The sequence below is a fragment of the Carcharodon carcharias genome, chromosome 6, assembly GCF_017639515.1.
Source record: "Carcharodon carcharias isolate sCarCar2 chromosome 6, sCarCar2.pri, whole genome shotgun sequence".
Classification (NCBI taxonomy): Eukaryota; Metazoa; Chordata; class Chondrichthyes; order Lamniformes; family Lamnidae; genus Carcharodon; species Carcharodon carcharias.
Window position 1 is genome coordinate 46,773,045 of NC_054472.1, and position 525,737 is coordinate 47,298,781.

The 525,737-nt window shown below is 42.4% G+C and overlaps 3 protein-coding genes across 32 annotated transcripts; 2 read left to right on the forward strand and 1 right to left on the reverse strand.

Annotated features, from left to right (window-relative positions):
• Positions 1–12,278: 12,278 nt before the first annotated feature.
• On the forward strand, positions 12,279–222,471 carry lrrfip2 (leucine rich repeat (in FLII) interacting protein 2). 26 transcript variants are annotated; one of them, XM_041189812.1, is made up of 30 exons: positions 12,279–12,524; positions 14,531–14,721; positions 14,817–14,994; positions 75,143–75,229; positions 90,184–90,231; positions 104,124–104,174; positions 104,270–104,317; positions 108,480–108,539; positions 127,922–127,975; positions 128,342–128,407; positions 128,626–128,697; positions 132,680–132,727; positions 132,824–132,868; positions 137,597–137,653; positions 137,752–137,805; positions 140,517–140,585; positions 142,529–142,642; positions 166,312–166,341; positions 176,606–176,737; positions 176,927–176,998; positions 179,600–179,770; positions 182,734–182,826; positions 183,881–183,973; positions 184,441–184,533; positions 187,928–188,060; positions 192,690–192,739; positions 204,694–204,814; positions 212,686–212,765; positions 218,655–218,759; positions 221,364–222,471. In XM_041189812.1, exons 3-30 carry the CDS (start codon positions 14,905–14,907, stop codon positions 221,472–221,474), a joined length of 2,247 nt encoding a protein of 748 aa, XP_041045746.1. In that variant the 5' UTR covers positions 12,279–12,524; positions 14,531–14,721; positions 14,817–14,904; the 3' UTR covers positions 221,475–222,471. The 26 variants fall into 26 exon arrangements, with proteins under 26 accessions (XP_041045746.1, XP_041045767.1, XP_041045745.1 ...); XM_041189811.1 differs by lacking the exon at positions 14,531–14,721 and having other exon boundaries at positions 12,311–12,524; XM_041189816.1 differs by lacking the exons at positions 14,531–14,721; positions 183,881–183,973 and having other exon boundaries at positions 12,311–12,524.
• A 7,220-nt stretch (positions 222,472–229,691) lies between these two features.
• Positions 229,692–320,490, reverse strand: mlh1 (mutL homolog 1, colon cancer, nonpolyposis type 2 (E. coli)). Of its 3 annotated transcripts, none has more exons than XM_041190293.1 (20): positions 320,253–320,490; positions 315,383–315,473; positions 313,154–313,252; positions 307,656–307,729; positions 306,929–307,001; positions 305,901–305,992; positions 304,141–304,183; positions 301,693–301,781; positions 296,505–296,617; positions 270,465–270,558; positions 270,231–270,384; positions 260,989–261,314; positions 256,067–256,215; positions 255,705–255,813; positions 250,416–250,479; positions 250,168–250,332; positions 249,850–249,942; positions 244,210–244,335; positions 231,337–231,515; positions 229,692–231,235 (listed from the first exon to the last, which is right to left on the reverse strand). In XM_041190293.1, the coding sequence occupies exons 1-19, from the start codon at positions 320,363–320,365 to the stop codon at positions 231,351–231,353; spliced, it is 2,232 nt and encodes a 743-aa protein (XP_041046227.1). In that variant the 5' UTR covers positions 320,366–320,490; the 3' UTR covers positions 229,692–231,235; positions 231,337–231,350. The 3 variants fall into 3 exon arrangements, with proteins under 3 accessions (XP_041046227.1, XP_041046229.1, XP_041046228.1); XM_041190295.1 differs by having other exon boundaries at positions 320,380–320,443; XM_041190294.1 differs by lacking the exons at positions 307,656–307,729; positions 313,154–313,252; positions 315,383–315,473; positions 320,253–320,490 and adding an exon at positions 307,413–307,518.
• Positions 320,491–344,345: 23,855 nt separating this feature from the next.
• On the forward strand, positions 344,346–492,287 carry LOC121278747 (TPR and ankyrin repeat-containing protein 1-like). Of its 3 annotated transcripts, XM_041189136.1 has the most exons (28): positions 344,346–344,489; positions 347,287–347,614; positions 361,028–361,209; positions 366,092–366,373; positions 377,626–377,765; positions 390,389–390,503; positions 390,855–391,008; positions 392,736–392,836; positions 395,818–395,925; positions 396,017–396,103; positions 405,881–406,013; positions 406,908–407,048; positions 410,024–410,191; positions 410,288–410,458; positions 419,001–419,246; positions 419,413–419,586; positions 431,379–434,219; positions 438,125–438,324; positions 444,827–444,964; positions 446,534–446,674; positions 454,956–455,112; positions 455,811–455,899; positions 465,954–466,057; positions 467,010–467,142; positions 467,794–467,939; positions 479,137–482,180; positions 487,367–487,462; positions 490,299–492,287. In XM_041189136.1, the coding sequence occupies exons 4-28, from the start codon at positions 366,332–366,334 to the stop codon at positions 490,418–490,420; spliced, it is 8,991 nt and encodes a 2,996-aa protein (XP_041045070.1). In that variant the 5' UTR covers positions 344,346–344,489; positions 347,287–347,614; positions 361,028–361,209; positions 366,092–366,331; the 3' UTR covers positions 490,421–492,287. The 3 variants fall into 3 exon arrangements, with proteins under 3 accessions (XP_041045070.1, XP_041045071.1, XP_041045073.1); XM_041189137.1 differs by lacking the exons at positions 344,346–344,489; positions 347,287–347,614; positions 395,818–395,925 and having other exon boundaries at positions 360,430–361,209; XM_041189139.1 differs by lacking the exons at positions 344,346–344,489; positions 347,287–347,614; positions 361,028–361,209; ... (5 more) ...; positions 395,818–395,925; positions 396,017–396,103 and having other exon boundaries at positions 410,056–410,191.
• The last annotated feature ends 33,450 nt before the right edge of the window (positions 492,288–525,737 follow it).

Below are 525,737 nucleotides of genomic sequence, written 5' to 3' on the forward strand. Positions count from 1 at the left end.
ACAAGGTATCAGAGAACTCCTGTCCAGAATGAGGTGAGACAACAGCAAGCTCCTGTCTAGAATGAGATGAGACCACTGCGAGCTCTTGTCCTGATGAGACAAGAGAGCAGCGAGCTCCTGTCCAGAATGAGACAAGATATCAGCAAGCTACTGTCCAGAATGATATGAGATATCAGCTAGCTCCTGTCTAGAAGGAGAAAAGGTATCAGTGAGCTCCTGTCCAGAATGAGACAAGATATCAGTGGGCTCCATTCCAGAATGTGACGAGATATCAGCGAGCTCTTGTCTAGAATGGGAAAATGTATTAGTGAGCTCCTGTCCAGAATGTGAGAAAATAGAAACGAGTCCGTCCAGAATGAGACAAGATATCAGTGATCTCTTGTCCAGAATGCGACGAGATATCAGTGAACTCCTATTCAGAATGAGACGAGATATCAGTGAACTACGGTCCAGAGTGAGATGAGATTTGTGAACTTCTGTACAGAATGAGATGAATTGTGAGTGAACTCCTATCCAGAAAGTGGTGAGACAATAGCAAGCTCCTGTCAAGAATGAGACAAGGCCACTGCGAGCTCCTGTCCATAATGGGATAAGATTTAAGTGAGCTCCTGTCCAGAATGAGACAGGATATCAGTAAGCTACTGTCCAGAATGAGATGAGATAGCAGCTAGCTCCTTTCTAGAAGGAGAAAAGGTATCAGTGAGCTCCTGTCCAGAATGAGATGAGATTTCAGTGAACTCCTTTCCAGCATGAGATGAGATAGCAGCGAGCTCCTGTCTAGAATGGGAAAATGTATTAGTGAGCTCCTGCCCAGAATGTGAGAAAATAGAAACGAGTCCATCCAGAATGAGACAAGATATCAGTGAGCTGCTGGCCAGAAAGTGGTGAGACAAGATATCAGTGATCTCCTGTCCAGAATGTGACGAGATATCAGTGAACTCCCATCAAAAATTAGATGAGATTTCAGTGAACTCCTGTCCAGAATGAGATGAGATTTCAGTGAACTCCTTTCCAGCATGAGATGAGATATCAGCGAGCTCCTGTCTAGAATGGGAAAATGTATTAGTGAGCTCCTGCCCAGAATGTGAGAAAATAGAAACGAGTCCATCCAGAATGAGACAAGATATCAGTGAGCTCCTGTCCAGAAAGTGGTGAGACAAGATATCAGTGATCTCCTGTCCAGAATGTGACGAGATATCAGTGAACTCCCGTCAAAAATTAGATGAGATTTCAGTGAACTCCTGTCCAGAATGAGATGAGATTTCAGTGAACTCCTTTCCAGCATGAGATGAGATATCAGTGAACTAGTGTCAAGAGTGAGATGAGATTTCAATGAACTTCTGTACAGAATGAGATGAATTGTCAGTGAACTCAAGTCCAGAAAGTGGTGAGACAACAGCATGCTCCTGTGTATAATGAGATGAGACCACTGCGAGTTCCTGTCCAGAATGTGACAAGATTCAAGTGAGTTCCTTGCCAGAATGAGATAAGATAGCAACAACCTCCTGTCCAGAATGAGATAAGATATCAGTGAAGTCCTGTCCAGAATGAGACGAGACAGCAGCGAGCTCCTGTCCAGAGTGAGACAAAATAGCAATGAGCTCCATCCAGCATGAGACATATCAGTGAGATCCTGTCCAGAATGAGGCAAGATATCAGTGAGCTCCTGTCCAGAAAGTGGTGAGACAAGATATCAGTGATCTCCTGTCCAGAATGTGACGAGATATCAGTGAACTCCTGTCAAAAATTAGATGAGATTTCAGTGAACTCCTGTCCAGAATGAGATGAGATTTCAGTGAACTCCTTTCCAGCATGAGATGAGATATCAGTGAACTAATGTCGAGAGTGAGATGAGATTTCAATGAACTTCTGTACAGAATGAGATGAATTGTCAGTGAACTCAAGTCCAGAAAGTGGTGAGACAACAGCATGCTCCTGTGTATAATGAGATGAGACCACTGCGAGTTCCTGTACAGAATGTGACAAGGTTCAAGTGAGTTCCTTGCCAGAATGAGACAAGATAGCAACAACCTCCTGTCCAGAATGAGATAAGATATCAGTGAAGTCCTGTCCAGAATGAGACGAGACAGCAGCGAGCTCCTGTCCAGAGTAAGACAAAATAGCAATGAGCTCCATCCAGAATGAGACATGATATCAGTGAGATCCTGTCCTGAATGAAACAATGTATCAGTTAGTTTCAGTCCAGAATGAGAAACAGCATCAGTTAACTCCTGTCCAGAATGAGTTGAGATAGCAACAAGCTCCTGTCGAGAATGAGACAAGGCCACTGCGAGCTCCTGTCCATAATGGGACAAGATTTAAGTGAGCTCCTGTCCAGAATGAGACGAGACCACTGCAAGCTCCTGTCCTGATGAGACAAGAGAGCAGCGAGCTCCTGTCCAGAATGAGACATGATATCAGCAAGCTTCTGTCCAGAGTGGGATGAGATATCAGCGAGCTCCTGTCCAGAAGGAGAAAAGATATCAGTGAGCTCCTGTCCAGGATGAAACAAGATGACAGTGAGCTCCTGTTGAGAAAGAAATGAGATATCAGAGAGCTCACGGCTGGAATGAGACTAGATTTCTGTGAGCTCCTGTCCAAAATGAGACAAGAGAGCAGTGAGCACCTGTCCAGAATGAGACGAGATTTCAGCAAGCTACTGTCCAGAATGAGTTGAGATATCAGCTAGCTCCTGTCCAGAAGGAGAAATGGTATCAGTGACCTCCTGTCCAGAATGAGACAAGATATCAGCGGGCTCCATTCCAGAATGTGACGAGAAATCAGCGAGCTCCTGTCTAGAATGCGAAAATGTATCAGTGAGCTCCTGTCCAGAATGAGACAAAATTGAAATGAGTCCATCCAGAATGAGACAAGATATCAGTGATCTCCTGTCCAGAATGCAACGAGATATCAGTGAACTCCCGTCAAAAATTAGATGAGATTTCAGTGAACTCCTATCCAGCATGAGATGAGATATCAGTGAACTAATGTCAAAAGTGAGATGAGATTTCAGTGAACCTCTGTCCACAATGAGACAAGATATCAGTGAGCTCCTGTCCAGAAAGTGGTGAGACAAGATATCAGTGATCTCCTGTCCAGAATGTGACGAGATATCAGTGAACTCCCGCCAAAAATTAGATGAGATTTCAGTGAACTCCTGTCCAGAATGAGATGAGATTTCAGTGAACTAATGTCGAGAGTGAGATGAGATTTCAATGAACTTCTGTACAAAATGAGATGAATTGTCAGTGAACTCAAGTCCAGAAAGTGGTGAGACAACAGCATGCTCCTGTGTATAATGAGATGAGACCACTGCGAGTTCCTGTCCAGAATGTGACAAGATTCAAGTGAGTTCCTTGCCAGAATGAGATAAGATAGCAACAACCTCCTGTCCAGAATGAGATAAGATATCAGTGAAGTCCTGTCCAGAATGAGACGAGACAGCAGCGAGCTCCTGTCCAGAGTGAGACAAAATAGCAATGAGCTCCATCCAGCATGAGACATATCAGTGAGATCCTGTCCAGAATGAGGCAAGATATCAGTGAGCTCCTGTCTAGAATGAGACAAGACATCAGTGAGCTGCTGTTCTGCATGAAAGAAAATAGCAACAAACACCTGTCCAGGATGAAACAAGCTGACAGTGAGCTCCTGTTGAGAAAGTGATGAGATATCAGAGAGCTCATGTCTAGAATGAGACATGATATCAGGAAGCTTCTGTCCAGAATGAGATGAGATATCAGCGAGCTCCTGTCTAGAATGGGAAAACGTATCAGTGAGCTCCTGTCCAGAATGAGACAAAATAGAAACGAGTGCATCCAGAATGAGACAAGATATCAGTGATCTCCTGTCCAGAATACGTCGAGATATCTGTGAACTCCTGCCAAAAATTAGATGAGATTTCAGTGAATGCCTGTCCAGAATGAGATGAGATTTCAGTGAACTACTGTCTAGAGTGAGATGAAATTTCAGTGAACCTCTGTACAGAATGCAATGAATTGTCGGTGAGCTCCTGTCCAGAAAGTGCTGAGACAACAGAAAGGTCCTGTCTATAATGAGTCGAGACCACTGCGAGTTCCTGTCTTGAATGTGACAAGATTCAAGTGAGTTCCTTGCCAGAATGAGACAAGACAGCAGCGACCTCCTGTCCAGAATGAGATAAGATATCAGTGAAGTTCTGTCCAGAATGAGACAAGACAGCAGTGAGCTCCTGTCCAGAATGAGACCAAATAGCAATGAGCTCCATCCAGAATGAGACATGATATCAGTGAGATCCTGTCCAGAATGAGACCACGTATCAGTCAGTTCCTGTCCACAATGAGAAAAGGTATCAGTGAACTCCTGTCCAGAATGAGTCGAGATAGCAGCAAGCTCCTGTCAAGAATGAGACAAGGCCACTGCGAGCTCCTGTCCATAATGGGACAAGATTTAAATGAGCTCCTGTCCATAATGAAATGAGACAGCAGTGAGCACCTGTCCAGAATGAGACAAGATATCAATGAGCTCCATCTGGAATAAGACATGATATGAGTGAGATCCTGTCCAGAATGAGGCAAGACATCAGTGAGCTCCTGTCTAGAATAAGAAAAGACAACTGTGAGCTGCTGTCCCGCATGAAAGAAAATCCCAACAAACCCCAGTCCAGGATGAAACAAGTTGACAGTGAGTTACTATTGAGAAAGAGATGAGATATCAGAGAGCTCCTGTCCAGAAGGGGAAAAGGTATCAGTGAGCTCCTGTCCAAAATGAGACAAGATATCAGCTGGCTCCATTCCAGAAAGTGACGAGATATCAGCCAGCTCCTGTCTAGAATGAGAAAATGTATCAGTGAGCTCCTGTCCAGAATGAGATGTGATATCAGTGAAGTCCTGTCCAGAATGAGGTGAGACAGCAGCGAGCTCCTGTCCAGAATAAGACAAAATAGCAGTGAGCTCCATCCAGAATGAGACATGATATCAGTGAGATCCTGTGCAGAATGAAAAAAAACTATCAGTCAATTCCTGTCCAGAATGAGAAAAGGTATCAGTGAACTCCTTCCAGAGTGAGGTGAGATAGCAGCAAACTCCTGTCTAGAATGGGAAAACGTATCAGTGAGCTCCTGTCCAGAATGCGACGAGATATCAGTGAACTCCTGTCAAAAAATGGATGTTATTTCAGTGAAACGTTCTGAATGAGATGAGATTTCAGTGAACCCTGTCCAGAATGTGATGTGATATCAGTGAACTACTGTCCAGAGTGAGATGAGAATTCAGTGAACTTCTGTACAGAATAAGACAAATTGTCAGTGAACATATGTCCAGAAAATGCTGAGACAACAGAAAGCTCCTGTCTATAATGAGACAAGACCACTGCAAGTTCCTGTCCAGATAGTGAGAAGATTCAAGTGAGCTCCTTTCCAGATGAGACAAGACAGCAATGACTTCCTGTCCAGAATGAGATAAGATATCAGTGAAGTCCTGTCCAGAATGAGATGAGACAGCAGCTAGCTCCTGTCCAGAATGAGACAAAATAGCAATGGGCTCCATCCAGAATGAGACATGATATCAGTGAGCTACATCCAGAATGAGACAAGGTATCAGAGAACACCTATCCAGAATGAGGTAAGACAACAGCAACCTTCTGTCTAGAATGAGATGTGACCACTGCAAGCTCCTATCCTGATGAGACAATACAGCAGCAAGCTGCACTCCAGAATGAGACAAGATATCAGTGAGCTCCTGTCCAGAATGAGACAAGATATCAGAAAGCTACTGTCAAGAATGAGATATCAGCGAGCTCCTGTCCAGAAGGAGAAAAGGTATTAGTGAGCTCCTGTCCAGAATGAGACACAATAGAAACGAGTCCATCCAGAATTAGATGAGATATCAGTGAGCTCTTAACCAGAATGAGACAAGACAGCAGCAAAGTCTTGTCCAGAATGAGACAAGATAGTCGCATGCTCCTGTCTAGAATGAGGGGAGACTACTGTGAGCTTCTGTCCTGAATGAGACAAGATTAAAGTGAGCTCCTGTCCAGAATGAGACAAGGCAACAGAGAGCTGCGGTTCAGAATGAAATAAAATATTAGTGTACACCTGTCTAGAATGAGATGGGACAGCAGCAAGCTCCTGTCTGGAATTAGACGAGAGCACTGCGAGCTCCTGTCCAGAATGAGACAAGATTTAAGTGATCTCCTGTCAGAATTAGACAAGACAGCAGCAAGCTCCTGAGCAGAATGATACAAGATATCAGTGAACCTTGTCCAGAATGAGACGTGACAGCCGCGAGCTCTTGTCTGCAATGAGAGGAGACAGCAGCAAACACCTGTCCAGAATGAGATGAGATATCAATGAGATCCTGTCCAGAATGAGACAAAAGATGAATGAGCTCCATCCAGAATGAGACAAGATTTCGGTTAACTCCTGTCCATAATGAGACGAGATATCAGTGAACTCCTGTCAAGAATGAGAAGAGATTTTAGTGAATTCCTGTTCAGAATGCAATGAGATTTCAGTGAACTCCTGTCAAGAATGAGATATCAGTGAGCTTCTGTCCAGAATGAGACAAGACATTAGTGAGCTCCTGTCCAGAATGAGACAAGATTTAAGTGAGCTCCTGTCCAGAATGAGACAAGGCAACAGCGAGCTCCTGTTCAGACTGAGACAAGATATCACTGATCTCCTGACCAGAATAGGTGAGATTGCAGCGAGCTCCTGTCTAGAATGAGACGAGAACACTGCGAGCTCCTGTCCAGAATGAGATGAGTCAGCAGCAAGAGCTTGTCTAGAATGAGACAAAAGCACTGTGAGCTCATGTCCAGAATGAGACAATGTTTAAGTGAGCTCCTCTCCAGAATGAGACAAGACAACAGCGAGCTCCTGTCCAGAATGAGACAAGGTATCAGTGAATCCCTGTCCAGAATGAGACGAGACAGTAGCGTGCTCTTGTCCACAATCAGACGAGACAGCAGCAATCTCCTGTCCAGAATATGAGATATCAATGAGATCCTGTCCTGAATGAGACAAGATATTAGTGAGCTCCTGTCCAGAATGAGACAAGATTTAAGTGAGCTCCTGTGCAGAATGAGAAAAGGAATCAGTGAGCTCATGTCCAGAATCAGACAAGGCAACAGCGAGCTCCTGTATAGAATAAAACAAGATACCAGTGAGCTCCTGACCAGAATGATATGAGAAGCAGCGAGCTCCTGTCTAGAATGAGATGAGGGCACTGCGAGCTCCTGTCTAGAATGAAGCAATATTTAGGTGAGCTTCTCTCCAGAATGAGACAAGACAGCAGTGAGCTCCTGTCCAGAATGAGACAAGGTATCACTGAACTCCTGTCCAGAATGAGACGAGACAGCAGTGAGCTCTTGTCCGCAATGAGACGAGACAGCAGCGATCTCCTGTCCAGAATGAGACAAGATATCAATGAGATCCTGTCCTGAATGAGATAAGATACCAGTGAGCTCCCGTCCAGAATGAGACAAGATTTCAGTGAGCTCTTGTCCAGAATGAGATAAAATAGCAACCAGCTTTGTCAGAATGAGACAATACAAAAGTGAGCTCCTGTGCAGAATGAGATAAGTCAGCAGTGAGCTCCTGTTTAGAATCACAGAATCTCACAGTGCAGAAGAGGACCTTTGGCCTGTCAAGTCTGCACCGACACATGAGAAACACCTGAGCTACCTACCTGATCCCATTTACCAGCACTTAGCCCGTAGTCTTGAATGTATGACATGCCAAGTGCTCATCCAGGTACTTTTTAAAGGATGTGAGGCAACCTGCCTCCACCACCCTTCCAGGCAGCGCATTCCAGACCGTCAGCACCCTCTGGATAAAAAGGTTTTTCCTCACATCCCCTCTAAACCTCCTGCCCCTCACCTTGAACTTGTGTCCCCTCGTGACTAATCCTTCAACTAAGGGGAACAGCTGCTCCCTATCCACTCTGTCCATGCCCCTCATAATCTTGTACACCTCGATTAGGTCGCCCCTCAGTCTTCTCTGCTGCAACAAAAACAACCCAAGTCTATCCAACCTCTCTTCATAACTTAAATGTTTCATCCCAGGCAACATCCTGGTGAATCTCCACTGCAACCCCTCCAGTGCAATCACATCCTTCCTATAATGTGGCGGCGAGAACTGCACACAGTACTCCAGCTGTAGCCTCACCAAGGTTCTATACAACACCAACATGACCTCCCTACTTTTGTAATCTATGCCTCGATTGATAAAGGCAAGAGTCCCATATGCCTTTTTCACCACCCCACTAACATGCCCGTTTTCAGAGATCTCTGGACACACACGCCAAGGTCCCTTTGTTCCTCAGAACTTCCTCGTGTCATGCCTTTCACTGAATACTTCCTTGTCAAATTACTCCTTCCAATGTGTATCACCTCACACTTTCCAGGGTTAACTTCCATCTGCCACTTATCTGCCCATTTGACCATCCCATCTATATCTTCCTGTAGCCCAAGACACTCAACCTCACTGTTAACCATCCGGCCAATCTTTGTATCATCCGCAAACTTACTAATCCTACCCCCCACTTGGTCATCTATGTCATTTATATAAATGACAAATCATAGGGCACCCAGCACGGATCTCTGTGATAGGCCACTGGACACGGACTTCCAGTCACTAAAGCATCCTTCTGTCATCACCCTCTGTCTCCTGCAACTAAGCCAATTTTGAATCCACCTTATCAAATTACCCTGTATCCCACGTGCATTTGCCTTCTTTATAAGTCTTCCATGTGGGACCTTGTCAAAGGCTTTGCTGAAATCCATATAAACTACATCAACTGCACGACCCTCATCTACACATCTGGTCACCTCCTCAACAAACTCAATCAAATTTGTTAGGCATGACCTCCCTCTGACAAAACCATGCTGACTATTTCTGATCAAACCTTGCCTCTCCAAGTGGAGATAGATTCTTTCCTTCAGAATTTTCTCCAACAGTTTCCCTACAACTGACGTGAGACTCACTGGTCTGTAGTTCCCTGGCTTGTCCCTACAGCCCTCCTCAAATAACGGAACCATCCATAGAATGAGACAAGACAACAGCAAGGCCCTGTCTGGAATGAAAGAAGACAGCAACAAGCTCCTGTCCAGAATAAGCCAAGATATCAGTGAGCTCCTGTCCAGAATGAGGCAAGATGTCAGCAAGCTCGGGCACAGAATGAGGCAAGATAGCAACGAGTTCCCATATAGAATTAGGCAAGTTATCGGTGAGCTCCTGTCCCGAATGAGACAAAAGAGCAGCAAGCACCTGTGCAAATACTAGTGCACTCCTGCCCAGATAGCAATGAGGTCCAGTCTGGATATGGATGACGTTTCAGTGAACAGAAGAAATAGGTGCTGGACTAGATAAGTTGTGGGAGTTGTTCCCTCTGGCTGGAGAATGAAGACTATGGGGACATGGTCTCAAGATAAGAGATTGATCATTTCAGACTGAGATGGGGAGAAACATCTTCACTCAGAAGTTGTGAATTTTTGTAATTGTCTATCGCAGTGAATGCTCCATCACTGTGTATTTTCAAGACTTAGATCAATAGATTTTTGGTCTCTCAGGGTATGAAGGGATATGAGGAGCAGGCAGGAAAGTGAAGTCCAGACAGATGATCATATTGACTGGCCAAGCAGTTTCGAGGGGCCAAATGGTCTCCTGTTGCTCCTATTTTGTATGTTCACACAGCATCAAAAATTCCTCTAGAATAGCAAAATACTATGGATGTTGGAAATCTGAAATTAAAACAGAAAGTACTGGAAACACTCAGCAGGTCAGTCAGCATCTGTGGAGAAACAGTTCAGGTTTCAGGAATGTGACCTCTCTCTCTCCAGAGATGCTGACTGTCTTGCTGAGTGTTTACAATATTTCCTATTGGTATAATAAAATTTTGTATGTTGACAAGCAACCGCTGGCATTTCTTTGTCAACATGAATCTAAAAGTGATTAAGTGCTGACAGGCGCAATGAGAATTCATGCCCTGCTTTCGAGTTGACCACAGGTCCTTTTGTAAGATGCAAGTGCTTCCTCTGCTGGTGGAATAAATTTGCAGTTGCAAAAGCAGACAAATGTGGACGCTGTTCTTAAACACAGGCATTTCAGATCAGTCACTCAATTGTCAGTGTCAAGATAAAGTTTCTGTCTTTCAACGACATGCTTTGCTCAAAATGACACAATCTCTGTTCAAAAAGAGCACCTTTTAGTTGTTTTTGTTGGCTATAGATAAAATAATCCGAGGTTGTTCTGGCAAACTGTAACAAGGGCTAACAGGTGTTACGATCCTTGGCCAGACCCCAGGTTGTGGGGGCGATCTGTTTAGGGACCAATAATGTTTTGATTAAAGTAGGCATAGTTTGAGATTTAAGATACCTGCCAATAGAATAAAAATGCAGGATTCTACTGGTTTTGAACAAAGAAAAATAAACTTTACTATACAAGTTCAGAAAGACAAAATAATTTACAATATCTATCTTACACTCAAACATTCAGGTGTGAGGTACATGTGAATTAACAAGCAAACTGTGGTCGAACTGTGGCCTGCTGCAATGTTTCAGTTAAGCTCAATGTAAGCTTGAGGAACAGTACCTCATCTATTAATTAGGTACTTACAGCCTTCCAGAGTCAACACAGTGTTCAATTCAGACCATAATCTCTGCCCCCATTTTGTTTCCTTTGCTTGTTTCAGTTTTTCTCTTTTTTTTTTGCTTTCAGGCAGCAACACACTTGCCCTGGACACATTATTTGTTTCTTGCCCCATCACCATTTCCTTTGGCCCTAGAAAACTAACTCCTCTGTCATTCAATCTCTCCTATTAACCATATCACAGACCTTTGTTTTGTCCTTGTCCCACCCACACCTTGCTCAAAACCTATTACATTTCTAACTTTTTGCAGTTCTGATCTAAGGTCACAGACATGAAATGTTAACTGTTTCTCTATCCACTGTGCTCCCTTACCTGCCAAGTATTTCCAGCATTTTCACAGAATTGTTATGGTGTAGAAGGAGGCCATTCAGCCTATCATGTCTGCACCAGCTCTCTGAGCATTTTAACTTAGTACTAATGAACTCCTTTTCCCCATAACCCTGCACATTGTTTCTATTTAAATAATCATCCAATGCCCTCTTGAATGCCTCAATTGAACCAGCTTCCACCACACTTCCAGGCAGTGCATTCCAAACCCTAACTACTTGCTGTGTGAAAAAGTTATTTCTCATCTCTCATTTGCAAAACATTTTAAAACTGTGCCCTCTGGTTCTCAATCTGTTTACGAGCAGGAATTGTTTCTCCCTATCCACTCTGTCCAGACCCTCATGATTTTGAAAACTTCTAACAAGTCTCCTTTTAGCCTTCTCCTCTTCAAGAAAAGCAGTCCCAACTTCTTTCCTCATAACTGAAGGGTCTCAACCCTGGAACCATTCTCGTAAACCTCTTCTGCACTCTCTCCAATGTGTTCATTTCCTATAATGTGGCGCCCAGAACTGTACACAATGCTCCAGCTGAGGTCTAACCAGTGTCATATATAAGTTCATCATAACTTCACTGCTCTTGTACTTTATGCTCCTGTCAATGAAGCCTAGAATACTGTACGCTTTAGTAACAGCTCTCTCTACCTGTCCTACCACCTTTAATGATTTATGTATATATACACCCAGGTTTTTCTGTTCTTGCACACCCTTTAGAATAGTATACTTTGTTTTATACTGTCTCTCCATGTTCTTTGTACCAAGGTGTATTACCTCACGTTTCTCCGCATTGAATTTCATCTGCCACCTATCTGCCCACTCTACCAGTGTGTCAATGTCCTTTTGAAGTTGTACACTGTCCTCCTCAGTTTACAATTCTCCCAAGTTTTGTGTCGTCCACAAACTTTGAAATTGTTCCCTGCACAACAAGATCTAGATCATTCGGGTTTTACTTCGGATTCCTCATATAGGCTCTAAAATAAACGTTCCCATGAACCGAGCACACGCCAACTACCGAACTTTGCAATCCGAATCTGTTCAGGGCTCCTACTCCCACATTCACAAAAACAAGAATGTTTAATGACAAACCACCTTTCACTTAAGTTAAAAACAAAGTGAAACAAGTGTGTCTCAGTGTTCACCAATAAAAAACATTGCAACTCCTCGAACTCCCGCCAAATCAGAAAACCACTACCACACATGCGCAGGAGGGCGGGCAGTTCATGCGCATGCGCCCTTCTCCCCAAAAACTTGCCGTCCGTACGCACGCGCAGCAGGGTATTGCGTCCCCGGAGCAAGAAATGTGCACGCGCACGAAGTGTACTTGGCGCATGCGTACAAAGTAGCTTGCTGGGGGGTGGGGGCGGTAGTTGGTGAGTTTGGGGAGGGTTTGAATTTTTATTTGAAGTGAGGAGGTTGGCAGGGGGAAGACTGCCTGTCAAAGCTGGGGCAGGGTGAAGAAAGGAATGTTAGTTTGTGGGCAATGTGTGACCTGGCGATTGAATCGGTGAAAGGAGCTGTAATTCAGTGAGTTGGCGAATGGCTGCTTGATTTCGGCGAAGGAGCGGAGGGGCCGCTGGTAAGAATCCGCGCTTTGTGGCCCCGGCGGCCGCTTTATTACTCCCGGCCGGATTGGTTATAGGCCGCCTTCTGTTTGGGTGGATCCTGTGCCGTCCTCGGTCGTTGTAAACTCCTCTTTGCCTGTCCCGACTAGCCGCGCTGGGTTATCCCAGGCTGGGCCGTACTGCATTGCATTGCTGCAATTTACACTCAACCTCTGGCTCTTCTCCAGGATGACTTTTTTTAAAAAATGGATCTAAACCTGCGGAGTTAATTTGAGGTGGAGTGGGTTTCCTTGGCGACAGCTGGTGAGGGGGCAGTCATGCTGCATTCCTGTGCAATTCGCTGTCAAACTTCACTGCACGGTTATGAAGAGTAGGTGAGGACGCGGGTAATGGAAGATCAGTGTGAGATTAGGAAACTGCTGCCATATCAAGTCCTACTGAATAGTTATTATCGACTTTGATTTCTGCCCTACCCTCTTAACCCTTTAACATTCATGTCTTTGTGTTTAAATTCTTCTGTAGCCTATTTTCCTTAGTTCTCTAACTTGCACGAGCTTACCGCACCCCCCCCCCCCAACTCGTTCTTTGTCTCTAGCCCTTTTGCATCTTTCCCCCTTCCTTTTGCCCAGTAAGGGTGGCTATGCCTTCAGCTGCACTAAAGATAAATCCTTAAATCCCTTTGCTTCTCAAACTCTGCTTCTTTAATACCCCTCGGTGACACCCATGGGTCATCCACCTTAATGTTTTTTAGGATTGATTTCTGTTTTCGTCAGATTTCTGTGATATTCTGGAGATTCTTCTACATGAAAGTTGATATATAAATAAAGTGGTGTAGCAGTTCACAACAAGTCTGCAATTGAGAGGATCTTTAACTTTAGGAATGCTGTGTGTTGTCTGTGCAATGACAGTGCAGTAATGTGCACTAAAGTGACCTGATCTTTGGTAGACTGTGAAAAGTGAAGCTGACCTCCATCTCCCAGTTACTTTGCTAATTGATTTGTATCCCTGGTGGGGAATCTGAAGCAGTCAGTCCACTTGGTTTTTAAAAATTCATTCTTTTATGGAATGTGGGTGTCGCTGGCAAGGCCAGCATTTGTTGCCCATGACTAACTGCCCTTAAACTGCCATAGGGGCTTGCTAGGCCATTTCAGAGGGCATTTAAGAGTCAACCACATAGCTGTGGGTCTGGAGTAACATGTAGGCCAGACCAGGTAAGGACAGCAGATTTCCTTCCCTAAAGGGCATTAGTAAACCAGATGGGTTTTTACAATCACTGTCTCCTGTCCATGGAAGATTGCTGCTGATACCTGTCAACGCATGTTCCATGCATGCACAGAAACCAATGACGTGATTTGCAGGAGACACAGTGCCGGTTGGAACTTATTCGAACTCTGAAGCCGTTCACCCATTTTCTGAGCCCTGTTTCGGGAGGTCAGTCAGGGGCAGCCTCTCTGCAGTTTCCAGAGATAAGGCCGCAATCCGTTTGCAGCTGTGTGGCTTGTTCCTGGTGACAGACCTGGATTAAGTGGAAGAGGCTTTGGAGCGGGAGGCTCAGAAACTGCACAGAGGCCGCAATCCCAAACATTATAAAGAGACTGGTGCTGTGATAGTTTTGATTTCAGCTTGTGATGACAGTGCATGTGCCCTGCTGCATTTGCCCCCTATAAAGCTGTTAACTGTGCTTACAGCTGCTCATGTGCAGCATAGGCAACAAACGCAGAATTTTACAACAATTGATGATAGTTTCATGGTCACCATTACTGATACTTTTAACTCCAAATTTTATTCATTGAATTTAAATTCCACCAGCTGCCACAGTGGGATTTGAACCCATGTCCCCTGAACATTAACTTGGACTTCTGGGTTACTTTTCTAGTGACATTACCACTACGTTACAATCTCCTCTTGACTCCCCCACCCCCGATACTAAATAAAATTGTTTGTGGTTTGACATTCATTTCTTTTTGTAAAATAGGCTCAATTAACTGATCTGATTCTTTTCTTTGTTAAAACACTAAAGTTGTAAAGCAAGAGGAAACGTTGAAGCAGAAATACACTTTTGAACATTGGAATTTGGTTGAGATGAAATTGATTTTGGAACCAGCTTCTGTGAAATGACAGACGCAACAACAACACAAAACATTTATGCTTGACCAGTAAAGTTAACGTGAAGCTGCATCTGTGGAGTTTGCAGCATAATTTGCCCACAAAGTATGTTGAACCATGTGCTTTAAATTCATAACTTGTATGTATGCTTTTACTGTGGAGGGAAGAAGTTTGTGAAAAATCATCTTTTGCTTTCACAGTACAATCGTGGAAGGAGTTCCTTTTTTCATGATATTTGATCCTACGGTCTTCAACTTATAGAAGATTTTATTTAAGTATTTGAAGAAAATGGGAACACCAGGAGCTGGAAGGAAACGAACACCAATTAAAGATAGATTCTCAGCTGAAGATGAAGCCCTGAGCCACATTGCCAGAGAGGTTGGTTGAATTTCATTTGGATGCATTTAGATCATTGTAATCTGGCTGTAATTGTCGGTTATGATGGGATACTCTTGGCTTGTCTTAAATTTATAGTTTAAATTCGCTTCCTGCAGGGTACACAGTGTTCCGAGCAGAGGCTTGTGATATATTTTGTATGAACTGAACTGCGTTTCTTGTCGTGCAGACCACAGCTTCAGTACTGGAAAGGAATGCTATGGAGCTCTTAAAAATTTAAGGGGCTCTCTAATGTGAATAAACATCTATAAATAGTCTTCTCTTTGATAAGTACTGTATGGTTTAGTAACTGTTGTACCTGTTGGTCTCTAAATTTCACAGCCAAGTGAAATACACGAGGTCCAAAAATACTTTTCGTTTTTTCTTCTGTCGGGGTTATATCAGTGTCCGTGATTTGCTTGTATGTCATCTGAAGGATCATGTTTTGTCATGCCAAGTGTGTTATGTTTTAATTCATAAGCTCATGACTAGGTTTCTCTTTTTGTTTGCACTTTCTAAAACAGGTTTTGTGTGGTGAATAATTTGTCAGGTGCTTGGTGTGGACTGGCATCCATGGAAGAAATAATAGTGTGTACATATTTATGCAAGTGAATTGGAATGTGGGGTTTGGGGAGAGAGCCATTGGTGTTCAGAGTTTTAGCATTCATAAATGTTTAAAACTGAAAAAAATCTGAACCACAACCCATTCGCTTCTGGGACAAAGGTAGATGTGTGTGTGGGTAGGGGAGCAGGTGCAGTGAATACTCTACCAGGAGGTGGGCTGGCAGTTTAAATATTTTAATGAGGTTGGCAGTCTCTGATTCAAGACTTGATTGAAACATTTAAGATCCTGAGGGGTCTTGACAGGGTGGATGTGGAGAGGATGTTTCATCTTTTGGGAGACTCTAGAACTAGGGGCCACTGTTTAAAAAATAAGGGGTCGCCCATTTAAAACAGATGAGGTGAATTTTTTTCACAGAGGATTGCAAGGCTTTGGAACACTCTCCCTGAGAAGGTGGTGGGAGCAGAGTCTTTAAATATTTTTAAGGCAGAGGTGGATAGATTCTTGGTTAGCAAGGGGCTGATAGGTTATCAGCAGTAGGGGGATGCAGATTTCATGTTACTAGCAGATCAGCCATGATCTTATTAAATGGTGGAGCAGGCTTGAGGGGCTGATGGCCTACACCTGCCCCTTGTTTGTATGTTCGTATGTACTACTTGTTGACCAGGAGGAGCAGGAATGCTTCTGCTTCTTCCTCGTAGAAAGGTCATGAGGCCCCTTTCCCCCCACAATTCGGGTTGAAATTGATAGCCTCTGTAGTTCCGATTTAAAGCTGCAGACCACTGTTGGTTTTGTTCTTTGGGAGGCGGTAGTGCTGCATTGGATTCTTTTAAGAAACCTCTGTCTTAGCAGGGCTTGACATTTAGGAAGGACAGGCAAAAAGGAGAAGGAGGTGGTGTTGTGCTGATGAGGGATGGGATCAATATATTAGTAAGGGAGGATCTCAGATTGTAAGAAGAAAATGTGGAATCTATTTGGGTGGAGCTAAGAAACAGCAAGCAGCAGCAAACATTAGTAGGAGTTATTTAAAGGCCACCAAACAGTAGTGGTAGTGTGGGCATGGTGTTGAGCAGTAGATTAGAGAAGCATGTAGCATGGGTAATACAGTAATCATGGGTGACTTCAATCTGCATATAGACTGAGTAAACCGAATGAGCACAAATGCTGTGGAGGACGAGTTTTTGGAATGTGTTAGGAATGGATTTCTAGATCAGTATGTAGGGGAACAGGCTATTTTAGATCTAGCGTTAAGTAACAAGAAAGGGCTAGTTAATCTTGTTTTAAAAATCCTTTAGGTGTGAGTAACCATAATATGATAGAATTTTATATTCTGTTTGAAAGTGAGATAGTTCAATCCGAAGCCAGGGTGTTAAATTTGGACAACGGAAATTATTAAGGTATGAGGGCCAAATTGGCTTTGGTGGATTGGAAAAATACATTAAAAGGTATGATGCTGTATGGGTAATGGGTAGTCTTTAAAGAATTATAACATAGTTTATAGCAATTATATGTTTCTTCAAGGCACAAGAATTGAAAATGAAAGGTCAGTTAACTGCGGCGAACAAAGCAAGTTAAGCATTATATAAGTCTAAAAGATAAAGCTGCCAGAAATACAAGTGAACCTGAGGATTGAGAGCATTTTAGAATACAGCAAAGGAGTGCCAAGAAACTGATAAAGGGAGAATAGAATATAAATGTAAATGAGCATAAAGCATAAATGGACTGTAAAAGCTATATGTATGTAAAAAGAAAATGTTTAGCTAAGACACATGTCAGTCCATTACAGGAAGAGTCAGGAGAATTTATAATGGGGAATAGAAAAATGGCAGACAACCTAAATGATTACTTTGTATCTGTCTTCACTGAAGAAGATACAAGAAACCTCCCAGAATTAGAGATCCAAGGGATGAGGGAGAGTGAGGAATTGAAGGAAATTAGTATTAGAGAGAAGACTATTGGAAAAAATAATGGGACTGGAGGTTGCTAAATCCCTGGGACCTGATGATCTGCATCCCAGAGCGTTGAAAGAAGTAGCAACGGAGATGGTGGATGCAGTGGTAGTGGATGCAGTGGTGGTTATCTTCCAAAACTCTAGATTCTGGAATCATTCCTGCAGATTCAAAGGTAGCAAATGTCACCAAACTAGTTAAGAAGGGAGGGAGAGAGAAAATGGGTAACTACAGACTTGTTAGCCTTATATCAGCAGTAGGAAAAATGCTGGAATCTGTTAGAAAGTATGTGATAAATGGACACTTGGATAATAATGATTGAGCATAGTCAACATGGATTTATGAATGGGAAATCATGTTTGATGAACCTGTTGAAGTTCTTTGAGGACTTTAGGAACAGAATTGGATGTAGTAGGATGAAGTGGATGTAGTATACTTGGATTTTAGAAAGCTTTTGATAAAGTTCCCCACTGAAGGTTGATTAGCAAAATTAAAACACCAGGGATAGGAGGTAATATACTGGCATTGATTAAGGATTGGTTAACAGGCAGAAAACAGAGTAGGACTAAATGGGCCATTCTGGGATTGGCAGCCTGTGACCAGTGAGATGCCACAACGATCAGTACTTGTGCCCCAGCTGTTCATAATATATGTGAACCTCCTCATCTGCCGCTATCCCTGGAGCAGGTTGCGCCTGTCTTCCTGGGCGCTTCCGACCAGAAGCAAGAGCCCACGACTTGCCTCACCGGGTAAGTGAGAAAAACGATGAGTAGTGGTATTTCACCAGCGGCCGAGGCCTCACACTTATTCTGCACCCCTCATGTTTCTTAACAGTGCCAGACTAGAGTCAAGCTCAATAGCGTCGTCTTTCCCTGCGGATTCTGCCAAGCCCATTCCCTTGGCTGTGGTTTCATTAGATAGTGCATAGGAACAGTGGGAATCTCGTTCATCCATTCATGCATTTCACTTTTTAGATGACGAGGCATTTGACTATTTGAATACACTCACGCAAGTGCCTTATCCAAGTCTTTGTGTGGCTCATCCACATTCTGTAAACCTCTAGTGTTTCCACAGCTGGGAGGCCGTGGGCCGCACCGGTGTTAGGGTGAGGACTCGGGTTATGTGATACACACTGATTGAGGGGCTGACACTTCCGAGTTACCAAACGTGTTGTTCCATTCTCGGAGAAGCATGTAGCAGAGTGCTGTTCTGGTTTGTTGTCCGAGGGCTTTACCAAGAATTCTATTACTGCTATTAGGTGCTATTACTGAAGCCTGCCACCGTAAGATGAGGAAAAAAAAACATGTATCCATACTTAAGTTTTCGCCCATCACTGCCAAGTTAAATAAACCGCATCTATTTATTTCGCTTCATAAATTAACTTTGCTTTGCGTGATTTCCTTTCTTTCTGCCACTTTTGTACTCGGTGCTGCCGTCAACCACATGCTGTCCTCATTCAGAATGCTGCATCCTGGCACCGAGGGTTGGTGTATAACATCACCAGCTCAAATCTTGGCGATTTGGATGTCTATGGTTTCATAACTTGTTGCTGAAGATTTGCAGCATTTTGAGCATCGGGGATATTGCTAGTCTAGACTTTGCTGGGTGAAGGATCTGTATCTTTGTATATTTAGGAATCGCATTAGACTGTTGTTCATTTCAAACCAGTTGCCTCTTGCACCCAGCACAAACCAAAAATATTTAGGCTCAGAGCCTTCCGTCAATTCCATAATCTCTGTTTCAAGGCACTTATACTTATGCCTTTTTTATTTCCATGCCTTTTCGAGTGCCTTGTTGTCGTCCTCGTAACGGACTACGATCCCTGTTCCTTCCTGAATATGACATCAGGTTTCATCAGGAGCCATCTTTGGCTGTAAGCCTCGGCTCCAGGTGCGATGCCCAGCCGTACTTGGCGACATACTGGTGCAGTTGGTCTCGGATCTTATGGTGCTTAATTCTTGCATTTTTAACAAACGGGCAACATCCAGAGATGTGAGCGAGGGATTTGTTTAGCGCCTCGTATCTCTGACAGCCTTTAATTGTATTTGGCTGACCCCAAGTTAGGGTTGTGTCCTCAGGGTAGTGTCCTAGGCCCAACAATCTTCAGCTGCTTCATCAATGACCTTCCTTCCATTATAAGGTTAGAAGTAGGGATGTTTGCTGATGATTGCACAATGTTCACCATTCGCGATTTCTCAGATACTGAAACAGCCCGTGTCCAAATGCAGCAAGACCTGGACAGTATCCAGGCTTGGATAAGTGGCAAGTAACATTCATGCCACACAAGTGCTAGACAATGACCATTTCCAACAAGAGAGCATCTAACCATTGTCCTATGACATTCAAAGGCATTACCATCACTGAATCCCCCACTATCAACATCCTGGGGGGTTCCCATTGACCAGAAACTGAACTGGACTAGCCAAATAAATACTGTGGCTACAAGAGCAGGTCAGAGGCTAGGAACCCTGTAACGAGTAACTCTCCTCCTGACTTCCCAAAGCATCTCCACCATCTACAAGGCACAAGTCGGGAGTGTGATGGAATACTCCCCACTTGCCTGGATGAATGCAGCTCCAGAAACACTCAAGAAGCTTGACAGCATCCAGGACAAAGCAGCCTGCTTGATTGGCACCACATCCACAAACATCCACTACTTCTACCACTGTGCACAGTGGCAGCAGTGTGTGTATTCTACAAGATGTACTGCAGGAACTCATCAGGGGTCCTTGGACAGCGGCTTCCAAACCCATGACCACTACCATCTAGAAGGACAAGGGCAGCAGACACCTGGAACACCACCACCTGGAAGTTCCCCTCCAAGCCACTCACCATTCTGACTTGGAAATATGTCATCTCCATTCCTTCACTGTTGTTGGGTCAAAACTCGGGAACTACCTCCCCCAGTAGCACTGAGGGTGTACCTATACCACATGGACTACAGCGGCTCAAGAAGGTGGCTCACCACCACATTCTCATGGGCAATAAATGCTGGCCTAGCCCACATTCCATGAATGAATAAAAAAGATATGTATCAATGATTTGTATGTGGGGATCAAATCTAATATTTCCAAGATCGCAGATGACACAAAGTTAGGTGGGAACATGTGTTGTGAGGAAGATGCAAAGTGGCTTCAAGAGGATTTGGATAGACTTAGTGAGCGGGCAAGAACATGGCAGGTGGAATATAATATGGAAAACGGAGAGGTTATTCATAGACTCATAGACATTTATAGTACAAAAGGGGGCCATTTGGCCCAGCGCTCGGCCCATAGCCCTGGAGGCTATGGCAATGCAAGCAAGTATCTAAATACTTATTAAATACTACAAGAGTTTCTGACTCGACCGCTCTTTCAGACAGTTCCAGACTCCCACCATAGAGGTTTCTGGGTGAAAAAATTTCTCCTCAACTCCCCTCTTACCCTTCTACCTCTTTCCATAAATCTCTGCCCCCTGGTTATTGACCGCTCTACTAATAGAAAAAGTGCATTCCTATCCACCCTATCTATGCCCCTTATAATCTATATCCCTCTATCACGTCCCTTCTGAACCTTCGCTGCCTCAAGGAAAACAACCCCAGCCTATCCATTCTTTGCTCATAGCTCTCTCACTCCAGTCCAGGCAGCATTCTGGTAAGTTTCCTCTGCACCTTCTTCAGTGCAATCACACCCTTCCTATAATGTGGTGACCAAGACTGCACGCAGTACTCCACTTGTGGCCTAACCAGCATTTTATACAGTCCCAGCATAACCTCCCTGCTCTTGTATTCTATGCCTCGGCTAATAAAGGCAAGTATCCCATATGCCTTCTTAACCACCTTATCTAGCTGCCCTGCTACCTTCAAGGATCTATGCATATGAACACCAAGGTACCTCTGATTTTCAGTACTTTCCAGGGTCCTACTATTCATAGTGTAACCCCATGCCTTGTGAGACCTTCCCAAGTGCATTACTTCACACTTTTCCAGGTTGAATTGCATTTGCCACTGCTCTGCCCACCTGACCATTCCATTGATATCCTCCTGCAGTATATGGCTATCCTCTTCACTATTTACCACCCTACCAATTTTCATGTCAAATGCAAACTTCTTGATCACATCCGCTACATTTAAGTCCAAATCATTTACGTACACTACAAACAGTAAGGGCCCCAGCACTGAACCCTGCGGAACCCCACTGGAAACAGACTTCCAGTCACAGAAACACCCCTCTGCATCACCCTCTGCTTCCTGCCTCTCAGCCAGTTTTGGACCCAATGTGCTACTTTGCTTTGGATTCCATGGGGTCTTACTTTCTTGACCAGTCTGCCATGAAGAACCTCATGAAAAGCCTTGCTGAAGTCCATGTAGACCACATCAAATGCATTAACCTCATCAACACTCGTGGTTACCTCCTCAAAGAATTTGATCAAATTTGTCAAACATAACCTTCCCTTAACAAATCCATGCTGACTATCCCTGATGAATCTGTGTCTCTCCAAGTGCAGATATATTCTGTTCCTCAGAATTCTTTCTAGTAACTTCCCCACCACTGAGGTTAGACTGAGTGGCCTGTTATTTCCTGGTCTATCCATTCCTCCTTTTTTAATGGACAACGTTAGCAGTCCTCTTGCACCTCACCTGTGGCTAGAGAGGACTTGAAAATTACTGCCAGGGCCCCTGATATCTCTTCCCTTGCCTCCTTCAACAGCCTGGGATACATCTCGTCCAGGCCTATGGATTTATCCACTTTTAAGACCATTAACCGTAGTACCTCCTCTCTCTCTCTTAATTTCTTTGAATATTTCACAGTTCTCCACCCTGATGTCTATCCCTGTGCTGTCCTTTTCCATTGTGAAGACCGACGCAAAGTATTCATTGAGGACTGTACCCATGTCTTCCGGGTCCACACACACATTACCTCTATGGTCCTTAATTGGCCCTACTCTTTCCCTAGCTATTCTCTTGCTCTTTATATATTTCAAAAACTCCTTTGGGTTTTCCTTTATTCTACCCACCAATGTTTTCTCATGCACTCTCTTAGCTTTGCTAATTTCCTTTTTAAGTTCCCCCCTGCACTTTTTATACTCCTCTAGGACTCTGCCATATTGAGCCCTCAGTATCTACCATAAGCTTCTCTTTTTCTCTTAATCCTAACCGTTGTGCCCCTTGCCATCTAGGGTTTTCCGGACTTGATCCCCCACTTTGTTTTTTTCGGGAACATACTTGCCCTGTGCTCTCGCTATTTCCTCCTTGAATGCCTCCCACTCCTCTGACTCAGTTTTATCTGCAAGTAGTTGCTCCCAGTCCACTTGGGCCAAGTCGTATCTCATGTTAGTGAAATGAGCCTTTCCCCAGTTTGGAACTTTTATTCTTGGCCCAAGCTTATACTTTTCCATAACTATCTTAACTCTAACTGAGTTATAGTCACTATCTCCCAAATGCTCCCTTACTGATATACCTCCTCCTGTTTGAACTCATTTCGGAATATTAGGCCCAGAACTGCCCCCTACCTTTTTGGGCTTTCTACGTACTGGATAAAAAAAGTTCACCTGGATGCAACTTAATTTTGCTCCCTCCCTACCTTGCACACTAGAACTGTCCCAGTTAATATTTGGATATTTAAAATCCCTTACTATTTCTGCCCTATTATTCTTACACTTCTGAAATTTGATTACATATTTGATCCTCTCCCCCTGACAGTTTGGGATCCTATTGTATACACCCAATAATGCATTTGCCCCTTTGTGTTTTTTACTTCTACCCATATGGCCTCTTTTGATGATCCTTCCAAGATATCATCCTCCTTACTGCTATAATTGATTCCTTGATCAATATTGCGAACCCCCCCCCTTCTATCTCCCTTTCTAACTCGTCTGAATGCCCTATAACCAGGGATGTTGAGCTGCCAATCCTGCCCTCCTTTTAGCCAAGTCTCGGTCATAGCTATAATATCATTCTCCGTGTGCCTATCTGCCCTCAGCTCATCTGTCTTATTCCTCAGGCTCCATGCATTAAAATATATTCCGTTTAGCCTCAATTATTTCTTACCTAGCCTATGTTTCCTCTGCCCTCCAGATTCACTTACTAGCGTTCTAACTTCTAATTCCATCTCAGCTTCTCTCCCCTCTGAACTACTTTTCAGGATCCCACCCCCCTGCCAATTTAGTTTAAATCCGTCCTAACGGCATTTGCAAATCTCTCTGCAAGGATGTTGGTTCAGATGTAACCCATCCAACATACAGGTCCCACCTTCCCCAGAAATGGTCCCAATGCCCCAGGAATATAAAGCCCTCCCTCCTGCACCATCTCTCTAACCATGCATTCATCTGCCCTATCCTTCTGGTCCTGTGTGGCACTGGGAGTAATCCGGAGATTACTACCTTTTGAAGTCCTGCTTTTCAATTTCCTACCTAACTTCCTAAAGTCTGCTTGCAGGACCTCATTTCTCTTCTATGACATTGGTCCTAACATGGACCACGACCACTGGCTGTTCATCCTCCCCGTTCAGAATGCCCTGCAACTGCTTCATGACATCTTTAACCCTGGCACCCAGGAGGCAACATACCATCCTGGAATCATGTCTACGGCTGTAGAACTGCCAGTCTACTCCCCTCACAATCTAATCCTCTACCACTAGTGCACTTCCATACTTCTTCCCGCCCACCCACCCCTGAGCAGCTGGACCGCCCACAGTGCCATGGTCTTGGCTCTGGTTGGCCTGCACAGGTCACCCCTTTTTCCAAGGCCTAAAAGCGAGTGAGTTGCACTCAGGGGATCCCTCACCACCTGCCTGGTCCCCTTCTTCTGTCTCGCTCTCATGCATTCCCTCTCTGCTTGCACTTCCTTAAGCTGCGGGGTGACCACGTTTTGAAACGTGCAATCCGCGAACCTCTCAGTCTCTTAGTGCACTGTAGTGTCCCCAGCTGCCGCTCAAGTTGCTCCAGTCGGAGGCACCTCCTGCACACATGGTCATTCAGCCCACCAGGAGTGTCTAGCGTTTCCCACGTAACGCAGGATATGCAAATCATGGGACTGAGCTTCCCAGACACATCTTAACTAAACATAATCTGGACCCTTGCTTTTATTTGACCCCCCCTCACTCCCAAAGCCTCGGTGTTTTGACCCCCCCTCGCTCCCAAAGCCTCGGTGTTTTGATCCCCCCTCGCTCCCAAAGCCTCGGTGTTTTGACCCCCCTCGCTCCCAAAGCCTCGGTGTTTTGACCCCCCTCGCTCCCAAAGCTAAACTGAAGTCCCCACCGCTCTCCATGCCCTCTTCAAACTGAAGAAGGACTTTGGTTAGAGGAACAGATTGCCGAGTATTTCTTAAATGGTAAGAGACTAGAAAGTGTAAGTGTACAAAATGACCTGTGGGTCCTCGTCATTAAGTCATTGAAAGCTAACATGCAGGTGCAGCAAGCAATTAGGAAGGCTTGTGATATGTTAGCCTTTATTGCAAGAGGGCTTGGCCTAAATAGCCAAGTGGTTATGGTACTGGGTTTGTAACCCCAAGATCAAGAGTTCAAATCTCACAATGGCAAACTATGAAACAATATAACTTCATCTGAAACAGATGGAAACAGGTTTACTCAAAAGAGTATCAAGAGTTCAAATTTCACTAATGACAAACTATGAAACAATCAAGAGTTCAAATCTCACAATGGCAAACTATGAAACATGTAACTTCATCTGAAACAGATGGAAACAGGTTTGTACTCGAAAGAGTATCAAGAGTTCAAATCTCACCATGGCAAACCATGAAACAATGTAACTTCATCTGAAACGGATGGAAATGTGTTTGTACTCGAAAGAGTTTATTGCAAGAGGATTTGTGTACGCAAGTAGTGGAATCTTGCTTCAATTGTATAGAACCTTGGTTAGACCTCACCTGGAATACTGTGTGCAATTTTGGTTCCCTTACCTTTGGAAAAATATTGCCATCGAGGGAGTGCAGCAAAAATTCACCAGACTTGTTCCCAGGATGGCAGGACTGTCCTGTGAAGCGAGATTAGGGAAACTGGGCTTGTATTCTCTGGAGTTTTGAAAAATGAGAGAAGATCTCATTGAAACCTACAAAATACTTAAAGGGATGGACAGGGTAGATGCGGGTAAGATGTGTCCCCTGGTTGGGGAGTCTAGAACCACGGTATACAATTTAAAAGTTAGGGGGAAGCCATTTAGGACTGAGATGAGGATAATTTTTTTTACTCCGAGGGTTGAGAGCCTTGCAATTCCATACCCCAGGGGCCTCTGGAAGTTCAGTCATTGAGTGTGCTTATTCAAAGATTGAAGATTTCTCAATACCAATGACATAAAGGGATAGCGTGAGAGAAAGGCATTGAAGTGTAAGGTCAGCTATGATCGTATTGAATGGTGGAGCAGGCACGATGGGCTGAATGGCCTACTCCTGCACCTACGTTCCTAGGGCATCCCTAGATTATCTCAGTCAGCAAACAGGGTTCAAAACTTAACAGGTGGGTTGGAGAAAAAAGGAGGCAGGAAGGACTCCACTTAGATCTTCTCCCTAAGTTGTTTGTCCTCAGCTCTGCTGAGAAAACGTCTGCTCAAAAACCTAAAAGGTTGGCTTGTCACATGGCCTACGACAACTGCAAGGGGCATTCAAAAAAAGCCTTGTCTCTGTATTTCCAAGCGGACTTGATTAGCTCATATCTGGAAGCTAACTTAGCCAGGGTCCTATTGTCCAAATGGTTAGTCTTAAGGGCTTGTCTCCAACAGTTGAATACCTGAGGTGATTGCCATAGATGCCTTGCTAATGAGACAGGGGGTGTGAGACCTCCACACTCCGCAAAAGTCATTGTCCTTGATGGACTTTGCATGCAGATTGCCACTGAATTGGAACATGGAATGTATTGTAATACAAATTTGGGTTAGCCATCCTGGGCGTTGAGTTCAAGTCACTTTTGTCTCTGGTTTTAAAAAGTCTGTTTGTCAAAGTTCAGTACACCTTTCCAGCCAATGGATTAAAAATCATTTGGCATAGAGCAGATCTTCCTAACCTGGATTTCAATATTTTGGAATGACATTGACAAACTGCTAAATATTGTGAGGAAAAATGGTTAACTTTCAACAGCAAAACTGAAGTGGAAAGTCAGGAGGAGGTATGAAACGTTTTAAAAATAAGCTTTTGCAGTGCAAAACGGGGTTCAGACTTTGTTTTATTCTGTCCGCATACATGAGCTCTAACTGGTAAACCTTTGGAAACTCCAAAAGAAGGGACACTTGATCAGAAGAGAGAATTAAGAGGGAGGTCAGCATGTCCAATTTGCAGGACCATTACAACCAATTCCAAAACTGCAAAAGTTCAATAAACGGCAATGAAAAATTATTTCAATAATGGTTGACGTTAGGTGAACTGCACTGCCCATCTTCACATAATGCCATGGGATCGTTCATGTCCACCTGAGCGGTCAGACAAGGCTTCAGTTTAATGTCTCAGCCAAAAGACAGCATTTCAGACAGCCATTTTTATTGGCAATTGCTATGAAATGGGGCTTGAACTTAGACCCATGACCTTTTGATCGAGCGGCAGGAGTAGTCACCAAAAGCTCCTGGGAAGTAGAAGAACAATATTTTATACTTGAGCACTGTCATGATGATGTTGAAACATCATGATGTGTTGCAAGCGACTGTGGTTACGCACATTCCCATTAAGTATGAAGTTGCAAATTTATTTAACATTTACTGGAGTCTGAGATCACATGAAATTTTATTACATGAAGTAAATATTTAATATGTATAAGACACCGGAGAAAGATTTCCAGGGAAAATCATGTTCCAGTACAGAAACGGGTTATTCAGATGTCAGGTTGGTACTATTTTCTTTGCCTGACCTATCTAATCTTGCCTTCTAAAGATGTAATGTATGATTCTAATGTATGTATTAGGCCAAACATTAATTTTGTAACAAATGCTTCCTAGCCATTGTTATAAGCATGTATTACCACTTCAGAAATGTGGTTTGCCTTTGCTTTTACCATAAATCTTTTTGCCAATAAAACTCTTAGCCCATAACTTCTCCAGAGTCCAGTGGTAGCTTCACTGGCTATTCGAGCTCCTCCGTTCATGAACTGCAAATTGTTCAAAACTTGCTGTGAGGCAAAGTGTAGTCATCTAAGTCCTACTTGTCAATCAGGCTTATCTTTACCAACACCTATTGGCTTTCCATTCTCCACTATTCAAGAAAAGGAGAGAGAAAACAGGGAACTGTTGGGCAGTTAGCCTGATAGTCATCAGGAAAGTGCTGGAAACTATTATTAAGGAAGTCTTAACAATGCACTTAGAAAAGTGTTGCATGATTAGAACAAATTAACATAGTTCTAGGAAAGGGAAATCCTGTTTGACAAATTTATCCTAGTTTTTTGAACTGTAACGAGGAGGGTGGGTCCAGTTATCTCACTTTGCTAGATGGCTATAGCATGCATCAGAATAACACCAAAAGTATGGATTGAATTCCTGTTCTGACTGAGGTCGAGTTGGGACCTGCCTCCTCTCCCTGCTGCTGAGAATGGAATGTAATGGTCCACTGTATGTAATGTGGGGAATAACAAAACTAAAGAGCTCACCAAGAAAACAAAGTGAATACAGGAGAAGCTTCTTTACCCAACATGGTGAGAAAACGGAACTCATGATGATATGGAGGAGCTGAGGTGAACCGCACAGAGACATTATTCACCACTGACAAGAACTGCCAAGAAAACAGCTCAGAATGAAGCACCGGCAGACAATTAGCCAAGGACCTACCTTTGGCAGAGCACATGAATGAATAAACTAGTAGAGTAGGGTAGATAAAGGGGAATCCGTAGATGTAGTATACTTAGATAAGGCACCACACAAAAGGTTAGTGCACGAGATAAAGTCTCTTGGAGTTGGGGGTGATATGTTAGCAAAGATGGGGGATTAGTTAATGGACAGGAGGAAAAGTGTAGGGTTAAATGGGACATTTTCAAGTTGGCAGTTTGTAACTTGAGTGCTGTAAGGATCAGTGCTGGGTCTCAGCTATTTACGATTTATGTGAATGACTTGGAGAGTAATGAGTCGAAGTTCACTGTCTGTACAAGGCTTGGTGGAAAGGTAAATTTGAAAATGCTCATGTTCAGAGACTTGGGTATGCTCATACAAGGAATGCAGAAAATTCGCATTCAGATACTGCAAGCAATTAGGAAGACAAATGGCATGTTGACCTTTATTTCAAGGGGATTGGAGTACAAGATTAAACAAGTCTTGCTACATTTTAATGGTGCTTAGGTGGGACCATACCTGGAATACTATATGCTGTTTTGGTCTCCATATTTACAGAAGCATATACTTGCACTCTAGAAGGTCTTGTGGCTCAGAGGGTAGCGTCCCTGCCTTGAACCAGAAACTCCAGCATCAAGTCCCACTCCAGGACTTGATAGCCAAGGAAGGTGCGCTCATATCGTGGCCAAACAGGTTGAGTATCAACTTGTAAATCCTTCCAACATATGCCAGAAGCAGGCGGTAAGAGCAGGAATGATTCTTGGTTAGCCATGTGATGGAAAGAAATTGGAGCCTCTGTTCTTATGATCTATAGTTCCAAGCTATAACATGCATATAAAAGTGAATGAGTGAATGTTACTACATGTGGGGTGGGGTAGGGGGGCTCAGTTGGCTGGACGACCAGTGTGGGTCAGGTTGCTGCTAACAACATGGGGATCTCCATTCTGGCTGGGGTGGATTCAGGACCTGCCTCCTTGCCCTACTCGTGGTGGTCGTAGTTCTGTGGGTCAGACCTGCACTTTGGCAGAAAACTGAAGAAGATGATACTTGCAATGGAAGCGGTACAACAGAGGTTTCTGAGATTGTTCTCTGCAATGAGAGGGTTGTACTATGATAAAATGCTGAGTAAATTGGGATTGTATTCTTTGGATGTTAGAAGAATGAGAGGCAATCTCATTGAAACATTCAAGATTATGAAGGGACTTGACAGGATAGATACTGAGACGTTGTTTCCCCTAGCTGAGGAATCTGGAACAATGGGGCACAGTTTCAGGATAAAGGATTGGTTATCTAGGACTGAGATGCAGAGAAATTTCTCCAGTCAAAGGGTTTTGAATCTTTGGAATTCTTGAACCTAGGGGGTTGCTGATGCTTCATTGTTAAAAATATTTAAGGCTAAGAGGTGTTTGGTGTTCCAGGCTCAAAGAATTTGGGGAGCGGGCATGGAGGTGGAGTTGAAGCCCAAGATCAGCCTTGATCATATTGAATGGAGGAGCATGTTTGATGGGCCTTATGGTCTTCTGCTCCTATTTCTTATGTTCTTAGGTTTACCCTGCACATCACAGAATTACATTGGGTATGGCATATTCAGCCCATGCCAGCATTTATGCTCCACTTCAGTCTCCTTCCTCATCGGTCCCTATCAGCGTTAACCTTTCATCCTTTCTCCCTCATGCTTGCCTAGCTTCTGCTTAAATGTCTCTGTGCGGTTCACCTTAGCTCCTCCCTATCATCATGAGTTCCGTTTTCTCACCATGTTGGGTAAAGAAGCTTCTCCTGTATTCACTTTGTTTTCTTGGTGAGCTCTTTAGTTTTGTTATTCCCCACAAGTGCAAACATAGAGTTTGCACAGTTAAAGTATTTCATACCTGTGTTAGGTCACCCACCAGTCTTTGCTTTTAAAGTGAAGGTTCATTCTTTCTTGATGGGTATTACCCCACAGTTCTGGTATTGGCCTTTATCCACTCACACTAGTGCCTCGATAATATAGCAACCAAAACTATGCTCAGTCTAAGCAAGATTAAGTGCAAATTAAACATTACTTCTCTACTTTTCATTTCTATCCCTCTGGAAGTAAATGCAAGTGCATACTTTCAAATTCAAACTCTCTACTCATCTTCAAGTCCCTCCATGGCCTTGCTCTTTCTTAGCTTTGCAGCCTCTTCTCACCCAGCACGCCTCCACACTTGACCTCATTTTCTGACTCTGCTTCCTTTGTATTCTTCATCCAATCTTAGCAACCTCATTCCTAACATCAGCTTGATCTTTGGTGACAATGTCTTCAGTTACTTAACACCCAGAATCACATTGCCTAAATCTTCCTACCTCTGCCCTTCAGTGTGTTCCTCAAAATTTCTTCCTTTGACAATTCCTTCAGTAACCTTCCCTTAACTTTTTCCCTTCCCTCTGCTTGGTGTCCAGTTGGTCTGTTAGGTTTTTCAGGATTTTCTTTATTAAAAGCATAACAAAAAATAAAAGTTGTTGTAAATTTCTTCACTATTGCTCAATCTATTAGCTTAAAAATTAGTGTAGCTATCTGGGTTTCACATACAATGCACATTCAATCAAAGTTGTTCCTTATCCATTTTGGAGCCTTCGCTGACTTGCTTATGTGGGCCAAACGTTATTCTTGGATTAGTGACTAGTAGTGTTCCACAGGAGTGGGACTCAAGTTGAATCACAGTATTGGTGACCAATGTGTATGCACTATTAGCAGCAATGTCAAGTTTGCTGAAGACAGCAAATTGAATTTTATTTTAATTTCTCATTGGCACGATAAAATGCTGGTCTAATTGATAAAGATGGAAATGAAAATATTTAGGTTTGCTATCAATTAAGTCATTTCAGCTGCTATTAACAGGTGCTCTTTAATACAACTTAGCTGCGTTTCATTATAAGGTGAAGCTGGTTACTTGAACTGTCGCGCTTTTGTAAAATGCATTTACAATACTATGCATAATTTTGAGCACCATGGCTGTAAATGGCCATTTTAAGAGGATGTAATTTGAAATGGTATGTAACAAGAATAGCCTGGGAGAATTAGACATTTTCTGACCGTTGAAAGGATGTTGAGAACAAGAGAGGAGGTTTAAAATGGCTGAAGGCAACAATGAAGTAGATTAACCAGGTTCTTTAAATTGAACTGTAAGTGCAAGGATCTTGGGGATAGGAGATCACAAGAAAACTAGTTCTCTCCCCATTCCAAAGATTTGGTAGTTATGTGGATTGGACTTGTAACTGAAACTATTTAAAAAGCTGTGTACCTTAAGATGGATGAATATTTAGTCATAAAAAGACTTAAATTATTAAGGATGATAGAGCTTATTGACTAAGGGCTTAAGAACGGGCCTTTCTAAACCTTTTAGCCCACACTTAGATAAACCAGAGAATAAGAAATAGAAGCACAGGGAGGATTAGGTTCTCTGACCTTCTGACGATTGGAAATGGTCCATGACCATACTTATGACACACTTAATTGGGTGACCATATACCCAAGAGCTTGGCAGTCATGCCGAGATAGTTAATTTTTCTTGGAGTTGGGGAGAAATTTCAGAATTTTCTCTTGGCTGTGTTCCCTATGTTTGCCTTCCATAGGAAGTTAAGGAATCTTAATGATGTAGATAAATAGTGTCCAATCTGCATTTTTGGGTCACATAGATGCATGCTCTGAAGCCTTGGGACCACAGTGTTTAAATTCCTATTTTTAACTTGTGCATATATTTCAAGTTGTGGATACAAATTAATAGTCTTGGTGTTTCTAAATTAGGTTTCATTAATAACAGAGGCAGAAGCACAGAAAAAGACCCTTTCCAAACGTTTATCCCCATAGATTTCAAGCAAAACAAACAAGTGACTCAGATTTATTAATTGCAATAAGGGCACTTAGTACACAATTGATTGGGGTTTGAGTTGCATGTGACCCGTCAACTGCATTTTGGTCATGTGTTCTGCAGAGTTAGCAATATTGTCTTTCTGTGACCTTTTTAAACGAGGTTTGAGTCTAGCTGGGTGAAAGACTCATGTTAGCAGAACCCTTTGTTTGTTTGTTTCTTCTCACATTATCCACTTTTTAATCATTTGGAATTTATTCCAAGTTATCTGTGTGTATCCTGTCCTACTTATCAATCACCCCCTTTTTTGCTGGCCTGTACTAGTTCCCTAACTTTGACGTAGAAATTTAACATCCACGTATGGAAATCCGACCATGGTCTTGCTACAGTCCTACCAGTGCAATATATCCATCCTTAAATGCCTTCCCATCCCATTCAGTTTTCTACTTTAGCCCACACTTAGATAAACCAGAGAATAAGAAATAGAAGCACAAGGAGGATTAGGTTCTTCTTCCCTTCTCACTATCTCTTTCATAGAGGAGTCTTCAACCATCTACTCTGTGGCATTATTTCCAAAAATACCTCTACTTTTCAAAAACCTGAAACTATTTTGGCCAATCAAACTTTCACTCCCCTCTAACTCTTGTGACTGAGGACTACTATTTGTGATATCGTGCTTTTATATTCTATGCAAGAGTGCTTTTAAAAGCTTGTTTTTATGGCCGTTTCAAGCCATTTTTATTTTGTTGTGATATAGGCGCACAATACGTAGCTGCCTGTCATTTCGCACAACTTGAAAAAAAAATTATCCATGACAATTAGAAGCTATGCAAGTGATTTTAAAGTGTAATAATGACATTCCAGTTTTCATATTAAGCTGGTCATTGTTGCATATTATTAGAGGGGGGAATTTGGTCAGTATGTGACTTTGCTGAAAACTCCAAATGAAGGGAGGGTGGATGTTTAGATTCCCACTTTGAACACAAATTTAAATTAAAATTGGATGTTGGGGTGAATAACAGTACAAATAGCATGGAGTCCCTCAAGTGGAAGTGTGCCACCCAGAAGCAAAATGCTGAAAAATGTGGCACAGCTACCAGGGAACATGTTACTGAGCCCTGTTGTTTGCATCAAAATGTCTTCCTTTCTTTTGAGCACTAATACTGTATCTTGTGTGAAATTTGCAACTATGTGAAAATAAATAGTAAAGTGAGTTAGCATACACATTTCACTTTGAATCTGATTTTTGAATCCACTTTGATGGATGATAGTGACTTATTCTGCTGGCTCTATGGGTACGTGAAATGAGATTATACACCAGTTCCTAGTCCAACTGCGTCATATTATGAAGCTAGCACATGAATGTTGTTTCAATTTTTAAAAAAAAGTTGGACACCAACACTAAAAGTAAACTCTATTCCTTGCACTGTGTGTAATTATCTCTAAATTTGAAGTAAACTAGAAATGCCTTTATGAAGTGACAAAAGTGGATGATGTGGGGATTGATAATGTACCTCTGGTGCAGTTCAGCATTCTTGGGTGAAGTTGAGGTTAAGGCACATTTGATAGACAGTGTATGGGATTTTTGCTTTGCATCTGTACCACATAATATTCGATCTGGAGTGCTTGACACCAATAGTGCAGGGTAATAGAAACGCATTTAATTTTTTGTGATGACATCCTTTTTAAAAAAAAACAAATAGAATGTCTGTGAAGCAGCACTTAGGGTATTAACTCATTTTCGAACCTGGTATAACACAAAAAGCGCGTGTTAGTGCGTTGTTGAAATGTGAGTCTGTGATTAAGAAGGGCCAAATTTGTTACCTAAGAATGTTTATTTGTTTTAAAAATAGTTTATTAATTGATTTGGCTTCTTAAAATGGTTAAGTTTTTTTTGGAAATCATCAGCTTATCTATATTGTGGTGTTTAAGTGCAGTGCATCTGATTTTAGTTTTCCTGTCCTATTGCTAGAGATGTTACAATTCCATATTGAGCTCCTATGAATTTTTTAATAACTCTCTGCGACAGAGGTATACAGTCTCTTGTCTTTGCATTGGTAAGAATCATGGGCCCTAGAATGCTACATATAAATTTCAAATTGTTATTCTCATTAATTTTCTGAAACTTCAAATTGTTGATTCAGCAAATCCTTGGGTTTTAGATTTATCCAGCAGCACTGTAAACAGCCCTATCTAAACCTTGAGGTCCAAAAATTCTAACAGCAGAAGCCAATCAATACAACATATAATGTGATTCAGTCATATGGGCATTGATTCAGATTGAAGCTTGGATTCACCGGTGGGACAAACCCTGCATTGAGGTATTTGTTTAAATCTGCAGTCATAGTCCATGCATTCCATTGATTTTAGTAAAGCAGATTAATTATACTGGTGGACAGCAGCATATTATTCCTAAAATTTATCAGAAAATGATCAGGCTTAAACTTGTTTGGTTTAGAATGAGTAAGGATCCATTTTGTCCACTAAAGTTTTAAAAAAAAAAAAATTTTTTAATCTGTCACGTTCAATTAAACATTTTTCCAAGACTTGTTTTGGTGCAGCTTTTTTGTAATTTAAGTCTTTTTTTTCCTCTTCTGAGTCTTGACTCTGTTATCAGGAGGCCCACCCAGATCATCACTTGGTATCTTACCCAGATGGCCTCTCAACTTGTATGAACCTAGATACTGACCATTGATAGCTTGCTTGATTTAGGGACCCTCATGGTGGAGTGCGCCGCCTTGTTCTCACCTGATGTCCACATTCATGCACACTATACATGGATCATTGAATGGCATTTAGGTGCAAGAAATTGAGCTGTGGTTTTTCCTCTCATCTGAAAGGTATGAAGGTCAATTGTAACACCTCACTTGCTCTCTGTTAAAATCAGCTGATTTAACAGACTCAGTTTGGATCTCAGACTTCTGGACCATGTGGTTTCTTGCTGAACTGAGCTTTAAAGGGAGCTAAATTTGTTTTCCTATGCAAATACTTTTGAAGAGCAATCCCAAACAAATTTAAACGTCAAGATAACCACAACTTCAAAAGCATAGTGTTGTGAGTGAAAGGAAAAAAATCGCTTTGCAAATGAAGTTGGTGCCTCTGGTAGAAACATGATTGTGTTATCTGAGGAGCTGATGAGTCAGGCAGGTTGCTGAGGGAGGCTTAGCTTTCCATACTTGAGTTCTATAGATAGAAGTGAAAGCAGAATAATCAGCTGCTGGGTTCAACGTAAAGCCCAACAAGATGTGCCTTTCAGAGGCATGACAGGTGCAACCGACAGTTGGGCTCGTTGATGTGTAAAAGTTAGCTTGGGTCAACTCTAGGGCAAATGAGAGATATTTGAGAAACCTAATGCTGGCAGCAGTGGATGTAGGGCCATTTATTACAGTCTTTGTCCATTAAAACCAGCTGACGTGAAGGTGGAGCTTGTATAACTTCACTTTTTTGGTTTTGTTGTTAACACTCTTGCCTCTGAATCACAAGGTCCCGTGTTAAGTCCCAATCCAGAGCTTGGGGAGAAAAAAAAATCAAGGCTGAATACTAGTGCTGTACTGAGGATGTGCTACACTGTCGGAGGTTACATCTTTCAGATGAGACGTTAAACTGAGGCCGTGGACGTAATTGCACCCCCAGCTCTCTCTCAGAGGCTGGGGGGGAGGGAGGAGAGTTGCCCCTGATGTCCTGGCAATATTCAGCTCAAGATCAATATCACTGAAACAGATTATCTGGCATTATCACATTGTTTGTTAGAGCTGGCTAAGCAGAAATTGTATGCTGTGTTTCCTACATTACAACAGTGGCAATACGTCAAAAATAATTAATTAACTGAAACATGCCTTGAGATGTCCGGTGGTCATGAGAAGTGCAATATGGATGCAAGTCTTTTTTTAAACTTGATGGTAGCAGGGAATGTTGAGCAATGGAGTCTTTGACTTGGCCCTCTATTCTATACCACTGGACTCAACACTTGGGTCCAACAATTCTTTTTCTTTCATGGATTGTGGGCGTTACTGGCTAGGCCAGCATTTATTGCCAATCCCTAACTTCCTTTTGAGAAGGAGGTGGCGAACTGCCTTCTTGAACCGTTGCAGTCCATGTGGTGTAAGTATACCCACAGTGCTGTTACGAAGGGAGTTCCAGGATTTTGATGCTGTGACAGTGAAGAAACAGCAATATAGTTCCAAGTCAGGATGGTGTGGTTTGGAGGGGAACTTGCAGGTGGTGGTGTTCCCCTGCATCTGCTGCCCTGTCCTTCTAGGTGGTAGAGGTTGCAGGTGCCGTCAAAGGAGTCTTGGTGAGTTGTTGCAGTGCGTCTGGTAGATGATGTAACAGCTCGCACTGTGTGTTGGTGGTGAATGTTCAAGGTGGTGGATGAGGTGCCAATTAAACAGACTGCTTTTTCCTAGAATGTGCCGAGCTTCTTGTGTTATTGGAGCTGCACTCATCCAGGCAAGTTGAGGGTATTCCATCACATTGCTGACTTGTTCCTTGTAGATGGTGGACAGTCTTTGTGGAGCCAGGTGCATTGGTCACCCCAGAATTTCCAGCCTCCTACCTGCTCTTGCAGACACTGTATTTATATGGCTGGTCAAGATCATAAGCTCTGTCTCCACTTTGTTTCCATGTTTTTTGTTTTTCTTTACTCCTTCACTTTGCATTCAGATTACTGCTATCTGGGCATCCACACCTCATCTAGACACATTTTTGTTTCTTTACCTGTCTCATTACCACTCCCTTTTTCTATACCTTGAAACACTATACATCTCAACTCTGCTGCCTTCCACTGTATCAGGGACCTTTATGTTATTCCTCCCCTTCCCTGCCCCACCCTGCCAATCTTCCACTTATTTAAAACCAATTATATCTTTATCTTTCTTCAGTTCTGATGAAAGGCCATCGACCTCAAACACTAACTCTGTTTCTTCTCAGATGCTGCTGGAATTGCTGAGTGTTTCCTTTTTTTGTTCTTATTTCTCTTCCTCGTCCTGTATTGGCTGGTATTAATGGTTCTCTCTCTTCAAGTGATATCCCTCCTTCCTTCAAATCTGCCATCCTTAATAAAAAAAAACTCCATGATCCCCACCATTGTTGTGAACTGCCACCCCATCTCCAACCTCATTTTGCCCTTCAAACTCCTTCAATGTGTTGTCATCTTCCTAATCTGTGCCCATATTTGCAGGAACTCTGGTTCAATCCCTCCAATTAGATTTCCACCCCTGCTCTGGCACTGAAATGACTCTTATCAAAGTCACAAATGGCATCCTATGTGACTGTAAAAAAAAAAAATCTCTCTGTGCCTTTTTTGACTTGTCTACTGTCTTTGACATGTGTTGACCACACCACCTTCCAATACTTATACCCCATTGTTCATCTGGCTGGGACTGCACTAGGACCATGTTCCAATGTTATTTATCGAATCATAGTCAGTGAATCTCCTGCAGTGGTTTCTCTTCCTGCTCCTGAACTGTTACCTCAGATCTATCCTTGTCACCTCCTATTTCTCATCTACACGCTGCACCTCAGCAATATCATCCGAAAGCAGTGTTAGTTTTTGTGTATACACTGACAGCACTCAGCTTTACCTCACTACCACCTTTTCTTATTACTGAATAATCAGACTGCTTGCCAGTACTGGATGTTGCAAAGAAAGCAACCCTAGTCTATCTTTCCACATAACTGAGATTCTCCAGTCCAAGGTAACATCCTCGTTTATCTCCCCTGTATCCTTTTGTGCAGTTGCATCTATTCTATGGTGTGGTGACCAGAACTGCATGCCATACTCTAGCTGTGTCCTGATCATTGTTCTACAGTTTCAGCATAACCTCCCTGCTCTTATATTCTATGTTATGCTTCAGCCAATAAAGGCAAGTATCCCATATGCTTTCTTGACCATCTTGCCTATCTGCCCAGTCACCTTAAGGGATCTATGGACATGCACACCAAGGTCCCTCTGTTCCTCTATATTTCTCAGTATCCTACCGTTAATTGTTTATTCCCTTGCATGTTGGCCTTTCCCAAACTCTTTTTAGTTTTTATTCATTCATGGGAAGTAGGCTTCACTGGCTGGGCTAGCATTTATTGCCCATCGCTAGTTGTCCTTGAGAAGGTGGTGGTGAGCTGCCGCCTTGAACTGCTGTAGTCCATGTGGTGTAGGTACACCCACAGTGCTGTTGGGAAGGGAGTTCCAGGATTTTGACACAGTAACACTGAAGGAACGGCGATATATTTCCAAGTCAGGATGGTGAGTGGCTTGGAGGGGAATTACCAGATGGTGGCGTTCCCATCTATCTGCTGCCCTTGTCCTTCTAGATGGTAGTGGTCGTGGGTTTGGAAGGTGCTGTCGACGGAACCTTGGTGAATTCCTTGCAGTGCATCTTGTAGATGGTATACACTGCTGCTACTGAGTGTCTGGTGGAGGGAGTGAATGTCTGAGAATGTAGTGCCAATCAAGCAGGCTGCTTTGTCCTGGATGGTGTCAAGCTTCTTGAGTGTTGTGGGAAGTACACTCATTCAGCCAAGTGGGGAGTATTCCATCACACTCCTGACTTGTGCATTGTAGATGGTGGACAGACTATGGGGAGTCAGGGGGTGAGTTACTCGTCTGGATTCCTAGCCTCTGACCTGCTCCTGTAGCCACAGTATTCATATGGCTAGTCCAGTTCAGTTTCTGGTCAATGGTAACCCCCAGGTTGTTGATAGTGGGGGATTCAGTGATGATAATGCCATTGAACGTCATGGGCGATGGTTGGATTCTGTCTTGTTGGAGATAGTCATTGCCTGGCATTTGTGTGGCGCGAATGTTACTTGCCACTTGTCAGCCCAAACCGGGATATTTTGTCCAGGTCTTGCTGCATTTGGACATGGACTGCTTCAGTACCTGATGAGTCGTGAACGATGCTGTCCATTGTGCAATCCTCAGTAAACATCCCCACTTCCGACCTTATGATGGAAGGAATGTCATTGATGAAGCAGCTGAAGATAGTTGGGCCAAGGACACTACCGTGAGGAACTCCTGCAGTGATGTCCTGGAGCTGAGATGGCTGACCGCCAATAACCACAGCCATCTTCCTTTGTGCTAGGTATGACTCCAACCTGCAGCGTGTTTTTCCCTGATTCCGATTGACTCCAGTTTTGCTAGGGCTCTTTGATGCCAAATTCGGTCAAATGCTGCCTTGATGTCAAGGACAGTCACTCTCACCAAATGCATTACCTCATACTTCTCCAGAGTGAACTGACATGTTCTCCACACTTGACTACACTTTTGATATCTTCTTACAGTTGACAACTTTCACCTTCATTATCAACCCCACAGCCAATTTTTGTACAGTCTCTAAACTTCTCAATCATACCCCCTTCATTCAAATCTAAATTATTGATATATACCACAAAAAGCAAAAGACCTAGCATTGAGTCCTGCAGAATTTCAGTGGAAACAGCCCTCCAGTCACATAAAACACTTATGGACCATTGTTCTTGGCTTTCTGCCTTGGAGCCAGTTTCGGATCCAACTTGGTATTTTGCCTTTGAACCCATGGGCTTTTACTTTCATGTCCAGTCTTCTGTGTGGGACCTTAGTAAAGGGCTTGCTAAGATCTATACAGACTGCATCAAATGTACTGCCTTCATCAAACCGTCTGTTACTGCTTCAAAAAAATTCAATCAAGTTAGTCGATTACAACCTCCCTTTATTCTGTCCCTCAGAATATTTTTGAGTTTTCCAACACTGAGGTTAGGCTGATTGGCCTTTAATTACTTAGTCTATCCCTTTCTCTCTTTTAAAACAAGGGTACAATAATAACTATTGTCCAGTCATGTTTGATGTCAGTGAGTATTGGAAATGATAGTCAGAGCTTTGGCTACTTCTCTTCCTTTAACGGCCTAGGATATATTTCATCTGGATCTGGAGATTTATCCACTTGAAGATTACCCCTTAATCCCAACTCTCTCACTAACACTAATTTCATTTAATATTTCACTCTCTTCCTACTTGATTGCCTTGTCTGTATCATCCCTCTCTTTTTTGTGAAAACAGATGCAAAGTATTTATTAAGAATCATAATAATGTCCTCCACCTCCACACACACGGAATAATGGGCTCTACTCTTTAGTTATCCTCTTGCTCTTTATGTATTTATAAAAACTTTGTGGATTTTCCTTAATTTTACTTGCCAATATCTTTTCATACTCTGTTTTCACATTCTGAGTTTCTTTTTTAATTTCACCTCTACAATTTTTTATAGTCTGTTTTCTACAGTGTTGAGGTCTTTCTATCTGTCCTAAGAGTCCCTTTCTTTATCCTTTCCTTTTAAGGCCCTTCACATCCAGGGGGCTCTGGATTTGTTCATTTTTTTTTATCTTTAAGGGAGGGTAACTTGCTCTAAACCCTCAGTATCCCTTGATTGCTACTGCTGGTGATTCCAACAAAGGCAAATTGTAGTGTAGCAAAAGCTCAGGCTCCTCAGATAATGAAGGACATAGAAAATATGATGAAATGAGTGTGTATGATTTATGTTAGGTGAATTCTTCAGTGACAACCAGGCCTCATACAACAAGTTGAGAGGGGAAGTGAAGATGAAAATAAGACTGGTACCAAGAGAATATGAGAATAGAATGGCAGTCAACATAAAAGGAAACCCAAAAATTATCTTCTGGCATATAACTATTAAGTGGGTAGTAAGATGCAGGATGGGGCCCATTAGGGAGAAAGGTGATACTTGTTTAGAGGAACAGGGTAAGGCAAGAATACTTAATGAACACTTCCCATTGTTGTTCTCTAAGGAAGAGGATGCTGACAAGATAGCAGTACAAGTGGAGATAGCAGAGGTAACATGAGAGCATAAGGAATAGGAGCAGGAGTAGGCCATTTGGATCAATGAGCCTGCTCCACCATTTGATAAGAACATGGCTGATCTGATTGTGGCTTTAACTCAATTTTTCTGCCTGCATCTCAATAATCCTTGACTCCCTTGTATATCAAAAATCTGTACAAATGGGTTTGAATTTGTCAATGATCCAACCTCCAGTACTGCAGAGAATTCCAAAGATTCATGACCCGCTGTGAAGAAATTCTACCTCATCTTGGCGTAATTGGGAGTCCCCTATTTTTAAAGTGTGCCTCCTAAGGAGAAATATTCTGTCAGTATCTACTCTGTCAAGCCCCCCTCCGAATCTTATATGTTCCAATAAGATCCCCTCTCACATTCATGATTATATCTTCTTGAGAATTGACTTGCCATGTACAATGAGCCATTGAGTGGCAGAATTAGGAATTTGCCTGGTGTGTTAGGTGTGTGTATTCAGAAGCAAGACTGAGGAACTCTCAATTTGATAGCTTTGCGTGTATATCAAGCATCTTATGTTGTTATTTTACTTTGCTGTAGTGTGATCATAACGATTACACCTTCTAGGAAAGGTTTTCTTCTTCAGAAAAGAGGAAGTGGTTTAGTAGAAAGTCTGGTCTATGAACATTGTGGTGAACATGTGTAACAGACTTCCCTTGAATGCAAATGGGAGCAATATACAGGAAAGTTTGTTACTTGAGCGGTTGCCCATAGGATTTTTTTTAGCATGTCGGGCTGTATCATGGGTTGCATTTTGCTTCCGAGTTGTCATGTTATGGGCTCAAGCCACATTCAAACACTTAAGTACCTAATTTCATCTTAAATTGGAGTGCAGAATGGAGGGAATATTGCACTGAGCTGAGTTACCTGTTAACTGGAGACCCCAGCTCTCATCTTTAGTGGACATTATAGATTCATGCCGCTACTCTAGGTTGTATGGTCAATATTTATTCCAAAATCATTAATGAAGAAACAAATCATTTAGCCAGCTATCTTATTGCTGTTTGTTGTACTTTGCTGTGTGCAAATTGGCTGTCATGTTTTGTTACATTAGAATAATTCACTTCAAAAGTAGTTAGTTGATTGTGAAGCTCTTTGGTTATCCTGAGCTTGTGAAAGGTATTATATGAATGCAGGTCTTCCATTATTCCCTGGCTTTATAGATCCAGGCTCAAGGACTATAGAATCTTGTTAAGCCCTGTATTTTCCTATGTTCCGATCTAAAGTGGAAGTTGCAAGTGATTTTGGGAATTCTTAGCGATCATGTGAAAAATGAAAAAAATGTTTGTGATTACAAACTGGTGAGGAATCTCTAGTTAGTTGTAGAACGCGAAACGCTCACTCCATTCTGCCTGTCTTCTGCACTTGTTTGCTTGCTACCTGCCTCCCCCCCCCGCAACCGTCCTCTGTTCTTGCTCGCTCGCTCTCTCTCTCCTCAGCTCTCGTATACTCTTGTCCCTTGGCTCTCACTCTTGCCCCCATCCTCTACTCATGGTCGCTCACTCCCTTCCAACCCACGTCTACCTCCTCATTCGCTCCCTCTTGCTCCCCTGGTTGTCCTTCTCGCATTGCTCACGCACTTGTGCCCACCCCCGTCGTCGTCCTCGCTTGCGTGCCTTTGCCCACCTGTCATCCTCCATGCTTGCGCACCCTCCCCCCATTTGTCGTCGTCGTCCTCACATGTGCACCCTTGCCCATGTTGTTGCCTTTGCTCCTACACCCTCAGCCACCTTGCTTGCACATCCTCGCCCTCCCTTGTCGTCGTCCTCCTGGTTCGAGTGCCCTCGCCCTCCTGCCCCTGTGGTCATCCTGGGTCGCGTGCCTCCCCCCCCCCGTCGTCGTCATCCTGGTTTGTGTGCCCTTGTCCCCCTGCCCCCGTCGTCATCCTGGTTCGTGTGCCCTTGTCCCCCTGCCCCTGTCGTCATCCTGGTTCGTGTGCCCTTGTCCCCCTGTCCCCGTCGTCCTCCTGGTTCATGTGCCCTTGCACCCCCCCGTCGTCCTCCTGGTTCGCGTGCCCTTGCCCCCGTCGTCCTCCTGGTTTGCGGGCCCTTGCCCCCTGCCCCTGTCGTCCTCTTGGTTCGCATGCCCTCGATCACCCTCCCCCATGGGTGTCTTCTTTGCTCGCATGTCCTCCCCTATGCTTGCGCTTGCTGGATAACATCTTTGATCCTGGCGCCAGGGGGGCAGCATATCATCCTGAATCCATGTTTGCGGTTGCAGAAAAGCTTGTCTTTTTCCATAATAATAATATCAATATTACATTCCCAAACTTCCTCCTCCTCTGCCCTGCCTCTTCTCAAAGTTGAGCCACCCATGGTGCTGTTCACATGCCTCTGGCTGCATTCCCTAGAGGTTGGAGAGCCAGGTGCTCTAAGTGTGCTACCTTCCTGGTCCACTTTGACTGTTAACCAGCCACTTGTTCCTCCTCTACTTGCACACTATTAAACTGAGTGCATGAAAGGGCAGGTGAGTGGGACTTGTTAAATGGTTTTTGAAGAGAGCTGTTATTTGCTGACAGACTGAATGGCGTCCTTGGCTGTAACCATGCTTAAGATTCAGTAAGCCTGTACAGTGGTTCCAGAGATTTGACTGGTTCAGATTTGTCTTTTATACATTGTGGCCTGGAAACCATCTGTTGCCATTGCTGGGTTATGGGGCTTCTGCCCTGAGCAAGCCCTTGCCTAGAACTGTCTACAGTGAATGTTTATATTTCATGTTCTGCTGAAGAGCTTTTGTAAAATACAGTTGCTCAGTTGGCTGTTGTATAGACACCTTAATGGTTGTTGTTGGCTTTGCTGATTGCACTGATGCTAATAAGGTGCTTTGATGTACTTTTGTTGTACTGTCTTGAAATAGTGCTTTACTCTGCTGTCAGTTCCTTCCCTCCCTTTTCTTTTGCCCCACCTAATCCGATCTGGAAGATACAGATTCAACAGGTCAAACGTATTAGTGATCAGCATTTACTTGGCTCAGTGACCCATTAATTCCTGTCAGACACTTGGAGGTTGTGATATTTCTTCAGTTCTCAAGAACTGTTGAATTCAGCAGTTGAAATAGGTTAGCAATATCCTAAATATGTGCAGTGTAAATATTCTGCTGATTAATTGGTGTTTTACCCATCGACACCAATATTAGTAACTATGGAATCTGATTGCGGACCTCAATGGCTTTCCACAATGCGGGCAAGGATGAGTTGTCTTGATTGTTTGGTTTTTTTTTTGGTGAAGGTGCTGCCCTACTTTCTATTTGCTTCATGTCCCTAACGTGCTTCATGTCCATAGATGCCTGTCCTTGAACCTTAATCTCTGCCGAGCTCGCAGGCGATGTCCAAGTTTAAATTGTGAATATGTGACGGTCTTAGGGTTTTTGTAGTCAGTCATACCTGCCCCTTGATCTGAGCTGAGCTCTCATGATGCATGCTTCACTTCCAGACATTTGCACTCTTTTAAGTACCTCAGTGTTGGGCACTTTGTATTCACATTTGATGCCCATGATGTTCGGAATTCCTCACATGTGGAACCTGTCCTCCTTAATAAGTCTGGAGTAGGCAGCCTGTGTGTCTCAGGCATTTTTAAAAGTTTTTTCACTGGATGTTGGTGTCACTGGTTGGGCCAGCATTTGCTGCCCATCCCTAATTGCCCTTGAGAAGGTTATGGTGAGCTGCCTTCTTGAACCTCTGCAGTCCATGTGGTGTAGCTAGACGCACGCTGCTGTTAAGGGAATTCCAGGATTTTGATGTAGCGACAGCAAAGGAATGGTGATGCAGTTCCAAGTCAGGATGGTGTGTGGCTTGGCAGGAAACTTGCAGGTAGTGACGTTCCCGTACATCTGCTTCCCTTGTCCTTCTAGGTGGTAGAGGTTGCGGGTTTGGAAGGTGAGTTGCTCCATTGCATCCAGTAGATGGTACACACTGCTGCCACTGTGCATTGATGGTGGAGGATACAAGGGTAGGTATTATCACATTTTGTACACAGCAAGTGTTGTTCTAAGCTTGATACCTCATTTCCTTCCGCATCTCTTGCATAAGTGGGCATGTGCTGAGCTTGCTCTGGCAATTCTATTTGCTACCTCCCTGTCAACATAGACAATTTTGGAAATTATTCTTCTGGGATAGGTAAAATTGAGCCTCGAATTGTGTCATTGATAGTCAAATGACAGCACTTCCTGTATCATCATCTCTGATATCTTAGTTGAGGATTTCAGTTGTCTCATGTTGAAGAGTTTGCCATCTGTCCTCAATTGCATGTATATTCCATCAACATTTTCAAGAAGTGCCCCAGAAAACATGGCAGCAAAGATTATGAGCACAGGGACCATGACACACTGCTGCTTCACACTTCTTGCTATGTCAAAGGGGTCAGTGTATTCACCACAGTCAGCAACTCTGGCTGTCATTCTGTTGTGCTACTGCTGTCTCAGATTTACAGCTCTGAGGACATCCAGGTTTGGCTAAGACTTTTCACGAGGCCTCGTTATTTAGTGTGTCAAAGGTCTTCATCAGGTGAACCAAGGCACAGTTCAGTCCCATCTCTTGTTTGTGGCATTTCTTTTGTATTTGCCAAAGGGTGAAGATCATGTCGCAAATGCCTCTGCCTTTCCTGAACCCACTTTGACTTTCTGACAGTATACTGTGTGCCTTGCCAGTCTAAATAGGACTTTGCTAGAGTCTTACCAAAGACATTCCTCTGAGGTTGTTGCATAGATTTTTGTACTTTTCCCTTTGTACATGTGAACAATCATGGCACCCTTCAACTCCTGGGAATGATTTGTTGATCCCATATTCTGCAATATAATTGAGTTGGATGGCTTGTTGGGATCCTCAAGATTTGTAAATTTTTCCTGGGATCCCATCTGAACCTTGGAAGTTTCCTCGAGGGTAGGGATCTGTTAACTTTGTCAACCTCACAACAGAAGGTTTATTGTCAAGGTTTTCACATGTGGGCCATTCTGAAAACTTGTCTATCGCTCCTCCATTTATAGTGGATGGGCAGTTAAGCACACCCCTAAAGTGTTTAACCTAACGCCCTTGGCAAAATGGCTTGTCAGGAGAGATTCCATCAGTGCAGAGAATAGGTGAGTAGCTGCGTGAGGGAGGACCATACACAGTCTTCAGGGCTTTACAGAAATTCCTGAGGTCATGCTGATCAGTTTAGGCTTGAAGCCCCCTGGCCTGTTGCATCTTCGGCAGCTTCTGTTGCGGGTTTCTTTTGCTTTCCTGAAGTGATTTCTTAGCGGATATATCTTTGTTTCCTAGCCATGCTGCATTTTTTTTCCAGTAGCATTCCCTTACATTAATTGTCACTTTTATCAAATCAATTTCAGTTTCTTTTCTATGTCCCCAGGACATGATTGGCAGTGGGACTGTTGATTTGAAGGTCAACCCTGCCACTTGAGCATCATCACTAAGGTTTTCTTTGGAAGACAGCTGTTCCTCAAGCCTGAGCCAGAATTGTTTGCAATACTCTGCAGATGTCAGTTTTTGCACATCTAGCTTTCTTGGAGGTCTCTGGCATGTTGGTCATTTTGGCGAAATAGTAAATTTCATCTTGGACTGGAGCATCCTGTGGTCTGTAGAGCACTCTGCTTCTCTCATAACCCTAGTGATCATAATATATTTCATTTTGCTCTGCTGGGTGATGATAAAGTCTATTTGATGATACTGTTTAGATCTTGGATGCATCCAAGCGTTTTTGTACTCGGTGTTCAATTTAAAGATGATGTCCGTGCTTCACATATTTTAGCGGGTGAAATGACTCAAGAGAAGCTTGCCATTGATGTTGCATTTCTACACACCTTAATCACCCATGACATCATCCCAGGCCTGAAAGTCAGCTCCTTGCATTGAAACCACCCATCACAATGAGCTTGGAGTATTTGTAGTAGTTTTTCCCAGGTTCTCATAGAATTTGCTCTGGCAGTCCACAGAATTAGTCATTGTTGGGGCAAATGTACCAATGATTGTTGTGCACTTGTTCTCTAGAGGTAGGTATGGAATCAGGAGGCAATTGTTTTGGTCCCAAGGTATCGAATCCAAATTTTTGTGGTGTCAGACTTAATAGCAAAGCTGACACCTGCCCCTTGCACCTCACTTTTTGACTTGCCTATCCAGAAGAATGTGTCACTTGCTGATCACTCTCGTGGCTGGACCTCCTCTACTAGGCAAGTTTCGCTTAAAGCAGTAATGTCAATATTGCACTGTGATAGCTCCCTGCCAACCAGAGCAGTTCTATAGTGGAGTCAGTTGTTGTTAACTTTATCAAGTAGCTTCTTGCAATGTACAACCCCCAAATAGAATTCTGTTTCTTTTTCTGTTTGTCTCACCCACAGAATACAACTTAAGTGTGTGCATTTCGGGGATATAACTGTATATGGGTGAGGGAGTCGGTAAGGTGTGCACTCAAGAAACATCTGTGTTTGAGTTGATTAGAATGGAGATGGAATGCACTTGGACAGTCCCACTCTCTTTATGGCTGTCTACATAGCTGTGCTGTGATGCTTTCAGTGCCCATGAGGGAATACCTTGCTCTCTGCTACATCTATCAAGGCAGCTTTTGTTTGCTTGGACGAAGGTTGGATGGAGTTGAGAGTTCTCCCTCAGTAGCCACATGTCATCCTTGCCTTGTTTGGTCTGTGAACTGATGCAGTTACTGGGGTGTGGCTGCTGCATGGAGCCATAGGCAAGAGCTGGGTGAATGTCGAGGGCCAGGTACAGTTATCCATCAGCTATGATGAATGATGCAGCTGGCTCCTGCAGGACGACATCTGGCACACAACCCACACACCTCCAGCAGGGTTCAGGAACAGAGACACGAGGGAGGTATGTGCACAAAACTTTGAAGGTGGCATGGCAGGTTGAGAAAGCACATGGGCGGGATCTTGGTTCATGAAGTGTAGCATAGAGTACAAAAGCATGCAAGTTATTGGTGAACCTTTATAAAACTCTTGTTTAACCTCAACTGTGGCCTCAGCTGGAGTGTTTTGTCCTCTTATGGACACCGCCCTTTAAGAAGGGTATGAAGGCATTAGAGAAGGCGCAGAATGATTCCAGGGATAAAGGTACTTCAGTTATATGGATAAATTGGAGAATCTGGGACTGTTCTCCTTTAGAGAAGACCAAGTTGAGAGTAGATTTGATACAAGTGTTCGTCATCATGAGGGGCCTGGAGATAGAACAGGGAGAAACTATTCCCATTGGTGTAGGAGTCAAAAACCAGAGGACGTCAATTTTAAGGCATTTGGCAAAAGAAGCAATGACGATGCGAGGAAAAACTTTTAAGTAGTGAGCTGTTCAAATCTGGAACGTCGTGCCTGAGTGTGTGGTAGAGGCAGATACATTGTGGCTTTCAACTGGGGATTGATTAAGTACCTGAAGAGAGAAATTTCCTGTTCTACAGGGAAGAGGAGTTGAATTAGCTCTTGAAGAGAGTGGCATATATATGATTGGCAGAATGTATGATTCTATGAAGTCCAGAAGCAAGTTACCTGCACTTGTTCTCTGGGGAGAAAATGAACCTATAATATCAGTTACACTGTGCAATAATTAATAACAGTGGGAGACATTCTGTTTAGAAGTATGTTTTGCACCAGCCTCAATGTTGGGTTGCAGCGTAGAACCTGAACCTCTGACTTTGTATCAGCAAAAAATTTGTGTTATGTACAGGTGCTGAATTTTTCTGATGAATTTCAACCGCTCTGAAGAAATATGCAAATTTATATTTGAACCTTAGTTACCTGCATCCATAAATAATGTCCCCAGTGAGCAGTCTCTTAAATAATAAAAAATGTGATGGTATTTGAGGGTCTCTTTGTCTTGTCATGAACATTTGAATCACAGAAAATAGTTCATCTTCAAGGACTTATGACATTCTGGAAGAATTGTGTTTTAAAAAGACACTATCTTAAAAGGTTAATGCAGGACTCTGATTGCTATTCTTGGAAAAAATCATCCTTTTACAAGAAAGGGTAATTAAGTAGTTGAAAAAAAACTGTCAACCTCTTGACCCAGGTGAACTGTGTCCAAAGAGGGGGTCACATGAGTTTCATGGCTATGGAAATAAGGAACCATACCTGGAAGACTCTATTTTAAAATTGGGTTTTGGTTTTGCTTTGAGAAGAGAAGGACCAACTGCTTGAGAAGGAAGACAGCAGCCTTTTGCCGAATCCTGCATTTATATTTTAATTTCATTGTTTTTTGTGTGTATGTGTGTGTGTGCGCGAGAGAGCGAGAGAGACTTGGGGTATCTCAAAAGAGTAATTTGTGTAATTTCATGTTCCACACTGTATGTTGATAAGCTTTGCCTTTCTATTTGACAAGACTGGTTTTGTATTAACTTAAGTTTGTTGTTTATTGAGAGAAGCCTGGTTCAAGTCTATTTTGTTCTGGGTACCAGTAGTGAGGGTAAACAATGGGCCACCTTGGTGAGTAAATTAAACTTTTAAACTAATGGTATGACCTGTGGAGTAGTGGGGTGAGATCAACTGCATATTCCTTCCATCCTGGTTGTAACAGTCTAATCAAGTAATGTTGAAAGATGCTGATGGTTCAAATTGCTGCAATTGTTGGAATATTGTCTTAGCATGAAGACGAGGCATTGGAGTTTGTGGTTTGTGTGCATGTAAATCAATAATTTCCATCTGTGCTGCATTCAATAGATATAAAGTCATGGAATTCCAGTGAAGATTTCACCAATGTTAAGTTGAAATTTGTGAGCATGAAGCAATGTTTAACTTCCTTCATAGAAGCAATATGGGCTAATGGAGTTAAAATCAAATGAGATTCTAAACTTAAATGTATTTTAATTCAGAAATATATTTATATAATTATGGCTGGTTGGGTTTAAATTGGCCTTCCATTCTGTTTCATTGGGTATATAATAATGTAAAACATCCAAGTGCTGATTGGAATTTAGTGCTGAGAATAATTGCGTCCAAGCTAAATGGAAAAAAAAGTAGCATTTGGAGTATTTCCTTTGTCAATAACTGGAGTGTTATAGAAGGGGGAATAAATTGAAAGTCAAGGCAGTTAATTGAAAAAGCAGTTGTTTGGTAGCACAGAACTTAAGTATTGCTGAAAAAGAGACATGTTTTGTTGAAGCTTTGCATCTTGCAGTCATCAGGACGATTTGCAAGAAAATACCAATGTCAGGGGAAACAGCATATTTATACTGTATGAGAAGAGAGTGCTGATTGGTTGGCAAGTGATCTCTGGTAGAACCGTTGCCATGGATAATGCACCAGTTAAGAGTGGCTGGCAGTTAACTGCCAAGCATTCTTTGAAATTTAAACCAGGTAGCTTGACTCTGGTCAAGACATTACCCTGGGGAATGAGTCAACCAAAGGCTGTCATTTGTTTTGTTTAGCTGAAACAGGCACAATGTATGTACCTGTTATTTCTGTCTTCAAAGAATGGGGAGTACATGCTAATGCACCACACTGTGAGCCCGAATGGCAATCTAAATTGGTTGTCAGTGAAATTCTTAGCACACTTAAGATTATTTAGCAAATGTTGCCCAATCAGTGGGTCACTTCTAACATTGGACACTGTTTTGAATTTGGTAAGCACAGGCTGGCTGGGCATGGTCTGTACCTGCCCATTGTGAAGAGCAGAAGGGACATGCTGTTTGATCTAATCCACCAGTCTTTGGGACATACGGCCTACATACCAAGCATTACACTGACACTGAAATTCATACACCACATTACTCATTTGTGTGATAGGCAGGACATCTTTTTGGCTTGACGGCAGCATCCTGTTAGTGGCGAATAGCACTCCTGTTGCTGCTGCATAGTAGCTTCACCTGTTGCTCAAATTTTTGAGATACTTTGCCTTTTCAGGGCAATCTGAGGTAGACTGGGCCGAAAGTGAAGGCCTTGGGCCTGTTCATGAATTGCACGATGCACATTGTGAAATGATCTGATTAGAGTAGCCATTATCCTGCAGGATTTCCTCAAGGCGTCCGCTTTGAGCATCAAGCTTGCATGGTGAGCAAATGGCTCAGGCCCTATTGTTCATCAACTGAGTAAATAGGGCCTGAGCCACTTGCTCACACTGCAAGCTTGATGCTGAAATAGAGTGCCTAAGAGAAATCTTGCAGGATTATGGCAAAGCTGATCAGATCATGTCACGCTGTATATTGTGCAAACTCATGAACAGCCCCAAGGCCATCACCTTCGGCCCTGAAAAATGCCCAGTCTATCTCGGATGACCCTGGAAGGGCAAAGTATCTCAAAAGATTTGAGCAACTATGCAGTAGCAACAGAAGTGGTATTCACCACAAGCAGGATGCTGCCGTCAAGCCAAAGAGACATTTGGCCAATTACACAAATGAATAATGTGGTGTAAGTATTTCAGTGCCAGTGTCATGCTAGGTATGTGGGCTGTATGCCCCAAAAGCTGGAGCATCGTGTCAAACAGCATGCCCCTTTCACTGTTCGCAACGGGCAAGTAACAGACCGTACACAACAAGCCCATGCTTGCAATACTTAAAACACAATGTCCAATGTTAAGTGTGATTTCTTGATTGGATAACATATGCTATAGAATCCTGTGTGTTAAGAATTACGCTGACAGCCAATTTAAGATTGTCATTCGGGCTCAGTGTGGCACATTTGCGTGTACTGGAAACTACATATGTTAATGCACAGGGCCCTGTTCTTTACAGACAGAAAGAACATGCACACACACACTGAGCCTGTTTCAGTTAAACAGAACAAGTGACAGCCATTCGCTAAATCATTCCCCAGGCAATATCGTGACTAATCAGAGTCACACTGCCTGGTTTAAATTTCAAACAATGCTCGGCATTTAACTGTCAGTCACCATCAACTAGTACGTTCTCTATGGCAATGCTAAAACCAATCAGAGTCCACTTGCCAACTAATCAACACTTGCTTCTCATAAAGTATAAATCTGTTGTTTCCCGTGGCATTTTCTTGTGAATTGTCCTGATGAGTGCAAGATGAAAAGCTTCGACAAAACATATCTCTCTTTTCAGCAATACCTAAATTGAGAAACTACTGTTAATCCTGAAACTAAAATTAGGATATAGCAATAAGCTGTTGCATTTATTTGCAATGACAAGATCGTTCATTTAAGAAATGCAGTCAGAATTCAATCAAGAGTAGGAGAAAACTGCTACATGATTGAGAGTTTGATTTGTCTGCACTTGAAGACAAATGAATCATAGCTTAGTGTCCCAGACACCACCGTCACCATCCCTGGGTATGTCATGTCCCACCGGCAGGACAGGCCCAGCAGAGGTGGTGGCACAGTGATATACAGTCAGCAGGGAGTTGCCCTGGGAGTCCTCAACATTCACTCTGCACCCTGTGAAGTCTCATGGCATCGGGTCAAACATGGGCAAGGAAATCTGCTGATTACCATACACCGCCCATCCTCAGCTGATGAATCAGTGCTCCTCCATGTTGAACACCACTTGGAGGAAGCACTGAGGGTGGCAAGGGTGCACAACGTACTCTGGGTGGGGGACTTCCATGCCCATCACCTTGAGTGGCTCAGTAGCACCACTACTGACCGAGCTGGCCAAGTCCTAAATGACATAGCTGCTAGACTGGGTCTCTGGCAGGTGGTGAAGGAACCAATGAGGGAAAAACATAATTGACTTCATCCTCATCAAGCCGCCTGCTGCAGATGCACCTGCCTATGACAGCATTGGTAGGAGTGACCACTGCACAATCATTGTGGTGATAAAGTTCTGCCTTCACATTGAGGATACCCTCCTACCCTCCATCATTTTGTGTGGCACTACCACCATGCTAAATGGGATAGATTTCGAACAGATCGAGCAAGTCAAGACTGGGCATTCATGAGGCACTGTGGGCTATCAGCAGCAGCAGAACTATACTCGAACACAATCTGTAATCTTATGGCCTGTCAAATCTCCCACTCTACCATTACCATCAAGCTAGGGGATCAACCCTGCTTCAATGAAGAATGCAGGAGGGCATGCCAGGAGCAGCAACAGGCATAATTAAAAAATCAGGTGTCAACCTGGTGAAGCTAAAGCACATGACTACTTGCATACCAAACAGCATAAGCAGCAAGTGATAGAGCGAAGCAATCCCACGGATCAGACCTAAGCTCTGCAGTCCTGCCACATCGAGTCGTGAATGGTGGTGGGCAATTAAACAACTCACTGGAGGAGGAGGCTCCACAATATTCCCATCCTCAATGATGGAGGAGCCCAGCACATCAGTGCAAACAATAAGACTGAAGTATTTGCTGCAATCTTTAACTAGAAGTGCTGAGTGGACAGTGCTGGTGCCAGGGCTAAGGACATCTCCTCAGGGCTGGAGAGGAACTTAGAGTGGGAGGGGAGGGATCCAGCTGATATTGTCCATGTTGTACCAACAGCATTGATAGGACTAGAAAGGAGGTTCTGCTGAAAGAATTTGAACAGTAAGGAGCTAAATTGAAAAGCAGAAACTCCAAGGTAATAATCTTGGGGTTACTACCTGAGCCACGGGCAAACTGGCATAGGGTAAATGAAGTCAAGGAGTTAAATGTGTGGCTCAGAGATTAGTGTGGGAAGAATGGGTTTCAGTTCATGAGGCACTGGCACCAGTACTGGGATAGAAGTACTGCTCAGGTGAGATGGGCTTCATTTGAACCGTGCTGGGACCAGTGCCCTGGTGAACCAAATAACTAGGGCTGCAGAGGGGGCTTTAAACTAAATAGATTGGTGGGAGGTGGGGGGGCGCTTCTGGAAAGGGGACATATAGGCTTACAAAGCAAAATGATATGGCAGCCTTGCAGGGCAGCTATTTAGGTAATGATACCCAGAGTGTGACAGGAAGGGACAGAGTGTACAAACATAAAAAAACAGCAGCAAATAGGGTCAAAGGGGGATAAAATGATAAAAGGAAAAATTAATGGCTCTTCACTTAAATGCATATAGTATTCAGAACAAAATAAACAAATTAATGGCACAAATAGAGGTTATTGGGTATGATCTTATAGCAGCTACAGGGACATTACAAGGAGATAAAAGCTGGGAACTAAACAATTGAGCATATGTGACTTTTTGAAAGGACAGGCAGGAAGGGAAGGGTGGTGGGGTAGCTTTGTTAATATGAGATGGAATAAGTATGATAGCAAGAAATGATCTTGGATGTGAAGATATAGAATCCATATGGGTGGAGCTAAGAAATAACAAGGGGAAGAAGACACTGGTGGGAGTAGCCTGTAGGCCCCCTGATAGGAGCTATACTGTAGGACAGAGAATAAATTGGGACATAATGAAGGCATGTAAAAAAAAAAAAAGGCTGTACATGAATCTTAGGTGACTTTAATCTTGTGGATTGGGAAAATCAAATTGGCAGAGGTAGACATGAGCAGGAATTCAGTCTATTTGGGACAGCTTCTTAGAACAATATGTTGTGAATCCAACCAGGGATCAGGCTGTTTGGATCTGGTAATGTGTAATGAGGCAGGTTGAATAAATGATCTCAGAGTAAAGGATCCCCTAGGTAACAGTGACCATAATATGGTTGAATTTAGCATTTAGTTTGAGAGTGAGAAACTTGGGTCAGAAACAACTGTGCTAAACCTAAATAAGGGTAATTACAATGGAATGAGGGCAGAGTTGGTTGGAGTGGATTGGGAAATCAGTTTATCAGCAAAGACGGTTAATGAACAATGGCAGACGTTTAAGAAAACAGTTCATGACTTACAACAAAGATATATCCCCGTGAGGAAGAAGGATTCAAGGAAGGGGATAAACCAACCATGGTTAACCAAGGAAGTTAAGGACAGTATCAAATTGAAAGGAAAAACATACAATGTGGCAAAGATTAGTGGTCAGGCAGAGGATTGAGAGAGTTTTAAAAACCAACAAAAAATGATCAAAAAATAAGAGGGAGAAAATAAACTAGCAAGTAATACAAAAACAGATGGTAAGAGCTCCTTTAAATATATAAAATGGAAGAGAGAGGCCAAAGTGAACACAGGCCCCTTAGAGAATGAGGCTGGGGACAGAAAAATGGGGAAACCAGGAAATGGCAAAGGAGCTGAATAAAAACTTGGCTCTGCTCTTCACAGTAGAAGACACTAATAGCATCCCAAAAATGTTAAATCAAGGAACAAAAGTGGGGAGGGTGGGGTGGGGGGGTGGTGGGAGAGGAGAGGAAATAAGTACAGTAACTATCACTAGAGAAAAAGTACTAGGAAAACTAATGGAGCTAAAGGCTGATAAGTGCCCTGGACTTGATGGGTTGCATCCTGGGATAGTAAAGGAAGTAGCTGCAGAGATAGTTGATGCACTGGTAGTAATCTTCCAAGAATCCTTAGATTCTGGAAAAGTCCCAGAGGATTGGAGAACAGCCGATGTAACACCCTTATTCAAAAAGGGATGGAGACAAAAAACAGGTAACTATAGGTCAGTTAGCTTAACATATGTCATTGGGAAAATGTTGGAGTCTATTATAAAGGAAATAATAGAGCATTTAGAAATACATAATCTCATCAAGCAGAGTCAGCATGGCTTCATGAAGGGGAAGTCATGCCGAACAAATTTATTAGAATTCTTTGAGGAGCTGACAAGCAGGATGGATAAGGGGGAACTAATAGATGTAATATATTTGGATTTCCAGAAGGTGTGTGATAAGGTACTGCACATAAGGCTACCTAATAAGATAAGAGCTCAAGGTGTTGGGGGTAGCATATTGGTATGGATTGAGGCTTGGCTAACTAATAGAAGACAGATGGTGGATAAGGGGGGGCAATTTTGAGATGGCAACCTGTAACTAGTCGAGTGCCACAGGGATCAGTGCTCGGGTCACAATTATTTACAATATATGTTAATGACTTAGATGAGGGATGTGAATGTACTATTGCCAATTTATGGATGACACAGAAATAAGTGGGAAGGCAAGTGGCGAGGATGATACAAAGAGTCTACAGAGGCATATAGACAGGTTAAGTGAGTGGGCAAAAACTTGGCAGATGTGGGAATATAATGTGGGAAAATGTGAGGTTATGCACTTTGGCAGGAAGAATAGAGGAGCTGAATATTATTTAAATGGAGAAAGACTACAGAAAGGAGCAGCACAGGGATTTGGGAGTCCTTATGCATGAATCCCCAAAAAGCTCACATACAAGATCAACAGATAATAGGGGAGGCAAATAGAATAAAAACAAAAAAACTGCGGATGCTGGAAATCCAAAACAAAAACAGAATTACCTGGAAAAACTCAGCAGGTCTGGCAGCCTCAGCGGAGAAGAAAAGAGTTGACGTTTCGAGTCCTCATGACCCTTCGACAGAACTTGAGTTCGAGTCCAAGAAAGAGTTGAAATATAAGCTGGTTTAAGGTGTGTCGCCGGGGGGGGGGGGGGGGGGGGGGCGGCGCCAGAGAGAGAGAGAGAGAGAGAGAGAAGTGGAGGGGGTTGGTGTGGTTGTAGGGACAAACAAGCAGTGATAGAAGCAGATCATCAAAAGATGTCACCAACAATGGAACAAAAGAACACATAGGTGTTAAAGTTGGTGATATTATCTAATCGAATGTGCTAATTAAGAAAGGATGGTAGGGCACTCAAGGTATAGCTCTAGTGGGGGTGGGGAGAGCATAAAAGATTTTAAAATATTTAAAAATAATGGAAATAGGTGGGAAAAGAAAAATCTATATAATTTATTGGAAAAAAACAAAAGGAAGGGGGAAACAGAAAGGGGGTGGGGGTGGAGGAGGGAGCTCAAGACCTAAAGTTGTTGAATTCAATATTCAGTCCAGAAGGCTGTAAAGTGCCTAGTCGGAAGATGAGTGTTGTTCCTCCAGTTTGCGTTGGGCTTCACTGGAACAATGCAGCAAGCCAAGGACAGACATGTGGACAAGAGAGCAGGGTGGAGTGTTAAAATGGCAAGCGACAGGGAGGTTTGGGTCATTCTTGCGGACAGACCGCAGGTGTTCTGCAAAGCGGTCGCCCAGTTTACGTTTGGTCTCTCCAATGTAGAGGAGACCACATTGGGAGCAACAAATGCAGTAGACTAAGTTGGGGGAAATGCAAGTGAAATGCTGCTTTACTTGAAAGGAGTATTTGGGCCCTAGGACGGTGAGGAGAGAGGAAGTGAAGGGGCAGGTGTTGCATCTTTTGCGTGGGCATGGGGTGATGCCATAGGAGGGGGTTGGGGAGTAGGGGGTGATGGAGGAGTGGACCAGGGTGTCCCAGAGGGAGCGATCCCTACGGAATGCCGATAAGGGGGGTGAAGGGAAGATGTGTTTGGTGGTGGCATCATGCTGGAGTTGGCGGAAATGGCGGAGGATGATCCTTTGAATGCGGAGGCTGGTGGGGTGATAAGTGAGGACAAGGGGGACCCTATCATGTTTCTGGGAGGGAGGAGAAGGCGTGAGGGCGGATGCGTGGGAGATGGGCCGGACACGGTTGAGGGCCCTGTCAACGACCGTGGGTGGAAAACCTCGGTTAAGGAAGAAGGAGGACATGTCAGAGGAACTGTTTTTGAAGGTAGCATCATCGGAACAGATGCGATGGAGGCGAAGGAACTGAGAGAATGGGATGGAGTCCTTACAGGAAGCGGGGAGTGAGGATCTGTAGTCGAGGTAGCTGTGGGAGTCGGTGGGTTTGTAATGGATATTGGTGGACAGTCTATCACCAGAGATTGAGACAGAGAGGTCAGGGAAGGGAAGTGTCAGAGATAGACCACGTGAAAATGATGGAGGGGTGGAGATTGGAAGCAAAATTAATACATTTTTCCAAGTCCCGATGAGAGCATGAAGCAGCACCGAAGTAATCATCGATGTACCGGAGAAAGAGTTGTGGAAGAGGGCCGGAGTAGGACTGCAACAAGGAATGTTCCACATACCCCATAAAGAGACAGGCATAGCTGGGGCCCATGCGGGTACCCATAGCCACACCTTTTATTTGGAGGAAGTGAGAGGAGTTGAAGGAGAAATTGTTCAGTGTGAGAACAAGTTCAGCCAGACGGAGGAGAGTAGTGGTGGATGGGGATTGTTCGGGCCTCTGTTCGAGGAAGAAGCTAAGGGCCCTCAGACCATCCTGGTGGGGGATGGAGGTGAAGAGGAAGCGGTTGGGGCCAGGGAAGTGGAAATTGTTGATGTGACGTAAGGTGTCAGAGGAATCACGGATGTAGGTGGGAAGGGACTGGACAAGGGGAAAGAGAAGGGAGTCAAGATAACGAGAAATGAGTTCTGTGGGGCAGGAGCAAGCTGAGACGATCGGTCTACCAGTTCTGTTTGTGGAGAATGTTGTGGAGGCAAATAGAATGTTGGCTCTTATTTCGAAGGGAATGGAGTATAAAATGCTGCAGTGCTAAAACTATACAAGGCACTCGTTAGACCACACCTAGAATTTTGTTAACAGTTTTGGTCCCTTTATCTAAGGAAAGACAAACTGGCATTGGAGGCAGTCCAGAGAAGGTTCACTAGGTTGATCCTGGGTATGGAGGGATTTTCTTATGAGGAGAGGTTGAGTAGTTTGGGTCTGTCCTCATTGGAATTTAGAAGAAGGAGAGGTGACCTTATTGAAATATATAAGATTCTTCAGGGGCTTGACCGGGTAGCTGCTGAAAGGTTGTTTCCCCTTGTGGGAGAGTCTAGGACCAGAGGGCATAATCTCAGAGTAAGGGGGCACCCATTTAAAACAGAGATGAGGAGGAATTTCTTCTCCCAGAGGGTAGTCAATCTGTGGAATTGTGTACCGTAGAGGGCTGTATAGGCTGGTTTGTTAAGTATATTCAGTGCTGAGATAGACAAGGTTTCAATCAGTAAGGGAATTGAGGGTTATGGGGAAAAGACAGGAAAGTGGAGTTGAGGATTATCAGATCAGTCATGATCTCATTGAATGGTGGAAAAGACTTGATGGGCCAAATGGCCTACTTCTGCTCCTACGTCTTAAGAGTCTTGTGATCCATCTCGGCCTGCTCCGGAGAACCCCAGCATCACAGATGCCAGTCTTCAGCTGATTCGATTCACTCCACATGATATTAAAAAAAATGGCTGAAGGCACTGCAAAGTCTCTGGGCCCTGACAATATTCCGGCAGTAGTACTGAAGACTGCTCTCGAACTTACAGCATCCGAGCCAAGCTGTTCCAGTACAGCTGATAGACTGAGATTTACCTGGCTATGTGCAAAATTGCCCAGGTATGTCCTGTACCTGCAAAGCAGGACAAATTCAGCTCTTCCAATTACCACTCCATCAGTCCACACTTGATCATCAGTAAAGTAATGGAAGGGGCCTTCAACAGTGCTATCAAGCAGCACTTGCTGAGCAATAGCTGCTTACTGATGCCCAGTTTGGGTTCTGCCAAGGCCACTCAGCTCCTGACCTCATTACAGCCTTGGTTGAAACATGGACAAAAGAGCTTAACTGCAGAGGTGAGGTGAGAGTGTCTGTCCTTGACATCAAGGCAGCATTTAAGAGAGTGCGGCACCAAGAAGCCCTGGCAAAACTCGGGTCAGTGGGAATCAGGGAAAACTCTCTGCTTGTGGGAGGTCAGTCATCTCAACTCCAGGACATCACTGCAGAAGTTCCTCAGGGTTATGTTCACAGCACAATCATCTTCAGCTGCTTCATCAATGACCTTCCTTCCATCGTAAGGTCAGAAGTGCGGATCTTTGCTGATGATTGCATAACATTCAGCACCTTTCGCGACCCCTCAGATACTGAAGCAGTCCATGTCCAAATGCAACAAGACGTGGACAATATCCAGGCTTGGGTTGACAAGTGGCAAGTGACATTTGCGCCACACAAGTGCCAGGCAATGACCATCTCCAACAGCAGAGAATCTAACCATCACCTCTAGACATTCAGTGGCATTATCGTTGCTGAACCCCCAACTATCAACGCTTGACCAACCATTGACCAGAAACTGAACTGGACTAGCCATATAAATACTCTGGCTGCAAGAGCAGGTCAGAGGCTGGGAATCCTGCATCGAGTAACTCATCTCCTTACTCCCCAAAGTCTGTCCACCATCTATAATGCACAAGTCAGGAGTGTGATGGAATATTCCCCACTTGCCTGGATGAGTGCAGCTTCCACATCGCTCAAGAAGCTTGACACCATTCAGGACAAAGCAGCCCAGTTGATTGGCACCATATCCACAAACATTCGCTCCTTCCACCACCGATGCACAGTAGCAGCAGTGTGTACCACTTGCAAGGTGCGCTGCAGGAATTCACCAAGGCTTCTTCGACAACACCTTCCAAACCCACGACCGCTACCATCTAGAAGGACAACGGCAGTAGATAGATGGGAACACCACCATCTGGAAGTTTCCCTCCAAGCCACTCACCATCCTGACTTGGAAATATATCACCATTCCTTCACTGTTGCTGGGTAAAAATCCTGGAACTCCCTTCCTAACAGCATTGTGGGTGTGCCACATGGAATGCAGCGGTTCAAGAAGGCAGCTCATCACCACCTAATCAAAGGCAACTAAGGATGGGCAATAAATGCTGGCCAAGCCAGTGAAGCCCACATCCTGTGAATGAATAAAAAAAAAGAAAGCATAAACAGGGAATGATTTGATACAACACTTGGATTGATGACCTTTTCTTGGATTTCAGCTATTTTTTTTCCCCTCAGGAATACATCGACTCTTGAGGAATTGAGAAATATGCTTGCATATTTCACGTGGCTTCCCTGAATAGTCTTTATTCACATGAACCTGAAAAGCAAGTGTTCAGTTATCTGATCTTGGAGGGCACTTTATATGAGGCCAATCTAATTCTATCTTTTCCCAACATCCATGTGCACACTTTGCAGCAGAAGTCATTGGGTTTTAACCTAGAGTAGGAGCCTTGGCTGACTTGTTCCCTTTCCTTGTTGAAATACTCTACAATCACAGCAGCCTCTAAAGTGAAAGTTCAGTTCAGATAGTTCAGCACAAAATGGGAGCTATACTAATACCAGCTTTGAACAAATAATGTTGGTACTGATACTCATCATAGTTGTTTGCTGTTGACTCAGAATAATATCCAAATGGAAGACCTTTGGTCTGCTCCCAATGCAAAGAACTGTTGATAATCAGATAAAATATTCCTTAAATTTAATGTTTAGATCATTAAATTTAGCTAGTTGACTGTAAAAATTTCACTTGGACAGAAAGAGAAGCTTGGTCGAATATGTGGGAAATATTTGTTGTGTTTTTGGAGTCTGGTTGTATTACAGCCATTAATGAACAATGTCTCCATTTGTCCTTCAACCGCCTACTCGTATGGAGCCCTATTAGACCTACTGTCTTCCCTTGCAGTCTCCAGCACTCAGATATGTAATGGTCTGCTTTCTTGCAATGGGAACGCATTGGCCTCCTTTCGAGCTGCAGGAGGGCTTCTTGAATCATCCTTGTGTTTTTTTTCTAGCCAGGGCCCTCCACTATCTTGATAGCCCTGCTTAACTTTCCAGTGTTACTGGGAATGATTTGGAAAGGGTTTGTCTTAGGTTCCAGGCCTGTGGGTGAGATCATAGCTGTCTGCTGTGACGGCTGCATACCTGGCTGTGAGAGGAATCTCTGCTCCAAGTGCGTTTACAGGTTGGAGGGTAAACAATTTTAAATTCCTCCAACAATACCAACTCACGCAACCCCTCAAGTGTATGGGATTCTTCGGGACCTTATCCATCGTTCAAATGCAATTTGCTTCAGCCATTTGATCTCAGTGTAGGTTTGTGTGAGCTTCTCAGTGCATTCTAAAATTGCTAGCGATATGCCTCCGGGCCTAACTCGTAGGCATTTGGGATGGCAGCCTTGGTTTGCTCGTAGTTCATAGACACGTCAGCAGGGGGTAGATCTCTTAGGCTCTCCCTGACAGCTGCCCTTGAATTAACCATGTCCAGATTTCCAATGGCCATTTTAGCTGTCCTGCTACTTTCTCAGAAGTGGCAAAAAATGACTCACTCTCTCTTTGAATTTGGGAATAAACCGAACATACTTCAGGGCCTTAGGGGTGCCACTCGAGAGAGAGATTTTCCCTTGCAGATTCCAGCTGTCTATCTGTCTTGATCTTTTGAGCTGCTAACTTAATTTCCAATTTCCAGATTTTCTTTCCCTTTTCTGTTCCCTCTTCTCTCTCTCTCTCTCTCATTCCCACTCCTGCATTTCTCTTTACCTCTTCTTAAATTCAAACTGCAATCTGAGCTTTTTCAGCTTGATTTTGGCTAGGGGATGGGGTTTGCTCCATCAGTAACGTGAGATCCAAATATCCTTCCAACAACTTTACTGGGAAATTTTAACTATACCTCCCAAGCCTTCACTTTCAGTTGCTCTTTACTAAGGTCTGCTAAAGTTTCATGGTTCAAGTTTCTTTGCTGGACCCACAACTGGCCATCAAAAGTTGCCATTTTCTTAGTGTTAGGGAAAAGGAATTTTCTGTGGTAAATTATTGTGTTTTAAAATTTGTTCCAGTCACTGAGTTTTTCCTTTTGGCTTTCATTGATTCTCTTGTATCACATTTGACTCGTCTTAACTTAGACTCTGGTCAAATTCAAGTGGATGATCCTGGATTTGATTGAGTTCCCAATTTCTGTTACGGACGGGAGAAGGATTTATTTAAACAGCACTAATTTCTCCTCTCACTACCTGCCCGTAAACAGAAAGGTGTTTTTGATTTTGCTTCCTCCTTTATAACAGTATTTCCCAACCCCTCGGTTTTGATGTGATCCAATTTCTATGAATGACCCCATAGCAAACTTGAGATAGGATGAACTTGAGGGTTAGTTTAGTTGCACACACTCAAAAACATGGGAGGAGGGTTTGTAAAATTGCCCCCTTTGCATTCATCCGGTAAAAGAGGGATAGAGGAAACAAAAAATTACAGTGCAGAGACTACAGAGGAACAAAAAGGTGTTTCATATGGGTTCCAGAGTCCAGAATCAAAGCCCAATGATGCATTCCTTCACAGAGTTTGGCAGGTTATAAACTGATACTGTATAACTCGCTCTTCTGGTGGTGTTGACTTCTCACAAGGGAATAAGCATGCAGAGTCTTGTAGGTGATGGTACAGAATTTCCAGCAGAAACAGTGTAGATGGGGCCAGTTATTCAATCTGGGCAGAGCTCTTTTTCTGTGAGCAGCTAGTTAGATGGTAAAATGGCAGACTGAGTTTGTAGTACAGCAAGGCACTATAACTGGTTCCGCCATCTAGAGGTTCGCACCACATGGCTCGCATATCTCCACATTGTTTTTGACAAGGCATGCGTATCCATCGTCTGGGTCTCCCAAGATTGCTAAATGTTCTAACCATTAAGAATTGAAAGGAAGGTTATGGGGCCCTTTGTCTTAGCAGACGAGTAGACTCTGGTTGGCCAACCTTGGTCATGAAATGCAGATGACCTTTATAAAGCTCTTGAATTTGGTTTATGTAGCCCACAGGGGTATCGTTCGTGCCTGTTCAAGGTGCAAATTTCTTTGATACTTACATGGTAGCTCCTTTTGTTCGAGGGTCACAGACAGAAGTAACTTCAGCCATTTTAAAAGGTCTTTGTCCAGCTTTTAAAATTTTAGAAATAGCCATGAGGATAACTATATCTATTTTATAAAAACATATACTGGATGAGGTGAGGTTTTTGTCCCTTCACACATTTCATGTAATCCTTACTCTTAAGAGTTTTGACATCAAGTCTAAATTTCCTTTTACTTTTTTCAACTTACATCCCTTTGTCTGAGCGTTATGGTTTAATTTGAGCTTTTTTTTCCACTAAATAGAAGATAATTTCAGTTATCTCTTTACAGGGCTCAAAAGTCCAATTTTCCCAGCTATTCCATGTACCTCAGGCATCTGGCTATAGGCTGAACTGTTTTTAGGGTTTCATTGTCTCTCTTGCATGTTGATGACCAGAAATATGCAATATTTCAACAAGCAAAATATTGTGGAATGCTGGATATCTGAAATAAAAACAGAAAATTCTGGAAATACTCAGCAGGTCAGGCAGCATATATGGAGAGGGAAATAACAATGCATGATGGTGTAAAGTAAATAGGGGTGGTAATGGGATAGCCAAATTAAAAACAAGAACAAAACAGCATCCAAAAAATTGCAACCGATGTTTATGACCTTGGTTTGCTGAACTCAATGTTGAGGCCAGAAGGCAGTAAACTGCCTAAATGAAAGATGAGGTGCTCATCCTCAAGCTTAGGTTGAGCTTTATTGGAACAGTGCAGGAGGACGAGAACAGAGAGGTCAGAGTGGGATGAAAACTTCAAGTGGAAAGCAACCGGAAGTTTGGGGTCAAGTCTGCACACTGACCAGGGGTTTTCAGCAAAATGATATTCAATCTGTGTTTCATTTCTCCAACAAAGACGAGACCTCATCGTGAGCAGAGATTACAGAATATGAAGTTGACAGAAGTGTAAGTAAATTGCTGTTTGACCTGGAAGAAATGTTTGCAGATTGAGGGCATGGAAAGGGAGGAGTTGAAAGGGCTGGCGTTGCAACTCTATACTCGCATGGAATGCACGTGGGGAAGGGTGTGAATGGTGGGCATGATTGAAGAGAGGGCCAGGGAGTCATGGGGGCAACAGTTCCTTTGAAATGCTGTAAGGGCAAGATGCATTTGATGACATCATGCTGGGGAAGCCCAGATGATCTGATGAATGTGGAGATTGGTGGGATGGAAGCGGAGGTCAGGGGAGTCCCATCATCCTGGGATGGTGAAAAAAGGATGAGGGCATAAGTGTGGGAAATGGGAAAAGTAGTCAAGAGCCCTGTCAACCACAGTGAAGAAGAATCCTCAGTTCAGGAAAAAGGAAGATGAAGCAGTTATATATAATACGTAATGTTAGTTAGTGTTATTATTCATCTAGAAACAGTGTTTATTAGACCCTCACAAATATGATTCTGCAGCTGGAGCCTGTAATGTTATTACAGTTTAACTTATCCACCTTAATTCTATATTCCTTGATAACCTTACTCAATAGAAAACAAACCAAGCAGTTTACCTTTGCACTGATGTTGCAGTTACACAATACGTGCATCCTGAATCCAGAGTTTCATCCCAATCTGAAATGGAACCTAAGTTGAGTAAGATTCCCTGAAAGAGGATATTCTCGCATTGTTTTGCTTTTGAGTCTGTTTAGCCTTTGACGTCTGATTTACACTAAGTTTAGCATTGGTTCAAATCCAGAGGTTCTTTACACCAATTAAAGTTGCAAATGCCGATCCCTGTTTTACCCCACTTGGTCCCTTCCCTCCAGCTTCAACAGAATTCCTACCAGCTGCTTTCTAAACACCTGGACAGGCGGGGTGAAGAACAAGTTAATGTTGGGCCAAATGACATAGCAGGACTTACTCTCTTAGGAAAGAACAGAGATAATCAGGACACAGGAGCTAAATTGAAAAGCAGCAACTGGATGGAAATAATCTTGTGATTATTACCCAAACCATGTGCAAACTGGCTTGGCAATTAACAAATCAGGAAATCCATAGTTGAAGGTTTTGTTCGGGAAAGAGGGTTCCGTTTCATGAAACACTGATGTCAATACTGAAACAGGAAGGCACTATACAGCTCCATACTAAGACAAACAAAGGTTGTTGAAATTTGGAACTCTTTCATTCACAAAGCTGTTGGGCTAAGCCAATTGAAAATGTCAAAACTGAAATTGATAGATTTTGTAATTTAAGTGTAATAAGGGCTATTCTACCATGGTGGGTAACTACGAGTTAAGATGCAGATCAGCCATGATTTAATTGAATGGCAGGAGGTAGAAAAGCTTACCCCTAGTCCCAGGGTGTGTTTTCATTTCCAACTTTGACCATGAATCATTATTTTGACCTCAAGGAGTGGTCTTTTATACACACATTGTTAAATAATTTTTGGCAGTATGACATATTGTAGGACCTTTGTTGATTTGGGATGTTGGGTCAAGGAATTGAGTCACTTTGGGCCTTTTTGAATCCAAATTTGATGCTGTTTGCTAGATTTTCATAGGTAATCTTTATGTTAACTTCTTAAAACTAATTCCATTCTGCTGCCTTCATTGACATAAGCCGAGCTGATCTGCAGTGATTTGGATCTGTTTTGCCACCCTTTGTGAAACTGAGCACTGCATTGCTTTATTTCCAATCTTAGGATTTCCATAATGTTCATTCATCATGGTTATTAGATCCTCACAAATATGATCCTTACTTTTAGTACTTTTCAGGATAAGTACCATCCCTCCCTCGGAATTTACTGGTTAATAACCTTTTTGGGACAATCAGCTTTATATGGTGGCTGATTCTACTTGGCTTATTGCTGATTATAAAATACATGTTGCTGTGTGTTTCCTAATGAATATTTGGCGAGGTAATTGTTTACGACCTTTACCAATTTTTGGTCATCCCTTTTCTCTGCTAGCTTCGTGTTTTCAAATAATTTATTTTTTTCAGTTTTCCTGCCTCTTCAACCACTCTTTGCTAAATTATTCTGCACATTCCTGTATTTACCTGAGTAAACCCCATTTATCTTGTTCATTGCAACATTTGTGAAAGTAATGTTGCTTCATTTTCTTAATTTTGGGTTTTACATGCTAACTTGTTTACCCTGCATGTTCAGCATTAAGCCTATAAGGAAGTGCTGTTGAAGAACTTCCCCGATTAGCTAACTTCTGTTGCCCCATAGTTCCATGAAGCTAGCCGCATAAAAACTAGTACACCCTACACTTAGTATTTCGGAATCTCCACAGCATGCTGAACCTGAATATTTGATGGTCTGGTCACTGTTAAGCGTGTCACAATTCTTTTCCTGTCTGTTGTCATTTCTTATTTTCAAGTTGAGATGTGCATTGCCTTTTGTAATTTATCTGTTATACTTTTGAAATGGCTGTGCATTATGTTTACTAGTTAATTTGCTTAACAATTTGATTCTTCCCAACTGGGGTAGTTGAAGTCCTCCACTTAATTAACCTTTCTGCTTTCATACCTTTTTTGGTGAGCAAAATGTCTTCCTATTTACTGTGTCTTTCTATTTACTGAAAGTGCCGTGTACATTTACAGCTCCAAGAAGGTATTCAGCCTCTACTACTTTGCTAGAGCTTTCCAAAATTAAAACCACAACCTTGCTTTTTTTTCTGTAGTCTGCTTCAAATGTTTACTTTCATCTTAAAAGTTGCAGCAATCTTTGTCTGAAAAAAAAACTTCCAAGGCTAAGAATATTGTGCATGACAACTTTGCACAAATACATTTCTCTTAATTCCTCACAGTGATTTTAAGTTAATGTCTCCTAATTGTTCATTCTCAACCAGAAGAATTTTCCTGTTCATCTAGCAAAACTCTTTATAATTTTACAATCCGCAATTAAATCTTCTCTTGGCTTTGCTTGGTCCAGTGGAAATAGTCCTATTGTCTCTCGTCTCTAATCAGAACTGTAATTTCTCACTTTTGGTACTTACTGACTCTATGTTGTGCATGCTACTACTTGAAAAGGGTATAGTAGTATGCTGCTAATGTTAATGGTGAGCTAATAAACTAAAGATTCAAATCCCACTAAGCAGTTTGAAAAGTTGAATTTAGTTTTAAAAACCTAGAAATCAAAATCAGTGAATGTGCTCATGAGCTGTCAGATTATTGTAAAAATGCAATTGGTTCAGGAATGCCTTTGTAGGAAGGGAAACCTGCAGTTGTTACCCAGTCTAGCCTGTATGTGATTCCATTTCCACGCCAACTTGGTTGGCTCTTAAACTGCCCTTGGGCATGTCATAACTAGCCACTCAGTTGTGCAAACCACTACTATGAAAACTAGGGATGGCCTAATAATTGCTGGCCTTGTCAGCAACTTCCAAATCTGTGAATGAATAAAGAAAAAAACTGATTCACTCAGTTTTGTTGAAGGGTCATGAGGACTTGAAACGTCAACACTTTTCTTCTCCACTGATGCTGCCAGACATGCTGAGTTTTTCCAGGTAATTCTATTTTTGTTAAAGAAAAAAGGTAGTTGTTTGGTAGTACAGAATATTGCTGAAGAGAGACATGTTGTCTAAGCGTTGTGCCTTGCACTCATCAGGACAAATGCCAAATTTTCAAACTATCACAACAATTCATACTACAACAGAAAAGGGGTGCTGATTGGTTGGCAAGTGACTCTGATTGGCCGAGGCATTGCCATGGAAAAAGCAACAGAAACAATAGACTTCCCCGTGATAGGGTTATTCAAAAAAGGCATAAGACTGGAAAATATTCCATTTGTTTGCAGAGAATGAGTTCCTGTGTGTGAATGTGATTGGATGTGTTAGATGTGATTCTGGGAATGGGCAGCATTTGCTGAACAAGTCTGAGTGTGCCAATAACTACACTAACTATTTAAAATAATCAGTCGAGCTTGTAACATGGCTCATTTACGCTTGCTAGAAGTGACATATATTCACAGGCATTTAGCTGCTTGCTCTCTCCCTCAGACCATGGCAGACTAACTATGTCTGACAGTTTGCAGGAATATCTTAGAAAACATTCCCTCTCAAAACCCATTTCCATGGCATTGTGAATCATATGAGCCTTGTATCCAGATAGAAACGCTGGTTAGCTATTTTTGAGAGCCCGACTTGGAACTAAATGGACAGTTTAAAACACAAGTTTTTACAACTCAACATTCTCAACAACTTTTTTCTGGCACTTCGCTGATTCAATCTACCTACTTTTAGCACACAGGCTACTGTCATAAACACCTTGCACCTTCTACCCAGTAAAACATTCTGGGCCCCCTTTAATCTCTAACAATCAAACCACCCAGGCTTACTTCAAGAAGACTTCAGAACAGGTTAGATAACCTCCTTCATTTTACCCTAAACTGAAGACACAATCCCAAAACATAACTTTTCAACCTCATAATTATAAATACCAGTAGGGCAGAGAAACTCTGTCATGCTTACTGATTAGATGGAGATGTTCCACAAAACCCAGAGAAGGGTTCTTGGTGTCATGGAACAGTATTATTGACCTGAAGTGGTAACTTGGGTTTTTCTCCGTATATTTTGCCTGACCTGTTTCTTACATTTTCTGTTTTTAATTTTAGATTTTCAGCAGCTGCAGTGTTTTGCTTCATATTGCATTTGGCACCTGTTAGCCCATTACGTAAAAATGTTTGTATCTAGCTGAAGTGTATATCACAATTCTCTCCACTATTTGCCAATAAATGTCTCAGCAAATTTGAATGGTGCATATGTACAATAGCGGTGAAAAGTGTAGTGATCCTTGAGGTACAAGGTATGCTGCTTCCAACTTGTTTTTTTTCTTCTGTTAAAGCTATTCTACAAGTCCAATAAACGCAATTTTACAACACGTTAAATGATCAATTTCTGACTTTGATTAACCCCTGAAACTCTTAAGAACATACAAATTGAACCTGCATTCCGCCTAACCTGATGTGAGACTAGTCAGTCTATAGTTATTGCTTTAATCTTTTAAACCTGTCTAAATAGTTGTGTTGCAATACTTTTAGATCAAGATGTTTGTAATATACCCCCAGGTTCAATCTTTCCCCTTACGCATGATCAGGATCTAAATTTTCTTCATGGTTTGGCAAACTTTTATAGCATTTTTATTCTTAACTGTTAGGATGAGCAAAACCAGCATCAGCAGTGGTACTTAATTTATATTCTAATACTTCAATTTTGTTCATTATGAACTTTACTGCTTTAATAATAACAGAAGAAACAGGAACAGAAGTAAACTATATGGGCCCATGAGACTTCTCAGTCATTTAATGGTTGACCTGCCTCAATTCCACTTTCCTGCCCAGTTGCTATATCCCTTAAATCTTTGAGAGACCAAAAATCCATCAGCCTTAAATATATTTAACGATAGAGAGTCCAAAATCTTTAGTGGTAGATTGAATTCCAAAGATTTACAACCCTTTGAAAAAGGTTCTCCTTTCCCCAGCCCTAAACGATCAACCCCTTATCCTGAGACTGTGACCCTTGATTTCGATTCTGTAGCCAAGGGAAACAGAATCTCAATTGTTAGACTGCAGAAGGAGGCCATTCAGCCCATTGTGACTGCACTGGCTGTCTGAGCGTTTGACCTCACTTCATTCTTCTGTCTTCTCCCTGTATTCCTGCACATTGTATCTTTTCAAATAATCATCTTATTCCCCTGAAATGCCTGGATTGAACCTGCACCCACCACACTCTCAGGCAGTGCATTCCAGACCCTAACCACTCGCTGTGTGAAAAAGTTTTTCTCATATCACTTTTGCTTCTTTTACCAATTAAGTTTAATCTGTGTCATCTGGTTATTGATCCTAAACTGCGCTCTCTGTTTCTTGATCTTAAATGATCTATGTCTACCTGTCAAGCCCCTTCAAACTCTTGTATGTTTCAATGAGATCAACTCTTATTCTTCTCAACTCCAGAGCGCGCAGGCCCAATATACTCAGCCTCTCACCTTGGCAACCCTCATCCCAGATAACAATCTAATGAATTTCTGCTGTTCTGTCTCTAATGCAAATATATCCTTCCTTAAATATGAAGACCAAAACTGCACACTGTATTCTAGGTGTGGTCTCACCAAAGCTCTGTACAAATGTAGCAAGACGGTTTTATTCCTGTACTCCAGTCCCTTGGAATAAAGGCCAATATGCCATTTACCTTCATAATTGCTTGCCGTACCTGCCTGCTAACTTTGTGCTGCTTGTAGCAGTACATCAAAGTCTCTTGCACATCAACATGTGCGACTTTCACGCTTTTAAAAAGTTCTGCTTCTCTGCTCTTAGCTTATCAAAGTAAATAACTTAAGACCTCCATGCATTATTTTCCATCTGCCACCTTGTTGCCCACTCATGGAGCTTATCTGTATCTCTTTGCAGCTTCATGTCTTCCTTGTAGCTTACGTTCTCACATAGTTTTGTATTGTCAGCAGGCTTAGACACATTACTCTTGGTCTCCTCGTCTGATTGTAAATAGCTGAAACCCAACACTGATCCTTGTCGCACTCCACTAATTACGGCCTTCTAAGTTGAAATTGACCTGTTTATCCATACTTTCTGCTTCCTGCCCATTTAACCAATCCCCTATCCTTGCAACTGCATTACCCCCAACTCCATGCATCCTTATCTTGCATATTAGCTTAAATTTGGCATCTTATTGAATGTCTTGTGGAAATCCAAGTCTATTGCATCTACTGGGCCCCCTTTATCTCCCCTACCAATTACACCCTCAAAAAAACTGCAATAAATTTGTCAGACACTATTTCCTTTTGGTAAAACACTGTGGATTTTGTCTGACCATACTATGATCTTCTAAATGCATTGTTAAGACTTCCTTAAGAATAGCAATTTTCCCGAACTCTGTCGGTCTAACTGGTCTGTCGATCCCTGTGTTTTCTCTCCCTCCTTTCTTGAATAATGGTGTTAGATTTGTTAACTTCCAATCAGTTGGGAGTGTCGTAGAATCTTGGGAATTTTGGAAAATCTCAGCGAGCACATCCATTACCTCAGCAGCTACCTCTTTTAGAACCCAAGAATGTAGGCCATCAGATCCTGGGGATGCATCAGCTTTTAGTGCCATTAGTTTCTCCAGTCCTTTTTCTTTACCAAAATTAATCTGAAGTTTTTCATTCTGAGCCCCTCGGCTATCTTCTGTTTCTGGCTAGCAATTTCTGTCTTTTAGCTGTTATGCTGTTGTCACTGTCTCTTTGTCCCTTTTATTCCCTTTGAACCTCCTCTGCACTTATACTCACCGTGGTCCTCATGAACTTTGCAATTGTCATACGCCTTTTTTGTGTCTCATTTCAACTTGTAAATCTTTAGCCATCCAGGGAGCTTTAGCTTTAATTCACTTCTTTTACCCCTCATAAGCATGTGTTTACTCTACCTGAACATCACCTCTTTGAAGGTCCCTGATTGTTCAATTATTGTTTCGATTCCATTGAGGCCAGAACCCTTTCCAGTTATCTGTCTTCCAGATAAGTATTTTTTACATTTGGCTGTGCCTTGCCATGAAGAGTTAATGCTCTTGATCTTTTTCAGTTGACTGGTTACTATTGTCTTCAACTAACTAATTATTGTAGCAGCACAGGACACCTGTGTGGCTTTAGATTACTGCTGGTTGCCAGGTCTTATTTAGCAAGGGCAGATCAACTGATTAAGTTAAACTCATTTCAACTGAATTGAAAGTAATTGCAGCAAAAGAAGCTGGGCTGGATCAAGTTTCAACTGACTGCTGGTCTGTGCAGGTGCACATCATTCATGCTGGATTTGAACTGTAAACTGGGCATCATGGGCTGAACATCCCCAAATGGGCACAATGCACAGAATCTTCACCTTTCTGACCTTTTGGATGGGGCCAGTTTTGTTTGGTGAGAGCTGCTTTGTGGAAAATGGACTTTTGAATCAGCGATTCTGCCCAGGTTGCACTGATAGCCGAGTAGAAACCATGAGGAAACCACTGGCCGCTTCATTGTGCCACGCTCTTGGGTTGTCCAGTAGGTACATGCATAAATTTGACATGAAATTCACCTTGTTCCTGCAAAGCCAGGTGTTTAAATTTTCCATTTTCTCTTTCTCTGATATCTTAATAACGAGTTTCCTATCACCTACTTGGTGAAAGTTAGGCAAGTTCAACAATGGTGTGTCATTTGGAGGATTCAAGTTGCATCACATCTTGAGTGATAGCATGCTTCACGTGTGAGTGGTTGTATGAAGTGATGATAAACTTGAGTGCAATGTACACAGTGTATAAGTCGATGAGAAGGGAAGCAAGTGCTGCTTTTTCCCTCCACTACTTGTAGCAGTTGGTATAAGCTTGAAGCAGCACTGAGAACTTCTGTCCAATGTCTGAGTGCATCGTGCTTGGAAGTGTGTAGAAAAAAACTTAAAATTGAAATTATAAAATAATCTGCTTTAAGAGCAGAGCAGGTTGTGTGTCTGGATTGCAATATGTGAATATTTGTGGATATTGAGATTGTTCTAAATTAACACATCTGCAGAAGATGTCTCCATCTCTTTTCTCTCCAGCTGTCAGTCAGTGAGCTGGAATGAGAGTTGAAGTCATGTTGATACACACAGGTGTATCTGTATAGTTTTCTCCAGACCTCAGTCATGCCTTTTTAGAGAGATGCAGGATCAGAAAGGGGTTGGTTTGACTGACTCAGTGTACCAAGTCGGCTGAATCAGTGAGATAGAGAACAAAGATGTACAGAAATTGATCCCATGTGTTTGCTAGTTGTGAAGATAGGAAATACAAGTTAGCAGACAATAACCAGTGGAATGCCATAGGGATCAGTACTAGGACCATAGCTATTTACAATTGTTATCAATGACATGTCATAAGTTGTAAAGAACAACAGCAATTTATGTTTATATATAATGCCTTTAATGTAATGAAATACCCCAATTATAATGTAAAGAATGACATCCAGCTATAGAAGGAAATATTGAGGCAGATGACCAAAAGCTTGGTCAAGGAGTTAGGTTTTAAGGCACAAGTGAGGTAGGGAGGAGTAGCTTGGGGCCGAGGCAGTTGAAGTCACGGCCATCAATGGTGGAGCAATTAATATTGTCAGTTCACAAGAAGCCTGAATCAGAGTGAAGTTACCTCTGGGGCAGGGTGGGGCTGGAAGAGATTATAAGAGATATCAAGGGTCAAGGCCTTTGTGGGATTTGAAAACAAGGATGATAATTTTAAAATCAACATGTTGCTTAACTGGGAGCCAGTGTAGGTCAGGAGTAATAATGGGACTGGACTAGCTGTGAGGTTTGACACAGGCAGCAGAGTTTTGGGTGACCTCAGTTCACAGAGGGAAGAATGGGCACAACCAATCAAGAGTCAGTTGGAATAGTCAAATCCAGAGATAATGAAGGCATGAGTAGGTGAAGGATAGAGAAAATGGTAGATGGGGTGGAGTACCCTTAATGATTAAGGATGAAATCACTTCAATGTTGAAAGGATACATTGAGGGCGGAGAAGGCAATGGGCACTAGAATTAGAAAGAGAAAAGGATTTAAGCAGAGGCTCAGGTGGTAGCATACTCGCTTCCAAGTCAGAAGGTTGTGGAGAAATGTCAAGGCTGATGCTCCAGTGTAGCACTGAGGGCGGTGCTGCACTGTCAGAGGTGCTGTCTTTCAGATGAGATGTTAAACCATGCCCCCATCTGCTGCCTTAATGTCCAGCTGGACATAAAAGATCCAATTGCATTATTTTGAACAATGCCAGGGGAGTTATCCCCACTGCCCTGGACAATAATTATCCCCCAATCAACATCACACAAAAAACGTATTATCTGATCATCAATACATTTCAGTCTGAGAGCCTGCAGTGCCCAAATAGGTTGCTGTGGTTCTGACATTACAACAGTTTCAACATTTAAAAAGTACTTAATTGGTTGTAAAGCACTTTTGGACATCTGATGGTCATGAAATGGTGATACAAATGCGAGCTCGTGTTTTTATAGAGGGAATAGTGTATGTGCCCTAAGGGGCAATCACTCAGATGCATTGAGATCCAATAACACTATTTGAAGAACAGCAGGCAAATTTTCTCAGTGCTATGTTCAACCCCTCAACCAATATCACCAAAAACAGATGATCTGATTGCTATTTGTGGAAACCTAAGAATAGGACTTGGTCATTTAGACCCTGGAGCCTAATCTACCATTTTCATAGTTTACGACTGATGTGTTCCTCAACTCCATTTACCTGATTTAGATTCACATCCTTTGATCAGCTTAGTTGATAAAAAATCTCAATATGTCTGTCTTCAACATTTCAACTGACTCAAAATTCTTTTGGGGGCATGATTCCTATTTGTATGAAAATGAGCTTTCTCGTTTCACTATTGACTGGTCTAGCTTTATAAAATTATAGCTTGTTATTCTGGATGACCCCACCAAAGGAAAAACTATTTAAGATGTCCTTGTGTCTTTTATGCTAATTGGAGAGCAATTATCTATCTCTTCTGATATGTTAAAATTGTTCCCAGAAGTTAACTAAGAGTAATGCCAAATTGAAGATCTAAATTTGTTTGGGAATAATCCCTGATTCTTCAAAATGATACATGTTAAGTGTATTTCAGTCTATAGACATTTTAATTTCAAGGACTGATTACAAGGTATGAACGATTCAAGTGTTGTAATTCATCACTTCAAGATTAGTTAGGAATTGAAAGTCTGCCATGAAATTTTAAACATCCTGGAAACTACTTTGAGTGTGAATAGATTGTTCATTATGTTGTGCAAAACACTTAATTTCCTTTTTTTTTCCCCTGCTTGATTTAGGCTTGTAGCCTAATATTTGCTCATCACTGAAAACCAGGAAGATTACTAATTTTAATTTACTTTTGTAGGCAGAGGCCAGGCTTGCAGCTAAGCGGGCAGCCCGAGCAGAGGCACGAGATATTCGTATGAAAGAACTGGAACGACAGCAGAAAGAGGTACGAGCAAATCGAACCGAGCATGGAAAGGCGTGGTTTCTGGGTGCTGAAGGAAAGAAGGATGTGATGACTAATGAAAATGGGTGTGTACTTCAGCCAGTCACATCAAGTAAAAGTGAAGGATTGTTGCTGTGAGACAGGGAAGACCAAGACCCTGTTTAAACCAGATCTGCAAGCTCACCCACATGTGATCCTGCTTGCTGTTGCAGGAAAATGTGTTAATATGAGCTGCAGATGACGATGTCATCATTGGTATCTATAACAAGTCTTTGCAGCCTTCTTTGTAGCAGCACATAGGAGTTTAACAAAGATCAAAGTTGTCAAGTTTGGCATTAGACTTTGCTGTCTCACCTGAGTAGTAGTGATAGGAAATATAAAATTAACTGTGGCTATGAGAATTGGCTTCTAACTATCAGAGGCCCTTCTGTGCATTTGCAAACTTTCAGCATAAAAATTGTTCCATCACCTACCAGTACTTTGCTGACTTAGTAGCTCTGGAAAATACAGCATAGATGGGGAATAATTTAAAGGTCAAACCTGTGCACATGTTTTTTTTTTCATTTTAAGACCTTTCACCTTAAACTTGCACAGCTGCTGAGAAGGCACAATAGTTATACTGCTGGTTTAGTTGCTGCACCACCATCATGGATATCAGCAGGAAGGTTTTGAGCAACGTTTTTTGAGTCACTGCTTCCACTCTGCTTATGAAACCACCTTTCATTTTAAATCACCAGTAACGCATCAACTTGAAGACCATAATGTTCTTCGTGAATTAGTTTGTATCAGTCTGAGCATGTGACACAAAATATCACAATGCTTCATCTTGGGCAGTCTTTTAAACAAGCTGTCATTTTATAAATGGCAGAAAACATTATATATGGGATATTCCTTGCATCAGCGGTCAAAACTAGTTTTGGATTTGCATAATAGTGTTCCTTCTGATAATATGTAATTGGTGACATGTTCCCCGAGGGAATCTTTGTGGTGAAGAGTTCCACGTGATACTGAGGAACAGCCATTATAGGTTGAAGGAATGACTGACCTGTTTCTCCTTTAAAGCTCTCTTCTCTTGTTAGGATACAATGAAAAAAAGTATGTATGGTTTAGTTTCACCTCATCACCATCTACATAAAAGTCAGACATCTGCACCTTAAGCAGCAGAGGATTTTGGGGCTTGTGTCTAAAGTAACTTGTATTTATTCCTTTGCTCATTTGACTGGATTGTGATTATAGAACTTTATATTTGGAAGATCAGTGTTACAACTGACTTTTCTTGTCGCTAAATTATGTTCACTTGTATCTATTGCTACTACTATCATTTGACCAACTTGTATCCATTAATGCACATTGTTAACTTGAGGGGCCTTGTAGTTGGGACCATAATAATCCTTTCCTGATGCTTTGTGTTCAGTTAAACGTTTGCTGATCAATTCTATTATTCAGGTGCTCTTTCTAAAGTGAGCATTGCTCCTGTGGAGGGTGAGACTGGGAAATGAATAATGGGTATCAAAGAGATGGCAGAAGCGTTGAACAGGTATTTTGTGCCTGTCTGAGCTGCAGAAGACACAAAAGTCATTCCAAAAAAACCTGAAAATCAAGAGGTATAACGGAGGGAGGAACTTAAAACAACGACCACCACAAGGGAAATGGCACTGGCAAAACTATTGTAAGTAGAGGTAGACAGATCCCCAGGACCAGATGGTCTGCATCCTAGTGTCTTAAAAGAGGCAGCTGCAGAGATAGTTCATGCATTGGTTGTGATCTTCCAAACTTCCATAGATTCTGAAAAGGCCCCAGCAGATTGTGAAATCGCTAATTGGCGGCACCTATTCAAGAAAGTGGTGAGACTGAAAGCAGGGAACTTTGGCCAGGAAACCTAACATCTGTCATGCTAGAAGAATGCTAGAATCCATTATTAAGGAAATAATAGGACATTGAGAAAATCATAATAAAATCAGACAAGAGTCAACATGGTTTTGTGAAAGGGAAATTGCACTTGATTAATTTATTAAGATTTTTTTTTAGGAAGTAGTGAGAAAGTTGATTAAGAGGAACCTGTGGATGTGGTGAATATGGATTTCCAAAAGGCATTTGATAAGGTGCCATATCAAAGGTTACTTCACAAAATAAGATCTCATGATATAGGGTGTAACATATTAGCATGGATAGAGGATTGTTTAGCGAACAGGAAGCAGATAGCATAGATAAATGGATCATTTTTGGTTGGCAAGATGTAACTGATGCAGTGCTCGGGCTTCAACTATTCACAATTTATATCAATGACTTGATGAAAGGACCAAATGTATGATTGATATATATTGCTAATGGCACAAAGGTCAGGAGGAAAGTAAGTTGTCAAGAGAACATAGAGCCTACAAAGAACTTGGGTTCAGTAAGTGGGTAAAAATTTGGCAGATGAGATATAATGTGGGAAAATGTGAACTTGTCCACTTTGGCAGGAAGAATAGAAAAGAAGTACATTATTTGAAGGAGAGAAACAACAGAACTCTATGGTACAGAGGGTACATGAATCACAAAAAGTTGGGATGAAGGTGCAGCAAATGATTAGGAAGGTTAGTGGAACGTTGGTGTTTATTACAAAGGGAATTGATTATAAAAATAGAGAAGTCTTGCTACAGCTGTACAGGGGCTTAGTGAGACTGTATCTGGAGTACTGTAATAAAAACAAAGTGCTGGAAAATCTCAGCAGGTCTGGTAGCATCTGTGGAGAGAGGAGCAGAGTTAATGTTCAAGTCAAATATTAAACAACTCACTGGAGGAGGAGGTTCCACAAATATCCCCATCCTCAATGATGGGGGAGCCCAGCATACGAGTGCAAAAGATGAGGCTGAAGCATTTGCTACAATCTTCAGCCAGAAGTGCCGATTGGATGATCCATCTCTGCCTCAGATACCAGTCTTCAGCCAATTCAATTCACTCCACATGATATCAAGAAATGGCTGAAGGCATTGGATACTGCAAATGTGCAAATGCTATCGGCCCTGACAATATTCCGGCAAAAGCACTGAAGATGTGCTCCAGAGCTTGCCATGCCTGTAGCCAAGCTGTTCCAGTACAACTACAACACTGGCACCTACCCGGCTATGTGGAAAATTGCCCAGGTATGTCCTGTGTATACTAAGTAGGACAAATCCAACCCAGCCAATTAAAACCCCATCAGTCTACTGTTGATCATCAGTAAAGTAATGGAAGGGGTCATCAACAGCGTTGTCAAGCGGCACTTGCTTAGCAATAACCTCCTCACTGACGCCCAGTTTGGGTTCTGCCAGGGCCACTCAGCTCCTGACCTCATTACAGCCTTTGTTCAAACATGGACAAAAGAGCTGAACTCCTGAGGTGAAGTGAGAGTGATTGCCCTTGACATCAAGGCAGCATTTGACTGAGTGTGGTATCAAGGAGCCCTAGCAAAACTCGTGGAAAACTCTCGCTGGTCAGAATCATACCTAGCTCAAAGGAAGATGATTGTGGTTGTTGGAGGTCAGTCATCTTAGCTCCAGGACATCGCTGCAGGAGTTCCTCAGGATCGTGTCCATAGCCCAACCATCTTCAGCTGCTTCATAACCTTCCTTCCATCATAAGGCAAGAAGTGGGGATGTATGCTGATGAACGCACAATGTACAGCACCATTCACGACTCCTCAGATACTGAAGCAGTCCACGTCCAAATGCAGCAAGACCTGGATAATTTCCAGGCTTAGGCTGACAAGTGACAAATAACATTCGCGCTACACAAGTGCCAGGCAATGACCATCTCTAACAAGAGAGAATCTAACCATGGCCCCTTGACATTCAATGACATTACCATCATTGAATCCCCCACTATCAGCATACTGGGGGTTACCATTGACCAGAACCTGAACTGGACTAGCCAAAAAATACTGTGGCTACAAGAGCAGGTCAGAGCCAAGGAATCGTCTGATGAGTAATTCACCTCCTGACTCCCCAAACCCTGTCCACCATCTACAAGGTACAATTCAGGATTATGATGGAATACTCGCCACTTGCCTGGATGAGTGTAGTTCCCACAACACTCAGGAAGTTGGGCAATGTCCAGGACAAAGCAGTCCGTTTGATTGGCACCACATCCACAAACATTCACTCCCTCCACCACCAATGCACAGTAGCAGCAGTATGTACCATCTGCAAGAAGCTCTGCAGGAATTCACCAAGGCTCCTTAGACAGCATCTTCCAAACCCATGACCACTACCGCCGAGAAGGACAAGGGCAGTGGATACATGGGAACACCACCACCTGGAAGTTCCCGTCCAAGCCACTCATCATCCTGACGTGGAAACATATCGCCTTTCCCTCACTGTTACTGGGTCAAAATCCTGGAACTCCCTTCCTCACAGCACCGTGGGAGTACCTATAGCACATGGAATGCAGCGGTTCAAGAAGGCAGCTCACCACCACCTTCTCAAGGGCAACTATGGATGGGCAATAAATGCTGGCCTAGCCAGCAATGCCCACATCCCATGAATAAATAAAAAAAGTGTTGGGAACCGAAGTTCCAAAGAAGTCATATGGACTCTAAACATTAACTCTGTTTCTCTCTCTACAGATACTACCTGATCTGCTGGGCTTTTGCGGCATTTTCTGTTTCTATTTCAAATTTCCAGCATCCACAGTATTTTGTTTTTATTCTGGAAGGCTCTGTATAGTTTTGGTCTCTTTAAAGGATACAATTGCATTAGAGGTAGTTCAGAGAATGTTCACTTGACTGATTCCTGGGATGGGTGGGAAGGGGTGTGGTTATCTTATGAGGAAAGGTTGGGCCTATACCCAATTGAGTTTAGAAGAATTAGAGGTGACCTTATTGAAACATGTAAGATCCTGAGGGGACTTGACAGGGTGGATGCTGAGAGGATGCTTCTTCTGGGTGAGTCTGGAACAAGAAAATGGAGTTTAAAATTAGGGGTTTCTCATTTGAGACTAAGGAGGATTTTTTTTTTGATGGTTGTTAGTCTTTGGCTTTCTCTTCCCCAGAGATCAGTGGTGGCAGGGTCATTGAATATTCAAAGCTGAGTTAGATTTTTGTTCGACAAGGGAGTCGAGGGTTATGGGTCGCAGACAGGAAAGTGGGGTTGAGGCCACAATCAGATCAGCCGTGAACTTGTTGAATAACTAAGCAGACTTAAGGGGCTGAATGACCTACTCTTAATTCTTGTGTTCTTGTCTTCCGTGCTGAAAGTTAAACGTTTGCTAACTTTGATGACGAGCTTGTATCTATGTCTTTGACCTGAAGTAAATGGACCAAATTTCAGCTGCATGTTTCATGAAGATGGCTGTGGGTATCCTGGATCCTCACAAAGCTGCCCAGATTTTTATACAAATTCCAACTACCGTTGACATGCACAAATACTGTAATAGGTATTTGGGACCCCAGAAGCCATTCACTTGGTATCTCAGATAAACAGTGAGAACATTTTCTTGAATGGTAAGAGATGAGAAACTTCAAAAGTGAAAGAGGCTAATGGAACGTTGGCCTTTGTCTCAAGGAGATTGGAATACAAAGGGGAGTAAGTGATGCATCAGCTGTACAGGACCTTGGTCAGACTCTTTCTGGAATGCTGTGTTTAGTTTTGTGCACGGCACCTTGTTTGAAAATTCATCCATGGGATGTGGGCATCGCTGGCTGGGCCAGCATTTATTGCCCACCCTAATTGCCCTTGAGAAGGTGGTGGTAAGCCGCCTCCTTTAACTGCTGCTGGAACAGTGTAGATTCACCAGAATAATAGCGGGGTCTAAAGAATTAAAATGCTACAATTTGCATAAACTTGGCTTGCAATTCCTTGAGTTTAGAAGGTTGAAGGTTGACACAAACTTTAAAATGATCAAGGGATTCAGTATAATACGGGGAAGCTGTTCATTTTGGTAGGGGACTGTGGAAGAAGGGGCATAATCGTCAAATTAAATTTAAGCTATTTAGGAGTGAAATCAAGATGAATTTGTTCTCAAAATGCAGAAAAAATTAAAACTCTTTTCCCACACACCCCCACTGCCCCCCTCAAAAAAAAATTGGACGCTGAATGGATTGAAATTTTCATGACAAAGAGTGGATAAATGGAATTGAAGTGTAGATCAGCTATGATCTAATTGCATAGTGGAACAGGTTTGAGTGGTTGAATGTTTCTATGTCTTCAAGATATAAGAAATAATTGCCCACCGTACATTGAATTTAATTATGATGTAGAGTCACTGGATGCAGTTAGGAATATGAAACTTTTTTTGCAACTCTGGCCTGTTAACACACAATTAGCTCTGCACAGTTGAATCTGTGGGATACAATAGTGCTTCATTTACTGACTTGAGCCATGTGGGAACCCTAATGACAAGTTTTTTTTTTTTTGCTTCCATTGCTGACACATCTGGAGAAATTCAGCTTTTTAAAATAATATTATGCATAACTACATATAACTATGATCCTTTCAGTTGGTGTCACAACAAAAGTCTTTCTTGTTTGGCATTGGAAATACCTGAATTTATGGTATGATTTTTTTTCTGGCAGACATTAATAAGTAAGGTCATGTCTTGTCTAATTAACAGTAAGGTCATGACTTGTTCAAGTCACAGCAGGGCATGCGCTAAAACCAAACCAATAATTGTGACCAAAAAAATGATTTCAGTTTTTGTCTTGTCTTGCATCCTTTGCCATGTAAATTAGAACATATGGGAAGGTGAACAGTGACGGAGTCTTTGCTATTGCAGATTATTCAGATTATGTTGACTGTAGGTGTGCACGTGTGTAAATACATATTGCTTTGGGATGAACAGATATGACCTTTTTTCGGCCAGTGACTCAAAATATTATTGAATTCAGTGTTTTCTATTAGGACAAGTTAGCTGAGATTGTTATACACATATGTGGTTTATCATCAGTGGAAGACTTTTTAAGTTGTTTGGGTGATTGCTGTATACTTTGAATACAGTGCACTGTATAAGTGTAGCACAGTCAATGGTGTGACAAATGCATTAATGGATAGCCTGGTAGGCTAACTTTCCCACAGGATAAAATGTGTTTTCATCCTGTTCGTTTCAATCCAAATAGCTTTTGAAGGCTTGGTGAAAATTTGTTGAAATCGCCTATTGGAAGAGACTGCTTTTCGGTCAATCATAAAACTGCACAGAACCTTTTTAAAAGGCTTAGGTTCTCAAACTTTCAAGAAATAACTATGGTCATAACCTGGTCTGCACCGGTTTTCCATGACCTGACTCCAGTTAAAATGTTTTGAAATCCAAAATGCATTAGCTCAACAATGAACCTTCTTTGAAAAAAAAACTGATTCCTTCCTGATGATCCTAGTTTCACAATGCAGCTTTAAATATGTTGTTTCAGAATTGGATGTGAGCATAACTGCATCTAGGCCTGATTTTATAAGAAAATGTATCTTTTGCAATATTGGGAACCAGGAGGAAAAAAAAATGTGCACAAAGGATTGAGTGGCAGATAACACTAGAGGAAGAAGGAGTAAAGCATTAAGTGGGGTCACAGTAAGAGGGAGTGAGATGAGGACTAAATTAGATAAACTATACATGTCTGTGAGTGCATGGAGTGTGGCGAATAAGATTCGTAAGCTGCAGATAGCCAAATGGACATATGTGGTGGTAATGGGGATCTGGCTCAAAAAGAGCAAGACTAAGTACTAAATATTCCTAGATACAAGGCGTTCAGGAAAGATAGAGAAAGAAAGAAAGGCGGGTGGTGGAGTGGGAGGTGGCAGTGATTAATGCGAATATTACAGTGCAGGAGAGTGCAAATGTCCTGGAGTGGTCAAGAACACAATCGTTTTCATTAGCAACTAAAAAATAGAAGTACCATAACACTCTATGTAACTTCCTTGTAAATTTGTTCCTCTATCTATGTATGTCTATATCTTTCCCACTGATTGGTGGCTAGAGAATGTAGAGAGGTGCAAAAACTGTAAAATATTTAGAATGGGGGATTTTATTATTATTATTTCAGACTATATTAAATAATTTAAAAGGCAGAAGGGGAAAGTTTCTAATGTGTATTCAGGGGAATTTTCTACACTAGTATGTTTTTGGACAAGCAAGGAAAGGACATTGCTCGATCTGGTTGTTGGAATGAGCTGCGTCAGGTGGATCAACTTCAGTAGTGGAACATTGAGGAGACAGTGATCATAGTAGCATAAGGTTCAGGTTAGCAATGAAATAGAATGGAGAAATTCAGAGTAAAAATTAATGGAAGAAGCCATTGTTGGTGGGGTGAAAACAAATCTTGCCCAGATAACTTAGGATCAGAGCTTGGAATGCAAAATTGTAACAGAAAAATAGATTGCCTTCAAAGAGGAAATGGTTCAGGTACAGTTGGCATACATTGCCCTGAGAGAGAAAATGAGGAGAAACGAAGTCAGATCTCCCTGGATGGCAAAAGAGATGGAGATTAGGGAGAGAATAGGTGCATATGACAGATTTCAGGTGGGCAATACCTTTGAGAACCAGGCTGAATATAGTAAGTTCAGAGGGTAAGTGAAAAAAGAAATGAGAGGTGCCAAGAGAAAGCACGAGAAGAGACTGGCAGCTAATAGAAAAGGGAATCCAAAAGTTTTCTCCAGGCATATAAATAGACAAAATGGTGGTAGATAAAGTGGAGCTGATTCAGGACCAAAAATTAGATTTATGCTTGGAAGTGAAGGGCAGGGTACTTTGCATCTTCTTGACCAAAGAATAAGATAGATCTAAAATCATAGTAAAGGAGGAGGTAGTTGAGACACTGGATGGGCTAAATATTGATAAGAGGGGGTGTTAGATAGGCTGACTGTACTTAAAAGTTGACAAGTCAACAGGATCAGATGCACCTGAGTTTACTGAGGGAAGGATGGGTGGAAATTGTGGAGGTTCTGGCCATAATCTTCCAATCCTCCTGAGATAGAGGTGTGGTGCAAGAGGATGACAGAATTGCAAATGTTAGGCTCTTGTTCAAGAAAAGGTGCAAGGACAATCCCAGCGACTCGAGGCCATTCATCTTAACCTCAGTTGGAAAGCTTTTGGAAACTATAATCCAAAACAAAATTAACAATCACTTGGACAAGTGGGTTGGGAAAGCCAGCCTGGATTTGTTAAGGGAAAATTGTTTAACTGACTTGCTTGAATTTTTATCGAGGTAACAGGGTGGATGCGCGTAATGTAGCTGATGTGTACATGAGCTTCCAAAAAGCTTTTGATCAAGTGCCACATAACAGGCTAGTTAGCAAAGCTAAATCCTGTGGATTATATGGGGCAATGACAGCATGGATAAGAAGTTGGTTCTGTGAGTGATAGGAAACAGAAAGGAGTCATGAATGGTTGTTTTTTCAGACTGGAGGAAGGCACAGAGTGAGATTGCCCAGGAGCTGGTATTGGGACCACTTTTTTTTAATCTGCATTAATTACCTAGTTTGCTGTGCAAGGCACAATTTCAAAATTTGCAGATGAGATAAAGCTTGCAAATATTGTGAACTGAACTGTTAGGAGGACAGAGGTGGACTTCAAGAGGACATAGACTGGCCAGTGGGAGAGGCAGACATGTGGCAGATTAAATTTAATGCAAAGAAGTGTGAAGTGATAGATATTGGGAGGAAAAATGTGGAACGGCAATATAAAATGAAGTGTACAATTCTAAACGGGGTGCAGCAGGAGAGGGACCTGGGGGTATATGTGCACAAATCACTGAAGATGGCAGGAAGGTTAAGAAAAGGTTAATGAGGCACATGAGTTGTGGGCTTCATAACTTCCTTGCCTTTGTATTCTGTTTATGATGAACCTTTATAAAACAACTGGTTTGGCCTCAACTGGAGTATTGATTCCAATCCTGAAGGCATTAGAGAGGGTGCAGAAAACATTTACGAATGGTTCCAGGGATGAGGATAAATTCAGGAAGCTGGAGTTTTTCCCCTTTTGAGAAGGGAAGGTTGAGAGGAGACTTGATATATGTATTCAAAGTCAAGAGGAGTCTGGACAGAGTAGATGGGGAGAAACTGTTGCTGAGAACCAGAGGATACTGATTTAAGGTGAACGGCAAAAGAACCCAAAGTAACGAGAAAAATTTTTTATGCAGCAAGTGTTTAGGATATGGAGTGATTTGTCTGTGTGTGTGTGTGTCTGTGTGTGATGGCAGAAGATTTGATCTGGGCTTTTAATAAGAGAATTGAAGAGAAAAGTATTTCAGGGTTGCGGGGTAAAGTCTATGTAGTGGGACTAGCTGAATTGTTCTTACGGAGAGCTGGCATGACACATGATAGGTCAAATGATCTTCTGTACTGTGATTCTATTTCTGAGTGAACATAAAGCAAATTTCTAATTAGGAGCCATTGAAATTTCTTCATTCATGAACCTTTGGAATTCTTTAGCCCAGAGGGCTGTGGATGCTCAGTCTTTGAGTATATTGAAGATGCAAATGATGCATTTTTGGACTTGAACGGAATCGAGCATTGTGGAATTGGGCAGGAAATTGGAGTTGACGTCGAGGGTCAGCCATGATTTTATTGAATGGTACATCAAGCATGATGGTTTTCAGGCCTCCTCCCACCCCTACTTAATGTTCTTATTGGATTGTTTTTCTGTTTTAACATAAAGGCTGTCCTCAGTGGAGTCGAAAAGCAGCCTTTAAATAAAATCCAGAGGAACCTATAATCTGATAAATAATATCGGACCTTTCCTGCTACCGCCACTGAACTTGATCCAAGATTGTTTGTGGTAAATTGAGGCTTGTGTTACAAAATGATTGCTGATAATGGTGTGATTTTTATCAGGTCCTGATTGTTGTTTTATCATGAATACTGTACCATAAGAATGTCTAAACTGCTTTTATTTTTAGTTTCCTTCACAATTCTTTGTTGACTTTTTGTTATGAATTGTTTATCCTAGAATTGGGCAATTGCTGCACATTTTCATGTTAGTTTTTTTTTTCAGTTTGTTAATTTGCAAGGCATTTACAATGTTGACTTTGTTGAATTAATTCTACATTGGTCAGAAATAATTGCCATTACATCAGTTGGCTGATCAGCAAATCTTGCTGTACTCCTTGATTGCTTAACCGTTAGTTCCTCATTATGGGAAGTGCAGTGCATTGAAGTTGTGTGCTGTGTACTTTAAACCAGGCACTTCCATGTCAGAACATGTTGTGGACCTGTTGCTCTGATTTGTTTTCAATGCTTCAAGGAAGCAAGTACCCAGTATGTAACTGAATCTTCATATTAAAGAGGAAGATTAATTGGTTGTAGTCTCCTTTCCTTAATTAGTGTAAACTGCTCCCTGCCAATTCATAGAATAGTAGAGCACAGTCTTTCTGCGAGTATTCTGCTAGTATTCTGCGAGTTGCCTCACATCCTTTAAAAAGTACCTGGATGAGCACTTGGCACATCATAACATTCAAGACTATGGGCCAAGTGCTGGTAAATGGGATTAGGTAGGTAGGTCAGGTGTTTCTCATGTGTCGGTGCAGACTTGATGGGCCGAAGGGCCTCTTCTGCACTGTGATTCTGAGAGTACTTGCTGACTCTGAAATCTCATTCTTCAGGTTATAGAATTCAACTGTTGTTTTTCCAATTTTTGTGCTGAGAAAAGAAAAATTGGAAGGGAGAGTTCTTCCTTCCCACCACGACCTATCCCCCACCTGCACAAATTACACTGGTGTGCACATTCTGACTTTAAAGAGTTGGAAAACAAAGTTTTTAATATACAGTTATTGGGCTGAACTTGTGATGAAAATGAGGGACTTTAAAAGTGAGTGCTTCCCATTGGTGCTGTCGCTATTTTGCGGTCATTATAACCAACTGAATAGACTAAAGCTTTGTCTACTTGGTCTTCTATATCAGATGAGCGTCCATTGCTCTACTGGTGTGATAACTGTCTATTTTTTAATGGCAGTTATTCTGTGGCTGCTCTGAATGAGTGACTAATTGTGTCAGTCAGTCCATGGGTTTGGTTTGAGAAAGCTGTATCTCCTTGAATCTCACTTTTTTATGGCTAACAATTATTGTTTTACTGAGAGGTGGTTAAGCTAGATAATTGCATCCTGAGTAGCGGAATGTATCATTTGCGATCCCTCGTTTGTTATTTTGACTTGGGCATTGAATTGTTATTTAATTCATGGCCTTTTCTAGATAGGAGCAGTCACACACTGAAGAGTTTATAATTTGCCATTTGTGTATCAAGTATCCGCATCTACCCTGATCCGTGCAGGTGACGTTTAGAGTCGCTCTTGAGCTCCCTGAAAGATTGAAAGGCTGGATTGGAAAACCACAATCATAACACTCCTATTTAAGAAAGGAGGGAGACAGAAAGCAGAGAGCTATAATTATGACACTACCTATTCGAGAAAGGAGGGTGACAAAGCAGGAAACTAGAGGCCTGTTACCTTAGCATTTGTGATTAGGAAAATCTTGGAATCTATTATTATAGCAGTAATTGCAGGACATCTGGAAAATCATATTGCAATCAAGCAGAGTCAACATGACTTTATGAAAGGAAAATTGTGTTGGAAAAATTCAGGTGTTCTTTGAGGAATAAAGGGGAGCCAGTAGATGTAGTGTATTTGGATTTCCAAATGACACTTGATATGGTGCTACATTAAAAAAAAATCAAGATTAGTATAGTAGAGGAATGGCTAAAGAACAGAAAAAAGGATAATTTTCAGGACGGCAAACTAACTGGTGGGGTGCTGAAGGGTAGGGCCTCAACTATTTACAATCTTTATTAATGACGTGGATGAAGAGACCCAAGTGTATTGTAGCCGCATTTGCTGACAGGACAAGATAGTTGGGAAAGCAAGTTGAGGAGGACACAGAGTCTGCAAAGGGATAATAGGCTAAGTGAGTAAGCAAAAATTTGATAGAGAGAAAATGCAAAGTTATCTACTTCGGGAAGAATAGAGAAGCAGAATATTTAAATAGAGCAAGACTGGTATGGTGTGATACAGATTTGACTGTCCTTGTACACGAAACACCAGATGTTAGCATGCAAATAATTAGCAAGGTAAATAGCATGCCTTTATTGCAAGGGAGTGGGGTATAAAAATAGGGAAATCTTATTACAACTGCACAGGCCATTAGTAAGACCACACTTGGGAGTTCTGTGTACAGCTTTGATGCCTTTTCCTAAGGAAGGGCATACTTACATCAGAGCAGGTTCACTTGGTTGATTCCTGGAACAAAGGGGTTGTCTTATGAGAAAAGTTTGAGCAGGTTGAGCCAATACTCTCTGGAATTTAGAATGAGAGGTGATCTTATTGAAACATTAGATCTTGAGGGGGCTTGACAGGGTAAATGCTGGAGGATGTTTCCCCTCATGGGGGAACCTAGACCTGGGGAGCATAGTTTCAAAGTAAAGGGTTGCACCTTTAAGACTGAGATGAAGAATTTCTTTCCAAGATGATGAAGCTTTCAAGTTGTTGAGCCTGTGGCATGGAATATATTCAAGGCTGAGATAGATTCTTGAACTATGGAGGGGAGATGATTATGGGGAGCAGGCAGGAAATGGTTCAGGCTACAGTCAGATCAGCCATGATCCGAGTGACTGGTGGAGCCGGCTCAACGGGCTGTAAGGCTTACTCCATTTATTTATGTTCCTATCTCGTGAGAAGGGATCGTTCTTACCAATTCTGAATTGTTTCATTTTTCCAAATTGTGGCAAATTCTAATTCTTGTGAAGTTTGGAACCCTAAAGTACTGATGACATTGTGTAGCTATAAAACAATTTTTGATCAAAACTGAATGATCAAGACTTTTAAAAACGACAAATTGACAATTCTAGTGATATATCCATGAAACGCTTCATTTGATACCCATCTCCATTCAAATATTGATGAAAGAATACACAACAGAACTTGTGCATTTTGATTTTTAATATGAAACAAAAACAAAAGTTTAAATTCACTCTTTGCTTACTCTCTGGAATCTGGGAGCGCGTCCTTGAAATGAACCTATCATGTATTGAACTACAGGCCTTAATCGAGGATCTGTGCATGGCATTAATTATGTGATGTGGCTTGTTTCTTCAAAAGTGCCTATGTTGACTATTTCCCTCCCCTGAGTCCTGAACCCACCAGAGAGCAGTTTATACAGGAACTGTAATACTTTGAGACCTACTTGTGACTCTTGGTTGGAAAAATGTCCTGGTTGCTTTGGTGGAATAAATGACACTGCTGCTAAGCATTAGTGTCAAATGCATGCTATAAAATTGTTTAACTGGAGTTAGCCAATTAAGGTCGAACCAAAATTATTGGCACTGTCAGTCAACTGGGCCATGTTTGATTGCCCATCAGTCTTGCACCAATTATACAATGGAGCCCTGAACCTTCAAACTAAATTGGCAAACCTCCATTTAACCTTATTAAATGTGAGTTTTTTTGTCTATCTAGTTTTTTATAAAAATTGCTGCGACTTGTTCATTATTTACATTTGGTATTGTTTATATAGAGTTGAGTCGCGAGAGCGCAGCTCTACATTTGCAGCAATAAATGTATGTTATAATTACCTTCAAATGGGAAGAAAAGAACAGTATTAAAATACAACTGAACACTTGGCGTTGCAGAGTCATTTCAGGTAGCATTTGACGCCTCAAGTCTATGCCGACGACTCGTATTCTTTATTGTACTTGCATATTTATATTAGTGACTTTGTCCACGAGCCTTCTGGGATCATGTTGTTCAGTTCCAGGCCATGTGTGTATCTTGAAACTGCTTTTGATGATTTGATCTGCGAACTTTTTATTTCTTGTACAGCTTTTGTCTAAGACTCTGAAGATTGAGCTCTTTTAATTACTTAGTACTCAGTTGCCTTGCACAAACTGAACTTGGAACAAACGTCCGAACCTGTTGAACCTGAATTCAACAGAATCTGAAATTTGTTTTCTGTCATGTATTTGTATTGATCAGAGTTGTCAATATTTTAGGCAAAAAAAAATTTCTTTTTCTCTCGCCCCTTTCCTTTTAGATTTATCGCTCATCAGGCAGAAAATGGGGAGAGATCCACCAATGGATGGTACGGTGCCTGATGTTGGGTGCTGGTGTGCATTAATGCCTGATATTTAATTACTAACTTATGCATTTTGATAAGTGCATCTGCTTACTTGTAGTACATTTGTCTGGCTTAACAGGATGTTTTTGTTTTAATTAGTGTAAAAGATTGACACATCAATGATTGATGTAAGATAGAGAATTCAAATGTTGCAGCAACAAGTGGTCTAACTGTGTGCAAACAAAACAAAAGAATTCATTTCTCATTTCTGCTTTGGGGCATGAGGATTTTCCTTTCCATTACTAAGATTACCTGATTCCCCAGAAGAGATATTGGTGTTGAGGATTTAAATTTACCTTTTTGGGCAGGTAATTGAATTTTTTGTTGAGTGAATGCCCAACTTTTCTAATGGTTCCTATTTTAAAAATCTGGGCATGCAGTGGTTACTAAATGCAGGAAACCATCAAGACATGAGCCTTTACAGCAATATCTTTTGCTGCATTTCTAATAACCCTGAGTTCCATTTGTTGATGACAACCTTTGAAATCCATTTAGGCTTTTTGTTCCACAACCTGTGCAGATAATCTGTTCATGTACTTGGCACACCCTTTTACACAAAATTAGAAGTTCTTCCTGCATTTCTTGATTTGTTAATTTGTAAACTCTGTACATAGCAAATAAATTTACTTGAATTCAGTGGAAACCCTTCATAATTTTTAGCACATCCTTCCTTCTGTACCCTAGCCCCCCAATGCCAGTCAGTCTTCTCTTGACAAAAGAATAAAAAGCCAGGGTAGTCAATCTTTACTCAGTTCATTCTCTTAACTTATGGTGTCTGCCTTGTATGTAACCCTTCTCTATACCATCTCTAATAACTGAATATTCTTTTCCAAACAGGGTGACCAAAATTATAAGCAGTTATTCCAGGTCTGGCCTTAGCAGAGCCAAATAGTTTCAAAATGACATCTCTGAATTTGTTACACACCTTATTATGCAGTCATACATTGTTTTCTTTAACAGCCGAGGAGCATGGTACCGATGTTTTCGTGGTCTAATGATTGAAACCCGAAGATTTCCACCCTGCTCTTCATACCTTAATGACGTTCCCATTTAGCATGAACCTTCCCTCTGTGACATTCAACCTTGCATTTCCCAGTATTAAATTTAATTTCCTCTTCACCACCATTGGTCAAGCTTGTCAAAAAACCGTAAAAGCTTGTGTGCATTATTTGCTAACCCTCCCAGTTTGATACTGTCTGCAAGTGTGAAAATTTTGGCAACAATTGTTCCTCTAATTGTTTATAAAAATTAATAGCGCCACCACCAGAAAATCTTTTAACACTCTAGGATAAATGCACATGCACTAACACTCATTGTCTACCAACCAGTTGTCAATTCATTTTAGTGCATTGCTATTTAACAGACTATTAAGAGTCAAATCCCTTGCTGCAATTCTCTCTCCCCCTCTCCCTCTATCTCTCCCTGCTTCTCTCTCTCTTGCTCTATCCCTCTTGCGTGTCCTTTTAAGGCTTATATGTCTGTATTTGATGGTTAATCCATCCCCCTTTCCTTTGATGGGAGTCACACTTGTTATTTTCCTGTCTTCTGGAAAGTGTTCCTTTTCCTGTGAACTCTGCGAAATATCTGCAAGAAGACTTCCAATGTTTTGAGCCATTTCCTTCAGAACCTTGGGATGAAAGTTATCATCGCTTTCTTCTGGATAGCTCACAAAACCCTATGGTTTGGTACAGTCCTGTTTTAGATATAGCCACAACACTGAGTGAGAACGCATCATTCATCAGCATTTTGTTTTTATAGTGACGTGTTACAGGGAGACGAGTAGATGCTCTGCGCCCTTCATCCATTATAATAGAATATGAATTCTGTGTATGTTGCATTGAGGCTGTTCTGCCGTGTTACACTTTATCCTCTGTCTTTATGGTCTGTTTCTTTACTATTCTTTTTGGGCTTGGCGCCATATCATTTTTTTGTTTGTATTTGCTGTGATCTTGTCTGCTTTTGTCTCGAAGCAACTCAGCTGCATTTCAGAACATGGGCTTTTGTTTAGTGCAGGCAGAAGGGATATTATGGTGCTCACTCAACTGGCACAACAATGTCAAAATCATGGCGGAGATTCCCAACGTGACTTCTCTTATTTTGGTGATAGCCTTATCAGTTCTATTTGAAGTGTGAATTGAAGTTAAGGGATGCAGGAGACAATATTAGTGTTCTTGCGAAGTGTTCTGGTGAGTACAAGACAAAAAGCTTTGATATGTCTCTTTTATCAGCAGTACTTAAGTTCTGTGCGACCAGACAATATTCATGTTAATGCTTATGATTTCTTAGATTGGGTTGCATTCTGTTCTTGGGAGATGTCTTGACCAATGTTCTTTAGCAAGCAGTTACGGACAGAAGCCTGAGTAGCACAACAAGGATACGTAAGGAATAATCTCCAGTATTTATAGGGCCCAACAGGACTGAAGGTTAAATTTAGTTTTCAAAGGAGGAGTTGATATTCAACTGATAGTTGAGCTTTCTGTTATTTATAGACCTGCCTCAAAAAATATAATCACAACTTAGAGCAGAGATCAGCTTCCGGCATGTTAGAGTAGCCGTTTGGTTAATTTTTAAGCTTGTTCTGTGACTTAAAGATCAGTAACTTCTTGATTCATAGTTACTACTTTGATTTCCAACAGGGCAGAAACTGAGTTTCTAAAATTAGCCCCCAGACTCTTAATGTTGGTGAGGTGAAAGAAATATCTGCCAGGATCTCCAATACTGATTGCTGCCCTTGCAGAAGTATTGGTGATAGCTGAATTGTTTTTGGTTGTGGTGTCCTCCATAGATTAATAGCCTGCAAACTCTCCTGATTAATCTCAAGGGCATTTGACTATAGTTTTTTTATAAACTTTTATATATAAAGGTACACTATGTGAATTGTTGCCACATTAAAAGTACATTGCGCAATTAGAAACAAATAGAATTTGATGCATTAGGTTAATTTGACAGATTTCTTTGGCTGAAATCAGATGCCAAGCACTGAAATGCAAAGGAACATAGTTCTGGCGAGGATGTAAAATTCTTTCTCCCTTAAAGTTTTCTCGCTACTATGGTGAATATCTGCCATATGTTGCTTGAGATGCATACCAAATGCACTATTTTCTAGTTTTGGCTGCTGCCCTCACTTTCCTATACCAAAACTGTTATAGAATCATCCAGGAGAGCAAGGCTAACTTCTGGCTTTTATTTACTGCCAACCACCTCCTTAACTTCTTTTCCCTGCACCTTTGCTTCTGAAATCTATTGTGCAGAACTCATGGTCTTTTATCTCCTTCTGTTATCTCATTTGAATTTACCCTTATGTGTAACTAATTTCCAAATCATTCTGTTGAAAAATGGCCGAAATATGGAAAATATATATTCCTGTTTTTGGGTCCTTGCTTCTGTATTGATTCTGCTGTGTTTTGCACTGTTGAATTGCACCTGCTTTGTCTTGGCCCACTTACTTAAAAAAAAAATTGGCATCTTGAAATAAGTTACAATATTCTCAGCATTTTCCCTGTCTGATTTTAGCAACATTTATGAAACTGAGATATCTGTTCCTCTTCATTTAATGTATGGTGGAATCCCCTTGTATGTCCTAATGCAGGCGACCTCCTCCTTGCTGAATCATTGAAATTGAAAGAGGGAAAATATAAAGTACTATTCACATCCTAAAACATCGCAAAATGATTTGAAGTACTTTTGAAGTGCAGTCACTATTGTAGGAAGTGCGGCAGCCAATTTGTGCATTGCAAAACCCCACAAACATCTGAGGTAAATGACCACATTACCTCTTGATTGTGTGATAAATATTGACCAAATCTCCTCTAAACTAATTTGAATTGTCATGCTGACATGAGATAACATGCCTTGGTTCAAATATTCATTCAAAAGATAACTTTCAACTGTGCAAAACCATCTCAGCACTGCACTGTCAGCTTAGATTTTGTGTTTAAGTTTGCAGAGTGGGACTTGAGAACACAACCTTCTGATTCAGGATTGAGCTACTGCTGATACCAGCAGATATCTTCAAATTTCGATTCAACAGGTTCAAATTTACCTTGGCTCAAATTTTGGATATGAGAATGTGAGTACTTGAATGGCAGGTAATTGAAGTTCCATTGAAGCATGGATCCACGATTCCAGCTCCTTCACAGCTTGAAAAGTTCCTATTCATAGCTTCTTCCTGAATTGACAAATATTCTGACCATCATAACAGTTTACTACTTATCCCATGACTCCTTAGCTTAAACTTCGAATTATATAACTATTGACTGTTTTTGTTCCAGTCCTGGTGAGCATCACTGAATGTTTTCCCCATCAATCTGAAAAAATGACCATTCACCATATCTTTATGTTTTCTATCCCTTAGCCATATATGTATCCACATTGTCACTTTAGCAAAATTACAGCCTGAGGGACTAAACTGTCAATTATGTGGTACTTTTGACACTCACCTCGTTCTATCTCCATTACGTTACCCAACACTGCCCCTATCTCAGCTCATGGGCTACTGAGAAACCCTCATCCATCCCTTTATTATCTCTAGACTTGATGACTACAACACATTTATGGTCAACCTTTCACATTGTACCCTCTCAACTTGAGACCCATCCAAAACTCTGTTGCTTCTGTCCTTAGGTGTAGTCCCTTTTACCCAACACTCCCGTGCTTGCTGACCTAAGCTGGCTTCAGCTAAGAAACACCCTAATTTTAAAATTGGTCTCTTTGTTTTAAAGTCCCTCAATGGCTTTATCCCTCCTACCTCTTAATCTCCTGCAGCACCAAACCCTTTGGATATTTGTACTCCTTTACTTCTGACCTCTTGAACACCCTTGATTTTATTTACTCCACCTTTTGGTGGCCTTCAGTTTCCTAGGTCTGAGGCTCTGGAATTCTCTCCCAAAATCTGTCTTCCTCCTCTTCCTTTTAAGATGCTTCTCTTTGTCCAAGCTTTGGGTCATCTGCCCTAATACCTGGTGTGGCTAGGTGTCAAACTTTGCTTCATAAGGCTACTGTGAAGCACCTTGAAATATTATGTTCCGTTAAATGCACTGTAAATTATTGTTGTTGTTGGCCATACACACATCAACTCCGCCCCCTCATCAATCATTATTTGATCGAAGAATTCAATCAAATTGGCATGTGTGACTTGCCTTTAATAAATCTGTGCAGACGTAAGTAAATCATACAAGCTTGAATTTATTGGCTCAAGTTCCAAGTACCAAATAATTTTGTCCCATATTATTGTCCCTGAAAATTCTCCCACTGATGTTATGCTGATTGGATTGGCCTATAATTTCTGGGTTCATCTCTCTCTCCCAATTTAGAGCACGGGCGGAGCATTTGTAATCCTTCAGTTCTCTGACAATACCCCCATATCTAAGAAAGATTGTAAGATTGTGGTCGAGCTCTGCAATTTCTAACCTTGCCTCCCTCAAGAACCTACAATGTAAACCTATCTGGACCAGGTGACTTGTACTTTGAGGATTGTCAACCATTTTAGTCCTCCCCTTTATCAATTTGTATTCAGCCTTATTACTGCTGCCTTTGTTACTGTGACATTGCTAGCATCCTCTTTTTCAGTAAAGATAGATGCAAAGTGCTCATTTCGTACTTCAGCCAGGCTCATAAGATCACTTCCTTTTTGGTTCCTTGTGAGCTCCATCTTTCCTTTGGCTGCTTTTGAACTATTTATCCGTTCATAATGGATTTCTGGGTTCTTGTATGTTGGTTAATCTATTCTCATACTTCCTGCCTTTGTAATTCCGTTTTTTAAATGTCTCCTTTCTACTTTCTATATTCAGCTTTATTTTCCACTGTATTATGAACTTTGCATTTATCAAAAGCCTCTTTTTTCTGATTTATTTCAACCTCTCTCCCTTTAGTTCTCCCGAGAGCTCGAGATTTTAATGCCCTTCATTTCCCCTTTGTAGGAATGTCCTTTTGTTCCAGACCTCTTCTCTTTGAAGCCTCCCATTGCTCAATTGGAGTTTTACCTACCAATTTTTGATTCCAGTCCACTTGGGTCAGAACCCTTTTCAACTCAGAATTATCTATTCTGTTAATTATTTTCACGTTTAATTGTAATTTGACCTTGTTTATAACTAGTCCAGACTGGATATTGTGATCACTGCGTTCTCAATGTTCCCCTACTCAAACATCCACCATTTGCCCTGCTTTATTCCCCAGATTTAGATCCTAGACTTCCTTTCAAGAAAGTTCTCATACACATTTTAGGAATTCCTCCCCATCTTTGTTCTTAAAACTGACGATCCCAATCGATATTAGAATAAGTTATCTCCCCCCATTAACACTACTAAATAATTCTTTCTATAATTTGTATGCAATTATATTGCCCCAGGACTAACATTGTGCTAATCAGACATGGGTTCAATCTTAAAAAAAAAAATAGGCTAAGCACATTTATCCACTATTTCAGAGTTTTTTTTGTGAAACTCAAATAACATTATCAGAAGTGCAATACTATGGATATTGGAAATCTGATAGATTGAAGAAGTTGGGACCTTTTTCTTTGGAGAGAGATGGTCGAGAGGAGATTTGAAAGAGGTATTCAAAATCATGAGAGGTCTGGACAGTGTAGTTAGGGAGAAACTGTACCCAATCGTAGAAAGATTGAGAATCAGAGGGCAATGATTTAATTGGCAAAAAAAGCAATGGAGACATGAGAAACTTCTCACGCAGTGAGTGGTTAAGACCTGGAATTTGCTGCCTAAGAGTGTGGTGGAGGCAGGTTCAGTCAAGACATTCAAGAGGGAACTGGATTATTATCTGGAAAGGAAGAATGTGCAGGGCTGTGGAGAGATGTTGGGGAAGTGGCACTAGGTGAATTGCTCATTCAGAGATACAGTGTAGACACGACAGGTCAAATGGCCTCTTTTTGTGCTGTAAAGATTCTGTAAATCTGAAATAAAAGCAGAAAGTGCTGGAAAGACTCAGCAGATCAGGCAGCATTTGTGGAGAGAGAAGCAGAGGTACCACTTCAGTTTGATAACCTTACTGTAGAATTAGAAAAAATTATAAGATAAAAGGAGTTTGAAGAAAGAGACGGGAAAGCAGGGAGGGGAAGATGGAACAAAGTGGGGAAGGTGTTGGTAAGGTGGGAGGCAGGAAAGATTAAATAATAAAAGTAATACTAATGTAAGGCAAAATAGGATAGCAATAGGACAAGTAAATAAAGAAAAGATAGAGCTGTGGTTTTCAAACTGGGTTCATGGACCCCTGGGGTCCACAAAATAATTTGATAGCGACTCATTGTTACGGTGATGCTTATCGTGCACTCGCTGTTATTTTGATTTCCTCCACTTGGGTGCTGCAGTCCAGAGCAGGGCATTCTGGTTTGGGACCCTCATGCATTCTCACAGTAAGACAAGGCAAGCGATCACTGGGTAGGAACTGCGGCAGACGTAGGAGCAGAAGTAGGCCATTCAGCCCATCGAGTCTGCTCTGCCATTCAGTAAGATGACGGCTGATCTGATAATCCTCAACTCCACTTTCCTGCCTTTTCCCCATAACCCTTGATTCCCTTACTGATTAAAAATCTGCCTATCTCAACCTTGAATATACTTAACAACCTAGCCTCTACAGCCCTCTGCCGTAAAGAATTCCACAGAATGACTACCTCTGAGAGAAGAAATTCCTCTTCATCTCTGTTTTAAATGGGCACCCCCTTACTCTGAGATTATGCCCTCTGGTCCTAGCCTCTCCCACAAGGGGAAACAACCTCTCAGCATCTACCCTGTCAAGCCCCGAAGAATTTTATATGTTTCAATAAGGTCGCCTCTCATTCTTCTAATGTCCAATGAGTATAGGCCCAACCTACTCAACCTCTCTTCATAAAAAAATCCCTCCATACCCAGGACCAATCTAGTGAACCTTCTCTGGACTGCTTCCAACACCGATATATCTTGTTTTTATCACCGATATATCTTTCCTTCGATAAAGGGACCAATATTGTTCACAGTATTCTAGGTGTGTTCTAAGTTGTGCCTTGTACAGTTTTAGCAAGACTTCCCTTTTTTTATACTCCAATCCCTTTGAAATAAAGGCCAGCATTTCATTTGCCTTCCCTATTACCAGCTGGACTTGTATGTTAGCTTTTTGTAATTCATGCACAAGGGCTCCCAAATCCCTTGTGTTGCAGCTTTCTGCAGTTTTTCTCCATTTAAATAATATTCAGCTCCTCTATTCTTCCTGCCAAAGTGCACAACCTCACATTTTCCCACATTATATTCCATCTGCCAGGTTTTTGACCTCTCACTTAACCTGCCTATAGCTCTCTGTAGACTCTGTGTCATCCTCACCACTTGCCTTCCCACCTATTTTTGTGTCATCCACAAACTTGGTGATAGTACATTCACCTCCCTTATCCAAGTCATTAATACATATTGTAAATCATTGTGGCCCCAGCACTGATCTCTGTGGCACTCCACTGGTTACAGGTTTACTATCCTGAAAATGCCCCCCTTGTCCCTACTATCTGTCTTCTATTAGTTAGCCAATCCCCATCCTAATATACTACCCCCAACACCATGGGCTGTTATTTTATTAAGTAGCCTTATGTGTGGTACCTTATCGAGTGCCTTTTGGAAATCCAAATATATTACATCTACTGGTTCCCCTTTATATATCTTGCTTGTTACCTCAGAATTCTAATAAATTTGTCAGGCATGATTTCCATTTCATGAAGCCATGCTGACCCTGCTTGATTATATTATGCATTTCTAAATGCTCTGCTATTACATTCTTTATAATAGACTCTAACATTTTCCCAATGACGAATTGTTAAGCTAATTGGCCTATGGTTACCTGTTTCTTGCGTCTCTTTTTGAATAAGAGGTTACATTGGCAGTTTTCACATCTTCTGGGACTTTTCCAGAATCTAAGGATTCTTGGAAGATTACCACCAGTGCATCCACTATCTCTGTAGCTACTTCCTTTATCCTAGGATGCAACCCATCAGGTCCACGGGACCTATCAACCTTTTAGCCCCATTAGTTTCCCTAGTACTATTTCTCTAGTGCTAGTTATTGTATTTATTTCCTCCTTTGCCCCCCCCCCCCCAACAATTTTGCCCTTGATTATTTAGTATTTTTGGAATGCTGTTAGTACCTTCTACCATGAATACTGAAGCAAAGTATTTATTCAACTCCTCTGCCATTTTCTGGTTCCCTATTATTATTTCCCTAGCCTCATTTTCTATGGGGCCTATGTGTACTTTGGCCTCTCTCTTCCTTTTTATATATTTAAAGAAGCTCTTACTGTCTGTTTTTGTATTACTTGCTAGTTTACCCTCAAAGTTTATTTTCTCCCTCATTTTTTGGTTATCTTTTGGTTTTTAAAACTTTCTCAATCCTCTGGCTTACCACTAACCTTTGCTGCATTGTATGTTTTTTCTTTCAATTTGATACTATCCTGAACTTCCTTGGTTTACCATGGTTGGGTTACCCCCTTACTAGAATCCTTCTTCCTCACAGGGATATATCTTTGTTGTGAGTCCTGGACTATTTTCTTAAATGCCTGCAACTGTCTTTTCTGCTAAACTCCTTTCCCAGTCCACTCCAGCCAATTCTGCCCTCATTCCATTGTAATTACCCTTATTTAAGTTTAGCACAGTTGTTTCCGACCTAAGTTTCTCACACTCAAACTGAATGCTAAATTCTACCATGTTATGGTCACTGTTTTCGAGGGGATCTTTTACTCTGAGATCATTTATTAAACCTGCCTCATGACACATTTCCAGATCCAAAGTAGCCTGATCCCTGGTTGGATCCACAACATATTGTTCTAGGAAACTGTCCCGAATGCACTCTATGAAATCTTGCTTGTGGCTACCGTTGCCAATTTGACTTTCCCAATCTACATGAAAATTTAAGTCACCCTTGATTAATGTACTGCCTTTTTTACATGCCCTCATTATCTCCTGATTTATTCTCTGTCCTACAGCACAGCTACTGTTAGGAGGCCTATAGACTACTCCATCAGTGTCTCCTTCCCCATGTTATTTCTTACCTCCACCCATATGGATTCTACATCTTCAGATCCAAGATCATTTTTTGCTGTCGTACTTATTCCAACTCATACCCCACTACCCTTTCTTTCCTGCCTGTCCTTTCATAAACTCATACTCCTGAATATTTGGTGCCCAGCTTTCATCTCCTTGTAACCACATCTCTGTAATGTCTATAAGATTAACCTCTGTTGGGGCCGTTAATTCATTTATTTGTTCTGAATACTACGTGCATTTAAGTAAAAAGCCATTAATTTTTCCTTATCATTTTTCCCCCTTTGACCCTATTTGCTGCTTTTTAAAAAATGTTTGGACACTCCGTCTCTTCCTGTCACAGTCTGGGTATCATAACCTATAAAGTTGCCTTCCAATTCTGCCATATCCCTTTGTTTTGTAAGCATATGTTTCCCCTCTCCAGAACCCTCCCCCAGCCCCCCCCATTTAGTTTAAAGCCCCCTCTACAGCCCTGGTTATTCAATTCACCAGGTCACTGGTCCCAGCACGGTTCAAGTGAAGCCCATCGCATCAGAACAGCTCCCTTCTACCCCAGTACTGGTGCCAGTGCCTCATGAACCGAAACCCATTCTTCCCACACCAATCTTTGAGCCATGCATTTCACTCGTTGACTTTATTTACCCTATGCCAGTTTGCCTGTGGCTCAGGTAGTAATCCCGAGATTATTATCCTGGAGGTTCTGCTTTTTAATTTAGCTCCTAACTATTCAAATTCCTTCAGCAGAACCTCCTTTCTAGTCCTATCAATGTTGTTAGTACCAACGTGGACAATGACACCCTTCCCTCCCACTCCAAGTCCTCTCCAGCCCTGAGGAGATGTCCTTAACCCTGGCACCAGGTAGGCAACACAGCCTTCAGGACTCACACTCATGGCAGAGAAGAGTATCTGTCCCCCTAATTATACTGTCCCCTACCACTATTACATTCCTATTTCCTTCCCCCACTTGAATGGCTCTCTGTACTACTTTGTCAGTTCGCTCATCCTCCTTGCAGTCACTGCTCTCATCCGCACAGCTTGCAAGAACTTCATAGCTGTTGGACAGTTGCAGGGACCGAGGCTCCTTGAGCGCTACCCCCTGGGTCACCATACCTGCTTCACCTGCAGTCACACCCTCCTGTCCCTGATCACAGATCAAATTTGAATGACCTAATCTGAAGGGTATGACCTAATCTGAGGAGCACAGTGTCCAGGTAACTTTTCCCCCTCCCCAGTGTGGCGCAGTGTCTGCAGCTCGGACTCCAGCCCTTCAACTCAGATCCGAAGTTCCTCGAGCTGCAAACATTTAATACAGATGTGTTTGCTCTGGATCACCTTGGTGTCCAGCAGCTCTCACATGCAGCAGAAACACATCGCCCGCCCTGCCATCGCTAGCATATTTTACTTAATTTATTACTTCATTACTCTAGCATCGCAGCTCTTTACACTTGCTGGTGTTAAAAAATAATTACAATATTGATCCTATGCTTGACAAGCTATTTTTAAGAAGAGAAAAAAGACCAGAGACCTAAATACAAACTAAAGACCTTACTTTTACTTTAAAGCCAAGAACTACTCACCAATCCGACTCATCAATCAGCTGCTCTCGGAGCTCTTTTCCCTCTCGCGCCCTTTAATGGTCTCTCGTCTCTCTCTCTCCTTGCTCTTTGAGAGGAGGTGCGAGGTCCCAAAGAGACCAGGAATGAATTTATGGGATTGGGTAGGAAGGTGTTGCCACATCAGGCTTACCCAAAAGCCTACAATGCTGATCAAGTTGAGTTTATTCACGAAGTACGTCAACTGGGCCAGTGACTGTACTCAAGACTAAATGACTGAAGATGTCTTGATGGCAGAAATATCACACGCCAGCACGTCAATGATATTCCAGTGCAGACAAGCTAGTAAAAAACCAAGGAGGAGAAAGAAGATCCTGAAACACTCAGCACTCTGCGGTGAGTAGGCAGGCAGTGTAGAGTTGCACCTAAAATGGTAGTTCTGTCGAAGGGTCATGAGGACTCGAAACATCAACTCTTTTCTTCTCCGCCGATGCTGCCAGACCTGCTGAGTTTTTCCAGGTAATTCTGTTTTTGTTTTGGATTTCCAGCAACTGCAGTTTTTTGTTTTTACCTAAAATGGTAGCATTGTTCCCAATAGGAGCCATGCCAGGAAGAGCAGAGAGATGTCATACGGTGAAGCATTCAGCTATCAAGTTGCTGAATCTGTGGAGTTATCTTTCAGCTGAAGGGAATATATAAGTTTTCATATCACCAACTTACCAGTGTTTGTATCAGATAGCTCTGGCATAATTCCATGCAAGTCCCTTTAACAGGACACAGATAAACTTTACATTCAAAAATTTGAATGTGCAAGGTGTTTTTAGTATTATATCAAAATTGGAAGGGTCCGTGATTAATTCCCTCGAAAAGGGGTCCTTCAACCAAAAGCATTTCTGAACTAAAGTTAAAGACGCAAATAGGAAGAGCAAAATCATGACCAACACTGTCGACCAAAATAATTAGGTAGAAATTATGATCTGAAATTGTTGAACTCAGTATTGAATTGAAAAAAAATTGCTCAATGTAAAATGAGGCCCTGTTCCCCAAGCTTACGTTGGAACAGTGTTGGAAGCCAAGGTCACTGTTGTGAGACGGAAAATTAAAACGACAGGTGGCTGGAAACTTGGGGTTACACTTGCTGACTGAACGGAGGTATTCTGCATAAAGGTCATCCAATCTTCATTTAGTCTCACCAGTGGAGATGACACTGTATCGTGAACAATGACTACAGTAATTAAATTGAAAGAAATAAAAGTAAATTGCTGATTCATCTGGGAGGAATACGTGGGACATTCTACGGTGGGAAGAGAAGATGTGTTGCATCTCATGCTTGCATGGGAGGCGAGTTTTGGGGTGACTGAGGATGGAACCACATTGTCACAGAGGGAATTCTGATAGGAAGGAAAAGGTGCTTGGTAGAAGTGCTTAGGTGACAGATATGGCAAAGGGTGATGCTTTGACTGGATGCCAGTGGGTTGGTCCTTAGAGCCTGGGGAAAAGTTGAGAGCAGAAGTGTGGGAAATGAGTGGTATGGACATGGGCAAAGGCCATGTCGGCTACGGTGGAAAGGAATCCTCGGATGAGGACAAAGAAAGACAATACAAGAAACACTGGTGTGAAAGCTGGTGTTGCCAGAGCAGATGTAACGAGTTGGAAAAACTGGGAGATGATTGATAAGACTTCTTACTGGAAGCACCGTGTGAGCATATGTAGCCAAGATGGCTGACAGAGTCAGTGAGTTTATAGCGGATATTGGTTGAGAGCTGATCCCTGGAAATTGAGGCAGATGTCAAGGAAGGGAGAGCCCCTGCAGCATAATTAAGCTATTAAGAAAATTGGTACTAATTAAATATCCAGATTAAGTTGATGCAGTTTGTGCTGCAAGTAATCATTGTCTGGACCATAGTTAATTGGATTTTTTTTTGTTCTGCTGTGGAGTGGGCACTCCCAGAAAAGATTGTTAATGGAATTAGAGATTTCTTGGATTCAACAATGGTCAGTTACTTTAGACGAAGTGAGTTTGGAAAAATATTGAGTGCCAGAACACCTTGTGTTTTGCCAAACACGAACCCCATAAACCACTACTGTTTGCATAGCCTGATCTTCACTTTGCTTCTGCCCTGCATAAACAATCTCTAATACTTTGTGTACGTTTTTTAAAAGAAATACACATTTGATTGCTGTCTTTTGAACATAATGAACTTTTGCACGACTTGAAAGATGGGAAATTCTTTGGTGCTGTTGTTTGATGGTATGTTCAGTTGTGTTTCTGATCTTGTTCACTGTCTTCTTCCCAGGAGAATACAGAGCATGCCAAGCATTCTTATAGGCCTAGCCGGCATCACCTGGTTTGTAAAAACAAAACTTTATTTTTTCATTTTCATAGATGAGACTATTTTCATAGTTAAATCTATTCTCATTTATTTTCCTTTTTATTTATCAGGCAGCAAGTGATGATGCCCTCTCTGTTTGCAGTGCTAACAACCAAAGGGTTAGTACTTCACTTGAGATCCATCAGTAGTACTGGCCATCCTTCTACTGGTTCATCTTAGAAACAAGGCATTTTATTTTACATACCTGAAAATAGCATAGAGTATAATTTGCAAATTGTCTCTATAGTTTGGTTGTTAATCTATAAATAATGCAATCTGTCAAAGGATGAAAGGTGGGGAAGATGGAAACAAGTGAGTACAGATCTTTGATCTTTGGTTCTTGAGCAAAAACAGAAAATACAACCTCCACTAACTAGAATGGAAATTGCCCAGTCCAACTGCAAGCAAATAGCTAGGAATGATAGTAAATAAATTAGCATTTGTGAATGTATGTTTACAGTTCAAAAAAATGCAGCAGTGCCATATGCCAACCAGGTTCCCAAAAAGGTCATTAAAATTTAGTTAATACGTTTACAGAAATGGAAAGATAATGAATGATAAAAAAGAGGCAAACAAGATATAGAACAAGAGAAATATGTTTGTGACAGAGTGTAAACAAACAGAAAAAAAGAGTTAGAGTGGGACATGGTTTAAAAGTAGTTTTTATTACATTTCTCTGTAGAAATAGCATTTGGCCATAAATGTAATTTTAGCACTAATTATTGTAATATATTGCTCTCTACTGTAAAATGTGGCACTGTGAAGAGTGTAAAAGTTATGATTTCCCAAAAAACATTTTGTGTTGCAAGTCTTTATATCCCAAAGATAAAATTCTGTCCATATGTCTTGCATGAGCTTAGTAAAGATAGCCAAGACTGAAGCATTGTCACATGAAACAATTGAGCTTCTGTTTTCCTGCTGACGATTCATTTTACCTGATTTGTGTCTGCCACTTTTTTTCTTCCATCTTCAATTGCTTGTCCTGTAGAAGGGTATCAGAAGAAGACCTAATGAATGAAAGGGCTTGAGTCGAGAACAAGATTATGTAGATCTACTTGTACTGTAAACTTAATTCCCACATCAAGAGACTGTGGCTTTCAAAAATGAACTTTTGAGAAGTTCAAGTGTTTTTAATATATAATTATTTGTCAATTGTGTTTCACACCATTTTCTTCCCTTTGAGATAGTTGGTCAATTTCTAAAACCTGGATTAGTTCATTGAACGCATGCCTGATACAGCAATTGATGTTTCACAGAAATTAGTATTACTTAACACCAAATGACTGGCTTATTCTCCATGTGAAAGAATTAGTTTTGTGGGCAACTGTGCAGTGCATGAAGTCTGGAAATTGTTGGGAATCACAGGCATAAACACACGTTGCACATCACCACAACGTTACAGAGAGATAAAGGTATCAGTTCGCAAACCCTGCCACTGCTTCTGGAGTCACTCAATGTCCCTTACAAGCTTGGAAAACAAGAGTTTTTTGTTGCCTTGTGTGTTACAATTGAGAACATTATTCCGTTTCTTACAAAGTCCCTGCTTTTGTGTCCAACCAATGAGCGAAGCATAGTTAATGCAGTCCTTTTGCTCAGCTTGCTTTGCCTGGAAACCACGGCAAACACTCTTTCTAATAAATTGCCTTAACTATTTCTCTGAAGAATTTTATTTTTGATCGTTCACAGTTAGGTATAATCAACTGGGTGTGGCATCAAGGCACACTAGCAAAACTAGAATCAGTGAGAATCGGGTAGAATTCTATGTTGGTTGGAGTCATACCTAGCACAAAAGAAGATGGTTGTGGTTGTTGCAAGTCAGTTATCTCCATTCCAGGACACAACTCTAGGGGTTCCTCAAGGTAGTGTCCTTGGCCCAACCATCTTCAGCTGTGTCATCAATCACCTTCCTTTCATCATAAGGCCAGAAGTGGGGATGTTCGCTGATGATCGCAAATGGTGTTGAACATTGTGCAACTCCTCAGATACTTAAGCAGTCCATATCCAAACGCAGCAAGACCTGGACAATATCCAGGCTTTGGCTGACAAGTGGCAAGTGACATTTGCACCACACAAGTACCAGTCAACTACCATCTCCAGCAGGAGAGAATCTAACCATCGCCTCTTGACATTCAATGGCATTACAATTGCTAAACCCCCAACTATCAACACCTGGTCAACCATTGACCAGAAATTGAACTGGATGAGCCATATAAATACTGTGGCTACAAGAGCAGGCCAGAGGCTAGGAATCCTGCAGTGAGTAACTCAGCTCCTGACTCCCCAAGGCCTGTGTAGCATCTACAAGGTACAAGGCACAAGTCAGGAGTGTGCTGGAATACTCTCCAATTGCCTGGATGAGTGCAGCTCCAACAATGCTCAAGAAGCTTGACACCATCCAGGACAAAGCACCCTGCTGGACTGGCACCTCTTTGGCAAACATTCACTCCTTCCACCACTGATTTTGGCAGCAGTGTGCACCATCTCCAAGTAGCACTGCAGGAACTCACCAAGGCTCCTTAGTCTGCATATTCCTAACCCACAACTACTGCCGTCTACAAGGACAAGGGCACCAGACATGAGAACATACCACCTGTAAGTTCCCCTCCAAGCCACTCACCATCCTGACTTGGAACTATGTCACTGTTCCTTCACTGTTGCTAGGTCAAAATCCTGGAACTTCCTCCCTAACAGCACTGTATCGACACCACAGGGACTGCAGCAGTTCAAGAAGACAGATCACCACCACCTTCTCAATGGCAACTAGGGATGGGCAGTAAATGTTGGCCTAGCCCGTGACGCCCACATCCTGTGAATGAATGAAACAAAATCTGTCGTCTTATCTCTGCTTGCTTGGGGAAGGTGATTGGCATCCAAGGGATTGATATTCTGTCCTCTTAGGGCCACTAGGATTTCAGATGTATATTTCCATTATTTTCAGTGACAAATGGAAATCATGGGTGCACATGCATCACATTCTGATGGGCATTGCTGGGAGGTTTTTATGCCAAAAGTATAATTTTGTACAAATGTACTTTTAATGACTTTTTCCTTTAATTAACTCCTTAGTGCAGTTCAATATTATATTCTTCTGAAGATAGTTAATACAATTTGTTGTCTACTAATTAAAGAGATACATGAATAAAAAATACTAATATGCATAAAGAGTTTTGCGACTAGAATATCAATGCATTTGAAGTATCTAAATACTGCCACACTTTTTTTCACATGCAGGCAATTGGTAATGGTTCCCTCAATTTTCAAAGTTGGTTTCATGAGTGGAGCATATGATTGTGGTTGGCCACTTAGCCACTTGTTTAAAAACATTTGTCTCTAGGAGTTGCAAACATCCCATAACACACTTAAGAACATAAGAAATAGAAGCAGGAGTAGACCATACTCCAGCCTGCTGTGTCATTGAATATAATCATGGCTGATCCTCAGCTTCACCTCCACTTTTCCACCCACTCCTCCATATCCCATGATTCCCTGAGAGACCAAAAATCTGTCTATCTGAGCCTGAAATATATTCACTGATGGAGCATCCACAATCTCTGGAGTAAAGAACTGCAGAGATTCACAACCCCTTTGAGTGAAGAAATTTCTCCTCATCTTGGTCCTAAATGATTTGGCTCCTTATTCTGAGATAGTGCCCACATTTCTAGATTTCCTGGGAAAACAACCTCTCAGTATCTACCCTCTCAAGCCCTTTCAGAGCCTTGTATTTTTCAATGAGGTCACCTCTCATCCTTCGAAATTCCAGAGTCTTTAAGCTCCTTAGCCTCTCACCATAGCATAACCCTCTCATCCCAGGAATCAACCTTTATAAATCTTTGCTGTACTGCCTTGTATGCAAGTATATCATTCTTTAAATGTGGAGACCAAAACTGTGCACAGTACTCCAGGTGTGATCTCCCCAAATCTCTGCACAATTGTAGCAAGGCTTGTGCTTCAATCCCCTTGCAATTAAGGCCAACATGCCAGTTTGCCTTCTGAATTGCTTTCTGTACCTGCATGCCAACTTTACACTCAAGTCCCTCTGAGTATCAACATTTTCAATTCTTGCTAGTACTAAACTGGAAGACAGCAGAAGTTTAATAGCAGTTTGCTTAACACAGTTTTTGTTTTCTAAACTATGACTTCCTTCATGTGCCAAACATTTAAAACCTTCGCTGTGTGTGTAGGCTCAGAGAGAGATCTATATATGTTTTAAAGCAGAATTTTGGAGCAGCATGATAATCCGAGTATACATTCTCATTCTCACCTTGCTTATTCTTTTCAAAGCACTCCTCCTTTGATGTGGGTGTGTCTCACAGAAGCAGCTCAAGACGAAATTACTTTGTGGTTTGTAAAGTAGCAATCTGTGTTGATTATCTCTATAACTGATTGCATGTATTTAATAGTCTGCAAGGATAAGATGTTTGAAAATTGGTGTGTGGTTTCAATACAGATTGACTTTGCTGATCAGTAAATGCCCTTAAGAGTGAAGTATACTGCAGCTTTTCAAGATTGCTGCATGAGTACTTGTGATGTTCATCATGCTATGTGATAACTTATTACTGTTTAGTCAACTTTATTTTGCGTATGCCATTTTATTTATCAAAAGATACTTATCAAAGATACTTACACTGTCACTTTTTTTCCTATCTCTTCCTCCTGCCTCCAACGCAAATAAGTAAAAGTAATTAAATCCAGATACCATCAAAGTTCAAACTGCCTTTGAGTTTTCTTAAAAAAAAATCCTGAAGTCTTATCAGAGTCCATTTAGGAAAAGAAACTCCACATCCTTGATTTTCTGATCAACGTTTGTCTTCAAATGAGCTGGGGTACATGGGTCAGGATATCCAAGCTGGCCTATCATTTATTTTCTTTCAAACTTAAAGAAATATTTGCCTCGCTGATGGCATAATCACAGATACCATCTTGATCATGTCTCAAAGTTTTGGCAATTTTTAAAATGGTGACCCAGATGAACCAATGTTAATGTTTTAGGGCCTTAACCTGAATAACAATTTACTAATGTCCTAAATGGTACCCAGTTACTGTGCTAATGCTATGTCACATTTTTCAAAATGAGATATTTAATAAAAAAGATATGAGGGTTATATTTTGATGGATTAGCTCACAGTAAGCTTGCCTTAGAAACTTTGCTTGAAGCATTTATTTGACTGCCAGAGTTGTCTCCTCATTACCTTTTAAATTAGGTAGTTGAAAAGAATTATCATTCAGTTTTTAAACTTCATTTTGGTATCACCACATATGGATTGCAAAGACTTCCTAAATGTTAGTGTATGAAAATTATTGAATTATTGAAATTGAATATGAAAATTGATTTTAAATGCTTAAACCAGGATAGAGTCATAGTCATAGAATCAGAGAGGTCCACAGCACAGAAAAAGGCCTTTTGGCCCATTGAGTCTGCACCGATCAAACAAGTACCTAACTATTCTAATCCCCCTTTCCAGTACTAGGCCCATACCTTGCATGCCATGACATTGCAAGTGCACATCCAAATACTTCTTAAATGTTGAGGGTTTCTGCCTCTATCACCCTTTCAGACAGTGAGTTCCAGATTCCCACCACTCTCTGGTGAAAAAATTCTTCCTCACAATCCCCTCTAAACCTCCTCCCCCTTACCTTAAATCTATGCCCCCTGGTTATTGATCTCTCCACCAAGGGGAAAAGTTCCTTCCTGTTTACCCTATCTATGCCCCTCATAATTTTATACACCTCAATCATGTCCTCCCTCAATTTTTTCTGCTCCATAGATAATAACCCCAGTCTATCCAATCTCTCCTCATAACTAAACTCTCCAGCCCAGGCAACATCATGGTAAACCTCCTCTGTACTCCCTCTAGTGCAATCACATCCTCCTTATAATGCGGATTCCAGAACTGCATGCAATATTCTAGCTGTGGCCTAACCAGTGTTTTATACGGTTCCAGCATAACATCCCTGCTCTTATATTCAATGCCTCTGCTAATAAAGGCAAGTATCCCATATGCCTTCTTAACCGCCTTATCTACCTGTCCCGCTACCTTAAGGGACCAGTGGATATGCACACCAAGGTCCCTTTGATCCTCGGTACTTTCCAGGGTCCTACCATTTATCATGTATTCCCGTGCCTTTATTTGCCCTGCCCAAGTGCATGACCTCGCACTTAACCCAGATTAAGTTCTGTTTATCATGATCAGCCCATCTGACCAGCCTGTCTATATCCTCCTGTAATCTAAGGCTATCCTCCTCACTATTTACACCCCACCAATTTTCGTGTCATCCGCAAACTTACTGATCAACCCACTGGACACAGGCATCCAGTCACAAAAACACCTTTCAACCATCACCCTCTGCTTCCAGCCACTCAGCCAATTCTGGATCCAATTTGCCAAGTTGCCTTGGATCCCATGGGCTCTTACCTTCGTTATCAGTCTCCCATGCGGGACCTTTATCAAAAGCCTTGCTGAAGTCCAAGTAGACTACGTCAAATGCATTGTCGCCATCTACGCACCTGGTCACCTCTTTGAAAAATTCAGTCAAATTGGTCAGACATGATCTCCCCCTAACAAAACCATGTTGACTGTCCTTGATTAATCCCTGCCTCTCCAACTATAGATTAATTCTGCCCCTCAGAATTGCTTCCAATAGTTTCCCCACCACTGAGGTTAGATTGACTGGCCTGTAGTTCCCTGGTTTTTCCCTTCCTCCCTCCTTGAACAACGGTACCACATTGGCTGTTCTCCAGTCCTCTGGTACCTCTCCTGTGGCCAGAGGGGTATTGAAAATTATTGCCAGCACCCCTGTTATCTCTCCCCCCCCCCCCCAAACCTCACTCAACAGCCTGGGATACATTTCGTCTGCGCCTGGAGATTACCTACTTTCAAGTCTGCCAGACCACTTAGAACCTCCTCCCTTTCTATGCTAATTTCTTTAATTCTATTACAGCCCTTCTGCCTGATTTCCAGACCCATGTCGTCCCTCTCACTTGTGAGCACTGACATAAAGTATTCATTTAGAACCCTTCTGGCTCCACACACACATTACCAGTATGGTCCTTAATGGGTCCTACTCTTTCCCTAGTTATCCTCTTACTTTTAATGTACTTGTAAAATAACTTTGGATTTTCCTTTATTTTACCTGCCGATGTTTTTTCATGCCCCCTTTTTGCTCTCCTAATTTCCTTTTTAAGTCGCCCCCCCCCACACGTTCTATACTTCTCTAGGGCTTCTGCTGTTTTGAGCCCTCAGTATCTGCCATAAGCCTCCCTTTTTCTCTTTACCCAATCCTGTATATTCCTCAACACCCAGGGTTCCCTGGATTCGTTGGTCCCACTCTTTGTCTTTACTGGAATATGTTAGCCCTGTACCCACCCTATTTCCTTCTTGAATGAGTCCCACTGCTCTGACGCAGATTTACCTAAAAGTAGCTGCTCCTAGTCCACTCTGGCCAAATCATATCTGATCTTACTAAAATCAGCTTTCCCCCCAATTTAGAACTCTGTTTTCCGGCCCATCCTTTTCCTTTTCCATAACAACCTTCAATCTAACGGAGTTATGATCACTGTCTGCAAAATGCTCCCCCATTTAGACCTCCACTGCTTCATTCCTTAAAATTAAGTCCAGGACTGCCCCCTCTCTTGTAGGACCTTCTATGTACTGGCTTATAAAGCTCTCCTGGATGCATTTTAAGAATTCCGCTCCCTCTAAACCTATGACTAACCCAGTTAATGTTGGGGAAGTTGAAATCCCCCACAATCACTACCCTATTATTTTTATACTTCTCTGAAATTTGCCTCCATACCTGCTCTTCTATTTCTATCTAACTGGGGACTTATCATACACTCTCAGCAATGTGATTACTCCTTTTTTGTTTTTCAGTTCTACCCACATGGCTTCATTTGAGGACCCTTCTAAGATGCCAACCCTCCTTACTGCTGTAATTGATTCCTTGATCAATATTGCGATACCCCCTCCCCCTTTACCTCCTTCCCTGTCTCGCCTGAAGACCCTTTATCCTGGAGTATTGAGCTGCCAGCCCTGCCCCTCTCTCAACCATGTCTCTGTGACAGCAATGACATCATACTTCCATGTGCTAATTTGTGCCCTCAACTCATCTGCCTTATTTGTCAGACCCCTTGCGTTAAAATAAATACCATCCAACTTTGCCAAACTCCCTTGTGCTTTAACTGGCCAATAATTTCTATGTTTTCCAGACTCACTCACTCTTCTAATTTTGGCTGTGCATCTCCCCCTGGTGTTCCTCCTCTCAGGATCCCACCGCCCTGCCAAGTTAGCACTCCCCAATAGCACTCGCAAACCTCCCCGCAAGGATGTTGGCCCCATTCTGGTTCAGGTGCAACCCGTCCACCTTGTACAGGTCCCAACACCCCCAGAAATGGTCCCAATGTCCCAGAAATCGAAAGCCCTCCCTCCTGCACCATCTCTCCAGCCACAAATTCATCTGGACTCACCTCCTATTTCTATATTCACTAGTGCGTGGCACTGGAATTAATCCAGCAACTACTACATTTGAGGTCCTGTTTTTTAATCTGCTTCCTAGCTCCCTAAATTCTGCTTGCAGGACCTCATCCCTCTTTCTACCTATGTCTTTGGTACCAATATATCCCACGATCTCTGCCTGTTTGCCCTCCTCCTTTAGAATGGCCTGCAGCTGTTCAGTGACATCCTTGACCCTGGCATCGGGGAGGCAACATACCATCCTGGAGTCACGTCTATGGCCGCAGAAACGCCTGTCTGTTCCCCTTACTATTGTGCCTCCTCCCACTATTGCTCTTCCCCTCTTTTTTCTCCCCCCCCCCCCCCCACCCTGTGCAGCTGAGCCACTCACAGTGCCATGAGCATGGCTGCACTCCCCAGAGGAACCGTCACTCTCATCATTTTCCAACACAGAAAAACGGTTCTCGAGCGAGATGCACCTTGGGGATTTCCTGACTATCTGGCTGACACCTTTCTTCTGATTGGTCATCCATTCTATCCCTGTCTGCACTTCCATAAGCTGTGGGGTGACCATGTCTAAAAACGTGCTATCCACGAAACTCTCAGCCTCGCGGATGCACTTCAGTGCCACCAGCTACTGCTCAAGCTCCGAACCTCGGAGTTCAAGTAGTTGCAGCTAGTGGCACATCCTACACACATAGTCGGTCAGCGCACAAGGAGCGTCCAGGACTTCCCACATGTTGCAGGCGGTACATAACACGGGACTAAGCTGCTCTGCCATGCACCTAGTCGAAAAAGAAATCTTTAAGTTAAATACAGTAAAAAAAAGTTAAATTATTTAAGTACCTTAAATAAAAACTAGAAATCTTACCTTTCCTTAGCTTAATCTATTTTAACTGGGAGAAAAACACTTAGCCACTACTCACCAATTAGTTCTCACCTTTGTGCTGACATCACTTTTTGAAACTTCCCTGCACTTGCGCTGGTTCTGATCTCTCCGCCGCTCTCTCGCGCTGCCTTGTGATGTCACTCTTGTCTATGATCTGACCTCTTGACTTCAGAATGTTTCTTTTTTGGTAGAATATTGTGATTGTAAATCACTTGTGTCATCTGCTCAGTCATTTACACTACACCTTTCCACCATAACTTAGACATATCTTAAAACCTACTTTGACTAAGCTAAAAGCTGAAGAGCCCAGGGAGCAAGTGATTGTTGGCAGAGTTTAATGTCACTTAGGGCTTAGAGCATCAGCACTCCTGTGTTCCTGAGAGGAAGGCAAGTTAGTGCATTGGCACGTCCACTGAAACTCTAGATTTCTTGTTTTCTGGCTGGCAACCCTGGAATTTGCTTTGCTGGCTTGGCCTCACTCACTGCCCCATAACGAGATGCCAAAGTTGAGTGTAGATGCCATTGTAGACTATCTCCTAAACAATTCAAAGGCAATGATTACAATTGGAAACAAGCTGGGTGAGTGCTAGGTATTTTCTCCACAAAAAGTGTCTCCATGCACAACTACCGAAGAGGTCAACACAGTGCTGACAGCCATGCTGTCTGGGACAGCGCCTACCCAGAATTCCTCAAGGAGTAGGGCCCAAATGGACAGATTGGCTTGCCAGACTCACCTCCAACATTCTTGACACTACAATAATTCTGGAAGCCTGGCACCATTCCAAAGTCATTGCCATGTTAAAGTCAGGCAAACTAGTCCATGTTTCCAAGAAATGCTGCCTCATTATACTTCTATCTTCAGTCTACAAAGTGGTCAAGTGGCTAGCCTTAACCACATAAAACCCATTTTGGAATCCCACCCCACCAGCTCCCAACAAATGTCGTACCAAAGGACCGAGTGGGCTTCAGTAAAAGGTCTGGATCCTTGCACTCATTGCCAATATTGGGGAAGGGTTCCAGAAACAGGGGGAGACTTGCAACTATCTTCATAGACTTGTCATCAACATACAATATTGTCTGGCATTAAGGCCTGCTATGTTTTCAATAATCATTCAATGCTGCAAAACTCTTCGGCTTACCAATACTTTAACAAGCAGTCCGTTGTAAGTTGCATGTTTATCTTGGTATGAAGACCGGCTGAACATATGCATTCAACATGACCTGCCATTGGGTTGAGTGCTTGCACTGGCCTTTTCCAACATCTACATGATGGGCATGCCCAGAGGAACCATCACTCTCACTGTTTTCCAAAACAGAAAAATGGGTCTGGGGACAGAATGGTTCATCTATGTTGTTGCATAGCATGCAGTATCATTTTGTCATCTCAGGAGGCAACCGACTGGAAAGCCAAGCTAATCATCCTATTAAAAGCTTTTCTTATTATATGAAGGTAGCAACGCTGCATTGTGTTGGGACATGTTACTGCATGGGTCGGTTGGTCAAAATCCTGGAACTCCTTCCCCACCAGCACTGTGGGTGTACCTACACCACATGGACTGTAGCAATTCAAGAAAGCAGCTCACCATCACCTTCCCAAGGGCAACTTGGGATGGGCAATAAATGTTGGCCGAGCCAGTGACACCCACATCCCATGAATGGATAAAAAAAAAATGCTAAAGCAGGCATCAATGTTAGAAGAAGCAAGTAGGATTCTTGCAAGCTACTTCTGACCTACCATTTCCACCCAAATCCAGACAAGGCAGTTGTGTCAGCGTTCCATCTGAACAATAACATCACTGGGAAAGAACTTAAACTTGGGTGACTTATCCATGACCACGACCCAAAATATCTGAGTGTTGCCCTGGATGGGATCTGTTGGCCCCCATCTCAACAACACCAGCCAAAAAGTAAAAACCAGGATGAACCTGGTAAGATCTGTGGGAAGCACCTCATTTCTCCACTTGCTGTCTGAGGAGGTGATCAACTGGAAAGCCAAGCTGATCACCCCATTAAAAGCTTTTCCCATTATGTGAAAGTAGTAGTGCCACATACTGCCTTGGGACATCTTACAGCACTAAAGGTGTGATATAAATACAAATTGCTGCTCAAAATCCCAAGCTAGGTTTCAAGTCGCAAGGTAAGTAAAAGACCTGATATCTTTCTTACTCCCTCAGCAGTAACTTCATATCTACACGTCCCATTTGGCTTATTTTGCTATTATAGTACATGGAGGTGGAATAATGATTACAACCCATCTCTTAGTATTGAAAAGCATAAAAGATGTTTTGATGTTTACACATTTAAAACCTTTGATAGCTCCACTTCTAAGTATTAACACATTTTTTAAAAAGCTGTAATATTGAGTGGTCATTGCGGTTTTTGTGCATTTTTATATTGCATTATGTCTACGGTTTTTTTGTATAATGTCAGCTTTGAAAAATAAATTGCTTTTTCCCCTTGGTGGTTTACTGTGGCATTGAGACGATCAAGAGTTGAACAGTGGCAGACCAGCTTCAATTTTAAACAGAACCCTGAGTGCCTCTGTGGTCACCAAGGGAATAATGAAGAAGTTGTATAGCATGGAGCTAAACAAATCAATTGTGTTGAGCTGGCTGACCTGGAGGGGAAGGTTACCACAAGTTATTTACTCTGCTGGGGAGTGGAGTCAGCCATTGAGTCCTGTACTGTAATTGAGTCTCTGCCCTTAGCATTACCCATAGCTAATTACCCTGCTTTGACGATGTTTCCCAGATGTCAGTATTAGATTTTTTTTCAAAAGTGCCCATCTGAGCAGAACAGTGGAGGACTCCTGGCACCTATCAATATTTCTGTGGATCAGTATCTGAGAATGAGTCACTGTTTTAAAGGGGAAAAGAGACAAAAGTAACTTTGTTTTTAAATTGGTTATAATTATTAAAGACTGAATAACACAGTTATTTAATCTAACTGGAAGTACTGGTACAAGATACTTACCCTGAATCTAAAATACTTGGTTAGTTGCACAGTTGATGAATTTAGTCGGTAGTTAGTAGAGCAGTCTGTTGGCATCACCCATCACATCCTTTCCTCAGTTTCCTTAATGCCAGGCTTTGTGCCCTCACTCAGTGTGATAAAGGATGTTATCTTCATCTTTTGATTTGAACTGAGGAGTTCAGCAAGTACATCTTGGGACAGGATTTTTGTGCTTTTCCCTGTGCCACTGACTTCGACTTAGAACCTGTGTCAGAAAGATGATAGAGGTTGGAAGGAACAGAATACTCTATAGTAAACCAAATATTATATCTGGAGAATTTTCTGATCTGTGTATTATGGCACAGTCGATGGTAAATGCTGAGCTGCTCAAATCCCAAAGGGATTTCAAAAGTTGTGGTGGAAATCACAATTATCACAACTGTTTTGCAATTTGTATAAATTTCAAGAGACATGCCTTGAATTCAGTAGTAATAAGGCCACCAAGTCTTATAGGCCTCTTACAAAACTAAATTAAACCTTCATTAATGCAAGAAATGATTTTGAGCACACACACAAACCTACAAATTATGACAATGTAACTTCTAAATCACCTAGTTCTTCTAACTCCCAGTTACACTTTGGTTAAGGTGACAGTAAGACACACAGGTTTTAAAAGACCCAGGCAAAGAAACACAATATCCTTAACAATCCAATTCAAAGTGAGTTTTCTTAACTTCAGTTCTTTGTAGACAGCAGCTTAAGACTTCGATGCTGAAGGCTTTTCACATTTGTTTAGATCCTAGAATGCCTTTCCTTTTCCACAGCCTTCTCCCCTTTATCCATATTTTATCTTTTGAATGCAAATTCCCATTGTTTTACCATGTCTTTGGACTTTACCTTTCTGATAATAAAAATCTCTCATAGTACCAATTTTACCAGTAATCTTTGGGAAAAATAAACACTGTTTCTTAACTTCTCCTAGCTAGGTGTAATATTTCACCCCCCACCCTTTTGAATTCAGTCTAGTGTGTTTTTTTAATAATGCAGATGTTCCTTTTACACCTATGTTTACCTACTTAACATTTCAAACCTAGCTTATCTTTTGTTACATCAAAGCCTTCAGACCAGCTGCCTTTCATTCAATTAAGTCTCTCTCTCTCTCTCACACACACACACACACACACACACACACACACACACACACACACACACACACACACACACACATATATATATACCCCACTGTTACTCGACTTTACAATAAATTCCAATAAAATTGGGAATTATTATATCTTCCTGACAGTGTGTTACTGTGTGACACCATTAAGTAAATACATAATTTGTTGAAGTAATTTATTAGTCAGGTTTCTTGTGGGGAATTTGGTTCTACTTGATGAATTGTACAAAGCTACAATATGAAAAACTCTTCACTGCCTTCTAACAAATTTGAGTCCATGATATGATAACTGTGTGTGGATTCAAATATTATTGAGAAGCCTGAAGCAAAAAAGTGTGCTACCTAGTTATTAGTCAGGTGCAGTTTATTCATATCAAAAATTTAGTTTGGAAAGATAGCTGCTTCCCAGTGAACTGCATGTTGTAATTTTTGGCGCATAATTCAGGTTCTAACTGATAAATGTTTGGTTTTTAGGGAAGCAGATGTGAGAACACTTGATTTTGATATCCTGACATATATGTCAAGGAAACAGATGAATCCTTCAGCCCCTGGCTTAACTCAGTTTGGACCTGTCTGAGGTTTCGGACAAAGTTTAAGCCTGGGAGTCGATGATGTCTGATCTAAGCTCACCACACGACCTTGTATTAACAGTTTGGATTGAACATTAATTTCCTTCACCAGTCCACAATTAGGATCCTCAAAAGTTAATAAGTGCATCAATTAACTACCTTTTTGAAACATTGAAGAAGTTAGCTAAGGTTCTTGGGAATGGTGGGGTCAATTAGGAACAAAAATAGAGATCAATTGTTGGAGGCAGGAGACATGTATAAGGTACAAAATGAGCACTTTGCAATGCTATTTACCAAGGAAGAGGACTTCATCAAAGCAATGTGGTTGCCAGGATTTTTTTTTTCTGCTTCCCTTTATTATTGACCTTGTCAAAGGCCTTGCCAGTTGAACAAAGGCACAGTAGAGTCCCGTCTGTTCTTTGTGGGTTTTCTTGTATTTGCCAAAGGGTGAAGATCATGCTGCAAGTGCCTCTGCCTTGCCTGAACCTACTTTTGACTTTCTGGCAATTCACACTCTGCTGTGTGGCTTACCAGCCTGAGTCAGACTTTGAACCTTAGCAGTTACCACAAGTAAGTGGTGAGATCCCCCTATGATTGTCTCACAGATTTTTGTCCTTGTCATTTTGTGCAAGTTGAACAATCATGGCAATCTTGAACTCCTGGGGAATAGTTTGTTGTTCCCATATTCTGCTGGGATATTGGATGTGATTAAAAATAGAGGAATTACTGGAAAGGTGGCAGTATTAAAATAGGCCATCTGGATTGGATAGAATGCATCCTTGGTTGCTTAAGGAAGTGGGGGTAGAAATTGTGGTACAGCTGGCTACAATCTTCCCATTCTTCTGCGAAACAGAGGATTGGAGATTGCAAACAATAAATCCTGATTTATTAAGGGAAACTTAAGTTTTATGACGAGATAACCACAAAGGTGGATGAGGACCATGCATGTGCATATGGACTTATGGTGATGTATCACATATTGGGCTTGTTGGCAAAATTGAAACCCAAGGAATAAAATGGACAGTAGCACAATGGCCACAAAGCTGACTAAGGGATAGAAAACAGCACATTATGGTGAAAGGCTGCTTTTTTTGAGCTGAGTACACTGGATCACTGAGCATAAGTTGACCTTTCCTCCAGAAATGGGCCAATTTGTACACAGAATATGAAATGTGAACCGTTGTTGCTATTTTGAAGTAAGGGGAGAAAAAAAACTTAGTAATTCAAATTAAATCAGTGTGACACGCTTTGAGGGTGAAATATTTCTACAATCACTATTGTTTTTAAAAACATTCAAATTCATTATCTTTAGCATGGGACACAGAGTTCGTCAAATTCATTCAGTCACTGGCTATGGCATCATTGGATGCCACTGTGGATCAGATTTGGGTGCTTTGGTTTCAGAATCATGTCTCAACAACAAATCATCATCATCATCTCCATTCAATGAATTAGATATTCTGCATTTTTTAAAAACAATTTGATGACGGTTTGTGCATTAATAGCATCCCGTGATTTGATGGCGAAACCACAAAACATCAGGCAGGGTAGCATGCCTATTTCCATTCTTTGTGAAGGTTATTGCTCCATCAACCATCCATCTATTCATTCAAAGCAAACATGATCCTTGAATGGCTTGTTGAGGCACACAACCAAAAGTTGAATTATGGATGTTAGCCGCAATGGTATACTTGCAAAATGGATGTTATTTCTTAGCTGCCCCTCTTGATTTCATCGGTTATATGGGATCTGAACATGCTGAATATGTCACACATTTGGCTGCATTCTCTGCAAAGGCCACACATTATCAATCCACAACTTCACTCTATCCTCATCTGTCCATCTCCTGTCATCAACATGCACAAAAGTTCCTGCAGGGACTTTGATTTTCAGCATGGTTTTACATTTGAAAACTACCATAGGCTTTAATTTTGCTCCGTCGGCTAGTACACGTTCTGAATCTTATCTTCTCAAGTTCTCTGGTTTTCACTAGAACTAGTTTTTTTATTTCATCATCCATGGGATGTGGGTGTCACTGGCTAGGCCACCATTTATTGTTCATCCCTAATTGCCCATCAGAAGGTGATGATGAGCTGCCTTCTTGAACTGCTGCAGTCCATACGGTGTAGGTACACCCACAGTGCTGTCAGGAACGGAGTTCCAGGATTTTGAACCAGTGACAGTAAAGGAGTGCCAATATAGTTCCAAGTCAGAATGGTGTGTAACTTGGAGGGGAGCTTCCAGGTGATGCTGTTCCCATGCGCCTGCTGCCCTTGTCCTAGGTGTTAGAGGTTGTAGGTTTAAAAGGTGCTATTGAAGGGCCCTTGGTGAGTTTCTGTAGTGCGTTTAGTAGATTGTGCACATTGCTGTTGCTGTACGTCACTGGTGGAGGGAGTGAATGTTTGTGGATGGGGTGCCAATCAAGCGGGCTGCTTTGTTCTGGATGGTGTTGAGCTTCTTGAGTGTTGTGCGAGCTGCACTCATCCAGGCAGGTGGAGAATATTCCATCACACTTCTGACGTGTGCCTTGGAGATGGTGGAAAGGTTTTGTGCTAGGTATGACTCCAATCAGTGGAGCATTTTGCCCCTGATTCTCATTGACTTCAGTTTTGCTAGGGTTACTTATTGTCACATTCAGTTAAATGTTGCCTTGATGTCAAGGGCAATCGCTCTCACCTCGCCTCAGGAGTTAAGCTTTTTTTTCCATATTTAGACCAAAACTGTAATGAGGTCAGGAGCTCAATGGCTCTGCAGAATCCAAACAGAGCGTCAGTGAGCAGGCTATTGCTGAGTAAGGATAGCACTTGATAGATCTGTTGACCGCACCTTCCATAACTTTACTTATTTTGAACTATTTTTGAACATTTCCACTTCATAGTTCAGCTGCTGGACATTGCACAATTCATGGGTTGTTACATCTATGTTGCCGTGTGACATAACGGGTATTTTTGTCTTGCAATTCTGATGAATCGCTGGAAACTTACACATTTTGGCATTGAGGTATTTTGGTAGTCTAAGTAATTTTTGGCCTTCTGCAACAGTAGAAATTTTCATTCCATAATATGGTCAAACCAATATATCAAGATGAGGCCAGTGGCTGGTTCCTATTTTGATGGCGCACTTGGCCTTGCGGATTTTCTTTGCTGGGGTGGGAATTCCTTGTCCTTCTATTTTTGCACCAGTTTTTCACTGACAAAATCCCTCATTGCAGGCCAGTTATTTGACAAGTTCACAGATGTTACAACTTGTAGCTTGAAACCATATGAGCATATGAATTAGCATCAGGAGTAGGCCACTCAGCCCCTCAGTCTGCTTGCCATTCAATAAGATCATGGCTAATCTGATTTTAACCTCAATTCCACATTCCCGCCTATCCCTGATAACCATTCATCCCCTTGCTTATCAGGAATCCACCTAGCTCTGCCTTAAAAGTAGTCAAAGACTCTGCTTCCACTGTCTTTTGAGGAAGAAAGTTCAAAGATTCATGATCCTCTGAGAGAAAAAAATTCCCTCATCTGTGTTTTAAATGGGCAACCACTTATTTTTAAACAGTGACCCCTAGTTCTAGATTCTCCCACAAGAAAAAACATCCTTTCCATATCCCCCTTGCTGAGACCCCTCAGGATCCTTTGTGTCAATCGAGTCACCTCTTACTCTTCAAAACTCCAGCAGATACAAACCTAGCCTGCCCAATCTTTCTTCATAAGGCAACCCTCCAATTCTAGATATTAGTCTAATAAATCTTCTCTGAACTGCTAACGTATTTACATCCTTTCTTAAATAAGGAGACCAATACTGTACACTGTACTGCAGATGTGGTCTCACCATTGCCCAGTATAACTAAAGCATAGCCCCCCTACTTGTGTATTCAATCACCTTGCAATAAACAATACCATTCTATTAGTTTTCCTAATTATTTGCTGTACCTGCGTACTAACTTTTTGCGATTCATGCTCTAGGACACCCATCTCAGAGCTCTGAAATCTCTCACTATTTAGATAATATGTATTATTATTTTCCCTGCCAAAAAGGACAATTTTACTTTTGCCCATATTATACTCCACTTGTAGGACCTTTGCCCACTCACTTAACCTATCTATGTCCCTTTGTGGCCGCCCTATGCCCTCTTCACAATTTGCTTTCCTGCCTATTTGCATCATCAGCAAATTTAGCAACCAAACCCCTTCATTCAAGTTATTTGTATAAATTGTAAAAAGTTGAGGCCCTAGCACTGATCCCTGTAGCTCACTACTATCATATCTTGCCAACCAGAAAAATACCCATTTATGCCTACCCTTTCTTTTCTGTTAGTTAGCCAATTTTCTATTCATGCCACTATGTTACCCCTTTCACCATGAGCTTTTATTTTAACCAATAACCTTTGTGGCACCTTATCAGAAGCCTTCTCAAGATCTAAGTACAGTACATCTACCAATTCTCCTTTAACAGCACGTGTAAATTCTTCAAAGAACTCCAATAAATTGGTTAAGCATGATTTCCCCCTCTCAAAACCATGTTGACTCTGTTTGATGACCTTGAATTTATCTTAGTGCCCTGCCATAACATCTTTAATAATAGCTTCTAACATTTTCCCTATGACAGATGTTAAGCTAACTGGCCTGCAGTTTCCTACTTTCTGTCTGTCTCCCTTTTTGAATAAAGGAGTTATGTTTGCCATTTTCCAATCTCATAGAACCTTCCCCAAATCTTGGAAAATGCAAACCAATGCATCAACACTCTCACTCGCCACTTCTTTTAAGACCCTAGGATGAATCAGGGCTTGGGGATTTGTCAGCCCTCAGCTCCAACAATTTGCTTAGTACTACTTCCCTGGTGATTCTACTTTTCCATAGATTCCCCCCCTCCATTCCATTTCCGGATTTACAGCTATTCTTGTGATGTTACTTGTATCCTCTGTGGTGAAGACCAGTGCAAAATACTTGTGCAATTCATCTGCTGTCTCCTTACTTATCATTATTCATTCCCCAGATTCACTTTCTGTAGGACCAGCACTTAGTTGGTTAATTCTTAATCTCTTAAACTAGCTTCGCATTCCATTCTTTTTGCTGGAGGACCCATTTCTATTCGTTGCTCACCATGTGTGGTCTGCACCTTGTGTATATGTCTTAAACCCCCACGCATCTTCTTGGCAACAGTATTGCCTGTTTGATCTGTTGTGTTCCTAGTCCAGACCCCAGGTTGTTGCTAAGATCCAGTTAGGGACTAATAAAGTTTGTTTAAAGTAGACGAAGTTTGAAATTCAAGACACTTGCTGATAGAACAAAGCCCCAAGATTCCAGGGGTTTTGAACAAACATAAAAAATAAACTTTGCTATGCAAGATCAGAACGACAAAACAAATTAGTATCTCTAACTCACTGCACAATAAATGGCAGATGCAACCAAGCCACAACACCTGGATATTTGAACAACCCAGGCGTCAGTAACACTGAGTCAACCAATCTCACTGAAGCCCCAACATTCTTATGAGGGGTTTCAGTCTTCACCTTCAAAGATCTTGCCTTGGGATTCTCTCCAGCCCTAATGACATCAATGACAGGCCACCTTGCAGGGCTTTGATCTTGTCTTGATATTTCGGTCCCCTGGATTCCTGACTATACACACAAGCACCAACTCACAAGCACAACCTCAGCTCTTGGGTCACACCGACTGGAGCTATGACTGCTCCAGAGGGGCACCTTTGCCTTCTTCCTGCTTTTAACTTAACTGGGACCTGTTCCTGTCCTTGTCTGGGATTTTTCTTTTGAGACTTCTCCCTGTCTCCCCTGCTCGCTGTGGCACTTATCTGCTACAGTGTTCTGCTCCTGGTCACATGAATTGAGTTTTTCACGCCATTTTTTTTGGACAGGCACCTGAGATCCAAAGAAAGTAAAAAGTGCAGAACTGCACATGTGCAGCCCTCTCCCCGTCTGCATAAAAGCTTCAAAGTCTGTTGGGGATTGAAGTTCCTGCCCTGCATTGTTAACTCTGAGGTAAGCTGTCTTTCATAACAGATCGCATACGCTGACTATAAGGCAAATAAAATATTAATTTCTGAGGGGATAAATTGAGGTCGACTGCTAATCTGAGTTTAGCATGTTTTAGCACAAGTGGTGGGGTGTGGGCAATTTATATGCCGAGTATAGGCCTATAATTGATTCTTGGCTGTGAAAAAATGGGGTTGTTTTAAACACTGGATTGACTTACAAGATGTTATCTGTGGTATCTAGTGGGGTTCTGCAAGATTCAGTGTTAGAACCAATGCTATTTTTGATATGCATTAATGAGTTGGCCTTTAGGGTACAGTGCTCAAGTTTGAAATATTCAGATGACAAAACTTGGAAGTATCATAAATGGTGCGGAAGATAGTAATAGACTTAGAGGACATTGATGAAACTCAATGCAGATAAGTATGAGGTGACCCATTTTAATATGAAGAATGAGGAAGTCAATAGAAGCTGTGGGGATGCATGATGGGTGTGTTTGTGCACAAATCTCTGGAGATGTCAGGAGAAGTTAACAAAGAAGTTGATAAAACCCATGGGTTTTGTGGCTTTATAAATAGAGGCATAGAGTACAAATATCTGGAAATTATGATACAACTGTATGAAACACTAGTGCTGCCCCACTTGGAGTCTTGTGCCCAATTCTGAGCATGGTGCTTTTAGATATATGTCAAGGCTTTGGACAGGGTACAGACGAGATTTACTCAAATGGTTCTGGGGGAGGGAGGATTAGTTACTTGGATGGACTGGAGAAGCTGGACTTATTCTCCTTAGAACAGAGAGGACTAAGTTGACCATTTTAACACTCCACCCTGCTCTCTTGCCCACATGTCTATCCTTGGCTTGCTGCATTGTTCCAGTAAAGCCCAATGCAAACTGGAGGAACAGCACCTCATCTTCTGACTTTACAGCCTTCCGGACTGAATATTGAATTCAACAACTTTAGATCTTGAACTCCCTCCTCCATCCCCACCCCCTTTCCGTTTCTTCCCCCTCCCTTTTGTTTTTTCCAATAATTTATATAGATTTTTCTTTTCCCACCTATTTCCATTATTTTTAAATGTATTCCACCCATGGTTTATTTCACCCCACCCCCACTAGAGCTACCTTGCTCGTCCTGCTCTGCACTTTTAATTAGCACATTCTATTAGATAATATCACCACCTTCACCTCTTTTTGTTCTTTTGTCTGTGATATATTTTGGTTATCTGCTCCTATCACTGCTTGCTTGTCCCAACCCCACTCAATAAACCAGCTTACATTTCACCCCTTTCCTATTTTTACTTAAGTTCTGTTGAAGGGTCAGGAGGACTCGAAACGTCAACTTTGTTCTCCGCCGATGCTGCCAGACCTGCTGAGTTTTTCCAGATATTTCTGTTTTTGTTTAGGACTTAGTTGACATTAGAACTGTTTAAAATCATAAAGGGTTTAGATAGAGTAGATAAGCATCTTAGTCTTCTCTGTTCTAAGGAGAATAATTCCAGTTTCTCCAGTCCATCCAAGTAACTAATCCCTTACCTGGAGACATTCTAGTAATTCTGTTTTATACCTTCTTCAGAGCCTTGACATATTTCTAAAAGTGCTGTACTCAGAATTGGGCACAATACTCCAACTGGGGCAGCACTGGTAAATAAACAGTGGTTGAAGGGTCATTTTAAGGTATTTGGCAAAAGAATCGGAGGAAACATGAAGAAAAACTTTGTTTTATGCAATGAGTGATTAAGATTTAGAACGTACTGTCTGACAGAATGAGTGGATCCAGTTTCAGTAGTAGCCTTCAAAAGGGAATTGGCTAAATACTTGTAGGAGAAAATAATTGTAGGACATGAGGATAGAGTAGGGGAGTGGAACTAGCTGGATTGCTCTTTGAAAGAGCTGGCACATACTCAGTGAGCCTCCTGCTATAATGTTATCATTTGACCATTCTATGATGTTATTAGAAACGTAGTTATTAGCTGTAAGATTATAATTCTCACTACTTAAACTCAAACAATATGCAAACAATTGATGGATATCAAAAATAATAGACAGGATTACATAACAATTTGAGTAAGAATTCATAGGAGTTATTTCACAAGCTAACAGAAGTTATGTGTACTGTAGCATGTATCATCATTTCAACAGTAGTAAATCGTTGACAATTAAACTATCACTGACAACAGTTTCTGAGACTACTTCAAATCGGTAACGTTAATTTAGGAGAAATTTTGGATAACTGACAAGTTAACAGCACTGGTCTTTGTGTTAATGTTTAGCAATGTTTCCCAGATTTTATACAATCTTTTGATGAGAGGCTGATGGAGTTGTTGATCATTTTGTGAATGGCAGAATTAACTTTGGAATATGATTTGTTGCAGCCGTATTTGGTGGCATTACCTGTGTTGCTTAGATCCTCCTTTTAGGCTGAATCCACTTTAGCATTAGTGACTGGATCTAAATGACTCTATTCTTATTTCCTGGTTTAACACACACCCCTTGATCTCAGACAATTAATATAATTAAGTTGCACATGTATCTCTGCCTGTATAAGTGTAACTGTACAAACTGTCTTTGAAAACCCCTTAATTCTCTTTTTTACATATTTAAATATATGCTTGTGCATCTGCCAGATAAAAAGTTATTACAGGATAAGAAAAGGCCAAGTGATTCTTCTAACAGAGAAATTACATCTAACAAAGACAGAGAATCTGTCGAGGTGTGCCGAGCAACCTCTGGTGTGCCATGAGCCAAAGAAAAATGTCTTTACGTTCAGTTGACTAACATGCCCAAATGTTTTAACTTTTTTGTTGTCAACCACTACTTATAGTGATGTAAACATTTTGGGAGATGTCGAAATTAATGTGGCACAGATATCTAGATATCCCATTTCCCTCCACTTAATTTTATCTTCTTTCCAACAAAGGGTTCTGCACAGGAGCAGATTGGTAATGGTATATATTCTCATTAATGGTGGTTCATTAGCTCGGCCCTGAGTGCTAGTCTCTCACCACCAGTTACGAATATTTTGTTCTAAACAATTTTTTAATAGCTTTTCAGTTTTGATTTTCCAACATTCAGTTCAACTACTGACCCCATATTGTGTGCCACTTTTACGGAAATTCCATTTTGAGAAGACAAGTCAAGCAATTTATAGGGAATTTTTCCAACACAAACAACATTGATTGTTGGCTTACCTCATTTATATTTACTGGCATTGTTTTGCATGAAGTTTAATAATGTTTTGAATTGAAATGTGACCAAGATGTAAGTTGGGTATGAATCTTGTTTGAGAGCTCAGTTGGCTTTCTCTAATGCTTCACTTTTAAAAGGAAACTGCAGCACTTTAAAAGTGATTTAGAAAAGCAGTGAAAGCAAGATTTGTTCAAGCACTCAGGTTAAAAACATAAATTCTTACCTGGCTAAGGTGAGCATTTGTACCAAAGGCTATTCCCCTACAAGTGTACACAACCTGATCACCAAGATTCAGAGGCAGTCACAATGGAATCTGTGTCCTTTGTGGTTAAAGAATTATACTTTTTTTATATGGTTTTTATATATTGCAGAGGGGAGGAGAGAGGAAAAAGCCTAAATGTGCATCTCCATCTTTAAAATCGTAATTTATTTTTAGATGCCATGCATTAATCTGTCTATATCCTGTTGTTTCTCATTCTTCCATCTTATTTCCTTATCTGTGCATTTGTAGATGACATCTCGTGCAAAGGATAAATCAGCTCAACTCGAGAAAACCCCCCGAGCTGTATGTAAACTAAGTGTTGTCAGTTAGTGTTAAAATTTAGTGTACAAAGCGATGTACAGTGTATTGTGTATACATTCTGCACTTTGCTTAATCTGAAAATCTTTTGCTTCAGGCTTGAAGGTTGAGGTAGCTGTGTTACAATTTCTGTTTTGAAATTTAATGAGGAAGTTTACTTGGTGAAGCTATGAATGTAGAAAAAATTATCTCCTAATTATTGGTGTATGGCAAACCTAATATAAAAATTCAGCCTTTGAGAATTTTTCTGTTATGCTCATGCTTTGATGTTTAAGATGAGTAAAGTTTGTAACATATGGCTTTTGTACTGATATGTTTGTTAATATGCTTTGATTTACCTTTCACTACCAGAGTTCCATTCACAATGATGCTCATACAGTCAGGAAGAAGCTGTCTTCTTCCAATCATGGCTCCTTGGTTAGTTGATTAATGTTTTGCCTGTTGAGACAGATGTCTGGAGTTTTCTGTAAAACTGTTAGGTCTAGATCTTGTGAATTATCTTGTATTTAGAAACCACAAATAGTGTTTCCATTGTTTTTCGTAATGGTCTTTGTGTCATAGCAATGATTTCAGATGTTTGACTTGATTTTTATATTGTTTATATTCATTCTTTCTTTCTATGATTTGATTTTCAGAGTGGAATGTACCACAACCAAAGAATGTACAGCACCTTAAATAGGGCTAAATCCTTCTCCAATTATACTCTGGTCTGTCTTATTATTTGTTTATTTACTTCAGTAAAGTATCTTGCGTTCAGCTTGACTTGGGTTCCTGGGGCACTAGTTTTGTACCGTCTTTACCTATTTTGAATACTGAAATTGATTCCCAATTCAGGGATGCGCACAATTTTTTTAAACAGCATGTTATGACTTTGTTCATTTTGATGCACAATTACTACTTGGATTTCAAAGTCCTTCAATTTTTAGTAGCATTCAAGACCATTCCAAAATTAATGGTCATATAAATGATGGCGTATATGTGTTGCAATTTGATGTGCAAAGATTTGTTTTACATGTGAAGATAATCAAATGCCAAAATTAGAATTGTAAATCCAAAATCTCCGATGTGTATAATACTGGTGTTGATTGTCTTTTGAAGCTAGAATGAGGCAAGCAAATGAGGCATAAGAAAGAAAAATGGTTAAAACAAGTGTGCAGAAAGTTGACAGGCTTTATGTTGCTGGGAAGGAAGAACTACTTTCAGAAATGTTAGTCCGTTGTCCAAAATCCAGCACTCTTGTGTCATATTTCGGATTTTGGATTACCCACCCTTTGTAGTCAGTTGTCAGTACAGGATTGAGACTTGATCTGCAATTCATAAAGCAGCATTGCTGGAGGCTCTTTGCTGCTCAGCAGAATCTCACCCCCACTCCTGTGATCTGTTCACCGGGACTTGGTGAAAATAAATACAGGTAGATCCCAGTTTTTGTTGGAAGGAATTAATGGGTTCAGCTTCATTTACAGGACATGTAATACAGCTCCGTCATTCAGACTCTAACTGTGAGTTCTGCGCGGCTGCAGACCCTTGCGGAGAGAATCCCTGACTATCCTACTGGTGGAACAAGCAGTTTTATGTCTGTGGATAGGGAGGGACAGGGAGAGTCAGTTAAAGCTTGGCAATGGATTCTGTTCTTGTCTGTGCAAAACCGTTGCTGATTCTGTCCTCTGGTATCTGCCCAAGAATGGCCTCTTCCTGCGATAACTCTGTTTCAGAATTAGCAACCAGATCCCTCGAGAGAAATTGTCCAGTTTTTGGAAAATTCAGGTTTTTGCACAGCTAGGCTTTGGATAGTGGACCTGTAGATGCCATTATTCTCTAGAGGTTTCATTGAGGAAATAACTTAAACTTCTTACCCTTCTTGCAGCATGCATCTTTTAATAGTAAAAAAGCTACTGTTATCACTTGATTAGTACAGTTTATTTCATAACTTTGGGGATGTATTTTCTATAAAAGTTGTGGGGAAAGCATCTTTATTTGTTGTTGATCACCCAGTACTGTTTGACTGCAAATTGCTGCTATGTGAATCTTTTTTTTGATGACATGTTACTAAATCCACACCTTCTCGAAGGCAGTTGGAGATGGGCAATAAATGCTGGCCTTGTCAGAGGTATCTACATCCTATGAACAAATAAAAATAATTCTTTCTTACTCTGCAAAGCTCCCCACTCTTGTTCTTGCAACCTCCAGTCATGCATTATCTCATTTAAATTGTGTGCTTTTTTAAACCAGATCTGAAAATGACCTGGTTCTTTATTTGCTGTCATGAACTTTCATATAATTTAAATTGTCCAGGGATTTATTACTTAATGTTAATTTGTCGAGGGTCAATATATAATTTGCACTATCAGTTTTGTAAAAACACTTCAGGAAAACATAATGATATAATTGCACTTCATACTGTGTGAAGTTTCTGAACAGTCCACTTTCCTGGATAGCAGCAAATAGTCATTTCCTTCGTGCATTGTCCAAAGGATATGCTGCAAGACTATATGCTACATTTGTAACTCCTTTTGGTGACAACTTTTAATTGTAAGGCACTTTCAAATCTACTCCATCAACTTACTACAACTGTTAGCACACAAATATATGCAATTATATAATTTGTCATATTTTCTGAGGTCTCTCCAAACATTTGCTTAAAGGTATATTGAGCATACATACAAGCAAATGAAGTAGGACCAGGAGTACGCCACTCGGCCCTTCAAGCCTGCTTTGCCATTCAATAAGATCATGGGTGATCTGAATGTAACCTCCTGCCTACCCCTGATAACCTTTCACCCCTTTGCTTATCAAGAATCTATCTAGCTCTGCCTTCAAAATGCTCAAGGACCCTGCTTCCACCGACTTTTGAGGAAAAGAGTTCCAAAGATTCTCAAACCCCTCCTCATCTCTGTCTTAAATGAGCAACCCCTTATTTTTAAACCGTGACCCCTAGCTCTAGATTTTCCCACAAATGGCAACATCCCCTCCACATCCACTCTGTCAAGACCCCTCAGGATCTTTAAAGGTTTTGATCAAGTCATCTCTTACTCTGCTAAACTCCAGTGGATACAAGCCTAACCTGTCCAACCTTTCCTCATAAGGCAGCCCGCCCATTCCTGGTATTAGTCTACTAAACCTTCTCTGAACTGCTTCAAACATATTTGCATCTTTTCTTAAATAAGGAGACCAATACTGTACACAGTACTCCAGATGTGGTCTCACCGGTACCCTGTACAACTGAAGCATAACCTCCCTATTTTTGTATTCAATTCCCCTCGCAATACATGATAACATGCAATTAGCTTTCCTAATTACTTGCTGTACCTGCATACAAGCCTTTTGTGATTCATGCACTCGGACACCCAGATCCCCCTCAATTTCAGAGCTCTGCAATCTCTCTCCATTTAGATAATATGCTATTTTATTCTTCCTGCCAAACAATTTCACATTTTCCCAAATTATACTCCATTTGCCAGGTCCTTGCCTACTGAATTAACCAATCTATGTCACTTTGTAGCCACCTTACATCCTCTTCACAATTTACTTTCCTACCTATCTTTGTGTCATCAGCAAATTTAGCAACCATACCATCCAAATCATTTATATAAATTGTAAAAAGTTGAGGCCCCAGCACTAATCCTTCTGGCACATCACTTGTTTCATCTTGTCAACCAGAAAAATACCTATTTATGGGTATCCTTGGTTTCCTGTTCACTAGCCAGTCTTCTCTCCATGCCAATATATTACCCCAATACCATGAGCTTTTATTTTCTGCAATAACATTTGATGTGGCACCTTATCAAATGCCTTTGAATATTGTATAATATTGGAAATAACGCTGCTAATATCTGGCTTTTTTTCAAAACAACTCAAAGTGCATTGGACTATTGGTTTGAAATCCCAATGGCTTTGGCACATAATAAATAAACTTGCCAGGAGTTGGAAACTGCAATATTTTTAGTAGTTACCAAGGAATCTCTCAACTGTGTTTCCTAATTCACTATTGAAAACCTGTCTGTCCTATGCTTGTTTGACCTTTCGCTCTGTTAACTATTACCCAAGAACCTAACTGGTCTCCTTCTTACATTCCCGTGTACTTGCTCACTAGCGGGCTTGTTAACTAAATCAATTACCACCCATTCCAAGAGTATATTCTCCACTGGCATCTTATGCCATGCCCATAATGATGCACATGAAGACTAATTGTTTACTGTCTCCAGACGTTCTGACATGGGCCATAGATAAAACTCTTGTCGCTTCAGTTGTGATATCCCTCACACCAGCTTGCTTCAATACCCATTCTTGAGTGCTTACGACCTGTTGTCTTTTTTCAATGGGAATTATTTTCCTTTTAACACACACAAAGAAGAAAACAATGAAAAGAAATCTTGAAATATAACTGTGGGTTATTCTATTTGACTCTAATTCAAATAGCATGAGTGGCTGCAGAACCATCATTTGTACAAACACTCTCCCTTCCTCCAGATATGACATGGGAAAAAGAACCCTGGATTGTGTACAGCATATTGATGTATTCATGTTAGTAATGCTCCAAATATTGATTTCTGCACTCAATTTATATTTTTTTACTTTGGCAAAGAACTGTCAATTTTCACTTTTGATAAATATATTAATGTACCAAATTTATTTCAAAATTGAGAATGCAGTATTTCATTTGGATTCCTCATTCCTTCATTTCCAATGCAGCCATCCTCTCTCTCTAGTGCTCCAGTTGCAACACCCAAGAATTACAGGGTTTGTATGATTTATTTTACAATTCATCTGTCTTATCACAGTCAAATTCCTGCAAAAATGTGTTTCATGTGAATAAATACATTTTTCCTCCTTTAGGCGTCTTCTAATTTGAGCACTGGCCTAATTCGAAGCCAAAGCTTGGTTGGTATACAGTAACTGCATGGGCTGTAGATAGAATATTGAAGCATTGTAGTTGCTCATGGCAGTAATAGCTTGTCTGCAACCAAGAATTAGTTTGGCCTCAGAACTTCTCCAATCTATCCATTTTTAAAAAAAACTTAGGATATGACAACATTATGAAAAGATTTCCTTTGATAACCAGCAATAGCTAATGACATAATTGCATCCATAACACTATGCTTGTTGCAATTGCGCATATCAAGTGCTATGTTAATACTTTATTGCACATTATAGACCAAAAAATGTTGAAAGACAAAACTCAGAAATAATTCTTTACAAAAAAGCTTTTGGATGACGTTAAATCTATACCAATGCCTATATTCTCAGTAAATGGACTATAAAGGAAATGCAGAACAAAGACAAAAATGCTGGAAATTCCAGTAGGTCTGGTCGTATATGTGGAGAGTGAGACAGAGTTAATGTTTCAGGTCGATTACCTTTCATCAGAAAGAAATTCAATTTGAGTCTGCAGTGCTTGATATGGCATTTATGAAGAAGACTCAACATTGGACTAATATTAGATATTAATGTTGCTGTGCTTAACCTGTAAAGTACTAAGAAATCAGCATTACTGCATTGCAATATTGCATGTGATGTTAAACTTGTCTAATATTCTAGTAGAAGCTCCTTCATGGACCCACCTCTCATGCCATTCATAAAATAAGTGAAAACAAGTTCAAGACTGATTCCCCAACTTTTTAAGTAGAAGTATCTAAGAGCAAATATAGTTAATTGAGCTTTAGCAGGTTTATACAGAAGCAAATTGATGCACAGGCATAGGACCTATGCCCAGTGACTCTCAGCAAATATGGGACACCCAGCAAGAGCTCCAACTCTCATAACAGAAAAATTGCCAGAAATAGTGAATGCAAATATTCAGTATTTAGAAATACTGTCAGAAGGGACCATGGCAGAGTTTGTATTTTAATGGAGGAGGGGAGGTTTTGGTGCAGAAGGGTAAATGTTGGTGCCCAAGCTTCCATAAACTATTATTCTGGTTCTGGGTTAATAATAGAGGCTGCACTATTATACTGCTCTACTGTGCTACTTAGCATTGAAACACATGATACTTGTTAACATTTGATATATATTTGAACACTAAACAGCTGATCATCTCCTTGGACTGCAACTCCATGAATATTAACAAAGCTTTCATGATCTCAGGACATCCAAAAGCGTTTGACGGTTAGTTAAGTGCTTTTGTGACAGCTAATATGAGCGCAGCCAGCTCCTATAAACAACAGTGAAATAAATGACTGGATCATCTGTTTTGGTGTTAGTTGAGAGATAAATGCTGACCAGGAAAACTTCACTGCTTTTCTTCAAATAATGCAGTGGAATCTTTCATGTGCAACTGAGGGGGCAAATGGATCTTTTCATCTGCAGGGTGGTACCTCCAACAGTGAATACTTCCTCAGGACTGCACAGGAGGATAAAGTCAGATATTACACTCACATCTGAAGTAGAATTGAACCCAGAACTTTTTTTCTCAGAAATGACTGAGCCAAGGCCAATAACTAGTTTGAAGTAAAAAGGCACCAAGTGGCTGTCAAATCAAAAATCATTGTATAGAGACAGCTCAATCCAATTTAAAATAAGCACAGACACTACTGCAGAAAAAATATTTGGGGCATTGTTTTTGTTTTAGGGTCAGGACCCTGACGTTGGGTGCATTTCCAGCTTCCAACCCCACATCTCATTTGTGCCAGATGCCCAGTGCGATTTTAAATGAGCAATGCAATTAGCGGCTAGGATGCATGCTCACTGTTCAGTGAAGGATGACGAGCAAATTCCCAAGGTTGGAGACTCCCCAGCACTAAAGTATTGGCTGCCCCATCATCAGAGGTTGGCAGGAGAGAGTGGGTGGGACGTGAAGATGCGGGGCTCGCTGAAGAGCTTTTTCTTATTTTCCAAATTCAAGAAGGCCACAAGTGCCAGAGCAACCCCTCTATTGGATTGCTACTGTCTGCACTTGTGGCCCAATGGTTATGATGGGGGGGGTTTGCTTCTCCTAACTGTGAAATGCTGCCCTCCCTGGTCTGCTGCCAGGAGACCACCTCCATCTCTCAGTGGTGTTTCAACCTCAGCATTCCAGCTGGAAAATTCCAGTCAGGTCTGCTGAATGACCTTAATAGGCTTTTTAATTACTGGTGGGAAGCCACACCCTGACAATTCCTGCCTGAATGTCAGTGGCCCAGAAGGGGGAATCATGATGGGAGACCAGCGTGCTGGCCAAAAGTGGGAAATCATGGCCCTGGTTCTGCCACCTCAGACGAACACAAATTCTCTCCTGTACTTCTAGGTGGATTATTTTGATCAAAAAACAATTCCAGATGCTGGAATTAGAGTTGACCTGACAGCATCTGAAAGGGAAAGTATAACACTTAGTTCTCACATTGTATTTAGTTGTTTTTTGTTCATGTTGCTGCAGCCTTATACAAAGAACTGCAGATCTTCATCGTTCATGGTAATTGTGTTCAAAAATATCACCTAACAGGACCTAGAATTGGGTTGTAGGTTTATTAATATTCTTTCTTTGTTGTGCAGGAGCCAGCAGGGCCACTCTTTGGCCAATTTTCAAGATCTCTCTTGAAACAATCTGTAAAGCGCTTAGAGATGCGTCAAAATGTTGAGAGTTCAAGTTATACCATGGACTTGGTTATATAATTTAAATTGGCAGCTTTGCATTGTAAATATGTAATGAGAACAATATTGTTAAAAATGCTGTCTTCAGATAAGACATTGAACTGAATTGATTGTTCAGGTGTGCATAAGATGCCATGGCAGAATTCAAAGAAGAGCAGGGTGACCTGACCAACATTCATCCCTAAATAATACCAGACTAACCAGTTGGTCATCTCTTGTTCATTAGCACTTTGTAGTGCACAAATTAGCTGCTACAGTTCCCTTAACAGCCATGATAACTGATGTGAAACACTTTTGGATGTCTTCAGGTCATGCTACGGCACTATTCATTCCATATGGTTTTATCAAGTCTTAATCAGATGGAGCAAAGTGCTTTGATTGTATTGTTCTCCAAGCTGAAGCCAGCTTTAGGTTGTGGCTTAGTTGATAGTCTTGCTTCTGAATCACAGGGTTCTAGGTTCAAACTCACTTTGGGTTTGTGCACAAAAATCAAGGCTGCCGTTCCAGTGCAGTACTGAGTGAGTGTTGCACTGTCAAGAGGTGCTGTCTTTTGGATGAGACATTAAACCAAGGTCTCATCTGCCTCCTTGGGTGGATATGGAAGATCCCATGGCACTGTTTCAGGCAACATATTCAAGGACTTGAGAGAGAGAGAGAGAAAAGAGGGGTTGGCAATGGGGCATTAGTTTGCAAGGACAAGAGGGATCAAAAGTTGGATGTTTTGAGGAGAGGGATGATGACAACAGATTTGAAGGAGAGGAGCTTGGTACTTAAGACAGAACTATTAAAACTATCAGCTAACTTGGGAGCCAGTATGGGAAGTTGGGTAGTAAATTTTCCAAGGGACTGTTTCCAAAAGTGGTGATTTCCTTTTCTCCTCATCTCATATTCCTCCTTGGTCCTCTCTTTTATTTCTCTCTTCTTGTCTGAACATTCTGCTGCACTGCCACTGCTCTTCTTTCTCTCCCTATCACCCATTTGCTGATGGAGAATTACTTTTTGTGGCAATTCAGCCACTAAAATAATTAAATAATGACCATTGATATTGTATCTGTAAACCGACAGTAGAAAAGGAAGGACTTGTACTTAAAAAGCACCTTTCATGACTTCAGGAATACATGCCCTCGCTCAGCAACATCATCTGAAAACACAGCATCAGTTTCTGTATATACACCAATCACACCGAGCTCTACCTTGCCACCAACACTCTCAACCCCTCCACGGTCTCGAGGTTATCGGACTCTTTGCCCAACAGCCAATGCTGGATGAAGTGTCCTCACTGTTGTACTGTAGGAGACTGAGCAGCCACTTGGCATCTGGTAAGTGCTAATGACCAGATCATCTTTTTAAATGTGGTTAAGAAATAAATATTGACCAGGAGAAAGCTCGCTTCTCTGCAAATGAGTGTCATGGGATCTTTTACACTCATCTAAGAGGGCAGTTGGGCCTCAACCTTTATTGCTCAACCAAATGGCTATACTTCTGACAGTGAAATACTGGAATGTCAGCCGAGATTACATGCTCAAATTACCTGGAGCAGTATGTGAACCCGCAATCTCCTGACTTTGAGGTAAGAGGGCACAGAGTCATGGCCAATGCCTAATGGACCAATTGGAGTCTAAAAGCAGCCAGTTTTTCTTTGTCTTAACTATGGACAGTATATTTACTGAACCTTTGCCCCACATTTATTAAGGCAAAATTAACAGGATATGAAACTGACTTTAATGAAATAAAATTTGCAATGCTTGTTTATTTCTTTACCCACCAAAATAGAATAAAATATAAACCATTTTTATAATGTAGTTACAAATTTTTATGAAGCTCTGACTTTAGATAGTGACCCTTTATCAGAATATGTACAGGTTCTAAGTCAATTAGGCTGGAATGTTTGAGATATTTAGAACTTCTAAAGCTTATACTTCATTTACTTTTGTGCAGACAGAACTTAATGATCGTGGTGCTGTTGATGATCTGTTTAGCTGAATAAAGGCTGAGTTCAACTAATTTGTTTAGCAGCATTTAACCCATACTTTATATTTATAGGTGTCATTGTACGATGAGAGACTTTACAGTCACAATTGGAGAAATAGCTCAAGAACTGTAAGTTTCCTGCAGTGTGTGTGGCACTGTTAAGAAAATAGGTTTTGGATTACTAGACAGTATCATTATCCTTTTTAACATTCTGGGTTTTTCCTCAGCCATCTGAATACAGCTGTTCTTCACGAGCAAGCTCAGTGCACAATAGCCCAATGGTAAGAATAGTGTCAGAGCATTTTGAATGATTCAAATTTATGAATTAAATTATTGTTGGTTGATCTAAAGATGCAAGGCCTGAGGTGCCACAACAAAAATTTTTACTGCACGTGCATGAAAGGTATAAATACAGTTATTTTAAAGAAAACTGATAAAATGCAAACTTGTTACCAGTGCTAAGAAACTTAGCTAAGTTGACCTACTGTATAACATTGCTTTGTTAGATGAAACTCCATATGTACTCAGTCATCGCAATAACAATCTAACAATTGCATGTTAAATACTTGCTATGATCTAATTTACTATAACACTGGATATGTACTATGCAATACCAGAAATCTAAACACCAGAGATAGGTTGAGTGCATTACAGTCGAAGAAAATAATTTCTGTCGCTGTACCATGTACTGCAAGCTGTTTTACCAGATGCCCTTTTACCACCTTTTATTTGCCAGTTACCTGTGTATATTGCTTTACACAGCTTCTATTACCATGAAATTTAGGGGCAACTGAATGGTGATTTGGAGATTTTACTGGGTCACTCAGCACAGTTGGCACCCCTGGTTTATCAAAGGACTTGAACAAATGAGAAGAAATGGAACTGTTCACAGAGCAAGCCCCAGCAGTAGCACTGCATCTGCAGACTAATTCCAAGTATAGATTGAATGACTAAACCTGCATAGTAGTGGCTTTCCCTGTACCCCCCGACCCATTCTCCCTATTCTTTTGCCTGATCTCCGCTCTCCTCCATGTGGCTCCCACTCTCACCATTGCCTTCTTTTGAGGAGCGGGGTGATGGTAGATTTTAAGACGAAGGATCCAGTACCTGAGGAGTTGTTGACAGTATCAGTTAACTCGGGGTCAGGAAGGGAAAATGAGTGGTTGGTAGTTTGGTGGTAATGGGGTCAAGGGATAAGTTGAGCTTGGAACGGGCATGTGGTGAGATGGAGAAATGAGAGAAAGCTTTACTTTAAGGCTAGGGTGGGGTAACCTTGGTGGACGAGGGGAAGAGGTTGAAGCACCAGAGTCATCTAATTCAGTCTTAGAAAGAAAGCTGAATTGTTTGTGCTTGTTGAAGTTGAGGGTCGAGGAGGCAAGGGCGAGCAATTTAAAAAGCTGTCCTGCAATAGTGAAGTTAGAAAGTATCTTTGCATTCCAGGATGATCCTGGGATAGTGAGCAGCTTTGGCAGAGGAGAGTAGCGGGCCGGTAATGCTTTATATGGTATAGCCAGGACTGGTAGTAAATGGCTAAACCAGTTGTCCACCATAATTGTTTGAGTCTGCTGATCCCTTGGCCCTTGGAAGCTTAGAAAATGGCTGTACCAGGGAAACAACCAGCGTTTGAGAGTCATGGTTTTAGTGGGTATAAGAGCATCAAAGGTGGAGAAGAGTGTATGTTTGAGCAGATCAGTAATTGCAGAAATATTGTTTTAAATGGGACCAAAGGCAGTTGGGTGTTTGAACAGTTGTAATTACTTAGGAGAGTTTACTGCAGGAGTGGACACAGAAGGATGTAGAGTGGGAAGGGGAGAGGAACATGAGGAAGTGGTCAGAGATGGCCCTGTCTGTGATAGGCATCATGGGAATAAATGGGCCACATGCGATAGCATAGTCAGGATTCATAGTCATTGTCTTGAATATAGGTAGGGCATTATTAAGAGGGAGAGATTAAGGGAGGACAGATGTACAGTGAACTCAGAGGAAAGGACATAATGAGTTGAGATGTAGATTGAAATGACTGAGAACTTACTCGGTGCAGAAGATGAGGAAGGAAAGCAAGGAAGATATCATGGCGGAAAACTTGATGTAGTATGTGTTTGAGAGATAAAGAACAAGGATTTTAAAGGAAAGGTGAGAGGGGTGACGCTCAGAAGAGATGGAAGGGATGAGGGGTGGGTGAATTCTATCTTGGAGATAAGGGCCACGCCAGTGCTGATGATAGCTGATCCACTAAGAGTCCACAGGATCAGGTTTACAGCCCTCGTAAAATCTGGGACCATCATTAGATTAGCTGCAGCCATTGATGAAAGATAATCGAATATATGTTGAGGATTTCCATTGTTTTCTACTTTTCCAGATACATCTCATATCCCTTGTCTTTTCCAATCATAATATTGGTGACTGCAAGCATGCACTCTTTCAGAAATCAGATATTAAAAATGCAATTGACCCATGCATTTCAACTCCAAAGCAGGAATTATAGCACTTCCCCAGATTCTGATCTTTATATTTTTCTCCTTGGCAGATGGAGAGATTATCTGTATTTGATAATAGTGATGCTCTGGTGACTGATTCCTCGCATACATTTTTGGAAATCTGAAATAGGGGAGGAATTTTGGCTCACTTTCTTATTTGAAGTGTTTCTCCACCACTAACGAGCCTGCCCTGTATTATAATGTAGAACATCAGGAACGCAGCACAATACAAAACCAGTTTTACTTGATGACTTGTGTAATAAGAACGTAATTGTTACATTTCTGCTTAAAGTTGTGCATCGCATTAAAGGTTGGATTTTTTAACTTATGGACTTGCACCTTATTTGCAACATTGTGCAATTTGTGCCTGAGTGCAAGGACTGCAATTTTTATGGACAAGGCCTGATGACGTGATCTATTTTGCTGAAGCCTGCAGCAGCATGACACTGTATAGTGCGATGAGATTTATGTCATCAAGACTTGTTTTACAGTTTATTTACTTTAACTATTCATAGAATTCAGACGATGAAACAATGAGCACCGTGTCCCAAGATAGTTACAGCCAGGGGCGTCGTGACAGTGTGGTGAGCTCTGTATGCATGTCATAGTGTGTTCTCTGATTTGAGCCTTTGCTAATAATGATAGATGTTTGAAATAAGGGGAATGGTAAAGATTATTGCCGTGGATGAAGCCTTTGTTCCTTTTAAGATTACATTTCCTTTCATCCCATCAGTAGCACTACATATAATACAACGTAAAAGGAAAAAATTATTGGTGCAGGTTTGGGCAATGCCCTTTGTCAAAACTGTGAATTGAAACACAGCAAGAATTTTAGTAAGGTTGGGATAAAGCGTAAATGAAATAAATAAAATATCCTTCAATCACAGACAAGGAGTTAATGGGTTGAATGACCTGTCACTTGCTTAACAGAAAAGCAAAACACTTAGGTGACAAAAGATTATCTTAATCAAAGCCATAGAAAGACATTGAGGACCTGCATATAGCTGGTGAATGAGAGGCTGATGTTACGGCAGATCTAGGTTTGAAATGGAAACTAAAAATGCTGAATATAAAGACTGATAACCGCACATTCTGATTGTAAGTTTGTGTCACTCAGTGTTGCTGATACATTCGTGACTAGTTAAAAGGCACGTTTTCTTTAGGATGAGCATTTTGTTTATTTTGGATGGCTTGCATCAGTTTTAATGACTATTTCAATATCCTCTATACACCTCTGGGTTGTGACCAAATGAAATTTTTAAAAAGATTTGTTTTCATATTTTTTGTTATTATCAGCAACTTTGCTTCAAATCTGCTCTTATCATTTCAGTTATGCTTTCCAATTCAATTTAAAATGCTTTGAAGTACTCGGGGATTAGCTCACTCATTAAAATACTAATTAAATGTTTCTCGGTGGAATTACTATTTTAATGACCTGCAAATGTAACTGATGAGATGTAGGTCAGTGACCATTGGTGAGCAGAGCTGGTTTAAGTGCACAGAAACATGTTGGGTGGGCCATGTTAGTGGTTATCCTCTTGAATCAGCCAGCCAGGTTAAAGGAAAAGTATGTCAGAAGTTGCCATTGATGTTGGATTAACAGCTGAATAAAATGGCTATGTGCAAAATATATTCACTAAAACTGAAAGCACCCAACCAAACAACGATAAATTTTGCCTTGAGTTATGTCCACAGAGGGCATCTTGAACTCTTCAAACTTAAGGAAGAACTTGTATTTATAAAAGTGCCTTTCATGATCTCTTAGTGCTTCATAGCCAGTGAACTGTTTTGAAATGTAGTCACAGCTGTCATGTAGGAAAAGCACCTAATTTGTACACCACAAAGTTCCGACTAACAACTGAGAAAAGTGATGAAATAATCTGTTTTCAAAGTCTTGGTTGAGGGATAATTGTTGACCAGGATACCAGGAGAACTCAGCTGCTGCTATGCATTTGGTGCCATGGCATCTATTACCCCCACGTGAGAAGGCAGACAGAGCAGTGGCCTAGAAATTGAATCTCTCAGCTGCTAATTCTCAGGTGATGAACAGGCAGTGAAAGAAACAATGTAGGAGGCATTGTGCATGCATTCATGTTATGCCAGGTACATGCCATATTCTGTGTTGGTTAGAGTTCCTTGTAGTTGTCTGAGATAGCGGCCTGAAAGAAACTTAAGGCAAATTTAGCACTTGATGCAGGCCTCCTGGGGCCTGAATGCAGCACATGTCATGCTGGAATAAAAACATAAGATGCTGGAAATACTCAGCAGGTCTGGCAGCATCTTTGGAGAAAGAAACAAAGTTTCAGGTCAATGACCTTTCATCAAAACTGATCAGAAATGCTGCTTCCAGTTTCAAGCCTCATCTTGAGTTGTTCTCTTGCAGGTCAATATACTTTGTGTTACTCATATCTCCAAATATCACATTCAACTCTTGAAGTTGCCATGAATTTTAAATATGGCCTGTTCCTTACTTTCGGAATATTCTGTATCCTTTTTTATCGCTTTTAATTTTTCTTTTTTTCTGCAGTCCTCTGATTTTTCTGATCACAGTGGATCGATAGCTGACTATTTTAGCCGTTCAAACCGCAGGGGAAGCGTGGTCTCGGACTTGGATGATATTACTGTCCCTGATCTCTTTAGTGTGAGTGAGCACATATGCACTGTGCGGTTTGCAGTTAATTTCCTAGACGTGGCCATCCTATGAGCAGTCTTATAATATTTGTTATTGGCCTTTGATACCATAGTTATTTAATACTCTTGCATGAATTCACATTTGAATTTACTGTACTGAGTTCTGTGAAGTACTGACCTTTTTGTCTTTTGGAAGGCCAAAATTTTGACACTGCAATGATTGTAAAACTGCATGCTTGTGCATGTTAACTTACTGTTTTAAAAAATATATTAACGTTATATTGACATTTGTTGAGACTTTGTTTTACGTAATATGGAAAGACTCCAGGAGAAAGCTGTGTGAGTGCTTGAGAGATATTTAAATACTGAGCCTATGGATGCTACGTTGTCTTAAGTGGAGTACCTCTGACCTGTTCACTTTGCATCCTCTATCTGAATGAGTATAGTGTTTTCAATGATTGAAGCCAGATTTGTAATTTCACAAACTCTTCCAAGACAGACGTCAAGTCAGACTGCCCATCTTGGGTGACTTGAGGGCAGGTGTAGGAAGGGTTAAGGGTACTTCTTGTGTTCATAGGCATTGAGTTCATTTTATGGTACTGGTTTGAAGTAATAAGACTCATTGGGTGTACGTATGAAATAGGGTGCATGCAGACCTGCTGGTTTTATGTTTGGTTCTCTTATAGCTTTTGACCTTTGACATCCAAATAATGCTTTTCTGCATAGAACTTGATTTTTCCTCCACCTTAAAAGCCATACCAGTTTGCCAGCACCAGTCTTTCCTTGGTTGTGTTAACGTTGCCCTTCAGTCCATTCTCCAATTCCACACAGGTGTGGATTTTGTATATTAATGTTGTATTTACTTGACTCTTGGTTTTCTATAACTTGAACTCTCTACTAATTTGGAGTTCATTAACATTTAATTTATTTTGATGTGCTAAAGAGGTTATAAAGTTTGCCAGCTGGTTATTTTTAAGATTCCTTGCTAGCAGCTACAATGCATTGAAATCTTATAGTTTTGGGGTCCCTTAGTATGACCTATTAGTTCCACGGTTAGAATTATTATGTAAGTTATTGTGCTACTACTGAAATATGATGAAATGTGATAATGGGACTTCAGATGCTGACTTTTTTTTATTGATCTTAATAGGAGAATTTTGAAAACATAGCCCATTGGCATCTGAAAAAAGAAATTTCAGACTTAGGTTTTAGGCAGAAGGTGTTCGTTCCAAGCCGATATGTAGTGGGGGAGTTTCCAAGGACAGGTGTAATGACTGAAAGTCTGGCCATTTCTAATGAAACGGAGACGAGGAGTAAACTTGTTTTGTCAACATCTGTGTGCAAGTGGAAACGTTCACCTCACGGGCTGGAGTGAGGTGAGACCATAAAGCTGGCTTGTTTCATGGGGGCCATATTTCAGTTCATTTCTCACTGAAGGGACCAATGAGGAAATTTCAGAAAGATAAGGTTTGCCATAACATTAAAAATGAATTTTTAAAAAAGGCTGACGTATGAAAAGAAAAAACTTGCTCAGTAAAAAAACAATGTCCAAGCAATAAATTGATACTTTTTAGAAACTGAATAATAAATAGGGGAGGCGATGGCGTAGTGGTATTGTCACTGGACTAGTAATCCGGAGACCCAAGATAGTGCTCTAGGGACCTGGGTTCGAATCCTACCACGGCGGATGATGGAATTTGAATTCAATAAAATTCTGGAATTAAAAGTTTAATGATGACCATGGAACCATTTGTAGATTTTTGTAAAAATCCATCTGGCTCACTAATGTCCTTTAGGGAAGGAAATCTGTCATCCTTACCTGGTCTGACCTAACCCACAGTAATGTGGTTGACTCTTACATGCCCTCTGAAATGGCCTAGCAAGCAAGCCACTCAGTTGAAACAAAACACTGCAAAGTCACAAAAAAGGAATGAAACTGGAGGGACCAACCGGCATCGACCTAGGCACCTGAAATGACAAAAGCAATTTCAGCCCTGTCGACCCTGCAAAGTCGTCCTCCCTAACATCTTGGGGCTGTCTCACAGACTAGTGTACCAAAAGCCTGACATAGTCATCCTCACGGAATCATACCTTGCACAATGTCCCACACACCACCATCACCATCCCTTCGTATGTCCTGTCCCACCAGCAGGACAGGCCCAGCAGAGGTGGCGGCACAGTGGTATACAGTTGGGAGGGAGTTGCCCTGGGAGTCCTCAACATCGACTCCAGACCCCATGAAGTCTCATGGCATTAGGTCAAACATGGGCAAGGAAACCTCCTCCTGATTACCACCTACCATCCTCCCTCAGCTGATGAATCAGTGCTCCTCCATGTTAAATACCACTTGGAGGAAGGACTGAGGGTGGCAAGGGCGCAGAATCTACTCTGGGTGGGGGACTTCAATCTCTTTGACCAAGAGTGGCTCAAGAGCACCACTACTGACCAAGCTGGCCGAGTCCTAAATGATATAGCTACTAGGCGGGTCTGCGGCAGGTGTTGAGGGAACCAACAAAAGGGAAAAACATACTTGACCTCATCCTCACTAACTTGCCTGCCACAGATGCATCAGTCCATGACAGTACCAGTAGGAGTGACCACCTCACAGTCACTGTGGAGACAAAGTCCTGCCTTCACATTGAGGATATTCTCCATTGTGTTGTGTGGCACTACCACTGTGCTAAATGGGATAGATTTCGAACAGATCTGGCAGCTCCAGACTGGGCATCCATGAGGCGTTGTAGACCATCAGCAGCAGCAGAATTGTATTTGAACACAATCTGTAACCTCAAGGCCTGTCATATCCCCCATTCTACCATTGCCACCAAGCCAGGGGATCAACCCTTTTTCAATGAGAAGTGCAGGAGGGCATGCCAGGAGCAGCACCAGGCATACCTTAAAATGAGGTGTCAACCTGGTGAAACTACAACACAGGACTACTTGTGTGCCAAACAGCATAAGCAGCAAGTGATAGAGCAAAGCGATCCCACAACCAACGGATCAGATCTAAGCTCTGCAGTCCTGCCACATCCAGTCGTGAATGGTGGTGGGCAATTAAGCAACTCACTGGAAGAGGAGGCTCCATAAATATCCCATAGTCAATGATGGAGGGGCCCAGTACACTGATGCAAAAGATAAGATGCAAAAGAAGTGCCGAGTGGTTGGTCCATCTCGACTTCCTCCAGAGGTCTCCATCATAAATGCCAGTCTTCAGCCAGTTCAGTTCACTCCAAGTGATATCAAAAAATAGCTTAAGGCACTGGATACTGCAAAGGCTATGGGCTCTGACAATATTCTGGCAATAGTACAGAAGACTTGTGCTCCAGAACTTGCCACGCCCCTAGCCAAGCTGTTCCAGTACAGCTACAACACTGGCATCTATCCAGCAATGTGGAAAATTACCTAGGTGTGCCCTGTACACAAAAAGGACAAATCCAACCTAGCCAATTACCACCTCATCAGTCTATTCTCCATCATCAGTAAAGTAATGGAAGGGGTCATCAACTGTACTATCAAGCAGCACTTGCTTAGCAATAACCTGCTCACTGATACTCATTTAGTTTCCACCAGGGCCACTCAGTTCCTGACCTCATTACAACCTTGGCTCAAACATGGACAAAAGAGCTCAACTCCAGAGGTGAGGTGAGAGTGACTGCCCTTGACTTCAAGGCAACATTTGACAGAGTCAGCATCAAGGATTCCTAGCAAAACTGGAGTCAATGGGAATCAAGGGGAAAACTCTCCAAAAAACTTTGTCATACCTCGCACAAAGGAAGGTGGTTGTGATTGTTGAAGGTCAGTCATTTCAGCTCCAGGACATCACAGCAGGTGTTCTTCAGGGTAGTGTCCTCGACCCAACCATCTTCAGCTACTTCATCAATGACCTTCCTTCCATCATAAGGTCAGAAATGGAGATGTTTGCTGTTGATTGCACAATGTTCAGCATCATTCATGACGATTCAGGTACCGAAGCAGTCCCTGTCCAAATGCAGCAAGACCTGGACAAGATCCAGGCTTGGGCTGACAAGTGGCAAGTAAGATTTGTGCCACAGAAGTGCCATGCAATTACCATCTCCAACAAGAGAGCACCCAACCATTGCCCCTTTATATTCAATGGCATTACTATCACTGAATCCCCCACTAGCAACATCCTGTGGGCCACCATTGACCAGAAACTGAACTGGACTGGCCATATAAACACTGTGGCTACAAGAGCAGATCAGAGGCTTGGAATCTTGTGATGAGTAACCTACCTCCTGACTCCCCAAATCCTGTCCACCATCCACAAGGCACAAGATGGAATACTCCCCACTTGCCTGGATGAGTGCAGCTCCCACAACACTCAAGAAGCTTGACACTATCCAGGACAAAGCAGTCCGCTTGATTGGCAGTACATCCACAAACATTTATTCCCTCCCACTGACGCACAGTAGCAGCAGTGTTATAATGTCTACAAGATGCACTGCAGGAATTCACCAAGGCTCCTTCAATAGCACCTTCCAAACCCACGACCACTACCATCTGGAAGGACAAGGGCAGCAGATAGGTGGTGGTAAATGCGCTTTCCTCCTACATTGGAGAGACCAAACGTAGACTGGGTGACCACTTTGCGGAACGCCTTCAGTCTGTCCACAAGAATGACCCAGACCTCCCTGTCACTTGCCATTTCAACACATCACCCTGCTCTCATGCCCACATGTCCGTCCTTGGCCTGCTGCAATGTTCCAGTGAAGCTCAACGCAAACTGGAGGAACAGCACCTCGTCTTCTGACTAGGCACTTTACAGCCTTCCGGACTGAATATTGAGTTCAACAACTTTAGATCATGAACTCCCTCCTCCGTCCCCACCCCCTTTCCGATCCCCCTTTTTCCAATAATTTATATATATTTTTCTTTTCCCACCTATTCCATTATTTTTAAATGTATTTCCATCTATTGTTTTATCTCTGCCTTTTAGCCTATTTCGATCCCTTCCCCCGACTGCACCCCACCCCCATTAGGGCTATCTGTCTCTTGCTTGTCCTGCTTTCTACCCTTAATGTCACCATTAGCACATTTCTTAGCTAATATCACCACCGTCAACAACTCTTTGTCCTTTTGTCTATGACATCTTTTGGCAATCTCCACCTATTACTGGTTCTCTATCCAGCTCTACCTGTCCCACCCCCCTCCCCCCTTAAACCAACTTATATTTCACCTCTTTTCTGTTTTCCCTTAGTTCTGGTGAAGAGTCATACAGACTCGAAACGTTAACTGTATTCCTCTCCGCAGATGCTGTCAGACCAGCTGAGTTTTTCCAGGTATTTTTGTCTTTGTTTGAGATGATTTGTCGTGTTCCCATCTGGAAGTGCCCCTCCAACTCACTCACTATCCTGACTTGGAAATATATTGTTGTTCCTTCGGCGTCGCTGGGTCAAAATCCTGGAGCTCCCTTCCTAACAGCACTGTGGGTATATCTACACCACATGGACTGTAGCAGTTCAAGCAAGGCAGCTCACCACCGTCTTCTCGAGGGTAACTCAGGACAGGCAATAAATGCTGGCCCAGCCAACGAAGCCCATATCCCGTGAATGAATAAAAAGGGCCTTTCAATCCAGCTTCTGATAATTAACTTCCCTTGTCAGCTGCTCCCAGTTCCTTCTGAGGGTAGTCCTCAAGGGTGCCTTGCCCCCTGTAGTACCATTGTATCTTTCCTCCTTTTCACCTCCAATAAAACCTCTGGTGCTGCAGCCATTTTCCTGGAGCACGTCGCTCTGTGCCCTCTTACTCCATCTTTCTTGCTCAGAAGCGTAACAATAATATTCAGCAGCAATCTTCTGTAATGCAGTGCAACTTCCCTTTAAGAAGGACAGACTGCACGTAAGAACGGACTTCATCACATGCTATCAATACAACCATGCTCAGCTTCCAACTGAGCTCAAGGGCAGCCAGCAGGAACCATAAGGTCCAACACTGCCATCAAATAAATGAGGTGGCAGCACAAAATTTTCAAGATACATGGCACCTTCTTTTACAGGAACAGGCATGGGGAGATTATGAATTGTAGCCATTATGCCCAAAAAATGGGACAAACCAATTTTTAGCTCTGATGCCTTGTTTGCATCGTTTGCTTAATCCGCATATGAACAGCAAATAAGATTTATCTCAAGTGTTCCTGAGCATTCTAAAAATTACTTCATATTCCAAAAGTTTCAACACTTCTTTAATAAGTAGCAGCATCTTTGCTTGCCATATCAGGGGTCTGCAAGCACTGGATAAACCCATAAAGCCTTGATGCAATAAAGACAAGCCTGCATCCTGAAGCAGCTAGCACTGGATTCCCTGCAAATTAGTTTTGTACTGGTCACACAGGTGGGGGCAAAAACTAAAGGAGGATGTTATGAGCTGTCATTCACATGAAATCAATGATGAAATTTCTATTGATCCCACATTTCAACAGCAACTAGGTAGCAATATGGTCACTACCCTGAGGAACTCCTGCAGTGGTGTGCTGGAGCTTGGATGACTGGCCTCCAACAACTACAACCACCTTCCTTTGTGCTAGTCATGACTTGAATCAGTGAAGAGTCCCCCCCCCCCTCCCCCCCCCGATTCCCATTGACTTCAGTTTTGCTAGGGCTCCTCGATGCCACACTCTGTCAAATACTATCTTGATGTCAAGGGCAGTCACTCTCACCTCACCTCGGGAGTTCAGCTGTTTTGTCCATGTTTGAACCAAGGCTGTAATGAGGTCAGGAGCTGAGTGGCCCTGACGGAACCCAAACTGGGCGTCAGTGAGCAGGTTATTGCTAAGCAGGTGTCACTTGAAAGCACTGTTGATGAGCCCTTTAGTTACTTTACTGATGATCGAGAGCAGCCTGATGGGTGGTAATTGGCCGGGTTGAATTTGTCCTGCTTTTTGTGTACAGGAGGGCATATATGGGCAGTTTTCCACATAGCTGGGTAGATGCCAGTGTTGTAGCTGTACTGGAACAGCTTGGCTGGGGAGGTGGCAAGTTCTGGAGCACAAGTCTTTGGTACTATTGCTGGAATATTGTCAGGGCCCATAGCCTTTGCAGTATCCAGTGTCTTCAGCCGTTTCTTTATATCACATGGAGTGAATCGAATTGGCTGAAGACTGGCATCTGATGCTGGGCACCTCCGGACGAGGCCAAAATGAACCATCCACTTGGCACTTCTGGCTGAAGATTGTAGCAAATGCTTCAGCCTTATCTTTTGCACTGATGTGCTGGGCTCCCCCATCAGTGCCACAAGAAGTTTAATGACCTCATGCATTTGGTCAAGGTCAGTGAGTGCATCATCATGTGATGTTTCCTACCCACCACACTATCGGCCTCACTCGACTCAATCTACCATACCCAAACACTCAGCCAGCACCAGTCCATGGCTCTCGGGACTAATAGCTAAAATCCAGTTCCTTCATCTCATTTTCTCAGTTACCAATGCTGCCAGCCTCACACCCACCTCTTACTGTTTCCACATTCCTCCAGTGATGGCAGGCATATTGTCCAAATGCAGTGCTGCACAATCACTGACGCTCTTTTATTGCAGGACAAGGCAACACACGGACAGAGCAGAAACAGTGGGGGAGCAAGGGTGCTTTAATCTTCTGTGCCTTAGGGAGCTTCATAGCATCATGGGGCTGGCTACAATATAGCCTGTGGCATCTGGTGTCACAGAACATTGAGGGCGATGGTATTTTCCTGCCTTCGGGCCCTTCTCAATTGCTAGCTTACCTTCTTCTTGCTCTTTGACATGATGGGCAAGCTGCAGGTGGTGTGGAGGTGGAACTCTTAATTTCCACCCCACCCTTAGCCCAACCTTCCCCTTCTGATTTTCTGCTTTCACATACCCTAGGACTGACACCTGCCCAACCACAGCACACCCAGGAGAAAAAGAGAGGGCAACAACACCGTATTGAAGAAGAGGTCCCATCACTTGATCTGACACTAGCAGCCACCTGCTGAGTACCGTACTGCATGTACTTCGTAGGATAGCATAGATCTGGGATCTCCGAATGTCACTGGGCACAAGCTGGCTGCAGCCAGGCTGGGGCAAAAGGATGGTATGTTTGCCTGCTCACCGAATGGTGAGGTTGCAGATAATGTTCCCTCTAGTTTTTCCACCTGTGCATGGAATTAATTTATGTGCACCAATATTAAAGTAAATGTGATGTGTGCTTCCAGTTGAAACAAAAAACTGCACACATATTTTTCAAATGTTACTATAGATATGGAAGAAAAAGAATACCACCCCCAGCTATTGGCATGGTAACATGCCAGTCCACAAATTACAAGATTTACAAAACTCAATTTTAAAATTACCATGCTTTCATTTGAACTCTCAATTTCTAGGTTTTTAAGTTCAGTACCATAAGCACTACACTACATGAGAGAGGTGTTTGTTAGTTTTTATATTGTAGCTTGTGTTTTTGTAATTTGACGGAAGAAAAGTTGAATTGGTAATGATGGCTTAAAACAAAACAAGGATATTTTGTTTCAATTTGCCAACTTTAAAATAGAGTTAAGGAGGCTTTGAATTAATAGAAACTGGAAAAGAAAACTTTTATTTATTGGCAGCTTATTGAGCAGTTTTCTTTATTTAAAGTTGCTATCAATAGTGAGGAAATAGATCAGTAATTCCTTCACATCAGTAAACATAATCAGGCAGAGGTAAAGTGTCTCATAATTTGGAGAGAGGTTGGATCTTGTAAACTGGAGGGTGAAAATTAGAGAGTATCCCTGTAAATTAAGTGCTGGTTGAGAGGGAAACTTCATCTGGGAACTGAGGAAGAGTGTCTTGTGGTGAAGACACAATGGAATCCCAGGAGGACGAATGATGGTTGAAGTACTTTTTGGGGAAGTAATGGCATTTGTTCCACCTATGATTTCTGAGATTAAAAATCTATGAATTGTGAAGTAATAAACCAGTTCACCATTTTTAAAGTAAACAGTCTCTCTCGATCATTGGGAAGTAAATTAGGGAGCAGTGGTATTTTGGAATTATACACGGTTTAAAATGTCGCATTATTATTTGGAAATCTGGGCTAGAAATCCAAAACTTTTTGCAAACTCCCTAGAAATGCCCTTGTGTTTTTTGTGTGTCCAATATTCCTTTAATAATTCTACAAAACCAGCTGCTGCAGAATGACTAGATCAGTGGTATGAACTGACCCAAAAATCATCTTGATAAATCTTGATTACTTAACTTTTAATGACTAAATAACTAGTCGTTTGGTAGTACAGAACTTGAGTATTGCTGAAAAAAATGTCAAAGCTTTTCATCTTGCACTCATCAGGATACTTTGCAAGAATGCCAATATAAGGGGGAAAAAACGATTTATACTGTATGAGAAGAGACTGTTGATTTGTTGGCAAGTAGACTCTGGTAGAGGTGGTATCATGGAGAATGCACTAATTGTGAGACACCATAAATTAGTGCATTCTCCATGGCAACACTTACCAGTCAGAGTCCACTTGCCAACCAATGAGCACTGTCTTCTCATACGGTATAAATTGTTGTTTGCCCCTTATATTGGTATTCTTGCGAAGTATCCTGATGAGTGCAGGATGAAAAGCTTCAACATCCTTTTTCACATTACTCAACTCTTTCAACTTACTCCTGTTACCACTTCTCCCAACTCGCTGTCTTCCTCAACCAGCTGCTTCCCTCCCCTTTGCCACTTCTTCCTCTTGCCACCTCCCTCCTGCTCATCGTCTCTCCCTCTCACTGCCTCTGGCACTTGCTGCCAAATGCTGAGATAACTTTGGGCTGCAGGAACTGACACAAGTGAATTTCAGCTGTTAATTCCATCTGATTGATCATTGTCAGGCTTTGATCTCGTCCGTAATTTACTTTCATGGGGAAGTCTACCAGTTCTTTGCTCATGGCCTAGCATGGTAGTAAATCTCATTTAACCAGCTCAATGTGCACGGGTGTAATAATTAAGCGTGTGGCACTTGATGGACTGTGTGGGTAGAAGGAACACTGGTTACAGAGTACGCAGATGAGGACTTTGATGGGGCAGCGTACAGGGGAATCCTGATGGGCATGTGCAGCCTCTTAACAGTCTCTGCTTCATCTCCGCCTTGCTGCAGCTCTGAAGGCACTGCAACCACAGCCTTATACCTGTAGAGCCATTGTATCGACATGTCACCAAATCCTTTGTTCTACCTGAGGATGCAGCAACACTCCTTGCCAAAGCTGGGAACTCACCACAGCAGCTCCAAAAACCTTCATCTCTAAACATCTTGCAATAGCAGAAATTCTTCACGTTCGCCTTCTTCTTTACTTTGGTGCTTCACCCTTAAAAACGCTGATGCTTGGCCCCTCTTGCAGTTGAATGAGAGATTTTTGGTGAGTGGTGTACAAATTCATTGATTGAACCTGCCTAGTCCAAAATTAGGACTGGAGCCACATCAGCTGTTAGGATTGAGTGACATAAGGATAACTGCCCTGGCACATGCTTGCACAAGCGCCCTTCTCAAGGTTGTGTCACGCTGGATGCCACTGGTGGTGTAGCGTGCACCTGCTGGAGGGTTGATTGGCTTACCACCGTGGTTATGAATTTCACACCCCAGTTTCCTGATCACTTGAGTATGGCCCAAGGGTAATATTGTGCGGTCAGCAAATTTATTGCAACAGCTGAGTAGGTGTCCAGGCAAAGGTGACCAAGGCATTGTCCAGTCTAGGTTTGCTGCCGTAATTTTAGAATGCTATTAGAACCCCCTTCACAATGACAACTTGCATTTATATCACGCTTCAATCTATCAAAATATCCTGAAGTGCTTCAGAGGAGCATTGCGAATCAGACTGTGACACCAAGCCACAGCAGTATGTTGTGACAAAAATTTGGTCCAGAAGGTAGGTTTTAAAGAATATTTTGTGATTTAGAGAGGAAATTCGAAATATTAGGCCGTAAAGAATTAAAGGCAAAGTTGCCTGTGGTGGAGCAAATCAGAGATGCACACGAGGACAAAATTCAAGGATTGTAGGGTTGGAGAGGTCACAGAGACAAGGGGCAACAGAGTGTTTGAAAACTAAGGTGAGAATTTTAAAATTAAGGTGTTGCTGGACCGCTAAGTCCACAACTTGTTGCAAGCTAAGATACGAGCAATAGATTTTGGCATGACCTCAAGTTTGTGGAGAGGCTAAGATGGAAGGACAGCCAAGAGAGCTTCGAAAGGTTGAGACTCGCAATGCCAAAGATCATAATCAGAGCTTCAGCAGCAGATGATCTGAGGCAGGGGTGGAGATGGCCATATTATTGAGGTAGAAGTAGGTTGTCTTGTTGATGCCAACGTTTGTTCATTTGGAATCTCAGCTTTCCATGAAAAAAAGCTGTTTTAGCAGGTCAAATCCACTTCAACAGCTGTGAACTGTGCCAGCGGATTCTGTCATTTTCAGCATGAGGTCCAAGATCCATTTGTGCTTTGCTGCTTCATTTTTTTTATTCATTTCAATTATTAAATCATCTGCTCTGTCCTTCACTTGCTCTTGCTTTCTAATGTGGGAATTTAAACTTAGTGACAGGTGACCTATTTCAAGCGCATTGGCATAATTTTGTCCTCAATATCCATGTTGTAAATGTTTAAAAATCATACCTTTCACTCCATTTCTCTTCCGCCACCCCTTCCCACCCCACCCCCAAACCCACAGCAACAGTTAACAGCTGATAACTGGTGCTTGTTACAGCAGCTAGCACTGCTATATTCTACATTGGATGAAAAAAGTTCCGTTCCTCAATCTGGGTATAGTAGCACTAGAAGAAGTTCTGAATCAAAATGGAGTTGGAAAAAGAACACACATAGAATTTTTTAAAATAAAGATAAAATAGTCTATTAGATTATATTTCAGAAAAATTGTCCAAGAAATTTGATATGAGCGCAAGGAAAGGTTAAAAATGATTGCTGTTCAAAGATGGAAGTGGGAATGATGGCACGCAAGGACATCATGCATGCATAAAGAAATAAAGGCAAAATTCAAAGAAGGACGACAGAGGGAAAAATGACAAAAGGAATACAAAAAGAAATAGGGAAAAAAATGATCAAGGCAAACAGAAATTATGAAATTAAATTCTCAAAGAATAAATGACAAGTAAAATAATGGGGCATTAAGGGGTATGCAATAAATTCTCGGATAACACCAATATGACAAATATTAAATAATTGCTTCATCTCAGCATTTACCAAGGATGCTGCCATGTTGGACATGACATCTTTTCTGATCTCTTTTCAAGGGAGGAGAGAGAGTTAATTGATAAGTAATCAAAACTTAGGATAAAACCCCTGATCTGAATGGATACACATCCTCACACATTCAAATACATTGGGCGAGAGACACCAAAGCACAATTTATCAGAAAAGAAAAAGGTCAAGAGGACTGGTGGTTAGCTGATGTAATTCATATACGTGAAAAGGAAGGTAGAACAAGTCCACTAACCAGAGACCATTCATTTAATGTCAGTGATAGAAAAGGAACAGAATCCTTACCCAAAGATGATCTTAAGAAAAAATCCAGAAACTGAAAGTATAATAGAGCACAAATTTCAAAAGGGAAGATCATGCTTGACCAACCTAATTTAAATATTTGAAGAAGTAGCAGAAGAATAGATAAGGATAAGTTAATAGATATAATATATTTAGATTTTTGATAAGGTATTGCAGAGTAAATTCAATCCCTTTGCTCTACTAGCCCATTTAGACACTTATTTCCCGAGGAATATGTGACTTCCATCGTCTTTCGACCAAAATATACCACCTCATGCATATCTATGTTGAATTTCATTTGCCAATTACATTTCTATTTTGCAAGTTTATTCATAGTAATTTGGTCCTACAGAACTTGAGCATTGCTGAAAAAAGAGACGTCTAAGCTTTTTGTCTTGCAATCATCAGGACACTCGCAAGAATAACAGTTTAAGGGGGAAAACAACAATTTATACTATATGTGAAGAGAGTGCTAATTGTTTGGCAAGTGGCATTGAGGACTCCCAGTCACTCCCAGTTTATTGCAGTCATTGACATTAACTGTACTGTCAATTTGGAGTCCTCCATAAATTTTAAAATTGGATTTCTAATTTCAACATTCAAATCCTTTATGTAAATACTGAACAGAAATGGTTGCAGCACTGATCCACTTGGGTCACTGCTTCCCATCTTTTTTTCAATCTGAGTACTACCGTTAACATCTACTCTGTTTTCTGTTTGGAGCTGAACCTAAACTGAAATTCGGTGAGTAATGCCACTTCATAGCAGTGGTAACAACATCCTCCATCACTTTGCTGATTATTGAGGGTAAATTGATGGGGTAGTAAATAGCCAAATGGGATTTGTCAGACAGCGCATGCTTAGGCAATTTTTCCCTTGTTTAGGTGCAACAGTTGCAACTGAACTCGAACAGCTTGGCCAGTATGATTAGTTCTAGATCATGACAGACAGGATATTGTTGGGGCCCACAATCTTTGCTGTGTCCATTGCACTCAGCCGTTTATTCATATCATGTAAAGTGGAGTGAATTTAATTGACTGAAGACTGGCTTTTGGGTCATTGGGAACCTCAGAAGGAAGCCAAGATGGAACATCCACTCAGCACTTGTCTGAAGATGGTTGCAAATATTTTAGCTTCGTCTTTTGCACTGATATGCTGGGCACCCTGCCAGCATTGAGGATGAGGTTGTTTGTGGAGCCGCTTTGCCTTGTTAGTTGCTTAATTGACCACTGCCACTTATCGTTGGTGGTCACTCCTACCAATACTGTCATGAATAGATGCATCTGTGACAGGTTGAGGGCAAGGTCAAGTAGATTGTTCCCCTTGTTCGCTCTCTCATCCGCTGCAGGCCCAGTTGATAGCTTTGTTTTTCAAGACTTGGCCAAGACCATCAGTAGTGGTGCTACCGAGCCATTCATGGTGATGGACATTCAAGTTCCCCACCCAGACTACATTCTGCGCCTTAGCTACCCTTGGTGCTTCTTCCAAGTATTGTTCAACATGGAGGAATGCTGATTAATCAACAGAGCAAGGGTGATGGGTAGTAATCAGGAGGAAGTTTGAAATATCAAGTGTTGTAATGCTGAAAGCATCTCCATGGAAAAGTAGCCAACTGAAAGACTCAAGGTAAAAGAAAGCCTAGCTATTAGCTAGAATATGTTGGCCTGTGCTATAGAATTTTCGATTGTTTCTTCCACCAGATCTTACGGATATACGAATATACGAAATAGGAGCAGAAGTAGACCATTCGGCCCCTCGAGCCTGCCCTGCCATTCATTTTGATCATGGCTGATCAGTTTGTGTTTCAAGTTCCACATTCCCACCTAGCCCCGATAATCCTTGATTCCCTCGCATAAAGAGAATCTCTCAACCTCTGCCCTAAAAACACTCAACGACCCTGCCTCCACCACCCTCTGAGACAGAGAACTCCAAAGTCGCACAACCCTCCGAGAGAAAAAAAAATTCCCCCTATCTCCGTCCCCAAAAGGCGACCCCCAACTCTAAAACCATGCTCCCTAGTTCCGGACTCACCCACAAGAGGAAACATCCCCTCCACATCCATCCTGTCGAGACCTTTCAGGAATCCTTGCCCATATTTGACCTGATGCCTTGAGACTCCATGGGGTCTGCAGTCAATATTGAGTACTCCTAGGGCCACTGCCTCCAGACTGTATCCCATTGCCGCCACCTCTGGTGGGACAGGGCATATCCAGGGCTGGTGATTGTAAGTTATGATTCTGTCATTATGGCTATCAGGCTGTTGCTTGACGAGCCTGTGGGACAAATTTCCCAATTTTGGCTCAAAACCAGATTTTAGAGGAGAATGTTGCACAGCCAACTGGGCTATCCGTGTCTTTGTTGTGTCCCAATCTGGTGCTTAGATTGATGTCAGAAGGTCTGTCTGGTTTTATTCTTAAGATTTTTTATAGCAGTTTTGGTTCACTGATGCCTTGCTAGACCATTTCAGAGAGCATTTAAGAATCACATTGCTGTGGCCTGGAGTTGTAGGGCAGACTGGTTATGGACATATTTACTTCCCAATATTGGTGTACTAATAGTAATGGACACTTTGAAACTGATATTAGCTTTTAATTCCAGATTTATTTAATTAGTTCATTGAATTTAAATTGCCCATTCACTGGTGGGATTTGAACTTCTGTTTCCAAATTATTACTTTATGCCTTTGAATTGCTAGTCCAGCAAAATGACCACTGTGCTACCGTATCATCGAAATATATAAACTCCAGAGCTTACTTTTGTTTGATTCATATAATGGGCCTTTAAAAATACAGTATCTGTATTTTAGGAATGCAGTATATTGCTATGAAATACACCAGATGGAAGTACCTAGTCATAGAGTTAAGAAGTCAAGGAATTGTTGTAGTAACTTGGCATTCAGCAGTACTCTACCTACTGATTCATAGTAAGGGAGGTGTCCTTGTTTTGATAAACATATAGTCTTGTCATGGCAACCATAACCATGTTGAAATACATGCACTATACTTGCAGTGTGATCATTGAGCCCCAAATATTTTGTGTGCTGTAATCTCTGAATTTTAGTTAGTTAGTTTCTAAAATGACAGAAAATGCTAATAGGGGGTCTTCAAGTCATAAAAACAATTACAGTTAAATATACTTGCACTATTGCATCATGTATTATTCCAAGTTGATATTGTGCTCAACGAGTCCTAACTTGTTTAGATTACATTTTTTATCTAATTCCCTGGGGCTTTTGTGTCGAAGCATACGCATGCATTCTTTGTTTTACGGTTGAAACTACCTTAATTGGATCTCAGAAATTGAGTATTTTTTTATACTTGCACTGGTTAATTTAATAATGAAGTGTGCTTAGCTTGGAATCCGATTCTTGATGTGATCCATGTAACACATGCTCTGATTACTGCTCCGTCACTGCTCTGACTTAAAGATCAGTATGCACTTCTTGTTCCAGGTTGGCAGCATAGTGACAAAGACCCACTTCAGGGATAGTCTCATTCCAGAGAGGCACCTGACGGTATGGAATTGCCAGCAAAACTTGTGATATTGAGTCATTATTGCTCTTGTGTTGCATGGATGGATTCTAATTCACCATTCATTACGTGCCAGTTTCAAAATTCAGTCTTTAAAACTGGTGAATCTGTCAAAATTCAGTAACCATCTCCATTGTAGTCAGATGGGTATTAAACAGTTATTGTGCATCAATGGTGATAGAACTATCCAGACCCTTTGTTGCCAAAAGGGTGAAAGATAATTTTAGTGGAGAGGAGCACAGTTGACGTTTCGAGTTCTCATGACCCTTCAACAGAACTTCTATTGAAGGGTCATGAGGACTCGAAACGTCAACTGTGCTCCTCACCACCAATGCTGCCAGACCTGCTGAGTTTTTCCAGGTATTTATGTTTTTGTTTTGGATTTCCAGCATCTGCAGTTCTTTGCTTTTATCTCTGTGAAAGATAATTTCTCCACCAAGATGTAGAATTCTTTGTCAGAATTAGGGTCTTATAAGATCATCCAAAATTGTCAGAGTTCTGCTGCCCTGTCCTAGCACATGGGTCCTGCGCGTTTGGCAACAGTGATTATGTAAACCTCCTGAATTTGCCATGGCCATCTTCCAGGAAGACCTCGTTTTCAGAAAACAATGAAGTACCCCTTGAGGCCAGTTCAGAAAACAACTTTAGTATTTTGTTTGAATGGAGAGCAGATGCTATGTTTTCAGACCCAATTCTTGATTTCTGGAGGAAGATCCAAATATAACTTACTTTGTTAAAATGGGCTGTGTTTGATGCCAACCATACTGGGGGAATTGTCTGGTAAAAAAACAAAAGGCTTGCATTTTACAGAATATCTGTCATGACCTTGGGACATCTATAAGTCATTTACAGGGAATGGAATATTTCTGCAGTGTAGTCACTATTACATTGTAGGAAATGTGACAGCCAGTTGGTGCACAACAAGCTCTCTCAAACAGTCATGTGACTCTGACCAGATAACCTGATGATGTAAAAACAAAAAACTGCGGATGCTGGAAATCCAAAACAAAAACAGAATTACCTGGAAAAACTCAGCAGGTCTGACAGTGATTGAGGGTAATTACTGGCCAAGGCAATGTTAGTGTGTGTACTTGAGAGAATGATGTGATTTGTGCTGTACCACTTGCTGGTGCATACTCCAGTGTTGGCAAGAGCTCGGCACAATCACCTGCCATGTGTTCAGTGCACATTTTAGCATATAGAACATGGGGAAATTTTCTACATTTATTTCAGATTAGACTCCCTGTTTGAGGTTTTTTTCATTTTTCAATTCCACTTATTTGAGTGTCCTACAGTCAAGCACTGCTCCAGTTAATCAAGTTAGTTAAGGTATCTACAAAACTCTTACTGCATGTAATGCTGCAGAATGGCCTGGATTGAATCATTCACTGACTTTTCTCCTCTCTCTTGTTTAGTGAAGTGTCATATTGCATGAGCACTTAGTGTAGGTTTTGAAGATGCGGGGCAGTGTCACTCTGTGGATGACACTGGAAGCATGTTGGGTAATTAAAAAAAAAACTAGGAACCTTTGTATCTTTTTGTAATTAAATGTTTTCTCCATTTTGCTTTTTTAAAAAAAAGGTCTGATTTCTGACTGTAATGGAAGCCTCACCAAGAGTGGACCTAGCTGTATTTATATTTATTTAGGAGGAGGCTGTGGCTGTGTGGTAATGTCACTGGACTAATAATTCAGAGGCCGAGGCTAATACTCAGGGGACATGGGTTCAATCCCACCATGGCAGCTGGTGGAATTTGAATTCAATTATTAAAATCTGGTATTAAAGGCATGGTCGATTGTCATGAAAACTCATCTGGTTCACTGATGCCCTTTAGGGAAGGAAATCTGTCCTTACCTGGTCTGATCTACATGTGACTCCAGATCCACAGCAATGTGGTTGACTCTTAAATGCCCTCTGGAATAGCCGAGGATACCACTCGGTTGTATCAAGCAGCTATGAAGTCAACAGAAAGGAATGAAACCAGAGAGACTAGCTGGTATTGACCAAAGCTCCTGGAAATGACAACGGCAAACCCAGCCCTGTCAACCTTTCAAAGGCCACCTTACTTGTATCTGGAGGTTTGTCCACAGACTAGACGAGCAACTGCCTGATATAGTCATTCTTACTGAATTGTACCTTTTATAGACAATGTCCCAGACACCATCATCACCAACCCTGGGTATATCCGTAACTGGTGGCACAGTGGTAAACAGGAAGGAATTGCCCTTGGAGTCCTCAATATCGACTCTGAACCTCGTGAAGTCTCATGGCACTGTCAAACCTCCTGCTGATTGCCACGTACCACCCCTCTCCCCCACCCCCACAAGCTGGTGAATCAGTACTTCTCTTTGTAGAACACCAATTGGAAGAAGCACTGATGGTGACGAGGGCACAATGTACTCAACATGAGGGTTTTCAGTATGCATTACCAGTTGCACCACTACTGACTCAGCTAGCTGAGTCATAAAGGACAAGGCTGCTAAACTGCGTCTGTGGCAGGTGGTGAGGAAACCAGCAAGCTGGAGGAAACACCCTGGTTCAATGAAGAGTGCAGGAGGGCATGCCATTAGCAGCACCAGGCATATCTACAAATAAGGTATCAAACTGGTGAAGCTGCAACACACTTGCATTCCAAACAGCATGCAATAAACAGAGCTGAGCGATCACACAGCCCAAGGATCAGATCTAAGTTCTGCAGTCCTGCCACATCCAGTCACGAATGGTGATGGACATGAGGGTTTTCAGTATGCAACTAACGTTAAGAGTATGCTCCAGAAATATCCCATTCCTCAATGATGTGGAAGCCCAGCATATCAATGCAAAAGAGACAGCTGAACCATTTGCAACCATCTCCTGGCAGAAACATCAAGTGAATGATTCATCTCTGCCTCCTCCTGGGGTCCCCAGCATCACAGACACCAGCCTTCAGCCAATTCTATTCACTCTGCGTAATATCAAGAAACAGCTAAAGGCATTGGATACTGCAAAGGCTATGGGCCTTGATAACATTCCGACAACAGTACTGAAGACTTGTGCTCTAGACCAATCCACTCTCCTACCCAGGCTGTTCCAGTACAGCTTCAACACTGGCATCTACCTGGCAATGTGGAAACTGGACTAGCCATATAAATACTGTGCCTACAAGAGCAGCTCAGAGGCTAGGGATCCTGCAGTGAGTAACTCACCACCTGACTCCCCAAAGCCTGTCCACCATCTATAATTTGCAGGTCAGAAGTGTGATATCTGGATGAGTGCAGCTCCAACAACACTCAAGGAGCTTGATGTCATCCAGGATAAAGCCCACTTGATTGACACTCCATCCACAAACATTCACTCCCTCCACCACTGATGCACAGTGGCAGCATTGTGCGCCATCTCCAAGATCTCCAAGAATAACTTGCGAGAGAATAACTAAGGAAAAGATAGGGTCTATCAGAGATGTACATGGTAACATTCTAGTTTGAGGAGGAATGTGAAATATTAGGTACAATAAACTTAGTGAGAGAGGAAGTACTGGAGCATCCTTCCAGGTGGATAAATCACCAGGGCTAGATGGTTTGTATCCCAGGCTGTTGAAGTCAGGGGGAAATAGCGGATGCTCTGAGGATCATTTTCAAATCCTCACTAGATACAGGTGAGGTCCCAGATGATTGGAGGTCTGCGAATGTTGTACCATTATTTAAAAAGGGTGCAAGGGGTAGGCCAGAAAAGTATAGGTTCATCAGTCTGACTTCAGTGGTGGGCAAATTATTGGAAACAATCCTGAGAGACAGGATAAATTGTCACTTAAAAAGGCATGGATTCATCAGGGATAGTCAGCATGGTTTTGTTAGGGAAAGATTGTGTCTTGCTAACATAATAGAACTTTTTGAGGAAGTAACAAGGAGGATTGATGAGGACAGTGTAGTGGATGTTGTCTACATGGATTTCAGTAAGGCATTTGACAAGATCCCACATGGCACACTGGCCAGGAAAGTGAGATCTCGTGGGATATAGGGGAAGATGGCAGGTTGGACCCAAAATTAGTTCAGTGACAGGAAACAAAGGATAATCATCTACGGATGTTTTTGTGAATGAAGAATGGTTTCCTGTGGTATTCCACAGGGCTCAGTATTGGGGCCCCTGCTGTTTGTTGTATATATTAATGATTTAGTCTTAAATGTGGGAGGCATGATTGGGAAATTTGCAGATGACACACAAATTGACTGTGTAGTCGATAGTGAAGAGGATAGCTGTCCACTCCAGAATTATATCAATGGTTTGGTTGAGTGGGCGGAGAAGTGGCAAATAGAATTCAGTCTGTGAAAAGTGTGAAGGCAAACAAGGCAAGGGGATACTCAATAAATGGGTGGTGGGCATCTGGAATTCACTGCCTAAATTGGTGGTTGAGGCTGGAATGCTCAACTCATTTAAAAGGTACCTGGATCTGCACCTGTAACCTGCAGGGCTGTGGACCAGGTGCTTGAAAGTGGGATTAAAATGAGCGGCTAGTTTTTTTTCTCTTTTTGGCTGGCACAGACACTATGGGTTGAATGGCCTCTTTCTGCACTGTAACTTTTCTATGGTTCTATGATTCTAACTCAACAAAGCTCCTTCAACAGCACCTTCCAAACCCGGGACCTCCACAACCTAGGAGGACAAGGGCAGCAGATGCATGGCAATTTGGGGTGGGCAATAAATGCTGGCCAGCCAATGGCGTCCACATCCCACTAACGAATAAATAAAAATAAAATGCACTTCTGTTGGTTAGAGAACTTGATCTTGACGTAGTTCATCTGCAGTAATCTGACCAGTGAGGTCACTAGAGCAGATTTTGAAACATGTTTTGCATTAATATAAACTGCACAACGGGATGTATTTGGTGCAATAAGGAAAGATACCTCGCCGAGTTTGGAGTATGGTGACCTGAAGAAATCGGAAGGCACCTGTGAATCAGATTGCCGATCTAAAGCTCTGGCAAATAATAGTCATTGCTGCAGTTGAGCTTGTACGTGAAAGGAACAGAACAAAAATAGGGTTTAAATCGATAGTATTGTTGCCTGCATCTTTGGAGAGTGAAGCAGTTCAATCCATTTGTTTTGTCAGGTGCGAGCTATTTTCCTGTACTCAATTGCACTATCCAGACTCAACATTTCACGCATGCACAGGACTGACCATGACATTTTGGCATGTGTAGAGTAATTGTTATGATGTTGTGATATTACATCACTCTGAAATATTGTGTGTGACTCTGGCAACCACACTTTAGTAAAGATGTGAAGATAAAATGCAGAATAGACCCTTGGGAATGGTTCTGGGATGAGGAGCTTCAGTTATGTAGATAGATTGGAGAAGTTGGGATTGTCCTCCTTGTAGAAGAGAAGATTGAGAGGAGATTTGATAGAGGTACTCAAAATCCTAAGGCCTGGACAAAGTACGTAGGAAGAAGCTGTTCCAATTGATGGAAGTATCAAGAACCAGAGGGCACAACTTTAAGGTGATTGGTAAAAGAAGCAATGGCAAGAAATGGGAAAAGCATTTTTTTTCGGCAAAACAAATGGTTGGGATTTAGAATGCACTCCCTAAGATTATGATAGAGACAGACAAAATCATGGCATTCAGTAGGATCATTGTTAACCTTGGGACAATGTAATTGCATACAAACTACTGAAAGAATTCTTTCATTGTGATAATGGGGGACATCAATTATTCTGATATTGATTGGGATAGTTAGCATGAAGAACAAAGATGGGGAGGAATTCTTGAAATATATATTTGTTTTTTTTATGAAACCTGAAGAGCATAATGCAAAAGTGAAATACTGTAGATTTTGGAAACATGATAGATTGAAGACGTTGGGACTGTTTTCTTGAAGAGAAGGCTAAGTGGATTTGGTAGAGGTATTGATAGTGGTTAACTCTTAACTGCCCTTGTTCAGAGGGTATTTAAGGGATGGGCAATGAATGCTGACCTAGCCAGTGATGCCTGCATCCCATGAATGAATATAAAAAAAATTATGAAGGGTTGGGACAGAGTAGATGGGGAGAAACTGTTCCCACTGGTGGAGGCATTGAGAATGAGAGGGCACTGATCAAATGGCAAAAGAAGCAATAGAGACTTTAGAAACATTTACGCGTAGTGAATGTTAAGATCTGGAATGCTCTGCCTGTTAGTGTGATGGAGATAGAGTAAATCAAGATATTCGAGAGGAAATTGGATTATTATCTGAGAGGAAGAACATGTAAGGCTATGGGGAGAAGGTGAGGGAATGACACTAGGTGAATTGCTCATTGAGAGCTGGCACAGACACGACAGGCCAAATGGCCTCCTGTTTGATAAAGATTTGTGATTCTGTGCTATAATTCTTTGAAGGTAACAATTCGTGCATAGTTAAATCACTATGTAATGTTGATGTTGCTACCAAATAATGCTGCTGCAATTATTGACAATAGCAGTTGGATTGGAGTAGCCCACTCAGAAATGGGTCTTCCTGACTCGGGATAGGATAAATATTATGACAGACTTGGTATGGTTGCTGGTTGTGGGAGTTCCACGCCCAAGCCATGGGACAGTAAGTTTGGAGCAGTATAAACGTGATCCGTGACTTTTAAATGCTGGTTGCAAAGCAGTATGTAGTTAGAACCTGTCAAGTGGAAAGAAAGTCCTTTTTAAATTAATTTTCTGATTCACATGAGCTGAATGATGACACTGTAAAATTTGATGAATGTTGAGGGTTTTTTTTAAAATCGAAAGACTTGTTACAGTGCACGTGGATGATGACAAAGAAATGAAAGCAGGACAACTATCAAGATATATACAAATTAGCCCTTAAATAGCGTTCACTTAAAATCGTGACTTTTATTCTGCACAACTCTGAAATTCTGTTATTGGTTATCCATTGCATTAGATGAACAGGTACTTCTGTAAAGAAGTAATCTGGTTCTTCATGAATATTAACTTTGTATTTTTTCTGAAGTAATTACTTCCAAATTTGCAGATCAGGGAAACTGGGATTCTTTTCAAAAATTTAGTTTGGCATGATTAACTTTATATAAGGCTCATAAGATTCATACACTCAAACGTTTACAGCACAGGAGGCCATTCAGCTCATCATGTCTGCGCCAGTCAACAAAGATCTGACTGGAGGCTATGGCAATGCAAGTGAATATCTAAATACTACTTAAATGTTGCGAGAGTTTCTGACTCTCTTTCAAGCCGTGATTTCCAGACTCCCACCATCCCCTGGGTGAAAAAATTTCTCAACGTCCCTCTTATCCTTCTACTTCTTACCTAAAACCTATGCCCCCTGGTTATTGATCCCTCTACTAATGGAAAAAGTGCCTTCCTATCCACCCTATCTATGCCCCTCATAATCTTTTACACCTCTATCAGGCCCCCTCTTAACCTTTGCTGCTCCAAGGAAAACAACCCCAGCCGATCCAACCTTTCCTCATAGCTCAGACCTACCAGCCCAGACAGCATCCTGGTAAATCTCCTCTGTACCCACTCCAGTGCAATCCTGCCTATAATGTGGTGACCAGAACTGCATGCAGTACTCCAGTTGTGGCCTAACCAGTATAACCTCCCTTTTCTTGTATTCTATGCCTCGGCTAATAAAGGCAAGTGTCCCATATGCCTTGTTGGTATTTTCTTATTAATGTTTAACTTTTTTTTTTCTTACAGTTGGATGAGAAGACTGAATCATTTTCTCGGGTGAGTAATAAGTAATTATGGTAATCTCAGTGTCCCACTGAGAATATTGTGAGCTCCATTAAGGGCTGAAGGGATAGCTCACTTCTTTCAGCATAGAATTGGTATACAACCATGTAAAATGCGTTTCCTCCGTGACCTAAGAATTTGTGTGCGTACGTAGCTCTCGTTTAATTTGCTAATGATTCAATTTAAAAATAACCAGCAACAAGCTTTAGTCTCAAACAGGATAAAGGTTAGTTTATTGAAAAACTACTACTGAAAGTTACTTAAATAAAATGATAAAATTGTTAACTAAAATATAGATACACAGATTAAAATGCAGTTAAAGGAAAAAAGATACTTCAAGATGAGATTTCAAATCCGACTCGGATTTTGTTCTGGGCCAGTTGCTTGCAGGTGAATTCTTGGTTATCTGGAGTGAAGGATTGGAGTTGAAAAGTCAACTGTGATGGCGTCTGTAGTTGAAGATTCAGAGGTTTGCCTTTTTAAGGTGGAGTCAGCAGGTTTTTGGGAGAGAGAGAAGATTTCTTATTCCTCACCGATTTTGCAGTTACGGCACTTGCAGATTGTCTGGACTCTTTGGGCAGAACAGCAGATTCCTTAATACCTTCCTCTTTGCCCTTCCTTGGTCAGAAACCTTCTCTGATGTTGTCTCAGTTCTTCCTGGGGTTCTGCACCTTGCCTTCCAAGATGGCTTCTTACCGCTTCCTTTTTTTCAGTTCAAATAACACAAAATGGCTGCTATGTTAATTTTCCAGGAAGCATTGTTTCACCAGGCAAATAAATTATTTATGTTGTGGCCCTTCAAAGTCCGTTTCTCTCTCCTGCTCCCTTAGAAGGAAAAGGATTTTTCGCACCTTTAAGAAGATTCAGTGGACATCCTTGGTGGTGTCTTTGCATTTTAATGACTCTTTGTAGCCAGCTTTAGAGATATGAGCCTGACAAGGTTTGAAAAATACAGAAAGGTGCCATGTTGTCTGTCCATACTTTCATTTCAAAAAAGGCTTTTAGACTCATTGTAAAGGTTTGAAAACATAAATGTACCTTTAAAACAGTTGTCCTTAAAATCTGCAATATCACAATTTGTTTGTGACAGTTGGCGCTAAACTAATTTTTGCCTAATGTTGGTGGAAGCTCTTGTGACAGCACATAATTTCACATTTTCTTGAAACTAAAGCTTTTTCATTAAAAACTTTAACTAAAAGTATCAATACTGGAGTTGTGTTAAAGAGTTATCTTTAACCATTTATTAAATACCTTGAAATTATTTCTTTTAATTGTATGCAGTTTGAGTTGTTTGGGCTCTAGAATGAAGGGGACTGCAAGGCAAATGCTGTTGATTTCAACCCTTTAAGTGATTACAGTGCCACGTTAAGAATTCTTGGGGCCCTGTGCATTTGATGGGAAAGAGGAAGCCTAAAAAAGCAGCAGTCAACTTTCAAAAGACAGATTTTGAAGGGTCAGTTAAGGAAACTGAACTGGGCAGAACGGTTAGAAGAGGAAAGTATCGAAGAAAGGTGGATCATGTTTAGGAACATGTGATTAGCAGTTGGCCATTTAGCCCTTCAAGCCTTTTCTTCAATCTGTGAGATCATGGCTGATCTGTGACCTAACTCAATGTAACTGCCTTTGCCCCACATACCTTAAATTATTTTGTTAACAAAATTTGTGAACCTACGAATCAAAATTAACAATTTCAAACTGTTAATGCCCTTTAGGTTTTCTATTTTCAGCCTTGATTTTTAGACTATGCACCCCCGTCCTAGAGTCGCCAACCAGCAGAAATCATCTCTATTTATCTCATCCATTCCCCTTAATATCTTGTAGATTTTGACTAAATCATCACTTAACCTGCTAAATTTCAGGCAGTCTTTATACTTTGTATTGTTGCTCATGATTTAGTCCTTGGAGTCAGGTATCACTGATAAATTATGTTGCCCTCCCTCCAAGGCCAGTACATCCTTCCTAAGGTGCAATTTCCAGAACTGCTCTGTACTGCAGGTGTGGTTTAATCAGGGCTTTGTATAGATATAGCATAACTTCTAACCACTTGTATTTTAATCCTCTAGTTATAAAGACCAAGCACTCCATTGGCTCTTTCTTTATGGTTGTTTTCAATACCCATCCATAACATTTTAATCTATGTACATGAACCCCAAGTCTCTTTGAAACTACACTGTTTCCAGCTTTTCACCATTTTTGAAGTAGTATGCACAATCTATTTTAAGTCCAAAGTGTATGACCTTACATTTGTCTATGTTGAAACCTATGAGCCATAATTTTGTCCATTTATTTAATTTATCAATATCTCTTTGTAATGTTTTGCTTCCACTGGTTACAATGCAGCCTATCCTTGTGTCATTTGCAACTTGGATATGTGACTTTTCAACCAATCACCTAAGCCATTAATACATGTAATGAATAGTTGAGGCACCAAACCATATCCTTGCAAGACACTACTTGTCATGTCCTGCCAATTTGAGTACCTACTCAATATTCATGCTCTTTTGCCACTCAGTCTGGAGCTTCAACTTTAGCTAACAGCCTGTTAGGATAATTTACCAAATGCCTTCTGGATGTAGATAGCATCTATAGACATTCCCTTGTCCACTACTTCAGTTACCTCTTCAAAAATTTAACCAGATTTGTCAGGCATGACCTGCCCATTACAAGTCCATGCTCGCTCTTCTTGACAGCTGAAAATTTTCAAGGTGTTCAGTTACCCTATTCTTAATATAGTTTCTTCAATAAGTATTTTGTATTTGTCTTCACAAAAGAAGACACAAAAGTATCCCAATAACAGTGGAAAATCAAGAAGCAAATGTTGAGGAGGACCTTAAAACAATCACTCATCTACCATGGTGGGATTTGAACCCAGGTCTCCAGAGTATTACCCTGGGTCTCTGGAATACCAGTCCAATGACAATACCACTGCACTACTGCATATGGAGGGTAGAATGTGGGAAGCCAGTCAAGAGTGCATTGGAATTGTCAAGTCTTATGACAAAGACTAGGTTGTGTTCAAGTCTCAAAAGAGAAGTATTGAAATTGGCTGTGAAAAGCATCAGAAAATCAGCGAGAGTCTTCAGGAAAGTTAATGTACTTTCTAGCATGCTCTGGCCTATATGTAATTCAATCCACACAATATGGAGCTCACAGTTCATTCTCTCTGGATTGGCTTGACAAGACCTCAGTGTTAGAAAGAAATGCTACTTGAGAGGGTGGACAATTGCACCTTAGGGCAGCTCTAGACAGGCAATAGGTATAGCTTTGCCAATATTGTCCACGTTCTAAGAAGAAGCCATAATTTTTTTCTTAAAAATCCATTTTGTTGGAATCTGTGTTTGGCATATGTTCATCTCTTTCAGATAAGACAGCGGTCTCAGCTGTTTCTTTCATATCGGGATCAATCAACCCATTATCCTTGTGCTCGGTTAGGTCTTTAATTGGAATTGTTCACTTTAATTCCATTCCCTTGCACTTTGCAAATATCCTATCGTATTTGTCCTTTATAAATATTTATCCTGTTCCCTTTAAATAACATGCTTTCTGCCCAAGTCAACTTGTGGTGCAGCATTTTGAGGGTTATATTAGTCAAAATGGATACTGAATGGGTGCTGTGCTAATGATCTCCAATTTGAAAATCTGGATTAAGCATGTAACTTTGGGGCTCCCTGGGTGCTGTTATTTATATGTGCCCCTCTGTCCTTGTGAACTATGGTGCCATCCCTTTACTTTAAAGTCTTCAATGAGTTGTCACCTCCCAAATCCATGCCCATCTTTCCCAGAACTCCATATTTGAATTCCTCCAATCAGATTTCCAAACCTTCAACAGGACTAAAGCAGCTCTTATCAAAGTCACAAATGACATTCTATGTCACTGAGAATGATAAATGATCCCTCCTTTAGAAGTTCGCGAAAATTTTAAAACCAGCAAAGGATGATTTTAAAAAGAGAAATTAGAATATAACAAAGGGCGAAATTAGAATGTGAGAGTAAATTAGCAAGAAATATGAAATAAAGTAGGAATAACCTCCACGATTATATAAAGAAGAGAGTAGTGAAAGTAAAGGTTGGTCCCTTAGAGGCTGAGACTGGGGAATTAATAGGGGGAAACAAGGAAATGGCAGGGGCTTGAACAAGTATTTTGTATCTGCCTTCACAATAGAAGACGCAGAAGTGTCCCAAGAACAATAGAAAATCAAGAAGCAAAAGTTGGGGAGGACCTTAAAATAATCAGGATCAGAGAAAAAGTACTCAAAACTAATGGGCCTGAAGGCTGACAAGTCCTTTGGGACTGATGGCCTGCATTCTAAAGAAATGGCTGCGGAGTTAGTGGAATCTTTGGATGTAATCTTCCAAAATTCCTTACATTCCGGGAAGGTCCCAGCTGATTTGGAAAACTTCACATGTAACACTGCTATTCAAGAAAAAAAGAAGACAAAGCAGGCAATTGTAGGGTAGTTAACCTAACATCTGACATAGGGAAAATGTTGGAAACCATTATTAATGAATAAGTAACAAGATATTTAGAGAATCACAATACAATCCAGCAAAGTCAACATGATTTTATGACAAGGAAATCATGTTTGACTAATTTATTAAAGTTCTTTGAGGATGTTACCAGCAGTGGGGGGATAAAGAGGGACCAGTAGATTTAGTGTATTTGGATTTCCAAACGTCGTTCAGTAAGGTGTTACAAAAGGTTACTACACGAGGTGTTGGAGGATGGCATGTTGGTTAGCATGGATGGAGGATTGGCTAATGCACAGGAACAGAATTTTGGCAACCACCCATCTCACCTGCTGCTGCCACTTGGGGCTGCCCTTTTGTAAAAGCAGTAGAGCATCAAGAGCATTTATAGGATAGCCACTCAGGGTCAGCATCAGGGTGATTGGTATAATATTTGTTAATGTGTGATATATTCATTGTTTACTGTTGCTGCAGATAAAAGTTGTTTCATTATGGCAATGGGCATTGGTGGAATTGGTGTTTTTTTTTATTGTGGCCTTCATGGGGAATGGGTTAAAAGGATAAAGTTCATGGAAGGTGAAGCCTGTGGTAACAGTGGTCTTGTGTCAGATGATAGGTCATGCTCTTAGAAATGTTCTTCAATTAGATAATAGCAAGTGTCCCTCAAGTGCAAACCTGAAATCCTTTGTTTCTCCTCTTCTTTTGTTTTCCCCCAACTCCCCCCTCACCACCACCACCACCACCACCACCAACTCCCGCTTGGCTCTTGAACTGAATTCTGCGGCACAGTTAGTGGTGTTAATAGCTGGCCTCTCCTGATTGCCAGATTGTGAAGCATGCAGAGGATCAACTCCAATCTGGAGACTTTCTAGGCCAAGTACAAGGTCAAGGATCTGCTTGAGGACCCTGTGGTCTACTCGGTGATATTTTCGATGGCTGAGAAGCTCACATTGTGCAAGTGCTCACCAGGTATCTAGGAATTTCTCATCAAAGACATGAGCCATGGCATCAGAGGGTCACTTAGCAGGCATTCACCTGCATGATGCACTGTCAGTGGTCACATATGAGCTACACATTGAGGGAACAGAATCCCTTTTCTTGTACACCTCTGAGCTTAAACGAGGTGCTCGTAGTCTAGACTCCCTGGACCATGGGGAATTCTGCAATCCTGCCAAATCCTAGAGCTTTCTGCCTCTGGTCCTCTCTGGCAATGGGAAACAGTATATAGTTATTCCTCAGTGTATAGAGCTGCAGAGATCTCCGTTTTGCCAAAGTGCATACAGAATTGTGTTATTACGGTTGGCAACCTGGAAGGTTCTGGTAACACAAAAATTAAGAGCTAGTGAGATTTTAACTGCCACAAGCAATGTAGTCTTGTGTGTACTGCGATGTCTGAGTCTTCATTCCACAAGGGTACAGATCTTGGACAAGCTCCTTGGTAAACTGGAACCTCCTGCGTTTGCCTTGGGTCATGTGAATGTAGTGGTAGTCTTTCCTGACTGCTTAGAGTGGATAAGGCCTCCTGCTGAGAGCTGCCTTTCCTGTTCTCCTGCAGTATCTCACCTTATCCATCTAATTGTAGCTTGAGTATCACTTGCAATGGCTTCTCTTCTTGTTTCCACACTGTTACCTCTTTCCCCCATGGATCTATCCTTGGCTGCCTCCTATTTCTCATCTACATGTTGCCCTTCAGCAACATCATCCAAAAGCAATGTTAGTTTTCACATGTATGCTGATGACACCCATGTATGCTTGACTCCTCTACTGTTGCTAAATTATTAGACTGCTTATCTGACATCCAGTACTGGATAGAATCATTGAATACAATCATTGGATGGTTACGGATAAGCAGAAATTTCCCCCAATATTGCAAAGATTGAAGCCATTGTTGTCGATCCCCACTCTAAACTCCATTCCCTGGCTACTGACTCCACCCCTTTCTCTAACAACAGTCTGTTTCCAACCTTGGTGTCACATTTGATCCTGAGATGAACTTCCAACCTCATTTGCCGCTTCACTAAGACCGCCTGTTTCCACCTCTCTAACTTTGTTCAACTTCGCCCCTGTCTGAGCTCGTCATCTATTGAAACGCTCATCCGTGACTTTATCTCTGGACTGGACTATCCAACACACTCCCAGCTGATCTTCCACACCTTGTGTTTTGTAAACTTGAGGTCATCCAAAACTCTGTCGGTGTCTTAACTTGCAATAGATTCTGTTCGTGCTTGGCTACTGGTCAAACAATGTCTTGTTTTTAAAATTCTCAGCCTTGTTTTTAACTCCTTCCATGGCCTCACCCCTCCCTCTCTATCTCTGTAATCTCCTGCAACTCCACAACCTTCTGGGATACCTGTCATCCTCTAATTCTGGCCTCTTGTGCATTCCCAATTTGAATTACTCCACTGAAGGCTGTGCCTTCAGTTACCTAGGCTACAAGCTCTGGAATTTCCTCCCTACACCTTTCTGACTCTTGACCTTGCTCTCCACCGTTAAGACATTCCTGAAAACTTACTTTTTTGACCAAGCTTTTGGTCATCTGACCTAATTTCTCTTTCTGTTTGGTGTCATTCTTTGTTTTATAATACTCCTGTGAAGTGCCTTGGGATGTTACTTTACATTAAAGCTGCTGTATAAATATAAGTAGTTGAAGCAGTTGATACTGCTTTGCCTGGCCTCATCTCCTCTCATTCCTCATGCAGGAAAACCCCTCATCAAGATGCACGTGATGTGGTTCCTTTCTCTTCTTAACTCCTATAATGTGTCCAATAAGGAAGAGTAGCACAGCATTGGTTCTTTTTAGCAGAAGCCATGTGAGAATTTCCAGGAAAGATGTGGGTACAGTTCCTAACACATACGTCAACAACTTTACCAAGATAGCGTCTTGCACTAATCACAAGCTAAATCAACATTGTAGCTTAAGACCCCATTTTGGCCACTGCACAGGCTCTTGACACTCAAAGCAGCCAGTGGAAAATTGTCCTGCAAGTTTTAATAATCCACAATATGAAGAAGTTTTCCCGACTCCCCCTTTCATTCTTTCATGATCACCCTTGGTCTTTGATCCCTTGTTACCCATTCACCACTGGAAGCAATCTTTATTTATGCTCTGAAAAACATCAACATTTTGAGATATTTTACATCCCCTTGCCCCAAACCTCCTTTATTCCAGTAAACAATAATTGCAGATGCATTAATTTGAGTGTAATTGATGAGAATTAAACTCTGTGAAAGTTCGCAATAGAACGTGATCAGCGAAAATGGTGGTAATAGGTAATATTTTTAGTGACGATATATATAATTCCTGTTATATTTGAAAAATGTTCATGTTTCCCAACGCATGTTAATAACGGCCGTCCTTCATACTGTTTTTTGAATGGTTCTTAACCTGAAAACCACACTGGAGTGAGTTATTTGGATAAAGTCCAAGTCAAATGCTCGTCTTAGTTGCATATGATTAAGGGTTTAATTTCATGCTGGTTTGTACAAAGAACCAACAGTTTGGCTTTTTGTATCACCTTGCGCATTTTAGCTTAATGCCTGTAGATAAAATTACAACTCTGCCTAAGAAGTCTTTTGTATGAAGTATTAGCTCAGATATATTCTCAATGAATTTTAAATGTTGCTTCTAGCTATCAAATAAAAACTTTTTCGAAAGGCAAGGAACAAGTAGGACTCTTGACTCAGCATTTATCTAATTTAATAGGAGGAAAAGCCTCAACTGAAAATTCACAAGTTCATGAGGGCCATTTCTTTATTTTTAAAACTCATTTTCTGGATGTCCCTGATAAGGCCAGCGTTTATTACTTGTTCCCAGTAGTTACTACTATTGAGTAATTTGTTAGGCCACTTCAGAGAGGCGTTGAGTTAAGAGTCAACCACTGTTGTGAGGCTGAAGTTGCATATTGGCTAAATAGCAGGTTTCTTTCCCTAAAGGACATTATCGAGCCAGTTGTGGTTTTACAACAATCTGTCTATTAATTGATAATTTTATTGATGCTAGCTTTTCATTTCCATAATTTTAATCTGAATTCAAATTGTTCATGTTCTTGTTCCCTGGGTTATTAGTCCTGACCTTTGCTTTCTTTTGAACAAGTAATCCTAAATGGACTTGCACTGTATAGCATTTTTTTTGACCTCAAGACATCCCAAAGTTCTTTGTAGTAATTGAAATGCTTTTGACTTGTTGTCATTTAAGAAATCTAATAGTGTAGGAAGGTCCCACAAACAGCAAAAATACAATTTGTTTTGCTGATGTTGGCCTAAGTGATAACTATTAGATAGGGTTTCAGAAGAAATCCATTGCTTTTTTTTAAAAATAGTGCATGGAATCTTTTGCATCCATCCAAGAGGGCTTTCAGTGGAAAGATAGCACCTCCAGCAGGGCAGTGTTCCTTGGTACTGCAATGAAATGTCAACCTAGATGATTTGCTTAAGTGCTTGTAGTGTGGCTTGAATCTATGTCCTTCTGATTCAGAGGTGAAAATGCTGCTTCATGAACCATAGCTGGTGTAACCATTATCCAACCATGCACAGAAATTGCTAATAAAAGGAGATTTGGGGGACTCTTGATTATTCATCACATTCCTCAGTCCACATAGCAGTGGGTTTGTGGTGGGATGGGAGGCTAGGTTTGGAGGGAGGGACTCCTGTACTAAAATGGATTTTTCAGAATCCTCTATTCCTCAAGCATTATAATCACTCAATGGCCAGGATTTTCCCCTTGGTGATTTGGGGGCGGGGCCCACTCGCCGAGGGGAAAATGACACGGGATGACGTCAGGAGGAACCCCTGACGTCATCCCTTTCCCTTTAAATTTTTAGGAAGGCGGGCGGACAGTGAAATCAGTTGACCGTCTGCCAACCTGTCAATGGCCATTTGAGGCCATTGACAAGCTGATTAAGATAATTAAGGACTTACCCATCCAAGCTTAAGACTGGTGGACAGGCCCCAGCGGGCTCCAGATTATTAATGAAACTTCATCCACTGGCGGGATGAAGTTTCATGTCCGTTTTTTAAAAATTTAATAAACTTTGTGTTTCTTATTAACATGTCTCATCTTGTGTGACATTGTCACATGAGGGGGACATGTTAATTTTAATATTTCTCTCTTTTTTGACTTACCTGTCAGTGAACTCCCTGAGACTGCACTTTGCCTCAGGGAGCAGTGTGCTCTTTCGCGCACATGCGTGAAAGAGCGCACTTTGACAGATGGGGAATTACCCACCACCCCCTGCACAGGAAGTGCATAGCGCTTCCTGTTGGGAAGGCTGCTGGGCGGGCCTTAATTGGCCTGCCCACTCAAAATAGCAGTGGGCCCCGTTTCGGTGGCGGGGGTCAACTGTCCCCCCACCGCCGAGCCAGTGGGGCCCGCCCTCCATCCGAGGGCAAAATTCTGTCCAATGTGACTCCCTTGGATCACAATAAACCAATTTGCTCAAAACCATTCTATCCACATCGGAGAGGAGGACCAAGAGTAGATCATTTAATGGATATTTTCAGGTGGTGAATGATATCTGAGGTAATGAGAAAGTAGTTCCACTTAGACATTATTTGAAACTGTATCATTTTCCACTTAGAATGAGCAACTTCTCTGAAAAATCAACAATTTTTACTTTCTTTTCCTGAAACATGGACTAGATCATACTTCCTTTAAAACCCAAATTCAGAATATTTAACACTTACTCTGCTTTACCAGTTGTCATACAGTCACAGCAGAAGTTGTACATCCTGAAATTCACTTCTTTGTTTCCATGGCAATTGCTACAATCTGTCTCTTTCTTTCACCTACCAGCCTGCTTCTCGAAATGCAGTTGCAGGGCTGTCAGCAGCGACACTGGCCTCTCTTGGGGGATCTTCCTCTCGACGAGGGAGCGGGGATACAAGTAGCATACTGGATCCAGATGTTTCACTCAGTGAACTGCGGGTAAGGTTTATTAAACTATATACTTGCATAGAGCTGGTGATTTAATTTAACTTAATTTAAATGCTTCTATCTATTGACCAAATTCTTATAGCATTGTGTGCATCAAAAATATAACACTACTTCAGCTTGATGTTTTTTGTTCCCTTCCCCCTCCCATTTATCCAATGGTTCATTCCATGTGTCCAACAGGATATCTATGAGCTTAAGGACCAGATACAAGATGTAGAGGGGAGATACATGCAGGGATTAAAAGAACTTAAGGTATCAGGGCCATGTCCCCTAGCATGTTTTTTCTATTTCCTGTGGCTGTCACACTGGGAATTTGAGCTGCACTCCTTTAACATACTAGAGCAGAGTCCTTTTGTAGCATTTGACTAACTTTTGTTTTGGCTCATTGGTAGATATTTTGGATTCTTATTATGGCATGTGCTCTTATCTGAATGTAACCCTTACAGCAATTCATGTTTTTCTGTGTAGTGTTAGTTTGATAAATAATAACTTTGTTGTCTCAAAGCAACTAGCCACAGAACAGTAGCAATTTGAGCAAAAAAACTGTGCCTCACAAAGGTGGAAAACAATTCCACTTGTTTAAACCTGACCTCTGACTTGACTTGTCTTGAATGACAGCAGTTTGCATTTTATGTAATTTACCGTATGTTTAGAATGTGAGCATGGAACCAGCAATGGAGAGCTCTGCATTTTCAGTCTTTGGAAACATTTGAGAATTTGTTTAGAACCTGTTAGAAAAAGATAAAAAATTAGGAAATGTGGGGAGTGGGATGGGTAAAGTCAAAATTTCAGTGGCAGCTGGAGCGTAAAATGATCTTGCATGGCTTTTAAAAAAAATGCCTATCTTCATAATTCAATTCTTATCCGTAAGTACAAAGATGTGTTTTTTTTCTAAAGGATCAAAGGGACTTTAAATAATCGGAATGCAAGGCTAGAAGAGGGAGTACCTATTTTTGGAAAGACAGAGGTTGCTTTTACAGTTCATGTCAGGTAAAATAATTGGAAAAATCAGGATTTTAATCAGGAGATACTGAATATCAAAAAAACTAAAATTCAAGCAAAAAACTAACCAAGAGGTAAACTATAAGAACATTTTTCCGTTTCAAACCTGGGAGTGTGGAGCCCTGTGGATATTTGCGAAGGGACAGTCAAAATGACGCTTCACTGTTTCTGGATAGAAAAATAAGCTTTTTATTTCTTAAATTTCAAAAGATTTCGTAGCCGGTACCTTTTAAAAATGCATTGCTTTTCATCATGGAAATGTAAGGGACTATATTCATTTTAACAGTCTTTCAAATAATTGCTCTTTATCTGTGTTATTGTACAAATGTTACTAGGATATGGATTGTGCTTCTGCATGGCGAGAGTATTAGCAGTAGTTTTTTTTTGAACATAGCCTCAATATTTTCGTTGCTTAAATTTAAGTAAAGGTTCCTAGTATTAAAGTTGCTCATCAGAATAGCCTAAACTATCATCATTATTCATCTTGTTACCTAATTTTTCAAACTTGGACCTTGCTTTCTGCTTGCCTTTTTTTGTCACGGCTAGAGCAGAAGGAAATTTTTTCGCTGCACTTCGGAAAACTATGAATTTCAATTAAATACTTGGGAAACTGAAAATCTTGGGCTCAGCTGCAAAAGTAGTATAAAATATGGAGGTGAACAAAAGTTGAACGAAGCAACCAAGAGATTCCTGAACTGTAATCTCTATCAGGAGAAGAGTTGTCTCACTTAGCTGGTTTAGCTTGCATTGAACAGCTCATTTTTATGCAGATAAATGTTGACTTGCATCTCCAAACAGGAAGGCTATACAAACATACATTAGAACAAGGAGCAGGAGTGGGCCATTCAGCTTCTCGAGCTTGCTCCGCCATTTAATGAGATGATGGCTGATTGGATATTAACCTGAAATCTGCATCCCACCTACCCCCGATAACCCTTGCTTACCATGAATCTGTCCATCTCGGCCTTAAAAATATTCAAAGACTCTGCTTCCACTGCCTTTTCAGGAAGAGAGTTCCAAGACTCTCAACCCTCTGAGTAAAAAAATTTCGCCTCATCTCGCTTTTAAATGATTCATCAAAATTAATCGAAAGGATGTTAGAGACTTCTTTCCTTTTCCTAAAACTGTGTATTGATTAGCTTTTGCACAACCTTAACAGTTTTTTTAAAACTGAAAATCTAGCAATATGTGGTGATTTGAAAGCTCAAGTTTCCTTTAATCTAGTATTCGAATCTGTGAAACCCTTAAATTGTATCCCTAGAAGGGGGGAAGTTTCGGGAGGTTTTATATTCACTGAAAGTACTGCAAGTACTGTCTAAAAACAAAACACAAACAGATCTAATTTCTAGACAGCAGATTTAATTTGAAGGTTTTCCATGAGCCCAAATTATGCATTATTTTCAGAGTTTTTTTCCAGTGTTCTACAAGCAAGACCCACAGGAGGTTTAGATAAACTGACTCCTAGACTTTGGAATGTACATGGTAAAATTTTCACACAAGCTACCAACTGTTTGTTTGCCTTGTCTTATTCTTAAGTGTTTTTAACACAAAACAAAAAATTGTTTTCAGTACTGTTTTTCCCCTATAGTTCCTCTTACATTTATTAGTGAGGTTCTAATAGGCAAAAGAACAACTGAGTGAATAACTGTGGGAATTAAGTGATATTTGCTTGCTGCACTGATAAATAGATTATAAATTGGCAACCTGCAATCATGTTGACTTTTTTTCCTCTCATCCTCCATGTTACTATCAAATCAGGTTTCTAATACATTGCGGCATATTCTTTATGTTTGCAGTGTTTCCAACATCATTGATTCTGTCACCAGACTATCAGTTATTTTCAATTTGCAGGATTCGTTATCAGAAGTAGAAGAGAAATATAAAAAAGCTATGGTCTCCAATGCACAACTAGACAATGAAAAATCTAACCTCATCTACCAAGTGGATACACTAAAAGATGTTATTGAAGAAATGGAGGAGCAGATGGCTGAGCTATATAGAGAGAATGAAGAAAAATCAAAGGTAATCAATTATGAACAACTACAGCAATGGCTGAGTGTTACTGTTTGTTTTGCACTTATGAAGATGTGTTTTCTTAACATAATGTTGATCAAAAGATCCCTTTAAGGTTACAAGTATAATTTTGCAGCTTTGGTTTTTTGAGTTGACATAACTTATCTGACTTCTGTTGCAGCAAGAGCTGCACCTGCTCAATTGCCTTCTTTCAGGAAATGTGTAATGATGGATGGATTGTATATAAAATTAATTCTGATAGTGTTGTTCAAAAGAAATTTTTGACAATATGATTTGTGTTAAATAGTTACATTTGAAATCTGCTATAAAGCAAAGATGTAAAAAAAAAAAGGGCACTAGCATATTTAAACTTGAGTGGAAACAAACCTACTGAGCACTAAATCTAGTTGAAGACTGGTGACTGAGGAGCAGAGTTGATTCGCATTTTGGCATGTCCACTCCTGATGATGAAATTGAAATGTGTTTTTAATCTAATTCAGAATGAATAATGAATAAAATGGATTTTTATAGTACCTCATTCCCACCTTTCAGGATGTTTCATAGAGCTTCCAAGCAATTATTTACTTTTGAAGTTCAGTCACTGTTGTTATGTTAGTGAATGTAGCACCCATTTTCTGCACAGCATGGTCCTATGAGCAACATATAAGTTGACCATTTGATCTATTTTTGATAGACTTCAAGAATTTCAAGGCCTCTTTCAGTTAGCGCCATGGGAAATATTGTGCCCACTGGAAGCCTAGGAATGGACAAACAGGGATCATCATCTGAATTGTTAATAAATATGGTGACTAGTTGAAACACTTATGGGACACCACAAGCCACATAGTGCCATTATGTCTATTCTTGTCTCCTGGCATCGGCCAATTTCCTAATTGGGTCAATAATTTGCCTTCAATTCTATGGGGTTCAACTTTAACAGTCATTTGGTAGTACAGAACTTGAGTATTGCTGAAAAAAGATATATTTTTGTTGAAGCTTTTGGTCTTGCACTCGTAAGGACAATTCACAAGGAAGTGCCAATGTTAGTCACCATCAACTGGTGCATTCTCCATGGCAACGTCTCCACCAATCTGAGTTCATTTGCTAACCAATCAGCGCACTCTTCTCATACAGTTTAAGTTTGTTGTTTCCCCTGACATTGGCATTTTCTTGCAAATTGTCTTGATGAGTGCAAGATGAAAAGCTTTGACAAAAAATGTCTCTTTTTTCAGCAATATTTAACTAACAGCTTCTCACGATAGGCAATGCTTTCTAGCCCAGTATACCATCTGTGTCATATCTAACATAGGAAAGTGTAATGCTGCCATTGATATACGAATATACGGATTAGGAGCAGGAGTAGGCCATTCAGCCCCTCAAGCCTGCTCTGACATCAAATAAGATTATGGCTGATCTGATTATGGCCCCAGTTCCACATTCCTGCCTATTTCCAATATCCTTTGACTCCCTTGTTAGTCAAGAGTCCATCTATTTCTGCCTTAAAGATATTCAGTGACCCTTTCTGGGGAAGAAACCCTAAGGGAAAAAACTTCTCCTTATGCCCATCTTAAATGGGAAACCCCTTATTTTTAAACTGTGTCCCCTAGTTCCAATCTCTCCCAGAAGGGAAAACATCCTTTCAGCATGCACCCTGTCAGGTTCCCTCAGGATCTTATATGTTTCAATAAGATCACCTCTCAATCTTCTAAACTCCACTGGATACAGGCTCAGCCTGCCCAACCTTTCCTCGAAAGATGATAACCCCCAATCCAAGGTATCAGTCGAGTGAATCCTCTCTGAACTGCTTCTAATACATTGAAATCCTTAAAAGTGATTAAGTTTCATTCCTATCCTCATCATTCCTCACTTGGCACAAAAGCTCATAAAATGATGAGGGATAAAAGCAAAATACTGCCGATGCTGGAAATCTGAAACAGAAAAAAAAATGCTAGAAATACTCATGTCTGACAGCATCTGTGGAGAGATAGACAGCCAACTGCTCTGAGGAAGAGTCATATGGACTCAAAACGTTAACTCTGTCTTTCTCTTCACAGATGTTGTCAGGCCTGCTGAGTTTTTCCAGCATTTTTTGAAAATGATGAGGGAATCTGGTTGAGGAGAGCATAGTTGAGCCACACATAGGAACATATGAAGTAGGAGGATGAGTAGGTCATATGGCCTCTCCAGCCATACAGATTAGTGTGGGCCAAGATTTGATTTCTAGCCATTGTTGAGTTGGCTGATCTCAGTCAGGTGGTGATAGGAACACTGCAATTGGCCTCGCCAGGTTAACTTCTATGCAGCAACCCCTGATGCGTTCATGCTTTTGTACATTGGATGAAAACTAGTTTGCGCTCAGATGCGATGCTCTCCATAGTCAAATAATAGCCAACACGGTGCTTGGACGAAAGTAAAATATCATCAACAGGTGCTGCTCAATCTCCACCACTCAAGCAAGGCTTTAACATGTTCAGGAAAGTTGGCTGATAAATGTGGGCAATGCAAGAAGAAAAGTACAAGATTGTGTTATTTGCATTAATAAGCACATATCGGAACTGCCAATCCTAGTCAACCATAGGAACACTGTGTGTGTGTGTGTGTGTGTGTGTGTGTGTGTGTGTGTGTGTGTGTGTGTGTGTGTGTGTGTGTGTGTGTGTGTGTGTGTGTGTGTGTGTGTGTGTGTGTGTGTGTGTCTGGGTGTGTGTGTGTGGGGGTGTGTGTGTGTGGGGGTGTGTGTGGGTGTGTGTGTGTGGTGTGTGTGTGGTGTTATTCTTGTACATTGGCTGCATTCAAATCAAGTCCAGAGTTGGAAGAATAGTAGATGGGCCAACAGTGCCACTTATCATGCCATAATCTAATCATTGATATATCAAAAGAAAATGTGATAGTGTCTGAAAAAGTCATGGATGGACAACTTTAACAAATTGTAAGTAGATTTTTAAAAAAAATATGTACTATTGCTTTTTCTTCAGGAACTGGAACGGCAAAAACATATGTGTAGCGTGTCGCAACATAAAGTAGAAGAACTAAAAGAGGGTATTCAGCAAAGAGACACACTTATAGAGGTAGGTGGAGGGTGAAGGCCCCTGCTGTTGTCAAAAGTTCTGGCCTCAGTGTTTGCATAAATTGATAAAATAAATTTCTACAATTGGTAGAAAATGGCCCTTTGGCTCTTGACACCACTGGACATGGCATTAGTTGGGTTGGAGATTGCTGCTGAAAATTTGATGTTAACTGCCTTGAGAATGTCTTACAGTTTTGAATCTATGTAGCCAACGAGCTGATTATTTTAGGGTGCGATGTATTTCATAAACTAAGACTTCAACCTATATATCTTTAGATTTCTATCATCAAATTGTAAAATATTTTTGCAATAGTATAATAGAAATCAGATTAATATGGATGATACTAAGACATCAGTATACGTTCACTACATAATGTGTCAACAAACGAGCTGGGTTATTCAAATGAACTTGCATTAAATATGTTCAAAGCACTTTTTCACTTATATTCAACAATGAATGTATACACCATTATTGGAAATCGCAGTTGTAGGATGCCGTGAATTTTTCTTTTAGCTCTTTACTGCTGCCGCCTTTTGCAATCGAGGGCAATAAGTATCTCATTCAGGCATACTGAATAGTTAAGTAAAGTTGGGTAAATTTGTGTTATCAGATTCTCGAACCGAATTGGCTGCATTTTAAATAGATATAAAAATGGTTGTTGCAAGTTGATTGTACACCTTTTATGTCTGTAATCTGTACTCATACCCTGTTTCAGCAGTCTGCTGATTTGTATCCCTGGGGAATGACTGAAAAGGCCTGGGTAAATGTAACAAGCTTCCTCCTCCTTCAATGAATCCTGGCGACTTAAATGAGGAAAACTTTATACAGTTCAGTCTAAGCCAACTAATATCTAACAGCATCTGCAATTCTTTTTAAAATTAGGATTATTCATCTTTCTGCAGTCCTCTATTTCTTAATTGTACACTATTATGGCCTTGTGTGTTCATTTTGTTCAACGCCTTTAAACTCATCTTTTTTTCTTTTAACTGCCTAATCTGTCTTGTGCTCCAACCAATGCTGAACTTCCCTTCCTCGCCTGTGGCTTTTCCTGTAGGAGAACAAGTGTCTGCAGCAGAGGGTGGACACCCTCACCAGGGATGTGTTTGATCTGCAGGAAACTGTCAACTGGAAAGACAAAAAAATTGGGGTAGGAGGTCATATTGAGCAGTGGCTGCATGGGGTGTTATTTGTTGATTGGTTAGTAAATGTAATGTCGCATTCTACCATTCAGTGTGTTGGAGCATGATATACTTAGCAAGGAATTTAAGTAAAAGACAAACTGCCTCATTGCAAGTACTTTAGTGTAAATGTTCAGTGTAATTTTCCCATTTGTCTTCTGTATATCACGTATGACGTAGATTTATTGTTGTGGTTTGTTTGCTTAATCAAACATCTGAAAGCATGTGACAGATTGCAAAAGTTGTGCACTATGAAGTAAGAGAAGCTAATCTTGAGAAATTGTAGTTGCAGATGAGATTTTGTTTTTCCAAACTTCAACCCATTGCTTTCGCTTTTCCTACTGTCTCATCTGCTATATTCATGTCTTTGTTGCAATTTACACAAACTTTCTTTTCTCTGTCATGTTCTTTATCCTGCTTGTTGTCCTGTGCTCAGGCTCTAGAGAGGCAGAAAGACTACTTTGACTGCATTAGGAATGAGCGTGATGAACTGAAAGATGAATTGGCTGATCTAAGGGAAAACACAAAGGTAGGACATGTATGCGGTTTAGGCTAAACAGTGTTGAAGATTAATTTTTTGGGGGCTTTTAGTTAAAATCAGCAGCAATAAAAAGTGTGGTGACTGTAACTTGAATAATTATACATCACTTCATTTAAAATTGAGCATAACTATTATTTGCAAATTTCAATATGAATTCAATATTGGAAACCAGTTTCCTCCATTTCTCAGCAGCAGAAGATTGAGGATAAAAACAGAAAATGCTGGAAAAACTCAGCAGTTCTACTTCCCTTTAGCTCTGAAGAAGAATCATATGGACTCGAAACATAACTCTGTTTATCTCTCCACAGATGCTGCCAGACCTGCTGAGTCTTTTCAGCATTTTCTGTTTTTATTTCAGATTTCCAACATCTGTAGTATTTTGCTTTCATGAGAAGATTGAGGACGCTTGGTTATTTTATTTATATGTAAACTAATTAACATTGCTAGATAATTCCTTTTCAAATAAATTTTCCTTTGTTTTTGTTCAACAACCTTTGAATTTGGAATATGAGTTCACCCTCCTCCCACCAAAGAATGTTATTGGGTTAAGAAAAAAGTTTAAGATATGCAAAAGTAGAATAAAACTACCGCTGAAACAATGAAGTAGAAAATTAGCATTTCAATTTTAAAAAGAAAGCTGTGTTAATTTTTTGCTTGTCCCCCTGATTAACGTTCACCTTTGCTTCACTGACCTTTCATAGCATTTTCATTCAATGCATGTTTCTCATGTTGGGTCATTCAGTTGCTCATGTTTGTGTAGCACTTACCTGCTCATTTTTCTCTTCTCTTTGGTGAAGCAGCATTTCTCTGCTACATAGCTTTGCTGTCAAAAGTAAAACAATCTATGTTTTCAGGATTTAACTATTTCAGTTTTGAAAGAAAATGCCTCCATCTGAGATTTAGTATTATTTAGCTGAACTTGTACATGCTAAATGTAATCTATGTAAGAAAGTGACACAAATAACCACGTTAAGAAAACCTGGGTAGAGTTATCTTATTAAACAGAGCAGATTGCTTGAATGCAATGAAACGTTCCAGTGCTTCACAGGAGCATGATAAGATGAAGTATAATACCAGGCCAGGTAAGGAGACATTAGGTCAGATGACCAAACACTTGATTTGAGAGGTAGAGTTGAAGACTATTTTAAAGGAGGAAAGTGAGGTAGAGAGGTGGATAGGTGGTGTGAGGGTATTCCAGAACTTGGGGCCTAGACAACTGAAGGCACAGCCACCAATGGTGGAGCAAAAATTAAAATTGGGGATGTACAAGGGGCCTGAGTTAGAGGAGAGGAAGTGGAGATGTCTTGGAGGGTTGTCTGGTTGGGGGAGACTAGAACAATTGGAACGGATGAGGGATTTGTGGAGGGATTTGAAACCAAAGAGTTTTAAAATGGTGGTGCCACTGACCAATGTCGTCTTCACCTCAGAAATGGGCCTTGAGATCCATGTGATACCTACTCAATTTGCTTAATCTTATAACAGTAAGTCTCTTAATTTAGGATTTCCTTAATTTGAGGTACCACTTGAAATTTTGTGCTGGATTTATAGTGAATCTTAAAATCATAGAATAGTTACAGTAGAAAATGAAGCCATTTAGCCTGTCATGTATGTGCTAGCTGTCTGAAGGAGCAGTTCACCTAGTGCCAGTCCCCTGCCTTCTCCCTGTAGCCCTGCAAATTTTTCCTTTTCAGATAATCCAATTTCCTTTTGAATGCCTTGATTGAACCTGCCCCTATCATACACTCAGGCTGTGTATTTGAGATCCTAACTACTTGCTGCATGAAAAGATTTTTCCTCATGTTTCCATTATACCTCATCTCCCTCCCAGATATGGTAAATTCTGCCTCGTCTACCTCCAAATGTCAGTTCAGTGAGCTGGTGAGTTCATTAAACTGTTGATGCAACTCCTGCAGAACCTAGGTCCATGACTGCTTCTGAAGGGATCTGAGGTAAATGAATTGTTTAAAGATAAAGATAATTTATATTAAAGATGAAGGTGACATGAAGAGATGGGGCAAATTCCAGCATATGCTCTGTCATGTATTTTGCAATTTTCATCTCTGAGATTCTGTATGAGCTACTGATTTATGCTGAGAATATCCAAGCTAAGAAAGGGTGCCAAGTACTCAGGAAATTTAAGAATCAGAAAATCAATATCTTGAACAATATGGTGATGACAACCTAGAGAAGAATGAACTAACCCAGTTATTACAGCAGATCATGGAAAATGTACCAGCCACAAACAAATGCTGCAAGTATTGCAAAAGTCCCAAAATTGAGTCATAAGCTAACATGAGAACCAGAGAGGCAATGTTAACATCAGTTTTTAAAAAAGTGTCATTGACATTTCTCTTGGCATGTGTAATAGTTCATCACATGTATTTACAATAAGAGGAATGAAATTAGTAAACTTGGCCATGACTGATCTTTTCAGCAACATCATTGAGCAGTGTAATGAATGAACTAACTCCATGCGTCATTGCTGACTTTTGGGGAAATTATACATTACAAGTAGTTGAAGTACCATATGCATCAGTCTCTCATTCTGCCTTTTTGTTCAAAAATGTTTCCAAGTTTCTGAAGATAAATGCGTATTAGATACCCTACACTTGGTATTTGCTCTTTTTCCATTTGAAATTGTTTTGTGGCTGGTATAGTACATTTACAAAATCATGTGTATTTACATTTTAATCTGCTTGGCATTTATTTTAGTTGGTTAAGATCAAGAATTCTTGAACATGAAATCTTGTTCTTCAGGCAGACTTAATATGTGAAAAGCATACAGAACCAATCACGTGCATAAGGCAGTCTGCCCCTCAAAATACAAGTGGCTGGTTCCATTTCATTTTTTAATCTTAATATAATGCCCTGAAAATACTATTTTGCTGGTTATTTCTGTTTGTGAACTTGGATGCATTGGAATTATCTTTTTAGCATCCTGAATTCATTAACAGAGAAATCCTAAATTGGAACATCTCATTCCATTAGTATCAGTTAGTTAGCTAGAGGTACAGGTCTGGCTTCTCCAACCTCAATATTTTAACTTTGCTAGTGACCCAATGATTGTATAAATCTCTGACAAGAATTGATTTTATTTTAATGTCTCATGTTTTTGATGGTATCTGATGAAATTATATCCTTGAATCAGAAGAAAATGGTGTAACAGCTTCGCTAAGTTCAGTTTTTAGCTGTCATTATCAGATGCGCTCTTCTAGAAAACCACAAACTGTAGTATTCTGCTTGTAATGTAAAATATATTCCCACAGTTTTTTCAAGGTAACAGACTGCTTTACTTCATTTTGGTTATCAGTTGTATTGACCATAGAAATTCAAAGGTACTTGATTTCCAGCAGTTGAAAGTTTAAATAATTTTATCTTTCAGAAATACGGTTTGGTTATAATCCCCGAAGGCACACCTAATGGTGAAGTAAATCATGAACCAGTTGTTGGTGCGATTACAGTTGTGACTCAAGAGGCTGCTCAAGTGCTTGAAGGTGCAGGAGATGGACCACTAGGTAGTTCTTGTTCAAACTATATTTTTCTCAGTTAATAAACAATAGAGCTTAACCTTAACTTCTCGTGGCTGCTGTCATCTTTTAAAACATTTAATCTGGCTGGATAGCTTGGTTATTTCAATTTGGCAAATACTGTTACACTGGCGGAGACTGAACTTCAATTTGTGTGTTACAGTTCATTCAGGGAGTCTGAATTTCTGTGGGAGCATGCACTTTTTATATTCATGCTGTAGTCTGGAGCTAGGGGTCATGATGACAGAGGCTCCAACCTTCGTTCCATCACATGGCTGATCAGGAATCTCTCCCGCACTTAGATTGTACATTCAAATTAGCAGGAGTAGAAATAGACCATTTGTCCCCTCGAACCTGCTCCGCCATTCAATAAGATCATGGCTGATCTGATTGTGGCCTTAACTCCACATTCTACCTATTCCCAATGATCCTTGACTCCCTTGTTAGTCAAGAATCTATCTACCTCTGACTGTGCCTCCACCGCTGCCTGGGGAAGAAAGTATCAAAGATTCACGATCCTTTGGGAGAAAAAATTTCTTCCCTTCTCCGTCTTAAATGGGAGACCCCTTATTTTTAAACTGTGTCCCCTGCACCTGCCGTCGGTATGTTTTAGAAAAATTTGCAGCAGGTTGATAATCAATATGTTCGGCCACATTATGCATGCAGCTTCCTTGGTCACCAAGTCTTGGGGTGGGAATCAAACCTGGAGCTTCTGGCTCAGAGGCAGGGATGCTACCCACTGCGCCTTAATTCCTCCCCAAACTGAACTTCTTGAACAGCATGCAATTCAGCCTTCTTCACAGCAATAGGTGGGCGCACAGAAGCAACCACAAGAGAATACTTCTTAATTTGTTCATGGGATGAATGTTACTCGCAAGGCCAACATTTATTATTTATTGCCCATCCTGAATTTCCCTTGAGAAGCTGGTGGTGAGCTGCCTTTTTGAACCGCTGCAATCCATGTGGTGTAGTTACACCAACAGTGCTATTAGGAATGGCATTCCAGGATTTTGACCCAGTGACAATGAAGAAACAGCAATATAGTTCCAAGTCAGGATGGTGTGTGGCATGGAGGGGAGCTTCCACGTGATGGTGTTTCCATGCATCTACTTTGTCTTGGATGGTTTGGAACTTCTTGAGTATTTTTGGAGCTGCATTCATTCAGGCAAGTGATGAGTATTCTATCACACTCCTGATTTGTGCCTTAAACTAGGTGGACAGGTTTTGGAGGGTCAGATAGTGAGTTACTCACTGCAGAATTCCCAATTTCTGACTTCTTGTTGCCACAGTATTCATATGGTTGGTCCAGTTCAATTTCTCGTCAATGATAATCCCCAGCACATTGTTGGTGGGTGAATTCAGTGATGGAAATGCCTTTAAACATCAAGGGGAAATAGTTATTTTCACCCTTGTTGGAGATGGCTTTACCTAGCACTTGTGTGGCACATGTTACTTGCCACTTATCAGCCTAAGCCAGGTCTTGCTGCATATAGACATGGACTGCTTTGGTACCTGAGGAGCCGTGAATGGTGCTGAACATTGTGCAATCATCAGCGAATATCCCCACTTCTGACCTTATTGGGGGGGAGAAAGACATTGAAGAAGCAGCTAAGATGTTTGGGCCTAGGACACTACCCTGAGGAACTCCTGCAGTGATGTCCTGGGGTTGAGATGATTGACCTCCAATAGCTACGTTTTCCTTTGTTCTAGGTATGAATTCAACAATGAGGAGTTTTCCCCCTGATTCCCATTAACTTCAGTTGTATTGTGGCTCCTTGATATTACCCTCGGTCAAATGCTGCCTTAACGTCAAGAACAGTCACTCTCAACTCACCTTTGAATTCATGTTTGAACCAAAACTGTAATGTGGTCTGGAACTGTGTGTCCTGATGGAACTGAAACTGAGCATTAGTGAGCAGGTTATTTATAAGTGCCACTTGATATCACTGTCAGTGATACCTGCCACTGATGGAGTGATATTTGGCCCCATCATTGAGGATAAGGTTATTTGTGGTGCTTCCTCCTATCATTAGTTGTTTAATTGTCCACCGCTGTTCACAACTGGAAGCGATAGGACTGCAGAGTTTTAAGTTGATACCTTAGTTGTGGGATTGCTTTGCTCTGTCTGTTGAATGCTGCTTCTGCTGTTCAACATGCATCCAGTCCTGTGTTTTCGCTTCAGGTTGGTGCATCATTTTTAGGCATGACTGGCATGCTATTTTGCATTCGTAATTAAACCAGGGTTGATGGTAATGGTAGAGTGAGGGATATATTAGACCATGAGATAACAGATTGTGACTGAATACAATTCTGCTACTGCTGATGGCTCTAATGGATGCCCAGTTTTGAGCTGCTAGATCTGTTCTGAATCTATTCCATTTAACATGGTAGTGCCACACAACACAATGGAGTGAAGTTGGCTTCATCCCCACAATTACTGTGTGAAGGTCACTCCTACCACCTGTCATTGACAGGCGCATCTACGACAGATGGTTTGGTGAGGTGAGGTCACGTAGGTTTTTTGCTATCTTTGGTGTTCCCACGACCTGCCATGGGCCTAGTCTGGCAATTATGCCCTTCAGGACTTGAGCATCTCGGTTCGTAGTGGTGCTATTGAGCCACTTTGTGGTGATTTACATTTAAGTCCTCCACTCAGAGTACATTCTGTGCCCTTGCTTCCCTCAGTGTTTCTTCCAAGTGGTGTTCAAGTTGGAGTATTAATCCATCAGCTGAGCAGATGTGGTGGGCAATAGGTAGTAATCAGGAAGTTTCCTTGTCCATGTCTGACATCATGCCATGAGAATTCAGGAATATATAGAGTCAATGCCGAGCACTCCCAGAGCCAATCCTTTCTGACTGTATACCACTTTGCTGTCACCCTTGCTGTGAGGGATGCAGGAGCTCATCTGTGGTGCACAGTATTTAACTTATCAGGCCACTGATGTTTTATGAAATCTCTTGAACTGCATGAATATGGATTGTTGGCTAAGCTTGAGTGCGATGTCCTCATTATCCCATATTTGATTCTCAGAGCCCATGTAAATGAATGCTTAATATCTACCACTCCTAGAAAAATTCTATTGATGCATATATCTGTTGAGAATGAGGCATTATCAAATCGAAAGCAGAATGGAATAATTTCATTTGTAAAACCAAAGGGATAATGTAGCAAGTTATTTTGTTACACTCCAATACCCAAGCAGTAATTTGACCCACACGTCCGTCCTTGCCCTGCTGCAATGTTCCAGTGAAGCTCAACGCAAACTGGAGGAACAGCACCTCATCTTCTGACTAGGCACTTTGCAGCCTTCCGGACTTAACATTGAATTCACAACTTCAGACCATGAACTCTTTCCTCCATCCCCACCCCCTTTCCAACCCCCCTTTTTCCAATAAATTAAATGTAATTAAATTTAAATATATTTTTCTTTTCCCACCTATTTCCATTATTTTTAAATGTGTTTCCATCCATTGTTTTATCTCCATCTTTTAGCCTATTTCGATCCCTTCCCCGCCCCACCCCCACTAAGGCTATCTGTTACTTGCTTGTCCTGCTTTCTACTCTTAATGTCAACATTAGCACATTTCTTAGCTAATATCACCACCGTTAACACGCCTTTGTCCTTTTGTCTATGACATCTTTGGCAATCTCTCCTTTGCCTCCGCCTATCACTGGCCCTCTACCCAGTTCTACCTGTCCCACCCCCCCCAACCACCTTATATTTCACCTCATTTCTATATTCCCTCAGTTCTGATGAAGACTCATACGGCCTTGGAACGTTAACTGTATTCCTCTCTGCAGATGCTATCAGACCTGTTGAGTTTTTCCAGGTATTTTTGTTTTTGTTAGTAATTTGATGCCCAGGTTGTACTTACCATTAATGAATTAAACCACTTTAAAAGGAGCAGAAACACTTCGACAATCCCAGCACTTGTGTTCTTCTAATGCAGTGCAAGTGAGTTAAGCTGCATACACCAAGGTACGTATACCTCTTTCATTTTGGGATGTTGAAGTTGCGAGTTGACCATAAATTTTCAGAGACTCCACACCAGGAATATACAGTCATAAAATTACCCTTTTGTGTTAGCTGGACAAGCCAGATAATTGCTTGGAAATTGACCTCTGTAGTACATATACGTTGTATACGCTGTTGTATTTCACCATTGCAATTTTGAACTGCTGTGTATTGCACTAATGCAGCTGGGAATCCATCATTACACATAATTTGAGCTACTACAGGAAATCTGAAATAAAAACTGAAAATGCTGGAAATACTCTGATCTGGCAGCATTGTGGAAAAAGAAACACAGTTAACATTTTAGGTCAAGGACCTTGCTTCAAATGAAGAAATGCCCTTGACCTGAAACTGAAAGAAAAATCCTTGACCTGAAATGTTAACTTTGTTTCTTTCTCCACAGTTGCTGCCAGACCTTCTGAGTATTTCCAACATTTTTTGTTTTTATTTCGGATTTCCAGCATCCGCAGTATTTTGCTTTTGGCCCAGGAAATTAAAGTTGTCAATTGAACTTGTTCAAGTTATGAATTAAATAATAGAATTTTTTTAAACTTTGAAGCTTGCATTTTTTTTTACACGTATTTCCTCCTATTATATATAGATGTGCGGCTAAAGAAACTGGCTGATGAAAAGGAAGAATTACTTGCACAGGTAATAAACTTAAGTACATACACCTTGGGGAAGAAAGCAAAATGCAATCAGAAAAAATCTTGCAGTGTTTGAAAGAAAGACTTGTTCCCAGTGGCCTTTGTGGCTAAGTGCAGACCCAACTGGGCATAGATTGGCACTGCCATCAGAAGCTAGGGAATGGGTGATGTGGGAGGGAATGCAATGTTAGCTCAATATGCTATTGGGACACAGTAAAGAAAGATTTATTTTGTGCATAGCTTTGCTATATCTGATCTGGTCCTGCTTGATGCTCACACTTGCTGCCTGAAATGGGCAGAGTTCCATTTCCTAGTATCAACATAGCTCACTTTAATAAGAACAAAAAGCAGAGTCTTGCATTTGAATACTATCCTACCTGTTTCTCTGGAACACTCTAAAACATTTCACATCTAATGAATTACTCAGAAGTGCATTAGTTGTTCATAAGTTGATACATTCATCAAAATACCATTCAAGTACATAATGAATAAATCTCGATTTGGGCTGACAAGTGCAAACTAACATTAGTGCCACACAAGTGTCAGACAATGACCATCTCCAACAAGTGAGAATCTAACCTTGACATTCGTTGGCATTACCATCGTGTAATCCCCCCACCGTCAACATTGACCAGAAACTGAACTGGACTAGCCATATAAATACTGTGGCTACAAGAGCAGGTCAGAGGCTGGGAATCCTGTGGCAGGCAACTCATCTTGACTTCCCAAAGCCTGTCCACTATCTACACTGCATAAGTCAGGAGTGTGATGGAATACTCTCCACTTGTCTGGTCGAGTGCAGCTCCAACACTCGAGAAGCTTTACACCATCCAGGAGAAAGCAGCCCACTTGATTGGCACCCCATCCACAAACATTCACTCCCTCCATCATCACTGCACAGTGGCAGTGGTGTGTACCATCTGCAGCATGCACTGCGGGAACTCACCAAGTCTCACCTTGGTTAAAACAACGAGACTTTGGGAGAGAGAGAGAGGATAAGACAGCGAGATTTTGGGAGAGAGGTTAAAATGGCGAGGCTCAAGTGGGAGTAAGGGTAAAATAAAAGAAAGGGTCCATATTCTATTCAATTAAGATGTGCCTGGGGAGCTCAGTCCCATGATTTGCACATCTTGCCCTATGGAGGAAATCCTGGACACTCCTGGATGACTGTGTATGCAGGAGGTGCCTCCAGCTGGAGCAACTCGAGCTCCTGGTTTTGGAGCTTGAGCGGCAGCTGGGGGCACTACGGTGCACCCGTGAGGCTGAGAGGTTCGCGGATAGCATATTTCAGGACGTAGTCATCCCGCAGCTTAAGGAAGTGCAAGCGGAGAGGGAATTGGTGACCGCCAGACAGAAGAAGAGGACCAGGCAGGTAGTGAGGGAATTCCCTGAGTGCATCTCGCTTGCATTGGAAAATGGTGAGAGTGACGGTATCTCTGTGGAGGCCAACCAGAGCCAAGGCCATGGCACTGTGGGTGGTCCAGCTGCTTGGGGGGAGGAAGAAGTATGGGAGGGCAATAGTGACAGGGGGTTAGTTAGTGAGAGGAGTGGACAGGTGCTTCTGTGGCAGTAGGCGTGACTCCAGGGTGGTACGTTGCGCCCCCCCCCCCCCCCCCCCCCCCCCCCCCGGTGCCAGGGTCAAGGATGTTACGGAACGGCTGCAGGACATTCTGAAGGGGGAGGGTGAACAGCCAGAGGTCGTGGCCCATGTTGGGACTACTGACAAAAGAAGAAAATGAGGTCCTGCAAGCGAACTTCAGGGAGTTAGGTAGGAAATTGAAAAGCAGGACTTCAAAGGTAGTAATCTCCAGATTACTCCCAGTGCCACGCAGTAGTGAGTATAGGAACAGAAGGAGAGAGCAGGTGAATGAGTGGCTGGAGAGATGGTGCAGGAAGGAGTGCTTTGGATTCCTGGGGCATTTGGACTGTTTCTTGGGGGAGGTGGGACCTGTACAAGTTGGACGGGATACATCTGAACAGGAACGGGACCAACATCCTCACAGGGAGGATTGCTAATGCTGTTGGGGTGGATCTAAACTAAATTGGCAGGGGGATGGGACTTGAAAAGTAGTTCAGAGGGGAGAGGAGATGGAATTAGAAGTTAAAACGCTAGTAAATGAGTCTGGAAAGTAGAGGAAGAAAGAAGTGAGTTTAGCAAGGCTAAATGAAATATATTTTAATGCAAGGAGCCTGAGGAATAAGACAGACAAGCTAAGGGCACAGATAGACACGTGGGAGTATGATGTCACAGCTATTTCCAAGACATGGCTAAAATAAGGCTCAACATTCCTGGTTATCGGATATTCATATGAGATAAAGTGGGGTGGTGGGGGTGGGGGGGGGGGGTCGCAATATTGATCAAGGAATCAATTATAACAGTGAGGAGGGATGATATCTTGGAAGGATCATCAAATGAGGCTACAATTAAAAAAACACAAAAAGGGCAAACACATTGTTAGGTCTGCACTATAGGCCCCCAAACAGTCAGTGAGAGATAGAGGATCAAATATGTAGTCAAATTTCAGAGAAGTGTTAGAATAATAAGGTAGTAATAGTAGGGAATTTTTAATTACCCAAATATTAACTGGGATAGTTTGTGTGCAAGGTAGGGAGGGAACAAAATTGTTAAATTACATCCAGGAGAACAGATTTTAGCCAGTACATAGAGTCCAACAAGGGAGGGGGCAGCTCTGGACCTAATATTTGGAAATGAGCCCGGGCAGGTGGAAGGTATAACAGTAGAGCAGCGTTTTGGAGATGGTGACCATAACTCAGTTAGATTTAGTATAGTTATGGAAAAGGATAAGGTTGGGCTGGGAATAAAAGTTCTAAACTGGGGAAAGGCTAATTTTACTAACATGAGATACGATTTGGCCCAAGTGGAGCAGCTACTTGAGATAAAACTGAGTCAGAGCAGTGGGAGGCATTCAAGAAGGAAATAGCAAGACTACAGAGCAAATATGGTCCCGAAAAGAAAAGGGGTGGGGGGAGGGAACCAAGTCCAGAGAACCCTGGAGGACTGTGAATGTTAGAGGAGATTAACATAGAGAGAGAGGAGGTACTATAGCGGGTTTAGCAGCCTTAAAGGTGGATAAATCAGCAGGTCTGAATGAGATGTATCGCAGGCTGTTGAGGGAGGCAAGTGAAGAGATATCAGGGGCCCTGGCAGTAATTTTCAAATTCTCTCTGGCCACAGCTGAGGTACCAGAGTACTGGACGACTGCTAACATTGCCCTGTTATTGAAAAAGGAAGGAAGTGATAGACCAGGAAATTACAGGCCAGTCAGTCTAACCTCAGTGGCAGGGAATTCTGAAGGACAGAATATACCTGCACTTGGGAGAGACATGGATTAATCAGGGATGGTCATCATGGATTTGTTAAGGGAAGGTCATGTTTGACAAATTTGATTGAAAAATTTGAGGAGGTAACCAGGAGTGTTGATGAGGGTAAAGCATTTGATGTGGTCTACATGGACTTTGGCAAGGCTTTTGATAAGGTCCCTCATGACAGACCGGTCAAGAAAGTAAGAGTCCAAGGTAAAGTGGCTCGTTGGATCCAAAACTGGCTGAGAGGCAGAGAATAGAGGGTGATGGTAGAGGGATGTTTCTGTGACTGAAAGTCTGTTTCCAGTGGGGTTCCGTAAGGCTCGGTGCTGGAGCCCTTGCTGTTTGTGGTGTACATAAATGATTTGGACTTAAATGTAGGGGGTGTGATCAAGAAGTTCGCAGATGACATGAAAATTGGTAGGGTGGTAAATAGTGGGGAGGATAGCCATAAACTGCAAGAGGATATCAATGGACTGGTCAGGTGGGCAGAGCAGTGGCAAATGGAATTCAACCCAGAAAAGTGTGAGTAATGCACTTGGGGAGAGCTAACTAGGCAAGGGATTACCCAATGAATGGTAGGATCCTGGAAAGTAGTGAAGATCAGAGGGAACTTGGTGTGCATTTTCATCAATCCCTGAAGGCAGCAGGGCAGGCAGATAAGGTGGCTGTGAAAGTATATGGGATATTTGCCTTCATTAGCCGAGGCATAGAATACAGGAGCAGGGAGCTTATGCTGGAACTGTATAAAACACTGGTCAGACCACAACTGGAGTACTTCTTGCAGTTCTGGTAACCACATTATAGGAAGGTTGTGATTGCACTGGAGCAGGTGCAGAGGAGATTTACCAGGATGCTGCCTGGGCTCGAGGGTGTGAGCTATGAGGAAAGATTGGGTAAGCTGGAATTGTTTTCCTTGGAGCAGCGAAGGTTGAGAGGGGACCTGATAGAGGTGTGTAAAATTATGCGGGGCATAGATAGGGTGGATAAGGGGGGGTGAATAACCAGGGGGCATAGATTTAAGTTAAGAGGTAGAAAACTAAAAGGGGAGTTGAGGAGAAATTTTTCACCCAGAGGGTGGTGGGAGTCTGGAACTCACTGTCTGAAATGGTTAGTGAGTCAGAAACAGTCATTACATTTAAGAAGTATTTAGATGTTCACTTGCGTTGCTATAGCCTTCAGGGCTATGAGCCAAACACTGGAAAATGGGATTAGTGTAGTCAGATCTCTGTTGCTCAGCATGGATATGATGGTCTGAATGGCCTCCTTCTGTGCTGTAAATGTCTGAGTACTTCAACAGCACCTCCCAAATCCACAAACGCTACCACCATCACTTGGAAGTACCCCTCCAAGCCCCACACCATCCTGACTTGGAAACATATCGCTGTTCCTTCACTGTTGCTGAGTCAAAATTCTGGAACTCCCTAACAGCACTGTGGGTGTACCTACACCACATGGACTGCAGCAGTTCAAGAAGGCAGCTCATCATTACCTTCTCAAGGCAAGTAGGGATGGACAATAAATACTGGCCTCGTCAGCAATGCCCATATCCCATGAATGAATTTTTAAAAAGTAGTTGAGCAGTTCACCTCCACTGATGCGAGTAGGGCCGTGGATTGGAGCTACAACACTCGAAGCTCAACAACATCAGGCCAAAGCAACCCGTTAGATTGACAATCCAACAACCATCTCAAACATCTGAGATAAAAACAAAAAAACTGCAGATGCTGGAAATCGAAAACAAAAACAGAATTACCTGGAAAAACTCAGCAGGTCTGGCAGCATCGGCGGAGAAGAAAAGAGTTGACGTTTCGAGTCCTCATGACCCTTCAACAGAACATCTACCCGCTTCACCTTGACTGCACTGCGTATTTTCCAACCAATGGCCTGCAGCAACTTGCCAAGGCTTTTTTGATGACACCCAAGGGCAGCAGGTACAAGGGAACATCACCATCTCCCATTTCTTCTCCAAGTCATGCATCATCCTGAACAGATATATAATATAAATATAAGATATATAATATGTGTACAATGGATGTGTGTATATCATCTGCCTTCATTGTAGCTGTATCAAAATCCTGAAAACTCATTACCTAATAGCAGTGTGGGAGTACCTGCAGCAGTTCAAGCAGAAGGTCCACCACCAGCTTTTCCAGGGCAGCAAGGAGTAGGCATTAAAAATGATGCTATCCTGCAAAATTATTTTCTTTAAATAATTTTGTTGTGAAGTGCAAAATAGACTTAAATTTCTTATGTACTTGAGTCTGGTCCTTGAGCTTGGATCGGTTAGTCTAATTAAAGGTTATATGGGAATGTTAGCTGGTGAACTTCACTGGTCAGTTCAACAGTTCATTACAATCCTTACAACCATTACAATGTGCCATTTCTGAAAGGAGAATGTTTTAAGTTTGTGTAAATATTTTATTCTGTTAAGTGTAACAGACTAGCCCAGTGGTGTTAATTATAACTATCGTATACTGCTGTAGTCAGTACAAAGATTTCCGGTAAGTCATTGATTGCATCCATGTCAACTTGTGAAATTTCGCACGTCCATAGTGAAAAACCTAGTGTGGAATTCTGCTACTAATATGAGTCTATTAAGTGGTGTACTGTGTAGAATTTACAACAGAAGAGGTGATTTATTTTTCCCCCAGCTAACTTGAAATTTTTCATGGTGTAATGTCTTAAAGGACTCCTACCCTCTTGGGGTGTGCAGTCACTCATCAGTAGCTCATTTATTGTCACTTTAAGAGCAGGGCCAGGGAGAGAAATCATGGGCTGTGATGTTCCTCCTGTTTCGGGGCCTCTGATCCCCTCCCCCTCAGTCATGCATGAGGAACCCACATTCATCTGTGTGAGGTTGAGAGGACACAGGTTAAAGTCTGTTGCTCTGAAGTGGCAGCGCTGATCAGTATTACTCGCTGATTGATGTCATGATCTGCCTACTCTGCACATTTCTGAGAGACATTCGATGTGTGCCACTATCCCCTCACCAATGTGGTATCTAGCTGCCAGAGGACACTTTGCATTAAAAGTGTGCATATGCCACAAACTCTACTTTGGAACTTTAAGTGTCTGTTGGCACCAAATAATCGTATATTGCCCCCAATCCCTGCATCTGGTCCTCTGTTTGTGAATCTTACAAAATATAAATTGAGTGTCAGAATTCTCCACAGAACAACATTGACTACAAAAGTGATCTCAGCAGCTGAGACAAGCATGTTTGTGAGTTTGTGAAAGGCACTCTGTGAACCAATTGGCAGGCAAAGTGGAACTAGGGCCACACCATCGAGAGGGAAGAGGTTGGGTTGGGAAGGGCCCGGCCCAGGGCCCCACAGGTTGGAGGTTGGTCAGTAAGCCACGCCAAACCATCGAGATGGAGGAAGTCAGGTAGCAAGTAGGGAAGGGGCCACGCCACAACACTAAGAGGGAGGAGTTTGGGCAAAAAACTGGGGAACGGGCCATACACTATTGAGAGGGAGTGCCAACGGATTGGGAAGGGCCCAGCTTAGGGCCACACATCATTAAGGATGGAGGTCGGGAAGAGCCTTCTGTGGGGTAGAAATTGAGGCAGTAGGTACTTTATATTAGGTTATGCCCTAACAGCCTCCAGCCAAGTCTGAAGTGAAAAAATCTCCAACAAACGGAAACAGAAGAGTCCTCACACAAGTCCTGACATGAGATAAGCAAGAGAGGAGTGACTAGGAAATCTGGCATGTCCTTTTATATTTGTTCTTGGGATGCGGGCATCACTGGCTGGACCAGCATTTATTGCCCACCCTTAACTGCCTTTAGGTAGGTGGTGGTGAATCGCTGAAAGTTGTGGTGTAGGTACACCCACTGTTGTTAGGAAGGGAGTTCCAGGATTTTGACCCAGCAACAGTGAAGGAATGGCGATATAGTTATGAGTCAGGATGGTGTGTGGCTTGGAGAGGAACTTGAAGGTGGTGGTGTTCCCATGCATCTGCTGCCCTTATCCTTGCAGGTGGTACATGTCAGGTTTGGAAGAAGCTGTCAAAGGAGCCTTGGTGACTAGCTGTGGTGCATCTTGTAGATGGTACACACTGCTACCACAGTGTGTTGGTGGTGGAGGAAGTGAATGTTGAACGTGGTGGATGGGGTGAAAAACAAGTGGGCTGTTTGGCCTGGATGATTTGCCCTGGATCGAGCTTCAAGTGTTGTTGGAGCTACACTCATGCAGGCAAGTGGAGGGTATTCCATTACACACTTGACTTGAGCCTCGTAGATGGTGGACAGGCTTTGGGGAGTCAGGAGGTGAATTACTCACTGCAGAATTCCCAGTCTTTGGCCTGTTCTTGTAGCCACAGTATTTATATGGCTGGTCCAGTTCAGTTTCTGGTCAATGGTAGCCCCCAGGGTGTTGTTAGTGGGCGAATGTTACTTGCCACTTAGACCAAGCCTGAATATTGTCCAGTTGTTGCTGCATATGGACATGGACTGCTTCTGTATCTGAGGAGTCATGAATAGTGCTGAACATTGTGCAATCATCAGCGAACTTCCCCATTTCTGACCTTATGATGGAAGGAAGGTCATTGATGAAACAGCTGAAGATGGTTGGGCCTAGGGCACTACCCTGAGGAACTCCTGCAACAATGTCCCAGGGCTGAAATGATTAACTTCCAACAACCACAGCCATCTTTCTTTGTGCTAGATATGACTCCAACCAGTAGGGAGGTTTTCCCCTGATTCCGCTGACTTCAGTTTTGCAAGGGTTCCTCGGTCAAATGTGTCCTCGATGTCATGGGAATCTGTCTCACCTCACTTCTTGAGTGGCCCTGATGGAATCCAAATAGAGTGAGCAGGCTATTGCTGAGTAAGTGCTACTCAAAAGCGTTGTCTATTAAATCTTCCATCACTCTGCTAATGATCGAGAGTAAACTGATAGGGTGGTAATTGGCCAGGCTGAATTTGTCCTGCTTTTTGTGGACAGGACGATGAGGGCAATTATCTACATTGCCTGCTAGAAGCCAGTGTTGTAGCTGTACTGGAACAGTTTCGCTAGTGGCATGGCTAGTTCTGGAGCACACGTCTTGAATACAATTGCCGGAATGTTGTCAGGGCCCGTTGCCTTTGCAGTATCCAGTGCCTTCAGCCTTTTCTTGATTTTACATGACATGAAATGAATTGGTTTAAGATCAGCATCTGTGATGCTGGGGACCTCTGGAAGAGGTGAAGATGGATCATCCACGTGGCACTTTTGACTGAAAATGGTTGCAAATGCCTTCGCTTTTGCTCTGATGCGCTGAACTTCCTCATCATTGAGAATGGGGATATTTGTGGAGCCTCCACCTCCTGTTAGTTGTTTTGTTGTCCTCCGTCATTCACAATTGGATGTGGCTGGACTACAGGGCTTAGATCTGATCCATTGATTGTGGAATTGCTTGGCTCTGTCTATTGCATGCTGCTTCCACAGTTGGCATGCAAATAGCCCTGCGTTGTAACTCTGAGGCTGATACCTAATTTTCAGGTATGCTTGGTACTGCTCCTGGCATGCCTCCCTGCACTCTTCATTGAACCAGGGTTGATACCCCTTGATGGGAATGATAGGGTGCAGGCTATGCTGGACCATGAAGTTACAGATTATGGTCAAAAACAATTTTGCTGTTGCTGATGACCTACAGTGCCTCATGGATGCCCAGTTTTGAGCTGCTATATCTGTTCAAAATCTATCCCATTTTGCAAGGTAGTATTGCCACACAACATGATGGCCCTCAAATGTGAAGGCGGGACTTTGTCACCACAAGGACTGTCCTGTGTTAGGAAATAGAGATAGCTTAAGTAAGTTATAATTGTATTTGTTGGTCTTAGGAATGAGCTTTAGCTTTAAAGTTTAACTTTGATTTGTATTTCTGTATGTGTTAAGAAAGGTCAAATGGAGTTTTAGTTTCGTTTTAAAATGCTGCTTGCATTTCTAATGAGATGTTTACAACCCCTATAAAGTGAAAGTAAACACAGGAGTAGGAAGAACAGTGCTGTTGCCTAGCAACAGGGAGCCACATAAGCAGGTTCCTCCCACAGACATACACACAGAATTAAAGAAACAGCAGTTGCTCGGACCCAGAGAGATTGGACACTGGGAGAGGGAGTTGCAGATCTCCCAAAAGAACAAAAAAGTCCCAAGCCAAGAAAAACCCCAGAAGTCCAAGGGAGTGGAAGAACAGAAAGTCCAAAGAAGACCTTCTAGTTAAAGGAAGGACAGGAACCTAGGAAGTTAAGAGTGAGGGACAGAGAGAACGGCTCTAAGCTTCAGATTTAAAGTGAGAACAGCTTGTAAGAAGGTTCAAAGAGACAACTGAAATTCTGTAAATCTTTGCTATGGGCATATGAAGCAGTGGTGTACGGTTAAGGCTGAGTTGGTGAGAGAGAGAGAGTGCATGGAAGGCAACTTGAGTGTATGTGGTGACCCAGGGAAGAGGAACATCAGAAGGAGAGTTCGAAACCCTGGAGGTGAACCCTTGTAGAAGGCGTCTGAGAGGAAACGTCATTTTGGGTGAAGATTCCAAGGCAAGGTCCTGGAGAGTGGAGATTGGAATCCCTCGTGTGAAGGATGGAATTCAATGAGACTGGTTGGCTCACAGTGTGATAAGCGTCTGGGGTGGTTGAGGAGAGATCCGTTGCATCTGATAGAGGTGGCATCTGTCACTTGGTTTCAGAGTGTGGTGTGTCTGACCACAGGGTGCCATAGATTTACAGGGATTGTGTATTTACTGTGTACATTAGATTGTAAGATAGCTTTTGTAACTTGTGTTATCCTTCCAAATCTGTATACATCTGTAAAGGTATGGTTATGGGTGAAGGAGTATTGTAATATCGTTCATCATTCCTTGTTGAATAAATGTTTTATTCTTTTGTTAAAATTCATCAGCTGACTTCTGTGCCTCTGTTCCATAGCTACTCTTCACATATCTAAACAAACAAGAATAAAAGTTAGGATTTATCAAGTTGGGTTCCACTCTGGGATCAGGCTTGTTCAGGGGTAGCCTCAGCTTGGATCATAACACCTGACAATACTGTCATGGACCGTTGCATTTACGACAGGTAGGTTGGTGAGGACGAAATCAAATAGGTTTTTTCCTCTTGTTGGTTCTCTCAGCATCTGCCGCAGACCCAATCTCGTCACTCTTGGTGATGGGCATTGAAGTCTCTGCCCTTGCCACCCTCAGTGCTTCTTCCGGTTGGTGTTCAATATGGAGGAGTACTGATTCATCAGTGGATGCGAGGAGAGGTGGTGTAGTAAGTGGTAATCAGGCGATTTCCTTGAATACGTTTGACCTGAGACTTGATGGGGTTTGGAGCCAATGTAGAGGACTTCCAAGACAAATCCCTCCTGACTGTATACCACCATGCCACCACCTCTCTTGGGTCTGTCCAGCTGGTGGGACAAGACATACCCAGAGATGGTGATGGTGGTGACTGAGACATTGTCACTGTCTGTAAGAGATGTCCCGTGACTGTCAGGCTGTTGCTCGACTGGTATGTCGGACTGCTTTCCCAATTTTGGCACAAGCCCCCAGTTGTTCATAAGGAAGACTTTGCAGGGTCGACGAGGCTTGGTTTGTCTTTGTCATTGTCATTTCGATGCCTAGGTCGATGCTGGGCGGTCTGTCCGGTTTCATTCCTTCTAGACTTTGTAGCTGTTTGACACAACTGAGTAGCTTGCTAGACCATTTTAGAAGGCATTTAAGAGTCAACCACAATACTTGGCCAATGATTGGTGTTGTTCAGAAACACAGCAATCATTGGCTGAGTAGCCTGTCAGTTGGGGTAGAAGATTGGCTGCTTTCAACACTGACTATCCAGATTGACTGATATGTGGCCAATAAGCCTGGGGCCTCCTAGAGCATGGCCCCAGTTATTAGCTTTGTGTGCTCCTCCTACCTCTCCTGAGTCTTGGTTAAGAATATCCTGTGGGTGGGGGCATGCAGTGGGGCAGGGGGAAGTGGCTTCTCAGCGTTATAATTTATTTGTATTTTTAATTGAAATCCATGTTTCCTTTGCTTTTGGAAAAATAACTAACTTGCTTGACAGTTGACAAATTGCTCTCTTGTGTACTTAAAAAAAATTTGAACTCATGAAAATTATTAAAGGCACCCCTATAATCCTGGCAGAGGACCATTCAATTCCTACTCATAGAGTGTATGTCACTCATTCAAAGTCTCTCTTTGTTACAAAATAGATAAGTTTCCATATCGCAACAAGCTTACAAAAGCAGTTCAGTAGCAGAGAAATAAACACACCAGTATTTTGCCTGGGGATAGAGACAGAGAAAGAGGGAAGTGTTGAAAAAAATCAGATCAGTCTTATACTGTGGAAAAAAAATTCTTCCCAGCTAATTACAAGTCGTCATTGGTGATTTTTGACATTTCTTCATTGTAAGAGGATAGCCTTCTGACTGAAGAAGGTGCTGTGGTCAATGTTGAATCTGTTTCCCAGAGGAGCTTTCAGTATTTACATGTTTCCTTCATATATAAAATATATATTTTCAGCCCTCAGTAAGGGAAATGTTACTGTTAAGTGCCTCTCTTGGATGCTGTTTTCCACCTTTTCTAAATATGTGCTCCCAGTGTTTCAATTATTGAAGCTTATTATCCTTTGGCCACTTCGTTTTGGTAGATCAGAAAACTGAAGTTGCAATTGGAAGAGGAACGACAGAAGAATTCCAAGATTGAGAATGTGCTCACTGATTCTGATCGACTAGAAAATGGCACAGATTTACAAATTCTCGAAATGCAGAGTAAGTTCAATGCATATTCTATGTACATGTCATGGAATTTAAAGCTATTATGCCTGATAATCAGTAACTGAATGTTTAATTATCCAGGCTGCTCTGCAACTCTCCCTCATTTTAAGATGCTGACATTTGCTAGGGTACAGTTCCACCTATCTTTAGCAATTTCTGGTTCCTTGCCCAAGCAATTGAACCAATGAGTGTCAATGAGCTATATGTATGCAAAAGGATCCTTGCCCAGTTGACTACATTTGTTGGGATGAATAAAATGCTAAACTGTTAATGTAAGAACATTAGAAGCAGAAGGAATAGAAGCAGGAGAGGACCATACCTCTAGTCGAACCTGCTCAGCCATTCATAACAATCATGGCTGATCTTGGGCTTCAATTCCATTTTCTTGCTGGCTCCCTACATACCTTGAGTTTCTGAGACCCCAAACATCTGTCTCTCTCAGTCTTAAATGATGGAGCATCCACAAGCCTCTAAGGCAGAAAATTTCAAAGAATCGCAACCCATTCAGTGAAGAAATCTCTTCTCATCTCAGTTCTAAATAATCAGTCCCTTATCCTGAAAATGTGCCCCCGTGTTCTAGATTCCCCAGCCAGGCAAAACACCTCAGCATCTACCCTGTCAAGCCCCTTTATAATCTTGAATGTTTTAATGAGATCACCTCTCATTCTTCTAAACTCCAGAGAACATAGACCCAAATTATTCAGTCTCTCATCCTAGGGACTAATCAAGTGAACCTTTGCTGTACTGCGATAAAAACAAAAAAACTGCAGATGCTGGAAATCCAAAACAAAAACAGAATTACCTGGAAAAACTCAGCAGGTCTGGCAGCATTGGCGGAGAAGAAAAGAGTTGACGTTTCGAGTCCTCATGACCCTTGAGTTCTGTCGAAGGGTCATGAGGACTCGAAACGTCAACTCTTTTCTTCTCCGCCAATGCTGCCAGACCTGCTGAGTTTTCCAGGTACTTCTGTTTTTGCTTTGCTGTACTGCCTCCATTGTAAATATATCCTTTCTTAAATATGGAGACCAAAATTGCACAGTATTCCACTCCTGGTTTCATCAAAGCTCCGTACGATTGTAGCAAGACCTCTTTATTCTTGTACTCCAATCCCTATGCAATAAAGGTGAACATGTCATTTGCTTAAATAAAAATAAAGTGCTGGAGAAATTCAGGTTTGGCAGCATTTGTGGAGACAGAAACAATTAATGTTTCGAATCTTATATGACTTCAGAACTGAAGAGAGATAGAAATGTGATGCGTTTTACGCTACTGATAAAGGGGGAAGGGGTCAGATAGAGCAAAAGAGAAGGTCAGCCTTAGGTTAGAGGGCGGAGAGATTAAATACCAAGATGTCATACAACAAAAGGAAAAGGGAGTAGGTGCTAGTAGCAGAATAAAGGTCAGATAAAAACAAAAATACCTGGAAAAACTCAGCAAGTCTGGCAGCATCTGCGGAGAGGAACACAGTTAACGTTTCGAGTCCGAATGACCCTTCAACAGAACTAAGTAAAAATAGAAGAGAGGTGAAATATAAGCTGGTTTAAGGGGGGTGGGACAAGGAGAGCCAGTGATAGGTGGAGATAACCAAAACTTGTCAAATAAAGGTCAGCTCTGTCTGAAAACAAAAACATGAAAACAAAAGATGCAAACTGGTGGTTGAGGGTGAGAGGGCAAGGGGAATTCAAAATGGAGGACAGAGTGCATGGTCTGAAATTATTTAACTCAATGGTCCACAACTTCTGAGCAATATAATAATCCAAAGATGCATTGGGCACCACCTCTCTGCCACCCGCCCCCCCCCCCCCCCCCCACCACCGTCAAAAAATGCATTTTAAAATCACAAACTTTGAATGGTTCCGACTATGTTACAGGAATAGTTAGCAAGGAAAAGCTAGAATAATTTAAACCACTGCTAGCTATTGTACAGACCCAACGCCCCAATGGGACTTCCCTGACCCCCCAGGTCACCCTCTCCCCTCCAAATCCCCAGCTACCCCTCTCCAGGTCTGACCCAATGCACCCCCAACCTCTGGCTATCTGAACCGAGCCCCCCACCCACCATCAACCCTTGGACTGCATGACCCCAGTGCTGTAAAAAAAACAAAAAAAGGGGTGTGTGGCCTACTTGTGTCTGACTGAAGTCCTTGACAAAGACCCAGGAGCAAGCTGACTTACACAATTCTCGCCCAGCCTGAGTCAGACAGTCAGACGAGATAAGATCAAAAGGATTTCAAGATGGGAAAGTAGGAGCAATGGCAATCCGACTAAGATTGACACTGTGCGGAAGCTCAGGCTGAATTTTGAGTCCAGAGGGTTGTAAAATGCCTAATTTTCTTTTATTTGTTCATGGGTTCTGGGCATCGCAGGCTAGGCCAGTATTTATTGCCTGCCCCTAATGGGAAGGTGTTAGAATCGATCAGTAAGGAGACTATAGCTGGGGACTTAGGGTAATCGGGAAGAGTCAACATGCTTTTGTGAAAGACAAGTCATGTACTGTACAAGTATAATTAGTCAAGAAACAAGGTTCCTAGCTAACATAAATAAGGCCCCGAGCTAGTGTATTTTTTAAGGGAGTAACTAGCTTAAACGAGAGGAACGTCATGACAGGAGAACTCAGACCCTGCTCCTCCTTCAGGATGTGGGAAATGAAGGACGCTTCCAGCATCCCTGGTGACCATGTGTGCGGAAGGTGTGTCCAAATGTAGCTTCTAGCTAACCCGATTTCGGTGCTGGAGCTGCAGGTGCACGCACTGTGGAGCATCCGCGATGCTGAGCAAGTCGTGGATCGCACATTTAGCGAGGTGGTCACACCGCAGGTGAAGATTACACAGGCAGAAAGGAATAGTAAAAGACTTGGGAAGGTAGTGCAGGAGTCCCCTGTGGTTATCCCTCTTTCTAACAGATATACCACTTTCGATACTGTTAGGGGGGTTGACCTTTCAGGGGAAAGCAGCAACAGCCAAGTTCACGGCACCGTGGGTGGCTCTGCTGCTTAGAGGGTTGGGAGGAAAACAAGTGGCAGGGCTATAGTGATAGGGGATTCAATAGTTAGGGGCACAGACAGACACTTCTGTGGCTGCAAACGTGAATCAAGGATGGTATGTTGCCTCCCTAGTGCCAGGGTCCAGGATGTTAAGGAACGGTTGCAGGACATTCTGGGGAGGGAAGGTAAGCAGCCAGTGGTTGTGGTACACATTGGTACCAATGACACAGTTAAACTAAGGGATGAGAACCTGCAAGCTCAGTACAAGAAGTTAGGAGATAAATTAAAATGCAGGATCTCAAATGTAGTAAACTCAGGATTACTCCCAGTTCCACATGCTAGCGAGAGCAGGAATAAGAGGATAGATCAAATGAACACGTGACTGGAGAGATGGTGTAGCCGGGAGGGATTCAGATTCTTGAGGCACTGGGACCGGTTCTGGGGAAGGTGGGACCTGTACAAACCGAACGGGCTGCACCAAGGCAGAGCTGGGACCAGTGTTCTTGTGGGGGCTTTTGCTAGTTCTGTTGGGGAGTATTTAAACTAGTGTGGCAGGGGAATGGGCTCCCAGGAGTAGGAACGGATAGGTCAGATTCAGATCAGAAAAATGGAGGTAAAACATTAGCTAGGGATGTTGTGATAGACATGGAGTTACAGGAGAAGCAAAGTTTACAAAGTGTCCCACAAAGGAAATTGACGGGGTTAAACTGTTTATACTTCAATGCAAGGAGTATAACAAACAAAATAGATGAGTTAAGGGCATAGGTAGACACATGGCAGCAGGATGTCATTGCTATAATGGAGACCTGGCTAAAGGAGGGATAAAACTGGCAGCTTAATATTTATGGTTATTAATTCCGATCTTTACTAGATACAGGGAAGGTACTGGAGGACTGGAGAAATGCAAATGTAGTTCTGTTGTTTAAAAAGGGATCAAAGGAAATGCCAAACTATTGTAGGCCAGTTAATCTTACATCGGTGCTGAGCAAATTAGTAGAATCAATCCTGATAGATAGGATTAACTGTCATGTGGAAAGGCATGGACTAGTCAGGGATGGTCAGCATGGATTTGTTAAAAGAAGGTCTTGCCTCACAAATTTGATTGAATTCTTTGAGGAAGTGTCAAGAAGGGTTGATGAAGGTAGTGCAGTGGATGTTGTGTACATGGATTTTAGCGAGGCATTTGACAAGATCCCACATGGCACATTGTTCAGGAACATAAAAGCCCATGGGATTCAGGGTAATGTGGCAACCTGGATAAAAGGTTGGCTTTGTAACAAGAAACCAAGGGTAATGATCGATGGATGCCCTTGCGAATGGAAAGTTGTCTTAAGAGGTGTTCCACAGGGCTCGGTGTTGGGACCCTTGCTGTTTGTGTTATATATTAACAATTTGGATGTGAACATGAGGGGCACGATTGGGAAATTTGCAGATGACTCAAAGATTGGCCGGGTAGTGGATAGTGTAGAGGATAGCCATAATCTCCAAAACGATATAGATGGGTTGGTGGAGTGGGCAGTAAAGTGGCAGATGGATTTTAACATAGAGAAGTGTGAGGTCATACATTTAGGGAGGTCAAAGTTACAGGGATTACACAATAAATGGGAGTATACTAAGAGGGGTAGACGGAGTGAGAGATCTTGGCGTACAAGTACACAGGTCCCTGAAGGCAGCAGTTCATGTAGACAAGGTTGTAAAGAAGGCATATGGAATGCTCTCCTTCATTGACAGAGGTATAGAACATAAAAGTAAGGATATAATGTTGGAATTGTATAAAACACTGGTGAGGCCACAACTGGAGTATTGCGTGCAGTTCTGGTCACCACATTACAGGAAGGATGTAATAGCTCTGGAGAGAGTGCAGAGGAGGTTTACAAGAACGTTGCCAGCGTTAGAAAAGTGTAGCTACGGGGAGAGATTGGATAGGTTGGGGTTGTTTTCTTTAGAATGAAGAAGGCTGAGAGGTGACTTGACTGAGGTGTACAAAATTGATGGGAATAGATAGAGTGGACAGGATAAAATTGTTTCCCTTGGTGGAGAATTCTAGAACCAGGGGATATAGATTCAAGATAAGTGGCAGAAGGTGTAGGGGGGGACATGAGGAGGAACTTTTTTACGCAGAGGGTAGTGGGCATCTTGAATTCGCTGCCCAAGTTGGTGGTGGAGGCAGAAATTCTAAACTTTTTAAAAAGTACTTGGATCCGCATCTAAAGTGCTGTAAGCTGCAGGGCTATGGGTTGGGTGCGGGAAGGTGGGATTAGAAAGGGCACCTGGGTGTTCTCAGGCTGGCATGGACAAGATGGGCCGAATGGCCTCCTTCTGTGCTGTAACTTTTCTATGGTTCTATATTTAACTAATTTATTGCAGTTCTTTGAAGTAGTAACATGCATTTGATAAGATGCCACGTCAAAGATTATTACGAAAAATAAAAGCTCATGGTTTAGGGGGCAACATATTAGCATGGATGGAAGATTGGCTGGCTGGCAGAAAGCAGAGTATGCATAAATGGGTCTTTTTCTGATGGGCAGAGTATGATGAATGGAGTCCTGCAGGGGTCTATGCTGGGCCTCTACTTTTTACAATTTATATCAATGACTAAGGTGAGGTGGGTGAAGGCATGGTAGCTAAATTTGCAAATGACAGAAAGATAGGTAGGAAAGTATGTTGTTAAGAGGACATAAGGAGGTTGCGGACAAATATAGATAGGTTGAGTGAGTGGCAAAAAATCTGGCAGATGGAATATAATGTAGGAAAATGTGAAGTTCACTTTGGCAGGAAGAATAAAAAAGCAGAGTATTACTTAAATGGAGAATGGCTGCACAGTTCTGAGGTGCTGAAGGATCTAAGTGTTCTAGTGCATGATCACAAAAAGTTAGCATGCAGGTACAGCAAGTAATTAAGGCGGCGAATAGAATGATATCCTTTATTACGAGAGGAATTGAACATAAAAGAATGTTATGCTTCAGTTATACAGGGCATTGGAGAGACTGCATCTCACATATTGTGTGCAGTTTTGATCTCCTTAGTTAAGAAAGGATATAAATGTTTTGGAGGTGGTTGAGAGGAGGTTTACTAGATTGACACCTGGAATGAGTGGGTTGTCTTATGAGAAAAAGCTAGACAGACTGGGCCTGCTTCCACTGGAGTTTAGAAGAGTGAGGGGTGACTTGACTGAAGTATATAAGATCCTGAATAGTATTGACAAGATGGATGTGGAAAGGATGTTTCCTCTTGTGGATGAGTCCAGAACTAGGGGGCACTGTTTTAAAATTAGGCATTGCCCTTTTAGGACAAATGAGAATTTTTTTTGTCTCAGAAGGTTGTGTGACTTTGGAACTCTCTGCCTCAGAAAGTGGTGGAGGCAAGGTCTTGAATATCTTCATGATAGATTCTTGAAAAGTAAGGGGATCAAAGGTTATCGAAGGTAGATGGGAATGTGGAATTCTAAACACAAAACAGATCAGGTATGATTTTATTGAATGACTGAGCAGGCCCAAGGGGCCAAATGGCCTACTTCTGCTCCTATTTTCTATGTTCGTAATTGCCCTTGCAAAGATGGTGGTGAGCTGCCTTCTTGAACCGCTGCAGCCTATGTGCTGTACGATAACACCCACAGCGCTGTTGAGAAGGGAGTTCCAGCATTTTGACTCAGCGATAGTGAAGGAATGATATAGTTCCAAGTCAGGATGGTGTGTGGCTTGGAGGGGAACTTGCAGGTCGTGGTGTTCCCATGCGTCTGCTGCCCTTGTCATTCTAGGTGGTAGGGGTCACAGGTTTGAAGATGGGGTTGAGGCAGCCTTGGTGAGTTGCTGCTCCTTTGCATCAGCGGTGGATGGGGTTAAAAACAAGCGGCTGCTTTTTCCTGGATGGCGTTGAGCATCTTGGCTGTTGGAGCTGTACTCATCCAGTCAAGTGGAGAGCATTCCATCACGTGTATGATTTGTGCCTTGTAGATCGTCAACAGACTTTGGGAACTCAGGAAGTGAGTTACTTTGCAGAATTCCCAGCCTTTGACCTGCTCTTGTAGCCATGGTATTTATGTGGCTGGTCCAATTCAGTTTCTGGTCAATGGTAACCACCAGGATGTTGATAGTGGGAGATTCAGTGATGGTAATGTCATTGAATGGCAAGAGGAGATGGTTAGATTCTCTCTTGTTGGATATGGTCATTGCCTGGCACTTGTGTGGCATAAATGTTACTTGCCATTTATCAGTCCAAGTCTGAACATTGTCCAAGTCTTGCTACATGTGGACACAATCTGCTATGGTAGTTGAGGAGTCTCGAATGACGCTGAACATTGTGCAATCATCCGCACTCTGACCTTATGATGGCAGGTAAGTCATTGATGAAGCACCTGAAGATGGTTGGGCCTAGAACACTACTCTAAGGAACACTACCCTGAGGAACTCCTGCTGTGATGTCCCGCAACTGAGATGATTCACCACCAACAGCCACAAATGTTGTATTTTCCTTTGTGCTTTCCAACCAGTGGAGAGCTTTCCCCTGTTTCCCATCGACTTCAATTTTGGCAGGGTTCCTTGATGAATTGGCAGATGAGCTGCTGTTCTTCCAGTTTGCTTAGGCTTTATTGGAACATTGCAGCAGGCTGAGGACAGCAATGTAAGCATCAGAGCAAGATGGTGAATTGAAATGACATTGTATTAACTTTTTGTGTGGCACTTTATCGAATGACTTTTGCAAACAAAATATATTACATCTACTGGCTCCCCTTTATCTACCCTGCTAGCTACATCCTCAAAAATTCTAATAAAATTGTCAAGCAGGATTTCTCTTTAGTAAAACCATGTTGAGTTCTAATTATATAACGCTGTGCTTTTAAGTTGTTATGTGTTGTGTCTCCTCACTCTGTATTTTCTTTCAGGAGATGTAAACAGGCAGTTGAGTGAGTACAAGTTTAAACTGTCTAAAGCAGAACAGGACTTTGCCACTGCTGAACAAAATGTAAGTACCTTTCATACAGTAGACATTTTGTAATGCTGACAATCTAAATTTTATTCTTGTAATTGTGCACAAATGTTTATTTTTTATATGTATTACACTTGTATGCCCGTATTTTCACAAATATACAAACTTCACTCCTGTTGTCAGCATTTTAATTTTGCTTTTGATGCAACACAATGTTAAAATACCTACAATGATAACTAATGAACATTGCCATATAAACTCTTACTGGCGATGCTGTAGTTGCAAATTGTGGCTGTGGTATTGCTTTTTGGCTCCATTAACATACTGAGTAATTGTATGGGAGATTTAGTAAATTAAAACAAAAAAAGTGTCAACAATTTATGCTGGTGTCTGCAGAAATCTATTTAGTGTCTGAGGTTGAAGATGCAACTGACTGAGGTAAGACTAATATCATTTTTGCTCGTGTGGTGGCAGAAAATTCTTTGAAACTTGTTTCAGCACAGGCCAGGTTAAAAACTTGTACTTTTATGTATAATTGTAAAAAACAAGGTATCTACTTACTTCTTTATTATTCACTGAGTACTTTGCCGTGTAGTACTGAGACCTGCAGACCAGAAAGATCCAGCTTCTCATCTGTGTTGCAGTAGCTGATCTCAACTGAAAATAGCGGAGGGCTGTATATGCTAATGTGTATGATATTTTAAATGTATGCATGTCCAATGTTATAATTGTCCTGTATTAATTATTGCTTTTGTTTTTCAACTTGAATTTTTGTTCCTTATTGCCACCCCACCCTTAAGGGGATTTCTATTTTGGGGCCGCATTCCCTCATTCTTGAAGATCCATACTTAATGTTATTTGTATGTTTATTCTTTAATTGAATCTTTGAGTTTTCTGGACCTGCTTGTTTGGAAAGGGCTATTGCCTCATTAATGGTTAAACCCTCAACGCTATAACCAGGTTCCTAAGGCGCATGGGATGATGGATTAAACTTTTGTGTGTCTTCCCCAACTCTCCATTGGCCATGAAGACAAAAACTTGGACACCCCTTCTTTTAAGTGCCCCTATTTCTTCTACCGGAGAAGACAGGCAGGCTTCTATCAATATATAAAAACAAAAAAACTGCGGATGCTGGAAATCCAAAACAAAAACAAAAACAGAATTAGCTGGAAAAACTCAGCAGGTCTGGCAGCATCGGCTTCTATCAAAGCCGTCCTGCAGCTGATCATTGGGAGATGTCTGAGAGAAACGTAGATTCATTCATCTCTTTTGGCAAAAGACCTTGCTTTCATGCAACACTCCTCATGGCCCAGCTGGGATGTAGAAACCTGCCATGCTGTTTCTTAAAAGTAGATCAATTGTAAATTTAAATTCAAAAAACATACTTGTGAAATAGCAAGCAGAGGAAATCTTTCCCTCCCCACCTCCCAGCCATAGAGAGAATCACTGTGCTGAGTCCTTGTTATACCACCAGTTGGCTGTGCTTAAGATCTCAACTTTTCAAAGAACTGGTTATTTTTCAATCATGCATACAAAATAGATACTGTGCTTTGTTGTGTTGTTGTATTGAATATTTATTGGAGGGAGGTGAGTCTGAAACTTTCAAGCTATCAGCTGGGTTTCAGTGGTTGCATGCTTACCTCTAAATCATAGGTCATGGGTTAAGGCCCCACTCCAGAAACTTGAGTACTGGCACCTCAGTGTTGCACTGTGTTGGGGGGAGTTTTTGGATGAGCCATTAAACCAAGATCCTGTCCTTTTACAGGTGGATGTAAAAGTTCACTGAAGAGCAGATGAGTTCACTTGGTGTCATGGCCGACAACACTGTTTAAAATGTTTAATTAGTCATGGCCGACAACACTGTTTAAAATGTTTAATTAGTCATGGCCAACAACACTGTTTAAAATGTTTAATTGGTCATTTAACTCACTGCTGTTTGAGGGACCTTGCAAATTGACTGTCACTGTTTTGCACTGAAAAGAAAGAAAAAGACTTGCATTTAACTAGAACCTTTCATGACCTTAGGACACCCAAAAGCACTTCACAGTCAATGCAGTGCTTTGAAAGTACGGTCATTGTTGTAATATAGGAAGCACAGCAGTGAATTTGCTCACAGCCAACTCCCATAAATAACTTTGAAATAAAAGACCATTTTGTGTGTGTGTTTGAGGCTTAAGTGTTGGCCAGGATATGAAATGAACTCTCCTGCATTTTTTTTCGAACTGGGATCTTTAACACCCAGCTGAGATGACAAATGGGAACTCCACAGCATTCCCACAGTAATGCACAGATTATCTGCTCAAGCCTCTGAAATGGAGCTTTTAACTCTGAGGCATATGTGCTACCACTGAGTCAAGACTGATGCATAAATTATGATACTTCAAAAGCACTTTATTGGTTATGAAATGTTTTGGGACATCCTGGGGTTGTGAAATGTAGTATATCAATGCAGAGTTGTTCATCAATAACTGTTATTTCAAATTTTCAAGGAGTCAATTGCATAGTAACTGCTGTCAGATATGTATGCTATGCATCCCCTAATTTACTGGACCCTATTTGCTAGGCATGCAATGCAATTTTTGAATAAAATGTATGTAATATCCAATTTTGATGAGTTCCTGTATTTGCCATAGAAATTTCCTTTTTTTGGATTCGTCAAATAAGGAAACTTGCAGCATCTGAAACTGCAGTGACTTGGGCATCACATTCTCAAACTTGGGCCTAAGTATTTCCCTTCATTGGCTAACAATTTATTTATTTGGAGGAGTATCCAAAACATTGAATTATAAATAAACCTTTGATCCTTGAGTAGATTTGAGTTGTGTGGATATAACAAATGCTAAACAAAAACAGAAATACCTGGAAAAACTCAGCAGGTCTGGCAGCATCGGCGGGGAAGAACAAAGTTGATGTTTCGAGTCTTCATGACCCTTCAACAGAACTAAGTAAAAATAGGAGAGGGGTGAAATATAAGCTGGTTTAAGGTGGGGGGGGTGGGGGGAGAAGTGGGGTGGGTGGTTGTAGGGACAAGTAAGCAGTGATAGGAGCAGATAAGAAAAGGATGTCACAGACAAAAGAACAAAGAGGTGTTGAAGGTGGTGATATTATCTAAAAGAATGTGCTAATTAAGAATGGATAGCAGGACCTGCAAGGTACAGATAGGGTGGGGTGAAATAAGACTAAACGGGCATAAAAGGTATAGATTTAAAAATAATGTAAATAGGTGGGAAAAGAAAAACCTATATAAATTATTGGAAAAAAACAAAAGGGAGGGGGAAGAAACGGAAAGGGGGTGAGGATGGAGGAGGGAATTCAAGATCTAAAGTTGTTGAACTCAGTATTCAGTGCAGATGGCTGTAAAGTGGCTAGTTGGAAGATGAGGTGCTGTTCCTCCAGTTTGCGTTGAGCTTCACTGGAACAATGCAGCAAGCCAAGGACGGAAATGTGGGCAAGAGAGCAGGGTGGAGTGTTAAAATGGCAAGTGACAGGGAGGTCTGGGTCATTCTTGCGGACAGACCGAAGGTGTTCTGCAAAACGGTCATCCAGTCTGCGTTTGGTCTCTCCAATGTAGAGAAAACCGCATTGGGAGCAACGAATGCAGTAGACTAAGTTGAGGGAAATGCAAGTGAAATGCTGCTTCACTTGAAAGGAGTGTTTGGGCCCTTGGACGGTGAGGAGAGAGGAAGTGAAGGGGCAGGTGTTGCATATTTTGCGTATGCATGGGGAGGTGACATAGGTGGGGGTTGAGGAGTAGGGGGTGATGGAGGAGTGGACTAGGGTATCACGGAGGCAACAATCCCTACGGAATGCCGCCGGGGTGTTGAAGGGAAGATGTGTTTGGTGGTGGCATCATGCTGGAGTTGGCAGAAATGGCGGAGGATGATCCTTTGAATGCGGAGGCTGATGGGGTGATAAGTGAGGATAAGGGGGACCCTATCATGTTTCTGGGAGGGGGGAGAAGGCGTGAGGGCGGATGCGCGGGAGATGGGCCGGACACGGTTGAGGGCCCTGTCAAAAACCGTGGGTGGAAAACCTCGGTTAAGGAAGAAGGAGGACCTGTCAGAGAAACTGTTTTTGAAGGTAGTATCATCAGAACAGATGCGACGGAGGCGAAGGAACTGAGAGAATGTGATGGAGTCCTCACAGGAAGCGGGGTGTGAGAAGCGCTAGTCGAGGTAGCTGTGGGAGTCGGTAGGCTTGTAATGGATATTGATGGATGGTCTATCACCAGAAATTGAGACTGAGGTCACAGAAGGGAAGGGAAGTGTCAGAGATGGACCATGTGAAAATGATGGAGGGGTGGAGATTGGAAGCAAAATTAATAAATTTTTCCGGGTCCCGACGAGAGCATGAAGCAGCACCAAAGTAATCATCGATATACCGGAGAAAGAGTTGTGGGAGGGGGCTGGAGTAGAACTGGAACAAGGAATGTTCCACATACCCCATTAAGAGAGAGGCATAGCTGGGGCTCATGCGGGTACCCATAGCCACACCTTTAATTTGGAGGAAGTGAGAGGAGTTGAAGGAGAAATTGTTCAGCGTGAGAACAAGTTCAGCCAGACGGAGGAGAGTAGTGGTGGATGGGGATTGTTCGGGCCTCTGTTCGAGGAAGAAGCTGAGAGCCCTCAGACCATCCTGGTGGGGGATGGAGGTGTAGAGGGATTGGACGTCCAAGGTGAAGAGTAGGCAGTTGGGGCCAGGGAACTGGAAATTGTTGATGTGATGTAAGGTGTCAGAGGAATCACGGATGTAGGTGGGAAGGGACTGGACAAGGAGAGAGAGAAGGGAGTCAAGATAACGAGAAATGAGTTCAGTGGGGCAGGATCAGGCTGACCCGATTGGTCTGCCGGGACAGTCTTGTTTGTGGATTTTGAGTAGGAGGTAGAAGAGGGCCGTCCGAGGTTGGGTGATTATCAGGTTGGAAGCTGTGGGAGGAAGATCTCCAGAGGAGATGAGGTCAGTGACAGTCCTGGAAACAATGGCTTGATGTTCAGTGGTGGGTTCATGGTCCAGGGAGAGGTAGGAGGACGTGTCTGCGAGTTGACAGTCCGCCTCCGCGAGGTAGAGGTCAGTGCACCAGACTGCTTTGCAGAACACCTTCGGTCTGTCCGCAAGCATTACCCAGATCTCCCTGTCGCTTGCCATTTCAACACTCCACCCTGCTCTCTTGCCCACATGTCTGTCCTTGGTTTGCTGCATTGTTCCAGTGAAGCTCAACGCAAACTGGAGGAACAGCACCTCATCTTCCAACTAGGCACTTTACAGTCTTCCGGACTGAATATTGAGTTCAACAACTTTAGATCTTGAACTCCTTCCTCCATCCCCACCCCCTTTCTGTTTCTTCCCCCTCCCTTTGTTTTTTTCCAATAATTTATATAGGTTTTTCTTTTCCCACCTATTTACATTATTTTTAAATCTATACCTTTTATGCCCTTTTAGTCTTATTTCACCCCACCCCCACTAGAGCGATCTGTACCTTGTGTGTCCTGCCATTCATTCTTAATTAGCACATTCTTTTAGATAATATCACCACCTTCAACACCTCTTTGTTCTTTTGTCTGTGACCTCTTTTGGTTATCTGCTCCTATCACTGCTTACTTGTCCCTACAACCATCCCCCCCCCCCCGCCACTTTAAACCAGCTTATATTTCACCCCTCTCCTATTTTTACTTAGTTCTGTTGAAGGGTCATGAGGACTCAAAACGTCAACTTTGTTCTTCTCCGCCGATGCTGCCAGACCTGCTGAGTTTTTCTGGGTACTTCTGTTTTTGTTTTGGATTTCCAGCGTCCACAGTTTTTTGGTTTTATAACAAATGCTAGTTCATCCAAATTACATATATATATTAGATAATTCTGTGGAAATATCTTCCTGCAGTTTGCCCTGGCAGCACTATTATAGCTTTTATTTTGTATATGAATTTTCAGGTTGTCAGACTCGAAGGACAGGTGCTTCGTTATAAAACAGCATCAGAAAACTCAGAAAAAATAGAGGATGAACTAAAAGCAGAAAAGAGGAGGCTGCAGCGAGAGGTATGCTGAATGCTTACTAAATGCTGCTTTGTTGTTCTGAGTTACAGAAATAAGTTGTACTTTCAAGCCATTCTGTCTGGGAACTAAATGAATAGCTCTTTGAGATCCAACATAGATACTGTGGGCTAAATGAACTTCTCTTTGCCCAAGCGATGTCTCCCATTCTTTTGACTTAACACATTTTACCCTCCTCATTTATATTTGCTTCTCTGCTGTTCTAATGTTACCTGCTAAATTGTTGCTCTAAATGTTATAATCGTGCACTATTTGAATATCATTTCCAATACATTGTTCAGTTCTTAAAATATTTTAAAAATAATTTATGTACAGTGTTTTAACATCAAATTTGCTCAACCCCAAGACCCCCTGCAAAACACACAATTGATTGGATTGGCTTGTCTTACTAGGATACTGATTTTTCATTTCCATTTTTAGTTCTGTATTACATTGTCAAGAGAAAAATGATTGATTTCTTATTTTAAATTTCCTTACAGTCCCCTCCAGGTTGCTTAGACTGATCAAAGTTTTGAAATACTTAATTAAACAAATCTTGCTTGGACACACCCCTTAACTACACAAGCTTCCTAACTTCAGAACCTTACTATTTGCGTTTCTGTCTCTTTTCATATTATAAATTTCTATATCCATATTTATGATATACAAGATTGGCATGCTGTAATTACAGCATCTTCCTAGTAGTGGTATTGTAGTGCCTTAGATTTGCATCTCCCTACTCAACTTGAACTGTGGAGGAACTCCTATGCTCCACCCGATTCTACTTCTTTGCTTTCTACAATGCCATAAGTCTTTCTAATTAACTATAAATAATATCAAAGTAACTTGTAAAACTAAAGAGAAAGGGGACTGAATTAAAAGCAAAGAACTGCGGATGCTGGAAATCCAAAACAAAAACTAAAATACCTGGAAAAACTCAGCAGGTCTGGCAGCATCGGTGGAGAGGAACACAGTTGACATTTCGAGTCCGCATGACTCTTCAACAGAACTAATTAAAAATAGAGAAGGGGTGAAATATAAGCTGGTTTAAGGGGGGGTGATTGGGACAAGAAGAACTAGGTCGAGGGCCAGTGATAAGTGGAGATAACCAAAAGATATCACAGACAAAAGGACAAAGAGGTGTTGAAGGTGGTGATATTATCTAAAGGAATGTGCTAATTAAGGGTAGAAAGCAGGACAAGCAAGGTACAGATAGCCCTAGTGGGGGTGGGGTGGGGGGAAGGAATCAAAAAAGGCTGAAAGTTAGAGATAAAACAATGGGTGGAAATACATTTAAAAAATAATGGAAATAGGTAGGAAAAGAAAAATCTATATAAATTATTGGAAAAAACAAACAGGAGGGGGAAAATTGGAAAGGGGGTGGGGATGGAGGAGAGAGCTCTTGATCTAAAGTTGTTGAATTCAATACTCAGTCCGGAAGGCTGTAAAGTGCCTAGTCGGAAGATGAGGTGCTGTTCCTCCAGTTTGCATTGAGCTTCACTGGAACAATGCAGCAAGCCAAGGACAGACATGTGGGCATGAGAGCAGGGTGGAGTGTTGAAATGGCAAGCGACAGGGAGATCTGGGTAATGCTTGCGGACAGACAAAGGTGTTCTGCAAAGCGGTCACCCAGTCTGCGTTTGGTCTCTCCAATGTAGAGGAAACCGCATTGGGAGCAACAAATGCAGTAGACTAAGTTGAGGGAAGTGCAAGTGAAATGCTGCTTCACTTGAAAGGAGTGTTTGGGCCCTTGGACGATGAGGAGAGGGGAAGTAAAGGAGCAGGTGTTGCATCTTCTGCGGTTGCATGGGAAGGTGCCATGGGAGGGGTTTGAGGTGTAAGGGGTGATGGAGGAATGGACCAGGGTATCACGGAGGGAACGATCCCTACAGAATACAGGTTGAAGGGAAGATGTGTTTGGTGGTGGCATCATGCTGGAGTTGGCGGAAATGGCGGAGGATGATCCTTTGAATGTGGAGACTGGTGGGGTGATAAGTGAGGACAAGGGGAACCCTATCATGTTTCCGGGAGGGAGGAGAAGGTGTGAGGCCGGATGCGCAGGAGATGGGCCGGACACGATTGAGGGCCCTGTCAACCATCGTAGGTGGGAAACCTCGGTTAAGGAAGAAGGAGGACATGTCAGAGGAACTGTTTTTGAAAGTGGCATCATCAGAACAGACTGAATTATGTCTCTTCATACAATCTAATTACCTCTGTCTCTGATCTCACTTCATTTGAACTGTGTACCCCCATGTGAAAATCAAAGGCATTTTGGTCAGTCTAAAAAACATTACTCTTCCAAGATATGAGAAGTGAATCCATCTTCAACATTGTAGTTGTGAATGATTTAAGGCAATTGGAACTATACACAGCTCCAGCTAAAGCTTTTGATTTGTGGCTCTTAAACGTATTGCAATTTGAAGCAATCTAGGTGTGCTTTTTGCATTTGGATCACAATGTAAAATAACCTGGTGTAATTTTTCTTAGCTGCACTTCTGGTTGTGGACATTTAGTGTGAAGTTTTTAAACTGGAGTTAAACATCTAGTTATTTTTCTGAGTGTTTGTGTTAGCTTATTGATAATTACCAAGTGTTTTTAATCCTTCCTCAGTTACGATCAGCATTGGATAAGAATGAAGAGATGGAAATGACCAATAACCACTTGATGAAGCGGTTGGAGAAGATGAAGGCCAACAGAAATGCACTACTCTCTCAGCAGTAAAGATGGAAGAGTCAGTGCACTGTATCTATAACAAGCAGAACTTCAATGCATCACAATTTATAGACCTTTTCCATTGGTGCAACCACTTTCAAACACTGAAAGATGTCCTTTATTAAGGCTTCAGTTTTATAAATGTTGGCGTAAAGATTTTGTAATTTATGAGAAAATTATGGCATTGTCTAATGTCTACATGTTTGATAATTGTGTATTGTATTGCCTGTTTAGCTCAGTGGGTTAATAGCCTTTGAAATGAGTTGTGTACTTATGAGTGATTTAGCAGGTAAATACAAATAGATTTGATTGTTCATGGCTTTAATACGCCAAATTGATTTACATAAACCTTTCTGCTGCTTAGAAATTATACCGGTTGCTTTAAGATCTTGAACGACTGCGTGAACGGAACTGATACACAAGATAACCTTGCAAGTCAATTTTGAAAATCTAACTGCTCTCATTTGCCAATAATTCTGTGCACCTCGCAATGCAGGAATCCCCGCTTCAAGTGCCTTTCACATGGTGCGATGGAGATTATCTTAATTTGGTTACGCATTCAGCAAAATTTATGGACCAATCATTCGGTCTAAAATATTGTAATTGCTGTATTTTAAAAAGAGTGGGTAAATTTCTAAAACATTTATCTGCTAAAGGTGACATACATAATTTTTTCATCAAAAATACAATTTCAAATTGTCTTTTGTATTATATACAATTTAATTGAGTAAAGAAATGGATTGTAGATAAGATTGATAAGTTTTGAAAACGTCCCTGCAGTTTAGTTTTAGAACACATGATCTAGGCATCTCTGTTGCTCCTCACTTCATGGAGTTAAAAAAAAAAATAACAAATGGAAAGAATTGTTTCCTTTGCTATATAAAATATTGGACTGCATCTTCAGAGTATTACTTGTGTTGCTTGTGTATAAGGATTTGGTCTTTCTGAAAAAAAAACAGGCTTGTGAATGGGGGTTCTGACAATAAATGAAACTGTGGGCACTTTATATAATGACACCACAGAATTTTATTTTTGTGATTGCTGAATCTCTGTCTTCAAGTCATAGAAGCACATAGCTATATAGTTTGTTGGCTGCATGCCATCTTAGAATAGCATCTTCAACATTTGCCCAGCCAATCACTTAAATTTTTAGAAAAGAGGTTGAATGAAGGAAGAATTTTAACAGATCAGTCGCTAAATTAGCCTGATTAACTTTATAGCTTTGCACAAGTGATCAGTGTTGGTGCCAAGGGCCAGTCCTGCCAGATATGTCAAGGCTAATGTTCCTCCAGTTGCCTTCTTGTCAATATGAGACAGTATGTTGAAAGTGTAAAGTATTTCAAATACCCCTGGTAAACTGGTAATAAGTGGTAGGGAAACAGGAACAGTTTTTGCAGTGTGTACAGGACTCTGATGTTACCCAGAGCATGAGGCCTAATGAGAAGCCTAACTGCTACATCTAACAATGGGAAAGGAACCCATTGATGAGACATATCTAGGCAAGATACACCTAGGAGCATCTAGGCAATAACAAAGGTAATGTAATAAAGCTTAAAATGATGATTGAGAAAGACAATACAAAACCTACATGACCTTGTCCTTGATAATCTACCTGTCACAGATGCATTTGTCCATGGCACTATTGGTAAGAGTGACCACTGCACAATCCATATGGAGATTAAATCCTGTTTTCGCATTAAGCATACCCTCTTGTTGTGATGAGAGAAATTCAGAGCAGATAGTGCAGCTCAGACCTGGGCATCCATGAGATACTGTGGCCATCAGCAGCAGCAGAATTGTATTCAACCACAACAAAAACAAAAATACCTGGAAAAACTAAGCAGGTCTGACAGCATCTGTGGAGAGGAATACAGTTAACCACATTCTGTAACCTCGTGGCCTGACATATCCCTCTCTACCATCACCATCAAGCTCGGGGACCAACCCTGGTTCCATGAGGTATGTAGGGGAGCTACCAGGAGCAGCACCAGGCATACCTAAAAATGAGTTGCCAATTTAGTGATCTGCAGTACAAAACTTAAATGCATGCTAATATGCTATTGATTGAGCTAAGTGATTCTCTAACCAATGGATCATATCAAAATAGTGCCATGTGATCTTTTGCATTCACCTGAGATGGTAGATAAGGCCTCAGTTCAATATTTCATCTGAAAAATGGCACTCTGACAGTGCAGCACTCCCTCAATACTATGCTGGATTGTCAATTTTGGCTTTTATGTTGAAGTACTGGATTGGGACTATGAACCCACAATATTCTGGATCAGAGGCCAGAGTGCTACCAACTGAGCCATGGCTGATGAGAGCAAATTAGATGATCTATCTAGGCCTCCTCCTGAGGTCTCTGCCATCTAGATGCCAGTCTTTCAGCTAATTTGAATTCCCTTCATGTCATATCAAAAAACAGTGAGTGCTATATTTCCAAAAAGGTTATGGGCCCTAACAACGTTTCGTTTGTAATGCTGAAGACTTGTGCCTTAGAACTAGCCGTGCCCTAACTAAGCAGTTCCAGTACAGCTACAGCACTGGCATCTACCTGCCAATGTGGAAAATTGCCCAAGTATGTGCTGTCCACAAAAACTGGACAAATGCAGTCTGCCAGGAACATTTGGTGCCATGCCTTATTCAAGCCTTAGTTCAAACATGGACGAAAGAGTTGAATTCCAGTGGTGAGGTGTTAGTGACTGTTTTTGACAGCAGGAAGGCACTCAGTCAAGTGTGGCGTCAAGGAGTCCTAGTAAAATTGAAGTTGGTGGGAGTCGGGACAAAAACTTTCCGTTGTTGTATGCAGCACAAAGGAAGGACCTCGTTGCAGTAGTTCCTCCAAGCAGTGACCTAGGCTCAGCTATCTTCAACTGCTTTGTCAATAACCTTCCCTCCATCATAATGTCAGAAATGGAGATGCTTGTTGATGGTAGTGTTCAGTTCCATCCACAATTTCTCGGAAAATGAAGCAGTTCTCATGTTGTATGACCTGGACATCATTTGGGCTAATAAGTGTCAAGTTACATTCGCACTGCACAAGTGCTCGGCAATGACCGTTTCCAACAAGAGAGAATTTAACTATCTCCCCTTGATATTCAGTGATTACGATCACTTAATTTCCCCCACAATAAACATCCTGGGGGCTGGTGGGGGGAGGTGATTATCACTGACCTGAAGCTGAACTGGATTAGCCATAAAAATACTGTGACTACATGAAAAGGTTAGAAGTTGGGAATTCTGCAGTAGGTAATTCACCTCCTGTCTTACCAGAGCCTGCCCACCATCTACAAGGCACAAGTCAGGAGTATGATGGAGTACTCTCCACTTGCCTGCACGAGCTGGTAGAATTTGATAGGAAGAAAAAGGCAGCCTCATACTGCTTGGGGGTGCACAGTGAATAAGCAGAGGAGCCAAGGGGTACAGGTATACAAATCACTTAAAGTACTGATGCAGGTTAATAGGCCTTTTGAAAAAAAACATTAAACACTGTTGTATGTTTGGTTAACTATCACTGAAAAGTAGAGGAGTTATGTTAGACTTGTATCAAATATTGGATAGAGCACGTTTGGAATACTAAGTGCAGTTCTGGTCTCCATTTTATGAAAAAGGTTCTGGAGGCATTTGAGAAGGTAACTCATAAGATTGAATTGGCGGAGGCTCTTTTCTGCATAAAGAAGGCTGAGGGATCACCTAATAGAGATTAAGAGAATGAAAGGCATTGTTACAGCAGATGTAAAGAAAATATTTCCACTTATGAGGGAGGTTAAAACTAGAGGTCATATGTATTTGTTTGTTATTTGTTCATTGAGTCTAGGTGTCGTTGGCAAGGCCAGCATTTATTGCCCATCCTTAATTGCTCTTGAAAAGTTGGTGGTGAGCTACCTTTTTGTACTATTGCAGGTACATACAGTGCTGTTAGATAGGGAGTTCCAGGATATTGACCCAGTGACAATAAATTAGTTCCAAGTCAGGATGGTTTGTGGCTTGAAGGAGAACTTGAAATGATGTTCGCATGCACCTACTGTCCTTGTTTTTCAAGGTGGTAGAGTTTGCAGATTTGGAAGCCACTGTTGGGGGAGACTTTGCCACTTGATAGCACGGTAAATAACACCTTCCATTATTTAGCTGATGACAGAGAGTAGAATGATGGAATGATAACTGACCTGATTAGATTTGGCATTCTTTTTATGGACAGAACATACCTGGACAATTTTCCGCCTAGTTGGATAGATGCTATTGTTGTAGCTCTATGACAACAGCTTGGTTAGGGGCACAGCTTGTACCGCACCACAGTTGGGATGTTGTCGGGGCCCAAAGCCTTTACTGTATCCAGTGCACTTAGCAGTTTTTTGAAAACATTGAATTGAGTTGGCAGAAGAGTAGCATCAGGAGCTGAGATGGACTTGACAATTCTGACTGAAAATAGTTGCAAGTGCTTCATCATTGACTTTTGGACTTGCACACTGGGCCCTGCCATCATTCAGGTTGGGGATGTTCATGGAACTCCTCGTCCACTATCTTTCACAACTGTTGTAATAGGCCTGAAGAGCTTTATCAGTCCTCTTGTTTGGGGAATTGCTTTGCTGTTTATAGTATGTTGCTTCTGTGGTTTAGCATAAATGTCCTATCTTGTAGCTTCAGGTTGGCACATCATATTTAGGTAGGCCTGGTGCTTTTCTCTTACATTCCTCATTTAACAGGGGTTGGTCCCCTGGCATGATTGGAATGGTAGAGTGAGGGATATGTCTGACCATGAGGTTATGGATCATGCCTGAATAGAATTCTGCTGCTCCTGATGTCCCACAGCACCTCCTGGTTGCCCAGTTTTGAGCTGTTAGATCGGTTCTGAATCTATACCATTTAGCACAGTGATAGTGTCATACAACATGATGCAGTGTCCTCAGTGTGAAGATGGGATTTCATCTCCACAAGGATTGTGCAGTGGTCACTCCCACTAATACTGTCATGACAGATGCATCTGCAACAGATAGACTGATGAGGTTAGGTTTGTTTTTCCCTTGCGTTGGTTCTCTCACCACCTCAGACAGGCTCAGTCTTGCAACTATGTCCTTCAGAACTCGACCAGCTCAGTCAGTAGTGATGCTACCAAGCCACTCTTGGTGATAAACATGGAAGTCTCCACCTGACTATGTTTTGTGCCCTTGCTACCCTCAGTGCTTCTTTCGACTGGTGTTTAACATGGACGAGTACTGATTTATCAGATAGGGAGGGCTGCAGGTTGTAATTAACGGGTTTCCTTGCCATGTTTGACCTGGTGCCATAAGATATCATGGGATCCAGAGTGAATGTTAAGGACAGCAGATTTCCAGGATCTTAGTGAACTAGATAGGTTTTTAACCACCATTCAGTAATGTTCATGGTCACCATTCTTGATAGTATTTTTTTATTCCAAATTTATTTTAATAAATTGAATTTAAATTCCCCAGATGCCCCGGTGGGATTTGAACTCTTGTCTCTGGATATACCAGATCGTTAGTCTCGGTCTCTGGATTACTTGGCCAGTCGTATAACCATAATACTACTGCAGTTACAGTAGATAGCCAACAATAATTCCAATAGGTAATTCAGAAGAAACTTCTTGACCCAAAGAATATAAAGAATATGGAACACACTATCCTAAGGAGTAGTTGAAGCAAATAGTATAGATGCATCAAAGGGAAAGCTAAATAAACATATGAGGGATAAAGGAATGGAAGGATATGCTCATCAAGTTTATGAAGCAGGATGGGAGGAATCTGATGCATAAATGCCAATGTAGACCAGTTTGGCTGAATGGCTTGTTTCTGTGCTGCGGTGCTTTGTCACTCAGGGAGTAGAGTTATAGGGTCAGAGTGCAGCAGAGGAGGCCATTTGGTCCATCAACTCTATGCTGGCTCCCTTTGGAGCAGTCAGTTCCAGTACCCTGCTTGATCCCCGTAGCCCTGCAAGTTTATTTCCTTCGTGTCCATCCAATTTCCTTTTGAAGTCAGTGAATGTTTCCGCGTCCACCACCTTTGTGGGCAGCAAGCTCCAGGTATTACCACTTGCTGGATAAAAAAGATTCTTCCTCACATTCCCCATGCAGCTGTTGTCCAAAATCTTAGTGTCCCCCTAGTCTTTGTACCAGCAGCTTTCTTTGACTACTTTAAGCCATAATCTTGTGCACCTTTATCACATCTCCCCTCAATCTCTTTTGCTCCAAGGAGAACTCCTCAATAGGCTGAAGTATATGGCAACATACACCTTTTACATACATGTTGTAGTCTGGAGCAATGGAGAGTGATAATAGAGGCTCCAATTTCTTTCCATCACATGGATGGCCAGAAATCTCTCCCACTCTTGCCGCCTGCCATTGGTGTGTGTTGTAAGGAATAGCAGGTTGGCGCTCAACCTGCCTGACCATGTTATGAATGCATCGTCCTTGGTCATCAAGCTCTGGGGTGAGACTTGAACCTGGAGCTTCTGGCTCAGATGCAGGGACACCATCCATTCATCACAAGACCTCCAATTTCTGTGTTGTACACTCAATGTATGCAAGATATATAATTTTGCAGTAGGAGCCTTGAAACTCAATATATGGTGTTTCTTAGCTTCCCTTGATATTGTCCACCACCATGTACTTAGGCATTGTAAAACATCTGCCTATGGTGGTGTCTAACTATTTGGAGAAAGCCTATGTTTGATCAATAGTATTGCACCCAAACAGCTTATCCTTTTACATCACATTGTTCCAGAAAGTTGGTCCCATAAATAAGGATTGTGATCCATCCGGATCCTAGGATGAGACACAAATCCTGGGTAGGCATTCCTGTTGTCACCCCAGATGGGAAGATAAATTTTCTCTCATCATGCTATTGCTGCCTCTGCTTCTAGTGTGAACATGGCATTAAAAATAACACTTAAGGGTGTTGTTTAGCTAGGAATGGCAAATGCTGACATAGAACAATATAGTTTTTTGTCAGGTTGCTCATGTACTGAAGTTGTGAGTTTGCAATATTGTATCATTTGCCATTTATAAATGCTTATAATAGATTATTTTACACCATGATTGCTGACATGGCATCTGGGAGCCAAACTTATACACCATTTCACCCATCCCCCTCCCAGAGCCATGCATGTATCTCAGATTTTGCAGCTATACCTGTACCTTACTGGAACCTGCAGCCTGCTTACCTAGAGGGCAGGAGATTGGACAGGGAGAGGATATTGGATGTGGGGTTCTGTGAATGCTGAGCTTTCTCTGAACTTGGCAGCTTGAGGATCGTGTTCTCTAAACTCAGCAGCATGTATTCTCTAAACTCGGCAAGATAAACTTGGCAGAGTGAGAGCTGTGTTCTCTAAACTCAGAAATATGAGCGCTGTCTTCTTTAATAGCATTAGTGTGTTTCCTCTGAATTTTGTAACCTGACAATAACTAGACTAAATTACACATTGCAGAGAACACAGAATTACTCTGCAGCAGGCAGGACCAGTCAAATACACACTCAAGACAACTTGCTGGGCGTGTAATGTCCTCCAAGGGACCAAACAAAAATCTGGTCCAATCCACAGATGTTGCAAGTTGACAGAGCCATTATTCTGCTGATTTACTGGAAATCAATTTTATTCACGCTACCAATTTTTGAAATTACGTTGCATCCATTAACCTCCTGATAGATTCCAGTGGCATGAACAATTGTAAATATTGATCCAGGTATTGTTTCTGTACATCTTTGCCAATTAGAGCACAGTTTTTCACCTGTGAGCATTAAAAGTGAACTGCACATGTTTATAAAATTTGATAGTCCATATATGGATGTCACCACCAAACACATTTTCCCCTGCCCTCCCTCCCCTTTCAGCATTCCAAAGAGACATTCTGTCCGTGACACCTGGTCCACTCCTCAATCACCCCCAACATCCCCTTCCTTTCTTACGGCACCTTTCCATTGCAAGCGCAGGAGATGCAACATTGGCCCTTTTACCTCCTCCTTTCCCACCATCCTAGGCCCCAAACACAGTATTTCAAATGAAACTTCTTTCAATTTATTTGTACTTGCTTCAATTTACAATGCAGCATTCACTGTTCATGAAAGAGAATTCAACTCTATGTTTAAAAAAAATTGGTTTAATGTTGTTCCCTGCTGTTCTCTGAAAAGAGTGTCATGAGATCTTGTGTCCACCTCAGAAAGCTGACGGGGCTTGGTTTAACATTTTATCCAAAAGATGAAGGACAGTACCAAATTTGCTATGCAAGTTTTGTCCAATTTTATGAAACCTTGGATTCATTGCCACAGTACAAAATACTTAACATTGCATATCTAAAATGTCAATGACCTAACTTTTCTCTTTGCAGCATAATGGACCCAGCCATGGAACACTTAGAATAAGCAGGCTTATGATTTGTACATAGTATGTGGAGCACACCATGATTCAACAAATGTTATTAGCCTAAGCCTGAATGTTGTTCAGGTTTCACTGCATGAAGACCCTAAGTGTTTCAGTATCTGAGGAGTTGTGGATGATACTGAACAATATGTAACCGTCACAAACATCCCTACTTCTGACCTTATGATGGAGGGAAGGTCATTGATGAAGCAGCTGAACATAGTTGGGCCTAGGAGAGTACCCTGAGGAACTCCTGCAGTGATGCCCTGGGCTAAGATGATAGTCCTGCAATAACTAGAACCATCTTCCTTTGTGCTAGACATGACTCCAGTCAGTGAAGAGTTTTCCCTGATTCACACTGACTTTCAATTTTGCTTGGGCTCCACTCAGTCAAATACTACCTTAATGCCAATGGCAGTCACTCTCACCTCACCTCTGGAATTCAGTTGTATGTTTTGACCAAGCCTGCAATGAGGACTGGAGCCAAGTGCTCCTGATAGAACCCATCAGTTAACAGGTTAGTAAGGGCCACTTGAATGCAATGTCCATAACACTTTACACTGCTTTGCTGATGATTGAGAGTAGAATCATGGGGTGGTCATTGCTAGATTGAATTTGTCTCTCCATATTGTTCAATAGCTGTCAGTGTTATAGCAATACTGGAACACCTGGCTGGGGTGCAGCTAGTTTTGGAGCTCAAGGCTTCAGAACCACAGCCAGGATGTTGTCAGAGCCCATGACCGTTGCTGCATCCAGTACCTTCTGCTGTCTCTTGATATCATGTGGAGTGAATCAAACTGGCTGAAGCCTGGCACCTATGATTTTGGGGATTTCAGGAGGTGGCAGAGAAGGATCATCCACTCAGCACTTCCAGCTGAAAATGGTTGCAAATGTTTCAGCCTTGTCATTGCCTGAATTGTGGCCTGAACAATTTTCCTGCCGTTGATAAAATCACAAAGTGCTAAAATGAGCCCCAGGTGTACCTGCACAGGAAAAGTAACTCTCTACACTACATGCCTGGTTGGAGAAGACTAAGACCCAAAAGAAATTTATTATAGAAAACCTAGCGATTACAGCAGAACATGTAAAACAGTGCAATTGTATGTCTTTGGAATAAATCCATACTCCTGTCTGAAAGTTCTGAAGAAATATACCATTGTTTATATTAACCAAATTTATGTACAACCTTGAAATCATCAAGATCCTCTCACTACAAAAGAATACAGATTCTCTCTACAATTGGTTTGGGAGGAGATTTGCATGATAGTGCTGCCAAAGTAGAGCTTTATTACAGCAAGTCCAATCTCTGATTAGCTCTTCTAGTGGAAAGCCTTGGAGCTTCTCGCCTTGAAACTGTACAGCATTTTATACTTTTAACAATCAGTTTTCTGTTCTTCATCCTTAAAATAAAAATGGTGTAAAATTAAACCATGAAGAATACAGTTTCTACATGTAGGCTAACAAAATGTTGCCTGCACCACCCCAGGCAGATCATACTCACTTTCCAAGAATTAATTAACATCTCTCAAAGACTTTGTACAGGTCAGGAAGATTGGCAAGCTGCAGGATGGATCCATCCTCTGCAAAGTACTTTGGTGGAAGGAGGAGAGTTCTGAAAGCTTTAGAAACTACATGTTCTACAGTCCACTTCCATGACTTGTCACTGCTGAGCTCCTGACTCTGGTGAAAAAGAAAGTTTCACACTATGTAATTGTCAGTTAGTAATGAATTAAACTTAAAGATCTGTCAACTTCGAAACCTTTACTGGATTGTGGAAAGGTGAGAGAGCAAACTGTTGACTTCTTGGATTCCAGTCACTTACTGGTCCCTCACCCAATAGGTCGCTATCCATGTGTGAACCTCAACTATTAGTCAATAGCCTATTCTCCCAGGTTTGTAAGGTGAGTTACTGCTGAACTGAACATTATCGCAAACCAAGCGTACACCCACTTCCACAGGGGCGTCACTGAATAGCAATCAGGAGCAGGGACCCTGACAGATTTTCCTCTTCAGTAACCTGCTGGCCTGTAGTATACTATGGGCCTTGTTGATCTCTTGGACTCAGATACTGGATAAAAAGGGAAGTGCCATTTGATTTAGTGGTATACCTGTCAACTCATATTCAAATTACTTTAATTTAAAAGAGTAACCTACTTTCAACTTTAAAATTAATAGGATTGCAATGTCAGTCTTGCTCACATTTTGAATTTTTGCCTGATTAGAGACCTGTAGAGATTAGAGCTATGTATTTATGTTTATAACTCTGAATTGTATGCCTTTATTTGTTACCAAGAATAGTGCAGGAATTTCAGATGAATGTATTAAGCATTCATAGGAAATCGGCACTATATAGAACAGTCACACCATTTTTGTTCTTTCCAGCCCATCCTGGTGATGGTAGCTGAAGTCACTGATCAGAATGCAGCACCTTAGAAGAGATGGTAACTTTTCAGATTGTAAAAATGTAATCCGCAGCAGTGAGGAGAAAGCGCATCAGTTGTAACTTGTAAGCCACTTTTCTCATCATACTTTACTATAAAAACACCCTGTTTCTTGTCAATTACATCCTATAATACAGCGCTCTTTCAAAGTTTGTTTATTAAGGGAAACTATCCTCATTTCGTATTTGAGTTACTTGTTTCAGACTCGGCAACACTTCAGGGAGGGGGAAAGTTACCTGGATGCTTTATATCAGGAGGCAGTCACATTACTGAGGATGGGGTTTTCTGATTTGGTCAGTGGTCAGGGACAGGAGGGTGTGACTATGAGTGAGGCAGTTAAGGGGACCCAGAGAGCAGGGGTACAGGAGTGAGAGCCTCTACAATTGTCCAACAAGTTTGAGGTTCTCTCAAACTTATTTATTTCTATTTGTGCTATCTGTTGATCATCTGTTTTGTTTCAAATGCTACGTGCATTTAGATAGAGCCTTTAGTTTTGTCCTTTTATTATTTTTGTGGCATCTAGCCTTATCTGTTGGTTTACTCTTCGATTTGTAGACTGTCCATTCTTGTCACAGTCTATTTATCATTTCCCATATTAATAACTGTCTTTCTTGCCGTGTCTCTACTCTTTGGTTTACCACATCATCCAACTTGATCCCTTTCCCCCACTATTCACTTTAAAACCCTCTTTACTTTCTTCATTAGGCGGCTCGTGAGGACACCAGCCCCAGCAGGTGTAGACCGTCCCAACAGTACAGATCCCACTTTTCCCAATACTGGTGCCAGTGCCCCATGAATCAGAACCCACTTCTCCCACACCAGTCTTTGAGCAATGCATACATTTCTCTAATCCTTTTTGCCCTATGCCAGTTTGCACGTGGGTCAGGTAATAATCCAGAAATTATTACCTTTGAGCTTCTGCTTCTTAATTTGGTGCCTAGCTTGTCATACTGACTATGCAGAGCCTCCTTCCTCATCCTGCCTATGTCGTTGGTACCTAAATGAACCACAACCATTGGACACCCCCCCCCCTCCACCTCATAGAGTGGGACCTGAATATTGAAGGGTATGCGACATTTAGGAAGGACAGGAAGTTAGGAAAAGGTGGCGGGATGGCTCTTTTACTTAGTAATGGTATTAGCACATTAAAGAGGGATGACCTAAGTTCAGGAAACCAGGGTGTAGAAGCAGTTTGGGTTGAGATGAGAAATGATAAAAGGCAAGAAATCACTTGTGGGAGTAGTGTACAGGCCTCCTAATTGTAACTACACAGTAGGACAGAGTATAAAAGAGATAGAGGGAACTTGCCAGAAAGGTACAGCAATAGTCATGGGGGATTTTAATATACATATAGACTGGAAAAATCAGATGGGCAAAGGTAGTGTAGATGAGGAGTTCACAGAATATTTTTGGAATAGATTCTTAGTACATCACTTTATGGAGCCAACCAGAGAGCAGGCTATACTAGACCTGATATTGAGTAACATGATAAGGAGTGAAGGCACTCCTAGCTGGCAGTGATCATAATATGATTGAATTTTACATTCATTTTGAGGGAAAAACAAGTGCGTCCAAGAATAGTATTTTAAACTTATATAAGGCAATTACGAGGTCATGAAAGCAGAGCAAACGAAAGCAAACTGGCAAATGAGGTTAAGGGATATGTCAATAGAAGTTCAGTGGCAGACATTTAAAGGGATATTTCAGAATACACAGGATATATACAAGAAAAATTCCAAGGGGAGAGCCCACCATCTATGGTTAACTAAAAAAGTTAAAGACCATATCACACTTAAAAGAAAAAGTATATAATTACACAAAGACGGGTAGCAAGTCAGGATTGGAAAGAATATAAAGCACAGCAAAGAGTGACAAAAAGATTAATAAGGAGGGAAAAATTAGAGTATGAGAGAAAGCTAACTAGTAATAAGATGGATAGTAAGAGTTTTTATAGATATTTAAGTAAGAAAAGAGTTAACAAGCGTTGGTCCTATAGAAAGTACATCTAGGAATTGACACTGGAAAGTAGGGAAATAGTGGACGAGTTAAACAGGCATTTCGCTTCGGTCTTCACTATAGAGGACAGAAGTACCATACCAGAAATAGCTGTAAATCAGGAAATGGAAGGGAGAGGGGAACTCAGGGGGAAAATTACAATCACCAGAGAAGTGGTATTAAGCAAACTGTTGGGGCTGCAGGCTGACAAATTCCAAGGTCCGGATGGACTTCACCCTAAGAAAGAAGTGGCTAGTGAGATAGTTGCTGCACTGGTTTTAAATTTCCAAAATTCTCTAGATTCGGCAAAGGTTCCATTAGGTTGGAAAATAGCAAATATAACTCCTTTATTCAAAAAGGGAGGGAGACAGAAAGCAGGAAATTATAGGCTAGTTAGCCTAGCATCTGTCATAGGGAAAATGTTAGATGTTATTAAGATGTTATAGCAGAGCATTTAAAAAAATTCAAGGCAATCAGGCAGAGTCAACAAGGTTTTGTAAAAGGGAAATCATGTTTAACCAATCCATTGGAGTTCTTTGAAGGAGTCACATGTGCTGTGGATAAAGGGGAATCAGTGGATGTACTGTACTTAGATTTCCAGAAGACATTTGATAAAGTACCACATCAAAGGTTATTGCAGAAAATAAAAGCTCATGGTGTAGGAGGTAACATACAGGCATGGATAGAAGATTGGCTAACTAACAGGAAGCAGAGAGTTGGCATGAATGAGTAATTTTCTGGTTGTCAGGATGTGATGAGTGGTGTGCCACAGGGATCAATGTTTCGAGTCGAAGGGTCATGAGGACTCGAAACATCAACTCTTTTCTTCTCCGCTGATGCTGCCAGACCTGCTGAGTTTTTCCAGTAATTCTGTTTTTGTTTTGTATGTTTGTATGTTGTTTCAGTATGTCTGCAAAGTTTAGAGACTGCAGAAAATTAATTAAGATATGAGAAAAGTTACACCACCATACATGGTTCAGCATTAGCTATAATAATCAAGGAATTTTAGAGAAGTATAAAATTTGTTTTGCTATGTCATGTTGTTTGATCTAATTTATTTGCATTCAGAATTAGGAAAATAACTCAAATGTGTCTAGGAAAATAAAACCTAAATAAGGCTGCCCATTTGACTTTGAAACATATTTCATGCCTGAGACAATGTATTTACAGATTTTTATATACATTTTAAAAGAAGTCTGACTCTCTAGTCACTTTCCTGTGATTAGATTAGTCTGGCATTAAAAGCAACAAGGTAGTCATGAATAACTATTAACATGCAGTGCATATTTTGTTTGGTTAGTAAACAAGCATGCTGATATTGTGAAGCCATAACTAATGCTTTTGTTTTCAAAAACCTTAGGCTCTGGCTCTCATTCAGCGTCAGTTCCGCTGTTCTCCCCCTTTACACCCCTAGTTGGTACTGATCTTTCTGTTAAGTCTGTAGGTTTAAGGTTATCACTCACTCAGCCTCTGCAGCATGGTATCTCAGACACAGCAGAAATGACAAGAGGTAACCAGACAGTGGAGTGTCCCTGGCTTCTGTTCATTTTTGGACCTACTCCAGGGCATCAGGTTACTTCAAGACTATTCTAGGGTTTAGTAGGCTCCACAGAACAGCATTTATAAATCCACTGAGAGAGCAGATTCTCATTCTGCTTAAGCAGTCCCTCAGGATCAAAGATGACTTGCTTCCACTCTGGTTCAGTGAGACGGCTGATAAATCCAATGTGTGATCCACAGCCTCCACCACATGGGGCAGGTGGTGCTTGAAGGATTCAGTAGATGGAAGTGTGTAGCCTCTCCGATGCCTCAACTTTTCCTCCAAGTGTTCCTGATGAAGTCTCTCCATGTGTTCAGTGCCTTCCCAAATGAGCCTTTGACATTTTTGTCAGTCTCAAGCTAGGATCTCCCATGAGTTGGAGGAAGTATGAGCCATGAGGAAGATGCAAAGACACGTCAAGGGGATTTGGAGAGACTAAGCAAGTGGGCAAAAATTTGGCAGATGACATACAATGTGGAGAAATGTGAGGCTATTCAGTTTGGTAGGAAAAACAGAAATAGAGGGGAGAATTTGCTCCCCGTCGGGGGTGCTGAGCGGGAGCAGGCGGGCAAGCAGCCGATTGCTGCTCGCGATCAGATGTGCATTGCCATTTTACGTGGGCGAGCCAATTAAGGCCTGCCCAGCATGACACGCACCCGGAAGCGCTGAATACTCCCTGTGCGGGCAGAGGGAAGGAGGGAGAGTAGGGGCCTGCGCTCTTTTGCATGAGCTTGAAAGAGCGCAGAAATCTCCCTGATGCACAGAGCTGCCTCAAGGAGATTACTTTGACTATTATTTGAAATAAAGAAAAAAAAATTATTCAGAAATGTCCCCTCATGTGACTGTGTCACATGAGCTGGGACTTGTCAATGAATTTATTAAAAATTTTGATTTGATTTATAAAGCCTTCATGAAACCTCATCCCGCCTGTGGATGAGGTTTCATAATAAATGCGAGGCCGCCTGAGCTCTTTGCCTGCCCGCCAACCTTAAGGTTGGACAGGCAGCCATGTTAATTCTTTTAATTGGTATTTAAATGGCCTTAATGGGCCTTTGACGGTTCGACGGGCGCACAGCCAAAAACTGAAGATCTGAACGATGCGCGGTGACGTCGGGATGCATGCCTGACGTCACCACGCGTCATTTTATGCATCGGCGAGTGAGGCCCGCCCCTGCATGTCGACCAGAAGATTCAGGCCAGAGAATATTTCTTAAATGTTGAGAAACTGGAAGCATCCGTGTTCATGAGTTCTTGAAAACTGACATACAGGTACAGAGAGCAATTATTACAAGAGGATTTGAGTATAGGAGTAAAGTTGTTTTATTGCAATTCTATAGAACTTTGGTGATTGCTGGCAGTTTTGAGCAAGGGAGATTTTGCTAGTTCTGTTGGGGAGTACTTAAACTACTGTAGCAGGGGGATGGGATCCAGGAGTAGGATCAGATAGGTCAGATTCAGATTAGAAAAATGGAGGTAGAACATTAGCTAGGGACATTGTGATAGACATGGAGTTACAGGAGAAGCAAAGTTTACAAAGTGTCCAACAAGGGAAATTGATGGGGTTAAACTGTTTATACTTCAATGCAAGGAGTATTACAAACAAGGCAGATGAGTTAAGGGCACAGGTAGACACATGGCAGCAGGACGCCATTGCTATAACGGAGACCTGGCTAAAGGAGGGACAAAACTGGCAGTTAAATATCCCTGGTTATAGAGTCTTCAGACACGATAGAGTAGGAGATAAAAAAGGAGGGGGGAGGGTAGGACTAATGGTTAAAGAATCAATTCCAGTTGTGAGAAGGGATGATATACTAAATGGGTCAACAAACGAAGCTTTATGGATTGAGCTTAGAAATAAAAAAGGGGCAGTTACACTACTGGGAGTATACTACAGACCCCCAAATAGTGAAAGGGAGATAGAAGAACAAATATGTCGGCAAATTTCTGCTTGTAAGAACAAGAGGGTAATAACAGTTGGAGACTTCAACTATCCTAGTATCAACTGGGATGCAAACAATATAAGGGGCACTGAGGGAGAAAAATTCATGCAGTGTGTCCAGGAAAATTTTTTCAACCAATTAGTGACAAACCCAAAGAAAGGAGATGCAATTCTAGACCTAGTCTTGGGGAACGAAGAAAGGCAAGTGGGTGAAGTGACAGTTGGCGACCATTTTGGGGACAGTGATCACAATTCAGTCAGATTTAGCATTACCATGGAAAAGGACAGAGATAAGGCAGGAGTAAAAGTCTTGAACTGGGGGAAGGCAAATTTTGCAGAAATGAGAAAGGACTTGGCTGAGATGGACTGGACAGCACTGCTGGAGGATAAAACAGTAGAAAACAGTGGGAAGCAATAAAAAGCAAGATCCTAATTGTACAAAGCAGACACGTCCCCTACAAAAATAAGAGTGGTACTGCCAAATCTAGACCTCCCTGGTTGTCCAGAGGAATACAGAAGATCAAACAGAAAAAGAAAGCGTACAATAGGCACAAAGAACTAAGCACTGCTGATAGCCTAGATGGATATAGGAAGTGCAGGGACAAAGTAAAAAAGGAAATGGTCAGCATAGATTTGTTAAAGGAAGGTCTTGCCTCACAAATTTGATTGAATTCTTTGAGGAAGTGACAAGAAGGGTTGATGAAGGTAGTGCAGTGGATGTTGTGTACATGGACTTTAGCAAGGCTTTGACAAGGTCCCACAAGGCAGATTGGTCAGGAAAGTAAAAGCCCATGGGATTCAGGGTAATGTGGCAAACTGGATAAAAGGTTGGCTTTGTAACAGGAAACAAAGGGTAATGATCGATGGATGCCCTTGCGAATGGAAAGTTGTCTCAAGTGGTGTTCCACAGGGCTCGGTGTTGGGACCCTTGCTGTTTGTGTTATAAACGATTTGGACGTGAACGTGGGGGTCATGACTGGGAAATTTGGAGGTGACACAAGAATTGGCTGAGTAGTGGATAGTGTAGAGGATAGCCATAATCTCCAAAATGATATAGATGGGTTGGTGGAGTGGCCGAAAAAGTGGCAGATGGATTTTAACATAGACAAGTGTGAGGTCATGCATTTAGGGAGGTCAAACAGTTACAGGGATTACACAATAAATGGGAATATACTAAGAGGGGTAGATGAAGTGAGAGATCTTGGCGTACAAGTACACAGGTCCTTGAAGACAGCAGTTCAAGTAGACAAGGTTGTAAAGAAGGCATATGGAATGCTCTCCTTTATTGGCAGAGGTATAGAATATAAAAGTAAGGATATAATGTTGGAATTGTTTAAAACACTGGTGAGGCCACAACTGGAGTACTGGGTGCAGTTCTGGTCACCACATTACAGGATGTAATAGCTCTGGAGAGAGTGCAGAGGAGGTTTACAAGAATGTTGCCAGGGTTAGAAAAGTGTAGCTACAAGGAGAGATCGGATAGGTTGGGGTTATTTTCCCTGGAACAAAGATGGCTGAGAGATGACTTGATTGAGGTGTACAAAATTATGAGGGGAATAGATAGGAAAGAATTGTTTCCCTTGATGGAGAATTCTAGAACCGGACATAGCTTCAAGATAAGTGGCAGACGGTGTACGGGGGACATGAGGAAGAACTTTTTTACACAGGGAGTAGTGGGTGTCTCAAATTCGCTGCCCAAGTTGGTGGTAGAGGCAGAAATTTTAAACTCTTTTAAAAAGTACCTGGATCTGCACCTAAAGTGCTCTAAGCTGCAGGGCTATAGGCCGGGAAGGAAGGTGGGATTAGAAAGGGCACCTGGGTGTCCTCGGGCTGGCATGGACAAGATTGGCTGAATGGTCTCCTTCTGTGCTGTAACTTTTCTTGGTTCTATGGAGTGTTAATCTCTTTGTAAAAATCATAATTTTGTTTGTATTTAGCATTTAACTGAAATTTGCTGTCTAATTTCTAAATTGTCCAACTTTAAGCAAGGTTTTCAGGACTCCATTGCAAGAGGAGTTGAAGTTAGCTAATTAAGGAAAGAGGGAAAGTTACCTGGATGCTTTGTACCAGGAAGCAGCCATCCCAGTTAGGATAGGGTTTTCTGATTTGGTCAGTGGTCAGGGACAAGAGAGTGTGACTGCAACTGAGGCAGGTAAGGAGACCAGTAAGGCAAAAACGGGTAAGGAGGGCAAGAGTGCAGCAGCCTCAGCTTTTGAAATTGTCTAACAGGTTTGAGGTTCTCTCAGCTTTTTTGGATGACAGTGGGGTTTGCAGGGTAGATTAGCTGACTGACCATGGCACTGTGGTACTGGAAGCCATTCAAGTGGGTGAGGGGTAGGGTGGCCAGGTTGGAGGGGGGGGTGGGAGCAAAAAGGAATGTAGTGGCAATAAGGGATAATATAGTGAGGGGGATTGGCAAGAGCAAGGGTCCAGATGGCTGTGTTGCCTGCCCAGTGCCAGGGTTCAGGACATCTGCTCAGGGCTGGAGAGGAACTTGCAGTGGGAGGATCCGGTTGTCGTGATCCATGTAGGTACCAACGACATAGGCAGAACTAGGAAAGAAGTTCTGCATTGTCAGTATGAGGAGCTAGGCACTAAATTAAAACACAAAACCTCAAAGGTAATAATCTCTGGGTTATAATAGGAGCCACGTGCAAAATGGCATACAGCAAATAAGATTAGAGAAATGAATATATGGCTCAAAGACCGGTACAGGAGAAGTGGATTCCAGTTCGTGGTGCACTAGCACCAATACTGGGGAAAGTGGGATCTGCACCTTTGGGACAGTCTGTACCTGAACCATGCTGGGGTTGATGTTCTAGTGAGCTATCTAATTAGGGAAGTAGAGAAGATTTTAAACTAAATAGTGGGGCCAAGGGATCAAATGTGGGAAGATGTGGTAAACCAAAGAATAAAGACAAGGCAAGAGAAAAGGTATTAACATGGGCAATGATAAACAGAACATGACAGGAAGGGATAAAGAGTACAAATTTAAGAGTAAAACAGCAGTACGGTAGTCAAAGCTAGAGGCTCCAAAAATAATAAAAGGATAAAACTAAAGCTCTGTATCCGAATGCATATATATGAACTGACAGTGCAAACAGAAATAAATATGATCTGATAGCCAATAGAAAGACATGAGATAGATTGGGACCTGAATATTTAAGGGTACGTGACTTTTAGGAAGGACAGAAAGCTAGGAAAGGGTAGAGGGATGGGTCTGCTAATTAATGATAGTATTAGAGCAATACAGAGGGATGACCTAAGTGCAGGAAACCAGGATGTCGAAGTGGTGTAGGTTGAGATGAGAAATTATAAAGGCAAGAAGTCACTTTTGGAAGTGGTTTATAGGTCCCCTAATTGTAACCTCACGGTAGGAGTGTATAAAAGAAGAGATAATAGAAGCTTGTCAGGAAGGTACGGCGATAATCATGGGATTTTAATCTACATATAGACTGGAAAAATCAGATGGGCATAGATAGCCTAGTTAAGAATTTCATAGAATGTTTTCGGGACAGGTTTCTTAGGACACCACATTCTGAAGCCAACCAGAGGGCAGGCTATACTAGACTTGGTATTGTACAACGAGATAGGATTAATTGAAAACCTCATAGTGAAGGCACCCCTGGGTAGCAGTGAACATAATACGGTTGAATTTTACATTCAGTTTGAGGGAGTGAAGAGTAGGTCCAAGACTAGTATTTTAAATTTAAATATGAGCAATTATGTGAGAATTAAAGCAAGTTAGCTGAAGTGAACTGGGAAATTAGGTTAAGGGACAGGTCAATAGAGATGCAGTGACAGACATTTGAAGGGATATTTCTGAATACACAGAATATATATACTTTCCAATGAGAAAGAAAAATTCCAAGTGGAGGATCCACCATCTGTGGTTAACCAAAAATATTAAAGAAAGTATCAACCTTAAAGAAAAAGCATATAATTGCACAACGACATGTGGCAGGTCAGGATATAGGACAGAATATAAAGAACAGCAAAGGATGAAAAAAAATTAATAAGGAGAGAAAAATTAGAGTATGAGAGAAAGCTAGCTAGAAATATAAAGACGGACAATAAGAGTTTCTATGGATAATTAAAGAAGAAAAGAGTTAATAATGTGAATGTTGGTCCTATTCAAAGCAAGTCTGGGGAATTAATAATTGAAAATAAGGAGATGGCAGATGAATTGAACAGGTATTTTGCATTGGTCTTCACTACAGAAGGTACAAGTAACATCCCAGAAATAGCTGTAAATCAGGAACTGAAAGGGGGAGGGAGAGGAGCTCAGGAAAATTGCAATCACCAGGAATGCGTTACTTAGCAAATTGTTGGAGCTGAGGGCTGACAAATCCCCGGGTTCTGATGGACTTCTTCCTAGGGCCTTAAGAAGTGCTGAGTGAGATAGTTGATGAGTTGGCTTTAATTTTCCGAAATTCCCTTCCCTGGATTCCAGGAAGGTGCCATTAGTTTGGAAAATGGCAAATATAACTCCTTTATTCAAAAAGGGAGGGAAACAGAAAGCAGGAAACCACAGGCCAGTTAGCTTAACATCTGTCACAGGGCAAATGTTGGAAGCTATTATTAAAGATGTTATGGCAGGATATTTAAAAAAATTCAAGGCAATCAGGTCAACATAGTTTTGTGAAGGGGAAATCATGTTTAACTAATTTATTGAAATTCTTTGAAGGAGTCACATGTGCTGTGGATAAAGGGAAACTGGTGGAGGTACTGTATTTAGATTTCCAGAAGATATTTGAGAAGGTTCCTCATCACAGATTACTGGGGAAAATAAAAGCTCATGGTGTCGGAGGTAACATATTGGCCTGGATAGAAGATTGGCTAGCTAACAGGAAACAGACGGTAGACACAAATGGATTTTTTTCTGGTTGGCAGGATGTAACTAGGTGTGCCACAGGGGTCTATGGTGGACCCTGAACTTTTTACAATTTATATAAATGACTTGGATGAAGGGATTGAAGGTATGGTTGCTAAATTGCCGATGACCACAAAGCTAGGTAGGAAAATAAGTTGTGGAGAGGATTTAAGGAGGCTACAAAAGAAACATAAATAGGTTAAGTGAGTGGAAAAATATCTGGCAAATGGAGTATAATGTAGGTAAATATGAAATTGTCCATTTTGACAGGAAGAATAAAAAAAGAAAACATGTAAATAGTGAGAAATTGCAGAGCTCCAAGGTTCAGAGGGATCTGGGTATCCTAGTGCATGAGTCACAAAAGGCTAGTGCGCAGGCACGGCAAGTACTGGGAAAGAATGTTACCGTTTATTGCAAGGGGAATTTAATACAAAAGTAGGGAGATTATGCTTCAGTTGTATAGGGCACTGGTGAGACCACATCTGGAATACTGTGTACAGTATTGGTCTCCTTATTTAAGGAAGGATGTAAATGCATTAGAAGCAGCTCAGAGAAGGCTTACTAAACTAATACCAGGAATGGGCAGGTTACCTTACGAGGAAAGATTAGACAGGCTGGGCTTGTATCCCTGGAGTTTAGAAGAGTAAGAGGGGACTTGCTTGAAACATATAAGATCCTGAGGGCTCTTGACAGGGTTGATGTGGAGAGGATGATTCTAGATTCTGGGAGAAACCAGAACTAGGGGTCACTGTTTAAAAATAAGGGATCACCCATTTAAGACAGAGATTTGAAGAAATTTTCTCTCTCTGAGGGTACTGAGTCTAATGAGGTAGATAGTTTCTTGATAAACAAGGGGGTGAAAGTGTGGGTAGGCGGGAGGTTACAATCAGATCAGCCATGATCTTATTGAATGGCGGAGCAGGCTCGAAGGGCTGAATGGCCTACTCCAGCTCCTCCTCCTAGTTCATATATATGTTCGTATGTATGTGAGACTGCACCTGGAGTATTGTGTGCAGTTTTAGTCTCCTTTCCCAAGGAAATATATACTTGCCATGGAGGGAGTCAACAAACTCCTGGGATGGAGGGATTATTCTATGAGGAAAAATTAAATAGACTGGGCCTTTATTCTCTAGAGTTTAGATGAATGAGAGGTGCTCTCATTCAAATGTACAAAATTCTTACAAGGCTCGACAAGGTAGATGCAGGAAGGATGTTTCCCCTGGCTGGGGGATCCAGAAGCATGGGACACAGTCTCAGAATAAGGGCAGGCCATTTAGGACTGAGATGAGGAAGAATTTCTTCACTCAAAGGGTGGTGAATCTTTGGAATGCTTTGCCCCAGAGGACTGTGGAGGCTTAGTTGTTGAGAATAGTCGAGACAGAGATCAATGGATTTCAACATATTAAAAACATCCAAGAAATACGGGGATAGTGCAGGAAAGTGGCGTTGAAATAGAAGATCAGCCATGATTGCAGTGAATGGTGAAGTTGGCTTGAAGGACTGAATGGCTAACGCTGGCTCCTATTTCTTATGTTTGAAGATTTGACCTCATTTTAGAATAATAAACCAGTCGATCACATTTGTACCTGCTGATCCGGATTCAGTGACATGTGTGTCTCAGTATCCAGTGTATACTCTTTTCTGATGGAGTAAAACATACCACATTCCTTGCTTAATTTTTCAAAACACTCCTTCTCTTCATCCCAGTTCACCTACACAATAATAAGAACACATTATATCTCTGAAATCATAAAAGCTACCAGACACAAAAGGAAATTGATTAGAAAAGGATTAGACCCAACAACAACAACAACTCCTATCTTGCATTGTTATCTGGTGTTGTATGCAACAATTTTTAAGAACTATGAAATGTTGAAGTAAAGGTTATACATTATTCATTACTATCACTATGCACGGTGATGCAACATATGGCATGATGGAGGGAGGGGGGAGGTGCGTTCTGAACTTTTCACCAATTTATCAAGAAGGTGGATTGAGCTGGGAATTGGAGACAGCTGAAAGCCAATGAGAGAACTGTACGTACAAGAGCCAAATACTGCAGATGTTGGTCATCCAAAATAAAACAGAATTCTCAAAATACTCAGCAGGTCAGGTAGGTCGATGACCCTTCATCAGAACGGAGGAAGTAATAGGTTTTAAGCAAATGAAAGCAGAGGAAAGTGTAGAACAACAACTAAAGGGAAGATCTGATATAGGGCAGAGGCCAGGACCGATTAAACGACAAAAGGTTTCATGATAGAAAAGCCAAAGCAAATGCTGATGGGACAAGTAAGGTACGAATGGCTGTAAAGCAGCTGTCCAAATGAATGAACAATAAAAAACCAAACTAGGTTATGATCTAAAATTGTTGAACTCAACGTTGAGTCCAGAAGGCTGTAGAGTACTGAGTCGCAAGATAAATTGCTGTTCCTCAAGCTTCTGTTGAGCTTGTTTGGAACAGTGCAGCAAGCCATGGACAGAAAAGTTGGAGGGGGAGAAAGGGGGAAAATTGAAATGACGAGCAACAGGGAATTCAGGGTCATGCCTGGGGTCATGCCTTGTGGACCGAATGGAGGTGCTCCACAAAGTGGTCACACAGTCTGCAAAACAAAAATAAAAATACCTGGAAAAACTCAGCAGGTCTGACAGCATCTGCGGAGAGGAATACAGTTAACGTTTCGAGTTCGTATGACTCTTTAACAGAACTAAGGAAAAATTGGTCCCCCCAATGTAGAGAAAAGCACGTTGTGAGCAGCAAATACAGAATTTTTACAGTGCAGAGGGAGGGCATTTAGCCCATCGAGTCTGCACTGGCTCTCTGAAAGATCATTCTACCTAGTCCCACTCCCCTGCCTTATCCTTGCAACCTTGCACATTATTTTTAGATGGCAATCCAATTCCTTTTGAATACCTCAATCAAACCTGCCTCTGCCACCTCTCAGGAAGTTCAATCTAGACTCCAACCGCCCTCTGGGTGAAAAAAATTTTCCTCACATCACTTTTACTCATGTTGCCAATTATTTTGAATCTATGCCCTCTAGTTCTTGATGCTCTCTTCAGTGGGAACAGTTTCTCTTTATTTACCCTGGCCATAACCCTCAGGATCTTGAATACCTCTATCAAGTCTCCTCTCAGCCTTCTTTTCCCCAAGGAAAACAGTCCCAACCTCTCCAACCTTTCGTCATAGCTACTAAACACATCTTGCCAATGCCTTCACATCCTTCCTCAAGTAGAACTGGACACATTACTCCAGATGAGGCCTAACTAGCATCTTAATACAGCTGACTAAATTGAAAGAAGTACAAGTAATTTGCTGTTTTGGGGAGGAGTGTTTGGGGTCTTGGATAATGAGAAGGGAAGAAGTAAAAGGGCAGGTGTTGCATCTCCTGTGCTTACTTGGAAAGGTGCTGTTGGAAAAGGAGTTGTTGGAGGTGACTGAGGAGTGGTCCAGTGCACCGTGAAGGTGTCTAAATGCTGAAAGGGGATGACAGGGTAAGATGTGTTTCGTGGATGTATCACACTGTAGGTGTCATGAATGGTGGAGGATGATCCATTGAATACAGAGGCTAGTGGGATGCACAATAAGGACAAGGGGAACCCTATCATGGTTCTGGGAGAGAGGGTAAGGGGTGAGAGCCGAAGTGCATGAAATAGGTTGGAAACAGTGGAGGGCCCTGTCAACCATACTGACAGGATTCCTCAGCTGAATAAAAAGGAAGGTATATCGGAAGTGGGAATTACAGACTTGCAGACTGAACTTGAAGTCTTCCAAGGCTATGTGGCCAACCTCAAATAATTGGAAGAGGATCACGCCTCCTCACTATCAATCTCTACTGTCTGTTTTCGAGATCTATTTTAAAAAAGAGACTTAGTTTACATAGACTGCAGTGATATCAGAGGCAATTGACTAGCTGAAGGTCTAGCTATTCATCCTGTAGTTCAGTCCTGCCATCAAGCTGTCAACAGCAACAAAATGGGAACGCTTTAGCTCTATAAAAGGTGCAGAGTGGAAATAAATTGATATCCAGGAGCTGCAAGGAGAGTTTTAAGGAAACTAGGAATGTTTACACTGGGGAAAAGTAAATGGAGGGAAAATCCGAGGGTACAGATAAATTGAATTTGATAAACTACAACGTAATCACAGATTCTGTCACCAGGCACACTCAAGCTCCCATAGAACAAAGGACTTAGGAGCAGGAACAGGCCATTTAGCCCCTCAAGCCTGCTCTGTCATTCGATAAGATCATGGCTGACCTGGTTGTGTTTTCAACTCCACTTTCCTGTCTGTGCCCCCACCTCAACCAATGACTCCCTCATTTATCAAAATTAGGTTTAACTCTGCCTTGAATAAATTCAATGACCCAGCCTCCACTGCTTTCTGGGGAAGAGAATTCCACATACTAACAGCCCTCAAGATAAAATTTCGCCTCCTCTCCATCTTAAAAGGGAGACCGCTTATTCTTATACTGCGTCCCCTAGTTCTAGTCTCCACAAGAGATCAAGTATCCACACTATCAACTCTTCTCAGGATCTTATATGTTTCAATAAGATCACCTCTTATTCTTCTAAACTTTAATGAGTATAGGCCCAACCTGTCCAACCTTTCTTCATCCCAGGAATGAGTTGAGTGAACTTTCTGAACTGCTTCTAAAGCAATAATACCTTTTTTCAAATAAGGAGACCAAAACCGCACACACTACTCTAGGTGTGATCTCACCACGGCCCTATACAGCTGCAGTAAAACTTCCCTACTTTTATATTCCATTCCCCTTGCAATAAACACAAACATTCCATTTACCTTCTTAATCACTTACTGTACCTGCATATTAACTTTTTGTGCTTCATGTATCAGGACACCCAGATCCCTCCATACCACTAAGTTCAGCAATTTCCCTCCATTTAAATAGTATACTGCTTTTCTATTCTTCATGCCAAAGCGGACAAGGTCACATTTTCCCACATTATACTCCTGCCAAATTTTTGCCCACTCACTCAACCTATCTATATCCCTTTGCATACCCTCTACATCCTCTTGACAACTTACTTTCCTACCTGTCATCTACCTACCTGCCTGCAATCGGCAGATTTAGCTACCTTACATTCTGTCCCTTAATCAAAGTCATTGAAATAATTTGTAAATGTTTGCGGCTCCAGCACAGATCTCTGTGGCACTCCACTAGTTACAGCTTGCCAACCTGAAAAATACCCATTTATACATAAGAGCTAGGAGCAGGATTAGGCAATTCAGCCCCTCGAGCCTACCCTGCCATTCATTACGATCGTGGCTGATCTCATTTCAGCCTCAACTCCAATTTCCCACCCTCTCCCCTCTCAACCCATTACTAATTAAAAATCTGTCTATTTTCTCGTTAAATTTATTGTGTCCCAGCATCCATTGCACTCTGAGTGAATTCCACAGATTCACGACCCCCGAGGAAAGTAATTCCTCCTCATCTCTGATTTAAATCTACCACCCTTAGCCTAAAACTTAGCCTTTCGTTCTAGAATGCCCCAGAAGGGGAAACATCCGCTCCGCGTCTACTTTGTCGATCCCCTTTAACATCTTATTTACCTCAATTAGATCTCCTCTCATCCTCCTAAACTCTAGCGAGTATAGGCCTAAACTGCTCAATCTCTCCTCATAAGACAAGTCCCGCATCTCTGGAATCAATCTAGTGAACCTCCTCTGAACAGCCTCCAGTGCAATTACATCCTTCCTCAAGTAAGGGGACCAAAACTGTGCACAGTACTCCAGGTGCGGTCTCACCAATGCCTTGTCCAGTTGCAACAACACTTCCCTATTTTTATACTCTATTCCTTTAGCAATAAATGCCAAAATTCCATCTGCCTTCCTTATTACCTGCTGTACCTGCATACCAGCTTTCAGCGATTCATGCACAAGGACACCCACCTCTGCACTGAAGCATTCTGAAGTTTCTCTCCAATTAAATAATAAATCACCTTTTTATTCTTTTGACCAAAATGGATAACCTCACACTTATCCATGGTAAACTCCATCTGCCAAATTTTGGCCCATTCACCTAATCTGTCCATATCCATTTGTAAATTTCTTTCTTCTTCATTGCAACTTACTTTCCCACCTATTTTGGTGTCGTCTGCAAATTTAGCTATTGTACCTTCTATCCCTGAATCCAAGTCATTAATATAGATTGTAAATAGTTGGGGCCCAAGGACAGAACCCTGTGGCACCTCACTAGTTACAGCTTGCCATCCACAAAAAGACCCATTTATCCCAACTCTCTGCTTTCTGTTGGTTAGCCAATCCTCTATCCAAGCTAATATCTTACCCCTAACTCTGTGTGATCTTATCTTGTGTATTAATCTTTTGTGCAGCACCTTATCAAAGGCCTTCTGGAAGTCCAGATATATTACATGGACTGGGACCCTACTCTGTTTCCTGGTAATTAAACAATCCTTTATCCATGCTAATACGTTACCCCCTAAACCATGTTCTCTTATCTTGTATTGCAACCTTTGACGTGGCACCTTATCAAACACCTTTTGGAAATCCAAGTACACGGTATCTAAAAGTTTCCCTTTAATCCACCTTGCTTCCTCTAAAAACTCAAAGAAATTAAACACTACTTCCCTTTCACAAACCCATGTTGACCTTGCCTGATCAAATTATGATATTCTAAGTATCCTGCTATAACCTCCTAAGTGGATTCTAGCAATTTCTCTATGCCAGATGTTAGGCTAACTGGTCTCCATTTTCCTGCTTGCTGTCTCCCTTTCTTGAATAAAGGTGTTAAATTAGTTATTTTCCAATCCACTAGGACCCTTCCAGGACCTAAGGAATTTGGGAAGATTATAACCAATGAATCTACTTTCTCTGCAGCCACTTTCTTTAAGTGCTTAGAATGTAGGCCATCTGGTCTACATTTAAGTAACTCGCATACAGGGTGCTAAACGTATGTAATGGATTGCCTAAGAATAAATCAGAAATGGAGGTTGGTGGGAAATTTGAGAGGGAACTGATTTATTCTTTTAGTGAATGTAATAGCTGAGCGGTGTGACAGATTATAAACAGTATATTTTCCAAGTCCTCAACTGAAGTGAGATACTGAGCCTCCTGTCTGCGTTTTGTCCTCAGAGGACCAGGCACCTCAGTGTGATATAGGACTCAAAATCTACTTCTTGGCATTGAGAGTTTTGAACCAAGCAAATATGCTGAAATGGTCTTTATCAGTCCTCAGGGTACCCACCTCTGTAGCAAGACGCAGGATGAACATTGGCAGTCCCTCCAGAGCTGGGACATAGTTTTCCAAGAGCAGAGGTAATCCAATTAGGTTTCCCTCCTAGGAATAACCACAGTAAATAAATTCTAAGAACGTGTGCATTAAAACATTCTCCAGCATGTCACATGGAAAATAGGTGATATTTGCTGTCACCAGGTGGTCAGTTATATAATTGCAACGACTGGCACTTTAATACTATATCATCTTTACACAAACTGCTCTTAACTGCCCAAGCTGGTCACTCCAAATTCTAACAATTTTTAGTATTTTAAATAGTATACTAACCTCATCAATACCAAGGGAAAAATAATCTTGCAGCATTTCAGATTTTGTCTTCAAAAAATCTACAATATACTCCGCCAATCCCTCTTTGGGACCATCCTCTTCTGTCCAGCCACTTTCTGGACTATCCAAAGCCAACATAGCCAGTTCATACAAGGGGGCAGGGCTCTAAACATAAGGTAAAGAACAAACTCGATGTCTTGTGTTAGCAAAAAAATGACTAAGACAAAAAAATAACATCACATACTTACCGACAACTTCAACACTCCAAAATTCCCAAAGTCATAGATTAAGATTTGGTAAAACAATTCTTGACTGAAAGAAAAGTACAAATTGTGGTCAGAAAATTGTGCACACACGAAATGGCATTTCACAAAAGCAGTAGCACTGTGAGATCAGTCAGTTCAAAGACAATAATATTTTTACTAACTTTTTTTATAAAAAAGGAAAATGCTGAAAATCTGATATACAGGCAGAAAATTCTGGAAATACTAGCATCTGTGGAAACAACTAATATTTCAGAGTTCACTGGAAACTGTTTTCAGTGTTGACAAAAAGTCATTGAGCTGAAATGTTGACTCTCTTTCTCTTCCCACAGATGCTGTCTGACTTGAGTACTCCAAAATTTTCTGTTTTTAATCTTAAATTTTGCGGTTGATTCCCTTTTTTTTAAAGAAAAGATATCAATCAAGCTGAATCAGTAGACTTTCAGAGATTCTGCTCGGACTACAGATTGAGAATAATGTTCATAAATCCGCCTTCTCCATTCTCAGCACTCCCCACTTCCCCATCATAATTAATTATAATGATATGACATGAACACACGGAGCCCCACACTCGATTGTCCGCTCCATTCCCTTTCAATGAGACTCCATGTTTGAAGCAAAAATTTACTCTATTGTGGAAACTGCTCTAAATCACTCTTTGTGGAATCCTAGAGCTATGCAACGAACTTTCTCAGTCTTTCCCTTCCTCTTGCAAAACCCAAGCTTGGTGTCACAAAATCACTACCTCCTGAGTAATCTTGTCTTCCTTTTGACTCTACTCAGTCTAAGTGGTGCCTCTAACTTGGACCATTGGGTTCAGCTGGAGTCACAATAATAAAAGGAAGTTATCCTCGGAGGTGGTTATTTTCTGAGGGAATAGTCAGCCTCTGCAACAGGGTGCAGGCACCTGCGGCAGATGCCAATTCACCGAATTTCTTTAAACGAGAGCTGGACCTGTTTCTGGTTGCGGCAAAAAACATCTCCTACAAAAAGTAGGTACTGCATAGAGTCATCAGGGCCAGACTGTTCTACTGGATGAGTTTAGATCACCTAAGCAGGTAAGAGAAGCTCCCAGATTTTCACAGAGTCTTTACAGTGCAGAAGGAGGCTATTTGGCCCATCGAGGCTGCACTGGGTCTCTGAAAGCACATTCTACATAGTCCCACTCCCCTTGCACATGCTCTCTTTTCAGAAAGCAATCCAATTCCCTTTTTAATACCTCGATCAAACCTGCCTCCACCACCCTCTCAAGAAGTTCGTTCCAGACTCCAAACACACTGGGTGAAAAATTTTTTCCTCACATCACTTTTACGTCTTTTGCCAATTATTTTGAATATGTGCCTTCCAGTTCTTGATGCTCTCTTGAATGGGAACAGTATGCCACTATTTACCCTGTCCACACCCCTCAGGGTCTTGAATACCTCTATCAAGTCTCCTGTCAGCCTTCTTTTCTCCAAGGAAAACAGTCCCAACCTTTCCAATCTATCCTCATAGCTATAGTTCTTCAAGCTTGGAACCATTCTTGTGAATCTGCTCTGTACTCTCTTCAATGCTTTCGCATCCTTCCTCAAGTATGGTGCCCAGAAATTGACAGAGTACTCCAGATGGGGCCCAAATAGTGTCTTATACAAGTTCAACATGACCTCCTTATTCTGGTACTCAATGCCCCTATTAATAAAGCCTAAGATACTATATGCTTTCTTAACTGGTCTCTCAACATGCCCTGCCATCTTCAATGACATATGTACATATACACTGAGGTTTCCCTGTTCCTGCACCTCCTTTAGAGTTTGTCCCTTTGGTTTATACCGTCTTTCCATATTCTACCTGCCAAAATGAATCACTTCACACTTCTCTGCATTGAACTTCGTCTGACACTTGTCTGCCCAATGTTATGATTCCCAGCTGAGGTTACCACTGGACAAGCCTGAACCCAGGGTTGAATCCAGCTTGATAGATCCTAACTTTTATTTGTTTGCTTAAGATACGTGGAGAAGGGCTATTGAACAGAGTCACTGGAGTCAGCCAATGAACTTTTAACAAAAGCATAAAACATTTATTAAACAAGAAAAGAACTATACTACAATACTCCTTCACCCACAACTACACCTTTATAGATATATGCAGATTTGTGAAGATATCACAGGCTACAAAAGCTACCTTATACTATAATGCTCACAGTAAGTACACAGTCTATGTAAACTGTAAGGAACATGTCTTTTTATTTCTGTTGGACTGTTGTAAAGAACATAGCATTTTATTTTCTGTTGGATTGTGGATTAAAATTACAATAGCTGCAGTTTGAAAGACATGACTACTGCAACAGGATGAGAGATATATATCATGTTGCAGTCCTGGAACAGAGTTGCCATGAAAGACAGGATGATGCCGGAAAGGAGTCCTGGACCAAGGGAGCTGCCTGACAACAACGTTTTAATTGGTTCCTGACCAGGGTTTGTGTGAAGGACAGGGTGGCAGAATAGCTCCTAGCCTGAAAGGAACATGACCTAAAACCTCTTTTTCTCCTGTGTGCAGAAGATTCCAGTAATTCTACAATAATAGCTAGCTGGCTTTTTCTCTCCCCCCCCCCCATATCTCTATAACCTGCTCTCTCTCTGAAAACCCCTGTCAAGAGGCAAAGGGGAAAATCACTGTTCGAGACATTGAAAGGCAAGTGCTCAAGCAGTGAACTAAATGCTGAAAGTGCTAGAAGACCACCTCATGTCATCAACAATAACTGAAAGGAATTTGGAAGACATTGATCAAAATCAACCCACTGAATCCTGTATTCCGGAATTGGTGCTATTGAACTCTTTATCCCACCCTTAAAATCCATGATTTGTGTGTCTTGTGTCTGTGTGTGTGTATATATATAATATATAGGGATTTAAGAAGGGAGTAGAGTTTTAGTTATAGTGTTAGAAGTTAGCAGGTTCACATTTCTTTCTTTTGCCACTGCCTAATGACAGTTTGTTCAACAAACCGTTATTTACTTATTAAGTTTACAAACCTGGTGCTCGTATTCTGTTAACCTAAATTAAATAGTTAAGTTGAATTGGGGCAATCTGATGGTTTGGTCAAACTTTTCACATTTGTCGTGGCTCAGGGAACAGTGGGGCTTGATATTACAGTACACTATCCCCAGTGAGTTGTGACAAAACCAATTGGCAACCTGTAGTCAAGACACATCACAATCTGAAACCGAGTGACAGGTACCACCTCAATCAGATGCTATGGATCTCTCATCAACTCCCCACAGACGCTTGTTACACTGTGAGCCAACCTGTCTTTCACACCAGGGTTCCAATCTCCACTGTCTAAGAACTCGCCTTGGAATCTTCTCCCAACTAACGCTTTGTGTCAGACACCTTCTGCAAGGGTTCACCTCCAGGGTTTCGAACTCTCCTGATGTTCTCCTCCCCTGGGTCACCACATGTATTCAAGCTTTCTTCCATGCACTCTCTCTCACTGACTCAGCTGTCAACAGTACACCACTGCTTCACATGTCCATAGCAAAGAGGTACAGACCTTCAATTACCTCTTTGGACCTTCTGACTTAATCTCTTTAACTCTGCTTCCTGCAGCTTGGAGTGTTAAGCTTGGAGCCTATCTCTGTCCCTCACCCTTAACTTCACTTAACGGGACCTTTTCCAGGTTGTGTACTTCTTTTGACTAGAGGGTCTTCTTGGGACTTTCTCCTGTTCTACTCCCCTAGATTCTTGGGGACTTTTTTCTTTAGCTTGGAACTGGCTATCTGCCCTTCTAGGTTACTTCTGCCTGGCAGCTGTCTTCAAAACTGAACTCAAAACTGCTTTTCTAGATATATGTGAGTGTGTGTGTGTGTGTGTTTGTGTGTGTGTGTGTATAGGTGGGAGGGGCCTGCCTCTCTGGACCCCTGTTGCTAGGCAACAGCCCAGTTTTTCTACTCTTGTGTTTGCTTAACTTCTCTTCCAGTTGTAAACTCTCATTAGAGATACAGGCACCTTTTAAAGTAAAACTAAAACTCAACTTGACCTTTTTTAACACAAGTACCGAAGTATAAATCAAACTTAAACTTTAAAGCTAAAACCCATTCCTAACACCTACAAATACAAATATAACTTACTTAAACTATTTCTCTTTCCTAACACCAACCCACCAACATGTCTATGTCCTTTTGAGGTTCAAGGCTATCTTCATCGCAGCTGACAATATTTCCAATCTTTGTGTCATTTGCAAATTTTGGAATCATGCCCTGAACACTCCAGTCTAGGTCATTAATATAAATCAGGAAGAACAGGGTCCCAAAACTGACCGCTGGGGAACTCCACTATAAACCTTCCTCCAATCTGAAAAACAACCATTTATCACTACTCAGTTTCCTGTCACTCAGCCAATTTCTTACCCATAAGCTAGAATTTTTCTCACAAGTCTGATGCGTGTCACTGTATCAAATGCCTTTTGAAAATCCATAAACACATCAACAGCATTGCCATTATCAACCTTCTCTGTTACCTCCTCAAAAAAACTCCAGCAAGTTAGTTAAACATGACTTTCCCTTAATTAATCGATGCCGCCTTTCCTTAATTATCCTGCACTGACCTAAGTGATTACTGATTTTGTTCCGAACTATAGTTTTGGTAAGTTTCTCTACCACTGAAGTTAAACTGTAGATGCTGGCTTTATCCTTGCGCTCCTTTTTGAACAAGTGTGCAACATTCACAATTCTCCAGTCCTCTGGCACCACGTCTGCGTCTAAGGAAGACTGGAAGATTACCACTCATACCTCTGCAATTTCTCTCTCACTTCCCTCAGTTCCCTTGGATGCATCTCATCCAGTCCTGGTACCTTATCTATTTTAAGTAGAGATAGCCTAACAACAATTTCTCCTCAATTTTCTCCAGCATCACTCCCAATATTGACCTGTGTTTTTTTTAAATCTGGTTTTTGACCTCTCCCAGGCGATCATGTAGCTTCTGCAGACTGTGGGGGTGGATATACTCTGATGCACAAAGCATCATAGTTGTATAGAGAAAGCAAAATGGACCAATGTATCATTTCTTGTCCATCAATGTACATTTTCTGTACACCTTGAAACTTTTAATTAAGTTGTTTAATTTGTCCATACTAATACCAAACAATCACAAGGACACTTCAGCAATGAAATGTCCTGGTTTCACTTTAACCCCTTTTTATGCATGGTTGGACTTGAAATTGTCATGATTATCATACAGAGTATAACTAACAGGCTCACTCAATAGAGATAGTACTGCGTTAAAAGGATGAACAAGTTACCTGAGTTTAGTGGTGTTGATCAGATAAAGTTTAGTCTGATACTGTACCAGTGCCCACTGAGGGTTCACACAACCTATAAATGAATGATTCTGCAACATATCTTGCAGACCTTAGAAACAAAATAACAAAGAGCATTAGTGCCCTGACCCAATAATGCAAGAGTAAAAGCAACTGCATTTCAAATTAGAGTTCTGTAATGTGTTGGCCCAATTTTCATTCACCTTTACCCAACCAACGTTGAATAATGGCTCAGCTAATGTGTCTGTAAGCGACATTAATGGGTACATAAGACCATCGCACATCAACTTCTGCTTCTCCCCTACACTTTTTCTGGCAAAGTGTCGAATAGCTGGTTCCTATACCTGTGTGGTTTTGACTGTTGGTCTCTTCCCGCAGGCTGAGGACACTGGTTAGGTTAATAATTCGCCTCTTTGGAAAATGGGCAGCTGTCAAATCACAACTGGAGTTCACTTCCTTTACCTCACCTGGTGAATCTGCCCTCGACCGTTTCCTAACAGTAAACAAGAATGTGTCTTCAATAAATATCAAGTTGCATTAACATAATTGATACACTGTCAGTCAGTTTCTCATATGCATTTATTCCATTCTTTGCCATTCACTTTCAACTGCAGATTATTTTTGAATCCCTTCCTTAACTAACTTGACATCATGCAAGCGCATGTGTGAGAGAGCGAGCATGCATGAGCGGAAACGAGCGGGTACAAGTGAGCATGTGCACTGTGATGACTAATTCAGTGTCAGGCCCAACAGATAAGATGCAACATTACTGGGCTACATTTTCAGCTCCCTCAGGACCACAGTGCAACAAAAGTCAAACCATGAACGGAAACTGTAAGAAAGCAACGATGCCTTATATTTTTGTTTTTGATAACTCAGTAACCTCTTTGCTTGTAGCAAGACCTGTAGACTCCTGGAATCGTTCCCAACTGGGGACATAGTGAAGGGTTTTCCTATTTTTGAATCAAAATATTTCAGGAACAAAATCCCATGCTAAGAAACTGACATGGTGTTTTACCTGCCACTTCGCATTTTTAATAGAAATCCAAAGTTCCCTTGGCATTTAGAATTTAGCAGCATCATTTTTTGAATTCTTTCATGGACATCACTAGCTGGGCCAGCACTTTTATTACCCATCCCTAATTGCCCTTGGGAAGGTGGTGGTGAGCCATCTACTTGAACCACTGCCGTCCGTGTGGTGTAGGTACACCCACAGTGCTGTTAGGAAAGGAGTTCCAGGATTTTGACCCAGCAACAGTGAAGGAACAGTGATATATTTCCAAGTCAGGATGGTGAGTGACTTGGAGGGGAACTTCCAGGTGGTGGTATTCCCATGCATCTGCTGTCCTTGTCCTTCTTGGTGGTAAAGGTCACAGGTTTGGAAGGTGCTGTCAAAGGAGCCTTGAATTCCTGCAGTGCATCTTGTAGAACGTACACACTGCTGCCACTGTGTGTTAGTTGTGGAGGGAGTGAATGTTTATGAATTGGGTGACAAATCAAGCGGGCTGTTTTGTCCTGGGTTGTGTCGAGATTCTCGAGTGTGGTTGGAGTTGCACTCATCTAGTTAAGTAGAGAGTATTCCATCAAACTGCTGACTTGTGCCGTGGTCAAGATGGTGGACAGGCTTTGGGGAGTCAGGTGAGTTACTCTCTGCAGAATTCCCAGCTTTTGACATGCTCTTGTAGCCACATATTTATATGCCTTGTCCAGTTCAATTTCTGGTCAATAGTAACACCCAGGATGTTGATAATGGGGGATTCAGCGATGATAATTCTTTTGAATGTCAAGGGGAGATGGTTCGATTCTCTCTTGTCGGAGATGGTCATTGCTTGGTACTTGTGTGGCCTGAATGTTACTTGCCACTTGACAGCCCAAGCCTGGATATTGTTCCAGGTCTTGCCGCATATGGGCACAGACTGCTTCTGTATCTGAGGAGTGGTGAATGGTACTGAACATCAGCAAACATCCCCACTTCTGATCTTATGATGGAGAGAAGGTTGAAGCAGTTGAAAATAAATGGGCCTAGGACCTGAGGAACTCCTGCAGTGATGTCCTAGGACCAAGATATATGACCTCCAACAACCACATCCACCTTCCTTTGTACTAGGTATGACTCCAGTTAGTGGAGAGTTTCCCCCCATTTCCCAGTGGTTCCAGATTTGCTGGGGCTCCTCGATACCACATTCAGTCCAATGCTGCCTTGATGTCAAGGGTAGTAACTCTAACCTCACCGCTGGAGTTCAGCTCCTTTGTCCATGTTTGGTCCAAGGCTGTAATGAGGTCAGGAGCGGAATGGCCCTGGCGGAACTCAAACTGAGCGTCATTAAGCAGGTTATTGTAGAGTAAGTGCCGCTTGAAAGTACGATCAATGACCCCTTCCATCACTTTGCTGATGATCAAGAGTAGGCTGATAGGGTAGTAATTGGCTGGGTTGGATTTATTTTGCTTTCTGTAGACAGGAAATACCTGGGTAGTTTTCCACATTGCCAGGTAGATATTAGTGTTGTAGCTGTACTGGAATAGCTTGGCTAGGGGCTTGGCAAGTTCTGGAGCACAAGTCTTCAGTACTATTGCTGGAATGTTGTCAGGGCCAATAGCCTGTGCAGTATCCAGTGTATCCAGTGCTTTCAGCCGTTTCTTGATATCATGTGGAGTGAATTGAATTGGCTGAAGGCTGGCATTTGTGATGCAGGGACCTCCGGAGGAGGCAGATATGGATCATCAACTCGGCACTTCTGGCTGAAGATTGTTGCAAATGCTTCAACCTTATCTTTTGCACTGATGTGCTGGGCTCCTCCATCATTGAGGATGGGGATATTTGTGGAGCCTCCTCCTTCAGTTTAGCTATCCACCACCGTTCAAGGATTGCAGAGCTTAGATCTGATCTGTTGGTTGTGGGATCACTTAGCACTGTTTATCACATGTTGCTTTTGCTGTTTGGCATGCAAGTAGTCCTGTGTTGTAGCTTCACAAGGTTGACAGCTCAATTTTAAGTATTCCTAGTGCTGCTCCTGGCATGCCTTCCTGCACTCTTCATTGAACCAAGGTTGATCCCCCAGTTTGATTGTAATGGTAGACTGGGAGATATGAGGTTACAGATTGTGTTCGAGTACAATTCTGCTGCTGCTGATGGCCCACAAGCACACCATGGATGCCCAGTTTTTTGCTAGATCTGTTCGAATACTATCCCATTTAGCACAGTGGTAGTGCCTCACAACATGATGGAGGATATCCTCAATGTGAAGACTGGATTTGTCTCCATAAGGACAGTGCGGTGGTCACTCCTACGAATACTGTTTTGAACAGATACATCTGCAACAGGTAGATTGATGAGGACGAGGTAAAGTAAGGCTATTCCTTCTTGATGGTTCCTTCACCACCTGCTGCAAACCCAGTCTAGCAGCTATGTCCTTCAATGCTTGGCCAGCTCAGTCAGTAATGGTGCGACCAAGCCACTCTGTGATGGACATTGAAGTCCCCCACCCAGAATACATTCTGTGCCACTGCCACCTTCAGTGCTTCCTCTGAGTGGTGTTCAACATGGAGGAGTACTGATTCATCAGCTGAGGGGTGACAGTAGGTGGCAATCAGCAGGTTTCTGTGATCTGATGTCATGAGACTTCATGGGGTCCAGAGTCGATGTTGAGAGCTCCCATAGCAACTCACTCCCAACTGTACGCCACTGTGCCACCACCTCTGGTGGGTCTGCCCTGTCAGTGGGATGGTGATGGTGGTCTCAGGGACAGTGTCTCCGAGATATGATTCTGAGAGGCTGTTGCTTGACTAGTCTGTGGGACAGCCCTCCCAATTTCGGCACAAAACCCCAGATGTTAGTAAAGAGGACTCTGCAGGGTTGACATGGCTGGGTTGCCTGTGTCGTTTTCAGTGCCTAGGTTATTACCAGGTGTTCTGTCTGGTTTCATTTCTTTTTGTAAACTTTGTAGCAGTTTGAAACAACTGAGTAGCTTGCAAGGCCATTTCAGAAGGCAGTTGAGAATCAACCACTTGCTGTGGGTTTGGAGACACATATAGGCCAGGCTAGGTAAGGACAGCAGATTTCCTTCGTTAAAGGGCATTCATGAACCAGCCGGTTTTTATGACAATCAGGTTTCATGGTCACTATTACTGAGGATAGCTTTTAAAATTCCAGACTTAACTGACTTTAAATTCTACCAGTTGCTATGGTGGTTTCGAACCAGTGTCCCTAGAGCATTAGCCTGGGCCTCTGGAATATTAGTCCGGTGATATTACCATTACACCACTGCCTTCCCAAACACCACTACTGAACACCACTGTGCAGCATTGCGCGCTTAAATGGGGGCCTGTGAGCTAAACTGAAGAACACTGACTTTTGACATTTGAAGGCAACACAAAGTTGATTCCCTCCATTCAAAAGATTGCAACCATCTTTCCTTTTCTCTTATGTTAGCAAAAAGCAATCTCAAAATTCAAGCAAGCTCTATAAAAATGATGATCTGAGAATACTTAACAAGTCTGCTCTACATGTAGGCCAGCAAACAGCACAGAAGTGGTTAATGCTAGTTCAGGTTAGAGATTGCATTCAAGCCCTTCAGTTTCATTTCTAATGTTCCACCACCAGAATTACAGGCTCAACCCTCACTGGGATGGGACTTATAGTGGCCTAAATTCACAGCACTTGCAAAAGCTTTTGTCACCTGTTCATTCAAATCAAAAGCCAGGACAGATCTAAACTCAAAGTGTACTTAGGACAAAGCACTGATCAGCTACTCAAAGGACATTTAAGGATCAGTCTACTGGAACCTAACCAAGTGATGCATACTTTACTTGCCAAACAAAAAAATATGCATTCTCTGACTCCCACACCATGCACTGGTTCCATCTCATCAAGAGGTCCTTTATCCCGGAGTATTATTTCCCCACCCCCATTAATATTTTCAAATTAAACATTAAACAAAAGGGCACTCTGCAGTGTGAGGCTGTCAGTCACTTGTGTACAGAAAATAAGATATTCTGAGCCCCTACACCACCTCAAGGCTTCATCTCCGGTAGGCAGAAAATGGAAAAGAAAAACACAGGCACCACACCTGCTGAACTTGAGGCCCTTCATGTGGCATGGACTATGGAAAATTGTGTCCATACACTCCAAATACAACTTACCCTCTCCAACTTCTGCATCTTCTGCACACTCTCTATACACTAGATTACCTATAGGTAGTCCCTGAAGAACTTAGCATAAGAAGGTTCAGAAATTCAAGGACTTTTTGCCTTGACAGTTACCATTTACCTGGATGGGGTACTGGATGAGTCATCATTACAAGGGTGTAAGGACTTCTGCAGAGTCTTGCTTGAGGTACCAGCTTTTTCCACAGCTAGTAAGTCAAAGTCACTTAAGTCCTCCATCTCGGAGTCCTGATTCCCAGTCCCTCCATCAGCAGAAATAGTAGTGGGTGATCTCTCCTGCGGTTTGTTGATTGGCTGAAGGAAGGCATCCATCTTCTGTTCCTTGGAGTCTGTCCGCACCATCTGGTGAGCATATGGTTTGTCAACTGAACCCGAAACTGAAGGTTTGACAAAGTCACTGGAGGATATGGCTGGGCCTGGCAGTAAAGTCTAACAGAATTTAAAGAGAAATTTCCATTACATACTAGCACATTCAAAATTGGAAATGCTTTTGCATTGCATTTATTTTATTGCTGCTACTCAATGAAAGGGACCACATAACATAGTGAAAACAGTTTTCTATATAAAACACTGAAAACAGTGAACACAATGAGCTATGTTACTAAATGTTTCTGGTGTTTGAAAAAAAAAGTTACCAATTGTTTTAACAGGTGAACGTTCAGAAGATCCAGGTTTGTGCTTTTAGTCAACAATTATATTTATTATATTATTCAATTGGAAATGAGTCAAACTAAGGATTTAAGGATTTTAACATCTGTGACCCCCTCCACAAGGTAAGTTTACCACAGGCCAAGACCTTAATGCCTTCGGCCTAACGAGAGGCAGTGTCCGACTCTTCTATCTCACCACTGGCTCCAACATCCCCTTTACTCCATCCAAGACCCGAATAGGTCCAGAATCTGCAGGAGAGACTAGAACTAGGGGACACAGTTTTAAGAATAAGAGGTCTACCTTTTAAGACCGTGATGAGGAGTTTTTTTTTCTCTCAGAGGGTTGTTAGTCTGTGAACTGCTCTTCCCCAGAAAGCAGTGGAGGCTGCATTGAACTTATTCAAGGCAGCGTTAGACAGGTTTTTAATAGACAAGGGTGTCAAGGGTTATGGGGGGCAGACAGGAAAGTGAAGTTGAAACCAGATTAGTCATGATCTTATTGAATGCCAGAGCAGGCTTGAAGGGCTAAATGGCCTACTCCTGCCCCTAAGTCTTATGTTCCTAATCTTTGCTCCCTTTCATCTAATTCCAGAAAGACATTGGCCAGCTCATTCACTCTCGTACACTTAAACAAGTCCACTCATTTCTCCTTGGTCCTAAGTCCCAAGCCAATTAGGACAATTCCAAAATCTATTCGTGACCTCAGAATTCACAGTTGCAGTCTATATGAAGCCCATCCCTTCTTGTTATATTTCAGAAAGCCAGCTGATGAATAGAACTGAAACCAATCTTTACATAGTTTTATATTTATTTACGGAGTTGCACACTACAAGCATAAACTCCTAACTCAACCACCAATTTCAATCTGAATACAATTAAAACATAATAAAACAAAAAGTGCTGGAAACACTCAGGTCAGGCAGTATCCGTAGAGAGAAACAAAGTTAACGTTTCAGATCGATGATCTTTAATCAGAACTGAAGAAGGATAGAAATATAAGAGTTTTTAAGCCAGTAAGGGGGGTTGGGGGGTGGGGGGGTGCTGACGCGGACAGAGGGCAGGAAGAACAAAAGGGAAGGTCTGTAATAGGGCAGAGAGCAGGAGAGATTAATGAACCAAAGTTTTCACAATGCAAAATCCAAGAGGGTAGTAACAGGTATAGTAAAGAAACAAAGGCTGTGCCCAGATGAGGTGTGACTTGTTATATAGTATGCAACATGAATGGATAAAGAAAGAACAAGCCAGCAAATAAAAAGCACCTGAGGTTATGATCTAAAGTTGTTGAACTCAATGTTGAATCCAGAAGGCCCCAGAGTGCAGAGATGAAAGATGATGTTTTTGTGAGGTATAGAGGCAGAAAGAAAGAGGAGAATAAAAACACTCAAGACTAATAAATTCAGGGCAGAGATGGAACAACGGGTTTAAAGTGATTGAGAAGAAAATTCCTGAAGAAATGGATGATCAAGTGAACTGGATTAGGTGACTGTTTCTAAAATAAAATCATTCATAGGAAGTTGGTGTCATTCGCAAGGCCAGTATTAATTCCCCACACCCAAATGTGCTGAAGAAGGTGCTGATGAAATGCCTCCTTTAATCACTGCAGTCCATGTGGTGCGGGTACATCCAGAGTGCTTTTAATGGGGGGAGTTCCAGGATTTTGACCCAGTGGCAGTGAAGGAACAGGGATACATTTCCAAGTCAGGATGGTGTGTGACTTGGAGAAGAACTTGCAAATGGTGGTGTTCCCATGCACCTGCTGCCCTTGTGATGGAGTCATGGGTTTGGAAGATGCTGTCAAAGAAGCTCTGCAGAGTTGCTGCTGTGCATCTTGTAGACAGTACACATTGCATTCACTGTGGACCAGTGTTTTAGGGAGGGAACATTTAAGGTAGTGAATGGGATGTGAACCAAGTGGTCTGCTCTGTCCTGGATAGTCAAGCTTCTTGAGCTGGGCTGCACTTATCCAGGCAAGTGGAGAGTATTCCATCACACTCCTGACTTGTGCCTTACAGATGGCTGACAGGCTTTGTGAAGTCAGGAAGTGAATTACTCACCACAAAATTCTCAGCTTCTGAACTTCTCTAGCCATTGTATTTATGTGGTTGGTCCAGTTAGATTTCTGACTAGCGGTAACCCCTATGTTGTTGGAGGAAAGATTTGATGATGTTAATGTCATTGAATGTAAAGGAGAGTTAGTCAGACTCTCTCTTGTTGAAGATGGTCATGCCTGGCACTTGTGTGGCACGAATGTTACTTGTCACTTATTAGCCCAAGCCTGAATGTTGTCCAGACTTTGTATCTGAGGTGTCGTGAATGAAAGTGAACACTGTGCAAACAACAGTGAAATTCCCACTTATGAAATAAAAACAGAAAAAGCTAGAAATATTCAGCAAGTCTGGCAGCATCTGTGGAGAGAGATAGAGTTGACGTTTCAGTTAGATGGCTCATTGTCAGAACTGGGACTACTTTGAGCTCTAACAGAGAGAAAGAAATCAACATTACTCAAATAAAAGTGGAAAATTGAATCACATGCAGCTTTCTACATGTTCAGTTAATGTCAGGAGCCCGTGTGTGTCAAGAAGGTTGCACTAAGCTCTGGAATTCCTTCCCTAAACCTCTCCAGCTCTTTTTTTTCCCTTTTAGGATTCTTCTTAAAACCTACTTCTTTGACTAAAACTTATGCCCGTTTGTCCTAATAGCACCTTAGTTGGCTTGGTGATTCATTTTGCTTTATGATGTACCTTTAAAGCACCTTGGGAAGTTTTATTACGTGTAAGGAACACTGTAAATATATGTTGTTACTGTCAAGGTAGCTGTGGACTTAAAGTAAATACTGTTTGGTAGCTTCTCCCCAGAAATAGAGACAGAGAAGTTGAGGAAAGGAACGGATGAGTCAGAGATGGACCATGTGAAGGTTAGGGAAGGATAGAAATTGGAAGTAAAGTTGATGAAATTTTCTAATTCAGAGATGAGCAGGAAACGGCAGCGAAAGAGTCACCGATGTACAGGGTAGAGCTGGATGGGAACTGCTTGAGTCTCCATTCAAAGAAGAAGCAGAAAGCCCTCAGACCATCCTGGTGGGATTTGGAGCTGGGGTGAGATTGGATATCCACGGTGAAGAGGAGATGTTTAAAGCCAGGAAACTGTTAAAGTAGCGGAGAGCACCAAAGAGTCATGGACATAGGTGGCAAGAGACTGATCAAGGGAAGAAAAAATAGACTTGAAATAGGAAAACAAAATCAATTCTGTGGGGCAAGAATGGGCTTAAACAATGGGTCTGCTCGGGAAGTCCTGCTTGTGGGTTTTGGGAAGAAAGTAGAAATGGGCTGTTTGGTATAGGGGTCTATGAGGCAGAAGGCTGTGGCCAGAAAATCTCTAGAGCAAATGAAAAATTGGAAATGGTGGAGTCATGGTCCAAGGGAAGGTAGGAGACAGGGCATTCGACCTGTTAGGTGTAGGTTGGTATGTCTGGCAACAACGGCACCACCTTTGTCAGCAGGTTTGATAAAAAGGTTTGGGTTGGACCTGAAAGAGCAGAGTGCTGCAAACTCATAGGTCAGAGTGAGCGAGAGGAGCAGAGAAATTAAGATAGTCAATGTCAGTTAGCCGGCAGTTCTCAATTAAAAATCCTAGGGTAAGAGACCAGAGGGAGCAGTGTAGGTGTAAGGAAAATTCTAAAGACAGGAGAAAGGATCTACTGAACAGGTGGCTGATTTCTGGGCAAAGAAACGGGGGTGGAGGCAATGGATGATGAGTTCAGCATCGTCAAAAATCATTGAGGTGAAGGCATAATTGGATAAAGCTGAGGCCATTGCTAAGGACTGATCATTCAGAATCAGAAAGGAGGCAGTCAGAGGGGATCATGAAAATACGGCAAGCTATCAGATTGAAAGGGATAAGGTCAGGAAAAAGCAAAGGAAAGGAAGAATCAGAGGAAGGGAGCCAAAATCCATGAGTTGTTAATCCTTGAGATCCATGATACTTGATAGGAAACTTTTTTTTTGTTAAAGTGCAGAATGAGTCAAAGGATGAAATGGAACCGCTAAGATACTCCCAACTTCTACACTTCTGACGCTGAGGGAGAGAAGGTCATTGGTGAAGCAGTTGAAGGCGGCTGGGCCTAGGGCACTAGACTGAGAAGCTCCTGTAGCAATGTCCTGGGCTTTAGTTGATTATCCTCCAACAACCCCAATCATCTTCCTTTGAGCTAGGTATGAATTCAACTTGTGGAGAATGACCCCACTCCCACCCACCCCACCCCGATTTCCACGACTTCAATTTTACAAGTAATTTGTCAAATGTTTCCTTTGTGTATTATAGAGTGAGTGTGTCATTTATAGCATAGGAGACCATGCCAGCTCTCCACTGAGCAATCCAGTCAGTCCCAAACCCCTGCTCGATCCATATAGCCCTGCAGGTTTACGTCCTTCAAGTGTTCACCTAATTTTCTTTGAAATCAATGATTTTTACTTCTTCAACCAAGAGCGGTCACTCTCACTTCACCTCTAGAATTCAGCTCCTTCATCCATGTTTGGACCAAGGCTATAAAAGGGACCAAATGGGCCTGGGAACCCAAACTGAGCATTGGCGAACAAGTTATTGTTGTGTAAGTACTGTTTGATAGCACTGTCAATGACATCGTCCCCCACTTAGCTGATGATTAAGCGTAGGGTGGAGTTAACTGGTCTGATTGGATTTGTCCAGTCTTTTGTGGACAGGACATATGTGGATAATTTTCCACTTTGTCGGATAGATGCCATAGTTGTAGCTATAACGGCTAGCAGCTGGGCAAGTCTTCAGCACTACCGCTAGGATATTGTCTGGACCCACAGACTTTGCTCTAACCAGTGAGTTGAGCCGATTCTTGATATCATGTGGAGTGAATCGAACTGGCTAAATAATGACATCCATCACAATCTTTCAGCAAAGACTTTGACAAGGTCCCACATGGGAGACTTACAAAGAAGGCAAATGCAAATGGGATACAGGGTAAATTGATAAGGTGGATTCAAAATTGACTTAGATGTAGGAGACAGAGGGTGATGACAGAAGGTTGCTTTAGTGACTGGAAGCCAGTGTCCAGTGGTGTCCCACAGGGATCTGTGCTGGGTACCCTATTATTCGTCATTTATATAAAAGACATAGATGACTATGTGGGGGGTAGGATTAGTAAGTTTGCAGATGTCACAAAGATTGGTTAACAGTGAGGTTGAGTGTCTTGGGCTTCAGGAAGATATAGAGGGGATGGTCAAATAAGTGGCAGATGGAATTTAACCCTGAAAAGTGTGAGGTGATATACTTTGGAAGGAGTAATTTGACAAGGAAATATTCAATGAACGCATGACACTAGGAAGTTCTGAGGAACAAAAGGACCTTGGCGTGTGTGTCCATAGATCTCTGAAGGCGGAGGGGCATGTTTGTGGGGTGGTGAAAAAGGTATATGGGACACTTGCCTTTATCAATCGAGGCATAGATTACAAAAGTAGGGAAGTCATGTTGGAGTTTTAGAGAACCTTGGTGAGGCCACAGCTTGAGTACTGTGTGCAGTTCTGGTCACCACATTATAGGAAGGATGTGATTGCACTGGAGGGGGTGCAGAGGAGATTCATCAGGATGTTGCCTGGGATGAAACATTTAAGTCATGAAGAGAGGTTGGATAGACTTGGGTTGTTTTCGTTGGACTAGAGAAGACTGAGGGGCGACCTAATCGAGGTGTACAAGATTATGAGGGGCATGGACAGGGTGGATAGGGAAAGCAGCTGTTCCCCTTAGTTGAAGAGTCAGTCACAAGGGGACATAAGTTCAAGGTGAGGGGCAGGAGGTTTAGGGGGGATGTGAGGAAAAACTTTTTTATCCAGAGGGTGGTGATGGTCTGGAATGCACTGCCTGGGAGGGTGGTGGAAGTTGGTTGCCTCACATCCTTTAAGAAGTACCTGGATGAGCACTTGACATGTCATAACATTCAAGGCTATGGGCCAAGTGCTGGTAAATGGGGTTAGGTAGGTAGGTCAGGCGTTTCTCACGTGTTGGTGCAGACTTGATGGGCTGAAGGGTCTCTTCTGCACTGTGAGATTCTGTGATAATGGGAACCTCAAGGCCAAGATGGATCATCCACTCCATACTTCCAGCTGAAGATGATTGCAAAGGCTTCAGCCTGGTCTTTGCTGATGCATTGGGTTCCACCATCACTGAGAATGGGATGCTCATGCAGCCTTTTCTTTCAGTTAGTTGTTTAATTGTCCATCACCATTGGATGTGGCAGCACTGCAGAGCTTTGATCTGATCCGCTGACTGTGGGATTGCATAGCATACTGCTTCCACTGTGTCGTAGGTTCACTAGGTTGGCATTTCATTTCTTTTAGGTATGCTTGGTGCTGTCTCCGGCAGGTTTATCTATAATCCTCATTGAAGTGGGGCTTTTGAGCCGTACAGCAATTACAGGGTTAAAACGATTCTCGAACACTAAGCTTGTGCAAAAGCAACAAAGCAACTTTATTGCAGATGTATGAGTCACATGGTTTGTTTCAGTAAACAAAATCACAAACATATCCTCTGAGGACATCCTGCTGGATGGTTGGTGCTTGGCACCCACTTTGACCCTGCAAGTCTGTCCTGGACAGACACTAGTGCTGATGTTATTTCTACAACTGAAAACAATGGAGCCTACCAAGGTGAGCTGTCCCTGGCTCCAAGGCTGATCTTTGTGTGAAGGATTTCTCTCCTTCCATGACATGGGTGAATGGATGTTGTCTGGGGCCATTTGGTTGTGAGAATTGCCTCCTCCATTTCTTAATTAGATTACATGATGGTGGTTATCCTACGTCATTGTTGTGCTGTCCTAAATTCCAGTCCTTCTTAATGGTATCAGTTCTGTTGTAGGGCGGCACTATGATCATAACACAATTAGAATAGTATATAAACTGCTTGAAATTCTGTATTATTGGAGAAGTCTCCTGGTTTACCAGTAGAGATTGTCTCCCCACCAGTGTAAAAAATAAAGACTGCTTGACGTTTGAGCGAAAGACCTTGTGTTGAGTGTTGGTTTAAAATACTCCACAACAAATTGGCGATGAGGATGGGATCCCACCAAGGACGGAGGAAATGGACGAGTGATGACTGAGCCACCACAGGAGTACCTTTTAAATTACCATGCATAGCTAGGCTAAAGCCAAAACCGCTACTCTGGGTCCAAAATACGGATCTGAGTCAAACCCCAATCAGTCGGTAAGGGTTTGGGTGAAATGTGTATAGTAAGATACTCGGTATTAGTTGCAAGTAACGCGCTCACTTTGGGAGGAAGTAGAGGTGTACCACTGACAAATAACCCAAACCAACAGATGCTACGGAAAAGAAGTTAGAACTCGAGTGGGGTCCGGAGGGATCGTTAACTAGATATCTAGGAGAAAAGAATCAGAAACTCATAGCAAAAAATGAGAGAGAAGGGGCGGAATCCAGATGACCTGATTGGGAAACAGCGGGCATGGTGGAAAAAAGAAAAGAAACAAAAGGAGGAAAAGGCCGCTTTGTTAATAGCCAGGGCATACTGGGATCTGAACAAAAGGTGCGGAAACACATCTGCCGCAGCTAATGTTTACCCAATATTACCACCATTTTGACCGCTTTGTCTCAATTATGTAATTGGTGGGTTATTCGCATTTCTCTCAATTTGTCCCAAAAGAGTTCATTGCTCTGGTGGGGGTCAGTTTTGGCAACATTTCCAAGAACTTGATTTTGTCACCTGGGAAAACGGAACTTATGTTGTTCTTAATTGGACCGGTCCCGGTTGGTCCTTGAGCATCCTGGGGTCCAGGCACAAGTTCTACTTTAATTGGTGCCACTCCAATGGCACCATCATGTGACAGAGGCGGATATTTTCCTTCTTTGTCTTTTTCATAATTATACACCACAATACGGTCCAGATGATTGGGATATAAACAGTGAGGTGTATAAATGCTGGCCCAGCCAGTGACACCCACATCCCATGAACGAATATGGCAAAAAAAATCAATAAGTGAGAAAACTGATACTGCAACAAATCAGGCAACCTGCACCCAAATTTCTGAATCACACAATGGGAACATTTACAAATAAAGTGTATTCCAGTAAGGAAAAAAAACTGAGTGCGTTGAAAGTTCTGTGAATAACTAGGGAGATTAGATTACATTTGAAACCAAACAAAGCAGTATTGCCAATTACAGGAGGAGATAATAAAACAAGTATTCGAGGAAATCTACAAAAAGGGAGAATAGAAAGGCTTATGATAGAGTAGGAAAGAAAATGAATGAAGAACATACAAAACAACAAAAGGGCATACTTGTATTCGTAGGACAGTGACGGTAGGGTTAGGACCATTCACTAGAGAAGGAAGATAACAATATAATTGTTTTTAAGGTGAGTCCAAAAAGATAAAGAGGAACATTGCAGGGGCATGGGGAATGAGGAGAGCGGAACAAGCCGAGGGAGCTCTGAAGAAAAACACCAGTGCAGATTGGATAGGTCAAACAGCCTGTTTCTAAGCTGGAATATTCTATTGTTCAAATACCATAAACAAATGAGAGAAGATTTGGAATGATTAGTAGTTCTAATTAAAAAAATAAACCTGCTCATAGACAACAATTTTATGACCCCATTAAAAATATAGATTAAATAAATAAGGTCAGGTTCTCTCTAGAGTGTTTGTAAGTACAACACTGACCTGAGTGAAGTAGGTTCTAGAAGAGTTGGAGCCAAGCAGCTTACTCTCGACATGCTGCTGCACACTCTCAATGATATTGTCCTCATGCAGAAAGTGTACTTCATGCTTCGTGGGATGGACATTGACGTCGACATTTTGTGGCAATATTTCAAGGCTTAAAGAAAAGGAAAACAGTCCACAATATTGAAAATACAATAACTGAACAGAATGTCTCTCTCAGTCTACCATATTTACCTCAGATACAGGAAGGGATGTGTATTTTTGGGAAGGTAGGCTGCATAAACAGCTTCAATTGCTTTCCGTAAAGCACTGGATTCCACCAAGCGATCTTTAAAATAAACGAAAAAAAAAATTAGGTGTGAGGAATCAAAGGTAGGTCCTTCAGGAATATTGAATATTTAAACTAGTGCAGAACTACATTCAGGGGTAAGACAGTGGTGTAAAGATAATATTGCTGGTGATCCAGAGACCCAGGCTAATGGTCTGGAGACATGGGTTCAAATCCTACTAGGCAGCTGGTGGAATTTGAATTTAGTTAATAAATTTGGAATATAGAGCTGGTTTCAGTTTCATGGTCACCATTATGAATGTCGTAAAAACCCATCTGGTTCATTAATGTCCTCTATGGAGGGAATTCTGCCATCCTTACCTGGTCTGGTCTACATGTGGCTCCAGATCCACAGCAAAGTGGTTGACTCTTTACTGTTTCCTGAAATGGCCTAGCAAGCCACTCAGTTCAAGGGCAATTAGGGATGGGCAACAAATGCTGGCCTTGCCAGTGACACTCACATCTCATGAAAAGCACAAAGAAAAAATACTGCAGCAAGGACATGCAGGATCTCAAAATGATCAGAATGCATGTTAGTCTGGTGTCTGGAGATGGAAGCCAACCTGGCACAGGCACCAATAACTGCAAATAGCTTTCTTTTCTTAGAATTAGGCTGGAGAATCCAGAAACTTGGGTTAAACCTTTCCTTGTTAAACATGACCAGACAGATAATTCTACTAAATCGTGTTCGAGGTAGTGAGCCTGGAGGGATTTCCAATGGATGGAACAAGGTGGGATTCTCACACTTCATACATGATATTGCTTCAGCAGCATTTTCAACAATGGGACACAGACAAGAAGCAGCATGCAAATCTCAGGGAGGGACATTAGAAAACCTTCAATAAAAATCCTTTAGAAAGCTGCAGGCGAACAGGAAGTCCAGCTTTTTTGGTGTTCTGAGAACTTATGCCAGAGGCAAAATCAAGATGTCGGGCTGAATTCTCCCGTGACCCTGCCTGTAGGATCAATGGCGAGCGGGGTGGGGATATTCATCAGGAGGCCCAAAAATCAGTTTCACAGCAGTGTGAATTTTCAGTGCAATCTTCCGATGCTGCCCACCATGGCGGATCAAGAATCCCGCTGGAGGCTGGCATGAAGCATTTCTGTATCCTACTAATGAGATGCAAAAGAAGGCCTGACTCGAATTGCTCCCCACGCCGACGGAACAATGCGCCAGCCCAGAACACGTCCGGACAAGTGTGATGCGCAGAAGTCAGGACTTACCTTTAGGGCCTTGCTCAGATCGCAGACATCCAAGGAGAAAAAGATGCTGGAGGCCTACAGCTACCAGACCCTGGAGGAACACGAGACATCGCATGGTGGGTGGATCCTCATGGACATGGCTCCACCGTGAAGCAGCTCTTGGAAGGTGGGAGGTCTCCACGCAGCAGCTCCGACTTCACTAAGGATTCAGATCATTGTGGCCTTCACTGATGATTTGGATCTGCTTCAGAAGTTCATGGACTTCGGACTTCGCCATGGGCTCACACAATCTTCTATGGTCTTGGTTGATGCCTTGGCCCTGCTTCGGAACTCTATGGACTTTGCCATGGGCTGGTAAGGATGCAGCGAAGACTGAGGTTTAGGTGTGAGTGGGAGAGGAAGGTCTTAGCTTGGTGGGAGGGGGAGGGGTGGCTGTGGCTGGAAGAGTGGCGGGGGAGTGAAGCTGAGCGGGTGTGGAGGGAGTTCAGGGGAAAGCTGTAACGGGGGAGAATGGTGCAAGTAAGAATAAGGGAGTAGGAAGGTGTAACAGAAGGAAGTCAGAGGGGAGGGAAGGTGTCGGGGGAGAGAAGAGTGGGGGGGAGGGACGAGTCAGGGAGGAGAAACAAGTGATGGGGGGGGGGGGAGGAATGTCCAGGTGAACGTGCAAAGGAGGGGTTTGTGGAGTAAATGCCTGCCTCCTGGGCAGCGAACTTAGAGTGGGAGTGGTAGGAGGGGGCGTAACAGGGAACAGAGGGAGCCAGTAGGGCAAAAGGGTGAGGAGCGTGTGTAGCAGTAGAAGGGCAGCAAGGGTAGTTGGTGGGGACATGGAGGCAAACATGGACCCTCGAATTGGGAAGGAGATCGTCGGGGGATGAGGGGGTGGGGTTCTCTAGAAGGTAGGGAACATGCAAGTTCACCTGGACATTCTGGAATAAGAAAGGTTCAGGCTGGAATGTGACGATGGGGAGGCTGAAGTTTGTGCTGGGGGTCTATTGTTTATGGGCAACTGGGGGAGGGGTAATGGTGGGGGAGGTCATCAGCAACATAACTACTGCCATCTTTGCAAATTCGAAAGTGAGCGGAGCCTCCTGTTGGACAGGCACAGGTGCTGCATGGAAGTGCAATCAGTGGGTGGGAGGAGATGCAGGTCAGCTCAGTTGGACAACTGAAAAAGAACTCTTGCAGGCAGCACTGAAAATGCTGAGATAAGTGAGATGAATGAGGCTCCCTGTGTGTGGGAGAGTACTTGCATGAACAAGGCTCTGAAAGGCCCGACAACATGCACACTTCTCCCTCCAGAATCGCTTACGTTCTGGTTGCCTGCAGCTGAACTGCTAGTGTTGTCAGGGGGCAGAGGGGCAAGGGGGAAGGTGGGCAGAAGCCTCACGAAGCCTACATAATGACGCTCAAAGACAACATTAGACATTATTCAATGAGAGTTAATATATTTGCCACTAATAAGGTCAAATTTTCTTGATTTTACGTTGCCTACCAATTCTTCTAGGTGCTGTCCTGACATCAGCAGCAGGGCTGGAGGCAGCCTGTGGAGCTGATTGCCTTGTTGCCTTAGATGGCTTTGGCGGCCATCCTCTGGAGAGCTGAGGGCTGTAGGGCGCCGGCTTATTATGGCTTTCGCCCTGTGGGCCAGCTGCTCCCTCTGCAGTGACTGAGGACAAAGTTGAAGAGGGCAAAGGGGATTTGCGGGGAGCGGACAACATCTGAGCGTCCCGAGTGGATGGCCCAGGACTGTCCAGCTGCTGCTCATCCTCCTTTTGGGTGCACAAGGGCCTCAGCCTGACTCCTTAAGTGGAAGGACGTCGCAGTGCCTCGTTCCCTCTCGTGTTGTCGCTGCATGAACTCACCCATGGCAACAGCAATGAGCAGATCTGCGCTCATCTCCAGCACTAACTTGGCATTCTACTGGACAAGGGTCTCCATGGCAGCCAGCATCCTACCCATGGAGACCTCCACATGCGCACACATGGGCACCACTTCATCAGAGAGCAAGTGGGTGGACTCCTCCGACTCGTGTGCCATTCTGTTGAGGGCTTTCAACAGCTGTGGGACGTTCTCCTGCCTCTTGATGACTCTCCACCATGAGTGGGAAGGCCGATTCTTGAGGCTTGTCATCTGACTCAGACTTCATAGATGCCTCTTCCTTCTTTTCCAAGAGCTGGGGAGCTCAGGTGAAGCTGCCTTCGCCTGCTGCGAGCACATGTCCGTGACCACCAGATTGTGAGACCCTTCCTAAACTAGCACTAATACCCACTGAGGTGTGTGTGTTCTTGAGCTGGTGGAGGGTGCAAGTGACTGCTATAATGCCTCTACAGGTGTGGAGCTCTCCTCTTCCGTTCCCTCCTGGCATATCTATGGGCAGGAGCTGACGCTTATGCTTGATAGAGAATCCTCCTCCTCGAGCCTTGGTCTCTTCCTAGAGGCACCTGCAAGTGAGATAGAAGACTGCGAGTGACAGCATCAGCTACCTCCAACATGGAGGCATACTCTACCCTCAGATTTGCATTGAGTGGATGAGTCCTTTGTAGCTGGACGCTCAAGGCCAAGCTCCTGATCACCAATGCCTCTGTCCTGCTCCACTCCTGTCGGCTCAGGTGCGCTCTCCTCGAATTCCATCAGAGACCTGAAAAATGGTCCCCCCACCACCCCCCGACCCCCTTTTCATGTTCTCTGTGACTGCGGAAGAGTTGCATGTTGCATGGATTGGAGCAGTGGAAATTGGTTCATTTATCATACCTCTCCTTGTATGATTACCCACTTTTGTGGCACATCATCAGTGGCGCGAGTTGGGCAGAAGAGTTGTGGACCAGCTCTCTCCAGAGTGCTGAGCAAATCCACATGCAAGGGGAATGCTCAAACAGGCAGGTAATTTGCGGAGGTTGCTGGTTCCCTCTACATCTAAGCCAGTTCTCCGCCCAACCCACCCACCCTCCTTCCATGCAGTGTACAACGTCTGCTGAAGGGTGAGAGAGGCCAGTGGGCACTCCATCACAGCATGGATGCATTGAAGTGGGATTATGAGGCAAGACATGCTGTTGCCACTTGGACCTTGGATCCTGACATATCGGGAGACTTTATGGTTTACGCAACCATCTGATGAGACTGTCTGATGAGACTTAAGCTAGCAGAGCGAATAGGGTCATTCATTCTCTTCTGGCACTCTTGCCGACTTCTGTTTCATCCCCTTGGCACCAATGGCAACAGCCACCTGTGTCCGTGCAGCGTTGGTATCCCTGCTTGGCCTTCTCTTCCCATCAGACAGCTACATCACATTTCTGTGCACCTCGACATGGTCCAGGAAAATGTGCAGGGAGGCGTCATTACATTTTGGAGCTGGGCCGGCAAATGGCCTTGTAGACATCTCTCTGTTTTTGGTCTGACGCTGTGGATATCTGGCTGCCTGTTAAATATGGCACCCGGATATGATGGCGGGACGCATACCATCAAGCCCACCCTGCAACGGAAACACCTGGATGCATAATTAATTATGTCCGGGCCGGAAGATGCGGCGTGGTTTCCCATCAGCCTCCGTAGTGGGAGACACTCCCTGCCTCTGCCGCGGAGCTTAGCCCCAGATGAGAGAATTCCACCCATAGAAACTAGAAACACAGAAACCCAAGCAAACTGCCAACAAAACTGCCAGTTTTCAATGCTCACACACAAGGAATGGTATATCGTGCGTTGTACATGAGATCAGCCAAAGAACTACAGGGCAGAGCTGGGAGGTTTGACGAATTCACCCTCCAGGCGTGCAGTTGCTTCAACAAGGGGGAATTTGGACAATGTGCTGGAAGTCTGATGTTCCTGGTATGTGAAGCTTCAAGTTTGGAAAAACTAGCCCTCATATCCCAACCTGAGTCGGTGCCTCAGCAAAGGAGGGGAAGGGGTGCTTAAGAACTGAGAACTAAGTTCATCTGAAAAGTGTTGGACTGGAAGAGGGGCACCGATACCCATTCTGTGCATCCACATAGGAGGAGGAGTTTACCTCTATCCCGGGGAGGCTACCAGACAATTATCTCATTTAAGTGCAGCAAAGGGATGTCAGATTTATATATTAAGGGTACCAAATGATTTAAAACCTGGAATTCGATCCTTGGTACAGATTGCTTTTGCCAAAATTTGGCTCTGAAATGTTCTTTGACTTAGAATGTAATTTTCAGAAAGCAAGTTTCAAATTTGAGGTGGGCCCATTTACATCTCACTTTCATATCAAGTAAATTTTACAGATAATATAATACATATTCAATACCAAAGATGCAGAAAAATATTAATTCTATTTTGTAAACTAACTGAAGTGTAAAATTAAAATAAATAATAATTAGTAGGGGTGGAGACGGAGTCTGCCTCCATTCCACTCACCTCCATAACCAACAAAACCCTTAACCATATTTGTCACCTCTCGACTCTATCCCTCCAACACCCAACTCACCACAAACTCGAAATTTTCCATAACTGTGTTGCCTGTATTCTGTCCACTGCTAAGTCCCACTCAACTAACACCTCACTCCCTGCTGACCTACAGTGGTTCCTTGTCAACCAAAACATTTGTTTGGAATTTCCACAATTCATCCAAAATCAGCTAAACCAGCAAAGAAGATTAAGGAATTTCAAGCGCAAATTATATCCAGTACAAATCGAGTTTCCATGATCTTTTGCACTAGCTGCTGGGCTTAGACCTCATAGGAGGGACAATTCTTCTGCCAGTAAGATCTCAACATTATCACCAATGTGCCCCTTAGTGGGCACCCAATTGCTGATTAGATACCTGCTGCTGGGCAGGTATCTGATGCCAGTCTCACCATACCTCTGGCAAGATTACTCAGAGATGGGAACATGACATAGAAAGAAAGAGAAATGAGGTCCTGCAAGAACACTTTAGGGAATTAAGTAGGAAATTGAAAAGCAGGATTTCAAAGGTAGTAATTTCCGGATTATTCCCGGTGCCATGCTGCAGTGAGAACAGGAAGAAGGATAGAGCACATGATTATGCGGCTGGAGAGATGGTGCTGGAGGGAGGGCTTTAGATTCCTAGGGCATTGGGACCATTTCTGGTGGAGGTGGGACCTGTACAAGTTGCATCTGAACAGGAATGGGACCAACATCTTTGCTGGGAGGTTTGCCTATGCTGTTGGGGCAAATTTAAACTAAATTGGCAGGGGGATGGGATCATGAAAAGTAGTTCAGATGGGAGAGAAGCTGAGATGGAATTAGAAGCTAGTGAGTGAATGTGGAAGGCAGAGGAAACATAGGTTGGATAAGAAAGAAGTGAGTTTAGCAAAGCTAAATGGAATATATTTTAATGCAAGGAGCCTGAGGAATAAGACAGATGAGCTGAGGGCAGATAGGCACATGGGTGTATGATATTATAGGTATGACCGAGAGTTGGCTAAAAGGGCAGAATTGGCAACTCAGCATTCCTGGTTATAGGGTATTCAGACAATTTAGAGAAGGGATAGAAGAGGAAGGGGGTTTGCAATATTGATCAAGGACTCAATTTAGCAGTGAGGAGGGATGATATCTTGGAAGGATCATCAAATGAAGCCAAATGGGCAGAAGTAAAAAAACAAAAGAGGCAAACACGCTGTTGGGCGTATACTGTAGGCCCCCAAACAGTCAGGGAGAGATGGAGGATCAAATATGTAATCACATTTCTGAGACATGTAAAAATAATAGGGTAGTAATAGTAAGGGATTTTAAATACCCAAATATTAACTGGGATAGTTTTAGTGTGCAAGATAGGGATGGAGCAAAATTTTAAGCTGCATCCAGGAGAACTTTTTCAGCCAGTACGTAGAAAGCCCAACAAAGAAGGGCGCAGTTCTGGACCTAATATTTGGGAATGAGCCGGGGCAGTTGGAAGGCGTATCAGTAGGGAAGCATTTTGGAGATAATGACCATGACTCAGTTAGATTTAGGGTAGTAATGGAAAAGGATAAGATTGGGTTGGGAATAAAATTTCTAAACTGGGGTAAGGCGAATTTTACAAAGATGAGATGCAATTTGGCAGAAGTGGACTGGGAGCAGCTACTTGCAGATAAAACTGTGTCAGCGCAGTGGGAGGCATTCAAGGAGGAAATAGAGAGAGTACAGGGCAAATATGTTCCCGTAAAGACAAAGTCCAGAAAAACCCTGGATGTAAAGAGACATAAAGGTTAGGATTAAGAAAAAAAGAGAAGCTTATGGCAGATATCGAGGGCTCAATATGACAGAGTGCTTAGAGGAGTATAAAAAGTCTAGAGAGGAACTTAAAAAGGAAATTAGCAAAGTTAAGAGAGTGCATGAGAAAGCATTGGTGGGTAGAATAAAGGAAAACACAAAGGGGTTCTTTAAATATATAAAGAGCAAGAAAATAACCAGGGCAAGAGTAGGGCCAATTAGGGACCATAGAGCTAATGTATGCGTGGGTCTGGAAGATGTAGGTGGAGTCCTCAATGAATACTTCGCGTCGGTCTTCACAATGGAAAAGGACGATGCAGATATGGACATCAGGGTGGAGGACTGTGAAATATTAGAGGAAATTAACAGAGAAAGAGAGAGAGAGAGAGAGAGAGAGGAGGTATTAGGGGGTTTAGCGGCCTTAGAAGTGGATAAATCCGCAGGCCCAGATGAGATGTATCCCAGGATGTTGAGAGAGGCAAGGAAGAGATATCAGAGGCCCTGGCAGTAATTTTCAAATCCTCTCTGGCCACAGGTGAGGTGCCAGAGGACTGCTAACATTGTCCCATTCTTAAAAAAAGGGAAGGGATAGACCAGGAAATTACATGGCAGTCAGTCTAACCTCAGTGGTGGGGAAGTTACTAGAAAGGATTCTGAGGAACAGAATATATCTGCAATTGGAGAGACACGAATTAATCAGGGATAGTCAGCATGGATTTGTTAAGGGAAGGTCGCGTTTAACAATTTGACCGAATTTTTTGAGGAGGTAACCACGAGTGCTGACGAGGGTAATGCATTTGATGTGGTCTACATGGACTTTAGCAAGGCTTTTGATAAGGTCCCTCATGGCAGACTGGTCAAGAAAGTAAGAGCCCATGGGATTCAAGGCAAAGTGACACATCGGATCCAAAATTGACTGAGAGGAAGGAAGCAGAGGGTGATGGTAGAGGGATGTTTCTGTGACTGGAAATCTGTTTCCAGCGGGGTTCAGCAAGGCTCAGTGCTAGAGCCCTTGCTGTTTGTGGTGTACATAAATGATTTGGACCTAAATTAGGGGGGGAAGATCAAGAAGTTCGCGGATGACACGAAAATTGGTAAGGTGTTAAACAATGAGGAGCACAGCCGAAAACTACAGGAGGACTGGTCAGGTGAGCAGAGCAGTGGCAAATGGAATTCAACCCGGAAAACAGTGAGGTATTGCGCCTGGGGAGGGCTAACAAGGCAAGGGATTACATTATGAATGTTAGGATCCTGGAAAGTACTGAAGGTCAGAGGGAGATGGTGTGCACATCCATAGATCCCTGAAGGTAGCAGGGCAGGTAGTTAAGGTGGCATATAGGATACTTGTATTCTATGCCTCGGCTAATAAAGGCAAGAACAAGGAGGTCATGCTGGAATTGTATAAAATGCTGGTTAAGTCACAACTGGAATCCTGTGTGCAGTTCTGGTCACTACATTATAGAAAGGATGTGATTACACTGGAGAGGGTGCAGAGCAGATTGACCAGGGTGCTGCCTGGGCTGGAAGGTGTGATCTATGAAGAAAGATTGGATAGGGTGGGTAAAAGCAAAAAACTGCAGGTGCTGGAAATCCAAAACAAAAACAAAAATACCTGGAAAAACTCAGCAAGTCTGGCAGCATCTGCGGAGAGGAACACAGTTAACATTTCAAGTCCGAATGACTCTTCAACAGAACTACTAAAAATAGAAGAGAGGTGAAATATAAGCTGGTTTAAGGGGGGATGGGACAAGTAGAGCGGGATAGAGGGCCAGTGATAGGTGGAGATAACCAAAAGATGTCACAGACAAAAGGACAGAGGTGTTGAAAGTGGTGATATTATCTAAGGAATGTGCTAATTAAGGGTTGAAAGCAGGACAAGCAAGGTACAGATAGCTCTAGTGGGGGTGGGGGTGGGGTGAAGGAATCGAAAAAGGCTAAAAGGTAGAGATAAAATAATGGATGGAAATACATTTAAAAATAATGGAAATAGGTGGGAAAAGAAAAATCTATAATCTAAATTATTGGGGAAAAAAAGGGGGGATCGGAAAGGGGGTGGGGATGGAGGAGAGAGTTCATGATCTAAAATTGTTGAACTCAATACTCAGTCCGGAAGGCTGTAAAGTGCCTAGTCGGAAGATGAGGTGCTGTTCCTCCAGTTTGTGTTGAGCTTCACTGGAACAATGCAGCAAGCCAAGGACGGACATGTGGGCATGACAGCAGGGTGGAGTGTTGAAATGGCAAGCAACAGAGAGGTCTGGGTAAGGCTTGTGGACAGACCGAAGGTGTCCTGCAAAGCGGTCACCAGTCTGCGTTTGGTCTCTCCAATGTAGAGGAAACCGCATTGGGAGCAATGAATGCAGTCGACTAAATTGAGGGAAATGCAAGTGAAATGCTGCTTCACTTGCAAGGAGTGTTTGGGCCCTTGGACGGTGAGGAGAGGGGAAGCGAAGGGGCAGATGTTGCATCTTCTGCAGTTGCATGGGAAGGTGCCGTGGGAGTGGGTTGAGGTGTAAGGGGTGATGGTGGAATGGACCAGGGTGTCCCGGAGGGAACGATCCCTGCGGAATGCCGCCGGGGTTTGAAGGGAAGATGTGTTTGGTGGTGGCATCATGCTGGAGTTGGCAGAAATGGCAGAGGATGATCCTTTGAATGCTGAGGCTGGTGGGGTGATAAGTGAGGACAAGAGGGACCCTATCATGTTTCTGGGAGGGAGAGGAAGGTGTGAGGGCGGATGCGCGGAAGATGGGCCGGACATGGTTAAGGGCCCTGTCAACCACCGTGGGTGGAAAACCTCGGTTAAGGAAGAAGGAAGACATGTCAGAGGAACTGTTTTTGAAAGTGGCATCATCGGAACAGATGCGACGGAGGCGAGTCCTAAAGGAAGCGGGGTGTGAGGAGCTGTAGTGGAGGTAGCTGTGGGAGTTGGTAGGCTTGTAATGGATATTGGTGGATTGTCTATCACCAGAAATTGAGACAGAGGACAGAGAGGTCAAGGGAGGGAAGGGAAGTGTCAGAGATGGACCATGTGAAAATGGAAGGGGTGAAAATGGAAGCAAAATCAATACATTTTTCCAGGTCCAGACAAGAACATGAAGCAGCACCGATGTAATCATCAATGTACCAGAGAGAGAGTTGTGGGAGGGGGCCGGAGTAGGACTGAGACAAGGAATGTTCCACATACCCCATAAAGAGACAGGCATAGCTGGGGCCCATGCGGGTACCCATAGTCACACCTTTTACTTGGAGGAAGTGAGAGTGTGGTTTCCTCTACATTGGAGAGACCAAACGCAGACTGGGTGACCGCTTTGCAGAACACCTTCAGTCTGTCCGCAAGCATTACTCAGACCTCCCTGTCGCTTGCCATTGCAACACTCCACCCTGCTCTCATGCCCACATGTCCGTCCTTGGCTTGCTGCATTGTTCCAGCGAAGCTCAACGCAAACTGGAGGAACAGCACCTCATCTTTCGACTAGGCACTTTACAGCCTTCCGGACTGAATATTAAGTTCAACAATTCTAGATCATGAACTCTCTCCTCCATTCCCCACCCCCTTTCCGATTTTCCCCCTCCTTTTTGTTTTTTCCAATAATTTAGATTATAGATTTTTCTTTTCCCACCTATTTCCATTATTTTTTAAATGCATTTCCACCCATTGTTTTATCTCTAACTTTTAGCCTTTTTTGATTCCTTCCCCCCACCCCACCCCCACTAGGGCTATCTGTACCTTGCTTGTCCTGCTTTCTACCCGTAATTAGCACATTCCTTAGATAATATCACCACCTTCAACACTTCTTTGTCCTTTTGTCTGTGACATCTTTTGGTTATCTCCAACTATCACTGGCCCTCTATCCAGCTCTTGTCTCCCCCCCCCCCCCGCCTTAAACCAGTTTATATTTCACCCCTTTTCTATTTTTCCTTGGTTCTGTTGAAGAGTCATGCGGACTCGAAATGTTAACTGTGCTCCTCTCCACAGATGCTGCCAGACCTGCTGAGTTTTTCCAGGTATTTTTGTTTTTGTTTTGGATTTCCAGCATCCGCAGTTTTTTGCTTTTATATGACCTAGGACTCGGCTCGTGGAAAAAGTAATATTGCCTTTCTGAACTCTATTGTCCAGTCTGCCCTTTAACATCTGACTAGCAGCCGCATAGAAAAGAGCTCCACCCAGGATGAACACCTGCTCCCATCTACACTGCTTCTGTTGCAAATTCTGTGCCATCGCCTACGTTTTCCCACCCACTCCCCCAATCCCTTGATTCCCTGGGATACCCAATATTTGTCTATGATTCATCTCAGCGTGCCTATCTCATCTTATGAAGTCAACATCACTGGAAAACTGAAATAACATCCGTTTTCAGCCCACTGACTTTAGTGAAGGAATACTGCATTGGACTTTGATTCTGGACTTTGGAACACATGAACCAGTATTTATTTTCTGTGGTCTCTGTATTGTAAAACCTTCTTTTCTATCACTGTTTTTACTGCCTGAGTGCAGAGGTGACATTGCGAACCCTCCTTTCCGCATTTTGAGTGCGTGTAAATAAACTAACCCTTTGAACTCATCCTATCAAGTTTGCTGTGGGGTTATTAATAGGAACGTGGATTGCACAAAAACCGAGCTGTTGGGGAAATACAACACTGTTTATAAAGAGGGAAATAAATCAAAGCACTGTTTATGGATGGGTGGTGAGAGGAAAAATTAGTGCTGTTTGAACAGATTCGCCCTCCTTTCCATAACAAATGCAATTCAGATGGCAGGGCAGGTGAAGTGTTATGGCTGCAGTATGTTAGAGCTCATAGATGCCACTGTGATCCACGGCAACCACATCTGCATTAAGTATCTACACCTCAAGGAACTTTGGCTCAGATTCATTGAACTGGAGGCCGAGCTACAGACAATACGATATATCATGGAGGGGAAGAACACCTGGGCACTTAGTTACAGAAGGCAGTCACATCTCTTAGGCTAGGGTCTTCTGATTTGGTCCATAGTCAGGAACATGAGTGTGTGACTATGAGAGAGGCAGGTACGGGGAAACAGAAAATAGAAGTGCAGGAGCCTCAGCCCTCGCAATTCCCCAAAAAGTTTGATGTTCTTGCAGCTTGTATGGAAGACAGCTGGAGGCTGCAAGGTGGATGAGCAAACTGACTATAGCAACATGGTACAGAAAGCCATTCAAGCAGGGGGAATAAACAGGAATGTAATGGTAGTATGGGACAGTATAGCCAGCTGGGTAAACACAATAGAGTCAAGATAGCAAGAAATAAGTTCCGTGGGGCAGGAACAGTTCAAGTTCAACAGGTAAACACTGTTCTCTGCAGCCAAGAGCAAGAGCCCACATGGCTAGGTTGCCTGCCTGGTGCCAGGGTTTGGAACATCTCCTCGGGGCTGGAGAGCAATGGGAGGGGGACGATCCAGCTGTTGTGGTCCACATATAGTCCTATTTATGTCTCTGGTGCCTAAGAAAGAGGTTCTGCATAGGGAGCATGAGCAGCTAGGGGCTAAATTAAAAAGAACATAAAAAGGTAATATCTCTCGATTATTACCTGAACCATGAGGAAATTGGCATAGGGTGAATAAGGTTAGGGAGTTGACTGCATGGCTCAAAGATTGGTGTGCCAGAAATGAGTTTTGATTTATGGGGCAGTGGCAACAGTACTTGGGAAAGTGGGAACTGTACAACTGGGACGGCCTTCACCTGGACTGTGATAGGACCAGTGTTCTGGCAAATCTCATAATTAGGGCAGGCGAGAGGGCTTTAAACTAGTGGAGGTGAGGGATCACCTTGAGGCAAGATGTGGAAAATTAAAGGAAAAGGACAAAGCAAGATTGGAAGGTGACAAGAAGGGTAATGTCAGACAGACTTTGGCAGAATGCACACAGCATACAAATTTAAGAGTGCGACAGCAGATAAGGCCAGGGTTTGCAAAAAAGTAAAAAAAAAAGGGAGAACTAAAGGTTCTGTTTCAGAATATCCATAGCATTTCTAACAAAACAGATGAATTGTTGGCTTAAATATAAATGAAAATGTATGATCTGATAGCCATTACAGAAATGTGGCTGCAAGCTGACCAATGCTAGATCCTGTGTGCTTGACATTTCCGAAGGACAGGAAGCTAGAAAAGATGATGGAGCTGCTCTGTTAATAAGGGATGACATTAGTATAGCAGTGAGATTACCTTAGTTCTAAAGATCAAGATGTAGAATCAGTTTTGGCACAGATAAGAAATAGTAAAGGCAAGAAGTCAGTTGTGAGACAAAAACAAAAATACCTGGAAAAACTCAGGTCTGATAGCATCTGCAGAGAGGAATACAGTTGACGTTTCAAGTCCGTATAACTCTTCATCAGAACTAAGGAAATAGAGAAATGAGATGAAATATAAGCTGGTAGAGCAGGGTGGGACAGGTAGAGCTGGATAGGGGGCCAATGATAGGTAGAGGCAAAGAAGAGATTGCCAAAGATGTCATAGACAAAAGGACAAAGGGGTGTTGACGGTGGTGATATTATCTAAGGAATGTGCTAATGGGGACATTAAGGGTAGCAAGCAGGACAAGTTAGTGGCAGATGGCCCTAATGGGGGCGGGGTGGGGGGAAGGGATTGAAATGGGCTAAAAGGTGGAGATAAAACAATAGATCGAAATAAATTTAAAAATAGGTGGGAGAAGAAAAATATATATTTTTTTAAATGATAAATTATTGGAAAAAGAGGGATCGGAAAGGGGGTAGGGATGGAGGAGAGAGTTCATGATCTAAAATTGTTGAACTCAATATTAAGTCCGGAAGGCTGTAAAGTGCCTAGTCGGAAGACGAGGTGCTGCTCCTCCAGTTTGCGTTGGGCTTCACTGGAACATTGCAGCAGGCCAAGGATGGACATGTGGGCATGAGAGCAGGGTGGTGTGTTGAAATGGCAAGCAACAGGGAGATCTGGGTCATGCTTGCAGACAGACCAAAGGTGTTCCGCAAAGTGGTCACCCAGTCTGCATTTGGTCTCTCCAATTTAGAGACCGCATTGGGAGCAGCGAATACAGTAGACTAAATTGAGGGAATTGCAAGTGAAAGGAATGTTTGGGCCTTTGAACGGTGAGGAAGGGGAAAGTAAAGTGGCAGGTGTTGCACTTTCTGCGGTTGCATGGGAAGGTGCCATGGGAGGGGGTTGAGGTGTAGGGGGTGATAAAGGAGTGGACCAGGGTGTCCCGGAGGGAACGATCCCTGTGGAAAGCCACCAAAGGGGGGGGGGGGGGGAGTCAAGGGAAGATGTGTTTGGTGGTGGCATCATGCTGGAGTTGGTGGAAATGGCGGAGGATGATCCTTTGAATGCAGAGGCTGGTGGGGTGATAAGTGAGGACAAGGGGAACCCAATCATGGTTCTGGGAGGGAGAGGAAGGTGTGAGGGCGGATGCACGGGAGATGGGCCGGCACAGTTGAGGGCCCTGTCAACCACCGTGGGTGGAAATCCTCGGTTAAGGAAGGAGGAAGACATGTCAGAGGAACTGTTTTGGAAAGTGGCATCATCAGAACAGATGCGACGGAGGCGTAGGAACTGAGAGAATGGGATGGATTCCTAGTCAGTCATGGGAGTAGTTTCTAGGTCTCCTAACAGTACTGACGCTGTAAGATGGGGTATGCAGAAGGAAATAACGAGGGCTTCTATAAAAGGTACTGCAATCATCATGGGTGATATTAATCTACATATACATTGGACAAATCAGATCAGCAAAAGTATGTGGAAGCGGAGATCATAGAGATTTTTAGGGCAATTTCTTGGAGTAGTACTTCCTAGAACCAACCAGAGAGCACATACGACTTTTGAACAAGGAGCAGGAGCAGGCGATTCGGCCCCTCAAACCTGCTCCGCCATTTAATAAGATCATGGCTGATCTGATAGTAACCTCAAATCTGTATCCTGCCTGCTCCCGATAACCTATTATCCCCTTGCTTACCAAGAATCTATCCACTTCTGCCTTAAACATATTCAAAGACTCTGCTTCCACCGCCTTTTCAGGGAGAGAGTTCCAAAGACTCATGGTCCTCAGAGAAAAAAATGTTGCCTCATCTCCTTTTCAAATGGGTGACCCCTTATTTTTAAAACAGTGACACCCCCAGTTCTAGATTCTTCCACAAGAGGAAACATCCTCTCAGGTTTCGATCAAGTCACCTCTTACTCTTTTAAACTCTAGTGGATACAAGCCCAGCCTGTCCAACCTCCCCTCATAAGACAACCTGCCCATCCAAGGTGTTGGTCTGGGAAATCTTCTCTGAAATGCTTCCAACATATTTGCATCCTTTCCTAAATAAGGTGACCAATACTGTCCACACTAATGTTCCGTAGAACTGAATACAAAAGTAGGGAGGTTATGCTTCAATTTCCCTCACAATAAATGATAGCATGCTATTAGATTTCTTAATTCCTTGCTGTACTAGCCTTTTGCGATGCATGCGCTAAGACACCCAGATGCCTCTGCATTTCTGAGTTCTGCAATCTCTCACCATATAGATAACATGGTTCTTTTTTGTCCTTCCTGGACAATTTCACATTTTCCCACATTATACTCCATTTGCCAGATCTTTGCCCATTCACTTAACCTATCTATATCTTTTTGTAGCCTCGTGTCCTCTTCACAACTTACTTTCATACCTATCTTTGTCTCATCAGCAAATTTGGCAACCATCCTATCCATCCCTTCATCCAAGTCATTTATATAAATTGTAAACAGTTGAGGTCCCAGCATGATCCCTATGGCACACCACTCATTACATCTTGCCAACCTGAAAAAGACCCATTTATGACTACTCAGTGCTTCTTGTTAGCCAGCCAATCTTCCATCCATGCCAATATGTTACCCCCTATACCATGAGCTTTTATTTTCAATAACCTTTGGTGTGGCACTTTATCAAATGCCTTCTGGTAATCTAAATACAGTCCACCAGTTCCCCTCTATCCACAGCACATGTTACTTCCTCAATGAACAAAAAAGTTGGTTAAACCTGATTTTCCTTCCACAAAACCATGTTGACTCTGCTTGATTACCTTGAACTTATCCAAGTGCCCTTCCAAAGCTTCCTTAATAATAGCTTCCAACATTTTCTCTATGACAGATGTTAAGCTAACTGGCCTGTAGTCTCCTGCTTTCTGTCTCCCTCCCTTTTTGAATAACCGAGTTATACTTGCTATCTTCCAATCTAATGGGGCCTTCCCTGAATTTAGGGAGTTTCAGAAAATTAAAACCAATGCATCAACTATCTCACTAACCACTTCTTTTAAGACCCAAAGATGAAGTCCATCAGGACCTGGGCACTTGTCAGTCCGCAGCTCCAGCAATTTACTCAGTATTAATTCTCTGCTGATTGTAATTTTCCTGAGTTCCTCCTTCCACTTCCTGATTTATAGCTGCTTCTGGGATGTTACTTTTATCCTCTATAATGAAGACTGAAGCAAAATACCTGTTCAATTCATCTGCCATTTCCTTACTTTCCCATTATCAATTCTCCAGATTCACTTTCCATAGGACCAACACTCACTTTGTTAACTCATTTCTTTTTAATATATTTATAAAGACTCTTACTATCTGTTTTTATATCTCTGGCTAGCTTTCTCTCGTACTCTAATTTTTCCCTCTTTATTAATCTTCTAGTCATCCTTTGCTGTTCTTTATATTCTGTCCAATCTTCTGGCCTTCCACCTAGCTTTGCACAATTATATATTTTTTCTTTAAGTTTGATACCATCTTTAACCTTTCTCGTTAACCACTGATGGTATGTCCGTTGCGTAGACTTTTTCTCACTCGTCAGAATGTATCTAATCTGTGTATTCTGAAATATCCTCTTAAATGTTTGCCACTGCATTACTATTGACCTATCCCTAAACCTAATTTGCCAATTCACTTTAGCCAACTTTACTTTCATGCCCTCATAATTATCCTTATTTAAGTTTAGAAACAGTCTCTGACCCACTCCTCTCTCCCTCAAACTGAAGGTAAAAATCAATATTACGGTCACTGAAACCTAGGGGCACCTTCACTATGAGATTATTAATTAATCGCATCTCATTGCACAATAACATTCTAGAAAAGCCTGCTCTCTGGTTGGATCCAGAACATGCTGGTCTAAGACACTATCCTGGAAACATTCTATGAACTCCTCATCTAGGCTACCTTTGCCCATTTAACTTTTCCAGTCTATATGTAGATAAAAAATCTCCACGATTATTGCTGTGCCTTTCTGACAAGCTCCCATTATTTCTTCCTTTATGCTCCACCCTACCATGTGGTTACTATTAGGGGACTTATACACGACTCTCACAAGTGATTTCTTGCCTTTACCATTTCTCATCTCTATCCAAACCGTTTCCACATCTTAGTTTCCTGTACTCAGGTCATTCCTCTGTTGTGCTAATCCCATCATTAAGTAACAGAGAAACCCCTACACCTTTTCCTCGCTTCGTGTCCTTCCTAAATGTCCTATATCCTTTAATATTCAGGTTCCAATCTATGTCCTCCTGCAGCCATGTCTCTGTAAAGGTTTCAAATCATACTTACTTATTTCTATGTGCGCTCTCAGAGCAGGCTATTCTCGACCTGGTAGCATGCAATAAGACAGGATTAATGACTTCATTGAAAAGGAGCTTCAAGGTAGCAGTGATCATAACATGATTGAATTTCACATTCAGTTTGAGGAAGAAAGGGTCTAAGACTGGTGTTTTTAATGTAATTAGAAGGGTATGAATTTGGAGCTGGCTAAAGTGAACTGGGAAAATAGGTTAAGGGATAGGCCAGTAGAGATGTAGTGACAGACATACAAGGATAAATTTGATAATGTTCAGCAAAGATACATTCCAGCGAGAAAGAAAGATGCTAGGAGACAAATGCATCATCCGTGGCTAAGGAAGGTAAAGATAGTACCAAATTAATCTTAGGGTCCTTAAAGAAGTGGGTGCAGATATAGTAAATGTATTGGTTTTAATTTTCCAGAATTCCCTTGATTCTGTAAAGGTCCCATCAGATTGGAAAATAACAAATGTAACTCCTCTATTCAAGAAAGCGAGGAGGCAGAAAGCAACTCACTACAGGCCAGTTAGCCTAACATCTGTCATAGAGAAAATGCTAGAATTTATTATTCAGGAGATTATATAAAGGCACTCTTAAAATCCTAATGCAAATAGGCTGAGTAAACACTGTTTTGTGAAAGGGAAATCATACTTGACTAATGTATTAGAGTTCTTTGGGAAGCAACAAGTAATGTGGATGAAGAGGAACCTGTAGATGTGGTGTATCTGGATTTCCAAAAGGCATATGATAAAGTGCCACATCAAAGGTTATTACACAAAATAATACTCATGGTGGAGCAGGACACACTATCATGGATAGAAGATTGGTTGGCTAACAGAAAACTGAGCATAGGGATAACGAATGGAGTGCCACAGCTTTCAATGCTGGAGCCTCAATCTATATCAATGACTTGGATGGAGAGAACAAATGTACGGTTGCTAAATTTGCTGCTAATACAAAAGATAGGTAGGAAATTAAGTTGTGAGGAGGACATAGAGAGTCTACAAAGGGACATGGATAGATTAAGTGAGCAGGTAAAAAAATTGGCAGATGGAGCACAACGTGGGAAAACGTGAACTCGTCCACTTTGGCAGGAAGGATAGAAAAGCAACATATGATTTAAAGGGAAAGAGATTGTAAAACTGTGGTACAGAGGCATCTGGGTGTCCTCCTACATGAATCATGAGAAGTTAGTAAGCAGGCACACCAAGTGCTTAGGAAGGCAAATGGAATGTTGTTATTTATTGCAAGGAGAAGGAAAAAGTAGGGAAGTTTTGCATAAGGCATTGGAGAGAGCACATCTGGAGTAGTGTACACAGTTTTGATCTACTTACTTAAGGGATACGTAATAGCATTAGAAGATTCACTTGACTGATTCTTGGGATGAAAGGGTTACCTTATGCGGAAAATTTGCACAGATTGGATCCATTGGAATTCAGAAGAATGAGAGGTGATTTTTTAAAAATTCATTCATGGGATGTAGGTGTCAATGGCTAGGCCAACATTTATTGCCCATCCTCAATTGCCCTTGGTGGTGGCGGTGAGCTGCCTTTTTGAACCGCTGCAGTCCATGTGGTATAGGTATATCCACAGTGCTATTAGCGAGGGAGTTCCAGGATTTTGACCGAGCAACAGTGAAGGAATGGCGATATATTTCCAAGTCAGGATGGTGATTGGCTTGGAAGGGAACTTCCAGGTGATAGTGTCTACTACCCTTGTCCTTTGAGATGGTAGTGGTTTGGGAGGTGCTGTCTCAGGAGGCTTGGTGAGTTCCTGCAGCGCAGCTTGTAGATGGTACACACTGCTACCACTGTGCATCGGTGGTGGAGGGGTTGAATGTTTGTGAGTGGCATGCCAATCAAGCCCTGGATGGTGTCAAGCTTATTTTTTTTGTTCATGGGATGTGGGTGTCGCTGCCAAGGCTAGCATTTATTGCCCATCCCTAATTGCTCACAGTCAACCACATTGCTGTAGGTCTGAAATCACATGTAGGCCAACCAGGTAAGGGTTTCCTTCCCTAAAGGACATTAGTGGACCAGATGGATTTTTACAACAATTGACAATGGTTTCATCATGGCTTTTAATTCTAGACTTTTATTGAATTCAAATTGCACCATCGAACCCAGTTCCCCAGAGCATTCCCCTAGAATACTAGTCCAATGACAATACCACTATGCCACCGCCTCCCCTTGCACTCATCCAGGCAAGTGGAGAGTATTCCACCACACTCCTGACTTGTGCCCTGTAGATGTGGACTGGCTTTGGGGAATCAGGAGGTGAGTTACTCACTTCAGGATTCCTAACCTCTGACCTGCTCTCGTAGCCCCAGTATTTATATGGCTAGTCTAGTTCAGTTTCTGGTCAACAGTAATGCCCAAGATGTTGATAGCAGGGGATTCAGCGATGGTAACGTCACTGAAAGTCAAGGGGCAATGGTTAGATTCTCTTTTGTTGGAGATGATCATTGCCTGGCACGAATGTTACTTGCCACTTCTCAGCCCACGCCTGGATACAGTCAGGTCTTGCTAAATATTAAGGGGCATGTGACTTTTCGAAAGAACAGACAGGAAGAAAAGGGTGGTGGGGTACCTTTGTTAATATGAGATGCAATAAGTATGATAGCAAGAAATGGTCTTATATGGGAATATGGAGATTCCATATGGGCAGAGGTAAGGAATAACAAGGGGAAGATTACACTGGTGGGAGTAGTCTATAGGCCCCCCTAACAGTAGCTATGCTATAGGACAGAGTATAAATCAGGAGATAATGAGGGCATGTAAAAAAAGGCAGTACATTAATCATAGATGACTTCAATCTTCATGTAGATTGAGAAAAATCAAATTGGTAGAGGTAGTCACAAGCAGGAATTCATAGTGTATTTGGGACAGTTTGTTAGAATAATATGTTGTGGATACAACCAGGGATCAGGCTATTGTGGATCTGGTAATGTGGCAGGTTTAATAAATAATCTCAGAATAAAAGTTCCCCTAGGAAACAGTTACCATAGCATTGTTGAATTTAGCATTTAGTTTGAGAGTGAGAAACTTGGATCGGAACCAACTGTGCTAAACTTAAATAAGGGTAATTACAAAGAAATGAGGGCAGAGTTGGTTGGAGTGGACTGGGAAAGGAATTTAGCAGAAAAGGCAGTTAATGAACAATAGCAGACGTTTAAGAAAATAGTTCATGACTCACAACAAAGATATATCCCAGTGAGGAAGAAGGATTCAAGGAAGGGTTTAAACCAACCATGGTTAACCAAGGAAGTTCAGGATAGTGTCAAATTGAAAGAAAAAAAAACTTACAATGTGGCAAAAATTAGTGGTAAGCCAGAGGATTGGGAAAGTCTTATAAACCAACAAAAGATGACCAAAAAATAATAAAGAGGGAGAAAAGAAACTTTGAGGGTAAACTAGCAAGTAATATAAAAACACACAGTAAGATTTTCTTTAAATACATAAAAAGGAAGAAAATATATAAGGAAGAGACAGGTCAAAGTGAAGAGAGGCCCCTTACAGAATGAGGCTGGTGAAATAATAATGTGGAACAAGGAAATGGCAGAGGAATACTTTGCTTCAGTCTTCATGGTAGAAGACACTAATAACATTCCTAAAAATAATAAATAATCAAGGGACAAAGAATGGGGGGTGCGTGGGAGGAAAAAAATACAATAACTATCACTAGAAAAAAAGTGCCAGGGAAACTAATGGGGCTAAAGGCCAATAAGTCCCCTGGACCTAATGGGTTGCATCCTAGGATATTAAAGGAAGTAGCTGCACGGATAGTGGATGCACTGGTAATAATCTTCCAAGAATCCTTAGATTCTGGAAAAATCCCGGAAGATTAGAAAACTGCCAATGTAGTGTCCTTATTAAAAAAGGGAGGGAGACAAATAACAGGTAAATATAGGCCAGTTAGCTTAACATCCGTCATCAGGAAGACATTAAGAGTCTATTACAAAGCATGTAATAGCAGAGCATTTAGAAATGCATAATATAATCAAGCAGAGTCAGCATAGCCTTATGAAGTGGAAATCATGCCTGACATTAGAATTCTTTGAGGAGGTAACAAGCAGGATAGATAAAGGGGAACCAGTAGATGTAATATATTTGAATTTCCAAAAGGCGTTTGATAAGGTACCACACATAAGGCTACTGAATAAGATAAGAGCCCATGGTGTTGGGGATAGTATATTAGCATGGATAGAGGATTGGCCAACCAACAGAAGAAAGAGAGAAGGGATAAGGGGCGCATTTTCGGGATGGCAACATGCAACAGTGAAGTGCCACAGGAATCAGTGCTGAGGCCACAATTATTTATAACAGATATTAATGACTTAGATGAGGGAAGTGAATGTACTATCGCCAAGTTTGCGGATGACACAAAAATAGGTGGAAAGGCAAGTGGTTAGGATGACACAGAGAGTCTACAGAGGGCTATAGACAGGTTAAGTGAGTGGGCAAAAACTTGGCAGATGGAATATAATGTGGGAAAATGTGAGGTTAGGTACTTTGGCAGAAAGAATAGAGGAACTGAATATTATTTAAATGGAGAAAGACTGCAGAAAGCTGCAGCACAGAGGGATTTGGGAGTCATCTTGCATGATTCCCAAAAGGCTAACATACGAGTTAAGCAGGTAGTAGGGAGGGCAAATGGAATGTTGGCCTTTATTTCAAAGGGAATGGAGAAGTCTTGCTAAAACTATACAAGACCACACCTAGAATACCGTGAACAATTCTGGTCCCCTTACCTAAGGAAAGATAAACTGGTATTGGAGGCAGTCCAGAGAAGGTTCACTAAGTTGATCCCAGGTATGGAGGGATTTTTTATGAGGAGAGGTTGAGTAGGTTGGGCCTTTACTCATTGGAGTTTAGAAGAATGAGGTGCCCTTATTGAAACAGGGGCTTGACAGGGTAGAATCTGAGAGGTTGTTTTCCCTTGTAGAAGAGTCTAGGACCAGAGGGCATAATCTCAGAGTAAGGGGTCGCCCATTTAAGATAGAGATGGGGAGGAATTTCTTCTCTAAGAGGGTAGTGAATCTGTGGAACTCTTTACCGCTGAGGGCTGTAGTCTGTAGAGGCTGGGTTGGTAAGTATATTCAAGGCTGAGATGGACAGATTTTTAATCAGTAAGGGGATCAAGGGTTATGGGGAAAAGGCAGGAAAATGGAGTTGAGGATTATCAGATCAGCCATGATTTCACTGAATAGCGGAGCAGACTCGGTGGGCTGAATGGCCTACTTCTGCTCCTAAGTCTTATGGCATTTGGACATGGACTGCTTCAGTATCTGCGGAGTCGCAAGTGGTGCTGAAAATTGTCATCATCGAACATCCCGACTTCTGACCCTATGACGGAAGGAAGGTCATTGATGAATCAGCTGAAGATGGTTGGGCTAAGGACACTGCCCTGAAGAACTCCTGCAATGATGTCCTGGAACTGAGATGACTGACCTCCAACGACCACAACTATCTTCCTTCCTGCTACTTATGATTCCAGTCAGCAGGGAGTTTTCCCTCTTATTCCCACTGACTCCAGTTTTGCTAGGACTCTTTGATGCCACACTTGGTCAAATGCTGCCTTGATGTCAAGGGCAGTCACTCTCACCTCACCTCTAGGGTTCAGCTCTTTTGTCCATGTTTGAACCAAGGCTCTAATGAGGTCAGGGACTAAGTGGCCTTGACGGAACCCAAACTGGGTGCCAATGAGCAGGTTACTGCTAAGCAAGTGCCACTTGATAGCACTGTTGATGACCCCTTCCATCACTTTACTGATGGAGAGTAGGTTGATGGGGCAGAACTTGGTCAGATTAGATTTGTCCTTTTTTTTTTTTAAGTACAGGACATGCCTGGACAATTTTCCACATTGCTGGGTAGATGCCCGTGTTCTAGCTGTACTTGGCTAGGGGCATGGCAAATTCTTGAGCACAAGTCTTCAATACTATTGCCGGAATGTTGTCAATAGCCTTTGCAGTATCCAGTGCCTTCAGCCATTTCTTGATATCACGCGGAATGAATTGAATTGGCTGAAGACTGGCATCTGTGATGCTGAGGACCTCCGGAGGAGGCCAAGATGGATCATCTGCTTGGCACTTCTGGCTGAACATTGTTGCAAATACTTCAGCCTAATCTTTTGCACAGACGTGCTGGGCTCCTCCATCATTCAGGATGGAGATATTTGTGTAGCCTCCTCCTACAGTGAGATGCTTAATTGTCCACCATCATTAATGACTGGAAAAGGCAGGACTGCAGAGCTTAGACCTGATCCATTGGTTATGGGGTCGCTTAGCTCTGTCTATCGCTTGCTACTTATGCTGTTTGGTACGCAAGTAGTCCTGTGTTGTAGCTTCACCAGGTTGACACCTCATTTTGAGGCATGCCTTGTGCTGTTCCTGACATGCTCTCTTGTACTCTTCATTGATCCAGGGTTGATCCCCTGGCTTGATGGTAATGGTAGAAAAGAGGATATGCCAGGCTATGAGATTACAGATTGTCATTGAGTGCAATTCTGCTGCTGCTGATGGCCACAGCGCCTCATGGTTGCTGAGTCTTGAGTTGCTAGATCCATTTGAAATCTATCCCATTTAGCACAGTGGTAGTGCTACACAACAGGATGGAGGGTGTCCTCAATGTGAAGAAACATATAAGATCCTAAGGGGAATTGACAAGGTGGATGCTGAGAGGATCTTTTCCCTTGGGGGAGAGACTACAACTCGGGGACACAGTTTAAAAATAAGGAGTCGCCAATTTAATGAAGAGAATTTTCTTTTCTCAGAGGATCACTGGTCTGTGGAGTTCTCTTCTCCAGAGAGTGGAGGCAAGTTCATTGAATATTTTTAATGCTGGATTAGATTGGCTTCCTTGTCAATCAAGAACCTAAGGGTATAGGGGGTAGAGGAAAGTGCGCTTGAAGCCACAAACAGATCAGCCATCATCCTATCAAATGCCGGAGCAGGCTCGAGGAATGGAATGGTCAACTTCTGCTCCTAGTGCATAGGTATGTATATTTATTTTTGCTGCTGCACTAGTTTTCCTGCTCAAATTTCACTGGTAAACTGTTGGAACCTGCGCAGGCAGGCAGGATAATGAGAAAAATCAGACAAGGAGCTGTTCTGCTACTTTAGGGACTTTCCAGTGGATTGTTATTGGGCATGAAATCCAGCTGCCCAAATATGAAAGGGTATATAATGATCGAATATAAATGATGCTGTGCCATCATGCAACATACTTCCTTTCACATGTCCCTCAACACTGCTGTGCGCATGAACACTTGTGTGATACTGACATCTAGTGTTGCTGTGGGAGGAAATTAAATTTTAAATGCACGTTTTTCCTCATCTGTTGAGGCAAAATAGCAGATTCAAGTTATCCAAACTTCGGCCAGTACCACCAGCCACATCACACTATAGCAATATCCCCACCACCAACAAACAATCCCAATGCTAATTAGTCAAAACAATCTGAACCTGAGAATTTGCCCTGGGCCATGGATGGGTGGAAGTCCCAATAATTCAAAACCCATCACTACTGTGGGAGTGCACTTAGCATCTCGTGACATGTTACCTGGATGTGAACATACAGCATTACATGGAACACTTGTGGTCACTGTACGTGTGGCAAGGGCAAACTGCCATAGAGAATCCTGGCCTCAGTACTTTGATAGAGGCAAGTCAAAAAATTGAGAGATTCCTTTCCTGATACAGTTTCATTCTGATTGGAACATGTCTTGGCAAATTAGGCTAGGAGATCAGCAGCCCTATTCATTGGACACGCTATTTTTTGTTTATTAATGAGCCGAAAATCTTTGGAGACCTGCACACAGTGCACTCTGAATTCCCCAACTAATTTTCTGATCTGTACTTTACCCCAGCGAGACATTATGCTGGGAACAGAGCCCTAAATTCAAGCTTGTGGTAGACAAGGACACAATTGGACACTAATCAACAAGATGGGAACAATGGGTTAGCAAAACAGATTGGGGTGTAGTTTGAAAAATAAACCACTTCAAGTAACCAGTTAAAAAGTTCACTTACGATTGATGAAAAGTAAGAAGATACACTTTTTCACTGAATAATTTGCATTTGATATATAACCTTTCATTTTGAAGGCAAATTTTGAATCTTCAAGGCACACTTCAATTAATTCCCTGCAGTAGAAACAAAAATACAGCATGAAATTGATGGACTTTTCAAAGTTACTAATGCATTCCAGATCTGAATAATTGAAGTTCAAGTGCCCTGTGGTTCTATAACACTAATCAGTTTTGTCAGGAAACACTTGGTTTCAATAACATGTGTTTAATCAATGACATCCCACATCTTTGTTATCATCGAAGAAACCTTTCTGGGCCTCTGGTGCTGTGGGCACAGCCTCAACAGTACAGTTCCTACCACAAAGTAATTGCATTCATGCTAACATGATCTGCCTATATACAAGGTGGACTGTAAAATCATAACAAGTTGTTGCAATTTTTTGTGTGCAACTGGCTGCCACGATTATCCACATTATAATGCTAACTACGCTTCAAAAGTATTCAATCGGCTATGAAATGGTTTGGAACGTCCTGAGGCTGCGAAAGGCACTGTGAATGCAACTCTTTTCTCTATTTGAACGCAGTAATAGTAGCACAGTTAACAGTGCAAACTGTTAATTGCATGAAGTGCTTGAAACTATCCTGAAGCCTCCATTTTTTGACTGCTGTTAACAATTTGAAAAGACGATAGGAGATTTCAAACAGCTTTATAAGCCATCAGTAAATGCATAATCAATACATTTCAAATGAGATTCTTGGAATTGATCCCTATGATAATGATAACTGGTTAATCTTGTATGGTGATATAAGCAGCTGTATGAGATAGGTGCAGATTGCGTAAGCAGTTGGGAATGTAGTACTGAGGAATGACTTGGTGCGGTCAAATCCCGTGGGCCAATCTTAATGAGTTGTGAAGTTTAGAAGTTCACTGCTGTCGTCACTTGAAGGAGTACACATTAGCTGTGCTCATGGAGGGTTGCAGCATCCTCAGTTTTTGATGTTCTCTGCCAGGTGTAGAGTATACAATACAAAAACAGAATTACCTGGAAAAACTCAGCAGGTCTGGCAGCATCGGCGGAGAAGAAAAGAGTTGACGTTTCGAGTCCTCATGACCCTTCGACAGAACTTGAGTTCGAGTCCAAGAAAGAGTTGAAATATAAGCTGGTTTAAGGTGAAACGTCAACTCTTTTCTTCTCCGCCGATGCTGCCAGACCTGCTGAGTTTTTCCAGGTAATTCTGTTTTTGTTTTGGATTTCCAGCATCCGCAGTTTTTTTGTTTTTATTTAAGTAGAATATACAATAATGGGCATTGTTCAGAAACTAACCCAACCTGACCTAACAGGGATAAAAACAAAAAACTGTGGATACTGGAAATCCAAAACAAAAACAGAAACAGAAATACCTGGAAAAACTCAGCAGGTCTGGCAGTTCTGTTGAAGGGTCATGAGGACTTGAAACGTCAACTCTTTTCTTCTCCGCCGAAGCTGCCAGACCTGCTGAGTTTTTCCAGGTAATTCTGTTTTTGTTTTGAGAAGAGTACAGTTGACGTTTCGAGTCATGACCCTTCTGTCTCTGTTTTTGTTCTGACCTAGCAGGGATAATGTCACAACTGCACATATCTTCACTGTTTAACTGCGGAGGAGGCTGCTGTAACCCCTGCTGAGATGGAAGTTGGATTTCTCAGTTGGTTCCAAACAGGAATGGAAATCTGTAGTGAGAATTATTTCTTAAACTGCTATCAAGCTTTTTAAGACCTAGTGTGAGACTGACACTTCTGCTAATGCAGGCCTCTATTTAAATACTCCCATTGCTGTCGTCATTTCCTTCAAACCAGAGTTGAAGTGACAGCTTTGCAGCAAATATCAGCAGAGTGCCCAGCACTGCCAGCGTTTGTATTAGTTACGTTTAGTACAAGAGCAGAGATCTGAAAGGGATCACAGATTTCAGCGAACTACAATGGACCCTAACATAGGACTGCCACAGGATTGCACGTACCAGGCTGAATTTTGTTGGAACAGCGGTGACCGAATGGCAGGCCAGAAGGCTAAGGGCAACCTCGCCTAACTGTTTCAGAGAGCTGGCCAATCAGCACCTCTTCAGTCCCAGCAGGGTCCACTTGGCGGGGGTGGGGAAAAAGAGTGGGGCAGTTGGTGAGGGCAGGGTGGGGTGTTTCTGTGAGGGCAGTTCTTGGCACCGGGGTGTGAGGGGGCCCTCCTTGGACCACAGAATGTCCAATCAGGAGCACAACCTCAACCCTGCTACCCGCCCCAATCCACAAGCTCACTGCACACCCCCCTCCCCACCACAGCCAAATCAACTGGGAGGCTGCTAGATTTGGTGGGTGGTCTTCTCATGCATCAGAGGGCCTCCCTGCCACTGGTAAAATGCCAGCAGTGCAGCAATAGGCCTTTAAGTGGCCCATATTTGCCCATTTTAAGGGCCGCAATCGACTTCTGAGCAGGAAGGCTGTCTGCCACCTTCGCAGCCAGTGATCAAATTCCATGGGGCAGAATTTTTCTGTCAGCGAGCTGGGGGCGGGGCATGCTCGCTGACGCGAAAATGACGTTGGGGGGAACCTTCAACGTCATCCTGCCCCATTTAAATATTCAGGAAGGCAGGGGGGACAGCCAATTGAGGCCATTGACAGGATAATTAAGGCAATTAAAGGCCCTACCCGTCCAATCTTAAGGTTGGTGGGCAGGCCAGGAGCCCTGGCGAGCTTCTGAAAAAACATGAAACCTCATCCACTGGTTGGGATGAGGTTTCATATCTGTTTTAAAAAAGTTTTTGTGATATTTATTAACATGTCCCAACTCATGTGACATTGTTTGAAACACTGTCCGCAATCTCCCTGAGGCAGCACTTAGTCTCAGGGAGATAAAGAACAAAGAACAAAGAAAAGTACAGCACAGGACCAGACCCTTCGGCCCTCCAAGCCTGCGCCGATCATATTGCCCGTCAACTAATTGCACTTCCGGGGTCCATATCTCTCTATTCCCATCCTACTCATGTATTTGTCAAGCTGCCTCTTAAACACCACTATCGTACCTGCTTCCACCACCTCCTCTGGCAGAGAATTCCAGATACTCGCTACCCTCTGCGTAGAAACCTTGCCCTGCACATCTCCTCTATAGTTTTCTCCTCTCACCTTAATTCTATGTCTCCTAGTAATTGACTCTTCCACTCTGGGAAAAAGCTTCTGATATCTACTCTGTCCATGCCAATCATAATTTTGTAAACTTCTATCAAATTGCCCCTCAATCTCCGTCGCTCTAGTGAGAACAATCCGAGTTTCTCCAACCTCTCCTCATAGCTAATAACCTCCAGACCAGGCAGCCACGCAATATTCCAAGTGTGGCCTGACCAAGGTTCTATTCAGCTGCAGCATGACTTCCCACTTTTTATACTCAATACCCCTGCCAATGAAGGCAAGCATGCCATATGCCTTCTTGACTACCTTATCCACCTGTGTTTCCACTTTCACTGACCTGTGGACCTGTACACCCAGATCCCTCTGCCCGTCAAGATGTGCGCTCTTTCGCGTGCATGACTTCAGTGACTTCAGCCATGAACTTCAGTGCTTCACAGTCCATCAAGGTTGGCACAGGGGATTTGACAGCAGGGTACTACAGTCTACTACAGTCCCTATGATTTACACACTTTCCACTTATCCTGTATAGCTGTCTATATCAGGCAAACATAATTTCAGGTCCATGATCTTTCAAATAAGTCTGCTTCTCTTTCATACGAACATATAAACATATGAATTAGGAGCAGGAGTGGGCCACTTGGCCCCTCAAGCCTGCTCTGCCATTCAATAAGATCATGACTGATCGGATTGTAACCTCAACTCCACATTCCTGCCTACCCCAATAACCTTTCCTCCCCGTGCTAGTCGAGAATCTACCTATGTGCCTTAAAAACAGTCAATGATTCTGCTTCCACCGTCTTTTGACGAGTTCCAAAGACACTCTACCCTCAGAGAAAAAAAAATTCTCCTCATCTCTGTCTTAAATGGGTGACCTTTTATTTCTAAAAATTGACCCCTAGTTCCAGATTCTCCCACAAGAGAAAACATCCTCGCCACATCCACACTGTCAAGACCCCTCAAGATCTTATACGTTTCAATCAAGTTGCATCTTACTCTTCTAAATTTTGGAGGATACAAGCCTAAGCTGTCCAACCTTTCCTCATAAGACAACCCGTCCATTCCTGGTACTAGTCTAGTAAACCTTCTCTGAACTGCTTCCAATGCAGTTACATCTTTCCTTAAAGAAGGAGAACAGCATTGTACACAATGCTCCAGATGTGGTCTCACCAGTGCCCTGTACAACTGAAGCATAACCTCCCTACTTTTGTATTCAATTCCCCTCACAATAACTGACAACATTCTATTAGCTTTCCTAATTACTTGCTGCACCTGCATACTAGCCTTTTGTGATTCATGTACCCGGACACCCAAATCCCTCTGAACCTCAGAGCTCTGCAATCTTTCACCATTTAGATAATAAACTTATTTTTTATTCTTCCTGCCAAAATGAACAATTTCATATTTGCCCACATTATACTCCATTTGCCAGATCTTTGCCCAATCTTAACCTATATATGTCACTTTGTAGTCTCCTTATGTCCTCTTCACAATTTACTTTCCTACCTATCTGTGTGGCGTCAGCAAATTTAGCAACTATTCCTCATCCAAGTCATTTGTATAAATTGTAAAAAGTTGAGGTCCAGCACTGATCCCTGTGGCACCTGCCAACTCATTTATGCCTACTCTCTGCTTCCTGTTAGCTAGCCTATCTTCTATCCATGCCAATATGTTACCTCCTACACCATGAGCTTTTATCTTTGATGTGATACTTTATCAAATGCCTTCTAGAACTCTAAGTACAGTACATCCACTGGTTCCCCTTTATCCACAGCACATGTGATTCCTTCAAAAAACTCTAATAAATTGGTTAAACATTATTTCCTTTTTACTAAACCATGTTGACTCTGCCTGATTGCCTGGAATTTTTCTATGTGCCCTGCTATAACATTTCTATAGATACTCCTAGACGTGCTGAGTATTCCCAGCTTTTTGTTATTATTTCGGAGTACCTGCAGTACTTTGCCTTCATACATGTCTAGTTCACTCTTACCCCATTTTAAAATCCATGATCTAAATGTGCATTCTGAACTGGTCGTACCTGCTAACAGCATTCCCAAAGATTGTTCGAATATTATCCAGAGTTGAGGCATTAGGCAATGTTCTCACATCAGCAACAGTTTCACCTTGCTAAAAACAGACCGAATACACATAAATAATTGTTACTGAGTTAAGTTTATTTCTGGTAAGTTTAGGTAGCAGTTTAGCACAATCATTTAAAATTGTTCCACTGTTTTGGTGCTTACTGAAAGTTAGTGTGTAGAGAAAGAGAAAACCTAATAACAAATGAAAGAGTAGTTACAAATGATATAAATAATCTAGACTAAGAAATGGCAAGCACGTTGTGTGTCTGAACTGCAGCATTTGGGAATTTGGTGGACAGTGAGACAGTCCCGAGCGAACACATCTGCGTCTCCGTCTCGAATCTTACCAGCTTAGAATCATTGAGTTGAAGTGTGGATTTGAGACAAACTGACACAAAGGAGGGGGAGCAGTATCTGGGCAGTTTGCTCCAGACTTTGGTCATATCACAGGGGGACGCAGTTTCAGAATGGGATTGGTGTAACCGATTGCGTGTGGGTAAGGAATCCAGGTAAGAAAGAAAACCAACCTCTGCTGAAAATCAGCCTATCCAACAGGTACAATATATGTTATACCTGTGAGGATAAGGATAAAAACTGTAGGAAGAGCCTGGGACTTTGGAACAGAAAGCTGTGAAAAGGTGGGAGGAGGAGGAGGAAGAGAAGAAAAAGGAGAAGTGTAATATGGCAGTTGTCGGTCAAGCTTGTCCAACTTTTCGTGTGAGGGGCCACATTTCAATTTTTTTTCTCACTTAAGGGGCCAATGAGCAAATTTCAGAAAGATAAGGTTTGGCACAACATTGAACGTGAATTTCAAAAAAAAAAGCTGAGATATGAGAAGAAACAACTTGCTAAGCAAAAAAAAATGTCAGCAATAAATTGATTATTTATTACTCATTTTTAAAATGAAGATGACCATTAGAGTGTGAGAAGGTCACAGTGCAAGTGTCTAACTCACTGACCTACATGGTAAATGTCCTGCCTCCTGGCAGTAGGAAAGCTATCTTGAACCTTCTTGAAAGGATATTGGAGAGGGAGGGGTATGTACACTCATTGTGATCCATGTTGGGGCAAACAACTTTGGAAAGAGTAGACAAGAGGTCCTATTTGGAGAGTACCAGGAACCAGGGACTAAATTAAGAATGGGACCTCAAGGGTCATATTCTCTGGATTATTACCTGAGCCACATGCAAATTGGCATAGGGATAAGATTAGGAAGGTGAACACATGGTTGAAAGAGTGGTGTGGGAAAGAAAGATTCCATTTCATAAAACACTGAGACAGGAAGGAACTATACCATTGGGACAGGCTTCACTTAACCAAGCTGTGACCAGGGTTTGGGTTCACAGTACTTTAAACTAGCAAAAGGGGGTGGGGCTCAGGTGGGAAAGGCAGCTTGGATAATTGTCTGAAAACAAAAAGGGAATAAAGTAGAATAACAGTAAGAAACATAGAAAATGTAGGACACAGAAGGAGGCCACTTGGCCCATCGTTTCAGCAACAACTGAAGAATTGGTAGGGGGGGTGGGGAAAGGGGTTGAGCTGGTGGATGGAGGTCATGTCAGTGCTATAGCCACCCAGAAGCTTTTTCTGGGTAACTATTACTGTAAAACAGTCAGGACCATCCAAAGTTTGCGATTTAAATCACTTTGTTGGATGGTTCCCAATGCAGGCAAACTGACCAAAGGAAGTTTGAACTACCCAGGCAATTGCCATGCAATCCTTACCTGGGAATTTCTGGAGAGAGTTTCCCAGCGCATCTTTCGGGCGCCTCCCAAACAAACCGCCCAGACCTCAGAAGATATGGGCCTTTATCTCCTTTTCTTTCCAAGGACATGCACCTATTTTCATTCTTACAATTTTTCTTCCTTCCCCATCTACAAGCTATCTGGAATCAGTATAATGCTAATTAAAAAGCAATGCAAAAGTCTGGTAATTGTTCAGCTAGTAAGTGCAGACTGGCCACTCGCAGTCAAAATAACAGTCATACTGTAGAACAATAAACACAGTGATAGCTAATGGCCTACCCATACACTGAAACTGCCAGTGTAGCTCATGCTGCCACAATTAATAGAAGTAAATACTCACACAAAAGGGACAACAAAAATGCAACCTGTTTAATAGATTTTGCGATCTTTGCACCTGTATGGGGTTAATAACTTACTTGGAATATCTACCAGGATGGTTTTCCAAGATGAAAACACAGACAATTAACCTAGAAAGTCAGCAGGACAGATTCACAACATGCATAGTTTTCAACAGAATGTATCAAAAATCTCAATTGGCAGACTGCTGCTTGGCAGCTGGAGCAGGAATTCATAAAATCTATCCCAATATTCCCACTGGGACTTCCCTTTAGGTAGAAGTGCTCTTCAAGACTCACAAAAGTCAAACCAGTCGGAACTCACCTTCTTCACAGCAAAGCTCACTCCCGAATTGTGAATTGCATACCTGAAGGAGAAATTGTGGAAATAGTGACCAAATATGTGCATTGGCAATTAGAAAATGCTGCAAAGGATATGTTACTTAGTGGTCCTATTAGTCAAGATAAACATCTCCCACTATTTGGTGCAAATACAGGGAGCTCTTCTTCCAAGCACAGATTGCGCAGGCAGTATTCATCTCCCATTCCAAATGTATATCAACAAATACAAATTGTTAGAACAAGTGCAATAATTGGATTTGCTGCATCAACCTTCACTTTTTTTCATGGTACAACATGGTAGGTGGGTGTGGTTTCAGTTGGGCCCAGATTTTGACTGACAAGCCTGGCTCCCTGTGGAGCAGAGAGCACTCCAAAAGAGGCTGCAAGCATAGAGGTTTGACCCTTGATCTCAAGAGATAGGATCCCAAAGGTGGTAGCGATGGCAGGTTCATTGGCAGTAAGCTTGGGGTGGCCACTCAGCCACATGGCCCACAAGCAATGAAGGGCATTTACCATCTCCTCAAAACTGTCCTCTCCTCCCTTGAGCCACCCTTGGAAAACAAAGGGTGATGGTGGAGTAGTGGCGATGTCACTAGTTTAGTAATCCTGAGGCCCAGACCAATGCTTTTGGGACACCAAATCCCTATGCTGGTGGAATTTAAATTTAATTAATTAATAAATCTGGAATTGAAAAATAGTCTCAGTGAGGGTGAGCATGAAACTATCATCAATTATCATAAAAACTCATCTGGGTCATCAACACCCTTTAGGGAAGGAAATTTGCCGTCCTTGCCCGGTCTGGCCTACATGTGGCTCCAGATCCACAGCTGTGTGGCTGACTCTTAAATGCCCTCTGAAATGGCCTAGCAATCCATTCAGTTGTACCAAACCACTAACAAAAAATTGAACCAGAGTAGTTCAAGACAACAGGTCACCACCACCTTCTCAAAGGCGATTAGGGATAGGCACCAAATCTTGACCAAGCCTGCAACACCCACATCCCACAAAATAATTAAAAATAATCTTACCAGTGATGTTTGAACATGCAAGACAGATTTAATCTGAGATTGCCAGCCTGATTATAATATTTAAAAAGGACAACCTGCCTCCTGGGACAGGTTGGGTCCCCAACCTTTTTTCCATCTCCATTAAACTTGGAAGTGGGCAGACTAGGGTTGAATTTGAGATTTCTAAAATTTTTACTATTTTTAAAAATATGATTCCAATTCACCAGGTTTTGGAGGTTGAAATGACTCCGAGTTTCAAACTTTGTCAATAACAGACTAAGTAATTTTTTTTTAAAAATCACAGTGCAAGTATATTGTCAGTTAAATGATCAAGTTTAACATCTTCTCCTCCCTTTATCCTTTAAGCAGCATGTTAAAGTACTCCCATTCAAACATACAGAATAAATAACAATTACTTCAGTATAAGTAAATGATTCTCCCACCTCGCATCTATACACTGCCCTTACCTATGAGCTGCTCTGTTTACTTAGCTCATTTAGTCAGTTTATAGGTACAAGTATTACCTTACTGTTTCATTATAGAAAGTTCATCTACAGAGAAAGGCCATTCGTCCAGTCTAGTCTCTGTCAATGTTTTCTTCTCAATCACTTAGTCTAATCCCATTCTGCTCCTCCCTCCCCATTCCATTCAATATTCCTCCTTTTCAAGCAGCCAGAGTTGCAGAAACAGAATTGTAGATAATAAGTTTAATAGCTATTTCTAAAACTACATCTACCTGCTCATGACCTCCACGATTCTAGAATACTCATCGCTTGGATTTTTCAAAGCCTTCCTTCGTGTGGCAATATTATAGAAAAGATCTTCCACCTGAAAGCAGATGTCAACATCAGGAACACTGCACTAAAAAAATCCAGGGGTCAAACAGAACAAGGGCCTATAGCAGCCACAGCAGTTACAAACATGTTTATTTTTCTTGCGTTGATTAAGGTTATCAAGGTGTATGAGTCAAATGGATTTGAAACTAGTTTAGCTATGTTCTAATTGAATGGCATTATTGGCTTAAAGGGCTACTCCTGTTCTTATAAATTCCATTCCTCATATAAAACAATGACAAAGACATTACCTTGAGATTTCAAACATACATTCTCCTACATTATAGCAGAGACTATACTTCCACTGAATGTAAAGTGCTTTGAGACATTCTGAAGTTGTGAAAGGCACTATATAAATACAAGTTCTTTCTTATTTGAAGACTTTCTATTTAATTGTATATTATATGTGTTTAATTGTATGGAGGTGGTGGGCATTAACTGGGCAGTCATTTAAGTTCTCTAGAAGGGCTGGCAGTGCATCAAGAACATGACCAACAAAGCACAGTGAAGAGCTCCATCATTATCATTAGAGTTTTTGCTCATGACTGCAAACTGTAACAAAATGTAAATTTTTATACAATGGCAATAACATTTATTTGAACTTGGGAAAAAAAATAGACATTAAAACTGTAGTAGTTGGGCTAAGGGGTGAGTACATATAATAAATAACTTTGTAAATAAGTATAAAAGTGTGTAAAGATTGGCTCCAATTCTGTACTTCAACAAGTGGCTTTCTGAAATAGAACACATCTCCCTTGGGGTCACTCGGATCTTGATTATTTGGCAGGGAATACCATCTGTACACGTCCAACAGGGATGGATCTCTATCTAACTTAATTTCCAGGGAGGAACTGTATTGAATATTTAGACAAGCAGATGAACAATCAAGAAGAAAACAAAATAAAAGTTAAAATATTGAAGAGGAACTTACTGTGATCTGTGTACCTTGGTTTCCAGCACATGGTTTTGGAGGAGCCTTTAATCTCCCGTCACAGTAGCTAGCTCTGAAGGACAAAGATAATGTAAGGTTTTACATGTTTTAAAAATGCACTTGACTAAACCACTATTCCATCCCACTTCACTGCCTCAGGCAAAAGAACAGTTTAGGAACGCTGGGGCAGATTTTATCAATCCTTGCACCTGGCACAAAGCTGCACCAGCTGTGGGCACATATTGGGGATTTGGGTGTCCATGTGCCCCTTATCAACATCATGCTGTTGCGCAATGGTTCAATCTCTAGGGTTAATTCTACAATCTAACTTACTGTATCTTCACTGAGGTAACAAGGACACACAATGACAAAGAGCTCAATTCAATAACTAAGAGCTTAAGGTGACTGAATTATATAACTTTTAAGAGAAGGACGATTTAAGTGCAGATGACATGAAAAGTGATAATGCAATATAATTCTTCACCTTTTAAAAGTATATGGATTTTCAAAGCTCTATGTAAAGCCCTGTTGATCAGCCTGCCTAGATTATCCCAGTAGCTGCAGGAGTGTGTCCTGTGAGCAAGTTATCACCACATTCTCATCTCCAGGTTCCCTGGGATCACATAATGGGAAATTGCAATGATTTTCTGGGTATTCTAGGTGGAAGTCTCAAAGCGAACTAATTTATAAGCTGCAGCCCAAAAAAATGAGTCATAAAACCACTTACCTGAATGCACATTTCCCATCAGCAGTTTTGGTTGTTACGGTGACATGTGCGACATGGCTTATGCTGGCAAGAGCCTAAAAAATTAGGAAGTAGAGTAGTCTAATAAGGAAATGCTTTTCATGCTTTGTGCCAACAGGCCACTTCACTATAGAACTGTAGTTTAAAAGGCTTTAAAGTTCAATGGCTAATATTAGGCACCCTAGAAATTTTTCAATAGACTAAATGCTCATGATATTCCTCAATAGGGTGAGTAAATGTTTTCTTTAATGCACAAGGGGTAGAGACTTCAGGGGCTTACTCCAGAGGGCCATCTTATGGTCATAGCCCACAACTACACAGACAGCCAACATTGAAAAAGTGAGTGGGAATTGTTGATAAAATAATTTATAATCATAAATACAGGCACAAAAAAGTAACAAAAAAAAATGACAACAGGAAGCAAGATTTGGGGTCAAAATGTGCAAGATTAACAGGAGCAGTTAATATGGATTACGCACTTCTTTCACTCCAAGACTACTTGTATCTAAAGTTGCCTGAAGACCTCTCGCATGTTAGAAAGGTAAATGCGGGAAAGCAGTGGCGTTAACTTGCTTACCTGAGATCTGGAAAGCTATGCAAATACAAAGATGCAGAATACCACCTTCAGAAATGAAGGTGAACATGAGCTTAGCTTAACTGTGGCATTAATCAAGTCACTTGTGTTTGCAGATCAAGGAGTGATACAGCACAGGAGGCGGCATTTTGGTCAATTGTGTCTTTACTGGACCTATCTAATTAGCCCCACTCATGCTCTTTCTCCATAGCCTTGTAAATATTTTCCATTTAAGTATTGCCAAATTCTCTTTTAAATCTACCACCCTTTCAGACAGTGCATTCTAAAACATAAGAACTTACTACATAAAAATATCTGCTTGTCACTTCTGGTTCTTTTGCCAATCACCTTAATCACCTGTGGCCTCTGTCCTTCTGCCACAAGAAACCGTTTCTTTTTATTTATTCCATTAAAATATAAATTATTTTGAACAGATAAATCAATTACTCTAATGGGCTAAATATAAAGTTAAATGGCAGAATAAATGTTACAGCAGACTTTGTAAAAATTTAACTCATTTTGTGCTGATCACTTAATTATACTAATTATTGTTACTACTTTCCTATTCGGGTTACTAGTGTGTTAACATTAAGACTGGTGCTGAGCTATTTTCATCCCCTTCACCAAACAGAAAAACTGTAGGCCTACACTTGCCCCATTAACTACAACAGCTTCTGTTCTTCCAAAGGTTCATCAGAATGATAATACCAACAGAAGGCTGTAGGCGATCAACAGAAATTGTGAAGTCTGTGAAGCAGTTGCAGATTGTCCAGAGGAATAATTAACAGCATACATTGAATTTCACCAGGAAAAAATATGTACATTTTTCCAAAGCAATATATCTTCAGGAATTCTCAATACACTTCACAACCAGTGGATTTTTAAATTCAATCATAGGGTGTGGGAGTCACTGACTGGGCCAGCATTTAGTGTCCACCCCTGATTGCCCTCGAGAAGGTGGTGGTGAGCCACCTTCTTGAACAGCTGCAGTCCATGTGCTTTAGGTACACCCCCAGTGCTGTTAGGGACGGAGTTCCAGGATTTTGACCCAGTGACAGTGAAAGAATGGTGATATAGTTTCAAGTCAAGTGTGGCTTGGAGGGAACTTCCAGGTGGTGCTGTTCCCATGCATCTGCTGCTCTTGTCCTTCTAGGTGGCAGAGGTTGCAGGTTTGGAACATAAGAACTTAAGAAATAGGAGCAGTCGGCCATTCAGCCCTTTGAGTCCGCTCTGTTACTGAATGAGATCCGGGCTGATTATCTACTCCAACACCATTTTCCTGCACTATCCCCGTATCCCTTGAGGCATTTAATATGTAGAATTCTATTGATCTCAATCTTGAACATAATCGATAACTGAGCCTCCACAGCACTCTGGGGCAGAGAATTCCAAAGATTCACCACCCTGTGAGTGAAAAAATTTTTCCTCTTCTCAATCTGAAATGACCTACCCTTATCCTGAGATGGTGTCACCTGGTTCCAGCCAGGGGGAACATCCTTCCTACATCTACCCTGTTGAGCCCTGTAAGAATTTTGTATGTTTGAATGAGATCATCTATCGTTCTTCTAAACTCCAGATAATAAAAGTGCAGGGTGCAGTCTATTTAATCTTTCCTCGCAGGACAATCCCAGAAATTAGTTTGGTGAACCTTTGTTGCAGTCCCTCTATGGCAAGTATATCTTTCCTTAGGTAAGGAGACCAAAACTGCTCGCAAAGTTCCAGGCACAGCCTCACCAAGACTCTATATAATTACAGTATGACATCTTTATTCCTATACTCAAACCTTCTAGTAATAAAGGACAACATATTAACTGCCTTCTTAATTGCTCACTGTACCTGCATATTAGCTTTCAGTGACTCATGAACAAGTACACCAAAGTCCCTTTGGAGTTCAACACTTCCCAGCCTCTCAGCATTTAAGCAATACTCCGTTATTTCTGTTTTTCCTACAAAAGTGGATAATCTCATATTTCTCCACATCGCATTCCATCTGCCAATTTTTTACCCACTTGCTTAGCCTCTCCAAATCTCCTTGAAGCGTCTTTGCATCCTCCTCACTTCCACTGAGGTTTTGCGTCATCTGCAAACTTGCAAATATTACATTTAATCCCCACATCCAAATTATTGTATAGATTATGAATAGCTGGGGTCCAAGCACTGATCCTTGCTGTACCCTACTAGTCACAAAATGCCAATCTGAAAATGACCCATTTATTCCTATCTTCTGTCCTTTAACCAGTTTTCAATCCATGCCAGTATATTACCCCCAATCCCATGTGCTCTAATTTTGTTTACTAACCTCGTGTGGAGCCTTATCAAAAGCTTTCTGAAAATCTAAATATACCAGATCCACTGGTTCCCCTTATCTATTGTGCTAGTTACATCCTCAAGACACTGGAACAGGCTTGTTTAGCATTATTTCCCTTTCATAAATCCACATTGACTCTGCCCAATCCTACTATTATTTTTTACATGTCCTGTTATCACATCCTTTATTATAGATTCTAGCATTTTACCTGCTACTGATATCAGACTAACAGATCTGTAGTTGCCCATTTTCTCTCTCCCTCCTTCCTTAAATAGTGGGGTTACAGTTGCCACTTTCGAATCTGCAGGAACTATTCCAGAATCTATAGAATTTTGAAAGATGATCTCCAATGCATCCACTATCTCTAAAGCCACCTCTTTCAACACTCTGGGATGTAGATCATCAGATCCAGGGGATTTATCTCCTTTAAGGCCCATTAATTTCTCCAGTACTTTTTTTTAACTAATATATCTTGCAGTTCCTCATTTACATTCATCCCTTGACTCTCCAACATTTCTAGAAAGTGCTGTCAAAGCAGCCTTGCTGAGTTGCTGCCATGCATGTTGTAGGTGGTACACACTGCAGCCACTGTCTGTATATTGGTGGTGGAGTGAGTGAATGTTTAAGGTGGCACATGGGGTGCCAATCAAGCAGGCTGCTTTGTCCTGGATGGTTTCAAGCTGCACTCACCCAGGCAAGTGGAGAGAATTCCATTACACTACTGACTTGTTCCCTGTAGATGGTGGACAGGCTTTAGGAAGTCAGAAGGCGAGTTACTCTCCACAGAATTCACAGCCTCTAGCCTGCTCTCGGAGCCACAGTATTTAGGTGACTGGTCCACTTCAGTTTCTGGTCAATGGTAACCCCCTGGAATGTTGATAGTGAAGGATTCAGTGCTGGTAATGCCATTGAATGTCATGGGGAGATGGTTAGATGCTCTCTTGTTGGTCATGATCATTGCATGGCACTTGTGGGGAGTGAATGTTACTTGCCACTTATTAGCCCAAGCCTGAATACTTTCCAGATCTTGCAGCATATGGACAGGAACTGCTTCAGTATCTGAGGAGTCGTGAATGGTTTTGAACATCCGCAATCATCCCCATTTCTGACATTATGATGGAGGGAAGGTCATTATGAAGCAACTGAAGATGGTTGGGCCAAGGACACTACCCTGAGGAACTCCCACAGCATTGTCCAGGGACTGAGATGTCTGACCTCTACCAATAGCACAGTTCTTAAAAACGTGCAGGGCCTCTTACAGTTCCACACGCTAGAAGATTGGTCTTATTGGCAATCTCGCAAATAGGGCCTGAGCTATTTGCTCACCATGCAAGCTTGATGCTGAAATAGGGCACATCCAAGACATCATGCAGGATAATGGCTATCCTGATCAGATCATTTCACGCTGTATATCACGCTAACTCATGAACAGGCCCAAGGCTGTCTCATTCGGTCCTGAAAAGTGCCCAGTTTACCTCAGATTACCCTGGAAGGACAAGGTATCTCAAAAATTTGAGCAACAGGTGAAGCTAGCTGTTTCACGCTGCTACTATGCAGCAGCAACATCAATGGTATTCGCCACTAACAGGATGCTGCCATCAAGCCAAAAAGGCATTCTGTAACGTGCTATATGAATTTCAGTGCCAGCGTGATGCTATGTATGTAGGCTGTACCTCCCAAAGGACTGGTGCATCGTATCAAACAGCATGTCTCAGCCACTGTTCGCAACGAGCAAAGTACAGATTGTACCCAACTGTCCGTGCTTGCAAAACTCAAAACACAGTATTGTGATCACATGAGATGTGATTCTTCGATTAAACAACATTTGCTAAATAATCTTCAGTGTGCTAAGAATTATGCAAACAACCAATTTAAGATTGTCGGTGAGGCTCGCAGTATGGCGCATTTACATGTACTGGAAGCCACATATATTAATATAAAGGGCCCTATTCTTTGTAGACAGGAATAACATACTCACATTGCACCTGTTTCAGCTAAACAAAATAAGTAACAGCCACTCGCTGGTTCATTCCCCAGGGCAATGTCTTGAAAAATCAGAGTCAAGCTGCCTGGTTTTAAATTTCAAACAATGCTCGGTATTTAACTGTCAGTCACCATCAACTGGTGCATTCTGCATGGTAACGCCGCTATCAGAGTCCACTTGCCAACAAATCAGCACTCTCTTCTCATACAGTATAAATTTGTTGTTTCCCCTCACATTGGCATTTTCTTGCATAGTGTCCTGATGAGTGCAAGATGAAAAGCTTTGACAAAAATTTTCAGCAATATTCAAGTTCTGTCCTACCAAATAACTATTAGTTTATAAAGCACTAAAAGGCACTTTATATAGAACATTGCATAAAATGAAGTTTTGGTTTCATAGGAGTTTGCTTGTGTCTTAATAGTCTCTCTCAAGAAAGTTAAAGATTTAGGAAAAGGCCATGAAACTGCAGGTTGTCATGGGCCATGGGAAAATTAAGTTGATAGCCTGGATAACCTTTTCCAATCCATGCATTAATTGCTCTTACTGTACATTACAACTATAGTAGTTTCAAAATGAATTTTAACCCTAGAAGAATGATCAACTTTCACACATACCTCTCCTCTAAATCCATAAGTAGCAATGCTGGTGAGATCTTCAAATTTCTGTAATTTGCTTGTAGTAAATCTTTCACAAAGTATTTCCAAATCTTCCTTCTAATAATGAAGAAAAAACAAGTTAAGAAGGGAAAAAACCAAATGAAAAACACCTTGTGTTGAAATCTGGGAAGCTGCTTAGTAAATTGTACGGGACAAAACTGAGACACTTCTGAGCCAACCTACAAGATGGAAGGAAAGTGAAGACTTCACTGCAACATGGCAAGCAACAGCTCCTACCATCTTGTCATCTACTCTCAAACTCCCTCCCTAAACCTTGCAGCCTCCCTCTCAAACTTTTAAAAATCTTCACAAAACTCTGCATTCTAACCAACCTTTCCACCACTCTTCCTGATCTCTCCCCTCTGAACTTGTGTCTGTTTCCTTGTTCCTATCTGTTAAGCTTTGCTTGTTTGTTCCTTTATGCCTCGTGTCCCATCTTATTTCACGGATTCCCTTCTTTCCACTTTGTGCAATTACTGTCCCATAGAACCTTCCAGCCCCAGTGGACAAATTATAAGATATTGCCAAAAATAACTCAGTAGGACTGGTGCACTGACTTTCTTTCTGACCCTGTAGGACACAATTTGGAATCCATTCTACAACTTCTTGCAGTTGAGATTAGATATTGCTGTACATAGGAGTATGGGAATGATCCTGTTCTGCTGTATGACGTGATATTTGTCTTTTCCTACTCTTTTAATTGTAAACCACCCTCCCCAATTTTGTCCAATTACAAATCAAACATTAAAGAGTAACACAGCATGATGTAAACTTTGTTCAATTTGTTTAACCTTATAACTACTATAAATAGTATCATATCAGCATCAACAATTAACAGTCTTAGAAAAATGCTAGAACTCAGTTTACACTAGGACCAGTTTTAGCATTTAGCCATATCTGAACTCTATACTTAAAACAGAAAAAATATCATCCTACACAAGAGCTATCTGGATGGCTATAATTGTGCCAACACTCATTGACTTTTTCAGTAGCTGGAGGGGCAAATGAGGGAATGGACTGGGCAAGCGGAGGAAGTGGAAGTGGGGGGAGTGGAAGAAAAAAAGCCAGTTTACCAAGAAAGAAGCCCTGAAGTGATCATAAAAGAGTTAAAATAGAAAATAAATAAGTACAAGTAACAGCACAATCAAAAGCTGGAAGAAAAGGAAATGAAAAATTAATATTTAGGATTAATAGAAAGAGAATGTAGTCAGTGGTGTAGTTTTGAATAGACATTGGCCCTGCAATGGTAAGCCAGCATATCTTTCTGTTCTAGTCTTGTGTAACTTGATAGACACATAATTGATTATAATAGAGGAAACCATTGCTTCTATGGTTATAGAAGTGACAAAGTTTACTACTTCAAGGGCTGTGCCTATAAATTAGGTTAGGTGAGGAGAGGAACAAAATATTTGCCTAAACCTGTAAAATGCAGTCAGCGATCAAGTTTACTATCTCCTGAAGTCAACTTGCATTTTAAATGGGGGGCATGGGAAATATTTGTCAAAATATAGAGGTTGTAGTGAGCAAAAGTGCAATGATTTTTCCATTAGTAATAGAAATCAGTAACAAGAGAATATTAATTGTAGCAATTTTCCTACAATGTGATGGCCTGTTAATCCAATGGTGGCCAAACCACAGGTCCTTCAAGCCCAGACAATTTAAATTTTATGCACTTAGGCTTTATGTGCTCTTCATTCTGCTTGAACTTGGTGGGCCTGAACGTTAGGTATAGGGTGGCCTTAGCCCTGCTGCCTCACAGTATCATCAACTTGAGATATACAGCATTAAGATTTGAAGTTTCCACACAGCCCTCAGATACAAAATGTTTGGACACCCACTATGTTTACCAATCAGTTCAAAATGCATGATAGCATCTTGTTAAAAAGTTATTACTTCAGGAAAACTCCAGCAGGAATTCTGTACTTCATGAACCCTCCAATGTTCAACCAGAAACAAACTTCAATTGCAGTAATTTTACAGATTAGAGCGGATGGGGTGAGGCAGCCAACACAATGTTGCAATGAATGCTGCATCCCTACTCAGACCTGTACCTGGCTGTGTACTTTGAAGGTGCACATCCCATTCATATACAGCCCTGGCATTTTATATGTAAGGTTTGTGAAATTTCAGGCCAGAGGCCTGTAAACAGATGAAAGTTTCTTTGGCCTACTTGTTAAGATATCTCACCCTGACACCGGTCCCATTGTCCTGGATCTGAATCAACTTCAGCCCACCATCCTTTACAGTCACCTGAATATTTGTAGATTTGGCATCCAAACTGTCAACAAAAAAAAATTACCTTTATCACATCACACTGAAGGTAACTTGTTAATTCATGACAAAACAAATTTTGTGGAATACATTAAAGATATCCAGAAAATTCAAGTGAGTTACAATATTGGTCACCAAACTAAGACACAAATTGGAACTATCACAGATTCAAGGCACAAGTAAGCTGGATATCTCAGACATTCCCTCCCCCGTTCTCCTCTGAAACCCTTTAGAGGAAGACAATGGCGTAAAGGTAACATCACTGGACGAGTAAACCAGAGGCCCAGGCTAATGCTCTGGGGACATGGGTTCAAATCCCATCATGGCAGCTGGTTGAAATTAAATTAACATCTGGAATTGAAAGCTAATCTCAGTATTTGTGACCATGAAGCTATCATCGATGATCATAAAAACCCATCTGGTTCACTCGTGTCCTTCAGGGAAGGAAATCTTACCTGGTCTGGCATGTGACTCCAGATACACAGTGAGGTGGTTGACTCTTGAGTGCCCTCTGAAATGGCATAGCTACTCAGTTCAAGGGCAATTAAGGATGGGTAACAAAAGCCAGCCTTGCTAGCGATGCCCCATATAGAACAAATTTCACAGCTTGTTCCAAAAATATGCTTTATTCATAAAATTTGTAAAAGTACATTCCAACACATTTCAAATTGAATATTACAGGAAGTACAACAGAATGCAACCTTTCTCCATATAGCATGTTCCACTTTGAGGTGCCTCAATACAATTTCAACACTCTTGATATTTACAATATACATTCCACATCAGGCATACAGCCCAAGGGGTTTTACAGTTTCCAGCTCCTTGGTGTACTATGGCTGAAAGGCCTTAATGGTGGCCTTTCTCCAGTACGCCTCTGCAATAGCTGCCCCAAGATTTACTGTTTCTCTCAGCACATTCCAGTTCTGGACATTGGAATGTGCCAGTCTGCAACACTCAGTCGAGGACTACTCTTTGCACTGAAGCCCAGCATGTTTCGGGCAGACCAAAGAGCATTTTTCAACGAGCTGATGGTCCTCCAGCAGCAGTTAAGGTTTATCTTGGTGGGCGTCCCTGGGAACAACCTGTAGAGCAAAGAGTCCCGCATCACAGAGCTGCTTAGGATGAACTGTCACAAAAACCACTGCATCTGTCTCCAGACCTCCTTTGCAAAGGCACATTCCAAGAGATAGACAATGGTCTCTTCCCCACAATAGACAGCACGAGGGAAACCTGCGAGGAAAGGATCTGACGAGGAGGGCCTTTCTCACCATTGTTGGACAGGAACCCAAGATATTCAAGGAGTTTGGAACAGATCAATGAGTCATGCCATTTAACTCAAATGCAAATAGGATGGGGTTGTTTACTGTACCCATTTGTTTGACAGCTGGATTTATGTGGGTGTACACCATTTTCAGTCCCGCAGGTGGCTCACCACCTAACCCAGTAATAAAAGATGCAATGTCAGTGTCCTCTTGTTGCAAGGAATCTTCAGAGCTTGTTCGCTGGAACTCAACAAACCTACAAATTGTCACTTCAGCCAGTCACAGGGAGAATTCCCTTTTTTGTTGGGGGGGAGAACGGAAATTATGCTCTAGAGTGCGATGAATATATGGGTGGAGAAAGCAGCTCTGGCTACTAATTACATTAAAAGATAGAATACGTTTAAATCATTGATCTCACTAATTATGTTCAGGATATGATGTGGAAATTGTGGAATACTCCCAAATACTTCTGGCCTGGGAACTGTCTGTGTCTACTACAAGTGTAGTAACAGCTGGTTTACACATTTCCATTTAGTATTTGGTTTATGTTCACTACACTAAAAAACCCTATCTACTCATTTAAAAAAATTATCAACATGATTCCAATTTTTCTTTTGACATATTTGTACTGATGTTAGTGTTTCCCTGTGCAACGTGACCTTTGAGTAAATGCTTTGAAGCAGGTCTTGAACATTAACTATGTTGCACGAGTCAAGATATCCTGATCAAAAAGGAACAATTGAAAGGATAAGTATTACATTAACACTTTGACAACAGGGACATAAAATGAAAAGGTAACATTTCCTTCACTGCATGCATAGTTATACCCCACAGTATCCAACATTCCACAATCCAAGGGGAAAATGGATCACTAATTTCCATCGTCTATTATTGCCATTTTGTGACTAGTTATTGCTAGGTATGGTGAATGGTAGTGCAATCATGTTTAAATGGGGGTGGGAGTCGAAAATATGTATTTAGGGCAATGACAGAATTTGGAGCAACGAGATAGAACCCATATCATAAAAAATGGAGCTGGGGGCGGTGGCACCACATTCTTGCAAGTGGTTGCACCTGCAAGAACAAATGATGGCGATAGACTGTTAGATATTTGGTCTTTAGGAAAGGAAATAATCTTACAGCCTGTACTCCTGTAGTTCCAATTGTGGTCTGCAACACAGCCTTGCATACACAGGTACATATTGATGCAGAGCTGGCTCACATAATTTATTCAACTGTCTCTTCCTCACTCTAGTTATACTGATCGTGAAATAAAGTATAGTTAGCAAATGAGATACTCAGAGGACCAGGCTGCCTGGTAAGAGAAGGCTATTACATTTTCAAGTTTTATTCTGGTGGCTGAAAACATTACTGTACATGAAATCCAATTTTCATCAATTCTAAAACAAAAACAAAAATTGCTGGAAAAACTCAGCAGGTCTGACAGTATCTGAGGAAAGGAAGACAGAGTTAACGTTGAGAGTCCGTATGACTCTTCATCGGAACTAAAGAGGAATAAGAAATGTGGTGAAATATAAGCTGTTTAAGGGGGATGGGACAGGTGGAGCTGAATAGAAGGCCAGTGATAGGTGGAGGTGGAGGAGCGATTGCCAAAGATGTCGTAGACAAAAGGACAAAGGGGTGTTGACAGTAGTGATATTAGCTAAAGGATGTGCTAATGGTAACATTAAGGGTAGAAAGAAGGATGAGCAAGTGACAGATGGCCCTAGGTGGGGTGGGGGGAAGTGATTGAAATAGGTTAAAAGGTGGAGATAAAACAATGGATGGAAATAAATTTTTAAAATAATAATAGAAATAGGTGGTAAAAGAAAAATATATATGTTTAAAAAAATGCTAATTATTAGAAAAAAAGGGGGATCAAAAGGGGATGAGGATGGAGGAAAGAGTTCATGATCTGTAGTTGTTGAACTCAATGTTGAATCCGGAAGGCGGTAAAGTGCCTAGTCAGAAGATTAGGTGCTGTTCCACCAGTTTGCATTGAACTTCACTGGAACATTGCAGCAGGCCAAGGATGGACATGTGGGCATGAGAGCAGGGTGGTGTGTTGAAATGGCAAGTGACAGGAAGATCATGCTTGCGGACAGACCGAAGGTGTTCCGCAAAGCAGTCACCCAGTCTGCATTTGGTCTCTCCAGTGTAGAGACGACCGCATTGGGAGCAGCGAATGCAGTAGACTAAATTGAGGGAAGTGCAAGTGAAATGCTGCTTCACTTGAAAGGAGTGTTTGGGCCCTTGGACGGTGAGAAAGGGGGGGAAGGGGCAGGTGTTGCACCTTCTACGATTGCATGCGAAGGTGCCATGGGAGAAGGTTGAGGTGCAGGGGGTGATGGAGGAGTGGACCAGGGTGTCCTGGAGGGAACAGTCCCTACTGAATGCCAACGGGGGGGTGAAGGGAAGATGTGTTTGGCGGTGGCATCGTGCTGGAGTTGGCGGAAAGTGATCCTTTGAATGCAGAGGCTGGTGGGATGATAAGTGAGGACAAGGGGGACCCTATCATGGTTCTGGGAGGTAGAGGAAAGTGTGAGGGCGGATGTGCGGGAGATGAGCCGGACATGGCTGCGGGCCCTGTCAATCATCGTGGATGGAAAACCTCGGTTAAGGAAGAAGGAAGACATGTCAGAGGAACTGTTTTGGAAAGTGGCATCATCGGTACAGATGCGACGGAGGCGAGGGAACTGAGAGAATGGGATGGAGTCCTTACGGGAAGCTGGGTGTGAGGAGCTGTAGTCAAGGTAGCTGTGGGAGTCGGTGGGCTTGTAATGAATATTGGTGGACAGTCTATCACCAGAAATTGAGAGAGAGAGGTCAAGGAAGGGAAGGGAAGTGTCAGTGATGGACCATGTGAAAATGATGGGATGGGAGGGGTGGAAATTTGCTTTCATCAATTCTAGTTGTATGATACAAACCCTGCCACTGATGAATGCAGAACACTGCCTGTTCCACTATCTTCTATCCTGCTCATGTCTTATATTATCCAATCATACTGTGCAACTATATCTCCATTTGAACCTGGTAAGAGGTGCCCACTTCCTGGTGCGTCCTGAATTGACAAAGGAGATTATGGGACCTCTAACCTCTTGCAACCTCACCACTGTCGCACATCTGACTGACCCACCTGGCCTCACTTGAAAAACAGAAAATTTGTTTCGAGTCCAGTTTAAGTAGTAAGAGCAGTGGTTCATACTCCAATCCCTGAAGCATTCACTTTCATTGCCAACATGTATGCGGACAGATGAAGCTGAAAGGCAGAGGAGTTTAATATTGCCAACAATAGATTTATAAAATTTACACATCCACACACACATATAAATGACCTAAATTGCAAAATTTCGCATTCCACAGATTGAGTCTCGGGATGAAAATATCTCAATGGTGATTTGATCCATTCAGCAAGAGACAGGTCTGCCTCATATAGGTAAGTAGGAACCTCCTGAAACTAATGTTTATGTGACCAGCCCCTTGCTCTGTGGAGAGTCGCTGCATCCCTTCGAATCAGAACCCACCTGTTCTCCACCATTTCTTTAATAGCATTAGCAGGCCTTTGGATCACCTCACCAGCAGCTATCCTATTCACCACCGTCTCCTCCAACCTGCGGATCACTCCTGGAGCCGCCATAAAAACCCGCTCACCGATTAAAAACACAAACCGCAAAGACAGCGAAATTCCGCCAGCGAAAAGTCCAACACACCACACACTCGAGCCTGCCAGACGAGCGGAGGTCCCGCCCACTACCCAGGAGGTCCGCCCTCATTGGAGGTTCCGGCCGTCAATCACGGGATTCAGACCACCCTCAATGGAGGCTCCAGTTGTCAATCACCGGGCCCGAGTTGAGCCGCGGCTCCCGCGCCTTCCAGCGGCAGCGTCTTTAAAGGCACCCACACCGGGACGGTGCAATCCGTTTGGTTACAATCGGCGGAAGAGGCTGGTGGCAGAGAAATTGAGCAAAGGATTTTTCTCCCAATGCAATCACTGGGTACGGTAACGGGAAAGTCTTTTTTTTTGCCACCTACATTATTATTGATAGTGCAAAGCTTAAAACAGTCCTGTACTTGGAAATGTTCCTGCTGCAAAAATCATAGTTTGCACTGTGAAGAACCATCTTGCAAAATGAAAGAGCAAGGGGAAAGAAACCAAGGAGCAGATAATTTCTGTCTCGTTGGGATTTAAAATCCTATGGAAGTCTTTTTGACTTTTGAGTTTTGGAAATAAAAAATAGCATTTATCTAACGCCTTTCCCGATCATTGGACTTCCCAACGCGCTTTGCCGCCAATGAAATGCGAATACATATCAAATTAGGGAAACCACCATCTGCAGAGATGGCACTTTTAGAATGTACGTCAAATATTATCAGTGTTAAAAGGTACAGTCCAGTTCACCCTGAATCAGAAAGTTCCTTTTCGTTTAATAGAGTGGAGGCTGTAAGGCACAGTATTATAAAAACAATATTCTTTCTCCTTGCTCCTCCTTGGAGGTGAAGATGACCATCTGAAGTATTATGTAGGTGACTGCTAAGGCCGACCTGGGCCTGGAAGGCTTCTGCTGCAAATAGGGCAGGATACAGGAGACAACTGAGTTCGTTTCCGGTGCATACACGATGGGCCGAATGGCCTCCTGCACCGTAATAACTCTGATTCTGTTGATGAATTGTTGGCTGGAGATTTCCTCTTTGCCTCTGATACGCACTTGCTTCTGAAGCAGGCTGCACCATACTTTTATTTGGTTGCACCTAGTGCAATGATCCTGGGCGAGCTAATCCCAAGCCTTGAAGTAGATATCAGAACTCTTATGACGCCTTCCGAGTGTCCTTGTAGTGCTTCCTTTGAAAGCTGCGAGAGCGCACCCGAGACTCAAGCTCTCCTTAGATTTGCTTTAGTAAGCGAGTGTCAGACATTCTGGCTACGTTACCAGCCCAACTTAGTCGTAACTGTGTCAACTAATTGGAACACGTATATTTTCTAGTAGAGTGGCATTGTGCATTGTTGAAAGGAAAATGAACATATAGGAGAAATACTTAGGACACTGTCTTTTTATACTGATGGATATTTCTACAGCCCTAAGTTTCAGTTGGATGGCTGATCCTTGTGTTGGTTCTCTTTCTGCTCTACTGGCTGATGATTCTAGTATCACAATGCTCTGATGAAAGGTGCAGAACTGAAATGTTAACTCTGTTCCTATCTCAAGTCTACAGAGATAAAAACAAAAAAACTGCGGATGCTGGAAATCCAAAACAAAAACAGAATTACCTGGAAAAACTCCCCTATTTACAAACAATCCACCTTACCCGCCCACCGGGGATCAGGCGTTAGGCCTCCCACCCTGGAGATATACAATACCCATCTCGTGCGGCCTCTCCGTCCTCCGTCTTGGGTCTTGTGACATCTCTACGGGTGGTCTTTGTGAGACAATTCTCTGACTACTGGTCTCCGAAGATCTGTAAAAGTTCCAATGTCAGAGATATTGTAAGTCTTGAAGCAAGCTGGGCGAAGGATTTGTACTTATCGATCTTCAGGAATCGCATGAGGCTGTTGTTCAGGTCGAGCCACTTGCCACGAGCTCCCATAACGAATCCGAAGTATCGTACTGACTTGCCGCCAGTCAGTTTCAGTATCTCCTCCTCAAGGTGTTTGTACTTGCGTTCTAACCCCCTCCACCTCTCTGTCTCTCTATCTCTCCGCCCCCCACACACACACCTTAAACCAGCTTATATTTCAGCTCTTTCCTGGACTCGAACTCAAGTTCTGTCGAAGGGTCATGAGGACTCGAAACGTCAACTCTTTTCTTCTCCGCCGATGCTGCCAGACCTGCTGAGTTTTTCCAGGTAATTCTGTTTTTGTTTTCAAGTCTACAGATGTTGCTCAAACAGCTGAGTGTTTCCAGCATTTTCTGTTCTTATTTCACACTGCACTGTTTATCCAGTGTTATATCTTATGGTTCCTAGAAGTTAAAAATAATTACACTTGTAGACTCAAATTCTAGAGCTTCATTGAATGTATTTCTTAAATATCAGCACCATGTGCTGTGGAGTGATACATTTAGTTCGATACACAGATGGTAGTGCAGTAGTGAGTGATGGGATGCTTATGTAGGAATAGACATGAACATATAATTCCTAAATCATAATAGAATAATCTAACAACATAACATCCCTCTTTAAAAAAAAGTTCCATATATCAATATAACTGTTCCAATCATTAACTTTTTTTCTATTATGTCTAAACAATGTGTAAACTAAATAAGAATCAACTTTTATAATTAAATTGAACACCTTAATAGTCTTTTAAAGCTTGTTTAATTTTCTCAAAAACATTATTTGTGACTTTGCTTATGTGGTAGAATGTTGTGCCTCTTCTGAGCTGAAGTAGCACACTAGAGTCAGCCTTTGGCCTTGCTTCTCCTTGAGCCCTGTGTTTCGATTCTGTAGCTTATGTTTGTCTTCCAACCACTCTATATGCCTGTCTTCCACTGGATTTTCAGCTTCCTGCTGTACCCGTTCTGTTTGGCTTCTTGCATTTTGTATTTCCTCTTTTAAATGGTCCAACATATGTACAAACATACAAATTAGGAGCAGGAGTAGGTCTTCTGGTCCCATGAGCCTGCTGCATTCATTAAGATCATGGCTGATCTGATTGTGGTCTTAACTCCAGATTCAGCCTACCCCTGATAATCTTACATTCCCCTGTAGGAAAGAATCTATCTACCTCTGCCTTAAAATATTTACTGACCCTGCTTCCACTGCTCTCTGAGGAAGAAAGTTCCAAAGATTCATGATCCTTTGGAGAGAGAGCATTTCTTCACATCTCCACATCATATAGATGACCCCTTTTTTTTAAACTGTGTCCACTAGTTTGAGTCTCTCCAACAAGGGGAAACATCCTTTTAACATCCACCCTGTCAAGTCCCCTCAGGATATGTTTCAATAAGATCACCTCTTAATTGTCTGAACTCCAATGGACATAGGCCCAGCATGTCCAATCTTTCCTTGTAAAGTAACCCTCCCTTCCCCACCATCCCAGATATCAGTAGAGTGAATCTTCTCTGAACTGTTTCTAACACAGTTATATCCTTTCTTAAATAAGGAGACCAGAACTGTACATAGTACTTTAGATCTTGTCTCACCAACGCCCTGTGCAACTGTAGCAAAACAAACCTACTTTTACATTCCATTCCCCTTGCAATAAACGTCAACATTCCATTTGCCTTTCTAAACACTTGCTGTACCTGCAACCTAACTTCCTGATTCATTAACGAGCCAGATCCCTCTGTACCTCAGAGTTCTGCAATCTCTCTCCGTTTAAACAATATGCTGCTTTTCTATTCTTCCTGTCAAAGCGGACAAACTCACATTTTCCCACTTTGTACTCCATCTGCCGAATTTTTTCCCACTTAACTAATCTATGTCCCTTTGCAGACTCTTCATGTCCTCTTCACAACTTACTTTCCTACCTATCTTTGTGTCATCAACAAATTTAACAACCATACATTCTGTCCCTTCATCCAAGTCATTGATATAAATTGTAAATAGTTGGGGCATTGGCACTGATCCCTGGGGCTCTCCACTTGTCACATCTTGCCAATCTGAAAATGACCCATTTATGCCTACTTTCTGTTTCCTGCTAGCTAACCAATTCTTTATCTGCTAATATGTTACACCCAACACGATGAGCTCATATTTTGTGTAGTAATCTTTGATGTGGCACCTTAACAGATGTCTTCTGGAAATCTTGAGTACACCACATCCAGACGTTCCCTTTTATCCATGTTGCTTGTTACTTCTTCAAAGAACTCCAATAAATTATTCAAACTTGATTTCCCGTTCACAAAACCATATTAACTCTGCTCGATTGTATTCAGATTTTCTAAGTGCCTAACTATAACGTCCTTAATAATAGATTCCGACAATTTCCCAACAACAGATGTTAAGCAAACTGGCCCATAGTTTCCTGCTTTCTGCCTCTCCCTTTTGAGTAGAGGAGTCACATTCCCCAATCTAATGGGACCTTTCTAGAATTCAGGAAATTTTGGAAAATTAAAACCAATGCATTTATTGTCTCAGCAGCCACTTCTTTTAAGACCCGAGGTTCAAGTCCATCAGACCCTGGGGACTTGTCAGCTTTTAGCTCTAATAGCTTTCTCAGTACCCTTTTCCTGGTGATTGTAATTGTTTTAAGTTCCTCCCTCTCTTTCACCACCTGATTCATAATTATTTCTGGGGTGTTATTTATATCCTCTGCAATGAATACAGATGCAAAATATCTATTCAACTCATCTGCCATTTACTTATTTCCATTATTAATTACCCATTCTCAGTCTCTAGAGGGCCAACACACTTTATTTACGCTTTTCCTTTTTAAATACCTGTAGAAACTCTTACTATCTGTTTATATATGTTTAGCCAGTTTTCTCTCGTACTCTAATTTCTCCCTCCTTATTAATCTTTTAGTCATTCTTTGCTGTTCCTTATATTCTGGCCAACCTTCTGACCTGCCATTCATTTTTGTGGAATTATACACTTTTTCTTTCTATTTGACGCTATCTTTAACTTCTCCAGTTAGCTACGAATGATGTATCTTTCCCTTAGAGCCTTTCTTTCTCACTGGAATGTATCTTTTCTGAGTTTTATGAAATATCTGCTTAAACATTTGCCATGCATCTCTACTGACCTATCCCTTAACCTAATTTCCAAGTTCACTTTAGCCAGCTCTGCCTTCATGCCATTATAATTGGCTTATTTAAGTTTAAAACACTAGTCTTAGATTCACTCCTCTTTCCCTCAAACAGGATGTAAAATTTAATCATAATATGATCATTGCTACCTAGGAGTGAGTTCACTATGAATTCATTAATTAATCTTGTCTCATTGCACTTTATTAGATCTAATCTAGCCTGCTTTCTGGTTGGTGCTAAAACATACTGCTCTAAAAAAACTGTCCCAAAAACACACTATGAACTCATTGGCATAGGTAGCCTGGAGGATATGATTTGCCCAATCTATATTAGATTAAAGTCACCCATGATTATCGCTGTACCTTTGTACCTTTCTCAGAAGCCCCCACTTTTTCTTCCTGTATACCCCGTCCTACAGTGTGGTTACTGTTAAGGGGTTATAAGCCACTCTGACAAGTGATTTATTACCTTTACTATTTCTTATCTCTATCAAACTGATTCTACATCTTGATCTCCAGAACTAAGGCCATTGCTCTCTATCGTACCAATGTTATCCTAAATTAACAGAGCTACCCCTCCACCTTTTCCTAGGTTGCTGTCCTTCCTAAATGTCATGTACCCTTGAAGATTCAGGTCCCAATCCTTGTCATCTTGCAGTGATGTCACTGTAATGGCTATCAAATCATACATTTTGATTTCTATTTGTGCTGTCAATTCACCCGTTTTGTTATGAATGCTACATGCATTCAGATACCGAGCCTTTAGTTCTGTCTTTTTGCTATTTTTGTAACCTCCAGCCATATCTGTTGGTGCAGTTTTAGGTTTATATACTCTACCCTTCCTGCCATGCTCTGATAATCATTACCCTTATTCCTACCTTGTTCTCTTGCCTTGTGTTCTCTATTTAATTTATCACATCTCCCAAAAATTGATCCCTTGACCCATTATTTAGTTTAAAGACCCCTCTACCACCCTAGTTATATGACTCACCAAAACACTCGTCCCAGCACTGATCAGGTGAAGACTGCCCCAGCGGTACAGCTCCCACTTTCCCAGTACTGGTGCCAGTGCCCCATGAAGAAACCCATTTTTCCCACATCAAACTCTGGGTTAGGCATTTAACTCTAATCTGATTTACCCTATGCCAATTTGCTCGTGGCTCAGGTTCTGCTTTCTAATTTACTCCATAGTTGCTCATACTCCCTCAGTAGAACCTCTTTCCTAACTCTACCTATGTTGTGTTACCTATATGGACCACAGTCACTGGATGCTCCTCCTCCCACTGCAAGTTCCTTTCCAGCCCATACCAGATGTCCCGAACCCTGACACTGGGTAGACAACATAGCCATCTGGACTCCCACTCTTGGCTGCAGAGAACTATTTACCCCCCAACTATACTGTCCCCAACTACCACTACATTCCTATTAACTCCCTCCGCTTGAATGACTTCCTGTGCCATGGTCAGTTTGCTCATCCACTCTGCAGCTACCAATTTTATCCACACAGGCTGCAAGAATCTTGAACATGTTAGACAATTGCAAAGGCTGAGGTTCATCCACTTCTACCTCTGGGTCCCCATACCTGCCTCCCTTGCAATCACGCCCTCCTTTCTCTGACCACTGACCCAAATCAGAAGACCCTATCCTAAGAGGTGTGACTGCCTCCTGGTACAAAGTGTCCAGGTAACTTTCCCCCTTCCTGATGCTCCACGGCTTGGCCTCCAGCTCAATGACTCTGAGCCGAAGCTCCTCAAACACATACTGCAGATGTGGTTTCCCTGGATCACCCCACGTTCTAGGATTAACCAACATTCTGCAGTCGCAACACAACACCTCTCTTCCCCACACCCCCCCCACCCCAGCCATCTTTATTACGTGTTAATTAAATTATTTTAAATTAATTTATAATTAATAAACACTGCTACTCCCAGTAACCTTCACTACTGCTATTAAATCTTAATACAATTAATAAAACTTTACAATTAATAATAAATTACACAAGTTTTGAAGATAATTGAGCAAAATATTCACCAACCAATCATTTATCTGTTTTTCTGTGATGTTACACTTTGATTTCTCTTAGAACACGGGCACTCCGTTCTGGAGCCACAACCTGGGCTGGATTGGCTAGCTCTTCTGGGTGCTGCTGACTGCCTCTGAGTCCTCCTTTCACCCGCTCTTCTAGGTGGTGGTTACTGCCTCTGGATCTTCTTTTCGCCCATTCTTTTCCCTAAGCATTTCTTGCAAATTGTATTGGTCTTAAATAAATCATTTTCCAACTGTGAAGAAGTGTTCAGCTGCATCTGCAGTTCACTAATTTTGCTGTCTGAACTCAGAATGTCATTCTTTTCTTTTCCAAGTTATTCCATTTGGAGCAACCTGAGGTTCAGGATCTCCCTCTTGGATGCCTCCTCTGCTAACTGTACAGCATGCAGTTTCTCTCCCAGATATTCTTTATCAACATAACACATTATGTCCTGTTTCCAGGTCAGTGACTTTATTCTCTAGACCTAACTTTTCATCTCGGAGAGCTGCAGGTTTCAAGAATTCTTTTTCTGTAGCTGCCTGAACTTTCCGAATTAGCTCTTTCCATTTCTGTCAAGAGCTCTTCATGTCTTTCAATATTGGCCTTGAGAATTTCAATAATTGGCTGCACCCCATTCATTTCCCTTTGCATGTTACCTCTCATATTGATGGAATTTACCCAATCTATAGGCTCTGCAACCCTGGCAATCCCTTTCTTGCTTCTGATCAGCAAGTGCTTTTCAACGGGTGTATTACCTTCAAACTTCATTGATGCCTCCTTCATCTGATGGTTTACTGAGATCAGCTGCAGCTTTTTGCAACTGCTCAGCCCCAGGACACAGGACACACAGTTAGCATCTTTTTCTTTGTTTCCCTCTGCTTTGGGTTGCTGCTAGCTGCTGAATCTCAGTTCCACCCTATGCCGTCAGCATGATGTTGTTTGGTTTCAAAACATCTTTCCTTGGGTAACCATTTTCCTTCAAATTTTCAGGAAGGATCTTCTGGTATAGTCTGAGGGGATGATTTATGCTGTGTATAAAGCTTCAGTTTAAGATTCATTTCTACCCTCTTTCTGATCTGAATGATTGTGTGAACTTCTTTTCTCTGGGAACTGTCGTGTCCAGCCATTTCAAGCAGTTGCACGGCCTATGTCTATTGTGTCCACAAACTCATCGTCATCATCCAGGGTACGAATTTTTGGTTTCTTTTCTTTTTCATTCACCCTGTTGCTCTGTGTCTCATAACTTGTTTGCCATCTTCTTTCTGTATTCTGCACATCTTTTCCCAGTGATTGGCCTTGCACAAGCTCTGCAGTTTGATCCATATGTGGGACATTTCATTCTGTCTGTGAACTCATGTGTTTGTCCACATCTCTTGCACATCTTTCTCTCTGTCTGGTGTGCATTCCTTTGTTGCTGTTTCACTGCATCAACCCTGCTCCCTTTCCCTTGACTCAACTGAAGGTTAACCGTTTTGGTAGTCAGCATCTTGTCTTCTTATGACTTCATGTGCTTTGACAATGTCTATATCCTGAGATATTATGGGTTTGTCTTGTCCAATCAGAACATTTTGTTCATCAGGGTGTGCAGAGCCCCAAATGAACTGATCCACTAAGTTTTATCCCTTTCCTTGAATTTACATTCATTTACATACATTGGCTGCGTTCCTCAAGCTCATTAAAAATTATCAGTAGGCTCACTGTTTCCTGCGTCAGGTTTTGAAATTCATATCAGTTGATTTGATAATTTGACCTTGACTGGTGATATGTGCTGAATTTCTCAAAAAAATTTCTGGGTTTTTACTATTGTCCTCACTGATTTCCCAGCTATTAAACAGATCAAATCCTTTTTCTCCTGCTCATAAAAGGATGCAGCTGACCCTTCTTCACTATTGCCTTTTAGAAAACAACTGAATGTCAATCTGCACTCTTTGATTAAAGTTCTTAAATGCCTCTATAACATCATTGGTTTGCCAATTCACCCTTGACTGGGGCTGTGTGCTCATTGCTGCTGGGGCAGTTTTTTCATTTTTACATAATTCACTGAGTTTTTTTCTCATTCTCTGGCATTAATTCAAGTTGATTTTTCTCAATTTAATTCAGAATTTATTTTGTTTATTATGCCTTGGTTTTACTTACAGACACCTGCTGCCACCAGGTTATGCCTTGTGTTTCCCAGATGTTTGAAATAATCATACCTTTAGACTCAAATGCTGGACCTTTGTCAAATGTATTTCTCAGATGTGCTGCAGGTCAGGCAACACCTATGGAGAGAAACAGGGTTAACATTTCAGGTCCATTACCTTTCATCAGAACTGAAGAAAGATAGAAATGTAAGAGTTTTCAAGCCAGTTGGGAGAGGGCAGGAAATTGGAGTTGAGGTGGAAGTGGGATCAGCCATGATTGTATTGAATGGTGGGGCAGGCTCGAGGGGCTGAATTGCCTACTCCTGCTCCTAGTTCTTATGTTCTAAAAGGGGGGAGAGGCAGGAAGAACAAAAGGGAAGATCTGTGATGGGGTGGAGGGCAGGAGAGCTTAACTAACAAAAGATTCCATGATGCAAGAATTTTCGGAATCCTGTATGTTTAAATGCAGTCATCTATCATTCTTCCAAACTCCAGAGAATATAGACCCAATCTACTCAGCCTCTCATCATAGGACAACTCTCACCCATGGGACCAATTAAGTGAACTTGCACTTTACTGCTTCCAATGCAAGTATATTTGTCCTTAAATATGGAGACTAAAATTGTACACAGTATTCCAGGAGTGGTGTCACTGGTTGTAGCAAGACGTATTTAATACTGAACTCCAGTCTCCTCGCAAAAAGGAACGGAAAACATTAGTTGGAGTTGTCTATAGGCCTCCAAACAATAGTGCTAAGGTAGGGGACGGCATTAAACAGGAAAATAGAGCTGCATATAACAAGGGTGCCACCATAATCATGGATGACTTTAATCTACATATAGATTGGGCAAACCAAGTTAGTAATAATATTGTGGTAGATGAATTCCTGGAGTGTGTATGAGATGGTTTTTATACCAGTACGTCAAGGAATCAACTAGGGAACAGACTATCCTAGAGTTTGATATTATGCAATGAGAAGGGGTTAATTAATAACCTTGTTGTGTGGGGTCTTTTCAGGAACAGTGACCATAACATGATAGAGTTCTTCATTAGGATGGAAAGTGAAGCAGCCCGATCCAAAACAAGAGTCCTAAATCTAAACAAAGGAAACTACAAAAGTTTGAGGAGTAAGTTGGCCAAGATAGACTGAGGAACTTCATTAAAAGGCATGACGGTGGATAGGCAATGGCTAATATTTAAGGAATGAATGTATGCATTGGAACAGTTATAGATTCCTTTCTGGTCCAAAAACACAATGGGAAAAGTGGCCCAACCATGGCTAACAAAAGAAATTAAGGATAGTAATATATCCAAAGAGGATTCATATAAAGTTGCTAGAAAAAGTAGCAAGCCTGAAGATTGAGAGGAGTTTAGAATTCAGCAAAGGTGGACCAAGAGATTGATTAAGAGGAGAAAAATAGAGTATGAGAGTAAACTTGCAGGGAATATAAAAGCAGACTGTAAAAGCTTCTATGTATGTAAAAACAAAAAGCTTAGTGAAGATAAATGTAGGTCCCTTACTGTCTAAAATGGGAGAATTTATAATCGAGAACAAGGAAATGGCAGAGCAATTAATCAACTGCTTTAGTTCTGTCTTCACAGGGGAAGACATAAATAACTTCCCAGAAGTACTAGGGAACAACTGGTTTAATTGAGGAGGAATTGAAGGAAATTGAAGAAGAAATTAATGGAACCGAAAGCCAATAAATCCCCAGGGCCTGATAACCTACATCCTAGGGTACTAAAGAAGGTGACCATGGAAATAGTGGATGCGTTGGTTTTCACCTTCCAAAATTCTGTGGATTGTGGAACAGTCCCAGCAGATTGGAGGGTGGCAAAGGTAACCCTACTATTTAAAAAAGGAGGGAGCGAGAAGACATGGAATTACACTATTACATCATGGAATAACATCAGAGTAGGGAAAATCCTAAAGTCAATTATAAAGGATGTGATAACAGGACACGTAGAAAAGATCAGTGGGATGAGACAAAGTCAATATGGATTTATGAAAGGGAAATCATGTTTTACAAACCTGCTGGAATTTTTTGAGGACGTTACTAGCAGAATAGATAAGGGAAAACCAGTGGATGAGGTGTATTTCGATTTTCAGAAAGCTTTTGTTAAAGTCCCACATGAGAGGTTAGTGTGCAAAATTAAAGAACATGGGTTTGCGTCATTATATTGGGATGGATTGAGAATTGGTTAGCAGACAAGACTAGAGTAGGAATAAATGCGTCTTTTTTGGAGTGGCAGGCGGTGACTGCAGGGATCAGTACTTGGGCCCCATCTATTCACAAAATAGGTCAGTCATTTGCATGAGGGAACCATAGAGTCATGGAGGTTTACAGCACAGAAAAAGGCCCTTCAGCCCACCGAGTCTGTGCCGGTCAAACAAGGACCTAACTATTCTAATCCCTTTTTCCAGCACGAGGCCCATAGCCTTGTATGCCATGACATCGCAAGTGCACACCCAAATACTTCTTAAATGTTATGAGGGTTTCTGCCTCTATCGCCCTTTCAGGCAGTGAGTTCCAGATTCCCACCACCCTCTGGTGAAAAATTCTTCCTCACATCCCCTCTAAATCTCCTGCCCCTTACCTTAAATCTATGCCCCCTGGTTCTTGATCCCTCCACCAAGGGGAAATGTTCCTTCCTGTCTACCCTATTTATGCCCCTCATAATTTTATACACCTCAATCATTCCCCCCTCAATTTTCTCTGCTCCAGGGAAAATAACCCAAGTATATCCAATCTCTCCTCATAGCTAAAACTCTCCAGCCCAGGCAACATCCTGGTAAATCACCTCTGCACTCTCTCTAGTGCATTCACATCCTTCCTATAATACAGATTCCAGAACTGCACGTAATACTCTAGCTGTGGCCTAACCAACATTTTATACGGTTGCAGCATAACCTCCCTGTTCTCATATTCTATGCCTCGGCTAATAAAGGCAAGTATCCCATATGCCTTCTTAACCACCTTATCTACCTGTCCTGCTACTTTAGCGGACCAGTGGAGATGCACACTAAGGTCCCTCTGATCCTTGGTACTTCCCAGGGTTCTACCATTCATTGTGTATTCCTGTGCCTTGTTTGTCCTGCCCAAGTGCATCACCTCACACTTATCCGGATTAAATTCCATTTGCCACTTATCAGCCCACCTGACCAGCCTGTCTATATCCTCCTGTAGCCTAAGGTTATCCTCCTCACTATTTACTGCCCCACCAATTTTCGTGTCACCCGCGAACTTACTGATCAACCCTCCTTCTTTCAAGTCTAAATCATTTATTTATACCACAAACAGCAAGGGACCCAACACCGATCCCTGTGGAACCCTGCTGGACACAGGCATTCAATCACAAAAACACCCCTCAACCATTACCCTATGCTTCCTGCCATTCAGCCAATGCTGGATCCAATTTGTCAAATTGCCATGGATCCCATTGGCCCTTACCTTCGTCATCAGTTTCCCATGCGGGACCTTATCAAAAGCCTTGCTGAAGCCCAAGTAGACTACCTCAAATGTATTGCAGTCATCTACACACCTGGTCACCTCTTCGAAAAATTCAATCAAGTTGGTCAGACATGACCTCCCCTTAACAAAACCATGCTGACTGTCCTTGACTAATCCCTGCCTCTCTAAGTGTAGATTAATCCTGTCCCTCAGAAATGCTTCCAATAGTTTCCCCACCACTGAGGTTAGACTGTCTGGCCTGTAGTTTCATGGTTTCCCCCTCCCTCCTTGAATAATGGTACCCCATTAGCTGTCCTCCAGTCCTCTGGCATCTCTACTGTGGCCAGAGGGGTATTGAAAATTATTGCCAGCGCCCCTGCTATCTCCTCCCTTGCCTCACTCAACAGCCTGGGATACATTTCATCGGGCCTGGGGATTTATCTACTTTTAAGCGATGCCCAAGCACTTAGAACCTCCTCTCTTTCTATGCTAATTTCTTTATTTATATCACAGTCCTTCTGCCTGATTTCCATTCCCACATTGTCCCTCTCACTTGTGAACACTGACACAAAATGTTCATTTAGAACCCTATCTACGTCTTCCGGCTCCAAACACAAATTATCACTGTGGTCCTTAATGGGCCCTACCCTTTCCCTAGTTATCCTCTTACTCTTAATGTACTTGTAAAATAACTTTGGATTTTCCTTTATTTTTCCTGCTAATGTTTATTCATACCCCCTTTTTGCTGTCCTAATTTCCTTTTTAAGTTCCCTCCTACACATTCTATACTCCTCTAGGGCTTCCACTGTTTTGAGCCCTCAGTAAAGCCTCCCTTTATCTCTTTATCCAATCCTGTATATCCCTCGATATCCAGTGTTCCCTGGATTTGTTGGTCCCATCCTTTATCTTTCCTGGAAAAGTTGGCCCTGTACTCTCCCTATTTCCTTCTTGAATGAGCTCCACTGCTCTGATGCAGATTTACCTAAAAGCAGTTGCTCCCAGTCCACTCTGGCCAAATCATATCCGATCTTATTAAAATCCTTACCCAATTTAGAATTCTGATTGCTGGCCCATCCTTGTCCTTTTCCATAACAACCTTGAATCTAACGCAGTTATGATCACTGTCTGCAAAATGCTCTCCCACTGATACCTCCACCACTTGCCCGGCTTCATTCCCTAAAATTAAGTCCAGGACTGCCCCCTCTCTTGCCGGACCTTCTACATACTGGCTTAAAAAGCTCTCCTGGATGCGTTTTAAGAATTCTGCTCCCTCTAAACCTATCACACTATGACTAACTCAGCTAATGTTGGGGAAGTTGAAATCCCCCATTATTACTACCCTATGATTTTTACACTTCCCTGAAATTTGCCTACTCTTCTATTTCTCTCTGACTGTTTGGAGGCCTATAGTACACTCCCAGCAATATGATTGCTCCTTTTTTGTTTTTCAATTCTACCCATATGGCTTCATTTGAGGAGCCTTCTAATATGGCATTCCTCCTTACTGCTGTAATTGATTCCTTGATCAATATTGCGATATCCCCTCCTCTTTTACCACCTCCCCTGTCTAGCCTGAAGACCCTATATCCTGGAATATTGAGCTGTCAGTCCTGCCCCTTTCTCAACCATGTCTCTGTGATAGCAATGACAATGTGTTGTATAATTCCCTGTGTTAATTTGTGCCCTCAACTCATCTGCATTAGTCGCCAGACTCCTTGCATTGAAGTAAATACCACCCAACCTTGCCAAACTCACTTGTGCCTTAACTGGCCTATAATTTCTATGCTTCCCAGAATCACTTACTCTCTCTTCTAATTTTGTCTGTGCATCTCCCCCTGCTGAACCCTCTCTCAGAATCCCATTCCCCTGCCAAGTTAGTTTAAACCCTCCCCAACAGCACTAGCAAACCTCCCCACAAGGGACTAAATGTAATATTTCCAAGTTTGCTGACGAAACAAAATGTGATGGAAATGTCAGTGGTGAGGAGGATGTTAAGAGGCTTCAAGGCAATTTAGACAGAGGCGGATGCAGTATAATGTAGATACGTGTGAAGTTATCCACTTCAGTAGGAAAAAGAGAATGGCAGAATATTTAAATGGTAGATTGGAAAACGTCAATGTACAAAGGGACCTGGGTGTCCTTGTACACCAATCACTGAAAGCAAGCATGCAGGTTCATCAAGCAATTAAGAAGTCAAATGGCATGGTCACCCTCATTGCGAGAAAACTTGACTACAGGAGCAAGGGTGTCTTACTACTGCTATACAGAGCCTTGGTGAGACCACACCTGGAATATTGTGTGCAGTTTTTGTCTCTTTACCTAAGAAAGGATATACTTGCCATAAAGAGAGTGCAGCGAAGGTTAACCAGACTAATTCCTGGGATGATATGATTGTCAGATGAGAGATTGGGCTAACTAGACCTGTATTCACTGGAGTTTAGAAAAATGAGACAGGATTTTATTGAAATGTATAAATTTCTGACAGGGCTAGACAGATTGGATGCAGGGATGATATTTCCTGTGGCTGGGCGGTCTAGAACAAGGGGTCACAGTGTCAGGATACGGGGTGGGCCATTTAGGACTGAGGTGAGGAGAAACCTCTTCACTCAGAAGGTGGTGAACCTGTAGAATGCCCCACCACAGAAGGCTGTGGAGGCCAAGTCATTGAATATACTTAAGAAGAAAATAGATACATTTCTGGACTCTAAAGGCATCAAGGGGAATGGGGAGAGAGCGGGAGTATGGCATTGAGATTGAGGGTCAGCCACAATCATAGTGAATGGCTGAGCAGACTTGAAAGACCGAATGACCTGCTCCTGCTCCTATTTTCTGTTTCTCTACACCATTTGCCTTCCTAGTTGCTTGCTGTACCTGGATGCTAACTTTCTGCAACTTGCTGTACCAGAATACCCAAGTCACTCTGAACATGAACAATAACAAGTTTCACACCTTTTTTAAAAAAAAAATCCGCTTTTCTATTCATATCGTCAAAACAAATAACCTCACATTTCCCCATGTTATACTCCATCTGCCACCTTGTTGCCCACTCAGTTAACGTGTCCATATCTCTTTGCAGCCTCTTTGTGTCCTCCTCACAGCTTACATTCCCACTTAGCTTTGTATCATCTGCAAACTTAGACGAAGAGACAGCGAGTAATGTATTTAAGTCATTATTATAGGTTGTAAATGGCTGAGACCCCACCACTGAACCTTGCGGCAGTCCATTAGTTATAACCTGCCAACTTGAAAATGCCCTGTTTATCCCTACTCTTTCCTTCCAATCCATTGACCAATTCTCTATCTGTCCTTGTATATTACCCTCAACTCCATGAGCCCTTGTGTTTTAACCTTTTGTGTGACGCCTTATTGAATGCCTTTTGGAAATCTGAATATATTATATCCACTGATTTTCCTTTAACTTCATCCTCAAAATATTCTTTAAAAATTCAATAAACACAATTTGCCTTTCAGAAAACAAGTTGACTTTGTCTAATCATACTGTGATTTTCTAGTGCATTGTGATCTCTCTTATAATAATAGATTCCAGCATTTTCTTGACGACTGATGTCAGGCTAATTATTCTGCAGTTCTCTATTTTTTCTCTCCCTCCTTTTGTGAATAGCAGTGTTACATCTGCTAACTTCCAATCTGCTAGGACTGTACCTAGAATCTACGGAAGTTTGGAAAATCATAACCAGCACCTGCACTATCTCTGTCGTGGTTTCTTTTAGAACTCCAGGGCATAGACCAAAAGGTTCTGAGAATTGTTCAAATTTTAGTCCCTTATGTTTCTCCAGTATGTTTTCTCTGCTGATTTTAATTACCTAAAGTTCCTCACTCTTCTTACCCTATGTTACTTTCTATTTCTGGTATGTACACTGTATCTTCTGCTGTGAAGGCAGGCACAGAATGCCTTCAATGCCTTTGCCATTTCCTTATTCCCCATGATAACTTCTCTTCTCTCTGTCTCTAAGCTATTGCTCCTTTTTATGTACTTTTAAAAGCTTTAACAATCTGTTTTTATATTCTTTTATCAACTTTTTGGTGGCCCTTCACTGGTATCTAAAATACCGTAGGCTAGCCAGTATTCTTTTCAACATTATAAATCTCCTCTTTTAATCTATCACTATCCTTAACCTCCTTAGTAAGCCACAAATGGATGTTACTTGCTGGCCTTTATATCTGGAGATCTAGGATACATACCCAGAGTACTGTAAGAAATTATGGTGACCAGACCTTAGGATATATTAATTTTAGAGGGAGTGCAATGCAGATTTACTAGAATACTGGACTTCAAGGGTCAAGCAACAAGGAGCGATTAAACAAACTAGTGTTGTAATACCTGGAATTGAAGGTTAAGGGATGATTTGATCAAAATTTTCCAGATATTGGAGAAACAGGGTAGACTGGGAGAAACTATTTCCCCTCTCACTAGGGGGCATAATCAAAAAATTAAGAGCCAGACCTTTCAGGAGTGAAACTGGAAAAAAAACACACAAAAAGGATGATAGAAATTTGGAACTCTTTTTCGTAAAAGGCAATTGCTGCCAGGCCAATTGTTAATTTCAAAATTGAGATTGATGGAATTTGTCAGTCTAAGTTATGACAGGAGATGAGACACAAAGGTGGGTATATGGCATTAGATTGCAGATCAGCCATGTTCTCATTGAATGGCAGAACACACGATGACCCACTCACTCTTTCAGAAAGGTCATGGACTAGAACTGTTAACACTTGCTTCTTTCTCCACAGATGCTGTCAGAGTTGCTGAGTAATTCCAATCTTTTCTGTGTTTAGTTCAGATTTTCAGTATCTGCAAATTGGTATGCTGGCAGAAGGGAAGGACAGTGTGGGTCAGAATGGGGTTAATGGGAGAGGATATGAGCTGCCAGTTGTTTGCTTCTGAGCTATAAAATTGCATATTAAGTACAGAAAACTGAAAATATGAACTTTCTGTGCATTTTTGACTTTAAAATGTGCAATTGACATAGAAATAAAATTTTTGAATAATAAACTTTTAAACTTATTCAGAATTGAGTACTCTTAATTTGAATTATTTAGTGATTGAAGTTATTTGGCAATAAATGACACTTTTGTTGATTAATTTGTTATGTATGTTTGTATGTTTTCTTTAACTTAAGACCGACTTTGACATATAAGGAGCAGACCATTATGATGTTGTGCAGTTCAGTGGCAGATCTTGTTGTATTCAATGTATCTTTAGATGTCTCGATGAGACCTTGAGAATTGTATGTTTAAACATGAACCATTTATTGTTAATCTTTAAATAATTACAGATCCTAGGTTACTGTCATTCATGGTGCTGTTTCTCCATCCAGGCTGGTTCCAGAGTGTTCTCTCTAGCCTGTTCGCTCAGTCTATTACTATGCGACTCTATACATCATACCGTGGGTATTTTCCAGTCCCGTGTTAACTCTGTTAGGAAATAGAGGTAGTTAAAGTAAGTTATATTTGTATTTGTGGCTTTTAGGAATAAGTTTTAGCTTTAATGTTTAAGTTTGATTTGTATTTTTGTTTCTGTGTATCAAGAAAATGTCAAATTGAGTTTTAGTTTCGCTTTAAAAGGTGCCTGCATTTCTAATGAGAGTTCTACAATTGTTGCATCTAAATTAAATGAACATGAGTAGAGAAACTGGGCTGTTGCCAAGTAACAGGGGTCCAGAGAGGCAGGACCCTCTCACAGACACACACATAACAAACTAGAAACAGCAGTTTGATTTTGAAGCTGTTTGAGTTCTGTTGGTTTTGAAGACAGCTGCCAGGGGAGACTGGAGTAAAGGGGACAGATACCAAGTCCCAAGCTAAAGAAAAGACCCCAAAATCCAGGGGAATAGAACAGGAGAAAGTCCCAAGCAGACCTTCTAATCAAAGGAAGGGCAGGAACCTGGAAAAGATCCTGTTAAGTGAAGAGGGGCAGAGAGAAAGGTGCCAAGCTTCAGATTTCAAGAGACAAAACCTGCAGAAAGCAGATTTAAAGCAAAAACAGCTTTTAAGAGGCCAGAAGGCCCAAAGACACAATTGAAGATCTGTTAGTCTTTGCTATGGGCATGTGAAGCCATGGTACTATTGACAGCCAAGTCATTGAGAGAGAGTGCGTGGAAGACAGCTTGAATGCATGTGGTGACCTCTAGGGGAGAAGAACATTGGAAGGAGAGTTTGAAACCCTGGAGGTGAATCCTTGCGGAAGAGAGAAAGCATTGGTTTTGGAAAAGATTGCAAAGCAAGTTCTTGGAGAGTGGAGATTGGAAACCCTTGTGTGAAAGATGGAGTTCAGTGAGACTGGTTGGCTCACAGTGTGACAATTGTCAGGGGGAGGGGTGGTAGTTAAGGAGAGACCCATGGCATCTGGCTGAAGTGGCATCTGTCACTTGGTTTCAGAGTGTGGTGTGTCTGACCACAGGGTTGCCTATTGGTTTACATGGACCGTGAACATTAGAGTATAAGACAATTTTTCTAACTTGCGTTATTCTTGTGAATCTGTATATATCTGTTAAGGTCTAGTTATGGGTGAAGGAGTATTGTAATATAATTCATCCTTGTTTCAATGCAAGAAGTATAACAGGCAAGGCAGATGAGCTTAGAGCTTGGATTAGTACTTGGGACTATGATGTTATTGCTATTACAGAGACTTGGTTGAAGGATGGACAGGATTGACAGATGAACATTCCAGGATTTAGATGTTTCAGGCAGGATAGAGAGGGATGTAGAAGAGGTGGGGGAAATTGCACTGCTGGTTAAGGGGAATATCACAGCTGTACGACAGGAAGACAACTATTTGGGCTCATGCAGCGAGGAAATATGGGTAGAGCTCCGGAATAGGAAGGGTGCAGTCACAATGTTGGGGGTTTACTATAGGCCTCCCAATTGCCGGCGGGAGATTGAGGAACATTTAGGTAGGCAGATTTTGGAAAGATGTAAGAGCAATAGGGTTGTTGTGGTGGGTGATTTTAACTTTCCCTATATTGGCTGGGAATCACTTAGTGCTAGGGATTTGGATGGTGCAGAATTTGTAAGGTGTGTCCAGGAGGGCTTCCTGAGACAATATGTAGATAGTCCAACCAGGGAAGGGGCAATACCGGACCTGGTATTAGGGAACGAACGTGGCCAGGTGGTCGAAGTTTCAGTAGGAGAGCATGTCGGGAAAAGTGACCATAATTCAGTAAGTTTCAAGGTACTGGTGGATAAGGAAAACAGGAGTCCTCGGGTTAAGGTGCTTAATTGGGGGAAGGCTAATTATAACAATATTAGGCAGGAACTGAGGAATCTAAACTGGAGGCGGATGTCTGAGGGCAAATCAACAACTGTGGGGGGCTTTCAAACGGCAGTTGATAAGAATTCAGGATCGGCATGTTCCTGCTAGGATGAAGGATAAGTATGGCAAGTTTCAGGAACCTTGGATAGCGAAGGATATTGTGAGATTAGTCAAAAAGAAAAGGGAAGCATTCTTAAGGGCTAGAAGGCTGGGAACAGATGAAGCCCGTGGGGAATACAAAGAAAGTCGGAAGAAACTTAAGCATGGAGTCAGGAGGGCTAAAAGGGGTCATGAGAAGTCACTGGCAACCAGGATTAAGGAAAATCCCAAGGCCTTTTATACATATGTAAAGGGCAAGAGGGTGGCCAGGGAAAGGGTGGGCCCACTCAGGGACAGAGGTGGGAATGTGTGTGTGGAGCCAGAAGAAATGGGAAAGATACTGAATGAATGCTTCTCATCAGTATTCACCAAAGAGAAGGACTTAGCGGTCGATTTGTCTAGGATGCTGCCTAGTCCGGAGGTTATTAGCTATGAGGAGAGGTTGGAGAAACTCGGATTGTTCTCACTACAGTGATGGAGATTGAGGGGCGACTTGATAAAAGTTTACAAAATTATGAGTGGCATGGACAGAGTAGATAGTCAGAAGCTTTTTCCCAGGGTGGAAGAGTCAATTACTAGAGGACATAGATTTAAGGTGAGAGGAGAAAACTATAAGAGTGATGTGCGGGGCACGTTTTTTACGCAGAGGGTAGTGAGTGTCTGGAATTTGTGCCAGAGGAGGTGGTGGAAGCAGGTTAGATAGTGGTGTTTAAGAGGCAGCTTGACAAATACATGTATATTTTGGGAATAGAGGGATACGGACCCCGGAAGTGCAAAATGTTTTAGTTGACAGGCAATATGATCGGTACAGGCTTGGAGGGCCGAAGGGCCTGTTCCTGTGTTGTACTTTTCTTTGTTCTTTGTTCTTGTTAAATAAATGTTTTATTCTTTTCTTAAAAGTTCATTGGCTGACTCCGGTAACTCTCTGTTCAGTGGCTACTCTCCACGTGTGTAAACAAATAAATTAAAAGTTAGGACCTATCAAGCTGGGTTCCACTCTGGGATCAGACTTGTCCAGGGGTAACCTCAGCTGGGATCATAGTAACCCTTGCTGTGCCAAGCACCATTTCATTACAATGGCATGCAGGTACATCATACGACAGATCCTTCCAGCTTTGGGAGCATTTGATTGTTACATTACATTTTGTTAGCTGTGTTCTGTGAGTGTTTATTATGGCACTACATGTTGTAGAAAGTCCAAATGCAGTTATTTACTGCCATATACTGTGATTCCAGCTGTCACTTACCATTCCTGCGGGCCAGCTCTTCTAAACTGCCAGCATGTACTACATTTTCAGGCCTTTCCTGTTTTGCACATTTCGGCTTCAGTATTTTTTTATTTTTATTTTGTTCATGGGATGTGAGCATCACTGACGAGGCCAGCATATATTGCCCATCCCAAGAAGGTGGTGGTGAGCCACCTTCTCGAACTACTGCAATCCATGTCATTTAGGTACACCCACAGTGATGTTATGAGGGTAGTTCCTCAATTTTGACCCAGTGACAGTGAAGAAAAGACGATGTAGTTCCAAGTCAGAAAAGTGAGTGACTTGGAGGGGAACCTGCAAATGAAGCTGTTCCCATGCATCTTATGCCTTTGTTCTTCTAGGTGGTAGAGTTTGCCTGTTTGGAAGATGCTGTTGCAGGAGCCTTTGGCGAGTTGCTGCAGTGCATCTTGTAGATGGTATTACACTGCTGCCTCTGTGTGCTGGTGGTGGAGGTAGTCAGTGTTTTAGGTGATGTATGGAATGTTAATCAAACATGTTTCATTGCCCTGGGTGGTGTCAAGCTTCTTGAGTCTTGTTGGAGCTGCACTTGTGCAAGCAAGAGGTGAGTTTTCCATTACACACCTTGTAGATGGTGGAGAGGTTTTGGGTAGTCGGAAGGTGAGTAACTCCCACAGAATTCCGAGCTTTTGTTGTCACAGTATTTATACGTCAGGTCCAGTTCCGTTTCTGGACAAAAGTAACCCCCAGGAAGTTGATGGCAGGGATTCAGCCTTGGTAATGCTGCTGAAAGTTGTGGGGAGATGATTGGGTTCTCTCTTGTTGGAGATGGTCATTGCCTGGCACTTGAGTGGCACAAAAGTCACTTGCTACTTAACAACCCAAGCCTGAATGTTGTCCAGGTCTTGCTGCATGTGGGCACAGACTGCTTCAGTATCTGAGGCATTTTGAGTGATGCTGAACACTATGCAATCATCAGCGAACAACCCCACTTAAGACTCCTGGCCTTATGTTGGTTGGAGAGTCATTGATGAAGCAGCTGAAAATGGTTGGTCCTAAGATGCTACCATGAGGAACTCCTGCAGTAATGTCCTGGGGCTGAACTGATTTGTCTCCAACAACTCCAGCTGCCTTCCTTTGTGTTAGGTATGACTCCAACCAGTGGACACTTTTCCCCTTGATTTAATTTTGCTTAGTGTCCTTGATGCGACAGTCAGTCGAATGTTGCCCCCATGTCAAGGGCACTCGCCTTCACCTTACCTCTGGAATTCAGCTTTTTTTAATCTATGTTTGACCAAGGCTGTGCTGAGATCAGGAGCTGAGTGGCTCTGGTGGATCTCAAACTGAACCATTACCATTACTGAAACCCCCACTATCAACATTCTGGGAGTTACTATTGCTCAGAAACTGAACTAGAGCAGTCATAAAAATACAGTGGCTATGAGAGTAGGTCAAAGGCTAAGAGTATAATTTTAAAATGAAGCAAGGGTACTATTAAAGCAACAAGAGTAGGAAGGTTTAACTTTTCAGTGAAAGGCACATGGATAATTTCTAAAGATGTAATTGCATGCATGTAAGATAAATACATTCCCTAAACCAGCAAGCTCAGACTCAACTCTAAATTGATCAGCAAACAACTTAGAAGTGACATAGTGAGAAAGAGTTAAAATGGTAAATGGCCAATATTTATCCTTCAGTCAACACCATTTAAAAATCTGATTATCTGGTCATTATCTTATTGCTATTTGTTGTACGTACATTGGCTGATGGGTTTCCTACATTACAAAAGTAATTGCACTTCAAAAATGCTTCATTGGTGTAAAGTACTTTGCAAAGTCCTATGGTTGTAAACAGTACTATATAAATGCAACTTTTTTCAACAAATCTTGCATGCAGAAAGGTGAAAGAGCATAGGGACGAATGTAAGAAATTGCCAAAACATATTAAAAGCTGATAAAAGAGGCAGGAAGAGACCTAAAAGAAAAACCTCACCAGGTCTGACAGCATATTTTTACTTCTCTTTAGTTCTGAAGAAGAGTTGGACGGACTTGAAAACGTTAACTCTCTCTTTTTCTCTGCTGTGATATCTTTGATGAACGGACCACAGAAGACTCAGGTACAGGTTATGACCATTTATTTGAGCAATTGCAAGGAGGGCGCCATCTCAGTACAGCTTGAGACAGTACTCTGCTGAGCTACAATTGTTCACCGTATTTATACATTATTGGTCACATACAAGAACATCCTCCAGATTCTGATCTTGTCAAAATATAGGTTTACATTAAACAGACAAGTCTCTGGTACAAAGGTACATGCATCATCTGACCGTACTTTCACCCAGGCAGAGACCTGCCTTCCTATCTAAACTGGGACCATCTGTCCTTCCCCTATCTGTTGAAGAGCACACTTACTCTATGTTATTGCCATGCTCTGACTCCAGTCTAACTCCCAGGACCTTGCTGGTGATTGCAAACCCTGAGGGTGTACAAAGTTTGAGAGTGTATAAAGTTCATCTGGTTTAACTGTTTAATTGTTGATATACTGATTTGCAATGGCCTGCCTATAGATTCTAATTTAAGTAATTCATTCCCTTATAATGAATTCTCCCTTACCATAAATTCCCATTTACTTTCTTCCCCCTAACACTCTCCACAGATGCTGTCAGACCTGCTGAGTTTTTCCAGCAATTTTTGTTTTTGTTTCAGATTTCCAGCATCCACAGTATTTTGCTTTTATAAAGGAAAAACCTAACAGCTGAGACTGAGCATGAGTAAAACTAAATTATTTCAATGCCACATGAGCAAGATGGCATTCTGAGAAGAAATGAAAATCATGAAAATGCAAATGGTTTTGAAACTGAGAACGAGCACAAAATGGTAAATGAATGATTATTTCCTCCAAATATTCAGTGGGGATGACACAAGTAACATAGTCTCCTTAAACAAAGAGACTCCAATTAAATTGGTGACTGCGATAGAAATTAGGTGCAGGTATGCAATAGGCTATCGGGCTCAAAACAGATATATTCCTGGGATAGATGGCATTTATCCCAAGAGTTCTGAAATAGACTCAGTAAGAGGTTTGTGAAGCACTGATAATCATTATTAGAGATCATTGGACATTCAGGAGGCATCAGAAGATTGGGAATAATCTAATGTGCCAATATTCAACAAGGGTGAGAAAACAGGTGCACACAAGTAAAGACTCTTTTGTTGTAAAATAATGGAATTGATGATCAGGAATGAAATTATATAGAATATACAGAGCAGAAACAGGCCATTTGGTCCAATAGACCCCTCCGGTGTTTAAGCCTTATGTGAGCCTCCTCCCACCTTGCTTCATTTCACCCTATCAACATCTATTTCCTTCTCCGTCAGGAGCAGACCAACCCTACACCCCCACCCCAGTTGCAATGTAGTTTTTTTTAAAATCTAGTTTTCCCTTAAATGTGTTTGAGGATTTCAGGATTATACAGCAAGGAACTTATGCCACAGTGTTGGAGTTATGAATCGCTAGAGAAGTTAGAAATATCCTTGAAGGCAGATAAGGTCTGTAGAACTGTCAAGCTATCTAGTTACTTAAAGTGCCATCCCTTTAAAAATTGGAAAAAACAAATGCCTGCCTGTGTCTGTGAGAGTTGAAAAACTCAAGCTGTCAAGTTATTTAAATTGCCAGCCCTCTCAAATTTGAAAAACAAATTTGTCTTCCTGCAACTGTTTGTTTTTCACACCAAAGCATATAACTTCACATTTATCCACGTTATTCTGCATCTGCCATGTGTTTACCCACACACACAACTTGTCTAAATCGCCCTGAAGCCTCCTTGCATCCTTCTCACAATTCACAACCCTGCCCAGTTTTGTATCATCAGCAAACTAGGGGCCATAAGAGCCCATGAGGGTGGATGAGGGCATGGAGGGCATGAGGAGCTATTGGGGATGGGTGTGGGACATGAGTTGGCAAGTATGGGCATGGGGAGTGAGTGAGGATGAGGGCTAGAAGGCCTAATGTTTAAAAACAACTGAGACAAAGTCCCAGAGAACTGAGGTGGGCCTTCTAAAAGGCCTGCTTTGGTACTCGGCTGCCTGTGTGGCTGCCTTCGATCTGAGTCCCGAGTGACGGACCTGGCTCTGTCCTGCCATTCGGGTCACTTTTTCCCGAAATGGGTGTGGCAAGCTGGGAAATTTATGGAAACGCCTGCTACCCCATTTGGGAGCGAAAGCCCTGGCCACTGAGTGCGATACCTCCTGGCTCATTAGTAAATCCACTACTATATTAAATGAAACTGGGAGTAGAACTTGGGGAAACTGGTTCAAACTTGAGAATGCTACTGTTAAGGCAAATAATCAGGGAAGTTCTCCTTCCTACAATGTCGAAGAGTCCAAATAGAGTAGTGGAGACAAAGACAATAGAATAATTTGAGAAAAAATTGAATGACACAAAGTTGGGACACTGGAATCTCCCTGGAAACTGGATCAAATCGGCCAAATGATCATCCTCATCCATAATTAACATGTAATGGTTAATGTTTATGTACACTATCCCAAGATAATTAATGTCCCTATTATAACTACTGTTTTTGTATTTCTCTGTAATTTCCTTGTAAATGTGCTCCTCTATATCTTTCCCATTATTTGGTGGCCTATAGAATACACGCAGTAGTGTAAGGCTACCTCAGTAGTCTAACCAAAGTTCTGTCCTTGATCCCTATAGGTCATCTTCTTTGCCTAGCACTATAATATTTTCTTTAATCAAAACTGCCACCCCACCCCTTTTCTTTCCTTCCTTATCTTTCCTGAAAACCTAGAATATTTAGCACCCAGTCCTGCACTTTTTTGGGCCAGGTCTCCATTATTGTCACAACGTCATATTCCGACGTGACTGTCTGCACCCACCGCTCACCAACCATATTTACCACACTCCATATGTTCACATTCATGCTTTTTTCTTTCCTAGCTCCCTAAAATCTGTCTATCAGACCTCATCCCTCTTTCAACCTATGCCATTGATATGAATGTCAGCCATGATTGCTGGCTGTTCACCCACCTCCCTCAAAATGTTCTGCAGCCACTCAGTAACATCCTTGACCTTGGTAACAGAAATGCAAAATACCATCTTGGATTCACATCTGCGGATGCAGAAACGACCGTCTATCTGCTCCCCTAACTATTGATTTCGCCATTATTAGTGCTTTCTGAACCTTCCTGCTGCGTGCCACCACTACCACCCTGCCGCTCCCCCCCACTGCCACCCAACCCCTGGACAGCGGAAGCAGCCATGGTGCTATGGACTTGGGTCTGGTTGCACCTCCCCCAGAAGAATTGTCAGTCTCACCAGTATCCAGAACTGAATACTGGATGGACAATGAGATACACTCAGTAGACTCCTGTACCCCTTGTCTGGTCCTCCTTGACTGCCTGGCAGCCAGCCATTCCCCTTCCACCTGCATACCCTTAAGCTGCTGGGTGAAAACATCCAGAAATGTGCTATGCATGAAACTCTCAACCTTGTTGCACCATAATGACATCAGCTGCTGCTCGCACTCTGAAAGCCAGAGCTCAGCCTGCTCCATATGAATTTTTCTATTCTTCCTACCAAAATGAATCACCTTACATTTCACTCGATCACATACTTCCTCTCCAACTCACTTAATTTATCTATATCCCTTTGCAGACTCTTTGGGCGGAAGTTTCCCATCCTGCCTGCGGCAAGTTTCGTGGTGGGAGTGGAGGATCTAGCGGGAGCCAAAAAATCTGAATTCTGCCAGCACGGAAACAGTTTGCAATTCTCCCAATGATGGGTCAGGGATTCCACAGGATAGTGGCGTGAACAGCATTTGCGTTTATTACCATCTCATGAATGCCCATTAAGTTTTCTGCTCTCCGGAATCACGTGCTGCCTTCCAATCCTGCATCACGCTATTGGGAAATCATGCCGGTCTGAATCATGTTTGAAAAAGTGGCGTTCAGCCCTCAGACCTCACTTCACTCTCAACTTCAAGGTGAGTGCAACATTCATGGCCTACCTGCCACAGCGTTGCACCGGTCTCATTGTGCTGCCAGTGGAATGCCACGTTGTTGGGGTTGTAGGTTTGGTCTCCTCCTGGTGGATGCTTTAGTAATCCAGAAGGACATCACTGTGCAGTGGTACTCAAGCAGGGCTGAAAATTCAGGCAGAGACCAGTATTGCAACCGGGGTTGGTCTGCTCGTGATGGGTGCCTCCATTGTCCTGAAGGACAGCACTGTGCAGCAGTACTTGGGCAAAGTTGAACATTCAGATAGAGACCAGCATTTTGACGGAGGGGGCTTGGGGGTGGCAGAGGTGTGGGGGAAGGATAACAGACACATGGGGCAAAGGCATTGCAAGAGATTGCGGGGGAGGAGGAACAATGGATGGCAGAGGGGAGACCAAGAGGTGGGAAGCTGGACCCCGACGAGGGAAGCAGAAATGCAGATACACAAGAGAGTGGATGGGATGCCACATGTATGAATGGGAAGGGATGCGTGCACACTCTGAAATAGGAAAGGGTGTGTGTATGTTAATGTGGCACAAGAGGGATGGATCGCACTGAGACTCATGAAGTGGGGGGTGGGAAGGGAGACGGTGTAGTGTTCAGTCATGAGGACAATGTGGAACTCATTGAAAGTCAAGTCTTGGTCTGGGGCCAGCAGGTCGGGTGAGAGAACAGAGACACTTCTTGGACTCACCGTCAGGAGTCAGAGGTTAGAGACAGTCCTGGGGCTTTGTAGACCTCACAGTCAAGAGTGAGAGAGTTGAGACAGTCACAGGGTGCAGCAGGTCATGCTCCAGGCCTATGCCTGGCACATATGTTGTACTCCTGCACCAGGGCAGGGCAAGGGCTGTGTGCTTATTGGGATAATGCACAGCTTGGTTTACAGGATGTTTTCACAGTCCGTGTCCATTGGCTTGTCTCTGTACTGGGGGGGCTGCAGATGGGATGGTAAAGGTTATGGGAGGCATCTGCAGCCTGTATTTGGGAAAAACATAATAAAGGGGGGTTATGTGAAGCTTTCTGTAGGTGACCATGCACAGCCTTAAGATGGATAGGGATGAGGTCCACATGGGGCTTGGGCACGTCATCAGTGATGAGCTCGGAGTGGAGGGTAAGAATGTTGATCACAATAACAATGGGATCTAGTATTACTGGGGAAGGCTGGGAATAACAGGAGGGAGCTCTACCTTCATGTCGTGAGGCTCCAGGTAAATATCTGAGATGCGGACAGTGAGAGAGCGTGGAAGTTGATCTCGAAGTAATAGCAGAGAACCACCATCTTGCACTCTAATGGTGCAGTTTTAACTCGAAAATAGAAGCGAATCTGCACAGGGATAGGGGTATTCCAAGGCCATGTGGGAGGAGCACATTGCTGGACTAAGGGGCCCTTTCAGGGGGCGCCCTCTAACTTGTTGGTGCCACAAGTTTAAAATTGAGTCAGAGCTGAAAGAAAGGAGGAAGACCTTCTTAAGAAGCTAGCCATTGGAACCCATGCCTTTTGCCACACTGTAACAGCAAAATGTAGGAGTCATTGACTTAACATCATAGTCACTGCATTTCAACATTAAAACACAGGAATGTGAAATTTGGTAATGCAGGCAACCGTTAAGGAGGCACAGGTGTTGAATATATGGCATCCCATCAATGCAAGACTTTGATTTGCTTTCCAGAATTGGCATTCATAATGGGCCAAAGAGCATCCAGTCATTAATCTTGAGCAACCTATTGTTAATCAGGATGCCAGATCTGAGATTGGAACACTGAGCTAGGTCAGGTCGCACATCGTCATTCAAACCTTCTCCAACCTGTGTAGGATTCAGTTGTTAAGTCTCAGGAATGGCATCTTGGTGATCTGGATGTATCTGTTAGCACCTCATACAAGGCTGTATCAGCGACAAGACTAATAGGGCAGAAGCCACTATCGACCATGACGATTGCTATTGGTTCAAGATTGTGAACTTCACTATGTTCACCAATTACTCATTAATCTGTTCAGTCTATCATTTCAAAGAGAAGGCTAAAACAATTATGGATCTAGGGCTGAATGCTTCCTTTATGAGGATTATAATAGAATGGAGGAGAAGGGAGAGGCAACGCTGAGCGCAGCTTCAGGAGGTGGCCCCATCTGAGATCCAGGGTGCAGGGCAGCCAGGATAAGATCATGAGGATCAGGGGATAGACCCAGACCATGGAGGTGACTTGCTAGGCCAAGGGTGTGCCGAAGAAGGCTCTCCTATTTGCAGATGAGTGAGAGACAATGCCACGCTCATCTGTGCTTGTCCCGAGCTCTAGTGGATCACATCTGCCACATTCATCATGAGGAACTAATACCCCGTGGAGTGGTTGGCTATCCCCTGCCAGTGGCCTTGAAGGTGACATATGCCACTTGGATTCAATCCTGTCAGGTAATGGCGGGGCAGACAAATCAGTTCCCAGCCGGTGACTTGGAGAAATACTCGCCTGTGCATAATGAATGAGCTTCCAAGCTTGGAATCGGGAGTGATTTCCTGTCGTTCCAACCAGGGGAAACATGCCACGGAACTCGCCACCATGGCACTTAGCTTCAGAAATTGAAAATTCTGCCCTTTGTGTTCTCCTCACTTTCCTGTCTAGTTTGGTATAGTCAACAAGCTTTTACTAAATTGAGAGGAGATTTGATAGGTGTACAAGATTATGACACGTTTAGATAAAGGTGGACAAAGAAAAGATGTTCCTATTAACTGATCATACAAGGACTTGGGAGCACATATTTAAGGAGGAGAGTTGTTAGGAAGAATTTTTTTAAAAACTCAGCCTATGAGGTTGGTAAGAGTGGAGATGATCAATGGTTTCAAAAGTAAATCTGCTTGCAGGATTAAGGTGGTGGAGCTGGGAAATGGAATTGACTGGATTGCTCTACAGAGTTCTGACATGTACTTGATGGGTTGAACTTCCTTCTCCTGTGCCATAATGTCTCTGACTCCATGACAATACACTCAGTCCCTTCATCCTAGTCACTAGTATGGATTGTAAATAGCTGAGGCGCTGGCACTGATCCTTTCCGCATCCCACTAGTAATAACCTGCCAATCTGAAAATAACACTTTCATTCCTACTCTCTGTTTTCTGTCCTTTAACCAATTTTCTATCCATGCTAACCTATTACCCCTAACTCATGAACCCTTATCTTGTGCAACAACCTTTCATGTGGCACTTTACCAAATGTGTTTGAAAATACAAATATACTGCATCCACTGCTTCCCCTTTATACTAACTCAAAAAATTCTAATAGATTAACCAAACACAATTTCCCTTTCATAAAAAATCCATATTGACAAAGCCTAGTCATTATTATGATTTCCTAAGTGCCTGGTTATCCCTTCCTTAATAGTGAATTCCAGTGTTTTTCCTTCCAACCGGTTTCTGGTAAACTGACCTGTAGCTCCTTGTTTTCTCTCTCCCTCCTTTCTTGAACACAGTGTTAAATTTGCTACCTTCCAATCCACTGGGGCAATTCCACAATCTAGGGAATTTTGGAAGATCACAATCAGTGAATCCACTATCACTGTAGTCACTTCTTTTAGAACCCTATGAAGTAGGGTTCAGGTTCAGGAGATTTGTTGACTTTCAGTCCCATTAATTTCTCCAGTAGATTTTTTTCTTTACTAATATTTACTTTAATTTCTTCATTCTCATTGGACTCTTGGTTCATCACTATTTCTGGCATAATTTTTCTCTCTCCCATTGTGAAGTCAGGGTTTAACATCTCTGCTATTTCTTTGTTCTCCATTATAATTTTTTCTTGTCTCAACCTTTAAGGGATCCATGTTTACTTTATCTACTCTCTCCGTTTTATATTTATGGCTAGTTTACTCTTGCTCTATTTCTTCCCTCTATTGGTTTTTTTTTTTGGCCATTCTTTGCTGATTTCTAAAACTTCCCCAACCCTCAGGTCTACTGTTCTTCTTGGCAACATCACAAGCTGCTTCTTTTAATCTATCCTTAGCCTCTTTAGTTAGCTATGGATGGATCGCTTTTCCCCATGATTTTTTATTTCTCAGTGAAGTGCAGATTTGTTGAGAATTTTGAAATATTTCTTCAAAATGTTTGTCATTGCTCATCTGGCTTCATATCTTTCAATCTAATCGCTCCTGACACCTAAGTGAATGGCTTTATTTCAGTTCAATACTCTAGTTTTGGACTTAATGTATGTCACTCTCAAACTCAATGTAAAATTCTATCATATTCGGCTCGTTCCTTCACAAAAGGATCCTTTAATAAAAGATTACTAATTAATCCTCTCATTACTCAAGATAAGATCTAAAATAGCCTCTTCCCTGCTTGGTTCCACAACATATTGTTCTAGAAAACTGTCTCGAATGCATCCCATGATCTTATCCTCCAGAATCCATTTGCCCATTTGATTTGTACACTGTGTATGAAGATTAAAGTGCCCAACAATTATTGCATTGCCTTTGTTTTAGGCTCTACTTATTTCTTGATTGAATATGCTGCTGAACATTACTCCTACCAACACTTTCTTACCCTTGTTAATTATTATTTCCACCCATGCTGACTTTACTTCCTGACCTTCTGAACCAAGATCCTTTCTCACTTCTTATGTAATCGTTTATTATCTCTCCATTTTGCTTGTCTTTTTGAACTTCAAATACCAGAGCATTTTGTTTTCAATTTTGATCAATTTGCAATCATGTTTCTGTAGAAAGGCTATGAGGACAAACCCATTTAATTCTATTTTTACAATTTACTTGTCTATCTAGTTCCGAATGCTTCCCGCATTCGAATAAAAAATCCTTTAATTTTACAATTTTTTCCCTGATTTGACCTTATTTACTAATACACTATTACCATTCCAATTTTTGTCTTTTCCTTTCATACTCTGCTTATCTTTACCCAGATTGGTACACTACATTGTGGCCTTGACTTTTCTGATTAGATTTATAAATTTTCTCTAACCCGAACCCTCCCTCACTCAGCTCCTTTTTTAGTTTAAAGCCTATCTACAGCCCTAGTTTTTGGATTCAACTGGACACTGATCCCACCTGGCTTAAGTGAAGCCTTTCTCAACAGAAGTGCTCCCTCTTTCCCCAGTACTGGTGCCTGTGACCCATGAATTAAAACCCTATCTCCCCATATCACTGTTTGAACCGTACACTTTCTGATCTGTTTGACCGTATGCAAATTCACACATGGCCCTGGTAGTAATCCAGAGAATCTTCAAATTTCTGCTTTTAATTTGGACCCTGGCTCCTCAAACTCATTTGCAGTCTCAGTCCTGGTTCTGCCTATTGGAGTTGATCCCTATGTAGATAACCAGATCCTCCCTCTCCATTGAGTTCTTTACCAGTGTCAGGGAGATTTCTTTTAACCATGGCACCGAGCAGGCAACACACTTTTTAGAACTCCCCGTCTCAGATCTGTAGGAAAGTTCATCCCCCTGACTGCACTGTTCTTTGCTGCAGCTACTTCCTTTTCATTCCACCGACTTGAATGGCCTCCTATACCTTGGTGCCATAACAGATTGCTCACCCATTCTGCAGACTTTGCCTTCACCTACACAGGCAGCAAAAACCTTGTATCTGTTTGATTAGGGCAGGGTGACCAACTGTCCAGGATTTTCCGGGTCCGTCCTGTAATTTGGCCTCTTGTTCTGCGTCCCTGGTTAGGCCTGGCAGTACATATTTTGTCCCGGATTTCCTCAGCAGATGTTGTTTCTATGCATATGTCGGGCGTGGCAAGGTTGATGGTGTTAGGGTTGTCCTGCGATTGTTGAGTGGTGGTGGGGTCTGTGCCAACAGCATCAGAAGTGAAGGGGGTCCCACAGCTGGCCCCCTACTTTCAAGGACTCGCCTACATTCCCCTATTTCCCTACTCTGCTGCTGGATAAGGGTAAAGGCCAAGGCTTGTCTACCACTGTAAGTGGGGTACCCTTTACTTGCATAACTTGCAGTCATACCTTCCTGTCTCTGGCCACTAACCAGACTTGCACCACTTCCTAATCTAAGGGGTGTGACTGTCTCCTGGATAAAAGGCTCTAGATACTCCCTAATACCCAATATCTCTGCATCTCAGGCTCCAGGACAACACTCTGAGCTGAGGTTCTGCAGAATGCTAACATTTACTGCAGATGTGGTTGTCTGGGACAGCGATGCTTTTTAAAATTCTTTCGCGGGATGTGGGCATATCTGGCTAGGCCAGCATTTATTTCCCATCCCCAACTGCCCTCGAGAAGATGATGGTGAGCTGCCTTCTTGAACCACTGCAGTCCATGTGGTGCACCCACAGTGTTGTTAGGGAGCGAGTTCCAGGATTTTGACCCAGCGACAGTGAAGGAAAGGCGATATATTTCCAAGTCAGGATGGTGAGTGGCTTGGAGGGGAACTTCAAGGTAGTGGTGTTCCCATGTGTCTGCTGCCCTTGTCCTTTGAGATGGTAGCGGTCATGGGTTTGGGAGGTGCTGTCTAAGGATCCTTGGTGAGTTCCTTCAGTATATCTTGTAGATGGTACACACTGCTGCCATTGTGTGTCAGTGGTGGGGTGAGTGAATGTTTGTGGATGGACTGCCAATCAAGTGGGCTGCTTTATCCTGGGTGGTGTCAAGCTTCTTGAGTGTTATGGGAGCTGCATTCATCCAGGCAGGTGGACAGTATTCCATCACACTCCTGACTTGTGCCTTGTAGATGGTGGACAGGCTTTGGGGGAGGCAGGAGGTAAGTTACTCACAGCCGGATTCCTAGTTTCTGACCACAGACTTCCAGATGCTACAGTTGAAAGGCACCACATGCATTGGCACCCTAAGTAATTATTATTTTTTTAATTCATTTGTCTATATTAAATCAACTTATAGGATCACAGAATCTCACAGTGCAGAAGAGGCCCTTCAGCCCATCGAGTCTGCACTGACACGTGAGAAACACCTGACCTACCTAACTAATCCCATTTACCAGCACTTGGCCGATAGCCTTGAATGTTATGACGTGCCAAGTGCTCATCCAGGTACTTTTTAAAGGATGTGAGGCAACCTGCTCCCACCACCCTCCCAGGCAGTGCATTCCAGACCGTCACCATCCTCTGGGTAAAAAAGTTTTTCCTCACATCCCCCCTAAACCTCCTGCCCCTCACCTTGAACTTATGTCCCCTTGTGACTGACCCTTCAACTAAGGGGAACAGCTACTCCCTATCCACCCTGTCTACGCCCCTCATAATCTTGTACACCTCAATCAGGTTGCCCCTCAGTCTTCTCTAGTCCAACGAAAACAACCCAAGTCTATCCAACCTCTCTTCATGACTTAAATGTTTCATCTCAGGCAACATCCTGGTGAATCCCCTCTGCACCCCCTCCAGTGGTATCACATCCTTCCTATAATGTGGCGACCAGAACTGCTCACAGTACTCCAGCTGTGGCCTCACCAAGGTTCTATACAACTCCAACATGACCTCCCTGCTTTTGTAATCTATGCCTCGATTGATAAAAGCAAGTGTTCCATATGCCTTTTTCACCACCCCGCTAACGTGCCCCTCCACCTTCAGAGATCTATGGACGCACACGCCAAGGTCCCTTTGTTCCTCAGAACTTCCCATGCCATGCCGTTCATTGAATACTTCCTTGTCAAATTACTCCTTCCAAAGTGTATCACCTCACACTTTTCAGGGTTAAATTCCATCTGCCCATTTGACCATCCTGTCTATATCTTCCTGTAGCCCAAGACACTCAACCTCACTGTTAACCACTTAGCTTATAGTTTGTCTTTAAGTAACTGTTTGATCTAGTTTAACTTAAAGGGAGACATATTATTTACTTTTAATACAAACCACGTCATGTATTGCATGCAAAAAGCATCACTTCATTCCCTTTAATAAAAGGAAAATACAGTGGATGCTGGAAATCGGAAATAAAAACAAAGTGCTGAAAATGCTAAGCAGGTCAGCCTGCATCTCTGGGGCGAGAAACACAGAGGCCGGGATTTTCCGTGCCCACTGGCGTCAGGCATGTTTGATGGCGTGAATCAACAAGATGGTGTGATCGGTTTTATGACGGTGTAAAACCAGTTTGTAATCACCTGCCAATGGCGAGCCACGTTTCCTGCCATCGGATGTCGGAAACCTCATTGTAATACATTAGCATGTCATTATAAGGCCAGCCCGCCAGACTCATTCCCCTGTTTGATCATCCACCCACGTCACGGGAAAACGTGCCTACGTGTTTCTCTACGGCACATAAGTGACATGTACCTGACGGCTGCACTTTGCTCAGGACTTCAAGGTTTGTTTGTATACCTTGCTTCAGGCAGCACTCGCAGCCATCAGCGCCAGGCTTCACAGACAGCACCACACCACTTTTAGAGGGGGGTGCTCATGGGTAGGTCTCTACCAACCAGATTAACCATATGTGGATGACTTTTCAATGGCTGCAGGGCAAGGGCTTGTTTGGGGAGGGGGGAGAAGTGGCCATAGGCAAGGCAAGAGGCTGCAGGATCAGAGTTGTACTGGGGAAGGAGTGTAACCTAGGGTATGTATGGACGCAAATCTGTGCAAGTGGCCTCAAGATGGTGAGGGCTGAGGAGACAGTCTCCAGAGGAGATGAGGGCATGTGTGTGAGAATGGGTGGAGGTGTCCCTTGAGCTCGCAGTGAGTGAGATGCCTGTAAATGTGTGATGGGCTTGAGTGTGTGAGTTTAGAATGATGAGATGGTTGCCATACGCTCGCTGCATGGATGAGATCATTCATCCTCTATCTGCATTGGAGGCCAATCTCTTCTATGCAGCATTGGCACTGACCACCGCTGCCACCACCTGCCATGCTGGATTGGTGATGCCGCTGCCTGCCTGGCCAGAGCAGGGGTAGAGGACATCACGGCAGGCCTCCATGCATCCAAATGGCATGCCAGTGACCTATCTGGGGTCTGTAGTCTTTTTGTCTTTCGTGGACATTTTCCCTGCAGTAGTTGTGGGCTGGAAGCACTGAGATTTTTGCACGTGGCTGGACTTCAAATTTGGCACTTGGCGTGATGAAGCGGCGAGATGTTGGTGTGGTGGGCTAATGAGATCCTGCCCACCATGGAACCGGCATGTTTCCTGGGAATGCGTAAGTAATGTGGAGGGTTTGGGACAATATGGCATGAAAACCCACCATCACGGCCGGGATTCCGCCCAGAATTCATGTTTCAAGTTGAATATGACCCTTCAGAACCAAATCCCTAATTTTTACCCTTTGGTCTGCAATACCGTGTGCTAAGCTGATTTTATAGTTTTATACATCTTTTTGAGTACATTTAAGTTACAGCAACTCACTTAACTTCCTGCTTACAGTAATTGGCACTTAAATCATGAGTTAAACTGATTCACAGTTAACTGCCATCAACAGACAATTCCTGCAAAGTTTCGTTTACTGTTTTTAAAGTTCTTGGTTAAATGAAAAAGCGAAACTAATTTCAGTTTTGTACTATTCTACTTCTTATCTGAGAGTTGCACTTGCCCCAAATTCCCAACTTTAGCATTCTTTTTGCGACGTGCTCTTCTGGAACCACTCTGGAATATGTACTAGATTTATATTTGTAAATAATGATTATTAGGACTAGAATACAAAGTTAGATAAGGCCTCAATGACATACTTCACGATTCAAAGCCAAGTTCCTCTCCAAGTCATACATGAATCAACTTCATTTACCCTAAATTTAATGCTACAGCCTGGCTTCCTCCTGGCTTGAAAATGTATCACAATTCCTTCATCCTCACTGAGTGAAATCCCAGAACTCTTCCATCTCCCCACCCCGCTTCGAACTGTGGTCTCAATGTGCTTCAGTTATAGTGTAAATGTGTCACATTCTATCTCCTTGTAAAAGCCAAACACATTTTGCGTCAGAATTAACTTTTAATGAAAATAAAAAGTTATTCAAAAAGAGGAGATAATTGGTGGCTGTGCTTTCACTTCCCTCGACTTAGAGTTCCCTCTTAAAGCTCTTTGCCATTCTAAGATGTTCCTTAAAACATGTCTCTTTGACCAAGCCTTTTGTGACTTGTAATATGTCCTTGTGTGCCTCGGCATCAAATTTAAATCCATATACTTCCTGAAAACACAAGAACTAGGAGCAGGAGTAGGCAATTCAGCCCCTCGAGCCTGCCCCGCCATTCATTTTGATCATGGCTGATCTCATTTCGGCCTCAACTCCAATTTCCCACCCTCTCCCCATACCCTTTCAACCCGTTACTAATTAAAAATCTGTCTATCTCCTCCTTAAATTTATTCAGCGTCCTGGCATCCACTGCACTCTGAGGTAGTGAATTCCATAGATTCACCACCCTTTGAGAAAAGTAATTCCTCCTCATCTCTGATTTAAACCTACCACCCCTTAGCCTAAAACTGTGGCCTCTCATTCTAGAATGCCCCAGAAGGGGAAACATCCGCTCCACGTCTACTTTGTCTATCCCCTTTAGCATTTTATATACCTCAATTAGATCTCCTCTCTAGAACCCAAGTGAGTATAGGCCTAAACTGCTCAATCTCTCCTCATAAGACAAGCCCTGCATCTCTGGAATCAATCTAGTAAATCTTCTCTGAACCGCCTCCAGTGCAACTACATCCTTCCTCAAGTAAGGGGACCAACACTGCACAGTATTCCAAGTGCAGTCTCACTAATGCCTTGTACAATTACAACAACACTTCTCTATTTCTATACTCTATTCCATAAGACCATAAGACATAGGAGCAGAAATTAGGCCATTTGGCCCATCGAGTCTGCTCCATCATTCAATCATGGCTGATAAGTTTCTCAACCCCATTCTCCCGCCTTCTCCTCGTAACCTTTGATCCCCATACCAATCAAGAACCTATCTATCTCGATCTTAAATACACTCAATGACCTGGCCTCCACAGCCTTCTGTGGCAATGAATTCCATAGATTCACCACTCTCTGGCTAAAGAAGTTTCTCCTTATCTCTGTTCTAAAAGGTCTTCCCGTTACTCTGAGGCTGTGCCCTCGGATCCTAGTCTCTCCTACTAATGGAAACATCTTCTCCACATCCACTCTATCCAGGCCTTTCAGTATTCTGTAAGTTTCAATCAGATCCCCCCTCATCCTTCTAAACTTCATCGAGTATAGACCCAGAGTCCTCAAATGTTCCTCATATGTTAAGCCTTTCATTCCTGGCAATGAAATAATGACAATAAATGCCAAAATTCCATTTGCCTTCCTTATTACCTGCTGTACCTGCATACTAGCTTCCAGCGATTCATGCACGAGGACACCCAGATCCCTCTGCACTGAAGCATTCTGAAATTTCTCTCCGTTTAAATAATAAATCGCCTTTTTATTCTTCTGACCAAAATGGACAACCTCACACTTATCCGCAGTAAACTCCATCTGCCAAATTTTGGCCCATTCACCTAACCTGCCCATATCCATTTGTGAATTTCTTATTTCTTCATTGCAACTTACTTTCCAACCTATTTTGGTGTCATCTACAAATTTAGCTATTGTACCTTCTATCCCTGAATCCAAGTCAATAATATAGATTGTAAATAGTTGGGGCCCAAGGACTGAACCCTGTGGCACCCAACTAGTTACAGCTTGCCATCCAGAAAAAGACCCATTTATCCCGACACCCTCCTTTCTGTTGGTTGGCCAATCCTCTATCCAAGCTAATATCTTTCCCCTAACTCTGTGTGATCTTATCTTGTGTAGTAATCTTTTGTGCGGCACCTTATCAAAGGCCTTCTTGGAAGTCCAGATATACTACATCTACAGGATCCCCACTATCCACTTTGCTTGTCACATCTTCAAAGAACTTTAGCAAATTAGTCAAACACGATTTACTCTTCATAAAACCATGCTGATTCTGATGGATTGCATTTTGACTTTCCAAATGCCCCATTACTACTTCCTTAATAATGGATTCCAACAATTTCCCAACGAAAGACGTTAAACTAACTAGTCTATAGTTTCCTACTTTCTGCCACAACCACCCCCCCCCCCCCCCGCCTTTTTGAATAAGGGCATTATATTAGCATTTTCCCAATCCACTGGAACCTTTCCAGAATCCAGGGAATTTTGGAATATTATAGCCAATGCATCCACGATCTCCGTTGCCACCTCCTTTAAGACCCTGGGATGTAGGCCATCAGGTCCTGGGGACTTGTCACCCTTTAATCCCAATAGTTTGCTCAGTACTTTTTCTCTAGTGATGGTGATTGTTCTAAGTTCCTCCTCTATATCCTCCACACTAACTGTTACTATTGGGGTGGTGCTAGTGTCCTCCACTGTGAAAACAGGCAAAATATTGATTAAGCGTCGCTGCAATTTCTGCCTTCTCCACTATTAGCTCCCCAGTCTCGTCCTCCAAGGGACCAACATTCAATTTAGCTACTCTCCTTTTATATACTTGTAGAAGCTTTTGCTATCAGTTGCTTGGGACATTTTACTAAGCTAAATGCGCTAGATAAATGCAAGTAATTGTGATGGGCCGAAGAAAATTTTTCTCTCCTTAATTGGGCGGATGGATTTTTTAGTTTGAAAAGCACATGTTTTTTGAAAATGTCCAGTAGGGAGAAGAACTTTGTGATTTTAACATAACTGACAGTCGCGATGACGATTTCCAATGTGCAGTTTTTATTTACTAACACGCCGAGCGGTTTCGCCCTGGTGTTTCCGCAGACTGTTTCGGTGCAGGATCGGAAAGTGAAACCTTACACCCAGTTTCCAGATTTTATGAAATACAAGGGCTGCCTGCGGAGGTGGGGTGACGTTTAGTCTTGTACTTCGGAATCGAAAGTTGCACGTGTAGTTTGTTGATGTTGGGCTTGTTTTTAAGTTATGTTTTCCTGGCAATGACGTGGTTGCAGAGTGTTGGTTGTAGGCTGTCTGAGGATGAAAAGCTCTCTCTCTCTCTCTCTCACACACAGCTTAGCAGCCCAGCAGACAGAGCCATCCGGCGCTCTTAATCCCTTTCCACTGTGGCTCCGGCTCTCTCTGCCTGTGGTGGGGATGGGTGGAAGGCTCCAAGGTGTAAAATGTCGCTCCTTCTCATTCTAGCTGCCTGTCAATACCTGCGGAGAGGGACACTGAGCACGTTAAACCAACTTCGGCCCTCACTCTGTAACGTTGCTGCTCAATTTCCTGCTGAGTTGCTGATTTTGTTTTGGTGTTCTTGGAGCCCAGTGCCCCCGCTTTTCTTGTAGTACGACTGCTACCTGGGGCCACCTTATCAAACCTGTGCATACTGGGAGCTTGCTGAGGGGTTTTATTCCCCTCCCCGGAGGATATTCTGGGAATTGAGTCTAATCTAATTGCTGTGGTTTAGTATCCCCTCAGTTGAATGCTGGACAATTTAAAGCCTTTGCTGCTGTTGACCTTTTTTTGCTTGAAAAAAAAAATTCAGTTGCTGAGATCTCGGTATTCTGATTTAGGATTTATCCGCCAGTGAAGCAGCAGTGTTAAGAACAGCCCTTTCCAAATCTCCAGGCCCAGAAAAATCAAACTGGACAAGCCAAGATAGAAGAAGTAGAAGCACAAAAGGACTAAAACTCGGAGCTTTGAGATCCCTAAGGACATATGGTCTTAGGACTCCAGGTTCCAGACCAGTCTTAAGGTAATTAATTATCAACATTTTTCTTAGTGTAAATATTTCTGCCACATTTCTCTTAAAAACATTGGCAGGTTGTCATGTTTGAGCTGATGAAATTGAATGTCGTTAGAAGGGAGGCTACGTATTGGTAGATTATTCATTGGTAATGCAAGTTTTTTGAGGCCTGATGTCTGCAAGTTTGGCAAAAATGATAATCAGGAAGCTGTGATTGTGATGCTAGGCTTGTTTTCTAAAACCTGAGGATTTTAGGAGAAGGGGAAGACTGAGGGAAGTTAGGAATTCTACAGCTTTGATGTCCTGGGAGAAAAGTTAGAGGTGGAAAAATGAGGCAGTTTGATTTTAACCTACAGGTAGGTTAAAGGTACATTTAAAGGTTCCTTCAACAGGAGCATCAGCACTAGAAGGGAAAAGGTTGCAATGGGGGGAGGTTGGATATTGGAGGTTGTTATACTGCCAGCGCTAGCTCAGTCGGTAGGGCATGAAACTCTTAATTTCAGGGTCATGGGTTCAAGACCACCATTGGGTAGTAAATGTATTTAACTGAAAAGAGTTTATAATTTGGTTCTGAATTCTCGATGAAGGCACTCCTTAACAGTCCTCTTTAAGAAGCTTTATTGGTAAGTCAAAGATTCAGCAGAGAAACAGAGTTTAAACTCCTGTAAATAAACTTATTTTCAATAGGCCAAAAGGAACTAATTCGGCACACAGTTACCATCACCCCTTATTCTCTCAAAACCTGTCATTATTCTGAAAACCCCCATTGTGTTCCTACCAGATAAACTTTTCTGTCCTAAAATAAAACTTTTTTTGTGCTTCAGCTTGTCAAAAGTACCAGCTTCAGTGGACAGAATTTTCATCAGATGGCAAATAGCTAATGCAGAATATCACTGGGGTAGTGAGGGATCTAATTGGGCAAGTACAGCATAACATTTAGACAAGTACAGAATAACATTTTACCAAATAATACCACAGAGTTGGTGACCAACTTATGACTCTTTGTTGGTCACGTTGACCACTTTCTTTTAACAGTGTGCCACTCTAGCTAGTGTGCCACTCTTTCAACTTACTTCCTGCTTGCTGTTTCCTGCCTTCTCCTCACTATTTGCCACTTCCTGCTCCTGACTTACTTGCTCACTCCTGCTCACTGCCCCTTTTGTTGCTTCCCTCTCTTGACTCTCCTGTTCACTGCCTCGCTCGTTCCCCTTGCAGGCCCTCTGCAGAGCCCTGTGTGAGGAGGTGCGTGGGAAGCAACAAGGGGTTGAGAGATGGGCGGCGAGCGGGAAGTGATGAGGGGGCCAGGGGAGGGAGGCGGCCAGTGGGAGGGTCGGGAGGGGGCAGGGAGTTGGGCAGCAAGCAGGGGAAGGGGGTCAAGAGAAGCAGCATGCAGGAGAGAGTGAGGGGGTTGGGAGAGGTGCTGCATGCTGGAGGGAACCAGGGGGTGAGAGAGGATGCGGTGAGTGGGATGGAGCAAGAGGGTTGAGAAATAGGTGACAAGTGGAGTAATTGAACCAGAAAGAGTGAGGGAGCCAAGAGAGGGAAACGGAGAGAGGGAGGGTTGGAAGAGGGAAGGGTTGAGTTGGAAGGGGTCAGAAGAACAAAGCGGCAAGAGGGCAATCGTTGATTTATGTTCTTGAGGAATGCTGTTCCGGTTTGTTTCAAAATATAGGGGACTTGAGTCTCCTGAAAAATTCTGTTGGAGAGCCACATATTCTCCCTGAGACTGATTATCAGGAGTTAACTATGTTCACTGTGCCTTTGACATTTTTTTGTTTTTGAGTTCCTGTTGTTGTCCTTAACATGGAGTTTGCCTCAAAACTTGGGCAGTACAGTTATCCCTTATTACAGCTATCCATTATTTCGCAATCTTAATGAGTTCCTAAAAATGGCATGCTAAACAAAAATCACTTTTCCATAAGAAACCATGTAATAAGGATGGGTTACATTACTGACCTGTAATTTTTACTTTTAAAACCTGTTGGCTGCCTTGATACTAACTGGTCCATAAATTTGCTTTCTACTTACTACTCTTGCTAGCACACTACTCATTATACTTATCTCCTCCTCGCTGTTCCCTGTCTTCCCCCCCCCCCCCCCCACTTCCTGCTTGCCACTTCCTGCTCCTGGTCCCCTTGCTTCCTCCCGCTGCCTATCTCACTAATTCCCTGTCTGACTCTCCTGCTCACCGCCTCACTCACTCCTTCCCAATTGCCATCTCAAGGTCCCTGAGTGAAGTGACGTGCAGGAAGCAGCGAGGGGTCGAAAGATAGGCAGCAAGTGGGAGGAATTGAGCGGGAGGTAGTGAGGGGATCAGGAGAGGGAAGTGGCAAGTGGGAGGGTCAGGAGAGGGAAATGGCAAGTGCGGAAGTTGGGAGAGGGCAGCAGCGAGGAAAAGGGAACGGGGGGTTGAGAGGCGGCAAACAGGAAGGAGCAAGGAGGTCGAGAGAGGCGGTGAGTAGGAGGGACTGAGGAGACTAAGGGGGAGCGATGAGCAGGAAGGAGAGAGGAGGCTGGGAAAGGTGTGTTCAGCGGGAGGGAGCAACGGGGTCAAGAGGGCCAGCAAACAGGAGTGAGTGAGGGGTTAATAGAGGCAGCGAGCAGACAGGAACAAGGGAACTGGGAAAGGAGCAGCGAGCCGGCAGAAGCAAAGGGGTTGAAAGAGATGGCAAGAGAGAGTGAGGGGTTTGAGAGAGGGGTGGCAAGCAGGAGGGCTCAAGGGGGTCAAGAAAGGTGGCGTGCAAAATGACAGTGATATGTGCAGTAATCACTCTAAAACAAAATGGAGGCAACGCTATTCGGCCAAATTCCATTATTTACAAATGGTGCTAAACTGAAAACATGCTATTAGAATGCACTTCAAATGGGCAATACTTGTACTGCCACCTGAATTTCAGCAAAGTGTGAAGCATATGACATATGTTGGGGCCTTTGCTCGTTAGAATCTCTATAAAATCTTAAGGAAGGAGAGGTTTTGCACTGTCCCAGCAGATTTCCCATGGCATTGCTCACAGTCTGTCAAAGGACACATAAACTACAGTAGGAAATAAGTGGAATGTTTACATGAAGCACACGCTATATGTGAGACTTCTCATGTGTTCCTAGTTAATCCCTCCTGGAATTGTGTACAGTGTCAGCACCAAATGTTGTTTTACATGTCGCAGCAGGGGATTGGTTCAATTGAGCCAAAATATGCTGATGTAATTCAGTCCGCATTTTAAAGTTATACAGCTCGAGTATCCATTATCCCTAAATCCGAAAACCCACACTTTTTTTGAATCTCATTGAGTTTAGCGCAGGAACTCCCTGACCAGAGCCGACATGAACCTCGCTGACCAATTAAAATTGAAACACGAGCTTGCACAGGTTGCTGTATGGAGAAGTTAAATGGAATGATGTTTGTTATAAAAGTTCAAAGGCCCCCTAATCTGTCAGTAAGCATACATCTAATAATGGAAAAGCAGAAAGCGTGCTGCGTACAATACAAAGTGATTTCCCTGAAACAATTCATGTATTTCGCAATAGACAAGCTTTCACATAAGACCACCACCAGTTCCAATGTGAGTGGACACTTGAACTGGGTGTTGCCAGCTTTTCTTTATCTTCTGTTATTTTCTGTTTAACTTCTCTACTTCAGACTGTAGCTAGCCTAGGCTTAGGTTATTGTAATGTAAGTAGGCCTATTCCCGTATGTGGTATCCGAAAACCAAAATTACCCGAAATCCGAAACTTAATCAGCTCAGAGGATTTCTGATAATGGATACGCGACCTGTAAATTCCTCCTTTTTATATTTCCATTCATAGCAGTCTCCATTATAAATGCAGACCTTATGTAAATTTTAATGGTTTAATTCTAGCTTCCCTCCAATAGCAGTACTGCACCACCTCCATTGGCAGGAGCTTACAGTTACATTGTGACAAGTTTTCATGGAATGTTCACATTATAAATGTGTACATGAGAATTTAGCATGAAAAAAGTTGACAAATGTATCACTTTCAATATCACATTGATGATTACAAATTGTTGAAAAACACTTAGAAATTTTATTTGCCCACATTTTTTATGTTTGGAAAGAATATTTTAAGCCGATGGTGTCAGGCTCTTTTGTAATAGACCCTTTTTATAGCTCTCTAGTAAATGACAATACTCTCAACAACCTGAGTTCGTTTTGTGAGCCACATTGAGTAGACATAAACACATTATAAGTTATCATGATCTGGGAGACGCCAGTATTTTAACTTTTGTTCCTTACAGGATCAGATCAAGGAAAGAAGGAGACACTCCCATATAAGACACGAACAGATCTAACTCTATCCAGAGCACAGTCATTAAAATAAATGACTGCTCTGGAGTTGTGATAAGTCAAGGACAAGATAAGATTTTATATTCTGAAGCTGGTGCTGTTTAGACTGTAGTCTGCAGTGTCTTGGTACAATTAAGAGGTGTATAAGATTGTTATATTTTGGGACTGTAGCATTAAATTTTAGGGTAAATGAAGGTGATCATGTGACCTGTTCTGAAGACTTCCTGACAGTAAATCTGGGTGGTTAATTGTTAGAAACCAAAGGACAACATAGATTGTTTTACTGAGAAGGCGGCACAAGATACATGCGCTTGGAGATAATGGCAGCAGTCTGAGTTTACAGTGAGTAGATTGAGTTTCCCAAAGTCCCAGAAAGGTGTTGTAGGTATCGGGTTATAAGCAGTTGTTGTAAACTGTCCATTTACTTCTAAGATGAAAGGGAGTTAGGATCAAGAATAGCTAATTACCGTTTATCTCGGCAGAAATGCTTAAAAGGGCAGAGGAGGACAATTTTTTTGAGATCAGGTTGCAGACCCCTACAAATCAATGAATATCTCAGACACACAGTAGTTCTATGTGGTCAACAGAGAGAAGAAGCTCTTGGCTTTGTGGGCTTCGACAGCCCAATGTGAGAGAGAGATGGTCCCAAGTCGAGGGTCGCATCCTGCAGCTATCTAAGTATTCCGGGAGATTTGTATTGGCATGGCCGGGATAGGAAGAATCATCAGAACAAGCTTTAATGCTGGTGGTTGATTAAAGAAACTCCGAAAACTGAGGAACACGCCAGGAGACAGTCACTCAGAGCTACTACTTGATGAAATGGGAATATGGAAACCCATTGGAAGCTGAGATCAACTGTGAACTGTGCTGTAAGGACTGTAATCCCATAGAGAGTGTGATGTGTGTGAAATATACAAAGGGAATGTTTCTCTCGGTAGCTTAAAAGTATAAGCTGTCTATGATAGGGAAAGGGGAGATAGATGAACTGAAATCCCAATTCCACTTCCCTTCTGTCTGCAATCAATGCAGTTTATATTTGAAAATAGTAATGTGTGCATTCCCAAATCTCCATTAGTATGCTGTCATTTCAAAGGTCACCAGCAGCGGACTTTTAATGATTTTAAACAAGAAGGATTGTTTATTTACACGCTAACCCCGGAAAATCTAATGCTACGTCAGTCGCACATCACACACCCAAAAAAGGTGCAATTAAAGAAAGTGGTGCGCTTCTACAAATATTAAATCCAAACAGAATAATTAGCAGTTCAGTTGTCTGAGAGTCCAGTGAAGGAGGGAGCTTTTCACACTCTGGAATTGAAGTTCAGGTAAATTCAGATGAGGTCATATCTGGATTAACTGCAAGGTTCCTTTGAAGGGAAGACTGTTCAACAGTTCGTGTAGACAGGCACTGATGGCTGTTGTAACTGGTGGTCCAATTTCTTTACAGGTTAACTTGGACCTTTTCAGAAACAGGCTGGAGGAGGCTTTTTAAAATACCTTAAAGCCTCATGGTTCTCGAAAGGCAAAATGGCAGTCTTTCTGTGAGAAAATGTGAAGTTGCTCACTTTGGCAGGAAGAACAAAAAAGCAGAGTATTACATAAATGGAGAATGGCTGCATAATCCTGAGGTGCAGAGGGATCTAGGTTCTAGATGAGTCACAAAAAGTTAATATGCAGGTACAGCAAGTAATTAAGAAGGGTAATGGAATACTCTCCTTTATTACGAGGGGGATTGAACATAAAAGTAAGAATGTCATGCTTCAATTATGCAGGGCATTGGTGAGACCGTACCTCGAATACTGTACACAGTTTTGGTCTCCTTATTTAAGGAAGGATGTAAATGCATTGGAGGCGATTCAAAGGAGGTTCATTAGATTGATACCTGGAATGAGTAGGTTGTCTTATGAGGAAAGGTTAGACAGACTGGGCTTGTTTCCACTGGAGTTTAGAAGAGTGAGGGGTGATTTGATTGAAGTGTACATGATCCTGAATGGCCTTGACAAGCTGGACCCCGAAAGGCTGTTTCCCCTTGTGGGTGAACTAGGGGGGCACGGTTTTAAAATTGGGGATCGCCCTTTTAGGACAGAGATGAGAAGAAATTTTTTCTGAGGGTTGTGCAACTTTGGAATTCTCTGCCTCAAAAGGTAGTGGAGGTGGGGGTCACTGAATATTTTTAAGGCAGAGGTAGATTCTTGTGAGGCAAGGGAATCAAAGGTTATTGAGGTTAGATGGGAATGTGGAACTCAAAACACAAGAAGTTCAGCCATGATCTTATTGAATGGCAGAGCAGGCTCGAGGGAACGAATGGTCTACTCCTGTTCCTATTTCTTATGTTTCTATGTTCTCTGCAGCTGTGATAAAGTTGATGTTGGTCTGCAGACTCTTATGGGTTTTGGAATAAAATATTTTCAGTATTAAAGAACAGCTTCAATCACATGATTAACAGCCCTTGATACACAATAGGGGGTAATTGGTGCTCTTTTACGCTTCACCTGTGGATAACTGGACTTGATAGCTTTCCTTTGTTACATCACAAACCTGGAGTCAGAGATTCTAGGAGTCTATTGTCTCTGTGTTTTGGAATAAACTTCAACAATAGCGAGTGTGAAATTCTACTGAGGAGTGCTATTTAGGCATGCCTATTCAAGGGGGAGACCACACCTGTTATTCAATTCGGAACTTTTCAGAAACTTGTTATGATTGTTGAAGTTGCGAAAGGTCACCTGACCCTCTTGGCAGCCATCTTAGCTGTAGATTAGGGTCCATTTCAAAAGGAATACAGTTTTTAAAAGTGTTTAATATCTACATGCCTGTACTGGCATGACACCTACAAAAACAAAATAGTATTTAGTCAACGATGCTTTTAGTAATTTGTTACAGTAAAAGTTTTAAAATGTGAAATCTTGACTTGTCATTCTTTCAGCTAGTAACTAGAAGTTCAAATCTGTTTTGAAAAATTTTCAGCATTTTACGGTGACCATAACAATTTTCAGTGAAGTGGGATAACTTTAAAACAAAAACAAAAATACCTGGAAAAACTCAGCAGGTCTGACAGCATCTGTGGAGAGGGACACAGTTGACATTTCAAGTCTGGATGACCCTTCAGAATTGTGTCCCTCTCCACAGATGCTGTCAGACCTGCTGAGTTTTTCCAGGTATTTTTGTTTTTGTTCTAGATTTCCAGCATCTGCAGTATTTTGCTTTTATCTTAGTGGGATAACTTTAAGGTGATGAATTAAGAGCATCCCATTAAAAGCATATTATTAAAAGCATACCATTGAATATGTTGGCCTGGAGTTAACAGTCAGTGGCGAAACAATGTTGCTCACTTCTGACATCTGCGTAAGTCTCGCTGGGAGGTCCAGCAATGTCTGGCAAGAATTTTACCTCTGTAGCTGTGCAGCAGTACTGTGACTGATTGCAGTGTTCTTTACTGGGCATTTAAAAAAATATTTCAAGGGATGTGGGAGACACTGGCTAGGCCAACAATTATTGCCCACCCCTAATTGCCTTTAAGAAGGTGGTGGTGAGCTGCCTTCTTGAACCACCACAGTTCATGTGGTGTAGGTACACCCACAGTGCTGTTAGGAAAGGAGTTCCAGGATTTTGACCCAGTGATAGTGAAGGAACAGTGTTATAGTTCCAAGTCAGGGTGGTGTGTGGCTTGGAGGGGAACTTGCAGGTAGTGGTGTTCCCATGCATCTGCTGCCCTTATCCTTCTAGGTGGTAGAGATCGTGGGTTTGGAGGGTGCTGTCGAAGTCACTTGGTGAGTTGCTGCAGTGCAGCTTGTAGATGGTACATGCTGCTGCCACTGTGCGTTGGTGGTGGAGAGAGTGAATGTTTAAGGGAGTGGATGGGGTGCAGTTTGCTTAGGTGCTATTGGAACTGCACTGATTCAGGCAAATGGAGAGTATTCCATCACACTCCTGACTTGTGCCTTGTAGATGGTCAACAGGCTTTGGGGAGTCAGGCGATAAGTTACTCAGTGTTAAGCTTCCATGCAACCAGTCACATTAAAGAATTTTTACATACACACAAAAAAGCAGTTACATAAGATAACTTTAAAAAATGTTCACATAGAACAAAGAAAAGATTGGGCCAAAAACATACCCCATGTTAAAGCTAAAATATTCTGAAAAAAACTCTTTAAAAGAATTTTTTAAAAATTAAATTAATTTTGTGACAGCACTCTGCAAATGTAGAATCATTTTTTAGGTTCAGTCGTCCTATTATTCATCAAATTTAATCACTTGGCCATTAAGAACCCAGTTACAAGTTTTGGAACAGGGGGTAACTTTTTATGGGGTTTCTAATAGCAATGTGTGAGCAGGAGAGGTGAAATTCTCACTGATTTCAATGATTGCTGGTCGGCATGGGTGAATCAGCCACAGTGCAGCCAGTTGTGGAGTACTGAAGAACAGGTTGGTCTGTCACTCACTACTCAGTCGAGCCGCCTTCAGGACAACATATCGGAGATGCCCAAGCTGGCATGCCATATTGAGACAGTCACAGCTGAGTTGGGCCAGTCACATAGCCAGATGGCCTGACACTTGCTTACCAAAGTGAAGAGCTTGAGCATGGGGTGTGCGGTCATGGTGGTCAAGGAAGCACTACAAGGGCACTCTGAAGGCTTCACTTAGGAATTTCAATATCAACTTGGAGGCCTGGGAGAAGCTTCCATAGGAGTTCTGCACCTGTTGCAATCAAATAAAAAATCATGCAGCCGCCTTCAAAAGCAAGCGCATGTCAGAGGCAGAGAGAAAGCGCAAAGAGAGGGAATCCTGAGCCAGCAACTCAGCCAAAACTCAGTCGTTTGCAACATCCTGTTTCTAATTCAGCAAAGGAGGACCAAGGGATTGATTAAGAAGGGGAAAATAGAGTACGAGAGGGAGCTTGCAGGGAACATAAAAACTGACTGTAAAAGCTTCCATATGTATGTGAAGAGAAAAAGATTGGTGAAGACACATGTAGGTCCCTTACAGTCAGAAACAGGGGAATTTATAATGGGGAACAAAGAAATGGCTGACCAACTAAATACATACTTTGGTTCTATCTTCACAAAGGAAGACCCTAATAATATTCCAGAAATGTTGAGGAATACAGGGTTTAGTGAGAGGGAGGAACTGAAAGAAATCAGTATTAGAAGGGAAATGGTGTTGGGGAAATTGATGGGATTGAAGGCCGATAAATCCCCGGGGGCTGATAATCTACATTCCAGAGTACTTAAGGAAGTGGCCCGAGAAATAGTGGATGCATTGGTGGTCATCTTCTGAGATTCTATAGACTCTGGAACAGTTCCTACAGATCGGAGGACAGCTTATGTAACCCCACTATTTAAAAAGGGAGGTAGAGAGAAAACAGGGAATTATTGACCAGTCAGCCTAACATCGGTAGTGGGGAAAATTTTAGAGTCCATTATAAAAGATTTAATAGCTGAGCACTTGGAAAACAGTGGCAGAATCGGACAGAGTTAGCATGGTTTTACGAAGGGGAAATCATGCTTGACAAATCTAGTGGAATTTTTCGAGGATGTAACTAGTAGAGTTGATGAGGGGGAGCCAGTGGATGTGGTTTATTTGGACTTTCAGAAGGATTTTGACAAAGTCCCACATAAGAGATTGGCATGTAAAATTACAGCACATGGGATTGCAGGGATTGGTGCTGGGATCCCAGTTATTCACAATATATATTAATGATTTAGCTGAGGGAATTAAGTGTAATATCTCCAAATTTGCAGATGACACAAAGCTGGGTGGCAGGGTGAGCTGTGAGGAGGATGCAGAGAAGCTTCAGTGTGATTTGGACAAGCTGAGTGAGTGGGAAAATGCATGGCAGATGCAGTATAATGTGGAGCAGGAGTAGGCCATTCGGCCCTTGCAGCATGCTCCACCATTCATTATGATCATGGCTGACCATCCAACTCAATAGCCTGCTCCCGCTTTCTCCCCATACCCATTGATCTCTTTTGCCCTAAGAGCTATATCTAATTCCTTCTTGAAAACATACAATGTTTTGGTCTCAACTACTTTCTGTAATGAATTCCACAGGCTCACCACTCTCTGGGTCTCGTTGTACATTCCCCTCTCTCAATTTATAGCCATTCAGATAATAATCTGCCTTCCTGTTTTTGCTACCAAAATGGATAACCTCACATTTATCCACATTATACTGCATCTGCCATGCATTTGCCCACTCACTCAGCTTGTCCAAATCACACTAAAGCATCTCTGCATCCTCGAAAAATTCCAATAGATTTGCCAAGCATGATTTCCCTTTCATAAATCCATGCTGATTCTGTCTGATTTTACCACTGTTTTCCCAGTGCTCAGCTATTAAATCTTTTATAATGAACTCTAGAATTTTCCCCACTACTGACGTCAAGCTGACTGGTCTATAATTCCCTGTTTTCTTTCTACCTCCCTTTTTAAATATTGGGGTTACATTAGCTACCCTCCAACCTGTAGGAACTGTTCCAGAGTCTATAGAATATCGGAAGATGAGCTCCAACATATCCACTATTTCTAGGGCCACTTCCTTAAGTACTCTGGGATGTAGATTATCAGGCCCTGGGGATTTATCGGCCTTCAATCCCATCAATTTCCCTAACACCTTTTCCCTACTGATACTGATTACTTTCAGTTCCTCCCTCTCACTAAACCTTGTGTTCCCCAACGTTTCTGGAATGTTATTAGTGTTCTCCTTTGTGAAGTATGTATTTAGTTGGTCAGCCATTTCTTTGTTCCCCATTATAAATTCACCTGTTTGTAACTGTAAGGGACCTACATTTGTCTTCACCAATCTATTTTTTCACATACCTATGGAAGCTTTTACAGTCAGTTTTTATGTTCCCTGCAAGCTTACTCTCGTACTCTATTTTCCCCAGCTTAATCAAGAAAGGGACAGGTGATAAACTGAAGCCGATGGAGGTGAGATGGAAAGGTGAACTAAGGGAGAGAACACAGGTGGGGAAAGAGACAGAGTGGTAACTGAGAGAAGGGAATTGAAATTGTAAGGAAGAAGACATAATGGAACTTGAGACAGTGGGTGGAATTGTCCCAGGTTTGCACTAGGTGCAATAGCAGACAGATGAAACGCACCGAGGTCAACACTGGTAGGATGGCAGCCATCATAGAGACCTTGGTCCAGGACATTGCTTCTGCACTGCTGCACGGGGTCAACTCCATCACTGATGCCATAGTTGACCTCCAACAGTGTGTATGCGAGAGGGGTGCAGCTGCAGCTACACCTTCTCACAGAGTCAGCCTTGGGCCCTTGGGGACCAATAGGGAAGAAGGCCAGCAGGTGCACACTCCGGGGCCATCCATCTAGGTGACTCCGGGAGTGTCTGGCCCATCCCCTCTTCCTATGACCTCAGCAGCTCCAGCTCCACAGGCCGAGGAGGGTGCCACTGCCACACAGCAGGGCCCCAAAAGCGGGCTGGAGCCCTCCAAGTCTCGGCCCTCCAGAAGATGCCCACTAAAGTCATCACAGACAGGGCTTAGCAGTCAGCGGGCAGCCTCCACCCCTGCTGTGGATGTCTGGTGAGCACCAAGATGTAGCAGCAGGGTTAGGAAAGTTAAGATGTCACTGCAAAGCCTGGGTACAGGTGTTAATCACTTGTACATATTGTTCACTGTTTTTAATAAACTCCCAAGAATGTCTCCCTTCCCAAGGCTCCTTGCTCTGATGAGCAGTGTTTGTGTTGCTCCCACCCCCACAAGCCGCCTCAACGGCAAGGCTGCCCTTCACACCCCCACCCCTCCCAAACTGGCCTCAAGCTTGAGGTCCAACAGGCGACCCTGGCGGGGTGAGGGGAATGATTCTGGTGGGCTGGCCTAATAATAATATGCAGATGTATTACAATGGAGTTCCCGACATCCGATGGTGACAAATGCGGCTTGCCATTGGAGGGCTGAGCTGATGATCACAAATTGGTTTCACACCGTTGTGAAACCGTTCACATCATATTGTCTGCTCGTCACTGAACATGCCCAACACCAGCAGGCATGGAAAATCTGGCCAGTGGGAGTGCTGGGAAGGAAATTAGAGGGGTGAGAGAGAAAATACATCTTGGAAAGAGAACAGGATGGGAAAAAAAGAGAGGGGTGACAAGCGGAGATGGAGATGAGGTGAGAACAGGGTGAAAACAGGCTGCAAGACTATTGAATACGTGAACTGCACAGCAGGTCATGCAACATCTGTGGTAGAAGCATATGACTTAATTTTTCATATGTAGACCCTTCCAAACTGGGAAGGGAAAGACCCACCAAATGCAGAAAGGAATCCTGAATGGTATGGTTTTAACAGATCATCATGGACAAAAGCAGTAACATTTCTTAAAAAATAAAAAGACTATTATAGATGAACAACATTTAAGAACAAAAATAAAAAAGGAAGTGAAGGGCAAACAAACAGAACGAGAAAGAGATCTAAAATGGAGTGAAGTAATCAATGAAAATTTAAAAAGGAGGAAGTGGGAAGGGTTCAAATAAGTTAGAGATGGGGAAATTAGAAACTGAGAAGAGTAATTCCTGGAAATGGTGTGCAGTAGAAACTAAGGAAGATGAGCAATGGAAGATGATGAAAGGAAATTGAAACAGAAACTGGTTCTGACCTGATGTTGCAGTGTTGGGTTCACAATTCTCTTTTCAGCTTTGTTTATTTTTTAAAAATAAACACCAGAAGCTCAGAGAACTGACCGCCTTATCTTTCTGACCCTCAGCTCCATGGGATACATGCCATCAGCAAGAGCTCAGTCTTGCCAAATCTACCCATGAATATTTCACTTCGTGACTCAAATCATTCAGTGCAGGTTTCATTTGAATTTGGTTGTAATTTTTGTAACCTTCTCAATATTTGACAGTGAAGACCTTACTCTACAGTGGTGTTCTGTCAGCTCTCAAAATTGGAACTAATTTTTAAATTCTTTTGAAGATGGACCCAGTTGCCCCAATTTAAGAACTTAAAAAAAAATATCTGGTTTTGAACAGCTTCACCTGAGGCAGTCATTGTTCGGGGTTCTAGGAGAGTGTAAAAAAAATGATCAGCATGTGGGATAACTAAATCAAGAGCAGCAGATCAGTTGCACTAACTTCTCCATCTAAATTCCCAATAAGTGTTCCCATCATACAAAGCCTTGCCCCAGATGCGCTAACTTGATTGCAACCCAGCCCATCCCAGGGCTTCTCCAAAAGAAAGGCACAGGCAGTCTCGGGTTTTGAAATTTATGATAATTGGTATTTTCCAGCATGAGAGCAGGTTGGATTTTATTTTGACTTGGTTTTAATTGTTTGGAAATGCTGGGAAAGTGTGTTCAAACAAGGGGCACAATGGTCCCAGATTTGCACTAAGTGCAGTAGTGGGCGGGTAAAACAACGTTTTAGCTGCTGGCAGTGGCGGGTTTTCATGCCGTATTGACCCAAATCCACTGCAGTACTTATGCATTCCTGGGAAACACGCAGTTTCCATGGCGGGCAGGTTCTCATTTGCCTGCCACGCCATCACCTTGCCGCTTCATCACACTGGGTGCCTTATTTAAAGACCATATCTCCGTGTGTCCAGCCCATGACTATTGCAGGGAAGGTGTCCACGAAAGGCAAACAGACTGCAGACCCCAAGTTTAATGACACGACGCTGGAATGCCACTTGGTCGCCGTGGAGGCCTGCACCGGCTCTGGCCGCAGAATGGGCAGCAGCGTCACCAATCTAGCATGGCAAGCGGTGGTCAGTGCCAGTGCTGCACAGAAGAGGTTGACCATCCAGTGCAGATAGAGGATGAATGATCTAATCCATGCAGTCAGGGTATGGCAACCATCTCATCACTCTAAACTCACACACTCAAGCCCATCACGCATTCACTGGCATCTCACTCACTGCCAGCCCAAGGGACATCACCACCCATTCTCAAACATATACCCTCACATGTCCATCTGGGCCTCATCTCTTCTGGAGACTGCCTCCTCAGCCCTCACCATCTTGAGGCCACTTGCACAGATCAACTTGTGCCCCCACACACACCCTGGGGTACCCTCCTTCCCTTTTGTCCTGCAGCCTCTTCCCTTGCCTGAGGCCACTTCTCCCTCTTCCCCAAGCAAGCCCTTGCCACGCAGCCAATGAAAAGCCATCCCCACCTTATGGCTGACCTGGTAGGTAGAGATCTGCTGTAAGTCCACCTAAAAGGGATGTGGTGCTCTCTGTGAAGCCTGGCGCTGATGACTGCAAATGCTGACTGAAGCAAGGTAGGCAAATGTACCTCGAAGTCCTGAGCGAAGGGCAGCTGCCAGGTGCATGTTGCTTAAGTGCTGTTGTAAAACATGTCAGTGTGTTTTCCCGCAGATATGGGTGGATGATGCAGCAGGTGAGGGGATGAGTCTGGCGGACTGGCTTTATAATGATATGCTGATGTATTACAATGAGGTCCCTGACATCCGGTGGCAGGAAACGTGACCTGGCACCGGCGGGCTGAGCAGACAATTGCAAACTGGTTCCACGCTGGCGTGAAACTGATCGCACCATATTGTCCACTTACACCCAACGCCAGTGGGCTCGGAGAATCCCAGACAAGGAGTGGATGCAGCACAAGTTCTGTGCCTTTACCATCCACGTTAAGAGATGCAGAGCAATGATGGAACCAGCCATCTTGCAGTTGCTCACATATAAATACAAGAATGTTATTTGAAGTTTAACTTGAAACCAGTATTTGCATTAATGCTATACTGTAAGTGCATCCATTGGCAAATAATTGAGCTATTTCTTGTGACTCTTGTAGCACCTTAACTGTGTCTTTCTGTTTAATTTGGAGTTTAATGTTTGTAATCACAATATCTTTTACTGAATGAACAACGTAAAATATATGAAACACTTTGATGACCTTGGACTATTCTATCTTTCCAGCTTCCTCCAGCCCTTTGTTGCTGTATGGCAAAGCTGACTCTCCCCTCCCCCTCCCCCATTCCACCTTCAGTAGTAGAACTTTGAACCACCTCAGCCCTGCTTCTCTGGAACTCCCTCCCTAAAACCCTTTCTCCTCACAATCTGTCACCCCCATTGAAGCCATTCATAAAACCCACCTCTTTTGATCATCTTTTCTAACTTGTGCACTTCTGTATTCTCTGTACAACAATTTCTTACTTGTAATACTTTAAAGATATAACATAAATCCTGTATACTTCATGTGAGTAAAATAACTCTTAATATGATATTAAATATGTTTTGCTTGTTGATTTATGGCAGCCTTGGCTCAGTGATAGCACTCTTGCCTTTGAGTGAGAAGGTTATGAGTTCAAGCCCCCATCTCAAAACCTGTGCACAAGTGGCTGACACTTATTGCAGTTCTGTTGTCTGAACCAAGTCTGCACTCTCAGGTTCCATTCAAAGAAGACCCGGTGTTTTACAAGTGTCCTGCATTTATCTGCCAACCAGCACCACCAATACAGATTATCTGGTCATTTATCTCATTATTGTTTGTGGGACCTTACTTTGTTCAAATTGGCTGTCACATTTGCCTACATAACATAACGTCCGTACTTCAAAAGAAATTAAATTGGCTTTGAAGTGGTTTGGAATTTCCTTAGGATGTGAAAGGTGCTGTGCAAATAGAAGTTTGTTCTTTTCTCTTCCTCACTGCCTGTCTTTTTCTTTTATGTTGTCTGATTTGGGGTATGACAAAAAGTAACTGATTCCTATAAAACCAATCATCTCATTTCACAAAAGGCGAAGACCAATTAAAAGAAACATGCAACAGCAGCTTGTATTTATACTGGATCTTCATAGTTATCCAGCAGCTGGCAACTGATTTTTTTTTTTAGAGTCCTGGCAGTTTTACATTCACTAAGATAAAAGCAAAATACTGCGGATGCTGGAAATCTAGAACAAGAATACCTGGAAAAACTCAGCAGGTCTGACAGCATCTGCGGAGAGAGATACAGTTGACACTTCGAGTCCGTGTGATATTCAGCTATGTAACACCAATTCGTCCACACTCAGTAACCCAGCAGAACCAGCATGTGTCTTGAATAATGTAAAAACCCCTTTAAGGTATACAAGACCTTAGTTTTGTAATCAAGGAGGTTGATGTGTTCCAGCCACATAGTTTAAACATATTTATTTATTTTCTGTTAGAGCATGGAACTGAATATTGAAATAGCACATCAATTGAAAGCTATCGGAAATGAAGCATTTAAACGACGGCTTTACGTTATTGCAATCCAGAAATATGATGAAGCTTTGAACATTCTGCATCATTTGCAGCAATGTGGGAGGTAAGAATTGTTTTTGAGTTTGTAATTGTTATACAGGATTCTCAGTTCAGCTCTTCCCAACAGTGTCCTTCCTCCAGGTTTCACGAAAGAGCTGTGGAGAGACTCAGTGCTGTGATTTCTGTTTTGAATCAAAGCTCTTATTAGGCTTGAGGTAGGATGCTGAGTACAGATTTTTCTTCTTGCCTCGACCATTGACTGAGCTGGCCACTCGCAGTTGCATACTGTTTACCTTTTCTTCCTTCGTTTTCCCATATCAGAACTTGATATTTCTGATGCACGACTGTGAGATCAGAGAGATGTTCCTGAAGCATACCTTTGTATGGGGAGATAAAGTGTGCGTTATCACTTGATGTGGTGCTGGGCATACGTACTTCAACACATAGTATGTTTTTTTTTTCAAAAAAATGTGAACGTGAACATTTGGGAGAAATTAGTAATACTTAATACTGTTCATTGAACCACATTAATATAAAGCGTGCCTTGGCCAGGTGTACGTTTGTGTAGATTCTGAGAAACACTACTCCAAAAATGTTGGGCAGGATTTTCCAGTCCTGCCTCGGTGGTTCCCACACCAGATGTAGCAAGCCAGCCAAAAGTTCATTGATTTCGGTGGCATCGATAAAGGTGGCAATAACATAGTGATGTTGTTGCTGGACTAGTAATCCAGAGACCCGGGGACCCCTGGGGACCTGGGTTCGAATTCCACGGCAGATGATGCAATTTGAATTCAATAAAAATCTGGAATTAAAAAGTCTCATTATGACCATGAAACCATTGTTGATTGTTTTAAAAACCCATCTGCCCTTTAGGGAAGGAAATCTGCCACCCTTACCTGGTCTGGCCTACATGTGATTCCAGACCCACAATGTGGTTGACTTTTAAATACCCTCTGAACTAGGGCAACTAGGGATGGGAAATAAATGCTGGCCTGGCCAGTGTTTCATCCCATGAAGGAATTAAAAAAAAAAATCCTGCTGGTGGCTGGGGCTGGAAAATGCTGCCTGTTTTAACTCCAAGATGAGATTATTACATAACAATCTCTGCTGTAGCACTTTGTAATTGAAGTTGACAATTGATAAAAGAACAATGTTTCAATTTAATAATTTATTCCCCTTGTGTATATACATGCAGATGTGCTCGCTTTGTCTTGCCCTATTTCATCTGTGTTTTTGTACAATGGCTATAACTGTAGAATGTATATACCTTTTAAGAACAGAGAAAAGTACAGCACAGGAACAGGCCCTTAGGCCCTCCAAGCCTGCGGCGATTATATTGCCTGTCAAACTAAAACATTTTGCACTTCCGCGTTCAGTATCCCTCTATTCCCATCCTATTCATGTACTTGTCAAGCTGCCTCCTAAACAACACTATCATACCTGCTTCCACCATCTCCTCTGGCAGCGAATTCCAGACACTCACTACCCTCTGCATAAAAAACTTGCCCTGCACATCTCCTCTAAAGTTTTCTTCTCTCACCTTAAATCTATGTCCTCTAGTAATTGACTCTTCCACCCTGTGAAAAAGCTTCTGACTATCTACTCTATCCATGCCACTCATAATTTTGTAAACTTCTATCAAGTCACCCCTCAATCTCCGTCGCTCTAGTGAGAACAATCCGAGTTTCTCCAACCTCTCCTCATAGCTAATAACCTCCGGACCAGGCAGCATCCTGGTAAACCTCCTCTGCACCCTCTCCAATGCCTCCATATCCTTCTGGTAATGTGGCGACCAGAATTCCTCATAATATTCCATATGTGGCCTAACCAAGGTTCTATACAGCTGCAGCATGACTTCCCAGCTTTTATACTCAATACCCCTGCCGATGAAGGCAAGCATGCCATATGTCTTCCTGACTGCCTTATCCACCTGCATTGCCATTTCAGTGACCTGTGGACCTGTACACCCAGATCCCTCTGCCCGTCGATGCATTTAAGGGTTCTGCCATTTACTGTATAATTCCTTCTTGTATTAGACCTTCCAAAATGCAGTACCTCGCATTTGTCCTGATTAAACTCCATTTGCCATTTCTCCACTCAAGTATCCAACCGATCTATACCTCATTGTATCCTTTGACGATCCTCTTCACTATCTGCAACTCCTCCAACCTTAGTGTCGTCTACAAACTTACTAATTAGCCCAGGTTACATTTTCCTCCAAATCATTTACATATACTACAAACAGCAAAGGTCCCAGTACTGATCCCTGCGGAACACCACTAGTCACAGCTCTCCATTCAGAAAAGCACCCTTCTACTGCTACCCTCTGTCTTCTATGACCAAGCCAATTCTGTATCCATCTTGCCAGCTCACCTCTGATCCCGTGCAACTTTACCTTCTGTACCAGTCTGCCATGAAGGACCTTGTCAAAGGCCTTACTGAAATCCATGTAGATAACATCCACTTCCCTTCCAACGTCGATCATCTTTGTCATTTCCTCGAAAAACTCGATCAAGTTAGTGAGACATGACCTCCCTTTCACAAAACCACAAACTCCTCTCACTGATACGCCCGTTTGCTTCAAATCGTAGTAAATCCTGTCACGAAGAACCTTCTCCAATAATTTCCCTACCACTGATGTAAGGTTCACCAGCCTGTAATTTCCTGGATTATCCCTGCTACCCTTCTTAAACAATGGAACAACATTGGCCATTCTCCAGTCCTCTGGGACCTCACCTGTAGCCAGTGAGGATACAAAGATTTCTGTCAAGGCCCCAGCAATCTCCTTCCTTGCCTCCCTCAGTACTCTGGGATAGATCCCATCTGGCCCTGGGGACTTATCCACCTTAATATTCTTCAAGACGTCTAACACCTCCTCTTTTTTTATCTCAACATGATCCAGGCTATCTACACACTCTCCCCTAGACAAATTGACCGCTAAGTCTTTCTCTTTGGTGAATACTGATGAGAAGTACCCATTTAGTATCTCTCCCATTTCTTCTGGCTCCACACACACATTCCCACCTCTGTCCCTGAGTGGGTCTACCCTTTCCCTGACAACCCTCTTGCTTTTTACATATGTGTAAAAGGCCTTGGGATTTTCCTTAATCCTGGTTGCCAATGACTTTTCATGACCCCTTTTAGCCCTCCTGACTCCTTGCTTAAATTTCTTCCTACTTTCTTTATATTCTCCATGGGCTTCACCTGTTCCCAGTCTTCTAGCCCTTACGAATGCTTCCCTTTTCTTTTTGACTAATGTCACAATATCCTTCGTTATCCAAGGTTCCTGAAACTTGCCATACTTATCCTTCGTCCTAGCAGGAACATGCCGGTCCTGAATTCTTATCAACTTTAATATATTAAAAATTTAACACCATGCACTTCCTGACTAAAACACCTCGCTTCCCATTCTCACATGTTAGTTAGACTTATGTGCCAACTTTTTCCATAATAAATTCCCAAGCCTGCATTTATACTGGGAGGTCTTCTGATGCATTGTTAGCATCCCCACTGCTGTGCCAGAAGATTCGGGTCAAAGTCCCACTTCGGGATTTGAGGACCACGGAAGGTGCAATCATAACATGGCCAAACAGGTTGATTTTCAGCCTGCAAGTTCTTCTATTATGCCTGATGGCAGGCAGTAAGAGTGAGAGAGTTTCCTACTCTGCCATCTGCAGGAGGCAATGGCAAACCACTGCCAAGCATAATCATGGACCAATTCAATGGAAGTACATGGTTCCCTTAGGGCATGGTACCTGAAGGAGGAGGACATTTATAATGACAACTCATTTATCATGGCAACTACCACATAAACCTGTTATATTGTAATTACACCCGCCTAGCGATGCTAGTGCTTTAACACTTGTTCTGCATCTCTCACCTCTTCAAACTGCACTGCAAAGGAAATGTTATGTTCCAGTTAGTTCTCCTTTCTCAGTTAACTATAAATAATAAACTAATCTTTGAAAATAAGGACAGAGGCTGACTTGGAAGGAGGTCTCTATTAAGTCTTTGCACCCTGGTTCAATGTTTTTCTTGCTTGCCTTCAAGTATGGACTCGGTCTTGACTTCCATTGTAGAATAGCACTGGAGGTCAACTATAGTATAACCGATCTGGTGAAGACAGGGTGAATTCTGACTGTTATATTCGCTGCTGCGAAAAATCCTGTTGAAGCTCAGTGAATGAGGGCCCTCCATGAAGCAGCAGTTATTCAACAGTGAACGAACAGATGATTGGGCCAAATATAAAAACAAAAAAACTGCGGATGCTGGAAATCCAAAACAAAAATAGAATTACCTGGAAAAACTCAGCAGGTCTGGCAGCATCAGCGGAGAAGAAAAGAGTTGACGTTTTGAGTCCTCATGACCCTTCGACAGAACTTGAGTTCGAGTCCAAGAAAGGGTTGAAATATAAGCTGGTTTAAGGTGTGTGTGTGGGGGGCGGAGAGATAGAGAGACAGAGAGGTGGAGGGGTGGGGGTGTGGTTGTAGGGACAAACAAGCAGTGATAGAAGCAGATCATCAAAAGATGTCAACGACAATAGTACAATAGAACACATAGGTGTTAAAGTTGGTGATATTATCTAAACGAATGTGCTAATTAAGAATGGATGGTAGGGCACTCAAGGTATAGCTCTAGTGGGGTTTTTTTTTTATAATGGAAATAGGTGGGAAAAGGAAAATCTTTATAATTTATTGGGAAAAAAAAGGAAGGGGGAAACAGAAAGGGGGTGGGGATGGGGGAGGGAGCTCACGACCTAAAGTTGTTGAATTCAATATTCAGTCCGGAAGGCTGTAAAGTCCCTAGTCGGAATATGAGGTGTTGTTCCTCCAGTTTGCGTTGGGCTTCACTGGAACAATGCAGCAAGCCAAGGACAGACGTGGGCAAGAGAGCAGGGTGGAGTGTTAAAATGGCAAGCGACAGGGAGGTTTGGGTCATTCTTGCGGACAGACCGCAGGTGTTCTGCAAAGCGGTCGCCCAGTTTACGTTTGGTCTCTCCAATGTAGAGGAGACCACATTGGGAGCAACGAATGCAGTAGACTAAGTTGGGGGAAATGCAAGTGAAATGCTGCTTCACTTGAAAGGAGTGTTTGGGTCCTTGGACGGTGAGGAGAGAGGAAGTGAAGGGGCAGGTGTTGCATCTTTTGCGTGGGCATGGGGTGGTGCCATAGGAGGGGGTTGAGGAGTAGGGGGTGATGGAGGAGTGGACCAGGGTGTCCCGGAGGAAGCGATCCCTACGGAATGCCGATAAGGGGGGTGAAGGGAAGATGTGTTTGGTGGTGGCATCATGCTGGAGTTGGCGGAAATGGCGGAGGATGATCCTTTGAATGCGGAGGCTGGTGGGGTGATAAGTGAGGACAAGGGGGACCCTATCATGTTTCTGGGAGGGAGGAGAAAGCGTGAGGGCGGATGCGCGGGAGATGGGCCGGACACGGTTGAGGGCCCTGACGCCTTCTCCTCCCTCCCAGAAACATGATAGGGTCCCCCTTGTCCTCACTTATCACCCCACCAGCCTCCGCATTCAAAGGATCATCCTCCGCCATTTCCGCCAACTCCAGCATGATGCCACCACCAAACACATCTTCCCTTCACCCCCCTTATCGGCATTCCGTAGGGATCGCTCCCTCCGGGACACCCTGGTCCACTCCTCCATCACCCCCTACTCCTCAACCCCCTCCTATGGCACCACCCCATGCCCACGCAAAAGATGCAACACCTGCCCGTTCACTTCCTCTCTCCTCACCGTCCAAGGACCCAAACACTCCTTTCAAGTGAAGCAGCATTTCACTTGCATTTCCCCCAACTTAGTCTACTGCATTCGTTGCTCCCAATGTGGTCTCCTCTACATTGGAGAGACCAAACGTAAACTGGGCGACCGCTTTGCAGAACACCTGCGGTCTGTCCGCAAGAATGACCCAAACCTCCCTGTCGCTTGCCATTTTAACACTCCACCCTGCTCTCTTGCCCACATGTCTGTCCTTGGCTTGCTGCATTGTTCCAGTGAAGCCCAACGCAAACTGGAGGAACAACACCTCATCTTCCAACTAGGGACTTTACAGCCTTCCGGACTGAATATTGAATTCAACAACTTTAGGTCGTGAGCTCCCTCCCCCATCCCCACCCCCTTTCTGTTTCCCCCTTCCTTTTTTTTCCCAATAAATTATAAAGATTTTCCTTTTCCCACCTATTTCCATTATAAAAAAAAACCCCCACTAGAGCTATACCTTGAGTGCCCTACCATCCATTCTTAATTAGCACATTCGTTTAGATAATATCACCAACTTTAAGTTTAACACCTATGTGTTCTATTGTACTATTGTCGTTGACATCTTTTGATGATCTGCTTCTATCACTGCTTGTTTGTCCCTACAACCACACCACCCCCCCTCCACCTCTCTGTCTCTCTATCTCTCCGCCCCACACACGCACCTTAAACCAGCTTATATTTCAACCCTTTCTTGGACTCAAACTCAAGTTCTGTCGAAGGGTCATGAGGACTCGAAACGTCAACTCTTTTCTTCTCCGCCGATGCTGCCATGATTGGGCCTGTTCAACTCAGGCTCCTGTCAGTGCTCTGGTTTCAATTTGCTCCCATCTAGGAAGCACTGACTCACACACTAAAATAAAGGACTACCACATTATAAGATACAAATGCAAACTATACTTTACCAGTTTGAAATAAAAATGCTTTATTTAACTAGCAGAAAGAAAATTGTATAGAACTGTCTTTTTGTCTAAACTGTGTAGTACCTTCCATGACCTTGTCCCGCCCTGTCTCTGTAACTCACTGCAACAGTTCCATCTCCTCCACCGCCAAAAATATGTTCCAGTTGCTCTGATGGATAGCTTGTGTTCTCTCCTCTCACCTTCAACCTAGGGTTGCCAATATCTGGTTTCGGTTACTCCTGGAGGTTGATCACATAGCATTCGACCATGTGATACTGATTATGCGGTGCTTAATTGATTACAATTGATCATATGACATTTGCGCACTGTTTGCAAACATTATCGCATTTACTTTGAGTGTCTCAATGTCACCAAGCACCCAATAAAATATTTAACTTTGTTTTGTAGTGAGCTGAACAGCATCATTTATAAATCCAAGAAAGAACACAAAAGAATTGGAAGATTTAAGGATAATGTTTAAATAAAAATGATTTCTGTGATTAATGAGAAACACCCCCGAGTAAATTTCACCATAAAAATATCATCAATATAATTCTAGCTAAAGTTTTAGCACAGCGTTTTGACTTTTAAAACAATACAGAAAGTTATAATATGAAATAATAACACCAAAACTCACCCAGTTTCTGAGTGTCTCATCCCACTTTTGAAGCCCAGCTTCAGGGTGGTAAGGCACAGTTCTCAGAGAGAAGCAGCAAACACTCTCCCTCCCCAGATATCATTTCAGGAGTCATGGTATTTCCAGGTGATTTTTGTTTGACCTGATGTTCCGTCCTTACAACAGTTAAGGAAGTGTTACTTTCAGAATGGCGGTGATGGGGCCGGGAACAGCAGTGCCCAAACAATATGAATTTGCCGCAGACCATGACAGCTAGGGCACTGCACGTGAGCAAAATGCTCACACAAGGACCTAGTCGCCAGCAACAGTGCTCAGAAGACCAATTGCCCAAACCCCTAAATGCCACATTCCACTTCAGTCTTCAAGACCCAATTAAAATTCACTACTATAGTCATGGCCAGCATTTCTTCCTTGGCTTAGAAACCACTTTTTCTCTTACGCCCCTGAAGTCCCTCAGAATGTTTTTTCCATCATGCTGATTTTGCATAAATGCAAGCTGTCATCAACTTACCTTGGCTTCAGCATTTTTATACTGTTTGTGGTCAACAAAAAGACGGTACTGTTTTGGTGGTGTATGAGTTTAGTATAGGCACTATTAAATTGAACATTTTATAAACTGTTTCATAATTAATTCATTACTGAAAAATGGTCCTTCAAATATTATGGGGAATTTGTTGTGTTGTAATTATTAACATAAAAGTGAGCAACAGTGTTTCAAGGTTTTTCTCTGGAATTTCTGCTGTTCACCATATACGTCAGTGATTTGGATAAAGTATGAGTCTGTGGTCTCCAAATTTGCATAGGAAATAATTCTGGGGACCAATAAAAGCTGCTAGAGGATATTGAAGATAGTGGAATGGGCCATGAAATTCAGTGTCAGCAAAATGTGTGGTCGTAAACCTTGGTCTTTAAAAATGAAGTAATTGTACCTTGAATGGGGCAAGTCGCGTCATGAGGAAGAGCAGAGAGATTTGGGAGTTCAGGTTCATAAGACATTAAAAACCTTAGCTTTTTAAGACCATAAGAAAGCTAATGGAGTACTGGGTTTCATGCCAAAGTGTAGAATATAAAAGTTGAGATCTAAAGATAAATCTTTATAGGAAACCTTTGTTAGACAGCACTTGGAATACTGTGTACAATATTGAACTTCACACTATAGAAAGAATATTCAACCAATAGACCAGGTGGAACACAGATCCTCTAGGTTTTGTGGAACATACTTCTTTCAGTCCACAAGTGTGACCCACACCACCACCACACCCCTCCCCCCCCCCGCAGTTTTCCTTTGAAGCACGAGGCACAGCACCTCATCTTTGATTAGACGCTTCACAGCCTCTGGACTCAACATTGAGTTCAGCAATTTCTGACTGCAGCCTCTGCCCCCATTTTGTTTCTCTTTTTTGTTGCTGATTTTGGTTTTACTCTTGTTTTTTTTCTTGCTTTCAAAAGGCAGCCATTCTGCCATCATTCTGCCATTCACATCCCCATGAGACACATCTTTTGTTTCTTTTTGTCTCATTACCATTGCTTTTGTTCTACCCGCACCACCCTTTTGTTATTTCATCTCTCCTGCCTTCCATCCTATCACATACCTTTCCTTTTGTTTTTCCGATCCTTCATCTGTGAAGACTCACAAGCTTCAACAACTCGAGCACCAACACCCCTTCAGATCTTTCTTTCCATTCATTCCCCCCAACCCCATCCCTTCTAATCACACCTCTTGTTACATATTCGTCATAAACTCTAACATTCAGCTTGCTGACCCTGAACCATCTGTCCTTATAAAAGACTTTAGCTTCATCCCCTTACACCTCCATCTTAATGAATTTCAAGCTCTGCATTACACTGAGATCTTCTACCGTTGCCTTCACCTCCATGTTCGCTTCTTTGGACAGGAGTCTTTACACCAGCCCTCACACAGTGGATCCTTTTACCCATTTCCCATATTCTCCCTCCACCAGCAGCCCTCCCACTGGCTCCTTAATGTCTCTCGATCTTTTCAATGAAAACTGCTGGCATGACATCGGCCATCTCCATTTGTCTGCTCCCCTCACTCACTCTAACCTTCTGAACTTGTTGCGCGCAATTCCCTCACTTTCAAACTTAATATTGTCATCAAACCTACTGGCATAACGATGTTGTTGTATGACGAACCAACCTCTACTTAGCAGAGGACAGATGCTAACTCTCCGACACTTCCTCCTGTCTTCCTCTGGGCTGTGGCTCCACTATCAAACATCAAACTATTATCTCCAGAACTGTCACTGATCTCATCTCCTCTGGAGAGCTTCCCTCCACAGCCTCCAAACTCAAAATCACCCAACCCCAAACAGGTTGATCCTACCTCCTTCACAAAATCCATGCAGGACTCCCCTAGTTAACCTATTGTTTCAGCCTGTTCCTACTCCACTAAACTTTTTTCTCCCTATCTTAATTCTGTTTTTTCCCCCACTTATTCCCGTCTCTCCCTACCTGCATCTGACTCTCTTCTGATGATCTCCGTCACTTTAACAGTTTCAAATTTCCTGTCCCTAAACATTTCCTCTTCACTATGGACACCCAATCTCTTTAAATCTTCATCCCCCACCAGAACAGTCTGAGGGCTGTCTGATCTCTGCCCAGCCAGTCTTCATCCACGACCCTCTTCCGCCTGGCTGAACTTGTTCTCATGTTGAACAGCTTCTTCCAAATAATCATAAGAACAGAAGAAATAGGAGCAGGAATGGACCATTTGGCCCCTTGAACCTGCTCCACCAACCGGGAGAAAACTATAACGGTGATGTGCGGGGCAAGTTTTTTATGCAGAGGGTAGTGCGTGTCTGGAATTCGCTGCCAGAGAAGGTGGTGGAAGCAGGTATGATAGTGGTGTTTAAGAGGCAGCTTGGCAAATACATGAATAGGATGGGAATAGAGGGATATGGACCCCGGAAGTGCAAAATGTTTTAGTTGACGGGCAATATGATCGGCACAGGCTTGGAGGGCCGAAGGGCCTGTTCCTGTGCTGTACTTTTCTTTGTTCTTTGTTCATTAAGATCATGACTGATATGATGTGGCTTCACCCCAATTTACAGCCTGTCCCTCTTAACCCTTGACTCCGTTGTAGATTAAAAATCTTTCTAACTCAGCCTTAAATGTATTCAATGATCTAGCCTCCACTGCTCTCTGGGGTAGAGACATCCGTACACTAATGACCCTCTGAGAAAAGAAATCCCTCCTTACCCCCATGTTAAATGGGAGACCCCTTATTTTGAAATTATATCCCTTTGTTCGAGATTCATCCTCACAGCATCTACCCGATCAAGTCCCTTAGAATCTTGTATGTTTCAATCAGATCGTATCGCATTCTTCTTAACTCCAGTGAGAAAAGGCCCAATCAGCTCAACCTTAACTTACAAGCTCCTGCTGTGAGTACCTGCATGGATCCTACCTATGCTGCCATTTTTTGGCTTATCTGGAACATTCTTTGTTCCAGTCCTACTCAGGCCCCTTCCCTCACCTCTTTGCCTAGTACATTGATGTTTGTATCAGTGCCGTTTCCTGCTCTCTCCCTGAACTGGAAAACTTAATCAATTTTGCTTCTAATTTCCTCACCTTCACATGGTCCATCTTTGACTCTTTCCTTCTCTGTCTCCATTTCTGGGGATAGGCTATCAACCAATATTCACTATGAACCCACTGACAACCATAGCTGTCTCAATTACATTTCCTTACATTCTATAAGAACTCTATTCTCCCAATTTCTCTGACCCAATCATATCTGTCCTTATGATACAGCATTCCATACCCGAATTTCTAATATTGCTTCCTTTTTACTCAACCACAGATTCTCCTCAGTGGTTGACCAGGCCCTGTCCCATTTCCGGCACTTTTGCTTTTGCCCGTCCTCCCAGAACCATGTTTCCGTTGTCCTCTCCTTCCATCCCACCAGCCTCTGTATTCAATGGATCGTTCTCTGCCATTTCCACCCCTCCAGCTTGATGACATCACTAAAGATATCTTTCGTTACCCTCCCTTTTCAGCACTCTGATGGGACCATTCCCTCCATGGCACTCTGGTCCACTCCTCTGCTACCCCAAATAACCCCTCCCCTTCCTACGGCAACTATCCATGCAAGTGCAGGAGATGCAACACCTGTCTTTTTAACTGCTCCCTCCTCCCTGTCCAAAGCCCAAACACTCCTTCCAGGTCAAACAGTGATTTACTTGTAGTTCTTTCAATTTAATCTATTGTATTCACTGCTCACAATTCTGTCTGCTGTACATTGGGGAGACCAAATGCAGACTGGGTGACCACTTTGTGGAACACCTCCTTACAGCCTGCAAGCAAGGCCCGGACCTGCTGTCATTTTACCTATCATTTTAATTCTCCACCTTGCTCTTGTGCTGACCTCCCTGTCCTCGACCTACCACAGTGTTCCAATGAAGCTCAATGTAAGCTCAAAGATCAGCACCTAATCTTTGATTAGGAACTTCACAGCCTTCCAGATTCAACAACGAGTTCAACAATTTCAGATCACAAACTCTGTCCCCATTTTGTTTCCTTTTTTTTGCTGATTTTGATTTTACTCAACTTATTTTTTTTCTTTTTTGCACTTTGGATGGCAGCTGTTCATCATTATGTCATCCACACCTCCTCTACCCACATCTTTTTTGTTTACTTGTCCTATTACTCCCCTCTTTAGCCTTGCACCACTGTACCGTCATTTAACCATCCCTGCCTTCCACTCAATCAAAGGTCTTCCATTTTGTTCTTTTCTCCAACCTCCCTCCTTTCAGTTTCTTAAAACCTATTGCATCTCTTTTTCTTCCAGTTCTGATGAAAGATCATCAACCTGAAACATTAATTCTGTTTCACTCTCCACAAATGCTGCCTGACCTGTTGAGCATTTTCTGTTTTCATTTCACTATAATCTTGTCTGGTGAGAGCAAATACAAAGGAAGATGTGGAAAGATTGTGGCTAAGCTGATTGGAATGGAGGAGATTTAAGGGGTAATTTGATCGCATCATTTCAAATTGCAAACGGAATAGTACTGTGTATTCGGGAACAGATTGCTTCCAGTGGCTGAGAGGTCTAGTATGAAGTGACACATGTGAGACTTAGGACAGAATGTGAGAGACGTTTTTTATACAATGTTGTGAGGCTGTGGAATGCTGTATTCGAGTTGGTGATTAAAGTGAAAACTGTGTTAATATTTATGAAGTGGTGAGTTAGCTGGCTGAAGCGAAGGGGAATAAAGTGATATGCCATTAGGATTACTGCTGTTGTGGAGGATAAACATTGATACGGGCTGGCTGAGTGTAATTACATCTTTCCGTATTGCAATTCCTGCACAATTGAAAATCTAAGATAGGATACAAACTTAATAAAGAACTTCTATTTATAGGGAATTGGCTGTGCTATATTGCAACAGATCGAATGCCTTTTATAACCTGGAAATGTGGGAACATGCTTATGACTCTGCACGCTGTGCTACTACTATGGACCGTACTTTTATCAAGGTAAATGTGTAAATCTCACTCTATCCCTTTGCATTGATTGTGGTGAGTTGGTGCATGTATTGAAATATGAGGTGCATGGGGAAGTCTGTGTGATGCACAATAATGTTAATGTAGGTTTCATGGTTCTCTGTGTTTCCTAACAACAATTGTTTATTACTGTTAATGTATAAAAACACTTTAGAGATTTTTTACAGAGGCATAATCAGACAAAAACAGCTAAAAGCTCTGCCGTGTTGAACACATTTGCAAAATAATGTTAAATTGAGTCCACCTTCTCAATGGACCAGATTTGACTTCTATTTTTTGTGTTGCTGTAACCTCACAAACCTTATTTCTTATTTTCCGATGTAGGGCTACTACTGGGCTGGCAATGCCTTGCTGAAGATGAACAATGACATTGGAGCATATCAGTTTTTCTGCGAAGGGCTACATATTCTGGACATGGACCGAGAACAATCTCAAAATCAAATTGCAGATTTCATAGTGGGAATCCTGATAGTTTATGGTGTGTTGAATCTTGCACAATGTTCTCCAAAGCCTCTATTTAATGGATTTAAATATCTGGTTGCTGAATGGCAAACTTTGAATCAATATCAGATATTAATTGAATATAATGTAAGAATAGAATATAATGCAAAGCGATTATTTTAGAACTCTTTAAATCACTGGCTAGGCCTCAGCTAGGGTTTTGTAGACAATTTTGGGCATTACACTTGAGGAAACATGTAAAGGCCTTAGAAAAGCTACAGACGAGGTTTATCAGTATTTTATCAAGGAAGTGGGACTTCAATTATGAGGAGAGGGTGGAAAATATAGGACTGTTCTCCTTGAAACAGAGAAAGTTAACAGGTGACCTTAAGTGCTTTTTAAGATTTTGAGAAGTTTTGATGGAGAAGATGGAGTGAAATTATTTCCTCCAGCAAGTGGGTAAATAACTAGAAGGCAATGATTCAGTTATTGGCAAAACTTATAGAAGGGAAATAAGAGGAGGTGTTGAGTGGGAGATGGAAGAACAGATTGGGGTTGGAGATGGGGAGGGAAGGGGATTGGAGGAGAGTTGGGAGGAGGTGGTTAGTGGGGGGGAGAAAAGGTGTTTTGGAGAGGAGAAAGGAAGAGGAGAGAAGGAGGGTGGTAGGAGAGAAGAGGGTTGGTAGGAGAGAAGGGGGGGTAGTGGGAGAGAGGGAGAGAAGGGGTAGTAGGAGAGGGGGACATAAGGGGCTAATAGGAGAGCGGGGAGATTGGAGAGAAGGGGATAGAGGGGGGAGATTGGAGAAAGATGAGAAGAGAGCTGGTGGGAAGAAGAGGGTAAGAACTTAGGGGTTATAGTGGAGGAATGAAGAGAGGCAATTGAAGGTGAGGGGAGAGATGAGAGGGGGAGCTTTTGGCTCCAGGTTAAAAAGGTTACTTTCGTGCCAAACACGGACAACATTCATTGACGTAAAAAATAAAGGAAAAGAATCAGCATTTGACTGATCTTGGTCTTGTGTCCTGAAAAAAAGTTGGAATAGAGACAATGTTTGCAGCTGCTGAGGAATTGTGACAGTACCGCACAAGCTGCTCACAAGCTAAGCTGTACCTTTAGGATATTGTGCCAAATAATGTAAAAGTATCGAGCGTTAAAAAAACAGGCTGCATACAACAGAAGAAATTTAGAGGGATCGTCGATTAGAGGAATTTGCTTTTAGCTCTTACATTTTTGCTGCTTGCTGTCCTCTGATCAGAGAGGGGTCTGGCATAGAGCCTGACGCCCCTTAAAATGGGAACCTGACCAGCAAACAAACAGCAAGACAAGTCAGGAGGGGTTGCAAACTACTATTGTAGCCCTTTGTTTGGTCTATTGTAGTCACAGGCACTCTGTCCCAGGGCAAAGAAAAGTGGTCAGAGACCGGATTTTGTGTGCCTGACTGCCTGTATCCATGGGGAAATCAGGATTGTCAAGCACAAATTTCATCCCAAGTATGCCCTCAACTCCATCAAATCGACTGGTTGAGTTGCATTATGCAGCTTTGTTGAAGTGAATCACCATTAGCTATTCTCTTGTTTATTGTGATTTCTGAGTTTTCTTTTCAACTTTATGGTACAGTAACTAGCTAATGTGACACCAGCAATAATCACCAACAAGCACCACTAAATACAAATAAAATCATTTATAACTGCGTGTCAACATACATTAATGATAAGCTTAGGATTTGTTATAGATCATTGTTATAACTGCGAACCTTTCTTTTACAGGGACTAACAGCAGCTGTCTTGAGGTCTTAAAATGGAAATGCTATAATTCCTCAATTTGGCAAATAGCTATTGAAAAAGCTGCAAAAAAAAACTTATGGGAGGTAAGCAGTCATTCAGTGATGATGATTAAAATTGGAAATTAGCTGAAGCAAAAATTTGAATTAGAACACAGTAGAATCGTAGCATTAGAAAGTAGAATCGTAGCATTTTAACACACTGAAAGAGGCTATTCAGCCCTCACATCTGTGCAGTTGCTTTGCAGGAACTATCCAATTAGCCTCATTCCTGTTAACATAAGATTTTCAATGAGGTTATTGAACACTGAAGTCAGGTGTCATAAGTTTATTAATACAGTACAGCAATAGTACTTGAACAAGCACTTAAATGGTCATAGCTAGCAACTGCACCTGATTGTTTGGTTGGGGATGTAAACATGTTAGGATTATGAACTCATTACTTTAAGCTTTTAAGAATCCAAATACTCCTTACAAACTGCCAGCTTTTATAAATTTCTTTCATTCTCTGTACATGACAATCCACATGTTTCTGCATTTCATAATTATGCCAGGGTTAGAACCCGCGAATTTAATTGACATGCCTTATCAATAATTTTAATTTTCCTTATTTGTCAAGCTCTTTTTCTGTTGTGTTAATAAGGTTAGTCATCTTATCAATTTTGTTCCATACAACTGATGTTCTACCAAGTGAAACCTTTAAAAATAGAAAATGTTTGAAATACTTAGCAGGTCTAGCAGTATTGTGGAGAGAGAAACAGTTAACGTTTCAGGTGGATGATCTTTCATCAGAGGTAGCAGTTATAAAGCTTGTTGTATGGTCAGGGTCTTTCCCTTCGCAGAATTATTTTCCTACATTGTTAAGAAATGATAAAAGTTTTCTAAGAATTGGTATGCAATGACAGGACTTTGATTAAATTTCTTATTGCTTCATCCTAAAACTGACCTGCAGGGTCATGCTTGGTCCAAGAGCCCAGTAGTCACCATTCCAGTCTGTTTCTGTCCTTGTTTGACAAGCAAAGGCTAATGTTTAACATTAATACAATATAAAATGATACCAACAGTAGTGTAAAGTTGGTAGACCAACCTAATAATCAGTTCCTTACACTGCCATTTCCTTATACCCCTTTAAGTTTATTTTCCTTTTTCAAATACTTGTCTACTTCCCTTTATTTTCCAACCTGTTTCTACCACTGTTTCGGGTAAGATATTCTATATCCTGACGCACCTCTGCATAAAAAAATGTCCCTTCATTCTTTTGATGATGGGATTAAGTTTGTAGTCTCTAGTTACTAACACACCAACCAGTGAAAATAGCTTTTTCCAATTTTGGCTTATTAAAACCTTTCATTGTTTTGAACACATTGATCAGATCTCCTTTTAACTTTCTCTGTCTTAATGAACAGAAACCCAATGTCTCCTCTCACCCCGCTATTATCTTAGTGCCTCTCTTCTGGATCTTCATCATAGCATTGTCATATTTCCCAAAGTAGGGTGACCTAAACGAGATACCATATTTTAACTACAGTCTAAGGATTGGATTATGAGGACTGGTTGCATAAACTTGCTTTCTGTATCCTTAAGTGTTCTAATTGAGGTGTTTAAAATGCTAAAGGGCTTTGATAGGGTGGAGACAAAGAAGTTATTTCCTCTGGTCGAGGAACCAAAGCAAGGGAGCACAATCTTGAATTTAGAGCTAGACCATTTCGGACTGAAATTAGAAACCTTTTTTTGTACCAAGGGTAGAGAAAATTTGGAACTCTGTCATTGAAAAGGCTACGCATACTGGAACACTTGAAAATTTTAAGGCTACTATCGATGTGCCGTATATACTCGAGTAATGGTTGATTTCGTGAGGAGTCGACCCCCAGCCTTTGTACCGCCTACTTGTCACTGAAGTCAAACTTGCCCTGGTGCAACCCTACTCATTGATGGAATCTTGGAATAGCACGCCGCTGAAGGTGTTCAGCTCCTCGTGTCTGCATGTGATAAAAAATACTTTTTGGCTCCTTTTGTGCTACTTTTGGGGTGGGGTTGGTGAGACCAGTCTGTGACCTGGCAAGTCTCTGTTAACAAGACGATAAGAGAGGGTGGATATCAACCCCCTCAAAACTATTACTCGTGTAAAAATGGATTCCCTACTTTTTGTTAAAAAAGTTAGTCTCAGAAACTCAAATTTTACATGAGTATATACCGTGTTTTGTTAGTTAAAGGGTAATAAGGAATATAGATAAAAAACTCTTAATTGAGTTAAAAATCAGTTAAGATGGTAATGAATGGTGCAGTACGCTTGAGAAGCTGAATAGTTCCTACGTTCCCAACCAATATATGTATGTGTAGCAGTACCTCTTTATGTTTGTACTCTGCCCTTTTTATAAGACTTAGGACCTCACGTGTTTTTAATACAGATTCATCATCTTGTCTTCCAACTTCTAAGGACTTGGGTATCTGGACTGCTAAGGCTCTCTGCTTGTTTAACATCTAACCATTTAGTGTATATGTCTTCTTGCATTCCCTTCCAAAATATACCACTTTATGAAAAATGTCCTGTAGTAAAGTTTGTGATGGGACCACTTGTTTCTTGGTGAGAGGCCTTACCAGTGAAGCACAACAAATTGGCAATGATGGACAGTCTTCGCCGCACCCATCTTCTCTCCCGCCTATCTTTCTTCAGTGGATTAAAAATAATGGGGAATGTCTGCCTCTGTAGAAAATTGACCCTATTCCATCGAGAACAAAAATTACAATACTTAGAGGATTTCAAATCACACAAGTGTTTTTTCCCCCACTATTTGATGGATTGGTAACAAGGTGGCATAGACTCAGGATTAACACTGAGAGATAAAAAGGGAAATTGGAAGAAATGTTTTAGAGCATTATTAGAACATGAGGATAGATTTTCACCTTGCCATCTGGGCAGAGAACAGCTGTTGCTGATCATCCGTCCATTATAGAAACCACACTAATCTTTTCTTGGTGAAATCCGGCACCAGAAAAATTCCAGGCTTGATCCCGGTTAGTTCAGCTCCATCTCTGCAGTGATTGACATGTTGCAATTGTTATCCAAGGCTGAGGAGGTGAATCTTTATTGGAGACTATATCACTCCCCTCCCACCACAATGGACGAAGACAAAAGAAGATCACTTCTGAAAGGCGTAAAAAATCTTATTTCCATGGTAATGCTAAGCAATGCAGCAATTAATTTATACAGCAGATAGGGAACTGATAAGTGCACTGACTTCGTTTTTAATACCCTCTTCTTCCCAGGCCCTTCACTTTGTCCTCTGTGAATGGAAACCCATCCCTGGAATCCACTACAATGCTGCACAAATCTCGCTTAAGGAACTATTTGCGGTAGGCATTTCAACATGGAATTCATCACTGGGAATGTATTATACTTGTTGATTTCCTGTGGCTTTACTTGCAAAAGTAAGAGGATTTTTTTTTCATAACCCAGTGGACCTGATGTCGCATTAGAAAGAAAAATCTGCATTTACATAGCGCCTTTCATGACCACAGGATGTCCCAAAGCACTTGGCGGCCAATAAAGTATTTTTGAAGTGTAGACAGCATTGTAATACTCCAAGAAACCCAGCAGCCAATTTGCACATAGCAAGCTCTCACAAATAGTAATGTAATAATGACCAAGGAGCCTGTTTTTGTGGTGTTGAATAAGGGATAATATTGGCCAGGACACTGGGGATAATTACCCTTCTCTTTGAAATAGTGCCCTGGGATTTTTTTTTATGTCCACCTGCAAGGACAGACAGAGTCTTGGTTTAATATATATTTGGTGAGATAGTGTGGTTTCTGGGAAAGGTTATTTGTTCTAAGGAGTTTGGAATAGTGTAGGAGTAAGTGGGGTGGAGAAGTAAAGAGTTGAACTGAGTGAATGTTTGGGAAAATTATAATAATATGAGATTGGGTGAATTAGTCTGCCAAAAATTTGTGTTGATGACTGGAGAAAAAAGAGATCACGATGAACAGGAGTTCTAAATAAGACTCCGCTTAATGCACCTAGTTTACAGATCTCCTCAAAATCAACAACAAATGCGTAATCTGTATAGTGTCACTACCCTTACGCTTGCAGTCACTTTGCCACTCTCTAAGTCTCATGCACTCGTTTATTCATTCCCATATAACTTCCTTCAAACGTAAATAAAATAAAATTACCTGAATATATAAATAAAATTACCTGAATATATATAAAAAGAGAGTGGCTAAAGTGAGCATGGAACCCTTGGAGGATGCGACTGGAGAAATGATAACGGGGAACAGGGAAATGGCAGATATCTTAAACCAATATTTTGCATTGGTCTTCATGGTGGAGGTCACTATAAACATCTCAAAGATATCAGATAAGTAAGGAGCTAATGGGAGGGAAGATTTTGTAACAGTCTCTGTCACGAGGGACAAAGTATTTGACAAACTAATGGTACTAAAGGCAAACAAGTCACCAGGACCCAGGACCTGATGACCTGCATCCAAGAGATTTAAAGGAAGTGGCTGCAGAGATAGTGGAGGCATTGGCCGAAATATTCCAGAACTTACTGGATTCCGAGAGGTCCCCGGCAGATTGGAAAATCGCTAATGTGACGCCCCTGTTCAAGAAGGGAGGGAGACAAAAAGCAGGAAACTATAGGCCAGTCAGCCTAACATCTGTCATTGGGAAAATGCTGGAGTCCATTATTAAGGAAGAAATAGCAAGACAATTAGAAAATCTTAACACAATCAAACATGGTTTTGTGAAAGGGAAATCATGTTTGACAAATTTGCTAGAGTTCTTTGAGGACATAGCAAGCAGGGTTGATAAAGGGGAACCAGTAGATATAGTGTATTTGGATTTCCAGAAGGCATTTGGTAAGGTGCCATATAAAAGGTTATTGCACATATAGGAGCTCACGGTATTGGGGGTAATGTATTAGAATGGATTGAGGATTGGTTAACACACAGAAGTTGGGATTAATGGATCTTTTTCAGGTTGGAAAGACGTAACTAGTGGAGTGCCACAAGGATCAGTCCTAGGGCCTCAATTATTTACTGCCTATATTAATGACTTTGGGGAAGGGACAGAGTGTAATGTATCCAAACTTGCTGATGAAACAACTTTAGGTGGGAAGGCATGTTGAGGACATAAGGAATCTGCAAAGGGATATAGAAAGGTTGAGTGAATGGGCAAAAACTTGCCAGATGGAGTTTAAGTAGGAAAGTGTGAGGTCATGCACTTTGGTAGAAAAAATCAAAAGGCAGACGATTATCAAAATGAAGAGAGACTCCCAAAAAAGTGCAGCATCAAGGGATCTGAGTGTTCTTATGCATGAAACACAAGAAGTTAGCATGCAAGTGCAGCAAGTAATTAAGAAGACAAATGGAATTTTGGCCTTTATTGCTAGAAGGTTGGAGTTTAAAAATAGGGAAGTCTTGTTTCAACTATACAGGGTATTGGTGAGGCCACACCTGGAGTACTGTGTACAGTTTTGGTCCCATATTTAAGAAAAGATATACTGGCATTGGAGGCAGTTCAAAAGAGATTCACTAGGCTGATTCCTGGGATGAAGGTGTTGACTTATCAAGAACAGCTAAACAGGTTAGGCCTTTATTCATTAGAGTGTAGAAGAATGAGGAGTGATCTTATTGAAACGTACAAGATTCTGAGGGGGCTTGACAGCGTAGATGTTGAGAAGATGTTTCCACTAGTGGGGGGAATCTTGAACTAGAGAACATATTTAAAGAGTAAGGAGACACTCATTTAAAACTAAGATGCGAAAGAATTTCTTCTCTGAGGGTAGTGAATGTCTGGAGTTCTCTACCTCAGAGAGTTGTGTAGGCTAGATCACTGGAAATATTTAAAGAGGGGGTAGATATATTTTTGAAATATCGGGGAGTTGAGGGCTATGAGGAGCTGGCACGAAAGAGGAGTTGAGGCCTGGGGCAGATCAGCCATGATCTTATTGAATGGCGGGGCAGGCTTGAGGGGCCGAATGGCCTACTCCTCTTATTTCTTATGTTCTTATGAATAAAGCTTTTGAAACTTGCCGTTTTATTTTTTTCTCCAGCTGAACAGAAGCTGTTAGAAATTAAGTAGTAGTATTCCATCTCTACAGTTAACTGGTGCTAAGGCATTCTTTTTTATTCTTTCATGGGGTGTGGGCATCGCTGGCTGGGCCAGCATTTGTTGCCTATCCCTAATTGCCCTTGAAATGAGTGGCTTGCTAGGCCATTTCAGAGGGCATTTAAGATGGTTTCAGTGTCATCATTAGACTTTTCCTTCCAGATTTTTTATTGAATTCCAATTTCATCATCTGCCGTGGTGGGATTCAAACCCAGGTCCCCAGAGCTTTAGCCCCCAACTTGTGTGATAAGTCAGGGACACTTCCAGTGTCCATGATGACCACGTGTACAGGAAGTGTTCCCAGCTGCAGCTATTTGAAAACTTGAAATCTGCGTTTCAAATCTGGAGCCGTGGCTGAAGTCACTGTGAAGCATCCGCAGGGCTAAGACCTTCAGTGATAGCACATACAGTGAGGCGGTCACACTGCAGGTAAAGAGTGCACAGGCAGAAAGGGAATGGGTGACTGCCAGACAGAGTAAAAGCACGATGCATATAGTGCGTGAGTCCCCTGGGTCCATCTCTCTAACAGATTTTTTGTTTTGGATACTGCTGGGGGAGATGGTTTCTCCAGGGAATGTAGCAAGAGCCAAGTCCGTGGCACCACAAGTGGCTCAGCTGTACAAAGTGGGAGAAAAAAAGAGTGGGAGAGCAATAGTGATAGGGCACTGTATTGTAAGGGGAACAGATAGATATTTCTGCGGCCTCAAACGTAACACCAGGATGGTATGTTGCCTCCCTGGTGCCACGGTCAAGGATGTCACTAAGCAGCTGCAGGACATTCTGAAGGGGGAGGGTAAACAGCCGGCGGTCCATATCAGTATCAACAACAGAGATGTAAAAAGAGGGATGAGGTCCTGAAAGCAGAATATAGAGAGCTAGGAAATAAATTAAAAAGCAGGACCTCAAAGGTAGTAATCTCAGGATTACTCCCAGTGCAACATGCAAGCGAGATCAGAAATCGGAGAATAGACCAGATGAATACGTGGCTGGAGAGAAGGATTTAGATTCTTGAGGCATGAGACTGATGTTGGGGAAGATAGGACATGTACAAGCTGGACGGCTTGCACCCCAGCAGGACAGGAACCATTATCCTCGCAGGATATTCGCTAATACTGTAGGGGAGTGTTTAAACTAGAGTGGCAGGAGGATGGGAACCTGAGTGGGGAGATACAAGAGAGCGAAACAAAGATAGGAATGAAAGACAGAAAAATTAAAAGCAAAAGTGGAAGGCAGAGGACACGGGCTAGCAGCAAATAGGATCATAGTACAAAAAAAGACAAGTCTAAAGGCACTTTGTCTGAAAGCATGGGGCATACACAATAGGTAGACGAATTAACAGCGCAAATAGATGTAAATGCGTATGATGTGATTGCAGTTACAGAGACATGGCTGCAGGGCGACCTAGCCTGGGAACTGAATATCCAAGGCTATTCAATACTCAGGAAGGACAGGCAAAAAGGAAAAGGAGATGGCATGCCATTATTAGTTAAGGATGAAATCAGTCCGATAACAAGAGAGGATATCAGCTCAAAATCTAGGTGTAGAATCAGTCAGGGTGGAGCTAAGAAGCCACAAGGGCAGAAAACGTTAGTGTGAGTTGCCTATAGGCCTAAGGTAGGAGACATTATTAAACAGGAAATTAGAGATGCATGTAACAAAGGTGCCACAGTAATCATGGGTGACTTTAGTCTGCATATAAATTGGGCAAACCAAATTAGCAATAATACTGTGGCGGATGAATTCCTGGAGTGAAAACAAGATGGTTTTTTTAGACCAGTAGGTTGAGGAATCAACTAGCGAACAGGCTATCCTAGATTTGGTATTGTGCATTGAGAAAGGGTTAATTAATAATCTTGTTGTGCAGGGTCCTTTAGGGAACAGTGACCATAACATGTTAAAATTCTTCATTGAGTTGGAAAGTGAAGCAGCCTGATCCGAAACTGGGGTCCTAAACCTAAGCAAAGGAAACTGTGAGGGTATGAGGCATGAGTTGGTTAACATAGATAGGGGAACTTCATTAAAAGGCATGATGGTAGATAGGCAATGGCTAGTATTTAAGGAATGAATGTATGCATTGCAACAGTTATGTATTCCTTTCTGGCGCAAAAACATAACAGGAAAAGTGGCTCAACCATGGCTTACAAAAGAAATTAAGGATAGTATTAGATCCAAAGAGGTCATATAAAGTTATTAGAAAAAGTAGCAGAAGGATCAGGAGCAGTTTAGAATTCAGCAAAGGACGACCAAGAGATTGATTAAGAGGGGAAAAATAGAGTATTAGAGTAAACTTGCAAGGAACATAAAGGAGGACTATAAAAGCTCTAAGTATGTAAGAAGAAAAAGATTGATGAAGACTAATGTAGTTCCCCTACAGTTGGAAATAGAGAATTTATAATAGAGAACAAGGAAATGGCAGAGCAATTAAACAACTACTTTAGCACTGTCTTTACGGAGGAAGACGCAAGTAACTTCCTAGAAATACTAGGGAATCAAAGGTCTAGTGAGAAGGAGGAATTTAAGAAAATTTGTATAACTAAAAAAAAAGTGCTAAAAAATTTAATGGGATTGGAAGCTGATAAACCCCCAAGGCCTGATAATCTACACCCCAGGGTAGCAAAGATGGTGAGCATGGAAATAGTGGATGTGTTGGTTGTCATCTTCCAAATTCTGTAGATTCTGGAACAGTCCCGGCAGATTGGAGGGTGGCACATGTGACCCCATTATTTAAAAGAGGAGGGAGGCAAAAAACAGGGAATTACAGACCGGTTAGCCTAATATCCTTAGTAGGGAAAATGCTAGAGTCTATTATAAGGGATGTGATAACAGGACACTTAGAAAATATCAAACTGATTAGACAAAGTCAACATGGATTTATGAAAGGGAAATCATGTTTGACAAACCTGCTGGAGTTTTTTGAGGACATAATTAACAGAATAGTTAAGGGAGAACCAGTGGATGAGGTTCTATTTCGATTTTCAGAAAGCTTTTGATAAAGTCCTACATGAGAGGTTAGTGTGCAAAATTAAAGCACATGGGATTGGGGGTAATATATAGGCATGGACTGAGAATTGGTTAGCAGACAGAGAAACAAGAGTAGGATTAAATGGGTCTTTTTCGGAATGGCAGGCGCAGACTAGTGGGAAACTGCAGGGATCAGTGCTTGCACCCCAGCTATTCACAATGTGTCAATGATTTGGATGAGGGAACCAAATGTAATATTTTCAAGTTTGCTGATGACATGAAACCTAATATGAATGTGAGTAGTGAGGAGGATGTTAAAAGGCTTTAAGGTGATTTAGACAAGTTGAGTGGGTGGGCAAATACATGGCATGCAGTATAATGTGGATAAGTATGAAACTATCCACTTTGGTAGGAAAACCAGAATGGCAGAGTACTATTTCAATGGTGGTAGATTGGGAAATGTTGATGTACAAAGGGACCTGGGTGTCCTTGTACGCCGATCACTGAAAGCAAGCGTACAAGTACAGCAAGAAGTTAAGGCGGCAAATGGTATGTTGGCCTTCTTTGCAAGAGGACTTGAGTGTAGGAGCAAAGATGTTTTGCTGCAGCTATACAGAGCCTTGGTGAGACCTCACCTGGAGTTGTGTGTGCAGTTTTGGCCTCCTTACCTAAGAAAGGATATAATTGCCATAGAGGGAGTGGAGCGATGGTTCACCTGGGATGGCAGGCTTGTCATATGAGGAGAGATTGGGCCGATTAGGCCTGAATTCACCGGAGTTTAGAAGAATGAGAGGAGATCTCATTGAAACATATAAAATTCTCACAGGGCTGGACAGACTGGATGCAGGGATGATGTTTTCTCTGACTGAGGATCTAGAGCCATGGGTCGCAATCTCAGGATATGGAGTAGGGCATTTGGGACTGAGATGAGGAGAAACTTTTTCACTGAGAGGGTGGTGAACCTATGGAATTCTTTACCATTGAAGGCTGTGGAGACCAATTCACTGAATATATTTAAGAAGGAAATAGATTTCTGGACTCTAAAGACGTCAAGCGGTATGGGGAGTGTGCAGGATTATGGTGTTGAGATAGAGGATCAGCCATGATCATATTGAATGGCGAACAGGCTCGAAGAGTTGAGTGACCTACTCCTATTTTCTATGTTTCTACCTTGGGTATCTGGAGTACTAGCCCAGTGATAATACCACTACCCCACTGTCTCATCCTGGGAAGCAAAGTACAATGCACATGCTTAGACTGTATGATTCAATTGGGATTAACAGTCTAGCATCTCTGGGGGAAAAAAAGTCAAGTTCATGCATAAGCTTTTAAGAAAGGAGCTGAGGCCTTCAAATAAAATCTTTAATGAAGGCATTAAAAGACATAAGACAATTCAATGGGTAATTTAATCATTATTATAGGGCAGAATTTTCTCTTTGGCCCGCCCTGCACACCGTAAGATGATGCGCAGTGACGTCAGGCATGCATCCCAATGTCACCGCATATCATTCCGATCTTTCATTCGGCAGGCACCAGAGTCAGCTGTGCGCCTGCCGAACTGTCAAAGACTTGTTAAGGCCATTAATAAACCACTTAACCAATTTGTTATAGCTTTTTTGCTACTTGTCCAGAAGGTTCCGGCTTTTTCAGCTAGAACCGCCCTTTTTTTTGAATAATACATGCAATTTGACAGGGTCGCTCGTCCAACCTTAAGGTTGGCGGGCGGGCGAAGAGCCCAGGCAGCCTTCGCATTTTTCATGAAACCTCATGAGATTTCATGAACGGTTTATTAAATTAATAAATATTTTTAAAACATGTCCCAGCTAGGACATGTGTAAATGATTTTTAACTGTCTTTAGTCTCCCTGAGGCATGGAGCTGCCTCAGGGAGATTTTTGCACTCTTTAGCGTGCATATGCGAAAGAGCGCAGGCCCCGATTCTCCCTCCTCTCCTGTCCGCACAGGTAGTGCTTAATTAGCCTGCCCACATAAAATGGCGGCACACAGCCAATCGCGGGCGGTAATCAGCTCCGTGCCCAACCGGCCTGCCTGACAGACAGAAGATTCTGCCCATAGAATATGTACTCTTCGTTGAGGAAGAAATGCAGAGGAAAAGTGTTTATATGAAAATCTTCAGAAGGTATTTTGAGCAATATGCACAGTTACAAGACAACAAATTTATGTAGGAGGTCTTTATTATAACTAAAGGCTTTGTAGCCAGGAAGTTTGTGCAAATGTATTTTTAATAGGTTAATTTATCAAATGTTTATCAAATAGATTTTCCAGGTAATTCTGTTTTTGTTTTGTATTTTTAATAGGTTAATTTATCAAATGTATTGCTTTCAATTTTTTATATTGTTTAAACCCTTATTTTGTATTTTAAAAAGCTTAGTTACCGTTTGAAAAAAACTAAAAACTCTTTGAAGGTTTTTGATTTGTGGGGTCAATACAGTGGCCAGATTATGTAATTCCAGTGTGATGAGTTTCCATAGACTGGTTTTATCATAAATGTGGTCGTAACTTATAATGAAAATTTGACATAAAAATGTGACAACTGTAAGTAAGATTTAGTACACACACATTGTGCACTGAGGTAAAATTTAAGAAGATGCTAGTTGATCTGTACACTGAACATGAGGAATCGAGTTCTAATGTAGCTTTCACATGAAGCTGTGTGAGGGGATGGGAGACTAAAGGGTACAGTTGTAATTCAGTCACCACTTAGCAAGCAAACCTAGTTAGATCACTGTTTGCACTCAAGTGAAGGAGTTGGGAGGCTCAAAACTAAGGCATCACAATTAGCAGGAGGATATAATTATAGCATGATAAATTTTACATCAGCTTCTGTTGCAAATGTGGACATAATTTATAATGAAAAAGGCTGACAGCAAGTATATGCAGACATATGACATTTAGTTAGATAGGATGGCCCGGGATATGATGGCCTGGAGTCGCCGCTTGATTATGTTGGTTTATTTGGTGAAATTGGCCTAATGGGTACAAAGATCACAGAATTTTAAGCCCAGTTTATATTTGGCACATTTTGAGTTTCCATGAACATATTTGCATTGGTCATAAAAACATGACAGTGGAAGTCGGCCCCAGATGAATAAATCACCATTGGGAAAGGCTGCTAATCACACTTGTTTGTATGTTTTCAGTAAAGTTTTAGAAATTAAGCTGGGTTTTTTGGTGGGCACTAAAAGATTGTTAAACATATTTAAATAAAATTTTTGTTTTAAATTACTAAGAAACCGACTATTGTATACCACTATAACTAGAAAATGTTTTCATGTACTTTCTAATGTGATTATCAGTGAATTAAAATTGGGTTACTCAGGTTTGACACTGAATAAGAGTGTTTATTTTTGTTTTATGATACACATTTTTCGGATGTCTTAACCAAACTTCATGTTACTGCTTTCTAATAAATGAAGCAAATTTTTAAAAAATGCTACCTAATTGCCCTGGTTCATGGCAAGCTTTACATTTGACGATATGCAAGTGAATGAGTAGAAACTCAGGGTGGTGGGAGCACTTTTCAAAACGGGAACAATTTTTGGCAGTTTGGCTCAGAATTGGCAGTTCCAACCAAAGTGGGGGTTCTATGCATTTATATTTACATGCTCATGACATTTCATATTGGTCCGTGAGCTGCCACTGAGAATCCACATCTAAAGTGGTATTATGTGTGGCAAGCCTCTTGCACGGCTCTGTGCAATGCTTGGTTCATATTTGTCTCACAACTGTTGATCTGACGTTTATTGTGTTCTAAATCAGTTGTGCTTTGCTATTTCCCTGTACATTTGACAAACTGTGCTAAGGAAAATTTAACTTTTGTACCTAGAATTTTCTCCTCCTACCTCCTCCCTCCTTCCTCACCCTAGTCAACTTATTTAGGGTTTCAAAAGCCCTTGGCAAATAATTCTAACAAACCTTGTTTCTGAATTCTTTCAATCTGTTTTAATTGAAAGTATTTTTACTATTTTCACAAAGTCCAAAAATTGCTTTAAGATTTATATTCATAGCTTCTTTTTCCTCTTTTTTTTTCCCCCGAAGTATGGGCATAGACCTACCCATTGCAAAGGATGGATAACGTCGCTGTTGCGTACCTTAGTGTCTCATGGTGCAAACCTTGAAAGCATTGGACCATTCCCACTTCATTCCATCCTCAAACTTGCTATAAGGACCAGTAAGTAACCTTGCTTTCAAAAAACCTATTGCATTTCAGTTATCCATTGCAGGTGTTGGCCTTGGCTCAGTAGTAGCACTCCTGCATTTGAGTCAGAAGTTTGTGGGTTCAAGCTTTGTTGTAGAGAAATACATACATAAACTTGGCTGATACTCTGGGCTGAATTTTCACTACCAAGGCAGAAATTTCCTGACTTGGCACGTCTATGACATTCAACCTTTGCCTTGGGAGATGGGGATGGCATAGAGGCGGGCCTGCCAACCCAGGAAACAGATTGTAGGTGGCTGTGGGGGGTTGGGGTGGAATGGGGGCAAGTGCTGAGGCAGGCTGGTCAGAAGCCTGCCTCAGTTCTCCGGGACTTTGTCCTAGTTGTATTAATAACAGGCTCTGTAGCCCTTATCCACTCACTCACTCACTCCCCATGCCCCCTCCATGCCCATTGACCCAATATGCACCATGTACGGAAACCAGCTATATAATAACAATAGCAAGTGTTGAAATACTGATGTAAAAAAAACCACCCGTTTAGAAATCTTTGCATAAAATTGCGGTTCTTACAACCCTTTAAAAGTGTCAATCAGGCAGGGCCATTATAGTATTAGTAAATGAAGCTTTAACCTCTTCACACCTCTTAAGCATTCAGACATTGACAGAAGAAATCACAGAAAAAATAACTTCTTATAACCACATAAATATGTCAGTCAAGCAAAGTAGACATCCACTCAGTTGTCAAAACAGAACCCCTGATGAGCTGCTGCATTTGAGAGTCTTGAAGCTTAGCCAAGCATTCATTATGAGGTATCTGGGAACTGTTTCAGTCGAAATAGATGGCCAGACATCTAGGTTCTCCACCTGTGATATGTTGTATTCACTAATCTATCCTTTACATTTTAGATGACAGAAAACTTCTTAAGTGGATTTTTGTACAAAAGCCATATCTACAGAGCATGATTAACCAACAGGATGAAAATGGCCACTCCCTTCTACATGTGGTGGCTTTCTGGCAGATAGGGTTGGATGGATATAGTCGGAGATGTAAGTTAACTGTTGGTGTTGCAGTATCAACACATATTTTACCCTTCCAAACCTTCTCTCAGTTATCTTTGATAATTTTTAAAAATCAGTGTGTCAGCTGTGTTTAGGTATATTTGGTGAGGGCTATATTTAAAGTTATGTGACAGCTGTTTCTATGATGTATACAGTATTTGTTGTTTAAAAGCTGGTGACATACTAGGCTAAGAATACTGACTCGTGCTAACTGCAGGTGAATAATGTTGACCGAGCTGCTCTTTTTTCCTAGTACCGCCAAGAAATTTAGCCAGTGCTTTAAATTTAACATGCCTAATGGCATTTCCCTTTCTTTCTACAAGTTAGCTAAAATGTGGACTATTTTTTAAATTATAAGGATATTCTTTTTGCAAATAGCTAAATGTAAATGTGTAAATAATTGACTGGGGAAAACAGAAACAAGCAAAGAAATGTGTGTGTCATTAAGCATATGCATATTGCTAGCAGGAGAGTTCAATTATACAAGAATTTTAATGTAAGTACAGAATATGTGTCAGTGAGTGAGATGAAGACTACTTCTGTTTTTCATCTTCCAAACTTCTGTCCTCCGCTGGAGCCGATTTACTCCTGCTGGGATACTGTTTTACAGGCACCTTATGTGCCACTACTTGGGAAACGTTTTATAGGCACCAACTTCAGAGGGCATTATGAGCATGTCACATATTGTGCTTCTGGAGTGGTGTGTCGATTAGACTGGATAGAGTACAAGATTCCCTTCCCTGACCAGTTTTTTAATGATGATTTGGAATAGCCGCATTTTGTTCCTATTTCTTCTGACTGCACTTTAATTACATTCTGTATTACAAAATAAATGAATTTCCATGAGTGATTCCCAGTAGCAGAAAGTAGATACTGTACCAGTTTCACTTACAGCTTGCAACAAAATGCTAGATTCTCTCCGTCTCACTGAAATCAAATTACCACTCTAACCAACAGATCCACTGTACTGTGACTTCATATTCCAAAAGAATCTACCCAAGTAAAACTGCAACACAACAATGGAGCTAGTTTTAAAATCCTGTTGCATTCACAATCAGTCTAGAAAGATCCTCTGAAAATACACTGGGACCCCTGCTATAATGTAAATTTCCATTTAAATGAAAACCTCCTATCGTCATGACCCTACAGAACCAATCTTTTAAAGGCAGCAACTGTTATGTGAAAGTAGCTTTGGTTTCACTCAACAAATGTTCCTTTTTTTTCCCTGTTAAAACAGAAGTTTGTATGTTTTGAGTCCCAAGACACAGTTTCCCCCACCTGGTGGGCTATCAGGCACTTGTAGCTGGCTTTTGTTGTGTGAATAGTCTTGACCATCCCACCAGCACTTTGTATTCAGCTATTTATTCAATTCCCTCTTCAAAGTTACGATTGAATCTGCTTCCACTCTTTCAGGCAGCGCATTCCAGATCATCATAACTGCATAAAAATAATTCCCCTATTTCATCTTTGCTTCTTTTACTAATTAATTTAAATCTGTGTCTTCTGGTTACCAACTTACTGCCGGTGGTAATAGTTACTCCTTATTTGCTCTGTCAAACCCTGTTATTATTTTTAAAGGTTCTATTAAATCTTCCCTAAACTTCTCTGTTCTGAGAAGAATAATCTTAGCCCCTCCAGTCTTTTCACGTAACTGAAGTCCTTCATCCTTGATAACTTATTAGTAAATTCAAGTGAACGTCTTTAACCTGATGTTAAAGGTGTGCTTATTTTTAATCAAATTGGCCTTATGCAATATGTGTCTGGGCACCTCAGTATTATTTAAAACATCTTCTCTGAAGAGCAACATCAAGAGTTTAATCCATAGCCTGACAGGGGAAAAATACACATTCAGTTCTATTTTATGAATAAATTAATTGGTCTTGTTCATCAGAATTTTATGACTTTAAGACCATTAAACAGAAAATATCTTTCTAAGAGATTCTGTGTAGGGAACTGTCAATTAGAGTCAGGAAAAGATCGACAGGCTGGATGTTTTATCTCTTGAAAAAAGAAGGCTGAGAGATGACCTGATAGGGATCTTTTAAAATTATGAAAGGTCTTTATAAGAGTGGATAAAGACAGAATGTTTCCTCTTGTGGGAAAGAGCTTAATTAGAGGCCATTAATATAAGATAGTCACTGAGAAATCCAGTAGGTAATTCAGAAGCAATTCTTTACTCAGAGTGGTAAGAATGTGGAACTCGTAACCACGAGGGGTGGTTGAAGTTAACAGTATAGATGCATTTAAAGGGAAGCTAGATAAGCATAGGAGGGAGAAGGGAATAGGGGCTTACAATGATAGATTTAAATGAGGAAAGATGGGAGGAAGCTGGAATGAAGCATAAACACTGGCATCCACTGGTTTGACCCAATTGCTATATATCCTATATAATGCTATATATCCTACATAATGCCCTTTGATCTCTGGTACCTGGGTTCAGATCAAACCCACACTGATGGATTAAAATCTCCTGCTGGCTGTTAGTGCTATATGAGTTGAGTTTGGGCGCTCTCCTAATGAGCATGGGCCTACAGCACAAAACTTTCCCTAAGTTGGGGTACTTGTTGGCAGTATCAGTCATGGAGATCACAGGATGGGTAGTATAAAAAAAATGGAAAAATTGTCTTGGGCTGCTCCTTTGAGCTTGGTACTGAAGTAAGTTGTTAGGGCAAACAAGAGGGAGCTTTTAGCTGCTGTGCATTGCCTCAACTGGCCTTATAGGGCATTTGAAATAGAATAGTCCTGTTCTTTAGCACTAACCTTAATGCGCATCAAAATTCAAGGAATTCAGTGAAATTAATTTTGGCAGCTATAATTGCAAAGGATTAAATGAGTTCTAGTTGATAATGGTACATTCCTTTTTCCTGCTAGATGCAGTTGAAGAATTTGCTTATTTTCCAGAATCCAAAAGCAATATTTCAGAAATGTTAAGTTTTTCCAATCCCTTGCTGTTTTTATTGTAGTTCAGACTGAAGATGTGCATCTCCTTCTGCAGTTTGGAGCTGATCCTAGTATTCCCGATAGAAGGAACAAGTTTCCAACTGACTACCTAAAGAAAAATAAAAACTTTAAAGCGGTCGATTTTATCAGTAGACGTTGCTCAGCAACAGCGGCAGACTCAGTGTTCCAAGGTACAGACCTGCTGAATAGCTGACATCCTCTTTCATACAAAATGAGTTGAAAGTGCAGCAGTTACTTATTTTTTTAAAATTTGATCATTTATGTAGAAGCAGCAAACCAGATGGAGGAGAATGAATCTGCTTGTGCAGCTGTCACATTTGAAGAGGCTGTTGAGCAGTTTATGCAGTTTTGCAACTTGGGAAGAGAGGAGTCTTGTAAGGATTTGTTGGCCCAAACTGAAGTCCAGGTATTTCTACAACAACTGTCCACCCTGACAGGTAGGTCATACTTTAGAAATGTAAGCCAAGCTTCAGAACAAATAAAATAAACTGATTTACAATTCTTTTTCTAATAATTAGATTTTGTGACTGTTGGGGAACCAGAGTCTATACCAGCTAAGACAGTCAATCAAATTCTCTTGCTCTGTTCTGTTCACACGAGCTCATTTTCTTTTCTATATTTCATTACATGTCAGTTGCTGAAGTCAGGATTATTGACTGACTCTTTTATTTGGAAGAGATTTTGATTTTAAGTGGCTTAAAGGTTAATTCATAATGATGTAACCCCCTCGTGGGAATTGTGAAATTCTGGAGCTGTCAGGACAAATAGGGGATTGGAATGTTAAGAAGATAGGAAGCCTTCATATTTGGTATGAGATGGTGTTTTGCTTGTGTGCAGCGTGAGCTGTCTGCTAATAATCCACCTCTTGGGGTGGCTGAAATTTTAAAATAATACTGCTGTAGAATACTGCTGTAAGCCATTTTTTTCCTAGCAAGAATTTTTTTTTGTACCAGAGATGTGAGCATTGCTGGCAAGGTCAGCATTTATTGCCATCTCTAATTACCCTTGAAGGTGGTGGTGGGCTGCATTCTTGAACCACTGCAGTCCATCTGGTGAAGGTAAACCACAGTGCTGTGAGGGAGGGAGATCCAAGATTTTTGACCCAGCAACAGTGAAGGAATGACGATATATTTCCAAAAGGATGGTGTGTGACTTGGTGTTCCCATGCATTTGCTGCCCTTGTCCTTCTAGGCGGTAGAGCTCGTGGATTTGGAATGTGCTGCTGGAGTCTTGGTGAGCTGCTGCAGTGCATCTTGTAGATGGTGTACACTGCTGCCACTTTGCATCATTGGTGGAGGGAGTGAATGTTTAAGGCTAAGTCATTCTGCATGTTTTTTTCTAAACCACCCATACAATTCAGCAAACTAACCATTTATTACTGTACCTATCCATAGAATAGTAAGAGAAGATCCAGTAGTGCAGAAGGTAAGATTTATTAGTGTGATATTTAGATCAGGAGAGGGCTGAGAAGGAACTTGTCTGGGGTCTGTATAGACTGACCTAGTTGAATGAACTGTAGCTAAAGCAAGAATGGGTGGGATCTTGACTGCTTGGTGTTTTAACTGTAGAATGGCGATATTGTGCTGGTGAGATGAATGAATGAATTACTTTTTATGCTGATTACTGAGAGTTAGATGAACATAAGAAATAGGGCAAGTTGGCCATTAGACATTCGGTAAGATCATCACTGGCCTTCAACCTTAACTCTACTTTTCTGCCCAATTCCCATATTCCTTGCTTCACTTAGTTCAAATATTTATTGATCTCAACCTTAATATACTCAGTGATTGACATCCACAGCCCTCAGGATAGAGTTCCAAAGATCCTCACAGCCATCTGAGTGAAAAAAATTGTTCATCTCAGCTGACCCCTTATCCTGAGACTATGCCCCTAGTTCTAGACTCTCGTCAGGGGAAGCATCATCTCAGCATCTACCCTGCCAAGCACTCTTAGAAATTTTGTATGTTTCAATTAGATCACCTCTCATTCTTCTAAATCCCAGAGAATATGGGTATATTCTACTCTATCTCTCCTTATAGGACAGCCCTCTCATCTCAGGACTTAATCCAGTGAACCTTCATTGCATCCCATCTAAGGTGATTATATCTTCACTTGGGCATGGAGACCAAAACTGTACCTATTACTCCAGATGTGGTCTCCACAATTGCAGCAAGATTTCCTTACTCTTATACTCTGACACCCCCCCTCAATAATAAAGACCATTATACTATTTGCCTTCTAATTGCTTGCTGTACCTGCATGCTACCTTCGTGTTTTGTGTGCAAGGACACCCAAATCCCTTTGAACACCAACGTTTAACGATTTCTCACCATTTAAAAATATTCTGTTTTTATTCTTGCTATCAAAGTGAATAACCTTGCACTTTCCCACGTAGATACCATCTGCCATCTTCTTGTCCACTCATATAAGTTATCTATATCAGTTACAAACTTTGTGAGGGGAGCAAGGCCAGGATGGGATTTGAAAACAAGTTTGAATATTTTAAAATCACGAGGTTGCTTGACTAGGAGCCGATGTAGGTCAGTGAGCACAAGGGATGATAGGGGAATGGGAACAAAAGCAAAATACTACAGATGCTGAAAACCTGAAATAAAAACAGATAATGCTTGAACTACTCAACAGGGCCTGGCAGCATCTGTAGAAAAAGAAACAAATTTAATGACTTTGAATGTTAACTCTTTCTCTCTCCACAGACTTTGCCAATCTGCTGAGTATTGCCAGCATTTTCTGTTTTCATTTCTGATAGAGAAATGGAACTTGCTGCGAGCTAAGACACAGGTAGCAGAAATTTGGGTGATCTCAAGTTTACAGAGGATAAAATGTGGGAGACCAGCCGGGATGCATTGAAGCAGTCAGGTCTAGAGGTAACAAAGGCATGAATGAGGGTTTCAGCAGCAGATGAGCTGAGACAGTGGTGAAGTTGGGTGACGTTATGGGGGTAGAAATCTGTAGTCTTAGGGAAAGCACAACGATGAGGTCAGAAGCTCATCTAGGGGTCAAATGTGATACCAAGGTTGCAAATAAATTTGCTTAACCTCAGACAGTTGCCAGGGAGAGGGATGAAGTCAGGAGCTAGGGAATGGAGTTTGGAGTGCTGACCGGAAACAATGGCTTCAGTCTTCCCAATATTTAATTGGAGTAAATTTCTGCTCATCCAGTACTGAATGTCAGATAATCAGTGTGATAGTTTAGTAAAAGTGGAGGTGTTGAAAGAGGTCATGTTGAAGTAGAGCTGAGTGTCTTCAGAGTACATGTGAAAACTAATGCTGTAACTTCAGATGATGTCAATGAGGGGCAGCGTGTAGGAGAGTCCTGTGGATAGATCGTGTAAGTGCCCTCTTAACTCTTCGTAATAATGGTTCCAGCATTTTTCTGATGGCTGATGTTAGTCTAAGTAAGACCAGTTAGCTCAGATGGCTAGAGCGTGGTCATCAATAAAGCTGATAGTGCAGGTTCAGTCCCTGTATCGGCTGAAGTAGTTCTTGGGGCCTTTTCTGCTTGCCTCATTGTAATATCATAGCATCATTTAGCCATCATTAGCAGTCCTTACACAACTGCGGGTGCTACATGAAGAGGGAGATATCAGCCTAACTGACCTGTAGTTTTGCAGAGAAATGTGAATTGATTCATTTTGGTAAGAAGAACATGGAGCGGGAATATAAAATAAAGGGCACAATTTTAAAGGAGGTGCAGGAGCTCAGAAACCTGGTTATACATGTGCATAAATCATTGAAGGTGGTAGGATAGGCTGGGAGTGCGGATAATAAAGTTTACAGTATCCTAAACTTTATTATTCAAGACATAGAGTACAAGAGTAAGGAGGTTATGTTGAACTTTTAGAAGACCCTAGTTTGGCCTCACTTGGAGTATTGTGTTCAGTTTTGGGCATTGCATTTCAAGAAGGATGTGAAGACATTGAAGAGAGTGCGAAAAGATTCATGAGAATGGTTCCAGGGATAAGGATCTTCAGTTATGAAGATAGATTGAAGAAATTATGAATGTTTTCCTGGTGGAAGAGAAGGCTAAGGGGAGATTTGGTAGAGGTGTTCAAAACCATGAGGGACCTGGACAGAGTAAATAGGGAGAAACTGGTCCCACTCGTGAAAGGATCAAGAATGAGTGGGCACTGATTTAAAGTAATTGGTCAAGAAGTAACGGCGATATGAGAAAAAACATTTTCACGCAGCAAGTGGTTAGGTCTGGAATGCACTGCCTCAGATTGCGGTGGAGGCAGGTTCAATTGGACCATACAAAAAGGAATTAGACTGTTATCTGAAAAGAAAGAGTGTGCATTGTTACAGGGACAAGGCAGGAGGATGGTACTAAGTGAATTGCTCATTTGGAGAGCTGGTGCTTTAGCAATGGACCAAATGTCCTGCACTGTAACAATCCTGTGATTGGTTTGCTCTCTCCCTGCTGCATTTGCTACCTTCCAATCCACTGAGATCATTCCAGAATCGAGGGAATTTTGGAAAATCACAGCCAGAGCATCCACTATCTCTGTAGCCACCTCTTCTAGAACCCTTGGTTGCAGGCCAACAGGCCCAGGGCATTAAGATAATAGCAAAATACTGCAGATGCTGGAAATCTGAAATAAAAACTGAAAATGCTGGAAAAACTCAGCAGGTCCGACAGCATCTGTGGAGAGAGAAACCGAGTTAATGCTTTGAGTCTGTACGACCCTTCTTCAGAGCTAAAGAGAGGTAGAAATGTGATGAAATTTATGCTGTTTCAGAGGTGGAGCAGGTGAAGCTGGAAAGAAAGTCAGCAGTAGGACCAGATCATTTGTTGGATTTCAGTCCCATTAATTTCTCCTGTACTTTTTCTTTACTAGTATCACTTAGTTTAATCTCCTCATTCTCATTAGACCCTTTGTTCCTCAACACATTGTTTTGAGTAAGCTTTGAACAACAGCAGCTCTGAATTCCAAGGATAATATTGATATTGGTATGTTCATTCCAGAGGGAGGCCCCACCCATAGTTTTTCAATTCAGAACTTTCCAGAATCTTGATAGTCTGTGTTGAATAAGCAAAGGTCACCTGACTGCTTGGTATTTTTTATTTTATTCATTTACGGAATGTGGGCGTCACCGGTTAGACCAACATTTTTATTGCCCATCCCTAATTGCCCTTGAGAAGGTGGTGGTGAGCTGCCTTCTTGAACTGCTGCAGTCCATGTGGTGTAGGTACATCCACAGTGCTGTTAGGAAGGGAATTCCGGATTTTGACCCAGTGATAGTGAAGGAATGACAATATAGTTCCAAGCCAGGGTGGTGAGTGACTTGGAGGGGAACTTCCAGGTGGTGGTGTTCCCATGTATCTGCTGCCCTTGTCCTTCTAGATGGTAGTGGTTGTGGGTTTGGAAGGCACTGCCTAAGGAGCCTTGGTGAGTTTCTGCAGTGCATCTTGTAGATGGTACACACTGCTGCCACTGTGCCTTTGGAGAAAATGAATGTGGATGGGATGCCAATCAAGCGGGCTGCTTTGTCCTGGATGGTATCAGGCTTCTTGAGTGATGTGGGAGCTGCACCCATCCAGGCAAGCGGAGAGTATTTCCGTCACACTCCTGACTTCTGCCTTGTAGATGCTGGACTGGCTTTGGGGAGTCATGGGGTGAGTTACTCACTGCAGGATTCCTATCCTCTGACCTGCTCTTGTAGCCACAGTATTTTTATGGCTAGTCCAGTTCAGTTTCTGGTCAATGTTAACCCCCAGGATGTTGATAATGGGGGATTCAGTGATGGTAATACCGTTGAATGTCAAGGGGCAATGGCTAGATTCTCTCTTGTTGGAGATGGTCATTGCCTGACACTTATGTGGCTTGAATGTTACTTATCATTTGTCAGCCCAAGCCTAGATATTGTCCAGGTTTTGCTGCATTTGGACATGGACTGCTTCAGTATCTGAGGAGTCACGAACGGTGCTGAACATTGTACAATCATCAGCGAACATTTCTACTTCTAACCTTATGATGGAAGAAGGTCATTAATGAAGCAGCTGAAGATGGTTGGGCCTAGGACGCTACCCTGAGGAACCCCTGCAGTGATGTCCTGGAACTGAGATGATTGACCTCCAAGAGCCACAACCATCTTCCTTTGTGCTAGGTATGACTCCAACCAGTGGAGAGTTTTCCCCCAATTCCCATTGACTCCAATTTTGCTAGGGTTCCTTGATGCCACACTCGGTCAAATGCTGCCTTTATATCAAGGGCAGTCACTCTCACCTCGCCTTGTTTGAACCAAGGCTGTAATGAAGTCAGGAGCTGAGTGGCCCTGGCGGAACCCAAACTGGGCATCAGTGAGCAGGTTATTGCTAAGCAAGTGCTGGTTGATAGCACTGTTGGTGACCCCATCCATCACTTTACTGATGATTGAGAGTAGACTGATGGAGCGGTAATTTGCCAGGTTGGATTTGCCCTGCTTTTTGTGTACAGGACATATCTGGGAAATTTTCCACATAGCCAGGTAGATGCCAGCGTTGTAGCTGTAGTGGAACAGCTTGGCTAGGTTGTGGCAAGTTCTGGAGCACAAGTCTTCAGTACTATTGCCGGAATATTGTCATGGCCCATAGTCTTAGCAGCATCCAGTGCCTTCAGCCATTTCTTGATATCACGTGAGTGAATCGAATTAGCTGAAGACTGACATCTATGATGCTGGGAACTGCCGGAGGAGGCCAATATGGATCATCCACTCGGCCCTCCTGGCTGAAGTTTGTTGTGAATGCTTCAGCCTTATCATTTGCACTGATGCGTTTGACTCCTCAATCATTGAGGATCGGGATATTTGTGAAACCTCCTCTTCCAGTGAGTCTGTCTATTACTTGCTGCTTAGCACACAAGTAATCCTGCGTTGCAGCTTCACCAGTTTGACACCTCATTATTAGGTATGCCTGGTGCTGCACCTGGCATGTTCTCCTGCACTCTCATTGAACCAGGGTTAATCCCCTGGCTTGGTGGTAATGGTGGAGTGGGGGAACTGCCAGAACATGAGGTTACAGATTGTGGTTGAGTACAATTTTGCTGCTGCTGATGGCCCACAGCACCACATGGATGCCCAGTCTCAAGGTGCTAGACCTGTTTGAAATCTATCCCATTTAGCACAGCAGTCGTGCCACACAGGGCATCCTCAATGTGTTTCGTCTCCAAAAGGATTGTGCGGTGTTCACTCCTACCGATACTGTCATGGACAGATGCACCTGCAGCAGGCAGGTTGGTGAGGATGAGGTCAAGTATGTTTTTCCCTCTTGTTGATTCCCTCACCACCTGACACAGAACTAGTCTAGCATCAATGTCCTTTAGGACTCAGCCAGCTGAGTTAGTGGTGATACTACCAAGCCACTCTTAGTGATGGACATTGAAGTCCCCCACCCAGAACATATTCTGCACCTTTGACACCCTCACTGCTCCCTCCAAATGGTGTTCAACATTGAGGAGCACTGATTCATCAGCTGGGGGTGGGGGGGGGCTTGCTGGTGGGGTACATGGCAATCAGCAGGTTTCCTTGCCCAAGTTTAACCTGGTGCTGAGGTCGATGTGGGGTGGTCCAGCCAGTTTCATTTCTTTTTATTGACTTTTTGGCAGTTTGGTACAACTGAGTAGCTTGCTAAGCTTTTTCAGAGGGCAGATTCGAGTCAACCACATTGCTGTGGGTCTGGAGTCACATGTAGGTCAGACCAGATAAGGACAGCAGATTTCCTTCCCTAAAGGACATTTGTGAACCAGACAATCGACAATAGTTTCATGGTCATCATTAGACTTTTAATTCCAGATTTTTATTGAATTCAAATTCCAACATCTGCCATGGTGGGATTCAAACCCAGGTCCCGAGAGCATTTCCCTTGATGTCTGGATTACCAGTCTAGTGAAAATCCCAGTACGCCACCACCTCCCCACAAACTAACTTAATTTATCAGTGCCTATTTTAAACAAATAAACAACAGTTCCAGAAGCTTCCATACAAGCTCATTCCATGTGTAAAGTTAGGAACATGACGTGCCTTTACTGGGCATGATAATTTCCATTACTCAACTCCATCTCATTGGAAAATGGCGCCAGAATCTAAATGTGTCCACGTGCTCTTGCATTCGCCAGGTACTGTCCACCAACGCATGCACCCCTTTAATTTACCAATCAAAACAGTACAGACAGTTAAAAACCATTACAGGTATGATTATAGATAATGTTGCTTCTTAATTTTCTTTCTCTTTTTTTCTTGCAATGTTCCCCCCTCAACTGTATCCTTCCTGAAATTGGACTCGTTGCTCGAGTAGGTTCCTGGGATACTGCGTCCTTCATGTGACCATTCTCTATGTTTTGGTCTTGTCAGGGAGTGTTAGCCACTGTTTTGAGGTCCACAATAATAGTCATTGGATGGGATTCTGAAAGGGAAGTCGAGTCAAATTTGATTTATTTACGTTTCACCTCCCTAACCCAGGGGCCCTGGCATCCTCTTATGACATGGTGCCTTACCCAGCCGAGTCACTGAAGAAGTCACCTTACATTTAAAGCTGCAGCTTACCAGTAATATCAAATACGTTATTGTAGTCTAGTTGAGAATGGTGAGATAGCACAGGATTACCTAATTAAAGAGGAAAGATCCATGTATTAAATTAGGAAAGAACATTTCTGCATTGTGTGCTCTTTTCACCTTTCCCAATACAATCAACTTATTTCATGGGCATAATTTGAAATGAGTGGCTTCACCCATGAAGATTTTTTGTTTGGTATAGCTCTGCTCCTCCAAGGAACAACAGTGCAGATGAAGTTTTACTTTGGGAAGGAGGAGTCAAAATGTAAAGTGTCAAATGAAAGTCAGCTGTGCTTACCATATAGAGGTGTCTACTGAACTGAAAGTTTACCAGAGAGAAATAAGTTCTAATGTATTTTGATCTTAGTTATTTTGAGATAGCTGTATTTGCTTTCTTGTTTGCAATTGAATAGCCTTCTTTATTATTTTACAGAGATTAACATGGCCACTTTGTGGAATGTTGAGTGTAAGGTTGCAAGCAGATTGATCAAGCAGCTTCTTCACAGACATAGATGGCACGATGTCTTGCTCTTACTAACTGGGGGAAGCAACGAAAAACAAAGCAAACAGCCTGTTCTGAAATGTGACCTCTCGGGTCTGGATCTTTGCCCCATCATTGTTAAACTTGACCAGCAAGAGGGCAGAGAATGGCTTCTGCAGAATTTAATAGACCATGGAGGTAGGTTAAGTGTACACATACTCTTATCCTGTAGTTTACTTACAAGTATTTCATTGACTGTAAAAGGCATTATACGTCCTGAGGTCATAAAAGACATATAAATGCAATGCTTTTTCTTTCCAACTTTTCCACAGTAGTTGCTGATCTAGTCTTTCATTTTTTGCAGCCCCTCCATGTGGAGTTGGTACTAAAGAAAGTCCAATGCAGCTGTCTTTGAAAAAAAAGGACTTCAACCTTGTGCATCTCTTGCTAATCAATGGGGCGAATCCACAGCATCTTACTCTCACCCCAGGCGACACACCCCTTCACGCTGCAGTTTGTATTGTTCTCGACAAAAAAGGTCTAACTATGAATGCTAACTTGCCAGTTCACTCTAAACCTGCTTGACTAGAATTCTTAAAATAATAATCACTTCTCTTAAAACCCAGAAATAAGATTAAAGGAATTTAAAACGGTTTGTGTTTGACAAAGTGCCACATAAAAGGCTGATTAATAAAATTGAGGCTCATGTAATAGGTGGGTCAATGTCAACTGAGATAAAAAGTTGGCTTAAGGACAGAAAACAATGAGTTGTGGTAATTGAATGTTTTCCAGACTAGCGGATTGTAAACAGTGATGTTCTCCAAGGATCAGTGCTATGATCACAGCTTTTTTGATATGTATCAATGACTATTTTGATATGTATCATTGGAATCCAGAGTAAAATTTTGAAATTTGCAAATGATACCACATTTGGAGGTCTGGCAAGCAGCAAGGATGGTACAAATTGACTGCAAAAGTACATAGGCTAGCAGATGGGGCAAATAAGTGGCAGATGGAATTTAAGATGGAGAAACATGAGGTGATGCATTTCAGCAGAAGGGATTGGAAGAGGCAAAATGAACTTACTGGCACAGTTCAAAAGAGTGTGCAGGAACAGAGGGCCTTTGAAGGTGGCAGCTGACTTATTGGGAGAGAAGTTAGCAAAGCATTTGAGCCTGAGGCGTCATAAATAGATGTATTGAGTACAAAAGCAGGGAAATCATGCTGAACCTTTATAAAACAAAAACAAAACTCTCACACCTTCTTCTCCCTCCCAGAAACATGATAGGGTCCCTCTTGTCCTCACTTATCACCCCACCAGCCTCCGCATTCAAAGGATCATCCTCCACCATTTCCGCCAACTCCAGCATGATGCCACCACCAAACACATCTTCCCTTCACGCCCCCTGGCAGCATTCCGCAGGGATTGTTCCCTCCGGGGCACCCTGGTCCACTCCTCCATCACCCCTTACACTTCAACCCCCTCCCACGACACCTTCCCATGCAACCACAGAAGCTGCAACACCTACCCCTTTACTTCCCCTCTCCTCACCTCCAAGGGCCCAAACACTCCTTTCAAGTGAAGCAGTATTTCACTTGCACTTCCCTCAATATAGTCTACTGCATTCGTTGCTCCCAATGCGGTTTCCTCTACTTTGGAGAGACCAAACGCAGACTGGATGACCGCTTTGCAGAACACCTTCAGTCTGTCCGCAAGCATTACCCAGACATCCCTGTCGCTTGCCATTTCAACACTCCACCCTGCTCTCTTGCCCACATGTCCGTCCTTGGCTTGCTGCATTGTTCCAGTGAAGCTCAACGCAAACTGGAGGGACAGCACCTCTTCTTCCGACTAGGCACTTTACAGCCTTCCAGACTGAATATTGAGTTCAACAATTTTAGATCATGAACTCTCTTCTCCATCCCCACCCCCTTTCCGATTTCCCCCCTCCCCCGTTTTTTTTCCAATAATTTATATAGATTTTTCTTTTCCCACCTACTTCCATTATTTTTAAATGTATTTCCATCCATTGTTTTATCTCTACCTTTTTTGATTCCTTCACCCCACCCCACCCCCACTAGGGCTATCTGTACCTTGCTTGTCTTGCTTTCTACCCTTAATTAGCACATTCCTCAGATAATATCACCACCTTCAACACCTCTTTGTCCTTTTGTCTGTGACATCTTTTGGTTATCTCCACCTATCACTGGCCCTCTATCCAGCTCTACTTGTTTCCCCCCCACCCCCCCCCCCCCCCCCCCCCCCCCCCTTAAAGTAGCTTATATTTCAAAACAAAAACAGAATTACCTGGAAAATCTCAGCAGGTCTGGCAGCATCGGCAGAGAAGAAAAGAGTTGACGTTTCGAGTCCTCATGACCCTTCAACAGAACTAGGTGAATCCAAGGAGAGGGGTGAAATATAAGCTGGTTTAAGGTGGTGGGGGGGTGTGGTTGTAGGGACAAGCAAGCAGTGATAGGAGCAGATAATCAAAAGATGTCACAGACAAAAGAACAAAAGAACACAGAGGTGTTGAAGTTGGTGATATTATCTAAACGAATGTGCTAATTAAGAATGGATGGTAGGGCACTCAAGGTATAGCTCTAGTGGGGGCGGGGGGCATAAAAGATTTAAAAATAATGGAAATAGGTGGGAAAAGAATATAGCTTATATTTCACCTCTCTTCTATTTTTACTTAGTTCTGTTGAAGGGTCATTTGGACTCAACGTTAACTGTGTTCCTCTCCGCAGATGCTGCCAGACCTGCTGAGTTTTTCCAGGTATTTTTGTTTTTGTTTTGGATTTCCAGCATCCGTAGTTTTTTGCTTGAACATTTATAAAGTTCTGGTTAGGCCACAACTAGAGTAATGCATTTAATTCTGGTCACCACATTTACGAAGGATGCTAGGGTCCTTTAGAGAATGCAGAGGTGATCTACCAGAATGGTTCCGGAAATAATTAATTGAGCTACAAGGTTAGGTTGGCGAAGTTGGGAATTTTCTCTTTCAAGCAAAGGAGGTTGAAAGAAGGTTTGATTGAGGCGTACAAGATTTTAGCAGGTTTAGATAATAAGGTTGACAAAAGCTATTCCCATTAGCTGATAGTACAGGAATTTGGGGCACAGGGTTAAAGTTTTGGGCATGAGATGCATGGGTGCTGGCAGGAAGAATTTTTTTTACACAGCAAGTGGTAATGAAGGTGGTGGAAGCAGAGACATCATAGGTTTCAAATGAAAATTGGATACAGGTATCGGACCCCTTAACCAGCATCCCAAAATTCGTAAGGGCCCGAAAACTGGGTCCTGTGCTGGAAACTCATGGTTATGAGAAAACATTTTTTTTAATTCATTCATGGGATGTGGGCTTCGCTGGCTGAGCCAGCATTTATTGCCCATCCCTAATTGCCCTTGAGGAGCTGGTGGTGAGCTGCCTTCTTGAACCACTAAAGTCCATGTGGTGTAGGTACACCCACATGTATACAATATCTTGCTTTTGTATTTTAATACAGTTGGAAAACATGAGAAGAAGTAGTGAGCAGTAAGAGAACTCGCAGACACACCAACCATAGAGAGGGAGTAAACGTGCTGAATTGTCTAAACACTACTCAATAAAAGACAGTTCAGTGAAAAATAGATCGACTGTTTCCCCCACCCCTCCATCGCACGGACCCAAAATCCGGAAAATCCCTGTATCCGATACACATTCAATCCCGAGCTTCGCGGATGCGGGGTCCAGTACCTATACTTGAGGCACTTGAAGAAAATAAACTTGTCGTGCTACAGGTATGGTACAGAGGAATGGGACTGATTGAATTGCTCTACAGAGAACCAGAATAGATTTGATTGGCTGAGTGGCCTCCTCTTATGCTGTACTGACCTCCAATAAGACAAATGTTTCCAAAACTCCAGAAATGCCTCCATGTCATTTGACTAAAAATTTTACAGTTAAAGATTTGTATATTTTTTACATTTACATTGAAATATTTTGTTTCTTGCTAGATTTTGAAATGCAAACTTGACTGGGACAGTATTTACTTCCTCTATTTTTAAACGCTTGTGGCCCTGAAATTTTGCTCGTTGTGTAATTCTGGTGGGGATCACGCCAGATCCCTACCATTTTTCTCAGCTGGTCTCCTGCTTAGGTTGCCAAAGCTCCACTTTTTAGTTCCAGTGGGGAAATTTCCTCATTTAAAGTGACATAAAAAGACTCAAACTTAACTTGACAGTACAAAAGAGTTGCCAGATTCATGAAGTTAACCTAACTACTGTCTATGTAATTATGTATTTTTAATTTTGTTTTTGAAGGTTTCCTTCACATGTTAACCCAATCCCAGAAGCAAACTGAACCTAGATGTATTGAATATAAAATCAAGAGGCTAATTTGGAACTTGTACAAGACTTTACCTTACCTACTTGGTCATTGGAATATTTGTTGCACAAAGTCAAGTCACTATTATTATTTTATTTTAAAAGCAGCCTGGGAAAGCTAACCCTCTCCCACTCTTTTCCCCTCTGCGCCCAAAAAGTGTTCAAGGTATCACTGCCTTGAAGGTGGAGAAAGAAGAAATGGGAGGGCATTTGACTTGTGGGACAAGGCTGACTTGACCCATGTCTGCCAGTCTACATGAAATAAGACTGAAGCTAGATTGTTGTTGTAGTGTTATTTATAGCTCTGGGTACTCCATTATAGGTAGGTTATGAACCTGAAATTAGATTCACGAGGATGTTACTTTCTTTATCTTTCTTTATTCTTTCATGGGATGTGGGTGTCGCTGGTAAGATTAGCATTTGTTGCCCATCCCTAATTGCCCTTGAACTGAGTGGTTTGCTAGGCCATTTCAGAGGGCAGTTAAGATTCAACCACATTATTGTTGATCTGGAGTCACATGTAGGTCAGAGCAGGTAAGGAAAGCAGATATCCTTCCCTAAAGGACATTAGTGAACTAGATGAGGTTTTACAACAATTGATGACAGTTTTGTGGTCATCGTTACTGAGACTAGGGTTGGAATTTTTGGCTACCGTTGGCGGCGGACGTGTTTGGCAGCGTGAGCGGACAATATGGCGAGAAGGCCAAAAATTGGCTTTGCACCGTTGTGAAACCAGTTTGCAATCGTCTGCTCCACCCATCAATGGCAAGCCACAATTCCCGCCATCCAACTTGGGAACTTAATTTTAATGCATTTGCATCTCATCTTTGTGCCTGCTTGATGGAATCATCCCTCCACTTCAGATTTACTTCCCACTTTGGTGTGACTTCAGAACGGCGTGATTTACAGCTGCCTTTAAAAGGCGAGCACGTGGTGAGCTGAACTTCAAGGAGAACTCGGAGGTGAGTGCGTACAACCTTGCGCAGTGCTCGCAAGGACCGCCCATAGGACATCAAGGAAGAGGCGCTGCACATTTGGAGGTGGCACAGACAAGTTGCTTTTTCCTGGCTGGCTTTCATTGCGGTGCCAGGGCAAGGGCTCCAGTGTGGGTGGGGCTTGGGGGGTGGCAGCCAAGGCAGCACAGACTAATGGGAGTACACAAGCACATGTGTTGCAGGGGTGGGGGATGTATGTGGGCGGCGAGGGAAGCAGCGTCACACTTGGGAAAGGTTGTCAAAAGAGAGCATTCTTCCACAGCTGAGGCCATTCAGCATCAGCTCCGTTGACATGATTGCAGTTGGGGTCCGTGACACATTTCTGCCCACTCAAGCAATGCAAAAGCATGAATGTGCCATCAAATGCTCCAGAACTTTTCATCCCTTGGGCGCAGACTGCAAATTAATGTGAGTTTTAGGGATGCTGCAGAACAATTGAGCATTTAGACAAGTTGTAGAACCCCCTTGTGAAAGGTGGCCATGGCGCAGTCACTGGTGGAGGCGCTCACAGCCCCTTCCAATGTCTTTATTCAGGTTTGGACAAGTATCCCTCAAGGTTCAAGCTAACAGAGCAGCCTTGCAGTGAGGGTTAGGAGAATGTCTGTGCCTGAGCTGAGAGTACATCATGCAGTCCAGTGGGCGAAGCTGCTGACAATTGGTCAGGTGGAGGTGGGTGGGGTTTCAGGCAGCCAATGAGCGCACCACACACTGGCCACCACTCTCTGGCATGTGTAAAGGGGCCTTGCGATGCAGCCGGAGACGTAACCAAAAGAGGTCCTTAGGATACATATGCTAACCTATGCGTCTCTCTCTTTGATCCTGCAGGAGGAGAACATCAGGATCATGGAGCCTGGTGATCTAGAGGTATGCTTCATGGCTTACAGGGAGTAGAGAAGAAGAAGAAGAGTGCGATGGAGGCACCTGGCTTGCCAATGGGTGGAGTATCACCTTCAAGATGAAGGTGTGGTAAAGCCTCCTACGCACGCAGCTGAAGAGCCGATGAGGAGGCCTTTAGACAAGGCAGGCACACTCGTAAGGCCCTAATAGCTGCAAAATTCATGGAGGATGATGACGAAATGCAATGAGGACAATCCTGAATGTTTGACTCCTGTGTGGCTGATGGCAGTGCACATACCCTCAGTGTTCAGGCTCATGTCATGGAGACGCAATGGAAGCCCTAATAGTTTCTAGACTCCAGGAGGATGATGACAACATTACAGCCTTGGTTTGAACATGGACAAAAGAGCTGAACTCCCGAGGTGAGGTGAGAGTGACTGTCCTTGACATCAAGGCAGCATTTGACCAAGTATGGCATCAAGGATTCCTAGCAAAACTGGAATCAGGGAAAACTCTCTGCTGGCTGGAGTCATACCTAACACAAAAGAAGATGGTTGTGGTTGTTGGAGGTCAGTCATCTCAGCTCCAGGACATCACTACAGGAGTTCCTCAGGGTAGTATCCTCGGCCCAACCATCTTCAGCTGCTTCATCAATGACCTTCCTTCCATCATAAGGTCAGAAGTGGGCATGTTCACTGATGATTGCACAATTTCAGCATCATTCGCAACTCAGATACTGAAGCAGTCCATGTCCAAATGCAGCAAGACTTGGACAATATCCAGGCTTGGGCTGACAAGTGGCAAGTAACATTTGTGCCTCACAAGTGTCAGGCAATGACCATCTCCAACAAGAGAGAATCCACCCATCGCCCCTTGATGTTCAATGGCATTACCATCACTGAATCCCCCACTTTCAACATCCTGGGGGTTACCATTGACCAGAAACTGAACTGCACTAGCCATATAAATACTGTGGCTACAAGAGCAGGTCAGAGGCTAGGAATCCGGCAATGAGTAACTCACCTCCTGACTCCCCAAAGCCTGTCCACCATCTACAAGGCATAAGCCAAGAGTGTGATGGAATACTGCCCACTTGCCTGGATGAGTGCAGCTCCCACAACACTGAAGAAGCTGGGCACTGGCCAGGACAAAGCAGCCTGCTTGATTGGCATCCCATCCACAAACATTCACTTCTTCTACAGGCACAGTGTCAGCAGTGTGTACCATCTACAAGATGCACTGCAGGAATTCACCAAGGCTCCTTAGATAGCACCTTCCAAACCCACGAGCACTACCATCTAGAAGTGTAGATACATGGGAAGAACACCACCACCTGGAAGTTCCCCTCCAAGTCACTCACCATCTTGACTTGGAAATATATCGCTATTCCTTCACTATTGCTGGGTCAAAATCCTGGAACTCCTTTCCTTAACAGCACTGTGGGTGTACCTCTACACAACATGGACTGCAGCAGTTCAAGAAGGCAGCTCACCACCACCTTCTCAAGAGCAACTAGAAGTGGGCAATAAATGCTGGCCCAGCCAGCGAAGCCCACACCCCATGAATGAATTAAAAAAAACATGCAGTGAGAACACTCTATAGATCTTCACATTTCCTCTGTGAATGTCTGACTCCTCTGTGGCTGAGGGCAGCTCGCTTGCGCTCTGTGATCAGGATCATATGGAGACACAGCTGTGACACTAAGTGCAACTGATCCTTTGGCAGCCCTCATCCATATCCTTCAGGGCCACAATGTCAGAAGACACAGATGCTGAAGAGAGAATGACAGAACTCTGTGAAACCTGCCCACGATATTCTGGCAGCAATGACAAGCACCATCAAGGTGCAGGCATCACTGATGTGTCCAGTGAGTGAGAGGCCGAATGATCTCTTTGTTCTGAAGGTTACACACTGCATAGAGAAGAGGCCTTGGACTGAGACACTTGCCTTGATCTTATGCAGGAACATCTGAATGACATGACACTGCTCATCATAACACGGAGCCATAAGCAGGGAGACTTTCTTGGTAGTTTATTTACAATAGTGAACATTAAGTACAAGTGATTAACACCTGTGCCCACATGGTGCTACTACATCTTAACCTTCCCTCCCTCGGGTGCTGGTGCCCCGCAATATGAGCCGCCTCGGGGACATGCCCTCTGTGCCATTTGGCACGGCGTGGAGGAGCTTTTTGTACGGACTGCTGCTGCACACTTTCCATTTTCTCGCCCTTGTCTGCCGCCCGGACATGCCCTGGCGTGCCTTGTTGCCGTCCGGCGGTGGAGGCCCCCAATGGGAGGCCCTCTACGGAGGTGTCTTCCCCCTTTCTATTGGGGACCTGAGTTGGAGGGTGTTGCATGCAGCAGTCCCTTATAATTGTAGAATGCACAGGTTCACGGACTCCCAGGACACCTGCCCTTTTTGTGGTCTTGTGGAGTCCATGGACCACGCTTATATAGGGTGTGGTAGGCTGCACTCCCTTTTTAGTTATTTGAAAAACCTTTTATTGATGTTTTATTTGCACTTCAGCCCCACGCTCCTGATCTATGGACACCCGGTGCGGAAGGGGGTCGGGAAGGAGGAGGACCTCCTCGTGAACCTGCTCATGGGCCTGGCCAAGTTGGCTATTAACAGGTCCAGGCAGCGGGCGATCGACGGGGGAGTCCCGCCCGATTGTTTGTCCCTCTTCCGCGGCTACATTCGCTGCCGGATGCCCTTGGAGAGGGAGCACGCGGTGTCTGCTGGCACTCTCGAGGCCTTCCGTGTCCGGTGGGCACCGCAGGGACTAGGATGTTTTGTTGACCCCTTTAATCACATTTTGATTTAAAGTTTATAAGTTTCCTTTAAACTTTGTTCTTGGTTTTACAGCTGACCTGAATTAGGGGCTGTGCCTGATTTATCCCAATTTTGTTAATTTGGTTTAATTGGTTTTACTCAATAGGAGTTACATCTTAACCTTCCCTCCCTCGGGCGCTGGTGCCCTGCAATATGAGCCACCTCGGGGACATGCCCTCCGTGCCATTTGGCACGGCGTGGAGGAGCTTTTTGTACGGACTGCTGCTGCACACTTTCCATTTTCTCGCCCTTGTCTGCCGCCCGGACATGCCCTGGCGAGCCTTGTTGCCGTCCAGCGGCGGAGGCCCCCGATGGGAGGCCCTCTACAGAGGTGTCCTCCCCCTTTCTATTGGGGACCTGGGTTGGAGGGTGTTGCATGCAGCAGTCCCTTATAATCGTAGAATGCACAGGTTCACGGACTCCCAGGACACCTGCCCTTTTTGTGGTCTTGTGGAGTCCATGGACCATGCTTATATAGGGTGTGGTAGGCTGCACTCCCTTTTTAGTTATTTAAAAAACCTTTTATTAATGTTTTGTTTGCACTTCAGCCCCACGCTCCTGATCTATGGACACCCGGTGCGGAAGGGGATCAGGAAGGAGGAGGACCTCCTCGTGAACCTGCTCCTGGGCCTGGCCAAGTTGGCCATTAACAGGTCCAGGCAGCGGGTGATCGAAGGGGCAGTCCCGCCTGATTGTTTGTCCCTCTTCCGTGGCTACGTTCGTGGCCAGGTGTCCCTGGAGAGGGAGCACGCGGTGTCTGCCGGCACTCTCGAGGTCTTCCGTGCTCGGTGGGCACCGCGGAGACTGGGGTGTTTTATTGACCCCCTTAATCATATTTTGGTTTAAAGTTTGTAAGTTTCCTTTAAACTTTGTCCTTAGTTTTACAGCTGACCTGAATTAGGGGCTGTGCTTGATTTGTCCTTCATTTTGTTAATTTAGTTTAATTGTTTTAACTCTAAAAGAGTTACATCTTAACCTTCCTAACCCTGCCGCTACGCCTTGGTACTCTCCCAACATCCACCATGCAGTTGGAGGCAGCCTGCTGACTGCTACGCCCTGTCTGTGATGACCTTGGCAACCATCCTCTGGAGGGCCCATGCCTGCTTTGGATGCCCTGCTGTGACTTGACACACCTTCCTCAGTCTGTGGATCTGGAGATGATGGGGTCACAGGAAGAGTGGGTTTGGACCAGCCAGACATTCTCAGAGTCACCTAGGTGGATGGACCTGGGGTGTCAAGATGCTGATCCTCTTCCCAATGGGTGCCTGACGGCCCCTGGCTGACACCTTGAGGAAAAAGGGGAAGCTGGAGTAAGATGAGTAGTTCTGCACTCCTCTTGTGTTGACACTGTTAGAGTCCAATTATGGCATCAGCGATGAAGTTAAGCGTGCACAGCAGTGCAGGACCGATGTCCTGGGCTAAGGTCTCCATGGCAGCCTCCATCTTGCCAGTGTTGACCTCAGTGTGTTGGCGTGGTGGCGCAAGCACCTCGGACTTAAGGTGGATGGAGTCCTCCATCATCCCTTGCAATCTGAGGAGTGCACCAGACATCCCTTCCTGATGTTCCTGTGATTGTCTTTCCAGCACCGAGTCCAGAGGCTCATCATGCAACTCGGACTGAGTTGATTCCTTGCCTCCAGTAGTCTTCCCAGTGCCGGACACCTCGGATGTCTCTGCCTCCATATGATGTGCAACAGATTGTGTGCTGTGCCCACCAGATTGTGATCCCGAGGCTACTCTACATCTAGGTCCCACCGAGGTGCGTGTTGCTGCACTGGTAGAGAGGCTGTGGGTGAGCGCCGGGATGGGTCTTCAGTGGTGCTGCCCTCAGGGACCTCATCCAAGGTGCTCTCAGCATTGGAGTTGGGGTTAAGGTTGCCTGAGGGAGATGTGGCAGATGTGTCTAGGAGAGAGAGTGCAGATTATTAGTGCTTGGCAACCGCGTTTCACATAGCAGTGGACTCAAAGTAGCATTGACAGAGGGATGATCTGGTGCAGGATTCTCAAATGGATGCTTGCTGGCAATGTCACCATCGCTGCAGGAACGATCCGCATCCACTCTGTCAAGCTCCAACACACAACTCTTGAATGGGGTGAGGACCTTGATGTCTGGCACTCCGTCCCCTGGTCTGACCTCTTCTGGTGATTGTGCTCAACCTTGTCCTGCATGAGGACAGATGGAGAGAGTGTGAGCAAGGCACATGCCAGGCCAAATGAGAAGGATGCCAGGCATGCATGTGTGCTGAATGGAGCCATGGATTGGATGAACAGGCAATCTCCAGAGGAAACGAGGCCAGATGGAAATGTGAGGGTGTGTGAAAGAGATTGGTGATGTCCCCTGAGCTGGCAGTGTGTGAGATGCCGGTGAACGTGTGATGGGCTTGTGAGTGATGAGATGTTTGACTTACCCTGGTGGCAGGGATGAGATTATTCATCCTTTTTCTCCACTGGATGGCTGACCTCTTGTGTGTAGCGTTAGCACTGACCACCTCTGCCACCACCTCCCAAACCAGAGTGGTGAGACTGATGGGCCTCCTGTGGCCAGAGCGGGGGCATAGGACATCGCAGCGGGCCTCCACGTCTCCCAAAGGCAATCCAGTGATGCGTCACTGAATCAGCGGACTGAACTCTTCTTGTCTTTGGGGCCATGTCTTCACTGGAGCAGTCCTGGCCTGCAAGCATCGAGAACTGTGTGTGTGGCTGCAGTTTAAATATGGTGTCCGTAGTGAGGAAGTGGCATGGTAACAGCATGGTGGGCAAATCGGAGGCTGCTCGCCAGCGAGGCAGTGTGCTTCCCATGACTACATAATTTATGAGGGGGGGGAAGGGGATGATACGATGTGAAAATCCTTCATTGCAGCCGGCAGGTAAAACGCCATTTTTCACAAACAGTACCGCACTTCGTGCAATTCTGGAATGATTCCGCCCTAGCTTACAATTCCAGGTTTATTGAATTCAAATCCCACCAACTGCCCTGGTGGGATTGGAACCCACATCCCCAGAGTCTAATGCCTTTACACAGAGGATGTCTCGGATGTGGAGTTCTGTGCCATGAAGCAGAGTCCATAAATACTTATAAAAGAGAATTAAATAATTGCTTTTAAAATAGGAATTTAAGCAGTGTACAGTGTGAGCAGGAGAGTGAGTTTAGATTTGGTGACTTGCAGTGAAAAACATGGGTACAGACTTGTTAGAATATTCTGTGTTATAATCTGTGATTTATGTTGTTCGATTCTGGATTGCTGGCATGTCTAGTTAGTGTTAAACTAACTTTGTTCTCTTTTTCTTTTTTACTTGTAGATGAGTTTGGTTTGCACATCCTGAAATATCTGTTGGAAAAGTATAGCTCTGATGCAATTACGTTTCCATATCTGAATCCCAGCAGCTCTCAGGATAATGATGGAAATACCTTGCTGCACATTATATTTCACAAACCCTATTCTAAAAATCACGAGGAAATAATGGATCTGATAGCCAAGTTTGAAATCAGCAGCAAGATAAAAAACAAGGAAGGGAAACTATTTACGTATAAAATTAAAAAAGATGACCCACGGTTTAATCTGTGGAATAAAGCAACATCACGAAATCGAAAGAAGAGAGAACAAAATGACCAGAGTCAGAAGTCACGGCCTTCAAAAAGTGTGAAGAATGCATTGAGCAGAAAGTGGCCTTCTCACCAGAAGACTGAGTCTTTGGAGAGTTCACAGCCTGACGAGCTGCCTCAGCTTAACGCCTCCTGTGAGGCTTCCTTTCAAGCAGATGAAACAAGCGTTGCTTTAACTTCAGAAGAAATCCTAGTGAATGAAATTACAAAACTGATTCAACAACTTAATGTGATTGAGACACCAACGGAAGCAAACCCTCCCAAACTACCCTTTTCCAACAGTTTGCTCAGTGATTCAATTCAGACTTCGGAGACGAAAGCTCCAGTTCTTGAAACTGGCTCTTTGCAAAATACTGACAATATTGAATCTGAAATGTTGAATGGGACCACAAAACATTCAAACTGTGGTACGGTGCAGCAAGATCCAAAACCTGAAGAAGTGACCAATTTACAAGATCTGGACTTTGATAATATGGCATGGGAGATTGAATGTACATCAGAGTTGCTGAAAAAGCTCAGTTGCAGAGACGTCCCTCAGCAAATGAAAACAAAAACTGTGAAGGTGATTCAGCAACTTGGCAATGGAGAATGGACTCAGAGCCTTCAGAAACCACTCAAGCACCTGAACAGCCCCATCAAGCTTTATGAAGCTAAACTTGACAAAGGAGGAAGAATGCTTTGGGAACTAGCAGTGGACTTTTCACCGCGCTATAGTGAGAAGCCGGAGGCGATTTTTGAATCGGAGCTTTCTTCTCATCCTCAAGAGAGAGTCACGGGAAGGGTATACAGTGAGATTATTCGAATTTGGGATATCATCCTGGACCACAATAAACTCAAACGTGCATTGGATATGATCTGTAGTTCTTATGACCGTGGACAAAACTGCATTCTCCGGAAGACGCTTAAAGGGATAACCAAAGCTGTGCTTACCTCAAATTTACATGTTCAAAAGAGGATCCCATTGATCTTTGTGGAATGTATTGATTGGAATGAACGAAAAGAAAAAGTGTCTGAATATTTCCCACCTGCTAGTGCAGTGGAGACAGAGTATAACATAATGAAGTTCCATAGCTTTAGCACCAATATGGCACTTAACATCCTTTCTAACCCGGAGTCTAGAGTTGAATATCCTTTTCGAGTAGGAGAGTTGGAGTATGCAATAATTGACCTTGTCCCTAAGCCATTACAAGCAATCATTCTGATTGGGCGAAGTGGAACGGGGAAGACTACTTGCTGTCTCTACCGACTTTGGAAACATTTCCAATCCTACTGGGAGAAAACGCAAGTTGGAAACCCCTGGTTGGTGCGACAGGTCTGGCATAAAAGGAAGATGGGGCCCATGGAAGATGGCGAAAAGGAAGCAGTGGTGATAAATGGCAGAACAGATTGCTCTGATTCTGTGGATGGGGAAAAGGATTTTGAACTTGTGGACCAAAACAATGATTTGGATCAGAATGGAATGGCATTTGATGATTATTGCAATGAGTTGACCAATGGCCATGGAGCTGTGCTGGCGACTTCAGATGATGCTGATAAACTTGAACACCTGCATCAAGTCTTTGTTACCAAAAACCATGTCCTGTGCCAGGAAGTCTTGAAAAACTTTATAGAGCTTAGCAAATCTACCAAAGCTACAGACCACTTCAGACCCCTAGAGCCTACGCTTTACAGACTTCAGGACGTTAAGGATGAGAATTTTCCCCTGTTCATAACCTCAGAACAATTGCTGTTGTTAATTGATGCATCCTTGCCAGACCCTTTTTTCCCTCGAAATGAAGATGGCAGCCTAAAAAAGACAATTGTGGGTTGGTCTGTTCAAGAAGATATGACAATACCAGATTTAGGAGAAGAGGATGAAGAAGAGGAGTATGAAGGAGAATTTCTGGATGATGAATGTAGGGCTACAGAGGGTCATACCAAAGAATTTGATCCTCGTATTTTTGTGACCTACGAGGTATTTGTACATGATCTTTGGCCCAAAATGGTAAAAGGCAAATCTGCTTTTAATCCAGCTTTAGTGTGGAAAGAGATCAAGTCCTTTTTGAAGGGTTCTATTGAAGCTTTAAATAGTCCTCAAGGTTGCCTCACAGAAGAACAGTACATTAAATTGGGAAAGAAGAGAGCACCAAATTTCCAGGAAGACCGAACTGAAATCTATCGCTTCTTCTGCTTGTATCAGCAGATAAAATCACAGTTCAGATACTTTGATGAGGAAGATGTATTGTACAGCTTATCACAGCGATTATCCAAGTTAGATGAACTGCCATGGTCTATTCACGAATTGTACGGGGATGAAATACAGGATTTTACCCAAGCAGAGCTTGCTACCCTCATGAAATGCATCAATGACCCAAATTCCATGTTCCTTACTGGTGATACAGCTCAAAGCATAATGAAGGGGGTTGCTTTCCGCTTCAGTGACCTGCGTTCTCTCTTTTATTATGCTCACGATTGTAATTACAATGAAAAGAAACAGTGTAATGTAGTAGTGCCGAGCAGAATATACCAGCTGCATCAGAACTACCGATCACATTCAGGTATTTCCTTCAAACCATTGTTTGATAAATTAATTAACTCAAACGAGTATATAAAATCATTTTTTTTAAAGAAAATATTAGAATTTTTCTGATTTTGTGTGCCCTGAACTGACAACTTCATAACCAAGTTCTCTAAAATCTGGAATCATTTTGGTCCCTCCTTTTTAAATCTTTCGTAGATACTTTGAGGTTTTGGGTACCAAAACTACTTGCTGTACCATAAAACTGGCTTTCTAATTTATCTGTTGGTATAACTTGTTCTAACTTTGTAATCCAGCACCCTTGGATCTATCTCAGTATCTGATTTGTCTCAATGATAACTACTTTACTATGACCAAATGCTTCCAGGGTTTGATGACTGTCCTGAATCTTTTCCATTTTCACATTTTGCCATAGTACTCCAAAGGAGAAGTTTTCATGCTCAGTGTACGCTTCCCATTACCTGTTCCTGTATGCATTACTCACATTCAAATCTATCTGACATATCTCCGCCTCTGGGTTTAAGTCCCACCCTAGAGATTCAAGCAGGTAATCTAGGCTGATGCTTTTCAGTACAGTCCTGAAGGACTGCGGCAATGTTGGAGGTCTGTCTTTCAGATTAGACGTTAAGTCTAGGCTCTGTCTGTTGTCTCAGATGAACATAAAAGATCTCGTTGCTATTTTGAACAAGATCGTGGGTGTGCTGGATAATTATGCCTCAACAAACATCACCAAATCAGGTTGTTTGATCAGTACTCTCCGAACCTGTGGGGTCTTACTTTGCACAAATTGTCCACTATGTTTGACCTCCGTTACAGCAATTATAAATCAGAAGTATTTAATTATCCATATATGCTTTGGAATGCCCTCAGTCGCCATGGTAGGATTTGAACTTGTATATCCAGATGATTAGCCCAGGGCTCTGGATTGCTACCCTAGTAACATAACTACTATGCTACTGTAACCCATAATTGATTCCTGTGCTTAAACAGTGCATTTGTCACCATACTTTGTGTTCTATTGTTAAATGAAATATGAATCCATTTAAACAATTAATCTTCTATTCCCTAACACTGGAATTTGATAAACTGATGGATGAAACACAAAAAGTTCAAAAGAGATTTGATGGAGGTATTCAAAATCATGGACGGTTTTGATAAGTAAATAAGGAGAAATTGTTTCCATTGGCAAATGGGTTGTTTTCAGAGGACATAACTTTAAGGTAATTGACAGAAGAACAAGAGTGGACAAGAAGGGGTTAAAGTTTCCAAATTAAAATTATTCTTGCAAATCCTTAGATTCACTATTAGTGTTGGGTGATGGTCTCCAATCTTTACCTTGACCTCTGTCCACTGGAGTGACCAGTCTAAAGTGAGTGGATGTTCACCACTGATGTTCCCTTCCTCTGGGGAAATATCTATCCTTCTTTCATTTGCCATCTTTACTAAAAACGTTACCTTGCTGTATGAGCTATACAGCTGGACACTATATTTCTGTTCCATGTATTATATACTGAAAATATATATCGGGGAAAGTACAATAGTGGGCAAGATAGAGCAGTGCAGTCCCGTGGATATCGTTGTCGAGCTGCAAGGGTGGCTCCAATGACATTGTTTTGGCTACACACCAAAATTTTAAAAGAAAACTCCTCAGTTTACTTAATGAGTACCTAACACGGTTCAATGTAAAATGTTGCAATCTTTCTCTTCCACCGAAGTTTGGAATCCTGGGGTGAATTGACCAGACACAGCATACCTTAAAACGTTTTCCAGGTTTTGTTCAGCAGCCAAGCAACATTTAGCGATTGTTGAGAATACCGGCTTACACAATGAGCCGTGCAAGACCCACCCTTTCTCTCCATCCAGAAGATTAGATATGGTGGACAAAAAAAAATGTTGTTCTCGTTAGCTCATTACATAGGTACTAGGGGTTTTGGGCAAAAGATACAACAGGGACATGAGAGATTATTTTAGACAGCGAGTACTAATGATCTGGAACTCGTTGCCAAGGAGGGTTGGTGGAAGGGGAGACAATCGATGACTTCTAAAGGAAATTGGGTGAGCACTTGAGGGAAATATATCTGCAAGACTACAGAGAGACCAGGGGAACGGGATTGACTAGATTGCTGTACAGAAAGCTGACATGGACTCGATGGGCCGAGTGGCCTCTTGCTGTGCTGTATGACTCCATGAATGTTGCTTACCCTTTGTCATTACTACACTGTTTGGAAATGTTTATTATTCACTGGGCTTGACAGCTGTGGGTCAGGTGAAACATGCTCACCCCAAGTCAGAAGGCTGTGGATTCTAGACCTAAACCCAGGGATTTGAGCACATTTATTTAGGCTGATACTCCAGTGCAGTACTGAGGGAGTGCTACATTGCTAGAGGTTCTGTTTTCTTTTGGATGAGGCATTAAACTTTTCAGGTGGATGTAAACGATCCCACACTACCGTTTCAAGGGAGTGATGGGGCATTCTCCCTGGAGTCATGGCCAACATTTATACATCACTAAGTAGATTAGCTGGCCACTTATCTCATTGTTGTATTTGATATATAAATGCAAATATGCCTTGTACTGGCCTGGACTGGTTATTCTGATTGGGAGAGCTGTCCACATTCCTGGTTCCCCTCTCCAGGTATTGTTGCTAGTGTTACCATGGTGCTGAAGGCCTTTTTCAGTATTTTCAGATAACCACAGGAAGCAAAACTTGATCAAAAATGACCTGCGCACTTTGTGACCTGAATTTTTGCAATAACGGAGAGGGCCTCTGGCTTGGACAAAATGGTACCGGAGCCCCGATTCCTGAAGTCTCACCCCTGAACCCAGCACCCACCGTTTTTGCCAGGAATTGTGGGGAGGGGTGGTGTTGGAATGTGGGGTGGGTTGTGATTTGCACATCCGTGGTTCATGGAGTCAGCTGTGCATTGAAAAGTGTAGCTGCCTTCAGACCGATTTCTTAGAGGCATGTCCAAAACATGGTTTATGGGCATTACACTTTTCAAGAGAAGGTTTAAACCTACTGGAGTTCTTTGGAGAGGTAGTGTACCCTTTGGGAGAGGTCAAGTGCCCTTTGGGATTTTTAAAAGTAGACATGAATGTGCATAAAAAGTGGTTAAACTCACTGCAACTGTCAAGTTGTCAAGGCATTTAAATTTCCTTTAAAGGAAACAGTCTGTGCTTTAAAAAAAAAATCAGTGTTTGCTATTTCATTCTGTCTGTTGATTTAAACCTGAGGGTTATCAGACAATTTGTGCTACATGACTGATTCCACAACCTATGATATAGGAGCAGAAGTGGGCCATTTGACCCCTCAGGCCTGCTCCGCCATTCAATAGAATCATGGCTGACATGTCCGTGTTTCGAGTTCCACATTCCCATTAACCCCCTAGTAAATTTTGATTCCCTTGCCTAAGAATCTATCTACCTTCACCTTAAAAATATTCAACTACCCCACTTCCACCTTCCACTACCTTCTGAGGCAAAGAGTTCCAAAGCCGCACAGCCCTCAGCGAAAAAATTTCTCCTCATCTCTGACCTAAAAGTCACCCCTTAATTTAAAATAGTGCCCCCTAGCTCTGGACTCGACCACAAGAGGAAACATCCTTTCCACATCCACCTTATCAAGACCGGAATAAAAATCAGAGCGTCCGGAGCACTTTCTCCTAAGTCAGGCTTGCAGGGTCAGGAATTTTTCTGACTTGGGAGTGAAGGTTCAGGCCTGTGTTTCACCTTGTTGTTTTAGCAACAAACGCACAAAAAGCTTAAAGTAAGCATGCATGCATCCTGCAAATATGAACATTGAGATCACATACACCAAGATTGTGTTGGTGACTAACTATTTTAGGCATTGATGAACTGCATATAAAATTTTAATTTTTTGTGTGCTTTATATTGATTAATGTGAATCCCTTGTCTATATTTAGGAATCTTGAATTTGGCCTCTGGTGTAGTGGATCTTCTCCAGTACTATTTTCCAGAGTCTTTTGATCGCTTACCGAGAGACACTGGCCTCTTTGATGGACCAAAACCTTCCCTGCTGGAGTCCTGTAGTGTCAGTGACTTGGCTATTTTGCTTAGAGGAAACAAACGGAAATCCCAGCCAATAGAATTTGGTGCTCATCAGGTTTGCGTTTATACGTCTAATTCTACCATATGTATTTGAATTGCCAAATCATCTTCAGCTGCTACATCAATTACCTTCCTTCTATCATAAGGTCAGAAGTGGGGATGTTCGCTAATGATTGCACAACGTTCAGCACCATTCGCGACTCCTCAGATACTAAAGCAGCCCATCCAAATGCAGCAAGACCTGGACGATATCCAGGCTTGGGCTAAAAAGTGGCAAGGAGCATTCGCATCACACAAGTGTCAGGCAATGACCATCTCCAACAAGAGAGAATCTAACCATCACCCCTTGACATTCAATGGCATTACCATGGCTGAATCCCCCACTATCAACCCCCTGGGGGTTACCATTGACCAAAAACTGAGCTGGACTAGCCGTATAAATACTATGGCTACAAGAGCAGGTCAGAGGCTAGGAATCCAGCAGCGAGTAACTCATGACTCCCCAAAACTATCTACAAGGCACAGGTCAGGAGTGTGATGGAATACACTCCACTTGCCTGGATGATTGCAGCTCCAATAACCCTCAAGAAGGTTGACACCATCCAGGACAAAGTAACCCACTTGATTGGCACCCTATCCGCAAACATTCACTCCCTCCACTACTGATGCACTGACAGCAGTGTGTATAAGATACACTGCAGGAACTCACCAAGGTTCTTTAAACAGCATCTTCCAAACCCATGACTGCTACCAACTGGAAGGAGGAGGGCAGCAGTTACATGGGAACACCACCACCTGAAAGTTCCCCTCCAAGCCACTCACCATCCTGACTTGTAAATACATTGCTGTTCCTTCACTGTCGCTGTGTCAAAATCCTGGAACTCCCTCCCTAACAACACTGTGGGTGTACCTACACCACAAGGACTGCAGCGGTTCAAGAAGGCAGCTCACAACCCCCTTCTCAACAGCAACTAGGGATGGCCTAGCCAGTGATACCACATTCCAGAAAATAATTTTTAAAAATTCATTTGATCTGTGAGGAGATTGTAAATAAACCATTTAGACCATGATTAGAAGTAGTGACCAGTTTAAATTGTAGAAGAGGAAATTGGAAGACAAAAGGTGAAATAGCAGGACGCTTTTTGTCTTTGGCATTCCTCGGACATAGACAGAAAATCATAGAGCTTACGTGACTTCCCAGTGGTACAGATGCAGAGTAAACCTTCCTCTGCTCAGCCCCAACCAGAAGAGCAATCCTTACTGCACCAGTGTGACATTTTCCTATTTACCACTCTGATCAGATTGCCATGAAGTGCTTAATTAAGGGTAGTTATATGCTGTCAACAACCAAAATCATCAACCCGATTATGATTGTCCAAACTCAGTGAACAGCACTCTGAGCTGAAGTTGAAGTCCCAGATGTGCTAGGTTAGCGTTTAATCCACTGTGCCATGCATTTCCCAGATTCCTTAAAAAGATGCAACCCTGATGATGAGCAGAACCATCATATTCACCAATCTCTACACCATTATTATATTGATGGTTATGAAGATATGTGGTACAGTAATCCAAAAGTTAGGAACCTTCTGCAAATTGCAAAGGAGAAAAGGAAATTGAGGATAATTTATCCCTGTTTTATCTCATTTTGAAACTGTACTCATGTATCTATAATTGCAAGAGCAGCTTGACTCAAGTGTAGAGCTGCTGCTTATGAGTGTTATCTGAGGTGATAATTTTGCTGGTGGGTTCTTGATGTCTTAGCTCCAGGTTCATACCTGGACCTGAAGTGTCATGCTATACCCCAGAAATTCATTGTAGTTAAGCAATGTGCAGACCTGCTCTTATGGTTTCATATGCTCCTCTCGACTGTGCAGTAGCACTATCTATGAACATACACATGGACGATGGGGCAATGCAAATGGCCTGCAGAATGTACTTCCAGCTTCACTGTAAAGGCAGTAAGTTGGGGGAGCGGACTATCCACCGCTTTGGAGAACCTACTTGACCATCATTCCTTTACTCTTACTAGAATAACAATTGGGCAATCCAATTGCTGCCTCTGTGCTGAATATATGTGCTTAATGTAATTATTTTACGATTTGAATATTGAATATAAATTGACAACTGCACTGCAGTCTGTAAGGATAACCTGTCCCCATGTATCCGTTGTTTTGGTTACAAAGCTGTACATATCGGCTTTCATTTTCGTCAACCCTCATCTAGCTGGTAAAATCTCCATATTTCCCCTTAATAAAGATAATATAAAAGCATAACTTATCAAGGGGGCTCTTCTTCATTCCACAACATCCGTACTCAGTGGGAAGATAGCCTGGTTTAGTAGATCCTAGAAAAAACGTGCATCTTCATGGTGATATAGCTGGATGTGGTCACTCATGGCCTCCTTTTGCAAGAGAGACTTACTGGCGTAAGATTGAGATGAAGGCTCCAATCTCAATGGAAATAGATTAGTTCTGACAATTATTCAGACTTGTCCATGTTGTTTTTAATCTTCAGACTTCCTAAGAACCATAGTGTTGGTGCTGAGCAACAAACCTCGAAACATCATTGTAGGTTGCACCTTTTAATGCTGATGATTCAGCTGTGTGGTAGAGTACAAGAATTGGCATTCATAATCAGTAACAAGAATTCCCAGGCATGAAGAAAGATTCTTAGGAGTATTTGTTTGTACCTCCCAAATGCAAAGTTTTCCTGTTCTTGCTTCCTTTTCAGTAGTGAGAGGATGGGGGAATCTGAATCCACTCTACAGGAAGGATCAGGAATCCCAGTGAAAAATTATTTAAGGAACAGCTCTATCTTTGTAGTTTCCAACACCTACCTTATGTGAACACTTGAACTGAATTTACTTAGCCAGTGATCACCCAACAAAGGTGGTTAAGCCTGGAATGCTTGGTGACCATAGCAGGACAATGTTGTTTCAGGCTCACTCTTGCTGCTTAGTTTAAAATTTGTTATAATGGTGCTTCTCTGATAGAATGGACTGCCAATCTGTGCTCAAGAAGTTAATACAGCTGGAGTTTTGACTCGTCAGTCATAAAGAACTAAGTGTTAGTTTAGAATTCTTCCTGAACATGCCACAAGACAAAGCAAGCATATGCTTGGTTGGGTGAGGCGACACTTTTTTGCCACATCGACAGGAGGGGTATGAAGAAAATAACTTTTTTTTTGCATCCTTAGGGCAGCATTTCATCCCCTTTAAAAAATAATCTTGGTTCGGGACCATTTCTGGGTTCCATCCCCACCCTTGCTGCAGTGCCCCCGCCATGGTGATCTTATGGGAGACAGCCTCCTAATTCGCCACCTCCAGGTCTGCTGTCCAATTAAGGATGGTGGGCAGGTTCCTGAGGCTGCAAGCCTCATCAGAGGGCTTGGAGCCTTGGCAGGTTGGCAGACATTGGTGCTGCCACTGTAGGATGGGGACTTTGAGGCACCCGCCAAGTGGCCACAGCTGACCAAAACCCCTTCACAAGATGGCCTACACACAAGATGGCCTACACTCACAATTGTAACCTGCTGATCCTGACCAGTGGGGGTGGGGGGAACTGCCCTCAGCAGAACAGCCCAATCTCAGCAGCCTCCCAATCTGCCCCAGGTGGGCCCTTAAATATGTAAAAAACAAAAAAACTGCGGATGCTGGAAATCCAAAACAAAAACAGAATTACCTGGAAAAACTCAGCAGGTCTGGCAGCATCGGCGGAGAAGAAAAGAGTTGACGTTTCGAGTCCTCATGACCCTTCGACAGAACTTGAGTTCGAGTCCAGGAAAGAGCTGAAATATAAGCTGGTTTAAGGTGTGTGTGTGGGGGGCGAAGAGATAGAGAGACAGAGAGGTGGAGGGGGTTGGTGTGGTTGTAGGGACAAACAAGCAGTGATAGAAGCAGATCATCACATCTTTTGATGATCTGCTTCTATCACTGCTTGTTTGTCCCTACAACCACACCAACCCCCTCCACCTCTCTGTCTCTCTATCTCTCCGCCCCCCACACACACACCTTAAACCAGCTTATATTTCAGCTCTTTCCTGGACTCGAACTCAAGTTCTGTCGAAGGGTCATGAGGACTCGAAACGTCAACTCTTTTCTTCTCCGCCGATGCTGCCAGACCTGCTGAGTTTTTCCTTAAATATGTAGATTGGGTATCGGCCATTTTTGGTTTCACCTTGCCTCTGAGAAAATCAGCTGGAAGCAGGAACGCACAGCTTGTTGACCCAACACACATGCGTTCGACTTTCCTCCCAGTCCTGCTATCAATGCTGCCTCAGCAGGACCAGGAAGATTCTGCCCTTCTTGTCTGGCTCATGGATTACTGCTTTTGCTCAGTAGTTAAACAAGGTAGCCTTTATAATGTCATCATGCAGTACCCTTGATGTTTGAAAGATCCACCAGGAATGGTTCTGAACATTTTCAAGAGTTGGAGGTGGAGATGGACCTGTTTGTCGATACAGATGACAATTAACTTGCATAATTTCTGCTGGACAACAGAGGCCATGTCACCTTTAGGCTGTCAATCTCTTCCTGGACACCAAGGACTCTATTCATGTTTTTTCCAGTTATCTTGATCTAATTGATTTGTTGCTGAACAGATACATGTGAAAATGAATCAAGTGATCCTCGCCACATTGGCCTCACTAATTGTGGTTAACATCAATAAGCAGAAATAGTAATCCATTGCCTTGCAAAAGGAATCTTTTGTCACAGTTGAGAGAGAAGTGCCAAAATAATTATAAACTGTAAGACATTCAGATTGGTGGCATTTTTAATTGCAGATTAAATCATTAGATCATTGGTAGTTGATACCTCAATTCCTTCATGTAGGGCATCCTCTAGTAGAACTTATTATGCATGATGGGAAGAGTTTTTGAAATAGTGGACAACTAAATTGATGAGTTAGTCCCATTCCATTTAATGCACCATATATTCTGGGATATCTGTGTGATTTGGTTTCAAACCTCTAGTTCTTTGGAAGTTTATTTATGGCTAATTCAATCTTTGTGTTTGGATCATTAGAATTTGCTCCACTGACATCCTCTCTTGATCATCTATTTGAAAATTTGTTCAGTTTGACTCTGGTTTTTGTATGGGTCTGTAGTTTTAAGGCCAACGCACAATCATCACATGTTGATTTTAAATAACTCACCTGAAAATTGCACTTTTTTGTGCTCATAGGGTTCATGCATTTATTGTAAGACCAGCTGTATTTGATTTCACATTCTAATCAAGTGGCAATTAGAACTGGTCTTTAATTTTGTTCTATAAATGCTGGCAGAGCCTCAGTTGGACCTCTTTCTCGCGCTCTCTCAACCATCATGCTTCCCAATTGTGCAAGGAACAAGGCAAACAGGCAATTAACTAACCAAGGGGAAAGGCATGATGTAATCAACTAGTCATCCAATGGAGAAGAAGCTAAAGAGGGCGAAAACCGAAGGCCCTCCTACCTGTTGTCCACAGCTGCTTCCTAGGCATCTCAAATCATGTTCCAATTGATGTTATATACAAGCTGTCATGTGGAGCAATCACAGAATCACACAGCGCAGAGGAGGCCCTTCGGCCCATCGAGTCTGCACTGACACGTGAGAAACACCTGACCTACCTAGCTAATCCCTTTTACCAGCACTTGGCCCATAGCCTTGAATGTTATGATGTGCCAAGTGCTCATCCAGGTAGTTTTTAAAGGATGTGAGGCAACCCGCCTCCACCACCCTCCCAGGCAGTGCATTCCAGACTGTCACCACCTTCTGGGTTAAAAAGGTTTTTCCTCACATCCCCCCTAAACCTCCTGCCCCTCACCTTGAACTTGTGTCCCCTCGTGACTGACCCTTCAACTAATGGGAGCAGCTGCTCCCTATCCACTCTGTCCATGCCCCTCATAATCTTGTACACCTCGATCAGGTCGCCCCTCAGTTTTCTCTACTCCAACGAAAACAACCCAAATCTATCCAACCTCTCTTTATAACTTAAATGTTTCATCCCAGGCAACATCCTGGTGAATCTGCTCTGCACACTCTCCAGTGCAATCAGATTCTTCCTATAATCGGTCTCCCCTAGCTGAAGTTGTTCTATTTGCCTGTTCCTCTGATGTGTACGAGATGTGGAATACAGAAGAAAGACAGCTTACTTTCCTGTTATACAATTCTCCAGATTACTAAATTAATTTAATGTGCCAAACGCCACCCATTCATTCTTGGAGGGGTGTAGCTTGGGAGGGAGGGGTGGTATTACTGTTGAGCAATTGGTTTTAGGTCGGATTAAACTGATGCTAAGATACAAATCCTGAAACTAGGCAATTTAGGATTGAGAAACCATGTGCCACACTACCTATCCGCTGACACTTTTGAATGTGTCTAGAATGTGGATTCTATCTTGCTAAGGTATATTCTTGCATTTTGGAGCGTGTATACAGTTCAAAGAATAAAGAAGACTCCACCTTTTTTGCCACATGCTTGAGTTGTGCAAGATTGTTGAGATTGTGTAGTCATTGGCATTGGCCATGTTAAAATGACCCGCCATCCTTATTTTAATTTTTTAACATAATGCATTACAGGTTATTCTGGTTACAAATGAAAAGGTGAAGGATACAATACCAGAAGAGCTTAACCTGGCCCTTGTTCTGACAATATATGAAGCCAAAGGTTTGGAATTCGATGATGTCCTCCTCTATAATTTCTTCACAGATTCTGAGGTATCAGCTCAGTAATGGGGGATGTTTTAACTGGTGGGAGGTTCTGTACAGTGATGGGGGTAGATAACTCCTATTATTTTAATTGCCCACCCCGCTGTACATTTGGTTTAAACCAGGTGGGGGCAGTTAAAATTGGAGCAAGTAAGCTCGATTTTCACCAAGTCGGGATGACTCAGGAGCCCATTAAAATGGTGGCCAGGACCATTTCTGGGATTCCTGACCCCATTCCCAGGGTTTCTGATTTTTGGGAGTGCCTTTTAAGGGTGCGGGCTGGTTCAAGTCAAAAGCCCGCATCTTGCGCTCCCGACCTGGAGTGGGGCTAAGTTTCCAGTGAGCTGTGGTTCACAGCATCTCACTACCACACTCCTGTGGCTCCTATACCAAGCTGTGCCCCTCCACTCACCACCCCACCCCCGTGGCTCAGAGGTTTAATCATTCTAATTTCTGGGCTCTCATGTATTGTTGATTGAGAGCACAGACCTCCATTAGAATACGAAAACACCTGAGCCCCAGAGAAAACATTGCTTGATTGACAGCTGTCGTTCTCTAATCTCTGCTGTCAATTGCACAATGTTTATTTACACAAGCTTAAGATGTTTCAAGTGCTTGCTGTTTCAGCTATTGAAACTTTCAAGGGTCTAAATAATTTACAATTTTCTTGCCCTGTAGTGTAATGACTTGTTAAAAAAATATGAATGAATGACTTTTGTAAAGCTATTTTTAGACATCCTCTTGTTATTATAGGGTCCATTGGTTCTATACATGTATACAGTGGGCATGGAAGTGCCACAGCTTGGCATAGTGACCACAAGGGGCCATAGGTATTGGTGAAGGGGCATAGCTTGGAATAGGGGGCATGGGGGCCATGGGGAAATGATTGGAGGGGCATAGCTTGGCATGGCCTATCTGGTTCATTAATGTCCTATACAGAAGGAAATCTACCATCTTTATCCAGTCTGGCCTACATGGGACTCCAGACCCACAGCAATGTGGTTTTCTCTTAACTGCCCTGTGCAATGGTTTAGCAAGCCACTCAGTTCAAGGGCACTTGGGGATGGGCAACAAATGCTAGCCTTGCCAACAATACCCACATCCTGTGAAAGAATAAAGAAACAAATGGGGGCATTACCGGTCATGAATGGGTGGGAGCATGAGGCAGCATGGCTTGGGGCATAGGGAATGTTTGGAGAGCAATGGAGGTGTGAGGTTCTGGAGGGCCTTTTAAACAGCCTACCTCAGCACCTGGCAGCCCAGTGGCTGCCTCCAAACTTCTTCCTGGTTCGGCTCGCCCGACTGCAGCCTGCACCCACCCCCCACAATGAAAATACTGTCCTTGCGAGCACTTTCTCCTGAGGCGGGCGCGCTGGCCGCACAAATAATTTCTCAACTCCTACCCACCTCAAGAATGAAAATCCAGTCCATTGTTCCTGGATGGATTCTGGAGAGCAAAGAGTGTGGAATTAAGTTAGGAAGTGAGAAGAATCGAATTGGTGAATTGTAACCATGTTTTTGAGTGCTTTTAATTGTGAATTGCCTTGAAGAATGTACTATGTTTTTGTCACTTTTCAGGCTGATAAGGAATGGAGGGTCATCTCCTCTTTTCAACCTTCACCTCAGTCAAAAGACAACTATGGGCCATTACTGGAGCAACCAATGGACGATACAATTTCACAAAGCAGGCCCCTTGAATTCAATGTGGAACTGCACAAGGTAAAACTGGTTTATTGTTTTTGTTTGCAATATAATTTTTTGTAAAGTAAAAAGTTTACTTTTTTAATTCTTTCATGAGGTGTTGGTGTCGATGGCAAGACCATCATTTGTTGCCCATCCCTAATTGCCCTTGAGAAGGTGGTGGTATTCGTTTAGCCTGCATAAGTATATTTTCATCTGGTTGGAGAGCACTTCGAAAATTTATGTATTTTCTCTTAAAAGATGTAATCTTCTCAACAATAACCAGTCACTGTGGCAAATCATTCCTTGTTCTGAAAATCTGCATAAAGACATGTTTCCTAGCGGTTCATCTCATTCCATTAAATTGATGAGTCCTTGTCATTGGTTCCTCAACCAGTAGAAATAGGCTTTCTTTCTTCAACCTATCATAACCCTTCATATATTAGAAATCTCAATTAGATCTCCTTGCTTTCTCTGGTGTCGTGATAAAAATTCTAGTTTCTCAAAGACTTTTTTTTAAGTAGAATTACATAGAATATACAGCACAGAAACATTCAACTCAGCTAGTCCATGCCCATGTTTATCCTCCACTCAAACCTCCCCCCATCCTTCCTCATCTAAGCCTCTCACCATAACCCTCTATTCCCTTCTCCCTCATATAATTGTGTTTAAGGAAAAAGTAGCCAACAATACTTTTTGCCTCACTACGTAATGTAGTGGTGAAATCCATATTCTCACCACTCTCTGATGGGAGAGGATAGGGCACCCTGTGGCCCAAAGAGAATCTGCACAGCGACAAGGGCCACCCTTATTGGAAGAATGTACCCAGTCATTGCGATCGACCTCCCTCACTCCCACCACCTCTCACCAGGCCTGCCTAATTGTCCCCATCAATCCATGGCCTCGTTAACTGCGCTCTGGCCCTCCTCTGGTTATTGCTCCAGGTACTGCTGAAGTCCCACCGGTGACCATCACTCTGCTGGGACTGAAGAGCCGACAGCTCTTGGGTGGACAGAATCTACGCAAGCAATTAATTGCATGCTCAGTGTAAAATTTAGGCATGGCTTCCAGGGTTGGCAGAGGCCCCAGCACTGATCCTTGTGGAACACAACCACCCACCCTCTGCCCCTTTGGATAATTACCTTTTACTCCCACTCTCTACTTTCTTTCTTTCAGCCACCTTGCTATCCATTCAGCATATTGTCTGTAGACTCTTCATGCCTTTATGGACCTTTATGGTTCCTTTATTTTTCTGCTGCCGATATTAAACTAACTGTTCTATAGGTCCCTAGACATGTTCTGTCTCCCTTCTTAAGGTGTAACATTAGCAAACCACGAATATTCTGTTACACTTTTGTTAGAAAAAGCGTAGTAATAGCGCCTCTGTTATATCCTCTCTTGTTTAAAGTTGGAAGTCTTCAGGGAACGCTATGGCATGTACTGAGGACTTTGTCCTGACTTCAAGTATTCTGCTTAATACACATACTATCATACAGGGCCGCATCACAACATGACAGGGAGATGAGTAGAGGTGTCACAAAGCAGGACATGCTTCTGGAAGAGTTAGGAGGAGAAGGGCTCTCAATGGGAGGCCATATCTGCCTCGGGCGTTCAGGGAGCAACTCTCCAAGCTGAACCTCGGTGAGGAACAGTGTGTCAGATGTCTCCACTTCACTAAGGACATCCTCACTTAAATCTGCCAATTGATGCAGCAATAGCTACAGTTTCGGGAAAGGGAGCCATTTCCAATGGCTAGACCATAAGACATAGGAGCAGAATAGGCCATTCGGCCCATCGTGCCTGCTCTGCCATTCAATGAGATCATGGCTGATCTGATAATCCTCAACTCCACTTTCCTGCCTTTTCCCCATAACGATTGATTCCCTTACTGATTAAAAATCTGTCTATCTCAGCCTTGAATATACTTAACAACCCAGCCTCTACAGCCCTCTGTAGTAAAGAATTCCACAAATTCACTACCCCCCGAGAAAAGAAATTCCTCCTCCTCTCTCTCCTAAATGGGTGACCCCTTACTCTGAGATTATGCCCTCTGGTCCTAGACTCTCCCATGAGGGAATAAAACCTCTCAGCATCTACACTGTCAAGCTCACAAGAATCTTACATGTTTCAGTAAGGTTACATAGAAAATAGGAGCAGGAGTAGGCAATTTGGCTCTTCAAGCCTGCTCCACCATTCATTATGATCATGGCTGATCATCCAACTCAATATCCTGCTCCCGTTTTCTCACCATATCCTTTGATCTCTTTCGCCCCAAGAGCTATATCTAACTCCTTGAAAATATACAATGTTTTGGCCTCAACTACTTTCTGTGGTAGCGAATTCCACAGGCTCACTACTCTCTGGGTGAAGAAATTTCTCTTCATCTCAGTCCTAAATGGTTTACCCCATATCCTCAGACTGTGACCCCTGGTTCTGGACTCCCCCATCATCTGGAACATCCTGCATCTACCCTGTCTAGTCCTGTTAGAATTTTATAGGTTTCTATGAGATCCCCCCTCATTCTTCTGAACTCCAGCGAATATAATCCTAACTGACTCAATCTCTCATATGTCAGTCCTGCCATCCCAGAAATCAGTCTGGTAAACCTTCACTGCACTCCCTCCATAGCAAGAAGATCCTTCCTCAGATAAGCAGACCAAAACTGCACACAATATTCCAGGCGTGGTCTCACCAAGGCCCTGTATAATTGCAGCAAGACATTCCTGCTCCTGTACTCAAATCCCCTCGCTATGGAGGCCAACACACCATTTGCCTTCTTTACCGTCTGCTGCACCTAAATGCTTACCTTCAGTGACTGGTGTACGAGGACACCCAGGTCTCGTTGTACATTCCCCCCTCTCAATTTATAGCCATTCAGATAATAATCTGCCTTCCTGTTTTTGCTACCAAAGTGAATAACCTCACATTTATCCACATTATACTGCATCTGCCATGCATTTGCCCACTCATTCAGCTTGTCCAAATCACATTGAAGCATCTCTGCATCCTCCTCACAGCTCACCCCTCCCACCCAGCTTTGTGTCACCTGCAAATTTGGAGATATTACATTTAGTTCCCTCATCTAAATCATTAATATATATTTTGAATAGCTGGGGTCCCAGCACTGATCCCTGCGGTACCCCACTAGTCACTGCCTGCCATTCGGAAAAAGACTCTTTGTTTCCTGTCTGCCAACCAATTTTCTATCCATCTCAATACACTACCTCCAATCCCATGTGCTTTTACACACCAAACTCTTATGTGGGACTTTGTTGAAAGCCTTCTGAAAGTCCAAATAAACCACATCTACTGGCTCCCCCTCATCAACTCTACCAGTTACACCCTCGAAAAATTCCAATAGACTTGTCAAGCATGATTTCCCTTTCGTAAATCCATGCTGACTCTGTCCGATTCTGCCACTGTTTTCCAAGTGCTCAGCTATTAAATCTTTTATAATGGACTCTAGAATTTTCCCCACTACTGACGTCAGGCTGATTGGTCTATAATTACCTGTTTTCTCTCTACCTCCCTTTTTAAATAGTGGGGTTACATTAGCTACCCTTCAATCTGTAGGAATTGTTCCAGAGTCTATAGACTATCGGAAGATGAGCACTAACACATCCACTATTTCTAGGGCCACTTCCTTAAGTACTCTGGGATGTAGATTATCAGGCCCTGGGGATTTATCGGCCTTCAATCCCATCAATTTCCCCAACACCATTTCCCTGCTAATACTGATTTCTTTTAGTTCCCCCTCTCACTAAACCCTGTGTTCCCCAACATTGCCTCTCATTCTTCTATACTCCAAAGAGTACAGGTCCAACCTACTCAACCTTTCCTCATAAGAAAATCCCTCCATACCTTCTCTGGATTGCCTCCAATGCCATTATATCTCCCCTTAGATAAGGGGACCAAAACTGTTCACAGTATTCTAGGTGTGGTCTCACTCGTGCCTTCTATAGTTCTAGCAAGACTTCCCTATTTTTATACTCCATTTCCTTTGAAATAAAGGCCAGCATTCCATTTGCCTCCCCCATTACCTGCTGGACTTGCATGCTAGCTTTTTGGGATTCATGCACAAGGACCACCAAATCCCTCTGTGCTGAAGCTTTCTACAGCCTTTCTCCATTTAAATAATATTCTGCTCTTCTATTCTTCCTGCCAAAGTGCATAACCTCACATTTTCCCACATTACATTCCATCTGCCAAGTTTTTGCCTGTCTATATCCCCCATAGACTCTGTGTCATCCTCACCACATGCCTTCCCACCTATTTTTTGTGTCATCCGCAAACTTGGCGATAGTACGTTAATTTCCCTCATTCAGGTCCTTAATATATATTGTAAATAATTGTGGCCCCAGCATTGATCGCTGTTACTCCATTAGTTACATGTTGCCGTCCTGAAAATGCTCCCCTTATCCCAACTTTGACTTCTATTAGTTAGCCAATGCTCTATCCATGCTAATATACTATCCCCAATACCATGGGTTCTTCTTTTATTAAGTAGCCTTATGTGCGGTACCACATCAAACACCCTTTGGAAATCCAAATATATTACATCTATTGGTTCCCCTTTATCTATCCTGCTTGTTAGCTCCTCAAAGAATTCTAATAAATATGTCAGGCATGATTTCTCCTTCATAAAGCCATGCTAACTGTGCTTGATTATATTGTGTATTTCTAAATGCTCTGCTGTTATATCCTTTATAATAGACTCCAACATTTTCCCAATGGCAGATGTTAAGCTAACTGGCCTATATTTACCTGTTTTTTGTCTCCCTCCCTTTTTGAATAAGGGTGTTACATTGGCAGTTTTCTAATCCTCTGGGACTTTTCCAGAATCTAAGATTACAACCAGTGCATCCATTTTCTGTGTAGCTACTTCCTTTAATATCCTAGGATGCAACCCATCAGGTCCAGGGGACTTACTGGCCTTTAGCCCCCATTAGTTTCCCTAGTACTGTTTCTCTAGTGATAGTTATTGTATTTATTTCCTCCCCACCCTTTTGCTCCTTGATTATTTGGTATTTTTGGAATGCTATTAGTGTCTTCTACTATGAAGACTGATGCAAAGTATTTATTCAGCTCCTCTGCCATATCCTGGTTCCCCATGATTCTTTTCCCAGCCTCATTCTGTAAGGGGCCTATGTTCACTTTGGCTGCTCTCTTTTATATATTTAAAGAAGCTCTTGCTGTCCGTTTCGATATTATTTGCTAGTTTACCCTCAAAAGTTTATTGTCTCCCTCTTTTATTATTTTTTTGGTCATCTTCTGTTGGTTTTTAAAACTTTCCCAATCCTCTGCCTGACCACTAATCTTTGCCACATTGTATGTTTTTTCTTTCAATTTGATACATTCCTTAACTTCCTTGGTTAACCATGGTTGGTTTATCCCCTTCCTAGAATCTTTCTTCCTCACTGGGATATATCTTTGTTGTGAGTCATGAACTATTTTCTTAAATATCTGCCATTGTTCATCAACCGTCTTTTGTGCTAAACTCCTTTCCCAGTCCACTCCAGCCAACTCTGCCCTCATTTCTTTGTAACTAACCTTATTTAAGTTTAGCACAGTTGGTTCCGACTCAAGTTTCTCACTCTCAAAATGAATGCTAAATTCAACCATGTTATGGTTACTGTTTTCCAGGGATCTTTTACTCTGAGATCATTGATTAAGCCTGCCTCATTACACATTACCAGATCCAAAGTAGTTTTACCCCTGGTTGGATCCACAACATATTGTTCCAGGAAACTGTCCCGAATACGGTCTATGAATTCTTGCTTGTGGTTACCTCTGCCAATTGATTTCCCAATCTACATGAAGATTAAAGTCACCCTTGATTAATGTACTGCCTTTTTTACATGCCCTCATTATCTCCTGATTTATTATCTGTCCTACAGCATAGCTACTGTTAGGTGGTCTATAGACTAATCCCACCAGTGTCCTCTTCCCCTTGGTATTTCTTATCTTCACCCACATGGATTCTACATCCTCTGACCCAAGATCATGTTTTGCTATTGTATTTATTCCATCTTATACTAACAAGGCTATCCCACCACCTTTCCTTTCTGCCTGTCCTTTCGAAAACTCTCATACCCCTGAATATTTAGTTCCCGACTTTAATCTCCTTGTAATCATGTCTCCGTAATGGTTATAAAATCTTACCCTTTAACCTCTGTTTGTGACATTAATTCATTTATTTTGTTCTAAATACTACATGCATTTAAGCAAAGAGCCATTAATTTTGCCTTTTTATTATTTCGCTGCTGTTTTTTTATGTTTGGACATTTTGTCGGACACTCTGAGTATCATTGCCTAAATACTTACCGTGTAATGCTGCCAAATCTTTTTGCTTTGCAAGTCTACGTATCCCCTCTGTAGAACCGCCCCACCTCTCTTTATATTAAAGCCCTCTCTACAGCCATAGTTATTCGATTCGCCTGGTCACTGGTCCCAACACAGTTCAAGTGAATCTCATCCCACCGAAACAGCTCCCTTCTACCCCAGTGCTGATGCCAGTGCCCCATGAACTGAAATCCATTCCTCCCACACCAATCTTTGAGCTATGCGTTTAACTCCTTGACTTTATTTACCCTCTGCCAGTTTGACCGTGGCTCAAGTAGTAATCCCAAGTTATTACCCTGGAGGTTCTGCTTTTTAATTTAGCTCTTGACATTTCAAATTCTTTCAGCAGAACTTCCTTTCTAGTCCTATCAATGTTGATGGTACCTACATGGACAACAACAACTGGATCCCTCCCCTTCCATTCTCCAGCCCTGAGGAGATGTCCTTAACCCTGGCACCGGGCAGACAACACAGCCTTCGGGACTCACACTCATGGCTGCAGAGAACAGTATCTATCCCCCTAATTACACTGTCCCCACCACTACAATGTTCTTATTTCCTCCCCCACTTGAATGGCTCCCTGTACCATGGTTCTGTGGTCAGTTCGCTCATCCTCCTTGCAGTCCCTGTTCTCATGCATACAGCTAGCAAGAACCTCATAACTGTTGGACATTTGGAGGGGCCAAGGCTCCTTGAACGCTACCCCCTGGGTCCCCATTCTTGCCTCACCTGCAGTGACACTCTCCTGTCCCTGATCGCAGACCAAATTTGAATTACCTAATCTGAGAGGTGTGACTGTCTCCTGTGCATTCCCCACTTTCTACGCCCCACCGATAGTGGTTAGGCCTTCAATCATTGGCACTAAGCTCTGAAATTCCCTCCCTGAACCATTTTTCCACCTCTCTCTTTAACAGGCCACTGAAAGCCTCTGTCTTTGACCAAACATTTAGTCACCTGTCCTAATGTCTCTTTCTTTAGCTTGATGTCTGCTTTCATGCCTGTGAATTACCTTGGGAGCGTTTGCTACATTAAAAGTGCTTTAAATGCAAGTAGTTGTTATAGGTACTTTTCTGATCCCAATATCTTTACATATTTTAATATGACTTTATACAAATCATGGTTACATGCAAACAATTCCATCTCAAACTTGAACTTAAGTTGAATTTGACAGGTCAGTTCCTTGTAAACAGTGACTACTTCTGACTAGTCCCTGACTACCGTTTTTTCCCTATGGATTCTAACTACTTTTGGCTCCCAAACATTTTTAACATGTTGTGCCCACATTTTGCAGTCCCTTCTGGCTACATCTTGCCATCTAGAAGGGATGTAGTTATGTATTGTATGCTGTGAGTTGAAGAACAAAGCATGTCGTAAGTAGGGAGAGGTAACTAAACTAGAAAAATAACAAAGTGAAACCAGATTAATTGAAGAGTGGGAAACTCGCTGGTTGTAGCAGATTTTACCAAGACAGTTCATCCCACATATTTTTAGGAGGTCAGGCTACACTTCCTTACAAACTGAGTGCATCCTTCAAAACTGCAGCCTGTAACACTTTAGCTCCTTTGCACGTTCCTTTATTGAAATTGGTGTCCTCGTGTGACAGCGGCCATTGTGCCTTAATGTGAGTACAAGTGATGAATAGTTTGTGACAGACCAGCAGTGAGTCTCTCTAATTAGTTTTAAAAGATATAACGATCAGTGAATGTAAGTTAATTTTCTTCATTTATACCTTCTGCAACTATTGAACCGCTCAGGAAGATACCATGGTACATGGAAGAAAGTTTAAAATCAACAAACCCAAATTTCAAAAGACAAACTTCAGTGCCTATTTTTATTTTAAACCTGTTGCTAAAGTATTAAAGTAGCATCATCACAAATGAATAAAAGTAATTGCTGATGTTTACCATGCTGTATATATCCTATAGTGAATGTCATTGGTCAATTCTAATCAAAATGCTCATTTCTTTCTGTGCATCAGCTGCTCAATTGTGAACTCAAACAATTGTACACAGCCTTCACACGAGCAAGGGTGAACTTGTGGATCTTTGATGAAAACAAAGGGAAACGTGAACCAGCCTTCAAGTACTTCATCAGCAGAGATTTAGTCAGAGTCGTCAAAACCGATGAAAACAAAGGTAAGATAGAGAAGCAGAGAACACACAAAGAACAACAAAGCTAAAACTTTATGCTTGTTTGTAGTGTTGAAACCTGCATAGTCGTTGCAGACACCTGAAGATTCGAAGCTTATTCAATTAAATTTTTAATTTTACTTGTCAGGGTTTGGGGAGAGGGAGAAATGGAGAGAGAGAGAGAAGCCTTAATCACTTGATTCATTCATTACTGGAAAATGTTTATCTGCTTTTTAATCACTCCAGTTGTTCTAGTTTCAGTCCTCAGAACATAGGTGAACTAACCAAATAACTATAAGGAGTTTTGAACATTTTGGATGGTCTGTTCATAGGGTAAAATGGTAAGAAATTTATGTTTTTGGCTCTGCACTTCATTGTCACCAGGCTGTTTTCAGATCCTCGAGTGGGGCTTGAACATCTGTCTCAGACAAGAGACTTACCAACTGAACCAAGCTGATTCTGTGGTGCTTAATGGTAAATGTTTAACACTGCAGAGAGGAGATTAAGCATTTCATCTTCCACTGAAATGAGCAAGACCTTTATACTTTTGTTCTCCATATGATTGAAACAGTGCAGTATTCCTGGGTGTTGACTTGCAACAAACCAACTTGCATTTATATTTATATCCATCTATAGAAAAATCTCTTTGTTTTACTGGAATAAAGTACGTTAAAATTTATTTGAAGCAAATGTTTTTCTTCCAGAGCTTGATGACAGCATGTTTGTTAAAATCTCAACAATGCAAGAATGGGCAGAAAGAGGTGACTACTTTGCAAAACATCAGTGTTGGAAGGTAAGAGCTAAAAAAATTGAAGTTGAAATATGAAACCTAGTTTATGGATTGAAAACAATGTATGTAGATCTGAAAGAGGATTTTTCACAATCCTGGGTACGGGGGGTTGCAATTTTAACATGGGTAAACGGATGGGTTTAGGTGTGGGTGGGACTGGCTCCGGCCATGTTAACTTCTGTGTTTAAGTATGTTAATGATGCTGTAAGACTCAAGTTAAACCTGCTTGTGCTCAGCCAGTTGGGTCTCCGGAAACCTGACTGTTGCACAAGGCAAGGACAGCCTTCTAATTGTTATATATGTACTTCCCTCCCTCCCACTACAAATGCATCAGTTTTGGGCAACTCTGATTGAAAGCAAAATGTCATAGGAAGCGGGGAAAATTTGGCATGGATCCCTGGCCGGCTTACATATACTCACTTGCCACCAATTAATTGAAGATGATGTTGCCAGAGAACACAAAGGAATCTTGGTTCTTGCCTGTCCTTTCAGCCAGAGCTAAGGTCCATGATTTAAGAGGTTACTGCATGGGGAAAGTATTCAAATAAAAAGCAAAAGTAAACTCTTAAGAACAAAGCTCTAGCTCCCATTCAGAATGCTTAAGATCTCTTGACCGAGTTCAAAGTCAAATGCCCTCAGTAGTTGTACTTATCTCTCTGGCTGCCAGATAACAATCCTTTGCATAGAAACATAGCAATTACTGGACAAAAGAAGATCGAGATCCATTTAATTCACCTACCAAATCTGGGTTTGATACAATGATAAATAATTGTCACAGTCTACAACAGACCCAGAAAACAAAGGAAAAAAGACTTGCAATTATGTGGTGACTTTCACAGCCTCAAGACATCCCAAAATGCTTTACAACCAATCAAGTGCTTATTCACTGTTCTAGCGTACGACATGACATGAGAACCCCAGTGGTGGAGAACTTTGGGAGAAATGTCATCTGTTTCTCCCAAGGATGCTATAATTATCACATCATCATTCTTCAAATGACTAATATACTGTATCCCAAATGTTATTTTATGCAGCATTTTCAATCAATTCAGGGCATGTGAAACATGAAACAGTTCTTGTTACGATTTTATGGTTTATACTATGTACTCTTTGTCTGGATTCAGTGATCCTATTTTCTCCTGTAAACTGTGATCAGGATCTGTTTAATACCTGGATAAAAACAAAAAAACTGCGGATGCTGGAAATCCAAAACAAAAACAGAATTACCTGGAAAAACTCAGCAGGTCTGGCAGCATCGGCGGAGAAGAAAAGAGTTGACGTTTCGAGTCCTCATGACCCTTCGACAGAACTTGAGTTCGAGTCCAGGAAAGAGCTGAAATATAAGCTGGTTTAAGGTGTGTGTGTGGGGGGCGGAGAGATAGAGAGACAGAGAGGTGGAGGGGGTTGGTGTGGTTGTAGCGACAAACAAGCAGTGATAGAAGCAGATCATCAAAAGATGTCAACAACAATAGTACAATAGAACACATAGGTGTTAAAGTTAAAGTTGGTGATATTATCTAAACGAATGTGCTAATTAAGAATGGATGGTAGGGCACTCAAGGTATAGCTCTAGTGGGTTTTTTTTTTATTTTATATAATGGAAATAGGTGGGAAAAGGAAAATCTTTATAATTTATTGGGAAAAAAAAAAGAAGGGGGAAACAGAAAGGGGGTGGGGATGGAGGAGGGGACTCACGACCTAAAGTTGTTGAATTCAATATTCAGTCCGGAAGGCTGTAAAGTCCCTAGTCGGAAGATGAGGTGTTGTTCCTCCAGTTTGCGTTGGGCTTCACTGGAACAATGCAGCAAGCCAAGGACAGACATGTGGGCAAGAGAGCAGGGTGGAGTGTTAAAATGGCAAGCGACAGGGAGGTTTGGGTCATTCTTGCGGACAGACCGCAGGTGTTCTGCAAAGCGGTCGCCCAGTTTACGTTTGGTCTCTCCAATGTAGAGGAGACCACATTGGGAGCAACGAATGCAGTAGACTAAGTTGGGGGAAATGCAAGTGAAATGCTGCTTCACTTGAAAGGAGTGTTTGGGTCCTTGGACGGTGAGGAGAGAGGAAGTGAAGGGGCAGGTGTTGCATCTTTTGCGTGGGCAAGGGGTTGTGCCATAGGAGGGGGTTGAGGAGTAGGGGGTGATGGAGGAGTGGACCAGGGTGTCCCGGAGGGAGCGATCCCTACGGAATGCCGATAAGGGGGGTGAAGGGAAGATGTGTTTGGTAGTGGCATCATGCTGGAGTTGGCGGAAATGGCGGAGGATGATCCTTTGAATGCGGAGGCTGGTGGGGTGATAAGTGAGGACAAGGGGGACCCTATCATGTTTCTGGGAGGGAGGAGAAGGAGTGAGGGCGGATGCGCGGGAGATGGGCCGGACACGGTTGAGGGCCCTGTCAACCACCGTGGGTGGAAAACCTCGGTTAAGGAAGAAGGAGGACATGTCAGAGGAACTGTTTTTGAATGTAGCATCATCGGAACAGATGCGACGGAGGCGAAGGAACTGAGAGAATGGGATGGAGTCCTTACAGGAAGTGGGGTGTGAGGAGCTGTAGTCGAGATAGCTGTGGGTGTCGGTGGGTTTGTAATGGATATTGGTGGACAGTCTATCACCAGAGATTGAGACAGAGAGGTCAAGGAAGGGAAGGGAAGTGTCAGAGATGGACCACATGAAAATGATGGAGGGGTGGAGATTGGAAGCAAAATTAATAAATTTTTCCAAGTCCTGACGAGAGCATGAAGCAGCACCGAAATAATCATCGATGTACCGGAGAAAGAGTTGTGGAAGGGGGCCGGAGTAGGACTGCAACAAGGAATGTTCCACATACCCCATAAAGAGACAGGCATAGCTGGGGCCCATGCGGGTACCCATAGCCACACCTTTTATTTGGAGGAAGTGAGAGGAGTTGAAGGAGAAATTGTTCAGCGTGAGAACAAGTTCAGCCAGACGGAGGAGAGTAGTGGTGGATGGGGATTGTTCGGGCCTCTGTTCGAGGAAGAAGCTAAGGGCCCTCAGACCATCCTGGTGGGGGATGGAGGTGTAGAGGGATTGGACGTCCATGGTGAAGAGGAAGCGGTAGGGGCCAGGGAACTGGAAATGGTTGATGTGACGTAAGGTGTCAGAGGAATCACGGATGTAGGTGGGAAGGGACTGGACAAGGGGAGAGAGAAGGGAGTCAAGATAACGAGAAATGAGTTCTGTGGGGCAGGAGCAAGCTGAGACGATCGGTCTACCGGGGCAGTTCTGTTTGTGGATTTTGGGTAGGAGATAGAAGCGGGCCGTCCGAGGTTGGGCAACTATCAGGTTGGAAGCTGTGGGAGGGAGATCCCCAGAGGAGATGAGGTCAGTGACAGTCCTGGAAACAATGGCTTGATGTTCAGTGGTGGGGTCATGGTCCAGGGAGAGGTAGGAGGAAGTGTCTGCGAGTTGACGCTCAGCCTCCGCGTGGTAGAGGTCAGTGCGCCAGACAACAACAGCACCACCCTTGTCAGCGGGTTTGATGACAATGTCAGGGTTGGACCTGAGAGAATGGAGTGCAGTAAGTTCAGAGAGAGACAGGTTAGAATGGGTGAGAGGAGCAGAGAAATTGAGACGACTAATGTCGCGCCGACAGTTCTCAATGAAAAGATCGAGAGAAGGTAAGAATCCAGAGGGAGGGGTCCAGGTGGAGGGAGAATATTGAAGATGGGTAAAAGGATCCGTTGAACTGGGAGAGGACTCCTGCCCAAAGAAGTGAGCCCGGAGACGAAGACGGCGGAAGAAGAGTTCAGTATCATGCCGAGCCCGAAATTCATTGAGGTGAGGGCGTAAGGGTATGAAACTAAGTCCTTTGCTGAGCACTGAACGTTCAGCATCGGAGAGGGAAAGGTCAGGGGGTATAGTGAATACACGGCTGGGGTTGGGATTGGAAGATGGGGTGGGGACGGAGGGACAGGCAGGGGTGGAGGGTCCTAGATGGGTGTTGGTGTCGATGAGTTGTTGGAGCTTGCGTTCCTTAGCACTTGAGAGAAAGAGAAAAAGTTTCTTGTTGAGGCGTCGGATGAGCCTCAAGTGCTAAGGAACGCAAGCTCCAACAACTCATCGACACCAACACCCATCTAGGACCCTCCACCCCTGCCTGTCCCTCCGTCCCCACCCCATCTTCCAATCTCAACCCCAGCCGTGTATTCACTATACCCCCTGACCTTCCCCTCTCCGATGCTGAACGTTCAGTGCTCAGCAAAGGACTTAGTTTCATACCCTTACGCCCTCACCTCAATGAATTTCGGGCTCGGCATGATACTGAACTCTTCTTCCGCCGTCTTCGTCTCCGGGCTCACTTCTTTGGGCAGGAGTCCTCTCCCAGTTCAACGGATCCTTTTACCCATCTTCAATATTCTCCCTCCACCTGGACCCCTCCCTCTGGATTCTTACCTTCTCTCGATCTTTTCATTGAGAACTGTCGGCGCGACATTAGTCGTCTCAATTTCTCTGCTCCTCTCACCCATTCTAACCTGTCTCTCTCTGAACTTACTGCACTCCATTCTCTCAGGTCCAACCCTGACATTGTCATCAAACCCGCTGACAAGGGTGGTGCTGTTGTTGTCTGGCGCACTGACCTCTACCACGCGGAGGCTGAGCGTCAACTCGCAGACACTTCCTCCTACCTCTCCCTGGACCATGACCCCACCACTGAACATCAAGCCATTGTTTCCAGGACTGTCACTGACCTCATCTCCTCTGGGGATCTCCCTCCCACAGCTTCCAACCTGATAGTTGCCCAACCTCGGACGGCCCGCTTCTATCTCCTACCCAAAATCCACAAACAGAACTGCCCCGGTAGACCGATCATCTCAGCTTGCTCCTGCCCCACAGAACTCATTTCTCGTTATCTTGACTCCCTTCTCTCTCCCCTTGTCCAGTCCCTTCCCACCTACATCCGTGATTCCTCTGACACCTTACGTCACATCAACAATTTCCAGTTCCCTGGCCCCTACCGCTTCCTCTTCACCATGGACGTCCAATCCCTCTACACCTCCATCCCCCACCAGGATGGTCTGAGGGCCCTTAGCTTCTTCCTCGAACAGAGGCCCGAACAATCCCCATCCACCACTACTCTCCTCCGTCTGGCTGAACTTGTTCTCACGCTGAACAATTTCTCCTTCAACTCCTCTCACTTCCTCCAAATAAAAGGTGTGGCTATGGGTACCCGCATGGGCCCCAGCTATGCCTGTCTCTTTATGGGGTATGTGGAACATTCCTTGTTGCAGTCCTACTCCGGCCCCCTTCCACAACTCTTTCTCCGGTACATCGATGATTATTTCGGTGCTGCTTCATGCTCTCGTCAGGACTTGGAAAAATTTATTAATTTTGCTTCCAATCTCCACCCCTCCATCATTTTCACGTGGTCCATCTCTGACACTTCCCTTCCCTTCCTTGACCTCTCTGTCTCAATCTCTGGTGATAGACTGTCCACCAATATCCATTACAAACCCACCGACACCCACAGCTATCTCGACTACAGCTCCTCACACCCCACTTCCTGTAAGGACTCCATCCCATTCTCTCAGTTCCTTCGCCTCCGTCGCATCTGTTCCGATGATGCTACATTCAAAAACAGTTCCTCTGACATGTCCTCCTTCTTCCTTAACCGAGGTTTTCCACCCACGGTGGTTGACAGGGCCCTCAACCGTGTCCGGCCCATCTCCCGCGCATCCGCCCTCACTCCTTCTCCTCCCTCCCAGAAACATGATAGGGTCCCCCTTGTCCTCACTTATCACCCCACCAGCCTCCGCATTCAAAGGATCATCCTCCGCCATTTCCGCCAACTCCAGCATGATGCCACTACCAAACACATCTTCCCTTCACCCCCCTTATCGGCATTCCGTAGGGATCGCTCCCTCCGGGACACCCTGGTCCACTCCTCCATCACCCCCTACTCCTCAACCCCCTCCTATGGCACAATCCCTTGCCCACGCAAAAGATGCAACACCTGCCCCTTCACTTCCTCTCTCCTCACCGTCCAAGGACCCAAACACTCCTTTCAAGTGAAGCAGCATTTCACTTGCATTTCCCCCAACTTAGTCTACTGCATTCGTTGCTCCCAATGTGGTCTCCTCTACATTGGAGAGACCAAACGTAAACTGGGCGACCGCTTTGCAGAACACCTGCGGTCTGTCCGCAAGAATGACCCAAACCTCCCTGTCGCTTGCCATTTTAACACTCCACCCTGCTCTCTTGCCCACATGTCTGTCCTTGGCTTGCTGCATTGTTCCAGTGAAGCCCAACGCAAACTGGAGGAACAACACCTCATCTTCCGACTAGGGACTTTACAGCCTTCCGGACTGAATATTGAATTCAACAACTTTAGGTCGTGAGTCCCCTCCCCCATCCCCACCCCCTTTCTGTTTCCCCCTTCTTTTTTTTTTCCCCAATAAATTATAAAGATTTTCCTTTTCCCACCTATTTCCATTATATAAAATAAAAAAAAAACCCACTAGAGCTATACCTTGAGTGCCCTACCATCCATTCTTAATTAGCACATTCGTTTAGATAATATCACCAACTTTAACTTTAACACCTATGTGTTCTATTGTACTATTGTTGTTGACATCTTTTGATGATCTGCTTCTATCACTGCTTGTTTGTCGCTACAACCACACCAACCCCCTCCACCTCTCTGTCTCTCTATCTCTCCGCCCCCCACACACACACCTTAAACCAGCTTATATTTCAGCTCTTTCCTGGACTCGAACTCAAGTTCTGTCGAAGGGTCATGAGGACTCGAAACGTCAACTCTTTTCTTCTCCGCCGATGCTGCCAGACCTGCTGAGTTTTTCCAGGTAATTCTGTTTTTGTTCTGTTTAATACCTGGTTGTATAACAATGTGACCTGGGGGATGTAACAATATGATATGAACTGGATACTGTAATCACACACATTCTGCCTCATATGTACTTTTTTTAGTTTTTGGAAAGGCAGACCAATTAACACTTTAGTGAAATGAAGTCAAATGTAAATCAATAAAAATTGGTTCATTTATCAATTGATAAATTAACATACAGAATAACTTTATAGTAAATCTTGTGTCACTTAAATTTAATTCACTAAGGCTTCTTGTAACATATTAAACAACATTCCCTGATTGAAGACTAATTATAATTTTTCTGGACAACCATTTCTCCAGTCAGACTGGCTATATATTTAGGTGCATGTGTACACATTCTGCCTTTCTATCTTTGCAGATTCCTCTCAACTGATTGAGGTCAAGCACTAACCTCTCCTTTGTTTCCTGACTTGATGGGAAGTTAGTATGTTGGTTTCTGATCCTGTCCCAAGATTTCCAGTAAAGATTTTACAACAAAGTGGCCCTCTATCCAGCTCCGCCTGTCCCACCCCCCCTTAAACAGCTTATATTTCACCACATTTCTATTTCTCTTTAGTTCTGAAGAAGAGTCATACGGACTTGAAACGTTAACCCTGTCTTCTTCTCCACAGATGCTGTCAGACCTTGAGTTTTTCCAGCAGTTTTTGTTTTTGTTTCAGATTTCTAGCATCCGCAGTATTTTGCTTTTATCTGCCAATTAAACTGGCTATCACCCCTGGATGGGCTTTCCCTTCAGACTAGCTCCTGCTAAGCTCAAATGAATAAACCGGATATGTATAATGTGATTCACAGAAAGATCCAAATGACTTTCATTGTCTATACTTGAAATGGTGTGTGAGACATACCACATCATGAGCTATCACAGACTGGTCAGAAGGGTTATACGGACTCAAAATATTAACTCTGTTTCTCTCTCCGCAGATGCTGTCAGACCTGAGTTTTTCTAGCATTTTCTGTTTCTAGTACAGACTGGTTTGTCTGGTTGTAATACCCAATTCCCAGCACTTCTGTTCAATGAATTTAATCCCTTAATAACTTTACTAGCAAGTATTCATTAATAAATATCACTGCTGAGATGGATTTTCTTGCTGTATAAAAAGGCTACAGAAGAAAAGTTATCAGCAAAATTAAAAATATTATTTTCTTCAGAAGTCTATGTTCCAAGCTCTGGAATCTCTCCATAAATCTCCTGATCTCCCACTCCCCCTTTAAGATGTCCTCTTTGACCAAGATTTTGTTTGGTCACTTTACTGTGCCTCCATGTTTGGCTAGGTGTCAATTCTTTTGTTGGATTATGCTGCTGTGAAATGACGTGGGACATTTTTCTACATTTAGGGCAATATATAAATGCAAATTTTGTTAGATAAATGAGACAAAGGGCAGAAACGTCTGCCCTCACCCATGGCTAGTTCAGTGGTGGGAAGGGCATTTAACCAGGCAAGAGGGTGGCAGGTGAGGACCCCGCCTGATTTTCAAAAGCCAAAACTAGGACACATTGAAAAAGCCTTGGGAAGGCGTGCTTCCTGATGATTAAGATGTTGGGTGACCAATGGCAGGAGTCTGGGGGAGGGGCAGTTGAAGGTAAGAGATCATGTTCTTCATCATCTTCCAGAATATGTCCAGTCTGAGTTGGCAACACTATTAAGGCACTCAATTTTTGAAGGCAGTCAACACAGAAAGTATGTGATGCACATGATAAATAAAACTGGGAGTCTTTAAACTGTTATTTCAAACTGACTAAAGATCCAACAGACTCTAGGAAACTAATTTCAATTCAGTGAAAATCCAGAGGCTGTTTTCAATTGACAGCCTGCGCAAAAATGCCTTCTCAACAAGAGCCACGAATATCCCTTCTTATCGTCACCACAGGTTAAATCAGCAGGCTCAGTGACAGCAGACCGGCCTCGCACGGAAGAAATACACAGCCCAGAACAAACCTCCTACGGAACAACTCACCTAGCCAGTGGCGAATGAAACACTGAATAACAAACGATGGGTGAAGCAGTGGTGCGCCAACCACTGAGCACCTGGGGTGGAGCTCGGATCCCTGTTTAACATTTCATGCTCACTCCAACTCATCAGTCATTTCTCACTCACTCACTCTCCATTGCTGTACACCCCAATCGGGAGTCTAACGCCCCCAATTATAGATCAATTCAAACGCGGCCACTGTCAAATATGATTCAAACCATAGGATAATGTCCCTCTTTTCCACTCTCGTTCTTTCACAGGACACTTCTTTGACTTTCTGCAGGCCCAACGTTCCCTCTGATTGGACAAAACCCATCACGTGACCGGCCAGCGGAAGACTTTCATCACAGGCCTGCTGATTGGTCGATTTCTAAATATCAGCTCGGCCCTATTAATGACTTACAATTTAAAAATCTACTTTTTAAAAAAAAAAATAATTATGTTTGCCTCTCCCATATACTTCCAATGGATATAAGAATGAGATGCGAGAGACAGGTTAAAGGGGACGGGCCTCAGCAGAGCTGAAAAATGGACATTTGAGCAATTCCGAGGAAACTGTTGGAACACCGAAATGTTTAGTGAAAAACCTGGACTGTCTTGGCCAAACTGGGATGTCTAGTCACCCTATCCCACCTCCACCCTGATTAGGTCTGGAACAGGAACGCCCATGGACGGCCAGCCTGTCCTGCTGCCAATTGTGGCCCTTAAATGGGGAAATCATGTCCAATTAAGGGCCTTGTCCTGCACTACTGGCATCAACCCAGCGACCGCCGGGGTCTGGCCATGTGAGAAACAAGACAAGCAAACTCTGGCATGTTTGCTTGCGGGCTGCTGAGGTGGGGAGGTCCTTGTTCAGGCACTTAGTGACTGTCGGGGACTCTACATCGGAAGAAGGGTCCCACTGGGTGCCAACCACTGCCCTTGCAGTGGACCCCTTCCCACCATCGCCAGACTTCTCAGTTATGTGGAAGGGTCGTGAAGACTCGAAACGTCAACTCTTTTCTTCTCCTCCAATGCTGCCAGACCTGCTGAGTTTTTCCAGGTAATTCTGTTTTTGTTTTGGATTTCCAGCATCCGCAGTTTTTGTTTTTATCTAGGTGTTTGGTATGTTGATGCACACAGCTATTTAACCAGGAATGTTAGAATTAACGCTATCTTATAACCAGGTTTACACAAATGATATGATTTCTATTTTCTTTATAAAAACTTATTTTTCATTTTTTAGGTTGCTGCCAAATGCTACCAGAAAGGTGGGAATTTGGAAAAAGAGAAACTGGCAGTAGCACACGATGCCGTTCTCAATGTACAGGTCAAAAAAAGAAGCCAGAGGTAAGGTTCCCTTGGTTTCCAGCTTTTGCAATACTGCACAGTTATTCTTTGATTTGACTTGCAACACAATGCATTTTTGAAACAAGAATAGAAATAAAAAATTGCACAGCTCACCCAAACTCATTGGTCGTACAAAAGCAAAATGCTCCGGTTGCTGGAAATCTGAAATAAAGACAGAAAAAATTGGAAGAGAGAGAAACAGTGTTAACATTTCAGATCAATGACCTTTTGTCAGAACTTTGGTAGTACATTGATTCTATTTTTTGAATGTGTGCTTTTAACATGGAGCATGACAGCCAGGAGCACAGGTTGGAAATCTACAGGCATGCTCTGATTGACTACCTTCACTGGCGTGTTTGGTTCTAGCTCTTGGCACAGTGTAATACTGTCACCCCCAAAGCTGTTCTGATGCCTTTTATTTTCCATGTGGGATTTAAGTCCTCAAAGTTGCTCCTTATTCCTGAGTCTTCCTAAAGTGATTAATTTTTCCACTCTATGCAGTCTTTCAGGATAATCCCTTGCTCCTCTCTCAATATACTAGACTTTGCAAGTCTAGCTACCTGGCGAAACAGTTAAGAATGTTACAGGGAGCTGAGGCTGTTACTGTAGCAATAGAAGGAGGAGATACCAGATTTGGTACAGGAAAGAAACTTGGAAGCAAATTCTGAAGCCAAGCAGGAAGAGATCTGAAACATATCTACCAATTTTTGGGCACAAAGCTGTATGTAATTAGGTAAAGCACTACATGACTAATTACTATTCCTCATTTGCTAAATCGACACCTTGCCGTTTTGGTGTGTAGACGCCCAGTAACATTGAGCTTTGAGAAACAATGCAGACTTAAGATGCAGCCTCCCTTATAGGCCTTGTGAACTACTGAAGGGTTTCTTCTACAAAAATGAAAATGTTTTTGCAATAAAGGTGGATAAAGTATTTGTTTTGCTCTTTCCAGGGAAATTCAAAATGAATACCTCCAGCTGGCCAAGACTTACCTGGAATGCAAAGTGCCGAAACTGTCACTGAAGTGCTTAAGAAACGCAAAGGAATACAAGCTCTGTGCAGAACTACTTGAGAAATTAGGAAAGGCATGTGATTGTTATTTGTACTAGTGTTCTTGGTTTATATAACAGCAGTAGTTCCCAGACCACCCCTTGTTTTCACTGCATTATATAATGGATGAAACTTTTGCACGTGGGACAAAGTTTCTGTTTCCTTGATTGACTGAAATTCATTTAGCATTGACATGTCAGGTGCAACATCCATAATCTTTAACATCCACTCCCCCCACCACGAGAGTACCATGGCTGCAGGGTGTGCCATCTATGAGACGCACTACAATAACTCACCAAGGCTGCTTCAGCAGAACCTGACAAACCCATGACTTCTACCACCTAGAAGGATAAGCACAGCAAGTACATGGGAATACTGTCACCTCTAAGTTCCAGTCCAAGTCACACACCACCCCAAGCTGGACATATATCATTGTTCTTTCGTTATCACTAGGTTAAATGACTGGAAGTCCCTGTCTAACTGTATTGTGGGAGTACTTCACTACAACGGACAGTAACGGCTCAAGAAGGTGGCTTACCACCATCTACTCAGCTGCAATTAGGGATCGCAATAAATGCTGGCCTTAGTGATGCCCACATTCTTAGAATTAATTTTAAAAATAATTTACATTAATTCCCCAACTTAATGTTCAGGCTCATTTTCTTTTCTCCCCCTTAATCTCTTAGGTGGGAGATGCAGCTTGCTTGTTCAGAAAAGCTCAGTGTTACAGACAGTCTGCGAGATGCTTTGAGCAAGTGCACAAATTTGAATTGGCGCTTAAAACGCTCTGTCGTGGTGAATTATACAATGAAGCTGCTCTGGCTCTCGAAAGGTAATGTTCAGACACCCAAAATCTGATGTTTGTTTTTTCTGAATGCAAATATGTGCACTTTACTTGAATTTAAAAACATGATACTTCTATTGAACTTTATTTCTTACCATTCGACACTAACTTTTATTCAATACTCACCTTTCTTATTTTTTATTATTATTTGAATTCCTCCAATCAGACTTCCGCCCCTGCCATAGTACTGAATCTGCTCTTATCAGTGTCACAAATGACATCCTGTGTGGCTTTGACAAAGGTAAACTTTCCCTCCTCGAAGTTTTTGATCTGTTTGTAGCCTTTGACACAGTTGACTACACCATCCTCGTCCATCACCTCTCCACTGCCATTCAGCTGGGTGGGATTGCTCTCACATATGGTTCCATTCTTATCTATCTAATTATAGCTAGAGAATAAATTGCACTGGCTTTTCTTCCTATTTGCCCCCTATACCTCCATACCTCTCTACCTCGCTTTCCTCCTTTAAGACACTCCTCCCTAAAACCTACCTTTTTGATCAAGCAGTTATCTGACCTAATATCTCCTTATGTTGGTTTAATGTCAAACTTGTTTTATAATGCTCCTGTGAAGCACCTTGGGATGTTTCATTATGTTAAAGGTGCCATATAAATAAATGTAAATTGCTGTTATTGTTCTCCACGTGCTTCAAAATTAACCCAGTCACTCATTGGGACATAAAAACAAAACTGCGGATGCTGGAAATCCAAAACAAAAACAGAATTACCTGGAAAAACTCTCCGCCGATGCTGCCAGACCTGCTGAGTTTTTCCAGGTAACTCATTGGGACATGATTACTGGCAATTAATTGAACTAGCACTTGCATCAATTATTCATTGCCACTCTGTAGAACCATCGCTTTGAGCTCTACCTCTGTTCCTCAGTAGAGGCAAGATGAGGGCACATTTACAATGTCTTTGAGGCACAAAAGGTTGTTCGAGGTCAAGAAGTCTAACTTGAAGCAGTTCTGTCAAATTCCTTTTTTCCCCCAACTGGCACTTAAGCTTTTATGAGCTTTGTGATCAAATTCTGTTAACAGTGAGGTTCATTTCCACAAGATTAAGGCATAAGAAATGCATCATTGCTATTGGTCTTCTGTTATCGGAGTAAAGCACAGTTTATGAAACGATCTACTAACTGTCTTAACTAGCTTGCCTAGATGGGAGAGGCTGTCCTTCCTCAGGTTGATTCTTCAATCTGGCACAGAATCTGTCCGCCTCTCGGTCATCATCAGCACGGGTACGATGTCTCAAATCCAGTTGTTCAAATACTAGGGTTGCCCAAAAACCAGACATCTTTAGAATGTTGCAAGTATCAATTTTAATTGAGCAAAATAAAAAAAAACTGTGAAATTCGGCTTGACACTAAATTGGCGCGGGACTAGTTACCCCTTCACTGCTTACACGTCGGTTTATTCCCACGCAACGAGTGACCCTTCGCCCAACCTGATTCGCTCGGCCTGAGCCTTCTGACCCGAAACCCCAGACAGGGGTTTCCAGTTTGAGACACTGTACCTGTGCCTCTTGCGAGGGCCTCGGAGATGTAAGATGTGCTTTAATCTAGTTATCCTGCTGACCACTAGGGAAATCTTCACCTTGAAGGATTGCATTGCACAATTCACATTTCTAGCATGTTGAGATATGTGTGATGTCTGTAAAGGCTGCTCGATCAAGTTCATGCAGAGTCCCATGTTGCTGCTTTCTGCCAGTCTTTCCTGGAAGCAATAGTTGAGGAATGTCCCCATGGCCTTTGGTTTATGAAAAAAGCGGCAGCTTTCTGGTTGCTTTGCTAAGATAACTGTCGATCGAGATTCGAACTCAGTTCCATGCAAACTGATGCCTTTGATTTGTGTGAACTTGTGCTTCTTTTTATTAAAACCATTAGAATCATAAAAAATAATAAGAGCAGAGAATGAGGCCATTCAGCCCATCTGCCACCCAAGAAAGAGCAATCCAGCCTAATCCATCTTACTGCTCTTGGCCCATGGCCCTGTAGGCTATAGCACCTCAACAAGTGCATATCTAAGTGCTTTTTAAATGTGATAGTCTGCTACCACCACCCTTTCAGGCAATCAGTTCCACCCTTCTGCTGTTACACCCCTCCAGTCATTCTATTTTAAATCTACACCTCCAGTTATTGATCTCGCTGCTAATGGAAATAGCTCCTTCCCATCCACTCCATCTTGGCCCCTCATTATTTTATACACCTCAATTAAATCTGTCCTCTTCCAAAGAAAACAAGACCAAGCCATCTGATCTTTAGTCAGACACTACCTTCCCATAACAAATCCATGCGTCCTTGATGAATCCCATGCATTTCTAAATTAAGCCTTAAGTCTCTCAGAATGTTTTTCCATTAATTTGCCCACCACTGAGGTTGGGCTGCCTGGCCTGCAATTACTTGAGCTTTCCCTTCCTCTCTTTGTAAACAAAGTTACAATGTTAGTAATCCTCCAGCCTTTCACCAGCACGCCTGTGAACAGAGAGGATTGGAAAATGATGGTCTTCGTCACCCCTATTTCTTCCCTTACCTCTTCTAATAGCCTAGGCTAGGTTTCATCCAGCCCTAGGGAGTTATCCACTCTCAGGAATGCTAAGTAGCATAATATTTTTTCCCTCATTTTGTTTATCCCATTCAATATTTCACACTCCTCCTTAACTACAAGGTCTGCTTCTTCAACCCACTGCACACCCGCACGCCGCCCCCCCCAACATTTTGGTGAAAACAGATGCAAAGTATTTATAGGGCAGGATTTTGCCCTTGGCGGGGGTGCTCGGCGGGTGGGGGTGGTTGGGAAGCTGACCACTGCCAGCAATTGGTTCCGCACCGCGATTTCACGCAAGCGGGCCAATTCAGGCCCGCCCTGTGTGGATCGCAACCGGCAGTGCTGAGCTTTGCCAGTGTGGGCGGGGGAAGGAGGGCGAGCTGGACCTCGTGCTCAGTTCGCGCATGTGCCAGAAAGAGTGCTTCAATCTCCTTGAGACACAGAGCTGCCTCAGGGAGATTGAAGCACTGTTTAAAAAAATTAATAAAGACGGTAAAAATGTAATAAATCGTGTGTCACATAAGATGGGACATGCTTTTAATTCCAAAATATAATTTTTATTTAATGTTTATTTGCTTTAAGAAACCTCATCCCACTTGTGAATGAAGTTTCCTAAAAAATGTAAAGGCCGCTTGGCCTTTTCACTTGCTCACCAACTGGAAGGTTGAATGGGCAGCATAGATTTGAATTTAATTATATTGTTAATGGCCTTAATATTATCGACGGGCATGCAGCTGACTCCGGTGCGCTGTGCCGAACGAAATCTCACGCGGGTGTGCGATGACTCCAGGACACACGCCCGGCGTCATTGTGCATCATTTTACGCTCGGGCGCACACCTGCACGCCGAGCGTAATATTCTGCCCACAGTATCTATCACATTATCTTTACAGTGCAGAATGAGGCCATTCCGCCCATCAAGTCTGCACTGGCTCTCTGAAAGAGCATTCCACCTAGTCCCACTCTCCTGCCTTGGCCCTGTAACCTTGCACATTCTCTCTTTTCAGGTAGCAATCCAATTCCCCTTTGAATACCTCAATCAAACCTGCCTCTACCACCCTTTCAGGAAGTTTGTTCCTGACTCCAACCATTCTTTGGGTGAAAAAATTTTTTCCTCACGTCACACTTACTCCTTTTGCCAATTATTTTCAACCTGTGTCCTCCAGTTCTTGATGTTCTCTTGAGTGGTAACAGTTTTTCTTTATTTACCCTGTCTATACCCCTCAGGATCTTGAATACCTCTATCAAATGTCCTCTCAGCTTCAGATTTCCACCCCTCTATCACCTTCACATGGTCCATCTCCGACACTTCCCTTCCCTTCCTTGACTTCTCTGTCTCCATTTCTGGTGATACTGTCCACCAATATTCAGTACAAGTCCACTTACTCTCACAGCTACTTCGACTACAGCTTCTCACATCCCGCTTCCTGTAAGGATCCATCCCATTCTCTCAGTTCCTTCGCCTTCATTGCATCTGTTCCGATGATGCCACTTTCTAAAACGACACTTCTTACATGTCTTTCTTCTTCCTTAACCAAGGTTTCCCTCCACTGTGGTTACAGGGCCCTCAACTTAATCCAATCCCTCTCCTGTGCCTCTGCCCTCACATCTTCCCCTCCCTCCCAGAACCATGATAGGATCCCCCTTGTCCTCCCTTTTCACCCCACCAGCCTCGGCATTCAGAGGATCATCCTCCACCATTTCTGCCAACTCCAGCATGATGTCACTACCAAATACATCTTCCCTTCACACCCCCATCAGCATTCCATAGGGACCGTTCCCTCCGGGACACCCTGGTCCACTCCTCCATCACCCCCAACACCTCATCCCCTTCCCAAGGCATCTTCCCATGCAATCGCAGAAGGTGCAACTCCTGCCCCTTTACCTCCTCCTTCCCCACTGTCCAAGGGCCCAAACACTCCTTTCAGGTGAAGCAGCACTTCACTTGCAACTCCCTCTATTTGGTGTACTGCATTCACTGCTCCCAATATGGTCTCCTCTAAATTGGGGAGACCAAACGCAGACTGGGTGACCACCTTGCCTCCAGTCTGTCCGCAAGCATGACCCAGACCTCCCTGTCGCTTGCCGTTTCAACACACCGTCCTTGGCTTGCTGCAATGTTCCAGTGAAGCCCAACGCAAACTGGAGGAACAGCACCTCATCTTCCGATTAGTCACTTTACAGCCTTCAGGACTTAACATTGAGTTCAGAAACTTCAGACCATGAACAGACTCCTCTATCTTCACCCCGTTTTAATCTCTTTTTCTAAATTTATTTTTATTTTTTATCCACTTATTTTCATTATTATTCATTTATTCATTGTTTTATCCCCTTTTAAATACCTTTTTAATCTCTTTTTTCATCCTTTTTTCCCCACCATCGCTCCCTCCCCACCCCCAAAAGGGCTATCTGTCACTTGTTCATGTTGCTCTTTCCAGAGTGCTTACCCTTGTTCTGCTATTAACACATTCTGCTTTCTTATTTCTTTGCCACAGTCAGCACCTCCTTTAGCCCTTATCACTACCATTAACACTCCCTTTGTCTTTTTGTCCATGACATCTTTGTCAATCTCTCCTTAGCCCCCACCTATCACTGGCCTTCTATCCAGCTTTACTTGCTCCACCCCCCTTAAGCAGCATAAATTTCATCATATTTCTATTTCTCTTCAGCTCTGAAGAAGGGTCATACAGACTTGAAACCTTAACTCTTTTTCTCTTTCCTCAGCAGGTCTGACAGCATCTGTGTTTTTCCAGCATTTTCTGTTTTTATTTACTGCTCTCAGTCGCCTTTTCGCCAAGGTAAACAGTCCCAACCTCTCCAATCATTCCTCATAGTTATAGTTATTCATCCCGGGAATCATTCTTGAGAATCTCCTCTCTACTCTCTCCAATGCCTTCACATCCTTCCACAAGTATGGTGCCTAGAACTGGGCGCAGTACTCCAGATGAGGCCTAACTAGTGTCTTGTACAAGTTCAGCATGACTTCCTTACCTTTGTACTCAATGCCCCTATTAATAAAGCCAAAAATACTATATGCTTTAACTGCTCTCTCAACATGACTTGCCATCTCCAATGACCTATGTATGTATTCACCGAGGTCCCTCTGTTCCTACACCTCCTTTAGGGGCTCTCCTTTTATATTATACTGCCTTACCATATCTTTCCTGCCAAAACGAATCACCTCACACTTCGCTGTATTGAACTTTTCTGTCCAATCCATCAACATGTCTATGTCCCTTTGAAGTTCAAGACTATCCCTATCACAGTTAACAACGTTTCCAATTTTGGCATCATCTGCAAATTTTGAAATCATGCCCTACACACCACTAGGTCATTGGTATACATCAGGAAGAGCTGAGGTCCCTACACTGACCCCTGAGGAACTCCACTACAAGCCCTCCACCAATCTGAAAAACAACCATTTATCATTACTCTCTCTTTCCTGTCACACAGTCAATTTCTTATCCAAGTGCTGACTTTCCCTTTTATTCCTTGACCTAGAATTTTGCTCACAAGCCTGTTGTGTGGCACTGTTTCAAATGCCTTTTGAAAATCCATATACATCACATCAACAGTGTTTCCTTTTTCAACCTTCTCTGTTATCTCCTCAAAATACTCCAACAAGTTAGTTAAACATGATTTTCCCTTGATGAATCCGTGCTGGCTTCCCTTAATTATCCTGCACTTGTCTAAGTCACTATTGATTTTATCCCATACTATAGTTTCCAGAAGTTTCCCTGCCACTGAGGTCAAGCTGACTGGCCTGTAGTTGCCAGCTTTATCCTTGCACCCCTTTTTAAACAAGGGTGTAACACTTCCAATCCTCCAGTCCTCTGGCACCTCTCCTGTGTCTAAGGAAGACTGGAAGATTATCACTAGTGGCACTGCAATTTCCACTCTCACTTCCCTCAGTACCCTTGGATGCATCTCATCCAGTCCTGGTACCTTATCTATTTTTAAATAAAGATAGCCTTTCTAACACCTGCTCCTTCTCAATTGTAAATTTGTCTAGTGTACCAATTACCTCCTTTCTCACCTCAGCCTGGGTAGCAAGTTCTTCATTTGTAAAGTCAGATGCAAAGTACTTGTTCAACATCTCCGCTATTTCTCCAGCCTCCACGTGCAAGTCCCCTTTTTTGTCCCTGATCGGCCCTTCTCTTTCTTTTACTACCCTTTTATTATTTACATGCTTATAGAAGGCCTTGGGATTCCCTTTTATGTTCAGTGCTAGACTCTTTTCATGCACTCTCCTTGCTTTTTTTAAATTAATTTCTTCACTTCCCCTCTGGTTCTTCTATATTCAACCTGATTCTCCATTGTATTCTCTACCTGACATCTGTTGTATGCACACTTCTTCCTTTCTATCTTCATCTCTATCTCTCTCGTCATCCAGGGTGCTCTGGGTTTATTTGTCCTACCTTTCTCCTTCAAGGGAATATACCTTGACATTGGCTGCAATACTTTTTCTTTGAAGGCGGCCCATTGTTCAGCCACTCTCTTTTCTGGCAACGTTTGATTCCATCTCACTCGACTCAAATGTATTCTCATCCCATCGAAGTTGGCCAATTAATTATCCCTGCTCTGGATTGTTCTCTGTCCTTCTCCATGATTAACCTAAACCTTATGATAATGTGGAGGCTCTCCCACTGATATTTGATCCATTTGAACCAACTCATTCCCTAGAACCAGGTCCAAAACTACATAATCCCCTTGTTGGACTGGAAACATACAGCTGTAGAAAACTATCTTGAACATATTCCAGGAACTCTCACCCCTCTTGTCCCTTTGTACAATTCCCATCCCAGTTTATATTTGCATAATTGAAGTCCCCCATTATGATTACTCTATAACTCTTGTACCTCTCCATACTTTCTTTGCAAATTTGCTTCTCCACATCCCTTCCACTAGTTGATCGTCTATGTACTACACCAATCAATGTTATTGCACCTTTCCTATTCCTTACCTCTAGCCAGAGAGATTCTGTCCTTGACCCTTCTCTCCAGTACTGTGTTGCCATCTTTAACCAATATTGCCACGTCCCCTGTACTTTACTTCCTTTCCTGTGTCTCCTAAACACCTTGCAGCCAGGAATATTTAATGCCCAGTCCTGTCCTGTTTTGAGCCAGGACTCTGTTATAGCAATAATATCATAATTCCATTTGTCAACCTGTGCCTGCAGTTCACCAATCTTATAAATTGCACTCCGTGCATTCACATACATGCACATTAGCCCTGATTTAGACTTTTTTGCCCCTCTGCTTATTCTGACCCCACCTAATGACTTACTATTGCCTACTCTAATTCTATCAAACTCTCCTTGATGCAACTCTCTTAAAAATCCTCTAACAGTTGATACTTCACTACTTTCCACTGTCAGTTCTTCTCCTCTGCACTCTGAATTTCCACTCAGGTACCTATCCCCCTGCCAATCTAGTTTAAACCCTCCCCAACGGCACAAGCAAATCTTCCTATGAGGACACTAGTCCCAGTCCTGTTAAGGTGTAACCCGTCCTTCTTGTACAGGTCCCTCCTGCCCCACAACTGATCCCAATATCTCAGAAATCTAAAGCCCTCCCTCATATTCCATTTCTCCAGCTAGGTTTGAACTGCTCAATCTTTCCATTCTTATGCTCACTAGCACGTAGCACTGGGAATAATCCTGAGGTTACTGCTCTTGAGGTCCTGCTTTTTAATTCCCTTCCTAACTCCCTAAAACCTGCTTTCAGGACCTCATCCATTTTTCTACCTATGTCATTGTTCCCAATGTGGACCACAACCTCTGGCTTTTCACCCTTCCGCAAAAGAATGTCCTGCAGCCATTCTGTGACTTTCTTGACCCTGGCATGAGGGAAGCAACATACCATCCTGGAGTCACGTCCACAGCTGTCTACTCCCCAAATTATGGAATCCCCTACTTATTATAGCACATCCACTCTTCCCCCTCCCCAACTGTGAGCTGAGCCACCTGTGGTGCAATGGACATGGCTCTTGCTACAGTCCTCTGAGGAACCATCTTGCTCCACATTATCCAAAATGCAAAAGCGGTTAGAGAGCGAGATAGCCTAAGGGATTCCTGCATTACCTGCCTGTTTCTCTTAGATACTCTGGTGGTCACCCATTCCCTCTCTGCCTGTGTACTTCTTAGCTGCAGTTTTACCACCTCTAAGTGTGCTATCCAAGTAATCCTCAGCCTTGTGAATGCACCACAGTGACTTCAGCCGCTCAAGCTCCATAACTCAGAGCTCAAATTTGTGTAGCTGGTGGCATTTCACGCAGTTGCAGTCACTTTGTGCCTGCACGACTTCCCACATCCTGCAAGATGCACATTACACGTGGCCGAGCTGCACCGTCATACCTTAAACTTTATATAAAGCGTTTATTACAGTATTTACTAATTTATTTTAATTAATATCTTAATTTGGAATAATTCATATGTATACTACAATTTACTGTGTTTATCTCAGTCTCGCCTCTTCTCACGTTCTTTTAACTCTCTGGCTAAGCTCTCAGTCTCACTCCTTCTCACGCTCTTCTAACTTTCCAACTCCACTCTCAGTCTCATCCCCTTCTCGCACTTTTTTGACTCTCCAGCTACGCTCTCAGTCTCTGCCGTTCTCGTGCTCTTTTAACTCCCGACTCTTTCATGAAGGATTGTACCAGTTCCTTGCACTTCCACACATGTTACCTTTTTGGTCTCTTCTCAACCTTAACCTTTCCTTAGTTATCCTCTTGCTCTTTGTGTTCGTAAAACATCTTTGGGTTTCCTTGATTTTACTTGCTAATATTTTTTCATTTCTTCTCTTTACTTTCCTAATTTCCTTTTTAATTTCACTCCTGCGCTCCTCTAGGCTTTCTGCAATATTGAGCTTTTTGTATCTGACTTGAACTTTCTTTTTTTGCCTTATCCTACTATGTTTAGTCTTTAATATCCGGGGGGGAGGGGGGGCTAGATTTGAGAGTCCTACCCTTTTTATTTGTGGGAGCATATTTGTTCTGAACTGTCTTTATCTTCTCCTTTAGTACTTCCCACTGCTCTGACACTGATTTACCTTCAATTTCTGTTTCCAGTCCACTTTTGCCAAATCACGTCACAGCTTTGTAACATTGGCCATTCCCAATTTTACACTTTTACCCTTGGTCTATATTGTCTTCCGTAACTACTCTAAATTTAACGGACTTATCACCATTATCATTAAAATGCTCTCTCACTGATGTCCCTTCCATTTGCCCAGATTGATTCCCTACAACTAAGTCCAAACTGCCCCTTCTCTTGTTGGGGACTCGCTGTGGACTGGCTGAAGAAACTCTGCTGGATATGTTTTAAGAATTTTGTGCCCTCTATACCTTTTATACTGAATTAATCCCAGTGAATATTAAAGACAGTTGAAATCCCCTCCTGTTACTGCTCTTCTGTTTCTGAAGCTCTGCAATTTGCCTACATATTTGTTTTTCTATCTCCCTCTGACTGTTTACTGGGAACAAACTGATGTCTTGCAGAATGAAGGCCCCTTTTCTCTTCCTCAGTATTTTGCTTTTGGAACATTTTTGTACGTGAATCTCCAGTTCTCTCTGTTCCTGCACCCCCTTTAAAATTTTTAACTTTTAGCTTGTATTGCCACTGCTTACATTTTGGAAGGAAAAATGTCATTTGACATTGATCGGCATTAAATTTATTTACCTTAAGTCTGCTTATTTCACAAGTCTATGTCCTCATTTTTCATGACATTTCCAAACTTCATGTTAGCTTCAAACTTTGAAGTTATGCCCTCGATACCCAAGTCCAGGTTATTAATGAATATCAAAAAGAGCAATGGTTCTAATAACGATCCCTGGTGAACACAACTGTATACTTCCCACCAGTCTACAAAGTAATTGTTCAGCGCGCTATTACTTTGCTTTCTGTCTCTGAGCCAATGTCATACCTGTGCTGCCACTGCATCTATTAATCCAATAGGCTTCAAATTAGCCTGCAATTCTATTGTGTAGCACCTTTTCAAATGATTTTTGAAAGCCTGTATCCACAACATCAACTGCACTACCTTCATCAACATTCTCCATTATTTTGTTGAAGAACTCAAATCAAGTTAGCCAGAAATGATTTGCCTTTAGAAAATATGTATTAAATTACAACACAGTAGGCCTATTCCTCCCAATTCGTATGTTCCTCGAGCTGACAACTTTGTCCCAATTTATTGTCTCTAGAAGTTTCCTTACTGCTGATGTTCAGTCGTTACCTGTTTATCCCCTATTTTTTGAATAAGGATGTGATATTTGCAACCCTCCAATCTTCTGGCATCAATGCCAGATCCAAAGAGCATTGGAAGGTTGTGGCCAGGGCACCTGCTATGACCACTCTTATTGTCTTCAGCAACCTACTCTGCATCCACCCGGAGTGGGTGGCTTTTGTATTTTATGTGCTGCCAACCATCTTGGTGTCTTCTCTTTATTTTTATTATATCCAAGTTCTCTGTCGCCACCTCCTTTACTGTAACACTGGCAGCATCCTCTTCTGGTTACAATGGATGAAAAGCTAGCAAAATATTTTCCAATTGATCATTCGTAAGTGTGCATTCACACTTTTGCTTTACACGCTGATAAATGCCCACATCTAAGTACAAATCTTACTGTTTTTTATTTCTAGATTTGAAGAGATTCTTCATCAAAAGAATCAGATTTTCACAAAGCTTCCATACTCTGCGGATCAGTTCCGTTTAGAGGCTGCTGCCATGTATCTGAGGGAGAACAAGCTCACTGAAATGATGGTCTCCTTGTCTTACCTTGACCCTGAAGACCAGCTAGTTTTCCTCAAGTCAAGCAAGTGTTTGTCTCAAGCTGCTGACCTCCTGAAAAAGCAGAAGCGGGAAGAGGAAGCTGCTCTTTTGATGCGAGAGCATGGAAAGCTCCAAGAAGCAGCAAGGCTTTCAAACAAGAAGGAGTTTCAAGCTGAGTGCCTTGTTGCTGCAGCCCGAGTGAGTCTACTCAAAGAAAGCAAAGGAGAAGAAATAGACAAAAAAAGTATCCAAGAAATGTTGGACGAAGCGACCCAACTCTTCAAAATCAGAAAAGGGCAGCCCTCCGATATAGCAGAAGCCATGCTACTGAAAGGCCTTCTAAATAAAGACACCGATGTGGTCAGAGACGCTTTTGACATTTTTGTTCATGAAAATAACAGTGCTGGAGCTGTGGAGAGCCTCTTTTTTTTACAACAGAAAGGTACTGAGGCTTTGTCAGATTTTGGACGATCACTGACTTGCCTGGAAATGTTGTTGCAGTTGGTGAAAGCACTCAAGAATCCCCAGAACAATGCTGAGAAAGAAATGGTCAAAGCTTGCTATGCATTTTTTGGAATTTCACCAGTGGATGCCAAGTATGGCAGAATTCCGCTGTATGAAGGAGTGAGAATTTTGCAGCTAGATTTTAACCTAGATCTAAATGAAAAGCAAGGCAGCTTCTACAAATGTGAAATGAAAAAAGTTAGGATCTTACTACAGAAGCACTTATTGCTACACCTTTGTGACTTTGCTGATAAAATTAAGTCAGCGGGACAGAGTATTCCAGATGTTTGCCCGAAGTTTATCTGTGGCTTGCGCTGCAAGTCTCCTTCCTGTCAAGATTATCATAGGACTTTGAAAAGGTATGAAGCAAAATATTCAATTGAAGCCAAGCTGTATCTGACTGTTCTAAATGGAATATTGCTGGAAGCAAAACATTCCTATCCCAAAGAGACTTTTCCAGAAGTTGAGAAAATTGAAGATATTCTCACTGGTGACCCATATGCATTATGTACCTCTCTGCTGAACGCTTTTTACCCAAAACATTTTTATCAGTGGGTTATATCCGAGAGCCCTAGAGCTTGCTGGGATGTCTTGGGATTAGTGAAGAAGATTACATTTCAGAGTTTCCGGTCTGTACTGAGGGACTACATAACTCATTGTTTTGAATATTCTTCAGATCAGAAAAGAAGAGAATCAACAGACTTGTGGGTACAGGCCCAACAGGTTTACCTTCTAACTTGTGACTACCCCAAGAAAATTGAAGACCTGCTCTCAAAAGAAGAACAAGCATATGACTCTGAACGAAAGAAATGTGAAAAAGGCACAGATGTTCAAGACAAAAGGAGGAATCATGGAGCCCTTAAAGGCAAGCTTGGGATGTTGAGTACCAACACACTACATTTATGTATTTTCAGGCTTCTAGTTATGTCTATGAAGAATTTTTATGAAGACTCAGACCCAGAGCAATGCATTCACAACTTCTACCGGTTCATGAATGTACTTATTAGGAGATGTATTGATCCCCTCATCCCAAGTATAGCCAACACTGTCACTGTGCTTGAATTTCAGTTTATTTTATGTTGTTCCGTCCTTATGCATTTCACAAAGAACCTTGTTGTCTGTCTTCCAAGGAGTTTCATAGCTCTTTTCCATTACTGGAACTTCATGTTCAAACCTAAAGGCAAACACAAAAAGCCCAAAGATGCCTTTGACATCATAAATGAATACAAGCCAAAGGATGTGCCCAGACTGATAAGTAGAATGAAAAAACATTTGTCCTACCTGGGCAAAGTCTTGTGTGGTGAGCAGAGCAGAAACTTCAATGTGCTTTTGGATGCTTTCAGTGATCCAGATTACACTTCATCAGGAGAGGCGGAAAGGACAGCGGTTCTATGTGTGGTGATGTTGATAAATGCAAGATATGTTCTGGAACCTCAAATGGAAAAGGTAATCAGATGTAACCTCAGAGAGGTACAGAATAAGTTGATAAAAATCAGCCAAGACCATGGGTCAAAGGTTCCAGCAAGACTCATTGATCTTGTTAAAAATGTTAATAGAGCACAAGGTGGCAGAGATGTGGTGAACAGCCTTCAGGAGTTACTGAGTAAGAGAGATGATGAGTATTTGCATGACTGCATCTGGAAATGGGATCACCACTTTGGCCCTGGTTCAGTGCGGGGTATTTACTTTCAGAACATAAATGCCGAAAGATTTACTGATGAATATCGAATAAAAATCGATGAAATTGTACTCATGCCAGAGGAAGAACATGGTGCTCCTGAAGTTGCTCAGTACCTTGAAGAAAAAGATGATCATCTCCAGGACATGGCTTCTGAATTGCAGAAAGCCAACTTGAGACGGAAATGGCAACTTTTACTACATGTAATTAGTGTGTGCAAATTCCTGCTAACACTCCCAATGCAAACAGCTTCAGAAGCTGCCCAAATGAAGAGAGAGGTTCCCAGCAATTTCAGAGAGGCTCAAATCGATAAGACACAGTGCGATATTTGTGGAGTGAAATTTTCCAGAGGCTCTAAAAGCTATGCCGACTTTTGTCGAGAGCAAGAATGTGAAGAGGCTACTAACCATATCTCAGAAAACTGGGAAGAGAATGAAGATGAAGGAGAAAGTGAAAATTTATGCTTGCGTGAATGCTTTGAAACCCACATCAGACTTGAAGAGCACATAAAGAAAGAAGATGCCTACAATTCTTATTTGATTTACTTCAGAGGATCTGTGGAGCCTATCATGAGCAAAGGCAGAAATATGCTGTACCATCTTGAGGAAATGGCGACAGATCACCTGACATCTAAAGCACTATCAAAAGTGATATATGGAAAACTGCAGAGCAATATTGATGTAATTGTCAATTTAATAGACAATATCTACAACCACAAGACCTGGGTAAAAGGTAGTGTACTTCTCTTTAGAATTAGCTCACCTTCTCTCATGCACTTTCACGTGGACAATATGCTTTTAAGGAAAAGTAAGCTGGCTTTACCTCTAGATTTTCTTTTAAGAATCCATTTTGATTTGTAATGTCCTTATTTATTGTTGACAGCTACACCTTAGAATCCCACAGGGCAGAGGTGTAGGTCATTTGGCCTATTGTGAGAGTTCCTCAATTTCCCTGCTCTTTATTCATTGCCCTGCATTTTTATTTCTCAAGTATACATCCGACTCATTTTTGGAAGCCATTGTTGCATCACCTTTTTAGGCAGTGTGCCCCAGATCATAAACCGCTACATCAAAATAATTCCCCTCTTCTCCACCCTGGTCCTTTTGCCTATTACCTTAGACCTGGGTCATTAACCCTATTGCACATGGAAACAATTTCTCCTTATTTGAAGAGAGAAGCTAGGATTGTTCTCCTTAGAGGGAAGAAGATTAAAGAGAGGTTTGATAGAGGTGTTCAAAATTAAAAGAGGGGTTTTGATAGAGTTAAATAGGAAGAGACTTCTTCCACTGGGAGGAGGGTCAATAATCAGAGAGGACCCAAATGTAAAGTAATTGGGGGAAAAAAAGCCAGGGAGGAAATGAGGTGAAATCTTTTTTTTTATCAGCAAGTTGTTATGATCTTGAAGGCATTGCCTTAAAGCTTGGTGGAAGCAGATTCAACAGTAACTTTCAAAAGGGAACCAGATATATATTTAAAAGGGTAAGATTTGCACGGCTATGAAGAATGCTATGGAATGGCACTAATTGTTAGCTCTTTCAGACAGGCAACACACACACAATGGGCCAAATGACTTTCTCCTGATCTGTATCATTCTATGATTAAACAAATCCATTTCACATTTTCTGAAAGGACTGCAAGGAGTCAGCACTCACTATCACTTCTGGAATCCAAAGGTCAATGAACCTCTGCACATCCAAACTCTCTCCCTGCTTTATTAATTTAAATGGATGGATTCTACTTGTACCTCATCTCAATCTATCAACTTGTCTGTTACTGATGCCCTTAATCATTTTAAACAGCTGAACCAGATCTTCTCCAAGTATACTTTCCAGAGAATCCAAACCCAAAGCAGAGATTTAACATTACTCAAACATAAATACACACGTGCAAATTAGGAGCAGGAATAGGCCCCTTGAGCCTGCTCCAATATTTGATAAGATCGTGGCTGATCTGATTGAGCTTCTACTTTCCATTGACCCCAAGTACCCTTTGACTCCCTTGTCAGTCAAGAATTTGTCCAACTTGGCCATAAAAATATTCAATGACCCTGCCTCGATTGCTCTCTAGGAAACAGAATTCCACAGACTAATGATCCTCTAAGAGAAAAAGTTTCGCCTCATCTCCATCTTAAATGAAAGACTCCTTAAATTGTCCCCTGGTTCTAGTCTCTTCCACAAAGGGAAACATTCTCGCAGTATCAACCCTGTCAAATCCCCTCAGGATCTTATATATTTCTATGTCCTAGGGGGAATATTTGCTCGAGTGGTTGGGGAGGGTTTAAATTAAAATGGTAGGGGGATGGGAACCTATGCAAGGAGTCAGAAGACTGGGAATCAAGGACAAGAACAAAAGACAGAAAGGGGAATAAGAAAATTGATAGGCAGAGAAATCAAGGGCCAGAATCAAACAGGGCCTCAGTGAAAAATAATGGGAATGGGACAAGTAATATTAAAAAGACGAGCCTTAAGGCTTTGTGCCTTAATGCGAGCAGCATTCGCAATAAAGTGGATGAATTAACCGCCCAAATAGATGTAAACAGGTATGATATAGTCAGGAATACGGAGACATGGCTGCAGGGTGACCGGGGATGGGAACTGAACATCCAGGGGTATTCAGTATTTAGGAAGGACAGACAAAAAGGAAAAGGCGGGAGTTGCATTGCTGGTTAAAGAGGAAATTAACGCAATAGTGAGGAAAGATATTAGCTCCGACGATGCGGAATCTGTATGGGTAGAGCTGAGAAACACTAACGGGTAAAAAGCATTAGTGGGGGTTGTATATAGACCCCCAAACTGTAGTGGTGATGTTGGGAATGACATTAAACAGGAAATTAGAGATGCATGCAATAAAGGAACATCTGTAATTATGGGTGACTTTAATCTGCATATAGTTTGGGCAAATCAAATTAGTAACAATACCATAGAGGAATTTCTGGACTGTATACGGGTTGGTTTTCTGGACCAATACGTTGAGGAACCAACTAGAGAACAGGCCATCCTAGACTGGGTATTGTGTAATGAGAGAGAAGTAATTGGCAATCTAGTTGTGTGAGGCCCCTTGGGGATGAGCAATCATAACATGATAGAATTCTTCAAGTTGGAGAGTGACATAGTTCATTCTGAGACTAGGGTCCTGAATCTTAATAAAGGAAACTACAATGTTATGAGGTGCGAGTTGGCTATGATGGATGGGGAAATGTTATTTAAAGGGATGATGGTAGATAGGCAATGGCAAACATTCAAAGAGTGCATGGGTGAATTGGAACAATTGTTTATTCCTGTCTGGCACAAAAGTAAAACAGGAAAGGTGGCCAAACCATGGCTTCCAAGGAAAATTAGAGATAGTATTAGATCCAAGGAAGAGGCATACAAATTGGCCAGAAAAAACAACAGACCTGAGGATTGAGAGCAGTTTAGAATTCAGCAAAGGAGGACCAAGGGATTGATTAAGAAGGGGAAAATAGGGTACGAGAGTAAGCTTGCGGGGAACGTAAAAACTGACTGTAAAAGTTTCTATAGGAATGTGAAGAGAAAAAGATTGGTGAAGACAAATGTAGGTCCTTTACGGTCAGAAATGGGAATTTATAATGGGGAACAAAGACATGGCTGACCAACTAAATACATACTTTGGTTCTCTCTTCACAAAGGAAGACACAAATAACATACCAAAAATGTTGGGGAACACAGGGTTTAATGAGAGGGAAATGGTATTGGGGAAATGATGGGATTGAAGGCTGATAAATCCCCAGGGCCTGATAATCTACATCCCAGAGTACTTAAGGAAGTGACCCTAGAAATAGTGGATGCATTGGTGGTCATCTTCCGAGATTCTATAGGCTCTGGAACAGTTCCTACAAATTGGAGGGTAGCTAATGCAACCCCACTATTTAAAAAGGGAGGTAGAGAGAAAACAGGGAATTATGGACCAATCAGCCTGACATCGGTAGTGGGGAAAATTCTAAAGTCCATTATAAAAGATTTAATAGCTGAGCACTTGGAAAACAGTGGCAGAATCGGACAGAGTCAGCATGGGTTTGCGAAAGGAAAATCATGCTTGACAAATCTACTGGAATTTTTTGTGGATGAGGGGGAGCCAGTGGATGTGGTTTATTTGGATTTTCAGAAGGCTTTCGACAAAGTCCCACATAAAATGGCGTGCGAAATTAAAGCGCATGGGATTAGGGGTAGTGTATTGAGATGGATAGAAAACTAGTTGGCAGACAGGAAACAAAGAGTAGGAATAAACGGGTCTTTTTCTGAATGGCAGGCAGTGACTAGCGGTGTACCGCAGGGATCGGTGCTATTCGCAATATAAGTGATTTAGCTGAGGGAACTAAATGTAATATCTCAAATTTGCAGATGGCACAAAGCTGGGTGGCAGGGTGAGCTGTGAGGAGGATGCAGAGGTGCTTTAGTGTGATTTGGACAAGCTGAGTGAGTAGGCAAATGCATTGCAGATGCAGTATAATGTGGATAAATGTGAGGTTATCCACTTTGGTAGCAAAAACAGGAAGGCAGATTATTATCTGAATGGCTACATATTGAGAGCGGGGAATGTGCAATGAGGCCTGAGTGTCCTCGTACACCAGTCACTGAAGGTAAGCATGTAGGTGCAGCAAGCGGTAAAGAAGGCAAATGGTATGTTGGCCTCCATAGCCAGAGGATTCGAGTACAGGAGCAGGGATGTCTTGCTGCAATTATACAGGGCCTTGGTGAGACCACACCTGGAATATTGTGTGCAGTTTTGGTCTCCTTATCTGAGGAAGGATGTTCTTGCTATAGAGGGAGTATAGCGAAGGTTTACCAGACTGATCCCTGGGATGGCGGGACTGACATATGAGGAGAGATTGAGTTGGTTAGGATTATATTCGCTGGAGTTCATAAGAATGAGGGGGATCTCATAGATACCTATAAAATTCTAACAAGACTTGACAGGGTAGAGGCAGAAGGATGTTCCCGATGATGAGGGAGTCCAGAACCAGGGGTCACAGTCTGAAGATACGGGGTAGACCATTTAGGACTGAGATGAGGAGAAATTTCTTCACCCAGAGCGAGGAATTGGTTACCACAGAAAGTAGTTGAGGCCAAAACATTGTATGTTTTCAAGAAGGAGTTAGATATAGCTCTTGGGGCAAAAGGGATCAAAGTATATGGTGAGAAAGCGGGAGCAGGCTATTGAGTTGGATGATCAGCCATGATCATAATGAATGGTGGAACAGGCTCGAAGGGTCGAATGGCCTACTCTTCCTATTTTCTATGTTTCAATAAGATCACCTCTTATTCTTCTAAACTTCAATAGATACAGGTCCAACCTGTCCAGTCTTTCCTCACAAGACAAACCCCTTTATCCCATCAAAGCATGAAGGCCAAGGATCATCTTAGTTGCCTCTGTATGATCATTTTTCTTGAGGTGGAGGTGAGGAAGGGAACCAAAGGGGTACAGAGGTCTTCACATGAAGACTCACCAAAACCTTATATCATGAAGTTCTGCCTGGAATTGGTGAGAGTTAATTTGAAGGTCAGCCTAATTGTGAATCCAATTTGGAGTCAGTCAGCACAGGAAAGATTCTACACTCCCCCATAATAGAGCAGTATTTTGTAGAGTCTTCCCATTTTAGTTGAACCATAATTGGGGAAGTGTAGATTAGGTACCTTCCTGTAGGGAAGGAAAGCAAAAAAGAGAGCCTATTATCCTGGGTGACTGCCACCAATCACCCATGTACTCAACTTTGGAGTAGTATTGGGCAGGCGCGTGAGTCGCTTTGTACCCATTCCTCTAAGCTGGAATAGATGCATGGCAATGGGAGAAAATAGTGTTAAAATATTTCCCTTACCTGGGCCTTTTAATTAAGCCAGAAGACTTTAGATTTGGATATATTGGACATCTATATAATGAAACTGTTCGTCTTTATCCCTTAGGTGAGGAAATATTGTCACAGAAAATTGCCACGCTTCAGGAGATTGTAAATAAAGCTGACATAAAGCAGAAGCAAGCCCTCTGCCTGACTGATGATGGTATGTTTAAATAACTAACATTTAATCATAAAAGTAATTCTAACTCAGCCATACTAGTTGTTATGACCCATTTCTATACAATGACCATTGTAAAATATGTTTCTTTTAAAATGATTATCTTTGAGAGTATTTTTTTGATTTTGATTAGATGATCCTCAAAATTAATAAGATTCTTGAAATGGCCAAGATTGAGCATTCAGTATATGCAATAGTATTTAAAAATGTACTTAAAAGATATGACTTATGGCCACATCTGACATGCTACAGTTCTGACTTCAATATTTTAACGGATCTTTTAAATCCAGATGCTTATTTCAGTCTGCTAATTCATAAACATTTTTCTCACCTTAACCACATGATAATCAGAACATTTCTGCATTACATCATTATACCAAAAGTAAAAGTACAATTTCATATGAAAGTCGCCATTGTCCCAGAGGACCATAGAGAGACGACTGATGGTGAGTTTAACCTGAGGGTCACCATTCCTCAGGCAAGGGGCGAGGCAGGCCTTCATGGATGACCTCAGCCAGTATGCTGTTGGGCATCACTCTGCATCACAAACCAGCCATCCAGCCAATTGAGCTACCCAACCCCTTAATTTCATATAAGGAGAAGCTAATTAGCCTTAACTTTAGGTGATAAGTTTGTTTCTTTACTAACAGTCTCTTTTTTTCATTAGTCTCAGAAGATCTCCCTTATTTATCTTATTAATAATTTTGTTCTTGTTACATATAATTGCAATTCTGCCAACTGAAACTTTTAATTGTAAGTTTGGGCAAAAATTCAGTGCTCCCTTGGAGACAGGCTGTGAGGCAGGGGATGGGTGGAGACCCTCTTGCTTTGCCCAATTCCTCTCCACTCCTGATTTATTTCCAGCGCTGGAAAGGTCGAGGATGGCCTTCTCACCTGGAGGCCATTTGACCTGCCACCTTTGGTAATCAACCCATGGGCAAACCACCAGGTAAATCATAGTAAGTGTGCCTGCAGCCTAATGAGAGGATCCCTTCTTCTCTGGCATCCTGAGCCTAATGGAAGAACCCACCAGCAGAAATAGAGAGACCCTTGGAAAGTCAAAACACCCCCCCCCCCCCGCCCCCCCCGGCACCCCCATCCTTGACAACTTGCTCGCTTCCTCTTCCCCCATTCATCTTGTTCTGGGGACTCCTTAGGAAGTATTCAGTGGCAATGAGTTTAATTATTTTCCTTATTAAATCGGTGATAAATTCACATTGACGTCAACCAGTGCCATAGGATCAATCACAATTCAAATGTTCAGTGGTCAGTACTTTGTATCATACCTCCCTGCATAACAAAAACTAAAAAGTAACCTTACAATAACAAAGAAAAACCATTAACAGGATTCCATTAGCAGACTTGAGTCACACTGATTAACCCTTTTCTTAAAGTTAATAGAAATTCCTAACTAGTACTTGTGGAAATCAACTTTGGGGAAAGGCCAGTTTTTGATGAAATAGTTATCATTTATCTCCTTGCTGTTTGTGGGAATTTGCTATGTGCAAACCAGTTGTCATTTTTGCCTCAATAATTGTACTTTCCTCTTAAATATAATTCATTGGCCTGTAATTTCCCGGCTCCAGGTCACCGTGATAGGGAGCACCCCAAAGATGCACTGGGGTCCAACCACCCCCCACCCCCACCAACCCGGATGGCCCTGGTTAAGGATTGCCTGGCAGTTGCCTGGGAAGTTCAGACATCCATTGGGCAATTGCCCTGTCATCAGAACCATCTGAAAATACTATTTAAATCGCAAACTTTGGATGGTTCCAACTGTCTTACTTTAATAGCTACTCAGGAAAATTAAAAAGAATTAAAAGCACTTCTAACTCCTGGGTAACTATAGTACTGACTCACCCCCTGCCCCAACACCCCCACCACCCCCCTCCTCAACTACCCCCCCCCCCCCCCCCCCCCCCCCTCCTCCTCCTCCAGAACCCACAGGACCCATCTGATTATCCCCCCACCACCCTGCCCCAGTACTGACCACCTGACTCCCCGCCCCACTGATCAGCCAATCGACTGACCCTCCCCACCCCCCCCCCTCCACCGACCACCTGACACCCCTCTCATCCCTAATCCTACCCATTTACCTTACAAACCTGCCTTCTCCATGGCTTCTGAAAGTGGCTGAACCTTTAAACTTACCTGCTTTAAGGCAGCCAGTGCTGTAAAAAGGGGGTGTGGCTTCCTTACTCCTGTCTGCAGCTATGGACTGAAGGCCTCGAGCGTGCTGCTCTCCACAATCCAATCTAACCCTGCCACTCTGCAGAAGTTCAGGCCGATAGGCTTTGATGGACTTTGGGATGTTTTACCAAATGTGACAAAGTGCCTTATAAAGGCAAATTTATCCTTTCTTTAAGTTACTTCAGTCCCAGCATTAGGAAACACTGGACAGAGGTGTGTAGTGTCCACAATTATTGGGGTCCCAATCCAGACAGTTCAATCATGCTGAAAATATTGCACTACTGCTCTTTAATTTGGCAACAGTATTTCAGACAGCATTGCTTTGCCACCTGGGTAATGTACTACATGTACAACATAATGTACTTCGTGGAATTAATGATTTAATTGGGAGTTAAATCATGATCGTCTATCTCTAATTAGACAAATTACTGCAGATGGATGTGTTATTCATAATTTCAATGAGATTTTGAAACTACCTGAAATGGCAATTGCCTTCAGAAGAAATGTCTTTGTCGAGCCTTTGCCCAGTGACGCCAGTTGGAGTCTCCCCCTGCCCAATAGGCATGTTTTATCAGGTGCATACTCATGTGATGGCTTGATTAAATTTCTCATGTACACGTTATTTTGCCAGGAGTTGAAGCTAACCAGAATGCAACTTATTTTGAAGAAGGCTTAGAAGATGGACAAGAAAACTTCGATGAATTACGCTCCAGGAAAAAAAGAAAGGATGCCAAAAGAAAGCGAAAACACTAGCTTGGAACCAAGCTTTACAGTGGGTGGGGGAGGAGGGAGCGGGTGTATAGGAGAAGATCAGAATTTCACTGAATACCAGCTTTCATATATCAGTTATATCTCTGATCATACTGATTGAATGTTAACACATCATTCTGCATTTTCCAATAGTCACATACTTGGATAATTGTTAAGTCTCTTTATTCCCCTACTTTTTAACCAATTTAACGTCCACATCAGATGAGCCCTTCACAAAGACCAGCTTTTTGAAACTGTTTAAAATATTGACAATATGATGTGTCTCTTTTCTAAGACAGTATGGTTATTTTCCCATTTCTTTTACAACAAATTCATTTTTTTCCATAATTTGATAATTGTCTTGACCTTGGGATCAGAAAAACACAATCAACCTATTTATATCAATATATTTTGCATCCTTGAAACAGAGGTGCTGTTGTTCAGATTGAAGGAGATTTTGCTGATATGAGCTGGTGGAACTTCTGGGCTGCAAGACTTGCCCATTGCGTCTTTTAACCAGAACTGTTGATGTGGTATTGCATGCTTACTGTACAAAATCATCTTGGAGATGTAACCAGAAGGTCATTTTTAACTTTGATTTTTTTAAAGTAGGGAACTGATCTTTCCTCAAATTCTTACTCAGTGTCTTACCACTGAATGACACTGCCTCCCAGTGGTAGTACAGAGCTGATGTTTTCTGGTTGTTTTTATTTATCATGACAATTGCACCTCAATTTACAGGACGCTGTTGAATTTGAAATATTACATTGATTTGTTGGTATACAAAAATAATTCAAAGATGAAAGCATTGTAAGATGATTGTAATATTTAATTTACCTATGTGAATTTAGTTTATCTGTATTTTTCATGAAGTTAAACAATTTGTTTCAAGATTTAATGGATTTTTTTTGCTTGCATTTGCAGTACTTGTTTACAGATACACGCTTACTTTGGACCAATTTTTTTTTCACTAAAATCGACTTTAGCTTATTCTCTTAAACGAAATGTAAAAAAGGCATTTGCAGCCTACTATTAATACAAAGTTACGTTTTGATCGATGGAGGGGTGGGGGGAATATCTGTATTACTCAGTAATTTGAATTCAGCAATTCATAGAGCCAACATGAGGCAATTTTTTTTGCTGTTGCAAGATTTGAATTTGAATTAACAGCTTGAATGATGCTGTTTTGAATTGGGTAGACAAAACAGTAAAAATTGATTGATACAGATAAGAAAATCCTTCCAAATAATGGACTTTTGTTGAAGGTTTGAAACTTTTTTAAGAATGATCCGCAGATTGTGAAATTTCTAATCTACGATGGTTTAAGAGTTTAGGGGGGTTTTTTTTAGCAATTTTATTCATTATTATTGAAATAAGAAACTGTCAAGACGGCAGATGCACACACATCTTATCAGTTTCTTGACATTTGAAATTAACTGTAACCAAACTGAATAATTTGAAACCAACGCCGTCAGGATTGCATTGTTTGCTCTGCAAGAAGCTGCCTTCCAAGATTAAAATAATTCTGTACAGCATGTGAAATTTCCTTTGTTCTTGGAAAAAGTCTAGTTTTAAGGACAAAGGAATGAACAAATACATTGCTGAGTTGCGCATGTAGGTTACAATATGTATATTTTAAATTTTACCAATTGATTTTTTTCTAGAAAATTGTGTGTATTGTAATGTTTTACCAATTGACTGAAGCTTTAGTTTTTCTAGACACATGACTTTGAAGAGTACTAAAGGAGAACCTGGTCTCAATCATTATTTTTACTGAGATGCCTTTTCTGGCATCAAGTTTGTAATAATTGTTCTAAGAATTCCTGTGTTTTTTGGTCTGTATTACTGAAGTAAATCATTTTCCACACTGTATGATCTTAATTGCTTAATCTGTTAAAGAATAATGAAAAACCAAATGGAAGGGACCCAATCCAGTGATGGACTTAAAGCCAGTAGACTGACAATCTTGTTTTATGAGTTCTGTTTTATTTTTCCAAAGATTTTAATGTGATTCAGTGTTGTTTTTGTGTTCTTTTATAAGCCAGGGAGTATACAATTTAATTTTAGTGACAATCAGCATTTTATTGATTATGTGCTCATCCTGAAATATGGCATGAGCACCTGACCTCCTGACTCAAAAGCAAGGGTGCTACCACTGAGTCAAACTGGCAGTTAAGGAAACTGAAATGGGACAGAGTCAGTAGTTCCAATGGAAGAGAACATGGGGGCGAATGATCTCCTGTGGAACATGAAGATTAGTTCCAAAAAATATAAAACTTCAAAGGATTAATTTATATTTTATTTGTTTACCTTTTGAGATTTTTTTGACATTCTAGCTCAATCCTTCAACAGACCAGGTAAAATCTTAACGCTTATGGGCTCTATTCAATCCATTTAATCTCTTATGGAAAAGTCATACAGGGTACATTCCCAACGGTAAAAAGCAAAATGCTAGAATCTTTTCCACCTCTAGGGTTCAACACATCCACACCAGACCTAGCAATATTGGCACTAGCATAGAAATAGCAGCCCTGGAAGAGACCATTGGAACCATCAACTCTGTCCTAATCCTGTCTTATTAAGCATCAGCCTTGTCTGATTTCTGAGTCAGAAAGTAATGGACCCAATTCTAATTTCAGAGACTTTGAGTGCATAACCTAGGCAGACACATCAATGGGGTACTGAGGTAGTATTGTTGGGGTGCCCTTTTTCAGATGGGGTGTTAAACCAAGCTCCCATCTGCCCATTTAGACCAACATTAAATGTCCTGTGGCAGCACTTACATAAGAAAAGGTTCCCATGTGTCCTGGCCAACATTCAGTCATGAACTAACACTACCAGGCCCATATTAACTGATCAGTTTCTCATTTGGCTGTTTTTCTTTATTTGTTCTTGGTTTATGAGCAACACCAGCAAGGCCACCTTTATTGCATTGAGAAGTCAATAGTAGACCTTCTTGAACCGCTACAGTCCTTGTGAGGGAACCTCAACAGATTGATCCAATGATGAAGGAATGGTAATATATATCCATGTCAGAATAAAATGTGATTTGGAGGTATTTCCGTGCCATTTTATGCTCTTGCTCTTCTCAGTGTAAGAGGTCACGAGAGAGAATTGCTTTTGAAGTAACCTTGGTGAGTTGTTGTAGTGCATCCTGTAGATAACACAGACTGCAGCTACACACACAATGCCAGTGACTGAGGGGGTGAATACTGAATCCAGTGGCTGGGTTGCCTTCAAGCAAACCTATTTTGGCTTGGATGCTTTTGAGCTCTTTCTGTGGTGTTTGCGATGCATCTGTCCAGACAAGTGATAATTATCCCATTACAGGCCTGATTTGAACCTTCAGGGGACAGCAGTTGGGCACTTCACTAAGACCCAGCCTACATGAGAACTGAATATTCTTCAAATAACTATTTCATTGGTTATAAAAACACTTTAAGGCAAGTGCATGTGAAAGATGCTATCTAAATGCAAGTTCCTTTTCAAATATTCAGACAATAGTCACTTAATCTCTGCCTCAAAAACCACATGTCCTAATAACCCTCTGCATTTTTTTTCTGCCTGCCACCCATTGTTCCTCTTGTATCACTATTTATGGTTTTAAAATATCAGACCTATTATTGATTATATCTCAGTCTGGTTACATTTATAATTCTTGACCAATCAACATCCTGGGAGTTATCGTTGGCCAGAAACTGAACTGGACCAGCCATATAAATACTGTGGCTACAAGAGTAGGTCAGAGGCTGGGAATTCTGCAATAACTCACCTCCTGACTCCCCAAAGCCTGTCTGCCATCTACAAGGCACAAGTCAGGAGTCTGATGGAATACTCTCCCCTTACCTAAATGAATGCAGCTCCAGCAACATTCAAGAAGCTCAACACCATCCAGGATAAAGCAGCCTGCTTGATTAACACCCGTGGAACTCCCTCCCAAAGAGCACTGTGGGTGTACCTACACCACATGGACTGCAGTAGTTCAAGAAAGCGGCTCATTGCCACCTTCTCGAGGGCAATTGGGGATGGGTAATAAATGCTGGCCTAGCTAGTGACACCCATATCCCGTGAATGAATAAATAAAACCTAGTTTCCTAACCAAATACTTGTGGGTAAGTTTTGAAGTTAGTAGTGAACATCTACTAAACTCTTTGGGAACTTGAACTGTTCTTGCAACTGGGGATTAGTGCACTTGCATTGGTGTGCATCCAAATCACTTTGTACCAATGTAAAAATGGCAGTCCAACAGCAGTCCATCTGACACGGTATTTTTGGACACATCTTGAAAGCTAAAGTAATTGCTAAAACATTGCAAATTTCATATTAATTGTTTAAGATATTCTGATGTCAGTCGGGGACATCTCGGTTTTAGGTCCACCATAAACCAATACAAAAATTAAACACAACTACTTGTCCTGCAATACTGGTTGTTAATCCCCTCCCCCACCCCACCTCAAACCCAGTAAACCTGTTAATGGAACAGCACAAATGTTAGAAATCCCTCTTTTGGCAGCCAGTAAGTACCACGTGAAATTAGTGGTAGATCTGAGCATTTCGAAAGCATCCTTTGCTGCAGTAAATTTTCCACAAAATGAACAATTTGTTCTAGTCACTCAGGATTCCTTGCTTCACGAGGCTCGATACATCAAGCATCATTTTAGAATCAACATGAAGCAACTGAATTTTTTTTTTATTCATTCCCTCTTTTTCCTACATTGTCTTTGCCTACTTAGCTCATCACAGCATACAATCAGTAAGGACAAGGACCAAATATGATTTCTAAAATGAAAACTTTAAAAGGAATAAATGGTTTTGTGAAAGGGAAATCATGTTTAACCAATATATTGGAGTTCTTTGAAGGAGTAACTTGCACCGTGGATAAAGGGGAGCCTGTACTTGAATTTCCAAAAGGCATTTGATAAGGTGCCACATCAAAGATTATTGCGGAAATAAAAGCTCACGGTGTAGGGATAGAAGATCGGCTGGCTGGCAGAAAACAAAGTGTATGCATAAATAGGTGTTTTTCTCTTTGGCAGGTTGTGATAAGGAGTCCTGTGGGGGTCTAACTTTTTATAATTTATAGCAATGACTTAGAAGAGGGGAGCGAAGGCATGGTAGATAAATTTGCAGATGACACAAAGATGGTTAGGAAAGTATGTTGTGAAGAGGACATGAGATTGCAGATGGATATAGATAGGTTGAGTGAATGGACAAAGCCATCACCCGGTCTGCATTTAGTTTCCCCAATGTGGAGAAGACCACATTGCGGAACACCTTCGCTCAGTCCCGAAGCATGTCCCAGACCTTCCTGTCACTTGCCATTTCAACACACCATCCTGCTCTCATGCCCACACATCCATCCTTGGCCTGCTGCAATGTCCCAGTGAAGCCCAATACATACAGGAGGAACAGCACCTCATCTTCCGATTAGGTACCTTACAGCCCTCTGGACTTAACATCAAGTTCAACAACTTCAGACCATAAGCTATCGTCTCCCTCTTGACCATTTTTAATCCAATTTTTAAAAAAATATTTATTTTGTTCTTTTATTTATTCATTTTTTTAAATCCTTTTCCCCAAACCCCCCCCACCCCTCCCCCCAACAGGGCCATCTGTCATTGTTTTTATGTTTTGCTTTCACTGAGCGCTGACCCTTGTTCTGCTATTAACATCTTCTGCTATCTTACCTTTATGCCACTATCAGCACCACCTTTACTCTTTACCACTACCATTAACATTCCTTTGTCTCATGTCCATGACATCTTTGTCAATCTCTCCTTAGCTCTCACCTATCACTGACCTTCTATCTCGTTCCACCTGCTCCACCCCCTCTTAAACAATATAAAATCTATCATATTTTGGCTTCTCTTCTGACCTGAAGAAGTCATTCGGATTCAAAACGCTAACTCTGTTTCTCTCTCCACAGATGCTGCCAGACCTGCTGAGTTTTTCCAGCATTTTCTGTTTTTATTTCTAATTGAATTATATGCCTTGGGAATCCAGAGTAAAATATGGAACTGGATAAGAAAGTTTTTTTAAATGAAACAGAAGTACAAGAGAAGTTTACTCAGACGGCGAAGGGATGGAGAAGAGGATTGAGCGGACTCTTATAAGAATCACTGCTTAGACTTCTACAGCAGAATTTTGCCCTTGGCGGGGGCGGTTGGGAAGTTGACCACTGCCCGCGATCGGCACCCACCATGATTTCATGCTGGCAGGCCAATTAAAGCCCGCCCAGCATGAAACGTGAGTGGCAGCGTTGAGGGCTGCCTGTGCAAGAGTGGTGAAAGGTGAGCGTGAACTTCGCGCGTGCGCACGAATGAGCACTTCATAATCTCCCTGAGGCACAGAGATGCATAGGAGATACTTTAAAAATTAATTAAAAAAATTAAATGAAACACGTCCCCTCATGACTCTGTCACATGAGCAGGGGACATGTTATTCAATTTTAAAATTTTTATTTTCTTTTTATTTGTTTTTGGAAACCTCATCCCGCCTGTGGGTGAGGTTTCCAAAAAATTGCAAAGGCCGCTTGGCCTTTACACATGCCTGCCAACCATAAGATTGGACGGGCAGTGGAAAATTTAATTTAATTGATTATTTAATGGACTTATCAGGCCTTTTAATTGTCAGCGCACTTGTTGCTGACTCCAGCGTGTCCGCCGACCGAATTATTGCATGACTGCACTTTGATGTTGGCACACTCGGCCGACGTCAACGCACATCATTTCACACTCAAGCAGGTTGGGCGCACGCCGAGTGAAAAATTTTGCCCCTAGTGTTTCCAATATAATTAAAAGACCTGGATATTGAAACAAACTGTAATTTGCTCATACTTGTTGACCCTTGCATTTGTATAGTGCTCTTTACAGGAATAAAAGAATTCTCCAGGAGACTGTTCTGCCATTCAATTCGATCATGGCTGATGTGTATGACAACTTCATTTGCTTGCCATTACTTCATATTCCTCCATCCTTACCCAACAAAAATCTATCACTATCAGTCTTGAAAGTTTCACTTGTCCTAGGATACACAACTTTTTGGGGATAGTTCTGGATTTCTAACTACCTATAGCATTAAATTGTGCTTTCTGATTTCACTCCTGAAAGGCCTGGATCTAATTGTAAGATTATGCCCTCCTGTTTCATTTTATTCATCCCATTAAATCCTTTTATAATTTTAAACACACTTAGATCACCCCTTCATCTTCCATACTTGTAATCTGCCCTCATAATTTATATAGACTTGTACGGCACAGAATCAAGCCATTTAGCCCACAGGTCTATACAAGTGTTTATGTTCCTCACAAGCATCCTCCAATCCTACTTTATTTAACCATATCATAATATCCTTCTGTTCCTTTCTGCTCTTAAAGAGGAACAGCAAGGGCAAGAGTAGAAAATAGTTGTCTGTTTGATCAGTCTTCAACTGCTCAGGGGAAAGCTGGGGTCTGGAATTGAGATGCAGGCTGGGACTTGTCTCTGGGAAAGATCAGAGGCCAGGTGGAGCAAGCTTGATCAGGAGAGGGTGATGGATATATGGGAATTTTGTGCTAAATATGATTCCATTCACAAAATATTAGAAAGTTTGAGAAATCACTCATTAAAGTGATGGAAATGAATTACATTTTGGCAGAGGAGCGAGGTAGGATTGCAAGGAATCAATGTTCTTGAGTTTTAAAAATGTTGTCTTGATGACTAACTAGGTGTGAGTTAAGAAGATTGCAGAGCATGGCATTCTGCCCAAACAGCCAGATCTGTAAGTTAATGGAAATAGAGCTGGAGGCAGAAATGTGAATGTACTGCTGAGAATTGAAAAAGTGGCCTCTATTGTTGAGCTCATGCATAACTTAATGGCAATCTATAGCTCTACAACCATCTGAGATCACTGTGTTCCTCCAATTCTGCTCTCTTCTGTATTCTCAATTTCCATTGCCCCACCATTTGTGACTGTGCCTTCAGATCACTAGACCTTAAGTTATGGAATTCCCTCTCTAAATCACTTTGCCTCTCTCTCATTAATGCTGACTAACAGATGCTAAATTTGATATATTACTCAATAAATAAGCATGGGTAACTCCACTTACTACTGCAAAAGAAAAGTACCCTGCATACTGGAAATCTGAAAAAAATGCAGAAAATACTGGAAATACTCAGGAGCTTTGGCAGTATTTTGTTACAAATATGAGGTTTATACAATTGTTACATTTTGGGACTGTCTTTAATTTGGGGTAAAATGAAATGTTACCTGTTCTAAATTCTGCTGATAGTAAATCTGGGTGGTATGACTGGTAAAGGTTAAAGTGGGGCCCAGGTTGTTCCACTGGGAAGAAGGGCAAGGTGTTCACGCTTGTGGACAATGGCAGAAGCAACTGTGCTAACAGTGCATAGACTGTTACTTTCCAAATGCTAGGGAGTTACTGAGAATGCAGGTTGTAAAGTTTAAATTGGTTACTTGATTTCAAGGTAGTATAGAGTCGAGTCTATGGATAGCTAATCAGTATTCTACCTGGATACAAGGCCCATGTGATTCATGTTGGCATAGAGATGAGTTTTCAGAGGGGAAAGGCTTCAAGATATCCCTGAAAACACAAAGACACAGGTAGTCTGCAGGGATCTGAAAAGGAGAGAGAGAGATGGAGCGGATAGAAAGGTTAAATCTCTATGATTCACTGTGCAGGAATGAGGGTGGGAGCTTGCGCTTGGATTGAAAAGATAAAATTCATGGGGAGTTAAAATGAGAGTGTAAGATTTATCTGGTTTGAGCTAGAGAGAGAATCGCCAGGAAAATTCTCACCGTGAAAGACAATTCTGGGTTTAAAAGTTACCAAGCCAGAAAGGAAGAGAACAGAAGAAAACCCTCAGGAGCTAAAAATCACTTTGGACTGACTGCAGGAGAATTGAATTATCTACTTCAGGGACAGTGTGAAGTACAACTGTGAAGTGGAATTTTCAATTAAATTGAATGTAACGGGAAAATTTGGTTCTGTAGTTAAAGTATAAGTTGCTGACAAAAATAGTGTTTAGCCAATATTGCTTATGGTTTGTTTGTCACAGTAAAAGTCTTAATACATGATATTTGTTCTGGCATCCTTTCAGCTATTCACTGGGAGTTCAAAATTCTATTTTTTAAAGTTATCGGTTTCTATGGAGATTGTCACAATTAATGGAGACAGAATGAGAGTTAATGAGCTGAATTTTTCAAAGGAGCTGAAGGTTCTGCCACTGGGGCTGAAAGCAGGAGCTGACCTCGCTCTAGTGGCTGGTGGGATAATGAGGAGACATTTTTCTGGTGGCAGCCCATTAACAGCCCATCACCAGGACCACCATCCAATTGAGGATGGTGGCCCACCACCAAGAAAATGCTGGCCCTATCAGCACGTCAGCAACTATGCAGTCTCAGCAGTGACATCAGGAATGATGCCTAATGCTGAAGGCACCCTCAAAGATAGGTGAGATTTTGCAGAAGCCAGGGCCAGGCAAGTAGGCCCTGACAATCAGGTGCAAGGTGTTACCACAGTGGCACCTTGGGTGCAGGGGTCACCAATGCCACTGGGGTGCCCCTTCATAGAGTGGTCATCAAGAAAGGCCTTGCCCCAGAAACTTGTTTAGAGGCTGTCAGTGTTTAGACCCCAGGCAGCGGTGGACCTTACAAAAAAATGCCTCTGGGCGCACTAGTTGGCTTTTATTTGGACAATTAATCGCCTGAACTGGTGGACAGCTATGCTGCTAGGTTACCTGCTGCTGACAATATGCCATGGCAATGAGAAGATGTCAGGTTTCCCTCCTGACACTTTCCCCCTCCTTATTGCCTGTCCTGTTTTCCAGCCCATCTCCAAATGGCTGGGAAAGTTCAGCTCAGCGTTTCAAGTCTGTAACTTTTCGTCAGAACTGGAAAGAGAGAGAGGTGTCATGATCTTTAAGTCAGTATAGAGGCAGGGAAAGGACAAAAGAACAATTGAAATGTCGGTGATAGGGTGGAAGGCAGAAGGGATTAAATAACTTATGTTTAGATTTCAATGCATAGAGCTGGAAATTTCATTTGCCCCTTTTTGGGGTGTGAGTGTCACAGTTTGCAACCTACCTCCAGCACATAAATTTGGTGTACCCACCTTATCGGAATAATTGTAGCATCTGGCTGATGGGGTCCTGCACTGCTTTCTTCTTCTTAACACTTTAGGCTGCCTCTGTGCTCAGCAGGGGTTTCCAGTAGCATTGCTAGGAAATCATGTGGTGTAACAAGACTATTCTTCTAAAAGTCAGGTCGTCCCTCTGAAAAGGGAAGCTCCATTGACCAACATAGCTGCAATTTAAATAATGACAAAGTAAACACAAGGGCAGAGAGAGGATTCCCAGGTGATGAATGTGGTGCTTGAAGCATTAGTGATAGAAGTGGACAAGAGGAGAGACACCATGCTTCTGCGGGGCCCCAGGAAGCAGTCAAGGACCACCCTTGGTACGAAGTGGGAGCGGGAGCAGGTGACCGGGGGTCAACACCTAAAGTCTGGACCTGAGGACCTGGCAGTAGTGCCACGAAAAGTCTAATGATCTCTCACAGGTGGTCAAGTTTAGTGAATGCATCTTCACATGGAGTCCCATACGCACCATACCAAATCTTCTCACACTGTTCAAAGCATCACACCCCCAGCAACAGAACCAGGCACTAAGAACTCAGGCCTAACATCCAGATACTCCAACTCACCCCTACGCACATACAAACGCTGCCAGCCTCGTACTGCCTCCACATACCACAGCAATTCGGCTGTGGCAGGCACATCACCCAAAAACAGTGCAAAAGAATAACTGACATTCTGCCCTTTCTCTTCCACAGCATGGTAGAACATAACTGAAGGAGCAGAGCAGAATGGCAGGGGACATCGACACCTGCATCTCCTGGAGCCCAATGTGGGAAATGGTTCTTCTCACCATAGGGCTGGCTGCGACAAGATCTATATCATCTGGCATTGCTGAGAACATTTGACGATGATTGTATGTTCTTGCCTTATGCACCTCCTTAATGCACAGCACACCTTTAACCTGCTATCTGACATGATGAGCAAGCTTGATGATGTGATCTACAACCACTTGCTTCCCACTCTCCATCCTTCACACCAACCTTCTCCTTCTGAGTTCCTCCTTTCTGACACCCATTAACTGCAGCCATTCCAGCCACAGCAACCATGGAGGAAGAGGCAGAGCAACAGCACAGCACTGATGAAGAGACCCTGTGACTTGATATGGCTCAGACATTGACACTGCATAAAACTTGGAGGCTAGTTTAGAGTTGGGATAAGCCTATGATGAATCATCCAAGCATGGGTGGTTTGCAACTTGGTCATGGGAAAAGATAATAAAAACAGAAAATACTGGAAGCACTCCGCAGATCAGGCAGCATCTGTAGAGAGAGAAAGAGTTAATGTTTTAGATCAATGACGCTTCATCAGGCGGAAAGGAAGTTTTATTTGCCAGATTTCTGGAGGGTGGGGTCACGGATGGGTTTTACTACAGAGGACTCAAATGATGACTTTGATTTGACGCACCGTGTCTATATGACACTTCATGTTCACTTGATGCTCTCCTACTGCAGTCAACATTCTAACAGTCAAAAACCATTTATCACCTATTGACTTGATGGAGCCAACCTGCTCTATGGTGTATAGTAATTCATCAAACTCTGCGGCTGATAGCTCTCCAGTGGCCATCTATATGGGCTTGTTTAGTTTCTTTCTAACCAACACTTGTGTGCAAAATGATTTGGCTTCTTGCAGTTAGAAGACTGCATTCCCCATGCTGGACAAGCCTTCTCTTCCTTTGTGTGATGCCCTACGCAGTATTTGCATCCTGCCCTTTGTGATCATTCTGCTATTTCGGCTTGGAATGCAAAGCCTGGGCTGTTCTTCGCTACCTATGCTCTAGCTGACTTTTTACAACCCCTGTAGCTTCTGCATGCTTATCGCTTTTTTGAGAGTAAGTTTCTCCTCTCTCAGTAGACTTGCTCTCACTTTTATGCCTAAGACAATCCTTTCATTAATGAGATCATCTTTTAGTTGCCTAAATTCACAAGATTCTGTGAGCTGTGTTAATGCAGTGACATACTGATCAATAGATTCTTTTTCATCAAGAGCCCTAATGTTGAATACATAGCGTTCATAAGTTATATTCACTTGGGGTTCAAAGCATGCTCTCAAGGCTTTCAAAATTTCTGCCTTTTTTCTGACCTTCAGAGAGATTTCATGTGAAAAACAATTTGTAACAGTCCCTCCTCAACAGCATTAAAAGAGTTGCTACTCGTATTGACTCTGGCTTGTTAACTAAATCTGTTGCAATCTCGTAGTTTTCCCATTGCAGGTGGAAAAACCTCCAGTTTTGCCACGTATCATCTTTCATTTCGACGGGAACTGGGAGAAGAAATTTAACAGCCATTTTGACTGACCCAGTTCGTTTCTTTCCTTTTCAATGGCTCTCAGTGGATTTTTTTTTTTTTGCAGCTTTCTGCAGCTCTGAACATTTCTGTGTTCCTCTTTCGGTGGCTGTGGTTCTCTCCAGCTCTTCAAAACCCAATCTCAGCTCCACTTCTGACACCATGTTACAAACTCAAAGAGTACAGTGCTTCTAGTACAATGTATTTATTAGAACTGAATGTAACATGGCTGCACCCAGCCTGTGCCTCATGGCGGAAGTCACACAACTATGGCAAGTCAGGTAGGACCTTTAGTACCTGATTGTATTTCAATCCCAAACAGCTCGAGTTTCTTCTTTTCAATGGAATTGAGGTATAATCAATCTTGGCCTAACAGAATGGCAGAACAGATTTCTATGAATAACCCGATAATTGAAATGAAAGGAGATGGTGGAGGGAAAGGACTCCATAAATATGGGGCAGCTGCAGGGAGAAGCCATGTCACTGACTGTTTCTAAGGCAAAGCTCCACTCCAGAGACTGAGTGCATAATCTAGGCTGATATTTCAATACAGTTCACTGAGGGAGCAATGCACTGTTGGAGATCCCATCCCTGGAATTAGTCATTAAACTGAGGCTTGTCTGCCACCTTAGGTGAATATAAAAGATCCCATGGCACTATTCAAAGAAGATTAAGGAAGTTCTCCTGTTGTGCTAACATATATCCCTAAACTAACATCGCTAGAACAGGTGGTGAGGAGGGGGAGTGGTATGTGTGAAATTGCTTCAGGTTGGTTTATGGCCTAAAATGAGTGCTGGGGATGGAGTTCACATCCCAGTTGAGTAATTCCCAGAGTGGGGGAGGATGGTGGGGGTGAGGGGTTGCGGTGTGATTTTGGAGCAACATGGGTTCTAGCCACTCATCTAACATGGAATTGGTGATGCATTTCTGCTCCTCCCAGCTCCACAGGGACTTCTAAAATTTTAAAATTGATGTTTTTAAACTGAAGCTTTCTGAGAGAAACAGTGTCTGCTCCACTCCACACTGGCACATCTGCAGAGGACTCTTAGACAGGCCTAGTAACTTTTCACCTCCCAGAGGTCAATGTAATGCTTGTCCTTAAGTTCAAGATTTGCAAATGCAATATAACAATCCACTTTTGATCAGGCACATACTTCTGCATTCATGAAAGAAATAGCGAACTTGCACTGATTTAATGCATTGCATGTTCACCGCTGATGAAAGGCCTTGGGAGTGGTATTGTGAAGGCAAACTTGGCAGACAACTTGCACACAAAGACCCACAAACAGCAATGAGATACATGAAAAATTAATGGGTTAATGTTGGACTGCACTGCACTCATTTTATGGCTGGAAATATAGCACAAAGGTCCAATTTAAAGGTATGGCTCTATAGCTGCTGAATTGTGCACAAGAACGAGTCAACATCTTCAGAATTGGGGGAGAAAGGAGAACATTAACAGAAAACTAGGAAACAATTTACTAAAATATAAATAAAGTATTATTTCATACCATTGAGTTTGCAATTGAATCATGATTTGAAAATAAAATGAATTTAAAATGAGCTATTTTGGATGCTCTAACATGTGCCAAATAATCAAAAATATCAGCCCCTGATCCAATGAGTCTTGCAGTAACAACTTAGCCTGCAAAAGCGTCCACCTGTGCTGTGCCCCCATTTGTTTTGTACTGTTTTAGTCATTTGAGTTTTTTTGTAATCAATACAAAGTGCAGCCATGAGTCGTACTGGGGACTTGGTGTTAAATTCACCGATGATGTTGGTGTAGATTTACTACAGCTACTCCATAACACAGGAGAATTAACAATTGTGTTGTTACACTGTTGTTGTGCACTCAAGACGATGGTCTGATACCAGGTTCACACTGAGATGAGACAAGAATAGAAAATGGAAAGCAGGAGATGGCTAATTGGCATGAGAGCAGGAGATCTGATGGAAGAAATCTACAAGATGCACTGCTGCAACAGCACCTTCCAAACCTGCGACCTCTACCACTAGAAGGACAAGGGTAGCAGATGCAAGGAAACACCACCTCCTGCAAATTTCTCTCCAAATTACATACTGTCCTGGATTGGAACTATTTCATTGTTCTTTCAGCGTTGCTGGGTCAAAGTCCTGGAACTCCCTTCCTAACAGCACTGTGGGTGTATCTACATCAAATGGACTGCAACCGTTCAAGAAGGTGGCTCACCACTACCTTCTCAAGAGCAATTAGGGATGGGTAATAAATGCTGGCCGCATCAGCAATGCCTTCATTCCATGAATAAACAAAAAAATCAAAGACATGAGTGTGTGATGGGTAGAGTGTGTGATGAGTAAAGTGGTGGTGGATAGGCTGGTAGAAAGGACAATATGGGAAAACTGGCAACATGGAGCAGACTCCAGTGGCCCAGGAGCCTGGCAGCACCATATTTTGCCTTATTTAAAATTCATTTTGATAATTCAACTGTAATTGAAAGGTTGCTATACGATAGTGATAACTGGCCTTAAGAATAGAAACATTTTATCTCATGAGAACAAGGACGATTAGAGTAACAGTGGACTTGCAAAACAACTTGATATTAAAATGCTGAACAATATTATACAAGAAAATATACTCATCGTCAATATATATTAAAATATATTGTATTCAAGCTCATATATTTCAATCTAATATGCATTACAGTCTAATGTATTACAGTCCATTATGTATTAATAATTCCATATGGCATGCACTTTTGTAAGCATCACACTCACTTCCTGTCAAACTTAAGCAGTCACACACAAGTGTATTAATATGACCCGCTAATATATATGAACTGAATATTGTACACAACAATATTTAATGATATTCACCTTTTATTTGTGAAATATCCAACAGCTTCCTGTGGACAAGCCTCTCAATAACTACAATACAAACAAAGGTATATATTTTATTAAAAAGCAGCAATTGGATCCCATCGTTCACCATTGGATTACCACCTGGGAAAATACAAGCACCATTAGCTCACAATTTGCTGGAGTGGGGCATTTGAAGGTGAGTACTCAGAGTTGGATCCTTTTGCGACTTTCAAGCTCCTATTAATTTAGTGTTGGGAATTGCTGGGAGTGTTTCTCTGTGACTTTGGCAAATGACAGGACCAACAATCTATCTTTTTAACGAAGAGATTTAAGGATTGAAAAAGAAACTGAGTGATGAAGAAGCAAATAAGGTGAACTACAGTTCATTTAGATAGGGAAAGAGAAATGGAGAGAAAAAGTATGGATAAAGAGAAATTTTAAAAAAGAACTAAAAATGTAAAAGTTTAAAAGCCTCTAGAAACAATTTAGTTCCTGCAGGAATATTACCTTCCTGGCCTCTGAGGTTGAGTGGCTTTGCAGCAACATAAATCTTGTCAGAGTCCTGAACCTAAATTTCTGTGTTTAACGGCACAGATGCAGCAATTCCTTGCAACTCACGTGGAGGTTATCCAGTAGCCCCATTTTTGCCAGGCTTAAGGTGGGATAAGGCAAATCGTCCAACAAATTGTGTCGATTCTCATCTACATCTCATTTTACCTCTCTTGCTGGATTTTTTTACATACTAATAATAACATGCACATTGAACTCGCCCTTGTTCTGGTGCCTGTAAGTTTGTCTTTTGAAGTTTGTTGAAGTATGAGCCGCTCAGCCTGCTGTCTGACGTGACAGAGGTAAGGGTTTGACACTGATAACTGAAATGCACGGAAAACAATTTTCTTTAAAATTTAAGATGTATACTTGAGTTTCTGCAGGGGGTGTTATCTGAAAGGCGTCGATCCAAGCCAAAATGTGTTTTCTCCAGCAAACTCCTCAAGGAAAACATCTTCTTTCAACCTATTATCTGGGAACCACTGCGTTACCGCGGCAACCGTTTCAAACATCCAGGATGAAAAAGCATGCAAACGATTTCATTAGACCAGCAATTATATCCACAGCGAGAGGTGAACTCCACCACAATTTACAAAGTCGTGTTCTGGGGTGAATCAGTGCGCTAGCTGTTGAATATACATCAGATTCCCTGCAAGTTGCGTTCTCATTTTGTCTTTCAATAATAACCCTGCATTCATTCCCGCCCCAATAAAACACGACGGCATTTGAATGAAAGTGTGAAATTTGGTGACAGCTGATACAGCCACTCTCCCCGTCATACAATGTAGTTTTTAATAGTTTTAGAAAGTGGCAGTAGAAGGCTGCAAATCCACTTTAAGGAGCCAAGAGCTCACTGGCGATCGACTGGGTTTCATGAGTGCAGGGACTGGCTGACAACTTCCATGAAGCAAAAACAACCCTCGTGCATCACAAAACTGAGGGATTGTAAAGCATCCACCAAGAAACCATCCAACGGGACTTTTTCTGTAAGCCCCCCCCCCCCCCCCCAGGAAGTGGAATATTGTGAAGCTGTTAGCTCAAGCAAACGCGATTGTGGTAAACCTTTTTTCTGCTCCACTGTTTGTGCTCCTGAGACAAGAGTACAATGTTTATTTTTTAAAAAACGTACTTTGTGCATCCAAGAAGCTATCGTTTTTGCAAAACGAATTCGCTTCAAATATTTGACTGGGAGCAGCAGGGCATACATTCCAACTGGCAGTCAAAACCCTGAAAACTTTGCCGAGACAAACAAAAACTCACAGCAATTGTTAAGTGAAGATGAGCATTAACTTGGAGAAAGTTGAACTGTATATGCGGTTGCACGTGTTCAATGAAGGAAGGGCTGTGAGTTTGCATTTCTGTTTGAAAAAGCCCAGAGGAGCTGCCTGAGCCCTTGGCCCGGGAAGTACAATGTCCAGACCCGGACTCCAGCACTGCACCCCAGGACTATCCCGGGAGCTCCGAGATCTCGGCGAGCCTGACTGCGGGGAATTGCGGTGGCCTCGGCTCGTCACTTTTTACAAGAACGGCGACCGCTATTTTCGGGGCAAGGCGCTGCGAATCACACCCCACCGCTACCTGTCCCTGGAGGCTCTGCTGGGAGAGCTGAACCGCTGGATCCCCCTGGCGAATGGAGTGAGGCGGCTGTACAGCCCCCGAGGGGGTCGCTCTGTGCGCAGCCTGGCCGAGCTGAGGGACGGTCACGGTTACGTGTGTGCAGCCTTCGAGCCCTTCCGCAGCGGCAGGTACGGCCAGGAGCAGCCAGGAGCAACAGCTGGCAGGACAGGTGAGGGAGGGCAGGGCTGGCAGCAGAGCACCAATGTTAGCCACAGCACTTTTCACATAAGGTAAAAAATGTCTCGAGTATTGCACCCGGTTCGGGTCCCCAGACTTCAGGGAGGATGTGGGGAGGGCCCTTGGGAGGCGACAGAGATGTGTCAGAATGGTTCCAAGGATGAGGGAATTTAGCTCCAAGGTTAGGCTAGAGAAGCCGAATTGTTCCCCTTGAAGGAAAGGAGATTGAGGAGCGATCTGATAGAGGTGAGCCTTCAGAAAGATCTCAATAATCTTGTCAAATGAGCCAGTATATTGGGAATGAAATTCAACTTAGAGAAATGCAACATCATGCAAATCAATAGTACTTGATGTCCTTCAGTACCCTACTCAACCACACAATACATGATTCTCCCCTTGAAGTTACTAACGAATCCTGTTACTCAGGAATCCACGTGGAATTAAAGTGGAATGTACTGGTTGCATTTGAAGCCTCCAAGGCATCCAAGGTGTTAGAGTTTGTGAAACAGGATTTGGATTATTCTTCAACTACAGTGAAAGAAATGCTGTACCAGGCATTGGTTAGACCACACTTAGAGCAAGGAGTAGCTGCTTGGGACCCATATACTGCTAAAAACATTACCCTCCTTGAGAAAGTTCAATGCCAGGCAGCTTGCTTTGTTACGAACAATGCTTGGTGAGATTCTAAGGTCTCCCATTTGGTCAGGTTGTTAGGCTTACACAGTCTCCAGAATGGAAGAAAAACCCATAGATTGACATGCCTCCAAAACATTTTGAATGAACAATTAAATATTTATAAACAGTGCACTAAGCTTGAAGAATTCATAACCAACAGCTCCAAATGTACACACTCCAACATGCTTTCTTTGCTAACTCCTTTTTCCCAAGGACAGTTAAGGACTGGAACAATCTTTCACAAACCTTAATCTCCATACCCTCTAAGGGTTTATTTAAGGAAAATTTGTTGAATAATTTTAATTAATGTGGCCATCAACTGCACTCATTATGCATCTCCTGTGAAAATGCCCTAGAGGAAGATTATGGAGTTAATTCTTACCAAGTACAAAGCTATAACAGTTTAGATAAGGTAGACAAAGAAAAGCTGTACCATTTGCTGATGGTACAAGAACTAGTAGACACAGATTTAAAATTTAGGACTGGGGGTGGAGGGGTGTTGTGAGGAAGAAATTTTTTACGGAGCAAGTGCTATAGAATGACCTGGATCTCGTTGTCTATGAGGGTGGTGGAAATGGAGAGAGTAAATGATTGATATGCATTTTAGGGAAATAAACTTGCACAGCCAAGGGGATAAAGACCATAAGACATAGGAACAGAAATTAGGCCATTTGGCCCATCAAGTCTGCTCCACCATTCAATCATGGCTGATAAGTTTCTCAACCCCAATCTCCCGCCTTCTCTCCATAACCTTTGATCCCCTTACCAATCAAGAACCTATCTATCTCAGTCTTAAATACACTCAATGACCTGGCCTCCACAGCCTTCTGTGGCAATGAATTCCATAGATTCACCACTCTCTGGCTAAAGAAGTTTCTTCTCATCTCTGTTCTAAAAGGTCTTCCCTTTACTCTGAGGCTGTGCCCTCAGGTCCTAGTCTCTCCTATTAATGGAAACATCTTCCCTACGTCCACTCTATCCAGGCCTTTCAGTATTCTCTAAGTTTCAATCAGATCCCCCCTCATCCTTCTAAACTCCATCGAGTACAAACCCAGAATCCTCAAATGTTCCTCATATGTTAAGCCTTTCATTCCTGGGATCGTTCTCGTGAACCTCCTCTGGACCCTTTCCAGGGCCAGCACATCCTTCCTGAGATACGGGGTCCAAAATTGCTCACAATATTCTAAATGTGGTCTGACCAGAGCCTTATAAAACCTCAGCAGCACATCCCTGCTTTTATATTCTAGTCCTCTTGAAATAAATGCCAACATTGCATTTGCCTTCCTAACTACCGACTCAACCTGTAAGTTAACCTTAAGAGAATCCTGGACTAGGGCTCCCAAGTCCCTTTGCACTCCAAATTTCTGAATTCTCTCCCCATTTAGAAAATAGTCAATGCCTCTATTCTTCCTACCAAAGTGCATGACCTCACACTTCCTCACGTTGTATTCCATCTGCCACATGTTTGCCCATTCTCGTAACCTGTCCAAATCCTTCTGCTGCCTCCCCACTTCCTCAATACTACCTGTCCCTCCACCTATCTTTGTATCATCTGCAAACTTAGCCAGGATGCCCTCAGTTCCTTCATCTAGATCATTCATGTATAAAGTGAAAAGTTGTGGTCCCAACACTGACTCCTGCGGAACTCCACTAGTCACCGGCCGCCATCCTGAGAAGGACCCCCTTATCCCCACTCTCTGCCTCCTGCCAGACAGCCAATCTTCTATCCATGCTAGTACCTTGCCTCTAACACTACGGGCTCTTATCTTACTGAGAAGCCTCCTGTGCAGCACCTTGTCAAATGCCTTCTGGAAGTCCAAGTAGATAACATCCATTGGCTCTCCTTTGTCTAACCTACTTGTTACCTCCTCAAAGAATTCTAACAGATTTGTCAGGCATGACCTCCCCTTGATGAAAGCATGCTGACTTTGCCCTATTTTATCATGCACTTCCAAGTATTCTGAAATCTCATCCTTAATAATGGACGCTAAAATCTTACCAACGACCGAGGTCAGGCTGATCGGCCTGTAATTTCCTGTCTTTTGCCTCATCCCTTCTTAAACAGGGGGGTTACATTAACGATTTTCCAGTCCTCTGGGACCCTCCCTGACTCCAGTGATTCCTGAAAGAAAGCAGGGGAATGGGACCCCCTGGATTGCTCTACAGAGAGCTAGCATGGACTCGATGGGCCAAATGGCCTCCTTCTATGGCATACTGATTCTGACCTGTTTGATCATATGCAGACTTCCCATACATTGATGGCCAAACATCAATAACCATCTCCTTGCACTCCAGGTGATTAAATACCACCCCTACACTGGACAGCAGTTGCTTTTGTTTCATAAAATGGTGATGTTGTCACTGTGACTTGTCTTGTTTATACAACTATCAGAGTTCGAATCAACAAGTACCAATATAATACTCCACAATAGCCTCTAATCTTTCTGCAAGAAACAAGAGGACATTTTCTCAAATAGCCTAGTAGCAGTAGTGTGTTGAAAGCAATCCATCAGATTTGCCTGTTTCCTCATGTTGTTTGGTGTCAGCATAAACACTTAGCTGCAGGTTGCAGTGTTTCCATATTTTTGATAGAAGAAGGAAATGCAAAACTTCCCAAAATTGAAGCAAGGGAAAACTTATGTTTTGCAAGTTGACCCATTCAATCTGGATAAATTTGAAGAAATATGTAGGGTTTTAATTCAGCACAGAACTTTCCCTTAATGGTTTGTGTACGTAATGTTCTCTCTAGTACATGGCTCTTTAATGAGTATGTAAGTGCCACTTACTGTATAAATTATGAAGAAAGATCTACACGATTTCTGATGTGTTGTACCTGATATTGGAAGCTAATACTGTGTGAAGCTTTCTGCTTCTTTTAAGTGGAGGTTAAGGTTATAAAAGCACTGAACCTATGTTCTCAAGGATATTTTCTGAAAAGATTAAAGTTGTTTTTGTAATGTCCATTTGTATTTTTGAGCTGGGTTTGGAGGGGGTTGGAGTGGTCGGATATGGAAAGAGGAGCTGAATTCCAATGTCCCTCACTGTCAGGGTTGATGTGTCTTAGTTACTCAATAAACATTCCTTATAGTTGACTTGCTGGACACCGTGGGAACCAGTCCTCACTGTCCCCAGCTGGAACATTATCTGTGCTTAAAGACATTTTAATTTCCCCCACCCACTTAATGGAATTTATGCTGAAGAGTGAGTTGGATTACTCTGTTTGAGCCTTGTCAGCCTGCATTTTCAGTGTAAGAAAGAAGAAATTAAAATGAAAAGGGAAAACTTGCCTTCACATCACATTATGGACTTATTTGTAGTTTTTTAAAAAAAATTCCAAGAGCCCTTACCACCTGCATCAGTGGTTTCTTCCTCCTTGGGTATTATGGATGCTGTAATTTTATTGCGTTGAATCAAAATTCTGTGATTGAACTTGTGTAGCACATCAGAAAATCACGATGTTTTAACTTGCATTCAAAGCTGACAAAAGATCAGAAGCAAGAAAGCATTTTGAGTTCAGATTAAACATCTATAGTAAATATTCATAAAATGCAGTGTGATTCACTTTAATATCCTGGTATAAGTATTGAACATTCCTCTTTTTTGCAATTGATCTGAGCAGGCACGCAGTCTTTTGTTTCAGATTCAGCACTGAGAACCAGGCCTTTGTTTTTGTCCAGAAATTTCAGAATTAATAGGCTGCTCCTTTTATTTCTGCCTTTAATGTTTTTGTTTCATTGGGCCTCCAACACTTAGGAGCAAGGCAGCTGTTGTTTGGATTTTAATAATCAAAGGACGACATATTTAGCAAGTGGCAGACAGCACATTTATTAGTAAGCCTGAAAGTTACAAAGCACAGATTGAGATCAGGATGCTATAGGATGCTCTGAATGAGCTACCTTACTCTTCAGCATCTTCCATCCGCACAAGACGTTGGACATGCAGCAAATCTAATCTGTTGGAGATGGGGTAGCTTCAGATGGTGGACTTTTGCTGATGGCTAAAGAGACCAATCCATGAGAAACAGGCTCTGCCACATATAAAGCGGTTATCGGGTGTTGTTTTGGGTTGTTGTTTTTGGTGTTAGTGCCTGTTGCCAAGCTGCTGTACCCACTGATTGTCATGGTGCCACAAACTGGCCCACAGGTGATGCCACCATTTCCGTCTGTCATCATCTAGTGTCTCCCATGTGTGAAGATCGGTGTTTAGGGCCTTTATGTCACACTTGCAGGAACCCTTGAAGTGGAGCTTTGAACATCTTATTGGTCTTCTGGCTCTGGCTACCTCGCCATGCAGGAAATCTTTGGGCATGCATCTGTCTTCCATCCAGCAAACATGCCCAAGCCTTATATTTTTTATTCATCCATGAGATATGGGTATCACTATGTACTTGGTCGTAACTTCATTAAGATTGTGTCTTGCAAGATTTTTCTCTTAAAAGTGGATAGTGTAGAAAAAATGCACATATATTCCATACATATCTCTTTTGGATGAGTAACCAACCTGAAATCCTGGAATCATAGAATTTTTAAAATTCTTTCATGGGGCGTAGGCATTGATGGCAAGGTTAGCATTTCTTTTCCATCCCTAATTGCCTTTCAGAAGGTGGTGGTGAGTCATCTTCTTGAATTGCTGCAATCCATCTGGTGCAGATACACCCACAATACTGTGAGGAAGGGAGTTCCAGGAATTTGATCCAATTACATTAAAAGAACAGTGAAGTAGTTCCAAGTCAGGATGGTGTGTGGTTTGGAGGGGAACTTGGAAGTGGTGGTGTTCCCATGTATCTGCAGCTCTTGTCCTTCTCGATGGTAGAGGCTGCCATTTTGGAAGGTGCTGTTGAAGGAGACTTGGTGAGTTGCTGCAGTGCATCTTGCATATAGTACACAGTGCTGTCACTGTGTGTTGGTGGTGGAGAGAGTGAATGTTTAAGGTAGTGGCTGAGGTGCTGATCAAGAAATCTACTTTGTTCTGGATGGCGTCAAGCTTCTTGTGTGTTGTTGGAGTCCCACTCATCCAGGCAAGTGGCGAGTGTTCCATCACATTCCTGACTTGTGACTTCTAGATGATCGACAGACTTTGGGGAGACAGGAGGTGGATTACTTGCCACAGAATTCCCAGCATCTGACCTGCTCTTGTAGCCACAGTATTTATATGGCTGGTCCAGTTCAGTTTGATATTGGGGGAATTCAGCTATGATAATGCTGTTAAATGTCAAGGGGAAAAGGTTAGATTCTCTATTGTCATTGCCTGGCATTTGTGTGATGCAAATGTTACTTGCCCAAGCCTAAATGTTGTCTAGGTCTTTCTGCAAAAGGGCATGGACTAAGAGTTGCAAGGACACTACCCTGAGGAACTGCTTCAGCAATCTCCTGGGACTGAGCACAGAAAGAGGCAAGTGGTCTATCATGTTTGTGCTGGCTCTTTCTAAGAGTTATCCAACTGGTCCCATTCCACTGCTTTTTCAACATCCGTGCAGGCTTTTAAAGTATGCATTTAGTTCTCTTTTAAAACAGAACATTGAATCTGCTTCCACCATCATTTCAGATAATACAATTTTGATTATAACAACTGGCTGCTTTTTTAAAAAATCAACTAATCTTCTACCTCACACTTTTGCCAATTATAAATCTATGCACCCCGGTTACCCACCATCCTGTCAGTGGAAAGTTTCTCCCTATCTGCCCTTCTAATCACTTAAGAAATGTGAGTATCTGCTATTCATTTCCACTTCTTCTTCTGTGCTAAGGAGAACAATCCCTGCTTTTCTAGTCTCGCCACGTAGCCCTGATCCCTGGTCCTGCCTTTTAGTTCAAATTAACGATCCGTGGATCAATTGGAAGAATAGGGAAATTTCCTAGTGTCCTGACCAATATTTATTCCTCAAGCCACTAAAGAACAATTTAATTTGATGTTTTTATAACCTTGCTATTGGCAAAGTGATACTCATAAAATGTACAACAACAGTATTAGCCCTTTGGAATAATTCATTAGAATGGAAATGATTTAGGATGGGAAGACATCTAGTATTTTTTAGATGTGAGCTCATTTGAATTATAAAATTAGTCTGATTTTTGAAAATAATCTTTGACCTTGAATTCAAAGCAAATATTTAAAAAGGAATACTATTTATACAGTTCTGTTCTAATTTTATGTATTAAGATTTTTGTTGTAATACATCAAGAGTTGATGCAGAAATCTTACAATGGCTTAGCTGTACAAACACTGTGGATGACATTTGACTTGGGCAGCCGCACAGAATGGACAAGAGTAAATTGGGCGCCTATTTTACACTCACCCAAATTTTGTCATCCATTGACGTCGATGTTGAGGAAACTTGAAATGTGTAAAACAGGCTGTCGGGCTTCTATCACCTGATAGGTGCTACTGCCCTAGACTGATTTTGTACTGATTGTCTCTGAGCATACAGACTGGGAAGGTGAAAATTCAAGGCCTTGTGCCCACTGAACTTAGTCAGGATGTACAATTAACTGCATTACCTCATACTGGATTAGAGTACTCATGTCCAGTGACCCTACTCAAAGTGTATGTGTGAAATGAGAACAGGGCCAGGATGTTCTTTACAATGGGAAGTCTGTGGACACTCACCCACAGGCTTTGGTTATTCAGGGGAGGTAGCAGAGGGCGTGGCCACCTGTGGTTCTGTATCGCAACAAAGGAATCAATGTTGCCTGGGGGTGGATAAATTGGAGAAGACAAAAAAAGTTAGTCCAGTGATCATTGCCCCAGAGAAGAAGCACAAAATGAAATGTCATGTTTCTAAGCAACTGTTTGTTAGATAAATATCAGTAGGGGACCACTCATTGAACTGACCAGATATTTACTTCAGCTGTGCTCTGCCTAGGAGCAGAGAGTTTATTCAGAATGTGTAACTCTTTCAGGCACTCTGCAGACCCACAAGTGGATTTTTTATTAAATGGCTTTTTCGTCCCTGTGCAGAAAGCCATTCCAGATTTGTAAACCAATGGTCCATTTTGAAGGACTAGTTGATTGGAGTGTTTATTCCAGCTACTAATTTTGATGCTCTTCCAACTCAGGACAATACAGATTGGTGAATGCTGATAAAGCAGATGACTAAAATGCATATATTCCAAGAAACATTGCACTGCAAAATACTCCAGGATATTTCCATAATAGGATACTTGAGGTTGGCTCATGTTTTCAGAAGAGTTTATGGGGTGATTTGAACAGAGGTGTTTAAATTGTGCAGAACTAAGACAGATTTGATGGGAACAGACTGTTTCCTGTGATTGATGGTTCTAGAACAAAAGGGCAATATCGTATTTAGGATGGAGCAGGAAAAGATTTCTTTTGCAGAGGGTTGTGAAGCTGTGGAATGCACTACCAGATTGAAATAAGATCGAAAATAAATCACTTGAATTAATTGTGACCCATGTTCCTGTCAGTTCAAATATTGAAGATCATTTTCCGATAAATAATCAAAATCCAATCAAGGACTTCCTGACTGAATTATGATGCACTTAAGTAACCTCTTATTCTGCCCTCCTACCAAAGTGTTGTCACTTCATGAATTAATCTGGTAAGAAACCAAAACTATTCTGAAGCCTCTGGCACTGATGTCAGTGGCGTATTCACATTATTTAAGCCTGGTGTTGATAATGAAGCCAAAAGTGCTTTGTCCTGACTCCAAACTGGGATTGTAAATCAGGTGTGAATCCCTGAATTGGTACTGAAGCAGACCGAGACCTCGTTCTAGGAAATCTTGCTCCCCTGATCAGGTCCAGACACTGGAAATTAAACTGTCCGCACACTGGCTAATTTCCTTTCCAGTTCCTGCTCCTCTCCCCATATAGGTGCCAGGGCTGTTGGAGATTAATCACACCAAGGCATCATTAATACACAGAAACCCCATTTATTACTTGTGCACAAGGGAGAACAATACAACAAGATCTATTGTATCGTCTCGTAGCAGAATAGACACAGACCTGTTAAAAGCATTTTTATGGCCAATCAGTAAATTTTGCACAAACCTATCCACTTATTTGCATAAGTTAACTGACCAATCCATATAGTAGTAAATATTCGTTCCCAGCACAACAGATGTTGCGCTTACCTAAATGCTTATCGCGATCCAGATTACATTCGGCCTGAGAAAGAACAAAATGGAATGTCTCGGGGCTCATCCTCCAACTGTGATCAGACAAGATGGTATTGTTCTCAAGGTTGCAGTATTTTTCTCTTAGGCCTAGGCATATAATTCAACTTCTCCATTAACCCTTTTAGCACTTAATGGGTTCCCTATAGTTGTCTAGGCCACCCACACTTCCCCCCTTTTGTCCTAAAAGGACAATCCATCACTCTTAGCCAAGTGCTATGTATCCTAGTTGCCGGGCTTCATCCTCAATGGAATCCCGATTCCTGAGGAGAGGGAGGGAATAGATAACTGGCTTGCCACCAGATCTCTGAAGGTTCTGTAGTTGGCAGACAGAGCTGATGCAACAGAGGATGAGCTGGATAACAACATACAGAACAATGAGTAGGGCAAGACCTATGGCGAGGTATTTGAGGACGGTTTTGAAAAGGCCCCCAAACCACCCACCGATATTAGGGAGCCGCCCCCACCAGTCAAAGGATTTCTCCTGGGCAACTATATGGAGGAGACGCACTTGGTCCTGAATGAAATGTACATCAGTCTCAATCCTCTGGTCCTTGTTAATGTAAAAACAACATGTTTCATTAATGGCTGCACAGACTGCCCCCTGCGCTGCAGCAGGAAATCCAGGGCCATACGTTTCTGAAGGACAACCTTGGAAAGGGACTTAGTTTCCAGCTGCAGACTCTGGATGGCGTCAACAGTCTTATTCTCAATAAGTTCCATTGTAGCGGAAATATTAATAATGGCCTTTTCCAGCTCTGAGACCCCCAGACCTGGGATGAAGGCCCGGAAAAATTTGTGGAATCCGGTGTTGCGGGTGACAAGCGGGTTCCAGGTTGATCATTTATGACGCTTCACAGGCCCTAAATGGTTGTGGAGAGAATGAGTAGTAAGGCTCTTGACCCCAAAGGCCTCAGGGACAATATAGCCAATGGTGCAGGGGCCTGCCCAATTGACAGGCAGAGTTTTGTACGCCCTGTTTCCACAAAGCCAGAATGAGCCATTGCAAACAAGGGTAGGGTACCAATAAGTGAAATTTTGGCAAAAGCTGAGCCGGTCCCAGACAAAAGAGGAATTCGTCTGGTCATACCAGCGGATGGGGCAGGTCTGACCAAGCTGCAATGCACGCAGGGCCAGGAAGTTGGGGTAACCGGACTGATTTTTGTAGCTGCAAGGCCCAAATCCTTCAGTGTAGTGGCCAGTAGAAGTCCAGGTGGATGTGGAATTATTTAAGGTGAGATTGTATGATCATTGGCAATCACACCCACCCCCATTAAAGTATGTGAATCTGTCCTCAGATCTCGGGCCTGCGAAAGACACATCACCTCATTGGCCTTGCACTCCCAAAAGGTAGTCATAGAACCTGACTGGTTTCTCCTGACGCATAGCCAGGCCAGCCCCTTAACAACCACAAAGGTGGGATCCTGTCCCCAAATGGGCGCTTGATGGATGATGGCCCCTGTATTACCTAAGGACCATGTGGAGGCTGAGGGGAAAGCCATAAAATGCATCACGGAGGAGGAGGGGTTAACAGGAAAATGAGTACAAATCCAACACTTAGTCCGATTAACTTGCGAGGCTACAGCCTGCATTCATTGAACCGCAGAATTGGTAGTCCATGCTCCCCTCAAGGACCACGCAGGGCAGGATCCAAATCAGAGTCAGCATTCTGACGGCTCAGTTACCAAGTTCCTGCACAAGCACTTCCGTCCGAGGTGTGCGTGGATCCACAAGGGTCGTCTTTCAACCTTCATGGCCGTATGGGTGGTGAGTAGGACTTGAAAAGATCCCTCCCATCGAGGTTCCAAACAGTTCTTTCTCCTGAAGGTCTTTACCAGGACTAGGTCCCCGGGCTGGTATTGATGGCAGTCTTCAATGGTAGGCTTTTTCTGAGCTTCTACCACCTGCATAAGCAAGCTTTTGAGTGAATTAGTAAGTGCTATACAGTATGTAATCATTCCCTCATCCATAGCGTGGATGTCCATTTACCTAGTAGACAAAGGTGGTGCCACTGGGAGGTGCATAGGTCGTCCCATTGCAACTTCATGAGGGCAAAGGGAGGTGGTACTGTTAGGTGAGAGTACATAGTCATGAGTGCCAGGGGTAGAGCTTCAGGCCATTTCAAACCGGTTTCCTCACATAATTTAGCTAATTTGTTTTTCAAAATACTATTTTGTCTTTCCACTGCCTGGTAGACTGGGGGTGGTATGGGCAGGAAAGGTGATGGTTGCATTGTAAGACCTTCAACAGTTCCTTTATCACTTTAGCGATAAAATGAGGCCCATTATCACTTGATAAAGTCTCTGGTATCCCAAACCTGGGTATGTATCAGGCAACGATAATTTTGCAACAATAATAGCATCATTCCGTCGGGTGCGATATGCCTCCACCCATCACGAGAACAAACATACTATAACTAAAACATAATTATATCCCTTACATTTAGGCATTTGTATGGGGTACAAACAGGCCCCATGGCTGGGGTCCCGTACCAGCAGTCACTGTGGGTGTCTTGCCTGGGTTATGTCGTTGACAAAGCAGACATTGTGAAGCTATTTTAGCTGCCATGGCGAAAAACCCAGGGCAAACCACATCTGCTGTGCCATTCTGTTCATCCCGCCTTTGCCCGCATGGGCAAATGATTGTAACATGCAGGCAATCCAGGGCAGGACCAACAGCACGGCCATTAGAAGAAATCCAGAGTCCGTCAGAGTGTTGTGTGCACGATGCTTGAGTCCAACTGTTGTTCATGGGTAGATGCCTGTGACTGCAAGTGAATAAGATCTGTTAGACTAGCTACAGGAGAAGGGGTTGCAGCCTGATAACAAAGGGGACCCACAGACCCAGTGAGACCAGCCACGGCTGCACAGGCAGCACGGTCAGCCCTATCATTACCGAGAAAAACAAAATCATTGCCTTGTGTATGGGCAAAGCACTTAATAACAGCAAGGGAGGAGGGGAGCTGGATAGCTGTTAAAAGATTAGCGATGAGCTGCCCATGGCGGATGGGGGTTCCTGCTGACATGAGAAATCCCCAGAGTTTCCAAAGCTGCCCAAAGTCATGTGTCACGCCGAAAGCACATCGAGAATCAGTATAGATATTGGCCGATTGGCAGCAAATATGCAGGCTCGTATCAGGGCAAAAAGTTCAGTGGGCTGGGCAGAGCAGGATGGCGGGAGGCGTGATGCTTCAATAACAGAGTAAGAGTCACAAATAGCATAGCTGGTAAGTAAATCACCACTTGATGATCGAGTAGAGGAGCCATCGACAAAAAGAATGAGGTCGGGATTTAATAGAGGATGATCCTGTAGATCTAGGTGAGGTAGGGTGGAATGCTGGACAATAGTGGAGCAATCATGAGGCTCGCCGTCTTCCTCCGTGGGTAACAGGGTAGCAGGGTAGAGATTGGTGCATCGTACAATAGTCAATGAGGGATCTCCTAAAAGGGCTGTCTCATAGCGGGTGACATGGGCAGCGGTAAGATATTGTGTAGCCGAACTGTTAAGGACAGCCGCGATTGTAGAACAACAGGGTACCCAAGGGTAAGGAACTGGGTGGTGACGACAGCGAGGTAGGCTGCCTCAACAGATCGAATACAGGAGGGATAACCGCGCGCAACAGGATCTAAGCGAGTACTGTAATAAGCAACCGGTCGCTGGGCATTCCCTTGGGACTGGGTAAGCACTCCCTGTGAAAAGCCGCAACGTTCATGAACATAAAGGCGAAAAGGTTTAGTATAATCTGGAAGGCCCAGGGCAGGGGCAGAAATAAGGGCTGTCTTGAGGGCCGCAAAAGCGACTTGGGAGTCTGATTCCCAAGCGAGGTCTTCAGGGGCTGAAGGAAGGGCAAAATCCTGTGAGTTCCGCATAATTAGGGGTCCACTGCCGACAATATCCCGTCATGCCGAGAAAATGAGTCAGATCCTTTTTAGCGCAGGGAAGGGGAAGGAAGATAATGCTGTTGACACGGCGTTTGGATAGGAGTCGAGCGGGGCCATCAGGAACATGGCCCAAATATTCAACATGGGATTGGCAAAACTGCAACTTTTCACGGGAGGCCTTATGGCCCTTACGGGCTAAGGCTTTCAAAAGGGTGAAGGAGTCACTGAGACAAGTTTGCTCAGATGGAGAGCAAAGAAGCAAGTCATCGACCTAATGGAGGAGAGTAGAACCCCCCGGGAAGGAAACATTGGAAAGATCAGCCTGCAAGGCACTGGAGAAAATGGTCGGGCTTTCCGTGTATCCTGGGGCAACCGAGTCCATATATACTGAGTACCATAAAAGGTGAAGGCGAAGAGAAACTGAGAGCCAGGGTGTATGGGTATGGAGAAAAAGGCTCCACAGAGGTCAACAGTATAACAAGTGGAGTTAGGGGGAACACTTAAGTATGGTAGCCGGGTTAGCTACTGGATAGGCTGGGATCACACAAGCGTTTACTGCCCACAAGTCCTGGACAAACTGCCAGGTTTTCTTGCCTGGCTTCCGCACAGGGAGTATAGGAGTGTTGCAGGGGCTAACAGTGGGAATAACAACACCAGAGTTTAAAAGGTCTTGAAGGACAGGCTTTATGCCTTCCGTCGCTTCGGGATTAAGATGGTATTGAGCTTTCCGAGGGAAGGGTTTAGAGGGATCCAAATGCACCAAAAAAGGTTCTGCTGATAATACCTGACCAACATCATTAGGACCCTTTGCCCACAAGGTATTGGGGATAGTTGCCAAGGCATCGAGGGAATCAGTGATTACACTACCTAGAGCATGGTGCTGAAAATAGGGAGGATACTCAAAGAGCATAGAGGGAAAAAATTAGATAGCCTGATCATAGATATTCAGGGAACCATCCATCAATTCCACAGATGATTGGGGATCAGTGCATTGAAGGCAGTACACCATAGGACCGAGGTCCCTGGCCTGATATCCAACGGAGACACAGAGGGTAACATGAGGCGCAACATCCCAGGCATGAAAAAGCGGTAGGGCAGCTGGAGGAAGGGAAACGGAGGCAGCAACTCCTTCAGGTCCGACGCAAAGGGAAGATATAGAAAGAACATTGCACTCACCCAGATGGCCTGTTACCTCACGGGCATACTGAAGATCTGAGCAGGCAGAATAGCGCGCTGTACAGTGAAGATCCCGAAGCCAGTGTTGCAGGTGTGGGTGGATGGCTATCGCGGTGGAAACACGGCAGTCGGTCAGAAGCCGGAGTAGCACAGTCTTGAGTTTATCGGATAAATCTCAGTGTCCGAAATTCCACCACCAAACATGAGGATGACACGAAGTTTCTTCTTGTAGAAGGCCGATGACTGTGGAATAAGTAGACTCGGGAACGTAAAGAGTGATAGAATTGTTAGGACAGTCTAAAGTACAACCGAGTGTGCAGAGGAGATCACGTCCCAAAAGATTGACCAGGACGTCGGCTCCGAGGAGGAATCGATGGGATCCTTTTCTTCCGTTCAGGTCAAAGGGCACTTCTTCGGAAATTGGTAGTGAAAGCGGTTGTCCCGAGACCCCAACGACGGAAATGGAATCGCTAGAGGGGTTGACATCAGGAGCCTCGACAGGCCGAAGAGTAGAATAAGTCACTCCAGTATCAATAAGGAAATTCAAGAGATGGCCATTTACAGACAAAGGGATAGTGGGTTCCTCAACGGTAATGAGAGGTAAAAGGGTGTGGTGACCCAATTGTGTTGAACCCCCAAATGGGTTAGCTACTGAGTAGGGGATCGTTTGAGGGGCAGAGTAAGGGATCGGTTGAGGGGCTGGAGCCGGCGCCTGCTGAGGTGCCATCTGCGGTGGAACTGCAGGTGGCTGAGGGCAGGTACGGGCCTAATGACCCTCCTGGACACAGTTATAACAAGTCAAGCGGCCGCCCCTCTTGGTCCTGTTTGGCGGCCTCTCCCTCTACCTGGCAGTCGATTCCCCGGGCACCCTGGTGCCAGTTAGGCTGCCACATATTCCGAGGCCACATAACAGGTTGGGGTTGGTAATTATAAAAGTTGGGTGGCTGAGAAGCTAATTGAGGGGCAGCGTAAAATGCAGGGGCTGGTGCCAGCGCGGGCGCTGCGAGTGGAGCTGCAGGCAGAGGTGGCGGTGGCGTCGCCACTGGAGGCGCTGCTACTGGTGCTGCTGGATCGTCTAACATTGGGGTCATTATTCCTTTCTTTGGGGGTTTCTGGCAATGGATCAATTGGTGCTCACAATGTTGGAGGGTCTAATAATTTCTTGAAGATTATCCTTACCTTCCCACCCAATGCAAGTAAGGGTAAAGGCTTTCTTAAGATCAAGCTGCAATCCCTGTACAAGAGCATTAACTAGAGCTGGAACAGAATCCTGAGGATTAACACCAGAGCAATTTAAAAAGATGTTACGGAATCATTCAACATAATCACAAATATCCTCGTCGGGCTTTTGCACTGTGCTGAGGATTTTATGCCAATCGACTACCTCAGGATAAGCCTTCCGCACGGCTGCACAAATGCGCTGCCAGAGTTGTGCCTGCTGATCCGCAATAAGAGGGTCAAGGCCAGGCGGTGGCCACTCACAATTTTCCCGAGTTGGTTGCCAACGCTGGGTTCCCAGACAAGTATCAAGAACCATATCTATATCATTACAATTAGGGCTATGACATTTACAGAGAATTTTGAGTTTCTGTATAAACTTCTCAACCCCCTCGGAAGGCGTCCATGGACGGTAGACTTGCATCTGACCTCCTGCAGGATTAGGGTATGCTCTCATTGGCAGCTGCAACAGGGTGCCGGAGAGCGAAGGGTCGGTTGGGAGGGCTGGATCTGAGTTCCGTCTCTGTTGGGAGCGGGAGTGGGATCGGGTTTGTACGCCAGTAGTACTATCAGGTTCTGGCAAGCCCCTAGGAGGCGGCAGAGCCAGCAGGGCAGCCGCAGCCGGGGGCGGAACCTGTTCATGATCATCATAAGGAGGAGGGGACCAGTAGACAGGCCAGTCCCGATCGATGAGCTCATCATCAGACGGCAGAGGCGCTGGGGGCTGCGCAGTTCGCTGCGCGACCAGGATCCTGGATTTTTCTTTATGACCAATTTGCTTTCGCTTTTTCTCACATTCCTGACTCCTTTTCCTTGATTCATCAGCCCGTCTCTGCGCTTCTTCCTTCCACTGGACATACACAGGCCAACCCACTTTCTTCTTACCTGACTTCACTATTTCCTTTAAAACATACGCTAAGCACTCGATTCTATCCCGATTAAAAGTTCCATCTGGTGGGAAGCTCTGAAACATATTGGACGCTTTCAGGTCCATAATGGGCATACATATAAGCATTTGGGGTTCCCCTTGAAGGGGGAACCTGGGGTTTCTTAGATGCCATATTACCTATTTTTTTTATCTAATAAAAAAACAAAAGGTCAGTCCTTGGCGGGTACTCAACGCCCAATTAACTGTTAAGATACTTTTCATCAATCAGTCCACTCACATGCTTAAGGGGTCCCGGACCCCGAACCGCAATCACGCAGCCACACACTCAGTACCAACTCTAGGGGCTCCAACCCTGAGTATATACTAAAACTAAACTCCAGGGGCTTCAACCCCGAGTATACACTAAAACTAAACTCCAGGGGCTCTAACCCTGAGTACAACTTTAAACTAAATCTAAACTCCAGGGGCTTCAACCCTGAATACACCTTTAAACTGAATCTAAACTCCAGGGGCTCCAACCCCAAGTGTACCTTTAAACTAAATCTAAACTCCAGGGGATCTAACCCCGAGTCCACCTTTAAACTAAATCTAAACTCCAGGGGCTTCAACCCTGAATACACCTTTAAACTGAATCTAAACTCCAGGGGCTCCAACCCCAAGTGTACCTTTAAACTAAATCTAAACTCCAGGTGCTCCAACCCCGAGTGCACCTTTAAACTAAATCTAAACTCCAGGGGATCTAACACCGAGTCCACCTTTAAACTAAATCTAAACTCCAGGGGATCTAACACCGAGTCCACCTTTAAACTAAATCTAAACTCCAGGGGATCTAACACCGAGTCCACCTTTAAACTAAATCTAAACTCCAGGGGATCTAACCCCGAGTCCACCTTTAAACTAAATCTAAACTCCAGGGGCTCCAACCCCTGAGTCCACCTTTAAACTGAATCTAAACTCCAGGGGCTCCAACCCCAAGTGTACCTTTAAACTAAATCTAAACTCCAGGGGATCTAACACCGAGTCCACCTTTAAACTAAATCTAAACTCCAGGGGATCTAACACCGAGTCCACCTTTAAACTAAATCTAAACTCCAGGGGATCTAACACCGAGTCCACCTTTAAACTAAATCTAAACTCCAGGGGATCTAACACCGAGTCCACCTTTAAACTAAATCTAAACTCCAGGGGATCTAACACCGAGTCCACCTTTAAACTAAATCTAAACTCCAGGGGATCTAACACCGAGTCCACCTTTAAACTAAATCTAAACTCCAGGGGATCTAACCCCGAGTCCACCTTTAAACTAAATCTAAACTCCAGGGGCTTCAACCCTGAATACACCTTTAAACTGAATCTAAACTCCAGGTGCTCCAACCCCAAGTGTACCTTTAAACTAAATCTAAACTCCAGGGGATCTAACACCGAGTCCACCTTTAAACTAAATCTAAACTCCAGGGGCTTCAACCCTGAATACACCTTTAAACTGAATCTAAACTCCAGGGGCTCCAACCCCAAGTGTACCTTTAAACTAAATCTAAACTCCAGGTGCTCCAACCCCGAGTGCACCTTTAAACTAAATCTAAACTCCAGGGGCTCTAACCGCGAGTCCACCTTTAAACTAAATCTAAACTCCAGGTGCTCCAACCCCGAGTGCACCTTTAAACTAAATCTAAACTCCAGGGGATCTAACACCGAGTCCACCTTTAAACTAAATCTAAACTCCAGGGGATCTAACACCGAGTCCAC

Coding starts and splice junctions, on each gene's coding strand:
- lrrfip2 (XM_041189812.1), top strand. CDS start 14,905: ATGGGAACACCAGGAGCTGGAAGGAAACGAACACCAATTAAAGATAGA. Junction 132,869..137,596: donor TAATTCGAAGCCAAAGCTTG/GTTGGTATACAG, acceptor TTATATTTATAG/GTGTCATTGTACGATGAGAG. Junction 137,806..140,516: donor CAGTGCACAATAGCCCAATG/GTAAGAATAGTG, acceptor AACTATTCATAG/AATTCAGACGATGAAACAAT.
- mlh1 (XM_041190293.1), bottom strand. CDS start 320,365: ATGGCGGCTCCAGGAGTGATCCGCAGGTTGGAGGAGACGGTGGTGAAT. Junction 305,993..306,928: donor ACCAAGGTACACAGATCACA/GTAAGTTCCTCT, acceptor ATCTGCTTTCAG/GTGGAAGATCTTTTCTATAA. Junction 261,315..270,230: donor CTAGAACCTACTTCACTCAG/GTCAGTGTTGTA, acceptor AAATTCTGTTAG/ACTTTACTGCCAGGCCCAGC.
- LOC121278747 (XM_041189136.1), top strand. CDS start 366,332: ATGGAAACCCATTGGAAGCTGAGATCAACTGTGAACTGTGCT. Junction 391,009..392,735: donor GGGAATCCTGATAGTTTATG/GTGTGTTGAATC, acceptor TTTCTTTTACAG/GGACTAACAGCAGCTGTCTT. Junction 395,926..396,016: donor TAAAAAATCTTATTTCCATG/GTAATGCTAAGC, acceptor TCTTCTTCCCAG/GCCCTTCACTTTGTCCTCTG.